The sequence below is a fragment of the Balaenoptera borealis genome, assembly GCF_965194805.1.
Source record: "Balaenoptera borealis genome assembly, chromosome: X".
NCBI lineage: Eukaryota > Metazoa > Chordata > Mammalia > Artiodactyla > Balaenopteridae > Balaenoptera > Balaenoptera borealis.
This window is the reverse complement of record NC_138881.1, coordinates 116,415,790-116,992,505: the sequence shown is the minus strand read 5'-3', so window position 1 is coordinate 116,992,505 and position 576,716 is coordinate 116,415,790. Positions and strand designations below refer to the sequence as shown.

Here is a 576,716-nt window from a genome sequence, read left to right as displayed (position 1 = left end):
GAAATGCAACAGATTTCTGTATATTAATTTTGAATCCTGTAACTTTACTGAGTTTATTGATGAACTCTAGTAATTTTCTGGTGGCGTCTTTAGAATTTTCTATGTATAGTATCATGTCATCTGCAAACAGTGACAGCTTTACAACTTCCTTTCCAATTTGGATTCCTTTTATTTTTTCTCTTGTCTGATTGCTGTGGCTAGGACTTCCAAAACTGTGTTGAATAAAAACGAGAGTGGACCTCCTTGTCTTGTTTCGACCACAACACTATGAGACTAGAAATCAACTACAAGAAAAAAACTGCAAAAACACAAACATATGGAGGCTAAACAGTACACTATTAAATAACCAATGGGTCACTGAAGAAATCAAAGAGGAAACCAAAAACTTCCTGGAGACAAATGAAAACAAAAACATGACAATCCAAAACCTATGAGACTCAGCAAAAGCAGTTCTAAGAGGGAAGTTTATAGTGATACAAGCTTACCTCAGGAAACAAGAAAAATCTCAAATATACAACCTAATCTTACACTTAAAGGCACTAGAGAAAGAAGAACAAACAAAACCCAAAGTTAGTAGAAGGAAAGAAATCATAAAAATCAGAGCAGAAATAAATGAAATAGAGACTAAAAAAACAATAGAAAAGGTCAATGAAACTAAAAGCTGGTTCTCTGAGAAGATAAACAAAATTGATAAACCTTTAGCCAGACTCATCAAGAAAAAGAGAGGACTCAAATCAATAAAATTAGAAATGAAAAAGGAGAAGTCACAACTGACACTACAGAAATACAAAGGATCATGAGAGACTACTACAAGCAACTATATGCCAATAAAATGGACAACCTAGAAGAAATGGACAAATTCTCTGAAAGGTACAATCTCCCAGGACTGAACCAGGAAGAAACAGAAAAAATGAACAGACCAATTACCAGTAATGAAATTGAATCAGGAATTTTAAAACTCCCAGCAAACAAAAGTCCAGGACCAAACGGCTTTACAGGTGAATTCTACCAAACATTTACAGAAGAGTTAACACCTATCCTTCTCAAATGATTCCAAAAAATTGCAGAGGAAGATACAGTTCCAAACTCATTCTATGAGGCCAGCATCACTCTGATACCAAAACCAGACAAAGATAAAACACAAAAAGAAAATAACAGGTCAATACCACTGGCGAACATAGATGCAAAAATCCTCAACAAAATATTAGCAAACCAAATTCAACATTACATTAAAAGGATCATACACCAGGATCAAGTGGGATTTATCCCAGATGCAAGGATATCCACAAATCAATCAATGTGATATACCACATTAACAAACTGAAGAATAAAAACCATATGATCATCTCGATAGATGCAGAAAAAGCTTTTTATAAAGTTCAACACCCATTTATGATAAAAACTCTCCAGAAAGTGGGCATAGAAGGAACATACCTCAACATAATAAAGGCCATTTATGACAAACCCACAGCTAACATCATACTCAATGGTGTAAAGCTGAAAGCATTTCCTTTAAGATCAGGAGAGTTCTCTTTTGATTCTACTAAAAATAAGAATAAACTGATTCTTGCTCATTAGTACTATTGATTCCTACATAGTAATCTATTGTTCATCAGTTCTCACAAAAGGTTTACACAGAGAACTGCTAGAGGAAAATCTGTTGGTACCATTTGATTGCTGAAGTCTTTTGTATTATAAATTGGTCACATCAGTTATGTAAGACATAAAACTCTCCAAAAAGCAGGTTTTCAAAACACTCTTCTCAGTATTATTTCTGGAAACATTAACATCAGAGTTAAAATAGCTCCAATATGTTTTGGTTTGAAAAAATATAATTATGCCAAGCTAACTTGAGGGGAAATCCTTGCCAGCATCTTTAGAGAGGCTTATCGCCTGATGTTGCTGCTAGAAAGTGGGCACGTATCAAAGTCCCTGACCCAGCTCAGCCCCAGGCTCGTCATCAAAGCAGATGATTGCACAGCCTGCTTCACCTTAGTCAAGGAGCCTCAGAACAGAATGGCTGGCTGGAGCCATCTCCTATTTTGTCTAGTCAACATTCAGCATGACAGATAAGAGAATATTGCTGCGTTAATTGGTATTAATCTTTACAGAACTGATTAAAGTTAGAGAAAATAATGCTAAGCTCTATTTCCATGAAGATGTAAAAAGGGCAAAGTAATTGGAACTCCTTGCAAAGCCCAACTCAGAGTTTCTGGAAAGAGGGTAAGGATCTGTTTTTTCTTAATAATGAGGCAAAGGCTTCTCCAAGACCTGGCATAGGAGAGAGAAACATTTAGGGCTGACTGCTGGCATCAGGGAGGAATTGGGTTGTTTGTTTGTTAGCTAGATGTGTAGCAGGGCACGAGAAGGAGGGAAACTGGAATACTATGCAATGGATTCTCTTCCTTTGAGACTAATTTTAACTTTACATTGCCTCTGTTGATATTGAAAGTCAGGATTCTCTAATTAGATCCCAGTTAAGCAATGCCAAAACAACTCTCCACCTCAGATATTTAAATATAGTAACCATTTAATTCAAATAAATACAATTCCTTGTTTGAAGGAATCAATCCATTAACAAAATTCTAATCATCCACCTTCCTTTGTGTGAGATGGTGAACACACAAACCCTGAGACAAGTGCTGCATACGTAATAATCGATCAGGCCCATTCGCTTCCCACAAGGAGCTCAAAATCTATTGAGGAAAGAGGCAGTGTCATTCAAATATTGCACAATAGTGCAGTGATAAAGGAATGCATGTGTGCCGTGGAAGCACAGAGGAAGATCACGTAACCTAAATTGGAGATGTCAGGGAATAATTCCTAGAGGAGGCAAATCAAGGTAACAGCATAAACAAGGGCCCAGAGGTGACAACCAGCAGGGTAAGTTTAGGGTGAGATTAGAGCAGTTTGATGTACCTAAAGTTCAAAATTTTAGCAGAAAGTGGCAAGTTACATATAGAAATATTTATACATATGTGTATATACATGGGTTAGTATATACACATATGTTTCCTTGCTCTGTTAGCTCAGAGAGCCTAGAAGAATAATGTCCTAGTAGCAAAAAGCATATCCAGCATGCAGATCTTGGTTTCTAATACCATTCTCCAATATAAGGAACGAGGGCTTCTTGGAGAAATGGCTAATTCTAGAACTGGAAAAGGAAACATTTAAGATGAGACTGGAGTATCTTGTAAGCACAAGGAAACAAGGAAGAAAGAAAGGAAGAGATCAAGATGGCAGAATAGGTCATTTCTGACTTCAGTCCCCCTCACAAGAAGACCAAATAGCAACTATCCATAGAAAAGATACCTTTATGAAAATCTCAGAACCCAGAGGTGAGCCTGAAGAACCCCTTTGGCCACAGAAACCAAGAAGGGCTGTATTAGATGGGTAAGAGGAGCAAATTCATTTTGACTGCATTGCCCCTCCCCAGGATGGCACAGTACTGCACCAAGAGGGATCCCCTGGGCCTATGATTTCTCCACTAGGAAAAAGAGAGCCCAAAGTGGACATCCAGCTGCCCAGCATTGCAGGATGCACCCCAGGAGACCCAAATGGCTCTCTCTTCACAGGGATCACTGGGGATCACATAGAGATGGAGAAGGGGGTGGGGCTTACAGGAACAAGCCCATGGATCTTGATGGACTATGTTCCCACAAGAAGCACCTATGCAGAAATCTCAGCCAGTAGCTTTGCCTATTTGTAGAGCCAAGCCACTGTCTATAATTGGCCAGAGTGCTCATTTGGCACTTTTGCCTGGTTTGGGTCCCAAGCTAACTGTCCGTACCAGCCATAGAGCTCATCCTACAGCTCTGCTCTGGATTGGCAGAGAGCCAATCCCGAAGCTGCATACAACTGCAGAGCATAGCCTCCAGTCCTGCCCAACCAGGAAGCCTGGCCAAACCCCCCAAGCAGCCATAGAGCCCATCCTATAACCCTACTTGGGCAGGAAGGCAAGACAGCAGCCATGCACAACTGCTAAGCAGAGTCTCTGGGCCTTCCTGACCAGGGAGACTGGCTAGAGATGCTGGGTAGCTGCAAAGCTCATCCTACAGCCCCACTTGGGTAGAGAGCCAAGCCAAAAGCCACAATGAACTGCAGATCGTAATCTCTCACTCCACCTGAGCAGGGAGCCCAAACAGTGACCCTTGACAGCCTCAGAGCCCAGCCTACAGGCCCATCCAGCAGCAAAGCTTGCTCAATTGCTGAGCAAAGCCTATGCCCCCACCTAACCAGGAAGCCTGGAAAGCAGCCCCACCCAACCATGGAACAGAGTCTCCAGCACCACCCAACTTCTAGGTACAACTGGAGGCCCCACCTAACCAGGGAGCTCAGACTGCAAACTCAACCAACAGTGGGGCATAGCTAGCTACCTGCTTGATTGCAGAGCCCAGCCTGAGGACCTGCCCAAATGCAGGGCACAGCATGTGGCCCCACTTGATTGCAGATCACAGACTGAGACCCCATCCAATCACAGAACCCTGTCTGCAGCCCCATCTGACCATGGTGCCCGCAGAACTACCCTGTCAGGAAACACAGCCTGCAACTCCAGTCAATCAGAGGTGACTGCAGAGTCCAACTAGTTGCCCTGCATGACTGCAGAGCCCAGCCAGCAACCAGGCCCAACCAGGGAAACCAGCAAGCAGCCCCACTTGAAGGCAGAGCCCAGCCAGCAGGCGCATGTGACCTTAGAGCCCAACCAGCAGCCACCACCTGACCTCAGATCACAGGAAGCAGCAGCCTCATCCAACCAGAGACCTTGACAGAAAACCCCACCTTCCTGCAGATGCTGCCAGATGACCCATCCAGAACCTAAGGTAAGCTGACTGGTGAAGTTATTTCCCTACTGAAATGATCCTGTAACATCTGGAAGAAGAGACCACTTCCTCAAATGCACAGATACCAACATAAGGAGACAAGGATCACGAAGAATCAGGTAAACATGACACCATCAAAGGAAACTAATAAAGATCCAATAACTGACCCTAAAGAAGTGGAGATCTATGAATTGTCTGACAAAGAATTCGGAATAATTATCCTAAACTTAAGGAAGTTCAGCAAACTACAAGAACACAAAAGATAACTAAACAAAATTAGGAAAACAATGCCTGAACAAAATGATGATCCACAAAGAAGCAGAAGCCATCAAAAAAAAAAAAAAACACAGAAAATCTAGAGCTGAAGAATTGAAGAATACAATGACTGAACCGAAGAATTCAGTGGACAGCTTCAACAGCAGACTTGACCAAGCAGAAGAAAGAATCAATGGACTCAAAAATAGGTCATCTGAAATTATCCAGTCAGAGGATCAAAAAGAAAAAGAATGAAAAAGAGTGAAGTAAACCCTATGGGACTTATGGGACACCATCAAGAGAAACATGAATTTTGGGAATTCCAGAGAAGAAGAGAGAGAGAGAAAGGGACAGAAAGACTATTTTTAAAAATAGGGATGTAATGTACAACATGATAAATATAGTTAACACTGCTGCACGTTGTATACGAAAGTTGTGAAGAGAGTAAATTCTAAGAGTTCTCATCATAAGGAAAAAATTGTTTTTTCTATTTATTTAATGTTGTATTTTTATGAGATGATGGATGTTCACTAAACTTGTGGTAATCATTACATGACATATGTAAGTCAAATCATTATGCTGTACACCTTAAACTCATGCAGTGCTGTATTTCAATTATATCTCAATAAAACTGAAGAAAAAATGTAATGGTTGAAAACATCAAAAATGTGGGGTGAGAAATGGACATCCAAATTCACAAGGCCCAAAGATCCCTAAATAGGTTGCACTCAAAAAGGCTACACCAAAACACATCTTAATTAAATTGTCACAAGTCAAAGACAAAGAGAAAATTTGAAAGCAGCAAGAAAAAGTGACCAAAAATACAAGGGAGCCCCCATAAGACTATCAGCAGATTTCTCAGCAGAAACCTTAAAGGTCAGGGGAGATTGGGATGATAGATTCAAAATGCTAAAAGAAAAAAAAAACTATTAGCTAAGAATAAGAAGCTGTCCTTCAGAAATAGAAAGATAAAGACTTTCTCAAACAAAGAAAAGCCAAGGGAATTTCCCATCACCACTAGATCTGCCTTACAAGAAATGCTAAAGGGAGTTCTTCAAGAAGAAATGAAAGGATGCTAATTAACAAGGTAAAAAATATGAATATGTAAAATTCATGATAAAGGTAAATATATAGTCAAATTCAAGTTCTCTAATGTAACAATGGTGATATATAAATCACTTTCAAATCTAGCTTAAAAGTTAAAAAACAAGTTTCTGTTTGCAGATAACATGATCTGACATTTAGAAAATCCTAAAGACACCACCAACAACAAAATTTGAACTAATCAATGAATTCAGGATACAAATCAACATACAGAAGTCAGTTGCATTTCTATACACTAACAATGAAATATCTGAAAAAAGAAATAAAGAAAGCAATCCCTTTCAGAATAGCATCAAAAATAGTAAAAAACTTAGGAATAAATTTAACCAAGGAGGTGAAAGACCTGTACACTGAAAACTATAAGACATTGTTGGAAGAAACTGAAGACACAAATAATAGATATCTTGTGTTCATGGATGGGAAGAATTAATATTGTCAAAATGTACATATCACCCAAGCCATCTATAAATTCAATGCAATTTCTATCAAAATTCTGAGAGCATTTTTCACAGAAATGGAAAATATTTGTATGGAGCCATAAAAGATTGAGAATACCCAAAGCAATCCTGAGAAAGAACAAAGATGGAGGAATCACGCTTCCTGATTTCAAACTGTATTACCAAGCTATTGTAATTAAAACAGTATGGTACTGTCATAAAAATAGACACACAGACCAATGGAACAGAATAGATAGTACAGAAATAAACCCACACATGCATAGTCAATTTTTGACAAGGGAGCCAAGAATACTCAATGGAAAAAAGATAGTCTCTTCAATAAAAAGTGTTGGAAAAACTGGATATTCACATGCAAAAGAATGAAATTGGACCCCTAACTTACACTATTCACAAAAATCAACTCAAAAATGAGTTAAAGACTTAAATGTCATACCTAACACCATAAAACTCTTAGAAGAAAACATAGGGGAAAAGCTCCTTGACATTGGTCTTGGAAATGATTTTTTGAATAGGACAACAAAAGCATAAGCAACAAAATAAAATACAAAGAAGTGGGACAACATAAAACTGAAACTCTTCTGTACAGCAAAAGAAACAAACAAAAAAGTGAAGACACAACAGAATACAGAATAGGATAAAATATTTGCAAATCATTTATCTGATGAGTTTAATATCCAAAATACATAAGGAATACATACAACTCAATAGCAAAGAACCTAATTATCTAATTTTTAAAATGGGCATGAACCTGAATAGACATTTTTCCAAAGAAGACATACAAATCACCAACAGTACATGAAAAAGTGCTCAACATCACTAATATTCAGGGAAATGCAAATCAAAACCATAATGATATAACTTTCAGTTATAAGATAAATAAGTACTAGGGACGTAATGTACAACATATTAAAGATAATGAACACTGCTGTATGTTATACATTAATGTTGGTGAGAGAGTAATTCCTAAGAGTTCTCATCATGAGGAAAAAAACTTTTTTCTGTTTCTTTAATGTATCTATATGAGATGATGGATGGTCACTAAACTTACTGTGGTAATCATTTCATTATTATGTAAATCAAATCATTACATTATCATTACATTGTACTCTTTCAACTTATACAGTGCTGTGTGTTAACTATACCTCAATAAAACTGGAAGGAGAAAATAAAATACCAAAAAAAAAAACCCTTAATGATATATCATCTCACACCTGTTAGAATGGCTAATATCAAAATAACAAGAGATAAAAAGTGTTGGCAAGGATGTGGAGAAAAGAGAACCCTGTGCACTATTGGTTGAAAATTAAAATGGTATAGCCACTATGGAAAACAGTATGAAAGTTCTTCAAAAAATTAAAACTAGAACTTCCATATGATTCATCAATTCTACTTCTAGGTATATATCCAAAAAAATGAAATCACCACCTCAAAGAGATATCTGCACCCCCATGTTCATTGCAGCATTATTCCCAATATCCAAGACATGGAAGCGAACTAAGTACCTGCAAAGAAATGAATGGATAAAGAAAATGTGGTATATTCCACAATGGAATATTATTCAGCCATAAAAAAGGAAATCTTGCCATTTATGAAAACATATGGGCATTATATTGATACTAAGTGAAATAAGTCAGACAGTCAAAAACAAATACTGTATGATCTCACTTATATGTAGGCTCTAAAATAGTTGAACTCATAACAACAGAGAGTAGATTGGTAGTTCCCAGGGGCTGTGGGGTGGGGGAAATGGAAAGATTTTGGTCAAAAGGTACAAACTTCCTGTTTTAAGATGATTAAGTTCTTGGGATCTAATGTGCAGCATGGTGACTACAGTTAAGAATACTGTATTGTATACCTGAAGGTTACTGAGACTGATCTAAAATGTTCTTACCATAAAAAAAAAAAAGTAATTGTGTGAGGTGATAGAGGTGTTAACTAGCCTTATTGTGGTAACCATTTTACAATACATACCTATATTAAAGGAAGGGAGGAAGGAAGGGAGGGAGGAAGGAAGGAAGGAAAAGGATATGTTAAAGGTATGCAAACAACAATAGAAAATGCTCCCAATGGCCAAAGCTGGAATACTTAGAGCAACAAAATAAAGTATGTTGAATTATATGCTCAAGAACAAAAAATAGTCAGTGAGTCCATGTTGCTATAAATCAATGAATAAATAATTAAATGGAGAAGAAGAAATAAACATCCAAGGCAGAAAATTCCAAATAATTTATGTAGATACTCCACCCTCAATGAGGTAGAGCATAAATCCCTATTCCTTGAGTATGAGCTGTGCATTATGACTTCCTTTCAAGTACAGTATGGAAAGGGAAAATAAAGAGTAACTTTACAGTGGAGAAACCTGACAAACACTCCCTTAGCGAGATTTAAGGTCATCATCAACAGTGATAAGTCATATTAATAGTATATACCTTTGGTATGATTTGATAAGAATGGCACTGTACCTCTGCAGTCTTCCTCCCAGAAACCCATAACCCCACTCTTATTTTTTTCATCCATTCAGCCACTCTATGGTTTTTGGTTGATTAATTCATTGTTTACATTTAAAGTAATTATTGAGCAAGAGCTTCAAGATGGCGGAAGAGTAAGACGCGGAGATCACCTTCCTCCCCACAAATACATCAGAAATACATCTACATGTGGAACAACTCCTACAGAACACCTACTGAACGCTGGCAGAAGACGTCAGACCTCCCAAAAGGCAAGAAACTCCCCACGTACCTGGGTAGGGCAAAAAAAAAAAAGAAAAATCAGAGACAAAAGAATAGGGACGGGACCTGCACCAGTGGGAGGGAGCTGTGAAGGAGGAAAGGCTTCCACACACTAGGAAGCCCCTTCGCAGGCGGAGACTGTGGGTGGCGGAGGGGGGAAGCTTCAGAGCCACGGAGGAGAGTGCAGCCACAGGGGTGCGGAGGGCAAAGTGGAGAGATTCCTGCACAGAGGAGCGGTACCGACCAGCACCCACCAGCCCGAGAGGCTTGTCTGCTCACCCGCCGGGGCGGGCGGGGCTGGGAGCTGAGGCTCGGGCTTCGGAGGTCGGATCGCAGGGAGAGGACTGGGGGTGGCGGCATGAACACAGCCTGAAGGGGCTAATGCGCCACGGCTAGCCGGGAGGGAGTCTGGGAAAAGGTCTGGAGCTGCTGAAGAGGCAAGAGACATTTGTTTGCCTCTTTGTTTTCTGGTGCGCGAGGAGAGGGGATTAACAGCGCCGCTTAAAGGGGCTCCAGAGACGGGCGTGAGCCGCGGCTATCAGCGCGGGCCCCAGAGACAGGCATGAGACGCTAAGCCTGCTGCTGCCGCCACCAAGAAGCCTGTGTGCGAGCACACGTCACTCTCCACACCTCCTTCCTGGGAGCCGGTGCAGCCCGCCACTGCCAGGGTCCCGTGAGCCAGGGACAACTTCCCCGGGAGAACGCACGGCGCGCCTCAGGCTGGTGCAACGTCACGCCGGCCTCTGCCGCCGCAGGCTCGCCCCGCCTCCTCCGTACCCCTCCCTCCCCCCGGCCTGAGTGAGCCAGAGCCCCCAAAGCAGCTGCTCCTTTAACCCCGTCCTGTGTGAGCGAAGAACAGACGCCCTCAGGCGACCTACACACAGAGGGAGGTCCAAATCCAAAGCTGAACCCCGGAACTGTGCGAACAAAGAAGAGAAAGGGAAATCTCTCCCAGCAGCCTCAGAAGCAGCGGATTAAAGCTCTGCAATCAACTTGATGGACCCTGCATCTGTGGAATACCTGAATAGACAACAAATCATCCCAAATTGAGGAGGTGGATTTTGTGAGCAACTGTAGACTTGGGGTTTCCTTTCTGCATCTAATTTGTTTCTGGTTTTATGTTTGTCTTAGTTTAGTATTTAGAGCTTATTATCATTGGTAGGTTTGTTTATTGATTTGGTTACTCACTTCCATTTTTTTTATACATACATTTGTTTTCCTTTTTCTCTTATTGTGAGTGTGTATGTGTATGCTTCTCTGTGTTATTTGCTTCCAGATTGCTGTTTAAACACTAAGTGGAGGGGGAAGGGTAAGCTGGGACGAAGTGAGAGAGTAGCATGGACATATATACACTACCAAATGTAAAATAGATAGCTAGTGGGAAGCAGCTGCATAGCACAGGGAGATCAGCTCGGTGCTTTGTGACCAGCTAGAAAGGTGGGATAGGGAGGGTGGGAGGGAGGGAGACGCAAGAGGGAAGAGATATGGGGCCATATGTATATGTATAACTGATTCACTTTGTTATAAAGCAGAAACTAATACACCATTGTAAAGCAATTATACTCCAATAAAGATGTTTAAAAAAATAAAGTAATTATTGATAAGGGAAAATCTATGTTCACTTGGTTGTTATCTGTCTTATAGTTCTTTTGTCCCTCTTTTCCTCTCTTGCTGTCTTCAACTTTCATTAATTTTTTGTATTGATATTCTTTGATTCTTTTTTTCTTCTGTGCAACTTCTATAGGTGTTTTTCTGTGGTTACCATGGGGCTTACATAAAATATATTAATAACAGTTTATTTTAAGCTGAAAACACCTTAATTTCAATCATATACAGAAACTCTACACTTTTACGCTCTCTCCACACTTTATGTTATCAGTATTACAATTTACAGCTATTTACATTGTGTATCTATTAACATATTTTATAGTTAGTGTTGTTTTAATAGTTTTGCCTTTTAACTTTTATACTAGAATTACAAGTGACTTACCCACCACTGTTACAGCAATACAGTATTCTGTATTTGTTTATATATTTAACTTTACAAATAAGTTTTATATTTTCACATGCTATCATGTAGCATCATTTCATTTCAATTTGAACTCCCTTTAGCATTTTTTTGTAAGGCAGATCTACTGGTAATCAGCTCCCTCAGCTTTTGTCTGTCTGAGAAAGGCTTCCTCCCTCTTTCTTTTTTGAATAACTGTTTTCCTGGGTATAGTATTCTTGGTTGGTATGCTTTTCTTTTTTCTCTCAGAATTTTGTATATATCTTCCCACTCCTATCTGGCCTGCAAGACTTCTGATGAGAAATCCACTAATAGACTTGTAAGAGTTCCCTTGTTCATGACAAGTCACTTTTCTCTTACTGCTTTAAAAATTCTCTTTGTATTTTTGGCAATTTGATTATGTGTCTCAATGTGGTTTTCTTTGGATTCATCTTAGTTAAAAGTTTTTGGACTTCCTGGATCTGAGTTTTCATTTCTTTCTCCAGATTTGGGAAGATTTCAGCCATTATTTCTTTAAATAAACTTTTTGATCCTTTCTCTCTTCTCCTCCTCAGAGTCCCATAATGCATATATTGGCCCAATTGATGGTGACCCATAATTCCTTAAACTTTCTTCATTCTCTTTTCTTTTTGCTGCTCTGTATGGATAACATCAAATTACCTGTCTTCAAGTTTGCTAATTCTTTCTTCTGCTTGATCTACTCTGCTGTTGAACTCCTTTAGTGAATTTTTAAGTTTAGTTATTGTACTCTTCAGGTCCAAGATTTGTGTTTGGTTCTTTTTAAACTTTCTCTTTGTTGAAATTATCATTTTGTATATACATTGCTCTTCTTAATTGAGCATTTTTATGACTTATTTTGAACTCTCTGTCAGGTAATTTATATAACTCTCTTTCATTAGGGTCAGTTTCTGGAGTGTTACCTAGTTTCTTTGTTTGGATCACCTCCACCTTTTCCTTGACTCTTTGTGTTGCTATCTACACATTAGAAAAAACCACTGCTTCTCTCAGTCTTCATGGATTGGCCACATACAGAAGAAAGCCTTTACCAATCAGCCTGGTCAGATATTCTGTGAGTCCCTCAGAACTTTGTGCTAGTCCAAACCAAACCACCATCTTTGTTCTTAGTATTCCCCCATCTCCAGGCATCTAGAGTATGCCAGGTCTGTCCCATCAGTGCTCCAAGACAGTGAGACAAAAGCCAGTCCCCTGGCTAGCACTCAGAGGCGTTGGAACTTTGAATGTGCACTCGAACTCTTTCCCTCCTCATTGAGAAGCTGGTAACAGCGGTTTTTCTCTCACTTGCTCTGTACTGGACAGGGTAGAAGGGCTGTGGCAAGTACTTGCATGCTAGTTCAAAGCAGCCTTTGTTGTCAGTGACTGCTGGGCATCTAGAATACACTAGGTCCTGTCATTGCTCTGAGACAGGTGAGACAGAAGCCAGTCACTCAGGCATCCACCAGGAAAGTTGTAATGACTGATGTGCAGGGCAACTTTTTCCCTCCCCAGGGAGAAGCTGGGAGCTGTGGGGTTTTTCCCACGTGCTCAGTGCTAATTGGGGTGGGGGAGAACTGTGCTGAGTTCCTGCATGCTAATTCAAAAGGTTGTCTCTGTTATCTGTTGTTCCCAGTGGTCTTGCATATGCCAGGTCCCTGAGCACTCTGAGAAAGGTGAAATAGAAGCCAGTCCTTCAGGAAGCACCTGGAAAAACTGAAATGTTAGATATGCTGTGCAACTCTTTCCAATGCATGGGAGAAGCCGGGAAATGTTTTTTTCCACCTGCTCACTCTGCACTGAGCCAGGGGCAGGAGCTGTGGTGAGGGCCCACACCCTAGTCCAAAATGCTACCATTGTTTGCTGTACCCTCCTGGGGTCTAATATATGCTGAGTCCAGTCAGCACTTCAAGATGGTAGAAACAGGAGTCAGTCTCTTAGGCAGCACCTGGAAAAGTTAGAATGTTAGCTGTGTGGACCAACTCTTTCTCTCCCCAGAGAGAAACAGGAGTTTTTTGCCTACTTGCTCTGTGTTGCACTGGGTGAGGAGCTGTGGCAAGTGCCCACCCAACAGTTCAAACCACTGCCTTTCTTCTCTGTAGCCCCCAGGGGTTTCGTGAACATCAAGCCCTGTCAGTGTCCCAAGACATGTGAGAGAGAAGCCAGTCCCTAGGGCAGCACCTAGAAAAGTTGGAACATTTGATACATAGTCTAGCTCTTTCCCTCCCCAGGAAGAAGCTGGGAGCTGAGGGTGTCCTCCCAATCCTATGTTGCTGTACCTGGTGTGAGGACTGTTGTGAGCAGGTGTCTCAAAGTTTCCTACCAGTTTTGATGCGGCTGGTTTTTCACTTGCCTGAAGTGCAGGAGCCTCTCAACTAGTTTCTAGATTTCTCACAAAGGGAATTGATCCATCTATTGCTGTTGAATCAGTAGACCCACGGAGAGGAGGGTCCAGGGCTTCCTATTCTGCCATCTTGCTGACCTTCTGTAAGTTTATCTTGATCCTGTGACTTGTTGAACTCAGTTTTTACTTCTAGGAAATTTTATGTAGAGTCCTTGAAATTTTCTGTGTAGATCATCACATCAACTACAAACAAGGATAGTTTATTTTTCTTTTCCAATCTGTATGCCATATATTTTCTGTTCTGGCATTACTGAGTTGGATGGGTCTTCCAGTACTATGTTGAGTAAGAGTGTTGAAAGCAGACATCCTTGTCTTATTCCCATCTTTGGGAGAAAGCAGTCTCCCTTTCATTATTAAGTCTGATATTAGCTAGAGATTTGCAGATGTTCTTTATCAAGTTAAAGAAGTTGCCCCTTATTCTTTATTTGTTGAGAGTTTTTATCATAAATGGGTTGAATTCTGTGAAATGCTTTTTTATATCAACTTATATGATCTTGTGATTTTTCTTCTTTGGCCTGTTGAAGTAATGGATTACATTAATTGATTTTTGGATGTTGAACCATTTTTGAATCCCTGGGATAAAATCTACTTGGTTAAGGTGTTTAATTCTTTTTATATATTGCTGGATTCTATTTCACAATGCCCTGTTAAGAATTTTTGCATCTATATTCAGGAGGGATAACAGTCTGTATTTTTCTTTATCTTTTTGTTTTTGGTCTGATTTTGATATAGAGTACTACTAGCTTCATATAATGATTTGAGAAGTGTTTCCTTCTATTTCTGGAAGAGATTGTGAGGAATTGCTACTGATTTTTCTTATATGCAAAGTAGAATTCTCAAGTGAAACCATCTGACTCTGGAGATTTTGTGTGTGCACTTTAAATTATGAATTCAATCTCCTTAATAATTATAAGACTATTCACGTTATCTATTTCATGTTGGGTAAAAGTTGTGATAGTTTGTGTTTTTTGAGGACTTGGTCCATTTCATCTTGTCAAATGTATGCATTTGTAATTGTATTATTCTGAATTATCTTTTTGATGTCTGCAGGTTTTATAGTGATGTCCCCCCTTTCATTCCTGATTCTAATTTTTTGTCTTCTCTCTCTTTTTTTTTTTCTTGGTCAGTCGTGCAAAAGATTCATCAATTTTATTGACCTTGTCAAAGAACCAGCTGTTTGCTTCATTGATTTTATCATTTTTCTGTTTTTCAATTTCATTTACTTCTGCCCTTATCTTCATTATTCCCTTCCATCAGGTTTTTTTGGATTGATTTTACTCTTTTAGGATTCTCAAGGTGAGGGATTTCCCTGGTGGTCCAGTGGTTAAGATTCCACACTTCCACTGCAGGGGGCACAGGTTCGATCCCTGGTGGGGGAACTAAGATCCCACGTGTCACACAGCATGGCCTAAATTAAAAACAAATAAAAAATTAAAAAAATAAGATTCTCAAGGTGAGAACTTAAATGATTGGTTTGAGACTTTTCTTCTTTTCTAATGTGTACATTTAGTGCTATAAATTTCTCTCTCAGCACTGCTTTAACTTTGTCCCATAAATTTTGATATATTACATTTCCATTTTCATTCAGTTCAATGCATTTTTTATTTCCCTTGAGATGTCCTCTTTGATCCATAGATTATTTAGAAATATGTTGTTTAGTTTCCAAGTGTTTGGAGATTTTCCTGTTGTCTTTCTGGTATTGATTTCTAGTTTGATTCTCTTGTGGTTAGAGAACACACACTATGATTTGATACAGAAATTATTTATTTCAGGTTTGTTTTGTGGCCCAGGATAAGTCAATCATGGTATAATGTTCCATGGGCACATGAAAAGAATGTGTCTTCTGCTTTTGTTGGGTGGAGTGTTCTGCAAATACTGATGAAATACTGTTGGTTGATGGTATTGTTGAGTTCTTCAGTACCCTTGCTGATTTTCTGTCTGGTTTTTCTATCAATTGTTGACAGACAGGTGTTGAAGTCTCTAACTGTAACTGTGTATTTGCCTACTTTTTGTTTCAGTCCCAGTTTTTTAAAGATTATAATTTTTGGAGTAATCTTAGGTTTACAGCAAAATTGAATTAAAGGTACAGAGATTTCCCATATATTCCTGTCCTTATACATGTATAGTCGTCCCCATTATCAACATCCCCCATCAGAATGGTACATTTGTGGGCTTCCCTGGTGGCGCAGTGGTTAAGAATCTGCCTGCCAATGCAGGGGACACGGGTTTGATCCCTGGGCTGGGAAGATCCCACATGCCGCGGAGCAACTGGGCCCGTGAGCCACAATTACTGAGCCTGCGCGTCTGGAGCCTGTGCTCCGCAACAAGAGAGGCCGCGATAGTGAGAGGCCCGCACACCGCGATGAAGAATGGCCCCCACTTGCCGCAAACAGAGAAAGCCCTCGCACAGAAACGAAGACCCAACACAGCCAAAAGTAAATAAATAAATAAGTAAACCTATTCTCAAAAAAAAGAATTAATAAAAAAAAAAAAAAAAGAATGGTACATTTGTTATAACTGATGAACCTACAGTGACACATCATCATCACCCAAAGTCCATAGTTTACATTAGTATTCACTCTTGGCATTATACATTCTATGGGTTTGGACAAACGTGTAATGACATGCTTCCACCATCACAGTATCATACAAAGCAGTTCCACTGTGCTAAGAATCCTCTGTGCTCCATCTTTTCATTCATCCCTCCCTGTTAATCTCTGGCAACCACTGATCTTTTTACTGTTTCCTTTTTCAGATTGTCATATGGCTGGAATCATACAGTATGTAGCCTATGTGGCCTTTTCAGACTGGTTTCTTTACTTAGTAATAGGCATTTAAGTTTCCTCCATGTTTTTTCATAGCTTGATAACTCATTTTTTTAAGCAGTGAATAATATTCCATTGTCTGGGTGCACCACACTTTATTTATCCATTCACCTACTGAAGGACATCTTGGTTGCTCCCAACTTTTGGCAATTATGAATAAAGCTGCTATAAACATCCACGTATAGATTTTTGTGTGGATGTAAGTTTTCAGTTCCTTTGGTTACATATCAAGTGTGCAATTGCTGGATTGTATCATAAGAGTACATTAGTTTTGTAAGTATTGGGTTGTCCAAAAAGTTCATTTGGGTTTTCCATAAGATGCTACAAAAATCCCGAACGAACTTTTTGGCCAGCCCAGTAATTGCCAAACTGCCTTCTAAAGTGGCAGTATCATGCTGTATTCCCACCAATAATGAAATGAGAGTTCCTGTTTGTCTACATCCTTGCCAGCATTTAATATTGTCTGTCAGTCTATCAGTTTTTGATCCATATATGCTGTAGCTCTACTGTTTGGTGAATACACATTTGCTATGTCTTCTTGCTAGACTGATGCTTTTCTCATTATGCAATGACCCTCTTTATCCTTAGAAATTTTGCTTAGAAATCTACTTTATAAAATATTAATATATTCACTCTTGCTTTTTAAAAATTCACATTTGCATCATATATCTTTGTCTATCCTTTTGCTTTCAACCTACTTACATTATTGAATTTGAAGTGAGTTTCATATAAACAGTATATCGTTGGGTTGTATTTTTTTAAATCCACTCTACCAATCTTTGTCTTTTAATTGATTTATTTAGATCATTTACATTTAATGTAACTATTGATACATTAAGGCTTAAGTCTGCCATACTATTTTCAGTTTTCTGTTTATTCTCTCGGTTTTTCTTTTCTCTATTTTTCCCCCTGCATTCCAATGGGTTACTTGAGCATGTTTTAGAATTCCATTTTGATTTATTTTGAGTTTTTGAGTGTATCTATTTATATAGATTTTTAAGTGATTGCTCTAGGTATTATGTTTTATATACATAACTTATCACAGTCTACTGGTATCATCATTTTACTAGTTCAAACAAAGTACAGAAAACTTACTTCCCATTATGTCACTTCATCCTCCCCCAGTTATAATAGGGTTATCTTAAATATTCCTTCTACATACATTGACAACCATACTAGACAGTGTTATAATTTTTGCTTCAACCATCAAATAAATATAATTTAGAAAACTCAAGATAAAGAAAATGTATTTTATTTACCTATATTTTTACTCTTCTGTTGTTTTTTCTTCCTTCCTAACATTCCAAGATACTTTCTTTCATCACTTCTTTTCTGTTTAGAAAACTTTCTTTAGCCATTCTTTTAGAGGATATGCTGGCAACAAATGTTCTTAGTTTTCTTTCATCTGAAAATGTCTTCATTTTCCCTTCATTCATGAAGGATAATTTTTCTCAGTGTAAATCCTTGATCGACAGTATTTTTCTTTCAGCACTTGAAAAATGCTATGCTACATCCTTTTGTCCTCCAGAGTTTCTGATAAGAAATCCACTGTTATTAAAGTTGCATTTCCTTATAGTGAAGGTACTTTTTCTCTCTCACTGCTTTCAAGATACTTTGTCTTTAGTTTTCAGAAATTTGACTATAATGTACCTTGGTGTCAATTTCATTGGGCTTATCTTGTTTGAGATTTACTCAGCATCTTGAACCTGTCATTTTATTTTTAAATCTGTAATTATGATTTTGGTCAACACAAGTATGTGCGTGTGTATGTGCGTGAGAGAGAGAGATTGAGAAAGAGAGAGAAAGGGGGGTGGCTCTCTTCTTCTTATAAGGGGACTAATCCCATTGTGAGGGTCCCACCCTCAAGACCTCATCTAATCCTAATTACCTCCCGAAGACTCAATGCCAAATACCATCACATTGGAGGTTAGGGCTTCAACATATTTAGTAGTGACACAAATTCAACAATTTAGAAGAGATGCAAATATTCAGTCCATAACAGGACCCACCGGTCTCTCAGTTAGGATCTGTCACACCTGCCTACCATTAAAATAACCTAGGAAGCTTTTTTAAAATTCTGAGACCCCAGGTCAATTAAATCAAATTTTCTAGGGGAGAGGACAAGCCCCATTTGACTAATCTGTAAAATGGGCACAAGGATGGTATCTACCTCATTAGGATTATGATGAGGATCAATGAGATAATGTATATAAATCACCTGTCACTTACTGGGTGCTTAATGAATGACAGCTTGTTCTCAAAGTTCCCCACGTGATTCAAATATTCAGTCAGGACTGAGTACAACTAACGAATTGATGGGCATTTCAGGCAGAATAGGCAAGGAGAAATAGAGCTCAGTAGATACAAGAGGGTGAGGTTAAACCTCACCTTAAAGACAAGGTTTGGGGGGGGGCCTTAGCCCTTGACTCTGCTATGAAAAAGGCTGGTTGAGAACATGCGTATTCCCATTCTGATCATCTCATATTTGTGTGAGCTCATAAGGATTTTGCACCTTCCTTTATGCAAGGGCACACAGCTGACAAATGGGAGAGCTGGGACTTTTAGAGGCTGTGTCTTGAAAATCAAGTTTCTTCCCACTTCCCACCACTACACTCTAAGTTGTTCCATGGTCATTACTACATTTCACTACATGAAGAATCTCCCTTGAGGACTTTGGTCAACAGATCTGTCAGTCTACTTTCTATAATGTTGCTTAGGGCTGACAGACAAGAGGTAATGGCTAACTATGTTTTGTACTTCACAAGACTCAGACACAAGACCCATATGTGATGGGCTAGGTGAAAACAGTCATCTTTGCAAATTATATGAATCACATAATTTTGTTCTACAGAGGGAAACTTCTAGAGATGGATCAGTGGAGAATAAAGAACAAAAAGCACAGGTTTTGGAGTCATGCAGAGTGGATAGGATAGATATGAAGTGCCTAGCTCATCATAGGTCTTCAATAAATGGAAACTGTTGTCATTATGAATGTCTGATGATGCTTAGACACAATTGTCCAAGTAAAGGGATGGCTTCAGAAGCCTGAGTAGGATAGGGGGTAGAGGGGGAGGCTAAGGAAGGCTAAGACACTCCTGGTTTCCAATCCCAGCTTCTACCACTTACTCACTAAGATCTCAGACAGAAAGCCACTTAGCCTCCCCAAGCCCCAACTGGTTCATCTGCAAAATGGGCACAGTAATGGTACCTACCTCATTAGGGTTGTGGTAAAAATCAAATGAGATAATATATGTAAATCACCTGCCATATACTGGATGCTCAATAAATGATAGTTACTTTGATTACCCTTTCAAGGTGACATAATTTCCAGCCAAAGCATTAATATCAGTGATTCCCTTTATTTGATGAATCAATCTGCATCTGATTAACTCTTTGTAAGTATCTCCTGGGGTAGAATTGTAATGTGTCCTTCACATTCTCTCATGAGGAAGATCTGGCTGGGATTCTGTGCCGAGGAAATTAATGGCCTCTGCGAATCTATTTGCATTAGTACTTGTGCTATCACAATGACATTAAAGAATGCATCCTAATCTGGTCCTGATCGCACAGAAACAGAGCTGCAGGGATGAAAACGTACTCAAGGCCTGGAGATTGGTTGCTCCAAGACTTCTCCCGCAGAAGCCTGCCTTGTTTTGCTGAGATAGGCTGGAAAAATTCTGGCAACAAAGTGGCCATGAAGGAAGAGCACCTAAGGAAAGACTTCCAGTTTCTGAATGATAGAAATTCTGCCCGGGGACAGGAGATAAAAATCCAGCTTCCCAATGCCGGCTGCACACTTTGACTCCAGCCTCTCATCCTGGGACCATGATCTTCCTTGGCTGAGGGATGCTCTGTGCCCCTCAGGAGGGACTTGACCTTCTCACGGTCTGCAAGGCAGAGTAACCCACATCCAGTTGGCCTGGTCCAAACATGCGGTGCTTGGGACCTTGGATGTATCCCCAGTTAACTCTTCACTGTCTCTATAAAGGGCAAAGGTGCACCTCTACAAATATCAGGTCTAGCTTCAACCTCCAGTAGCCCAAAGGTATACACACCAATCAAAGTCTGATGACACTGTAGTTGAGAGTCCCAAGCTGCACTTAAACAGACTCATTCTGTCACTTCCTGGCTGTGTAACCTTTGGTAAGTTTCTCAACTTCTCTGTGCCTAAGTCTCTTCATTTGTAAAATGGAAGGAATAAGTGTTTCCTAATAGTTCTAAGGTTTAAATGAGAGAGTGCTTAGTTAAAGCTGGATGCCACGGAAGCTCTTAGCAACTGGTAGCTATCATGTTGATTACTAGCCCACACTGCACTAAGGTAAAATGCATAAAGTCAAAGCATTTTCCTATGCAGGGCTCTGGCTTAGAAGTTGAGTGTACTCAAGTATTTTCAGTGTTCAAAATATTTCACAATTTGAGCCAACAAATAGCTGATAACAAATTGAAGGGTCATCCTAAATTTGTTTTTTACCAAAGTGAATGCTGAAATGCTGGAGAAAGTGTACTCATATATTGCTGGTGGAAAAATAAATCCTTACAACTCCTCTGGAGAGGAATCTGGTATTATCTACTAAAATTAAAAATATAGATACACTTCAACCCAGCAATGCCACTCTTGGGAATCTAGTCCACAGAAATAAAAGCACTGGAAATGGACGGAATGTTTGTGAATTGCATATCCAAACCATGGCCTTTTATACTAACATTTAACAGAACCAGGTGGTTTCCATGGTGTATTGATAAGTGAGAAAAGCAAGATGTGGTAGCATATATACTAGCCTGCCACTGCTGTAAAGTAAAATGTCTGAAACATCCCTTATCTCTGTGAAACGTAAATTCTACATAATTATGCAAGCATGGAGGGAGGCATGGAAAGGTATGTACTGGGTTATTCAAATCTGTTACCTTTGTGGGAGTGCTATGGAGTGTAAGGAAAAAAGACTGCACATTTTTCAAATAAAGGTGTCCACAGTGAAAACTTGTATTCTGTACTCCCATTTAGGTAAAATTGTGTGCGTGCACACACACACACAAACACACACAAAGAAGTGAGATAGGATGGTCAGTACAATGTTTACTGGTGTATATCTCAAGTGGAGTGAAAAGTAGAAAACCATTTATTTGTTTACTTATTTATTATGCATTTATTTTGCACCAGTGGAACCTGAAAACTTCCCTCAGGGGAAATGTTCGCTTAAGAACGAGTGGCAGAAGGAAGAGAACCGGGTCTGTGGCAGCAGGATTGACTGGCGGGGAGGGAGATAACACTCTTCACTGTTTCCCCGTTATTCCTTTTGAATCTTGTGCCATATGCACATACTATATTCAAAAGAAGAAATAAAAATTCAGCGTTGTATCTCAAGACCTACAAGCTCTCTCGGAAGCCAGTGAGTAACCAGGCGTCTCCTCGGTAGGCACACAGCCAGCCTTCCCTCGGCCCCTCTAGCACGTGTGCCCCGCTTTCCCATTTCAGGTCCAGGGTTCGCGCAGCCCCCTCTGCCCAGAAAACCCTCACACACACCCTCTTGATGTTGGCTCAGTCATCTCCTCACCCCTGCGTCTAGCTTAGGCGCCCTGCTCGATCTCCCTCCCACTTAGACATTGTGCCTGTATTTGTTGAATAAAGGCAGTGTACGCACAATGTTTGACACCCACGTGTGTGCAGTTTCACCTGTGATGGTGTTGTCTCTTGCCTTCTGGAGAATGTAGGCAAGCTCAGTTCTAATTTGTTCCGCCAGAACCACAGAAAAGCCCAGAAGCTGCATTAGCAACCGTTGTCATCCAAGCCCACATTTAGCAAATATTTAATGACCATCTACCAGGTAGGTCCCAAGTACTGTGCTGAGCCTGGGAGAAACAAAAGTGAGCAGAAATTAAAGTGGTCCCTGTGTAGCTCACAGTGTAGTAGGGGAGACAGGCGTTACACTAGTTCACAAACGAATAAGCAAAATAATTACAGGTTGTGCAACTGCAAAGAAGAAAGAGTGCAGGGAGCGATCAGAGCAATATATTGAAATAATGTGTCTTGCTCCTACCTGGGCTATATTTTTAAATGTAGATAGATGTAGTTATGATCGATTCATTTAAAGTGCTGTTGAATTCATGTATTTTTTCTCAATCACCAAATTCTAAGAGCACAGCTATTACCAATGTGGCAGTTAGGAGGATGGAATGGGACAAGATACCTCATGAAATTGCAAACATTAGGAAAGGGTTTTCACACATGTCCATACTTTGAGAGAAACCTTGGGCTTTCTAAGTGAATATTGCATTGCTGTGCCACAAACCCAAAATGTTTTTGGAAGGGATTTTTGACCTATTTTTAAAAAATTTTTTATCAAGGGTTTCTCAAGATTAGCTGTTTGATTTACTCAATAAAAATGGTCATTATTTTAAAAGGGGTCTTCAAAATATCATGATATCATTTATATGTGGAATCTAAAATATGATACAAATAACTTATTTACAAAACAGAAACAAACTCACAGACATAGAAAACAAACTTATGGTTACCGAAGGGGAAAGGAGAGGGGGATAAATTAGGAGTTTGGGATTAGCAGATACAAAGTGCTATATATAAAATAGAAAAACAACAAGGTCCTACTGTATAGCACAGGGAACTATATTAAATATCCTGTAATAAACCATAATGGAAAAGAATACAGAAAAGAATGTACATGTGTATAACTGAATCACTTTGCTGTACAGCAGAAACTAACACAAGTGTTGTAAATCAACTCTACTTCAATAAATTTTTTAAATTTTAAAATAAAAAAATAAAATAAAAAGTGGTCTTCATACTCAGAAGAATTATGAATGGCCAGTCTAATAAAGCTCTGAAGTCGTAATACATTCCCCCCCCCTCATTCTCACATACACACACACACACACACACACACACACACACACACACACACACACAGAGAGAGGCACACACACAGGTGAGCATCTGACAAGTATTAGCAAGCAGCAACATGCCTATGACAGAGAAGGGTTGCAAACTTACCACCCCTGCTCCCAGCTCTCATTTCCCAAAGCTAGCTAGGAGCAAGGTGAAGGGAAGACCACCACCCCTGCACGCACACTGCTGTGGGCTAGTACCTGGTCCAGTTTGCAGAAGTGCCCTGCTATATGGGGTGGGAGGCTGTCCCCACTTTTTAGCCTAGGGAATGGGGAGCCTAGGACCAACAGCTGTGTGCTTGGCCCCATGATGACTCTGCGGGGGATTCAGAAGGAAAGCAAAATTCAGTCTGTGCCCTCAGAGAGCCTGCAACCGAGCTGCGAGTCATGACTTGCTTATAGGAGAAATACAGGACTGGATTATCTCATTTATCTGGACTTGGAGTGGAGGCAGAACTTCCACATAAATTAACTGTCCAATTAACTGATATTTTCAGTTAAGTGTTCATCCTGTTTGTTCAGATCATTCTCACTGGAAAGCCTTCTACATGTATTACAAATTTGTTTTATTCAGTGGAACATTCTGGGCATAATTTAACCTTTTCCTGATGACTCAGGGTCATCAATATGAATATCTTTCATTGCACCTCGTCTGCTTTTGCATTATTCTGAATTCTCTTTCTTTGCACATCTGGCTGTCAGCTGTCACTGCTCACCCACAGTTAATGAGCCTGTCTCTTCCAACCCTCTCAGCTCTCGACTAATCACTGATAATAACAGCAAAAACTGCATTGATCCCCTGCTACATGCCAGGCCCTGTGAGAAGTGCTTTGAATGGATTAATTAATTAAATCCTCAGAGCAACCCTTGAGGCAGGTACAATTATTATCCCCAAACTACAGATGGGGTAACCAAGGCCCAGAAGGGTCAAGTTATTTGCTGAAGGTTACATGGCAAGCCTGTAGCAGAACCAGGCTTTGGACACTGACCTGCTGGTCTCAAGATTCCAAGGTCTTTACCACCACATCACTACTGCCTTTCAAACCTTTTTGATAGTGAGACACAATCAGAAATATATTTTTATCCAGTAGACACAAATATATAATAGAATCAAAACTTCCAATGACGACCCGTTACATGGAGCAGATTCTGATATTCTATTCCATCATCATCGTCATCATCATATTACTATTACTAATATTGCTTGTGACCCACTGAAATGATTTCCCAACTCATTCATGGGTCACAACCCATGGTTTGAAAAATGCTGCAGCACATTTTACGGTTAATCTGCGATGGATACAGGGTCACCCCTGGCCATATGACACCTTGGTGTAAACTAGAAAATGATGCCCCTCCCTCAAGAGGATTAATTCCATTTGTCAAAAAAATTGTCAAGCTAAGTTGATTTTTTAGAGTAAAACACTTGACTGCCATCTGCCAGGAAATGGGTATTTATAAATAAATAAATAAATAAATCTTAATGTCAACAGAATGCATGGTGCCCCCGAGACAAAATGATGCTGTGAGCGCCCAACGCACAACTGTACACATTGGCCCCGGTGGCAGAGAAACCTGATGACAAAGTGGGTTAAGAGGTATTGGTTAAATGAGTCAATTATCTCAGAGTACCTGCATGCCCAGGATTTGTCACAGCTCTTTTGCCTTCTCAGAGCCTTTCTCCTCAATCCCAATTAGGGCTGCCAAATAAATATGGGACGCCCACTTAAATTGGAACTTCAGATAAACAATAAATAGTTTTTAGTATAAGTACACACAGTAGTTGGGATATATGCATACTAAAATATTATTTATTGCTTATGTGAAATTCAAATTTACTGGGAATCCTGTACTCTTATTTGCTAAATCCGGCAACCCTATTCCCAGTGCACAGCTGGATTGATGTGGGACTTGCTGCTGTGTCTTAGGAATCCGGAGCAGTTATCACATGACACAGGGGTTAGATGGCAATTCTGTTGTAACAGCTTCGGACCTGTCACAAGTTAGGGCCAAGTGAATGATCCTGAGATGAAAAAGGAGTTGAATTGCTGAAGAACATCAGCTATGTGGGTATATGCAAGCACTGCGGGCTGGTGTGATCAGGGAAGGCTCCCTGGAGGAGACAGGATTGGAAGGAGGAGGACAGAGAAAATTTTCAGGAGCTGTTTCATGAGAAAAAGCTGAAGCTGAGATGAACTAGACAGTGTGTACTGTGTTCAGCAGATGAGTTTTATCAGAGTAGGGGCTTGACCATTTTAAAGATCACTGAGAGAAGGGCACAAGAGAGTAGTCAGGGGGTCCTTTTTTTTTTAAATTATTAATTTATTTATTTATGGCTGTGTTGGGTCTTCGTTTCTGTGCGAGGGCTTTCTCTAGTTGTGGCAAGCGGGGGCCACTCTTTATCGTGGTGCGCGGGCCTCTCACTATCGCGGCCCCTCCCATTGCGGGGCACAGGCTCCAGACGCGCAGGCTCAGTAATTGTGGCTCACGGGCCCAGTTGCTCCGCAGCATGTGGGATCTTCCCAGACCAGGGCTCGAACCCGTGTCCCCTGCATTAGCAGGCGGATTCTCAACCACTGTGCCACTAGGGAAGCCCAGGGGGTCCTTTTGATAGCATTTCTGTAAAATTTCCGGAGAGAGCTAGACCAATCCAGGAAAATCACGATGATAGTAAACTTGTCCTAAATGCCAGGCACTGTAACAAGCATTTCATAGGTATCATCCCAATTGAGTGTCACAACAAAACTCCAAATCAGGCACATTATCATCCCCATTTTATAGCTGAAGAAACTGAGGCAGAGGGTGGATTTTATGAAACATGCCCAGGGTCACATAGTGTGTAAGTGGCAGGGCTGGGCTTTGAACCCAGACCTGTCAGGCTCCAAAACCAACACTCTTTACCACCAAAATCTGTCAGACTCCGGAGCCTACACTCTTCACCACCACACTACGGGCTAAAGGTAATGGGTGGGGGGAAACGGAATGTGGTAGAGCACAGTTTCTGAGGCACTCAAGGTACTATGTGGTGTCAGGGACAGAGAGACAGGAACGGATGCCGGTAGCCACCCTCAGATTAATGAGGTGTCCTATACACTCTACCCTTGCTACTGTGTCAAGGTAGAAAGCAAAATATGCTGCAGTGAAGTGACATGTCTATGCCACCCCTAAGGGTATTAAGTCCCATATTTCTTTGGCCCTCTTTTTCACTCTTTCTGAAAACTAGAATCTGATAAATCCTACCCTGACCAGAAAAGAATCAAGAAGTGCCGCCCCTAATCCTTGGCATCACACCTACAGGTTTAAAGTCCCACAATAAACAGAACAAACAAGGAGATCACAGGAGACATTCTACTGGCAAGCATTCTTTCCCTGACAGAAACAACAAAAATCTCTGAAAAGCCAAAACACCAGTTGTGGTCTTCTTTGAGACTCTTCTTAAAGCTGGCTTTGCTACTCATCTGTAATCTATTCAATCTGAAACTTGTTACCAGGTTAACAGATAACACAGCTTTAATTTATTTGCCAAAACACTTAGCTTCCAAAACCTTATTATTATTTATTTACACATCATTGTTAAGATACAATGCCTGTACTTTGTGATAGGAGCATTAGCCACAAATGGATCTATGTTATCAGCGTTTGAGGACTGGTTGTTACTGATGATTTGTTGTCAGTTCCTTTTCTCCCATCCATCCCCCTTCATCAGGCCAGCTGAGCTAGGCAAAGTGCAGCCAGGGAGTGAACTGAGGAGCTCTGTACGATGTGCTAGTAAATCAGTTCTCGCACAGAGAGAGAGAAAACAAAACAAAGTAAAACATCTCCTAGATGGATCATTTGCCAATTTCCGTGGTGTAAATACACCCACCATGGGTGATTTCAAGCTACCACGTGACCCCACTGAATGTGAATCTGGGAAGAGATAAGAACAACAGCTCTCCAGAACCAGCACAAGCCAAGAAGGAAAATCTGTACAAAGTAGCAAAAAGGAATTGGGCCTGTCAACAGAGAAGTGGTTAAACAAAGGACAGTTTACCCATACAATGGGCCACGAAGTTGTTGTCAAAAATGCTGACATGGATCTATAGCTATTCATTCATAAATTTTCTTCTCTTTTGAAATAGATCTATATTTACTGACATGGAAAATACCTGCAATATGCTATTAAGATTTTTTTTAAGTCACCAAACAATATTAGTATCATCCCATTGTAATTTTTAAAAAGGTATGTGTACACTCACAAACACAGAAAAATTATTTAAGCATATTCACCAAAATATGAGTGGTAGTTATCTGTGGGTGGGGAAATTATGGACAAATTTTACTTTCTTCTTTTTAATACTTCTTTATCACAATTTTTTACAAGCACATATTACTTCTATATTCATATATATATGCATTTCTATGTATGCACATGTATATTTATTTCTATTTTTAATTTTAAAAACAGGAACTTGGGGAGGAGGGGCAAGATGGCGGAAGAGTAAGACGCGGAGATCACCTTCCTTCCCACAGATACAGTAGAAATACATCTACACGTGGAACTGCTCCTACAGAACACCCACTGAACGCTGGCAGAAGACGTCAGACCTCCCAAAAGGCAAGAAACTCCCCCCGTACTTGGGTAGGGCAAAAGAAAAAAGAAACAACAGAGACAAAAGAATAGGGACGGGACCTGCGCCAGTGAGAGGGAGCCGTGAAGGAGGAAAGGTTTCCAGGCACTAGGAAGCCCCTTCGCGGGCGGAGACTGTGGGTGGCAGAGGAGGGAGCTTCAGAGCCACGGAGGAGAGCGCAGCCACAGGGGTGCAGAGGGCAAAGCGGAGAGACTCCCGCACAGAGGATCGGTGCCAACCAGCACTCACCAGCCCAAGAGGCTTGTCTGCTCACCCGCCGGGGCGGGCGGGGCTGGGAGCTGAGGCTCAGGCTTCAGTCGGATCGAAGGGAGAGGACTGGGGTTGGCGGCGTGAACACAGCCTGAAGGCGTTAGTGCACCACAGCTAGCCGGGAGGGAGTCCAGGAAAAAGTCTGCAGCTGCCGAAGAGGCAAGAGACTTTTTCTTACCTCTTTGTTTCACGGTGCGCAAGGAGAGGGGATTCAGAGCACCGCCTAAACGAACTCCAGAGACGGGCGCGAGCCGCGGCTATCAGCACGGATCCCACAGCTACAGGGGCGCAGAGGGAAAAGCGGAGAGATTCCCGCACAGAGGCTCGGCGCCGAGCAGCGCTCACCAGCCCGAGAGGCTTGTCTGCTCACCCGCCGGGGCGGGCGGGGTCTGGGAGCCGAGGCTCGGGCTTCGGTCGGATCGCAGGGAGAGGACTGGGGTTGGCGGCGTGAACACAGCCTGAAGGGGTTAGCGCACCACAGCTGGCTGGGAGGGAGACCGGGAAAAGGTCTGCAGCTGCCGAAGAGGCAAAAGACTTTTTCTTGCCTCTTTGTTTCACGGCGCGCGGGGAGAGGGGATTCAGAGCGCCGCCTAGACAAACTCCAGAGACGGGCGCGAGCCGCAGCGATCATCGCGGACCCCAGAGACGGGCAGGAGACGCTAAGGCTGCTGCTGCCGCCACCAAGAAGCCTGTGTGCAAGCACAGGTCACTCTCCACACCGCCCCTCCTGGGAGCCGGTACAGCTCGCCACCGCCAGCTTCCCGTGAGCCAGGGACAACTTCCCCGGGAGAACGCACAGCTCGCCTCAGGCTGCTGCAACGTCACGCCGGCCTCTGCCGCCGCAGGCTCGCCCCACATCCGTACCCCTCCCTCCCCCTGGCCTGAGTGAGCCAGAGCGTCCGAAGCAGCTGCTCCTTTAACCCCGTTCTGTCTGGGCGGGGAACGGACGCCCTCAGGCGACCTACACACAGAGGCGGGTCCAAATCCAAAGCTGAAGCCCAGGAGCTGTGCGAACAAAGAAGAGAAAGGGAAATCACTCCCAGCAGCCTCAGAAGCAGCGGATTAAAGCTCCACAAACAACTTGATGTGCCTGCATCTATTGAATACCTGAATAGACAACGAATCATCCCAAATTCAAGAGGTGGACTTTGGGAGCAGGATATATTAATTTTTCCCCTTTTTCTTTTTTTGTGAGTGTATATGTGTATGCTTCTGGGTGAGATTTTGTGTGTATAGCTTTGCTTTCACCATTAGTCCTAGGGTTAGGTCCGCCCGTTTTTTTTTGTTTTTTTTTTTTACTTAAAAAAATTTTTTTTTCCTAATATATGTTTTCTTAATAATTTTTTCCTTATTTTCTATTTTTAGAAATTAAAAAAATTTTTAATAAGTTTTTTCATATTTTTTATTTTAAAAAATTAAAAAATTTTTTTCTCAATAAATTTTTTTCTTAATAATTTTTTTCTTATTTTTTACTATAAAAAATTAATAAATCTATTTTTAAAAATTAAAAAAAAATTTTTCTGAATACATTTACTCTTAATTTTTTTTCTTATTTTTTATTATAATAGCTTTATTTTATTTTATTTTATCCTCTTTCTTTCTTTCTATTTTTTTCTCCCTTATATTCTGAGCTGTGTGGATGAAAGGCTCTTGGTGCTCCAGCCAGGCATCAGGGCTTTGCCTCTGAGGTGGGAGAGCCCACTTCAGGACACTGGTCCACAAGAGACCTCCCAGCTCCACGTAATACCGAATGGCGAAAATTTCTCAGAGATCTCCATCTCAACATCAAGACCCAGCTTCACTCAACGACCAGCAAGCTACAGTGCTGGACACTCTATGCCAAACAACTAGCAAGACAGGAACACAGCCCCATCCATTAGCAGAGAGGCTGCCTAAAATCATAATAAGGCCACAGACACCCCAAAACACACCACCAGACATGGACATGCCCACCAGAAAGACAAGGTCCAACCTCATCCACCAGAACACAGGCAATAGTCCCCTCCACCAGGAAGCCTACACAACCCACTGAACCAACCTTAGCCACTGGGGACAGATACCAAAAACAACGGGAACTACGAACCTGCAGCCTGTGAAAAGGAGACCCCAAACACAGTAAGATAAGCAAAATGAGAAGACAAAAAAACACACAGCAGGTGAAGGAGCAGGGTCAAAACACACCAGACCTAACAAATGAAGAGGAAATAGGCAGTCTACCTGAAAAAGAATTCAGAATAATGATAGTAAGGATGATCCAAAATCTTGCAAATAGAATAGACAAAATGCAAGAAACATTTAACAAGGATGTAGAAGAACTAAAGAGGAACCAAGCAACGATGAAAAACACAATAAATGAAATTAAAAATACTCTAGACGGGATCAATAGCAGAATGACTGAGGCAGAAGAACGGATAAGTGACCTGGAAGATAAAATAGTGGAAATAACTACTGCAGAGCAGAATAAAGAAAAGAGAATGAAAAGAACTGAGGACAGTCTCAGAGACCTCTGGGACAACATTAAACGCACCAACATTCGAATTATAGGGGTCCCAGAAGAAGAAGAGAAAAAGAAAGGGACTGAGAAAATATTTGAAGAGATTATAGTTGAAAACTTCCCTAATATGGGAAAGGAAGTAGTTAATCAAGTCCTGGAAGCACAGAGAGTCCCATACAGGATAAACCCAAGGAGAAACACGCCAAGACACATATTAATCAAACTATCAAAAATTAAATATAAAGAAAACATATTAAAAGCAGCAAGGGAAAAACAACAAATAACACACAAGGGAATCCCCATAAGGTTAACAGCTGATCTTTCAGCAGAAACTCTGCAAGCCAGAAGGGAGTGGCAGGATATACTTAAAGTCATGAAGGAGAAAAACCTACAACCAAGGTTACTCTACCCAGCAAGGATCTCATTCAGATTTGATGGAGAAATTAAAACCTTTACAGACAAGCAAAAGCTGAGAGAGTTCAGCACCACCAAACCAGCTTTACAACAAATGCTAAAGGAACTTCTCTAGGCAAGAAACACAAGAGAAGGAAAACACCTACAATAACAAACCCAAAACATTTAAGAAAATGGGAATAGGAACATATATATCAATAATTACCTTAAATGTAAATGGATTAAATGCTCCCACCAAAAGACACAGACTGGCTGGATGGATACAAAAACAAGACCCATATATATGCTGTCTACAAGAGACCCACTTCAGACCTAGGGACACATACAGACTGAAAGTGAGGGGATGGAAAAAGATATTCCATGCAAATGGAAATCAAAAGAAAGCTGGAGTAGCAATTCTCATATCAGAAAAAATAGACTTTAAAATAAAGACTATTACAAGAGACAAAGAAGGACACTATATAATGATCAAGGGACCGATCCAAGAGGAAGGTATAACAATTGTAAATATTTATGCACCCAACATAGGAGCACCTCAATACATAAGGCAAATACTAACAGCCTTAAAAGGGGAAATGGAAATAACACAATCATAGTAGGGGACTTTAACACCCCACTTTCACCAATGGACAGATCATCCAAAATGAAAATAAATAAGGAAACACAATTTTTAAATGATACATTAAACAAGATGGACTTAATTGATATTTATAGGACATTCCACCCAAAAACAACAGAATACACATTCTTCTCAAGTGCTCATGGAACATTCTCCAGGATAGATCATATCTTGGGTCACAAATCAAGCCTTGGTAAATTTAAGAAAATTGAAATCGTATCAAGTATCTTTTCCGACCACAACGCTATGAGACTAGATATCAATTACAGGAAAAGATCTGTAAAAAATACAAACACATGGAGGCTACACAATACACTACTTAATAACGAAGTGATCATGGAAGAAATCAAAGGGGAAATCAAAAAATACCTAGAAACAAATGACAATGGAGACACGACGACCCAAAACCTATGGGATGCAGCAAAAGCAGTGCTAAGAGGGAAGTTTATAGCAATACAAGCCTACATCAAGAAACAGGAAACATCTCGAATAAACAACCTAACCTTGCACCTAAAGCAATTAGAGAAAGAAGAGCAAAAAAACCCCAAAGCTAGCAGAAGGAAAGAAATCATAAAGATCAGATCAGAAATAAAGGAAAAAGAAATGAAGGAAACAATAGCAAAAATCAATAAAACTGAAAGCTGGTTCTTTGAGGAGATAAACAAAATTGATAAACCATTAGCCAGACTCATCAAGAGAAAAAGGGAGAAGACTCAAATCAATAGAATTAGAAATGAAAAAGGAGAAGTAACCACTGACACTGCAGAAATACAAACGATCATGAGAGATTACTACAAGCAACTCTATGCCAATAAAATGGACAACGTGGAAGAAATGGACAGATTCTTAGAAATGCACAACCTACCGAGATTGAACCAGGAAGAAATAGAAAATATGAACAGACCAATCACAAGCACTGAAATTGAAACTGTGATTAAAAATCTTCCAACAAACAAAAGCCCAGGACCAGATGGCTTCACAGGTGAATTCTATCAAACATTTAGAGAAGAGCTAACACCTATCCCTCTCAAACTCTTCCAAAATATCGCAGAGGGACGAACACTCCCCAACTCATTCTACGAGGCCACCATCACCCTGATACCAAAACCAGACAAAGATGTTACAAAGAAAGAAAATTACAGGCCAATATCACTGATGAACATAGATGCAAAAATCCTCAACAAAATACTAGCAAACAGAATCCAACAGCACATTAAAAGGATTATACACCATGATCAAGTGGGGTTTATTCCAGGAATGCAAGGATTCTTCAATATACGCAAATCAATCAACGTGATACACCATATTAACAAATTGAAGGAGAAAAACCATATGATCATCTCAATAGATGCAGAGAAAGCTTTTGACAAAATTCAACACCCATTTATGATAAAAGCCCTCCAGAAAGTAGGCATAGAGGGAACTTTCCTCAACATAATAAAGGCCATATATGACAAACCCACAGCCAACATTGTCCTCAATGGTGAAAAACTGAAACCATTTCCACTAAGATCAGGAACAAGACAAGGTTGCCCACTCTCACCACTATTATTCAACATAGTTTTGGAAGTGTTAGCCACAGCAATCAGAGAAGACAAAGAAATAAAAGGAATCCAAATCGGAAAAGAAGAAGTAAAGCTGTCACTGTTTGCAGATGACATGATACTATACATAGAGAATCCTAAAGAGGCTACCAGAAAACTCCTAGAGCTAATCAATCAATTTGGTAAAGTAGCAGGATACAAAATTAATGCACAGAAATCTCTTGCATTTCTATACACTAATGACGAAAAATTTGAAAGTGAAATTAAGAAAACACTCCCGTTTACCATTGCAACAAAAAGAATAAAATATCTAGGAATAAACCTACCTAAGGAGACAAAAGACCTGTATGCAGAAAATTATAAGACACTGATGAAAGAAATTAAAGATGATACAAACAGATGGAGAGATATACCATGTTCCTGGATTGGAAGAATCAACATTGTGAAAATGAGTCTACTACCCAAAGCAATCTACAGATTCAATGCAATCCCTATCAAACTACCACTGGCATTTTTCACAGAACTAGAACAAAAAATTTCACAATTTGTATGGAAACACAAAAGACCCCGAATAGCCAAAGCAATCTTGAGAACGAAAAATGGAGCTGGGGGAATCAGGCTCCCTGACTTCAGACTATATTACAAAGCTACAGTAATCAAGACAGTTTGGTACTGGCACAAAAACAGAAATATAGATCAATGGAACAGGATAGAAAGCCCAGAGATAAACCCACGCACATATGGTCACCTTATCTTTGATAAAGGAGGCAAGCATATACAGTGGAGAAAAGACAGCCCCTTCAATAAGTGGTGCTGGGAAAATTGGACAGGTACATGTAAAAGTATGAAATTAGAACACTCCCTGACACCATGCACAAAAATAAACTCAAAATGGATTAAAGACCTAAGTGTAAGACCAGACACTATCGAACTCTTAGAGGAAAACATAGGCAGAACACTCTATGACATACATCACAGCAAGATTCTTTTTGACCCAGCTCCCAGAGAAATGGAAATAAGAACACAAATAAACAAATGGGACCTAATGAAACTTAAAAGCTTTTGCACAGCAAAGGAAACCATAAACAAGACCAAAAGACAACCATCAGAATGGGAGAAAATATTTGCAAATGAAGCAACTGACAAAGGATTAATCTCCAAGATTTACAAGCAGCTCATGCAGCTCAATAACAAAAAAACAAACAACCCAATCCAAAAATGGGCAGAAGACCTAAATAGACATTTCTCCAAAGAAGCTATACAGATGGCCAACAGACACATGAAAGAATGCTCAACATCCTTAATCATTAGAGAAATGCAAATCAAAACTACAATGAGGTATCATCTCACACCGGTCAGAATGGCCATCATCAAAAAATCTACAAACAATAAATGCTGGAGAGGGTGTGGAGAAAAGGGAACCCTCTTGCACTGTTGGTGGGAATGTAAATTGATACAGCCACTATGGAGAACAGTATGGAGGTTCCTTAAAAAACTAAAAATAGAACTACCATATGACCCAGCAATCCCACTACTGGGCATATACCCTGAGGAAACCATAATTCAAAAAGAGTCATGTACCAAAATGTTCATTGCAGCTCTATTTACAATAGCCAGGACATGGAAGCAACCAAAGTGTCCATCATCGGATGAATGGATAAAGAAGATGTGGCACATATATACAATGGAATATTACTCAGCCATAAAAAGAAATGAAATGGAGGTATTTGTAATGAGGTGGATGGAGTTAGAGTCTGTCATACAGAGTGAAGTAAGTCAGAAAGAGAAAAACAAATACAGTATGCTAACACATATATATGGAATCTAAGGAAAAAAAAAAAAGGTCATGAAGAACCTAGTGGCAAGATGGGAATAAAGACACAGACCTACTAAAGAATGGACTTGAGGATATGGGGAGGGGGAGGGGTGAGGGGTGACAGGGTGAGAGAGTGTCATGGACATATATACACTACCAAATGTAAAATAGATAGCTAGTGGGAAGCAGCCGCATAGCACAGGGAGATCAGCTCGGTGCTTTGTGACCACCTAGAGGGTTGGGATAGGGAGGGTGGGAGGGAGGGAGATGCAAGAGGGAAGAGATATGGGAACATATGTATATGTATAACTGATTCACTTTGTTTTAAAGCAGAAACTAACACACCATTGTAAAGCAATTATACTTCAATAAAGATGTAAAAAAAAAAAAAACACCATAAAAAAAAAAAAAGTTCAATGTCTCCAGTAGTTTATAAAAGAAGATTATGAAAAAAAAAAACAAAAACAAACAGGAACTTGAACACTTGTTATTTCTTGAGTCCTCTTCCATTCCTTTATCCACTTCTCCAGGTAGCACTGGTGGGGCCAGGATGGGGCAGAACATCAACTGGAACACAAGCAAGGCCAGGAGCACATTTCCCCCTGGGTCTGACTCCACTTTCCTGAGTGCCGCTCAGCGAACGGAGGTCAGTGGTCCAATATTACAGAGCAAATGAGTGGCAGTGCCCTGGCCATAGAATTCTCAAGGCTGGATGCTCAGGCCAGGTCTCCCCACAGCAGCTGCCTCATGATGGCACCACACTAGGTTATTCCAGCTTAGCCCTTTACAAATGAGGAACGATAGGGGCAAATCGAATTTGCAGAATTCGCTACAAGGTAGATTTGAGTTCCGCAGTCTAAATCATAGCACCCACGTCAATTCCTTACCAGTATCTTCTGAGAAATATGGGTCTCACTTCTCTACCTAGTTTGTTAGCCTAACCAGCGACACTCTTTCCCATCAATTACACCATAATTTAAATAGACTTGTAAGCCAACCCATGGTGTAACTGATGGGCTAGCCTAAGAAACTGACCATCATAAATAATATTGCTTCTGTGAGAAAACATGCTCCAGGTTTCCAACTGACTTACACACTAACGTCTGGAACATGACCTGATTCAGTTGTAAATTGGGGGCTGCCAACTGGGGACCAGGTGGTCTGATCTAAAGAGATCAGAGCCTTATGCTTCTCATATGGAAATGTCTTTACAGATGTGCTATTGTGATCAATGAATAATTTTAAAGCATTTGGGAAAAGTTAATTATTGATCCTTGCTTGCCTGACCAAAGCAGGGTCTACAAAACGCTGCACAAATTCAGCTTGGTCTATGCATTACCAAATAACCCCGCTGGTTGTCTTTTTCTCTGGCTGGTTTAGTCACAGTGTCAGGTTTATTCAAGTAGAGCTCAGGTAAAATTGGGAATCAAATGTTATTACTCAGAACACATATATAAAAAATGCAATTGCATTTAAAGAGAAATCCATCTTCCTCCTTCTCTATCAACGGAAGCGACTAGGGTGTTACAGTTTCCCAGTTGTAATCCACCTTCTGCAATGCCACTTCTTGTACTTGGCTATTACTGTACCTCCATCCCCAGCTTTCTAGTTTCTTCCTTCAAAGAACTCCAAAAATCATTTTTTAAAAGATGTTTCCCCAGGAATAATAAAAACCACTAACTGCTTTGTTTTAGTGGGGAAGGGTTGTTATTCTAATTTATGCTTCAAACTTATGCTTTTGGATACGAAAGCTCTCTAACCAGAAAGATGATGTGATTTATTTCATGACTCTCACCGGGCATGCTTCTGCTCTTGGTAAATGATGGTTACACTCTGTCAGAGACTCTGTAGAATCTGTTTCTTGACCGAAGAGAAGGTCCTCTTGATCATGAGGACCGAAACTAAGTCTGAAGACAGTACAAAGCTGCACAGTATGAGTCCAAGACTTTTCGGCTAGTAATCAGAAGGCTAGTAATCAGGTTGTGGTCTTGCTTCTAACAAATAACTAACTAGCTATGTTTCCTATAGTAAGTCCTTCCCTTCTCTGAGCCTCAGTCAACCTCCTCATCCAGAAAATTAGAGTTCTTCTAACTCCGGGGAATTTCACTGAGATGAGGAAGAAAGACAGGAGCATGTAATCTAATGGGAAGGCCATCTGGTTAAGCGAGATTATCCATCAAGAGGCTCATCTTTCCACCTGAGGGCAGCCCCTCAGATTTCATCTTGCAGGAGCAGTCATCAAAAGTTCACAATTCCTTTTTAACCTAGATCAGGTGACAAAAGGGGCAGCTGAGAAAGTGTAGCCAGTTCTTTCTGGAAGGGAGGGAAGCCCAGAGGGTGCTAACACTCTGAGCTCAGAGGTAAAGTGGAAAAGAGAGAAGAGATAACTGCCCTCATCTTGCGAAAGACAAAACTTCTGGTAATTTCCGAATTGGGGAAGGGATGGGTGGAAATGGAATCATCTATATTGTTTTTCTTCTTGTTTCAGGGTGTGTTGGAATAGATTTAATCTCTGGATTATTTCCAAGTCTTTGAGAGGATGACTTTATCCAAATTTTGTTTTACCTCTCTCCCAGGCCAGGTGATGTTCCTTAAGGGCAAGAGTCAAGCATGTAGATGCTCTAAAAGGGTTTGCTAAATAAATGACTGAGTAGCACATTTCCAGCAAAATTAAGATCAGCTGATCTTAACAGAAAATAAATTAGCATAAAAGTTAACAAGTTGCCTGAAATCCTCTCTGGAATGACGTAGAAAATAAAATCAACAAAATTGTTGAGATTAATTTCTTCTCAACAGCCTCTTGATTCTTAAAGTACAATGTCCTTAAACTGATCTTATACTGAAAGTGAGTTCTGAAAACCTGAGGCAGAACTTTCCACCATTAGCCCATACTACAGATGTTTAAGCAACCTGTGAAAGTATGGCCCATAGTTTGAGATACTTCTGTATGGAGTTAGTCATTTATAGAAGGAATTCAGCAGACTTGTTAGGAGCTTCAACCCAAGTTAAAATTCTAGCTCTGTCAAGTAACTTTGGGCAAATTATATAACCTCTCTGAGCTACAGATTCATCATCTTATAAAGAAGAATAATAGTGAAGCCTCATGGAGCCGATATGAGGAGTCAATGAGAAGGCACTAAAAGTACAGAGCCTGTGCCTGTTGGCCAACTGTACTCAATATCTTTTAATAACCTATAAGAAAAAAGAATCTGAAAAGAATAATATATATATACACACATATACATATATATACACACACATTATACACACATATACATATATATACACACACATATATACACACATATACATATACATATATACACATATACATATATATACACATTTACATATATACACATATATACACACACATATACATATATATATACAAACATACACATATATATATATATATATATATATATGTATGACTGAATCACTTTGCCGTACACCTGAAACTAACACAATGTTGTAAATCAACTATTCTTCAATTAAAAAAAGTACAGAGCCTGGCACATAGTAAGCTCTTATGTTATTGCTGCAGATAATAATAACAGTAACAATAACATAATAAATAATAACAACAAAACAAAAATATATCAAATAGTTAGGTCCCGTTAGTTACCTGCAACCGCCTTCTATCATCACCTGTACATGAGAAGGCAGGGTGGTCTACTAGAAAAAGCATGGATTCCGGAGTTAGCCAGAGTCCAACAGGAAGTCAGGAGCCCAGCACAGTGCCTGGTCCATAGTCCGCCTTCAACAAATAGCAACTGGGCTGCTGCTGCTACCGCTCTCATTATTAGTTACTCCTTTCATAGAATAATCTTAAAAACTTTACATTGAAAGCAGATCAAGGAACACTATAAACGTTTTTGATACTGGCTGAAGCAGTAGAGTATTCTGTACTAATCACCTTTACAGGTCTGTAGTTTTTCCTACTAGCAGCAAAAAAAAAAATCTAAACATATGCCTCATAAATTCCTGCAGTTCTTCCTAATTGCTACCTGGCTCTCTGTCACAGCTGGTGGACACACTGTCCCAAGATCCCCTCTGCTACTATATGGTTAATTACAATATTGAATCACTGAACTCAGAGAATGAATAAAAGCATATACTTCTTTATGTGCAATTCTGACGTTATTTGTAAAATAGGCTAGCTAATAGAAATTCTGCTGAAACATATTCCTTTCCAGTTGGTTGCCTGTTATTAACAGGCTTATTTCAATTGAGCTGTGTGTTAAGAATGATTACTATTTGATCTAATGGCTTCATATGATGGAGAAATAGGTGTTATTTACCGGACTTACCAGATCGAGGAAATAAAAATACAAGATGCTCAGTTAAGTCTGAATTACGGATAAACAATAAATATTTTTTTAGGGTAAGCAGGTTCCAAATATTTCATGGGACAGACTTATACAAAAAAAGTATTCGTTGTTTATCTGAAATTCAAAGTTAACTAAGCACTCTGTATTTTATCTGGCAACCCTATTTTTATACAACTACTGGTCTTTACTTACAACTTTCTAAATATATGAATTTGATGACATAAAGAATATCCATTTAGCAGTCAGTACCACTATTTTCTATCACAAAATCAACTAATTACATTTTTTCAATGTTCTAGAATGAACTCCTTGTCTTAAGAAATTTTAATTAAATTTCTGTAAATCCAAGTAACATGACTTTTACCAGCAGTAGGCATAACTGCATCAACAAACCACCAGCAACTACCAATGACTCCACGGTTAAGTAGAAACTCGGACGAGGCCACTTTGAAATGAAACTCATGTTGGAAACCAAAGCTCCAAGCCAGCCATTGAGGAAGGTTTTTGCCAGTTCACAAAGGTCATATTTACCTGTAGCTAGTGGCATTTCCTTGTTCCTAGATAAGATACAACACAAAGGGAAGTGTTCGGTTCCAGGTGAGTGGGGAAGCGGGTAAGAAATAAGAAGATAACAGTGTTTAGTTCAGGTGGGAATGTATCAAGCAAATGGTTCGCTCTGCTACACACCCAAGAGGCCACTAACTGGCCATAATGCAACTATTATCACCCATAAAAATCCCAGTCCTCTGCAGACGTAGAGAACGAACTTGAGGACACAGTGGGGAAGGGGAAGCTTGGACGAAGGGAGACAGTAGTATTGACATATATACACTACCAAATGTAAAATGGATGGCTAGTGGGAAGCAGCCGAATAGCACAGGGAGATCAGCTGGGTGCTTTGTGACCACCTGGAGGGGTGGGATAGGGAGGGTGGGAGGGAGACGCAAGAGGGAGGGGATATGGGGATGGATATATGTATACATATAGCTGATTCACTTTGTTATACAGCAGAAACTTAACACAACATTGTGAAGCAATTATACTCCAATAAAGATATATAAAAAAAAATCCCAGTCCTCTTTCACTCGGATTTATAGATAGAAAATTCTGACTGCGCAAGCGCCATTAACTTTCCTTTTCCAGAGGAGGAGGGGTCTCAGTGAGGTTGGTATTTATATTTAATGTTTACACAAGCTTAGGCTCAACAGCACATCCTGGCTGTGTCCTGGGTGCCGTCTCTATAGGAATCTGTAAGGGAGGCGTTAAGACAGTTATGAGCCTCTGATGTCCTCCTGCTCATTGTGAAAAATCAGACAAACAGTAGCTTTGCAGCCACATCCACAAGGCGGAGAGTAACTGAGAAAGGCAAACACAGTCTTGTAAGAAAAACATCCTAGAACTACAGGCTGATCCCCCTTCAAGCTATTGCTGTGCTCCTGGGGAAAAAAGCTGTCAGGTTTTCATCAATGAAATCATTTTAAAATCATGTAATGGAGCTCACTTTTTAAGAGTGGTGCTATGAATTTCCCCAAAGCTAGATGCCTAGATCTGCTGTCTGGATAAATCGAAATAAAATTGTGTATTTAAAAAAATTTTAACCTCCCAACGTCCTTCCCGTTTTTTCAATGGGGGAAGGGCAACAGGAAGATGAGCTAGGTGAGTAAATACTAATAAAGGTCTTCAAACATCTTATCTGAATAGGCTCTATTTTTTCCACATGTCACTCCTTAAAGCCCCAACGTGTTTTTTTTTTTTTTTGATGTAATTGTGAGGAATCTTAACGTATCATTAACTGTGGTCACTCGTTTACCAAACTTTGGGCTGGGAAGTATCAACTTCCTTATACCTGCTTTGCACAACTATCCCTAAATCTTTTTATCTAGTTCCCTTGAGACAAGAAGCCATGGTATCTTTAGCTTGGAGATTTCCCAATAACACATACCCACAAGAGAAGCGATACATGTATGCTCAGGCAAGAACAGGATTTGGAGCCAAAAACCTAGATTTCAGTCCTGGCTTTGTGCCTTACTGGCTCTGTAACCACAGACAGGTTACTCATTCTCTCTTAAATGAAATGGCCTTCTCTGTAAAATGGATGGTTCTAATCCAATGAGAAAATGCACGTGGAAGTGATTTGTAAATGTAAAGCAGTATATAAATGGTATTGATTGTTCTTATCATAGAACTCAAAACGGGATTTCCACCTTGTGCTAACAGGGTAGGAACGGGGGCAGAGGAGGCCTTTGAAGAGGCTTCTGGTGGTTTGCGGAAGGCCATGGTCTAGAATGTTAAGCATCGTTCTGGCTTTAAGACTGAAGGACTGACCCCGCAACCCTCATTTACATGCATCCCTCAATGACTTTTCATGAGTCTGAACTAGAAAGTCAGCTCCTTTTCTCACAGAGCTCCTTCCTGAGGAGTTGACCCTGCCCCTCTTCTGACAAAAGATGCGTCTTCCCCAAGAGGGGACGAGAAACACAGACAGCCTGTTCAATTTCATGTAGCCTGCATCTTCTGAACAGCCAGATCCCCCTGGCTAGACATTTGAGGCCATTGATGACTCATGCCAATTTCAAGAACATGTTGTTATAACCACTTGCATCTCCTTCACCGAGTGAAGGTTTAAATAGCTGAAAATCACCACCACACCTAGTAAATGAGATTTTTCTCAGTTCAAACAACACAGTTATAGGCAAAGTAGAGTACACAGTATACAATATTATTTGTGAGGTACCATGACATATTAGCTAATGCTAAAAGGTGAAAGACACCCATTACAAGAATGCAGCGCAGGGAATTCCCCGGCGGTCCAGTGATTAGGAGTCCATGCTTATACTGCAGGAGGCCCGGGTTCGATCCCTGCTCGGGGAACTAAGATCCTGCAAGCCACGTAGCGTGGGCAAAAAAAAAGAATGTAGTGCATATTTGCATATCTTTAGGTATTATTAAATTAATTCTGAGTATAATTTGGAGCTGGAAATCTTACTATTTTTAAAAGCACAATTACCAATGCTAAAGGACTAATACATGTATCATTCGTTGTATCCTCCCAGTTGTAGAAAGCAAAGAACTAATTCCTGTTGCAGTCTCAAGAACTTGGGTAAGCATAACGTTTATAAGTTTTTTGTCCTATTTAGGAACTTGTAGGTACATGAAATAAAACTGAAGGAAGTTCCAACTGACCATGGGAGGTGTTCAGTCAGAATTCTGGGGGTGGGGTGGGTAATCCAATTGATATTGACTTCAAGTGTTTTTATCTAGAATCAAGACAAGGCATACAATACTATGATACATATGTTATGTAATAATTGCCATGATTATGCCTGTGGACAAATGGCAGATATTTGAGTAATATTTGATTTGGCTTCTTAATTTTCATCCCAGAGAGAAGAGTAAGAAACTTGAGGGTGTGGAGAAAAGGGAACCCTCCTACACTGTTGGTGGGAATGTAAATTGGTGCAGCCACTGTGGAAGACAGTATGGAGATTCCTCAAAAAAAATAAGAATAGAACTACCATACGATGCAGCAATCCCCTCCTGGGCCTATATCCGGGAATATGAAAACTCTAATTCGAAAAGATATATGCACCCCAATGTTCACTGCAGCACTATTTCCAATAGCCAGGACATGGAGGCAACCTAAATGTCCATCGACAGAGGAATGGATAAAGAAGATGTGGTGTATATATACAATGGAATATTACTCAGCCATAAAGAGAAACAAAACTGAGTTATTTGTAGTGAGGTGGATGGACCTAGAGATTATCATACTAAGTGAAGTAAGTTAGACAAAGACAAATATCATATAATATCACTTATATGTGTAACCTAAAAAAAAGGATATAAATGAACTTATTTACAAAACAGAAAGAGAGTCACAGACATAGAAAACAAACCTACGGTTCCCAAAAGGGAAAGTGGGAGGAGGGATTAAATTAGGAGTATGGGATTAACATATACACACTACTATATGTAAAATAGATAAACAACAAGGAGCTACTTTATAGCACAGGGAACTATATTCAATATCTTGTAATAACCTATAATGGAAAAGAATATATATATATGGAATCATTTTGCTGTACACCTGAAACATTGTAAATCAACTATACTTCAATTAAAAAAAGAAAAAAATATTTAAAAAGAAAAATTAAAAAAAAGAAACTTCTACAGTATTTGTTACCCCTTTCTTTATTGAAAGCCTATTAGATCGTCTTACTGGCCTCCCCTCTGTCTTCCTTTCCTGGATACAGCCCCTCCCTCCTCAATCCTGGTTATAGGGGTGGCTACTGGCAGCCGAGTTGGTACAACATGACCCCCTCCTTGACCACAGGTGACTGGTCCAGGGGATGAGCAGCCATCCATGAATTTGGAATTGAGACTAAGAGAAACTTGGTCTCACGCTGGGTAGCTGGGTCTGTAATATGAATGCAGGTGGTAGGGATAGCCATCTACTGTCAGCAGACCAGGGAGCAGAGAAAGAAAGAGTCAAGCTGACATGACAAGAGAGGCAGAGGTGAGAAGGAGTGAAAGAAAAGTCCTGACTACTAACCCGGTGTCTGGTCCCAGGTCATTCCTGAAGCCCGTCTGCATTCTTATCCGTGGGTTCCTTGAGAACCCTGGGGGCCTGTAGAATAAATTCCTCCTTTTTGCCTGAACCAGCTAAAGTAGGTCTCTAGTCCTTACAACCAAGAGTCCAAACGACTGCACTTTCAAACTTTAATTTTGGCATTCTTCAGTTTTTAAAGAGATACACTCACTCTAAAGCAAAAAGAGTTTGCACTCAAGGGTCCACCTAGGCAGCAATGATCCTGGCACACACAGTGTCTGGCATATACTTTAGTGGTAGGTGCTCATATAATGTGTGATGAATGAATGGAGGCATCTGTTCCAAATCACCAGGCATGAGCTTTAGCTGAGATTCAGATTAGGCTCAGTATCCATGAATTTATGACTATACATTTTCTAAATCTTATTGGTCAAAAATAGAAGTATTAGAACAGCTACATTTAACCATTAACCTACTATTTTCAAAGCTAGATGAAAGGCAGAGCTGCACGGTAGTTACAAACAATGGCACTGGTGTCAGACTGATTGCATTCGAATCACAGCTCTGCCCTCAGGCCTCTCTAGGTCTCAGTTTCCTCATCTATAAAATGGGGATAAGAACAGTATATATCACAGATATTTTGAGGATTACAGGAGGTAATCCATGAACTGCACATGGTATATAGTAAGTGTTCAATAAATGTTAATGACCGTTATGATGATTTGGGGGCAACTTTTAAAAGAAATAAGAGCAATGTGTACAAATCTCACTTGGTACACTCCTCTTGAGGAGCTGCTCTTCTTATCACTGATCCAACTCTTCTTTCTGACTCTCTGCAGGACAGCCTGGTAGCAGACTTCTTCTGGAACACCCACCTGGGTATCAGTATCTTTGCCTCATCTAGTGACAGTCCTCTGAGGACTCTCAAACATCCTGTTCCTTTCAGGCCCCTCCAATCAATTGTTCAGGTTTTAAAAGTCTGTGATGTTGGGGCTTCCCTGATGGCGCAGTGGTTGAGAGTCTTTCTGACAATGCAGGGGACACGGGTTCGAGCCCTGGCCTGGGAGGATCCCACATGCCGCGGAGCGGCTGGGCCCGTGAGCCACAACTACTGAGCCTGCGCGTCTGGAGCCGGTGCTCCGCAACAAGAGAGGCCGCGACAGTGAGAGGCCCGCGCACCGCGATGAAGAGTGGCCCCCGCTCGCCGCAACTGGAGAAAGCCCTCGCACAGAAACGAAGACCCAACACAGCCAAATATAAATAAATAAATAAATAAATAAACTTCTTTATAAAAAAAAAAGTCTGTGATGTAAAAAATGTGATACCAGAACAGTCAACACTACTCAGGATATTTTCTCCCATCACAGGATTTTCTGCCATTTTCCAAATCTATTTAAAATGTTCTTGAAATTGGTATGTTCTTTATGCATGTTCTTTAGTCCTTATCTACTGAAGTATTTATGGATGAAATATGGTAACTTGGGGTTGCTTCAAAATAATAGGGAAGGGGGGCGAGTTAGGGTAGAGATGAAACAGGCATGGTCATGAAAACTGGGTGATTGGTACCTGCGGGTTCGTTGTATTAATCTGTTTTTTACATGTTGGAAATTTTCCATAATAAAAAGTTATGCCTAAAAATGTTCTTAGTCCTTCCCTCTGACACTTCTTTAGCCTGAGCTGTGTATAATTTTGCTCATACAAAATGTAGTTTCTCTTTTTTTACATATGTTGCTGCCAGAAATACCTTGAAATCATAAACCGCCTCCAAAAGAGCAGAAGGTCCATATCCTGCACACACTGAAGACAATGTTTGAGCGCAATTTAGATGCAAATTTTGAAAAGATTTAAGCCGGTTTCATTCCTACTTTGATACTAATGAAGGAAATAGGTAAGAAATCCCAGGAGAAACTGTCTCTTCTTCGGGGACTTTGGCTGATAATTTTTGTTTACAACCAAAACGGTAAAGCACGTGCTGCTCTGTGACACAGGTGTAATGGGTTAGCAAATGCCCTTTAGAAGACACACATGCAACGTAAGTATGTCAAAAGCCACAGGAAAAACTGTCTCCACCTTGGATCATGAGGACTTTTTGTTCACGCCTTGTAGTCAGTGAGCCAAATGTATCATAGCAACAGTAATGGGATGCTACTAACAAGAGCCTTCTCCCAGTGTTTAACCTTGGCTGCAACCTTCGCAGAAGGTTCCTGCCTTGGCACTGCTGACAATAGAAGGCATCCGTTATGTGGCTTCAAATGACCAAGGACCATGTTAGAGCATCAAGAAGTTGCTGCCACTGTCTGATGGGGGCAGTCATTCAGGGAGAGGGGATAAATTAGAAAGAAAATAATTATGAACTGTACTGTGATCAGCACTTTTATATGGCCATCAGTGCTAATCATCTGTCTTCAGGGCCCAGTGGAATTGGGGGTTGGTTTTCATGGGCAGCTCTTTTCATCCAAAGACTCAGGCTTTCAGCCGTGTTGCTGGTAGTGAAGTTCCATAGCCACCCTCTCCTTCTCAGCCCACCCCCGCCCCTCGGAGGAAACACATGGTGGGAAACCAGCTGGTAGGGTTAGAAAAGCAGGGTAGGGCCAAAGAAGGGGGCAAAGCTAACTGCTCCCCATGGGGATCCAGCCCTGACCTTGGCCTCATTAGCTCTGGGTTCTGACTGAGCTAAACCAGCCCAGATGGCTTTAGGAATAAGGTAAAGATCGGCTTCAGGAAAAATTGGAGAAATAAATGAACAGCTTGCTAGCCTTAAAGTGATGGGGAGGTGTGGTAAGGAAGATGTTCTAGTGGATTTTCATAATGAAAACTTCTAAGAACATTTCAAGTTCCATACGTTTTACTGTTATTCCCATTATTTTCAGCTAAAGATGATGAAATCTAGCGGATTTTCTCCAAAGAGAAGTAAGTTTTAGATTTCTAAAAAATTGGAACTATGAAGCCTTTCCTATGAATAAAATTCATTTGTCCTGATACACTTTTCAAGGGAAGGAATAGAACTAACATTCATTGAGTGTTATATTGTATAACGTATCAGATTTCATTCTCACACTAATGCCTCAACCAGCTAGGTGTTACTATTATTGCCAGCCTTGAAAACTGAGGCCTGGAGAGGTTGACAAATTTGCCCAAGGTCACATATCTACTAAATAGTGGAGGAGGAATTTGAACTTAGTTCTGTCTGCCCTTGAAGCACCCCCAGCTTTCCGCACTACCACACTGTTTACCATTCAGATTAGAATAAAACAATTACAGGGAGTGTTTGCTAAGAATGTCTTTGTGGTTTAAAACTAAGTTAATACTCCTTATCAAATTACTAAATTATATCTGGAAAGATACTCTGGAGCACTTGGATTGCAACAACCGGTTGTGTCTTCTGGCAGCTCCCAAAATTACATCAGTGACAACATTTAGCAAAATGGCTCCCGAATTTATTAGGAGAAAATGTGAAACATAGTTTTTTTTTAAATTTTTATTGGAGTATAGTTGATTTACAATGCTGTGTTATGAAACATAGCTTTGATGTTGGAGGAAACGAAACCCATTCTACATGGGTAGTTGGAGCAATACTGTACACTGTCTTCTGTGACCCTATGTAAGTGCAGTTCAGTGACCTAATGGCTAGAAGATGGCTCGGATGATGGAGTGCAGGGCAGCCTAGTGGCTCCTGGGGTGGGTTTGGCAAAAGATAGATCAACACCTGTGTGAGATAACGCATGTGCAGCAGCACCTAGAGTACCAGTTTAGTAAACGGTGGCTATTGTTATGACTCACCCTATTGTGCTTCCATTTTATTCTCCCTTTACCCTTCCGTGGGGAAAATTCCTCCAGCACTTCAGGCCAATGTTTCTTAACCTCGGCAAGATTGACATTTGGGACTGGATAATTCTTGGTTTCTGGGGCTGTCCTATGAATTGTAGGATGTTTAGCAGCAGGGCCAGGACTAGGGTGAGGCGAATGAAGTGAGCGAAGCACCTGCCTTGGGCACAAAATTTAAGGGGACACCAAAAAATTCAGTAATGAAGATAAATAATATTTTAATATATTTTAAAAATCAAAATGAATGCCAAAAATCCATAATGAACAAAATATGAAAATTCAGTAAAGACAGGACCAGTATTGCTGATTTTTCCTTCTGTCTCGGTCTCGGAAATGGCCTGACATGGCACTGTTACTGCTCCTCTTGCTGCCCTGTTTAGCAGCGTCCCTGACATCTACCCACTAGATGCCAGTAGCATTCCCCACCCTCTCCCCCAGTCATGACCACCAAAATTGTCTCCAGAAATTTCCAAATATCTCCTGAGGAACAAAAATACCCCCAGGTGAGCCATAGGGACCCACTGAATCCAAAAACAAAAATAAAACAAAAAAAATTAAGTAGTCTGAAAGGCCAAGGAGCATGATAACACTGTTGTGGTCAAGGGCAGGACTTTGGCATCATATAGACTTGGGATCAAATCTCAGGTAGATGTGTGACCTTATGTGCTTCAGTCCTGTGCTTCAGTTTCACCGTCTGTAAAATGAAGATAATAAAATCTACCTTACAGGATTGTGAAGATTAAACAATGACTTGTGTAAGTCATTTAGTTTAGTACATCGTGCATGTAGAACTCCAAAACATAAGACACTATTATTACCAGGAAGTAACAGATGGGCTGGGTACACCTCTCCCTTCAGTTTCTGTATCAAGGTGACAGGACTGCTCATTTTTCTGAGCAAGGACGGACTGGTGCTATAGGGAAAAAGGGCATGATGTTGCCAAATAGCTTATATCTTCAGATATACAAGTGCAGGTGATTATTCTCCTTTCAGAAGGAAATATTCATTTGTTTTACAATTAAATATCTTGGCATGCAAGTCTTAGTGTCTCTCATTGCCAGCTTAAGAGTTTTGACAAACCTGACTGCAATTCAGGGGAAATGTCATAAAGGCTGAAAAGTTCAACCCACCAACTTGTCCTGCAACCATCACTTGAACCAATAAACTGGGAAACTGAAAAATACAAAATACAAACTAGAATTCAACAGCATCACAAATCTTATTTTATGTATAGCTTAGAAAACTAATAGGGGCTTTCTAATAGGGTTTCAAACTAATAGTGTCTGTTTTCATCTGAATGCAGACTAAAGGAAAGTACCAAAACTGCTGAACCACGCAAACATGCTTCAGCCCTTGAGTACCCATTTCAAAGAAAACCATATATGGTTGTCTTGCTTTTGGCTTAATTTAGTTTTTCTTAAGGGCTTGAATATGGTTCTCTATACCCAAAGATTGCTTCTCTACACCCAAAATCATGATTTCAATTTTAACAGCTTTTTTGAGATATAATTCACATACCATACAACCTGCCCATTTAAAGTGTAAAATTCAGGGACTTCCCTGGTGGCCCAGTGGGTAAGAATCCATGCTCCCAATGCAGGGGACCCGGGTTCGATCCCTGGTCGGGGAACCAGATCCCACATTCATGCCGCAACTACGAGTTCGCATGCCGCAACGAAGATCCCACGTGCCGCAACTAAGATGCGGCGCAGCCTAAATAAATAAATACTTAAAAAATTAAGTGTACAATTTAACGGCTTTTAGTATATTCACAGAGTTGTGCATCCATCACCACAATCAATTTTAGAATGTTTTCATTAGCCCCCCCAAAACAAACTAACTCCACGTGCCTTAGCCATCATCCCCCCACACACAATTTTCCCTCCCCTCAGCCCCTGGCAAACACTAATCTACCTTCTGTCTTTACAGACTTGCTTATTTATGGACATTTCATATAAATGGAATCCTACAATCTGTGCCCTTTTGTGTCTGGCTTTCTTTAACTTTAGTACAATGTTTTCAAGGTTCATCCATTTTATGGCATGTGTCAGTACTTCATTCCCTTTTATGGTTGAGTAATATTCTGAGATATATCATATTTTGTTTATCCATTCATCCACTGATGGACATTTGGGTTGTTCCCACTTTTTGGCTATCATGAATAATGCTGCTATAACGTTCAAGTGCAAGTTTTTGTGTAGACGTATGTTTTCAGTTTTCTCGGGTATATGCAATTTCTGGGTCCTATAGTAACATTATGTTTAACATTTTGAAGAACTGTCAGATTGTTTTCCAAAGTGGCTACACCATTTTACATTCCCACCAGCAATTTCTCCACATCCTGGCCAGCACTTGCCTCTGTCTGACTTTTCGATTATATCCACTCTAGTGGGTATAAGGTAATCTCTCATTGTGGTTTTGATTTGCATTTCCCTTATTACTAACAATGTTGAGCATCTTTTCATGTGCTTATTGGCCATTTGTGTATCTTCTTTGGAGAAGTCATGGTTTCATTTTGATATTCCAAGAGGTGTGGGAAGCATTATGTGACAGGTGGGACCATCTGAAATAGAAATAGGAACCCTGATTAAGTAGATATTAAATATCCACCAAGCCCTTCTACCACATTACCGAATTAATTAGCTTAACTTACAGGAAAAAGAACACCCATTCTTCTAATGGCAACAAAAAATGATTCTATTTGTGTAGCCTTAGCTGAGAGTTAACAGAAACTAGCTAATGGGGGAAATTTGTTTAGCAGGAAGAACAACTTAGTCAGCTCTAAGCCTCAAAATTCCAGAACATCTTATTGAAACCCATATTCTGCCAGGACAGGTCAGATCATCGGTGTGTGCCCTTGTGTACCTTGGAATAACAGCAGAAGTCTAACGTGAGTGTGCTCTTTATTTCTTTACTTCTTAACTTAATTGGGTGCATTCCACTGTGCTTTCAGTTGACCCTAGAGAAATTTTTTCCTCCATGTTTGGGAAAAAATTCACGTATTTCTCTTCTCTGAAAATAAACTCTTATCAGAGAATAATATGAATATACAGTCCATCTATATTGGATGACCACATCAGGATCCAACATTTTGATTCAGTTAGGAGGACTTGCAGTATTGCCATAAGAGGCCTAAGGTTGAGATGACTACCCATCTCTGGAAGAGCTCTGGATAACCTGATAAATTCAGACATTTGGAAATACTTGTTCAGCAGTCTGTGACAAATAGGGAAGGCAAAGGGAAACAGAACTCCAAGAGTCATTAATCTAAATTAATTAACCCAGTGACAATGTCATAGAATTTTAGCCCCACTGCAGAACCCAAATGAATTCAGATAGGTAAGCTTTTTTTGTTGTGGGATGTTTATTTACAATGAACTGCAGAAGAGGGTTAATCTAATGGGATGCAGGACTGCATTGGATGGTGAAATGCTTTGTGACCAACATCCATTTGAGGTATCAATTAACTTTTAATTCTTGGAGGGAAACAAAAGCAGCCCTGCACAAAGACTAAATTGGGGGTGGTATAAGGGGCACAGAGCTCATGGAAACTCAGGCCTGCTACCTTTTTGTAGCAGGGAAAGGCCTCCTTATCTAATACAAAGGGGTTGAAGAGTAGGGAGGGAGAAGGGTGAATTGGTGTGTGGCCTGTTAACTCAATGATGTTTCTAAAGCCTGAATGGAAGAGTCAAAGCCACCCAAGTCAAAACAGCGCTAAGTCAACAGCTTGGCCGAGACAGCATGACCTGAATGGAAATGCAAATGGTTCAGTCCAATAACGGCTCTGGGTGTCACTTGGTCCACCAGCTCTTGCCTCCGTGGAACTTTTTCAACTGCACACAGAAGGGCAAATCACCTAACTAGACCCTGTATCCCAACTCCAGGGAAAACCCAGTATGTGCCAAACCAAATGAAGAGAACACAAAAATTACCGGGTGGTAATTCCCAATTAAAAAATGAATATTTACTGCACTCAAGGTTTCCCTAAAGGGTCCTTTTAAGCCACGAGCCGCGTGATTTTGAAAAAGCGCCAGCTGTGGTCCTACAGATAAGTCTCATGTACAACAGGGAAGAAAATTCTTTCCATGAAGTATTGTTGTGGACATGTCCGGCTTCCGACCACTAGACAACATGGGAGTATATAATTAGTTTGTTTTCCAAAGGCGGAGCCACCTCATGCTTTTCTTCAAATTCAATCAAAACATACACGCTCTAAATAGAAACACGTTCATTTGAAACCCCTTTGCATGAGCAGCTGTCTGGGCCAGGCCTGGCCGAAGAGCCTCATTCTATTCATCTCTGCACTCCAGCCAGTAAATGCTCGGCTTTGTTCCCCCCACGGGCGGAGGCAGTCAGACTGTGTCAATGGGGCCTTAATGATCTGAAGCAGGTGTCCTCAGAGGCTGCCCAGGTGAGGGGGTCAGCCTGTGTACCATGACTCGCTCACTTGTCCTCAGTTTACAAAGCCCTCTTCCCCACCCGCCCCCGGCCAACTAATTACTGCGCGCTCACCGCGCAAGTGAAAGGAGTATGCTCAGGCCTGCTCGGGACTTTCGCGACTATTCAAGAGCTCTGAAGACAACCAAGAGCCACTATTTTCCAAAGGAGGAGGGGGGGGTGAAGCACTCTTCAGCGACTCTACAGCATGAAATCATAATAATATGAAAGAAATAAGCAGCTGCTCAGGCCTAATAAAGTAGCTGCCAGAAGTACCAAGATGGCCTCTGGGCAAATGCTCATCAGGACGAACAGACGCATTTTCTTAAGTTCCGAAAAGTAAGGAGAAGGTTGTGCTCTTGTCCTTAGTTAATTTAAAAATGTCCGTGCAGGAGACGAGCCAAGTGGACAGAGAATAAGAATCACCCCTTCTGTTTATTTCATGGTTTTGCATTCTCAAGGCCCCAACCTGCACATACCGTCATTCTGTCCTCCACAATCCAGTGAGGTAGGCAAGGTGAGTAGCCACAGCTCCACATGACAGATGAGGAAAATTCAGAGAGGCTAAGGGACGTGCCCACAGTCACACAGCTAATCGGCGCAAGATAATCTGCCAGGGTCAGAACCCGGGTGTAAAAGCAAATAGAGCCGAAGCCGCAGCTACAATCAGAGTCGCAGAGGTGGTCTCACAAGTCCCAGGGGAGTGCAGCTGGATGCCACCTAGGTTAAGCAGGGCAAGCTCTGCCAGGAAGGAAATTGGCTTTTGATGGCCTACAAGGAAGATCGAGCCCTTTTGTACAAAGAGCTCACCACTGGCGTTGGAACCCAATTTGAGATACTCTGTTTACTCTGGCTAGATAGGACTTTAGTGTTTCTAAAAAGACCTTGCAGGACCCGGAGTTTCTCATGAATGCAGAGACTCTGCCTAATACCATTTTCTGAACTCTCAACTCCTGCGCAGAAAGACTTTTCTTCAGGAGTAACAAGTTATCACCTCCCTGGTGGCTTCAAGGTCCATTTGGGTATGCATTATTTTATTATAACCTGCCTTAACTCCAGAAAGAATTCCAGGAGGCTGAATTAGTGTCCAGGCAGTATTGCCTAATGTGAGACCCTTTATTTTTCTTTAAGGTTCTTTTTTTTTTTTTTTTTTAGCCACGCTGCGGCATGCAGAATCTTAATTCCCCGACCAGGGATCGAACCCATGCCCCCTGCAGTGGAAGCTTGGAGTCCTGACCACTGGACCACCAGGAAAGTCCCCCGTGGGATCATTTTTCACCAGAGTGGCATCTGCCCAACAGGCACTGAGAGGAAATAGCTGCCTCTCTGTAGCCTAAGGACCAAGAATCAGACAGTTCCCTGGTTCAAATCCCAGCTTGGCCATTTACCATCTGTGTGACCTGGGGCCAGTGACTTAAATCTCTCTGAAGCTCAGTTGTCGGATCTGTATATTGGGGTTAATAATGAAGATTAAGTTAGATCATGCACAAAAACCACTCAGTCTAGTGCCTGGTGTATGAAGTGTACTCATTATATTTTAGCTGTTAAAACTATTAGCTTTCTTGCTTTAACATTTAAATGTGCTATCAACTATTAAATAGTGAACACAGTGTCTGACACAAGGTAAGTGCTATGTTATTACCTGTCATATTTATAATATATTAATATTATTATTATATAATATATTATATAATATTATTATTGTCTCACTCTGCTCCCCTCCTCACGTCCTACACTGCAGTCGAACTCATCTCTCACCTCCTTGCCTTTGCACATGCTTTTCCCTTTAATTGGACTGAACTCCCATTTTTGGTTTTGTCTAATAACTTGGTTTCTCTTTCAAGACTCAGATCAGGAAGCATGTCTTCCAGGAAGTTTCTGAAAAGTCCCCAGGATGAGAATGGCACCCACCACACTCTTGTAACCCCTGGTCTACACTAGACTGTGTGCTCTTCTGGGACAAAACTGTATCGCCTTCATCCCTCTCCCGCTGACACCTAGCAGAGAGTAGACCCAGATACACTTGTGGAAGAAATGATTCATGACAGCAATCACAATCATGATTATGATCACCAATAACAATGCAGCCTATGAAGAATCTTTGTACAAACAAATGTCTTTAAAGGCAGCAGTACCCTTCTTCAAATGCCATCTTACGCTGGATGAAGGCACTGCTGCTCTGGTGCAGTGGAGAGTGTGCACACAGAGCTCCACCTGTTCTGGACCCACCCTCTGTGGCCCGTAGCTCCTCTCAGGTTGCCTGGATAAAACCTGAACACCTCTGAGGAGGATGACTGACTGAGGCAAGACCCAGGGGACTGCCCTCCAGTGCATGCCTTGTCCCCCATGGCATTTCTACATGGAACATCCTTTCTGTTACAGGAATATTACTGAAGTGTATACTCTGCAGGCCGCTGCGGTCCTGTGGAAGACCATCGCCCTTGGAGCCAGAGCCCTGGAGTCAAAGCACTGCTCTGCCTCTTACCTCGGACCACGTACTAACGTATGCCAGGGGGCTTCCTCACGTATAGACTAGAGATCATGCCCTGACTTTAAGGGCGCTGTGGTGAGAATGAATTAATTAAAAGAAGTGAACTAGTTTGTTAAAATAAATAAATAAATAAATAACAATGCGGCCTGCCATTCTGTCTGGGGAAAACTACCCAAGGACCCCAAAGGTAAAGGTTATCCGTACTCCGGCCCTGGAAGGGAAAGGGGAGCACAGGTTTGCTTCCTGGCTCCTTAGGATGAGCTCCACCTCTCACCTCCCCCAGCAGCAGCTGGGGTACAGCACCGGTGAAACCTAACCCGTTACCCTGGATTACAGGTGAACCAAACCAAAGAGTTCTACCGAACAACAGAGCTACATGCTATTAAGTTAGCTGAACTTGGGTAGCCCAGCTGACTCGAGTCGGGAAGTCACCACTCTGAGGCTCAAGAATTAAGGATGGCTTCGGCACTCCCGGCAGCCAGCTGGAGTAGTGCCTCGTGGGTCTGGAGTTCTTCCACCTGCCCCTTGCAAATTATCCCAGCAAGCATTCCTGAGGTCTGCTAACCTGAATCTCAGTAGCAATCATTTGCCAAGTGCCAAGAACTCTTGTTCAGCTCTCATCCTTACAACTCTTCCTTATTCTTCCTCTTACATATGAGGTCACTAAGACTCACGTTAAGTGACTTGCCCAAGGTCACAGAGACAGTCAAAGCCAGGGAGAGATTTCCAATCTGGAGCTATTGAAGCCAAGAGTCAGCCTTACTGATGCTAAAGCCCCTATTTGTAGCTGTGTGACAATACTATCAGCTAAGTCCCTAAATGTCAGGGACTGGAAAGGCTACACAGATGAGTGAGGCCGTGGCTTTTTTTCTCCAGGAGCTCCTGGTCTAAAAGGACATATGTTCGTCCAAAGAAGCTATACAGATTGCCAGCAAACACATGAAAGGATGCTCAACATCACTAATCATTAGAGAAATGCAAATCAAAACTACAGTGAGGTATCACCTCACACCAGTCAGAATGGCCATCATCAAAAAATCTCCAAACAATAAATGCTGGAGAGGGTGTGGAGAAAAGGGAACCCTCTTGCACTGTTGGTGGGAATGTAAATTGATAGAGCCACTATGGAGAACAGTACGGAGGTTCCTTAAAAAACTAAAAATAGAACTACCATACGACCCAGCAATCCCACTACTGGGCATATACCCTGAGAAAACCATAGGTCAAAAAGAGTCATGTACCACAATGTTCATTGCAGCTCTAGTTACAATAGCCAGGACATGGAAGCAACCTAAGTGTCCATCGACAGATGAATGGATAAAGAAGATGTGGCACATATATACAATGGAATATTACTCAGCCATAAAAGGAAACGAAATTGAGTTATTTGTAGTGAGGTGGGTGGACCTAGAGTCTGTCATACAGAGTGAAGTTAGTCAGAAAGAGAAAAACAAATACCATATGCTAACACATATATATGGAATTAAAAAAAAAATTGGTTCTGAAGAACCTAGGGGCAGGACAGGGATAAAGACACAGATGCAGGGAATGGACTTGAGGACATGGGAGGGGGAAGGGTAAGCTGGGACGAAGTGAGAGAGTGGCATGGACATATATACACTACCAAACGTAAAATAGATAGCTAGTGGGAAGCAGCCGCATAGCACAGGGAGATCAGCTTGGTGCTTTGTGACCACCTAGAGAGGTGGGATAGGGAGGGTGGGAGGGAGATGCAAGAGGGAGGGGATATGGGGATATATGTATACATACAGCTGATTCACTTTGTTATAAAGCAGAAACTAACACACCATTGTAAAGCAATTATACTCCAATAAAGATGTTAAAAAAAAAAAAAGGACATAGGTCCAAAGATAACAGATAGTGACCAGTGCTAGAATAGAGTTCATAAAACAGGACCGGACCCCAGAGAGTGGAATGATGAAGTGTAGCTGGCAGGAATTTGGAAAAATAACCCCTTTTTACACAACTCAATCTCAAAAGCTGGCCTTCTCCCTTAGACTTTGCAAACACGATTGATTTCATTCTCGCTCAGCCTCCTGCCCCACTTGATTTCTTTCCCTTCCTTCAGCCTCTGTCCTTCCTGAAGCGGGCATAACATCCTTAAGCCGCCTGTCCCGTCACAGTTCTTCCTGGCATTTTCCCTGCCACATTCCACTCACTGGCGAGCAGATTTGAAAACGGAGTGGGGATTGGGATTAGGTGACTTTTAAGATTCCTTCCGATTCTTAGAGTTGAAGATTCTCTGAGCAAAGTGCTTAGAGGCAGAGAGATTCTCAGGAGCAAATTGCAGAAATTAGCAACGATCTACTCAGCACATCCGTGAACTCGCCTTAAAAACTTCACCATTTTATATACAGCAGGATCCCAAGCTAGAGTTGCCAACAGCTTTCTCTTGCTTCTTTAACTGTGTTCAATTTTTAACCACTTTCACAATTTAAAATGTGTGTTAGAATCCTACAAAGGGACGCCGTCTTTATTTTCAAATGCAAATTTGATTCAAATCAAGGCCAAAGGCTTAAGTAGTGAGTTAGAAATCAACCCTTGAGTTCAAAGCTGATTTTAAGTGCAGCAAAATGCCCTTGCTCTTGTCCAGCCCTCCGGTTTCTACTCTAACTCTGCCATCTGAGGGCATTGAAAACGGAGACCCAGAGGTGACAGTCTTTTCATTCTCTTCCAGGCCCCTATCTCTACCATGTTAACAACAGAATTGTTGGCAACTAGATAATGATTATCTAATTCTAAAACGTTATCTAAATCCAGTAATAGGATTAAAGATAATTCAGTCTTTCCAGCTTTAGGATTCCAGCCACATGTTAACCCCTAGCAAATCCCACAGGCCAGTGGCCATTTCCATGGCCTCTTCTTTCATTTAAAACAGTACTGTCCCCCCCAGCAACAAAAGAAAAAATGAGATAAATTGGACCTTGTCAAATTTTAGAATCTTTTGTGCTTCTAAGAATACCATCAAGAAACTGAAAAGACAAACCACAGAATGGGGAAAAAATACTTACAAATCATATGTCTAATAAGGATATAGTATACAGAATGTATAAAGAATTCTTATAACTCAATAAGACAAAGACAAATAACCCGATTGAAAAATGGGCAAAAAATCTGATTAGACATTTTCTCAAAGAAGATAAATAAATGGCCAATAAGTACATGGAGATGTTCGACATCATTAGTCATTTGGAAAATGCCAATCAAAACCACAATGACATACTATTTCACACATATTAGGAAGGCTATAATCAAAAAGACAGATAATTACATGTGTTGGTGAGGACGTGGAGAAATGGGAACTGTCATACATTTCTGGTGGGATTGTAAAATGGTGCTCCCACTTTGGAAAAGTTTGGCAATGCCTTGAAAAGTTAAACATAGACTTACCATATAACCCAGCGATTCCACTCCTAAATATATACTCAAGAGAAATGACAACATATGTCCACACACAAACTTGTACGTGAATGTTCACAGCAGCATTATTCATGATAGCCAAAATGCGGAAAGAACCCAAATGGTCACCAACTGATGAATAGATAAACAGAATGTGTTATATCCATACAATGGAATAGTATTCTGCCCAAAAAAGGAGTGAAGTACTGACACATGTCTCCACACAGATGAACCTTGAGAACATTAAGCAAAGTCAAAGAAGTAAGACAGAAAGGTTCTATATTGTATGATTCCATTTATATGAAATACTTAGAATATTTATTCAGATAATCTAAAGAAACAAAGTAGATGAGTGGTCGCCTAGGGGCCAGGGGGAAAGGGAAGGGGAGAATGATGGCTAATGAGTGCAGGGTTTATTTTTGGATTGATGAAAAGGTCCTGGAAAGAGACTGTGCTGAAGGCTGCACAACTGAAAACCACTGAACTGCACTCTTTAAATGAGTGGATTTTATGGTGTGTGAATTATATGTCCATTTTTTTTTGCAAATTATAATTTTTAATTTAGTAAAGTACGGTTTTGAAACCCTTTATTATGTGAATGGTCACTCTATTCTTTTTTTTTAACATCTTTATTGTAGTATAATTGCTTTACAATGGTGTGTTAGTTTCTGCTTTATAACAAAGTGAATCAGCCATACATATACATGTATCCCCATATCCCCTCCCTCTTGCGTCTCCCTCCCACCCTCCCTATCCCACCCCTCTAGGTGGTCACAAAGCACCGAGCTGATCTCCCTGTGCTATGCGGCTGCTTCCCACTAGCTGCCTACTTTACATTTGGTAGTGTATATATGTCCATGCCACTCTCTCACTTCATCCCAGCTTACCCTTCCCCCTCCCCGTGTCCTCAAGTCCATTCTCTACGTCTGCGTCTTTTATATGGCCATTTTTTTAATGTAGAAAAATAGCAACGTACCTAAGAGTCAGAGGTCTATGAGGCAAACTGGACCAGGGCTGCTGACAATCTTCCCCCCATGACAGACAGACTCACATTCACACGTGGTCAGCAGGAATTTATCAGGTACTTACTGTGACAGATTGATGCAAATCATAGAGAGTAGCAACACAGTCCCTGATAAATTCTAATTATTGGGGGCTGAGTTAGGTCCCTCAGCCATCTGCGTGGATCCTTCCAAACTGCCCAGCTACACATCCCAAGACCTCTCCAAATTCCCTGGCCTTCAGACACTCTGCACTGTTGTTCTTCTGTGAAAACTCCATCCATTTCTTCCCCCTTGCCTCTGCTCATGCTATGCCCTCCTCCCAAACGAACATGATCCAGCTTATCTTTTAAGCGACACCAGGAGCAAATTCTCTCTCTCCTATGAAGTAGTGCTTTGGTACCCAAAAAAGGACTCGATAAGTGTGTGCTGAGTGACTGAACAAATGAATGGCCTTAGATACTCATCCCTCTAAGTAGACTTGAAGAAATAAAATCGCCAGAGTTAGTGTAAGCCCTTGCTTAATTTCTCCAGGAGTTGTTGAAGCAGTACAGTGGATGAGTAAGCAGGCCTGGGGTGAGGTTATGTTCCCAGAAGGGGACTCCAATTCATATCTGAATTTCTCATAGAAATAATGGAAAAGCATGGCCATTCTCAACTTTATATCCACTGGGACACACGTTAGAAGATGCTCACATACAGGGCCAGCTCCCAGAGGCTTAATCAAGGTTATGTAAGTTCCCACCATGTTCTTTCCCAGTCAGGCAAGCATTTCAGAATGCAAGGGAATGAGAGCAACATTTTCATAAGGATAACTTGGAACCGGGTCTAATTTATTAAAAACAGGAAATCACTGGGACTTCCCTGGCGGTCCAGTGGTTAAGACTACATGCTTCCAATGCAGGGGGTGTGGGTTTGATCCCTGGTCGGGGAACTAAGATTCCACATGCCACGCGGTGTAGCCAAAAAAAAAAAAAAAAAAACAGGCCATCATTGACAAGCTTCAGACCCTTACTTATTAGTAGGAACAAATCACTTGCAATCCAACTCCCAACTGACTGTGACACACCAAGGTGTAGCCACACTGCAGATGAGGACCACTGGTGTATCAGGAAGTCACATTTCTGGAGAGGAGCCAGAACGGCAAACTTGTTATAGAAACAACCACAAAGCACAAATCATATCTTGGTACAAGGAAATGCTTTCTAAAGGGCATGTACAACGTAAGTTTAACAAATCACACAGAACCCGACCCCATAAAACTATTTAATCTAGTGTTGGGTACAGTATGTCACAGAGCTTTCTCTCATCTGGCCTTAACCATGTCTGCTCATGTTTGCTACAACAAACCCAGAGGTCCAAAAGGGCTTCTCTGGGGAAATTTGCCCAGGAATACTTGAGATGATTTTGTGGAAAGACGATCGATTGATGATATTTTTAAAAATTTGATCCAAGGATAATTGTTTGCTGCTTTATTTTTTCTCTAAGTGTTGTATTTCCCACCAGCAGGAATAAGCATTAACCATACATGCTATTTGTCTTTTTCGCTGCCTTCAAAGCAAAGTTTCTGCTTTCTTGAGCTGTCATCTCATCAGCATTAGCAAACTTCAGTCTGTGCCACAGTGTTATACAAGTCAGCCCCTCTCCCTTAAAAATTCATGAACCAACCCCTGTTTGCACAGAACTTGTCATCCTTTGATTCTTCGAGACTTGTCGTTTCACAAGTTTGAAAAGCCTCAAAGCTCTGGCTTGATGATGGCCAAAGTTAAAGGTACACCGGCCTAAGTCTGATCCCAGATCCACAATGTGAAAACTATTTCTACAATGGCCTTGTAATGGGGGATTGCAACCATCATTAGAGCCCTGCTTTTTTTCCCTTTTATCATCAGTTAAAAATTGAATATTTAACAATCATGAAGTAATAGGAGTAATCCTTGTAGAAACAAGCATAGCACAGTTCACTCCTCCAAATGTTGATATCATTATATCTTAAATCCAACAAAAGTACTACCAGCTGCATCTCTGATGATCATTCTTTGACTACTACCACATGCAAGGTACTAAAGTATGAATTAAAAACCTACACATCCTAATTTACTTATATTTATGGAATACAAAATAATGTTTTCTGTACATCTTACATACTCTTATGTAATGTATAAAGTTAAATACATAAGACTTAAAATGCTTTCATATTGTTCAAAGACAAATTTCTCCCTTACAAGTACTGTGGCATCTGATTACTCTCTCTTCTTTCTACCTTACTACGCTTGGTAATTAGCTACTGAAGCATCTCCACATAAAAATGCTCTCTTACAAGTCAGAGGAAAGATTGTTCTGAATTTCCTACATTTTTCTGCTCTTCTCTATGTTGTTTTCTCTCACTTGAATTTCACCCAGTATGCTTTCAAAGCCTTTTTCAATTATTTCCCCTCAATTATTGCCCTTTACAAAGTACAACATTTCTGTGATTCTAAATAAAAGTTCCTAATGTTAGTTTTCTCAGTTGACTTTATAAAACAGATGTTTGTGAGCATTCATCCCTTCTGCTTTTTACTGTAGGCATGCTCTAGTACCTCGTCTAAAGGTTTTCAAATTGTTTGCATATTTTGAGGTATTAACTGTGCAGAAGACGGTTTTTCTGCCTCCTTTTCCTTCAAATGATGGAGAAAGGGCCAAAGGAGGATTAGAATGGCTATATTGGCTCAAGAAATCAGGCAAGCACATCATGCCAAGATGACATAAATCAATGAGGTCTGGATTTGTGAAGTGTCTCAAGTTACTCTCTAAAGAGGACGACTTTGAAAAAACAAAGAAAACATTTTGTTAGGAATCTTTCCCTTGGTTTCCTAGACCTTAATATGATTTGGATTTATCTCTGGCCATTTATTTAACAACCCAATAAGTAGCAATTGACGGCTTCCTATGTGTAAATCCCCCACTGTAGGGGACACAGAGATAATTAAAACGTGAGCCCTGTCCCTAAAAAGCTTGGTGTAAAGAACAGGTATAGAGAGGATTAAATGAGTTTACCTATAAAAATCTTGGAATGGTTCCCGGCACTTACTAAGGGTTGGATACATGTTGCTATATATATTTTAAAAAAGAATAGATATAGATAAAAATGACTCTAATACAAAGCAAAATTTCCTAACTAGAGACACACATTGTCGATGGAGAATTGGAAAAGAAGAGATTCATTCTGGCTGGCTCTTTCTGGCAAGGCACTGTGGATGTTTTAGCATTTAAGTGGAGCTTTAAAGTGTAGGTAGGCCTTCCTTTGAAACCCATGTTGGAAGAGTAGAGAATAGGATTCAGTGGTGACAACACCGTTTGACTGAAGGGGTGAAGCTGACCCTGAAACGCTGGAGCTCTGACCCACCCACTGCAACTACAGGAGCCCCACTTTGGCTGTTGTAGCTATTGAGGTTCCATCTAAGTTCTCCTTTGCATCAAAGATTCTGCGGTTAGACTCACAGACATAGAGATCAGACTTGTGGTTGCCAAGGGGGAGAGGGGGAGGGAGAGGGATGGACTGGGAGTTTGGGGTTGGTAGATGCAAACTATTACATTTAGAATGGATAAACAACAAGGTCCTACTGTATACCACAGGAAACTATATCCAATCTCCTGGGATAAACCATAATGGAAAAGAATATATATATATAAAAAGAATGTATATATGTGTATAACTGAGTCACTTTGCTGTACTGCAGAAATTAACACAACATTGTAAATCAACTATACTTCAATAAAAAAATGAGGATTAAAAAAAGAACGTTCTGCTGTTAAAATGAAGTATGAAAACCACTGGAAAAGATTATCTTAAAGCACTTCCAGCACTAACCTTGTATGAATCACAGAAGAGATGGGGCATGACTATAAAATGAAAGACTTTGCTTTACCAAACTTATCAGCAGAAGGGGCGAGCATAGGAAACTAACATTCACTGAGCATTTACTATGTACCTAGGGTGTTGCACATATTACTATCAAATCCAAACAGCAAACCTATTCAGGTAGACACTGTATTATCCTCATTTTATAGGAAAGAAGACTAAGATTAGAGCAGTTAAGTAACTTTCCCAAAGGTATGCTGCTAAGAAAGTGGCAGAGAAAGGATTTAAAGCCAGGGAGTGTAATGCCAAAGGGCAAACTCCTGTCAACCATTCCATGCCTCCATAAGGCACATCAGAGCTCACTCGTTCAGAGGAAGGCTGAAAACAGACACACCTATGCCAACCAGGTTGTCACAGCCATTTTTGGAACAAACACTTACTTTAGAACCATCTCGAAAATTGGAAGCACTTTCTTCTGAATGTCGTCAATTTTGGCAAATCCTTGCTGTCAGAGGTTGGTGATTTTTGAAAACAGCCGAAAGTTGACTGGGAGTCAGGTCTTGTGCAAAAGTACATGATCAAACTTGGCAATGCCAAGCTGGTCAACAGTGTGGTGTGAATAAGGAGTGAGGCGGTGTATGAGTCAGCTCTGAAGTAGGGTCCCAAAGACAACTATACACAGTGTTGGAAAGCACATCTGGGCACCCAAGGTGATTATTTTGAAAGACAAAACTCTTGCTGTGTAAACCCTCGTGTGCGCTTTCGGGTTTTTTTTTTTTTTTTTAAAGGTTTCAGCAGCATGCCATGAAGGAACAAACCAACCCAGAGACCTGCTTTCACTTCTCCGCTCTGCCTCTCAGCCACCGAATAGACACGGTCAAGTCCCTTAACGTCGCTGAACATCAGTTTTCTATAAAACAGAGATAGTAAAACCCAATGTGAAAGGCTGTTTTGGGAACGATAAAAGAAAAAAATGTATAAAGCAGTTAGTACCATTCCTGAACCCAAATGGGCACTCCAAAAAAGGCAACTATTATTGTTTTGAACCATGGATTAAATGTTGTCTGCAGACTGGGGAGTTTGAGATGGTTTCGTTCAAACCAGATATGTTTTCGAGTTTTTCCCCACCTGCACTGAGTAGTGTATTCTCACATGGCATGGCACGTTGAGGCACGGATAGTAAGAAAGGAGGGCTAGTAAGAAAGGAGGGCATTTCAAAAACTAATCAGGCTCCTCGAAAACATTTCTTGAAAATGCAATCCACCACTACAGTATTTAACTCATTCGGCCTGCTAATAAACACTCTTCTAGTATCTTGGAAAGCAATGGTTTAGAGAGAAATTTTCTGACCACAATAATTGCATGTCTTTCACAGCAACTCTTTCAAAAAAAGCTACAAAGTTTCTATGTTGGTTGAGAAAGCAGGTGAACCAGGAAAGAAATGTAAAGCTTTGTGCATAAAGCTTGTTTTCCATGACATGGGAGGTCTGCTTTTGAAAGCAAGCAAAGTGTTCACTTATTAAGAAAAACCAGTTCTTTGGGCTCCTGCTAAGTGTTTTGGGGGCTCAACAATTACTCAAAACTCCGATTACAGTTCAAACCTCCCTCCCACCCCCGCCCCCAGCTCCCTGAAAACAGGAAATCTGACTGTGCCTGCATGATGCCTCCATCCTCACAACCTTGCTGCGAGTTGGGCCGAATATTATGGGAAACGAGTCTCAAAAGAGAAAAGCTGAAGGCAGGTGCAGGAACAAGACGCCCACTCCTCGGAGAGGGCCTTAGGTAAGTAGCTACAAGAGTTGTACGTGCCAATCAAAGACGGGCAAGGGTCAAGCTCCCTTTTGTGCACAAACAAAGACTAATTGCATGTTCATAGCTGTAGAGTCTGCGGGCACTAATTCGAGAGAAGAACTATAAAAACCTTGGACTCCCGCCTCCCGACAGCCGCCAAGGCAAAGCAGAGGGCTCCAGGAGCCCAGTGGCTGTCAACCAGCTGGGCCTCTCCCTGCCTTCTCCACAGCAACCGGGGGCTCCCACGTGGCTGCCATTTCAGAAATGAAAATAAGCCATTTTGTGGAAACTGAAAGGATAGCTGTGTTGTACATAACGCCAAGCCAATGAGCAGCAATGGAAAGGCTCCGAGCCACTTAGCTTCCTTTGAAGCACAATGCCCAATACTGTTGGCCTTGCTTTTTCATTGAATTGACCAAATTAGCTGGCTCTTTTGACATCTTGTAGACATGACTGGTCAGTGCAAGTTGTCCTTTTCTTACGTTCGAAAACAAAGGTCTGTTAAGGTGGTTTGGTCCTGTAAGGAACCATTTTGAATCAAGTTACTATTAAGGCCAAGCAACTGGAGCAGCCAGCTTTTGAATTTATTATTAATAGTAGCTTACATTCATAGAACACTGTCGCGTTGCCCAAACACTGTCATTCACTCAGTCTCTAAACACTGATGGATACTCCTGCTGCAAGCAAGGCACTGTGCTTGGCTCTCTGGAGAAAATAAACACGCGAGTCAAATAGGAGCCCTGCTCATTAAGCAGGGTGGACCTGATTGAGCCCATTCCGCAACCAAAGAGATTCAGAACCAAAGCTGTGAAGTGACTTGCCCGGATCACAAATCCTTTCAGTGACAAAGCCAGGAGAGAATAGAGGCCCTCAGGCCCCTGCTCAGCGCCGAGCCCACTGCACCACCCTGCCTTTCCATCGGCGGGTGTAAGGAGCCCCCCAGCTGAGGGCGGTGAGTGTGTAGAGTCCAGGGGTCTTCAAGCCTGTACTCGTTCTCAATTAAAAACAAAACAAACCTCTCTTTCGCTGAACTCCCATACATAAAGCAGATGAAAGTGGAGTTGCTCTGGGGGAAGTGGGGACAGGGACACTGGTGTAGCAGAGCCCAGCTCTTCCACCGACAAGCTGTGTGACCTTGACAATCAATCTCTAGGCCTTAGTTTCCCCATCGACACAAGGAGGGAGTTGGGCTCACTAAAATATGTGAGTCCTAAAGACCCAGAGGGAACTTGTTACAACTTATGAATTCTCACCTTGTTATGAATTATCATTCCCAGGGGAGAAGGCCTAAGAATCTGCATAGTAACAAGCTCCCCAGAAGATTCTTCTTCACAGCCAAGATCAGAAGCCCTGCATGAGATAACTTCCAGTGTCTGGGCTGGCCTATGAGAGCCCACACACAAGGAAATGCCATGTAAATTCTGGGATAGAACTCAAATGAGAAGGAGCCTGAAGAAGCTGCTTCTTTGTTTATTCATTCTCGCATATCCACAAACATTCTGAACCTTTCTCTCTTTGCTGATTTCTGCACAGGGTACCAGAAACACAAACGCGACTAGTATAGAGTACTTGTCCTTCGAGAATCTCAAAGTTCATTAGTAGAGACAGGTGTGTAAAGAGATCAGCACAATGAAAGTGGTAGCTGCTTTAACAAGGAGAGGACAAGTGCTTTGGGAACACAGGGGAGAGAACCTGTAAGTACACACAGGCAGGGCTACATCTACAGGCTAAATCACGAAGTAGTGAGGAAGAAGAGGCTATCCACCGTGATAAGCAATAGCCAAGAGGCTGAACTTTATTCTGCAAGCAATGGTGGGCCATTGAAGGGTTTTAGGCAAGAGAACAACATGATCCAACTGAGGTTTGGAAAAGATGTTCTGTCTGCTGGGTGGAGAATGGGATGGAAGGAGCCAGAGCAAACAGGAAGACCAGCAAAGAGAAAGATGCCAGTAGAATACACGAGAGACCACTGGGCCTGAACTCGAGCATCGCTGGTTGACCGCTGTATATCCTAGAGCAGCGCAGGGCACGTGGAAGTGCTGGATAAATGAAATTACGTCAGGCACTGTTCCAAGCATCTTATGTATTGTCTTCCTTAATTCCTTTAACAACCCTACAAGGTAGGTACCATTATTATCATAACGCTTCTTATTTTACAGTTGAGGAAACTCTGGCACGGAGAAGCTAAGAAGCTTGTCCAAGTCACACAGTAACAAATTAGTACAGGTGGGATTTGAACCCGGGCAACCTGACTCCAAAAGCCATGCTCTTACTCTCTACTCGGCTGACTCTCTAATAAGTTCTGGGCAATTCACGTGGGAGGGAGGGAGGAAGAACGGAGGAAGGGGTGGATGGGTGCGAGGGCAGCAGGATAAGCAGCTGCTGGATACAGAGAGGGATGGAGAAGAAAGAGTCAAGGATGGCACCGAGTTTTCTTGCTTAGATAGCTGGGTATACACTGGGTGAGTACGGCCATGCATTTTCTTGATGAGGTAGAAGCCAAGAAGACTCAATGCTATAATCCCGGGCCCTGGGAATTTGAAGACAGGGCAGTGAAGGAGTAAAGTAAGGCAGTGCAGAGAATGTGAAAGGGTGGCGTTGCCCTCAGGTTTTTGCTCTAGCAGTGCCCAGCTGTCAGGGATGGAGGGAGGGCAGGGCAAGAGATGATGGCACCAATATTACAAAACTTACTCCGGTTTCAGGCTTCTGAAAATGAGCTCAAGTAAGAACTGTGCTAGAAACACATATGGGGTGGGAGCCAGAGAGAAAGTATAATGGTATATGCTACTTCCTTAAAGCTCCACCAACACTTTGCTCTCCCCCACCAAGGCACTACTTAGGTGTTCTGGCGAGTTCCCTGGTGGTGCGTACCTAAGTGATTATGTTGCAAGTCATGGGGGAGTGGAGCAAAGTCTGCCTGCTTACAAGTGAAGCAAATGCTAGTTTGTAACACTTGGCTTGGAAAGTCAGCTTTCCCACTGTTCCCAATCTTCAGACCTTAAGGTAAATATGGACACTGATCTGTAGGCAGGGGCCGGGATTCGGCACAGAGGAAGTCCAGCTTTAAGGCCACTTCTTAAAGTTTAGCAAGCATCAGAGCCCGTGAAGTGCTGGTTAAAACACAGCATGCTCGGCCCCACTGCCAGGGGCTCTGATTCAATAGGTTTGGAGTGAGTCACGTTTCTAACAAATTCCTAGGTGATGCTGATGGTCCTGGGACCACTCTTTGAGAACCACTGACTAGAGCAGCAGTTATTAAACTTTTTGCTCACAAGGCTCCTTCACATTCTGAGCAAATACTGATGATTTCAAAGGGGCTTTGTTAGTGTGGGTTGGGTCTGTTTGTACTATATTAGAAACTAGAATGGAAATTTAAAACACATTTATTTATTAATTCACTTAAAATAACAATATCAGTTTTCTGTATACAACATTATATTTCCCCTTCTCTATACCTTACACGGCGCTCACCACCAAATATTTAGTTGATCTCCTCTCCCATTTCACCTTCCCCCTCCCTGCTCCACAACCCCTTCCCATCCCGTGACCACTACTCTGTGTTCTGTACCTACGTGTTTGTTTTTGTTCCGGTTTGGCTCATTCATTTATTTTGTGTTGTTTGTTTGGTTTTTATATTCCATATAGGAGTGAAATCATATGGTATTTGGCTTTCTCTGTCTGACTTATTTCACTTAGCAAAATGCCCTCTAAGTCCATCCATATTGTCACAAATGGCAAGATTTCATCTTTTTATGACTGAGTAGTATTCTGTTGTGTGTGTGCATGTATGTGTGTGTGTGTGTGTGTGTGTGTGTGTGTGTGCATCACATCTACTTTATCCAGTCATCTGTTGATGGGCGCTTAGGTTGTTTCCATATCTTGGCTATTGTAAGTATGCCACAATGAACATAGTGGTGCATATATCTTTTTGAATTAGTGTTTTCATATCCTTTGGATAAATACCCAGAGGTGGGATATCTGGCTCACATGGTAGTTCTAAATTTTCTGAGGAACCTCCATACTGTTCTCCACAGTGGCTGCACCAGTTTACATTCCCACCAACAGTGCACGAGGGTTCCCTTTTCTCCACATCCTCACCAGCATTTGTTATGTGTGTTCTTTTTGATGATAGCCATTCTAGCAGGTGTGAGGTGGTATCTCATTGTGGTTTTGGTTTGCATTTCCCTGATGATTAGTTATGTTGAGCACCCTTTCATGTGCCTGTTGGCCATTTGTATTTCTTCTCTGGAAAAATGTCTATTCAGCTCCTCTGCCCATTTTTTAATTGAGTTATTTTCTGTTGTTGCTAAGTTGTATGCGTTCTTTGTATATTTTGGATATTAACCCCTTATTGGATATATGACTTGCAAATATTTTCTCCCATTCTGTAGGTTGCCTTTTTTTTTATTGTTTCTGTTTCTGCACAGAAGCTTTTTAGTTTGATGTCCTCCCACTTGTTGATTTTTGCTTTTGTTGCTTGCGCTTTTGGTGTCATATCCCAAAAATCATTGCCAAGACCAATGTCAAGGGGGTTTTCCTCTATGTTTTCTTCTAAGAGTTTTATAGTTTCAGGTCTTACATTTAAGTCTTTAATCCATTTTGAATTAATTTTTGTGAGTGGTATAAGACAGAGGTCCAATTTCATTCTTTTGCATGTTAACATCTAGCTTTTCCAGCATCATTTATTGAAGAGACTATCCTTTCCCCATTGAGTATTCTTGGCTCCCTTGAAAATATTAGTTGACCGTTTATGTGTGGGTTTATTTTTGGCTCTCTATTCTGTTCCATTGGTCTATGTGTCTGTTTTTATGCCAGTACCATACTGTTTTGATTACTATAGCTCCATAATATAGTTTGAAATCAGGACATGTGATGCCTCCAGCTTTGTTTCTCTCTCTCAGGAATGCCTTGGGTATTCAGGGTCTCTTGTGGTCCATATAAATTGTAGGATTGTTTTTTCTAATTTCTGTGGAAAAATGCCATTAGAATTTTGATAGTGATTGTATTGAATCTATAGATGGCTTTGGCTAAGTGTGGAATTTTAACAATATTAATTCTTCCTATCCATGAACACAGGATATCTTTTCATTTATTTGTGTTTTCTTCAACTTCTTTCATCAATATCTTGTAATGTTTAGTGTACAGACCTTTCACCTCCTTGGTTAAATTTATTCCTAAGTATTTTATTATTATTGATGCTATTGTTTATGGGAGTATTTTCTTTATTTCTTTTTCAGAATAGTTTGTTGTTATACTTGCTTCTGGTTTCAATCTTTTGCAAAATGTTGTTATCGTTCTCTGTATATAAAGAAAATCCAGTCTCACACAAACATATGTTTTGGAAAAAGAAGCAGCATTTTACTTGTCTTTTGAGATAATTGTGGATAGTCTTCTTTGATATTAAGCCAAAACTCAGCAAGTGATAGTTTCTTTTTTTAATTTAATTTAATTTTTTATTTTTTTATTGAAGTATAGTTGATTTACAATGTTGTGTTAATTTCTGCTGTACAGCAAGCAAGTGATAGTTTCTTAAAGGTGATCTGCAATGTGGAGTTTGGAACAATATCAATGAACTTTACATACTCTGTTACACCAAAGTCCATTGATCTATCTTGGGTTTTGCATTGATCTTTGACTCATGCATGATGTCAAAATATCATGCATTGATCATTTCAAAAATACTCATTTCTGAGTTGTGAAGATCTTCCAAATATTTACACTTTTAATTATACAACATTCAAAAAATCACATTTGTTAATATCATCACCAGTAGCATCATAAAACTCTTTAACTACTGGGAAACTGCCCAGCTCACAGCAGTAGACACAAGTTTTCTAAACTTCTAATTTTGTTTGCAAGCTCAAATTCCACCATTGGTGACAAATACTGTCAGCTGTTTTCCGTGTAGTGACAGGCTTACTTTGTTCATTTTTGAGAAAATATCTGTGAAATACCCAAGTCTGAATAACCATAATTTTTTCATCAGTTGTCTTTTTAAGTAAAAAAGTGGTCTTCCATTTTTAAAAGAGTGGCTAGTTCAGCATGCAATTCAAACAATCACACAAGTGCTTTTCCTCAAGACAACCAATGGACTTAAGTGTGCGGCAGAAGTGATTTATGTATACAAGTACTTAAGAGTCAAGATTTAATAAAATTAATGTTTATTTTTTAACTGCTTCTTCAAGGACATTCTTAAGTGAAACTGGCTTTTGTGTGTGTGTGTGAGTGCTTGGCGGTGAAGTGTACAGTGACTGCTAGTACAGCTTGGTGCCACTGCCTTGATCCATGCTAACACGCCAGAAATTTTATCCACCATTGCTTCTGCACCTTCCGTGCAAATGTCAACACAGTGAAAAAGGCATGTAATGTCTTAGTGTTATTAGAAAAATAGTTTTGGCCTCACAAGCTCCCTTGAAGGGTCTTGGAAACCATGGACCATGTTGGCAGAACCGCTGGTCAAGAGCATCCTGCATCCAAAGTTTTATCTCATTCACTCACTCACTCAAAAACAATCATTAAATACCTGCTGTGTTCCAGCACCACCCCCCCCCACACACACACACAGCTTAGGTATATTTTCTAACATTACAATCTTCTATCCAGATCACGTTGAGGGGCTAAACCTAAAACACAACTCCTCCAAACTTTTAAGGTGGGGTCCACTTAGGAAAGATCACAAGGGATGGTATTTCCCAGTGCAGCCTTCTCTGTCCAGACCCAATATAGTCTCATGCCATTTCACACTCACTCAAAGATATCATGCTACTACCTAGGTACACTGTATAAGCATTAGCAAGTCCGCCTATAAGGACAAACGTCCCTAGAGCCATCCACAATATTACAGATTTAATGACTTCTAGGAAGGTGAGGGGAATAAGCCACAACCCTAACATTCCGCTCTGCCTTGCTTTATTGGATAAAGTAAGTCTATATACTTTGTATATATTTATTTATTTATATATTTATATATACGATATATATACTAGTATGTACTTTATATATGCCATATAGACTATCCATATATAGTATTAAATCATCCAAAAAAAGGTAATATTTTTATAGCAATTACAGATGTCAGTCACCACACAGTATTAACATTTTTCTTTGAAAATAGTACATAGTAAGTACTATATAACTGTTGTAAAATAAAATACCTATGTTTCAGGCACTAATCTAAGGACAAAGCTCAGTTTAATCTCAGTCTTCTGAGGCAGATTTGGCATAAAAGCCTATTCGTTGCAATTAAGAATGAATAAGAAAATAAACAGCTGCAGCTGGATTTTTCAATTAGTGTGGTACAAGGCTTAAAACCTATAGAGTAGAAGTTGCAGCCAGTCTTCGCTATAAGAAATACACCTACAAATTCCAGAGTCTTCTAAAGGCTTGATGACAGGCCTTCTATGCTTGCTTCTGTCCTAAAAAAAATTTTTATTTCATTAGATTTTCCCCTTCCATCCTCCTTGCCTCCCTTTCCATCTGATGCAGCTTCACAAAGCCCCTCCAACTAGTTATATTACACTTATAGCAAATTACATTACTTTCAACGAAGGGTTGGTTTTTTTCTATTAGTGCAGATGTAAAGTGCATCTTGCACATTGTTAATACTCTCATTATTGATACCCAATGCTTCATTAAAATAAGTGGGAAACATTTAAGTACAAATCCAGGAAATTCTATTCTCTAGGGCAGTGTGCCAGGCTCCATTTGTTCCAGAATGGGATAAATGCTGAAAGTTGCAAGGTATCATCAAAAGTTTATTTACATTCATTGTCGGCTTGCTTCCCACACAAATATATTCTGTGTTTAAAATGTATAGACAAGCCAGGCCTTCTCACGCTGTTTGCAGTAAAATGTGGCTTACCACATCTCTCTGAGGAACCCCTGACAAATAGGCTCTTGTTGTCCAACTTTCACTCTACTGAGGGTAATGATTCAGTGGTTCAGAAGGTTAATTCCTGGAGATAGTGTTGTCTTTGGCTTGAACAGATGTTGGTAGTGCTTTAATGTGGTTATCAAACTAGGCTGCCCTTCATTCTTTGCTCTTGGGAGCCCGGGGCTTTGTTCCACACGACATTCCAGCCCCCGTCTATGGAGATCCAGCAGAGCTGAACATACCACAGCATTACTCCTGCCAGCACAGGCTCCTCTGGGGTCACTGTGGATACTGACAATATACAGCACTGAAACTGATAACAACAGACTTGATCTTTTAAAGGTCTGTAAATATTTGTAAGTGCATAAAGATTTAGAATGTCTTTTGATCCCCCGATTCAAAACTCTGTAAAACTACTCACTCATTAGCTGTTCAAATACCTCAATAGATCTATGGTCTGGCCTCTCAATGGTTTACTACATACCCTAATATCTTTTGGCCATATCAATCTCCAAAATGTCTGCAATAATTGCTTGTATAATTAGGATGTATAATTGGGATGTTCACGCCCATCAAGTGGAATCAACATTGGGCAAGAGTTCAAATACCCAACATGTTCAATTTTGCTGGTGCTCATTTGTAATGATAAATCCACTGTCATCAGCCTAGGAGAGATCATTTTCGCTGAAGCACAGATTCCTATTTTTCTGGCAAATTGCTATCAATACAACACCATTGAAATGGTGGCACCCCAATAGCACAGTGCTGTTTCAAAATCAAACTGTGGTGGTTGACAACTTATTATGTGTCCAAGCACTGCATAGGAAGAAATACAAGAATGTTCTGCTCTTACGGAATTTAGTCATGCTGAGGAGCTCGGAGTCACATCCAGAAACAATTCAAGAACAATCAGTACCAGGAGGAAGATGACTTAGTGCCATAATGAATGGTATAGTTCTGGACAACAAATGCCTCAGGATGCCAGGAAGGAGAGAAAGTGATGACAACAGTGACTGATGTTGATGTTCAGTACAACTTAACTGAGGTCTTCCTCTGAGCCGGACCCAAGTTAGGTGCTGGGGCTACAAAGATGAATAAGACAGAGTCGTCCTCAAGGAGCTTGCAGTGCAGTGGAGGAGACAGACCTGGAAACAGCTCACTTCAACATGACAGGTAAGGATTAAATAGAGGGCTGTACAAAATTCTGGGGAAGCCCAAAGCAAGGAGGACCAACCCAAGGAGGAAGTCAGGAGAATTCTCACAGAGAAGTATGCATCATGCAGGGCTTTGAAACTCAAGTTAAGAGTTCTTCAGGGTAATGAGGGGAGGGAATGACTGGCAGAGGGGCTCAGCGGTGTGAAGCCTACTTAGGCTTCTTAGGAAAGTGAGAGACTTAGAGTAACTGGAAGTAGTTACTCTATGCATTTAAACAGACAAGGTAAATGAGGTTCGAAGAGATTAACTCTTGTGTCCTAAGGTCCCACAGCTGGGAAATGATAAAGAGAGGCCTGAAGTCCACATCCACCTGACTCCTCTGTGACGCTCTCAATCAGCATCCTGCCTTCGCAAAGATTTGGAAACAAGTACAAATCAATTCAGGGCATCCATAAAATCTTTGAGTGGTATAAATTGGTAATAAATTCACTTCCATATACGATATAAACAACCTGAAAAATCCCAGAGCAAGGGAATCTACTTAAGATTTAGCATCTTTAATTTCAGGAATGCTAACTTCCAACATTTGCTGCTTTTTTTGGCTGTGCCACGTGGCATATAAAATCTTAGTTCCCCGACCAGGGATCAAAGCCACGCCCCTTGCAGTGGAAGGGCATAGTCTTAACCACTGGACTGCCAGGGAAGTCCCACTTTCAACATTTGTAACATCATTTTGGATACCTTTGGATATGGCCAAAGGAAAAGATAATATATACCTGAAAAGGAAAAGAAGGAAATGAGAAGAACTGAATCATTAACAATTTTTTTTTTAACTGTAAGGACCTGAGGAACACCCTGTATCAAGATGGGACCTCAGCAAACTAATTTGTCAAGCAAGCCTCCTCCTTTCTCTGAGCCTTGGTTTCCTCACTTGTAAATCGAGTAGGCTAAACTTATTGGAAACACACAAAAAAAATTCTTATTAGACAGATGACATAAAACTGAGAAGAAACACTGAATGAGAGAATAACCTTCTCTAGGGAAAGGGCAGAAAGGGTCTTAGTTTTTCCTTCAAAAAGTGGAGGGATTATACAGAATGGATAAACAACAAGGTCCTACTATATAGCACAGAGAACTATATTCAATATCCTGTGATAAACCATAATGGAAAAAAGAATGTGTGTGTGTGTATATATATATATATATATATATATATATATATATATATATATATATATATATAACTGAATCACTTTGCTGTACAGCAGAAACTAACACAAAATTGTAAATCAACTATACTTCAATAAAATATTTTTTTTTAAGTGGAGGGATTGGTCAGGATGGTCCCTGGGGCTCCACTCTGTTCTGGCTCTCTAGGCCTCTACAGCTTTAGACAGGTTTGGTTCTCACAGGGGCACTGCGGTCCCCCAGGGGGCATTTACCCAAAAAAAACTGGAGGGTTGTTACAGTGACCGGGCGAGTCACTATTGGCATTCAGCAGCTGGAGACCAGGAAGGCAGACATGACCTCACGCAACGAAGAACTGTCCTGCATCACACATAACGTTTTTCACCCCTGGATTTATTGAGGTATAATTCACAAATAAAGCTAGATATATTTAAAGTGTACAATGTAGTGATTTGATATACACATACATTGTGAAATGATTAACACAATCAAGTTAATTCATATATCCATCAGCTCACATAGTTACTTTCTTTTTTTTCTTTCTTTTTCTTGGGGGGTGGGGGTGAGAACACTTAAGATCCACTCTCTTAGCAAATTTCAAGCATACAGTCCAGTATTGTTAACTATAGTCACCACACGGTACATTAGATCCCCAGAACGTCATCTTATAACTGAGAGTTTGTACACTTCGACCAACCTCTCTCCATTTCCTCCACCCCCAGGCCCCTCATAACCACCACTCTACTCTCTGTTTCTAAGAGCTCAGCTTTTTTAGATTCCACATATATGTGAGATCGTACAGTATTTGTCTTTCTCTATCTGACTTCTTTCATTTAGCATAATGTCCTCCAGGTTCATCCATGTTGTCACAAGTGACAGGATGTCCTTTCTTATGGCTGAGTAATATTCCATTGTATAGATAGATAGATAGATATGGGAGATTAGATAGATAGATGGATAGATAGGTAGATAGATACGTAATGAATCATCATATCTTCTTTATCCATTCATCCATTGACAAACACTTAGGTTGTTTCCATATCTTGGCTATTGTAAATAAGGAGGCAATGAGCATAGGAGTGCAGATTATCTCTTCAAGATACTGATTCCATTTCCTTCAGATATATACTGAGTAATATGATTGCTGGATCATGTGGTAGTTCCATTTCTAAATTTGTGAGGAACCTCCACACTGTTTTCTTTTTCTTTTTTTTTTTAACATCTTTATTGGAGTATAATTGCTTTACAACAGTGTGTTCGTTTCTGCTTTATAACAAAGTGAATCAGTTATACATATACATATATCCCCATATCTCTTCCCTCTTGCGCCTCCCTCCCTCCCACCCTCCCTATCCCACCCCTCTAGGTGGTCACAAAGCACCGAGCTGATCTCCCTGTGCTATGCGGCTGCTTCCCACTAGCTATCTATTCTACACTTGGTAGTGTATATATGTCCATGCCACTCTCTCACTTTGTGCCAGCTTACCCTTCCCCCTCCCCGTGTCCTCAAATCCATTCTCTACGCCTGCGTCTTTATTCCTGTCCTGCCCCTAGGTTCTTCAGAACCATTTTTTTTTAGATTCCATATATATGTGTTAGCATACGATATTTGTTTTTCTCTTTCTGACTGACTTCACTCTGTATGACAGACTCTAGGTCCATCCACCTCACTACAAATAACTCAATTTCGTTTCTTTTTATGGCTGAGTAATATTCCATTGTATATATGTGCCACATCTTCCTTATCCATTCATCTGTTGATGGACACTTAGGTTGCTTCCATGTCCTGGCTATTGTAAATAGAGCTGCAATGAACATTTTGGTACATGACTCTTTTTGAATTATGGTTTTCTCAGGGTATATGCCCAGTAGTGGGATTGCTGGGTCGCATGGTAGTTCTATTTTTAGTTTTTTAAGGAACCTCCATACTGTTCTCCATAGTGGCTGTATCAATTTACATTCCCACCAACAGTGCAAGAGGGTTCCCTTTTCTCCACACCCTCTCCAGCATTTACTGTTTGCAGATTTTCTGATGATGGCCATTCTGACCGGTGTGAGGTGATACCTCACTGTAGTTTTGATTTGCATTTCTCTAATGATTAGTGATGTTGAGCATTCTTTCATGTGTTTGTTGGTAATCTGTATATCTTCTTTGGAGAAATGTCTATTTAGGTCTTCTGCCCATTTTTGGATTGGGTTGTTTGTTTTTTTGTTATTGAGCTGCATGAGCTGCTTGTAAATTTTGAAGATTAATCCTTTGTCAGTTGCTTCATTTGCAAATATTTTCTCCCATTCTGAAGGTTGTCTTTTTGCCTTGTTTATGGTTTCCTTTGCTGTGCAAAAGCTTTCAAGTTTCATTAGGTCCCATTTGTTTATTTTTATTTCCATTTCTCTAGAAGGTGGGTCAAAAAGGACCTTGCTGTGATTTATGTCATAGAGCGTTCTGCCTATGTTTTCCTCTAAGAGTTTGATAGTGTCTGGCCTTACATTTAGGTCTTTGATCCATTTTGAGTTTATTTTTGTGTATGGTGTTAGGGAGTGTTCTAATTTCATTCTTTTACATGTAGCTGTCCAGTTTTCCCAGCACCACTTATTGAAGAGGCTGTCTTTTCTCCACTGTATATTCTTGCCTCCTTTATCAAAGATAAGGTGACCATATGTGCCTGGGTTTATCTCTGGGCTTTCTATCCTGTTCCATTGATCTATGTTTCTGTTTTTGTGCCAGTACCATACTGTCTTGACTACTGTAGCTTTGTAGTATAGTCTGAAGTCAGGGAGCCTGATTCCTCCAGCTCCGTTTTTCTTTCTCAAGATTGCTTTGGCTATTCGGGGTCTTTTGTGTTTCCATACAAATTGTGACATTTTTTGTTCTAGTTCTGTGAAAAAATGCCATTGGTAGTTTGATAGGGATTGCACTGAATCTGTAGATTGCTTTGGGTAGTAGAGTCATTTTCACAATATTGATTCTTCCAATCCAAGAACATGGTATATCTCTCCATCTATTTGTATCATCTATAATTTCTTTCATCAGTGTCTTATAGTTTTCTGCATACAGGTCTTTTGTCTCCCTAGGTAGGTTTATTCCTAGGTATTTTATTCTTTTTGTTGCAATGGTAAATGGGAGTGTTTGTTTCCTTAATTTCACTTTCAGATTTTTCATCATTACTGTATAGGAATGCAAGAGATTTCTGTGTATTAATTTTGTATCCTGCTACTTTACCAAATTCATTGATTAGCTCTAGTAGTTTTCTGCTAGTATCTTTAGGATTCTCTATGTATCGTATCATGTCATCTGCAAACAGTGACAGCTTTACTTCTTCTTTTCCGATTTGGATTCCTTTTAGTTCTTTTTCTTCTCTGATTGCTGTGGCTAACACTTCCAAAACTATGTTGAATAATAGTGGTGAGAGTGGGCAACCTTGTCTTGTTCCTGATCTTAGTGGAAATGGTTTCAGTTTTTCACCATTGAGGATGACGCTGGCTGTGGGTTTGTCATATATGGCCTTTATTATGTTGAGGAAAGTTCCCTCTATGCCTACTTTTTGGAGGGTTTTTATCATAAATGGGTGTTGAATTTTGTCAAAAGCTTTTTCTGCATCTATTGAGATGATCATATGGTTTTTCTCCTTCAATTTGTTGGAAGAGACTTCTGCAATGTCTCTACCTGATGTCTGAATCAACCTCTTAAGGGGTTAAAAGAAACGTAGTTCCATGATTTGGTTTCCATAAAGTCAAACACCTGTAGTAATTGTTGGGTTCTTTTTTTTTATTCTCGTAGAATTAGCTGATGGGCTGTCAGAGCTGTTAAACTGACCCATGGTTCTTGTGATTCTGTGCCCATGATTCAAAATCAAAAAGGACATAAAAGAAAAGCGATTTTGAGAAAAGGTCTTTCTGAGTTCAGTGAAATTAACCATCTCTGAGTTCCTGAGAATGGATGAGAAGTAGAGTGGAGGTGGGCCACCCACTGCACAACTCCAGGGGGCACCAGACGCATTGTATTGTGCTCTAGGGGTGCCAGTCATGTACAACACATGGAAATGATGCCCACTGGAGTTAGTTGTGCCACTAACTAAGCTTCAAAAACCTGGCTCCTGGGCAGGATCGGATCCGTATTTTGTGAAGCCTAGGGCTTATCCAATTGAGGCTGGCCCTCTTATAAGGGATGAAAATTTATAAATAAAAAATAACGTACAGGTATATAGTCACCAAAAGATGTACTATAACATTCATAGTATATGTTCCTGATGATAGCTCCAAACTAGTATCTATTCACATGGATCAAGTGTAGTACAGTCTCAAACTAGAATACTATACAGCAATAGAAAAGAACAAGCTACTGATATATGCAACAATAAAGATGAACCTCACAGACACACCTTTGAGTAAAAGAAGCCACAGACGAAAGAGGACGAGTTGGATAATTTCGTCTGGAAACATGGGAAAACCAAATCTGTGCTGTTAGAAACCAGGCTAGTGGTTATCTTCGGGGCACAGTGACAGGAGGGGAGCAATTGCAGGATTTCTGGGGTGGTGGTCATTTCTGATTTTTTAATCTGTTGCTGATTACCTGGATACATTAATTTTTAAAAATGCTTTGAGCTGTACCCTTATGACATGTGTACTTTTCTTCAATTTTTTTCAATTTTATTTTTTAAAGGTAGAGGGCCTTGTTAGAGGCCTGTGTTTCAATTCAACACAGCCCTGGGACAATTAGTAAGACGAGGACAGCCTCTCCTTCAGTGCCCACCACCTACAGCACTCCCAGGAACAGACTCTGCTGGGACACCACGGGCTGGCCTTTGGACAAAGGCTTTGGCGAACCCCACCTCTGTCTTGGGCTCCCTGTTCCCTAAGGCCTCTAGCTGAAGCATCTCCCTTAGGCCTGCCCCTCCCAGAAAGTTCCCTTCATTCTGAGTTTTCTGAGCCCTGTTTCTTCATCCCATCTCCCACCTGCTGAGTCCAGTGTTTGTCTGTCCCATGGCCTATCCCCTGAGGCCTCTGCTTTCTGTTCTCAGGTATCTCTGAAGACAAGGCCAAAAGTAACAGGTAGAGCCAATGGTGGGAATTGAGAACTCCTGGCTGGCTGAGGAGGGAGTTTTGAGTGCAAACACCAAGACCAACAATAGCTAACACTAATAGCTAACTATATGTCACACATTGTTCTAAGTGTTTTATAAGGATTAACTCAATTAATGCTCACAATAACCCTTTGAGGCAGTTGTTATTACTATCACCATTTTCCAAATGAGGAAATTGAGACTTGGAGAGATAAAATAGTTTACCCAAGGTAACACAGCTATTGAATACACTGAATGAATTAATATATCTGTGTGAATCTATGTTTGCATCTGCATATTTGCATATGTGTGCACATATGCATGTCAATCTCTCTATATGTGCCTGCATGTGTGTATATGTCTGTGTCAGCCCAGTTAGTAAATGTGGCCGGCTGACATTTGAATAATCACAGCCAATATTTACTGAGTGTTTATAATGTGCCTAGCACTATGCTAAGCGCTTTGCACACATCTCATTCAATCCTACCCATGAAGCAGATGGAGTAGTTTACTGTTTAAGGACACTCTCTGGAACCAGGCTGCCTGCATTAGAATCCCAGCTCTTCTGCTTACTAGCTGTGTGACGCTGAACAAGTCACTTACCCTCTCTGAAACTCATTTTTCTCATCTGTAAAGTGAGGGTAGCCAGAGTACCTACTTCATAAGGTTGCTGCAAGGATTAAATGAGAAAATACATAGAAAGCATTTAAAACAGTTCCTGGCACACAGTAAGCACCATATGAACATTACAGATTAGTAAACTGAAGCTCTGAAACGTTGAATTTGACTTAACAATAATAGAAGCATAATAGCTTCCATTTACAAAGTGCTCAGTATGTGCTGAGTAGGCCCGTTTCATACATTGTAATATAGATAGATATGCATATACATATAAAAATATACAAAAGCATATGCTTATATATATATGTGTATATGCATACATTTTAAAATAACAAAATTAAAAGGTTAAGAAACTTAAAAGGAAACGGTAACTATGCGAGGTGATGGATATGTTAAGTAGCTTGATCGTGTTGAATATTTCACAATGCATATGTATATCAAATCATCAAGTTGTACACCTTAAATATAGACAATTTTAACTTGCCAGCTCTACCTCGGTAAATCTAACCTGCCCAGGGTTGCAGAGCTCTAAATGGGCGATGCAGGCCTGGTCTGTGTGAGGCCTGAGCTCGTATCCTCAACCACCTTGCACTAATGTGGGAGTGTGTTAGGTCAGCACATGTTTGTCCCTGTCTTTGTGTGTGATCTACGTGCAAGGAAATGTGAATGTGCGTGGCTGTCCGTTTCTGTAGTGTAGGTGTCTGTATGTCCCTGTGAAACTGTGCGTGTTTTTAGGGATCATTCTGGCCCTTTCCTCACATGTTCTTCTCCAGTACAGCCAGCAGAGGGGGCTCAGGAATTTTTTTCTCATCTTGAAGAAGTCAAGAGTATACACAATATTAAAAACACAGATTCCTTTGAAAAATGCCAGTTCTTGAAGGGGATAGCTATGGTCTAGGACCGGCTTTTCATAATCTGAAGACAGAAAGCAGGCAGCCACTCAGACCTCGCATCTTTCCACTACCAGGGCCATTTCTGTCTGAGAGCAGGCACCCAACCCAGCCCCCAAAGAATGCTAAACCACTGAGCTGCCCAGCATCACTTCCATCTGTCTGTGACACTCTGCATGGCCCACTCACTGCCTTCCGGCTATCCAAAGCCCTCCACAGCTCCCTCACAACCCACCAAGAACCCCAAGTTCTCCTTCCTTCCTCCCCACTCTCTTGCCTTCCTTCGGCTGGCTGTTCAGATGTAATTCGACTGACACTGACAGCACCCACAAGGCCAGGCTTTGTCTCATTTAAACCTCCCAACATGCCTAGGAGGCAGGAACCATTATGTTACCCTCCTCATTTAGCAAAAGAGAAATCAAGGCTCAGAGAGGAGGATGCTTTGCCTGAAGTCACACCGTCAATAGGGGGCAGAATAAGAAATCAAACCCAGGTTCCTGTGAGTCCAAAGTCTACTCTCCCTTCCACTACACCATGGGCTATGCCAATCGGTGGGGCTGCCATTGGGACCCACATGGTAACAGGCTCCTTATCGTGACTAACTCCTACACCCAAAATTCTCAAACATGAATGTGCATCAAAATCACCTGAGGGTATTATTTAAGAAAAAACAAAATACAAACAAAACCCACAAAAGTCACAGGGCATCTGTTTCTGTAGCAGGCCCAGGAACTTGTCTGTGTAATAAAGACCCCATGTCACTTCTCACACAGGTGGTCCCCTGGCCACACTGAAGGAAAACCAGGCCTCTTACAAGGCCCACTCAGCCTCCCTCAAGCACCATGAGTTCTTGAGCAGCCAATTCAACAAAGCTTCAGAACTGTTCCAAAACCATGGTGACCATTGATGGAGTACCTACCGCATGCCGGCTACATTACATTTAGGTCTATGATCTATTTTGAGTTCATTTTAGTGAAAGTTATAAGGTCTGTGTCTAGGTTCTTTTTTTTTAAATGGATATCCAGTTATTCCAGCACCATTTGTTGAAAAGACTACCCTTTCTCCATTGAATTGCCTTTGCTCCTTTGTCAAAGAATAGTTGACTATATTCAGGTGGATCTATTTCTGAGCTCTCTATTCTGTTCCACTGATCTATTTGTCTATTCCTTCATCAATACTACACTGTCTTGGTTACTGTAGCTTTATAGTAAGTCTTAAAGTCATAATAGGAGCCTGAGTCCTCCAACTTTGTTCTTCTTCAGTATTTTGTTGGCTATTTTAGGCCTTTTGCCTTTTCATGTAAGCTTTGGAATGGCTTTGTCGATATCTGCAAATAACTTGCTGGTATTTTGATTGGGATTGCACTGAATCTATAGATCAAGTTGAGAAGAATTGACATCTTAATAACACAGAGTCTTTCAATCCATGAACGCCAAATATCCTTCCATTTATTTAGATCCTTTTTTATTTCTTTCATCAGAGTTTTGCAATTTTCCACATACAGATCTTGCAAATATTTTGTTAGATTTATATTTAAGTATTTGAATTTTTGTGCTATTGTAAATGGTGTTAAATTTGAATTTTTAATTCTAATTGTTCATTGCTGGTATACAGGAAAGCAATGACTTTTATATATTAACCTTGCATCCTGTTTCTACTTTCTAGTTTCAAGAGGTTTTTTTTTTTGGTCATGATCACTCATCTGCAAAGACCCAGGCACTTTATATACACTATTTACCATTTAATCCTCAGGACAACTCTGCAGTCAGGTCTTATTAACATCCCCATTTGGCAGAGGAGGTTAGCTACCTAATTCAACTGTGCAAGGTCACAAAGCTTGGAAGTGGAGGAACTGAGATATAACCCAGGTCTGCCTGTATCCACAGCCTGTGATTCCTGCGCCCCACCATGGTGAGCTGCAGTAAGTAATTTGCTGGAGCAAAAGGTAGCAGCAGCAAGCCGCATAGGGGGTAGGGGAGTCAGTCTCTGCCCCTGATCTACTGTGTGTCATTGGGCAAGTCACCAAATCCCAAACAGTTAAGTCATTCACATCACAGATCTGTGGATCATTGGTCCAGGCTTTTGTTTAAATTAAACTTTTTATTTTAGAATAGGATCTGAACAGACATATCTCCAATGAACATATAGAAGTGGGCAATAACCACATGGAAAGATGCTCAACATCATTAGTCATTAAAGAAATGCAAATCAAATTCACAAAGAGATGCCACTTCACACACACCAGAGTGGCTACAATAAAAAGGTGGACAACACAGCTTTGATTAAAATGCAGAGAAATTGAAATCCTCATACATTGCTGGTAAAATTATCAAATGGTGCCACCACTTTGGAAAACACTTTGGCAGTTCCTCAAAAATTTAAATATAGAGTTACCATGTAACTCAGCAATTCCACTGCAAAGTATATACTCAAAAAAATTGAAAACATATGTCCACACAAAGGCTTGTACAAAAATGTTCATGGCAGCATTATTTATGATAGCTTAAAACTGGAAACAATCCAAATGTCTCTCAAATGATAAGTGAATAAACAAAATGTGGTCTATCCATACAGTGGAATATTACTTGGCAATAAAAAGAGTGAAGTACTCATACATGCTTCAGCATGCATAAACCTTGGAAACATCATGTTAAGTAAAAGAAATCATCCACATAAGACCATGTATTGTATAACTTCATTTATACGAAAATAACCAGAATTGGAAAATCCATAAGGATAGAAAGTATATTAGTGGTTGCTTCAGGCTGGGGAGGATGGAGAAGTAAGGAGTGACTGCTAACAGGTTTGGATTTCTTTTTTTGGGTGATAGAACTCTTCTGGAATAAGATAGTGGTATGGTGGCACAACATTGTGAACACCCTAAAAACCACTGAATGGTACCCTTTAAATTGGTGACTTTTATGGTATGTGAATTATATATCAAAAAATAATCTGATTCTCAAAAAAATAAAAATAGAACTACCATATGATATAGCAATCCCACTTCGGGCTATATATCCAAAAGAACTGAAATCAGAGTCTCAAAGAGCTATCTGCAGCACTACTCACAATAACCAACAAGTAGAAGCAACCCAAATGTCCACTGACAGATGAATAGATAAACAAAATGTGGTGTATGCATACAATGGAACATCATTCAGCCTTAAAAAAAAGGAAATCTGTCACATGCTACAACATGGATGAACCTTGAGGACATTATGTTAAGTGAAATAAGCCAGTCACAAAAGGACAAATACTATATAATTCCAGTTATATGAGGTACCTATAACTGTCAAATTCATAGATACAGAAATAGAATGTTAGTTATCAAGGGCTAGGGGGAGGAGGCAAAGGAGAATTGTTGTTTAATGGGTATAGTATTTCAGTCCTGCAAGATGAAAAATTTCTGGAGATCTGTTTCACAACAATATAAATATACTGAACATTACTGAACAATGGTTAAGATTGTAAATTTTATATGTGTTTTTTACAACAAAAAAAGTCTGAAAAAAATGAAGCCTATAAGTGCTGAAAAAACATTCAATTTAAGTAGTATGAACAATTACTAACCCTTCATATTTTCACTTCAATTTCCAAAGGAAAATCAAGGCTCTCATATATTAGAATTATCACCCCAGTTGAGGTTTTCATTTCAAACTTGGGGAACTGCCCACATTTACCCCTGATGTGGCATTCACAGTAAGGATAAGATTTTCTATTGAAAATCTTCCATGAAACAATATTCTTTGACTATTTTAGCACAATTCAAGTAGATGTAGAAATGGAAGGAAAAAACTGAGTACTCTTAAAATTTATTCTACAAAATACTGGAAACAATTAAACCTAAAATGTATAAAAGGAAGAAACGTTATCTTAAAAAACAATGCTGGGAAAAAAAAAAAAAACAATGCTGGGACTTCCCTGGTGGTCCAGTGGTAAAGAATCTGCCTTCCAATGCAGGGGACGTGGGTTCGATCCCTGGTCAGGGAACTAAGATCCCACATGCCACAGGGCAACTAAGCCCACGAGCCACAACTACTGAGCTCGCATGCCTCAACTAGAGAGGCTGCATGCCGCAAACTACAGAGCCCATGTGCTCTGGAGCCCGCGCACCACAACTAGAAAGAGAAAACCCACACGCCACAACTAGAGAAGAGAAAACCCGCACACCACAACTAGAGAGAAGCCTGTGTGCCGCAACAAAGATCCCGCATGCCGCAACTAAAGACCCAACGCAGCCAAAAATAAATAAAATAAATATATAAAAATAAAATCTTTAAAAAGAATAAAACAACGCTTGGCTACAGAAATATGAGACAAAATAAAATAGACTTTAAGACACCAATTGTTATGAGAGATGCCGGATATTATATGATGATAAAAGGGTCAATCCATCAAGAAGTAACAGTTATGCACTAAACAAGAGTACCTAAATACCTGAAGCAAAACCCAACAGACTTGAAGGGGAAAATGGACATTTCAAAAATATTTGGAGACTTTAATATCCCACTTTCAATAATGGATACAATAGCCAGAGGGAAGATAGGCAAGGAAACTGAAAACTTAAGAACACTATAACTAGACCTATAGACCTATATAGAACATTCCACAAAACAAAAGTAAAATACACATTCTTCTGAAGTGCACATGGAACATTTACCAGGATACACCATATATTAGGACACGAAACTAGTCTCAATCATTTTTTAAAAAATGAAATCCTATAAAAATGTTCTCTGACCAAACTGGAGTGAAATTAGAAATCAATAACAGATGGAAATTTGGAAAGCCACAAACATGTGCAAATTAAACAACACAATTCTAAATAATCAATGGGTCAAGGAAGAAATTCAAGGGAAATTAGAAAATACGAGATGAATGAAAATGAAAAATATCAATACAACATACCAAAACTTATGGGATGCAACAAAAGCAGGGAGATTATACCTATAAATGCCTACAGTACACACAAAAAAAGAAAGATCTCAAATGACTAAGCTAACCTGCTACCTTAAGAAACTAGAAAAAGAAGAGTACACTAAACCTAAAGCAAAAGAAGGAAGAAAATAAAGAGTGAAGATAAACAAAATTTAAAAATAGAAAAACAATATGTAGAGAAAAATCAACAAAACCAAAAGGTGTTTCTTTAAAAAGATTAACAAAATTGACAAACCTTTAGCTAGACTGATCAAGAAAAAAAGGGAAAAGACTCAAATTACAAAAATCAGGAATGAAAGTGAGGATGTTGCTACTGCTCTTACAGAGATAAAAATACTAAGAAAATGCTATGAACAATTGTATGCCAACAATTAGACAACCTACATGAAATGGACAAATTCCTAGAAACATACAAACTATCAAAACTGACTCAAGAAGAAATAGAAAACTAGAATATACTCCAAAACAAGCAAAGAGATTCAGTCAATAATCAAAAACTTCCAATAAGGAAAAGCCTAGACGAGATGAATTCACTGGTAAAGTCCATTAAACATTTAAAGAATAATTAACACCAATCCTTCTTAAACTCTTTCAAAAAGTAGGAGTAGGAAACACTTACTAATATGAAAACAATGTTACCCTAGTACCAGTGCCAAACAAAAAGATCACAAGAAAACTACGGACCAATATCCCTTATAAATCAATGCAAAGTCCTCAACAAAATACTAGAAAATCAAATCCAGCAGCATATAAAAAAGATTATGCACCAAGTGGTGTTTGTCCCAGGAATGCAATGTTGGGTCAACATATGAAAATCAATCAATGTAATACATCATATTAATAAAGGGAAAAAACACAGGATAATCTCAATAGATATAGAAAAAAAAAACTCTTGATAAAAATCTAAAACCCTTTGGGACTTCCCTGGTGGTCCAGTGGTTAAGAATCCACCTTCCAATGCAGGGGACGCGGGTTCGAGCCCTGGTCGGGGAACTAAGATCCCATATGCTGTGTGCCGCAAGGAAAAGATTCCAAGTGCTACAACTAAAGACCTGGCGCAGCCAAATAAATAAATAAGTTTTTTTTAAAAAAATCTAAAACTCTTTCATGATAAAAACTCTCAACAAACTAGGAATAGAAGAGAACTTCCTCAAACTGATAAAGGGCATCTATGAAAAACCCAGAGCTAACATCATACTTAAGGGTGAAAGGCTGAATGCTTCCCCCCTAAGATCACGAACAAGACACGAATATCTGCTCTTGCCACATTTGTACTGAAAGTTAAGGGCAGTTAGACAAGAAAAGGAAGAAATAAAACTATCTCTACTCACAGATGACCAGGGAAGCCCCCTGGTCAACTGATTTTTGACAGTGGTGTCAAGTCAATTCAACGGGGAAAGAATAGCCTTTTTAACAAAAGGTGCTGGGGCAATTGGATATCCACATGCAAAAAAATGAATTTGGACTCCTAATTCATATCATATATAAAAATTAACCCCAAATTGTTTAAAGATCTAAATTTAAGAATTAAATCTATAAAACTCTTAGAAGGAAACATAGGTATAAATCTTCGTGACTTTGGTTTAGGCAACAGTTTTTTTTAATATGGCATCCAAAGCACAAGCAACAAAAGAAAAAATAGATAAAGTGGACTTTATCAAAACTAAAAACTTTTGTAGGTCAAAGGACAGTATGAAGGGGACTTCCCTAGTGGTCCAGTGGTGAAGAATCCACCTTCCAATGCAGAGGACGTAGGTTTGATCCCTGGTCAGGGAACTAGCATCCCACATGCCGCTGGACAACTAAGCCCGTGCGCCACAACTACTGAGCTTGTGCGCCTAAACTAGAGAGAGAAAACCCGCACGCCACAACTAGAGAGAAGCCTGCGCGCCGCAACAAAAGATCCCGCGTGTCTCAATAAAGATCCCATGTGCTGCAACTAAGACCTGACGCAGCCAAAAATAAATAAATAATAATAAAAAAGGACAGTATGAAGAGAGTGAAAAGACAACCCACAGAATGGGGTAAAATATTTGCATATCACGTATCTGATTTTTTTAAACTTGTATATAGACTATATAAACAACACAACTCAATAATAAAAAGATTAAAAACCCAATTTAAAATGGGCAAAGGATTTGAATAGACATTTCTCTAAAGAAGATATACAAATAGCCAATAACTGTATGAAAAGATGCTCAACTTCGTTAGTCATTAGGGAAATGCCAACAAAGACCACAATAGAATCCCATTTCATATCTGCCACGATGGCTATAATTAAAGAAAAAGAAGACAGAAAGTAACAAGTGTTGGCAAGGATGTGGAGAAATTGGAACCCTCATACATTGCTAGTGGAGTGTAATATGGTACAGCTGCTTTGGAAGAAAATTTGACAGTTCCTCAAAAAGTTAAACATAAAGTTACCATATAACCTAACAATTCTACTCCTACACATATACCCTATAGAATTGAAAACATATGTTCACAGAAAAACTTGTATGCAGATGATTATAGCAGCATAATTCACAATAGCCAAAAGTAGAAACAACTAAATATCTATCAACTTACAAATGAATAAACAAAACGTGACCTATCCATAGACCGGAATTCCACTTCGCCATAGTAGTAATGAAGTAGTGATACATGTTACCACATGCGTGACACTTGAAAACATCATGCTAAGCGAAAGAAGTCAAATACATAAGGCACATATCATGCAATTCCACTTACATGAAATGTCCAGAAGAACAAATCCACAGGGACAGAAAGTACATTAGGAAAGAGAGGCAGAATGAGGTAAAAAAATAATTTACTTGCTCAAGGTCACAGGGCTACTAAAGCAGCAAAGTCAGGATTTGAAATCACATCTTTCTGACTCAGTGACTCCTAACAATTCTACTGTCTTCATACATTCATCATTCACTCAACAAACATTGATTATGCACCGAATACATGCTAAGCACCAAGAATAAAATCATAACTAAGTCACAACAAACCCTACCTTCCAGGAACTCACAGTAGAGAATGGAAGACAGATGTGAAAACAACAAAGAAGTGGCCACTCAAGACTGAAATAAGGGCAATTGTAGAAGTACCTAAGAGAAGGGTGAGTTGTATTAGCTCAGGTCTTCTGAAAAGCTGAGGCCAAGACAGGATTAAAGGAGCAAGGATTTTATTAGAGCAAATGCCTGTGTGAGAGAAATTAGGAAGGGAGCCAGAAAAACACTGGGAGAGTCATCAGACCATGATGGCAAGTCTGACACGAATGAAGTAAAGAGGGAGAAAATATTGGGTGGTAACACCCTAGACTGCCATTGCGGCCTAAAGGAAGTTTGACAGAGCTGTTGATAGAAACTCCACAAACCAAAGTCAAAATCAAAAAAGAGCCATGTCTCCCAGGAACAAGTCTGCCTTAGCAACCCTTTGGTCTTCAATCATTGACTGGGAGCACCCCATGAGACACAGCCCTTGATGCAAACCTGGAGATGGATTTCACAGAAGCACAGCAGCTGGGATCCTTGGTCAATTATGCTCCCTGTAGTTGGAGCTCTTCAAGGTGCGGTCCTTAGAGTCACCACAAGGGTTAAGTGTCAGGGAAGGCTTTCTGGTGATTTTTGACCTGGCTTATAAGATTATAATCTACTCGTGGATAGGGACAGTATAAGGAAGAAAATCAAGCACCATGGAGAAAAGGAAACTGGGTGAGCAACTGTGGTACTTGCAAAGCTTTACACTAGCTATGGGTCTTGGTCCTTGGAGATTTCAACAGAGCTTTTCTTGTCCTAGCTGTGTCCCCAATGTCTTACACTTATAATCTAGTTCTTATTAAATATGTTACAAAATACAATATAATTAGATTATCATTGAATGTTGCATTGCTCAATGTAATTCAGCTCATCATTTAACACATGGAAAATTTTGTGCATTAATATTCAGTCATTCCAGACAGAGTACTCCTGAAAGATTTGTGAGTTCATTTACATGTTTATCTGCTCTTTTCTCCTTGAGAGTAGGACTGTTCTTCCGCCTGATGATTAGAATGAATTGGATATTTTGAACTCATCCATCAGATTTGGAAATGATCTCTTAATTGACGAAGGTGTTTAACAGTTAATTGAACATTTCTACTGTGAACTTCCATTTTTTTAAAGTACAGAAATAGCACAGCAGGGCTGTGGACAAGTAAAGAATGTCACACAAATATCTTTCTGTGTCTGTCCTGTTCTCTGCAATATCCCTGCTTCCTTGCAAACTGCTATGCACACAGTAGGGCACTCAATGAATATTTAATGATTTCATTTTCTATGAATTTTCGACAATTTAAATATATGGGAGTAAGTGTATCTTTGTTACGTATAGCTATTGAGAAATTTAAGCTGATTTATAATACGCTTTGAAAATCTGAATGTTACCAATTCATGTAGGTAGAATATTTGGTATCCAGGTCCTATTCAAATGCCTCATCAGACATTTATATTACATCTTCCTTCCCCTCCCCCTCTTCTTCCTAAACCCTCACCTTACAGCTGCCTAAAAGTTATAATAATGTATCGAATCCAGCCTTGAAGTCTAAAACACAGTTACTTTCTTTAACCAAGAATAGAGAAAACAATCTTATTGTGGAACACTTTCAACCATGAAAAATGATTTCTTGTATCTTTACTTAGAAAGTTATGACCTTCACTCATCTTTAATATGCCCAGACTTGGTGCCAACCAAGAGGCATTCATATTTCTTCCAATTTGTGCTAACCAAGAGGCACTGTATTTCTTCCAATTTTCAAATAAGTGTTTTAATGAAACTATTTGTTGGGAGTTGCTAATATGCATACTATCTCAGTACCCATAACCAATTATAATTGAACCATCACCTGAAAAAATTTGCTATTTGAAGCATACAATAAACTTGCCATTTGCTTTCTTTGACAGTACCATTCTGACAGTCTCTTTGAATCTTCCATTAATCTGATTGGACTTTTCATCTTATATCCAGAAATTACTTACCTGGGGAAGTGTCAATACACCAGGAAATAGATACTTGTTAGTCTGGGTCCTCCAAGAAGGAGAAGATACAAAGATGGATTTATTGGAGAAAACACCTCTGAGGGAAAATATACCATGTGTTATGGCTCAAGAGCTGTCAGGCAGTAATACAGGTCTGACTCTATGGAGGCGAGAGGGAAGGAAGGAAGGTTGGTTATGAAAAGTCGTACACTGCAGTGCAGTTCTAAGAAAATGTCAGCAAGACCAACAGGGAGTCACCCTTTAGAGGAGTTCTGTGTCTCCCAGGAGTGGGTCTCCTTTAGTATCTTTGATGGACTCAGTCATTGGCTAGGAGTAGCCTATGAAAATATTGGTCTTGTGCAAATGCAGTGGAGGATTTAGAGCTCAGTAACTGAGATCATTCAATCAGGCTCCTTGAAGTTGGAGACCTGAGAGGTGCCTTTCATGGACAACACAGAAAGAAAATAGAGGTTTGCATCTCAAACTTCACACTCCTTTCTAAAGGCATACAAATTGAAAGTAAAGTCTCATTTAGGGCAGAGGTGACTTGCCTCAGGCCAGAAACTCACTGATTCATTCAAATCATACTTTAGGGATGCAATTAAGCACATGACCTTTGGCTTACACAGACCTGGGTTCAAACCCTACCTCCCCCACTTAATGGTTATGTGAATTTGGGCAAGTCACTTTAAAACTGAGTCTCGGGACTTCCCTGGTGGTTCAGTGGTTGAGACTCCTTGCTCCCAATGCAGGGGGCCTGGGTACGATCTCTGGTCGGGGAACTAGATCCTGCATGCATGCTGCAACTAAGATCCCGCATGCCGCAACTAAAGATCCCGCGTGCTGCAACTACACGTGCCGCAACTAAGACCCGGCGCAGCCAAATAAATAAATATTTAAAAAAAACAACTGAGTCTCAGCTTCTTCATTGGCTAAGTGAAGATAATGATAACCATGCTTGCCAAATAAGGACTATTGGGAGGATTAAATGAGATAACCTCCCAGGTCCCATGGGGGAGGGGATGCCTTGGCCCCTGGTTTCTTAGCACAATCTGTTACTCCTTCCCCTTCCTCAATCCCTTGACGCAAAGTCTAACGAGAAGAGTCTCAATTCGTCATCCCTTTGCCCAACCTCAGGGTTGTGGGCACCTACTATTTATTTATTTATTTATTTATTTATTTATTTATTTATTTATTTATTTATTTATTTATTTATTTATTTATAGATTTCATATGTTTTTTTTTTAACATCTTTATTGGAGTATAATTGCTTTACATTGTTGTGTTAGTTTCTGCTGTATAACAAAGTGAATCAGCTATACGTATACTTACATCACCTTATCCCCTCCCTCTTGCATTTCCCTCCCACCCTCCCTATCCCACCCCTCTAGGTGGTCACAAAGCACCGAGCTGATCTCCCTGTGCTACGCGGCTGCTTCCCACTACTACTGTTTATTCTTAATCTACCCTGCCTTCAAGGACTAGCAACCCCCAACCCGTACTCTGAGAACCACTCCTCCCTTTAATCTAAACATGTGGTTTCCATAAAAATCACCACAGTCTTATGTGACACCACATGGTTGTAGACTCGAGCCAACCTGGATCAATCAGAGTCCTTCCTGAAAATGTTTAAAGCCAAATCTGAGGAGCAAATCAATCAAAACCATAAGATATGGGACCTCCCTGGTGGCGCAGCAGTTAAGAATCTGCCTGCCAATGCAGGGGACACGGGTTCGAGCCCTGGTCCGGGAAGATCAGACGTGCCGCAGAGTAACTAAGCCCGTGCACCACAACTACTAAGCCTGCATGCCGCAACTACTGAAGCCCATGTGCCTAGAGCCCGTGCTCCGCAACAAGAGAAGCAACTGCAATGAGAAGCCTGTGCACCGCAACAAAGAGTAGCCCCCACTCGCTGCAACTAGTGAAAGCCCGTGCGGAGCAACAAAGACCCAACGCAGCCAAAAATAAATTAAGTAATTTTTTTTTAACTTTATTTATTTATTTATTTATTTATTTATTTATTTATTTATTTATTTTTTTATTTATTTTGGCTGTGTTGGGTCTTCGTTTCTGTGCAAGGGCTTTCTCTAGTTGTGGCAAGTGAGGGCCACTCTTCATCGCGGTGCGCGGGCCTCTCACTATCGCGGCCTCTCTTGTTGCAGAGCACAGGCTCCAGACGCGCAGGCTCAGTAGTTGTGGCTCACGGGCCTAGTTGCTCCATGGCATGTGGGATCTTTCCAGACCAGGGCTCGAACCTGTGTTCCCTGCATTAGCAGGCAGATTCTCAACCACTGCGCCACCAGGGAAGCCCCATTAATTAAATTTTTTTTAGAAAAACATAAGATATAACAGTCCAGCATCCTCTCAACAGCCATGTTTTCTGTCAGGAGGAGAAGGCAGTGTGCCATGAGATAGAATGAGTCTGACACATACACTGCTGTATAGATAAATGACAGAGGGTAATATTTGTACTCAATTCTCTGGACCTAGTTGTTCCTGTGGTTGGGTTGTTCAAACTGTTCTATGGATTCTGATATCCCTTTTTACCTAAAGGACTTTGAACTGGTTTGTTCTCACAACAAAGGTCCTAACAAAAATAACCAGGGTCCTATTTTTGGCTCTTTTCACTGGTCCATATTCTTTCCCAAGTAAGAAGTGAACTCTCCAATGAGTCTTTCTTACAGAGCCAATTAACTTCCCTCAAAAGAAACCAGTGTGGACTTCGTTCTTCTATCATGGCTTTTTCCTTCCCCCAAATCTTATGGAGTCAGTTAATGAAGAGCATGGAGTTTGGAGTCTGACAGACTTGGGTTTGAATCCCAGTTCTTCTATTTATTGGCTATTTGATTCTAGGCAAGTTAAATAATCAGAGCTCCAGTTACCTCACCTCTAAAATGGAAATTCATACTTACCTCAAAGCGTTGTGAATATTCCTTGAGTTAGTGCACAGAAGGCACTTTACATAGTGCCCGCAACAAAGCAATCCACAGTGGACAAGGGAAAAGAAGTGGCTGTCCTTCCATGTGTATGGGAAGAAATAAAACACCAGCTGGTCACCTTTAAACAAGGTGGGCAGCTTCAGAGTTTGCATCTATCCATCTGGCAGGAGGCCTCCGATGAGAAGGCTGCTGTCCACTAGCCTCTCAACATATGCAGCATACCTTCAACATACCCAAAAAGTAATCTAGTTACAACTGGACTACCAGAGAGAAAGACTTACTTTTTTTTTTTTTTTTTTTTTATAAATTTATTTATTTTATTTATCTATTTTTGGCTGCACTGGGTCTTTGTTGCTGCACGCAGGCTTTCTCTAGTTGCGGCGAGCGGGGGCTACTCTTCATTGCGGTGCGCGGGCTTCTCATTGCAGTGGCTTCTCTTGTTGCGGAGCATGGGCTCTACGCACGCGGGCTTCAGTAGTTGTAGCACGCGGGCTCAGTAGTTGTGGCGCACGGGCTTAGTTGCTCCGCGGCATGTGGGATCTTCCCGGACTAGGGCTCGAACCCGTGTCCCCTGCATTGGCAGGCGGATTCTTAACCACTGCGCCACCAGGAAAGCCCCGAAAGACTTACTTTTGTCCACCAATCACCAGCCAGCTTACTACTCCCCAACCTGGGATTCCTGAGGCCAACAATACTGAACAATCTAGACTCTTACTGATAAAAATGAGCATAAAACAAAAAGCTAACAGACACAGTTGATGAGGAAAAGTTCTTTCAGAAAAATGCCAGCCAATAACTGAAGAAAAAGAAATTATAGAAATAGAAAATCACCATCTACCTGAGTATAATGAAATGACTAATTCAAGTCAAAATCATCAATGGATTTATAAACCATTGGGTAAAAAGCTGATGGGAAACTGGATATTCCCATGATGCCGAAGTATCACTCCACTGATTATGTGTTAATCAGTAGGGAGAAAACATTACGATGGAGCAATTAGTCTGTCACCACCCAAACCCACTGTTCAATCGTGTCATCACTAATAGTGGGACTTATGTGGGCCAGATACTATGTGCTTCCTGATGTGTAGAGCATCACCTCTGAATTATTCATGCAAAAAGTACTTAACCAGACTCAGATCAAGCCTCTAGATCTAATATGCAGTTTTTATGAAATTAAAACTGGGAATTAAAAAAACAAGCTAAACAACACCGTGAGAAAAACTCAGAAAGTGGGGCATTCCACAGGACAGATGACCTGGTGCCTGAAACAAGTCAATGTCAGTGGTCTTTTATGTTCTGCCCACCAAATTCCCCCCACATATCCTACAAGCAACTCTCCAGACACCAGCTGGGTATCCAACAATTCAACTCAATTCTGACACTGTCTACCCAGAGATAGCATCAGATTCCACAGGTTAAGGGTTCAGTCCTACAAGACTGCTTCCCCCACCACAGGTGATACCTGTATTTCTGATCTCTGGGCTATAAATCAGAGGTTCCTACAACTCCCACCTTGGGTTCAATTAATTTGCTAGAATGGCTCTCAAGATTCAGAGAAACATTCTTCTATCTAGATCACCAGTTTATTATAAAAGGATATACTCAGGAACAGCCAGATGGAGGCGATGCATAGGGCAAGGTATGAGGAAAGGATGCAGAGTTTCCATGCCCTCTCCAGGCGTGCCACTCTCCCCAAATCTCCACGAGTTCACCAACTGGGAAGCTCTCCAAACTCTTTTTATGGAGGCTTCATTACATAGGCATAGCTGATTAAATCATTGGCCATTAGCGATTGATCCAACCTTCAGCCCCTCTCCCCTCTAATCATTTGGTTGGTTCCACTGACAACTAGCCCCCATCCTTAGGTGCTTTCCAAAAGTCATCTTATTAACGTAACAAAAGATACCTTTATATTCTCATCACTTAGGAAATCCCAAGGGTTTTAGGAGCTTTGTGCCAGAAAGGATACAAAGACCAAATACATATTTCTTATTATAAATCCCAGTATCACACATGAGGGAAGAAAAGGTGGAGAGACAGCAGGACTGTTCTAGAGTAGGAGAGGCTTAAGAGCAACATGCACCAAATGACGCTTGATTGGAATCTGGTTTGAATAAATCAGCTATAAAGACATTTTTGGTACAATCAGGGAAATTTAAATGCAGATTGGATGTTAAAGGATACTAGAGAATTATTGTAAATTTTGTTAGATGTAATGATGGTATTGTGGTTATGTAGAAAAAAATGTCCTTTTTGTTAGTGATGAGTGTAAAAATTATGTAGGGGTGAAATACAATGTCTATAATTTATTTTAAAATATTTCAAAAATAGATTAAGTGAATATAGCAAAATTATTATAATCATTAAATCTAGATGATGGTTATGGGTGTTCATTAAACTATTCTACTTCTCTATATAACTGAAATTTTTCAAAATAAAAATGTTTTAAGATTTTTTTCATACATACAAAAGCTGAAGGAATTCATTACCAGGAGAACTGCAATACAGGAAATGTTAACAGAAGTCTTTTAGGCAGAAAGAAAATGTTACCAGATGGAAATCTGGATATACACAAAGGAATAAAGGATACCTGAACTGAAAAATACATGAGTAAATATAGAATTCTTAACTTATTTTTTAAATCACTTTAAAAGATAACTGAGTCTTTTCTACTTGGACCCAGACGAGAGATTAAACACGGCCTCTGGCAGATTGGAAAATTAAAATGTGGCAACAATTATAAATGGGTGATTCCCAATAAAAATAATTATTCTCACTTCTCTTAGAAATTTGGAGGTTCTGGAAAGTCTGGTCCTTACATTTTCTCACAGCAACAGTTGTCTTAAGTTGAATGATGGCTGGCCTTGAACTCCTTTTATAAAGGGGAAAGCTGCAGAATAATGAGACTGGTATTCACCTTCTTGCACAAAGAGAATGATAATTTTATAGTTAAGGAAAAATCAAATGAAGGAAGATAGGTTTTAGAAGTACAAGAAAAGAAAGACCAGAGCTGTTTTGCCTACAAGTTCATGGCTCATCTGCTAGGACGCCAGGCTTGAGAAGCAACATGGCTTCTGATGGTGCAAGCCCTTCAGGGAAAATGAAAGTTTTTTGCTTTTTTCTGGGATCTGTTTGCCTGCACTGAGTGTTTAGTATGATTTATTGGGAATCGCAAGACTTAGCACTTTAATTTTTTTTTTAATAAATTTCTCCTAGGTTGGGATAGGAGGTACAGGTTTACTAGATTGAGGTTTGCTGTTTTTGTGAAGGTGGGTGTTAGCACTTTCAGAAGAGGGTGAGTCATTTTCCAAAAAAGCCATTTTGGAAGACTTTACAGAGATAAAGCAAGCATGTAAAACAAATAATTACTTTTTTCCTCATCTTTCTCAAATTTGGAAATTTTTTCCTTTGTGAGATGGCCATAAAAATTGTGAAACTCTGTAATGCCAAAGTTAAGGGAAAAAATGAAATTTTTATTGCCTTAGAGGGTAAATGGTCAGAAAACCTACTTTCTGATCCCATTCTATACACAAGTGAGTGATATAGAGAAAGCATCACAGGGATGGTTGGCATCTCCAGAGTCTTGTGCTTTGTCCTTCACTGCACTGCTTGCAATCTTATCATGAAAGTGCAGAGAGTCACATAGTTGAAAGTGTTTCCCACACTCAGTGGTCTGTACTTGCATATGCAAAGTGGAGAAAAAGAGAATTTTTCACACTTAATCAAGTTAAATTTTTAAATGAAGGGAAAATACCCACAGCTAACATCATACTTAATGGTGAAGGACTGAATACTTTCCCCCTAAGATCAGAAACAAGACAAGGTGGTCTGCTCTCATCAGTCTATTCAACATTGTACTAGAATTCTAGATGAGGCAATTAGGCAAGAAAAAGACACAAAAGGCATCAAAGTTGGAAAAGAAGAGGTAAAACTATTCTATTAGCAGATGACACAATGTTATATAGAAAAAGCCATGAAGAATCCACAAAAAAACTACTAGAACTAACAAATGAGTTTAGAAATCTCACAAAATACAGATCAATATACAAATATCAATTGAATTTCTACACACTTGCAATGAACAGTCCAAAAATGAAATTAACAATTCTACTTACAATAACATCAAAAAGAATAAAATAGTTAGAAATACATTTAGCAAAAGAAGTTTAACACCTGCACACTGAAAACTACAAAATATCATTATGAAAAAAGGAGACCTAAAAATGGGGAGTGGCCAAGATGGCAGAGTAGGAAGACCCTGAGCTCACCTCCTCCCATGGGCACACCAAAATTACAACTATTTATGGAGCAACCATTGATGAGAAAGACCTGCAGACTAGCAAAAAAGATCTTCTACAGCTAAAGATATAAAGGAACCACAACCAGACAGGTAGAAGGGGCAGAGATGCAGTATAGTTAAGATCCATATCCCTGGGTGGGTGAGCCTCAAATGGGAGAATAATTACAACTTCAGAGGTTCTCCCCAAGGAGCAAGCGGTTTGAACCCCACATCAGGCTCCCCAGCCCAGGGGTCCTGAACTGGGAATAAGAGCCCCCAGACCATTTGGCTTTGAAGGCCAGCAGGGCTTACTTTTTGAAGAGCCAGAGGGCTGTGGGAAATAGACTCCACTCACAAAAGCTGCACACAAAATCTCACATGCTCCAAGACGCAGGGCAGAAGCAGTAATTTCAAAGAAGCCTGGGTCAGACCCGCCTGCTGAGATTGGAGAGGCTCCAGGAAAGACAGAAGGTAACTGGAGCTCACTTTGGGGATACAGATGCAGGCAGCAGTCATTTGGGGGAGGTTGTTCTACCACGAGGACAATGGTGCTGGCAAGTGCCCTTTTGGAATCCTCCCTCTAGCTTATTAGTGCCAGGAACCAACCCGCCCATCAGCCAGTCTGCACCAGTACTGGGACACCTCAGGCCAAGCAGCTAGCCAGGCAGGGACACAGCCCCACGCACCAGTAGGCTGGCTGCCTAGGACAGCCTGAGGCCCACGCCACCCCAGTACTGGCCCCATCAACCAGAGGGCCAGGACCCAGACCCAACCACCAGCAAGTCAACATCAGAACCTCCTGGCCACAGCCCCACCAACCAGAGGCCAACATCAGCTTCGAGAAACACTGCACCCCTTAGCTGGCTGCCCCAGGATCTGGCCCCACTCAGTGGGCCAACACTAGGTCCAGGAACCCCAGCCCAGCAACCACCCACCCCAGGACTGGGCTCCACCAATCAGTGGACCAGCACTAGCTCTGGGACATGCTGGGGCTCTGCAGCCAGCAGCACTGTGACCCAGCCCGATCCACCAGCAGCTGACAGCCTCCATCCACGCAAGGCAGGGCCTTGCAGCCATCTGGACGAGGTACCAGCCATAACTATCAGACTGCCCACAGTACACAACCTGTTACAACAGAAAGGCCCAAGCAGCTCATATATGGGACAACCCTAGAGCATACAGCTCTGGTGACCAGAGGGGAGTGTGCTACTGGGACACATAGTACATAACTACAAAAGGCCACATATCCAAGGTTGAGAAACAAAACGAACCTACCAAATACATAGAAATAAAAACAGCAAATTAGGCAAAATGAGGCAACAGAGGAAAATGTTCCAAACAAAGCAATAAGATAAAACCTCAGAAGAAGAACTAAGTGAAGTGGAAATAAGAAATCTACCTGATAAAGAGTTCAAGGTAATGATTATAAAGATGTTCAAAGTACTTGAGAGAAGAGTGGATGAACAGAGTTAGAAGTTGGAAGTTTTTAATGAACAGTTAGAAAATATAGAGAAGAACCAAATAGAGCTGAAGAATATAATAACCAATAATAATAAATACACTAGAAGTAATCAAGAAGATGATACAGAGGAACAGATCAGCTAACTGGAAAACAGAGAAGTAAAATCACTCCAGCTGAACAGCAAAAACAAAAAAAATTTAAGAAAATTATGACAGTTTAGGAGACCGTTGGGACAACATTAAGTATACAAACATTCACATTATAGAGGTCCCAGAAACGGGGGTGGGGAGAGAACATATTTGAAGACATAATAACTGAAAATTTCCCTAACCTGGGAAAGGAAAACAGACATCCAGGCCCAGGAAGCACAGTAACAACCCAAAGAGGACCACACCCAGACACGTTGTAATTAAAATAGCAAAAATTAAAAATAAAGAGACAATATTAAAAGCAGCAAGGGAAAAGGAACAAGTTATGTACAAGGGAACTCCCATAAGGCTATCAGCTGACTTTTTAGCAGAAACTCTGCAATCCAGAAGGGAGAGGCATGATATATTTAAAGTGATGAAAGGGAAAAATCAACAATCAAGAATATTCTGGGAGCAAACAGAATCCAACAGCACATTAAAAGGATCATACACCATGATCAAGTGGGGTTTATCCCAGGAATGCAAGGATTCTTCAATATACGCAAACCAATCAATGTGATACACCATATTCACAAATTGAAGGAGAAAAACCATATGATCATCTCAATAGATGCAAAGAAAGCTTTTGACAAAATTCAACACCCATTTATGATAAAAGCCCTGCAGAAAGTAGGCATAGAGGGAACTTTCCTCAACATAATAAAGGCCATATATGACAAACCCACAGCCAACATCGTCCTCAATGGTGAAAAACTGAAACCATTTCCACTAAGATCAGGAACAAGACAAGGTTGCCCACTCTCACCACTATTATTCAACATAGTTTTGGAAGTGTTAGCCACAGCAATCAGAGAAGAAAAAGAAATAAAAGGAATCCAAATCGGAAAAGAAGAAGTAAAGCTGTCACTGTTTGCAGATGACATGATATGATACATAGAGAATCCTAAAGATGCTACCAGGAAACTCCTAGAGCTAATCAATGAATTTGGTAAAGTAGCAGGATACAAAATTAATACACAGAAATCTCTTGCATTCCTATACACTAACAATGAAAAATCTGAAAGTGAAATTAAGAAAACACTCCCATTTACCATTGCAACAAAAAGAATAAAATATCTAGGAATAAACCTACCTAAGGAGACAAAAGACCTGTATGCAGAAAATTATAAGACACCGATGAAAGAAATTATAGATGATACAAATAGATGGAGATATATACCATGTTCTTGGATTGGAAGAATCAACATTGTGAAAATGACTCTACTACCCAAAGCAATCTACAGATTCAATGCAATCCGTATCAAACCACCACTGGCATTTTTCAAAGAACTAGAACAAAAAATTTCACAATTTGTATGGAAACACAAAAGACCCCGAAGAGCCAAAGCAATCTTGAGAACGAAAAATGGAGCTGGAGGAATCAGGCTCCCTGACTTCACACTATACTACAAAGCTACAGTAATCAAGACAGTTTGGTACTGGCACAAAAATAGAAATATAGATCAATGGAACAGGATAGAAAGCCCAGAGATAAACCCACGCACATATGGTCACCTTATCTTTGATAAAGGAGGCAAGAATATACAGTGGAGAAAAAACAGCCTCTTAATAAGTGGTGCTGGGAAAACTGGACAGCTACATGTAAAAGAATGAAATTAGAACACTCCCTTACACCATACACAAAAATAAACTCAAAATGGATTAAAGACCTAAATGTAAGGCCAGACACTATCAAACTCTTAGAGGAAAACATAGGCAGAACACTCTATGACATAAATCACAGCAAGGTCCTATTTGACCCACCTCCTAGAGAAATGGAAATAAAAACAAAAATAAACAAATGGGACCTAATGAAACTTAAAAGCTTTTGCACAGCAAAGGAAACCATAAACAAGATGAAAAGACAACCCTCAGAATGGCAGAAAATATTTGCAAATGAAGAAACTGACAAAGGATTAATCTACAGAATATACAAGCCACACATGCAGCTCAATATCAAAAATGAAACAACCCAATCCAAAAATGGGCAGAAGACCTAAATAGACATTTCTCCAAAGAAGATATACAGATTGCCAACAAACACATGAAAGAATGCTCAACATCACTAATTATTAGAGAGATGCAAATCAAAACCACAATGAGGTATCACCTCACACCGGTCAGAATGGCCATCATCAAAAAATCTACAAACAATAAATGCTGGAGAGGGTGTGGAGAAAAGGGAACCCTCTGGCACTGTTGGTGGGAATGTAAATTGATACAGTCACTATGGAGAACAGTATGGAGTTTCCTTAAAAAACTAAAAATAGAACTACCATACGACCCAGCAATCCCACTACTGGGCATATACCCTGAGAAAACCATAATTCAAAAAGAGTCATGTACCACAATGTTCATTGCAGCTCTATTTACAATAGCCAGGACATGGAAGCAACCTAAGTGTCCATCAACAGATGAATGGATAAAGAAGATGTGGCACATATATACAATGGAATATTACTCAGCCATAAAAAGAAACGAAATTGAGTTATTTGTAGTGAGGTGGATGGACCTAGAGTCTGTCATACAGAGTGAAGTCAGTCAGAAAGAGAAAAACAAATACCATATGCTAACACATATATATGGAATCTAAAAAAAAAAAAATATGGTCATGAACCAAGGGGCAAGACGGGAATAAAGACACAGACCTACTAGAGAATGGACTTGAGGATACAGGGAGGGGGAAGGGTAAGCTGGCACAAAGTGAGAGAGTGGCATGGACATATATACACTACCAAACGTAAAATAGATAGCTAGTGGGAAGCAGCCGCATAGCACAGGGAGATCAGCTTGGTGCTTTGTGACCACCTAGAGGGGTGGGATAGGGAGGGTGGGAGTGAGGGAGATGCAAAAGGGAAGAGATATGGGGTCATATGTATATGTATAACCGATTCACTTTGTTATAAAGCAGAAACTAACACACCATTGTAAAGCAATTATACTCCAATAAAGATGTTAAAAAAGAAAAAAAAAGAATACTCTGGGAAGGCTTTCATTCAGATTTGCAAGACAAATCAAAAGCTTTACAGATAAGAGGAATTCCCTGCTGTTCCAGTGGTTAGGACCCTGTGCTTTCATTGCCGAGGGCCCAGGTTCAATCCCTGGTCAGGGAACTAAGATCCCACAACCCACGAGGCACTGCCAAAAAAAAATAGAAATAAAAATTAAAAAAAGTTTTACAAACAAGCAAAAGCTAGAAGAGTTCAGCACCACCAAACCAGCTTTACAAGTAATGTTAAAGGGACTTCTCTACACAGAAAAGAAAAGGACACAGCTGGAAACATGAAAATCACAAAAGGAAAAATCTCAATGGTAAAAGCAAATATACAGTAAAAGTAGTAGATCAACCATTTATAAAGCAGTATAAGGTCAAAAGACAAAAGTAGTAAAATCATCTATATCCACAATAAGTAGTTAAGGGATATACAAAACAAAAAGATGTAAAATATGATGTCAAAAACAGTAAACATGGGGACTTCCCTGGTGGTCCAGTGTTTAAGAATCCGCCTTCCAGTGCAGGGAACGTGGGTTCAATCCCTGGTCGGGGAACTAAGATTCCACCTGCCATGGGGCAACAAAGCCCACAGGCCACAACTACTGAGAATGCACACTCTGGATCTTGCGCACCACAACTAGAGAGAAGCCCACACGCCGCAACTAAAGAAGCCTGTGTGCCACAGTGAAGAGCCCACATGTCGCACCGAAAGATCTCACATGCTACAACTAAGACCTGATGCAGCCAAATAAATAAATAAATAAATAAAAACAGTAAACATGGGGAGGGGAGTAAAAATGCAGGGTTGTTAAAATGCTTTCAAACTTAAGAGATCAGTAGCTTAAAATAATCATTATATAAATATGTGTGTGTGTGTCGTGGAAACCACAAATCAAAAATCTATAATAGATACACACACAAAAAAAGAAAGGACTCCAAACATAACCCTAAAGATAGTCATCAAATCACAAGGGACGAGAACAAAAGAAGAAGAAAGGAACAAAAAAGAACTAAAAAAAAAGATTAACAAAATGACGATAAATACATACGTATCAGTAATTACTTTAGAGAGAGTGGCATGGACATATATACACTACCGAATGTAAAATAGATAGCTAGTGGGAAGAAGCCACATAGCACAGGGAGATCAGCTCAGTGCTTTGTGACTACCTAGAGGGGTGGGATAGGGAGGGTGGGAGGGAGACACAAGAGGGAGGAGATATGGGGATATATGTATAGCTGATTCACTTTGTTATAAAGCAGAAACTAACACACCATTGTAAAGCAGTTATACTCCAATAAAAATGTTAAAAAAAAAAGTATCAGAAAAAATATATAGAAGGGAATTCCCTGGCGGTCCAGTGGTTAGGACTTGGTGCTCTCACTGCTGGGGCCCCAGGTTCGATCCCTGGTTGGGGAACTAAGATCCCACAAGCCATGCGGCATGGCCAAAACATATATATTGATACGTATATAGATATACGTATATATATACACATATATATATATGTGAGGAGTTTTGTATTTTGTTTTTAATCATGGGGTAGAAGGCCTTTCTTTGCTTGACATCAGGGCCAGGAAATAACAAGGAAAAACCTAACATCTCTGCTTACATAAAAATCGAAAACTTTTGTATAGGAACTTTTGTATAGGAATTAAAAAGACACCAGAAACAAAGGTGGAAAAAAAACCCCGACAAACAGGAGGAAATACTTGCAATATTTATGACAAATACTTACTACGCATACAATGCAGAAAATGTTTGCATATCAATGCATATCAATTTTTAAATAATAACCCAAAAAAAGAAAAATACACAGGGAGTTCACAGAAGAAATCTACAAAATATCAAGAAATAAAAACATACTCAATTTTAAAAAAAATAAATTTATTTATTTATTTATTTATTATTATTTTTTTTGGCTGCCTTGGGTCTTTGTTGCTGCACGCAGGCTTTCTCTAGTTGCAGCGAGCAGGGGCTACTCTTCCTTGCAGTGCTCAGGCTTCTCATTGTGGTGGCTTCTCTGTTGTGGTTGCACAGCACGGGCTCTAGGCGCACAGGCTTCAGTAGTTGTGGTGCATGGGCTCAGTAGTTGTGGCTCACGGGCTCTAGAGCGCAGGCTCAGTAGTTGTGGCGCACGGGCTTAGTTGCTCTGCGGTACGTGGGATCTTCCCAGACCAGGGCTCAAACCCGTGTCCCCTGCATTGGCAGGCGGATTCTTAACCACTGCGCCACCAGGGAAGTCCCGATACTCAATTTTATCAAAATCAATACAATTCAATTTTATGGAATCCTTAAAAAAAGATAGGGTAGATTTATTTGTACTCACATAAAAAATGTTCACAAGACGCTATTGAGTAAAAAAATACAATTACAGACTACTATGCAAAGTTTGATCCCAATCTATAATAAATAGTAAATGTGTGCATGCTGTGCTTAGAAGGAGTTTGATAGTGGGAACTTCGCGGAGTAGGATTATACGGCAGGAGAAGGTAGACAGTTTCATTTACTGTTGCATGTGATTTTGCAGGGGTTTTTTTTTTGTTTTTTGTTTTGCAATGTGAACGTACTTTGATAATTCATCTGTATTGATTTTTATAACAATATTGATCAAAAGTAGTGCACACTGGAAAAACTACAGAATCACATGGAGCAGATTATATATTATATACATTAAGCATTTTATATATATATATAAAACAAGCAAGAAAACGTGAAAAATACAAGGTAAAAATAATAATGCTTATGTTTGTATTGAGGGTAGGGGATCTTAGAAGAAACACTCTTAGCCGTGAATAGTTATATCTGGGGTTTGGGGTTGCAGAGGCCTTTAATTTTTATTTAACATGGTCCATTTCAGTATCGTTTGACACTAAGTGGAGGAAAACTTCACCTGTTAGTCATGTGTAAATCAGTGAGAAATTCACTGGCCTGGGAATGAGAAGAACTAGGTTCTGATACCAACTCTCCCCTCTTGAGCTTCCAGTTTTCATATCTGTAAGACTGTTAACTCTCTCCAGTTTCTAAAATTCTCCCAGTTCTAACAAGCTATCATTTTATGATGCTACATAATTCAAATTTCATTCATTACAAAATAACATTATCAGCATTTAAAAAATGTCTGAAAATGAAAACACTTCCTGAGGAAAAAATTAAAAACTTGAAGAGTTCACCATTTCCATCCTCAGTTCTCGTTGCATGCCCATTTAGATTGCTTCCCCAGATAATAATCTATATTCTGACAGTTGGAAACAGCCAGCAAATAGGCACCGGGGTTTTGCACAATAGCAATGACCTCTGGTGTTGTCATGATCTACAAATAGCACAGGTCAAATGAGAAGGCTGCTTTTTGTTATTTTGTTTGCTTGTTTTGTACTTTCGGAAATACACAGAAGTTAGATATTCAATTGCTACTCTGACATTGTTCTCTGTTTTTAGTCCCCCACATGCCCCACCTCCACCCCTATTCCAACCCCCTGCCCCATAGGTTCCTTGTTAGCAGCATTCACTTTCAGAGAGATCGTAAAGTTACTGAAAGAACACCAAAATACAATTCTACTCGCCGTTAATCCTTGTCTTCTGCAGTCCTCCACAGTACAATCGCCTCTCTATTTCATTCATTGCTCCCCCATCTACAACCTGCACATATTTGCAGTCAATCGGAGAAGTAATTACTTTTGTACTGGGAACACCACAAGCCAACTCTTATTTCCACTGGACACAAATATCAATTAAGCATAAAATTCAGTTTAAGATTCAAGTGCTGCAGAACCTCCCACCAAAAAAGGAAAAAAGATTCAGTCTTATTCTTTAACAAGATTTCAGGCTTCATTTTGTTAAAAGGGGGAAAAAAGCAGGGATCTCTTCAAACAGTTTAAATTGTCCACTTTTTTTAACTGTCCGATTTTTCATTTTTGGAGCCATGTTCTTGGTGCGAAATTACGTATAAGTCTACAAAAATATATCTAAGAAATATAGAAAATGATGTTCTACATTTTGCAGTTGCCCAGCAGATGTTCTGTTTAAATCAGATTAAAATTACCATTCGAAGACTATCGCTTGGATAATAACGGCAGAAACATATTCAAGGTAAATGACGGTTGGTAAGAATTAAATCTGCAAAAATAACAAACTTTGTTCTTGCGAGTGGTTTTACTGGGGCATGCAATCATTTGAAATGCATATGCTAATAGAAATCAAATATTGCAAAATAAAGTGAGCATCAGACTTCATTACAAAAATAATCAAATAATTTCTCCTATATTATTATTTCAACCACTTAAAATTTAACAAAATCCACTATTCTGGCAAATACAAGAGAATCCTCCTAAACTAATACTGCATGAGGATATTTTGTCTTGGGAAATGGTCCTCCCTCTACTGTTCCAAGTTGTGTTATTCCCTTAATGACCTGTTTTTCATTTGAAGTTATGTGCGTGTGTGTGTGTGTGTGTGTGTGTGTGTGTGTGCACACATGTATACAATACATCCACACAGAGACAAATGCCCACATACCCGATACAAACAAGAGGGCTGGTCCTTGACCAGCCTGTCTTCCTTCTCTTATTAATATAACTTCTAACCGCACACCAGAGCCTATAATCTTGAACTTTGAAAAACAAAATACATTCATCAATGTTTGAAAAGTAACCCCCAAGAAATGCATTCCTAAATCCTTTAAAATAAACAAATTAGAAGCCCAAGAATAGAAATTCAAGGAGATTTAAATTTGAATTAGCTTAACTACTTTTGACAAGTTTACACATGAAAGACACCCAGATTGTATGTACTACTTGCTGCTTTAAGAAGTTTCATTCTGTCTGTCTATATAAAAAGTTTCAACCAAAGTTAAATCAATCTCCTCTACTGATTTTCAACATTAGACAAATACCCAGCCTTTTTTTTTTTTTTTTTTTGAACCCTGCTTTCAGCCTGACTTTTTCCCCAATTGAAATTCAGGCCCTCAATGGTTGGTTTTTCTTGGTTCAAAATGTTGATAAAAAAGGGTTTTCTCCACTCCCTCAATTTGATGTGACAGGCTTCTGACATGAATAATGGAAGCATTTCTTTCACAGGCAAATCAACTTAATTTAGCAAGCCTTTATACTCTCAGTGGGCAAGCCACAATCCCCGAGATTCCATGAGAGCCTTTAAGTTAGATGAAATCTTTAGAATTTGCAGAAAATGTATAAAGTAAACAACACTTATTTTGTCACAATACTTGAATAACTTTTATGCAGGAGTTACAGATGAATATATTACTTCCTAATCAGATCTTGATTTACAAGCAATTTACAAGCTCAAGTGAAACTAGCCCTCAGTAAGAAAAATAAGAGAAGCCTTTACCACAAATAAATTTTAAAGCCTGAAGATTGAAAACAAAACACAACAAAAAGCTGAGAGAACAAAAAACAAACACCCTCTCCTCCCGAAAAAAAAGACAAATAAAAATCAAGGTACATATGTACCTTGTAAGGCCGAGTGGAGTTTATACCAGCATTAGAAAAGAAGTATTTTGAACAATGCTTTTAAGCCGAATCTTGGAGAACTGAAAGGGCAGCACTTCCTAGCCATCAGATTAAAAGGAATAGATCCTACAGTCATTTCCACTTCCAAATTAGGACACAGTTATTCCCCTGAGAACATTTCAGAACAGAAAGACATGTTAATAATGCATTAGTGAAAGAGGGATGGGACTCATAAGAATAAATCTAAGACATATGCCTTCTGAGTTGGCCATTGAGGAATGATTAAAAAATGAAGGCAATCAGGCTTGGAGTGCAACAGATTTTGCATTGAAACAGTCTTTAACAGAATATGGCGGTTGGCATTTGCCCCCTGGCCTTTGGTATCATTTATATAAGGGGAAGATGGGAAGAAAGGAAAGAACACAGGACTGGCAATCTGGAGACCTGCTCCCAGCTCAGCCAGAAAATTTTCTGTGACCTTAGACAAGTTCTTTCTCCTCTCTGGGTCTCTGATTCCTCTTTGGTTCAATGAGAAGGTAGAACTAGGTGACCTCTAAGGTTCCTTCCAGGGACTTCCTTGGTGGCGCAGTGGTTAAGAATCTGCCTGCCAGTGCAGGGGACATGGGTTTGATCCCTGGTCCGGGAAGAACCCACATGCTGCGGAGCAACTAAGCCTGTGTGTCACAACTACTGAGCCCGTGTGCCACAACTACTGAAGCCCAGGCACCTAGAGTCCATGCTCCGCAACAAGAGAAGCCACCGCAATGAGAAGCTCGCGCACCGCAATGAAGAGTAGCCCCCGCTCGCTGCAACTAGAGAAAAGCCCATGCGCAGCAACGAAGACCCAACACAGCCAAAAATAAATAAATAAAATAAGGTTCCTTCCAAATCTAAAATGCTCTATTTCCATAGCCTGGTGACAAAAGTCTAGATAAGTGGTGATGAAAGTACTGAAGTATTACATCTATCTTAGAGGACGCTTACAACTCTGGGCTTGGGGCTTGACCAGGTTTAGCAGATCCACCTTGAGTTTCCTCGGGCAGTTTTCCATCATTTACTGTTTCCAAATATATTTCTTTAAACATGTGCTTGCATCTACAAAGAAAAACCCCAGCAACTGAGTTTCTTGGAACAAAAACAGTTCTCTTTACTCTAAACTCTTTTTCTTATTATCGACATCTGAGAGTATTTATAAAATGGTAAATCATACTTGAGAAGAAAATTTCACCTACATGCACACTTTGTCCTGTCCTCAATGTATTATAATTTTCAGCATACAAATAAAAATATAATTCTGTCCCAATAATATATTTTTTCAATAAGGAGAGCTTCTGTTTTACTGTGGTTTAAAATTTTTATGAAGCTATGTTCAAGTAAATAATAACTGGGTTCCTTAATTGTCAGACTTTTCACATTATATTTCAATCTCAATTTACATGTTAAGGTTGTGGGATTCACAAATTAGGAAGTAACTAACTGTTCCAGTAAAAAAAAAAAAAAATGATGCTCTAAATTTCAAATAGTAATAATACATCCTTAACTACAGTAAACTATTTTCACATAAATATTGTTTAAGAGAATAAAAAACTTTAAAAAAAAATACACACTACACATCTTTAAAGCCTCTCCTGCTCCCTCTCTCAATTAGCTAATCAGCCAATTGGGGGTTCCAACAATTACAAACGTCAGGGAAGGGAAAAAGGAAAGAAAAATGGGAACCTAGTCAAGGTAGAAGAAAATGCTTTATTTTAAAGGGTGTCCACCATTAACCTCTGAAGAATTTTACTCCACCTTGATGGATTTGTTATTCCCAGTTTCGACCCCTCCCACCTTCTTTCCCTATTATAATTGTTAGGTCAGTTAATTGGCTGATTAAGGATACCCTGGAATTTTTATTAACTGGCAATTAGATTCAGACCTGAGGCATATAGGATCCTTTCTGATTGGGAGTGTCCCTTGAGTTACAAAGATTAATAAAGTCAAATGGGTTTTAAAGTCTGGTTTGGTTGATTTAGCCTTCTTGTATGTATATTTTAGCATCATCCATAGCTTTAATATCATCTCAGTTGCGTTCAAACCAAACTGCATTCATTCAAGAGGAGCAATCATTTAGTCTCCAAACAGAAGAAAAAGTACATCTGGGAATTTTGTCTAATCACAAACCCTAGAGGTGTCTCCATGTGCTATAATAACAATTCTTATACTTTATTCACAACACTTATTTTCTTTCTATCTAAGTCCATTCTAATAGAAAACCCAAGTTCTCTGTTCAAAAAGCCCACAGGAGTATGATATAGGACATCCCTAATCCCCTTGGCCTAGTTAAATCCTCTCAGAGTCTCTTTCCATAACTTCTCTAAGACAAGGTGACACTTTATGAAGATCCATTATGCTAGGTGTCCCGTATAGGCAAGGCAAATGCTCCCTTACAAACCAAAAACGGTTTGTGTTATTAAGAAAATGGTGTACCTGTATTAAAATTACGGCCCAGTGAGGCAGAATTTGGCACATCAATAACACGGACAAGTGGCTGCAGAATGTATATGTGGTATTGGGAGGCTAGTCCCAGAAAAATGCTCAAAGCAGTATAAAGTAATAAGTAAACCCAAGAGCTTTGGATCACATATGGCCCAAGTCAAAATTCTGGCTCTACCAGGTACTTAAAAGTGTGACCTTGGGTTAGTAACTGAGCATTGGTTTTTTCATCTGTAAAATGAGGATAATAACAGAAACCATCTCATAGGTTTACTGGGAGGATTACAAGATAATGCATGGAAAAACTATCTCGGTGCATGGCACGAAGTAAGCGTTCAATAAACAACATCTGGTCTTTCTTCATTCGGTTTACTGGCTGGTTAAGTAAACCAACAGGCTTAAGGGAATGTGTGCTATTCTGTAGATACAGTCAGAGAACTTGGGAAAACCTATAGAACAGAGATCACAGAGCACATAATCGCAGTGTGTGAAGGGTGGAAAGAGTTTGCTCATGATGGACCCAGAATTGGGGAAATGTAACATTCTTGGGATCTAGGTCTAAGTCAGGTGGAGAGAGCTGGGGAGGCCACGGGACCTGTCCAACTGCCAAGGCCTGCCAGTTATTCACAAAACCTGATGCACCTTTGGAGTGAGGCACGTGCAGAACTACCAGGCAACTCAGTATCCCTTGCACAAAGAGGTTAAAAGCATGGACTGTGGAACCAGACTTTTTAGGTTTTAATCTCTGTCATTACTAGCTGTTTGACCTTAGACAATGAAGCTAACCTCTCTGTGCCTCAATTTCTTCCTCTGTAAAATAGGGGACAGTACTAGGTCCCAATTTATGATCCATGTTATAAAATTAAATGAGTTAATATTTATAAAACTTTTAGAACAGTACCTGGCAAAATTTTGTTTTATGTAAGTTTTGGTTAAATTGAATAAATAAAACCTGTAATGTACTAACGGTATTCACTTTGCCCTCATGTCACTGGCATCCTGCCCTCCAAATGGAAAGTGTTTAGGAGACATGATGGTGCATTTGATCCTTGTACCAGCTTTGCAAGATGGCAGTGAGATGACCAGAGGCCAGAAAGGAAAGACGGTGATGGAGCCAGGAGTTCAAAAGCCAGTACAGGTTTCCCCCGCTATCAGAAAGTAGAGTATCCCTATGAAACCCTGTGTGAGCCGAAATGGCATAAAACAAAGAAGCAATTGCCTTAGGACACATCTTGCTAGGGGATGCATAAAATAAATGGAGACAGAACACAGATGCTCACAGACACAGTTCAAAGCTATGGAGGCTTGATGCTGAGATGCTGAGTGTGGTTCCCCGGGAAGGAGCTTGGCCGTGACACTCTCACCGCTTGGGGTGCACTGCACGCTGCCTCTATAACTGCTTGCTGCAAAACAAACGCTAAATGCTATTTTCGCTTTTCGCCTTTTTTCGTAAAAGCGAAAATCCTCTTCAGATTTCTTTGGGTTAGCAAAAACAGGTACTAATGTAAGTCGAAAAACCGAAGTGGCATAAAGCGAACTTTCGAAAAGCAGGGGATACCCATACTCATTTTTCTCGTTTACTGGTTTAATACCCCACTGACACGTGGTGACATACAGTATCCACCACCTTTATTAGTCCTTTAACCTGAGAGAAAAAGGACAGGGAGCAGGTCTAGCACTGGACAAAACTGGAAAGGCAGTGAAGTCTATCTTTGAACCGTAATTCTCTCAGAGCTCCTCCTCATCTTAGAAGTTGCTTTCTCCTTTCCCTCCAACATGCAAGTGTTAAATCCAGTTCTTTCTTTTTTTTTTAAATTTTATTTATTTATTTATTTATTTATGGCTGTGTTGGGTCTTCGTTTCTGTGCGACGGCTTTCTCTAGTTGGCGGCAAGTGGGGGCCACTCTTCATTGCGGTGCGCAGGCGTCTCACTATCGCGGCCTCTCCTGTTGCGGAGCACAGGCTCCAGACGCGCAGGCTCAGTAATTGTGGCTCACGGGCCTAGTTGCTCCGTGGCATGTGGGATCCTCCCAGATCAGGGCTCGAACCCGTGTCCCCTGCATTGGCAGGCAGATTCTCAACCACTGGGCCACCTGGGAAGCCCCTAAATCCAGTTCTTTAAAGAAAAATCCAAATGGAAACACAGAACGTTAAGCGTTGGAAGGTCTATGCCCAAGTTTTATACCCTCATTTTATAGATGAGGTCATTGGTGCCCATAGAAAGGAAGTGACTTTAGTTAAATGATCAAATTCATATTTTTTTTCCAATCTCTTCAGATTCAGTATCAAGTTGCATTTAGAGAAGAACAATGGACCACTCTCATCCCAACATTTGCCGTTTGGATTCTTTGTAGACTGGCATGACTTCCAAGAGTTCAAGCCAAATGCCACTTCGTGAGTTCTGATGTGCTGTTCACATGAGGCATTCCAATGCAAATCGAGTGTCTTGGTCATAACATCTTGGTCTTGTTCTTCTCCCAGATTTGCATCACTAATATATGCAAGTGCCGCATAGTCCGAGGGCATCTGGGGGGTAAAACTACATAGGAAATGTTGCCCTTTCACGGTTCTGTTTTCTCAGTGGAAATGTAGTTACTATGGCAAGTTTCTCTAAAGCAGCATTTTACTCCAATTGTGAACCTGAAGGACTGTTAATCACATGACCAACAAATAAGTGATGTGGATTGCATGTAGTAGTACAGAAGCAAAGAAGAGGCAGAATTTAGAGATTTAAAAAAGAGCTTATCTGTGGTAACTGTAGTTGATAACACCATATTGCATAATTGAGATGTGGTAAGAAAATAAACTTAAATGTTCACACACACACACACAAAGGTAAATATGGCAGGTGATGGATGTGTTCATTAACTCAGTGGGGAAGGGGAATCCTTTCACAGTGCATACGTGTATCAAATCATCAGGTTGTACACTTTAAATATTTTACAATTTTGTCAATTATACCTCAGTAAAGCTGGCGGGCGGGGGGCGTAAGAAAGGTATTGCAGAGTCTAATCCTCCCCTCATTTTATCTATGAGGAAACTAAAGTCCAGAGAAGGCAAATCACAGAGCTAGTTAGGGCCAGAACAAAGTTGAGAACCCAGTCTCTCGAACCCTGGTCCAGGTTCCTTCCCCTACACGATTCTGTGCAAAAGTTTCAGTTTATGTGGAATTCCTTCAGCAATAAATGTGTGACTTGAAGTGGATATGAATCATGTTATCATAGGGCACATTATTAGGACTTAGTCTAACAAAGTCACAGCCCCCTCTGTGTTAAGCATGTTGCTTTCTTTTTGTGGGCAGAAAAATATAAGTTCAGTTAAAATCTTTCCAGGAGTTCTGAGTTTGGGAGATGAATGTTGCTAGGGAATACTAATAATAGGTCAAAATAGCACTCAAACCCTCTCTGTGTCAGAACAGAAACACCCCAGAAATATTTACTCAGCACTCTACCTTTTATCATTTGAAAATGCTTGATTGTACTCAATTAAGGGGAGGGCTTTTTTTAGACAACCACACTGCATTTAGAGAAATCCAATCATATAGGATTTTAATAGTACACTTCTTCCCCTAATTTTTTTAGTCATCTGCTGATCTTTATTTGCCAATGGAAACCATACATTAACATTGCAGTTTGGAAGAAAATGAATAACATTTCTTGCTATGTTATAGGTCAACAGTTAACGCAGCGGAAGTTTCATTTCTCTCCCATTAAAATTGCTTATTTGCCTCATCTCGATGTATATCAAATGGTAATAAGATACGAAATATATAGGGTTGTGACCCAGGCCAGTAGCTTTTGCTGTTTCTAGGGTTTTCTTGTTAATTGGTTGCATTGTATGTCAGATCTGATTCTTCCACACCATTGTTAAGGCTGATGATTCTTCAGAACACCGCTGAAAAGAGAACTAGAAGGAGTTTCACCAAAACAGGAACTAGCTCCCATCTATAAAAGATGGTGATTCAAACTCCTGTCGGTGTCATTTCATAGAAACACACTCCACCTGGTATGCAAGAGCCACAGCCAGCTTCTCTAGGAACCTCCAATTAAAGAGCGGAGACCTATTTAAGAAACAAAAACAAGGAACTAGGAGCAAAATTTCCTAAGGACAGAGCAATGGTTTTTACTTTTATGGTTTGGAAAATACAGTGCATTCCATCCTGTGAAACTCCTTGAGTATGAAAAAGAGTGTTTTACCAGAAAAAAAGGAAAGAAAGAATTTCAATTTGAAATTCTGCACTGAATTCAGAGATTTCAGGTTACAACACATTTCTGGAAATAGAAAACTAATATGAAGAAATTACTCTTGCCAACGTCAAGTAATGACCTGCTCCATAGAGCTATGTATATTTTACTTCGCCTAATAAATGTCCTCTTCAGCTGTTGGTTGTAAGATTATTTTTTTGTAAATGAAATTATATGCTAATCTCTCCAGTGGAGCTCACTTTTTGAACTAATGGAATATTGTTTTACAATGTGAATACTCCCTCTCTAATTTATCTATTGTTAGTGGTTGGATTTATGTTCATTAAACTGCTTAACAGAGAGCTAGCTTGCATATCCTTATCTCTGGGCACTTGAAGGATAGGACTTGGGGGAAGAAGAAAAGCAGGGTAGGAGCAAGGTAAGGACACTGGCCAGGAAATCAAAAGACCTTGGTTGAATCCAGCTCCACCACTTACTAGCCAAAAGTCTGTGGCCAAGTCAGCATATCTTTCTGGGCCTCAATTTCCTTACCTGTAATAATGTCACATAAAGAAACTATGAGAATTGAATATAATCATCCATGCGAAAACACCTGGTAAACTATAAAATGCTAGACAAAGTTGATAATTAACAATAACAATTAATTAAATGCCCTCTACTCCCCCTTCCAAAGCCAACAATGGAAATGAAAATCAGTAGCTCCATAACAGGAAATCCCACATCAAAAAACATAATTTTTTTATTGAAGTATAGTTGATATACAATGCTGTGTTAGTTTCAGGTATACAGCAAAGTGATTCTGTTATTTATATTTTTTCAGATTATTTTCCATTATAGATTATTATGAGATACTGAATATAGTTCCCTGTGCTATACAGTAAATCCTTGTTGCTTATCTATGTTATGTATAGTCGTTTGTATCTGTTAATCCCAAACTCCTCTAATTTATCCCTCCCCCAACCTTTCCCCTTTGATAACCATAAGTTTGTTTTCTATGTCTGTGAGTCTGTTTCTATTTCGTAAATAAGTTTATTGGTATTATTTTTTCGATTCCACATATAAGTGATATCATGATATTTGTCTTTCTCTGTCTGACTTACTTCACTTAGTATGATAATCTCTAGGTCCATCGAAGAACATAATTTTAATCAAATAGCCTATGTTTGGAGCCCTGGCTTGAAAAGGAAACTAATCCAGTCAGGTAACATCAGAAAAGCCACGCTGGGTTGCAGCTAACTTAGCCTGTGTGGAGTCTCTGGCACGGGCACCAAGGGGCACGTTGTGGGAATGAAAAAAAGCTTCACTCCAGACTGACTCCATTCAGAAAATGTGTGCAGAAAATCCCCAGGTGATCAGTGAACTTCAACTTTGTTGGGATCTATCTCAAATTTGATCCTGTAGAATATGTTGGGAGTAACTCATTAGATTAACTGACTTGAAAATACTGATCTTTTAAGGCCCAGTTTAGTTACCTCTTCCATAACCAGCCCCTAAATCTCTTCAACTGGAATTAATTTCTCCCTAGTCTGTGCGCCACATACAAGTGGTATCCATCCAGTAATGGCACTCATTCAAATTTCATTTATCTTAGAATTTGTGTGTGTGTGTGTATATGCACATGCATGTGTGTATATATACTTGTGTACTGCCTTACTCACAAGAGTATAATCTAAGCTCCTGAAGTCCGGAACCATGTCTTGGTCATCACTGTATATCCTTGACAGCATCTAGCACATTGCCTTACACATAATAGTTGCTCAACAAGCACTGCTGACTGTTAAAGGGAATAAGACTTGTGCATTTACTGTTAAGGGAAGTATTTCCTTTTTTTCTGTGCCCTGTCTACTTCAAGCTTTAAGGTCGTCCCCTCATTGAATCCTGTGATTTAGGGAACAAGTCCATAGAGTAACAGCTGACTGTAGGCATATTTTTGGAAAAATAGAAAAATCAGTACATAGCATAAGAATCATAATCACTGTTCTTGAAGCAAAGTGGCCGATAATCTCAGATCTGATAGCAGGGATTCCCATTCTGGATGGAGCTGAGTATAGCCGTATTGTTCAATCCCTCAGGGGAGATCAGTGTACTTGAGTTATGACAAGCCTCTATCCCAACTGGAGCCTAAGTCCATCTAGGACGGTAGTGTCCAACACAGGAGCCACTAGCCACATGTGCCTGTCTGAGCGCATGAAATGTGTGGAGACTGAATTGAGGTACAGGGTAAATATAAAACACGCACCGGATTTCAAAGACTTAGTACAAGATTTTAAAAATAATATAAAATATCTCATTAGTAATCTTTATATTGCATGTTAAAATGAAAATATTTTGGATATACTGGGTTAAATAAAATATATTATTAAAGTTAATTCACCTTTTTTTTTAATGTGACTATTAGAAAATTGAGAATTACATATGTGGCTTGCATTATATTTCCACTGGACAGCACTAAAATTGGACCCCCTCCCCAGAAAAGAATCTATCCTTAAAACGACCTAAATGCTAATAACTAGCATTTCCACCATCTCCTCTTGAAGCCAACAGGACCCCAAAAACCAAAGGACTATGACACAAAGCACTAATACAAGACTACATTTTCATCTCCAAAATATCTGTCTGTATCCAAACTAGGAGTAGGAGTTCCAGATAAACGCCTTCCAAGAAGAGAAGAAAATTATAAAATTTTTCAAGAGTTACAGGTAAATAAGAAAAGGCATTCTTGAAGTTCCTGAACAATGAAACCTCAGTAGTTACCAACTTGTGCTGACATGATGCCACAACAAACCGAAAAGGTAAAATAAAATACAAATGCTTTGCATGAGGTAGCACAGTGCTTGCATCCTAACAATTGACTGTTGACTTCAATGAATATGGAAGAGGTTGTCTAATTGGATTTGATCTCTTTTTAAACTGAAGTCAATGAACCAGGGTATGTCCATACACAACCCTAAAGCTCTCCACTGAGTCTATTAACATGATTTCAGGGTGGATACTGTGCTCTCTTGGCCCTTTATATAGCAACTACTGGATACTTGCTAGAGCACTAGCTGCTTCAGGGAAGAATTAGGTATAAACTTAACCTTCATTGTGATAAATACCTTCTCATCCGCATGTTTCACCTAAAGCAGGAGAGTCCCTGTGACATGGGCCCTGGGGACAGCATAATAACAGAGCCTCCAACTACTGCACAAACCTGTGGTAGTTGAATTTTTATAAATATATTTATTTATTTATTTTTGGCTGCGTTGGGTCTTTGTTGCTGTGTGTGGGCTTTCTCTAGTTGTGGTGAGCGGGGGCTGCTCTTCGTTGTGGTGTGCGGGCTTCTCATTGTGGGGGCTTCTCTTGTTGCGGAGCACGGGCTTTAGAGTGCAGGCTCTGTAGTTGTGGCGCACGGGCTTAGTTGCTCCATGGCACGTGGGATCTTCCCAGAGCAGGGCTCAAACCTGTGTCCCCTGCATTGGCAGGCGGATTCTTAACCACTGAGCCACCAGGGAAGTCCCTGTGGGAGTTGAATTTTATCATCCACAAAGATTTGGGCTCCATGTATAAGGCACAGATAGCACCTGAAGTTGGAGTATTAAAAACAGGCTTTAAGAAATAGGAAGAACTCACTAACTAGATGGGGGGATCCTTTCACAATGTACACGTACATCAAATCCTCATGTACATTTTAAATATCTTACAATTGTATTTGTCAATCATACGTCAATAAAAATGAGAGAAATGGCAAGAACCGATTTTCAAGCAAGGGGAATGTAACTACTGACAGAATAGCCCTGTAATTTGCACATAATTCCACTTAAGGCATGAAAAGCCAAAAGCGGTATCAACAGGTCTATTCAGTTAATTCAGTGAAATATAAAGAGAAAAACATTCAACCCAGGCATTTGGCATTGTGAAAACGTCAACTATATGCAGTTGACTGATCGATCCATTTTCAATAGCTTGTGTGCACATCCTGTACGCACAGACTTAGCCTGTGACTATTGCCTTAAAAGAGGCAAAAATCCCATCAGACATAGTAAAGTGGAGATGGTCACAGTGATCCAGCAACCCTTGTTCTAACTTTACCCATATTAGGACACTCTTACACTGGGTTGTTTTGAATGAAACCCAAATCTATTTACATATTTTCCTAGTCTTCTTTATCACCTCCTTGTGTACCATTGAGCAGTTTTTGAGGAGACAAGCCACTAATACAACGTTGTCAAGGCCCTTCTCGTTTTCTAGTTCAAATCCTTGTTCATGCTGTTTGCTAAGTACTTGTTCCCTGTGACAGCTTTCAGCCAAACAGAACACACTGAATGCTGCATTCCAAACCACTCCGTCCTGCTGCGCTCCGAGTGAAACAAGCTCTTCAAACTCCATCATGTGAACTTTTCACAAGGAACAATCTCCCTCAGACAATTCCATTCAGAGATACTATCCGTGAAACTGGGACTCGGGGAAGGGGTGACATCACAGGCTTCCCCCTCTGGCCAGGGTCATGACCACCAAAGTTGTATTTAAGAGGCTCCCACGTGGTTTGGCACATGATTTTCTTAATGATCTAACATTTCTCCCAACTTTCCCATAAGCTTCCAACTTAAGATCTTCACACTTAAACACAAAATTGGGTACTAGTGTCCAGAAAGCCTGGGATTTCAAGATGTAAAGAACAAGAAACTTGCAGCCAGGGTCTCTATTAGGGATAGGAGAGGGAATGTAAGACACACTATATAATATGTGCTATATGTTGGTTTGGGGCAGTGTATTAGGAATCATAGAAATGCAAAGTATTATATGCAACCAAGAGGCTGGAAAAACAAAAAACAAAAAAAAAAAGGAAGAAAGGAAGAAAAAAAGACAAGAAAAAGGTGAGAAAAGTTAGTTTAAATGTCCAAAGCCCAGGTTTGGAGATGAGAGATTTGACAAAGGCGGGAGGCTTATTGCACTGAGGCGGTTAGCCAGCTTGTCAGCAGTTAGGCGGGAGGGCAAGTACACTGAATCTGGGGTTGAAAGACCTGCTTGGCAGCTCCGGAGGAAGGCTTTGGACTCTCCTAGAAGATCTTTAAGATGAGGAGAGCAGCTCATGGATCCAGGATGGCTTGTATCCCAGTTCTCGCCAGAGTTGGGCCATGTGGAGTCAGTGGCCTTCCAGGTCCCCCTTTAGTCCAATGAGTCTATGAACTCATCTCTCTGTTTAACAACCTCCTGATCAACTTATTATATTGGAGAAAGGAAAGTGCCCAAATAAGGAGGCATTTGACTGTAATATACACCTTAAGTATTCAAAAAAAATTTTTTTTTAACTTCTTGACCTCCTAAGGAAGACGGAACCAAAAGAGAGAAAGGTAAGCTGCTCTGTGCATATACATTCCCATCTTACAAGTGGCCATGCCACTACCACCCAGTGAGTCTCCTGGTTTGGAATTGTTTCAACATGGCAGTCCTGATTTCAAGGGGCTCACAGAACTCAGCTGGTCAGACACTAGATAATCTAAATGAGAATATCACAGAAAGAAGGTTATCACTACCGCTGCTTATTGAATTAAATCACAGATCAGAAAGTGCCAGAGCTTGTGGAGACCTTAAAGATCATCTGATACAACTAACTCCTTTATTTCATATATCAAGCAAAAAAAGGGCTGACTTGTTCAAGATCAGTTATTGGGAAAGTCAAGGCTTAAGCCAGGATCCTGTGTGCTTGCCACTGAAGCCTGAAACAGTACAATCATATCTACAAATGAGAAAGAACGCTGATAACTTTTTATATGCTACACTTCTTTGGGGAAGCACATTTAATGCCTGATAGAATAACACCGCCCCTTCGAAGTTTTGTTTTGAGCTTTTCTTCCCACAATATAATTTTATGACAATAATTCTTTCATTTAAAAAAAAGTATAGTGTAATGTTGAATATGCCTTTTCAGCCTACACACGCAGTAATGGAGATTTTTACACACCTCCTAGGAAAGAGACCCTCTTGGGATGAAACTTGGTGGTTTACAATCTAGTGGGGCAAAGACACAAGCTGACAACACAATGATAAGTCCGAAGTGGGAACTTTGGGGAGGGCCATTTAATCCCAACTTGTAAGGGCAAGGAAGGTATCCAAAAAAAAAAGGTAAAGTCTGAGGTGAGCTTTGAAGGCTGAGTTGGAGTGAAGTAGACAAAAAGGAGTTTAGGGCAGGGCATCAGAGGCCAAGGAAGCAATAAGGTAAAAGGGCCCAGAGGCCAGCGATGATCAAAAGTTCAGGAAACTTTAAGTGGCCCAGTTTTGCTGGTGGCTGGAGTGTGGTGGTGGTGGGAAGGGGTGACATGTTCCCTGAATGCACAACTCCAACAGCTTCCCCCAAACACACACAACAGAGTAAAGAGAGGCTTCACAACAGTACAAGTTTCCTAGCTCCACTTGATCATCAACATACTAAAAAGCCATACACAATATGACTAAGGGAGGTCCAGGGAAGTGAACAACGGACTGGAACCTGGTAGGGGGCAACAGTCTTACCAATAAGTCACTGTGGCCCTCCCTAGTGAGGTCAGTTGCCCCATTTGTAAACTGAATAGTTAACCCTGCCCTAGATGATCTTTAAGGTCCCTCTTGGTTCTAAATTTGGGAAGGATCCCACCAAGCATATGCTACTGGAAGAGGTCGGTAAACCTCCTCAAAGCCCCAGGCTGATTAACAACCAATCCTCCCCTGACCTCTACTCTATCACCATTCCACAAAAGGCAAAGTGATCTAAGTGCAATGTTTCCTGACTCTCAGTTCGTAATTTTGATTAGGAAGCAATGGTCTAATGGATAAAATACTCAGCTAGTGGTGAGGAAGTCAGAGCCTTCTCTCAGCCTCCTATGAAAGGACCAAAATAAGTAACTTAATATCGTTTTTCCTCAGTCTTCTCAACTGTGCTCCTAGAAGAAAAATGTATGAAATACGCAAAGTCATGATAAAGATAATATGTACAGATGGGGAGACTCACTTTAAGCCTGCACAGAAAGTTCACCAGTAACGATCAATTTAAAATGAGCCCCTTAGCGCTCACTTCGGCATCACATATACTAAAATGAGCCCCTTGAATCAATCACGAATCTCACAATGGGGTCACTGGAGTTTCAGACTTCACTGTGCACCATGATCACCGAGGCCTCCTCCAGATAGGAGGTCACTTCTGGGACCCTTTCACTGAGATTGTAATTCACCTGGAGGGCGCTTCTGAAGCTGCCAGCTTCATAAGCAACTCAGGGGATTCTCAAGGGAGGTGGTCATGGGACTGACCACACTTTGCAAAATGCTGAATCTAATAGTTAGGAAAACGCACACAGGGGAGAATCATCTAGAAATTAGAGCATGGGCTTCAGGTGCCTTTCCTGGGCAGTAGGTAAACAGAGAAAGGGAGAATAGCTATAACTGGGTCTGGATGAGGGCTTACTCATCCACTCATTAAATAAATATTTATTGTGTGCCCGTGGATCAGGCACTGTTAGGCTCTGGGGATTACAGAAAGAAACAAGACAAATGAGGTCCCTGCCCTCATGCTGACATGCCCTCTTACAACTCTCTATACCTACCTGTAAAAATTGCTGCGGTGGCTCAGTCAGTCTTGCAGCCCGAATGCCCCAGTGATCCCCTGGAGGAGGACTCTCAAAGACAAGCAGCAGAAGAATGATAAAAGGCATGGCTATTTTGTTACTTCAAGACTAGCCCTCCAAGAGATTCTGCAGCTGGAACTGAAGGCTTTCTCAGCCTAGAAGCAGTGCAGAACACACACTGAAGGTGCTTCCTACCTGGTATGGTTTGAAGTGTGGGAGGGTAAAAGTGAGCAAAGGCTTCCCAGAGAAAGCCCTGTCAAGTTAAATATCGCCACAATCCTGGTTAACCAAATGGCAACATCCCCAGTAAAGAGCGCCCACCAGGGACACCCTGGTTATCCCCTGCTCCAGCGTCTCAGCGCTGGACAACCAGGCATCCTGCCAGACCAATTCTCCTACAGCACAGATTGGGTGGTGTCACCCCCCTGCCCCAGGACAGAATCTAAAGTACCGAGCCAGGCATTTGAGACCCCCTGTACTTTGGTCCCTACCTCCCCTGCCTCCCCCTACCCAGCACCTGTGATCCCCTGAACCCAGTTTACTGTTTTCCTCCTTCTCAAACTTTGTTAGATATCCTTCCCCTGCTAGTATCCCCTGTGCCCTCCCTTCCTATTTTTCTGGGCACCAGTTCAAATGCCACCTCCTCCAGAAGCTGTGACCCTCTTGGTGAGGAAGCCCTCTGGCCTCTGAATTCCTCTGCATAGACTTTCGGTGTTTTGCATACTACTAGAAGTGCTTTCTGGACTACATTAATTTATCTTCCAAGCCAGGATGTGCTCTGTGAGCATAAGGATTGTTTTTGTCTTTTTAACATCCCTTCTTGGGGCCTAGCATGGTGCCTCAGTATGTACTTGTGGAGTGCCTCAATAGCAAGTTTTTATTCTACTAGGGAATTCACTTTGTTGTATTATTTCAATGCACTAGTCAATTACAAATCTATTGCAAAGGTCACACTAATAAAACAGAAACAACTCTTTGAGGTGAACCTAAGGGCAAGGTATTACTCATCTATTTATACTATTGCTATTTTATGCACTGGTTTAGGGAGAGCCTGGGGAGATTTGCTCGTTCTAACTTCCCCCCACCCCTTCCATAACCTCACTTCCACCTCCTCCACCCCCCACCCCACCCAGTCTACCCCTTTCATCACTTCTACTCCGCCTCACCCCTATTCAGAAGCACTTTTGCCTTTTAGGTGTCCCTAGGACTTTCATTTCCAAACCCTTTCCGTCCTTACCCCGCTTCTCATATTCTTTCAGGCCAGAGGAGGTAGATCTTTCACTACTCCAGTTGCAAGGTGCATCCCTCAGGCAATTTTAGGAACTACAAGTCTGCCCTAACATCCAGAGGGATGATCCTGAGAACTCATGAGCTAAACACACTTATAATTAATACAAGATCTGGGATATTTAGGCAAGTTTCAACTATATAACAATAGTTTCCAGCTCAAACCCAGAGCTTCTACTGATTTCTAAATTGATCTATTTTTCTGCTTTTTCTAAAATGTAGTGGATTTTAATGTTTTACTGATTTTTATTTATAGAGAAAGGAGAACATTAATGCTTTAGGTGCCAAGCATTGTGCTAGGTACTTGAAATGGGGACTTCATCTTACCCTCACAACGACCTTAAGAGACACATAGTTCCATTTTACAGATGGAAAACTGAGGTCAATAGACATTAAGTGATTTGCCCAAAATCATGCAGTGAATCTGTGGGGCTAGGATTCTACTGTTGATCCTTTTAATATCAAAGCTCATGCTCTTTTAATTATATCATGCTATACCCTTAAATAAAACCCAGAAATTCATTCTACTTCGGCTTCCACTTCAAAACAGAAATCACCAAAAAGACTTAACTTCAGAAAAAGGAAGTTTTTATATCCCTAAGAAAAAGGACCACCACCAGGAATGCCACCTTTGATCTCAGGCTCTCAATTGTTGGCTTACTATTCCTAAAAAGAGCATTAAATTGACTCAATAGCAAGTATTACCTGCCCAACCATCATAGCACTTTACCCCATCACATAATCACCAAAATGACTATTTTAAAAAAGAAAACTCACAGGCTAATATGTACACCTTGCAGTTTCTTTCTAGAAATTAGGTGCATGGTACAGTGGAGCAAAAATGGAAAACTCCAGATTTCACAAAAATATCAGGTTTTTCATTTTGATAACATGTAATTGAACTGGCAAAAAAACCCAAAAACGGTTAAAGCAAACAACCAACCAAACAATAAAGGATAAAAGTATCCTATAACCAAGCAAACACCTGTTAGTCCTTCCCCTTTAAGACTTTTAAATAAGGTCACATTTATTCAGTCAACAAACATTTATTAACCACCAGCAACTGTGCCAGATGCTAAGAAATATAACTGTGAACAAGATAAACCAGGCTCCCGCTTGACCGGATACTTCTGCATTAAACGGTCTTGCTAACTACTACATTATACTTGTTCTCTGCTAGTATTATATTTTTGGGAAAGTCAGAGTCATAGGATGGCTCTCCTGGAATACTTTTAAAGTTTCTTTGTGGCGAACTGATAGAACTCTTTGTTTAACTTAAAGAAGGAACAAACAGTCTCAAGGACCCTTTTGACGAGCAAGATGATGGCCGAGCATATGGCGGCTGGCGACCCACGAGGCGGTTTAGACCAGTTTAGATCATTCGGTTGCGCTTGTGGGTTGGGGAGTCTGTGTCGCCATCACCACACTGGGCCGAGGTGCGCTTGCGGGTCCCCCCACTGTCCAGGTGGAGGGCCACTTCTTCGGAGTCGATGGGGTTCGAGTCGTCCTCGAGGAAGCTACTTCTTCGGTGGCCGTCGCCGGCCACACCGCTGGCTTGAGGCGGGGAGCCGGGCGCTCCGGATTGCACGCTGATGCTGGCCATGGCGCCGCTGAGGCCGTGCAGGGCGATGGCCTCGTGGAACGGCTGCAGGTCGACGTCCACGGACGAGCCGGATTCGGTGGCCGCGGCCTGGCTGGGGGCCCCGGCGGGTGGCTTCGGGGGCGTCCTCGGGCTGCGCGGCGGCGGAGGCGCGGGGGGCACCTTGCCACACAGGAAGCTAATCAGATCTTCTCGAAGAATGGTGCTCCGGCCTTTTTTCACCCATTCCAGCACATCTTTGATGCGACGATGGTGGCCAGCCTGGACGCCCAGGTCAAAACTTCGTTGGTGGGCATCCCCGCTCTCTTTGTAGAGGCTGGTCACAGCCGTGGCCGCACTCTGGAAGGGGTCCCACAAGGAGAGTCCTGGCTGTTGGCACCCCGTATCCTTGTAGAGCTGGGCCACAGCGGTAGCTGAGACCTGGAAGAGGTGCCACAGCTTCTGCTTCTCGCTCTTGAGCCCCGCCGCCTCAGGGGTAGCCTCCTCCTGCATATCGGGGGGCAACTCCTCTTCCTGCTCAGCCTCGGCCAGGCACTGGCGCTCCCACTTAGAGAACCAGTGCTCCTCGACCTCGGCCTCGCCCTCCTTCGGCTGCTCCTCCATCCTCCTCCTTCTGGCCGCTCCTCTCCTCTACCGCCGCCTCCTCCTCCGCCTACTCTTGCTCCTCCACCTCACCTCCTGCTCCGAGCTCCCCTCCTCCTTCTGCGGCCGCCGCCACCACCGCCGCCGCCTCCTCCGCCTCCGCCGCCTCAGCCACCGCCACCTCCTCCGCGTGCGCCGGCGGGCGGGAGCGCGGGCGGCGGGGCCCTGAGGCCAACTGTTCCGGCGCGCGCCGCCCGGGGCCCTGGTGCACGCCCCGCCCCGCCCCGCCCCGCCCCGCCCGGCCCGGCCCGGCCCGGCCCGGCCCCCGGCTACGGCGCGGAGATAACTCCGCAGCCGCGGGCGCCGCCTCACTGCCCCCTTCCGGCCCCGCGGTCCGCTCCTACGGCCCCCCAACGGCGCCGCGGCCTCCCCGCAGCCGCCGCGGCCGCTCGGTCGCCGCCGCCGCGGCCCCGCAGCTCGGTCCCAACCCCCGCTCCGCCGCGGCTGCCGCTCTGGGAACTCGGAGGGGGGCCGGCTGGAGCGCTGCCTCAACGCGGCGCCTGCCTACCGCTTGGCCCCCTTTTCACACATTTTTGAGACTTGTCGGCTTCATCCAATGAGCTGATCAAATTTTACATCCTATGTTGCCAGAGAGGATTATGGGGCAACTTCATGGTGTCGATCACATCCAGGGCGCCGATCCGGGAAGGCCGGGGGTTAGAGTGGAAAGAGCACGGCCCTCGTGAATAGGCAGGCAGTCTGAATCCCAGCAATGCCCCCCACACAGTAGGTGCCCAGGAAAAGTGTTCTCCGTGGATCGAAGCAGTAATTTTGTAAAGGAAAAAAAAAAAATCACATCAGGCATTCCCCCCCGGCCCCCCTTCCCCCGCTTTTTGGGCCTCAGTTTCCCCAAGTGCCCAACAAGGTTGTTGGATTAGGTCTCCGGAAAGCACTTCCAGTAGTGATTTAGAACTTTACTGCTGTCCCTGTAAAGCACCTCTTCCAGGCTAGCTGCATACTTATCAAATTCTAAGAGTTACGGTCAGAAATGGCATTGATTTTTTTCCCCTCATATTCTTTCAAGGTTTTTTGTCATAAAAAGAAAAAATGGGTTGGGGGGGTTTATTTGTGGTTTACTTTCAATTACTGAAAATTCCAGGATGAAGAAGAGGAAAGAAAACAGGAAAATGAAATCCCAAACGCGGGATTTTCTGCTCCAGTGTAAAATTCAGTGCCTTTTAGGAAAGAAAAAAAAAAAAAGTTTACCTAATTTACAACACTCCAAAAATTCTAGCTACTTAAAACACCATAAGAATACCAAAATTAAGCTAAAACTGTATGTGATACTGAAGTCTTTTCCTTGGGTTCAGTAACAACCCCTTGTAATGATGCAGTCCTTTTTTCATTGCAGACAATTCCAGATCAAACTGTGTTAAGAAAAATCACTGAGCTAAGAATAACATCAAAAATGGGAGGAACCAACGTAATAATTTTTTTAATTTAAGAAAAAAAGTTTTGCAATTTTTGTTGTAGAATATTTGCTAAGTCTCCAGAAAGCCTTCCAAAGATAAAGGAAGCTAAATCTTCTAGCAAAATATGCTTAATAATTCCCAAGTATGAAAGTTAGTATATAAAAATGATATAATCATTAAGCTTCATCTTTCTTAAAAGAAATACATGTTTCTAAGTTAAACATAAAAGAGAAGAAGAAGAAGAAGAGGGGATTGTGCCCTTTCTCTGCAAACCGGGCTTTTTCACGATTCATTAAACCCTTTTTCCATATGTGTAATTGGACTCTTCTCATTTACATAAACGAGGGATGAGGCAAAAGACCTAAGATCAGCCCAAGAAGGAGGAATACGTTTCTCATTCTCCTATGTTAAAAAAATATTGTAGAAGAAAACTCCCAAGAAGACAGAGCCTTCTCCCCCCACCGCCCTACACACACCCACATATACCAGCCCTGAAACAGTTCATGGCCAAGGAGATTGCGGGTTTGCCAGAGCTTTAAGATTGCCCTGTACACGGTGCCTCACAGTTATCACCAGAGGCACATGTTTTTATTTTAACTTCTCTAAGTAAAAAACTTGGACCAAAATGACCGACAGTAGGACACCATATCCTATTTTCTCCCCTCATTTTTGATTGGGTTAAAAACCAAGAAGAAAGACTGCACTGTCTTTGAAAGAGGACAACCCTCTGCTTGGGCTTGAGTTGTCTGGCTGGTATCCTCCATTCATTTGGTTTCAGCACCTGATTAATTAGTTAATTAGTACTTAGAGCTGACTAGCCCCGGTCGGCAATTTTCCTGCCCTGCATGGTGAAATGTTGAATCCAGCATTGAAATTTCTGTGTCGCACACCCTAATTATTATCACCCCACTACTTTTTAAACCATTGCACCAAATTATTATAATAGACAGAGCCAGACAACTGTGTGGGAATATGTTCTTTCTGAGAAATAATGGTAGACTTAATCAATATTTTTCACTGTTGCCCTTAACACATTTAAATAAAACAACTGAACGGGAAAAATTCTAATTCAATTAGCCTCCAACTCCTTCCATAGAGAAAATGATTTTATACGAGAGAGAATTCAGAAAAATCACACCAAAAATTTTTAATGTTTTATCAGTGCCTCGGATTGCAAAGAGTGTGTTTACAAGATAACCTATCTGAGGTTTTTCTCCTATATACGTCTAAAATGTGAGGAATTTAAAAAAAGAATAGAAAATGGAAACAAAACCAAACCAAAAAAAAGATCATCTTAACTAGCTGTAAGGAAATGATGCTATCTGTGTGTGTTTCGGTGGAAGTACTTTTGATGCTTAAAATACTGACACAGTTTAGGAATGAGTTTTCTATAGGAAAAAAATATTCCTTGGCCACTGCCCCATTCTTCCATAAATCTGATGTCATAGCTAAGGTTAAATATCAAGTAGGGAAAATTAGTTTTAGGAAATAAGTTAGGACACAAACCTAGGAGTCTAATTTTTGGCAGTTCTCAATGTACCATTACCAAAAAGGGACCCAGTGTGTCAATGATTTTCAATATTACTGGTAGCTATTTTCACCTGAAGCAATCCTTACATATCAGTATTTGGTTGCCTGTAATTGTAAGAGCTGAATGGCACACAAAACTGGATACACAACCACACAGATCAGTACATGGGTCGGACTGAAAGCAAAAGTAAACACCAACCTTAGGAAATGAAAGAAGTTAAAAGATAAGTGTTAAGGACCTTATTCTTTTTGGAGAATAAAACAAGATTTAGTAGCTTTCCACTTAATTTAAATGAAAAGAATCACTACCTTACATATTGCAGTGATAATGTAATGGGGAAAGAAAACAAAAAAGTCTTTGTACAAATGACACCTCCTATAGTTGTTGTGAAGAAACTTTTCCCCTTGGTATCTGCTAACAAATTCTAATTAATGCTGCACATTCCTTTACTGAAATCATTTAATGCGTAACAAGGGGGGTAAAAAGAAATGCTGAATGCTCGTGATTGCCCTGTTAGAATTATGGGAGTGAAAGCCTGGGGCCCCAAACTTACTGTCTATTAAAGCCAAGCTTTGAAAAAGAAATGCAACCTACAAAAGCTGTCAATCTCCCTTGCCCCTAAAGCCTGGGTTCACATGGATTCAAGTGACAGCCCTCCTCCCCCATGCACAATACATCAATCTGTCTCTCCCACAAGCACCCACAGCCCATTGTGCTGGCCGCAGGTGCCTATTATGGCACCCATGGCTGCCTCCCACAGCTCCGCCCCTGAGAAACAGGAACTGCAGACAATGGAGCCCTGTGGGAAGACAGAGGTGGGTGTTGGGAGGGATAACAGACAGATGGTAAAGGGTGTAGGGTAGTAAGGTAGTTTCAAAACAAATGCCAAACATTCAAAATTATTGCTTTCGTGTGTCTCCCCTTCTGAATTGCCTTTGCTTCAATCACCATCTGCCATAATTGTAAAAACACTTACCTGTTATAATGAATATTTGCTCCCCTTTTTGGGTAGCTGTGGAGGGGATGACCTTCAATATTCTACTCCTCCTGTTTAGCCCTCTAGGTTTCTCAAGGTCACAGACTGGGGAGTTTCAGTTAAGCGACACCACAAGACAATATAGGGGAGAGAAATAATATTTATAATTTTTTGCAAGGTTTGTCATTTCCCTCTGAGATTAGTTTTGGGCTCCTTAAAGGGCAAGGGTTATAAAAACCTGTTACTTTGGGTAATATATTTGTGAAATCAAAGTACTATAAGACTTCTTAGAAATGTCAAATCAGGCACGTGGAAATTCTTAGGCCATTTCTTTTCTGGCAAGGAGTCACATAAAAGGAGAGGAGGTGGATTTAATAATAAAAGTACTGGGGCTTCCCTGGTGGCAAAGTGGTTAAGAATCCGCCTGCCGATGCAGGGGACACGGGTTGGAGCCCTGGTGCAGGAAGATCCCACATGTCACGGAGCAACTAAGCCTGTGCGCCACAACTACTAAGCCTGCGCGCCTAGAGGCCGCGAGCCACAACAAGAGAAGCCACCGCAGTGAGAAGCCCGCGCACCACAACTAAGAGTAGCCCCCGCTCACCACAACTAGAGAAAAGCCCCGCGGGCAGCAACAAAGACCCAAAGCAGCCAAAAATAAAAATAAATAAAATAAATAAATTTACTTTTTAAAAAACGTACTGAACTTTTCTGACGCAGCCTCTTTTCCTATTTCCAAGCACGTTAACAAAAAATAAATAAAATTGTTAAAAAAATTACTGAATACTATCACATCGAGCGCCACTATCAGAAAAAGCACATTTTAAAGATTTTATTTCATAAAATGTCACTTGTCTATGGTGTTTTTAACCTTCTGAGTTATGGACTAATTAAGAAGCAATAAATGGAAGAATTAAAATATATTCCCCAAGCACATATATTCGTTCAAGTAATTTGATTTAGTTGCTTTTGCCCTTAATTTATCATCCCAATATACCACCTTATTCCTGTTTACAAGATGATTTGTCATAAATCAAAACCAAGCTAACAATAATTTCATCCCTACTACTACTACCTGTCTCAAACAAAAAGCAACCAAGAAAAATCTGGCACAATTGTAAGTCATGGTCAAGAGGACTGGTGACCTGTTGGGATGAGGGTACTGCCAAAATAATGCCAGGGGCTAAAACCAGCCAGTTTTCCTGAAGCCAACAAGAGGGTCTTAGTTTGCTGTCAGAAACTACAAACTAGGCTTTAACTAGGGACTGTCAGGGATCCAAGTGAGCTCCTGGCCAGGGAGAGCTTAATTAGCAGAGTTGGTTTGGGTTTTTAAATTACACAAGAAAAACAACCAATACGGTATGAAAGCATACAGTGGTCTAATGTAGCACAAAATTCACTGTTCCATTGTGTGTGTGTGTGTGTGTAGTGATTTTGCACATTTCATTAACAATTTAAACTTAGATTTTAAACATTATTTTTATGCCCATTACTAGGACATGTTTCTTTTGTTTTCTTCTTATACATCCTTTTAGAGATTTTAATGCATTTATCTCCAAATACAAATATGCATGCTCCCTTTTTTATATAAACAGCAACATACTACATATACTTTTTTTTTTTACCTTAGATATCTTGGGATCAGTCCATATCAGAACATTAAGAGCTACTAGGGCATACTTCTTAAATGTGAATAGTTTTGAGTCATATTTGGTATTTGTAAAAGTTAAGACTCTAGTTCAACAATGGAAAAGTATGCCATTTCAATATGAACAAAGCCATTTGGAGGCTACTCTTATTTTTCCTAACAATGATTGAACTAGGCATTCCATTTCAAATGCTCAGAAATTAGTACAGCTCACTCCAATTATCCATCTAAATGGGAGCCAGAGAAAATGTGGAGGAGACAGCCACAGGTAACCATAGATACAACCTTTGTTTGAGATGCTTACATGGAAAAACTTTTAAGATATTTATTGGTAGGGTTTGTGAATTGTTTCTATAGCATCCAAAATATTCAGAGTTCAAAAGTAATTGTTAAGGTTTCCCACTAGACCCACAGTCCATTAGTCATACTTCTAGTATCTCACAAAAAATGACCTTGCTTAATTGATTTAACTGATTAAAAGATGCCAGGTTTTAGCTGTAAAATTAGTTGACAACATAGTCCCTTTACCTGTGCTCCAACACCAAGTTCTTTTACTTCTAGATATCTTCCATGAGGCTCTTGAGTCTGTCCATTTAAAAATTAACAGTTTGTTTGTTAAATCCAAGATTTTATTGTCAGACAAACCTCAGTTCTAATCCTGTTTCTGGAGCTTGAAAGTGGCGTGATTTAACTTTTCTGATACTAAGTGTTCTCTAAAATAGGGATAATAACAGTACCTACCTCACAGGTTTGTTGTAAAGATTAAATGAGAACATGCATTCACTCTTAAAACGATGCCTAGAAACAACCCAATCCAAAAATGGGCAGAAGACCTAAATAGACATCTCTCCAAAGAAGATATACAGATTGCCAACAGACACATGAAAGAATGCTCAACATCATTAATCATTAGAGAAATGCAAATCAAAACTACAATGAGATATCATCTCACACCGGTCAGAATGGCCATCATCAAAAAATCTACAAACAATAAATGCTGGAGAGGGTGTGGAGAAAAAGGAACCCTCTTGCACTGTTGGTGGGAATGTAAATTGATACAGCCACTATGGAGAACAGTATGGAGGTTCCTTAAAAAACTAAAAATAGAACTACCATACGACCCAGCAATCCCACTCCTGGGCATATACCCTGAGAAAACCATAATTCAAAAAGAGTCATACACCACAATGTTCATTGCAGCTCTATTTACAATAGCCAGGACATGGAAGCAACCTAAGTGTCCATCAACAGATGAGTGGATAAAGAAGATGTGGCACATATATACAATGGAATATTACTCAGCCATAAAAAGAAATGAAATGGAGGTATTTGTAGTGAGGTGGATGGAGTTAGAGTCTGTCATACAGAGTGAAGTAAGTCAGAAAGAGAAAAACAAATACAGTATGCTAACACATATATATGGAATCTAAGGAAAAAAAAAAGAAAAAAAAAAGGTCATGAAGAACCTAGTGGCAAGACGGGAATAAAGACACAGACCTACTAGAGAATGGACTTGAGGATATGGGGAGGGGGAAGGGTAAGATGTGACAGGGTGAGAGAGTGGCATGGACATATGTACACTACCAAATGTAAAATAGATAGCTAGTGGGAAGCAGCCGCATAGCACAGGGAGATCAGCTCGGTGGTTTGTGACAACCTAGAGGGGTGGGATAGGGAGGGTGGGAGGGAGGGAGATTCAAGAGGGAAGAGATATGGGAACATATGTATAACTGATTCACTTTGTTATAAAGGAGAAACTAACACACCATTGTAAAGCAATTATACACCAATAAAGATGTTTAAAAAAATAATAAAAAAATAAAAATATAGTAATAAAACTGTCCATAAATGGGAGACTGGTTAAATAAACATAGTATACACATACAACGGGATATCATGCTGTTGTGAAAAAGAATGAAGTAGATCTATATGTGAAATTTGGAACAATCTCCCCAAAATATTAATATGTGGAAAAAAAGAAGTAGTAAGGAACAAGATAACGTGAAGGGTATACTACTAGTTTTATGTGTGTGTGTGTGTGTGTCTGTGTGTGTGTCTGTGCGTGTGTGTGTGTGTGTGTGTGTGTGTGTGTGTGTGTGTGTGTGCATAATCTGAATGGAAACATCCAGAATAATGTTTGACCAAATATCTGGGCACCATGGTCCAGCCAAGTTGACACACATAAAATTAACCATCACAGTGTGCATGTATGCGCAGAGAAGCATATTTAAGGTCAGTGATTACTTCATAATTTAGAAATTAGACGAATATACACTGGATAATATCCACGGTATTTGAAACTGTACCAAATTTACCATCACTTTTGAAAACTAAACTCTAATACCTTTTCCTCATCTGTCTTCTATTCCCCTAGAAAAATTAAAGCACCAATAAACTATCTTTTATCTGTTCCCTCAAAGAAACTTAAATCCCAAATTATACATAAAGTTTTTTCCCTGTTCTGCTCCATCCAGCTACAGGGGCCTCACTCAAGTGCATGCTTGCAGTCTGGGACCTCGTTCCCTGGAACTGATATAGATTCTTCAACATCTTCCAAATTCTATTGCTTTAACCCCCGATTTTTCCATCTTTCCAAAGTTCCAACAAGCTAGCAAACCACGGAGAATGCGGTAGCACAAGTTCCACATCCACAAAACTTTGACCAAATGCCATGGTCAAATATACTTGCTGATATTCAATTAGGCATCATTTCTCAACAACAGCAGAATTTCCACTTATAGTCTAGGTCCAGAGGGTTGTTAACAGATGGAGACGACAGAACGTTACCTCAGTAAAGTGCAAGTATAGCGAGAAAACAGAAGAATTACAAACAAACAAAAAGAAACGAAAAAAACAAGGACAGTTTTTGAAAGAAATGGTGCTGAACAACTCAATATCCACAGGAGAAAATTTGGGGACTTTGCAGTAGGCAAAGATTTCTTAGTACATAAAAGAAAAAAATTGATTAATTAGACTTCATCAAAATTTACAACTTCTGCTATTGAAAAGTTACTATTAAGAAAATAAAGGGACTTCCCCCGGTGGTCCAGTGGCTAAGACTCCGCACTCCCAGTGTAGGGGGCCTGGGTTCAATCCCTGGTCAGGGAACTAGATCCCACATGCTGCAACTAAATATGCCGCATGCTGCAACTAAAACATCCCGCGTGCCGCAACAAAGACCCATAGCAGCCAAATAAATAAATAAATATTTTAAAAATAAATTAATTAATTTAAAAAAAAGAAAAGAAAAAGGCAAGCCACCGACAGGTAGAAAAATTATTTGCAATACATCTGACATGTATTCAGAATATATAAATATCTCCTATCATTCAATAAGAAGACAAACAACTCATTTAAGAAATTGGCAAAATGTGTTTACTATGGTGTTAATAAGTTGCATTCCTTGAATCTGTTTATGAAGTGTGTTAAAACTAAGGGTTATATTTTTATGGCCAACTCAAAAATAAATTTAAAGCCAGAAAATTTTTTAAAAATGGGCAAAATGTTTGAACGGACATTTGACAAAAGAAAGTATATGAATGGCCAATAAGCACATGAAAAGATACTCAAGATCATTAGTCATAAAGAAAATGTGAATTAGAACCACAATGATATATCACTATATACCTATTCAAATGGCTAATGTTACAAAGATTGACAACATCATATGTTGGCAAAGATACGGAGCATAGGATCTCTCATAGAAATTACTGGTGGGAATCCAAAGTGGTTCCAACCACTCTGGAAAACAGTATGGCAGGACATTTTATATACTATACATCATAAAATTAAACATGCACTAACATATAGCCCAGCAATTCCACTTCTTGGTATCAATACCCAAAAGAACTGAAAATATATGTCCAGAAAAGACATACACTCCAAAGTTCTAGCAGCATTATTCATAATAGTCCCAAACTGGAAACAATTCAAATGTGTATCAACTGATAAACAGATAACAAACTGTGCAGTTAAAAGGAGCAAACCACTGATAGACCCAACAACATGGATAAATCTCAAAAATATTGTGCTAAGTGAAAGAAGTCAAACACAGAAGAGTACAGTGGCAGAAAGCAAAGCAGTGGATGCTTGAGGTCAGGAGTCTTGGAAGAGTATAAAAGCGCACAAGGAGGGCTTACCTGGTGGCGCAGTGGTTGAGAATCTGCCTGCCAATGCAGGGGACACGGGTTCGAGCCCTGGTCTGGGAAGATCCCACATGCCGCGGAGCAACTGAGCCCATGAGCCACAATTACTGAGCCTGCGCGTCTGGAGCCTGTGCTCCGCAACAAGAGAGGCCGCGATAGTGAGAGGCCCGCGCACCGCGATGAAGAGTGGCCCCCGCTTGCCACAACTAGAGAAAGCCCTCCCACAGAAACGAAGACCCAACACAGCCATAAATAAATAAAAAAGAAAGAAAGAAAGAAAAAAGGGCACAAGGAAATCTTTTAGGGTTACAGAACTGTCTTGTAACTTGATTATGGTGGTGGTTATATGACTTTATACAATTACTAAAATTCATCCAACTATACACTTAAAATGGGTGAATCTTATTGTATCTAAATTGCAGCTCAATAAAGTTAGAAATTTTCTAAAAAGAAAAGATTGTATGGTTTCCTCTTCACCAAAGGGCCAACCAGTCCATGCTAGTTGTCCAGAGTCCACTTGGGAGAAATCTGCCAAGTGAGCAATCATATCAGAAAGCTACCACATTTGGGGTACTGGGAATCCATAACCCATGCAGATTACTTCCTTCTTAGAGGATGGCATGTGGAACTTTCCTTTCTTCTAAACTTTAGCCACCTGAGACAGTGCCACTTCCAGTCTCTAGGTCTTTTTTGAGGCTTCCTTCTTCCCATCAGAGTCTGAGCTATATATATTTAAGCTCCTAATTTCCCTTTCCATTATTCCTTCCACCTCTGTGTTCCCCACATCTCAGTCACAAACCCTTTATAGGCTCTACCCAGGAATACAGCTCCCATTTTCACTTGTTAGCATGATCCTCTACATTTATAACATTTATATATCTCCCCCCAACCTCATGCTTTTTAATTCCTTTGCCCTCTCCTATTCCTATCACAGTTCAAATGTTCCTCTCTACCACCTCTTTGAGGAGGTGGGAGGAGAGAGGCAAAATCTCTTGAAGGATAGCGTGTGTGGCCTAAACCCCCCACAAGTTGTTCTCCCAGGTAACCTAATGGGCTTAAACATTAAACAGTCCTATGAGGCCACCATTACCCTGATACCAAAGCCAGACAAAGATACCACACAGGGCTTCCCTGGTGGCGCAGTGGTTAAGAATCTGCCTGCCAATGCAAGGGACACAGATTCAAGCCCTGGCCCGGGAAGATCCCACATGCCGTGGAGCAACTAAGCCCATGCGCCACAACTACTGAGCCCTGCACTCAAGAGCCCGCAAGCCACAACTACTGAAGCCTGCGCGCCTAGAGCCTGTGCTCCGCAACAAGAGAAGCCACTGCAATGAGAAGCCCACGCACCATAACAAAGAGTAGCCCCCGCTCACTGCAACTAGAGAAAGCCTGTGCGCAGCAACAAAGACCCAACACAGCCAGAAATAAAAATAAATAAATAAATAAATAAGATACCACACAAAAAGAAAATTACAGGCCAATATAACTGATGAACATAGATGCAAAGATAGCCAAAGCAACCTAGAGAAAGAAAAACGGAGCTGGGGGAATCACACTCTGTGACTTCAGACTATACTCCAAAGCTACAGTAATCAAAACAGTGTCGGGGCTTCCTTGGTGGCGCAGTGGTTGAGAGTCTGCCTGCTAATGCAGGGGACGCGGGTTCGGGCCCTGGTCTGGGAGGATCCCACATGCCGTGGAGCAACTGGGCCCGTGAGCCACAACTACTGAGCCTGCGCGTCTGGAGCCTGTGCTCCGCAACAGGAGAGGCCACGATGGTGAGAGGCCCGCGCACTGCGATGAAGAGTGGCCCCCGCTTGCCACAACTGGAGAAAGCCCTAGCACAGAAATGAAGACCCAACATAGCAATCAATCAATCAATCAATCAATAAATCTTAAAAAAAAAAAACAACAGTGTCATACTGGCACAAAAACAGACACATAGGTCAATGGAACAGGATAGAGAGCCCAGAAATAAACCCACACACTTATGGTCAATTAATCTACGACAAAGAAGGAAAGAATATACAATGGAGAAAAGACAGTCTCTTCAATAAGTGATGCTGGGGAAATTGGACAGCTACATGTAAAAGAATGAAATGAGAACACTTCCTAACACCATATACAAAAATAAACTCAAAATGGATTAAAGATCTAAATATAAGACCGGATACTATAAAACCTCTAGTGGAAAACATAGGCAGAACACTCTGACATAAATCACAGCAATATTTTTTTGGATCCGTCTCCTAGAGTAATGGAAACAAAAGCAAAAATAAATAAATGGGACCTAATTAAACTTAAAAGCTTTTGCACAACAAAGGAAACCATAAACAAAATGAAAAGACAACCTACGAAGTGGGAGAAAATATTTGCAAATGATGCAACTGACAGTGGCTTAATTTCCAAAACATACAAACAGCTTATACAGCTCAATATCAAAAAAAAAAAAAAGATCAAAAAATGGGCAGAAGACTTAAATAGACATTTCTCCAAAGAAGACATACAGATGGCCAACAGGCACATGAGAAGATGCTCAACATCGCTAATCATTAGAGAAATGCAAATCAAAACTACAATGAGGTATCACTTCACCCCGTTAGAATGAGCATCATCAGAAAATCTACAAATGACAAATGCTGGAGAGGGTGTGGAGAAAAGGGAACCCTCTTGCACTGTTGATGGGAATGTAAATTGATACAGCCACTATGGAGAACAGTATGGAGGTTCCTTAAAAAAACTAAAAATAGAGTTACCATATGATCCAGCAATCCCACTTCTGGGCATATATCTGGAAAAGATGAAAACTCTAATTTGAAAAGATACATGCACCCCAATGTTCATAGCAGCACTATTTACAATAGCCAAGACAGGGAAGCAACACAGGTGCCCATCAACAGATGATTGGCTTAAGAAGATGTGGTGTATATAGACATAGATATAGATATAGATATATAGATATAGATATTTAGATATATAGATATATTCAATGAAATATTACTCAGCCATAAAAAAGAATGAAATATTGCCATCTTCAATATTTGCAACGTGGACGGACCTAGAGATTATCATATTTAGTGAAGTAAGTCAGGCAGAGAAAGACAAATACTATATGATATCACTTATATGTGAAATTGAAAAAATAATATAAATGAATTTATTTACAAAACAGAAACAGACCCACAGAGTTAGAGAACGAACTTATGGTTACCAAAGGGGATAGTGGGGGTGGGATAAATTGGGAATTTGGGATTAACAGATACACACTACTATACATAAAATAAACAATAAGGACCTACTGTATAGCACAGGGAATTATACTCAATATCTTGTAATAACCTATAATGGAAAAGACTCTGAAAACTATATATATAAGTATGTATAACTCAGTCACTTTGCTGTACACCTGGATCATTGTAAATCAACTATACTTCAATTGAAAAGAAAAACATTAAACAATCCAGCCCCAAGAATGTAATTGCAACTTGGAGGAGGAAGATGTCATTGGAGGCTTAGAGAAGTCCAACAAGCTTCTTCACATAGTGACCTCTCCAATCCTGGTGTCCACGTGGGACCAATTAGATAGGACATTCATCCTCACAAGGCTTTACATATTTATCTTTGATGATGCCCCTGGAGGCTTCTGAAGTGCATCGGGAGTTTACCTCAATGAAGTTCACACTAAACGAAGAGAACCCCATTCAATTTTGTCTCAAATTACACTCAGCTGTGCTGTTCAACTGAGCACACTAGACAAGGTCAGAAGATGTGCACCCGAAAATAATATGAGGACTGCTTATTAGATTGGCACTGCCAAAGGGCGGGCTTTATTGAGTGACCTTTCATTCATTCCTCACATATTTACTGAGCGCCTATCTAAGTTCTGGAAAGACCCCTGAAAGTGATCATGGGCTGTTGCATCAGCCAGACCTGGGTTCAAACATCTGCTCTCCATGGACCAGCTCTGTGTACTTGGGCAACTTCACCTTGGTCTCTTTATCAGGAAAGGGGGGATGGAAATCCTACCAACTTCATGGGATGCTGGTGGGGATGAAATGTGAGGATGAGAGTGGCACTCTAACTGGCTGAGCACAGTGTCTGGCACCTAGTAAATGCCCCATAGATATCAGCCATTGTTAGCCAAGATTCCCGCCCTGCAGCACTGCTTGTGCCCATAGGATGTTATCGGCAGAGGGAGCCCAGGATCCCTGCAGAGTCACACTTGGCCACTTTCTAATTGGCCAGCAATCCTGGGGCACAGGTGGGAGAAGCTTGAGGGGAAAGGATGGTCAGAGCCCAATCTCCAGGACCTCTCATCTGCTCTAGGAAGAACTAGGTATCAGCCAAGGATCTTGTGGGCAAGCAGAACACCAAACGGCCCAGGGTTGAGGCACCTGGGCACCAGAAAGCCTGGTTTTTGAAAGTAAGTAACAGGGCTGCTGTGAGGATTAACTAAATTAATTTATGTAAAGCACTTAGCACAAGGCCTAGCCACTGGGACATGTTCAGTGAATATCAGCTACTGTTAGAAGAGCCATGGCTCTCATCCCTTAAGGAGACAGCTAGTATACAAGCCTGCACACTAATGGGTCTCTGACTGGACTTGTAAGGAGTGGCCTACAGTTTCGGGATTTGTAGAGCACTAACCAGGCCCCACTGCCTCAAAATCCCTTCCCTGACCCCCAGGGTCACAATGCCACACCATCACAGAATGGGGGGCAAACGTGTAGCACTTGTTTTGAGGACTCATCGTCCTGCATGCAGGACAGACATCACAGATGAGGCACACTGTCCCACAAGCCCAGACAGGACCTCAGATAAGGATTCTTTACATGGTACACTGGGCAGAAATTGCCAAAAGACCTGAGGTGGCCTGGGAGTTCTACCACTTGCCTCTCTGACTTAAAGGTTGTCTCTCATTTCCTTTTTACAAAAATTTATTTTCCGATTTGGTTTTACAATTAATCATCTGTTTATAATATATTTTATTGAAAATTTTATTGAGAAATTGTAGATTTACATGCAAATGTAAGAGATTATTCAGAGAGATCTTATGTACCTGATATCCAGGCTCCCCCAAGGGTAACATCTTGGTAACTACAGTACAACCAACAGGTTGATATTAGCACGATCTGCTGATCTAATTCACATTTCCCCACTTTTACTTGTACTCATTTGTGTGTGTGTGTGTGTGTATGTGTGTGTGAGTGCACGCACACGAATGTGAGTGTATTTAGTTCTATATAATTTTATCACATATGTAGTTTCATGTATCTACCACCACAGTCAAGATACTGAGCTGTTCCTTCACCACAAGGATCCCTCCTGTAGCCTTTTAATAATCACATGCACCCCCTTCCCAGACCCTAATCCCTGATAACCACTAATCTCTTTGCCATTTCTATAATTTTATCATTATAAGAATGTTATATAAATGAAATCATAGAGTATGTAACCTTTTGAGATTGGCTCTTTTCACTCAGCATCGTTCCCTGGCAAGTCATACAGGTTGTTGCATGTACCAATAGTTCATTCATTTTCATTGCTGGGTCGTATTCCATTAAGGGCATCTGACCTGTTTCCAAGTTTTTTGCTGTTACAAATATAGGTGCTATGGACATTCATGTACAAGTTTTTACATGAACACAAGTCTTCATTTTCTGGAACCAATGGCCAGGAGTGAAATTGCTAGGTCATATGGTAGTTGCATGTTTATTTTTTAAAGAAACCGCCAAACTATTTTCCAGAATGGATGTACAATTTCACATTTCCACCACATCCCCACCAGCAATGCATGAGTGATCCAGTTTCTCCATATCCTTGCCAGAATTTGATGTTTTCACTATTTTTTACTTTAGTCATTCTGATAGGTGTGTAGTGATATCCCATTTTGGTTTTAATTTGCATTTTCCTGATAATGATGTTGACCTAATCACATTGGACATCTTTTTATGGGCTTATTTGCCACCTGTATATTCTCCTCGGTGAAATGATTATTCATGTCTTATGTCCAATTTCTGATTGAATTATTTGCTTTTACGGTTGAGTTTTGTGAGTTTCCAGTCCTTTGTCAGATATACGGTTTGAAGATATTTTCTCCCAGACTGCAGACTGTCTTTTCATCCTCTTTGTTTGGGCTTTTGCAGAACAAACGTTCTAATTTTAATGGGGTCCAATTTATGGACTTTTTCTTTTCTGGATGATGCTTTTGGCCCTCGGATTTCAGATAAGGCAAAGTGATTCTGTCCTCCGTCCTGTATGTAGGACAGCTACCTAAGAGGCTTTGTGGGTTGAGGTCAGCGCCTAGTCATTACATACCAAGCCTTTGCCAAACATTACTTCATTTAATCTTTCCGACCACCCTATGAGATAGATGCCACTACTATCTGCATTTTACAGATGAGAAAGCTGAGACACAGAGAGACTTGCGGATTTGCCCAAAGTCCCACAGCTAGGAAGTGGAAAAGCTGGCACAAAATCCTGGTCTGTTTCTGCTTCTGAAGCACCTGATCTTGTGGTCATCTCAAGTTTCCAGCAGGCTACATAAAATTCAACTTCTGGTGTACAGTATGTTTATAAATCTGACTTCAGACATGAGAGTACAATTAGAAACTTTCTTGTTACCAAGTCAAAAAACAATAAGGACAACAACTGATGCAAAGGCTGAAGCATTCCCAGTCCCCCAGTCCCGCAGTCTTTGCTGTGCTTTCCTCCTAGTCCTTCGTCACAATCCCAACACGACTGAATACCCAGCGTGTGGCCCCATGCCCTCAGGCCAGCATAAGTCTGGTGGTTTTGGTGGTAGTGGACTTCCGGAGCCACTGGTAAGCCCATGGACATCAGTCTCTAAGAAGCCCTCTAATCTGGCCCCAAGCTTTATTGAGGTTGTCATTCCTGGGTTCAAATTCCTGCTGCCTCCATGCAGGTAGAGCAGCCCAGGCCCACCAATGGCTCTATGACCTATGGTGCCCCACCAATCAGTCCCTCCCCTGTGTGCCTCAAAAAGGCCCCTCACCAGCTCAGCTGATCACAGAGACAGCTGCCTGCCCACATGTGTCTCCTCCCACTTTCCTTTACTTCTGATCTGTGGGTTAAGAAGCTAATTTTAAAGTCAGGTTCCTGGGCAAAGGGTCTTCACATTTCTCTGTTTTTGATGCATATACTTTGAACATTTCCAAATACCTAGTCTACTTCTATGACATTTAATCTTACATCTTTCTCTCCTTCAAAAGCTTCTCTATTCTGACATCATGGCCCAAATCTTCTTTTAAAATATTTTCTTGGGATTTCCTTGGTGGTCCAGTGGTTAAAACTCTGAGCTTCCAATGCAGGGTATGCAGGTTCGATCTCTGGTCAGGGAACTAAGATCCCACATGGCGTGCAGTGCAGCCAAAAAATTTTTTTTAATTTTTTAATTAAAAAAAATTTTTTTAATCTTTTCTTGAAACCTATTGGTTTCATTCACTCATTTATTCAACATTTTCTTCTTGAGACCCTACTTTTTGCTAAGTACCATGCTAGGCCCTGGGGATAAAACATAGAACAAGACAGACACAGACCCTGATGTCCTAATGTTTGCATTCTATCTGGGAGAAATTAATATTAAAGAAATTCTTACAGAAATCATTATCAGCTCCAGTCTGTACCCCTGGAATTTCCTCCTACTTCCATACTCAAACTTTATGCTTTAGTGAAACTGAATTAATCACCGTTTGGTAAACACGCATTGGGCTTTCCCTCCTCACAGTCTGTTTACATGCTCTTCAGCGTGGTGATAATTTGCAACCCCATTTCTAGTAATTCCCACCTACCACAATGTCTGTGCTGTCCTCAAGACCCAAGTGAAATCTCACCTGTTTAGATGATGGTTTCTCCACTATCCCTGCTATATGGGTCTGCCCCCCTCTATTTGGAAAGTACTGGGCACCACTCATGAAACTACCTACACGCACACTGCTTTATGTTCTAGCTATTTCCATATCCATATTGCCTCACATGAAAGACAGTAGGAGCCCTGAGGGCAGGGTTTACTTCTGTCATGTCTTCATGCCCTTTGCACATGTCATGGTGCCTTGAACACAGCAGGCACGAAGTGTTTGCTCAATGGGGAATGGCTTACCTAGAGCTGTTTGTTTAATTTAACAAACACTTGGGTAGCAGTTACTATGCACCAGGCATTGCTCACTTGGGTGGTATTTACCAAGTGTCAGACACTGCTGCAACATCTTGACAGACATCAACGCCCTGGATTCTGACAAAAACCCTAGGAGGTAGGTACTATTAGGAGCCACATTTGACAGATAAGCAAAGTGAGACTCAGGAAGGCTCAATGTCTTGCCCAAGCCCAGGGTACCCCACCTGGTATATATCAGAGCCGGGATTCAGCCTGGCCTTCTAACAAGGCCTGGAATGGTTTGCCCAATGTGGAACCTGTAGCTGCAGAACAGCAAATATGGAATTTATTTATCTATTTTTTGGCCGTACCACGCAGCATGTGGAATCTTAGTTCCCCGACCAGGGATTGAACCCGTGCCCCCTGCACTGGAAGCACAGAGTCTTAACCACTGGACCGCCAGGGAAGTCCCGCAAATATGGACTTTAGATCCAGTTCTTTTTGGCAGTCCATGGTGCCACTTCCGCACTTGTTTTCTTCATAGGAACTAGGTTTCAAAGGGGTGCTGGGGCAAACTAAATTACAGAAAGTGCTGAATTAAACTGAGTCCTTCTGAAGCCCTTCTGAAGGGCAGAACTCCTCCAGCCCTCTATGTCAGTGTCCAACCTTTATTCTCATTATTGCCCTCCCACCCCCAGGAGTCTTTTCAGACATTTTTTTCCAATTGCCCCCTCATGACATTTTAATATTACAGATACACGGCATATCTGTTTATGGACTGATGTATATCTGTGCCTTATACATTAAAGTGAAAAAGTTTTTCATCATCCAAGAACCAATATTCTCCTCTCTTTGGGGACAATGTCGCCTTGTTGTCAGTGCATGCTCAATATCGACGAGCATTGAATGTGTGTCTAAGAGGAGAGGGTAAGTGAGGATTCTCACCCCTATTTGACCCTGTGGAGCCAAAATTTTCAGGATCACTTCAGTGAAGAAATACACATTTGCAACACTGCTTAGAGCTAAAAACAACTATGATAACATCCCCAAACAACAATCTTGTGATGGATGTTGGGGAGAATGGATGATTCAATCCCAGTCTCAGGAGCTTAAAAAATACGAATGCCCTGGGTCCCACTCCTGGAGATGCAGATTATATTGGTCTGGGCACTGGAATTTTTAAAAGCTCCTCAGGTATTCCAGTGTACAGGCAAAGTTAAGAACAACTAACTTCCAAGATTTTAATGTGAATAAAAATAACTTTAAAATATTTTTTCTAGCTTTATTGAGATATAATTGACATATAACATTGTATAAGTTTAAGGTGTACAATGGGATGATTTGGTATCCGCATATTTTGTGAAATGATTACCACAATAAGGTTAGTTAAGACATCCATCGCCTCAAAGAATTACCTTTTTTTTTTTTTTTTTTTAGAATTACCTTTTTTTTTTCTTGTCTTTCTCTGTCTGGCTTATTTCACTTAGCATAATGTCCTCAAGGTACATCTAACTTGTCACAAGTGGCAGGATTTCCTTCTTTTTTAATGGCTGAAAAACATACACACACACACACACACACACACTGGAAACAATCTGTCAATGGACAATTCACACAAAGACCACAAAGGAACATCCAGAGAAATATGAGAAAATCAAGATTGTATGTTGTTGTGGAAGACAAGGGAAGAAAATTTTGAGAAGGAGGACATGATCAGTAATGTTGAATGCCTCTGAAAAGACAGGTAATTGAAGGCTTGGAAGTTTCCATTAGCTTTAGAAACAAAGAGATCACTGGTGAGAGTGGTTTCTTGATGGTGGTTGGTGGTGTGGGCAGAGACAAGATTGTGGTTGATGGAGGACCAGGTGTTAATGACAAAGTGTGGGCAATTTTTTAAAATATTTATTTATTTATTTATTTATTTATTTAGTCTGCTCCAGGTCTTAGTTGCGGCATGAGGACCCTTAGTTGCGGCATGCGGGATCTAGTTCCCCCACCAGGGATAGAACCTGGGCCCCCTGCATTGGGAGCACAGTCTTACCCACTGGACCACCAGGGAAGTCCCAAAGTGTGGGAAATGTTTTAAAAGAAGTTTGGCAGTGAAGGTCAAGAGAGACGGGGCAGTGGTCTGGCAAAGAAAAATGTGACCAAAGAAGCATATTTTTAAAAGACGGGTGCATGTTTAAATGCTGATCGGAATAAGCTGATAGAGAGGAAGAGATTTTAGACAGAAGAAGAAAGAGAGGACAATCAGTTGGGCAAGATGCCAGAAAAAGCAGGAGAGAAAGATAGACCATAACAGGAAGATGACCATTCATCCTAACACGGGAGAAGGATGCAGCCAAGATTATAAATGTGGTGGTGGAGATCTGAAGAGAGTTCTGTCTGATGGCTTCTATTTTCCCTGAGAAGAGAGATACGAGTCATCGTCTGAGAGTGGAGATGGAGGTGAGTAGTACAGTCAGAGGTTTGAGGAAAGTGTAAAAGATTTGAAATAGTTATTGTTCAGAGTGGGCAATGAGTGAATTTCTAGGCTAGGTTTAAAGGACCACTTGAGGTGAGTAATTATGAATTTACAGTGCAATGAATTTACCTTGCTGTGTGACCTTTTCTGGTAGTGCTCAGCCAAGCCGAGAAAAGCATTAAACAAAAAGTAGGTAATTTAATTGAATCCATCCAGGTTTGGAAATTTCCTAGATAGTAGGGTGAGGGGAGTGAGCTTCTCCCCGCCCTTCTTCCTTAGGCACAAAATTTAAGGAGGTACTCATTCCCGGGGTCATGCTAGTGTAGGATTGGCACCTGACACTGAGCGTCTCCTTACATTTTGGGAGAAAATGAGGTGGGGAAAAAGAGGCAGGGGCTTACTCACCTCACTGTAGGCCCAGCCCTGCACAAATAAGTTTGATATATTGGCAATAGGGTCCTGAAGAATACTGACGAGACAATTACAGTGATGGACCATATTATGTTAAGATGGATATCCACTAAGATGGATCGAGAGGAAACTAAAAATGGGAGACAGTAGAGGGACGAGGCCATGGGGGGAAACTGGCTGAGTAAATGGAAAAGCTACAGAGTTGTAGCCAGGGAGGAATGTCTGAAGTTGTGATCTTAGAGGTAGAGCACATCTGGGGTCCCAAGACATTCCAATGTGAGACGGGAGACGTGGGTGGCTGAGGTGGAGGTCAAGGAGCTTCAAGATCAAGGTGTTGAACAGGTTGCTCATGCGGCTGTTGACTTCAACCAGAATGTCTGTTAAGACCTGGGATAGAGGGGAAGAATGGACCTACAGCCGAAGTCCCTGGTGAATACAGAGGAGTATCTAGGAGACCAAGAGATGACAGCAACAGGAAGGTTAAAGGACAGTTAACCTAACTGACTGGTGTAAGTCTCAAAAGGAGCAGGGATTTCGGGGGTTTTGTTTATTTGTTTTTCTTGTTTGTTGTTTTTGTTTACAAGAGAGTGGAGGGGCAGTAGGTCAAGACTGGCTTTGGAGAGTGAAGAAGAAACTGGCCTTGCTGTACCAAGAAATGTGGGGACGTGCCTTACAGCCAGCTCAAGAAGCAGCTGGGGTTATGGTCTCTTCACTGAAGAACCAGGTCTCACTTAAGGCTAAGTCATGAAGTGAACTTGTTACACAGGCAATGTGAATTCCAGAGGACTGGAAGGGGTGGATTGAAGCATGGCAGAAGGAGGTGACTCACAGGAAGTCACAATGAGTCCCATGGAGGATGGTGGGCACCCAGAACTCTTCAGAATTCTATTTTGGCCTGCACGTGACATCCTGAAGCTACCACATGGGACTCAAATTTTATTTTTGTTTTTTTCTTTCTCATGGTCCTCAGGGATAAAATAGCAATCAGTGGTGACAGGGGAAACCTGACTGACTTCCATTACCTTCATACCTTTCTTTCAGCCCAGTTGATAACAATAACAATAAAGATAGTAATAATAATTATAAATTTAGAAAATACTTACTGAATGCCTGCTATTTGCCAGGCACTGTTTTAGGTGCCAGGAACATGACAGACGAAGTTCCTGAACTCACAGAACTTACATTCTATTAGATAGTCAGGCCATGAGCAAAGGACAAAAAAGAAGTAAGTATATAAGGTTGGGGAGCTGTAAGTGTTAGGGAAAGAAGTTAAGTGGAGTTAGTGCAAAAGGCAGTGATGACGACATGTGTGTGAGGAGCTGTATTAGTGAAGGTAGTCAAAGGAGGCTCTTCTGAGCAGAGACCTGAATGATGATAAGGGGCCATCCACGTGAAGATGGAGGGAGAGAGCATTTCAGATCAACGGAATAGCAAGTGCCAAGGCCCCATGGGCGGGAAGGAGCTTAGGATGTCTGAAGGTCATTACAGCTGATAATTCCAAGACCCTGAAGCATGTCCTTTTAACTACCTGCTGCTAAGGATGAGATTGAAGGGTCTCTACGGTCTAATTGTGTAAGGACCTGAATCTGCCAGAACTGGTCCAAGAGGTGGAGGCTCATGGAAGCAGCAAGCTACCCCCCGGGGGTAACTGAGGAATCCTTGCCACACATTGGAGCAGGAATGAACTCACTTGCTAAGTCCAAGGCCATGTTGGTCCCAGATCTATTGCATGATCACAAGTGCTACTGCCCCTTTCATGTCTGAAAACACCTCATCAGAAACTGGGGGTTTGCCTACGACCCTTGGCTTAAGGCTATTATATGAGGTTAGATCTGGCAGAGGCACCAGCAATGTGGTTGGCAGAAAAGTGGCATGAGATAGAGGATTGAAGTTTTTCACAAGAAGATCATATCATGGGACTCGAGCCAGGTGAGGCCAAAGAGCACTCTGGTAAGGCATAAAACATCACAAAAATGTGTTGTTGTCATCTAAACTCTATGGATCGGGTATCAGATTCTTTATAATCTGGCTCCTGCCCCGTCTTCAAACCCAACCTCTAGCCAGTCCCATCTCCTTCGGTGTCCAGCAAGTTTATCAAGGCACTTGGGGTGGTAGTTGGTTGGGAGAACCAGCTGGTTCTGAGAAGGAAATGTACTGTAGTCGAGAACTTCATAACCACCACAGCCATCTTCCTCCACCAACTGAATACAGACAGTGCAAAGTTACAATAGAAACCAGGAGTAAGAAGAGCTCAGACCCCCACCATGACTCAGCCAGGGTGCCTACCACTCACATACCCTGCCTTCCTCCTCAGCAGGCTTTGACTTTGAACCAGCAAAGAGGTACTCTGTTACGGGGCAGCCGCCTTGTTACGCTCAAGGCATACACCAGCCATGCTTGCTTCCTGGTCTTTGCTCACATTGATCTCCCTCCTTGGAATAACCTCCTCTTGCCCTTTACCTTGTTAAATTCTCCCCATCTTTGAGAGTCCAGCTCCAGCTCCAGCTCCTTCAGGAAGACTTCCCAGAATGTTCCTCCATCATCAATCTTCTCCTCCCTCTGACCTCCTGTAGCAGTTAGAATCTGCTCCCAAACAATTCAGCATCTGCAGTTAGTCCCTTGTCATGTATCTCTCCTTAAATGTTTTGGATTGGTTAGGCTTATCTCCTTGACTTCTGTATCTTTTGCTGTGATGTCTAGCAAAATACTGTGTACACAGTAAATGCTCAACAAATTCTTATTGATGGAAACATATGTTTGAAGGCTAATCATAGGGGAGATTGGTGATGCCGAAGACGGACTTCATCCCCCTCACAATTTTGCCCCCGGCTGCCCTTTAACAAAAAGGCAATGCCACAGACGAAGCTCTCTGGTTACAATCAGATGGCATGCTATATAAGAGACTAGAGATTAAACTGATTTGGTATTGTATAAAGTTTGTAGTCTTAGTAATATCTGATCAATCTCAGAAAAAAATTATAATAACCTGCCCACAGTTAAACATGATATGCAATTTTGCTATTAGATGGATAGTTTATTTTTATTTTTTTGACTGCGCTACGCGGCATGCGGGATCTTAGTTCCCCGACCAGTGGAAGCGCGGAGTCTTAACCACTGGACCGCCAGGGATGTCCCTGGATAGTTTATTTTTATCCTAAAGATCTGGAAACATTCTATGTCCTTACGCCATGTGCGTTTTCACTTTTACACTTTATGAGTGTCTGCTATATGCCAGGCTCATCTCTGGGCCCTAGGCACAAGAAGGTGAAAGAAACCCAGCTTCTACCTTCAAGGATCTCAGCAGATCAGAAGCCAGGCATGTAAACAATCATTTAAATACAATGAAATAAGTGCTCTGATAGAGGCCTGGACAGAATTTACAGAGCAGGTGACAAATGAAAACATATTAAAAGTCCTGTAAGCTCTTGGCCCATAGTGAACTTTAAAATACGATAGCCTCTGTGTGTGTGTGTGTGTGTGTGTGTGTGTGTGTGTGTGTGTGTGTGTGTGTCTGTGTCTGTCTGTCTATATCCATCTAGTAGAGCACATTTTAGTGATAAAACAATCTAGGCAGTTTAAACTATTTAAAAGAAGATTTTCTCAACCTAAATGTCCATCGACAGATGAACAGATAAAGAAGATGTGGTATATATTTACAGTGAAACACTACTCAGTCATAAAAAAGAATGAAATAATGCCATTTGCAGCAACATGGGTGGACTTGGAGGGCATTATGTTAAGTGAAATAAGTCAGGCAGAGAAATACAAATACCATATAATATCACTTATATGTGGAATATAAATATGACACAAATGAACTTATTTACGAAACAGAAACAGATTCACAGACATAGCAAACAAACTTATGATTACCAAAGGAGAAAAGGCAGGGAGGGATAAATTAAGAGTTTGGAATTAGCAGATACACACCTCTATATATAAAATACATAAACAACAAGGTCCTACTGTATAGCACAGGGAACTATATTCAGTATCCTGTAATAAACCATAATGAAAAAGAATATATATATGTATAACTGAATCACTTTGCTGTACATCAGAAATAACACAACATTGTAAATCAACTATACTTCAATTTTTAAAAAAAGCAGCTTTTCTGACTATCCCATCGCAGTCTTTGGTGAAGTAAATAATAGCTTATTTATTGCCATGAAGCAATTGTAGTGCCCTAGTTGTCAGTCTGATAACTAGTACACTTCAAAGAATAAACTGCAATTGAATTTGCATCCCCAGGAACTGTTTATTTTCCTGGAAAGAAAGTACTAGAACTTTCTAGTAGGAGTCCACACCTATCTTGGTTCTGCATATGCCCAACTCCTTAAAATGACCCAGAACTTTGTACTGACATGCTTGGAGGGAAAAAAATCCTAATAGTTCCTCAATCACAGGCTCCAGGCACCCATAAGAGATTGTGTTCAGGAAGTTTTCCCCATTCAAAATCCCCAGTTGGTCCTCTTCAGAGCTTTTCCTCAAGGCCACTCTAATTCTAGACTGGCCATTATTTTTATTCTTCTATCAAGGTTCTCCTTCAACATCTTACTCAAGCAGAGGTAACCATTCTTACTTTTTTAAACTTGGAAACATTGAACAGAAAGCTGTTGAATATGCATACAAAGTTCTGGATTTGGGCCAGCCCTGAAGAGAGCTAGTGGTCCAGCCACGTTCGCTTCAGTGATCCCAGCTTCCCTCTCTCATTTTTCCTTCCTACTTTCTATAACCCTCTCCTTCACCACTGTGTCCAAGGCCTCAACCCCGGTGGGTACTATTTTGATTGCATTATCTAATTCAGGAGTGTTTGCACTCTGAAAGGAGCTGGGGATAGAGGACACAGGAAGAAAATCATCTCCAATGGTGTGCCTGAAAACTCAGGGACACCCCTGCTGTGATCTGATCTGAGGGGTTACTCCAAAGTATTTTCCCACCCCAGATCCCCACAAAGCCCATCCCCAGCCGATCACCCCCCTCAGAAGGCTGAGCCTATTTTCCAAACCACAAATTTTGATCCAAGGTTCAAAGGAGGAGTTCTTTTGCCAGTTCCAGGCATAAATGACAATCTGGGAGACAGTGTTTGGACATAGATATTTGGAACTATGTGAACATTTACATGTTTCATGGTGATGATGGGGCAAATTTATCTTCAGACTTTAAAATGATCTGAAAAACATCAGGAATAGAGGCAACTTAGTAGTACGAATCTATTGCCCAAATGCAAGGTTCCAAAGGGGAGCAGTTTCTCTACTCCTATTCTCTGGCTTTCCTATTCAGAAGGTTCTAGCGAGTGGCTCCTTAAAGCCTCATTTCGTCAAGGGTTGTCTTTCAAAAAGCAACAAATAGTTATTGTTATTATTATATAATTTTAATTGTTCAGTATATGCCAGAACTGTTTTATTATAATGCTATGAGGTGAGTACTATTATTATTCCCCTTTTACACATGAGGAAACCGAGACTCAGAGATGTTACCCTGCCCAAGTCAGAGCCTCGTTTCAATGCCAGGGTTTGTTTGGCTCCAACCAGGCTCATAGGCATTCCATCAACCTGGGTGCTCTCTGACTCTAGAGCTGGTGAGTTTGCCCTCAGGAAGGTTCCTCCTCTGTCTTGTCTCCCCCTGGCCTGACAACCCCATCAACAGACCTCTTACTCTCTTAGCACCTCTTCTACCCATCTGGCTGACAATCCCACACCCTTCAGCTCAGAGGTCTTCCTTGTACTCGCCCCAACCCTGGGTTCGCCTGGCTCATTGACAGGCCAACTCTCTGCTGTCCCCTCCTGGCCCAACATAGGACCTGTCCCAGTAGCAGCTGCACTGAAAGGCACCTCGTCCCTTATTTGCAGCCCCAGTCCCAGCTTGCCCAGCTGACCCACACTAACCAGCAGGTCGAGAAATAAGAATGATTCATCTGACTATCTTACATTTGACCTTGTCAAAGATTTCCTAGACTCTGACACTGATGCCTGGTTCAGAAGTTATACATTTCTACAACCCATTTTAAGATCACCTGTTTTCTGCATTAATTGATAATTAAGTGTTAAGGTGACAAAGTGACTGGGTAAAGTATTTTGTTCCCATCGCACATTGGAAGCACTGAAAAATTCAAATTACTTTGTCGTTAATCTTGAGACTCACTGGAAAACTGAATAGAATATCAAGGAAATTTGTCTTGTGTTTAGATGCCATGCTGAAAGCACTTTTTGACCAGCACACCTAGAAAACACACGGAGAATTGCTCTCACTCAGTCTCTTGTCCCAGGTACAACAGACGATGAAGTCCTCAGTGCACTCAGTCTTCTTGACAAGGTCAGGGTGTTCAACAAGATCTAAGACAGCCAACTTGGCTGCAAGAGATTTCTATTTAAAAGGAACTCTAAAGAGCACTGGACCAGGAGTCAGGGGATCTGGGTTCTAATTCTAGCTTTGCAACTAATTAGAAGTAAAGTTTTCCAAGCGAGAGAAGAGTTAGGAGGATGACGGTGGTCTGCCTAACTACGGAAGTTGCAGGGACACCGATTTCTAGTTCAATGTGAAAAAAGGAACATTCGAACAAATTAGAATTGTTCGACAAAGGAAAGGAATCATTCAGGAAGCGGCAAGGTCCCTGTTACTAGAAGAGTTAATGCTGTAGGTGAGTCACTTAGGAGGTAGGTGGCAGAAATAAATTCTTGCATCGGTAGGGAAATTAGAATCGAGGACTTCTAAGGTTTTGTCTGCACTCTGCGCTTAGCACAGTGCCTGGCACTTAGTAGAGAGCCAGGAAGAGTTTGTGGTGGGAAGGAAAGAAGAGCGGGAGGGAGGGAGGAAGAGAGGAATGAATCTGTTTCACTTCTTTCTCAATAGGATGTGGTGGGCTATAACTAAAAAAAGCAAGCACACATAAATACTAAGTTTTAAAAATTTTACCACAAAGAAGCCATGATTCTAATGCTGGTACTGTGAAAAGAAGAGTAACAGATGTTAGGGGACAATTGTATTAGATAAGACTGTTTTAGTAGGATATGAACTAATAATGCTCAGCAACATTTATTGAGCACTTACCATATGCCAGGTGCCGTACTAAGACCTATTTATATCCTCCTGTCAAGCCCATGAGGCAGGTTCTCTTAGTTCAGAAGAGGTAAGCAACCTGCTCAAGGCTTGTTAACTAGAAAGAGGCAGAATTGGGAAATGAGCCCCTATGTGTACAGAGCGTAGGGTGTGTGTGTGTGTGTGTGTGTGTGTGTGTGTGTGTGTGTGTGTGTGTGTGTGTGTCTGACTGTAATGTAGCCTCTAATGTTATCTCTCCACGTTAATATATGGTAATGAATTGTTGTTATCATTATTTATAGTGAAATGATTTACAAATAGGTAACACATGCATATGGTACACCGTATGCAAAAAGTAAAAAAAACATAGAGACAGTGAAAAGTAAGTCTAAAATAAATAATCTCCTCCACACTCCTATCCCCCAGCCACCCAGCAACCCACCCAAGAGACAACCAATGTTAACAGTTGCTTTTCCAATTTAAAAAATTGTTTATTTTCACAAAACTGTGGTTTGCCACTGCATAATTTCATAGCCCATGTAACCCTAAGCCATGTTATTATGGATTTCTACTCTAATTTTTAAATTTTTCTTTGTGAAACATTCTTCAAAATTGATCCCATAGTAAGCTGGGACGAAGTGAGAGAGTAGCATTGACATATATACACTACCAAATGTTAAATAGGTAGCTAGTGGGAAGCAGCTGCATAGCACAGGGAGTTAAGCTCCGTGCTTTGTGACCACCTAGAGGGGTGGGATAGGGAGGGTGGGAGGGAGACGCAAGAGGGAGGGGATATGGGGATATATGTATACATATAGCTGATTCACTTTGCTATACCGCAGAAACTAACACACCATTGTAAAGCAATTATACTGCAATAAAGGTGTTAAATTTAAAAAAATTGATCCCATTAAAAAAAAAATTGATCCCATAGAAAACATGATAAAAACAGCTCACAGTGCAGGGCAAATGCTAATGCTTTTCAGACATTAATTGTTCGATTTCGCTAATCAAGCTTAGTGATATGGTATGTTCTAATTCTTTTACATTTTCTATATCAATGACGTAACTTCTTTTTACAGTAAGATGGAACATCTGTCTGATGAAAAATGGGCCATTATTATTCATCTTAAGCCATGAAGCATCGTTTAACAGCTCTGAACTAATGGTCATTACATCAAATAGGTTTTACTTTAATCATTATTTCTAATACATGTGAAATTAATACACAGTGTTTGTCATTACTGAGCACTAGAATATAATTCTAGAAGAAGCAATTAATGTCTATCAGAAGTTTTTTGAAATATGATTATCAAATACCCGACTAATGAATCATTTGCATATCTGAAATATCACCTAAACATCAAGCACCCCTGTGATAGGACACATTACATTTAACAATGAAAATACGAGAACAAGAGAGAGATTTCAGATATTAAGTTATATACACTGTCCACTTCCCTGCCAGCTCAGAATTTTTTCTGAGGAGAATTCTTTTTCAAAAGAACTGTTAAACAGCTTCAGGGGAAGGTACTTCTGGGGCTTTTCTAGGAATTGAAACTTTCATTTCTCTTATTTACATTTTTTTTTTAAAAAAGGAAAGTAGTTTACAAGACCTGAACCTCTCAATAAAAAAAAATCATGGTTAATTGTGAAATTCAATCTCTATATAGAAAAATGCCATCCATTTCCAAATGTTGCTTGTAAACTCTCTCAGCAAAGGGGCAAAGAATAATGCACCGTATTTCCCCTGCAGCGCTGTATTGCACGTTCACCTTTAGGAGCATATGCTGCTCTTTTGAAATATGCAGACTCCCCTCTCATTGTACAGGGCCTCTGTGAAAAGACTGAGGGCTCTACAAAATTAACATATGAATAGGCGAACATACCTCCCAAGAAGCCTCTACACAAGGGGGGGGGGCACAAAAGGAGGAGATCCTTTTATTCATTTTGTAGTTAATGAAGAGTAAGAGGACCCTTTCTGACCAATTTTCTTGGGGACTCAGAATTTAAACTTAAAATGTTGAGTGTAGAAAATACCCATTTAACATTGGATGCTCTATTCTTTCCGCTTTCATAACCAACCCATCATGCTGAAAAAGGCAAATGTGTGATGTCTGAAAAGAGTAATCGCTGCTATCAGTATTAATAATTGAAAGCTGATAAAGTTAATCATCACCATTCTTGCCAACTGACTGCTCAATTGTCATCACTTTAGCAAAACGCTTCACCTGTAAGAGGCGGACCTTCAGGATTAGGTTAGGGTCAGTGTTGTAGATGTGGGGATGAGGCCAGGGGCCTGGTAAGACAGTGTTTCTGGGGAAGCGAGCCTAGGAAATAGGACTGAAACCAGGAGCTCATTTCAAAGGGATAAGGCTAGATTGGGCAGGATTACTGTTAGCCAAGGTCTAAGTGGAGCTCAAGATGCACCTGCTAAGGACATTAGGGTCCCTGATGCTGGGGTCGGCTCTAATATAGGGCTCCATATATCTTTCATACCCAGAAACAAGAGTTAGGTGTCAATTCCTCTGTGTGCCACCTCCCCTGACCTCCATGTCTCGGTTAGGTGCCCTCCTCTATCCTCCCACAAACACCCTGCACTTCTTGCAATATTACATAGAAATGCTTCCCTGTCTACCTCCCCCATTATGTTGTGTAAGCTCCGTGAAGGTCACAACCATGGCCCTGCTGTGTTTTGCTGTGTCCAGAGTCTCTAGTACCATGCCAAGTACATAACTGATGCTCAGTAAGTATTTGCTGAATAATGAAAAGTTCAGTTCTAGATGGAAACTAAGTCCATGCCATGATTAGAGACCTGGGCTCAGGAAACCTGGCAAGTTGTTTCATGGGACGGATGTGTTGATGAGTCCCTGTCTATGCAGCAGTCAATCTGTTGGACTAGATTACCACCATTTTGGTTCAGGGGTGACGCTTTCTGCTGGAGCATCACCAGGGTGTCTCCAATTAGAGAGGTTTCACCAAATTCTCAAAACAAATTTTAAGCATAATCCTTTCTTTTTTTTAAAAGAACATATGGTTTACAGAACCTTTAGGAGGTTCTGTAAAGCATATGTTTTGTAAAGCACTGGTAGCCAGGGTGTGATTGGAATTAGAAGGAAGGAAATTAGATAGGAAGCAGGGAGGGTGCAGAACCAGATGAGAGTAGAGGAGACTAGGGTGAGAAACAACCTGGGTCCTGAGTGCAGCAGGATGTGGTGGTAATGGAGAGATTCTATGAAACCAAACCAGTAGAGACAGGAGGCCGAAAATTCGATTTAAGATGAGGGTCAGTAAACTATGTCCTGCAGCCCAAATCTAATCCTCGGCCTATTTTTGTACACCCTGTGATTTAAGAATGGTCTTTATGTTATTAAATGGTTGGAAGAAGAAGGAGGAGAAGGAGGAGGAGGAGGAGAAGCACAACGCCTAAAATATTTGCTACCTGATCCTTTACAGAAACTTTGCCAATCGCTGATTTAAGCGAATACAATCAAGAAAGCAAAAGCAGGAATTCCCTGGAGGTCCAGTGGTTGGGACTCCGGGCTTCCACTGTGGTGGGAGTGGGGGGGAGGTGGCGGGTTCGATCCTTGGACAGGGAACTAAGATCCCACAAGCCACGCGGTGCAGCCAAAAAAACAAAAGAGAGAGAGAGCAAAAGCAAACCCATCCCCAAGCACAGATATGCTTATATGCACAAATGCACCTACGCGCACATGCTGCACACACACACACACACACACACACACACACACACACACACACACACGGTAATAATGGAATACCATTTTGTTATAACTTGAAAATACCAAAGGCATTTTGATGCCCCATGAAATTTGTGAAAATGGAAATTAATCACTTGTATTCTTTGGCAATTAAACTAACCATGAATATAATGTTTTGCAAGGTACTATTTCCATATATTTTTTGAAGACTGATTTTTCTCTCTTCAACCTCTCACAGATGGGTGTCTTATCCAGCTTCTGCTGTAATCATGCTGCTTGCCCTTGGACCTTTACCTAATTATGAGAATTTTGAACCTCCGGAGAAGAGACTACATAATGTGAATATATTTGAAAGATAATAACTTTGATTTGATCTCATTCAGTAATGTTCTTTGAAATACAGTCATAGAACGTTTCAGAGCTGTAAGATATTTTAGAGATCATATGGTCCCCAACCCCTTGTTTTACCAAGAGGAAGATGGAGATTAAGTAATTTATCTGAGGTTTAGAATAAATCAGGGTCACATAGAGACCCAGAAATCCTGGTTCCAAGCTCTCTCACACTGCTACTTACACCCGGGATCCCTTCCCTAAACTCCTACAGGGCAGGACTGTGTCAGTTTCCTCTCTCTCACCAGTGCAGAGCCCCCTGCCTGGCACATAGTTAGTATGTGTTGAATAAATGAATGAATGATAATCACACTAACATTTACTTCGCGCTTACCATGTGCCAGGCACTATGCCAAACGCTTCTACATGCATTATCTCACTTGACTCTCATAACAACCCTAGGAGTAGGTTATTTTACTATCTCTGTTTTACAAATGAGGAAAGTAAGGCACAGAGAGGTGAAGTGACTTGCCCAAAGTCACACAGCTAAGAAATGATGGAATTAGGCTTGGAAATTAGGTCTTTCTAACTCCAAAGCCAGTGTTTTTAATCACCGCCCCAAATGTGCGGTGAGGACCAATGAAAACATCAATTCTGAAATTATGCTGAAATGCTAAGCCCATGCACTTACACATCAAAATACAATTTCCTAGGCTGCCTTTACTCAGCAAATGAAGCCCAGTGAACAGGTCCCTTGGCTTGTTTTTTCTGGCTCTGCCTCGACTCCCCACACAATCAGCTAATCTCTCAAGTCCCCTAGTTCCCCAAACCCATTACTAGTCCTGCTTCTTATGACACCCCAGGGTGTCTCCAATTATCTCAGAGGGGTTTCACAAAATTCTCAAAACAAATTTTAAACGTAATACTTTTTTTTAAGAACATATGCTTTACAAAACCTTTAGGAGGCTAGATGGGATTTTCTTCAAACAAAACAAAACAAATGAAAACGTGGCCGTAGTTTTTAATATTCCGAGTTTGCGCTGAATGTTAAGGGATGCAGCTCCATCTGCTGGACATCTAACACACTAATAATAATAGTGGTTAAATACTGACAACAGGGCATATTTATACTATGTAGCACTTGTCACGGTCTGTTCTAAACAGCTGTTTTTCGAAATAACAAAAAATACATGGCTATTGTCAAAAATTTGTAAAATGGAAAATTTACCATGGATAATAGAAGCATAATCTTGCTTCTCTGGGATACCTACCACATTAACAGTTTTTCCTTCTGTTTCTATTCATCTGCATCACTTTTTACACAGGTGAGAATGTATATATACAGTGATATATAATCTTTATATTCCTAAACATTATGTGTTTCCTATGTCATTTGGGTACAAAATTTAATAGCTTACACAATATTCTGTTAAGATTATACAATAATTTATTTCTCCACATGCCCATTGTTGGACATTTAGGTTGATTGACAATTTGGTTATTATAAATTTTGCATAAATTTTGTCCAGACTTCTGCTCTTTGCATAAATTTTCTCCAGACTTCTGCTTACTTCCTGGGGAGTGATTGTTATTAACAGTGGAACTATGGGTCAAAGGGTAGGACTATATTTTACCTCCTGAAACATATTGCCAAATTGCTTTCCAAAAAGACTGCATCAGTTTCCCCTCCCATTATCAGCGGATGAATGCCCTTCTTAGGGCACCGTATCTAACACAGAGTATTGTCTTTTTTCATCTTTGCTAATTAATAGGTGAAAATTGGTCTCTTGTTGTACCATTAGCATTTTTGATTACTAGTGCAGGTGAACATTTATTCATATGTTTATTAGCCATTCACATGTTCTCTTTTGTGACTTGTTCGTTAATGTCATTTTCCCATTGAGAGCCTTTGTATTTTCTTATTATTTTGTATGTGCTCTTCAGATATTAAAGACATTATTTTTTTCCTCTCATATCTATGGCAAATATTTCTCCAAGCATGTTCTTTTATTATACTTGACATGGCTTTTCATTTTATATTGTCAAATATTTTAACAGTTTCTTTTATGATTTTTCTCCAACTGTTTTTAAGCTTAGCACATCCTTCTGTATAAAGAAGTGTGATATTCACATTTTTATGGTTTCAATTTTTGATCCACTTTTTATAGTTTCCTTTTTTTATTCACCTGCAAGTAATTTTGATGTGAAATATGAACTATGAGGATATATTTTTAAATATCACCATTGATTGAATTTCTCTTCCTTACTTTACTGAATTGTTAAATTATCACCAGCGGAGTTCCCTGGTGGCGCAGTGGTTAAGAATCCGCCTGCCAATGCAGGGGACACGGGTTCGAGCCCTGGTCCAGGAAGATCCCACATGCAGCGGAGCAGCTAAGCCCGTGCACCACAACTACTGAGCCTGCGCTCTAGAGCCCATGAGCCACAACTACTGAAGCCCACATGCCCTAGAGCCTGTGCACCGTAACAAGAGAAGCCACCGCAAAGAGAAGGCTGCACACTGCAACGAGGAGTACGAGCACAGCAACAAGGGCCCAATGCAGCCAAATAAGTAAAATAAAATAATTATCACCAGCACATGTTTCACACAGCATTATCCTTAGGCTCTACAGGGAGTTGCAAAGGTTCAAATTTGGCAGTAAACTTTGGAACGGTTTGCTTCTGGCTCACAAGAAGATTCTGGAATGTTCAGAGATTGTAGGGAACCACTGAAGGCAGCGGTCCCCAACCTTTTCGGCACCAGGGACCAGTTTTGCAGAAGACAATTTTTCCACGGATTGGGGGGGGGGATGGTTCAGGCAGTAATGCGAGCGATGGGGGAGCGATGGGGAGCGGCAGATGAAGCTTCGCTCGCTCACCCGCCGCTCACCTCCTGCTGCGCGGCCCAGTTCCTAACAGGCCGCGGACTGGTAGCAGCCCACAGCCCGGGGGTTGGGGACCCCTGATTTAAGAGTTTTGAGTAGATAATTAGCATGATCATATCTGTGTGATTAAAACAAGTTGACTATCATAAACTAGAGAGTGAGAAAAGAGCAGAGGAAGGGAGAGTTTGGAGACAGCCATGCCAGATATTTGACAGTTCTTTAAATGATCTGTGTTCTTTCCTGAGTCTTACAGGGATCCTCCTCCTTGCCTTTTTCTAATATCACCTTTTTAATAATTTTGGTATATACTAGGCACTGAGTTAAGCCCTTTTTATACATTATCTCATTAACTGTCCTCAAACCCCAGTTAGTTAGGTATCATCACCCCCTTTTCACAGATGAAGAAACTGAGGTGTAGAGATGCCATATAAGTTGCTCCAAGTCCCTCAGCTAGTGAATTGGAGGAGGCAGGACTCAAACCTAAGGATTTGGGGAAATGTAAATGAATATAAAACACCTAAAACGGTGCCTGGTTTGATAAATGGCAGCTTCTCATCCTTGCACCCATCATGTTTTATGAACTTGAAATTCCATATTAAAAAATATGCTGGCATCACATTAACAAAATATTCCAGCAATTATAGGACGCTTATTCAAGCTTAACTGGGAACTATTTTGTGCCTCTGACATTTGCGTAAAATGAGCCCCAGCACAGCAGGGAGCCTAGCTTTCTACTCCATCTTCTAGTGCTAGGTGGTTATGTGACCTTGGGCAAGTCACTTGACCACAAAATTTCCTTGTCTGCATAACAACAACAAAAAGTAATCATACCCCTCACTGGGTTTTCTGTATAAAATAAAAGCAAATCTGAAATGGTTGGAAAATTTCAAAATTCTGCATGATTTTATAGATTTCCCAATTAACCTATCAAAATTCTTAGGCCATGGAAACGCCTATGAAAACAAACTGCAACAAACCGTGAATGTAGTCTCTTTGTTTCGATTTGTTGTGTTCTTATTTTTCATTATGTCAACTTTCAAACACACACAAAAATAGATAGAATAGTATAATAAACCTCCATGACTAGCTTCAATGATTATCATCTCTGACGTGCCTATTTCATATAGCCTCCTCATATCTTATTTTTCTGTGTATTTTAAAGCAAAACCTAAGACATTATATGAATATGGTTCTTTTATGATGACAAAAATACTGAGGGAATTTTATTTAGTTTTCTCAAATCCTGAGGAGAAAGTTAATTTTAAAATCTGGCAAAATCCAAGCTGGTGGGATGAAGTGAGAGTGGCATGGACATATATACACTACCAAATGTAAAATAGATAGCTAGTGGGAAGCCGCCTCACAGCACAGGGAGATCAGCTCGGTGCTTTGTGACCACCTAGAGGGGTGGGATAGGGAGGGTGGGAGGGAGGGAGATGCAAGAGGGAGGAGATATGGGGATATATGTGTATGTATAGCTGATTCACTTTGTTATACAGCAGAAACTAACACAACATTGTAAAGCAATTATACTCCAATAAAGATGTTAAAATAAATAAATAAATAAATAAATAAAAATAAAGTCTCCCAGAAAATGAACCTCCAATCTAAATAATACATTAATTTGGCAGTCCAGGCCAAGGGCTAGTGAATTCCAATTGTCTGCAGAAGACAAGCAAGTGGGGGGTCCAGCTAGTCTATGCAGAGGGCAGCATTTTCATTTCTATAATAACAGTATTCATAACAGCAAATGTAGAGCTGGTTTAGTACATTAAACCAGTTTGGCTTGCGGGGAATTCTGACCAGAGATTCAACTATTCTTGACAAAGTGAGTGAAGGCAAGAAGACTAATTAAAATTATCCTCTTCGAGTTGAAATTTTTTTAAAAAGAAAGAAAAATGAGCTGCACTGCCCACTTGCTAAAAAAGGAAGGAACCAATTTCTCCCTAAACCTGAGTACTTGCAATTTTTCTGATGTGCCTAGTTTACAAAGCTCATTGACATCCACGATCCACAGCATAATGACACACGTAGGGTGGGCATTCCTGTACCCATTTGTACAAATGAGAAAGTGAAGCCTCTAGGGGTCGCACGAGCTGGAGAGTGACAGAGCTAGGGACTAGAGCCCAGTTCTGTTTCCTATGTCAGGGCTGGCACCCTACCTAAGCAAGTTTACCAGAAAAAGAAAATAATTTCTTCACCTTCTATTTCCGATCTCCCTGAGACTTAACAAAGTACCTGTATTTTGATTTTATTTTGTATTTATTTATTCATTTAGGCTGCACTGCGCCGCATGTGGGATCTTAGTTCCCCGACCAGGGATCGAACCTGTGCCCGCTGCAATGGAAGCATGGAGTCTTAACCACTGGACCGCCAGGGAGGTCCCTAAAGTACCTATACTTTGTAGCAGCTCAATAAATATTTCTTGCCTGTCTGACTACTTGCCAAATAATGGGGGTGTGAAATAATTATAGGTAGAAAGAAAAAGGAGAAATTAGAGAAATGACTAAAGGAAGAGGAAATAGCATTAATAAGTTTAGTCAATAAAGCATAATCTAGGAAAAAATGGAAATACGGAGAAAAACGTTAAACCGCAATAAGGGTTCATGAAATATATGTCAGCAAAAAAAAAAAATTGAAGGCCATATACCAAAAAGCTGACAGTGGTGGTAATAACAACTGTAACTACTACCACTTAAATGTCCTAGGCTCTGTGGTAAGCCTACTAACCCTCTGGGGTAAGGAAGTAATATTATTATCCCCATTTAATGGGTGAAGAAAGTGCAGCTCAGAGAGGTTAAGCAACTTGCCCAAGGCTATAGAGCTAATAAGGATAGAGCTAGGATTCCAACCTAGACAGTCTGACTCAATTTTCATTTTTTTATACTTTCTATACTTTGCAAATTTCCTACAATGAGCACATATTACCTTTATTTTTTAATCCTGTAGCATTCATCGTGTATAGAAATAATTTTGTCATTACATCGTTAACTATAGTTAATTACTATTTCTATTCATCATTTGTATGTCACCTCAATTAGACTGTTAAGAGCCTGTCTCAGGGAGTGTCATGTTTTAATGCATATAATAGCTGCTCGATGAATACTTCTTAAATGAATGGACAATGGAGAGAAAAATGTGGGAGTGTGAGGCAAAACAACCACCACAGAAAAAAGGATTTAGGGAGGTGATGAAAGAGACAGATGAGGAACAGAAAAAGAGGCACAGAAACATAATGATCACGAACAGGAGATATATGTGGGACATAGGTAGAAAGACAAACATATAACAATAAAGCAGGGTAAATAAGAAAGGAAGATTGCTATGAAGAACCCTGTTTTGGTGAACTTGTACACTAAAATTGGAGCTAAAATGCATTAACAAAGAGAAGCCAGTCACAGGCGAGAAAGGAAATTTTTAAGATATGGTACTTTAAAAAAATTAAATAGAAAAATTGTTTCGAAGTACCCTATGAGAGGGAGAAGTGCTAAAATTGCTTTTCTGGCAAAGCCCGTCCCTTCATCCAACAATTATCCTAAGATACTTGAGATCTCATCTCCATAAATTCAATAGGCAATTGGGGCCACTTTCTCTTTTGAGGCCAGATGCAGAAACAGAAATTACAGTCATTTCCTATATTGCAGAAATTAGCTGGCCAGTTGAAAGCCACCTGCACGCATAATTCACATCATCAGAGGTTGGCATCTAGAAGGCTCACGGCCTTATCCTCTCTGCCACATACTTCACCCATGTAGAGGCCATGCTCAAATAACCAACGGTGATGTTTAAGTTTGCAGTTGGCTCATGTTATGAGGTGGTGATCTCTTTGTGGTTCCTGTCTCTTGTGAATTAAAAAATAATAATTTTTTCTCATAGTAATACATACACATAGTTAAACATAAAGCAATACTGAGGCATGGCTAACAGCAAACAACAGCAGTTTTCTGTTCCACCATTCCCCATCATCCTCAGAAGAGGCAACACTTTTCTGTGGCTTTAGCTGTTTCTTCTGGTTTATCCATTATATAATCTAAATAATATGCCTAAACAGCAATTTATTTAACAATTTTAGACGTTATCTATTGACTTTCTTTTACAATAGTGAAGAACTTAGCTTTCTTATACTTCCCCCCACTCAACCTCATATCCTTAATGTCCCCCAATCCCTCTATCACAATTCTTAGTTAAATCAGTAGCCAAGTTTACATGATTATGACTATATAATTTGTTCACTGCTAAGCAAAGTAGTATATTATCGTTAGTTAGTGTTTAGTCTTAGCACATTATTGTTAGTCCTCTGACTTTTTTCTCAAGTTAACAACTGCTTCAGTATTTCATCTGAGATTTCTATATTTCCAACGCTATTTTTATCCAGGTGTTCTAACACTTCTGTAACATACCTATCAATACTCATTCCAAACACTCCAACCTGTCTAAAATCTGCTGGTTCCTTATTCCCCCTGAAGATGCCCTCTCACAGCTCCCTGTTCCCCTGCTACAAACTAGGCCAGTTACCTCATGGCCTGCAACATGACTGTCCTCCTGGGACTCCTCCTCACAGTTCCCTGGAGTTGGATTCTTTGTTTCCTGGATCTTATACTGTGTATTCCTCTTTCTTGATTTACTCCCTCATTTTAGTAGAGTACAACTTCCAAGAGCTTCCAGAGAAAGAGTTGCTAGGAGGAATTTTTTGAGACCTTGCATACTCTAATATTTAACATGAGCTTGATTGGACTGCTATATAATTTTAAGATGAAAATCATTATCCGTTAAAAAATTTGACATTTATGTTCACTTGATTTTCAAAAAGGGTGCCAAGACCCTTCAATGGGAAGGCATCTTTTCAACAAATAGTGTTGGGACGACTGGATATGCACAAGCAGAATAATGAAGTAGGACCCTTAACTCATACCATACACATAAACTCAAAATGGGTCAAAGACCTAAATGTAAGGGATAAAACTATAAAACTATTAGAAGAAAACATAAGTATAAATCTTCACAACCTTGGATCAGGCAATGGTTTCATTTGCCCACATGACCAAAGAACAAATACATAAATGGGACTTCATCAAAATTAAGAACTTTTGTGCTTTTAAGGACACTATCAAGAAAGTGAAAGACAACCCACAGAATGGGAAGCTATTTGCAAATACACCTCATATAGGACTTGTATCTGGAATACATAAAGAATGTTTATAATTCAATAAGAAGAAGATAAATTACCCAATTTAAAAATGGGTAGATGATTTGAATAGACATTTCTCTGAAGAAGATATACAAATGGCCAATAAGCAGATGAAGAGAAGCTCAACATCATTAATTATCATGGAAATTAAGATCAAAACCACGAGACACTACTTCACACCCACTAGGATGGCTATAATCGAAAAAAAAAAAGAAGAAGAAAAATAACAAGTGTTAGCAAAGATGTAAAGAAATTAGAACTCTCTTACACTGCTGATGGAAAAGTAAAATGGTGCAGCCGCTATGGAAAACAGTTTGGCCTTTTTTCGATAAGTTAAATATACAATTATCATGTGACCCAGCAATTCCACTCCTAGGTATATACCCAAGAGAATTAAAAACACATGTCAACACAAAAACACGTACATGAATGTTCATAACAGCATTATTCGTAATAGCCAAAGAGTGGAGCAACCCAAATGTCCACTAACTGATGAAAGGATAAATAAAGTAAGGCATATCCATACAATGGGATATTATTCAGCCATAAAAAGGAATGAAGCACTAATACATGCTACAATGTGGATTAACCTCAAAAACATTATGCTGAGTGAAAGAAGCCTGACAAAAAAGGCCACATATTGTATGATGACATTTACAGGAAATGTTCAGAACAGGGAAACCAGGAGAGAACAGAAAGCAGATGAGTATTTTCCAGGGGGGATGGGGAAAATGGGAGTAACTGCTAATGGGTATAGAGTTTCTTTTGGGGGTGATGAAAATGTTCTGGAACTAGACAGTGGTGATGGTTGCACAACTGTGAATATATGAAAAACCACTGAACTGTATAACTTTAAATGGGTGAACTTCATGGTATGTGAATTATAGTTCATTAAAACTGTCTTTAAAAAAGTAATATGATATAATATAGGAACATATGGTTAAATGTGATGAATCAACTGTACTTCTCCCATCCTCTCCCTCCCCAAAATCCCATGAACATGGTATTGAGAAGATAAAGAAGATATTAGGTATCTGCCCCTCAAAGAGAGATCCGGAAATCACTGGGACAGTTTGAGCTATCGCCAAAGGCAGAGGAAAGACTAACTGAACAAATGTAAAGGGATTGAATTCAAAAACTTTTTAAAAATGACATTGCTTCTGTAACAAAAAATACACATACATTCGCACACAGATGAATGAAACAGAAGAGGGAACAGCCAGAAAGGAGGTTTAACAAACATTGTGAGAACAAATTGTGGCTGGAGAAAAGGTATTTGATCTGGGAGAGTAAAGGGGGCTACAGCTATAGCGTCTGCAGAGGGGGACAAAGCAAAAAATAAACTCACCCTTTAGGATCTGAGAGGCTCAGAACACGAAGGCACAGGATACAGTGGAAAACAGGGATGAAGCACGGGGCTCAAACTAAGAAAAGATACTTAAATGTCAGAATATAAATAGTGGGACCCTCACGCCCTTTTCCCCAACTTCACAGCCTGGCCACTATCCTTGACAAACCTCCACATCCAAGAGACCTGAAATTGATTTTCTGGTGACAAACAAGGAAAGCTACTGACTCGAACAACAGCCCAAGAGAAGGCTGGTGTAAGTCCCAGGCTTTACAATGGAGGAAGGAGGGTGGGTGGACTAATTCGGACCTTCAGTCTCCTGCTCCCAGAATGTCAGCACCCAGATATTTCTTCCACCCCGCCTTCTACTCCTAGGCAAGATATTAGAAGTCTTCTCTGGAAAAAAAGGAATGGGTCCAGAGAAAAGATCCCGAGATACTAACATTTGATGTTTACATAGGCTCACAGTCATCAGGCATTTGAGGAAAATTCACAATGCTAAAGAGAGAATACAAACAACGGAATCAAAGGGATTCTGAGGACACAGACAATGCAGGAAGCAGAAGAAAACTTTAAAACATTATAAGCGATATGCTCATAGAGTTAAGAGAAGGTATTCTACTCATGCCACAAGTATAGGATCCTTATGACTGACTTCTTTTACTTAGCATAATATTTTCAAGGTTCAGCCACATCATTCCCTTTTATGACTAATATTCTTCAGTTGATGGACATTGGGTTGTTTCCACTTTTTGGCTATTATAAATAACACTGCTATGAACATTTGTGCACCCTATATTACTTTTATGGTCTGAAACATAAGTTTTTTAAAGGATGAATTATAGAGGAAAAATTACATTAGAAACATCACTTCCACTTCTACTCATGGCAAATAATGTGAAATATTACCATGGTTCTAAAAACCAGAGCTATATAAAAAGACGCACTCTGATTTGTGTCACTCCCCTCGATCCTTACTAACCCATTCCCATTCCTCCATTCTTTCCACTCTGTCCCCACACACCCCTGTAGGTAACCAGTCTCCTTAGTTTCTCGTTTATCCTTCCTGTTTTTCTTTTTCATAAATGAGCACAAACATATATTGTCTTACATCCTCTTCTTTCTTATATAAGGGTAGCATATTATAGATACTCTTTTGAACTTACTTTTCTTTTCATTTAACAGTACATCTTTTTTTAACTGAAGGACAGTTGATTTACAATGTTTCAGGTGTACAGCAAAGTGATTCAGTTATACATATACATATATACATCTATTATTTTTCAGATTATTTTCCATTATAGGTTATTACAAGATATTACAATATTAGAATATAGTTCCCTGTGCTATACAGTATGTCCTTGTTGTTTATCTATTTTATATACAGTACTGTGTATCTGTTAATCCCAAGTTCCCAATTTATCCCTCCCCGCTCTTTCCCCTTTGGTAACCATAAGTTTGTTTTCTATGTCTGTGAGTCTATTTCTGTCTTGTAAATAAATTCATTTGTATCATTTTTTTTAGATTCCACATCTAAGTGATATCATGTGATATTTGTCTTTGTCTGACTCACTTCACTTAGTATGATCATCTCTAGGTCCATCCATGTTGCTGCAAATCGCAATATTTCATTCTTTTTATGGCTGAGTAATATTCCATTACATATATGTATATATTACACATATATAATATATATAATTATATATATTAATGTGTATTATATTATATATTATATATGTATAATATATACATATATGTAATGGAATATTATAATGTATACATATCCATGTCCTAGCTATTGTAAACAGGACCGCTATGAACACTGGGGTGCATGTATCTTTTCGAATTATGGTTTTCTCCAGATATATGCCCAGGAGTGGAACTGCTGTATCATATAGTGTCTCTATTTTTAGTTTTTAAAGGAACCTGCATACTGTTCTCCATAGTGGTTGCACTAATTTATATGCCCACCAACAGTGTAGGAGGGTTCCTTTTCCTCCACACCCTCTCCGTTTATTATTTGTAGACTTTTTGATGACGGCCATTCTGATGGGTGTGAGGTGATACCTCATTGTAGTTTGATTTGTATTTCTCTAATAGTTAGCAATGTTGAGCATCTTTTCATGTGCCTGTTGGCCATCTGTGTGTCTCCTTTGGAAAAATGTCTATTTAGGTCTTCTGCCCATTTTTTGATTGGGTTCTTTGTTCTTTTGATATTGAGCTGTATAAGCTGTTTGTATATTCTGGAAATTAATCCCTTGCCGGTCGCACCATTTGGAAATGTTTTCTCCCATTCCGTAGGTTGTCTTTTCGTTTTGTTTATGGTTTCCTTTGCTGTGCAAAAGCTTTTAAGTTTAATTAGGTCCTATTTGTTTATTTTTGTTTTTACTTCCATTACTCCAGGTTAACAGTACATCTTCAAAATCAACCCATATCAGTGCATACAGAACTTCATTGCTTTTTACAGCAGCATAGTATTCCATTGTGTGGATATAACATAGCGTATCCAACCCCTCTCCTTTGAATGAACATCCTTTCATATGTTTATGAAACATATCTCTGTCACTTCTTTAGTAAAATATCTGTTCATGTCTTTTGCTCATCTTACAACTGAATTTTTTTTACTCCTGAGTTTTAAAAGTCCTCTGCATTTTCTAGTTGTAAGACCTTTGCTAATATGTGCTTTGCAAATATTTTCTTGCAATCTGTAACTTCTCTTTTTTCTTCATAACAGGGTCTTTTGCAGTGCCAAAGGTTTTAGTTTTGATGAAGTCCAAATTATTAATGTTTTATTTTATAGATTATTCTTTTGGTGTTATGTCTAAGACTCTTCACGTAGCCCTATTTTCCAAAGATACTCTCCTATGTTTTCCGTAAAAATGTTTCTAGTTTCATGTTTACACTTAAATCTATAATCCATTTTGAATTAATTTTTTATATGGTGTGAGCTTTCATTTTTTTTATTCCCTATGGTTGTCTAATTGTTCAAGAACCAATTGTTGAAATGAATATCCTTCCTTCATTGAATTGCTTTAGATCCTTTGTCAAAAATCAATTACACTAGGTAATGATTTCTTTGATATGGCACCAAAAGTGCAAGCAACAAAGAAAAATAGATAAATTTGGCAGTTCCCTGGTGGCCTAGTGGTTAGGATTCCTGGCTTTCACTGCCAAGGCCTGGGCTCAATCCCTGGTCAGGGAACTAAGATCCCGAAAGCCATGCAGTGTGGCCAAAAAAAAAAAAGAGAGAAAAGATATGGAAAGAAAGGAATGGAAGAAAATATTTGAAAATCATACATCTGACGAGGAACTTATATCCAAAATATATAAGGAACCCTTACAACTCAATAATAAAAAGACAACCTGATTGAAAAATGAGCAAAAGATTTGAGCAGACATTTCTCCAAGGAAGATATACAAATGGCCAATAAACACATGAAGAGATGCTCAATATCATTAGTTACTAGGGAAATGGAAGTCAAGACTCCAGTGAGATAACAGTTAATATCCACTAGAATGCTTATAATCAAAAAAATAAGCAATAATAAGTGTTGGTGAGGATGTGGAGAAATTGAAACACTCACACACTGCTGGTGGGAAGGTAAAATGGTGCAGCCGCTTCAGAAAACAACTGGCAGTTCCCCAAAAAGTTAGAGTTACCATATGACCCAGAAATTCCACTCCTAAATAAATACCCAAGAGAATTCAAAACATATATCCACACAAAAGCTTGTACACAAATATTCCTAGCAGCATTATTCATAATAGCTAAAAGTGGAAATGACACAAATGTCCATCAACTGATATAGAGATAAACAAAATGGAATACTATGCAATATTATTCAGCCATAAAAAGGAATGAAGTACTGATACATGCTACAACATGGGTGAATCTTGAAAACATTGTGCTAAGTGAAAGAAGCTAGCCACAAAAGACCACATATGATAGGATTCCATTTAAATGAAATGTCCAGAATAAGCAAATCCATAGAGACAGAATGTAGATTAATCATTGCCAGAGTCTGGCAGAAGGGGGAATAAGGATATGGAGAATGACTGCTTATGAGTTCAAGATTTCTTTTTAGGGTGATGAAAATGGTCTAGAATTAGATAATGGTGATGGTTGCACAACTGTACAAATATACTAAAAACGACTGAAGTTTACACTAAAATTTTTTAAACTAAACTTAAAAAATCTACTGGGGGTATTCACATTAGACTATTTCTGGGATTTTGTATTCTGTTCCATTGACTTGTGTCTATTTGTCAACTAATACCACATTGTCTTGCGTATTGTACCTATATAGTAAGTCTTAAAAATAGGAGTAGTGATTCCTCCCACTTTACTCTTTTTTAGCCATTCTAATTCCTTCTCCTTTTCTTACAGTTTTTAGAATAAGCTTGATTATATCTATAAAAATATTGTTGGGATTTTGGTAGGAACTGCATTATACCTATGGCTCAATTTGAGAAGAATTGATACTTTTACTATATTGAATCGTCCAATCCATGAGCACATTATGTCTCTCCATTTATTTAGCTCTTTGATTTCTTTCACTTGTGTTCTGAAATTTTCAGCATACAGCATATAGAGCCTGTAATTGTTTTATTAGATATATCTAAGTATTCCAATTTTTTGGAGTGATTGTAAATGATATGTATTTTTAATTTTTGTTTCCATGTGTTCTTTGCTAGCATATAGCAATATAATTGACTTTGTGTTGATTGGTATACTGTGACCTTGCTGAACTCACTTATTAATTCTATGAACTTTTTTAAGACTCCTTTCAACACAGACAATCATGTAATCTGAAAATAGAGACAGATTTATTTCTTCCTTTCCAATATGTATGCCTTCTATTTCCTTTTCTTGCCTTATTGAGTTGGCTAGGACTCCCGTTACTGTGATGAATAGAGTATGATAAGCAGACATCTTTGCCTTGTTCTGATCTTAGGGGGAAAGTACTCAATTTTTTGCTGTTAAGTATCATGATAGCTGCAGGATTTTTATAGATGCTCTTTATCAAGTTGAGAAAATTCCTCTCTATATCTAATTTCCTTGGAGTTTTTTTTTTAAATCATAAATGGGTGTTGAATTTTGTCAAAAGCATTTTCTGCATCAATTGATAAAATCATGCAATTTTTCTCCTTTAACCTGTTGATGAGGTGCTTGCTTTGATTTTCTAATACTGACTCGGCCTTTTACTCCTGGAATAAACCCCCACTTAATCATGATGTATAATTCTTTTTTATACAAGAATTGCAAGGATTTTTGTCCAGAAATTTTGCATCTAAGATCATGAGATATACTGGTCTGTGGTCTTCCCTTTTTTGTACTTCTTTTGTCTGGTTTTGTTATTAGGGTAATATTGGCTTTGTATAATGAGTTGGCAAGTGTACTGTCCTCTTCCATTTTCTGGAAAAGATTGTAGAGAATTGGTGCTAATTTTTCTCAAATGTTTGATAGAATTCTCCAGTTAAATGACTGGGGTCAGGATATTTCCTTATGAATGCTTTTAAATTCTGGATTGAATTTCTTTAATAGTTACGAGACTATTCATATTATCTATATTGTATTGCATGAGTTTTGGTAGTTTGTGTTTTTCAAGGAATTGATCCAGTTTATCTGTGCTTTTGAATTTATGTCAGTAGAGTTGTTCATAGTATTGCCTTACTATTCTTTAATGGCTGAAGGATCTGTAGTAATATCCCACTTCATTCCTGCTACTGGTAATTTATATCGCCTCTCTTTTATCTTTTTCAGTCTTGCTAGAGGTTTATCAATTTTATTGATAAATTCAAAGAATTGGGTTTTTGTGTCATTGATTTTCTCTATTTTTATCCTATTTTCAATTTCATTTATTTCTACTCTTTATTATTTTCTTTCTTCTACTTGCTTTGGGTGATCTTACTCTTCTTTCTCTAGTTTTTTTTTAATGTGGCCACTTACATTATTGATTTGAGGTCCTTCCTCTTTCCAATTTTAAGTATTTAGTGCTATAAATTTCTCTCTCACCAACAATTCTGTATAGATCTGTTAATCTTTTTGTTGTTCATTTTGTTATATCGTGGTTTTTTATGAGATTCCTACCTTAATGGCGCCCTCTTCTGTCAGCTTAGCAAAGTCCAGATATTTAATAAGTTTGTGTTTCTGTTTTTGTGATAGGGGAGCTTTTCCTGTGTTCTCTGATTTTGTGGTTCTCTTTTGTCATGTTGGCCCTAAATCTTGTTTTTATTCTTCTACCCTTCACTACTCAATTGACAAAGAGTTCTTCTATGTTGCTTTTTACTCTTTTTTTTTCCCCCCAGAAGCTATGTGCTCCAAAGACTGGCCCTTCAAATCACACATAAGTCTCTTCCCTGTAGTTTATGCTCTGTTCCACTTAGACACTTTATTAAAAACTTAGGGTGAACTTCGTCTTTCTGGTGGTGGTTTTTATATAACTTTAGGCCTTTTAGCTCTCATACTTCTTCTGCTTTCCCCTCAGGTTTTCTCAGTCAGCCTTGCTCACCACAAAACCTTGTAGGAGGGCAGGTGGAAGGACGAGGGAACATGAAACATAACAGGCTGTAATTTGGTGTTATTTCTTCTTTTACTTAGTTATTTTGAAGTTTAGCTATTCTTTCTCTTTAAGTTATGGTGAGGGCATGGTTAGTGTAGTTTTATTTTTCTCTTCTTATTGTTCTATTGCTTTAGAAGAAAATGTTGGGAGTTTGGGACCTAGGTGGCTGCCATTGTTGTCAGCTACCCAGAAGTTCTCCATCATACAAAATTCTAATAATAGATAGATGTTATTTATGGTGACTGCAAGTGTTTCTTTGTATAAAGATGTTTTAATTTATGTAAAACTTGACAGCATACTAGGGATGATGTGGAAAATCATGTATAATTTTCCCAGGTCTAAACTAATGTTTCCCTCTTTTATCCTGTTTTCAATCTCAATGTTCTGTTTGGAACACAAACCCCTCTTTTTCTCCCAACCACCAGCACTAAATATGAAACACCAAGATTCTAATATGTAAATTATTTCAGTTTTCATCTCCAGAATAACATGAATTTGGAGAGATAAAATATCCAAGAGTTTGTTCAAAGATTCATCTATTTAGATCCCAACCCCTCATCTTCCATGGTCGCCTTTGGGGAGACCTTACTTGCTAGTGGTGTGATGGATAAAAATAGATTTCCTTATGATATTCATTTTTAGATGTGGCCCTTTTAAGACAGTATGCTTTCAAAATAAATGTTCACTAATAAAATTTCTAATTAAGGTTTAGTGGCCATGTTCTCTCATGTACCTTTTCCAGAAAGTATGACATTAGAATCAATATAGCAGAGTAGGTAAGGTGTGTGATTCTCAGAGCCAGAACGCCTGGATGAATATCTAAGTTTTGCCATTTTCTAGATGTGTGACCAAATTACTGAACACCTTGGTACCTCTGTTTTCTAGTTTCTCATCTAGAAAATAGAGGTAATAACAGTACCAAGCTCATAGCGTAGTTGGGGGGATTAAGTGAGTTAATACATGTAAAACACTTAGAACCGTGCATCACGTAGTAAGTTCATGTAAGTGTTTGTGATATTTATTATGTAAGTTAGTTTTAACAGTATCTTTAATGGCTATATTAATTATCTACCATTGCATAACAAATTGCCACAATTTCACAGCTTAAAACAACACCCATTTATTATCTCACCATTTCTGTAGGTCAGGAATATCAGCACTGCTTAACCAGGTCCTCTGCTTCAGAGTTTCACCCAAGGCTATAACGAAGGTGTTGAGCTGGGCCTGGTTCTCTTCTGATGGTTGGCTGGAGAAGGATTTGCTCCCAAGCTCACATGGTTGTTAGCAAGATTCATTTCCTTGTGGTCTATGGGACTGAGGGCCTTAGTTTAGCTGGCTATTGGCCAGAGGCCACCCTAACTTCCTTGCTATGTGGGCCTCCTCAACATGGCAACTTGCTTTATCAAAGCCAGCAAAGAGAACAGTCAGCTAGAAAGACAAGTTACAATCTCTTGTAAGCTAATCACAGAAGTGATATCTCATCATCTGTGTCATATCCTAGTAGTTACAAGTAAGTCACTTATGCTAGCCCACACTACCTGGACACAGGGATCACTGGAGGCCATCTGAGAGTCTGCCGACCACAAGGTCTTAAAAAGAAAATGCAATATAGAAGAGATGTTTCAGAACACTGATTCTGTAATCAGCTTACCCAGATTTAAGTGCTGATTGACCTTGGGCAGGTTACTTCATCCCTGTGAGTCTCAGTTTCTTCATCTTTAACATGAAGTAATAATAGTACTTGGGAGATACTTTGGGAAGGATGAAATGTGAATATCTATATCTATATGTCTTTCTTTCTTTGAACTCAGTGAGTGCTTAATAAATATTAGTTAATATTATTCCAAAGCTAACAGATATTCAGTTTAACCAGCTAGTGTATTCTACACATTACCACTAAACAGTTGATCAGACATGGCTAGAGAAAAATGAACATAAACAAAAGACCATCACAAAATTGTTACTCTCTCCTGTTAATTATGATAATTTTGAAAAGTGTCACTTCTGTATAGACACTCAGCTAGGTTATGGTGTTTTATGGTGCTTCTACACTCAGAAACAGATTAATAATGACAATCAGAACTCAACTCCACACACCATATATCTCTATATATGACTGGAGCTATACCTCAACTCCAATCCAGCCAAGGTATCTGCTACACATGTATAAATTAAGACTTTTAATTGCATTATCAGTATGTTTTCTTGATTTAACTAAATACAATTCAATATGCCATTATTGAGATCCTTCTATGGACTATTCCCTTTGCTGGTCACTTGGGGACACAGAGCCTGACTTCAAGGAGCTCAGAGTCTCTATGGAGAGAAAAATAAACACAGGGTAATAATACAGAGCGATGCACACTGTGGCAGAAGTTGGCATAGGGTAACATGGAAACACAGAAGAGGAGGATTAACCCAAATCAGGTGAGTCAGGAAAGGCTTCCCGGACAAGGTGATACCTGACCTGAGGCTTAAAGTGTGGGTAAGAAAGGATATTCTCAACATGGGATGCAAGAGGTGAAATAGAAATGTTCTTTGCTTTCAGTCCCACAGTCCAGTGTGGGAGACAAACTCAAAAAAAGCTAATGAGAACACCACATGTGATGAAATGCTGTGGGAGCACTAGGAAAGCAGGTTCTGAGTGAGGTGGGGGGCTTCACGGAAAGGTTCAAAGAGAAGGAGATCGCTGAGCCAGACTTTAAGGATAGGAAATTGTATTGGTATGTGTTTGGTCTTCTTCAGGTTTCTTCCATTGCTACATCCAGCATCAGATGGAACTGTCGGTGTTGGGACCATTTTATTTTTTGTTAATCACCCTTCTTCATCCACATGCGACCAAAGAAACACCTAACTGGAAATAAGAACATTAGAACTATCTACCTACGTTACACCCTAAGCATAATCTTTTAACTATATGTCAGTATATTAACTGAATAATGGTAGTATTACTATGAATAATCATAATAGCCTAACATTTATATAATGCGTTCCAGTTTAGAAACCACATTTTATAGTCATTACATTTACAAACTAATTATATTTCAGACATATACAGAAAAATACAGAAAATGATAAAATAGTCCACCTATAGTCACGCCACCCAATTAACTGGATGTTACCATTTTGCCTATTTTCCTTTGGCTGCCTCTTTCTCTCTCTAAGAAGTAATGTATTAGAAATACAGCAAAAACTCCTACACCCCATCACTTCTCTACTCATATCTCTCCTAGAGAAATCACTGTTCTGTGGTTGTCATGCATCATTTTTGTCCATATTTTTGTACTTTTCATACATACAAATATAAACACTATATTGTCTCATGTATTCTTAAGTTTTTGTAAATTGCCTAGTACATATTTACCCTTTTGTACCTCATTTTTCCATGCAACATTGTTTTTAAAATTTATTCATGTTTGGGACTTCCCTGGGGGTGCAGTGGTTAAGAATCAGCCTGCCAATGCAAGGGACATGGGCTTGAGCCCTGGCCCGGGAAGATCCCACATGCCGCGGAGCAACTAAGCCCATGCGCCACAACTGCTGAGCCTGAGCTCTAGGGACCGCAAGCCACAGCTATTGAGCCCATGTGCCACAACTATTGAAGCCTGCGTGCCTAGAGCCTGTGCTCCACAACAAGAGAAGCCACGCCAATGAGAAGCCTGCGCACCACAATGAAGAGTAGCCTCGGCTCACCTCAACTAGAGAAAGCCGGTGCACAGCAACAAAGACCCAACACAGCCAAAAATAAAAAATAAAATAAATAAATTTATTTTTTAAAAAAAGAGAGACATGTACCACAATGTTCATTGCAGCACTATGTACAATAGCCAGGACATGGAAGCAAACTAAGTGTCCATCGACAGATGAATGGATAAAGAAGATGTGGCACATATATACAATGGAATATTACTCAGCCATAAAAAGGAATGAAATTGAGTTATCTATAGTGAGGTGGATGGACCTAGAGTTTGTCATACAGAGTGAAGTAAGTCAGAAAGAGAAAAACAAATACCGTATGCTAACACATATATATGGAATCTAAAAAAAAGAAAAAGGTCATGAAGAACCTAGGGGCAGGACAGGAATAAAGACGCAGACGTAGAGAATGGACTTGAGGACACGGGGAGGGTTTAGGGTAAGCTGGGACAAAGTGAGAGAGTAGCATGAACATATATACACTACCAAATGTAAAATAGCTAGCTAGTGGGAAACAGCTGCATAGCACAGGGAGATCAGCTCAGTGCTTTGTGACCACCTAGAGGGGTGGGATAGGGAGGGTGGGAGGGAGACGCAAGAGGGAGGGGATATGGGTGTATATGTATACATATAGCAGATTCACTATGTTATACAGCAGAAAATAACACAACATTGTAAAGCAATTATACTCCAATAAAGATGTTAAAAAAAATTTATTCATGTTTACTGATGTTGCCCTGGTAGTTGTTCTAGTTCATTCATTTTAACAACTATATAGCATTCCACTATGTGAATAAATCATAGCTTATTTACACATTCCACAAGTGAGGGACAATTAGGTTGTTTCTACTTTTAAATTTTACTTTATATTTTGCTATTACAAAGAGTACTGAAGAAAATGCTCTCGTACATGTGTCTTTGTGCCCGTGCCTGAGAGTTTCACTAGAGGGGTACTTAGGAACTGTACCTGTCTGGTACAATTTTAATATCCAGGATTGCTGGGTCATAGGATATATGCATTTTCAAGTTTACTAGATTTTGCAAAATTGCTCTCCAAAGCACTTGCTCTGTTCTAAGTATTTTACATGTATTAAATCATTGTATCATTACAACAACCATAGGAAGCAAATGTCATTATACTCCTTTCTACAGATGAGGAAATTGAAGCTAAGAGAAGTTAAGTAACTTGTTCAAGGTCACACAGCTAGCAAGATGTAGAGTTCGTATTTGAATACAAGCAGTCTAATTCCAATGCCCACGTTTTTAACCACTACACTGTTCTGTCTCCTATTCCAACCCAGTATTGTGTTAATTTGCATTTTTCCCATTACTAGTGAGGTTGAACATCTTTTATACCTTTTTATTTTCAGGAACACTAAGTACCATGGAAGGAGTGAGTAGGAAGAAAGAAAGCCATGGTCCACCCACAAAGGCAATGAGCTTTCACAGAAGCCAGGCCAGGCCCATGGCCTCCATGACAACATGAGGTTTAGGAGACTACTGCAACTGAAGGACTGATTTGGAAAAGGAACATCTTTTTAAAATTAGTTTTATTTTTATTAAAGAAATACACACACACACATTGTTTAAAGAGACAACTAAATCTACAAGACTTGTTAAGAAAAGCAACAATCCTTTCCCCTAGGCATCTGTGGTGCCAGAAAGTAAAGAAGTGTAAAAGAATGACAGGGACATCACAAAAGAACAAAGAAGCCAGTGGGCTCCCAAAGGTGAAATGTGGAATAATTTGTTCATCAAAATAAATAATGATAGTAATACATCACAATGCATTAAATATCCTACTGTATAGCACAGAGAACTGTATTCAATATCCTAAGATAAATCATAATGGAAAAGAATATTTTAAAAAAGAATGTATATATATGTATATATGTATAACTGAATCACTTTGCTGTACAGCAGTAATTAACACAACATGTAAATCAACTATACTTCAATTTAAAAAATGCATTAAATAAGACCCCATGAGTTCATACTGATATTAATTAACTAATTATCTAGTTAATTATTAGTTGAGAGCTTTTCTTCCTTAGCATAAAATGCAAACTAATAAATCTAGAAGGAATGATGGAGTTAGAAAATCATCGATGAATGGTAGAACTAGTGGGTGAAAATTTGATTATGAAAAGAATATTTATGTAATATCAAAGTAGTTCCCCACAATGGCTTATTAATTGCAAAGGGGACATAGTAACTTTACAGTGGAGGAACTTGGTGGTTACTACCTGTCTTAGTCTATTTGGGCTGCTATAACGAAATACCTTAGACTGGGTAGCTTATAAATAATAAACATTTATTTCTCACAGTTCTGGGGACTGGGAAGTCTAAGATCATGGCTCTAGCAGATTTGGTATCTGGTGAGGACCTGCTGCCTCATAGGTGGCCTTCTTCTCACTGTAAATTCACATGGCAGAAGGAGCTCTCTAGAGCCTCTTTTAAAAGGGCACTAATCTCATCATGAGGGCTTTACCTTCATGACCTAATCAAAATGGATTAAAGACCTAAATGTAAGACCGGACACTGTAAAACTCTTAGAGGAAAACATAGGAAGAACACTCTTTGACATAAATCACAGCAAGATCTTTTTTGATCCACCTCCTAGAGTAATGGAAATAAAAACAAAAATAAACAAATGGGACCTAATGAAACTTAAAAACTTTCACACAGCAAAGGAAACTACAAACAAGACGAAAAGACAACCCTCAGAATGGGAGAAAATATTTGCAAATGAATCAACGGACAAAGGATTAATCTCCAAAATATATAAACAGCTCATGCAGCTCAATATTAAAGAAACAAACAACCCAATCCAAAAATGGGCAGAAGACCTAAATAGACATTTCTCCAAAGAAGACATACAGATGGCCAAGAAGCACATGAAAAGCTGCTCAACATCACTAATTATTAGAGAAATGTAAATCAAAACTTCAATGAGGTATCACCTCACACCAGTTAGAATGGGCATCATCAGAAAATCTACAAACAACAAATGCTGGAGAGGGTGTGGAGAAAAGGGAACCCTCTTGCACTGTTGGTGGGAATGTAAATTGATACAGCCACTATGGAGAACAGTATGGAGGTTCCTTAAAGAACTAAAAATAGAATTACCATATGATCCAGCAATCCCACTACTGGGCATATACCCAGAGAAAACCATAATTCAAAAAGACACATGCACCCCAATGTTCATTGCAGCACTATTTACAATAGCCAGGTCACGGAAGCAACCTAAATGCCCATCGACAGACGAATGGATAAAGAAGATGTGGTACATATATACAATGGAATATTACTCAGCCATAAAAAGGAACGAAACTGGGTCATTTGTAGAGACGTGGATGGATCTAGAGACTGTCATACAGAGTGAAGTAAGTCAGAAAGAGAAAAACAAATATCGTATATTAACGCATATATGTGGAACCTAGAAAAATGGTACAGATGAACCGGTTTGCAGGGCAGAAATAGAGACACAGATGTAGAGAACAAACGTATGGACACCAAGGGGGGAAAGCGGCGGGGGGGTTGGGGTGGTGGTGGGATGAATTGGGAGAGTGGGATTGACATGTATACACTGATGTGTATAAAATGGAAGACTAATAAGAACCTGCTATATAAAAAAATAAATAAAATTAAATTTAAAAAATTTTTTTAAAAGGCACTAATCTCATCATGAGGGCTTTACCTTCATGACCTAATCACTATCTAAAGGCCCCACCTCCTAATACCATCACCTCAGGGTTTAGAATTTCAACATATGAATTTGGGGGGAACACAAACATTCAGACCATAACACTACCTATGCCAAGTGATCAAAATTAACAGCAGCAATATTGAGACAAACTGATATCATGTACCTCCTGATATGAAAAACTAAGAACACAGTCACACTTTTTTTATTCTTGTTGATTTAACCATTTGGAAATAGCAGAAAAATGCAATTAGAGACAATGTACAAAATGATTGGCCTATATTATTCAAAAATTCTAAGGCCAAAAAAAGACAAAGAGAAACTGAAGAACTGTTCTAGATTAAAAGAGATTAAGGAAACATGATAACTAAATGCAATGCATATCCTAGATTGGATCCAGGACCCAGAAAAAAGAAGCTCTAAAGAACTGGGTCAATTGTTCAAATTTAAATGTAAACAGTGGTTTAGACAATAGTATTATCTCAATGCTAGATTTTCTGGTTTTGATAATCATACTGTGCTTATGCACAGAATGTCCTTGTTCCTGGAGTATTTGGGAGTAAATGGACATGATGTCTTTGCTACTTTCAAATGGTTCATGGGAAAGAGGCAGAATGATAAAGTAACTGTGTCTCACAGTTGCCTACAATAGGGAGTATATCTGACCAAGCAGTGTATCTCGTCAACCAATTTGTGTAGAGGGAGAAGTGGCCTGAGGTGAAAATATATAGATTATTGGGCAGTGGTCAATGGCTAGCCATCTGTCAGGGGTCTGGAAGGAAAAGGACTGGAAGATCAGAGACAAGCAGTTCTGTGTAGAGGCACGTGGAAAAGCAGGTCGTGGCCCAAGAGGTAGATGGTGGCAACCGTAAGAATGCACCTCACAGACCTCCTACTCCAGGGAGCATAACTGACCACGGGCCTCAACTGCTGGGCTCTGAAATCTATGGGAGATTGTTTGTACCAAGGCCACTCCTCGGAAGATGCAGGACTCCCTTGTCAGCCAACTTTGGTTCAAAAGACCCCCCGAAGACAGGGAACTCTTTAGACTAGATGGCAATCCACGATACTTCCACCCGAGCTTTACTCCTTGTCTCCTTCATCCAGAGTCAGAACTGCATTGTGGTCTGACAGCACCCTCAAACTCTCCCAGCTCCCTCCTCATTTCCTTTGATACAGGCATTTCCTCTAATAAAATTCTTGCACATTTAATCCTTCATTGGCATCTGCTTTTCAGAGGAACTGGACTAACACAGAAGAAAAATGTAGACAACTGGTTAATCTTGGGGAAAGGTACAAGGGAGTTCTCTTACTATTATTGCAACCCTTCTTTAAGTTCAAAATAATATAAAAATAAAAAGTTAAAAACAACTGACCTTTTTGTGGAGAAAAGGGAACCCTCTTACACTGTTGGTGGGAATGTAAATTGGTGCAGCCACTATGGAGAACAGTATGGAGGTTCATACACAAAAAACTAAAAATAGAGTTGCCATATGATCCAGCAATCCCACTCCTGGGCATATACCCAGACAAAACCATAATTCGAAAATATACATGCATCCCTATGTTCACAGCAGCACTATTTACAATAGCCAAGACATGGAAATAACCTAAATGTCCATCGACAGATGAATGGATAAAGAAGATGTGGCATATATATATACAATGCAATATTACTCAGCCATAAAATAGAATGAAATAATGCCATTTGCAGCAACATAGATCGACCTAGAGATTATCATACTAAGTAAAGTAACTGAGAAAGAGAAAGACAAATACCATATGATATCACTTACACGTGGAATCTAAAATACAACACAAATGAACTTATCCACGAAACAGAAACAGACTCACACACATAGAGAACAGACTTGTTTTGCTGGGGGGTTGGGGGGGGAGGGAAGGATTAGGAGGTTGGTATTAGCAGAGGCATACTATTATATACAGGATGGATAAACAACAAGGTCCTACTGTATAGCACAGGGAACTATATTCAGTATCCTGTGAGAAACCATAATGGAAAAGAATATGAAAAAGAATATATATATGTATGTGTGTGTAACTGAGTTACTTTGCTGTACAGAAAAAATTAACACAACATTGTAAATCAACTATACTTCAATAAAATTAAAAAAACAAAAACCCAACTGAACTTCTGTGTTTAAAGGAACTTACAATAAAAAATGTCAATAAAATATGGACCCTTTCTTTGTCCATAGATGAGAACAGTTCAAACATTACTACAATACTCAGATCATAGAAGCACATTTTGTCACTTTATCCACCTGAATTTTAGAATTTGATTTCAGAGTACCAACGTTAATATTACTATCCTTAAATGAAAAGGTTTCTACCTTCTTCCTGCAGTTTAACCCAGATAACACAGTTTCTTAATGTCAGCACTGGGACTGAAAGCCCACACCATCTTTCATACCATTGACAAAGAAGGCAGCTTTTATCTAGTCACGTGCCCAGAACCATGTTTCTCTTCTTACTTCTATGAGCAAATGCTTGCTGATGCTTACACACTGGTTCCCTTTTCCCTCTTTGCTGACCTGTTTCTGCAGTGTTACCATTGTCAGTGGATATGTGGAATAAACAAAACGCCCTATCAACTGTTTCCTTCCACTATGGTTTTTGCCTGTTGTCAGAGCTGCTCTAGGAGGATGCATTGGCCACAGGAAGCATAGCGTTTATTTTCCTGCTCCAAGTCAAACAAACAAAAATTATGGTAGATATCGACTTTAAACTTAAAGGGACCTTTTAAAATCTTAAGTACTTTGAGCTTAAATGGAGTAATCATTAAATACATGTTGATAGAAAAAAGTCAAAGGACTGACGGCTACAAAGGGACCTTGGAGACCATCTTGTCCACCCTCTTCATTTTTCCTATGGGAAAGCCAAGGCACAGAGCGGAGACGTCATTTGACCATGGTGGCAGAACTGAGGTTAAAAATCCAGGTCCCCAGATTTCTCAAACTAGTCCTCATTCAACTGCCATCCCAACGGCTTCCTGCTGACAACTTTTAAAAGTGTAATTTGCAAAAACAGTATCACCGTATCCGTACGAATCAAGGTAGGATGTACATACATACATACAAACACAGCTACTGACAAAAATGTTATAAGAATATTAAAAGAAAGCTCGGAAAGCAGAGAGGAAACATAAACCACAATGCCGCTGTCCTAATACGGCGTATTGGTAATGGTTTACAAGTGGCATAATTTCAACTACTGCAAGCCCCTTGCTGACACATTCACTATTCTTATATTCCCTTTTTCCTAAAGTGGTTCATTCTGTCTGTCTTCACTACTAGTTTAAGTCTGCACTGCCAGACATTTTGAACATAACTAGACTGTAACTCATTATATTTTTAAATGGGTCACTTGAAATCCATGCCTTCACATCTTAAGAAAGCATCAAAGCTGGGTAAAGACAGATAAGGACATATACTATTAAAACACTGTTATAAAGGACCACAGGTCACATCCTAACCCTATAAGACTGTGATGTTGATCTACTTTCTCCCTATTGTAGCTGAAGCTTAGGACACTGTTAGAGTTGCTAAGGATAGATTTTGTTCTAATGCTTTAAGGATTCAGGAGGGCAATTTAAGGCTTTTGAGATATGAGTCATTCATATAGGGATGAAATTATTTTTTTACTAAAACGCATTCATTTGGAAAATAGTAAGATAGTTCTCACTTGAAAGCAAACTCAAATCAAAAACTGAACTCACGGAGCAGTACATTTGAACAGTTTGAGTTGTCAAGCATAGCATTTTTACATAAGCACTTTGAGATGTAGTAAACCAAGTGAACCTCTATTGGGAAAAAAAAAAGTGACTTGTTTTAGAAGTGAACCGCATTTAGAAGGAAAATAAACTTTAGACAAAAGCCTTTACACCTTTGTCTCCATGGAGCTGGACAGGACCTCGAGAGACCACCTAGTGAAGCCACCTGCCCTTCATAGCAATTGCTTCCCTTTTGGTCCCCTCACCTAGGCTCCCCAAACTAATCCCCTCTAAGACAGTTGTTTAGTCGTTTGGCTCCAGTCTATAATGAAAGAATTTCAGGCACTTGACATGTGATGGGAAAGAGCTTTTGGGACAAGAAAGCCTTCCAGGTGCCCTTAAACCACACTGTTCTAGTCCTCCCGGCTTTCTTTGTTATTATCCATCAATGTATTTCTGGCCTGATCTTCAACTCTTGCTAAACATCATCAGAATTTGGAAAGGCACTCTGAGATGTTTGACATGATTTACAGGCTACCGGAAATCATTTACAGGCCACTCTAAACTATTTCAAAATAGCTATTTCAATAAGGCTTGTGTAAAGCTTCAAGGTTATCTCAAATTGCACTACACTGTGCTTAGGAAACCAGGCAGGCAGCAATCAACTTGCAGTGTTTTTCATTGCCTGACAATCAGCTTTGGTTGTTTGTTTATTGATTTGCGAGTCGGGTAACTGGCCTTTGTTCAACATTAAATTAAAAACATGTTATAAAGCAATTACACCTATTTCACTCACTAGCACTACGTCTGACCTGTGGATCCACCTTTCTAATTAAAAAAAAAAAAAAGTTGAGCCAGAAAAAAATCTGACTAACCAGGTTCTCAAAAGCTGTTTTGAATGAATGGATAACATTAGAGCTTAATTAAATAATGTGTTAACCAAATTCCCTCTCCCCTTATTTTCTAGCCGATTTCTCTCAAGCATAGTTGGCAGGAAAAGGGAAAGATATTTTAAGGAAAAAAATATTCGATTAAACCCCGAAGTTAGCAGAGCTCAATGATGGGCAGCACAGTGGAGGGAGAGCAAAGCTCTCTAGGTCACGCAGCAGAAGTCTGCAGTGTCAGCCCTGGTTCTGCCCTGCCTTAATCAAAAATCATTTCCAATCTCTGGGTCTCAGTTTCCTCTCCCAAACCCCTTTGAACTTCAGAAGTCTCTGTGCTGACTAATGTTAAAAGGAAAGCTATTCTTCATTTTCAAACTTCTAGAACATCACTTGTATTAAAAATACATAAAAATGATTTTTTTAAAAACCAGGATGGATATGCATGTTAAATGTTAATTTGACTATGTCAGGTGGTAAGTTTCTGAGCAATATTTTTTGTGTTTCCAATTTTTAAAATAGTGAACATAGATTCTTTATTTTTTTAATAAATTTATTTATTCATTTATTTATTTTTGGCTGCATTGGGTCTTTGTTGCTGCCCGCGGGCTTTCTCTAGTTGCGGCGAGCGGGGGCTACTCTTCGTTGCAGTGCGCGGGCTTCTCACTGTGGTGGCTTCTCTTGTCGCAGAGCACGGGCTTTAGGCATACCGGCTTCCGTAGTTGTGGCTCACGGCCTCTAGAGTGCAGCCTCAGTAGTTGTGGCACACGGGCTTAGTTGCTCCGCGGCATGTGGGATCTTCCCCGACCAGGCCTCGAACCCGTGCCCCCTGTGTTGGCAGGTGGATTCTTAACCACTGTGCCACCAGGGAAGTCCGAGATTCTTTATCTTTTAAAGTTTCAGCCTAATCATAATGAATCACAAACTCAGTATTACTTTAGAATACAGTATTAAGTTTGCTTCTCATGAGAGTTTAGCAGGCTTTATCTAGGTAATGCCCAGAGCGTCCCTGTGAGGTAGGTGAATGGTGTCTCATTTCTGTAAATCAGCATTTTTCAACTGGGGTTTTGCAGGGAAATTAAGTCCTGATATCCTAAGATGTCCACTCTATGTAGTGAATTAACCTTTCTCCTATGCATCTAGAGTGGTACTAGTCATTTCTCCTTGGGAGAATTTGAGAAAATAATCACTCCACTATTTTCTGTGTTCAGTGGTTCATCTGAGGAATCCCAGTTGAAAAAGGATGCACAGAAGGCAAACAAACCCACATACATGATCATTTGATTAGTAGTTTCTTAAATTACACTTTGAGTCATAAGTTAGCAAAATGTTTTAAATGAATTTTAATTACCGCTGGAGGTTCCAGGAATGTACACGGAATGTTTTAAAAGATTTAAAACATTAGGGGCTTCCCTGGTGGCGCAGTGGTTAAGAATCCGCCTGCCAATGCAGGGGACACGGGTTTGAGCCCTGGTCCGGGAAGATCCCACATGCCGCGGAGCAACTAAGCCCGTGCGCCACAACTACTGAGCCTGCACTCTAGAGCCTGCGAGCCACAACTACTGAGCCCACGAGCCACAACTACTGAAGCCCGCACGCCTAGGGCCCGTGCTCTGCAACAAGAGAAGCCACTGCAGTGAGAAGCCCGTGCACCGCAACGAAGAGTAGCCCCCGCTCTCCACAACTAGAGAAAGCCCTCGGGCAGCAACAAAGATCCAACCCAGCCAAAAATAAATAAATAAATTAATTAATTAATTAATTAAAAAAAAAAAAAAGATTTAAAACATTAAAAAATTTTCCCTGGGTACTCTTAATTGTTGAAATTTCCAGTTATTTAAATGACAAACCCTTTTATCAGCACAATGTATTGATAGTGATTAGTCAGACTTTTAATGCACAAGGCACCAGTAAGTACTCTCTAGTGAGCAGGGTAATTTTTCAAATACAAAGGTAAGGGAATTCCCTGACAGTCTAGTGGTTAGGACTCCTCACTTCCACTGCAGGGGACACGGGTTCTATCCCTGGTCAGGGAACTAAGATCCGAAAGCTGCGTGACGCGGCCAATAAATAAATAACTAAATAAAAGGTAAGATTAAACAAGATCAGAGTTCAAAGAGGGTGGCTTACCAAGTCAATGAGCTCCTCAGTAGATGATTGTGCATCACATGGTTTCTTCCCAGTCCCATCCAGATCCTCATTTGCTGTGCAAGTCTGAATTCCGGATGATGATGATGGTGCAAATAAAAACAATCGCAGCTAAGAACTTCACGTGCATTTACTCCACACAACAACTCTACCATTTTACAGACAAAGAAGCCAAGACCAAGACTTAGACATTTTAGTTAACTTCTTGAAGGTTTCAATCTAATAACTGGTGGAGCTTTGGTCATTTTTGTCTTTCTAAATTGTCAAATACATGGGAATACATTTGTTTATAATTTTTTTTTTTTGGCTGCGCAGCACGGGGATCGAATGAAGGCCTTTGGCAGTGAATGCACTGATTCCTAACCACTGGAAAGCCAGGGAATTCCCATTTGTTTATAATATTTATTAATTGTCCTTTTTAGTATCTGTGGAATTTGTAGTGTTATAACTTTTCTCATTCGTGTCATTTGTGTCTTCTCTCCTTTTTTCCTGATAAGTCTGGCTAAAGGTTTATCAATTTTTTTGATCTTAAAGAACCAGTAGAATTTGGTTTCATTGACTTTTCCTCTATTGTTTTGGTTGTGATTGTTGTTGTTTCACATTTCATTTATGTCTGCTCCAATCTTTATTATTTCGTTTCCTCTCCTTATGTTGCATTTAATTTGTTCTTTTTCTAGTTTCTTAAGATGGGAGCAGAGGTCACTGACGTGAGACCATTCTTTTCTAACATAGGCATTTAGTTCTATAAATTTCCCCAAGCCCTGCTTTAGTAGCATCCTACAAATTCTGTTATGCTGTGTCTTCACTTTAAGTCATTTCAAAATACTTTCCAATATTGCTTCTGATATCTTTTTTTGACCCATGGATTATTTAGAAACACATTACTTACTTCCTAAATACACAGGGCTTTTCAAGATATTTATTTGTTATTGAACTTTAATTCCATGATTGTCAAAGAGTATGGTTTAAATCCTTTTAAATTTATTGGGACTTCTTTTATGGAACAGTATATGTTCTATGTAGGTAAATGTTCCCTGGACACTTGGAATAAATACATATCCTTCTGTGGTTGGGTAGAGTCTTCTACAAATGCCAATTAGGTCAAGTTGGTTCATAGTGTTGTTTAATTCTTCTACATGCTTCCAGATTTTCCACCTGATTGCTCTGTCAGTAATTGAGAGAGAAGTACTGAAATTTCCCACCATAATTTTATTTCTCCTTGCCATTCCTTTGGTTTTTCCTCATACATTTTGGAGCTCTGTTTTTTGGCACATAAATGTTTAGATTATTATTTCCTCTTGATGAATTGACCCTTTTATTTTTATGAAACAACTTCATTTACCTGTGGTAATATTCTTTACCCTGAAATCTACTTTGATATTAATATAACCATTCCAGCTTTCATTTGACTAGTGTTATCATGGCATATCTTATTCCACCGTTTTAGTTTTAACCTATTTGTGTCTTTATATTTAAAGTAGGTTTCTTGTAGGCAGAATGTAGCTGGGCCTTGCTTTTTTTTAATCCAACATGACAATCTCTGCCTTTAATCGAAGCATTTAGATCATTTCCATTTAATGTGACCACTGATATGGTTAACTTTAATTACATCATCTTTTATTAGATTTCTTTATTTTCCCATTTGTATTCTTTTCTCTTTTTCATCTTTTTCTGGCTTATTTTAGACTAACTGAGTATTTTTATGATTATAGTTTATCTCCTCTGTTAGCTTATTGACTATAACTCTTTGTTCTACTGTTTTAGTGATTGTCTTAGGATTTATTGGATACATCTTCATCTTATCACAGTCTACCTGCAATTGATATTATACAACTTCACATATATTATAAGAATCATGGAATAGCTTACTTTCATTTCTCCTCTCCTGGCCTTTGTGCTATTATTGCCATATATCATACTTCTACATATATTATAAGCCCACAGAAACTCTGCCTGTCTACACCTGGGTTCCCTTTGTGCACTGTGGCCTGGAAACTTTCTCACGGTAGTAAGCTGGGATATTGTAGTGTTCACCTTGTTTCTCATCTCTCAGAATCACTGTTCTTTGTTGTCTGATGTCTTGCATCTTGAGACTACTGTTTCAATTTTTTTTTCATTGCTTCATGTGGGAGTGTAAATCTGGCCCAGATTGCTCCATCTTGATCAGAAGCTGAAGTCCAGAAGGAGCTTTGTGAGTCTAGCTGGAGAACCTGCTTTGTCTCAGAACAAGAGTGCAACTGGGGAGTTACTTGAAGATTGACAGATATCCAAAAAAATTGTCTCAGCTACAGACAGATGAGTAACCAGGTGTATGAAAAAACTTGAGGGCAATGGCTTAGAGCTGAACATGAAGCAGGTCCCCAAATGACAGGCAGTGTCTGAGAGACACTGGCAAGGATACAGGCCAAAGACTGTGGGAGAGAGATAGGTCAATAACAGTTAACGCAAGTGAATGATGACTCCTCAGACCGTAACCTGATTGTCATGGATGGACAATGGTTAGCCAACATTCTTGCAGATGTAAACCAGGATTCAGAGAGAGGGTCGGTTGACTAACTTGCAGCCTTCAAGACACAGTTTGGCTAACTGCTGATGATATAATAAAAATAAATTCCTATAGCTTTTTTGTTAAAAACATTTATTCCTATAGCTTTAAAGTAATCAGGATGTTTATGATTATTTTGTCCTCATAACAAATCTGAGAAGAGATAGGTACCATTTCCTTCTGATAAAGGAAATTTGTATATTGGGACCCACAAAATGATGGCAGACCCAGGGGCCCATACGCAAATCTAAACCTACGCCAGCCCACACTTACAGGAAACACCTCACTGTCTAGGAAACCTAACATACACCAGTCACTATCCTCCAAGTCAACTTCATTTTTTTAAATAAATTTATTTATTTATTTACTTATTTACTTATTTATGGCTGTGTTGGGTCTTCGTTGCTGCACGTGGGCTTTTCTCTAGTTGCGGGAGCAGGAGCTACTCTTCGTTGTGGTGCGCGGGCTTCTCATTGTGGTGTCTTCTCTTGTTCCGGAGCACGGGCTCTAGGCACGCGGGCTTCAGTAGTCGTGGCACGTGGGCTCAGTAGTTGTGGCGCACAGGCTTAGTTGCTCCGCGGCATGTGGGATTTTCCCGGACCAGTGCTCGAACCCGTGTCCCCTGCATTGGCAGGCGGATTCTTAACCACTGCACCACCAGGAAAGTCCCCCAAGTCAAGTTTAGCTAGCTCATCTTACCCAAGAAAACAGACTGCTAGCCTTAACAGGAAATCCTTGACTCCTAGCCAGTCATGCCCTGTTTCTGCATTGCCTCTCCTAATGCTCTATAAAACTTGCTCTTGCCAAAACCCCTCAGGAAGAGCGCTCCACTGCTTGTGAGGCACCGTACACTCCCAATCCATGGATTGTTTTCCCTCAAATAAAGGACTTTGCACTCATTACTAAATTGTATCATTTTTGTCACTTGATACCCCATTTGACGGATTAACAAATTAAAGTCACAAAATGCTGAAATGACCTACCCACGTTAACAATTAAGCAGAAACTTGATGTGAGGGCCATCTGACTCCACAGCCAAGATTGTAATGACCATCTGTGCCACTGCCAAAGCTTTTCTTAAATTTGATTTTTTAATATTTTAAATTTTAAATTTATTTGTATATTTGTATATTTTCTATTTTGAAAATTTTTATATCTATTTTGGGGTTTTTAAAAAATATTTTCTTTCTTTATTTATTTTTGGCCACACCATGCGGCTTGTGGGATCTTAGTTCCCCGACCAGGGATCGAACCCGGGGCCACAGCAGTGAAAGCACCGAGTCTTAACCACCGGACTGCCAGGGAATTCCCTATTTTTTTGTTTTACATAAAGATACTTTATAGCTGTGTGTCCTGGATGTATATAGGGCAGCATGAGGTCATTTTGTTTACAGGGGTAGATGAACAATTATTTGTTCTAGTTCTGTGAAAAATGCCATTGGTATTTTGATAGGGATTGCATTGAATCTGTAGATTACCCCGGGTATTATGGTCATTTTAATGATATTAATTCTTCCAATCCATGAACACAGTATATCTTTCCATCTGTTTGTGTCATCAACTTCTTCAGTCAATGTCTTATAGTTTTCCAAGTATAGGTCTTTTACCTCCTTAGTTAGATTTACTCCTAGGTATTTTATTTGTTTTGATGCAATTATAAATGGGATTGTTTTCTTAATGATAGTTCATTGTTAGTATATAGAAACACAACAGATTTCTGCATACTAATTTTGTATCCTGCAACTTTGCCTGATTTATTGATGAGTTTGGGTAGTTTTTTGGTGGTGTCTTTAGGATCTTCTATGTATAGTATCCTGCGGTCTCTGGCTGCAGGGCCATGGGGGTGGAGGAGTTGGTGCTGTCCTGCTGGTGGGTAGGGCAGGGTATCAAAGGCTGGCTGCAGGGCCCTGCGGGGGTGGGGTGGGGTGGTTTGCAGGGCTAGTGCCAGTGAATTAGTGGGCAGGGCCAGGTTCTGGGCGCCCTGGTGGAGGGGGCCTGGTTCTGGGGTGGCCGGAGGTTTGGGGGTCTTAAGGCAGCCAGCCTGCTGGTGGGTAAGGTTGTGTCTCCACCTGGCCAGCTGCTTGTCCTGAGTTGTCTGAGTACTGGTGCTGACAGGCTGGTAGGTCTCAGTGCTGATAAGCTAGAAGGGTTCCAAAATGGTGTTTGCCAGCACCAGTGTCCTTGTGGTAGACCGAGCTCCCAAAAATGGCCGCCGCCAGTGTCTGTGTCCCCAGGGTGAGCTGCAGTTGCCTCCTGCCTCTCTGGGAGGCTCTCCAAGATCAGCAAGTGGATCTGACCCAGCCTCCTCCCAAATTACTGCTTCTGCCCTGGGTCCTGGAACATGTGAGATTTTGTGTGTGCCCTTTAAGGGAGGAGTCTCTATTTCCCCCAGCCCTCTGGCCCTCCTGAAACTAAGCCCCCTGGCCTTCAAAGCCAAATGTTCTGGAGGCTTGTCTTCCTGGCACAGCACCCCCAGGCTGGGCAGCCTGATGTGGCACTTGGACACCTTGCTCCTTTAGGAGAACCTCTGCAGTTGTAATTATTCTCCCCTTTGTGGGTTGCCCGCTTGGCGGGGGCGGGGGGGGGCGGGTATTGGTCTTAACTGTACCACATCTCCTCCCCTCCTACCCAACTCATTGTGGGTACTTCTTTATATATTTCATTGTACAATAACTTTTCTGCTAGTCTACAGGTCTTCCTCATCAATAGTTGCTCTGTAAGTAGTTGTAATTTTGGTGTGCCCATGGGAGTTCAGGGTCTTCCTACTCTGCCATTTTGGCCACTCCCTCGTTAGACTTCTTACATTGTGGCTGAGTGATCCCAAAAATGAATGTTTCCTTCAGCCTTCACTAGCAATTTCTACTAGGCCATTTCAGCTTTTGCATGCTGACACATGTTTTAGACTTTTGTTATGTCAGCAGTCTGCTTTCACATACTGTGATTCTGTGATTTATAAGAAATATATATTTGGTTATCCAGATGGCCTAAATATATCTCATATAAATTTGGTCTTTGTCCATGGCTCCTGGCTCACAGGTCCCAAAACCCTTGGAATTTTCCTGCACGACAAGAGCAGTGGGAGCCCCTTTTGTCATAATATTTGCTCTCTTGTCCTCTGTTCCTGAAATAGCTTTAGAGCTGTGAAGGTGAAATGGATGTCTTGTTATTCACAACAAGCCCCTTTCTACCACAGCTGGGTTTATGTTGATGAGGTGACTTTTGGAAAGCAACTGAGGATGGGGGTTGGTTGTCAGGGGAACCAACCATGTGATTAGAGGGTTAGAACTTTCAGTCACTCCCCCCTACCTCCACCCCTCCCCCAGATCTAAGGAGAGGAGGGGGGCTTGAGATTGAGTTCAATCACCAACAGCCAATGATTTAATCAACTGTGCCTATGCAATGAAGGCTCCATAATAAAAACCCAAAAGGACAAGGTTCTGAGACCTTCCAGGTTGGTGAACACATGGAGATTTGGGGAGACTGGCATGCTTGGAGAAAGCACGGAAGCTCAGTGCCCTTTCCAAACACCTTGCCTTATGCATCTTTTCCACCTGGCTCTTCCTGAGTTATATCCTTTTATAATAAAGAGATGATCTAGTAAGTAAAACGTTTCTGTGAGTTCTGTGAGCCACTCAAGCAAATTAATAGAACCCAAGGAGGGGATCATGGAAACCTATGATATATAGGCAGTAGATCAGAAGTACAGGTAACAATCTGGACTTGGGATTGGCATCTGAGGAGGGAGGGCAGACCTGTAGGACTGAACCTTTAATCTCTGGAATCTGACACCATCTCCAGGTAGATAGTGTCAGAATTGAGCTGAACTGTAGGACACCCAGCTTGTGTCCTACAGCCTGGTGGTGTGGGAACCCTCCCCTGATCACCACCCCCCCTCAACACACACACACACACACACACACACACACACACACACACACACACGAAATGGGTCCAGACCTTTACATACCAGTTGCTATTTTGATTAACATAACAAACCACCCTAAAATTTAGGAGCTCTAAATAATCCTCATTCTATTTTCTATCACGATTCTATGGGTTTATTGAGCTCAGTGGTGAAGTTCTGTTGGCCTGAATTTCTCATGCAGTTGCAGTCACACGATGGCTGGGGTTGGAGTCATCTGGAGGTTTGACTGGGACCCTGATATAACTGGACTGCTCTGTCTTTCCATATGGTCTCAGGGCCTCTCCCCTCCACATGACCTCTCCACATGGTCTCTGCAGAAAGGTAGCTAGACTTTTTACATGTTGGCTCAGGGGTCACAAAAGTGAGCATTGTAAGAGAAAGGAAGCAGAAACTGCCAGTAAGTCCTAAAGGCTGGATCTGGCCCCTATCTTACACCACTCACAAAAATTAACTGGAAATGGGTTAAAGACTTAAATGTAAGACCTGAAACCATAAAACCCCCAGAAGAAAACATAGGGACAAAGCTTTTTGACATTGGTCTTTGTAATTATTTTATTGATATAACACCAAAAACACAAGCAACAAAAGCAAAACTCACCATGTGGGACTATATCAAACTAAAAGCCACTGCCCAGCAAAAGAAACAGTCAACAAAATGAAAAGGCAACCTACAGAATGGGAGAAAATATTTGCAAACCATCTACCTGATAAGGGGATAATATCCAAAAATATATAAGGAACTCATAAAACTCAACAGCAATAAAACAAATAATCAGATTTAAAAATGGGGAAATAATCTGAATAGACATTTTTCCAAAGAAGGTATACAAATGGCCAACAGGTACATGAAAAGGTGCTCAATATCACTAATCATCAGGGAAATGCAAACCAAAACCACAATGACATATCATCTCAAACCTATCAGAATGGCTACTATAAAAAAGACAAGTCATAACAAATGCTGGCAAGGATGTGGAGAAAAGGGAACCCTTGTACACTATTGGTGAAATGTAAATTAGTACAACCACTCTGGAAAACAGTGTGGAGGTTCCTCAAAAAATTAAAACTAGAAATACCATATGACCCAGCAATCACGCTGGGTATATATCTGAAGGAAATGAAATTACTATCTCAAAGAGGTATCTGTACCCCCATATTCACTGCAGCATTATTTACAATAGCTAACACATAGAAACAACTTAAATGTCCGTTGACAGATGAATGAATAAAGAAACTGTAGTGTGTGTATGTATGTGTGTGTGTGTGCATATACACACACAGTGGAATATTATTCAGCAATAAAAAGAAGGAAACCCTGCCATTTGTGACAACATGATGGACCTTGAGGGTGTTACACTAAGTGAAGTAAGTCAGACAGAGAAAGACAAATACTGTATGATCTCACTTATATGTGGAATCTAAAAAGAGGGTAGATTGACAGTTTCCAGAGGTGCAGGGAGGAAGAATGGGCAAAGGTGGCCAGAGGGTACAAACTTCCAGTTATAAGATGAATAATTTCTGGGGATCTAATGCATAGCATGGTGACTAGAGCTAACAATACTGCATAGTATACTTGAAAGTTGCTAAGAGATTAAATCTTAAAAGTCCTCACCACACACACAAAAAACGTAACTATGTGAGATGATGGCTGTGCTAACTAACCTTATTTTGTGGTAATCATTTCACAATATATGCATATATTAAATCATCACGTTGTACACCTTAAACTTACCCAATGTTATATGTCAATTACACACCAATAAAGTTGGAAAAAATAAATGTTGAATACTGAATAAAAAAAAAAAAAAGACTGGATCTGGAACTGACACAGTATCCCTTCCACAGCATTCTACTGGTTAGCACCAGCCAGAGGCCAATGTGGCAGGGATTGCACAAGGGCACAAATACCAGATAGTGTGGTTCCTTGAGGGCCACCATCAGAATCGAGCTACCATAGAGAGCCAAAAAATACACCACTTACTTCATGATTATTAAAATCCTAATCTTGGGTTTTGTTTTTTATGTCTATATATTGCAATCCAGTGGGCAAACCTGAGTTAGACTATCACACTCACTCAACCAGCAACTAAATTTTCCAAAGAACAAATATAACCATAATTCACAGCTGCTGAGTTAACAGGTTCTATCCCCATTCTAGGCCAAAGAAAGTTCTAAAATAAGTTCCTGAAAATTCATTCTCACACATCTTTCAGGACTCCATGTGAGCGTCCACATGTGCTTCAAAAATCAATTTTGAAGTTGTATGAGGGGAATTCCCCGGCCGTCCAGTGGTTGGGACTCCGTGCTTTCACTGCAGGGGACCTGGGTTCGATCCCTGGTCGGGGAACTGAGATCCCAAAGCCAAGTGGCGTGGCCAAAAATAAAATAAAATAAAAATTATAAAAAGAAACATAAAGTTGCTTGATGATCAAAGTGGAATTGACAATGAACCATGATGGAATGATAAGAAAGATATTTTGAAATAAACTTCTGGAAGTTCATCCAAATGTTAAACCTATCTGATAAAAGATAAGAAGCAAAAGACCCAGTGTGAATCAACTTGGTTAAAATTAAAACACAATTTCACCATATTATATGATGCAATCATTGAGGGCTGGTCAGAAGAGATAAGGACTGGCAGGTGGGGTTGGGCAGATTTCACAGGTCAAGTCAGGCAAGACGTGAGGTACTGAGAGGTTAGCTAACTAGGCAGGGGTGAACTCATTATGTTCCACCTATGGTGATTTTTTTTCCGTTCTCTAAATGTACTAACTTCTGAGCTGACTCAGAACTCTTTCTGCTATGATCTGAATGTTTGTGTCCCCCCCCAAAATCCATATGTTGAAATCCTACTGCCCAATATGACGGTATTTGGAAGTGAGACCTTTGGGAGATAATTAGGTCATGAGGGTAGAGCCCTCATGAATGGGATTAGTGCCCTTATAAGAAGAGACCCCAGGGAGCCCTAGTACCTTCCATCATGTGAGAATACAAGAAGTCTGTGACCTGGAAGAGGGCCCTTACACAATCATGCTGGCCCTCTAATTTTGGACTTCCAGCATCCAGAATTTTAAGAAATAAATTTTTTTTTCTTTATAAGCCACCCAGTCTGTGGTATTTAGTTATAGCAGCCCAAATGGACAAAGACACTTTCCCCAGTGATTCCCTTTGTCTTTATTGCTATCCCCTTGCCCCATCCAGTGACTCAGCTTAATGCCACTGAATTTGAAAACAAATTTGACAAACTCCTAGCAATCACAGTGACATACCATTTTGCACTCACTAATTTGGCCAAAATTGAAAGTTCTGTGAAATTCAAATGATAGCAAGAATTTGAACCAATGGAAACCCTCACACACTCTGGTGGGACTATAAGTTGATACAACCACTTTGGGGAAGAATATTAGATTATCATGTAAAAGTTGAACATTTGCATTCCCTGTAATGCAGCCACTCTCTTCCAGGTATATTCCCTAAAGAAACTCTTATACACATGCACCAAGAGGCAGGTACATGGACATTTATAGCAGCATTTGATATAATAGTGGAAAGCTAAAAACAAGTGAAGTGTCCAGTAACAGGAGAAGGGATGACAACATTCCGGTATATTCATATAATAGAGTCCTATACATCAGGGAAAAAAAAGAACTGTAAGTACGCACATCAACATGAATGGAAGTCACAAGCAATTTTGAGTGAATAAATCACAGAAGAAATGTAAAATATCTTTCCATTTTTATATACTTAAAAATTAAGCAAAACTGGACTTCCCTGGTGGCACAATGGTTAAGACTCCACGCTCCCAATGCAGGGGGCCCAGGTTCGATCCCTGGTCAGGGAACTAGATCCCACATGCATGCCGTAACTAAGAGTTCGCATGCCACAACTAAGGAGCCTTCCGGCCGCAACTAAGGAGCACGCCTGTCGCAACTAAGACCCAGCACAACCAAATAAATTTTTTTTTAAAAATTAAGCAAAACTAAGCACACATACTTCTGGGATAAAACATTAATGAAAATCAAAGGAATAAAAAAAGTCAGGATCTAAGGGCAGCGAGGCAGGAGTATAGGGACACACTGGGAAACTCAATGGCACTGATGGTGTTCTTAAGTTAATGGGTTCATGAGTACTCATGTTATTATTTTGCTTCATGATTTATATATATATATATGTATACATATATATATGTGTATGTATATATATAACCTAGATTCCTTTGATGTAATTTCCTAATGAAACTTTTTATATTTCCTGTTTATATTCCCGGTTTATTTTCAAAACATCCTGGCTCTCCCACGAACTGGCTTTGGGAACTTGGGCGCGCTACTTAGCCATTCTGAGCCTCAGCAGGCTCACCTGTAAGATGAAGATAATGCAACGATAATGCCTACCAAGCTGGCCACCAGGAGGATGGCTGTAGGAGTTCCTTGCCTGGTACCTGGTAGTGCTAATAAGTGCCAGCTCCTCTGAGGAACACTGCTTTCAGAGGAGCAAATCCTCCAGCCTGAACCGGTTGTGAAGATTTAGTGAAAGGAGTCAGTCTTCCTTGATTTGGAACTCATATTTTCTCCAGGTGTCCTTCCCACTTCTCCCTCACCCCTGGAGGGAAAAATATCTCTGATCATTAACGCTCTTTTCAAATGAAACTTGGGTCTTTAATCTCCAAAGCATTTGTGTTCCTTGCCCACAGGATGGCAGAACAGGCAAAGAACAGTGAAATGGATACTGATCTGTCAAGATCTCCTTGGGAGGATGCTCAAGACATAGAAAGTAATGAATTACCAGTTCATTAATGTCGGTCACTGAATAAAGTGAGACCCGACAGGCAGTTGAGATCAAAACGGCTTCTTGCCTTTATGTGGCAGTAACTAGAGCACATGAACAGGCATATGAGATTTCAAAACCAACAAGACATAATTTCTAGTCCTACAGATGCTTCCTCCTCCGAGTTCTCACCTGAGGTCCCATGCATATTTACGTAGGTGTTTGTGAAGGCATTTGAAGGCACACATGTGGACACGTGTCGTGAGTGTGTGCAGGTGAGAACACAAATGCATTCGCACTGGCGGAGAAGTCTTGCAGGTAAGCACAGGGGCATAAAGAGGGAAAGCTGATAACAGCCTTCTCACCAGAAACGTTCAGGCCTGCAATGACGCGGTGTGCTGCTAAATGCTGGGAGGAGGGGACTTCCCTGGTGGTCCAGTGGGTAAGACTCCTTGCTTCCAATGCAGGGGGCCCGGGCTTGACCCCTGGTCGGGGAACTAGATCCCATATGCATGCCGCAACTAGGAGTCCGCATGCTGCAGCTAAGAGCCCGCATGCAGCAGCGAAGATCCCACGTGCCACAACTAAGACCCGGAACAGCCTAAATAAATAAATAAATATTTTTTAAAATGCTGGGAGGGGGAAATTTGAAATTCCAGTCAATGCTGGCCTCAGCCTCATCACACCTTAGCAGCAGGTCCTGTGCCACAGAGGTGTGGCTGGGGGCTGCTGTCCTGAGACCAAGCATGTTGGGCCTGCCTTTGACCCACTGATCTTAATTAATGGCTCAGGAACCCCCTGTGGTATTATCCTATTGTTTACACACATGCCACACCAATTCATATTAGCTAGAACTCTTGTGGTTGCAAATGACATAAGCCCAATTCCAATCGGCAAAACAAAAGAGGGAATACAGTTGATGCTTGAACAACGTGGGGTTAGGGGCAGCGATTCTCGATTCTCCCTGCAGTTGAAAACTTTACCGTTGACCCTCCATATCCACAGCTCCACATCCTGGGATTTATTGAAAAAAAAATCCACATGTAAGTAGACCCACACAGTTCAAGCCTATGTTGTTCAAGGGTCAAGTGTATATGGATGCATATAATCAAACCACCAAAAAGGCAGGGATGCAGATGGCCTAGGGAACAACTGGAATTGTGACTCTCCTTGGAAAACACTCTCCATCTTTCGTCTTTATGTTTCTCTTTATGTCAGTTTTATTCTTTCCAGTTAGCTTAGTCCTATCAACAGGAGCCATGGTACAGGCAACTTTGAATTCATATCCAGTGGTGGTAAAGGAACTTCTTAGCCCAAATTGTTTGAAAAAACTTGGTGAAGACCTCTGGTTCGCCTGTCCTGAGTCACATGGCCAACTATAAACCAAGCACTATGGCCAGAGATAGAAAACGACTACTGGTCTAGCCTAAGCCACATGCCCACCCTTGTGGCCAATGGGGAGCGATTCTATGATTGCTACCCCTTTTCAGGACCAGGCTGAGGTGGGGAGAAGTGGTTTTCCAAAATAATGGATTTCCCGTTCCAAGCAGATAAAACAACTCATCATGCTCGTGAGAAAAAAGAATGGGTGCAAAGTTCTACGTACAACCATAAGATGGACTCTATTGATTATTTTGTTCACATCTTCTATCTATCTATCTCCTTAATAATTCTGTGTCCATTTGATTTGTCTTGTACTGAGAGTAGTGTATTAAAGTCTCCTTTATTACTATGCCTCTATCTATGTTTCCTTGTATCTCCTCTACTTTTTGTTCCGTAGGTAGATGCTAGATTTGATTGGCAGCCATTCACTTTCCTTTCTTGGGCTCTTCTGCTGCCCTTTCTGGCCCCCATCCTCAAATTTCCTCCAGTCCCTGCTTTCTGCTTTTAATGTCACAGGTATTATCTGCTGGTCTGCTTTGCTCACTCTCTAAAGATGGACACTACATCCAATAGTAATGGTAAGCCAATAGTAATAGCTAACAATTCTTGATCACTTAGGTGCTAGGTACTGTGCTAAGTGCATTATCTAATGTAATCCTCACTGTAACCCGAGTTCAGAAACTTCTATTATTATTCCCCTTTTACAGATGATGAACCTAAAGCACAGAAACATTAATTTGCCCAAGGGTCACCACGCTGGTAAATGGTAGAGCCAGGATTTTAACCCAGTCTGGCTCCAGACTATGCTCTGTAATGTATGTAAACACACAGAAAAGGAGCTCAAAGGACACACACCAGAACTCAGGCCATTACCTGAGGAGAGCAGAATGGGATGGAGGAGGGGAAGTGGTCAATGGGGTCTGTCATGCTTTGCCCTGTAAATGTTTACATTTGACTCTCTTACAAGGAAATCATTCAGGTATTAGTTGTGTGATTTTTTTTTCTATTTTTTTATTGTGGTAAAATATACATAACCTAAAATTTACCATTTTAACCCTTTTTGAGTGTATAAGTCAGTGGCATTAAATGCATTCACGCTGGCACTAAATACACTCACAACTTATCACAGAACCATCCATCTCCAGAACTTTTCTATCATCCCAAACTGAAACTCGGTACCTATTAAACAATAACTTCACATTCTCCCTTCTGCCCAGGCCCTGGTAACCATCATTCTACTTTTTATCTCCATGAATTTGACTATTCTAGGTACCTCATGTAAGTGTAATCATACATTATTTGGCCTTTTGTGACGGGCTTATTTCTTAGCATAACTGTCTTCAAGGTTCATTCATGTTGTAGCATGTCTCAGAATGTAATTCCTTTTTAAGGGTGAATAATATTCCATTGTATGTATATACTACATTTTGTTTATCTGTTCATCTGTTGATGGGCATGTGGGTTGTTTCCACCTTCTAGCTCTTGTGAATAATGCTGCTATGAACATGAGTAAACATGTAGTTGTGCAATTTTTTAAAATCCTGAAAATCAATACCTACAGAATGATCCCATTTATATTTAGTATGTGGGTGTATGCATCATGCACTTGGTATGTATGTAAATGTGTAGAAAAAGGTCTGAGAGATGCCCATAAAACGTTTGTGTCATTACCTCTAGAATGGGAAAAGAACGGGGTCATGAAGGAAAAGACTCTGTAACTTTTTATTCTGTATATTTCTATATTTTTTTATTTTTTATAATAAAAATAGATTAAAATATTCCTTATGCAATTTTAAAATGCAATTAAAAATAAAGATAAAGGCATCTTGGCAGGCTATAGGTAAGGAATATTTAGAGCAATTTTCAAGGGGTCAGAAGAACTGAAGGGATAAAGGAAAGCTGAAGTACCTCTGTGTGATTTGAAATTTTTATAAGGCGCATATATTATTTTTTTAATTAGAAAAAATCTAATGGGAAAAATAAATCGAAGGCCCGCGGTGGAACTGCAGTGGTAATTGAGGCCCAGAGGAGGGCAGTAGAAAGCCATGAGGCGGAAACCCCAGAAAAGTTGTTCCTGCCTCTCACCTGGAAAAGGGCCAAGGATTCAAACTTGCCTGAGTGGGAGCTAGGACAAGCTCAGGTACTACCAATTCCAATGGGACCCGTGCTGGCCAGACTCTTGGAGCAAGATAATCAGATAATAGGGGAGAAATCAGAAAAGTGGCGACGGTTCAGCTCTAGAGAGGTAAGGGGAGAGAAAGCAGGAAGAGGCATTCTTCACAGAGGATCATCAAACAGGAGCCCAGGAGCAGAGACCTGGGGCAGAAGACCTAGAGACATTTCTAGGAGTCTTGGGTACACAGCCCTGTTTAGAAGCACCGGCTGAGTCCTTGGACCCTGCCCTTCTGGGTTTTAAAGTAGACAAGGATAAGGATGGCCCTGCAGGCTGAAGACTCAGAGTTGGGATTAGGGGGAGGCAAGTGTAGGGTCAGGTCCTGTCTTTATTTAAAATATTTGCTACTTTAGGGCTTCCCTGGTGGCGCAGTGGTTAAGAATCCGCCTGCCAATGCAGGTGACACAGGTTCGAGCCCTGGTCCGGGAAGATCCTACATGCTGCAGAGCAACTAAGCCCGTGCGCCACAACTACTGAGCCTGCACTCTAGAGCCCACGAGCCACAACTACTGATCCCATGTGCCACAACTACTGAGCCCACACACCGCATCTACTGAAGCCCGCGAGCTCTAGAGCCCGTGCTCTGCAACAAGAGAAGCCACTGCAATGAGAAGCCCGCGCGCCGCAGTGAAGAGTAGCCCCTGCTCGCCGCAACTAGAGAAAGCCTGCACGCAGCAACGAAGACCCAACACAGCCAAAAATAATAAATAAATTTAAAAATTATATTTGCTATTTTGTACCTCATGGACATTTTGTGCATTCATTTTGATTTTTAAAATATTACATGAAAATATTATTTATCTTGATTACTGAGTGTTTGGGCACCCCTTAAATTCTGTGACAGAGGCAAGTGCCTCTCTGAGCCTCAGCATAGTTCTGGCAAAAAGAAACACAATAGGGCTTCCCTGGTGGCACAGTGGTTGAGAATCTGCCTGCCAATGCAGGGGACACGGGTTCGAGCCCTGGTCTGGGAAGATCCCACATGCCGCGGAGCAGCTAAGCCCGTGTGCCACAATTACTGAGCCTGCGCGTCTGGAGCCTGTGCTCCGCAACAAGAGAGGCCACGATAGTGAGAGGCCCGCGCACCGCGATGAAGAGTGGCCCCCGCTTGCCGCAACTAGAGAAAGCCCTCGCACAGAAACGAAGACCCAACACAAGCCATAAATAAATAAACAAATAAATAAAAATTTAAAAAAAAAGAAACACAATAACAACAAATCTGAAGCAACAAATGGGATTTTAAAGTACATCTATTATGCACAATTTTGATCAAAATTGTACCCCAGAATTTCTGAATAAAATGAATTTCTAACATGCTAGGCATGTGAGCTTACAAATAAAAGAAAATCATATAAATCTATGTTAAAGCAAAAAAAAAAGTACAGTATAGCTTTTGTATCCATTGTGAATATGAAGTTAATGATAAATTAATTTGGAAGCTATTTCTGAAATTATCAGCTCTAACATATTGTTTATCATTTATCCATCACTAGGGAAAAAACTGATTTTAAAAAGGGTTGACAGGGGACTTCCCTGGTGGTGCAGTGGTTAAGAATCTGCCTGTCGGTGCAGGAAACACGGGTTCGAGCCCTGGTCCAGAAAGATCCCACATGCCGCAGAGTAACTAAACCCTTGCCACAACTACTGAGCCTGTGCTCTAGAGCCCATGAGCCACAACTATTGAGCCCGCGTGCCACAACTGCTGAAGCCCATGTGCCTAGAGCCCATGTTCTGCAACAAGAGAAGCCACCGCAATGAGAAGCCCTCGCACTGCAACAAAGAGCAGCCCCCGCTCGCCGTAACTAGAGAAAGCCCGTGCGTAGCGACAAAGACCCAACATAGCCAAAAATTAATTAACTAATTATTTTTAAAAAAGGATTGACCAATATTCTTTTACTTTATAAGCACCAAATTAAGATTATTTGATTCAAAAAGCAATAAAGTAACTTTTTTTTTAGTTTTTTTCCCTAGCTTTATTGAGATACAATTGACATATAACATTGTGTAAAAATGGCATTTTCTGATCTTTATACAGTTAAAAGGTATTTGAAGAGCAGGATTATTTAGAGCTTCAGGGTAAAAGTGAATTTTATTTTCCAAAGAATATTTAGTTTTGTTCTATTCCAATGGCCCCAAAAGGATGATTTCGAAGGCTGCTACCCTTACGGGCTTACCCTTTCATCTTTTTTCTATTCATTTTAAAGATGAGGAAACAGACTTAAAGAAAGGTCCTTAGCACACAACCCTTTTATAAGGGTTACCCCGCTTACCCACTCCAGCTTTGTCTCCAGCTAGCCCTTCCCCATAGTCTTCATTTTGGCCACATGGAAATGAAGTTCCTTCAACCACGCTTCACACGTATTGAAGCCTGTGCAACGCAATGTTCTTTTCCTTCCTATTTGGGTTCAAGGAATTCCTACCCACATTTAAAAACAAATGAATTAAAAACCCCACCTCAGCTCAAGGGTCATCTCCAGGAGTCCCCACTTTGAATAGATACTCCTTTTGTGTGCTCTTGTGGCACTGTACCCTGCGACATCACAGCCTGCGAGACATTACACAACTTAGTGATTGGTTATTTACGTGTCTCTCTCTCCCATTAGATTTCAAACTCCTTGAAGGCAGGGACTGTGTCTATTTGAATGCTCATGCTTAACGCAAAGCACATAGGGGAAAGGGAAAGTCACACAGACACCCAACACATTTTCGTTGAAGGAATTAATCATCCTTGCTACCTCTCTCCCCTTCACGCCCCATGGCCTACCCTTCATCAAGTCCTACCCACCATCAAAATATTCCTCAAATTCGTCGATTTTTCTCCATCTTTATCACTACTACTCTGCTTCAAGCCACCATCCTCTATCACCTGGACCTATGTAACAGCCTTCTAATTGTCTTACCTACTTTCTTCCACTCATGCCCCACCAATCTATTCCCCATACAACAGCCAGAGTGGTTTTTCTAAAATGCAGATCTTATCAGGTTATTCTCTAGCCAGAAAGTCTTCAGTGGTACCCCATTATTCGTAGAATAAAGTCCAACTTTATGCACTTAGTTTGACCTACAAGGCCCAAACTTCTTTAGTCTCAGCTCTTACCTTCTTTGGTATCTCTAACTTGCTGCTCTCCCTTTCACCACAGGGCATTTGCACATGTGTCTCCTCCACCTAGGACATTCTTCTCTTTCTTCTTCTCATAATTTACTGTTATTCATCTTTCAGAACTCAGCCCCAGTATTGGTTCCTCAGGAAAACTTCCTCTGACCCTCCTGATGAAATCAAACCTGTTATTCGCGGCTCTCCTAGCACCTTTATAATATCTATCACTGCTTATTTTCGTTTAATGTCTTTCCCCCACCCCATTAGTCTCTCCCACTGAAACCCCAATGGCACATAAGAAGCCCTCAATAAATATTTCAGAATGACTTACTGGTGATGCAACACAAAACTGAAAGAGCCAGTCCATTTGGGGAAATGCACTGTGTTTTCGCCATTGCCACAGAACCCTGTAACCATGCAGGCCTCTCCAGGGAAATTTCCTGCAGATAGGCTGCCCTTGTTCATATGTGATGCTGAAACTAGGGCAGGCAGAGGACAGGCTGAACAAAGGGAGACCGGAGCATCTACTAAGCAAAGGTTTCGTTGTTCCCTTGCTTTAAGGGCCTAGGCTTCAGAGCTCTGAGATGAGTCAGCTGCTTGAACAGTATGTACTGGTCCATTAATTATAGAGCCACTTAATATGATTGTTAGGGAAAATTCTTCAAAAAATTGAATGCTGTTATGTAGCATCCCTGATTAACATTTACTTCCCAAGTAGTATTCATCATGATGATTAATTTTTTAACTTAATAAACACATCAACTGCCATAGAAACAGCTTTATCATTAAAGGGAAACATTTTTCTCTTAAGCCAGAAAAAGGGCAAAATGCCCAATCACGTCACATCAGATAGTTTCTTCAGTCCTTCCATTCTGCACAGCATCTATTCCAAAACCTTCCCTACTGTCCTCAAACCTCTAACCCCCGACAAAGGATGACTCCCCCTCTTCATTCACTAGGAAAACAGAAGCATTCAGATAGAAATTCTTCAAATCCCTCCCCCTAAGCCTTTTATTCCCATCCCCATGCCCATCCTGCATGGCTCTGTATCCCATTCTGACTTTTTGATCTGCACTTGTACCCACTGGGAGGGTAACTATGGCATTCTTTATTGCTCCCAAAGAGCCTGGCTCTATCATTTATCCTCACCCTTTTCTGTGGTTTCAATATCTTCCCCCATACTAGTTCTTTCCCATCAGCTTTTAATTGAGAAGTTCTTTTCCTTCTCACAAAATGTCCTCCCCAGGTCCACCATGCCCCTCTAGAAAGCACCCTATTTTTCCCCTTTGCAGTCATACTTGAAAGAATTGTCTACACTAGCTGACTCCACTTCCTCAGCTTCAGTTACTCTTCAACCCATTGAAATCTGGCCTCCGTCTCTACCTTTCCACTGAAACAGTGCTCTTGCCTAAATCACTAGTGAATTTTCTGTTATTAAATCCATTTTAACTTCTTTTCAGTCCTTATCTGTCTCAGATATTTAGCAGTATTTGTCATTGTCACTACTCCCAGTGCCTTGAAAAACTCTCTTACCATGGTTTCTAGGACCTCACACTTTCCTGGTTTTCCTCCCTACCTCTCTGGCACTTCTGGACTTTCTTTGCTAGATCAGGCTCCTTTACTAAATTTCTAAATGTTGGGATTCCTCTGGGTTTGGTCCTGGGCACTTTGCCCTCTCTACCTTCTCTCCTTGGGTTGATCACATCCATTTCTATGGGTTTCAGTTAGCTTCTAGATTGGGTTTCTGACTTAGATACAGGAATTGAATTCAGGCAATTTGTAAACTTGAATGGATAAAAAACATTTTTATTTCCACCAATCTCTAATGAAAATTTAGTATTTCTCCCAATTATGAATGTAAGCAACAAACCACAGTAGTATATAACCTGTGTCTGTGACTTTGTCAGTATTAGAAATCATATCTATTTTCATATATTACAGTTGTTGCAGATACCGCAAAATATTGTTTATGCTTATCATTTCAGTGTATAGTAGTTATTAGATCCACTGCCAGATCTCTTTATTTAATGAATCAATAATTACATATATTACTACATCACAAGTTTTGTATCTGATAACTCTATTTCAGTACAATCCATTTCCTTTGTAACCCTATACATTTCATTTTGTACGTTTAAAAATATTATTCTGAGATGGGCTCCACAGGCTTCCCCAGACTGCCAATGGCACAAAAAGCATAAAGAAGCCCTGTTCTAGATGCTGATGACTTCCAGCCTAAATCATCTTCTGAACTCTAACTGGTTTCTGGATATGTGTACTTGAATATCTCATGAGAACCTTAAGTTCAACATGACCCAGATTGAACTCATCAACTTCTACTACTCCCATTCTCCTCAAAGCGGCAGCTTCTCCTGTGTCCTCTGTCTCAATGAACAGTACCAATAGCTACTCAGTTGTCCAAGCCAGACTTCTGATCTGTCCTCGACTCTTCCCTTTCCTTCACTCTAACAATCAATCAAGAACCAAATCATGTCTATTCAACTCTTTTATTATTTCTAAAAATTCACCCATTTATCTCATCCTCAATACCTCAATTTCGGTAACCATCTTTTCTCTTCTCCGTAAGTGGTCTCCCCACAAACAGACGGAGCTCCCCTCTAATCCATTCTCTCCAGTCATTGTTAAAATGATCTTTCTCTCCCCAAACACTGTGCTTAGTCTTAATACAGCCCACTTCACACTATCTTGTAATTACTTGAATTCTCTACTTGAATATAAATTCCAGGAGTGCAAGGATTTTTATCTTGCTTATTTTAGGATCTGCAGCATTAAGCATGGTGTCTGGCATATAGGAATACTCTATGTTTGTTGAATAAATGAATGATTGGACTGAGCTTCAGCCTGATGGTTAATAGCAGCTCAATAAAAAGGTTGAGGGACTACTCAAAATCTTAATTTTACTAAGAAAAAAAATCCTAAAAACTTATACCCCAAGACGATTTAACCTCTATAACACAGAAGACTACTACAAGGCTGCAAGGTGCCTCCTTAACATTTAATAAGGAAAAATAGGTCTTCAATATCTAGAGCTATCCCAGTTTCTCTGCCTTCTCTAAATACTTCCCTCTGTGCTTAATAATGTCCCAGTCTTCTTGATTCAAATTTGATAGAATATTTGATGTAAAGGAGAAATAAATGATTAAAAGTCATTTGATAATATTTGTACATAGAAGCTCATGCCTCCCCATGGTGAGATTATGCTGTCAGCATATGACACAGAATGATAATGTCATAAACCCCTAGAACAAGCTGAACCATATCAAATCCAATAGTTTCCTTGGTAGAAGAAACATTTAAACAAGGCCCTGGACATGAATCTTTTTATTTATGTCCTACTTTTACTCATTTGGACAAATACTTGTTTAAATACAAACCAAAGTGATGAACCGTCTACTACAGGTTATGTGCTTAACCTTAAAACTTAGAAATTATGATCTATTATATTATGCATTCAAGCACTTAATTAGGCAAGCTAGCTGTGTTTAAGAAATCTGCTGTTTGGGCTTCCCTGGTGGCGCAGTGGTTGAGAATCTGCCTGCTAATGCAGGGGACACGGGTTCGAGCCCTGGTCTGGGAAGATCCCACATGCCGCAGAGCAACTAAGCCCGTGCGCCACAATTACTGAGCCTGCGCGTCTGGAGCCTGTGCTCCGCAACAAGAGAGGCCACGATGGTGAGAGGCCCGCGCACCGCGATGAAGAGTGGCCCCCGCTCGCCGCAACTAGAGAAAGCCCTCGCACAGAAACGAAGACCCAACACAGCCAAAAATAAATAAATAAATAAATAAAAATTTAAAAAAAAAAAAAAATGTATAAAAAAAAAAAAAAAAGAAATCTGCTGTTTCTTGGATGTTACTATTAGTAGGTCTTCAAGAATTTCTAGGACAACACCTAAGAGCTTTTCTTCTGTGTAAAAATTCCAAGCAACATAGAAGCATAAAGAGTACAGACATGTTGCCCCCTTTCACTCCCCTTCCCCACCCAATCCACCACCCCCCACCGCACCCACCACCAGCCAAACGAGAAAATGCTATGTGAATGAATGTGGCATGGTACCTAAGACACAGTAGGTTTCAAGAAGGGCTTTTTCTTGTCCTATCCCCTTTCCCACCGTACACATTCACATACACATTAACACTCAAGTGCATTCACACATGCAAGACATACACACACACTCAGAAACCTAGGCAATGGGTCAAGCAAGCCATGATGCAGGGGTAACCCAGGTAATTATACTCATTAGCCGGAGATAACTCCCAGATTTGGCTTCTAGACTGTGGTTGGGGACCTGATAGAGGGAAGAAAATAACAGTGGGGCACTTATCATGCTTAAAAAAATAATTGATGAAGAGATTTGACTTTGACCTACAGTGACAAACCACCATCAAAATGGAAGGAAACTTGGTTACCTGACACATTTTCTGGTGATACAATCTCTTTGACAGGAGCCAAGCACCGTGAATCAATGGAGACCAAAATGGACAATTTTTGGAGACATCTACTCATTATCATAATTGGTGTTATGATCATAGCTTTTGTTTATACCTGTTTTTGCTTTCTCCATTATTACTGTATGAGCGATGATGCCCCCGAAGCAGGAAAGTAAGTTTTACACCTTTGAATTAAGAATGCAAGGTGTGTGTATGTGTGTGTATACATGTAGGAGTTTTCGTTGTTGTTATGGTTAGTTAATGTTAACTTTAGACTTCAAAAGAGCTACCAACATCTTGTGGGTGGATACCTTCGCTTAAATGATATCAGCTCAAATTATTTCAAGTACATTATCAACTTTAGCCAAAGCTGTCCCTTATTCAGGGTTCAGCTGAGGCCCAGGCTGCTAATTTCATTATAAATTGAGTCTAGGAAAAGAGGGAATGACTATCTGAATAAGACAGAATGAAAAAGGAGAGAGAGAAGGCATTGGGTCTCTGCATTCCAAAGACAATAAAATATTTTGGATAATCTACCGTTTTAAGACATAATAGCATGAAAAATTATTAACTGTGTTCAGTGATCTCAGTCCCTGGCTTTCATATAGGAGGATCAGGCTGGCCCTGATATACTAGTTCCCTAAAAATTTCCCAATCCAAGGACTGATGACTGAAATATACCAGTGTTCCATTCCTTTGGTTTTAGAGGAATATTGTGAATATAAATATGCATGGAGAGAAAATTTGATGGTGTAAATATGATAGGAAAACAATGAATTTGGTCTAAAGAGTGTTTTTTTTTATACGTGACAAGTTGTGACATTTGTGCCTCAGTTGCATATCAACTTGTGACTTTTTTATAAAAAGTTTAATTTCTGGAATAAATAAAATTCTCTCTCTCCCTCTCAACAGTAGATTTGAAACAATTTTGTGTCATTCCATACGTAGACTATATGGTTATGAACTGTGGTTGAAACAGTAAAATTAAGAAAAAGGAAAAGCATTCAACATTTGTTCATATCTGTAACATGAGTCATGGCTTTCACCACACTCCTATTCTTACTGTGTTCAATTTTCCTGCTAGAGCCAAAAAAAGACCAGAAGTCTAAAATGACACAATAGCCTGTGTTTTCTGGTGATAGCAATGGTACTCTTTTGATTTAAATTGTCATACTCCAAATTTTCTATATTTTCAGGGTCAAGAAAGAAGGTGTAATGGCCAAGTCATCCAGGTCATCCAAAATATCATTCAGTGACTCCAAGACAGTTAGTCTGTGCAGTCCAGAAACACAATCCACGCTATCCGGTATAGACAAGCTATCTGGGCTCTCAAGTCCAGAAAAGGCATCCATACCATCCAGCACAGAAAAGTTAATCAGGCCTTTGAGTCAAGAAAAGTCACGTAAGCCATCAAGTCCCAAAAAAGTATTCAGATCATCCCACCAGGAAAAGTCACATAGAAACGCAGTCTAGAAAAGGCACGTAAGCAAGCTCATGCCCATAAGCTAGTCAATCAAGTCAGTTCATCCTATCCCAGTAAGGCCAACAGGCCACCTTGGCTAGCCAGTCTACAATACCTGGTCAGGCCAACCAAAACTCCTTGCCCATCCTATCCACAAAGTCAAAGCTTGCCCAAGCCATCCAGGTTACAGAAACTGACCAAACGCCACACACATCCTATTCTAAAGAGGTCAGTTAGTGCAGGTAGGACAGACATATTATCTAGGCCTCAACCAGTCAAGTCTTGTCTATGCTACAAGGAAAAATGCCTTGTTTGCAGAGCTGCTTCTGAGTTTTTCGCCAATAATATTTCAGAGGCGAAGAAGAAGAATACTCAAAACCCACCTTTTCCACGCGAACTGAAGCCTTTTTCCAAGTCCTTTCATAAGATAGATTCCAGACACAATGCACTCTGTGGCAATGCGAGTGACAGTGATATGATGACATACTACGGTGATGGTGACAGTGGCAAGGAGATAACCATTATCTGCAACATAAAACGCAAGGAAGTCATCTATAAAACCACCCATGAAATAATGAAGGGCTCAATAAAAATTAAAACCACGCATGAAGAAGCAAACTTATACCAACTGTTTTATGCTCACCATCCTTTAAGACCCTGATAGAGGGAAAATCCACTTGGGATCACTACTGAGGTTAGACCTATCCATCTTGGAGACAATTTACTTGAAAAATAGTAATTAAATGCATGACATAACAAATGATCTTATTGTAATTATTATTGCATTTTAGAGGCATAAAGCTCTTTTGAGGTATCTTATTTAGATCTGGTCACTTGGATGGGAACCATAAACACACACACATAAATATAGAAAGGAATTGCAAGATGGGTACCCTGGACTCCTCTTTCCCTTGGATTAGCCCTCAGTTGAAGTCTCAACCCAATTAACCTTATTTTTTTCATGTTTACATACAGTCCTCACAGTTTAAGTCTGTCTTTCTGTAGTGCCCAGTGTTTGGTGGAAATGGCTCTGTGTACTTGCTTCTGGCTGCGTTGGGCAAACTCCTGACAGCCATTTCTAATACCACTGCCTCCTGTGACTGCTACCAAAGTAAGGGTCCAGCCTCCAGCACCCACACCTGGAGTGCCATGACGTTAGTCTAAGTGTTCTAGTCTTCATAACTCTCAACAAGGCTTTCCATTCTTTTTGTTATCCTTCAAAATGATAAAGAAAAGAGTTTGCCCTGTTGTGCATTCTCAAAATGTCCCAGTTGGAGGTCTGATATCTACCCATTTTCTTCACATGGTACCTTCCCACTCTGAATCGGCATGGGTGGGAGGCCAGGGAAGAACCTTGGAGTTATATTCTCTAACTTCCCCACTGATGAGAGGTTATCCTTTCCTTCTTCCAAGGGCATGGTTGAGAAAAGCAGACAAAGTCCTGGAGTCCCAGCCTATATTCTAGTACAGTGAGGTTACTCCCCTGTAACATATAGCAGGATAAGTTAAATGTCATAGCTAGCATATATTGAATGTGTACTATTTGCCAGCCATTGTACTGGTCTCTTTATGTCTTGTGAGTCTGAAGGCCACCCTCCCCTCAATTTTGCTGATTTACTAAAAGAACTCACAAGACTCAAAAGCAGGTTATACCCATGGCTAAGGTTTATTAGAGCAAAAATATACAGACCAAGAGCAACAGGAAAAAGACCTCTATCAGGAGGAACCCAGAGAGGTTGGACACACGCTTTTGAATACTTACCCATCTGGGGCCACCTAAGACATGCTATCTCTCTAGCAACAAACTAGAGGGACATGTGCAAAATGTCTCTGCCCAGGGAAGCCTCCGCATCTGAGGCTTTTATTGAGAGCTGGTCCCATAGGTATATCATGCTACATGACCAGCCATGGCAAGTGAAACTCAGGATCCCAACAATGAAACCAGATGCACATCGCCAATGTTGATGTTTGTGCAAAGCAATCAGGTGTACAAAACATGATCATCAACCATTAACATAAGAACATTCCCACAGGGTTGGCCAATGGTCAAATCATGGTTCCCGGTCCCCTTGACATACAAGGACCAAACAACCCGACCTGCTGTGTTAACACTTTCCTCATATTTCACATATTTTATTTAATCCCCAACAGCCCCCTATTATATGGGGAATTATATGAGTTAACCGAGACTCTGTAACGTTTAGTAAGATCACATCTATTAATTGGTTGAATCAAGACATGAATCTATGATTGGCTTATGTTCAAATTTTCATTATGCTGTACTGCCTTCTCACTACCAGTTTCTAGGGTGCCTGTTTATTCACAGATCACCCAATCCACTGGTGTGACCAAAATCCTCACTTGACCTTTAATCAATCTGGGCCATTTTCCTAACCTACCAGGGGCATATAAAGATGTCTTGGGCTTCCCTGGTGGCGCAGTGGTTGAGAGTCTGCCTGCCAATGCAGGGGACACGGGTTCGAGCCCTGGTCTGGGAGGATCCCGCATGCCGCGGAGCAACTGGGCCCGTGAGCCACGATTGCTGAGCCTGCGCGTCTGGAGCCTGTGCTCCACAACGGGAAGGGCCGTGATAGTGAAAGGCCCGCGCACCGCGATGAAGAGTGGCCCCCGCTTGCCACAACTAGAGAAAGCCTTCGCAGAGAAACGAAGACCCAACACAGCAAAAATAAATAAATAAATAAATTTAAAAATTGCTTAATAAAAAAAAAAAAAAAAAAAAGATGTCTTATGTTCATTCAGATCTGACTTCCCCATAGCCTCTGCCTCTACTGGTGGTCCCCTGATGGGATCTCTACCCATAAGGTCATCATAAAATTCACAGATGGCACAAAGTAGCTGCTTGGGTATAAAAGTTTTAAGAGATGGTATATGCATTTAAAAAGCATTGTGAGAGCTACAGACTTGATTTCCTACTGGTATTACCCTTTTTGAAAGGATAAACTGTAAAGGGTTAGAATTGTTCTGGGTTAGGCTGGTCTTTTTAAATTCACAAATAGAAGCAAAAGTTCTGATCAGATTTTTACAGTTTGCTATGAAAAATAGTTCAAACAAAAAAGTAGAACAAGAAGTATAATGAACGCCCATATAAGCATTGCTCAGATTCAACAGTTACACTACATGGCTAATTTTGTTTCACTCCTATCCATTTCCCTCCCATTTATATCTCTAAAAGATAATAAATTTTAAAAATACATAAACACAATACTATTATCTCATGTAAAAATTAATAATAATTCCTTAATATAAATTATCCAGTCAGTATTCAAATTTCCCCATTTGTCTCATTTTTTTTATGGTTGCTTTGTTCAGATGATGTTGATCAGTGTTTGACAGCATCTAAGCATTTTAAAATCAAAATTACAATTTCATTGGCTAATCTGGCTTCATACTGTAAAATGATTTTGGAGTTAATCTGAGCTATCAGTAGCCTGGAAAATAGCAAAAGTTGAAATCGTACGGTTTTCAGCTTAAATTCAACCCATGTCTTGGGAGGCAAAGCCAAATAATCTAAGCTCTCTTCTCTTTCCCATTTTTAAGCTAGAGACTTGTAATACTTTAAAGGCTGTGAATATTAATATCTAATAAGAATGACTAACTGCCAGTGACAACCAATGATAATGACATCTTAAGAACAAGTTATCAGCATGAGTATGTATGTTCCTTTTTAAACCACACTTAATTATAGAGTAGGAGTCTACAGAATATTTGAAGCTCATTCAGTGTGCAACATTCTAGGTGCATTAGTGGGGCCTTCACACATAAAACCAGTATAAAATACGTAATAAAAATATGTACCATGAGTCAGAGAAGAATGTTAGCAAAAAAAAAAAAAAAATTTAACCAGTGAAAGTTTGTGCAAGCTAATAATTAAAATAATTAAGTCCTATCACTCCAAAGGATAGTCTTTGGCACTTCTTGGAAATGTCCTGATTTAAGTAAGAGGGCTCCGAATTTCTATTTCCTAGCCTTCTTGCAGCATTGTATTATCTCTCATGGTACCTTTCTCTTTCCTTCTGTCTTGCTCTCTGTTTACTTCCCAGTTCAGCAAGAGTCAGGGCCATATCTCAGTCAGTCCGTGGCTTCCTTACATTTCCCTTCTCCAGGGGTCGCTGTGAAGCCAGTTTCAAGCGTGGCCCTTCCCTCTCAGACTATCTCCACTCTCTTTCCCTTTAATCCACATTCCTGACACTCACCTCCAAAACTCATCCCTTCTTCCTGGCTATGGAACTGAAATTAATTATATTTTGCTCCTTATTCAGTACAGCTCTTTCTAAAAACCCATCACTTTAAAAAAAAAAGTGCTAAAAGGTCAGATTTCAAACATTTCTCACATATAATACTTTCTACATTAAATTACATAAGCATGGAAATTAACTCAACATTGTAAATCAACTATACTTCAATAAAACTTTAAAAATAAAAAATTTTACAAATGAAAAAAAAATTATAAAAAGAAATTATATAAGCATGGAGCTGAAAGGATGCTTAGAGATCCTCTCTTCTAGTTCCTGTGGGGAGGGGCAGCTGTGAAGAGCTGAAGGAATGCTCATTCAGCAAGACCACTTTTTACCAGGGTTGAGGAGGCTAGCTGACTGTGGCATGTGCCGGGATCACAGATTTTTAAGTGGCCACAGAGAAGTGATATACCAGATGTGGGATGTTTATGGTGGTGTCAAGCAAGGACTTACTAAAAGTCTTCCGCTTTATCGGTTCTCAAAATCCTACTGACCCTGCCACTGTGCAATCCCTAAGAACTAGAAGCAGCAAAGGAAGGGAACCAGAAGTAGGAAAAAAGCTTTGTGGGAGCTTCAGTCAAATATCTCCTTAACGGTAACCTATATACAACCCACAATTATTCCTCTGCTGTTGCAACCTTAGAAAACAAGGGCTAATCATGATTAATTAGTTTTGCAATTATTTATATAATGCATAGAAAGGGCCTCTTTGAAATAAGCAAGGGCTAATTATAGCTTACATCTAAGAACTTTCAGGTAGTGCTACTTGAGAATAATTCTATTTAGAATTATTCCCTAATGTGCCTGAATCAAAATAACACATTGAAAAGACTGCTGAAGGAGATGAAGAAATAAATTGCTGTAAATCTGTCGTATATAAGTATTTTACTTTAAAAAATAAAATATAGGAACTATATAGTCATTTTTCTCTGAATAGTAGAAATTTGCTGGTAATAAAAAATTCATATATATCCTCTTTCATCAAACTCTTCCCTTAGTCACAAATTTTCCTAGCAAAGTGGACTGTTTTTTAATGTCATATTAAAATTACCAAAAGGCTGGGAATGTAAGTTGGTGCAGCCACTGTGGAAAACAATATGGAGAGTCCTCAGAAAACTAAAAATAGAATTACCGTATGATCCAGCAATTCCACTCCTGGGCATATATCCAGACAAAACTATAATTCAAAAAGATACATGCACCCCTATGTTCGTAGCAGCACTATTCACAATAGCCAAGACATGGAAACAACCTAAATGTCCATCGACAGATGAATGGATAAAGAAGATGTGGTACATATATACAATGGAATATTACTCAGCCGTAAAAAAGAATGAAATAATGTCATTTGCAGCAACATGGATGGGCCTAGAGACTGTCATACTGAGCGAAGTAAGTCAGACAGAGAAAGACAAATACCATATGATATCACTTGTATGTGGAATCTAAAATATGACACAAATGAACTTATCTACAAAACAGAAACAAACTCACAGTCATAGAGAACAGACTTGTGGTTTCCAAGGGGGAGGGAGGTGGGTGAGGGATGGAGTGGGAGTTTGGGGTTAGCAGATGGAAGCTATTATATATAGAATGGCTAAACAACAAGGTCCTACTGCATAGCACAGGGAACTATATTCAGTACCTGTGATAAACCATAATGGAAAAGAATATACATATATATATATATATATATTTATATATATATATGTATAACTGAATCACTTTGCTGTACAGCAGTAATTAACACAACATTGTAAATCAACTATAATTCTATTTAAAAAATTTTTTTTTAATTTTAACAAACATATGGTTACCAAATGTGAAAGGAAGAGGGGGGATAAATTAGGAATTTGTGATTAACAGATACAAACTACTACATATACATAAAATAGATAAGCAACAAGGATTTACTGTATAGCACATGGAATTATACCCAATATCTTGTAATAACCTATAATGGAAAAGAATTTGAAAAAATATATAAACGACTGAATTTGCTGTACACCTGAAACTAACACAATATTGTAAATTTTCAATTTTTAAAAAATAGAACGTTACTGAGCTACTTACTTTTAATTTCTACATGTTTATATAAATAAAGGTATTCACAGCAAAATGAAATAAAATTCTAAGGTACTGCAGGACTAATGGCAGATATTCTAAGTTACTAACAATAAAGGCAGTCAACTCGATATTTGTTCAAAAAAGGAATATATCACTGTTGTGTAAACAAGTCTCTTTTATAAACCTTAGTTTCACTGAAAGAACAGTGATGACAAAGTGAAATTGTCAAAAATAAAGCTTTCTATGTTGATCTCTTGAGGTTACTTACAGGAAAAAATAAGAACATATCACAAAGTCACTTAAAAAATTAAAGCAGTGTGGGGTAAGGTATTTCAGGATCCGTATGCCAATTGCTAGACTCATGGATTGTCAGGAAACCAGTCTGGACTACCATACGCTAATTCAAGCCACTTTTTTTTCATTACTATTAAATGCACTAAACCATGTAAGTCTAAAATAGAGATTTATGGTGCTCTAGAGCTTTAAACCACTTTTATGTTGTAGCCAGTCTCCCAAAGAACACCTCCCCTATTCATTAACTAGGTACTGGATGCTGGACTGGAGGGAAAACATATTTTTTCGTGACCATAACATCCCATGGGTCCTATATATATATATATATGCCAGATTTTGTGGTTCATTTTCTTTCTCTAAAGCTCACATTCTGTTGTACACTTCTGTTGTACCACAAGTAATATGGATCAAGTTTTATTCAGGCATACAAGGCATTATGTGTTGAATTGTGCCCCGCCCCCAAATTCCTATGTTGAAGTCCTAACCCCCAGTACTTCAGAAAGTGACTATTTGGAAACAGGGTCACTGCAGATGTAATTAGTAAAGATGAGGACATATCATACTAGGGTGGGCTCCTAATTCAATATTACTGGTGTTGTTATAAAAAGGGGAAAGTTGGACCCAGACAAGCAAACAGAAAGAATGCCACATGAAGATGAGAGTTATGCTGCCACAAGCCAAGGAACTACCAGAACCGAGGAGATAGGCCTGGAAAAGATCCTTCCCTGGTGCCTTCAGAGGAGGGCATGGCCCTACTGACAACTCCATCTCAGATGTCTAGCCTCTAGAACTGTGAGATAATAAATCTCTGTTGTTTCAGCCACCCACTTTTTGGTACTTTGTTATGGCAGCCGTAGGAAACTAATACACTTGGTGAAGTTTGCTATTGCCTTAAAAATGGCTAAGACCAAATAATGGAAAAATAAGAGAGGAGTACTAGGGAGGAAGTGTCCTTTCACACCCCATCCCTTGCACCGCCTCCTCCCCACAGGAAAAGGAGTGACTAATCTGATTGTACAGAGTTAAACTGCATTAGGTCACACATCACTAGTAGGTAAGGTCACTATCTTGAAAGGTGATTCGTGTTTGCTATGCTCTCTGTATAACCTGTGACTTGATATGTGACGCAGCTCTGGGGTCCTCATCCATTTTGCTGGTTGGGTAAGTGGACTGGAGTCTGATTTAAAACTCTAGTCATCTCTCTCTCTCTTTCCCTCTCTTCTGTCTTCTCTCTCTCTCTCTCTTCCTTCTCTCTCTGCACATGAATGTGCAGGTTGGTGTCAAGATGACAATTCCACTGGAAAGTCAGAGGCTCCCTTCTTAAGTCACAAGTTTAAGCTGCATCCACAATCTACCTCTTAACAGCACTCTGTGTTGGGTTATTCGGTCTTGGCCAGCCATTAATGAATAAATCAGTCATTTGTAATCAGTACTTTGTTTCTGATTTGGTTAGTGAAGAGGAATGAGTGGTCCCCAAAGCCCTAAACAAATCCTACCCAAGAAAGTAGAGATGACAGTCAAAAGAAAGAGGAGACACCAATTCAACTTCTTTTGAAGAGACTCTTCCAGGAAAGTCATTTTTTGAAATTGTGGCATTTGTCATATACTCATGGTGCTCCAAACATTCTCCTGAGTGATGTACATAGAATTAACATGAGTCAGACTCTGCCCCTAAACAGCTTCTATTCTGTGGAAGAGAAAATCCACCCACTCCCCAAAAAAATCTGTCCTAAAATCAGTCTGGAAGGAAAAACCAAGTCTTCAAAAATAGAGCCAATAAGAGTAAAACATGAAATATTCTAAACATGGACTACTGCTATGGCCACACTGAATCTCTGCTAGTTAGAGATATTTTAGTTTAGGATTTTTACCCACCCTCTAAGGGTAACAGCTACTGACTTACTAGAAAACATTTCACTGTACCAGCTCAAGGGATGAGTGTAAGAGAGGACTTGCAGCTAGGGTTGCTAGATTTAGCATATAAAACACAGGATATCCATTTACGTTTGAATTTCTCATAAACAATGAATAATTTGGGGGGCATGCTTATGTCAAAGAATATTCATAGTTTACCTGAAATTCAAATTTAATGGGGCCTCCTGTATTTTATCTGGCAACTGCACTCAGGGAGGACAAAAAGAATATATGTGAACAGATTAGATAGTCAATTTGCCCACCGAGACCCAACTTCTTCAGGTTTCATCTGGCATGTTCATAGCTCTGGGAGGGACAGCCCTTCACACAATCAGAGTCCACTGTCTTAACCCTGATTGAACCGAAAGTAGACAACTGACATCCTAGAAGCACATAAATTAGTTGGCTGTCGGATTTGGTCTCTTGAGAATTTTCAATAAGAGACACAGAGACTCTGGTGAGAGGACTATGTGGATGCTTGAATTAAATAGCAGGTAGAGTCAGGCTGGGAAGGCAGTTAGGTAGAAAGTAGAGATGATAGTCAAAAGAAAGAGGGGACTCCCTGGCGGTCCAGTGGTTACAACTCCACACTTCCACTGCAGGGGGCACGGGTTTGATCCCTGGTCGGGAAACTAAGATCCCGCATGCCAAAAACAAACAAAACAAAAAAAGAAAGAGGAGATAGAAGCATAGAAGAGAGACACTACGAGGTGAGAGAAAGAGCAAGCAACCTCAGTTTCTGCTAGCCATTTCCAGTTTCAGTCATTCTGTGGCCTGGCTGTACTTCATAGACCAGATACCTGTAATACTGTCTGTCATATTCTTATAATAAATTTCCCCTTCTTACGCTAGCTTGAATGAGTTTCTACTCGCTGACATCACTGATCCTTGAGTAAGGAACGGTATGACCTCTCAAGGATAGAACAAGAATGACAAATGGCTTTCATCTCGGGTGACTAGTCTGATCTATTTACATAGCTGTGCACAGGGCTGGACTGCAAAAGGTTATGGGATTACTCCAAACTCACTGACAAAGATGCCAAGATAGACTAGCACTGTCTGCTGTGAAGTGGGAGCAGGAAGTGGCAACAGACGTGTCATATATTTGCCATCCCAGCAGTCGAGGAAGAAATTGAAATAAGTGTAGGTCTTCTTCTAAAAGATGCCAAAGATCATTGTGGAACTACATTATGGAAATATGAGGTACACAAAATATACAAAATTTCATTACCTATCATCACAGCAGTTTGCTGAACTTCTGCCTTTTCCTATCTCTTCTTCATACTTATGTGATCCTTAATTTCTTTCTATGGAAGGTCACCAATAGAAATAAACATGAATCAACTATTTTCCTGGAAGGCTGTGTTTGGACTATGTTGGTATTTAAACAGTTCATGGAAAAATATGTCAAGGCTATAAATAAATTCTCTGTACACTTGAGATCATGAATATTGTTTATGATCTGGGCCAAGAACAAAAGCCGATTAGGAAAATTAGCATATATTGCCGAGGCAGCTGTGATTTAAACCACAGAAGACACTGACTTTTCCCACTAAATAATATTAACAACTTATATTAATATGGCACTTTACAGACTGTCAAAAAGTGAAGTAGTCTCACATCCCTTTATTAAATACAAAATAGCCGATCCCAGGAACTCTGCACGTATTACAAATATGTACACCATCCAGGAAGCACCAACCCTAAAGTGGAGTGAATCAGGGCAACTATCAACAGTCCTGTGCTTTAGGGAACACCAAATTTCTGGTAGACCGATAAATAACTGAGGGAGGCAACCCAAAGGAGATAAGGAAGGTAATGACCTTGTAAGTACTTGAAAAAACTGTTCCCTGACAAACTGTACACAATTGGTCCATAAACTCCACTCTACCCTTTTGTGACTTTTCTATTCCTTTAACCTAATTTCATTTGGACAACAGTGTCGGGATGGGGAGGGGAGTGGGTCTGCTGGAGACCCATAGTGATTAGACCTGGCTAAAACTTCCTGTGGAAGCCTGAGGGTCATTGGAAACTTGCCTGCCCTGTGGTAACATACAACAGTCTTTAATGATGGGAGATTGCCCCCAGTCACGGAATGACACAGAAATAGCCTGATTATTAGAGCTGAGCAGGAGTTGAGACATTACCAGTCACAGTCTTAGTACTGGTCTTCAGGAGAGGAGCTAATTAACTTCTTGTGAAGAATGACAAGACCATTGTTTCTTTGAAGTCCATATTATACCTGGTTGCCTGGGTGATTCTGGACAATCTATATGCACAGATACACACAGAGAAGGAAGCAGCTTTACTCTGAGTGCTAATGAAATGTAGCGTAAGTACTTAATTTATGTGATGGGTTTAGTCTTTTTGTCACCGTTGGGTGTTCTCTGTTACCCAGGATTGATTAGGAAGGTTCCCATAAAGCACAGGTAAGGTAGTATGTCGTAGGGAGGGTGGAGTAAGGAGGAAGTGTTGAATATTGAAAGGCAGGCCAATTGGAGCAGAAAGGAAACTTGACCTTCCCCACAACTGTAAAGCAGAAGGTATGAGGCAGAGAAGTTGGCAGTCGCAAGGTGTGATTTGAAAGGCAGGAGGCAAGTGAACCCTCCCTACACACCCACATCGTTTACACTTAAATCCCACCACCATAGACTCATTACTTTGGCTCAGCGTTCCTCATTCCCTGCGGTTCTTTTTAAACATTTAAACATTTTTTAAAGTCCTCAAATTCTTAAATTGAAGAGGCTAATCAGATCTCATTCCTCTCTCACAAGGGAGGACTGCAGAAGAGCATTGGGCTGTTGACACAGAGGCTAGGAAAAGGCAGTGCTAAAAGGAGGCAGGGGAGTTTGAGAAGGTCTAGTAAACACCTGTTGGGATGTCTGCCTTGCTCACCTCAATTGATTTCCTGTTTTGTTGGGAGCTCCCTTTTGAGCAGAGTCTCCTGGTTTGCTGATGGTTTCTGGTGGAGACTGAATGCCTAGCCAAGCGAGGATAAAGACACAGGCTGCCCATCACAAACAGTGTTATCTCATCTGCCTGGCCATAAAGTCTGGGGTGCCCAGAAGTATTCCATCATCTTGTGGAAGGTGTCTATGTCGGATGAGTCTGAGCAGGCTCTGAAGGCATAAGTTAGTTTCCTAAGCAGGTGGCCCAGACTCCCTTGGCACCTCCTCCCGCCATATTGCTGCCCCTCCTCAATCCATACCTGTGGCCTCATGGTAAGTTACCTATGAACAAATGATTTAAGGTCAAAAAGAAATACATGAGCCTGGTTTACACAAAACTTTGCATAAAAAAAAAAAAAACAAAAAAACTTTGCATAGACAAGCTGGCACCACCTGAAAGTGGATGACTGCATCACTACAACCCCACCATGGGGTACCCTGAAGAGACACTAGGGAAGGCAAATCTTCCCAGTGGACAGAACTTTGAGCAACACATCTGGTTGTCTATTGTGCCCAGGAGAGATGGCCTGAGGTACGGATCTACTCTGACTCGCAGGCAGTGACCAATGGGTTGGCCAGGGACTTAGAACAAGTTCCTAACAGCAATCTAAATATTGCCACTTGGAAACCTGAAATTTTATCTGCTTAAAAATAGCATATAAAACTAAGAAGTAATTTAATAAACCATCCAACCCCCTCATTTTCCCACAGGGAAAATAAGGTCCAGAGAATGTACGTGATTGGTCCAAAGGGAACCCTAAATAACAGTGAGAATTGACATCTCCTGGATCTCAGTTTAGGTCTCTCTCCATAACAGCACATCCATAATCACTCATTCCTTTGTCAACATTCCTTTAGCTTCAACAATGTGTTACGCTCTTCCCTGGAAAATAGGCATAAAGATCAATAAGGCATGGTCCCTGCCCACAAGAAGCTCTTGTGTTTGTTCTGTGTTTTGTGCATATTGGTGCATTATACTTATATCCTGTGACAAGAAATAAGTGAAACCAAAATGGCAAATACTTTTTCAAGTAGGGCAGACTGAATACTTGCCGAAGAGTGCCAAATGGAATTACAAATGCTAGAAAGTGAGCCAATAAGAACTATATGACTTAAAACAGACACCAACAGAGAGATTAATTAATTCAAGGTTGGATTTGATTGTTAAGGGGAGTTTGCATCACTATCACTGCTGGGAAGAGAGCCATTTTTAACGGGTTTTGATGGCATCCTGCCTGAGTCTTAGTACCTAAATGTTGGCCTGGGTGAGATAAAAGTTGAATTAGTTGATCAGGAAGACTGAAGGATGATACAATCTGCTATTATTTTAAACAGTAGAAAGTGATTGAAATAGGGTGGTTGAGTACCCAAAGGGTTTGTTAATTTTCAGATCTGAGCTTCAAATTCTATTCTTTGATTCCTTAGGAAGCTCCATTCCCTTCCCAATTGACCTTTCTCACAAAAACTAAAAAAGATAGAGACGGTTCACTCCTGTGCAGCCTCTTCATCTAAGACTGTTCGACTCACTCTCTCCCCTCTCAGCCTTCTTCCCTGTCTTAGAAGAGGAAGGGTCCCTCCTCCCCTCTCGACCTGAGCCGCCTGTTCTCCAGTCCATCCCCTCTTACCTCATTTCACACCCAGCTTCCTCAATCATCATTTCTTTCTGAAATCTTCAGCTTCTCCTTTCTACAGAATCTTTCCCTCCCTGCTTGTAAACATGTATAGGTCTCCTTTAGTTTGAAGAAAAAAAAAAAGATGCTTAATCCTGACGGCCCTCCTAGCAATTGTACAATCTTTTTTCCTTCTTCCACCATCAAGCTTTGCAAATGAATGGGTTACATCTGTAAACTCCTGCAATCTGGCTTCCAGCCCAACCACCATTGAAACTGCATTCTTAAAGCTCATGCAGGATTTCTGAAGCATTCAATGAAATAGCTCTCCTCAATTCTGACTTTCCTTGACCAGGGTAAACTTTTTTTTTTTTTGTGCATTGGGTCTTCGTTGATACACGCAGGCTTTCTCTAGTTGTGCTGAGCAGGGGCTATACTCTTCCTTGCAGTGCGCAGGCTTCTCATTGCGGTGGCTTCTCTTGTGGAGCACGGGCTCTAGGCGCGCGGGCTTCAGTAGCAGTGGTGCGTGGGCTCAGCAGTTGTGGCTCGCGGGCTCGAGAGAGCAGGCTCAGTAGTTGTGGCACGTGGGCTTAGTTGCTCCGCGGCATGTGGAATCTTCCCGGACCAAGGCTCGAACCCGTGTTCCCTGCATTGGCAGGCGGATTCTTAACCACTGCACCACCAGGGCAGCCCCAGGGGTAAACTTTTGAGGTTTAGAGCATCTTATATCAAGGTCTTAAACCACATTTTCCATGCATACCGTACCTTTTTATTAGAGCATTCTATTGTTACTTCAACAGTTAAAACTGAACTCCCAATTTTCTCCATTCATGTTCCCTCTGAATGATTTTCCTATGTACGACTGATGGTGGGCCCTATGAGAGCAGGGATCACATCTCTCACGCACATTACTACAGCTCCAGCACACTGCTTGGATGTAATCAACATTCAATAAACACTTGTTGAAATGAATAAATGAGTAAACCTTTTCTTCCACGCTCTGAGCCTTAATTCCTTAGAGTCATTTTGGATTCACCTCTCTCCTTTGTTCCATAAATTAAATCAGTGATGATATCTTGCCAATTATGACTTCAAAATGTGGTGGTTAAGGGTATGGATTTGGAGTCAGGTGGACCTGTTTGACTCTTTGCTCTGCTATTGTCAAGCTGTGACATTGGGCAAGTTCCCTAACCTCTCAGTTTCTCCATCTGTAAAATGAGGATAGTAATGGTATCTTATGCAGTTAATGAGAATAAATGAGGTAGTGTGTATAAAGTGCTTAGCACAGTGTCTGGCACATTGCAAGTGTTCAATAAATGATAGCTATAAAATTATCTTTCACTGCTCCCCAGTGTGAACTCAGGCTCCCCTAGGGAGGTCTATTTACTACTTCATATCTTTGCTGTTTCTCTTGGCTGGAATGCTCTCCTTCCTTTCTGCGCATTCAAAATGCTATTTATTCTTTTTGTTAATTTTTTTTAAGCAATACATATTCATGGTTTAAAAGTTAAATAGATTAATAAGACTTTTTAAAGCAAAAGAGCAGACCTCTACTCCATCTCTCCCAACTTCTGATCTGTACTAGTAAAGCAACCACTTTCAATAATCTTAGCTGTTTCCTCTAATATTTACTTCCGTATTTCTAAATAATGTACTTATACTGATGTTCTTCATCTTTCCATTTTTAGATAGTACTTATTGCCTTCTTATCATGGAAGATAAAGGTTTAGACCTCTTACAACACCATCCTTTCCAACTTGCTTTCCCTTCATCCTACAAAAGAGTTTTTTAATTTGGTAAAACAGTAAGGCAGTGTTCATTATTATGGCTATGTAAACGTCTTTCACTTTGGAGCCAAACAGTATTTTATCATGACTCATTTACCTTCTTGAGCAACTTGCACTTTTTCCTGGAGTTAAAAACTGCCTTGGTTTTTGTTAGTTTGTTTGCTTTGTTTTATATGTATCGATTACTAATTCTTCACTAATTTTCTCATACCTGTAAAACCTTTCTGAATACCACTCTTCATAACATCAAACACTTCAGGTAATCTATTAGCTACTTTAAAAAATTCTTTTCTCTAGATACATCCTTCCTGTATCCCTCCATCTTCTTACTCTCCTCTGGCCTGGCTGATCTTTAGGTGTGCCACATAGCTGTCTACCACAAACTTTCTTTCATTATCATCTGGGGAATTCCCTTCACTTCTCTTTTATGTTTATCCCCTGTTTCTGGATGTCTTCCTCTTTCTTGGTTTACTCTTTCAGATGACGGAATGAATATTCCAGTGGCTTCCTAGAAGGGAGGTTCAAATTTTAGATCATTTACTACTCCTCCACGTGGACACATTGCTCCTGTAGGCAGGTCCACTTACCATTTACTGGAATATTTTTGCCTCCACATCTTTGCCATTCTCCTGCTTAGAATGCTCTCCTACTTCCTGTCTGTGTCTCCAAATGCTATTTGTACTTTCAAACTGATTCTTATTTTTACAAAAATAATGCACGTACATAGTTTAAAAGTTAATTATAAGGAAAAAGACAAGGTTGCCCACTCTCACCACTATTATTCAACATAGTTTTGGAAGTTTTAGCCACAGTAATCAGAGAAGAAAAAGAAATAAAAGGAATCCAAATTGGAAAAGAAAAAGTAAAGCTGTCACTGTTTGCAGGTGACATGATACTATAAACAGAGAATCCTAAAGATGCTACCAGAAAACTACTAGAGCTAATCAACGAATTTGGTAAAGTAGCAGGATACAAAATTAATGCACAGAAATCTCTTGCATTCCTATACACTAATGATGAAAAATCTGAAAGAGAAATTAAGGAAACACTCCCATTTACCATTGCAAGAAAAAGAATAAAATACCTAGGAATAAACCTACCTAAGGAGACAAAAGACCTGTATGCAGAAACTATAAGACACTGACGAAAGAAATTAAAGATGATACAAACAGATGGAGACATATACCATGTTCTTGGATTGGATGCATCAACATTGTGAAAATGACTATACTACCCAAAGCAATCTACAGATTCAATGCAATCCCTATCAAACTACCACAGGCATTTTTCACAGACCTAGAACAAAAAATTTCACAATTTGTATGGAAACACAAAAGACCCCGAATAGCCAAAGCAATCTTGAGAAAGAAAAACAGAGCTGGAGGAATCAGGCTCCCGGACTTCAGACTGTACTACAAAGCTACAGTAATCAAGACAGTTTGGTACTGGCACAAAAACAGAAATATAGATCAATGGAACAGGATAGAAAGCCCAGAGATAAACCCACGCACATATGGTCACCTTATCTTTGATAAAGGAGGCAAGAATATACAGTGGAGAAAAGACAGCCTCTTCAATAAGTGGTGCTGGGAAAACTGGACAGCTACATGTAAAAGAATGAAATTAGAACACTCCCTAACACCATACACAAAAATAAACTCAAAATGGATTAAAGACCTAAATGTAAGGCCAGACACTATCAAACTCTTAGAGGAAAACATAGGCAGAACACTATGACATAAATCACAGCAAGATCCTTTTTGACCCAACTCCTAGAGAAATGGAAATAAAAACAAAAATAAACAAATGGGACCTAATGAAACTTCAAAGCTTTTGCACAGCAAAGGAAACCATAAACAAGCCGAAAGGACAAGATGAAAAAAAATGGGAGAAAATATTTGCAAATGAAGCAACTGACAAAGGATTAATCTCCAAAATTTACAAGCAGCTCATGCAGCTCAATATCAAAAAAACAAACAACCCAATCCACAAATGGGCAGAGGACCTAAATAGACATTTCTCCAAAGAAGATATACAGATTGCCAACAAACACATGAAAGAATGCTCAACATCACTAATCATTAGAGAAATGCAAATCAAAACTACAATGAGGTATCACCTCACACCAGTCAGAATGGCCATCATCAAAAAATCTATAAGCAATAAATGCTGGAGTGGGTGTGGAGAAAAGGGAACCCTCTTGCACTGTTGGTGGGAATGTAAATTGATACAGCCACTATGGAGAACAGTATGGAGGTTCCTTAAAAAACCAAAAATAGAGCTACCATATGACCCAGCAATCCCACTCCTGGGCATATACCCTGAGAAAACCATAATTCAAAAAGAGTCATGCACCACAATGTTCATTGCAGCTCTATTTACAATAGCCAGGACATGTAAGCAACCTAAGTGTCCAACGACAGATGAATGGATAAGGAAGATGCGGTGTAGTGAGGTGGATGGACCTAGAGTCTATCATACAGAGTGAAGTAAGTCAGAAAGAAAAAAACAAATACTGTATGCTAACACATATATATGGAATCTAAAAAAAAAAAAAAAGGTTCTGAAGAACCTAGGGGCAGGTCAGGAATAAAGACGAAGACGTAGAGAATGGACCTGAGGACACGGGGAGGGGGAAGGGTAAGCTGGGATGAAGTGAGAGAGTGGCATGGACTTATATATACTACCAAATGTAAAATAGATAGCTAGTTAGATAGCTAGTGGGAAGCAGCCGCATAGCACCGGGAGATCAGCTCGGTGCTTTGTGACCACCTAGAGGGGTGGGATAGGGAGGGTGGGAGGGAGATGCAAGAGGGAGGAGATATGGAGATATATGTATATGTACAGCTGATTCACTTTGTTATACAGCAGAAACTAACACGCCATTGTAAAGCAATTATACTCCAATAAAGATGTTAAAAAAAAAAAAAGCAGTTGGGATGAAAAAGGAAAAAAAAAGTTAATTATAAGACTTGTAAAGAGGGGCTTCCCTGGTGGCGCAGTGGTTAAGAATCTGCCTGCCAATGCAAGGGACACGGGTTCGAGCCCTGGCCCAGGAAGATCCCACATGCTGCGGAGCAACTAAGCCCGTGCGCCACAACTACTGAGCCTGAGCTCTAGAGCCTGCAAGCCACAACTACTGAGCTCACGTGCCACAACTACTGAAGCCTGCGTGCCTAGAGCCCATGCTCCGCAACAAGAGAAGCCACGACAATGAGAAGCCCACGCACTGCAACGAAGAGTAGCTCCCATTCGCCGCAACTAGAGAAAGCCCGTGCACAGCAACGAAGACCCAACACAGCCAAAAATAAATAAATAAATAAATTTATTTATTAAAAAAAAAAAAAGACTTGCAAAGAGAAAAAATAGAAGTCCATTATCCCATTCTTCTCCATTCTCAATTCGTACTCCTAGAGGCAAGCACTATTCATTATTTTAGCTGTTTCTTCTGGTATTTACCACATTATTTCTAAATAAAATAACTACAGTGACATATTTTGACTTAATGACTTCCTATTTGGGAAGATAAAGATTTAGTCTTCTTATGCCACATCCTCTCCAACCTGTTCTCTATATTCCTGATATAGTTTAGGAGGATGTAGAATTCTGAATCAGAAATCATCTTCTCTGAATCTTGGAGGCCAAAATATATCCCAGTGAATTCACTGTAGTTCGTAGTGATTGCCTTTTCCCTTCCCCTGAAATAAAATACCCCATCCTTTTAACAATCAGTTCTAGAACCGTGCGTGCCTTTGATATGATTACTAGAATACACCTACTTCCCCTTTTTGAAAAGCAAAATGATATTAGATCATCCACAATCCCCTTGGACGTCTGTTCTCCATGATTACTAACCTCATTTGTCAGTACAGTACCCTCGGTGTAATTAATATGGGCTATTTGGAGCACTATAACAGGGAGCTCTGATCTCATCTGACAAAGTGACATTTAAGCTGAGATCTGAAAGATGAATAGCAAAGGCTGTGAAAGCATTCCCGCAGAGATGGCTGCAAGTGCAAAATCTGTCAGGGCAAAAAGAACTTTGGGAACTCAAGGGATAAAAGGTGGCCAGTGGAGTGTAGCTTGGTGAGTAAGGGGGAGAGAAGGCTCACCGGAGGCTAGAGAGGAAGGTAGCAGTCAGAGAATTCAGAGCCTTGTAGCTGAGGTTAAGGCAAGATTTGGGACTTATCCTAAAAGCAATGAGAAGCTACTGAAAAGTCATAAGCAGGGGAGTGATTTGATCTGATTTGTCTTCCAAAGACTTCTGTGGTTGCAGGGTGGGGAATGAATCGGAGAGGGCCAATAGTTAGGAAGATATGGGTAAAACTGGTTTTAAATCAACGTTAAGGCCAGCTTTGTAAGGGAGAAAGAAATTTCAAATGGGCAAAAGGTAGTCTTATGAGGTATTTGGGGGGTTTTTGTTTTATTTATTTATTTATTTATGGCTGCGTTGGGTCTTCCATTGCGGCGAGCAGGGGCTACTCTTTGTTGCGGTGCGCGGGCTTCTCATTGTGATGGCTTCTCTTGTTGCAGAGCACAGACTCTAGGCATGGGCTTCAGTAGTTGTGGCACGTGGGCTCAGTAGTTGTGGCTCACGGGCTCTAGAGCACAGGCTCAGTAGTTGTGGCGCACGGGCTTAGTTGCTCCGCGGCATGTGGGATCATCCCAGACCAGGGCTTGAACCCGTGTCCCCTGTATTGGCAGGTGGATTCTTAACCACTGTGCCACCAGGGAAGTCCTTATGAGGTATTTTGAAAGGTCAGCGGAGACCTTTGAATTTCTTCAACTTGCTGATGGCCGTGATAGAGATGCTGATATAACAGCTTCAATTTTTTTTCTTTCTTTCTTTTCTTAGTATTAGACGGAGGAAGTGACTCTTCCTTCTCATCATTCCCCTCCTGCTAGATCCCTGAATTGCTGATCAACCAATTGATCCCAGAAGCAATTTGCTCCCCTCCTTCCCAAGCATGGACTGATGAATCCGGTGCCCTAGTGGGTGTTCTGCCCGTTTCCCATGGTGAGATTTCTGAGGGATTGAGGTAGGAAGGTAGGAAAGAACAAGGGGGTGATAGAGAAGAAGGGCTTCCGAGGGGCTTGCACATTAATAGGGCAGCAGGACTGAAATGGTCAAGGAACACTTTCCCTTCCCTTTCTGAGACAGTACAAGTTATATCTAGTCAAGATGGTAATAAGGACAGAAGACTGCTTCCTCTAAACTCCTGCCTGCAGGAACCTGGGGCTTCTACTGCAGTCAGCTGATGCACCACAAGAGTTGGTGTTATATACCAAGGGGTCTGACAGTTTAGACAGGAGGAAGTCAGTTTTTGCAGTTCTGTTTATGGAACCTGCCAAATGAAAATGCTGGGTGATGGTCCACTTTTCATAGCCATTGACAACAGCTTTCTACAACACCTGGGTTTTCTTTGGAAGCTGTGAAGAGGCACTGAAAAGAACAAAAATAATTTCTTCTTGTCTAAAAAAAAACACCTCACAAAGGAAAGTAATTCTAAAGGATGTGTGTGAGAGTAACTCTAATTCAGGTTGAATTTGGATATGGAAAGAAATTACCTTGCACAAATTTCATGTTTTGCTGAGCATATTTGATTTATGTGGAATTGCATTTTTATAGTCAAGCAAATTAATCTGGACCCAAGAGTATAGGTGTTGCGATGAAATAAATTAGGAGGACAGAGAGATGGTGAAATTACAGTAACAAATGAAAATATGACCAACAATGCTGCTGTATCTTGGGAGATCCTAAAAGCCTTGCTTTTAAGCTGGGCAACATGGCAATGGCATGTGAGAAAATACACAATGGTGTGTGAGAGAATACTGAAAAACAATTTCCAGTTCTCTAAATTTTTTTAAGTTGATCTGTTTGAATCTATAAGCTAAGTACATTTTTTCCATTTATTTAACAAAGTTGAATATGGAAAGATATTATTGTTTATTAGTAAGCACTTGCATCCCCAAATGTCTAAATTCATTTTCTATTACCAATTTTATTGATAAGGATGTATTTTATTGATAAGGATTCTAGACTTATGCCTAGAACAAATGGCAATATGCTCTTCCACCCCCAAATTCCAGTCAGTGTCTAGAATAGTGCCTGCCACATAGTAGGTGTTCAACAATTAGTGAATTAAATTACGTTAGTCGTTCTGCTCAATAAAAGTAAAGCCAGAAAATACACTTTTTCTATTTGAAAATAAATCTTTTAAAGAGTAGAGAGCAAAACCTTAGATCCATTTTTCCAATAAAATAAAATATCCTAATATCTGCCTAACAGACATCTAACATAAATCTTAAAAATCACTAGATACAGCCTTAAGTGTGAGTAAACACAAGGAACCATCACAGGGAAAGAACTGGAAACGCGCACGGTTTTACTTCTTGGCAATTAGGACAGTTTGGGAACATACCTTAAGTCTCCTGCGTTTGCACTTCAATGAGGATGGGCTACTCGTGGCTCACACTATCAAGTGCAAACTTCTAGGGTGTTTCTGAAGATCCTTTTGGGTTTTAGAGTTCCTCCGGGCCGTGCCCGCCCACACATGCTGGGCGTCTGCCAAGACGGTGTGTTCTTTTTCTTAGATTGTCCGGCACTTCCTCACCGACCTCTCCCTCCACCCTGGACTTTGCCCACTGCGCTCCTTCTAAAGCCTTCTCACATTGCAGGGTCCAGTTTAACCTCCAGCGCTTTCGAGAAAGCTTCCCAGACCCCCTTTGCAGATGCACTCGCGCTCTCAGCACTTGGCACTTCTAGTCTAGCAGCCATTACTTTCTAACCTGTTGTTTTGGCACGTGGGTAGCCCTGACCAGAGCGCGACACCTCCCCCCACTCTGGGGAGGTCTTTTAAGAAGTCGCCGTGTCCAGCCCTTAACACAGCGTGGTGCAAAGAAAATGCCCAGGAAAGGTCTGTTGAAATGAACCCCAGAGGGGAAAAGGAGAAGCGCTTGCGCCCAGCAGTAAAGGCCCCTCACGACCCAAGGGGAGGCCCGCGGTGTAGCTGGCCCCTGTCCCCAGCGGCACACTGGCAGGAGAAGGTGGCACGGTAGAGGCTCGTGGAGATGCCCCTGAACTTCCTTTACTTATTTCTTCTTTACTTTTTCAGAGGAATCTGAACGTTCTGCTCCAACAGCCTCGGGGCACGCCGTAAAGGGCGGTGCAAACCGGGCGACGTGGGGTTGGGACGGCCAGTCTCGTGGCAATTCTAGCCTCGGCTTTCATATGTAGTGTTTAAAGTTTCGCAAATTCCAGTTCTAAACTAGGAGCCGAGGGTGTAGAGCGTTTCCCGGTGCACAATTTTTCGCGTCCTAGGGAAGGCTCCGGGCATTCGGGGCTTTGCCTCACGTATCCTTTTCACATTTCCCACCGCGGGGAATCTACCGAGCGCTCCTGGCCTCCACTTCCAGCCCGAGCTGAGAACCGCGGCACGGCCCAGCGGCCTCAGCCGCTTCCTCCTTCAACCCTCTGGGCAAATCCCGTGCGGGCGTGTGGGGGAGCTCCCAGCCCGCAGTACTAGGCGGAATAGGGGCGCGGCGGGCCTACAACTCCCAGGCTGCTCTGGGAGAAGCGAGGGGGAGGGGACGAGAGGGAGGGGTTTGGGGAAGGGGGGTTGTCAGGGAAATCCCGCCCCGCTGCACAGCAGCAACGACACAAAGCCTGACTTTACAACCTAATAGAGAAAGTGGAAGTGAGACGGTTTAGGTGGGGAGACAGGACGAGAGAAAGAACCAGAGGAGGGAAAGCCGCGTAGGTGGGAGCGGAGCGAAGCGAGGGTAGTGGGGAGACCCGCGCCTTTCCAGATGAGGAGGGGGTGGCTTTCATAACTAATCCCCCCGCCCGCGCCCCGCCCCGCTCCGCCCCGCCCGCGCTGGGGTCTCCACAGCGCCCTGCCGGTCCCGGCTCCTCGCGGAGACCCCGGCTCCGCCCCGCCGGGAAGCGGGGAGTCCGGCTGCCTGGCGGGTTCGGGGCGGGCCGGCAGGCTGCACCGTGGCTCCCCAGCCCGGGTGCGAGACGAAAGCGCCGGGCGGGCGACGCGGCTGCCGCGGACTGAGGAGGGGCTGCGAGCGAAGCGGTGCGGCGGACGAGTTAGGGCCGGGGCAGGGCAGGCTGTGGCTCCCGCCCGAGCCAGGGGAGTAGTTTCGGGCTGAGGCGAGGTGAGGCGCGGGGCGCCTCGGGAGGGTCCCCGGTGGCCGCGAGCGGGGCGGAAGCACGCGGACTGGCCGCGGGGAGGGCGGGCTGTGGCTCCGTGCCGGGGAAGAGTGCAGACGGCGGGGTGCCGAGCCCGGCGCTGGTGGAGAGATCGGGGCGCCCCCCCCTCCCTGCAGGAGGAGCCTAGCGCTCCTCCGCCATCCCTCCCCTGCGCGCTCGGCTCGCTTTCTCCGCGGGCTGCTGCGGGAGCGGCGGGGCCGCCGTCCCCGGGACGGGCGGGGCGGGGCGGGGGCGGGCGGTGAGTGAGGCGGGCGGGGGCCGCGGGTGCGAGGGCGCCGGGGGGCGGGGGGAGTGCGGAGAGCAGCGGAGGGCGGGCGGGTGGCGGGGCAGCCAGCCTCGCCGTCCGTTTCGCGCCGCCGGCCCACGCCGCAGTGTGTGTTGTGGACGGCACCTTCTCAGACAGCCCAGTAGAGCCCAGCTCGGCGCCCGGCAGCCTTCGACGCGATGTTCCGCCGGAGCTTTAACCGTTTTGTAAGTACACTCCCTGCGGCTCCACGCGTGCCGGTTTGCTTGCTCGCCGGCCCCTTCGCGCGGTCCCTCAGAACAATTTCCTGAGGGGATGACTGCATCTCTGGGAGAAACCACCACCACCCGTTTTTACATTTCAACTGAAACACGCTGCCCAGGCGGCCAGGGTGGGAAGGCAGGTAGGGCCCTCGGAGCAGCCCCCCACCCCGCCCCCGACCCCAGACAATTTATCCGGAGCTTTCCGGGGCTGTTACAGACTCTACCTCGGACGGGGGGCCACCCTTGGGCTGGATGGGGAGGGACCCGTGGAGGGACCGACCCAGGGGCCCCTTGGCTTGCCAATTAGTCGAAGATGGCGTTTTATTATCAGGGAGGTTGCTTTCTTTTGTTTCCTCTGCCACGAGCACATGGAGGTAAACCTAGACCTGTCACCGTGGCCCAAAAAAGACCTGGGGGCTGAAGGGTGGGAGGCTGGGGCCGGCCTCAGCCTTGCCCGGGGCTCGGCCGGCTGCTGACCCGAGGCCGGGCAAACTTTGGGGACCCAGCCTAAGCCTCTCACCTTGAGGGTATAATAAAAGCTAGAGTGATCGTCAGGGTGGGCTGGGTGGAGGTGGAGACGCGAGGAGACTGCGCCGCCGCTGCCGAGCGCCGGGTCGGAAGCCTCGCCGAGCCCCGAACACCCCAGACATTGACCCAGGGGAGAAGGGAGCTGCGGCTGGACTCCTCCGTCCACGTTGACCCCCTCCCAAATCCCCAGAAAAGGGAATTTCATTGCCGAGGGAGTTTGGCACCGGGACAAGCGATTTCTGGCTACTGACTTTTTTGAGTAATCTGTTTACTCCTGGAGGGTACCTTAAGAATGGAGTAAAACCGGGACCATTTACTTCTGTGCTGCTATTTGTAGCAACTTCCTTAATTGCAAGATGAGGTGGCGGGAATAGAATTTTATTTCTGCCAGTGATGTGAAAGAAAGGGTTCGTCTGTAAATTTTCATTTTTCTGTCCTTAGGAAAAATGGTTGAGCGCTGTGAGCGCCCACCACCCCCCTTCCGATGTCTGTTTGAGAACTTGTCGGTTTGGCTCTTTTCCTGCGATTATTCCTAATCGAAGCGTTGCTAGCATTTTTCATGCGTCGGATGAATTTACTCTCATGTTTTTCTGCGCTTGAAACTTTCCCAAATGTACCCTGGCTAAATGAAATAATTGTACATCCCATTTTAGAATGTTATTATCACAATAGTGCTATGTTAATGTTTTTCTAAATGTTTACCTCACCCAGAAGCCGTGTCTTATGAAATTGGAGCAGGTTTACCTGTGGCACAGAGCAATAGAGGTTGTGCATATCAGGATTTTGAAATCCGTAAGAATTGGATTGTACTGGATGCTTTGCTAAAGCAAGTGACTAAAATTGGTTTCTCACATTTAGCCTGAGAAGGGAAAAGAGCATTGTACTTCATAGTTCTATTTCACATAGATTCTTGTGATCCTGGAGTGTTGTTTGGGGGTGACAAAAAGGGAAAGGTGACAAAGAGGACTAATTGTAATATTTGGGAAAAGGATAATCTTTTCAATGGCTCTCTTATACTGGAAAACAACTGGCCTCTGGTTCATAATAAATTCATTAGCTCAAAATTGAGATCATTTGAAGCCAAACAATCCGAGTATCAGTCTAAAAGCCCCCTGTGCTTTTTTTGCTTAGCGTGATCTGCGTTGTATGAGTCTGGTAATGAAGCAGTGCTGGCCCAGGAAGCTAGGGCATGCAGGAGAATTTGCAGCAGTTGTTGAGGTGCCAGCCTGCAGGTTTGAGGCTAGTACTTTGCATCCCCGTCCAAGATCTCTGCAGAGAATCACTTACGCTCACACTGAAATGAGCTTTGACCTCATTGTTTCGGCTGGAATGCCCAGCTGCTCACATTTTCCTGCGCAGCCAGGACTATGGTTAAGTCTCCAGCATTTGTACCAGTGCAGTAAATTGAAGGCTTCTCAGGAGTTGTATCTGAGCCCTAGGCCTAGGGCAAGGAATTAATCTGCAAACCCTTGGACTGAATGTGAAACATGCTATCAAATACTCATTGCTAAAGAATGACTTCAAAAAAAATTTTTGGTGGTGGGGGGCAGCAAATTGTAGCTCCCCTAATCAGTGAGCCAAACGCTGTCCTCATCTTTAGCCTGGTAGAGATTGAGGAGCACTCCCATTTACATCACTAGAAGGATACAGTTAAAGATTTAGGTTGGACTTGGCCTTGCACAGCAATGTACATGTAGTCTAAGTTGTGTGCTTTTATATTTCAGAGATGGGGCTGTGAATTCCTTTCAAAATTGTGCGTTTGTGTGTGTGTGTACCTGTATGTATGTGAAATTGACTTTGAATGTGACATAAATTACAGGGGTGTTGCTTATAGTTCTTGGTCGCTGAAAACTAGATACTAAGTGTTAGGACAGGGCTTTACATTTTAAGCCTGACATGGGAAGTAGTATCAACTTCTATGGCTCAGTAGTGTTTGCTGAATCGTTTAAAAAATGCCATTTATTTCCCCAGGTTCTCCAGTTTCAAGCTAAACGAAATAGTGATTCATTGTATTTTTTAAAGACATGGCCTTGACGTCTTTGCCATTAAAAATTGTCTTCTTTCCTTTCTGATGAATTAGGACTTTACTTTTGACAGTTTTGAGGTAGAAAGAAATTGGTGGATTTGGTGTAGGATTTTCGGATTTAGGTATGTAGGGGGTGTCTTAAAAGATTTAAGAGTTGGATGTCTACAAGTACAATAAAAGCACCGCCTGTTCCCAGTCAACATCTCCATTCTCCATAAATACAATAAATAAATAATAGTAGTTTTGTCTATACAATTTATTTACTTTAAAAGCATGTGGTTTTTTTTAGAAGGTTTTTTTTTTTTTTGGCTGCGTTGGGTTTTCATTGCTGCGCGTGGGCTTTCTCTAGTTGCGGCGAGCAGGGGCTACTCTTCGTTGCGGTGCGCGGGCTTCCCATTGCGGTGGCTTTTCCTGTGGAGCACGGGCTGTAGGCGCACCGGCTTCAGTAGTTGTGGCTTGCGGGCTCTAGAGCGCAGACTCAGTAGTTGTGGCGAACGGGCTGGGCTTAGTTGCTCCGCGGCATGTGGGATCTTCCCGGACCAGGCCTCAAACCCGTGTCCCCTGCATTGGCAGGCGGATTCTTAACCACTGCGCCAGGGAAGTCCCTAAAAGCATGTTTAATTGGAAGTCCGGGCTAGTTGAGACTTAAGGGTCAGGGACTTTTATGTTATTTTGTCTTTTATCCTTCATAACATTCCTAGTGATTACAATAGCATTTTCACATGGGTTTAAAGGTTTAATGAGAGTCTAAACAATGAGAATTCCCCCCATTTGACTTAGTAAATTATTTCATGCTAATGATTCAAAATAAGACATTCCTTGATAAAGTAGATCAGGGGGCTTGGCCAAGTGGATGCGGTCTAATTAGCTTGTCAGAGAGTGATATTAAACGGGTATGAATTTCTAGATCATTGACATACAAAAGCTTAAGTTTTGAGTTGAAATACTGGAAAAAAAATTATATCTCAGATTCTAGAAGCTCTTAAACTGCTTTGGTTCCATAAATCATGCAGCATATAGTAATGATATCACATAGAAAATTTTATATCTGTCAAAGAGGCCCAGGACTGGAAAGAAATTAGACTGCATAAGGTATAATGAAAATTCAAAATAAGACCAAAAATATTCAAAATAGGTAGCCAATTTATTACTTTGAGTCTGATCTCGGGTGGCCTCGGCCTACAGCGGCTTGAAGCAGGATTTCGGTTCCCCTGCCAGAGATTGAAGTCAGGTCACAGCAGTGAGAGCGCTGAATCCTAGCCACTAGACCACCAGGGCCAGTGGCCAGTGACAAGGACCTGGCCCGTCGGCTTTGTAGAAATGAATTCCCAAAAAGAGACGGAAAGTAGTGAAACAGGTGTTTATTAGGAGGAAAAAGGGCTCAGAGAGAGTCGTGCCCTCGTGGTAGTTCGAATCACTTATATGGGGCGTTTCTTCCAGGTTTCCTTTGGCCAATCATCTTGCTTTGCCTGATTCTTTTTTTTTTTAATGAATTTTATTTATTTATGTATTTATTTATTTAGCCACACCGCACGGCATGTGGGATCTTAGTTCCCCAACCAGGGATCAAACCTGTGCCCCCTGCAGTGGAAGCGTGAGTCTAAACCACTTGACCGCCAGGGAAGTCCCATGACTTTGCCTGGTTCTGAGTCCGTCCGTATTTGGTTTATCTCAGGGTCCTCCCGTGTGTGTGCGTGCATCTCTTAGCCAAGATGGATTCCAGCACAGAGGCCTATGGGTAGGTTGACATCACCTACTATGGGGTGGCGCCCCCTCCCTTTTGACCTCCGAGGAGCCTTCCTGTGTAGTCAGGAAAGTCTTCTTGACCCCGAGAATGAGGAATATGTGGTCTCTTTATCTTTTCTCTGGGCAGGGCTCAGCTCCTCTCTGTTCCCGCTATTATCTTTGTCTGGGAGTATCTGCACACAGGGGACAAACTCCAGCTGCTCAGCCTGGGCCCCATCTATCTCCTGCCTCAAGTCCAAGGCAAGGCCAGTCTAGTGAAGCAATATATGAAGGCAATTAATAAAATTTCAGGTAATTTTTTTTTTTTAGGAGCAAGGTTTTTTGTTTTCTCCTTGAATTATCATTATCAGGGTAATTAGACTTTTTCTCTCTGTTTCACTTTACTGAAATCCTTGGCCTGACATTGCTGAGCATGGAAAATATTGATGAGTTTATTTTATTGTGTTTAGAAATTTATCTAAATGTATGTATTGCAGTAATTTTACATTTACACAAACATTACAAATGGCCTGTGTGCATCTTGGCTCCTACCAGGTAGTTCATACATGGCTGGGTTTAACAGGTGAATTTGTCCCTACTAAAAGCAACCTTTTATTATCATGTTATATTGTAATTTCTTTTTAACTTACGTGGTACCTTACATTAGTCTTTCTCCACTGGGAGAGAATCAACCCCTAATGCCCTAGGGAATCCATTGTTTGTAATACTCATCTCCTCTGCGTGCATCTTGAGATGAGGAATTATAGTTGAGAAAGACTGCCCTAGACTGTGAAAGCTGCTGGGGGCAAGGACAGTTGGCACAGTGCCTGGTGCATAGTAGGTGTTTGATAAATATTTGAATGAACAGTTTTTATCTGTTTCACATAAATAATAGCTTCTAGTTATAGACAGTGATATTTATAGTAAATTCTTCCTTATGAAGAATGATTAAAGAATGAGGAGTTCTAGTTAATTGGGTGTGATATTGTGATTTATAATAACAAATATATGTATATTTGGTCTTTATTGCTGGCCCAGAGCTCCTAAAACCCTCTGAATTTCCAACACTGAGAGTAATAAAGGTGTCTTTTATTACGTTAATTAGGTGAATTGGAAAAGCACCTCAAGTTGGGGACTGGTTACCAGAGGAACCAACCCTTTGATTAGACGGTTGGAACTTTCAGTCCCACTCCCCTGATTTCTGGGGAAGGGAGAGGGCCTGGCGATTGAGTTCAGTCACCAGTGGCCAATGGGTTAGTCAATCATGCCTATGTAATGAAGCCTCCATAAAACCCCAAAAAGACAGGGTTTGGAGAGCTTCCAGGTTGGTGAACTCGTGGAGATTTGGGGGACAGTGGCGCGCCTGGAGAGGGCATGGTAGCTCTGTGCCCTTTTCCCATTCCTTGCCCTATGCATCTTCTCTGTTTGGCAGTTCCTTTTATAATAAACCATTAATCTAGTAAGTAAAATGTTTCTCTGAGTTTTGTGAGCCTCTCTAGCAAAATAATCAAACCAAAGGAGGAGGTTGTGGGAACCTGATCTATAGCCAGTCGGTCTGAAGTACAGGTAACAACCTGGACTTGAGGCTGGTGTCTGAAACCCCAGGTGGGGGTTGTTGGAACCCCCAGTTTGTAGTCAGTTGGTCAGAAACACAGGGGATCACCTGGACTTGCTACTGGTATCTGAAGTGGCGGGGAGGGGATGGTTGAGGGGGGAGTCTTGTAGGATTGAGGGCTTAACCTGGGGTATCTGATGCTGCCTCTGGGTAGATAGTGTCAGAATTGAGGTGAATTATGGGACACCCAGCTGGTGTCTGAGAATTGCTTGTTGGTGTGGGGACCACCCCCCACGTAGGAACCGTGATCAGAACCTAAACATTGGGGTCTGCTATATACTGATTACCAGTTTTTAAAGTATTAGAATAAGTCTATCTAACGACAAAACTATACTGACCATAGTATAATCTCTTAGATGATTACACCGCCTTATGATCTTGAAGAGCATTATTTCATTCAATAAATATTCACTGAGCATCTGTTATGTACTGGGCACTGTGGTAGGCCCTGGGACACATTGGTGAGCCAAACTCCCTGTCTTCATGAGATTAATTGTCATTACATACACGGCTCAGAGGATATGGTGACTGCTCCATGCAACTTGATTTTTTGTGAATTAGTTACTGTTGTATACTTACTTGTCATTTGCCTTTCTACCAGAAATAAAGTGAACAATCTCAGATGTTTTCTGGTTGTTTGGATTTCAGATGAAAAGGAATTTGTTGCATTTGACACCTTCAATATGACCTATACATGGCAAACTGCTTTTTTGCAAATAGATGTTAGTCTGATCCTGTATAAAGTGGGAAACCTATTTAGAAATGAATCACTATTACTTGAAATAAATATTAAATAACCTGAACACAAGTTTTTTCTTTTTTTTTTCCTGATCTGGCTTTTACTGATGAAGCAACATAAAACTCTGAATGTCTTCTAAATACCTTCTATAAGGGTTTACCATTTGCTCCTTCTGTTTATGATTATTGTTCATAATTCAAACCTTTAGTGGGTAATATTGAGTGCGTACAAATCAGGTAGTTTCCAGCGCTCTTAATGAGGTTTTAGCAGAGGTGAGATTTGAGCAAGTAAAGCTGGCCATTTTCATATTGATGGAACTGTCCAAATGAGCAGCTGGGCAATGGGTTCTGGGAGGTAAAGGATGGCCAGTGGCCCCTGGGAGAACCATAACTAACATCCCTGTGTTTGGATGATGTGCAGAGAACTAGCCCATGAGTGAATTCAAATACTGGTTTGTTGAGTGATGGAAAAAAATCATTAAGGCTGACTGCTTGTCTAACCTGGTTGATCAGTTCTCCCAAAGAGGTGAAAGCATGGGACACAAAATAAAAACACTTTTTTTTTCCCCTCAAGGTGGTGGGGTTTCCTGTACATCTAGTGCTTTATATGGAATAATCTTTTGCATCTGGAATTCTTGAGATTGGGAGGAATTTTCTGGTTGGGCGGAGTGAGGTTCGAGGCTTCCACAAGTGAAGTAGGTGCTGTTTTCAAGTTTATTTCCGTTCACTTAACACTTACCTTCCTGGCCTGGGATAAAGGTAGATCAGTGGTGATTGTTAAACAAACATTAGCACAACTGCAGCATATGTTAACACTACCGCAGTTTAATGATGAATGAGTAATCAGCACTGCAGATATGGGCGCAGGGTGCCCTGTGCCAGCACACTGGCAGACAACCCCTCAATTACTGCGGTGTATGGAGGGATTGCTGGTTCGGCTGACTTCCTGATTATCTGAGGTTTATAGATAATGTTGGACCGTGGATATCCAGATTTGGGAGGTTAATATGTATTTGTGAAATACAGATTGTCATCAGTTTTTTGCCCCATATTTAGTTAATAGAATATGGGAGGATTGGTGCAGACTACCCTGTTGAAGCAGATACCGTGTATTTTTTTAGACTCCTCCATTATATGCTGTCTTAAAGCATTATGGTGGCTGTATTTTCCTGGTCTCTTTATCACGTCGGTATTGAAAAAATCAGCAGGTTTTTTTTTTTTTTTTTTTTTTGGGCTGCGTCGGGTGTTAGTTGCAATATGCGGTGGGGCGGGGGAGCTTTGTTGCGGCATGCGGTATCTTTTGTTGCACCGCAGCCTCTTCCTTGTGGTGCGCGGGCTTCTCTCTAGTTGTGGTGTGCGGGTTTTTTCTCTCTAGTTGTGGTGCATGGGTTCCAGAGGGCGTAGGCTCTGTAGTTTGTGGCACGAGGACTCTCTCGTTGAGACGCGCAAGCTCAGTAGCTGTGGCTAGCGGGCTTAGTTGCCCCTCGGCATGTGGGATCTTAGTTCCCCGATGACCAGCAATCGAACCTGTGTCCCCTGCATTGGAAGGCAGATTCTTTACCACTGGACCACCAGGAAGGTCCCCCCAGAGCAGTTTTCTTGATAACGATTATGCCTTTAGCACAAACCCAATTCCCCAGATAACAACTGTGTTTGTGTCAAGGGTACCAACCTTGTAAGCAGACCTTTTTAAGAATAGCAGTCACAGACTTACCTGGTGGCACAGTGGTTAAGAATCCACCTGCCAGTGCGGGGGACACGGGTTCAAACCCTGGTCCGGGAAGATCCCACATGCTGCTAGAGCTACTAAGCCCGAGCGCCACAACTACTGAACCTATGCTCTAGAGCCCGCTAAGCCACAGCTACTGAGCCTGTGTGCCACAACTACTGAACACCACACACAGCAACGAAGACCCAACACAGCCATAAATAAATAAATAAATTTATTTATTTATTTATTTTTTAAAAAAGAGTAGCAGTCAGTCTCAGACCTGCTCTGTTAACTTTTTCCTACATGCTGTTAGGAAATCCTGGTATTTTTCAGTGAATGGAAGTGACTTGCCCTCGGTCATTAAGCTAATCAAGCAGCAGAACTGAGTCTATCTGAGACTCCCAGCAATCACCACCTTTTTTTCATTGCTGCACATACCATGCTTCTGGATTATGGGTCATTCCTTTTCATATTGTTGCATGCATTCACTATTTGTCACTTGCAGCAGAAGAGCAGCCTGCCGGTGGTAAATTGATGCACCCAGTGGGGGAGCCAGGAAGTATTGATGTTTCTGCCAGTTTAGCGTCAACACTTGCTGGTTTCCTCTCTGGAGCATCACAGAGTTCGTGGATTTTCATTTTTTCTGACTTTGGTACTTTCATCACTGCCCCCACTCCTCTTCGTTCCATCCAATTACCCATAGTCCCAACACTCATTTGCATCATTAATTCATCCCATTCTATACATGGCTAGGTGTTAGCTCATAGGCAGCTGATTTTAAAAATCCTTTTGGGTAACATAATTCCAAAGAGCGGGCATAATGAAGAGTATTTAGTTAAGGATGATTATATAGGAAAAGTTGCCAAAAGGAAAACAAAATTCTTGGGCTAATGAATGAATTTTATGGAAATATTTATAAATACTGTTTTACTTCAGGATTGTTCTTTGAGTTCTATGGTCATGGAAAACCCCAGAGATATCTCTCTGGTTATTCTTAAGTTTCAGCCTTTTTTTGAAAACTGTTATCAAAAGGGAAAATTAATAATTCTTTTATGTTTTTGGACAAAGAATAAATCAGGAAATCCTACTGGAAGATGCAGTAATCCTGCAGATCAACAGGGAGCAGAAGCCAGGAGGGAACTGTCACAAGCAAGTTACAGCTGGGTAGAGCAGATTCTGTAAGTTACACCTGTTGTGTAAGCAGTTGGGGATGTTCTTTAAGCTTCACAATTAATGTCGTTTGCAGTAATATGGATTGAGGGATCTATAATATAGTGCACAATTTACTTTGGCTTCTTTTCTGGAAACATCCATATGAATCAAAAGCTTCCTTTGAACACTCCTGCCCTGCTTGGTTGCTATAGAGGTATGTAAGGCACAGCCTTGCTCTCCAGTAGCTTGCAGTCTATTAGAGACAGAAGACCACACACAGGACCAACCTCCTCACAAGGCAGTAGGTCATCAGTGCTATCTTCTTGAAGGCACACACAGTAAGTGCCGCAGGCATTGAGACGAGGGCACCAAATCTCTGGAAGCAGTGGGTGGAGGAGGAGGGATTTGTAGAGGAGGTAGCATGTGAACGAGGTGGTAGGGAACCCGAGGAATTGAAGTTCATGGGATTCTAGGGATCGGCAGCCTCATTACAGGAGGAGGCATTTACCTGAGCAATCAAGCCGAGTTATTGCTTATGGCACTTAGAGCAGGGAAACCAGTCAATTGAGAGGACTTAGGTTCCAACTCTTAATGTAGCAGAGAGACAGAAACCTTAATCTTCAATGGCTTATTTTTGCTGTGGTGAAATTTAGACTTTTAGACAGGGAGCACTGATAGCAGACATAAGGTGGCTTTCATTTCCACAGTAATAGCTGTAGGAATCTCCCAGTAGACACTCTTCTGAAATCCTAATTCCAGTGGTGGCGGTCCTTAGTCTTCTGATTTCGATACAGGAACTGGGATGGAATAAACATTTGGGGTAATATTTCATGACCCTGTTTCATATAATATCATATGACTGGTTATTTAGTTGTCCTGCTTACATAATAAGTGCACACTTTCAGAAACTTTTACTACATGGGGACAATGCGGTAGTTTATTATCTTGAGTACTGGTGGTCATTGTAAAAAGCCGGGGATCAGGCCTTTGTCCAGGAGCACATTCCTTATAGTAACACTTCTGTTTCACTGTCACTAAACAACATGGCTCTTAATAGACATTCAGACTTGACCTTCATTGTGCCTTACCAGAACATGAATTGTGTCTTATTCCCACATAACCAATTCATCACCACAAGCTGTTGATGCCACTTTGCTTTATCATCATGACTGCCACTCTAGTGCAAGTCATCAGCATCCCTTCTCTTTCATATTTGTTCCTCCTCCAGTCTTCTGTCTTTGAATAAATGGCACCATCCTCTACCCAGTAGCTCAAGCTAGAAACCTAGCAGTCATCCTTAATAGCCCCTTTCCCTTTATCTCCTACATCTAATCTCAGGAAATCCAGTAGGTTCTGTTTCTGAAAGAGCTCTCAAATCCATCCACTTCTCTCCTTTCCCTACCACCATCCAAGTCCAAACTACCACTATCACTTATGCGGACCATTGCAATAGATGATCTCATCTACTCCTGCATGCTCCAATCCGTCCTCCACACAGCATCAGAGGGATCTTTTACAGATTCATATCTGAAAGCCTTCAGTGACTTTCCAGTACTCTCTGGATAAAGACCTGACCAGTGTCAGCTTGCACTCTTCCTCACTTTTTTTTCTTCCACGTTTTAAAATTGAGATAAAATTCACATGACAAAAAATTTGCCATTTTAAAGTTTACAGGTAAGTGGTTTTTAGTATATTCATTATGTTGTGCAACCATCACCACAGTCTATTTCCAGGGTATTTGCATCACCCCAAAAAGAAGCCCTGTACCTATTAGCTGTTAGTCCCAATCCCTCTCCTCAGCCCCTGGCAACCACCAATCTGCAGATCTGTGGGTTTGCCTATTCTGGGCCTTTCATGTAAATCGACTCTATATGCAATATGTGCTCTTTTGTGATTGACTTATTTCATTTAGCATGTTTTCAGGGTTTATCCGTGTCATAGCATGTGTTAGTACTTCATTCCTTTTTATGACTCAGTAGAAGTCTATATGTCTTTATGCCAGTACTGCGCTGTTTTGATTACCATAGTTTTGTAATAAGTTGAAGTCAGAAAGTATGAGGCCTCCAACTTTGTTCTTTTTCAAGATTGTTTTGGCTATCCAGGATCCCTTGAGATTCTTTGTGGATTTTAGGATGGATTTTTCTGTTACTGCAAAATGTCTTCCTCACTTTTTTACCTTACATCTGCCAAAGGACCTTTGTATATACCATTTCCCTTGTCTGGTAAACTTCTCTGTTTTAGTCAGTTGCCTGAACTCTTACTCATCTCTCAGGGCTCGGCTTAATTATCACTTCCCCAAGGAAGCTGTCCTGTGTCCTTCCCTCAGACAATGGCAGGTTCCCAGGTTCTCATAGCACTATGAACCTTTCTTTTATATTCTTTATCACAGTTGACTTTACATTAGCATATTATATTTTTTTGCTACTTACATAGTATCAAGCTTTCCCTATGTAGTAAATTCCATGAAGGTAAGAACCATTTTTGCTTATTGCTTATCGCTAATGCTTCAGTGCCTGACATGTAGTATATGCTCAATAAATATTTGCTGACTGAATGAAATTTGATTCCTATCTGTATTTTTAATCTTATTTCCCATTTATAATCATAGAGTTTGAGAGCTTGACTGAGAGATCAAATTGTCCAGTCTTTAGACATCACTGTTGTGTTCAGTTAAAAAAAAAATCTCTACTCATATTTTAGAAATGAAGTCATTTCCTCTAGCATGCTGTGTTTTGAATATATACAATATAATATCTCTTTTTCATTATATTTTTAAGTATTTAATGGTCTCTGATATACTTAATGAATAACTTTATATTTATGAGCATCACTGTTGTACACACATTTACAACATTGACTTTCTTGAAGTTTGCTGTTATACTTTATTTTTATTTTTTATTTTTTTAATTTTATTTATTTATTTATTTATTTATTTATGGCTGTGTTGGGTCTTCGTTTCTGTGTGAGGGCTTTCTCTAGTTGCGGCAAGTGGGGGCCACTCTTCATCGCGGTGCGCGGGCCTCTCACTATCGTGGCCTCTCCCGATGCGGAGCACAGGCTCCAGACACGCAGGCTCAGCAATTGTGGCTCACGGGCTTAGTCGCTCCGCGGCATGTGGGATCTTCCCAGACCAGGGCTCGAACCCATGTCCCCTGCATTGGCAGGCAGATTCTCAACCACTGCGCCACCAGGGAAGCCCTGTTATACTTTAAAAGTACTCACTTCGGGAATTCCCTGGTGGTCCAATGGTTAGGACTCGACGCTTTCACTCCCAGGACCCAGGTTCAATCCCTGGTCAGGGAACTAAGATCCCACAAGCCCTGCGCTGCGGCCAAAATAATAATAATAAATACAATAAAAATACTTCACTATGAATAAGAAATGACGTATTTACTGATTAAAGTGTTTGTTTCATTTTGTAAGTCTTCTTGATAACTTTTTAGTCTAGCTATTTTACAAATACTTGTTTTTTAAATTTAAAAAATGGTTATATAGAGGTGTAAGTACTTCTAATGTTACTGTTTTTGTGAGTTTATTGCAGTTTTGCTGGGCACCAGATAGTCAGAAATGATAGTGGTAAGGGTCTCATTTAAGCCCTTAATACATGAGGATGGAAATAATCTTTTTATTTTATATGGATCAAAATTCAAAATGAGTTTTCTTTTTTATCTTTTTATTTTTTCGTTTTACCTTCAGTGTAAGCATTTGTGTTCTGTTAGACTGTGTACAAAAATAACTATTCCATTCAGGGCCTTGAATTACTGATCTATGACTCCATTGATATTCTGCAGGTTTATGGAATTGTTTTAGTTGTAAATTGTCTTTGCCTTCTTACCATTATGATAACAGCTAAAACCAGAGTAGTAAATTCCTGACACTGTTTTAAGTGCTTTATAAGCATTAGTTCATTATACACATTTGCTTATTTTATTAGTCAGGGTTCTCCAAAGAAACAACCAACAGGGTCTTTGTGTGTGTGTAAATACCTATATATTTATTATTTTAATATTATTTACATGTAGGGACTTCCCTGGTGGTGCAGTGGTTAAGAATCCACCTGCCAATGCAGGGGACATGGGTTCGAGCCCTGGTCCGGGAAGATCCCACATGCCGGGAGCAACTAAGCCCATGCGCCACAACTACTAATGGTTAATATTTTTTTTTTTTAATTTTTAATTAATTTATTTAATTTATTTATTTTTGGCTGTATTGGGTCTTTGTTGCTGCGCGCGGGCTTTCTCTAGTTGCGGCGAGCTTGGGCTACTCTTCGTAGCGGTGCGCAGGCTTCTCATTGCGGTGGCTTCCCTTGTTGTGGAGCACAGGCTCTAGGCGCGCGGGCTTCAGTAGTTGTGGCACACGGGGTCAGTAGTTGTGGCTCGCGGGCTCTAGAGCTGAGGCTCAATAGTTGTGGTGCACGGGCTTAGTTGCTCCACGGCATGTGGGATCTTCCCAGACCAGGGCTTGAACCCGTGTTCTCAACCACTGCACCACCAGGGAAGCCCCGTTAATATTATTTACATGTAAATATTTAAATAAATTTCTTCATATATATATATGTGTACACATATTTACACACACACACACACACACACACACATACACATATAAAGAAACTTACAAGGAATTGGCTTACAAGGCTTACAAGGAATTGGCTCACATGATTATGGAGGCTGAGAAGTCCCAAGACCTGGAGTCAGCAAGCTGGAGACCAGGAGACCAATGGTGAAGTTCCAGTCTGAGTGGGAAGGCCAGAGAACCTGGAGAGCTGATGGTGTAAGTTCCAGTCCAAAGGCTAGCGTTAGGCTTGATACCCAGGAGGAGCCAGTGCTTCAGTTCAAGTCCCAAGGCCAGTTAAACCAGTGTCCCAGCTTAAAGGCCATTAGGCAGGAGGAGTTGCCTCTTACTCCGAGGAAGGTCAGCCTTTCTTTCTTCCTTCCTTCCTTCCTTCCTTCCTTCCTTTTTTGGCTGCGTTGGGTCCTCGTTGCTGTGTGTGGGCTTTCTCTAGTTGCGTCAAGCAGGGACTACTCTTTGTTGCAGTGCGCAGGCTTCTCATTGCAGTGGCTTCTTTGTTGCGGAGCACGGGTTCTAGGCGCGTGGGCTCTAGAGCGCAGGCTCAGTAGTTGTGGCGCACGGGCTTAGTTGCTCCGCGGCATGTGGGATCTTCCCTGACCAGGGATCGAACCTGTGTCCCCTGCATTGGCAGGCGGATTCTTAACCACTGCGCCACCAGGGAAGTCTCGGTCTTTTTGTTTTATTTAGGCCTTCAACTGGTTGAATGAGGTCCACTCACATTATGGAGGGCAATTTTTTTTACTCTGTTTACCAATTCAGATGTTAATCTCATCCAGGAATACCCTCACAGACAAACCCAGAATGTCTGACCAAATATCTGGGCAGTATGTGGCACAGTCAAGATGCCACATAAAATTAACCATCACACTTATGTCCTAGGATCATGTGAAGATGAATGAACAAATCTAAAGTGTGTATAGACCAGGAATGGGAGACTTTACCATAAGTAACTGTAGTCTGCTAGCCTTACCATCTGTAAAATGAAGGGCTTCGACTGCTACTTGGTCTGTAAGGCTCATTGAAGTCCTGGAACTGGTAAAAGATCTTAGAGACCTTTTAGTTGTCCAGCCTCTTCATTTTACAGCTGAAGAAATGGAGAGAAAGAGGGCAAATGGCTTGTCCAAGATTATTCAGTGAATGGGAGTTCAGAAATAGGAATTCCAGGCTCAGCTCTGTAATGTATGTCCTCAGTTTCCTCTTTGAACTGCGAGGGCTCCTGGGTCATCAATATCTAAGTTCTCTCCCAGCTTTATAATGTCGTATAAATGTTTAGGCTTCATAGTCTAGCAGTGGAATTTTTTGACTATTTTCTTTTCTTTTTTTAAATTAATTTTTATTGGAGTATACTTGATTTTTGACTATTTTCTATTGGGTTGTTTATCTCTGTTACTCGTTGGGTCTTCATCTCTCTCTCTCTTTTTTTTTTTTGTAAGGAGGGAGGAAGGGAGGGAGGTCTCCATCTCTTGGTTGCTCATTTGACTATACTCTGCCCCAAATTTCTTTTCTTCTTTAACAGTAACGAGTGTGAACTAAATTGTCTGTACTTTGGATGGAAATAACGACAGGCTTTCATGGGCTTTTAAAAGTGGTTGTGCTTTTCGTTTTATACTGACCTGAGTGATGGGGGGATCAAATGTAGACGCATGCCTTTGTTAGTACTATGTTCTAGAAATGAACTTAACTCTGATTATATTAACCTCTTAGCTAACAGCTCTAATGGAGGAGAGCATTTTTGGTGGTACTGAAATATGATGGGCAGGCTTCCTGGGGAGCAGCACCACTGTCTTTGCCAGTGGCCACCTGACGTTAATTCGCAGACACTCTTACTCGTCTCTACTCCTGAACACAGTTAGCTGCACAGTGGTAGATAGAGAGGCAGCACTTGGATTGGCTGAGTCACAGCTGCTAGGACACAGTAGGGGCAATAAGAAGACAATTCACATGTACATATTTGAGAACCAGTTTGATGAAAAGTGTCAGTAGAATATATATCCGTGTTTTGAAATGTGAAGCAGTGTAATTAAAATATTGTTGTGCAAATTTAGACATACTACTTATCAAACATACTAATGAAGGCAGTTTAATCAAAATGAAATCAAACCAAAAGACATACTAATGGATTTATAGAATCCATGTTTGGAATTAATATTTTACATAGTCATGAAATTCATGTTGCATCAACAAATGTCTCTTTTGTTCCTAATATATACCTAGCATTGTGGAAGTTTTTTGAGGTATGGGGCTGGAAACTTCTCTGTTATGGTGCCTCCACTAACCAGCACTGTAGCCTTAGGAAAATCACTTCGTTTTTAAATACATTGTCTTTTACAAGTGTAATATTCAGTGCATATAGAAGGACACGTGTTAAATATATGCATAATAATAAAATGACCACTCACATACCTGCACCCCAACTTCAGAATTAAACCATTACCAATATAATTCTACCTGTGTGCTCCTTTCTTATCTCATCCCCCTGCCTCCCCCCAACCCTGTAACTATTAACTTTATTTCTGTGAATCATTCTGTTGCTTTCAAAAATACTTTTAACACATATATATGCAAATTTAGATAATATATTATTTAGTTTTCTTGAGCTTATAGAAATAGTATACTGGTTTTTTTTTCTTACTCAGTATTAAATTGCTAAGATTCTTCATAAGGTTTTCTGTAGCTATAGTTGATTCATTGTCACTGCTGAATAATATTTTACTTTGGGAATATACTAGAATTTACCCATTCTTCTGTCAATGAACCTATAGGTTATTTGCAGGGTTTTTTTTTTTTTCTGTATGACCAGAAAATGTGTCTTTTAGTGTATATTTATAAAAGGGGTTCCCCCCCCCAATGCGTGTAGGATACACATATACATATACAAACACACACTCAAGCATATGTATAGGAAAACAAATACACATAATAACTCTTGAAATGTGCAACTTTACAAGAAGAGATTAAATTGTTCTCCAAAGTGGTTTTACCAGTATGCACTCCCACTAGCAATGTATGAGTTCCCGTTGCTTCATATACTTGCCCTTGATATTGACTTCTTACATTTTGTTGGTTCTCTGATTACTAATGAGGTTAAACATCTTTGCATACGTTTTTGGGCCATTTATGTTTCCCCTGTGAAATACTTGTTCATGTCTTTTAACTGTTTTCTGTTGGTTTATCTTTCTCATACTGATTTATAATTATGAGTCTTTTTCATATTCAGGAGATTAATCCTTTGTTGGTTATATTTTTTGCAAATAACTTAATTTGTGGCTTCGCATATATTTATATATGTCTTTTGATAAAGAAGTTCTTAACTTTAATGTAGTCAAATTTTTTGGTTTCTTTCTTTATGGTTACTGCTTTATGTGTCTTGATTAAGCAATCCTTCCCTATGCCAAAGTTGGAAAAGTAGTCTCATTATTTTTTCTAAAAGTTTTAAAATTTGGCAAATTATTTTTTGAGCCTCATTTTTCAGAACTTTAAAATGCAGTTGAACTGGGTGTTCTGTAACAACCTTTTATTCTTTGACGCTGTGACCTGAAGAAGACAGGATATGTGCGTATATTTTCAGAGATTGCACTGTTCTTTTAGTAATCTCTCCCACTGTGAGGTTTTATATTCTCTCCTACTTTACTTCTCTTTCTCTCATTTCCCCAGCCTCTTCCTTCCTGTGTTCTTCAGAAAATAACCAGTTGAATCCTGCAACATCCTAGTTTCTGTGTTGAAGCAGCACTTTTTAATTGAAATTTATTGAGATAATGCAGTTGTAAGAAATAATAGAGATCCCGTGTACCCTTTACCCAGTTTATGGTAACATCTTGCAAAACTGTAGTATAACGTCACAACCAGGGTACTGACATTGATAACATCCACTGATCTTATTCAGATTTCTCCAGGTATACTTGTACTCATTTGTGTGTGTGTGTGTGTATTTATTTCTATGCAGTTTTATCCCATGTGTATGTTTGTATATCCACCACCACAGATAAGATGCCGAAGGAAACGGCATTTTTTATAAACAGCATTTTTAAAAGTCTGAATTACTGAATACCTCCAGAGTGTTCTGGAGTACCCAGTTTGGCTGGTGCCCACACAGTTCTAGAGGGCCACCTCAGATTACATAATCCAGAAGCAAATTGATGAACTGAAACCTTGACCTTAGAGATGAAAGAATCTTTGATCTTTGGGTTTGAGGTCCTGGGAGGCCAGTTGGCATGCCCCCAAAACATAATCATCATTTATTTTGAATTGTATATGCCCATATGAACCTGCATTTGAGACATCCTTGTAAAAGTTGCCCTTGGTCCATCATACCAATAGGAGTCATTCAAATTCCACCAGGTCGTCTAGGAAAACAATTAAAAGCATACCGAAATATGCATTGGTTTATATCCCCATAAGTAGAAGCTTACATTATTGTCAGGTTGGTAGTCAAGGACATTTGAAGACTACATTTATGGGAGAGCTACGTATGCTTTAACTCATGTCTACTTCAAAATATTTAAAAATAAACACTCAGCACCTTTTGACCTCTTATGACCGGCCAGGCACTATGCTAAGCAAAGAGGATAGTGTAGTAAATAAAAACAGAAGTGGTTCGTGTCCTTATGGAACTTATAATCTAATTTACAGTTTAAAAATAAGGCAACAGGGACTTCCCTGGTGGCGCAGTGGTTAAGAATCCGCCTGCCAATGCAGGGGACGTGGGTTCGATCCCTGGTCTGGGAAGATCCCACATGCTGTGGAGCAGCTAAGCCCATGCGCCACAACTACTGAGCCTGCGCTCTAGAGCCCACGAGCCACCGCTACTGAAGCCCACGCGCCTAGAGCCCATGCTCTGCATCAAGAGAAGCCTCCGCTCGCTGCAACTAGAGAAAGCCCATGCACAGCAACGAAGACCCAAAGCGCCCAAAAAATAAATAAATAAATAAATAAATAAAAATTTAAAAAGAAAATAAGGCAACAAATATTATAATTACTCACTTTCATAAGTTTTGAATAAAATGAATTAGAAACAGAGATAACAGAAATAAGGTCTGTTTTTGATAGGGTAGCCAGCAAGCTCTGTCAGAGGAGATGGCATATAAGCAGATAACTGCAGGAAGGAGGGGCTACTTCTGCAGAGGGGTTTGGGAGTAGATACTGGAATCAGCTTGTTCAAAGGCCCTGAGTTGGGCAAGAGCCAGGCACGTTGGGAAACTGAAAAGGAGGCTAGTGGGGCTGAAGGGCACACTCAGTGGAGGAGGGGGAAGATGGCAGTGAATGGAGTATAGGAACTTCTGGGGCGCTGTCTTAGGAGCAATTTGGATCTTGTAATCCGAACTTCTTGAAGCCGTGAAGGTGGTTTGAAGATGTGGAAGTGATAATAATGAAGTTGTCTATTTAATCAATTCACAAATATTAAGTACCGTACCCTGTGTCAGGCACTTCTACTTGCTAGGGATGCACTGGTGAGCAAAACAGATTAATATCTCTGCCCCCATGGACCTTACATTTTAATGGGGGAGGGTATTGTTAGGGTAAAGGATAAGCTGAGAGCTCCAAAATACAATGGCCAGCGAAAGGTAGATGTTTGTCTTTCTGGCCTGTAATAGCCCAGGGCAAGGAGGCAGCTTCTATTCCATGAGATCATCTAGGGTCCCAGGCTAGTGGGGCAGTTCTGCCTTCCTCAGCATTTGGTTTTCAGGTTCCAGCCAGCTAGAGGGAAAGAGGGGTCCAGGGCAAGCTTCTTTAGGAAAATGACCAGGAAGTTTCACACATCACTATTACACATATACCTTTGGCGAAATCTTAGTCACGTGGTCCTCCCTAGCCATAAGGGAGATAGAAAAATGCAGTTTCTAGCTGGAAAGCCAGGTGCTCAGGAAGAAAGGAAGAACAGATTTGGGGGGACAACCAGTAGACAGGGAGACAGACAATAAACAAGATAAATAATTGTAATATCTTGTATGCTAGTGATGAGTGGTAAAGGGAAAAGAAAGCAGGGAAGGAAGTTAGGAAGTATCAGGTGGTAGCGGTTGCAATTTTTCAATAGAGCAACAAAGGAAGGCTTCATTGGCAAGGTGCCATTTCAATAAAGCTCTGAATGAAGTCTGTGAGCAAGAAATACCATTCTGAGTTGTTCTGAGGTTACCATAACCCAGGGTAGGCTTTTACATGCCTGAATCTTAGACCTTATCTGAAAGTATTCAGGTTAGTGGAAAAGGCACCATTATACTACAGTTTAATTTAGAGCAAGCAGTACAAGAAAGCCTTAAACAATGAATTGGTGAATTACCATGCTAGGACCTGGACTGAGGCATCTGTCTGAGAGATTTTTTCTTGGCTCTTTGATAGACAGTAAACTTAGCTCCCGAAGAAAGGAGGGACTAAGATCCCTCTGCAACACTCAGTTCAGAGTGTGTTGCACATACTGGTTTTATAGGGTTTGGGGGGTGGCAGGGTGATTTTTTTCTAAGTGTAGGAATTATTGATGATTTGAGTCTGCTGTAGAACTCTGGTTAATTTCAGTCAGCCATTGTCAGTGCAGTTTTAAGGATGTGGTGACATAAAAAGAATGGAAGTATTTTCATGTTCACGCTTGGTCATCCAAAATCTTGCTTAGTTGCCCTTCCAGTTAGAGAAAGCAGTAGTTTCCAACACTTCATTATTTTCTTTAATTATATTCGAGTGCTGCTTTAAGTTAAATGTCAATGTAAAATACATAATAAGCACCTTTTCCTACTTCTGCATCACTTTTTTTTTTTTAATAACAACCCGTTTGGTTAATGAGACAAAAGAAAAGGATTTTCTGCCTGTTTTTACTCTAATGCCCTTCCCACCTACAACACCCCTAGATGTGGGTAGATAGATTGTCTCGGGTTTATTTCTATGTTAGTAATCATTATCTTTCATTAGAGAACTTACAGTTTAGGAAAGGAGATAAGATACACAGATACATAATGAAAATACAAGGCAGGAAGTGATAAATGCCATGAGAAAGGTAAAAATAAAATGCTCTTGTAGTTCACAGACTACAGAATGAGTAACCCTGTCAGTCTTTGCTTCCACAATCATGAAAGGAGACAGTAAGGTTAACTTTGAGCTTAATATATAATGCTCTCTAAAGGAATTTTCTCTTCTTGGAAAAGGGAAGCATTTGATCTGTTATCCTACTATTTTAAGTATTTTTGTGAGTCCAGTCCTTTTCTAGGCACAGATAAAATACATTTTTTGCCTGTCATGCTACACCACAGAGAAAAACTCAAGTCAGACTGGAAAAGCACTGCTAATCACTTCATAGCATTTTATAGTCTTGGAAGTTACCCTTGAATCTTTTCTCCTCTCCCTCCAGCTTACCCAGTCCCTCACCAAATTCCAAAGATTATGCCTCCTGAATATTTTTGGGATCCAGTCTTGCCAAGCTTAATCCATCTCTGCGAAGCAGCTAGACCGATTTTTTAAAAACATAGCATTAGTTTAAGTTAGTTTCATGCTAAGAATCCCTAGTGGTTCCCTTCACAGAGTAAGATTTCAACTCCTTATTGTGCACACCAGGCTCTGCCTGCCTGTGCAGTAACATCTCTGACCTTTGCCCCTCACCTTGTACACTGCAGTCGCATTGGCCTTCCCTCAGGGCTTGCCCTCCTCCCGCACACTGCTCCCACTGTGTGGAATCCTTCCCCAAGGGCCCCGTTTCTATTCCTTCAGTACTAAACTCAAGCATCCTTAAGGAAACCTTCCGACCCCCCGCTGCGGTCAGACCACCCAGTCTCAATGGGGTCTCATAGCACCTTGTACTTCTCTTACTTAGGTCTTTCTGCAACTGTAATTAATAATGAATCTTGGAGCTAGTTATTAGCTGCCTTCCCCCTAGAACAAAATTTAAAAGGGCACGTGTGCTTTTACTTAGTGCTCTGTGCCCAGGGCCAGTGTCTGGTATAGTGCTGAGTACTGGAATAAATTCTTAAGAAATACTTGTTGCTAAAGAAAAAGGGCAGAAAATTCCCAAATTATTTAAATTTGGTTTTAGATTTTATTGAGGTGCTTACATTTGATCATAGGTTTTTTAAAGTTGTTGGAATGTTTATAAAAGACAAGTATCAGCATCACCTGGGAGCTGTTAGAAATGCAATGCCCAGGCTTCTGATTCAGACCTACTGTATCAGAAACTGCGGGTGGGGCCTGACAATCTGGTGTAACACACCCTCCAGGTGATGCTGATACAGAATAATGTTTGAGAACCAGGGTTCTATAAAAATACTGACTGAAAAAACAAACAAACAAACAAACAAACAAAAAATACTGACTGAAGGTTGACTCTGACTAAGTAAAATATGAAGTGCAACTTAAACCTACTTTTGAAATTAGGTACATTGTTTCTAATCAACAGTGGGTGGTAATAAACTACTTTTCAGCTGCCACCCTCCCCCACCCCCATTTTATCAATTGTCTTCAGATATCAACTGAAATGTAAACAAGGTCTGCTTGATCAATCAACCCAAACCTGGACTTTAGAAATTCCATAATATTTTTCAACCTTCCCCCCTCTGAATCTAACTTTTATCTAGTGCCATCTGATTCCAGGAAATGCTTGTAAAACTGGTAATGCCCATGATTCTAGTGTTGGAGTGCTTTGCTTTTAATTTTTTTTTGGCCGCACTGTGTGGCATGTGGGATTTTAGTTCCCCGACCAGGGATCAAACCCATGCCCCCTGCAGTGGAAGTGAGGAGTCTTAACCACTGGACTGCCAGGGAAGTCCCATTAATTTTTTAATGTTTATTATACAGGGTCAAAATGATTTTTGCTAAAGCTTAGGTTGTCATAGTTTCTAGATTTATATCTAATGCATTTTGAAGTATTAGCAAGGTTTAGATGTGCATATTCTTGGCTGTGTTTAGATTTCAGGGCTGTGCTACATCATCAAACTTTTGCTGATGGATTGACTGCATTGTTAAAGGTCACTCATCCCCGATTTTGCCATTGACTTTAAATTTGCACCATGTTTGACTCAAGGACACTGTTGACAAACCATTCCCACCTGGTGACTATTAAGTGATCCATAGGAAGTTAATTGCAGGTTTCTTTCTCATATATAACAGATGCCCAAGGCTCATTGATTCTCTTTGTAATATTTGGTTAGAAGCACAGGATTTGAATGGAGAAGGGAGATAACCAACAAAAGATTTTTTTCAATGTTTTTAAAAACTTTAAATTTTAGAATAGTTTTAGATTTACAGAAAAGTTGCGTACATGGTACAGAGTTTTCACACCCCACGTGCAGTCTCCTATATTATTAACATCTCATGCTAGTAATGTACATTTGTCACAATTGATGAACCAATATTGATACATTATTATTAACTAAAATCCATACTTAATCATTCAGATTTTCTCAGTTTTCCATTAATGTCATTTTCCTGTTATAGGATCCTAGCCAGGATACCACATCACATTTAGTTATATCTCATTAGATTCCTCTTGGCTGTGACAGTTTCTCAGACTTTCTTTGGTTTAGATGACATTGACAGTTTTGAGGAATACTAGTCGCATATTTTGTAGAATGTCCCTCAATTGGGATTTGTCCGTTTTTCTTATGATTAGACTGGCGCTTATTGAGTTTTGAGAGGAAGACTGGTGAGGTGAAATGCCATTTTCATTACACCATATCAAGAGTACATTTAAAAAAATTTTTTTTATTGAAGTATAGTCGATTTACAATGTTGTGTTAGTTTCAGGTGTAAAGAGTACAAATTATTAACATGACTTATCATGGTTGGCATTGACCTTGATCACCTGTCTAAAGTAGTGTTTACCTGATTCCTCCACTTTAAAGCTGCTGTTTTTCCTCTTTTCCATACTGTACTCTTTGGAAACAAGTCACTAAGTGTAGCCCAAGAGTTGTGGGTTTTTTGTTTTTTTTGCTACCATGTGGCATGCGGGATTTTAGTTCCCTGACCAGGGATCGAACCCATGCCCCCTGCATTGGGAGCGCAGAGTCTTAACCACTGGACTGCCAGGGAGGTCCCAAGAGTTTGTTTTTTAAATATGAGATTCCAGATAACATCTTTCTCGCTGAGTGGGGCCTTCTCCATTATTTTTTGGTGTTTCCTTTTAAGTTTTACTTTAATCAGGAGACAGGTATATGCAGTTGACATGTTTCAAATGCTTATTTATTTATTTATTTATTTATTTATTTATTTATTTATTTATTTATTTATTTTTAAAGAAAAAAAGTTGCCAAGCTTTATTTCGGTTGCAGTGGTTACAGACAGCACATCTAACCCTATATCCCACCCCACCCTACTCGGCCCCCTGAACAGGCTCAGCCCCCTTTTCCCTCCAGTCTCACTTCTTGTCCTCCTCCTTCTTGTCCTTCTTGCCATCCTTGGTGGCCTGGGAGGCCAGGGAGCCCATGGCATTTCAGATGGCCTCATTGTTGGGATCCACACCTGGAAGGTTCTCCCGGACACTCTGAAGGAACTCGGGGTCCTGCATCACGTCACAGTCATCCTCCTCCTTGGCGGGCTCAGATGTGTCCATGGCTGAACTGGCATCAATGTCAGCTGATTCTGCCTGGCCAGATTCTGCGCCCTGGAGGGACATCTGCATGGCATAAGCATTCTGTTCTTCCTCAGTCATACTGCTTAGGTCAGGGAGCCCAGTGCGGCCAAACTCCTGCTGGCTGATGGTCATCTTCAGCAGGGCATCGTCCGAGTCTTCAGCCCCAGTCGTAGCAATTCCCACCTCAGCGGCAGAGGCAGCAGCTGCCCACCACGCCTCCTCCTCCTGCGGCTGCCGCTGCTCTTCCACAGAGACTCGCAGGGCCAGGGCCAGCTCAGGATCAGCACTGGGGTCCATGCCAAATTCAAAGTCACTGGCACCAAGACCCAGCATGGCGCCGTCTTCCCCAGCCAGAATCGGAGAACTGATGAGGGCATCAGCCAAGCTGGGCCCAGGAGGCACTGTCACCAGATGAGAACCGGTTCCATCTTTGCCATTCAGTGTGTTTACAAAGGCGGTCAGCTTTGCTGTGTTCACCTCCTCTTCCCCAAAATTGATAATGTCAGCATTTACTTTCTCCTTCTTGAGGCGTTTAGCCAGTTTCACCAGATTCTTCTCACTGTCCTCCACGGGGCTTCCCACAAAGGCAGTGATTCGCATCTTGTGATTCTTGCCCTGTGGGTGCTTCAGGGCCAGATGGGCCATGCAGATGCCAGTGCAGAAGGTGATCTTGCCCTTGGGTTGGACAGTGTGGAGCTTAGAGAGGATGCGGCCGGTGTCAGGGGTGAGTGTGGTCCGCACTTCAGTCATTGGCCAGGGTGATGAGGCCCGCGTTGTTCTCAGGGTTGCTGAGGGTCTCGGAGTGACAGACTATGTTGACGGTGTCTTGTTGGGCCTGTAGCCGGGTGGGTAAGAAGTCCCCATTCCGCATATACTCACTGTTGTCCACGCAAACCATAGTGCTTTCCAACACCATCTTGCCGCCTTCCTCCCTCCCCGACCTCAAATGCTTATTTAAATTGTGAAGTATATTTCAGCTGATGAAGGGATTTGAAATTAAAGTGAATATTTGTTCTGGGGAAGTTAGGGGAACCTAACGTGGTTTTGCAAATGCTCCTGTGTCTAGCTGTTGCCCACATATACTCTCATTCCTTAGCCTCCAAGCCTCTGTTTGCCTGTAGCTGCTCCTAGAATTTAATTGCCTGCTAGCTAAAACCTCTATGAAAACATTTGGGTAGATAGAGTGGCCCAGGATTTTCTTTTGCTTGGCAAGAACTCACTTGCTAAAATGGTTTTTAATATGTCGGTGCCTCTCTACTGTGCTTCTTTTGCCAGAATAGATGCAGCCCAAAAGATTTGCTTGTCTTCCTAACTCCTTTTTTAATATCTCATAGCAGTGACTGAGCTATTGATCTGAAGGGATAATAACAACCCTGCATGTGCTTTTTGCAAGTTCTGATATTTTAAGAACTGAGAGCTTTGAAAAAGAACATCGCTTTACTTCACAAGCTCAAGGCTTCTTCAAACCAAATAATATACAGCATATGTCATAAAGAAGGTTCATTCCTAGAAAGCACCAGATTTAAAGGGAGCAAAGGATGAGGGAGAAGGAATTAAAACAAGTGACAGTACTTGCTCAGAGACTGATGACGAGGGTCAGCTCCACGGGAACATTGTCTCCAGCAGCCCCACTTACTCTTCCTCACCGCATCCCTAATTCATGTTCTTGGCTCCTAAAATACACTTAAAGCACTTCTCAGAAAGATTGAAAGGCACACAGAAAGTAAACAATAAACTTTTTGGTGAAGTTAACCTTTAGTATATTATTAGTAGTTTTGGATTCTAGGTTGACTCCTCAGTAGGGAAAATAGCAAGCAACATGCCTCATTATAATTAGATATATAAATAAGTTAATACATCTATCATAAGGCAAATAGAAAAAATTGGGGGATTTTTTAGCTGCGCACATTTATTTATTTATTTATTTATTTATGGCTATGTTGGGTCTTTGTTGCTGCGCACGGGCTTTTCTCTAGTTGCAGTGAGCGGGGGCTGCTCTTCGTTGAGGTGTGTGGGCTTCTCATTGCGGTGGCTTCTCTTGTTGCGGAGCACGGGCTCTAGGCGCACCGGCTTCAGTAGTTGTGGCACATGGGCTCAGTAGTTGTGGCTAGTGGGCTCTAGAGCGCAGGCTCAGTAGTTGTGGCGCACGGGCTTAGTTGCTCCACAGCATGTGGGATCTCCCTGGACCAGGGCTCGGACCCGTGTCCCCTGCATTGGCAGGCGGATCCTTAACCACTGTGCCACCAGGGAAGTCCTTTAGCTGCGTACATTTATTAATCCAAGTTCTGGCTAATAAGGTCTAAGAGGACTCCCTCAATTTGAGAGATATGCCCCCCCCAAAAAACAGTCAAAGAATATTTAGGTTTATACTCTTAATTTGTTAATGTTACTGTCTAATATTTCTTATATATTTGTATCTGTTCAGCACCTGGAAGAATTCAGTACTTATTTTTAGAATTCGTCTTAAACTTTTTTCGTAAACTTTTCATTTTAGGATAATTTCAGATTTATAGGAACTTTGCAAAGATGGTACAGAGAGTTCACATATGCCCTACACAGTTTCCCTTATTATTATCTTATATTAGTAATGGTACATTTGTCACAATTAATGAACCAATATTGTTATGTTATTACTAATTAAAGTCCATACTTCATTCACATTTCTTCAGTTTGTCCCTAATGTCCTTTTTTCTGTTCCAGGATCCCATCGAGAATACCGTACCATAATTAGTCATCCTGTCTCCTTAGGCTCCTCTTGGCTGTGACAGTTTCTCAAACTTTCCTTGGTTTTGATGACGTTGACAGTTTTGAGGAGTACCGGTTAGGGATTTTGTAGCAAATCCCTCAGTTAGGATTTGTTTGATGTTTTTCTCAAGATAAGATGTGGATTATGGCTTTTTAGGAGGAAGACTGGAGAAGTGAAGGGCTGTCCTCATCGCATCTTATCCACCATGCATAATATCAACATGACTTTCTACTGATGATGTTAACTTGATCACTTGGCTGGGGTAGCATTTGTCAGGTTTCTTCACTGTGAAGTTAGTCTTTTTTAAAACAGATTTTTACTGATTTTTCTACCTGTATGATTCTGGAGAGGAATATGGTTCATTTCATTTATTTATTCAACAGATGTTACTTTGAGTTAAAGAAAACATGGTTTTAGGTAAATTTTAGGGTTTTATTCCCCCCAAGGCCCACTCTTATTAATTGGAGAAATAAACCATATTTAAGGAATAGCCAATACTTTGTAGGTAACAAAAGTTGATCAAGGTCAAGTTGTTGGTGTACAGTGTATATTTGTTTAGCTTTTCTGAATATACTGAGTTTTTCAACAAAATTCTGTTTGACCACTGATGAATATTGTTAAATAATTTAAATCACATTCTTCAAATGTTATGACATCTCAATTATTCATGATTTACCAGTTATTAGACTTTCTTACCTTCTCTTTTCACTCATTTTATATTCAGAAGTAATAGTGGAAATGAGACCCTTTCTATCTTCCCAGCTTTTGTATAAGTACAAAGGATTATATAGATATTAGGGATCAAGCAACCTCCTGCTTATTTACATTCTTTCAAATGCTAGTCACAGTAACAGATGAAGATCAGAAAGCACTAGGAAGGGCTTCCCTGGTGGCGCAATGGTTGAGAATCTGCCTGCCAATGCAGGGGACACGGGTTCGAGCCCTGGTCCGGGAAGATCCCACATGCCACGGAGCAGCTAAGCCCATGCGCCACAACTACTGAGCCTGTGCTCTAGAGCCCGCGAGCCACTACTTCTGAGCCTACGTGCCACAACTACTGAAGCCCATGTTCCTAGAGCACATGCTCTGCAACAAGAGAAGCCACCGCAATGAGAAGCCCATGCACCACAACGAAGAGTAGCCCCCGCTCACTGCAACTAGAGAAATTCCGCGCACAGCAACAAAGACCCAGCAAGCCAAAAATAAATAAATTAAAATAAATTAATTTTAAAAAAAAAGAAAGTACTAGGAAAAGAAGAGTTTTGCTATCAAAGAATGAGTGTGTCATGCAGCAGATGAACCTCTAGGATGAATTTGATTAATTCTCCACAGCAGCAAAATCACATAATCAGATGGTGTTGCTTGAGGCTTTCTCTTGCTTTGGAGTCGGATAATCTAAATTGTGTAGCCTCTAGTGGATTTTCATTCTGTCATGTATCAAGGAACGTCTGTGCAGATGGAAAGAGGTTTTCTGTTGGGCTGTGTGTGAGCTCAGTGGGAAGGGTTAAAAATTAGGAATGAATGCATTTAACTCAATTTTTCTTCCTAATAACAGACATCTCTACCAGATTTGATGATACTGCAAACATGAAAGGAGCAGAGACATCTGGGTGTTATCATAAGCTCTGCCACTACTTGTGTAGTTTTGGGGGTAGGTTTTTTTTTTTTCTTAATAAATTTATTTATTTATTTGTTTGTTTTTATTTTTGGCTGCGTTGGGGCTTCGTTGCTGCACGCGGGCTTTCTCTAGCTGCGGTGAACGGGGGCTACTCTTCATTGCGGTGCGGGGGCTTCTCATTGTGGTGGCTTCTCTTGTTGTGGAGCACGGGCTCTAGGCACACAGGCTTCAGTAGTTGTGGCACATGGGCTCAGTAGTTGTGGTTCGCGGGCTCTTGAGTGCAGGCTCAGTAGTTGTGGCGCACGGGCTTAGTTGCTCGGCGGCATGTGGGATCTTCCCGGGCCAGGGCTCGAACCCGTGTCCCTTGCATTGGCAGGCAGATTCTTAACCACTGCACCACCAGGGAAGCCTGGGGGTAGTTTTATTATGTGACTTCCCTCGGTGGTCATCAGATTTTCATCCATATAGTAAGAGTGGATAGGTCAGAGCATTGCTTATACCCCTCAAGACCATGTAAGTTTGTGGTTCAGAATGGGAAACAAGAGTAGCAATATGGGCTGTCTACCCAATTCCATGGTACGATATGATACAGTACATTAGGAAAAAGATTTCTGGGTAATAGCTATGAGCCATAGAGCTTTTTAAGATATGTATTCTGGATTAGGGAAGTGGTGGTAGGTAGAGAAAGTGGAGGTGGGTGAACAGAGATCTCTATACACTGAATTCCATATTCCTCTTCCTTGGTCCTTCCCATGTGACAGGCTCGCTCTTTCTCTTTCATTGCCGATCTTCTCTGCTCATGGCCTTGCCTCATGCTGTCTGATGTTGGGAGGGCTGTGAGGGCCTGCTGACTTCCATGTCTTCACTGCTCTCCAGTGGACAGAGTTGGGGCAGGTCAGCCCTGAACGAAGCTTTGGGCCCCAGCCTGTCCTGAGCTGGAGAGAATTTGGGAACCTCTGGCTGCCAGCTCAGCAGATCGGCATGTCTGCTAGTCTCATTCTGACTTTGTGTGCTTACATTTTTTAAGGCTGCTCTTGCTTAGTTCCTTGTAATTAAGACTGGCCTTTTACTTCCATGCCAGAACCTGGGCCCCTCTGTGAAGTCCTTGTCTGGGTATAGTGGTTGGTACCGCAGTTACTCCAAGGGTAGAAATATGCTTTCTTTTAGCCAGGCCTCTCCGGAACTTGAACTCTGCCTGGACCCATGCCTGTGTTTGGGACTCTGCTACCCATTGTTGATTTTGTTGATGCTCACTGACCAATTGCTTTTTACCAGATTTACCTGTTATAGTATTCTGTCTGCTTTCTCCTTGCTGAGTATCCTGATGTTTGCTCATTGACCACCTATCTGGACCTCTGCCTGTTGCTGCCCACTCTCCTTTGCCAATTATGCTCTCTTGCCTACCTGGATTTCCTCCTAGAGCTTGCTTCTGAGTCCATCTCCAAGCACCTTCCCTCCAATTCCTTCCCTCCAATATGGAGGTGTCTGTATAGATGACAGGGCCTGATCTACCATACTGCCTGCCTTCAGAAGCTTAATTATGACAGTCAGTGTTTTCCATTCTCTTTATAAAAATCTGTCACCTTTTAGCTGCCTTAGTTTGTTATTCCCTGATATTATAAACTCACTCCTTGACGTTTTTTATTTGATCATTTTTTTGTCTTTCCTTAGAACAAATCTCATGTATCCCCTTTTCAGCCACTTGTTACTTTCACAGGGAGTGGCCTCAAATCATAAATCTTCACATTGGAAGAGACTTTCAAAGACATCTAGTTCAACTTTCCATGTGATGGGTAACTTACCAACTCCCAAAATAACCCATCAATAACATTTTCAACAGCTCTCAACTGGTTTCTTGGGCCCCAAACTATCAATTCATTCATATATTTATTCACTTATTCATTCAGTCAACAGTTACTCAACATCTGCTTTTAGCCAGGCATTCATGTGTGTGTGTGTGTCTGTGTGTCTCTGTGTGTGTGTGTTTGTCACCATTCCTGTCCTTAGAGAGCTGCTACTCCAGGGGGGATAGAGAAATAAACAATCATGATTGCTAGCTAGAGGCATGCAGTGGGTAGGGGAATGGGTCATTTCTTCTGCATGACTGAAGGTTGGTTCATGGAGGAGCTCTTTCTGCCACTTCAATTAACACCAACTTTCTGGTCCACCACCAGCTTTTCAGCTACTCAGTAGAGAGGAGAGCCTCCTTTCTGCCTCTGTCTATCCTTGACTTGCCCTTGGAATCATCTTTCTAAATGCAAGTCTTCGTTTGTTACTCCCCTGCTAATAGGCTCCCCATTGTTTACCCCGCAAACAGACATCTAGCTCTTTGACACAACTTATGAAGCCCTCAGCCTTCTGGTTCATGCCTGCCTCTCCAGTCCCATACACACCATTTTTCATCAGGCTCTCAGTGCCCCTGAATTTCATGCAGTTTCCTGGCTACATCGTGCTTACTCACACTTCTCTTGCATATGTTGTTCCTGCTACCTGGAATGACTGCCGGTCTCGTCTCCACGGTGAACTCCCGGGGCACTGTGAAAGCCTGATGGAAGATGGTACACAGGGACGAGTAAATCACAACTCTGACCTTCCTTTTCCATTAAGGTGTACTTTGACCTGTTGGCTGCTATTGCCCCTTATACACCCCCATGCCTGCCACCCAAAGATTGTGAACTACTCTACACCAGGCAGTTATCTCTGTGTCTTCAGCCTTAACACAGAGACTGGCCCAGAATGGGCAGTCAATAGATATGTGTTGGATGAATGGATGAGTAAAGAAATGAAGACAAGTCTTCTATAGTCTTATTTTTCACTTTAGGTCTCCCTTGGAGCACTGAGAATGCTACTTAAAAGACTCCTACCATTGTTTTGACTGTAGCTCCCTGCCAACCTAGGACCACGCTCACTGGCTTATCCATGGCTAGACACCTGCCTGCAACTATCACTGAACAGCCTGCCTGCCATACAGGGAGAAAGGCCCTTCGGGGGTGGGGGGAAGGTTGGACAACTCTTCACCTTCTCCTACCTGGCAGCCTCTGCTGCCAAGATAAGCTTCTCGCGTGTCTCTTCAAAACTCTAATCAAGAGAAAGAAATTGCACAGAATGAAAATGCTTCTTTCCTGCTCTGGTAAATCAGAACAGTTGTAAAGTGAGGGGAATTAGTACTTGAACAAGTTCCTGTCTTTATTAAGCAATACTTTGAATGAGTCATCTACAAACTCAAGCAATTGGTGAGAACAATTAGTGGCCATTTATCATTTTAAGTTGATCTGTTTCAAATAAATAGCAAATGGGGTATTTTGGTCCTAAATTATATATACATTTATCTCCTTCTTACGAGAGCCCTTTTTTTTTTACATAGTTATATCAATGAGCAGTGAAAGACACACAGCACTGTCATGAACTTTGTCCTCCTTGTCTTCCTGTTCTTTAATCATGGATCTTGAACTTTCAGTCAAAACTCAGCAGTTTTAGTTCTATTAGATGTAGATCTCTGCCTAAAATAGTCGGCCATTTCTGAGATAGTATGCTTTTCTTTAGGTTTATTGAGATATACTTTACATAAAGTAAAATTCACACTTTTTAGGTATGTACAAGTCTATGAATTTTGACAAACTTAATATAGCTTGTGGCCACCACTGAAATCAAGGCAATAGAATTTTCTGTCACCCAAAGTGTTCCCTCATGCTCCTTTGTAGCAGTGTCCTCCCTATGTTGCCAACCCCTGGCAACCACTGCTCTGATTTCTGTCTCTATAGTTTTCTCATTTCCAGAACCTCGTATAAGTGAAATCAAAATACGTAGCCTTTGGGACTTCCCTGGTGGTCCAGTGGTTAAGACTCCACGCTCCAGATGCAGGGGGGCCAGGCTCGATCCCTGGTCAGGGAACTACATCCCGCGTGCCGCAACTAAGACCCGGTGCAGCCAAATAAATAAATTAATTAAATAAATACTAAAAAAATAATATGTAGCCTTTCGAATCTGGCTTATTTTGCTTAGCATAATGCTTTTGAGAGTCATCCATGTCATTGAATTTATCAGTAGTTTGCTGCATTCTATTGCTGAGTAGAATTACATTATATGAATGTACAACAATCTGTTTATCCATTCACCAATTGATGGACATTTGGATAGTTTAACATTTTGCAGTGATTATGAATAAAGTTGTAATCATTTACAGTTCAGGTTTTGGGTAGACATATATTTTTATTTCTCTTGAGTAAATACCAGGGAGTGGGATGGCTGGGTTTTATGATGTGTGTTTAACTTCGTAAGAAATTGTCAAACTGTATTTCAAAGTGACTGTACCTTTTTTTTTTTTTTAATTCCAGTTTGTGGCTTGTCTTTTTATTTTTAAAATTTTCTTAATATCCTTTAAAGAGCAAAAGTTTTAAGTTTTGATGAAATTCAATTGATCACTTTTTCGTTTATGGTTCATGCTTCTTCTGTCCTATATAAGAAATAATTACCAGACCTAGGATCATGAAGATTTACTTCTGTTTTATTCTAGACGTTTTGTAGCATTAGGTTTTATGTTTCAGTCTATGATCCATTTCAAGTTAGATGTATACAGTGAGGTTTGGGTTGAGGTTCTTTTTTTAAAATATAGATATGTCCCATTGTTCCAGCATCATTTGTTGAAAGACAAAAAGACTATCCTTTGTCTATTGAATTAAGTTGGCATCTTCATCAAAAATCAGTTGACCATATACAAGCCTACCTCATTTTTTGTACATTGCTTTATTGCACTTTGCAGATACTGCGATTTTTACAAATTGAAGTTTTGTGGCAACCCTGTGTCAGGTAAGTCTGTCGGCTGCATTTTTCCAACAGCATTTGCTCACTCCATGTCTCTGTGTCACATTTTGGTAATTTTCATAATATTTCAAACCCTCCACTAGCAAAAAGATTACCACTTGCTGAAGGCTCAGATGATGGTTGGTGTTTTTTCGCAATAAAAATAAAGTATCTTTTAATCAGGGTATGTACATTGGTGTTTTTTTTTAGACATAATGCTATTGTACACTTAATAGACTACAGTATAGTGTAAATTTAACTTTTATATATGCACTGGGAAACCAAGAAATTTGTGTGACTCACTTTATTGCAATATTCACTTTATTGTGCTAGTCTGGAACCAAACCCACAATATTCTCTGGGGTATGCCTGTATATGTATGGATCAGATTCTGTTCCATTGATCTATGTGTTTATCTTTCTACCAGTATCACACTGTCTTGAATAGTGTACCTTTATAGTAAACCTCTAGATCAGTTGGTTTGAGTCCTTCAGCTTTTTCTTTTTTGAAATTGTCTTGGTTATCCTAGATTGTTTTTCCATATAAATTTTAGAATCATCTTGTAAATTTCTAAAAAAGAAGCCGGCTTAGATTTTATTGAGCATTGACTTGAATGCTGAATTGGGGATGAACTGAATCTATAAATTAATTTGGGAGAGAATTGCAATATTGATGATACTGAGTCCTCTGATCCATGAACGCTATATCTCTCCAATTACTTATGTCTTTGATTTCTCTCATTGGTGTTTTTTGTTTGTTTGGGTAATCAACCCATTACACTTTAATGCCCCTCTCTGGAAGTGAGTGTCTGAATGTGGCAGGGGAGGGGCGGGGCAGGGAACCGGGTTGGGTATGGGGGGCGAGGGGCAGGACTGCCGGGAGGGTGGAGGAAAGATTGACTGAGATTAGGAAAGGGAGAAACGTTCTACCACCTTTTATTGCCATCTAAAAACCTGAGATTTTTAGATATCTTGGTTTTCATCTTATCTCTGCCATTTACTTGATTTATGGCACATTTGTCTCTCTGAGACTCATTTTTTTATTTTGTTTTTAATTTGAAATGTAGACAGACTGTTAACTTTGGTTGTTATGAGGAATAAAGATAATACAGGTAAAGTGCCGTACGCATAGAATGTGCTCAATATAATGGTGTCCATTACTGTCATCATTATTAATTTCCTACCATTAAACGTACTTTATAACTGGAAATAATTAATTTGGGTTTGGAAAATGATTTCTGTAGTTGTTTGTTTAATTCTTTTGCCAAAATAGCCTAGAGCAAGTTCCTTTTTATAAGAATGGACTTAGTTTCCTCTATTTTTTACCCACCTCTAAGTCAAAACAATACCGGTTTACTAAATCAGTTTGAAATTTGATTTAAAACCTCCTGCTGGGGCTTCCCTGGTGGCGCAGTGGTTGAGAATCTGCCTGCCAATGCAGGGGACACGGGTTCGAGCCCTGGTCTGGGAAGATCCCACATGCCGCGAAACAACTAGGCTCGTGAGCCACAACTACTGAGCCTGCGCGTCTGGAGCCTGTGCTCCGCAACAAGAGAAGCCGCGATAGTGAGAGGCCCGCGCACCGCGATGAAGAGTGGCCCCCGCTTGCCCCAACTATAGAAAGCCTTCGCACAGAAACGAAGACCCAACACAGCCAAAAATAAATAAATTAATTAATTAATTTAAAAAAAAACCCCAGTATTTTACATACTACTGTTTTCAAAGCACCTTGATAACATCTTCTAATATAATTGACACCTTAAGTAGGGTAGGTCTTATTTCTGCTTTACGATGAAAAAATAGACCTATGGGATATGTTTTCCCAAAGATCACCTTTGGATATTGCGCCAGTGTCCAGAACCCAATTTTGGTTTTTGTCCAGTGTTCTTTGCATAAGACCTCTGGGTCTTAAGCCTGATCTGGCTCATTGACCTGGTAAACCTTCAAAAACCAAATGTTTAATGACCACCTTTGTCCCCACAATTAGGATCAACAAATGTGATTGATGGCAGCTTCAAAGAGAGTTCATGAAACAAGTAGTTGGTGGGAGATAGTTTTGAGAGGAACTTCTACCCTTCATATGTGTAACTTTCCCTTTCTAGATTGCCTAGACGGAGACTTACAGTGTCCAAGCAGGAATGTTCAAAGGTTGGTCATTAAACTTTTGGGGTGGTTTTAATTAAAATGTTGGGCAGTGAGGTGAGGCCTAGCCTGGTAGATTTGGTGTGGCCTCTTGAGTAGTTACTTTGTGTTAAACACTTTCCTAATCATTACAGAGGCGTAGAGATTAAAGCAAAACAAACAAAAAATATGATTCTACTCTTTAGGACCTCACAAGCCAGCAGACAAGATGGAAGCATACACAGAGATGCTTCCATTTCTGCTTACTCCAGGCCATCCTTCATTCTGCCAGCAGAACGGTCTTTTGAAAACACATGCCCTTTCCCTGCTTAAAACTTTCTGGTGGTTCCCTGTTTCTCAGAGGACCAAGTCCAAGCTTCTTATCAGGACATAAAAGGCCTTCTCTGATTTTGCCCAGCTTCTCCCTCTGTACCCACCCCTCTGGCCAGGATCCCAAATCTCAATACCCTGGTGACCTGGATTGGGCTATGTATGAGGCAAGCGCTCCTTTGTGCCCAGGCCCAGTTCTGTCCTATGCATTCTCTCTCATGTCTAGTTTCTCCAGAGGTGCCACTTGAAGGGATGCAGGTTTCTTCATTTGTAATAGGGGGATGATGGGACTTCCCTGGTGGTCCAGTGGTTAAGACTCTGTGCTTCCAATGCAGGGGGCGCAGATTCGATCCCTGGTCAGGGAACTAAGATCCCACATGCTGCAGCCAAAAAAAAAAAAGGACAGTGTAATAGGGGGATGAATATCGGCACCTACATCATGGGCTTACTGTGAGGATTCAACCAAGTAACGCATGGTGAGGGCTTACGCTGTGCCTGGCATAGAATATTTGTTCAATAAATGGTAGCTAGGTTTTATTATTATTATGCAGTAGAAGAAGTAAGGGTGTGAGGGTAAAATCAATATTTCTAGGTGCTCAGAGCACGTCATGATTTTTCATGCCTCTGGGTGTTAACTCATGGTGGGCCCTCTGTCTAGAACGCTGTGTTAGTCTGGGTCCTCTGAGAAGGAGAAATTTAGGATTAAACGGCAAGGATTTTATAACCAACCACCTATGTGAGAGATAAGGGGGGTGGGGGAGGGGGAGATGGGAAGGGTGGGAGTACCCATGATGCAAGTCCATGATGCACGCCTGACCCCTAGTGAAGAGGAGAGAGAGTAGCTTAGGTGGAAGCTCTCTAGACTGCTATGCAGCTGAAGAAAGTTTCAGAAAAGCCTTTGGGGAGTCCAGAAGTCAGTGATCAGTACCGTCCTGTCCCTGAGGTACTGTCATTGGTCAGGTGCAACCCATTGGAAGCGAGCCTTCAGCACAAACATTAGGATGAATTTCTGAGGCAGCAGCTCAATTGTGCTCCCTGTCGTTGGAGGCCTTCCTCTTAGCCTTCGTAAATGCCTTTCCTCTTCCATTGAACTCCTCCTGCTTGTACTTAAAGGGCTAGCTTTAAATGTTTCCTCTTCTGGGAAACTTTTCCTTGAAGGAAATTCTCAGCATGTCAGATGATGGTCCCACTGCCTACAATGATCATCCCCAAATCTCTGCCTAGTTAATTTCTAATGCACTTACTTGAACCCCTAGCATCTGAAAAACTACTGGGTGCTCAGGAAATAACTGTTGAATGAATGAGTTGGTAGGACTTGGACAAGCAGATCTAAGGGAGAAGATAGTTGAGGCAGAGTGAACTGCTTGAGCAAAGTCAAGTAAGTATGTCTTGCCCCAAAACTGTCATTTTAGGGAATATATTATGATGCAAAACAGTGGGTATATTATGATGCAAAACAGTGGGGGCAGGAGTTTTTTCCTGGCAGTTGAAAATGATTCATAATTTGAGAAGTTTGTTAAAAACAATGTTTTGAGTATTTCCTGAGAGACTTCTTTCCTAAGAGGAAACAGAGTTGATGGAAATGGAATTTTACTGCTGCCAGGAAAAGTATGATAAAGATCAAATCTCTTACAACTACTACCAGAATAGAAATTTCCATAGAGCAAAGAGATTTAAAGGCCCACCTAATGGCTCATATGTATTTAGTGTTCAGTGCAGCTGAACTATAATTCTGTAATGGAATTTGACCAATTTTGACAATCCAGTTTGTAACGTATGAATTAGTGAAGACTCATCTTGACATTTGCTGACGCTGCCAGATGTTGGCCATATTTTTGATGGAAAGAAACAGGGAGCTGGCCAGGATCCCAAATCTCAGTATCACTACCAACCGCCTACCACTGCCACATGTTGCCAGAGGAGATAGGCATGCTGAGGATAAGGTCCCACAAAATCACTCATGATCAGCAACTGGAGACTTAACTCCTAATCCCTATGTAATGTTTTACCCTGGTGACCTGGGTTGGACTATGTATGAGCCAGGCCCAGGCCCAGGCCCAGTTCTGTCCTATGCATTCTCCCTCATGTCTTGTTTCCCCAGAGGTGCCACTTGAAGGGACCCAAGTTTATTTGTAATAGGAGGATGAATATTGGCACCTACGTCATGGGCTTGCTGTGAGGATTCAACCAAGTACTGCATGCTGAGGGCTTAGACTGTGCCTGGCATAGAGTATTTTTTCAATAAATAGTAGCTAGGTTTTATTATTAACATGAAGTAGAAAAAGCTAGGGTGTGAGGGTAAAATCTTAATATTTCTAGGTGCATATTATAAAAGTTGGTTGTTCATGCCTTTGGTGAGTGCCTGTTCTGTGATAAAGCAGCATGGGACTCTAGGCACATGGGGTGCTGTGGCCCATTCTGTAATTAATTTCACACACACAGTTGCTGATATCTAATTCTTCTCTCAAGTGAGGACAGTTCATTTTGGCTCGTACATAAGTAAGATCACCTACTCCTCCACTGTGCTTTCTTCTCTTTCTCATTGGCCCATCTCTCTCACCTTCAAATTTCTATTATATTTCTTCCTAGGTTACATGGAAGAACCTAGGAAGAAATGAACATGGCTGCATGATAGAGTCCCCTCCTTTGATTTTTGTTGATCAGGTTGGGAAACTCTTTGACCCAACAGCCCTTGCTTTACAGATCCTTTCTTCCATTTTAGTGGAATAGTTCACTTGGGATATTATCCAATTTATTTCTGTCTTTCACTACTGAGTCATTGATTTCACCAAAGAGCTTCTCCTTTATGTATGTTTATACACATCTCTCTTTACCATATTCCTCCTTTCTTTCCAAGTCTGCTGTTACATCAAGAATTACTCCCGTCTCACTTCTTTATCCTATTTGAAAGCCGAAAACAAGAATTGAATTATGACTGATAGGGAATAGAATATTATGATTGATGGATGTGTACCAAAGTAAAGGAAAGCCGTAAGTTTAAAAAGGAAAAGTAGTATTTGAAGTCCCAAAGGTATCTCATACTCAATATGTCCAAATGTGAACTTACTCTCTGTGTCTTCTCTAAGCCTCTGGCAGTTAACTCTCAAGATGTTTCTCAAATGGGTTTATTTCCTCCTTACTCCCATTGTCCTTGCCCTGGGCTTCACCCTCTTCATCTTATACCTACACAACATAACTTCTTTCCTTATCTTCTTGCTGGTTCCCTCTCTTCCCTAGTCTAACTACACAGTGTCACAAAAGGGTGTACTTTTTTTTTCTTTTTCAGCTTTTTGTATGGTAAAATGAGACAAGGATTCAAAACACCAAGCAATCAAATGAGTAGCTTAATACAGTATTACAAGGCAAACATACTTAAAATCTCCATCCAGATCAAGAGATGGAACATTGTCAGCCATGCCGAAAGTCCCTCTAGGTGCCCTATCCCAATCATAAACCTTCCCTCCTTCCAAAATAACTGTTATCCTGACTTTCATTTTCTTACTTTTTTTAAAAATGTTTATTTATTTGGCTGTGTTGGGTCTTAGTTGCGACACGTTGGCTTCCTTCTAGTTGTGGCTTGTGGGCTCCAGAGCACACAGGCTCAGTAGTTGTGGCATGTGGTCTCTCTAGTTGTGGCGCACGGGCTCAGTAGTTGTTGCACGGGCTCAGTTGCCCTGTGGCATGTGGGATCTTAGTTCCCCAACCAGGGATTGAACCTGTGTCCCCTGCATTGGAAGGCGGATTCTTAACCACTGGACCACCAGGGAAGTCCCTATCCTGACTTTTAAAGTAATTATCTTCTTACATTTTTTAATCAAGAGGGTGCTTTTTAAAAATATCAGTCTTGCCATATCCAGTTACCTCTAAATTCCCTCACAGGTTTTCTCAGGCCTACCTTTATAGCCTCCTTTCTATGACTACTTCTCTTCTCCCCAGTACCCTGGTTTCTGGCCATACTGGATTATTCACAGGCTCAGATGCCTCTAGGTGTTTGCCAGATACCTTCAGGCATTTGTTCCTGCTTTTCCCTCTTTCTGGAGTTCCCTCCATTCCCATTCTCTGATGAAGTCCTAGACCCTGCTCAAATGTGGATTCTTCATTGAAGCTGTCCTAGATCTCTCTTCCCTGACAGCCTCGGTCAGAATGAATCTCTCCCATCCCTGTGCTCTGTGCCCATTAGAGCTTTTTTTCTTGGGGTTGGTGACGGGGGGGCTTGCGGGATCTTAGTTCCCTGACCAGGGATCAAACCCGTGCCCTGGGCTGTGAAAGCGCGAAGTCCTAACCACTGGACTGCCAGGGAATTCCCTAGAGCATTTTATACATGCTTCCATTATTAGTATTTATCATAGTCTCTGGTACCTAACAGATTGCTTAATGCATAGTAGATGCTCAATAAATGTTTGTTGAAAGTATGAATCTGTGCAATCATTCTCTAAAGCTTTTTCAGGGTGTCACATTTTCTTCAGAATTGACACAAATCATACATTTGATCATATGATCAGGGTTGATGTGGACTCTTTCAGATGCTGTTGTTCTGAACGTTACTACGGTTGAAATAAGTTTTTTTGCTGTATAAAGCTAGCACTCCTGTATTTTAATTCCTTGAGTTGTCTTAAAATGCTCAAGTTGTGTCACCCAAACAGGGACTGAAGTATGCTTTATAATAACTTAAGATTCAGATCAGTTTCTACCTATTTATTTATTTATTAAAATAAATCAATAGGAGTGATTTATTTTAATTCAGGTTTTCTCATTTACATTTTATGTAACTAGGATAGATATGACTGAGAAAAATATGATTGACAGTTAACAGGATTTTTTTAAATTGAAAAGTATTATATGTGGTTAAAACGTTTTTTAAACTATAGAAGATATAAAAAAGTTTACATCCCCGCTTCATTTGCAGCCCTATTCCCCAGAGGTAACCACTGTTAAATTTCTTGTCTGGGTGTTCAAATTGTTTTTATGTCTGTTGAACCATATACACACTTGTGCATACACACATGCTCATACGTTTATGCTTATGAATATATATCTTTTTTATATACACAGTTGGAATCATACAATATATAATATTCTTTAATTTGCTTTTTTACTTGACGTGTGTTAGAGATAATTTCATATTGGTACATCTTGAGCTACTCATATATTTTAACATTTGCACAATAGTCCATTGTTTGGATATTTCACGGTTAATTTAAACAGTCCCCTCCTGATGGATATTTGGATTATTTCGTTTCGTTTTGTTTTGTTTACTGTTTTAAACAATGCTGTTAACAAACATCCTTCTATAGTTTTATTTACTCTTGTTTGTAGAATCACACAAGCTATTTTTAAAATAAAAATCGGAGTAATGATATTATTATTGAAAGTTTTTCTATTTTGATAGTTCATAGTTTAAAAATAAAGCCAGTGTAAAAAAAACTTTTGAAACAATAAGAATGAAAACCATCATCACACATCTGAACACACATATCTAAAAGTGTGTGTAAATATTATTTTGAACAATAATAGCTACCATTTAATGATCAATGACTATCTTATTTAATCCTCACAGCCCTATGGGGCAGGTACTGTTGTTCCCAATATATAGATGAAGTAACTGATTAGAGAAAGGTTAAATGACTTATCTGAGGTCCCACAGGTAGTAAGCATCAGAGTGGGAACTCTAAAACAGTGTGTACTCAACAATAAAAAGACAAATAGCCCAATTGAAAAATGGTCAAAGGATCTTTTTTCTCCTAATTGAAGTATAGTTGATTTAAAATGTTGTGTTAGTTTCTGGTGTACAGCAAAGTGATTCAGTCAGATATATATATATTATACATATATATTCCTTTTTAAGATTCTTTTTCCATTATAGGTTATTACAAGATATTGAACATAGTTCCCTGTGCTATACAGTAAGACCTTGTTGTTTATCTATTTTACATAAAGTAGTATGTATCTGTTAATCCCAGGCTCCTAATTTATCCCCCAACCCTTTCCCCTTTGGTAATCATAAGTTTTTCTTTGTCTGTGAGTTGGTTTCTGTTTTGTGAATAAGTTCATTTGTATCATTTTTTTTAGATTACACATATAAGTGATATATGATATTTGTCTTTCTCTGTCTCATTTACTTAGTATGATAATCTCTAGGTCCATCCATGTTGCTGCAAATGGCATTATTTCATTCTTTTTTATGGCTGAGTAGTATTCCATTGTGTATATATACCACATCTTCTTTATCCATTTACCTGTCGATGGACATTTAGGTTGCTTCCATGTCTTGGCTATTGTAAATAGTGCTGCAGTGAACATTGGGGTTGCATGTATCTTTTTGAATTATGGTTTTCTCCAGATATGCCCAGGAGTGGGGTTGCTGGATCATATGGTAGCTCTATTTTTAGTTTTTTGAGGAACCTCCATACTGTTCTCCATAGTGGCTGTACCAATTTACATTCCCACCAACAGTGTAGGAGGGTTCCCTTTTCTCCACACCCTCTCCAGCGTTTATTATTGGTAGACTTTTTGATGATGGCCATTCTGACTGGTGTGAGGTGATACCTCATTGTAGTTTTTTTGTTTTTTTGTTTTGTTTTTTTTTTAAATTAATTTATTTATTTTATTTATGGCTGTGTTGGGTCTTCGTTTCTCTGCGAGGGCTTTCTCTAGTTGTGGCAAGCGGGGGCCACTCTTCATCGCGGTGCGCGGGCCTCTCACTATCGTGGCCTCTCTTGTTGCAGAGTACAGGCTCCAGACGCGCGGGCTCAGTAATTGTGGCTCACGGGCCCAGTTGCTCCGTGGCATGTGGGATCTTCCCAGACCAGGGCTCGAACCCGTGTCCCCTGCATTGGCAGGCAGATTCTCAACCACTGTGCCACCAGGGAAGCCCCTCATTGTAGTTTGATTTGCACTTCTCTAATAATTAGCGATGTTGAACATCTTTTCAACATTTGGGGCAAAGGATCTTAATAGGCATTTCTCCAAAGAAGATATGCAACTGGCCAATAACCACATGAAAAGGTGCTCAATGTCATTAGTTGTTTGGGAAATGCAAATCAAAACTACAATGAGATACTACTTCAGGCCCATTAGTATGACCACTTAAAAAGAAAAAAGGAAAATAACTAGTGTTGGTGCAGATGTGGACAAATTGGAACCCTCATACATTCTTTTTTTTTTTTTTTTTTTAATTTTTGGCTGCACTGGGTCTTTGTTGCTGCGTGCGGGCTTTCTCTAGTTGTGGCGAGCGAGGCTACTCTTCGTTGCGGTGTGCGGGCTTCTCATTGCAGTGGCTTGTCTTGTTGTGGAGCACAGGCTCTAGGCGCCCGGGCTTCAGTAGTTGTGGCACATGGGCTCAGTAGTTGCGGCTCACGGGCTCTAGAGCACAGGCTCAGTAGTTGTGGCACACAGGCTTAGTTGCTCCGCGGCATGTGGGATCTCCTGGACCAGGGCTCGAACCCGTGTTCACTGCATTGGCAGGCGGATTCTTAACCACTGCACCACCAGGGAAGCCCCTCATACATTTTTTGTTTGTTTGTTTCTTTGTCTGTTTTCAGCTGGAAGTTCCATTTTATTTTCCATTTTGATACTAATCCCTTTCAATTTAGCTTCCTCTCATCGATGTACAATAGAAGTGGAACCTGAAAAATAATTACCATCTATAACTAGAATGTTTTATAACTTTTTACTACATCATTCTTATTTAAAACATAAACTTTTTTCCTGTTTTTAAAAATATTTTAATTTTATTGGCATATAGTTGATTTACAATGTTGTATTAGTTTCAGGTGTACAGCAAAGCCTCATACATTTTTAGTGGGAATGTAAAATGGTGCAACCATTGTGGAAAACAGTTTGCCATTTTCTCAAAAAGTTAATCATGGAATTATCATATGACCCAGGACCTCTACTCCTAGTTATATGCCCAAGAGAAATGAAAACATATTTCTTCAGAAAAACTTGTACACAAATGTCCATAGCGGCGTTATTCATAATAGCCAAAAGGTGAAAATAACCCATATGTCCACCAACTGATGAATGCATAATTAAACAAAAGGTGGTATAGCCATACAATGGAATATTATACATCCATAAAAAGGAACAAAGTATTAATAAATCCTACAACATGGATGAACCTCGAAAACATTTCACTAAATGAAAGAAGTCAGACACAATATCACACAGTGTATGATTCCATTTATAGAAAAGGCTCAGAATATGCAGAACGTAAGTTAGTGATTACCAAGGGCTGGGGAGGAGAGGAAATGGGGAGATGGAGGGTGACTGCTAACAGTTTCAGAGTTTCAGTTTAGGGGATGAAAATGTTCTGAAACTGAATCATGGTGATAGTTGCCCAACTCCATGAACATATTATAAACTATTGACATGTACACTTTAAATATGTGAATTGATATATATTGTCCAGCACTATAAAATCAGAGAGCCCTTAAAATGTTGTTGTTCCTTAAAGGTCTGTCCTTGACTCTCTTTTTGTGGGGTGGTCTCATCCATTGTCATGCCCTCTATGTTGAATTTAGGCAGATGAAGAGCAAATCTCTTCTCCAGACCAGTCCTCTCCCCTGACCTATATTTGGGCCTGCCTACTGAAGAGGGCCACTTGCCTTTCCCACAGACACCTCAGAAGTACTAGTCTGTCCCAAACAGCTCGTTCCAGTCACAGATCTGATTCTTCTGTGTGCCCTGTCTGAGTGGATGCTGTTCCCACTTACTGTCATCCATGAAATCTCCCAGTCCTATTAGTTTTTTCCTCTAGCAATTCCATCCACTCTTTTCCATTCTCATGGCAGAAGCTATCTATGGCCCAGGCCCTCAAAAGTTCCTGCCTAGGTGAATGTGGTCACATGTACCCCAGGGTGCTTGGTGCCTGTCCAGCCTTGCCTCTCCTTCTGGCCATCCTTCTCCTTAAACATTTTTCTTCAGCAATAGGAGAGCTCCTTGGAGATCACTCAGTCACTCCTTGCCATCTCCTGCCTTTGCACTTGCTGGCTCCTCTGCTAGATCTTCCCTCTTGTTTCTTAGTCTGTCTAATGCCTCATTTTTGTCAGACTTGCTTCAGGCATTAAATCTAAGAAGTCTTGGTTAACCCCTAACTGGGTTTGAGTTAGACGCCCTCCTTGCCCCCTCTTGCCTATACCTCGTCTGATGTTACATTCACCACACTGGATTATAGTGATCTATTTGAGTGCCTGTCTTCTCTACCAGATTGTGAGTTTTTAGAGACTACAGCTGTGGGGGAAATCTTTATGTACTTTCTCCATGTCTGTGTGTGAGCAGGGTGAGGGGAGTCCCTCCTTTAGTCATGAAGCCTCCTTCTCAGGGAGCCCTTTGTTCACAATTCTATCTAAAATTGCAATCTCCCCAAACACTTCTTATCTTTCTCCCTTGATACTGCTGTCCTTAGCACTTATGACTATCTATCATATTGTATATTTTACTTACCTTGTTTATTGTCTGTCTGTCTTCTCCCACTAGAATATAAGCTCCACGAAGGAAGGAATTTTTGTCTGTTGGTTAACTTGTATTCTCACTTCCTAAACCAGTACTAGGTACATGGTAGGCACCCAGAGAATGTTTGTTGAATGATTGAAAGAATGTTTGCCTCAGTCAGCTGCCTCAGAGAGTATGTTATGAGTGTACTGTCTGGAGCCAGAATGCCTGACTTCGGATCCTACACATGGCTTTTTATCTGTGTGACCAAGGGCAGCTTACATAAGTCTCTGTGCCTGAGTCTCCTTTTCTGTAAAATGGGGCTAAAAGTCGTTTACTGCACGGAGTTGTCATGTAGATTAAAAAAGTAGGTCTGTATAACATATTACAAGAGTGCCTGGTAATTAGTAAACATTCAGTAAGGATTAGTTATTATTATTTCTCTCTTGGGAAGTTGGCCTTAGAGATACCTAGTATAGCTACATGTTTATTTCTGCATTTCCAGAGCCCAGTCTGTTATTGCTTGAAAGTATCAAATAATTCTTTGTGAAATAAATGTTTGAATGGAATTAAAACAGATTTTTCAACACTATTATTTTGTCTTTATATTAGTGTTTTGGATTTTTAAATAATTATTATAGCAGCTCATTTAAATTAGATATGTGAATATCTAAAGGAAAACCATAAACATTTTAGACAGAAATGGGAACTTTTGAACTTTGACCTTTATTAGAGCAGTAAGCCCATTCAGACTTCAGTTTTTGAGGAATATTGTTACTGTTATCGAATTCCAGGCTAGGCTTGGGCTAGTAGATCTGTCTCAGTTGAGACCTTTTTTACCTCCTTGCTTCATTTTCATCAGCTTCAGAGCCCTCCATCTTTTGCAGCCAGGAAGGAAATTGGTCCAGGCTTGTAAAGACTGACATCTAGTCAGGGTAGGCATCTTAGTCAGTTTCCCGGAATCTGATGCAGAAAGGCAGAAAACTACTCATTTTCGTATCTTGGAAAGTGAAACTGTATGTGTACTAAGCTCCATCTGGCAAAAGTAGTATTTAATATTTGTTCCTTACTCTTTTCAGAAAATGGAGGTGTGGGTGGTGGTGCTGGAAATTAACACTTACTGAGTGCCAAATATGGGTCAGGCACTCTATATATGTTATTTTGTTTAATCCTTATAGGAATATAGTATGGCTCCAATTTACATATAGGGATACTGAGGCATATAGTGGTCAAGTAATTTGCCAAATATGACATACCTTGCTAGTAAGTGGCAGGGCCAGCGTTTTGATCCGAGGTCTTCTTGACCCCCACTGTCTGTATCAGTCACACACTTGGATAAGAGATCATACCATTATTGTTCATCTCAAATGTTGATAATTTGTTCTTTTGGAAAGTTTTGGCTACTTTTCAAAAGTTGGCATACAGTTAAAACAACCTTGGATTTCTTAAAGTGAAGAAACTTGTGGCTTCATTGGTAAGAAGTTAAGTCCTAAAAGTATACTGGAGAGTATATTCAAAGAGCAAATTAAAATTAATAACTGTAAAACTATACTTTAATATTTATCTTACACATACACTGCGATTCATTTTATGTAATATAAACTAGAAAATTATTTTAGATATGTAAAGAATCCTTAACACGATTACATATGCTTCAGTTATTCTAAAATACTTTTTTTGCTAATATTTGTTCTTAGAAAACACTTAGGGGAATTTTTTTTTTTCTTAAGGCTTCAGAATCTTTGGAAATGTTGCATTTTCCGCTAATAAAATTTTTCTAATTTCTCCTCTAACTCAGAAGCATATGACTCAGGCTGCTGTGTGGCCCTGATGAGTGCTATTTTATATGCTTCTCAGGAATGATGCTAACAAATGTGTTTTCCTAAGTGGTAGACTTCATAGGTAAAATCATTTTGAAGTTAAAGTCCACAAGTAACATAGAATTTTCCTCCCTGAACAATTCTCTGTGCAGCACACAGTGTAATTACAGCAGACCCAACTCTACTACCAACAACACTGTAATGTCAGTCCTGTGTCCTGTTTGTCTTCTCCTCCGGGGGGTTTCTTTTCTTATCAAAACAAATCAAAGTGCTGTGTATATTGCTAGTCCTCAAGAATTATTATTTTCTGTGGTAACTGTTTAATTCAGACACAGATGCTACAGAAGTTACTCCCCAAGGTACCATGTGCCTAAGGCATTTTAAAAACTTGAGTATTTTTCAGTGTGATACTGCTACTCTGGAAGAACTATATACATAGTGGTCCACTTTTACAATGGGGTTAGAGCTAACATTTCTAATATATTAAGAGATTTATGGCCGATGTGTATTTGTATTCTGGCTCTGCTACGTAGCTGGAAGACTGAGTGATTTAGTTATCCTCGCTGTCCTTCAAGTTCCTCGTCTCTAAAGTGGGGATGATAAAACCTACCTCATAGCTTTGCTGTGAGGATTATTATCCGGGATTACATAATCTTGATTTATACATTTATTTAAGATAGTGTAGTATTGGGGTTAAGGATGCAGGCTTGAAAGTCAGTCTGTCAACATGCAAATCTTGGCTCTGTTCCCTTCCAGCCACCTGACCTAGAATAAGTCATATAATCTCTTTGTGGTTCAGTTTCCTCATCTATAAAATGGGAAAACTAGTAGCTACTTACTTCATTGGGTTGTTATCAGGAGTAAATGAGTTAATCCATATGAAATGCTTTGAAAGATACCTGGCACATGGTAAATCTTGAATGGATATTAACCATTATAATTATTATTCTCATCTCCGTTTGTCAGCATGCAGTATCAATGTTCATTTACTGGGCTCACTAAACTGAGACCTCTTTGGGAGGTTGGGCAGAATCTTATTCTTCTTTATATCTTCTGAGCCTGACATAGTAGGTACTAAATTTAAAATATTTGTGGAATTAATGAATTAGTGAGTGAAAGAATACCTTCATGCTTCTCAGATCTACCCTTTCCCCCCTCTCCACTTCCTTTGGAACTATTCTCTTTCTCCCTCCCATGAATCACATGGTTTTTGCAGCTGAACTCACCACGTTTTCTAGAATAAAAGTTTGGAAATACTTGGTCTAAAAATAGAACAGTCTTGTTAGATCCAGGCTGTACTACTTATCATAGTCTCATATTCTGCCTCATTAGATGATGCCTCCCCCACTACTTAACTGTGAAGCAAGGGATTACATCTTTTTTCCTCTCTGCTCGCCAGCACCCAAAATAGAGTCTGGGGTATAGCAGGTGCTCAATAAATGATGTAGGAATTGAGCAAAGAGCCTACGTGGCTCCAAGAGATGAGTTCACTCACTTCATACCTTTATCCCAGATGGAAATAAAGAGCTGTCCTTTCACACCAGTGACGGTTTCAAGGTTATTAGGAGCTGTGGGATCTGCATCTGATATATTTTGAAGTAACACATTTCGAACCTCAAATTAGGCGCAGTATATATGAAAGAGAAGAGCTTGAAACAAGACATTTGAAAGACTTCTGTTTCGTAAAATTGGATACTGATGCTTTTCTTCAGTGGTGGTTCTTTTATCCTATCACTTTAAACCTATAAATCTATTATATTTCTTTTTCTTTCCTGGTCTGTCCCAAGTCCTCAAACAGTAAATTAGATTAGAAATAACTCATTAGAGCTTTGCAGTTATTGGACAAGGAAAGCTGGCATCAGTGATGCAATTTTACTCTCGCTGCGTCACTCCACCTGGAGCAGCGTGGAAATACCTTCTCTAATTATAGTCATTAAAAGTCTAATGAACTCTTCTGTTTTAAAAAAGCCTTTTACATGTTCTTCTGTTAAGCAATTTCTTTTCAGTTGTGCCATATATGCTGTTGATAATTGCCATTTATATATTCTTCTGGCTTTATACAATTGGTTTCATTTTTCATGTTATTAGACACATAGGTATTATATGTAAAGGTGTGTAGGTAAAAAGAGGTCATTCTTTATTCAGTCTCTTAAAGATATTCTTCTTTTTACTGTTCTTCCTGTGAGGATTTACTGTGTCTTCCTTCTGGTAACACAGTAAGGCTACAATATTTGTCTGGTTATAGGAATATTTAGCTCTGTCATGTTTGAATTTCTTGTAGCATATGGGTAAATCCAATCCTGGTAGAAAACTCCTTTTTTAAACACATAAAAAAGAATCTTTTGTATTGTAAAAAATAATATACGTACACTTAAAAAAAGAAACCATTTTGTCTTAACTGGCTTCACGCGTTATAATTGCTTCTTTTAAAAGTGTAATTATCTTAAAGTTTCAGTTCCTAAAATCAAAGTTTAAAAGTGCTCATATCAATGACTGCTAGTGGGTACCACATTTCTTTTTGGGGTGATGAAAATGTTCTAAAAGTAGATTGTGGTAGTGTTTGCACAACACCGTGAACATAATAAAAATTATCGTGTTGTTAAATGAGTGAAATCTATAGTATGTGGATTGTATAGAAATAAAGCTGTTATTTTAAAAAAAGGAAGGTACTCATATCACTGTTAAGAAGCTCTGCCACTTACTAGCTGGCTGTGTGGCCTTGAGTAAGTTGTTCTCCTTTCTGTGCCTCGGCTTCCTCATCTGTACATGGTGGGAATAACAGTACCTTCCTAATGGGCTGGTTGTGAGCACAAAATGAGTAAATACATGTAAAGGTCTTAAAATTGTGCTTCGGACCATAAGACCTCAATGTTATTTCTTTCCTATTATGTGTAGAGCTCAGAAGAAAAGTCTGGGGCTAGAGATAAAAGGAGATAACTCCTTTTTGGAGTCATCATATAGATGGTAATTAAAGCCATACATATGGATTAGGTTACCCAGGGAGAGCATGCCGAGTGATGAAGGACAGAGAGCTGAGGGCTGAATCTAGAGAGATACCAGCATCTAGTAATATAATATGGGGCCAGGACAAGCAAATTTGGCAAAGGAAACTCAAAAAGAGTATCCAGAGAGGTAAGAGGAGGTGTGATGGTATGGAAGCAGAGGAGCAAACAGTCTTCAAGGGGGCGAAGATGGTTCTGGTGTTAGTACTAGTGAGAGGTTAAGTAAGAAACTGTCCATTTGATGTGGCAGGTTAGAGCTGTGGGAGTAGGGCAGGAACCAGCTTACAGAGAGAGGGCTGGAAGAGTTAAGAGGGAGGTGAGGAAGTAGACAGTGAGTGTATTCTTTGGAGAGGAGGCTACTCATTTTTCATCCGCTGATTATTGAGCTCTTACTATGTGCCAGTCCCTGCTCTAGGTTAGTGGTATACCAGGGAACAAAACAAAACAAACAAAAAACACCCAAATCCCTGCCCTAAAAGAGCTTTGCTTTATACAGGGCCTATCTAGGGAAGGAGAGAGATAAGGCTGGAAGAGGATCCATTGTCAAGAAAAGTGTGTTTAAGAAAATAAGGACTTAAACTAAACATTAAAGCTAAGAAACCATGGGGAGATGGAGAGTGGAGAGAGTGGAGATGAAGCGGTTCATAGTATAAGGGAGATGGAATAATATTGGTGCAAAAAGATGGGAAGATAGAGCTCAGGAACATAGGTGGAGGCTCTTTATCAGTCTGAAACAGGAGAAGAAATCCACTCTTCTGGAACTGGAGGGCGAGACCCGATGCTCACACACAACAGGTCCAGCAGAGGACCCTGATTTTCTAAGGGTTGTAGGAGCAAGGTCACCCACATAGAGAAACGAGTGTGGTAGGGAACTTGAGGAGAGTCATGAGGCTTTGAAATAGGCACTTAGGGTAAGTGGAGAGTGCAAGAAACGAGAACAAGTGGGAGGTTTGTGGAGTGGCACTGAGGAATTTGTAATGGCATGAACTTCACATTAGTGTGATTTTAGCAAAACCGTTCTTAGCTTTGTTTAAGCAGGAGTGAAGACAGCGATTTCTGAGACTGGTCCTGGAATTAGGGCTTTGTAGATCAATTGTGGCAGAAAGCCTGGTTGGGAAGAAATTGAGGGAGCTGGTGAGAGAATAGTTTCCACAAGTGAATAGTTTATAGGAAAAGTGAAGGTAAGGCATTTGAGAAACTGAGGGTGGGATCAAGAGACTAGAGGTTTTAAAGAGCTATTGTAGTGGGAGTGAAAGAGCTGAAAGACTAAGAGAGAGAGTGCTTTTGTTCTTTGAGCTGTCAGAGATGAAGCAGTAGTTGATAAATCCTAGTCTGTCACCATAGAGTAGTTGGCTAAAGTAGAGCAAAGGTGAAGATCCTTAGAGCAAAAGAGTTCTGGGACTTGACAATCTGGGTTTCTGGATCAGTTGTCCGTGTGGATGATGGTATTTCCAGTTGCAATGGCAAGAGGTAACATAGGGAACAGAACTGAAAGCTGAACTTCAGAGTCTTCTGTTGATGTCAGTAAGTGACCAGAGAGCTGTTTGGTAGAGATGATGAAGGCTAGTAAAGGTCACTTGAGATAACAATGTCCAAGAACTATGAAACCGGAGAATGGAGTTGGTTGTCCACATAGACATTAAAATTTCACAGGATGATGGTAGGGGATGGGATGGAAAGGCCTCCAGTGACCCAACTAAATAAGGGGAAATGTCCAGGAGACATGATGTCCATGATGAGGAGGGGTAAAAGCATCTGTCTCCAGATCATATGAGCCTAAAAGGAGGAGGGGCTTTTCGTGAAGTTGGATTAATGGAGTGCACAAGCAATTGGGGGGCAAGAGGAGACTGACCCCTAACTGTCTGGGGAAGAGTCTTCAGAAGAGAGCTAAGTCTTAGGGAAGGCAGGTGTTTGTAGGGAAGGCTTTCTGATGTTAAGGATGTAGAGAGTTTGGTTAACAAGGATGGCAGATTGTACAGGGCACAGTTTAATCACTGAGTTAGGAGTGAGGGAGGGAAGGGGAACAGTGGCATCATGAATGTGGGGTGGAAGAAAGAAGCACAGAGCAGTATGAGAATAAGGATGAGGGTGGGAAGTTGGATGAGAGTCATGGGTTGAAGTAATTAGATTTTGGGTCCCACCCCCCCCTTTTCTTTTTGTAAAAATCTGCCGGAAATGCCATGTGAATAGTTCAGTGTGTCACAGGTATACCTGGAAATTGCTCCCACCAATTCTCTCCCTCTGCAGATGCTGTCTGGGTCTGAGCCTGACTAGAGTTCTAGGTTATGTGCTTCCTACCCCAAACCCCAAAGTTTATTTTAACTAACGTGAGTCTACTTCCTGCAAAATAGAAACTGTAACAATGAACATGCTGTATTAGAAGTGTAGCCAAAATCCTTAGTTATAATATACTTGTTTGATTTTTTCTATTTTGTGGTTTTTTTCAGCTATATTAAGATATAATTACCATACAACATTGTGTAAGTTTAAGGTGTACAACATAATGATTTGACGTATGTATACATTGAGAAATGATCGTCACATTAAAGTTAGTTAACACACCCATCACCTCACATAGTTACTGTTTTAAAATTTTTAAATGTTTATTCCCAGGAGTGAATAAAGGAATTTCTTCCTAGTATTTTATGGTCACCGTCAGAGCCCAAATCCTGCTTTCACTATAGTAACTGGGTGCTGGGTGTTTATTCATCTAAATAAATATATCTACTTATTTATTTATAACAAAAAGAAAAAAGATGGCAAAAGTAAACCGTAGGAATGACATGGTGGATTGCATTATGCCGCAGACAATTGGTCAACCCAACCGTACTTAAACATTTACAAAGCCAGTTTTGATTAGCTGTTTAATCCTGATTATCAGATAGACTCCAATCTACTAAACCAAGTCCAGAGGTGATTATTACTGAGATTTATAGGCACTGACACCACAAAATCTTACAATTTAGCTGTTTGGAATTTGGTGGGGGGGGTGTGGATTATTTAAGAAGTAAATCAAGTGTTCACTATGTTGGAAACAAATAGACATTAGTAAAATCAAAACCCTTAACAAATCTTACTCCAGTTTGTTATATACCAGTTAACAGCTAGAGGTTATCTGTGTTCTTGCAAGAGTCACTATTTCTTAGGGTCAAGAAATGTAAATATGAATGTATAAGCAAACTTTAAGTATAAATGTATAATCAAACTTTCTTTTGGAGGATCACATTAAAATCAGAAGATTTATAATGAAGTTTACATGATGGAGATTCTCACACAACAGTCTGAGCAATCTCTAGAGTGGTCTACAACTTTCCTTTTGCCGAGGGAGTTTCTTTCTTAAGCTTTAATTATTCCCAAAGCAAATCCATTCAAACATATCAAAAACGAATGGGACAGTATTTGGCAAGCATAAGCATGTTTTAACAGTGATTCCAAAGGTTTTTAAAGATTTTAGTTGTAATAATGATGAAAACTTAGAAAAGTGGAGAATTAATCAGTGTTCTCTTGCTAAGAACAGTTAGTTGGAAAAGATTGCCTTGGGCCTTAAATAGAGGGAATTATGGATAGAGGCAGTAGTTCCTGAAAGGTGGCTACAATATTGAAATGTCTTTTAGAGTATTTTATCTGTCAACTTGATTGAGCACTCCCTTGTTTAGAAACTCTAACTGATATAGTTTGCACTTAGTCTTAGGCCCATCAAGGGTCTGACTATATTCAGACCCCCTCTACAGCTCCCCTCCCCCTGCATTCATACACTCACACTTTTCTCTCAGAAATCCCCGACCTGTCCTGATATTACAAAGAAATTGCTTTAAACATTTAATGCTAAGAAACACATTCATGAAGAAGCAGAAACATTTATGGCGATTTTTCTAAACCTCTTAAAAGCAGAGACTCTAGAGGGGTTCCTAATTGCATTCTGTCCCACATTGCCCCCTGGTCACTAAAATCAAACAAGGGGCCACTGCTGCTGGGACACCAGCTGGGAGCCACATTTTATGAATGGGAGAAGGGAGACGTGGAGAGGGGGAACTGAGCCTCAGAGTTGGCTTTCTGGGGGAATAAGCCACTGAGTTTAGCACAGGAATGATGCTTATCACTGGGCCTGGCTCATTCGAGGCTCTTTAAATACTTGTTTCAATAAAAAGAAGGGATGGTTTAGAGGTTTAGGTTTAGGGTTTGGGTTTAGAGGATTTGACAAATACCGAAGCCCCAATGCACACACTATTTAATTTGATTTGGAAACAATGGTAGAAGGTAGAGGCCAGCTGTTTCCAGATCTAAACCTATGACCCTCTCTTTGTCCAGAGCCACTCGCTGCTCTGACCACCTTCTTGTCCCCTTTAGTCAGGGTGCTGCCTGCCTGTGTGCACACTTACCCCTCCCTCTGGGCGCCCAGCCTCCCCGACATTGCAGGTGTTGCAGGGCCGAGCCTGTGCCTTCTCATAGTTCTGTACATGTAATTTCACATGCTGGTTATTTCTGCCTCTGACCTAGTGCCTAACCCAGAGCCCTCCACTTGCTGATACTCCCCAAATTCCAACCCTCAAGCTGAGTCAGTCCGGTTTAATCAAATGAGTGTGCCATAACCTTTGAGAAGCCATCTGAAGTTGGCATTAGATCCTTTTTTGCAAGTATTTCGAATGAACTATATTGAAGTCCTGAGTAAAGTCACAAAGAACTGTTCTGTCATAATGTGCTAAGTAAATAGTATCTGGTCAATGTGGCATAGTTCATTTAAGGAAATACTCATGATCATTTGGATTTTTCAAGTGTGCCTCCTTTCTCTCTTTTTCAGTTTTACGAAGATTGTATCTTTCTGTTTTTATTCTAGTTAAGAAAATGTGTTGATTTCATTTGTGCCACTGCGTTTCAAGTGTAATAGCCCTACAGATGTATTTCAATTATTTGTATTAGGATTACAATTTTTTACACAGATATTTTTTTAAATCTGTGTTGGAAGCAACTAGTTAGTGGCAGCAAAGGAATTTGCTATTTCACTGTGCTATATGAAAGCAACTAACATTTTTTGAGTATTTACTGTATGAAGGCACTGCCTCACAACTGCCTTGTAAGTCATCATCATCATCCTCATTTATACAGATAGGGAAACTGAGACATAATGTGGTTAAGGAAATTGGCCAAGGTCACTTAGGTGTAGTAAGTGGCAGAACCAGTGTTTGAACCCAGACATCTGGCTCCAGAACCCACGCACTCAGCCAGTATGCTCCTCTTCCTCACCATCTCTTGTATGACCACTTTGAAACAACCTGGTAATTGCCAGGGTCTCTGAAAGAAGGCCATTAGAATGGCAAATGTCAGAGTGCCTCTGATTTTTGAGCATCAACAATATACCCATTAGAAGATATTTATAATACAGTTAAACTTTGAGACACTAGCCTTGATCAAACTTTATTCTCATCTCAGGTCATCACTTAGTGATCCTTGGTAATCTCAAATGGCTGTAAGTGATACTCTGATTTTGGAGCCATGCTGGTTTAATCAGATGAGTGTGCCATAGCTGTTTGTCCATAATCTTTCCGTTACTCCATCCATCCATCCATCCATCCTTCCATCTATCCAGCTATAGAATTCTTCATCTGCTTATAACATACACTGGGGTGTTGCTTATCTTTATTGAGGAAGCAAGTCCCAAATGTATACTAAGTGAATGAGACACGGAGCTCCAAGAATCACTGGCTAATCACCTTGAGGGGAAAGTCAATTTGTAAAGGTTTGTCAGTTTTATGTATCTACAGCCCTTCATATGTTACAGGGTCTCTTAGATTAGGTTGCTGAATGTGGCATAGTTGAACCTTCAGTTTACTTTTCAAGGAGATTCATGCAGATAATTCCAGTCCAGGAGGGCAGCAGTTGGGGATAAACTGGGATACTTAGAGAGAAAATGAGGAGGGATACCAGTTTGCTGAGAGCAGAGCCTTCTTGCGGGGGGGACTAGTAGTAGAAAGTGCAGTTAGAATGTGTAGACGAGGTCAGTCTGCGTTAGAGAAGCCCTGAAACCAAGCACAGTGTATAACTGAAAATAAAATTCTCTTTTGTCATTGTATCCAAATTCTAGCTTTGGAGCATGGCACATGTGACATACACAGTAGGTTTTTTTAATGATTTGGATCATATTCTGGATTAGAAGAGGCCAAAATTACCCAAGGCTTGGACATGTGTTAATCTGGAACTCTTCCTAGACTAACTAATTCTACCTGGCCCTAGTCAGCCTCTGCATTTCAGCAACCCCTATTCTTCCTTCCTCCTTCTGTTTACTTAGCAGTGTGCTGCAAATGTATTTCTGTGCTTCTTTCACTTATGTCCTACTTGTGTTCTTTCTGTCAATCCTTGAGATTGTATCTCAGGAACTGGGGTGCAGCCCTAGCTCAGAGGTCAGTGAGAGGTGGATTACAGGAAAAAGGAGCTAAATGATTGAGCTTTACTCCAGTCTGCCCCTGCTTGCCAACTGATGGTCTCCCACAATGGCAAAAGGTGAAATAGTGAAAGAAGGCGGGGAGAGTTGTTGGCTGGCAGGGTGGCAAGGGCAAGATTGGTAACCTTGGAGGGCAGGTAGAGGGTATGGAGCTTAAAACCTGCTCATGCACCCTGGACAAGGCAAGATATGTGGGGGCCTGGTGAGCCATGGGCTCCTCTTCTTTGAGTTATAACCTGAGATTTCCCAGTCCCAGGAACATAGTTAGCTAGGGGAACTAGGAGGAAAGAAGGATATTCCCTAGGGAAATCAGCACTTAAAAAAAAAAAAAAATCGTCTTACTGGGTTCCATTATTTGTCAGCTCCATTGCAAAATGGTCTGTGTATAAAATATTTTTAAACCTCATTAAAAATTTTTTTGCCTTTTCTACTATCAGGGAAGCTAAAAATTTTGGTAAGCGGCAATTTTTGTGATTGAAATATACCACTTGTTATGTATTTGAGTTGTTTTTCTACAAAAGCTTTACTGTAGTCTCAGCGTAGGAATAACAAAAACTGAAGGGAGAAAATTCTCTTGCATGTTTTTTGAATATTGATGAAAGGAGAGATTTTCCTTACAGCTGTGCTGCTCTTGAACGTTGAGTTTAATTCTTCTAATTTGGAGTTGCGTTTGAACAAATCACTTTCTTCCCCAGCCCATTGTACCGACAGCCATTTCAACCTACAGCCCTCCTTCCTTAACACACCCCACCCTTTGGGAGGGTCTCTCAGAGCAGGAGGTGTTTGCTGTGACCAAACAACTACTTGATCTTAGTAGGGATTAGACTTAAGTCATGAACTGGCATTTCGAATTTATAAACATTTAGTGGTGTGGGTGAAAACTACCAGGGAGGAAAAAATGAGTCTCATTTTCCACTTGGAGTGGGTTATCTCAGTTTTGTGTTGATTTCCCCATAGTGCTCTTTAAGACTGGAAGCTATGATCCAAGAAATAGTGGTGCTGATTACATGCTATCGTTTTACTCATTTGTTAGTAAACACTTTGTGCAAGTGTCGTTACTGTTATGTCAAGTGTGTGTACAAATAAATAGTATCTGTTAATCATTGAGATGTTTTTTTTTTTTAAAGATTTATTGATTGATTGATTGCTATGTTGGGTCTTCGTTTCTGTGCTAGGGCTTTCTCTAGCTGCGGCAAGCTGGGGCCACTCTTCATCGCGGTGCGCGGGCCTCTCACGATCGCGGCCTCTCGTTGCGGAGCACAGGTTCCAGACGCGCAGGCTCAGCAGTTGTGGTTCACGGGCCCAGTTGCTCCACGGCATGTGGGATCCTCCCAGACCAGGGCTCGAACCCGTGTCCCCTGCATTAGCAGGCAGATTCTCAACCACTGCACCACCAGGGAAGCCCCCGAGATGTTATTTTTTAAATGCCATTTATTTTCACTTCCAGAAAGCACAGGGATAATGTTATATTGTTTAAATGTCCTTTGACAGCTTTAGCAGAGCCTTTTTTTTTTGGCCGCACTGTACGGCTTGCGGGATCTTAGTTCCCCGACCAGGGATTGAACCCGGGCCCACAGCAGTGAAATCACTAAGTTCTAACCACTGGACAGCCAGGGAATTCCCTAGCAGAGTCTTTTTTGTGTGGAACTTTCTATAGGTCGGTGATATTCCTCTGCTCTGCTTGCAGAGAAATCAGTGCTATACAAAATGCCTTGCCCCACTTTATGATTATTAAATGAGGTAGACTTGAGAAGAGAACAGCACGTGGCTGGCTGATTTGAATTGTGTTTGCCTTGTTCCTAGCCTCTTTCCGTAGTGCACACTAGCTGGGTGATGGGCCTTCCTGAAAACCTTTTCAACTTGTCCTTGTACGCTATAGCAGGTTATATTCATGGAAGTCAAAGTAATATAAATCTCACCTGATTTTCTTCACAGAAACAATATTACGTTGAGGATTATATTCCTGGACTGATGCCTGAGTTTTTTTATTTAATAGAAATGACCATAACCACCATTTTTCAATCAACTATTTAATCAACGGGAAATGATTAATCTGAATACTGCTCAGGATAAAATGGTCTGAAGTGTATATAAATCAATTAACAAGGCATCACAGTAACCAGTCGCATTAAATTATGTTTAATGAGTTAGTGTCAGTAGACTATACAAGGTTCTTATTGTTACAATAACTGCCTTGTTTTTACTGCAGCTAATCAGAAGGTTAAAAAATTCACTTTATGCAAAGTCAGGGAACTCATAAAGGATTTCTTTGGTTAAATGTTGACAGGAATGTTTGAGGAGAATTTTCCAGAGACTTGGAGTTAATGGCTTTTCGAAAAGTTGAATTGAGATTTCTTGCTTTGCTTTGCTCATTGTAAATTCCCTGTAGCAGACACAGATTTTGGATAACGGGTTATTGGTCTCTCTTGACTTGAGTTGCCATCGGGAAGCCTTTAGTGAGGAAGGGACAGTTGAGAGATCTGAAGGGTGGTTACCAGAAGGTAAAGAGAAGAGGGAAGAGTATTCTAGTGGAGGGAAGCAATGGAGTAAAAGCCCAGGGGCAGGAGGGCACCTGGAGCTCACCTGGGATGGAAAGAGGACCAATGGGCTGTAACAGAGTAAGCAAGGAGGAGAGACCTCGGGAGAGGTTGGAGAAGTGGGAGGAAAAAACCTGACTGTGCAAGACCTTGCAGGTCAGAGGAAGGATTTTAGTTTTCAGGTTTAAATGTCAGGGGGAAACTTATTAAAGCAGGGACTAGAGGAGCAATATCAGCAAGCTTGTGCTGTATGTGGTTGTTGTGTGGTCATGGCTGGGTCAGCTCTCAGAATACTACACGGCCCTCATTCTTGGCACTTAGCTGATTTGTATAAGTACTTGATTAATGTCTTGTCTCCCTCGCTACACTGTACACTCCATGAAGGCAAGGACTGTTTCTATTTATTCATCACTCTATCTCCAGTGTCTTGCACATAGTAGGGACTTAATAAATATCATATTAAGCCTTGTGACCTGCTACAAAGTAAGCGTGTTAACTTTTTTTTTTTGAGGTGAAGTTTGCATAACAGAATTAACCATGTTAAAGTGAATGATTCAGTGGCATTTAGTACATTCACATGGTGTGAAACCGTCAACTCTGTCGTGGTCCATAACATTTTCATCACTCCAAAAGGAAGCTCCATACCTGTTAAGTAGTTACTCCCCATCTCCACCCTCTCCCCAGCTCCTGGCAACCACCAATCTCCTTTTTATTTTAATAGATTTACCTATTCTGAATATTTCATATAAATGAAATCCTACAGTATGTGACCTTTTGTGTCTAGCTTCTCATTTAACATAATGTTTTGAGGTTCACCTATGTTGTAGCATGTATCAGTACTTCATTCCTTTTTATGGCTGAGTAATATTCTGCAGTATTCCATTTTGTTTACCCATTTATCAGTTGTTGGACATTTGGGTTATTTCCTCATTTTGGCTATGTAAATAATGCTGCTATGAACATTAATGCACAAGTTTTTGTTTCAACACTGGTTTCCAGTTCTTTTGGGTGTATAAGTAGGAACAAAATTGCTGGCTCGTATAGTAATTATTTGCTTAGTTTTCTAGTAAACCACCAAAATGTTTTCCTCCAAGGCTGAGCTATTTTGCATTCCTACCAGTACGAGGATTTCGTTTTCTTTACATCCTCATCAATACTTTTTATTTTCCGTGTCTGTTTTAAAGCCTAGCCATCTGAGAAGGAGTTCATCTTTAAAATGCATGAGTGAACCACCCCTTATTTGCAGTGAACATCTCATTCTTTGATACCTCATCACATTGATGCTCAACATTATGAAAAATTGTAGTGAAGCTCAAAGGCACACTGGACTGAATTGGATTCTAAATCCATAAAATCTGTGTCCAGCATCATTCTGGTACATTGCCTTCTAAGAAAGGCTTGCAACTATTAGGAGAATCCCACCTTTTCCTCTTGCCATCATTCTTTAGGATCGAAGATGAGGTCTAAAGGACTAATCTGACATTTAAAGAAATTTCTTCCTTCTAGAATATATGTGTTGCTTAAAAGTTCTTTGGAGGTGTCTTTTGAGAGTTGTATTGAGAATGATGAGGAAGCCGCGTGCAGTCTTATAGCAGAATGTTCTCATCACAGCTAATTTTCTTTCAGTGTGACACATTTGTACTTTTCTCCTTTGCCTTTTCGTTTTCCTTTTTTTTTTTTAAAGTTTAGCGCCTCCTCCCAGGGAGTAGATGTACCTGCTTGCTTTTGGCCTTGGGCAGAGACTATAGCAAATGGCTCAGAACCAAACAGGGATGTAAGCAGAATATCTTGGAATGCTCAGATTATTCCCGCCCATCCATAGTCATCAGACCACCATAATTGTCCCTCATTAATAATGCTTAAAAACGCAAGTGCACTTTAATTTCCAGCCTTTGAGGGCCATCTCCATTCTTTCAGTTTCTGCCATTTTTCTACCCTTAACTAATGCTGTGATTATTTTCTGATTGTCAACATTTAGAAAGTTTTATATCATATCTGAGTTCACAAAGTAGAGTAAGAATGGACTCAGAAACACATTAACACATTTGCATACACACATGCCTTTAATAATAACATGAAGTAGAGTGAAATGCATTGCAATCAGGAGAATTGAGTCTTGGCGAACATTTAATTATCCAGTACTGGTCATGACTAATCAGCTTGTGTTCCACTGACTCAGTCGCTTAATGCTACAACTGCTATGCTGTTTCATGATTTAGCTGAAAGCATTTTTCCTGTTCAGAGCTTGCCAGGTAATTTTAATGTTGGCTGTAAATTCTTATAATTGTTCTAGATACCCCCTATGTGTGTTTTGGAAATATCCCATTGCTATTTTCAATCATATACTTGAATAGAATCTCAAACTATTGTTTGTCCTATTTGGTAAAAAAACAAAACAAAAAAAATTGTTTGGTTTGGGGGTGGTATGACCTTAGTGTGAATAGTGTTTGTTTTTGAGAAGCCATACATTTTGAATGTGTCTGCTTTAATAAAAATTCTTTCAAGTGGTTTTAAATCACTGCGTGTGTTTCATTTTATATCAAAAACCTTTTGTACAACTAAAATTTGTAATTCTAAGTGGTTCATTATTTTTTTAAATTACACTTGTGGCAGTTAATCCTAACCTGTTTTAACTTGAAGTTGTTTGTACCTTGGGTGCCGGGACATAAATTTCATTCTATTTTATCAGAGGAATAAACTGTTTCCCTTGGGTAACAGGCACATTTGAGAAGGCATTCATTTTCTCACATCTAAACGTTACCATTAAATAAATTGACACTGTGGTGCTTTAAATGGGCATCCTTAAAGCTCCAAAGAGCCAATGTACTTTCTAGTGTACCAAAATTAGCACCCTGAAGCCTTTCCCTGGTCTTTGTAATTTTTCATAATGTTTCTTTTATCTCTCCCTTCTTGTCTACTTTGAAGCCTATAAATAAATTTCATCCTGAATATATTATCTTCTCATGTGTATTGATTTATAAATTATTCTTTATCCTCAAACAGGTAATCGCTCTCTGACCCTTGAACAGTTGGTTTTTTGGGGTGTTTTTGTTGTTTGTTTGGTTTTGTTTGTTTGTATTGGGGGGGTTCTTTTTTTGTTTGTTTTTTGTTTTTTGGTCCAAGCTGAAACAGGTGGCGAATGATACAGCAACCAAAACCACATTTCAAATTTTATTGCTAGAAGAAGATCTGGCCCCCAATTCCCCTGCAGCCTCTCAGATCAGATAATTTAGTCAAGCTCTCCTCAAGTTACCTATGAAGAAACCAATTCTGGGACTTCCCCCAATACACACACAGACCAATCTGTAGTAGAAGGCAATTAGAACCAAGATCTCCTAGTTTCTTGCTTCTCATAATTAAGGCTTAGAAGCAAAAGCACACACCTGGGATCATGGCCAAACACTTAATTTTCCTTATCTATTTTTGGCATACAGGGAGAGAAATTGTCACAAATTTAACAATTATCTCACCTTATACCCTTAAATGCTTTGCCACTATAGCTGATTGTGGTGAGGTAAGAAATATATCAGAGTAGCATTGCCCAACCATGTTTTACAGAACCTGATGTCACTGGATCTTCCTTGGGTTGAAAAAAAGAGTTCTATGGGAGATGCTGACTTACACAAAGATAAAGAGGTTTCTTTACTACAAGACTTCTTAGAGCATTTGTTACATGAATATTTGTTGTGAACAGCCAGCAGGAGGGGTAAGGAGCAGCCTTCCCCACTTCTCTAAGGAACCTCATTGTTAACTTGTTCCACGTAATGCAGTGTGTGAAGCAGTGAATGGAGTATTCTGATATTCTTTTTAGTCCATCTTTTTACATGGGATCTTAGTTCCCCCACCGGGGATGGAGCCCGTGCCCCCTGCAGTGGAAGTGCAGAGTCTTAACCACTGGACCACCAGGGAAGTCCTTGTTAGTCCATCTTTGTGTGGCATTCCTAGTTGGCAGTACTCAAAGGCCAAATATTAAAATTTTGCAAACCAAACCAATTTTATTTACATACAAGCCATTATTTGATATCTATTTCATGTGCTCTTCTTTCTGTGCTCAGTGTTCTGAAGGTTATACATTATACTTCAAACATATTGTTCATTTTTAATGTTTCTTTTAAGCATGTTTTAGGGATAATTACAAACAGATCACCTGTTAAGTTTATAGCAGCACCCAGTGTTTATAGTGTACACCAGCTTGGAATCCAAAGCCTTGGGGGGAAAGTAGGGTGATTTAGAAACAATGTAAATAATTCCAGTACAGCTCCCAAATGACCATGTGCTCTGCCACAAAGGGAGAAATGAATTCCTAATTTTACTCACATGGTGTCAGATCATCAGTTCCAAAGGCCTAATGGCATATGTTATGGACAACAGCCTTCAGGGGACTCTTTGAGTGGCCCTCACTTGCTTCCAGACACACCACCCGTCAGCCTTCCTGGCCAACCTTGGTCCTCTTCATGAACGGTGTTTTCAACACCAATTGCTCTCTGTCAGTGGGCCATAACTCAGCCTGGCCCCTGGATAAGAGCAGCATCAGAATTGGGTACGCCTCTTCTGTAGAGCCGGAAACTTTCTTGCTTTAAATAAAACGCGTACACTTGAATTATGTGAGGCCGCTGCCTGGTTCTGTGCTAGCCCAATTCCTGGAGTTTTAATATTCACGTAGTTGGTTACTGTCAGCAAGCGCCATCCTTTTTTCACCTGAATGAATAGTCTTTCATGTCCTTTAAAGTGATCTCTGGGTGTTTTGTTAATCCTACTGTAAGCAGTCTTTTAAGTTACTTGACCTTTTCTGTTTTTTTACTGTTAAGGAAATTGAGGTTCCCCGGGTCTCACATTGAAGAAAATATAGGTATCAATAGTATTTCCCAGGGTCATGTCTTTATTGCTTCTCCTGTTCCCTCCAAACCTTGCCCTAAAAGCCTTCACCTATAGGGAGGATGCCTTTTTCAAGAACAGACTTTTCTTTAGGACATAGTAATTTGAGCCAAGAAGTTGGCCACGATGTGGTTGAACGGAAGGGTAGAAATGTTTCACTGAAGAAGTGGCTACCTTTTGTGAGGCCCCTCCCCCTTGTTTTCTTTGCTTATTCAACTCAGCCATGTTCCACAATGGAAACTTGTTTTTTACCTACCTCTTTTGTTGGGGATATTTAAAAAAAAACAGGTATAGCCTGGATGTGCTATTTAAACTAATCATAACTTGGACATTTTTTTCTAGCTAGTTTGCTTTCTGTGTGATGTTTAACAATTCCGGGGGGGGGGAAATTGGATTCATTGGCTTCACTGGACATGCTCCAGCATGTATTTGAACTGCTAGACCTTTCTAGGAAACTTATTGTCACTTTTGTAATAACGGTGCTATCACTAAAATGGGAGATAAAACTCTGTTCAGGACATCAGACACCTCTTTTACAATATATTTTTTCTCCTAGCCAGAGTTTATCTCTTCTTATACTGTAATAAAAATCCTTCTCTGATGACCTAGAAAGATTTTTGGCTGAGAATTTGTCTCTTATATTGAAAAAGACATTTTTCACCCTAATAGCCAGTGGTTCTTTCCCTTGCCATTGTTAGGTATTACTGTTTGCTGGTGAGATAAAATTTTCCTACCTATGAGATATCTAAAAAGTAGGAAAATCTTCCAGCCCTAAGGGATTTTGCCACAAAAACCATCTGCTTAGGTCTTATATATATTCGGTACACATTTTTGAAGCTTCAGTGTATGCTATGACCGATAATCTCTTACGGGGCGGGGGAGAGGGGGTTAGTGTATGACAGTGAACACCTAGATTATACCTCTTCCTGTTATACTGTTTACCTGCTTAGAAGTAAAAGTTCAATTGAACTTTCCTTAAAAGTTTGATTTTTAGCCTCACATCTTACATTGGTCCATTTATTATAGGCATGGGTCAGAAAAGAATTTACAAGATGAGGAGAAAATTCTGTGTGGTATAAGATACTAATGTTTTAAAATGATGATACTTCAAAATCAAAAGTTACAAAGGCAAATCAGGTCTTTGGAGGAGAGTAACAAAAAAGATGTCAAATGGCTTAATAATAGTGGCCAGGCCACCAGAGTGCTGCTTCAAAGTCTTAAAAGAGCAGACCAAGTCTTCTAGCACTTCCCTTGGACGTACACAAACTTGCCAGCCCCAACTGGCTGTCTTCCCAAATTCTGGGAAACTTTACAAGAATCACAGGGGTTGGTACAAGTAGCGTGAGAATCTGCAGCGTTCTGTCTGTGATTTAGCTGCCATCGTGTGAGCAAATTTTCGTGTGTCAGTATGGAGAGGGTCCCATCTTTCCCTCCTGCCTCTGAGGTTTGTGATCTGTATTTTATTCTGTCCTTTTTTTCAGCCAGGTTGGGCTTTGAGGTCCTGGGGCCTTCTTTATACTTGCTTTCTATTTGCATGTGTATTTTTATCCATTTCCTGAGGGCTGTGGTGAGTGCGTGGCTGGCATGTCAGTCAGCCTCACTGTTGCGCCTATCCTTAGAAGTTACTTATCTCCCTATTTAGATTTTTAAAGTCTGGTAAGTGTTGGGAATGCCAGGTGGTGTGTAGATATGGGTAGTGAAAGTGAAAAGTAACTTCTGAGGCCTTTTAGACGTGTTCAGTTCATCTCGAGTTAAGTTTGCCTTAGGAGAGATACTTTTACCAAGGAAAGTGGAGTTCCTGAGCCCCAGCCTGAATTTTGAGAGTCTGAGATTACTTTCTATAAATGGAAGAATCTCTGAATCATTTAAAAAAATAATTCCTGTTAGACTCTTGAATCACTAAATTCTTACAGCATTTTTGATCTGTCTACTCTCTATTAGCCATCCTGTGAGAAAGCTGCATTTCTTCTTTAGAGCCACATTTCTGTAGCCCTGAGGTCCTTGGGGGTGATGGCATGGTGGGGTGGGGGATCACAGTGGGAACACTTAGAATGGATTGTTCCTGGTGAAATTAAACTGCTCAGTGGATCACATTTAGATAATGATAGCCTCACTCTGAGCTTCCAGACATGGCATTGTTCTTATCCAAGTCCTCACGGTCACTGCTTTTTCTCAGCATTGTGCTTGCTGATTTAGGTGTTTTTTGTGGTGCTTCATATCCATTTCCTATAGGAGTTTCTATTCAATTAAATGTGCTGCCATCGGGTAATGCCTGCCTAGAGACTATCTTTGTGTCTAGGGATGTACTTTGGATATTCAGTTGTGTTTTGATCAGGTGTTTGAGAGTTTTGGTTAATATAACCATAATTAAGCTTTAAAGGCAAGAAGACAAAATGCCCTGGCTCGGTCTTGCTTCACTACCTCTAGTAAAGGAGAGACAGCTTAATCACTAAAGAAGATGCAGGAAAAGCAAAATCAGAAAAGTACAGTTTTTAAGACTCGTTTTAGAGTTATGACTGTAAATTACACATGAAGATTATTCTTCTTGGCTTGTTATAATGGGATGGGCTTAGAAACCTCAGCAATTTGACCACTGAATACATTATGGCAATTTTAACCAGGAAGCTTAATACACCGGAAATGTTGCCTGGCACTGTAGTGCTCTCCTCTCTGCACCCCGCCTTCCAACCTTAGTACAGAAATGCTGAAATTTTGATGAAATGCTCTTTCTTTCAATTTTGAGTTCTTTTGGCCTTTTAAAGACTGATTATAATGTTCAAAAATACTAGTGCTTCAGAGAAGAAAATAGCTTTGGGGCTGGGATGTGGAGAACAGTTTTAAATCATTGCCAAGTGTTCAGATTATTAATAAGGATTTTTTGTTCATTTTTGAGCAAATATAGTCGTCCCTCAGTATCTGCAGGGGATTGATTTCAGGACCCTCTGCAGATGTTTGAGTCCTATAAAACAGCATAGTATTTGCATATAACCTATGCATATCCTCCATATACTTTAAATCATCTCTAGATTACTTATAATACCTAGTATAATGTAAATGCTATGTAAGTAGTTTTTAGGTGCACGACAAATTCAAGTTTTGCTTTTTGGAATTTCTGGATCTCCCCCCACCCCCAAAATATTTTCAATCTGAAGTTGCTTGAATCCACAGATGTGGAACCCACCGATAAGGAGAGCTGTCCTCTTACTTGCTTTAGTCACTCACAAAGAGCAGTCTGATGATTAATAAAAGTAATGCTGTGATTGTTGGAGATGACATCGATGATTATTTGCTGTAACCCGAGTAGCTTTGCATGTTTTCAGGGCCTGTAATTTTCATTATCATTGATCTGAATAATTGATGGGTATTAGCCACATGCAAAATGAGTACTGAAGGAGAATCTCATTTTGTGAGCAGCTTAAAATGGTCAGAGGGGTTGCTATTTGATGGTTATTTGTATTTTTTTATCCTTTGAAAAGCCGATTATTTAAACTACTTTAATTAAAAAGTGTAGGATTGTGGCTGGTGTACTAAAAACTTGTAGGATGTTAGTTAAGGTCAATCATTAATTCAAAGAGAGAGGTTCTGTAGCAGTCATTCTCAGCCCTGGCTACAAATTAGAATTGTCACCTGGGGAGCTTTGAGAAAAATTAAATTAAATATTAAATAAAAGACCCAGCCATTGGTCTCATGTTTAAAGACAACATGTGACCAGACTTAAGAACCACTGATCTATGACTAAGTGATAAATTTAAGTCTGCCAGCACCTGGAATGGATGGAGAGGTGAGCTCCGTTTCAGAACCTGTGCCAGCTTTCATAATGACAGTCTTGTATTAAGGTCTCAATTTTCCCTCAGTTCTTTTTGAGTCACTAGTCTATAGGCCATCAAGAAATGAATTATAATTCCAGCAGCTTTCTTTGTTTATGACTAGCGAAGGCATAGGATTTTAAGATGGTACTAGTTGACCATTCTGTTTAATTCTTATGATGCATAGAAGCTTTTACTTTCTATTTAAATGTTTTTATGTGTAATACATTTTCCTTATAATACTGTAAAATCCTTATTGTCCTGACTACTGTACCACTTATGAAATGTGATGCTGGGCAAGCTGCAAAAACTCTCTGTGCTTCCACTTTGGCTGCTGTTTATTTTTTTCTTTGCTGTTATCTGGGGCATGGGTATAATAAGAGTATCTACCTCATAGGGTAGCTGTAAGGATGTCTTGAGATACTGCGTATTAACCACTTAGAACACAAAATCAGTTCTCAGTAAATGTTAGCTGACATTATCGACGATTTTATTTCCCATTGGACCTAGCAAACTATCCATAAATGGTTCCTAAATAACTTAATGAGTTATCAAATCTATGCTATGACTCTTGTGTAAATAAACTACTTCTTAGAAAGTTTCTCGAAAAATATATTGCCTCAGATTAGCAGATGCAAACTATTATATACAGAATGGATAAACAAGGTCCTACTGTATAGTACAGGGAACTATATTCAATATCCTCTGATAAGCCATAATGGAAAAGAATATGAAAAAGAATGTATATATATGCATAACTGAATCACTTTGCTGTACAGCAGAAATTAACACAACATTGTAAATCAACTATACTTCAGTAAAGTAAATTAAGAAAAAAAAGATGGTACTAGTTGAATAACAGTGCCATTTTACTCTGGTTTTTATTGAGAGACTATGTTTTGGTATAAATTACTTTTTTAAAAAAACAATATTCAGTTTATAGTATGGAGGTATAATTCAAGAGTACAAAAGGGTGATTTTTATCATGAAGAAGAAAATTAAATTGATTTCTCTGTTAATTCATATACTATAAATACACTTTTAAATATTTTTCCACCCTTTTAATTGTAGTGTATGCTGTATCATTAAAATAGAATTGTTGCTAGCACATTTCAGTTTTAATAAATGCTGTTCCTGAGAACATTTGCATGGGAAGCACTTCAACACAGGATGGACTCCTAATGAATTAAAATTCATTATGAGGTGGCAGGAATCATACACTCCCACTCCAGACTACACTGTGTGCCATCCAAGTGGGAATTTTTTTTTTAATAATTTGAACTTGGAGTTCCTCTCCCTTGGCTAAGGCACCTACATTATTCAAAATCACAGGAACTAAAACCACTGTTTTAACACTCTACATCGGCAGCAAGTGAAGAATTACAGTGAATTTACACATGTGTTCAGCTTTGCCATTTTTATGTGAACCAAGGAACGTTATACGGTTGCAGTAAATGCTACCAGAAATTGCGGGTTCATCAGATTTTTAGGCCAAAACAGGCATTGAAAAGTCATCTATTTCACCCCACCCCACCCCCAGTCCTCAGACACCTCCAAACCCAAACCCACCTGAGCTGAGGAGACTTTGCCCTTTTTTGAAAAATCCTCAGGAGTGGACATTTTACAACTTCTCTTGGGTTCCTATTTCCACATCTAACAATGATCACTGCTGAGATCTCCCATCCCCCTCTCCCCCTCGCCAAACCTACACAGCAATTTCAATCCATTTTCTCCAATTTAATGGAGATAGAGGTCACTTAAGCCTTACTTGAAAGAGATCAGAGATAACATATGGGGGAAGGTCTTAGTAAAACTGTAAATGCTATGCAAATGCACGGAATTCATAAAAATATCATGTGCCTGAAAAATTGCTTTATGCTTGTTCCTTCCTTTTGTTCTTTGGAATGTTGTTATCTGCCACAGAAGAAAGTTGAAGACAATTCAGAATTGGGGAAGTGCTAGTTCAGTTTGGTTTTAAGTGGCCACTGTTAACTGAGGAGAACAATCTATATTGGCAGTGCAGGAAACATCCTGCTTCACTGATCTACCTCTTTTCCTCTTCCCTGTTTTCATTTGTTGAATGATCTGAGAACTGGCATGAAAGGTAGCTCTTCCTTATTTACTCTATAGCCACTTCTTGCTTGTGTGGAAAACTAAACAACCATGTGAATATTAAATTAAAGGATTTAAATTGTAGTGTGTGTATGGACTTGACAATTTCTGTACTTCAAATTGGTACATAATAGGTTCAGGTCTGTTGTAGAGACTACATTGGGACCGTAACTTGCAACAGAAAGCTAGGGTAGGGGAAGCAGAATAAAGTATACTTTTAAGCAGGTGTATTCACTTTCAGTTTACTTTTTGCAAAAAAGATATCATGGAAAATTTAGTGCTCTTATCAGTAAGCTGCGTCAGACCATGTATATTACAGTTGCAAACAAAGTCAGTCCCTGAATCAAAATGTATATATTTACCATTTCTGGTAAAGGTATTGTTTACTGGTTTCCAGGAACTGTTTGAAAATTTACCTGTTAATCACTGACCCTTAGCATGCGAAGGACCTGGTACAATCAGTTGTTCTAATGCCCTGTCTTGGGGCAGGGAGGTAAATAGCTAAGTTGTCCAGCATTGATAACTTACTGACTTTTTTCAGATTGCCATAGATTGAATGCTCCCTTAGCACATGCCAGGGTGGATTTCCAGAAGTTATCCTTTATATACAGGCTAAATCTCTCCTACTTCAATTTATCTCAGTTACTTTTCCATTGATTCCCTATGGATTTTGGAGGCAATACCCCACTAAATAATTATTTAATAAGCTTAAAATGAAAATGATGAGGCAAGAGGTCTTATCTGTATTTTAGGGTAATTCTTGTTCTTTTAATCTGAAGAATTATTTTCCCTTATCTATGTGAGGTACAAAAATTCAGACTGGAATACATCCAAACATAGACATTTGGAGAACTTTGCAACCTCTAAGTAGTCTTGCTTAAAATGATTATTTTGGGAGTAGAGAGTAGTCGTATCTTTGACCTTTAAATAGATCATTGAAGGGAAATCTTTGTGGCTACATACTTTAAAACATTTTAGGTTGGAAATTATAATTATCTTTTTTAAAAAAAATAATGGAAATATATAAGTGGATATTGGTTTTTATCATACTTCCTTTTACTTAAAAAAATGGTTGTCTCAAACATGATAAAATAGTACCATCAAAAGAGACTATCCCAGATTTATATAAGAAGGTATATTATCCTGATTTAAGATAAGAAAACAGTGAAGCCTCAGTGAAATAAAAGGGTGAGGTAAAAATGGAGCTCAACCTTGCGACTTCTAGATTCAATGAACCTCTTTTTTAAAAATATAAAAGGGGCATTAGAGCTGTATTGTGTGAAATGGGACTTTTTGACAGTAGGCTCTGAGAGATCACAAAAGAATGTCTTTCTTTGTAAAGCCAAAGAATTACAACTTTTCTTTGTAGAAATAGTTGATCATTCCATTCATAGAGGCAGCCATTCTATTCAGTATATTCCTGTGTATTTATAAGCAATTATTTTGTGTTTAGAGCATTCTGCTGTCTAGTAAGGAAATGGACAAAGGTTGTCCTCAATAGTTGTTGTATAATAAAATAAATATTCCCAATCTGACCTTTCCTAAGTTAGTATGTTGCTGGGATAGTGATGGCTGAGACTCTGTGGATGAAAGAAAAATGACTGGCAGTAAAAATACTGTTTCTCTAGGATACTTACTTCAATTTAAACATTTAGAATTGCAATGTTGGCCTCAGAGCAGTTGGCTCAAACAAAACTTTTACTAATAATCTTCACTAAGTCAGCAACTAAGAGCTTAGTGGAGTTTGAATTTCCTAACAAGGTTTTCTCCTCTCCCCCTACTACTCTCTCTCTCTAGACAATAGCCAAACATGTTAAGACAAGAATTCTGAGCTTGGTAGAAGCATGGAGAAATGTGATGAAAAACTGACTTTTCCTCTTTCTCTTGGTCAGTGTGCTGGAGAAGAGAAACGAGTTGGTACACGCACAGTATTTGTTGGCAATCATCCAGTTTCAGAAACAGAAGCATACATTGCACAAAAATTTTGTGATAATAGAATAGTCTCATCTAAGGTAAGTTGTTTTTTAACTCAATAGATGTTCATATAGTGAGCCAGATAATACTTATTTTTATATTTGCTGGAAGCTGGTACATTTATATATGCATACCTGGATGTGCACTTATACCAATCATAGACGAACTGTGGTAATTATTCCACCAAAAGGCAGTTTTTTAAAAAGCATCTCTTTGTCTTGTTACAGCTGAAAGATCATTTACTTGCCCTCCACTATGATTCACATTGCCTGTTGATTATATGTATGACTTTAAGTCTTAAAGTGTGCTAAAAGTGGAATTATTTACTTGCCCAGAGCTTTCTGAATTGCCCTTAAGTGGACGGACTGGGTTGTAAATAATTTACATTCTTCTGGAGGGTGTTATCTTAGAATGACATTTGTGTCTCTTTCTATTCCATTGCAGAGCTTCTCAAGTACACTCCTGGGTCCTAACGGGTACATTCTGTTCTGTACACTGCTTAAACAGTTAAGGGTTCAATCACTGTAGCTGTGTTACCATTTGAATAATCATCTTACTTTAGCACTGTGTAATACTAAAAGGAGTGGCCTGAAAGTCTGAAGACCTGTTTAAATCCTGGCCTGATCATTTACTAGCTGTGCGACTTTGGCCAAATTAATCTCTCAGTCTGAATGTCCTCATTAGTGAAATAGAGCTTATGTGATAGCGTTCTTTGTAGATCCTAGTACCCAGTAGTCATCATTCTACAAGTATTAGTTTGCTTATCTTTATCTTTACCTTTGACTGACTAGGTTAGGTGCTAGGTGCTAGATTGCTGGCCCACTGCTATCTCTTATAGCATGGCACAGATCTTGATAATTTTCCTCACTTCCTAATGCAACTTGGTAAGGTAGATCTCACATGTTGGTGACAGTTGGTTCACTGCATGTTGGCAAACAGCGAGGACCTGAAACACAAAATTATGCCCTTCCTTTGCAAACTTAACATTTTGGTTTTCAAACGTACATGTGATTTCCCTTTGGGTAGTGATACAATACAGACACGGGGAGGGGGAAGGGTAAACTGGGACAAAGTGAGAGAGTTGTATGGGCATATATACACTACCAAATGTAAAATAGATAGCTAGTGGGAAGCAGCCGCATAGCACAGGGAGATCAGCTCGGTGCTTTGTGACCACCTAGAGGAGTGGGATAGGGAGGGTGGGAGGGAGATGCAAGAGGGAGGAGATATGGGGATATATGTATATGTATAGCTGATTCATTTTGTTATAAAGCAGAAACTAACACACCATTGTAAAGCAATTATACTCCAATAAAGATGTTAAAAAAAATACAGACAGATTATGCTTAGCTGGGAGAGTAACATGTAAAATGCGGACAGAATGAATGAAAACTATATTGCCTAATGAGCAGATCTATTGGGCTATAGAACACTGAGTGTATTTGGATAAAATGTCTGTTTCCTGTTAATCTTTAACCTTATGGCAGAAATTTGTCCTCAGCTAGAAGTTTCCATACCTGTGCTCAAGATAGTGAATAGTTCTTTCACTGAAAATTGTGACTCACCCTGTAGTATTCAAGAAAACAATCAATAGTAGTCCTTTGGCTCAGAATCATAGACTTATAGAACTGAAACATCATAAGAGATCCTTTTGTTCAACTCGCTGATTTTACAGATGGAGAAAGCAAACCCACAGAAATTAAGTTAGTGACATGGTCACGAAGCAGAGTTAGTGATAAAGCCAGGGGCAGAACTGCTTTATAAGGTCTAGTGGCTCTGAATAAAGAGCTGTTTTCACATCGTTTTGCAATTTGGGCTCCTCCTTCAGTTTTCTCTCTCCTTTTGTATCAAGTGAAATATAAAATACTTTCTAGGGGATTATTGTTTCCTATAGTGTTTTATGGGGAAGATGGTAAAGTGACACACCGATAGTAAAGTGACTTTTCACTGAACTAGTGATAATTGATTTGTTGTAATATACCATGAATTTTTACATATTAAAAGAACATATACCAAAAAAAAAAAAAAAAGAACATATAAGACTCAGTTAATTCTCAACTCTTTTTGTTTAATAGAATATTTAATAGAATAGAATATTTTTCATATTTTATTTAACTTCAGTTTTGCCAATACGCAAAACAATGCAATAGGATATTTTTTTAAATAGTCGGGAATTCATGGGCAAATATAAATTATTTCTAAACAGATCTGCCTATACAGTATATATGTATGTGTTTTAGAAACCAGAATAAAGAAGTGAACGTTTCTACATTGATCGACTAACGCATCTCTTTTTTCTCTGTAAATATTTTATATTTACAGTTTGTCTAGTTAACTGCGTATTAGCTGATCTATTTTTCGTAACAGCTCTAGGGCAGAAAAAGAGGAATTGACAGTATACTAACTTCACAAAAAGAATGAAATTTTAGTACAATGAATAGTTATAAGAAAACAGCGTATAGTGTAGTGGTAAAGAGCTTCACCCTTACAGACAGAAGACCTGGGTTTGAAGTTAAAGTGAGTCATATAACCTTCCTGTGTCCCAATTTTCTTATCTGTAAAATGGGGGTATTAACTACTTAGCTCATAGGATTGTGATAAGACTGAAATAAAGTAATCCACAGAAAGCATTTAAGCACTGTGCTTGGCATGTAGTAACAACTCAGTAGATGGTAGCCTCTATTGTTATTTATGTTTCTGTGATTATTATTATTATTACTGCAGTCCTGAGCAGTACTCATGATTTCCTCAGTCTCCTGTGTTCAAATGTGTGGAGTGATCTCTCTTGAAAAGAGGCCTTCAGGTCCAGTCTGGAGAGAAAAAGAGTTTCATAATTTGACTTTGTCTTCCTCACATTGCCCTTTGGCTGATTGTGTTTGCACCAGAATCTTTTAATTGAGGAAATGTGTAATTTATAGAATATGTTAGCTGCCTTCCAACTATGTAGCAAGTGTTGATTTCCTTTCTAAACCATTCAGTAATAAAAATAACTTTCTCTTAATTGGGTGCTTTTTGTTTGTTTGTCTACAAATGACATCAGTAATGTAATATCGTTGGGAATAAGTCCTGTTAATACGAGGAACACTGAAGATAAACACTTTGATAAAAATTTGTTTTTATTTACTTATAAAATTAGTGTCCTTTTCTTCTTTTGGGAACACAAACACTTTCTTTAGAAAAACTTGCTCTCTTTGGCCTTCCTACTTTAGAACACTCTGCAGGGACTTTGGGAATCATCAGAATTTTATAGCTGGTACAAAACTTGGAAATCCCCTTCTGTAGCAAAAGGAGCTAGATCTTTAAGATCTTTAGCTTCCATCTTATTTCTCTGTTCTACATTTTTTTTCCTTTAAAAATCCTGAGCCTCATCTTGAAGGCCCTTCAGTGGGATAAGAATCAGGGAGCTTCACCTAGCTCTTTGAAGCTATGCCCAAGGTTAAACTTACTCCTATGTGAAAGAATGTCTTAAAGTTTCAAGCCTAAAATTACACTAGCATTTTCCCTCATTTTAAAAGTCAGAACCATCAGTAGAATTTATTAGACATGTCTTTGCATCTTATCGAACTCCCTGAAGGTGCCTTTTTAGCTAAAGTTACTAAATCCTAATGCAGTACTGTCTTGGTAACTCCTTTTGCTGTTCTAAATTTATGCTAGAAAGAGTGATACTTTAAAAATGAGAAAGTTCTGCTTGACATCGGTAATGAAAATGGAAGTAGACTGCTGTGATGCTCAAAATTGGATTTAATGCCTACATCAAGGAGAGTTGATAATAAAGTGGATACAGTCATTTAGCAAAGTGAACAGTTATTCAAGCTACAGCTCTGCTTATTTACAACCGGGTGCTTATTTACAACTAATCTTCAAGTTTAGTGATTTTGTTCCATCACATCCAAATCCCAGTAGTTAGAAAAGTCAGTGCTCCTTCTGCTAGCCCCTTCACAACTGGTTGTTAACTTTGTTATTTTAAATAGTTACTACTTCGTTTTTTAGCTGCTCCCCTGTTTTCTCGTGATACACAGAAATATTAGAACAAGTTATTTGGAGCTTTAGCTTCCCCATCAGCATTTTTAAGGCTAAATTGGAAAATTTTTGGACTTTGGGTACAAACAAGTAATGTTCTAAAGCCTCCTTTTGTTTAAATTTTTCAATTTAATAGACTTTCAAAACTGAGGTTCGTTTCATACTCCCTCCTTTAAATTAGGAAAGTTCTTTATCAAAGTTATATGGTTTTGATTTCAAATTAAATTAGGTGATAGATGTGTGAGGGGGTGACCCACAGTTTTTTCACATCAGAGGCCACATTTGTGTACCAATTATTTAATTCACTATAGAGAAGATGAAAAAATGCATTGCATATACTTGGAAAGCTGGCATTTTTCTGTAGAAACTTTTAAAGCATGTTCTAAATGTCACGGTTGCTTTTTAAGTTTATGGTTGCACATTAAGATAGTATAGAAATCCACTTACTGACTTCTCTGAGCAAGAACTGACTTGTGACCCAAAAAAATCTCCATTTTCATCATTGTGTATGAAACAAATGCTGTAAACATCTTATTCCTGTGAGTTAACATTGTTTTTGGTTTGTAGCAACTGACTAAGTCTGAGAGTCCACTTTTTAGGTAAACAAGTCAATTTGAACTTGGTAACTTGGTATTAATGTGGCTTTAATTCAATTTCAGTTTTAATTAGAAAACTCTTTTCTTAGTCTGCATCTAGACTAAAGTTCATTCTTTATCTCACAAACAGTGGGAAATAAATGAAGCTTTTAGGCAGGGAGAGGTCATGTGAACAGAACCACATTTTGAAAAGGTCATTCTCATTGGTTTGTGGAAAATGGAATGGAAGGGAACAAAAGTGGAGGCAAGGAGTCCATTTAGGAGGCCAGTGCAGTAATCCAGGTAAGAGATGATGGCTTGGACAACGGTGGTAGCAAATACGGAAAGATGTCCCAGAGATATATAGGAAGCAAAAATAGCAGGACTGGTAAGGAATTTCTTGTAACCGGTGGTTAAAGGTGTCTTCCAAGTATCTGAATAACATGGCTGAGTAGACGTTCTTGTCATTCACTGAAATAGGACATCCTGAAAGAGAACTAGATTTGAGGAACAGAGAGAGGATCATGGGTTCAATCTCCTTTTACATGGCTCTGTGCCTTCTTGCATTGGGTTCTTTACCACGTAAACTCCCTCTAATCTTTCAAGGCTCAGTTCAGAAGTCACCTGCTCTTTGAAGCCTTCTCAAGCTTCTCCTGGGTAGGAAAAAAATCATAACTTCTACTGTATCCCCATAGCATTTTGCTCATGCTAGTTTTATGACATTTACCACATTAAATTGAGTGAATACATGATTGTCTTTTTGACTATAACATAAATTCCTTCTGGGTAGAAAAGTCATATCTTGATCTTTATTGCACCTGCTAAAATCTTTGTTATCTGGACCACTGCCTGGCACACAGTAGGTGCTTGCTGAATTGAACTGAAATGCACTGCACACCAAGTGGGATGACTCTTGTGAGCATAATCTAGTTCTAGTTTTACTAGAAAACTGCATTGAAATAATGTATGCTATATTGCATTTGTATTATAATAAAGAGATGAGAGGTTGAATTTGCTTTTTAGTTAGAGCAGTGGAGGAAATAGCCAAAACACAGGTTTTAATCAAAATTTCTTGTATGCCTTCTACATGCTGAACACTGTTGTAGGTACAGAAGGGAAGTGATCTTATGATATGTATGATATGCTCCCTGACCTCTTAGCAGTTCATGACCTGATATAGGAAAGAAGAGGGCATGTTACAATAGTTTCCTATAAAGAGAATAACCAGAGTTCCTCAAGGAAGCAGTTCCTTTAGTGAAACACAGGTAAACAAACAGTGGGGGCCTGGGAACAGCAACAAAAAATGTTCTCTTTCAATGTGTTAACACCCCACAGAGGACTCTAACAGTCCCTAATGTTTGTTTGTTTAATTAAAAACCCTTTACTTAAGGAACAGAAGGTCAACAAGCTAGAAGCTCAGCTGTTAGCCTGTTGTTGGAGTTTAGTTTGTTGTTTTAGAAAATTGACCTTCAGTTATCGGGACAGTTAAGTGCTGATCTGAACTACGGCTGCTTCAAAGTGACTGGATCTGTGGTTTTGATCCCTTTTATTTTTGGTCACAAGCTGCCTTGGGAATCTGAAAATTGTGGACTCTCTTCTCCCAAGTGATACACATCCACACACAATTATGCACTTCATTTTGAATGGGCTTCCCTGAGGCACTTCTGTGAACCCTGGGGGAAGAACCTTCTAGGTTAGCGGAACCTTGAGCCCGTACACCTTTTAAAGAGAGGTTAGTAGTAAATCCCCATCTGTCGTATCATGCTCTACAACTTTGGCTTTTTCAGTCACCTTACCTAATATAATGGACATTTTCTCACATATGGAGACCATTCAAGTATAAATTTAGATCTTTAGGTTAAGAAACATTTCTTTCTTTCTGGTTTCTGGTCTTCTTTATTAAGACATCTAGAAAATCCAACTACTGGTGACTTTAAAATTACCTAGTCCTTGAGCTTAAGGTATCAGTGAGAAGGTCTTTGTGATTTGACAGATGGCCCAAGAGTTTTCTCCACCTGCCCATGTACAATTTAGCATTGCAACCTTTACCTATTACCAGTTACCAAAGCGCAGGGTGGTGTGTTGTTGATTAAAATGAAAGCCCTCTATGACCCAAGGTTATGTGTACACCTCAGCTGTCACAGAGGTGGGAAGCGGTGATAGGGACAGAATTATACTTGTGATGATGATCAAGATTCCAGAGGTTAGCTCAGCCAAAGGAATTAATTAAATTAGTACATTCACTCATCCAACTAATTTATTGTCTACTTTATGTCAGGCATTGTGCTAGGTGTTGGAGAAAAAGTAATAAAAAGACAGATGAGGTCTGCCCTTATAGATCTCATTGCCTATTGAGGGAGGAACTTTAATTAAATTATGCACACATATAATTATTCACTGAAACGAGTGTTATCAGAGAAGTATAGGATGATATGAGAGCAGATAACAGGGAACGTAATTTAGATCGGGTCGGGGAAAGCAAAGCTGTGGGACTAGATGGCCCAATTGGAATGCTCCAAGTGAAAACTTCACTCCTGAAAAGAATGTTTATATACTCTACCTCTAAGTACACGCTTATTCATATGTATGAGGTTTGGGTTTTAACGTGCTTTCAAAGTGTTGTGATAATTTGGAATCATGAGTCATTATCATTAGTATTTTTCAAGTTTCCTTTCTAATAATCTTTTTTTTTCTTCTCCCCTTACAGTATACACTTTGGAATTTCCTCCCAAAGAATCTGTTTGAACAGTTTAGAAGAATTGCAAATTTTTATTTTCTCATCATTTTCCTTGTACAGGTAAGAGCTCCATTAGAAACTTAATTTCCTTAACCAAGTTTCAATCCATTTCTAACCTTAAAATGCCCTGTGATTAAAAAGTTGTTTCAGGGCTTATTATAATAAGACTTGTTAAAGTACTAATATTATATTTTAAGATACATATGATTTTACATATTTCTAAAGTAGCTCTTTTACTAGAAAACTCTAGTAAAACATCTAGACTAGTCTGCATCTCATACCACATGCTCTCTTGCCGCTGGCTTCCTTTATTTTCTTACAGGTGCCACATGCCCTCCTACCATAGAGACTTCCTATACACCCTTCACTGCACCTGGAAGGCCCTCCCTTCCATCTAGTTAACTTCTATTTACTCTTCAAATCTCAGTGTCTCACTTGTTTTAATGTCTGGTTTTCATTGTAAGCTGCCAGCTCTATGAGGGCAGGGACTTTTCTCCATCTTATTTAAAATAAAGCAGCATCTCTAGAGCCTGGCTGATAATAGCACAGAGGCTGACAGAATGGTGCTCAACAAATAGATGGTAAATGAATGGATGTATTTCAGTCAAGGGGTTAGTTCAAGCTGGGATGAAAACTAAGCCTAAATTTAGAACTATTTTCTTAAACTAACAGCTATGTGGATTGCTTTTGTTTTAATGAAAGTTAACATTCACCCTGCTACCGGAATATGTTTTGTCTGCCTTTCTTTCTGAAATGTTTGTAGCATGTAAGTGCTGCATATGAGTTAATGGCTTATTTTCATTTTACTTTCAATTTAATTTCTTTACCTAGGTCACAGTAGACACACCAACTAGCCCAGTTACCAGTGGACTTCCACTTTTCTTTGTTATAACTGTTACAGCCATCAAACAGGTAAATTTCTAATTTACAATTATAATTGCATTTCAGTGCTGTCTGATTTGAATTTCATTGTCAAAGGTTCTTTTTCACATTTATATAGAGTGGGTATCCTTGATGAATTTAGTTTATATTTGGTTCTTATTGAAAACGCATGAAAATGATTGTAAGGTGCATCTTTAATTTCTTTGCTCCTTTCCTCCTATTTGTGTGTCTGTGGCGGGGGGGGGCGCGGAATATAACCCTAAAAGGAGAGTAAGTAGAAGGTGCAGCTCAGTGGGGAAGTGTGAGGTGAATTTTTAATGTGCATTACATTTTTCAATGTGCTATATCTGTCTGAAAAATTCCCATTCTTGTGGACTTTTTAAATTGCTGCCTATAGCAAAGAACTCAAGAGCATACTTGAGTTTCTTACTTTAATTTTGTTGTCTTTCCTGATGCTGCTGAAGGGGGTCGTGGGTAGAAGAGACTTTTATTCTTGTTTCTTGTCAAAGTTCATACCTGTCACGGTTTATGATAGTGCCTTTGAAAAATTCCAGATGAAATTGAAAATGGAAACAGGAAACTGGAGGTGAAGGGGTGGGTTAGCAATGTTTATCATGTAATCGGAGAGTCCATAGGACCTGACAGGTTACAAGGATACTTTTAGACAGTACTTATCAAAAGTACTTTAAAAAGTATCCCCCAAAACTTCCCAACTGTTTGCTTAACAATATTGGGAACATGGTTATCTTTCCTCTTGGGGTTATCTGGTCTTCTATCTTGCTTACCAGGAACTGCAAGAATATTTTATCAAGTGTTTGGTTGCTAAATAAAGACTTTTGGAATGTTATTTCCTTAGGCTGTTAGGATTATTTTCTTTAACATCATAGAATTTCTGGTTCCAAGAATAGCCTGTATGGTTTTCAAAAGCTCTTACTGATTCAGTTTACTCCCAGTACTAGTTCATGTTGGGGCCTTTCTTTCCTCACTGACATCACAGAAAGTACCATATGAAGTGATAGCCTAGCATTGCCATAAAGAAGGACAGAAGAGGAATGAATATATAGCAGCTGAGAAAAAAAGGGGAAGGCGAGCAAGAGATTTTTCACACAGTTAGATTTGAAAAGGTACACTCATTATTATAAAGAAAAAAAGCAAAGTGATGTAAAAAAAGAAGGAGATCATGCTAGAACAAATGAACGTCCTCCATCCTTAGTTCTTTTGGCTTAAATTTACTCTAGACCAAAGGAAGCCTGAAGGAAAATGAACTCTGATTACTTCTAACTCTACAAAATGAACAACAATTTGTATTTTCTTTTGTCACCAAGTCAGTGGAGAAGTTTAACCGTCGTTCTCTAAAACAACAGTTTTAGATAGATACTGTTCCAAAATAATCCTCCTTGCCTTTTCTATTCTCTGTCCCTGGGGAGGAATTATATTTCCTCAGAGATGATCACTCCAACAGTCTACTATATAAGAACATATTTAAGTGATTCGGTCTATAAGAAAATAAAACTTTTTTCAAATTAAAGAGTAGAAAAAATTAACATTAACTTGAATAAGAGCAGAATTAGAAAAATAAATCATAGTCCTTCACAATTGAAGAATGCCTGTGTTTTTATTAATACTTATCTATAGAATGCAGGAACCTTTTAATGCAATAAAGCTATAAGGGATATTTTGAAAGCATATCTTAGTTTTTGCTGCAAAAATTTACAGTGTTGTCTCTTTAGCATTCTGAGTTGAAATTAATACTGTAAGTATAAATACCTGCTGGTGACTCATAGAGGGGGTTATAGAAATTTTTTAACAATTTTACTTCATTATGTGAGCTTGATTATGTCCTTATTTTTATCCTTCTAGGGATATGAAGATTGGCTCAGGCACAGAGCTGACAATGAAGTCAACAAGAGCACTGTTTACATTATTGAAAATGCAAAGCGAGTGAGAAAAGAGAGTGAAAAAATCAAGGTATTGTTTTGTAGTTCATTCTTTTTTAAAATTACAGTAAGAACACATCATTTTAAAATGTACAATTCAGTGGCATTTCGTACATTCACAGTGCTGTGCAACCATCAACACTGTCTAGTTCCAGAACATTTTCATCACCCGGAAAGGGAAACCCCCATAGCCATTAAGTAGTCATGCTGCATTCCTCCCTCACCCAGGTCCTGGCAACCACTAATCTCCTTTCTGTCTCTGTGGGTTTACCTATTCTAGATATTTCATATAAATGGAATCATATACTATGTGGCCTTTATGTCTGGCTTCTGTCAGTCACTTATTGTTATGTTCTTGAGGTTCATTCATGTTGTGGCATGTATCCGTACTTCATTCCTTTTGATGATTGAATAATACACCATCATATAGCTATACCATATTTTGTTTATCCATTCATCAATTGATGGACATTTTAGGTTTTTTCTACCTTTTGGCTATTAGGAATATTGGTAGTATGAATATTCATGTACAAGTTTTTGTTTGAACACCTGTTTTCCATTCTTTTGGGTATATACGTAGGAGTAGAATTGCTAGGTCATGTGGTGACTCTATGGTTAACTTTTTCATGAACCACCAAACTGTTTTCCGCAGCAGCTATATACCATTTTATATTCCACCAGCAACGTATGATAGTTCTAAGGTATTGTTATTTTTTAATATCTCAGGCAATTTAATTTTTTATCCAAATTAATCATTGTTTCGTATTACCCAATAAGAGTCCTGTTGATAAAATTTTAGACTTGTCCACATCAAATAATATTTTTTGTTCCCAACAGATTTTATTTTAATTAATAGTAAGCTTTACTTTTTAGAGCAGTTTTAAGCTCACAGCAAAATTGAACAGAAATTATGGAGTTGACATACACCCCTTTCTCCACACAGGTGCAACCTTCCTCATAATCATTATCCCCCACCAGAGTGGCATATTTGTTATAATCAATGAACCTCCAGTGGCACATCATTATAACCCAAAGTCCATAGTTTTGATTAGGGTTCACTCTTGGTGTTACATATTCGGTGAGTCTGAACAAATGTATAATGACCTATACACTATAGTATCATACAGAATCATTTCACTGCCCTAACCATCCTTTGTGCTCTGCCTATTCATCCCTCCCTCCAACCCTGGGTCACCACTCTTCTTTCTACTGTCTCCATAGTTTTGCCTTTTTTCATAGTGTCATGTAGTGAAAACCATACAGTATGTAGCTTTTTCAAATTGGCTTCTTTCACTTAGTAATATGCATTTAAGTTTCCTCCGTCTTTTCATGGCTTGATAGCTCATTTCTTTTTGCACTAAATAATATTTCTTTGTCTAGATGTACCAGTTTATTTATCCATTCACTTACTGAAGGACATCTTGGGTGCTTCCATGTTTTGGCAATTACAAATAAAACTGCTGTAAACATCCATGTGCAGGTTTTTGTGTGGACATAAGATTTCAGTTCATTTTGGTAAATACCAAGTAGTGTGATTACTGGATCATATGGTAAGAGTATGTTTAGTTCACAAGAAACTTCCAGGCTGTCTCCAACATAGCTACCCATTTTGCATTCCCATAAACAGTGAATGAGAGTTCTGTTACTCCATATCCTGGCCAGCATTCGTTGTCACTGTTCTGGATTTTGGCCATTCTGATGGGTGTATAGTGGTATCTCATTTTTGTCTTAATTTGCAATTCCCTAATGACATATGGTGTTGAACATATTTTCATATGCTTACTTGCCATTTGAATATCTTCTTTAATGAGGTATCTATTAGGTCTTTTGCCCATTTTTTTATCAGATTGTTCATTTTCATGTTGTTGAGTTTTAATAGTTTTTTTTTTTTTTGGTATATTTTGGATAACAGTCCTTTATCAGATGGGTCTTTTACAAATATTTTATCCTAGTCTTAAGGTATTATTTATTTATTTTTATTTTATTGTGTTATTGGGATAAAAAACACAATACTAAATTTACCATCTTAACCATTTTTAAAAATATTTATTTATTTATTTTTGGCTGCATTGGGTCTTTGTTGCTGCGTGTGGGCTTCTCATTGTGGTGGCTTCTCTTGCTGTGGAGCACGGGCTTTAGGCGCACAGGCTTCATTAGTTGTGGCTCACTGGCTTAAGTAGTTGTGGCTCGCGGGCTCTAGAGCCGCAGGCTCAGTAGTTGTGGCTCACGGGCTTAGTTGCTGTGCGGCATGTGGGATCTTCCTGGACCAGGGCTCGAACTGTGTCCCCTGCACTGGCAGGCGGATTCTTAACCACTGCGCCGGCAGAGAAGCCCTTAACCATTTTTTAAGTATACAGTTCAGTAGTGTTAAGTATATTCACATTGTTGTACAGCAAACCTCTAGCCCTTGGTACACACTTTTCTATTTTCTGTTTCTATTACTTGGACTACTTTAGAGAGATACTTCCTGTGAGAGGGAACGTATGGTATCTGTCCTTTTGTGACTGGTTTATTTCGCTTAGCATAATGTCTTCAAGGTTCATTTATGTTGTGGCATATGACAGGATTTCCCCTTTTTTAAGGCTATGTAATACTCCGTTGTATGTATATACCACCCTTTCTTTATCAGTTAATCTGTTGATGGACGTTTGGCTTCCTTCTACCTCTTGGCCATGTGAATAATGCTGCAGTGAACACAGATATACAAATAACTTTTCAAGATCTTGCTTTGAATTATGTTAGATATATACCCAGAAGTAGAATTTCTGGATCGTATGGTAATTCTATTTTTAATTTGTGCAGGAACCTCCACACTGTTTTCCATAATGGATGCACCATTTTACGTTGGCGTCTAGACTACACAAGGGTTTCAACTTCTCCCTGTCCTCTTGAGCACTTGTTTTTTTCTGTTCTTTTGGTAGTGGGCATCCTGATGGGTATGAAATGATACCTTGTTTTGGTTTGGATTTTCATTTCCCTAATGATTAGTGATGTTGAGCATCTTTTCATGTGCCTATTGGCTATTTATATATCTTCTTTGGAGAAATGTCTATTCAAGTCCTTTGCCCATTTTTTAATCAGGGTATTTGTTTGTTGTTGAGTTGTAGAAGTTCCTTATATTTTCTGGATATTAACCCCTCATCAGATATATGATTGGCAAATATTTTCTCCTATTCTGTAGGTTGCCTTTTCACTGTTGATTGTTTACTTTGGTCATGTATTCTCATTTTCTAATTTTGATCTTTGTCCGGTGCTTTTGGTGTCATGTCCAAGAAGTCATTGCCAAGTCCAATGTCCTGAAGCTTTTTCTCCATGTTCTTCTGGGAGTCTAATGGGTTCAGGTCTCACATTTAGGTCTTTCATTCATTTCAAGTTAATTTTTGTATATGATGTAAGAATCCAACTCTATTCATACTTTTGCATATAGATACCCATTTTTTCTAAAACCATTTGTTGAAGAGACTGTCATTTCCCTATTGAATGGTCTTGGCATCCTTGTTGAAAATCATTTGGCCCTATGTGCAAGAGTTTATTTCTCGGTTCTCTATTCATTGGCTTATGTATCTGTCTTTATGCCAGTCTTAATTTCTGTTGCTTTGTAGTATGTTTTGAAATCTGGAAATGTGAGACCTCCAAGTTTGTTCTTCCTTTTCAAGATTGTTTTGGCTACTCAGGGTCCCTTGAGATTTCATATGAATTTTAGGATTTTTTTTTTCTATTTCTGAAACAAATGCCATTACATTTTGATAGGAAGTCCATTGAGTCGTAGATCACTTTGGAGAGTATAGCCTTTTTTTTTTTTTAATTTTTAAAAGTTTTGGCTGCATTGGGTCTTTGTTGCTGTGTGCCGGCTTTCTCTTTTTATGGCAAGTGGCGGCTACTCTTCGTTGTGGTACGTGGGCTTCTCATTACGGAGGCTTCTCTTGTTGCGGAGCACGGGCTCTAGGCACGGGGGCTTCAGTAGTTGTGGTGTGCGGCTCAGTAGTTGTGGCATGCAGGCTCTAGAGCGCAGGCCTCAGTAGTTGTGGCGCACGGGCTTAGTTGCTCCGCAGCATCTGGGATCTTCCCAGACCAGGGCTCAAACCTGTGTCCCCTGCATTGGCAGGTGGATTCTTAACCACTGCGCCCTTGGATAGTAAGGGACAAGTAAACATTTTAACAGTATTAAGTCTTTCAATCCATGAACATGAAATGTCTTTCCATTTATTTGTATTATCTTTGATTTCTTTTAGCAGTGCTTTTGTAACTTTCAGTGTACAACTCTTTAACTTCTTTGTTTGAGTTTGTTGCTAAGAATTTTATCGTTTTTGATGCTATTGTAAATGATATTCTTAATTTCCTTCTTGGACTGGTCATTGTTAGTATATAGACATGCATCTGATTTTTGAGTATTGATTTTATATCCTGCAACTTTGCTGAATTCGTTTGTTCTAACTTTTCTTTTGTTGGTGGAATCTTTAGGTTTTATATATAATATGTCATCTGCAAACCAGGATAATTTTACTTCTTTTCCAGTTTGTATACCTTTTTTGTTTCTTGTCTAATTGTTCCATCGAGAACTTCCAGTAGAGTGATCAATGGTAGTGCTGGAGTAGACATCCTTCCTTTGTTTCTGATTTTAGAGGTAAAGCTTTCAGTCTTTCCCCATTGAGTATGATGTTAGCTGTGGACTTTTATTATGTTGAGGTCATTTCCTTCTCTTCCTATTTTATTAAGTGTTTTTATCATGAAAGGGTGTTTTGTTTTGTTTTGTTATTTTATTTTTTTATTTTTGGCTGCGTTGGGTCTTCGTTGCTGCGCGTGGGCTTTCTCTAGTTGTGGCGAGCGGGGGCTACTCTTCATTGCGGTGTGCGGGCTTCTCTTGTTGCGGAGCACAGGCTCTAGGCTCATGGGCTTCAGTAGTTGTGGCACGCGGGCTCTAGAGCGCAGGCTCAGTAGTTGTGGCGCACGGGCTTAGTTGCTCCACGGCATGTGGGATCTTCCTGGACCAGGGCTCGAACCCGTGTCCCCTGCATTGGCAGGTGGATTCTTAACCACTGTGCCACCAGGAAAGCCCATGAAAGGGTGTTGAATTATGCCAAATGCCTTTTCTGCATTGATTGAGATGATCATGCAACACGTTGTTTATGTGTTGCATTACATTGATTGATCTTCATATATATATCCTTGGATCCCAATGATAAATCCCATTTGGTCATGGTGTATGATCATTTTAGTGTGCTGTTGATTTTGATTTGGTAGTATTCTAAGATTTTTTGTATCAGTATTCGTTGAGGAAATTGGTCTGTAGTTTTCTTGTAGTGTCTTTTTCTGGTGATGGTATCAGGGTAATGCTGGCCTCATAGAATAAGTTTGGGGTTGTTCCCCCCTCTTTGATTCTTTAGAAGAATTGGGAAGAATTGTTAGTTCTTCTTTAAATGCTTGGTAGAATTCTCCAGTGAAGTCATCTGATCCTGGGCTTTTCTTCTGTTTTTGCCTGGGCTTTTCTTCTGTTTTTGATTCCTGCTTCAGTCTTCTCATTAGTTTTGGATCTACTCAGATTTTTTATTTCTTCGTGATTCAGTTTTAGTAGGTTGTATGTTTCTAGGTATTTATCTATTGGCATATAATTGTAGTAGTCTCTTATAATCCTTTTTATTTCTTTGCCATCAGTTGTGATGTCTTCTCTTTCATTAGCTGTTCGCGTCTCTCTTTTTTTCTTAGTCTAGCTAAGGGTTTGTCAATTTTGTTAATCTTCTAATTTTGTTAGTCTTCCAAAATTGTTTGTCAATTTTGTATTATTTTTAAAAGAATGTTTCTATATGAATATGGATTAAATTATAGAACCTAATGGAAATCAAATCCTCCAGAACAAGGGAACAAGATGTATGGAACAGAAAGAGAAGAAGGTAGGTGAAAATACCATTCCAGAATGATTCAGGGCTGTGGTATGAATTCATACAAAATAATACTCTCCTCCCTATATTTTTATCAAGTATTATCACTGCTGAATTATTTATTAAATACCCGGAATTCCAGGCATAAGTTGTCCATATCCCCAGCAATAAGTAAATTATCTTGCATCTTCTTGTAGTAATGATGGGAGGAAGGCTACAGAGTGGGAGGGTTACCCAAGTTTGACATAAGATGTCTTTCTTCCACTCTTTTTTCTTTTCTCTGTTCTCTGCATCCCAGAGGAGAGGACCTTGTGATGAACTAGAGTGGTTAGGAGCTGAAGTTTCCAAACCAGTCGTAGAAACTCAGCTTTTTGTTCATATAAGAACCAAAGGCAGCATAAGTGATTCATAGCATTAAATCTGTTGCTCCCAGGGCACGAAGTAAAATTGCAAAGCAAGTAAAAGTCTCCCACAACTCTCCTTTTCTCTCCTTTCCTCTTTCTGTTTTTGCTGTCACCCCCACTGCCTTAGAAGGACCCCTATCTTCCAACTTTCCTCACCAGGCTACTTTTCCTTGAGGCTGACCTCAACCAGGTATAATCTGAATTACATGAGTTGATGCTGTTGTGTGAAATGCTATTTGATTGAGCCCTTTCTGGAGTATTTGTGTGTGGAAAGAGATGCCTATAAACTAGAAGTGTCCAAGTGTTTGATTGCTTGGCTGGGGAGTGTGGGGACTCTTGTTAAGCAGGAGAGTGACTTATTCTGTATCCTCAGTGCATTGGGAATTTTTTGAAGGGTTTTTCAAAGCTAGGGGGTGACTTGATCTTACTTTTTAAGAAAAGGCAACTCTGGAGAGTGAGCACAGTAGAGGCATGAGCAAAAGTAGAATGAGGGAAACCCGTTAGGTGGCTACTGCCGTAGTATAAGCAAATGATGATAAGAGCTTATATTAGAATGATAGTAGAAGAGATAATAACAGTAAAAATAGTTGTTAACATTTATATGTTACATAAATATGCCAGGCACTCCCTTTTACATTCTATTAACTCATTTAATCCTTACTTTACAACAGTCCTATGAAATAGGTACTTTTGTTATCCCCTCTTTACAAATGATGAAACTGAGGCATAGGGTAGTTAAGAAACTTGTCCACAACTAGTAAGTGGGAAAGCTGGGATTTGAACTGAAGCAAGTCTGGGTATGGCATCCATGCTCGTAAGCACAACTTTGTCCCTCCTGTCTCGTGATCAAAATAAATGTATGTATTCAGGATGTTTTTTGGAGGTAAAGTGTGGACTTACTGATGTATTCCCTGCAGGGAGGGAGAAAAAGAGCAAAATAGAATAAAGATAGCCTCCTTGATTTTGGCCTGAGCAACTAGGTGCATTAAATAGTGCTATTAAACAAAATGCTGGTGCTAGGGGCTCCCCTGGTGGCGCAGTGGTTAAGAATCCGCCTGCCAATGCAGGGGACATGGGTTCGAGCCCTGGTCCGGGAAGATCCCACATGCCGCAGAGCAACTAAGCCCGTGCGCCACAACTACTGAGCCTGAGCTCTAGAGCCCGCGTGCCACAACTACTGAAGCCTGTGCGCCTAGAGCCCGTGCTCCGCAACAAGAGAAGCCACCGCAATGAGAAGCCTGCGCGCCACAAGAAAAAGCAGCCCGCACTCGACACAACTAAAGAAAGCCCGCGTGCAGCAACGAAGACCCAACACAGCCCAAAATTAATTAATTTTTTAAAAATGCTGGTGCTATTAAATAAGCTGGAGAAGAATAGGTTTAGGGGGAAAGATGGGGGTGAAGGGAAATCAGGAATTCAGCTTGAGCCATGTTAATTTTTTTTTTTAATATTTATTTGTTTGTCTGCGCTGGGTCTTAATTGCGGCACGCAGGATCTTCGTTGCCACGTGTGGGATCTTCGTTGTGGTATGCGGGATCTAATTCTCTTGACCAGGGATCTATCCTGGCCCCCCCTGCATTGTGAGCACAGAGTCTTAACCACTGGACCACCAGGGAAGTCCCAGGCCATGTTAATTTTGAGATTCCTATTAGACAGCCAGATGGAATTGTCAAGCCTGGAGCTCAGAGATGTTTTAGGTGGATATAGAAATTTGGATGGAATCACATAAAACACAGAGAAGAGAAACAGGCCTTGAGGAATTCCAATGGAAAAACACAGGTATTTATAAGGGAAGGAGTATGGGTTTTGGCATTAGAAATATTGGAAGAGTTTCTTCAGGTTTACTGATTATTTCCTTTGTATCCAGTATGCTTAAAAGCCCATTGAAGGAAATCCTTACCTCTGATATCATGTTTTTCATTTCTAACTTTTCCAATTGCCTTTTTTTGGGAGTTTCCATATTTATGCTCAAATTCCTCATCTGCATGTGTATGTTGTCTACCTTTTCCAGTAAATAGTTTAATATCTTAATCATAGCTATTTTTTTTCATAGCTATTTTTCTATCCCTGTTTCATAATTCCAAAATCTGAGTATTTCTTTATTTTTTTTTAATTTATTTTATGTATTGGTTTTTGGCTGTGTTGGGTCTTCGTTGCTGCACACAGGCTTTCTCTAGTTGCGGCGAGCGGGGTCTACTCTTTGTTGCGGTGCGTGGGCTTCTCATTGCGGTGGCTTCTCTTGTTGTGGAGCACAGGCTCTAGGCACGCGGGCTTCAGTAGTTGTGGCACGTGGGCTCAGTAGTTGTGGCTCACGGGCTCTAGAGTGCAGGCCCAGTAGTCGTGGTGCACGGGCTTAGTTGCTCCGTGGCATGTGGGATCTTCTCGGACCAAGGCTCGAACCCGTGTCCCCTGCATTGGCAGGCGGATTCTTAACCACTGCGCCACCAGGGAAGCCCCAAAATCTGAGTATTTCTGAGGCTGGTCCTATTGACACCTTTATCTTTTGATGATCTGTCATTTTTGTCTTGGTTTTGTGCATCTCATTTTTTTTTTATTGAATTTTGGGCAGTGCATGTAAAAGAATGCTGGAGACCGAGGCAGGTAACCTGTATTTGTGGTCTGTAGAGGGCACACCTATTCTGTCAGCCAGCCCATCAGTGTTGGGGGTTGAGTCAGTCTGGTAAGGAGCTGGCTGGCTTTGGATTTTGCTGTAGCTGTTGATGCTTTCAGTACACCACTGGACTTTAAATGCCTGCAGTGCTGGGCTGCCACGGGGGTTTTCTCAGTGTTCCTGTTCCATTCTCTGCTTTCAGCAGGTCCTACATTCCTGAGACACAGTGAATGCCTCTCTCTACGCCCTTTCTCCTCCCCCAGTGGTAGATTGCTCTTTCTTGGGGTTCCTGGTGGGAACAGAGTGGTTTCTTGGTTCTCCTACTCCATCTCAGTATTAGGCAGGTTTTAGGCACCTTTGCCTCAGGGTGGAACTTTCTCAGTACTCTCCTCTCACCTCCACCCCAACCTCCCATGGCAGCTGAACTTTGCCTTTTATCAGTGCTAGGTCCTCAGTATGAGGGGGTTTCCTGTCCCATCCCCAGCAGCAGATGGCTTTGCTTCTATCTGCCCGCTAGCAGTAGTTATGTTACCCTGAGACTGTGCCCGGCAGGGTTTCTTGCCTTTCTCTTAGGCACAGATGGCTTTTGCCTCATATGAGAGAAGGGTCCACAGTGGTAGCATATTTTGTGTCTGTTCCTCCACAGCAGTCATTCACAACCTGTATGCCTGTACCAGTGAGGAAGGCTCTTTTAGGCCTCCTGTCCTCATGCTTTCTCATGAGCACTCAGTGGATGCCTATAGAGAAGAACTGATACGTGCTTATGGTCTCCTCTTTTCTCTCAGGCTTGCAGAGATTTGAAACTGTCACGTTGGCCCCTACCAAGCCTTTTACAGTTGGTTAAAAATCTAGTTATTTTCTTCCTAGGCACTTTTATGGCAGTCGTCTCTTCCTCCTGCGCTTCATCAATTGTGAAACAGTTTATTTCTCCTCTCTCTCCTCAGAGGGACTTTTCACCCTTGAAATTCAGTTCATTTGGTTGCCCTGCAACCTCAGCTCTCTGATGAACTCCAAAAAAATATGATTCTGTTGATTATCTGGCTTTTTCTAATATTTATGACAAGGGATAGTGATGTTCTCTTGTGGCTTTGTACATGCTAAGTGGAAACAACTCTAGAGTTGATTGTCTAACTGGACCATGTTGTTCCCTTTCTTTAAAAGTCCTTTCCCGGTCTCCCCTTGCCTTCAGGGTGAGGCCTAAACCCCTGACCCTGACCTGTCAGGACTTTTGTGATCTGGCCCCTGTCCATCTTACCAGCCTTAACTTGCACTCCAGGTGCAGGGATCTTTTCATATCTGAGCGAATCATTATCAATGTTGTAGAAGAAATTCTGTTTGTGGTTTTTATTTATCAGTGCCTGACAATCATGTTCCGTTCTTTAATGAGTGTTTCCTTCTTCTAAGATGCTTTAGGATTTTGTTTGTTATTTTTCTTCTGTGTATTTAAGCATAGATTGTGGCTTTGTGTAAGCAACAGAAGTGTTTGTGTATGTTTGGAAGGAACGATCCAAGAAAATAAAATATTATTTACAAATTAGTTCCATTGTTGATGCTGTTGCTCTGGGTTACTGATTAAGATTGGCAAAGAAAATAAAGTTGTTCCTGAATAGATCTTGAAATCCTCATCTTCATCTGCCAAATTGTGTGTAGCAATTGGAAGGCAGGTGTGTCATTTGTTAGTTCAGCATTTCACAACCAGTGTGCCAGAGTTGGTGAGCCAGATATTGTGACTCTCTCCTGAGGCGGGTTGTCTTCTGTCACCAGCAGCCTCCTCCCTTTATCTGGAAGTGCTGTACAAAAGGGTTACTTATCATTTTCTGTGTGTGCCACGACATGGAAAATGTTGGAATGCACTGGGCTGGATAATTTCCTTACATCCTTCTAAAAAAATTTTATGACTATTCATAAGTTAGAAGTAAAGCAGTTGTAGGGTATTAGTAATAATTACAATTAGCAACTATCAGAGGGTGAATATATGCCAGGCACTTTACGAAACACTTTACCTGTGTCCTCATTTCATACTCCAGCCAATCCTATGAGGTAGTTGCAATCATCAAAGACACTTAACCTAAGGTCATATAGTTAAGTGGCAGAGCTGGGACATAAAGTCAAGTAGTAAAGATCTGTGTTTTAATCGTCGTGATTTATTTCCTACATTATTAAATTATGCGCTAGAAATGGTTCGTGGTTGTTTCTTCTCTCATGTTTTTCCTCTACTTGAGCTTTGGGTACTTGCTCATAGCGGATGAATTGTTGGAAAATGACCTATTTGAAAAAAGTTTTTTCCAAATGTTATGGGAAACATAAACACCTCTCTAATTAAGCGAGATTTTCTGAGCACTGAAGAGAGAACTATGACCCAAAAATAATAGCTGTTATCACTTGGAAGGCAAAGCATTTTGAAATATTTATCTATGATGCAGAGTGGGAGTGTGGCTGACCAGTGTTTATGAAGTGCTCAAGTTAAGATGTGTAGATTTTCTTGATTCATTCATGAAATGATAATGGCCATTCTCTTATCAAACACCAATACCAGAAACAACAGAGAGCAAAAGGGTTCCTGGGTGCTGGAATCATTTGTTAGAGATTAAAGTTCAATACTAAGGTAATCTAAAAGCATCCTAAGTCATTGTAACCTTAAAGAGGATTCTGAATGTTGAGTGATATTTTTTCATCACCTTTCACATGGTATAGGATGCTGAGACAGTCTAAGCCCTAGAGGAGGAGAGGTCTTTTGCTACTGTTTTGACTTTAGTTTGAGGTATAATGAATGCTTTGTTTGGAATTAAGAATATTTATATTTATTTTTCTCTCTATGCTAGGTCGGTGATGTAGTAGAAGTACAGGCAGATGAAACCTTTCCCTGTGATCTTATTCTTCTATCATCCTGCACAGTTGATGGAACCTGTTACGTTACTACTGCAAGTCTTGATGGGGAATCCAATTGCAAGGTAATGGAGATTAAACCTTGCCTAAACATTTTGAGCTCAGGATAGTTAATCATACAATACTCCATCCCACTGCCCCCTAATCTTTTATCTTATTTTTTCCTGTTTGTGTTAAGTTTTGTATTTGAAGACAGCTTTTATATAACTGTCTTTGAACTTCTAAGCAAGTACTCAACTTTGGGGGAAAGGGTGGTGTTGGGTGAGGAAATCCACACCCCAAATAAAAGCCACCACATTTTTGATAGCAGTGTTTGCATTTCATATTGACATTAACCCATTCAATATTTTATTTAGGCTTTTAAAAATGAGAGTAGTCTTAGGCTGAAACTATATAACTATGAAAATAACTTCACCCTAAGGTACTCTAACCTTACAGTTTGATCTATTTTTATTTTTAAAGTGATGACTATCTTCTTGAAAAAAATGTTTATTCCTGGCATATCGAAAATCTAACCTGGAATGGTTTGATTACTTTTTAAAAACACCTTAGGGTGTAGTTTGGCAAATATTTGCTTTATTTCAACTAGGAAGAATTATAAGTGTGTTAGAGTAAATTTGTTCAAACTGGAGGATAAGTTACGTCCCTGGTACTTTCCGGCACTGTCAGTTCTTGGCTATCATCCAGAGCTCCACAGGGCATGAACATGTATCCTCTATATGCTGCCTTTAAGGAAGAATACTAATGTGCTCACCTCTGTGTGTATCCTTGAGGGCTTTCCTCTGCTTGTTTATTCCATCTGGAGTTGAGGACCAGGACTCAGTATGTGGGAAAGGAACTTAAATGCCTGTTAGATAACTAATTTTTTTCTTCAGGGGCATGGTGATGAACTAGTCCCGTTTAAACTATTGAAAAACAAAGTTGTATTTGAGGGAATGTCAAGATAAAAATCGAGAAATCTACCTAAAGATTTCCTAATAGGGGAAAAAGTTGTTTAGAGGCAGAAAACTTTCAAGTGGTTTCATTTTCCAATTAAGTTGATCTGATAAATCAGCTAAAAGTACATAGGTTTTCCAAGTCAGGAGATAGTTTTAAATGTAGCTGAGGCAGATCCATAATATTCTCCGAAGACTGTGCAGCAGCTTTCCCTTCAGCATAAGTGGTGCAGTCTTTGAATCTGCGTCAGCCCTTCTTTGATGATTTATAAATGGGTTCATTGGAGCCTGCCTTGAGTTCTGGGTCAATCAAGTAAGTACATAATATACATTAGTAGAATATTCTAACTGTCTGACTAAGGCAAGACACATCATCTCCCAGCTCCTTACATAAATTGTAGCCACCCGAAGCATTTTCAAGATCATTAATTTTGCTGTTTGTATAATGGAAACTATTGATGAATTTTTTCTTTCTGTTAGCAAAAATGTTAGCATTCTTATGACCAAAAGGGTTATGTTCAATTCTTATGTGTATGTTAACATCACCATACACTATGGTGAGCAAAATAATAGGTCTCAGTTCTATAAATAGGAGAAAAAAAATGCATTAAATTTTTCATGGGGTTTTCAGTTAATTATATGCATGCTGCAAATGGAATTCTCTCTGCTGTCAGTATCAAGAAAAGCTTTTAGTTTTCTCATTATCTTTGAAATCCCCTTGCAGCAGAGTTATCTTTCTAATTATTTGTAATATATTTTAAGAATAATACCATCAAGTTTATTTAGTTGGAAATGTGCATCAATATTTGTATCATTCTGCCAAAGCCTCTTACTAAAAACATACAGTGTTCATGAAATCAGGTGGGTATACGATTACACTTTTTTTTTGGGGGGGGGCTGTTTTTGCTTTTTCTTCTGCTTTCATCTAGACACATTATGCGGTACGTGACACCATTGAACTGTGTACAGCCGAATCCATTGATACCCTCAGAGCAGCAATTGAATGTGAACAGCCTCAACCTGACCTCTACAAGTAAGAATTACCTGGTTTCATTTTACTGCTGTCTGATGGCTTTGCTTCTCTTTGCCACCAGTATTGCAAAGAAACACCCACCATTTACCAGCCTCCTTGCATTTGTGTTTTTATGAGCTGTTCCTTCCTTCTGGCAGGGAAATGAATCAAATCAGCCTTGTTCGCTACCAGCCTAAGATAAATCATTGTGGGCCCAGGCATCTTACTTGTGGTTTTTCTTTTATTATTGTTATTTGTAGACATGGCTGTCCATCACATTTTAAGATTATGTAATCCCATAAGGCTGATCCATCAAACTCATGCATTAGCCAGAGTTAATTAAAACAAAAATAAACCACTTTTATGTGTCATCCAACATTAAAGGGAGAAGGAGATACGGAGCCATGCAATTAGTAGGCACTCTGTCCTTTTTTATGAGGATCATGATGAACTGGGTATTGTATGTAGGCTGTTTCTTGTCCAAAGTAAACAGTTAAGTTGAGGGAGCAGTGAAATGGTGTGATTTCCTCTATTTTGCTACAGTTAGGCTTTCTGGAGTAGATTTATTCATTCACAGTCATTGTGGGTTATCAAAAAATTTGGCATTTGATTTTTAAGACTGGTTACTTTGGTTGATTAGAGCATGGTGTTAATGAGGATAGAATAATAGGTTTTATCCCCAAGTGGGCCAATTAATTATATTCTATTCCACCTTTACGGATGGCATCCATCACCCATGCCAGCCATCTGGTTAATGAATGCTGTTGGTCATAATAGGGGACCAAATGGCGGGATGTGGCTTACAACAGTGCCCAGTAGTGGAAAAACAAAGTATTCATCCTACTACATGAATAATACCCTCCCTCCTTCCCATCATTCCTTCTTTCCTTTTTCCCTTCTTCTTCTGTATCCACCTTGATAGTAGGAACTTAGAATCACAAAGCAAAATAGCTGTTCCCTGCCTTTAGGGAACTCACAGTTTGCAAAGGGGATAAAACAGTAAAGCTAGGCTTACAGTACAGTGAGATAATAAAGGTGAGTAAAAGGCCCATAGAATCACAGAAAAGGGAGTGACTGATTTTGCCTGAGTTAGACAATAATATACATCGTTGCATATTTATAGGGTAACTCCTAAATTTCAGTTACCTCAAATATGAAGGAGATTTTTAGTGAGGGAAGGTTATTCCTAATTTCTCTAGACTAGATTGAGTACCCTTGGTATGTGACTTCAGAATACCTTGTACTTCTACCACCCTAGTGGTCATCACTTACATTGTAATTGCCTGATTGTCTGTTTTAGGGCAAGGAACACATTTTTCTTGCTTATTAGCAAGCATAGTAATGGTGCAATTAATACATGATGAATGAATGAGCAGACCTTCATATTTTGTGTGTTTAGTAATAATCAATTTTTCTGAAAAAATTCTAATGTAAGTTATAAAATACTCATAACATTCTTGTTAAGGAGGATTTAGAGCTTTTTACCCTATTTTTCAGAAATGTAGATTACCATATGCATAGCCGTATATCTGATCACTTGGTCAGATCAAGCTCAGTATTCAGATCGGCTGCAAGACAGTTTGGAAATTTCCAAGATGGTGATCAAGTGTCCCCTAATGCCGGTGGTTCTCAAACGGTGATCCCAGGCCAGCAGTATCAGCATCACCTGGGAGCTTGTTGGAAATACAGATTCACATTCTTACCTGAACCATAAGCTTGGGGATGGGGCCCAGAAATCTGTGGTTTAAGAAGCCCACCAGTAATTCTGATGCATGCTCAAGTGAAAGAACTACTGAACTAATGGTTTTAAAAGTTGTTTTAGCACCAGAAACCTTTCTTCACATGAATGTGAAATAGAAACCAATTATTTATGTGAAGTATAGATGAGAGGGGTAATGTGTGCATGCACGGTGCCAAGTAGATCTTGAAAATCAATTTAGAATCTTTGTTTACATTCTTATAATCCATAATATTTTTAAAATTAGTTGAAAATGTTACATACCATATTGGTTCAACTTAACTTTTTTTAAAAAGAAAGACAATAGGCTTTCATAGTTCATTGTCTTATCTCTTCTTGCATTTTTTGTATTTTGATTCATTCCCATATTTGGGGTAAATAGATTTTATCTAGATATAGAAGACACGTGTGCTATTATGTTCTTTTTTGCAGGTTTGTTGGCCGAATCAGTATCTATAGTAATAGTCTTGAAGCTGTTGCCAGGTTAGTTTATAATTCCTTTAATCTGTCCTTTTGGGGGGAGCTGTGTTTCTCTTTTAAGCCCATTAAAATAGTTGAATACTTTCCTCTATAGAAAGGGATGTAAAGGTGAATAACCCTGGAGTAACTAGCCACTAATGGGTCTTAAGTAGCTGACCTTCTGATTGGTAGCAGCTCAGAGTGTGTGTGTCCTGGGAGGGAGGTGGTGTTGGAAGTGATGCTGAGGGTTTCTAAAATTGTAGAGCTCCAGACACTTTGACCAATAATCCCAAATATGTTCTAAGCACTGTATTTATTGTCCTTGGCTGTGCAGTGCCTGACAATATTGGAAGTATATCTGGAGAACAGTGTGTTAAGGGAGAGTAATTTAGGGACTAGGCAGGAGATAAAATGCTGGGAGAATTAGCTGGACTTAAGTAAAATGAAAGGTTTAATCATTTATAATGTAACAATTCATGGAAAAAGGGGTGTTTTCTTCCCTCTTCTATCATCCAGTTAATTACCTCAACTTTTCCACTTGGCCTTTATAGCCAATACTCAAAAAGAAGTTAAAGAAACACCGGGTGCCCAATGATCCCCCAAAAGGCGTGTTTACTCTCTATAAATATGGCAGTGTGTCTTTCCCACCTTGACATTTGCTTTCCCAGCCTTTTACTGTCACCTTTTCTTTCTGTTTCTTGATGTCTGCTGTTCTGTCCCGTTCTTGTCTTCCTGTCTGTGACTCATAATCCTTTTATCTCTGTGCATCTCTTTATCTCTGTGTGTTGCTGGCTACTCCTGTACTGTGTGTGCTTCCATCTGTGCTGTATCCTCAAGTAACTTCAGAGGGAAATATCTTTTAGCTGGTCCTGTGTTAGTAAGCATATGATATGAGTAAACAGATACATTCTGAACCTTTTGGAGATAGATGTATGTTAGGGCAAAATATGTCGCCAAAGTTGATGGTGTTATTTGTTGGGCTGTTTGGATAAGTTGTGTTCATTTTTTGTTTAGGTCTTTGGGACCTGAAAATCTCTTGTTGAAAGGAGCTACACTAAAAAATACCAAGAAGATATATGGTGAACGTTTTTAAGATATACTTACTAGAAATATGTCTTTTAAAGCCTGTGCCTAAATAGTGCAGTTAAAAATTGAACATGGCATTTAATTCCATTTAATCTAAGCCTATTTTTAGGTGTTGGGAGTTTATAAGATGGTAAACTAACTTGAAAACTATGACGAACTATGTAGAATTAAAATTATACTATAAATGATATATCAACTGGTGAATAGAAGAGAGTTTAGAATTCCTACTTTTATAGAGTGAAAAAATTGGTAGATCCAACTGGGTGGGGAGTTGGGTTGGCAGTCTCATTTGAAACCTAATTTTCATCATATTGTTATTCCTTAGGAGTTGCTGTTTACACTGGAATGGAAACCAAAATGGCGTTGAACTACCAAGGGAAATCTCAGAAACGTTCTGCTGTTGAAAAGTTAGTGTACACCACAATTTCTTTAGTTGTTATTGAACTGAAATTGTTACTTCTCAGTAATTCTAAATAACAACCATAAGCAAAAACAACATAAATTGTAGTAGTGCTACCATTTTGAGTACTTTTTGTGTTCCAGAAACTGCTCAGTGATTTGTATGTCTGATTTGGTTTAATCCTCTGAGCAACTCAGAGTAATTCCTGTTAGCCTGTCCACTTTATAGATAGAGAAATAGTCGTAGAGATGATAAGTGATTTACCTAAGCTCACTTAGCTATTCAAGGGCAGGGTTTAGTTGAAATTTATTCTCTTTTGCTGCTGGATAATGGTTTGGGGTCCTCTTGTTGCTATATGTAAGGAGGTTGTACAACACAGATAATAGTCTCCTGGCAGATATTGAAGTGGTACATGACACACACCTTCAAGCCAGTTGCCGCTGGCACAGACCTCACTCTCTTGTTGGCGTGGATATCCAGTATATCAGTGACACCCTCTCCATAGCTCTACTTTCAGACTAAAAGAATCCACACTAAGCTTGAAGATTTCACATTTGCTCCTCTACCCTCTATTCCAAACCTTTAGGATTCAGGGAAATGGAAACAATCTACAAGAATAATGCGTTAGCAGCATCCGTACAGGTCTGTGCTATGGTTACACATCGTACACAGGAGAAGCTTTGGAAAACTGAACAGTTTAGTTTATACCTGGTTGATACCTTAAGTAATTAAATGGTTTTTAAATCCATAATATCTTATTTTTCAGATCCATTAATGCCTTCCTGATTGTGTATTTATTTATCTTACTGACCAAAGCTGCAGTATGCACTACTCTAAAGTATGTTTGGCAAAGTACCCCATATAACGATGAACCTTGGTATAACCAAAAGACCCAGAAAGAGCGGGAGACTTTGAAGGTAATTTGTTTTATGCTGAAAACTTTAACCCTAGCACATTGTGACAGAGACACGCTTTATTGAAATGCTGCTCAGATAATGTTTGGTATTTGGGTTTTCTCTTGGTTGTATGGTAGCCCCAAACCATTAACTGTTTAAGAAATGTTAGAATTTTTTGTTTTAACCCTAGGCATCTATCCTTGTTTTTAACTCTTTGGTTAAGAGTTTTAAGCAATTGGGCAAGAAGGTCTGTCATGTTAATATATTATGAGCTTGTGATATATCATGATAGAAACGTAATGAGTGCCTACGTGAAAACTTTGAGCCTACATTCATATTGGGGGGGGGGGTGGGGAGGAGCAGAGAACTTAAGGAAGTGAAAAGTGTTAAGTCAAGGTACATTCACTGAAGAATAGTGACAAAAGTCAGGGTGTTGTAAATGTTGTTTTCATGTACTGTGAAAATTTTTACTAATGATATAGTGTCGTTGGGAAGAGCAGTGCTTTCAGCGTTGAAATTAAAAGATAGAAAGTTTATATTACACTTGCTTGATGGAACTGTGCATATAATCAGCATGAACTATTTCTTTTGTTTAGGTTTTGAAAATGTTTACCGACTTCCTGTCATTTATGGTTCTGTTCAACTTTATCATTCCTGTCTCCATGTATGTCACAGTAGAAATGCAAAAATTCTTGGGCTCCTTCTTCATTTCATGGGATAAGGACTTTTATGATGAAGAAATCAATGAAGGAGCCCTGGTTAACACATCAGACCTTAATGAAGAACTTGGTCAGGTTAGAACTTATTTTTACTTAAAATAAGTTAACATAGTGAACTTATTTCTTGTAGTCTGGATTACCAATGTATGTGACCATTTCACATTTGGAAATGTGATTCAACGAAAATTCCTTCATGCAGGCATGTAACGAAGGCAAGCGATGTTTTCATAACTATAGCGTCAATTATTTTGCTGGCATTTTGAAATCAGTGTTTTGAAAGAACACCGATTTATGTATTAAATTTGAATGTTATGGAAATTCTCTTTAGAACTCACCTGGTGGTGTTGCTAGATTATGGGCTATTGCTTTGGAACAGGAAACATGTAGTCTTCATCACCATCTATAATCATTTAGGGATAGACTAGGGGGCAGTGGAAATAAAGCTATTTTATAAATGCATTTTGTTCCATAAACAAAATTGACCAGAGTTGTCCTATGGACATTTTCTTGGTACATTTCTGCTCAGATGGAATATAGACCTAGAAAGCAGAGTTGTTTATTCCAGTGCAAGAATTTAAATGAAGGGAAAATGTGAGGGCATGCACTCCTCTAAATGCTTTTTGCTTCATATACCAAGGTAATCCAGGCTTTGACCTCGCTGCTAACCCAGGTTGTTTTCAAATGCAGTGCAGTCTAGCTGTAATTCTTCAAGTGATGACTTCTTTGGTGCTTTTCTTATCAGTACTGAGAAAAGTTTTTCCCTTTGTCTGAATTTACTGTGTGTCATGTAATGATCTTCACAAGCTGAGGGGATTTTTTTGGCTTGCATTTAATTCTCTTGATATTTAGAATGTCAAGACTGTGGAAATATCACTTCTGTGACTGGGAGATGCAAATTCAGTTAATGGAACTGTATGGCTGGAATAGGGCCTCACACTCGTTTTGAATGGTGACGATTTGCGCCTGTGCCTGAAAACTCTCCTCCTGAATTCAGTCCCCCTCCACCCCCACTCTGTATTTCTGTTCTTTACACAGCCTTTGACTAAACCAGAGTACCCTCTTGACAACTACAGTCACAAGGGTGAAAGGACTCTCCAGATATCATTATGTTGAAACCTGACTCTAGGACTCCAGGACCCCAGACTGTGGCATCTGCGTTCCACAGAGATACTGAGTCACTAAGGATAGAATAAGCAATGAATGAACGAATGCTTTTCCCTTAGATATTGTTCCCAGAAGTTTCTCTTGTAGGTCACTGCAGCTGCCACAGCTGACCTTAGCCTTTTTAAACCAGAAGTTTTCATCCAGGGAAAGCTGAGTAGAACTACTCTAGTCCCAACAAAAGGTATCAATCTGCAGCTTTTTTACATGGGAAAAAAAAATGAGTTATAAGCCACCTCTGGTGAACTTATCCCTGACAGCTGATTTAGTTGACTAGATCTGCCTATTCTAAATCCAGTGCCCGGCTATATGGATTAAGCTACCCAAGGGTGAACATGGCTAGTCCCAGGCTACTGCAAATAGAACAGCCATCATTCCACATGTGGCACCTAATTCTCACCAGAGACAGGCAGGATATCCAGGCCAGATCTCCACCTCAGCAGATTCCATCTTACCTATGGGAACGTAGTCTTGTTCCTATCATCTAGACTTATTCACACTGCAGAACATAAAGTAGAGCTTTGGGTAATGATGTAGTCAGTTTGATCAGTGAAAATAAACTACAGCTTTCTTTTCAGCCACCACTTCTTTTCCCCGCCAAAACCTGCTTTTCTGGATGTGACTGTCATTTAGTCAGTTATAAGGTAATAACCAGACCACCACTTCAGTTTGTACAGTGTAAAAACAATTTGCCATCATGATCAGCTTACATGTGTAGAAACTACCTAAATGAAAATGCAAAGAAGTCTTGAAATGGTTTCTTAGGACATTTAGCATTTCATGGACCAGTATACATGAAATTAAGTGTAACCAGTTTCCTCCTTGATGAGTCATAATTTAACATCTATAGGGCTTTTATGTTACTTAAAAGCAGTGTCAGTTAGTTTCCATCAATACCATTGCAAACACTTGCTTAACCTCTTCCAAAGTGACCCACATTTGTATTAAAAAAAAATAGGAAGATATGTTTAGGACAGTGTTGGTCTTTGACTTGAGAAACAAAAAGAAGTAGACTGCTCAGTTCAATTGGAAAAGAATGGGGTCTTTTATGATCAGACATCAGTCCTTTAGACAGCCAAATGGTTTCAACTTTGAAAAAATGGTGGGGATAGCCTCCTCCTTCATATCCCCTCCCAGTCTCGCAGCTATGCCCAGTGGTGTGTCAGAGTATATACTGTGATTCCAGTAATTCAATCCAGTGGTTATGTATTAAACTTCTGTGTTATCTAAGACATGTTCTTGGTACTGGGGTTACTATTATGAAGTAAGCGAGAAACCCTTGAGTTGTTCAACATCTAGTTGGGGAAACACACATATCGTACCCTAACTATAGCAATGTGACGATAATCAGAAAAATCAGGGAATGTGAAATGATGGAAAGAGTCTAGTACTGTGTGATTTTGGTCAAGTCAACAGCAATGACAATCTACATCTATATAACGCTTACAAACATATTTAGTAATCTTTACAGCCTTGTGCAGCAGGTTTGATTATTTAAGGCTAATATTTAATGTTCAGAGAGATGAGGAGATTTTTCCAAGGTCACAAATTTAGTAGGTGGTGGAGCCACAACTCCAGTCCAAGTTCTTCACTAGGTTAAACAATATGAAATTTTTTGACCAATTTTGACCTGTAAACTAGGTGATTTCATGTGTTCAACCTTTATTTTAGGGCTCTTTCTATTCTGAACAGCTATCTCACTTTAGGCTTTCTATCCATAAATTGATGGCTTTGAGCTTGCTGATAGAGAAGGGCCTTTCCTGCAACTGGCTCAAACCTACCACTAAAGAGGAAGAGGCTGTTGAGAGTCAGAGGCAAGCAGTAGCCTCTCACTCGTCGGCCCACACTCTCCTTTAAATATGAGAATACTTTTTAATAATAGCCAATCCTCTCCTCCCCTTGTTCTGAGTGTAGGGCATATATTAGATCAGTGGTTCTCAAAGCATGATCTCAGGACCAGCATTACCTGGGAACTTATTAGAAGTGCACATTATCTAGCCCCACCCCAGAGCTACTGAATGAGAAACTCTGGGGATAAAGCCCAGCGATCTGAGTTTTAACAAGCACCCTGCAAGTGAGTGTGATGCAGACTACAGTTTGATAATTACTCTATCAGGGTATAGTTTGTTGGCCTATACCTGTGAGATTAATTGTACACAGATCCATAGTGCACAAACTGTTATATATAGGCAAACACTTTATTTAAATACACTTTATTTTTATTTATTTATTTTTGGCTGCGTTGGGTCTTCGTTGCTGCGCGCAGGCTTTCTCTAGTTGTGGCAAGCAGGGGCTACTCCTCGTTGCAGTGTGTGGGCTTCTCATTGTGGTGGCTTCTCTTGTTGTGGAGCACGGGCTCTAGGCACGCAGGCTTCAGTAGTTGTGGCACGTGGGCTCAGTAGTTGTGGCTCTCAGGCTCTAGGCACGCAGGCTCAGTAGTTGAGACGCACGGGCTTAGTTGCTCCGCGGCATGTGGGATCTTCCCGGACCAGGGATCGAATCCGTGTTCCCCGCTTCAGCAGGTGGATTCTCAACCACTGCGCCACCAGGGAAGTCCCTGCACTTTATTTTGTAAAGCTATTACCTTTGTCATCTATAAAAGATTTCAAAATGGGTTAATGCTCATCCAAGTGCAGGAGCTGCAGCAACACAGGACAACCTTCGGGGGGAAAATGAAGGTTAATAATTTTGATCAGAAAAAAAGCCCCAAAGAATTTCATTTTAACTGGAAAAATCTAAATGATACAGGAATAATACCACTTGGATTAATTTAAAGAGAGAATTCAAACTTGGCTGGCTAACAGGAAAAAAAAGAGAAGATTGGAATGCTATATTTGTGCCAGTGCTGCTACCGTGAAATGCTTTGAAAAATAATTAGAAAGCAACTACTGCTGCAGTTCATCTCTTTCTCCCTTACATAATAAAAACCTTAATCTTGTACTTATGCTTGTTCCTGTCAGCCCATAATTTTAACTATTTAAGTATAAATTGCCAAAAAGGAGGATAAAATTGTGGGTTTCCAAAAGCCAGATGTTATAAATAGAAGAGATAAAAACTGGGATAAAATGAAAATGCTCAAAATGGCTTATTTTACATGGCAAATTTATTTCATAGCCTATTTTTTCCATTATTTATGAAAGTATGCTTATATTATACTTTAACCTATCATTATAAACTCTGCTCCTTTATTTTAATTTGGAAATTTTTTGGAGGAGTATCTGAAAATATACATAGTATGTGGAAAGAAATTTCATTTATATTTTTGATCATCATTGACTTACTGTGTCTAATTAAGTAACATTATTTCCCCGTCTGTCTATATTCTGTAACTCTTATATACATTCTATGACACAATGCATTTTACTTCAATCCAGTATATTTATAGAAAATATTACTTTTCAAAGAAAAGTTTTGTTACATCCCAGTTAGTTTAAGTTCCTATCCAGTATGTTTTCTCTGTGTGTGTGTGTGTGTGTGTGCATGCATGCGCACGCACGCATGTGTCAGTATGTCAGAGAGAGAGAGAAATAATGGTCAGTAAATTGTTTCCCACTTGTAAAATTGACTTTTCTTATGTTAACTTCTTTATATCAAAACAGGTCGGTGTTAAATTGAAGGGGTCTTAGTTTGATAAAATAGCCACATTTTTCCTGCCTATTAATCTCCTACATTTGAGTAAGTCTACCTTAGACGTGTGATACTATTTCAGTATCTTTAAAAATACTTCTTCATTTCTCATTCATTTGATAATATTGCTTCTGTAATTACCTGACATTTGACAAGTTTTTAGAAAAGGTGATTTCTATGGATATGAAAATATCCTTAGGTATGCCTTATAGAAAATTAATCACATTGAAGAAAGAATGCATATGTTTGTGTTCTTGTTTTTAGGTGGATTATGTATTTACTGATAAGACTGGAACACTCACTGAAAATAGCATGGAATTCATTGAATGCTGCATTGATGGGCATAAGTATAAAGGTGTAACTCAGGAGGCTGATGGACTCTCTCAAACTGATGGACCCTTACCGTATTTTGACAAAGCAGATAAGGTGGCATTTTCTGCGTTACCATTTTACCTTGAGAAATCAATTTATATAGGCATGTGTTAGCATAGTAGACATTAAGGATTTGGGCACGTGACATAGACTTTTGAATAACCGTTGGTTTGTTCTTTCAACTTCACCTTTCTTATTTTATGGACAACTCCGGAATTTGTAAACAAGTAGAATTTATAAGAAGAGAGCATTATGAAAAATGGCATTTGGGTAAAACTTTCACTTGACTGTGTGATCATAATTTTTGGTGCTTTATCTTTAAAAATATGAGCTGCTCCAAGAATGATGTCTATTAAAATCATTCAAATCCCAGCAGTGTCTAGGCATGAAATGAACCAGAGTCTCCCTGCACCTGAGCTATTGCCAGATTGTGAATTAGAATTGAATGAACTCTTTTAGGCCATGGAGATGTCGCTGCTTTGGTATTAGGTGGCACTACAGTAACTTGAATGAGTTAACATAGCCCCTAGGGTGTGTTAGCTGAGAACCAGCCATGTTGGTAGGGACTAGGAGAATATATAGTTCATTTGAGTATTATGAATTTATAAGTTTTTGCTACTCAGTTTGCTGGAGGTTATAACATTCTCTCACATTAATAACTTTACTCTGTTCATTGACTAGTTACCAAGTGTTCACAGTGAAACTAATATGATTTTTCTGTTACTGTTCAATAGAATCGAGAAGAGCTCTTTCTGCGTGCCTTGTGTTTATGTCATACTGTAGAAATTAAAACGAATGATACTGTTGATGGAGTTACAGAATCAGCTGAATTAACCTATATGTCCTCTTCACCAGATGAAATAGCTTTGGTCAAAGGAGCTAAAAGGTAAGCACGTACGTTACGCTAGTTGAATAATTTCGAGACGTACAGTTCTGCCTATAGTTAACAATATGGTATTTTCACTTCCAAATTTGTTAAGAGAGTAGATCTCATATGTTAAATGTTCTTACCACAAACAACAAAAAAGCAAAGGGGACACAAAGAACATGAGAAATGTTGGGATATGTCTCTACCTTGATTGTGGTGATGGTATCACAGACGTATTCATGTGTCCAAACTCATCAAATTGCACACATTAGGTATTTGCAGTTCTCTATCAGTTATACCTCAGTAATGCTGTTTTAAAACCCAGAAATAAGTTGTAGAAAAATACATTAACATTTTTGAAGAGTAAAAAAAATTAAACAGTTCTTGTACTTCTCGTGAGAAAGCGAAATCACAGGAGGACAGGAGTTATTTTGTTCCTTCTCTTATTTGCTTCAATAACCTTATCTTATAAGTATCCTTATTCTTTAATAAGGAGCCAAGCTACTTTATCTGAAAGTTTGAAAAAAATTCTCAAACCTAACCAGTTAAGACCAAAAAGAAAATAGCAATGCATAGATGTAACTTGCATTACTATTTATGCATTCCAGCCAGAAGTCCAAATATTCATATTATAGTTTGCAAATCCTATAATAATGGCCACTTTTTGTACAACACATGTTTTTCCTGAAGTGCTCCCAGCAATTTTGATATCATTTGGTAACTGAAAGTCCTGTTTTATCCATGAAGCCCAAGCTAATTAAGTGGATAAAACTCACCCCTTGTGTTAGCTACAGAACTGGAATTACAAATTGCCTCTTTCTTGGTTACGATTTGTGACTGGGCATTGACTTGCTCTGTGTTAACATCTCAGTGAGTAAAAGGAAGTACAGTTATAGATTGAGATCTTATGAAAGAGAAGAAAACAATAAACAAGTATGAATAATGCCAGCGCAAGAGGAAATTAATTATTCTTTAAAGATACACAAAGGTCTTTTTTATTGTGTTTCGCAGGTATGGGTTCACGTTTGTAGGAATGCGGAATGGTCATATGAGAGTAGAGAACCAAAGAAAAGAAATAGAAGAGTAAGTAGCACTGTATGTTTGATGATTGTCACTTCTTAACTCCACAGTCCACCTTAGATGGATTTAGGAAGGGCAGCAAAGGGGACTGATCGCATCTATAAATGTAGGACTCTGCTCTCCCAGTTCAGAGCTTTATGTAAATGTAGTTGGAGTAGGAGAAGACATTTTTCATAGAATGGCAGAAACTAGCATTTGAGGTGTAAATGATTCCAATTTTGTTCACATATGGGTCCAGTAGCCTGAATGAGCGTCTGCCTGGACTTTTCTGAATTTTAGATGCCATTTCAGGTCTCCAACACATGCTGCAAGAAAAATCAGTGAACATGCGTGAAACCTTCTGCTGTCCAGAACCCAACCAATCATTCTGGGATTGCAAGCCCTACCAGACATGGCAGCTTTGGAGTCAGAAGCTTTCTCTTGTTCTAGATGCTTGGGTGTGAGCCTCAGGGCAAGTACTCTGATGCAGCCGTAGCTCCACATTTCTTTTTTTTTTTTTTCCCACTACAGAGACCCCAACAAACAAAACCACCTTGGCTTAATAGCGGATTTTAATTAGCCCCTGTGATTAATTTGAATTCTTTGTAAGAACTTGGTATGTAATTATCTGACTTCCATTCTGACCCCTAGCATTTCGTGAGACCCATCACAGAAACATGTAACACTTGTAGATGTGCTTAGGGAATATGCCCCTTTGGGAAGGAGTGTTCAAGAGCCAGAGGAACCAGAAGAAGGCTCTTTGGCCTGACTGCCAGGAGCCCCAGGTCATTGTCAAAGTCCAGATTCTAGCCGGTTCACAACAGTGCCCCCATCTGGCCAACAACAAATGAGATACTGTGCTGCAAGTAGATGTCTTATACATACACATCCCAAAACCAATGACCCGCTCACTCCCATCAAAGAGAAGCTTTCTAGTAAATACTTGTATACAAGTTATTTATTTTCAAGAAATTATTTCCTCACATTTTTTGTAATAAGTCTTAGAAACTTTCTTCTTCTTCATCCTTTCATCTGGTGAGTAGCTTAGCCATTTACACACAAATCAGATCATGTCAATCCACTGTTTATACCCTTCAGTGGATTCCTATTGCCCTTAGGATGAAATTCCAAATCTCTGAAATGGCCCACAATGTTCTCAGGTCCCAGCCCCTGCCTACCTCTCTTGCTACTCCCCTATCAACTAGATCTCAAGCCTTACGTAACTACTGTAAGTCCCCCAATGGGCCACGTGCTCTCATGTTGCTGTGCCTTTGCACATACTCTTCTCTATACTCAGAGTGCCATGATATCCTTTCTTCATCGTGTCACTCCTGCAAAACACAGCTCAGGCACCACCTCTTCCAGGAAGCCTTCCTTCAGATGCCTTCCGTCTGTGCTCCCACATCTCCCCTGTGTGTTCCTTTGTTACAGTATTTGGAAGACTAGGGGGTAGTCATCTCATTACCCTCTGTCTCCCTTATCATTTGGTAAGTGCCTTAAGGGAAGATGTGTGTCTGTTGTCCAGCGTCAATCACTGTGCCTGACACATAGTAGGCACTCCATAGATGATTAAAATACTTGGCAGGGTGAGACTATTTCTAGACCCTCTCCAGATATAGCTTCGCAGGACAGCTCTTTGTTCCTCATTCCTATGCAGTCAGTCTCTCCTTACTATTTTAAGTTATATAATGAGAAGATATAGATAACCCTTAACCAACACTGGTATCCTCTGACAGCATGTTCTAAGCGCAGAGAAATTCCAAAGACACAATGGAAAGCACCCGTTGTGCCCACAACTAGCAACCCTTATCCAAAGAGGAGAGCTCTGTTAACTTAAGATGTTTCTGTTATGTTTTATCTTGGTCTAGGTATTTCACTTTTCTCTTTTTTTTTTCTATTAAAGGTATGAACTTCTTCACACCTTAAACTTCGATTCTGTCCGCCGTCGTATGAGTGTAGTTGTGAAGACTCCATCAGGTATGCATTTTTAAAACTTGACTTTTTCTTTTTCCATTTGTAGATTTGTATGTTGATCAACTACTTCAAGAGAGAAAAGCATTTCACGTAGTAGTGTATGATTACCGAAAGTTGTGCAAAGCTTTTGTATACGCCTTAATGTATTTATACAAGCACATGTTCAGTTTGTCAAATTGTCAGTGGCAGAACCCCTGGTATGACAATATATGCATTTTCTTGGAAAGTGAACTCTACCCCTCAGTCTTGGATGTCCAAACAGGAACTAAAAGGGTGACTTTTTCACAGTTCAGGGTACTAACCAATCACCACCAATGTCTACCTGCAGCAGCCCGCTACAACTGGATGGTTTGAGATTACTAGCAGTAGAATCTATGAGTGTAGAGAGTTGCTGGTTATCCCTCTCTGACCTTCCTAATCCCCCACTGCTTTACACTTCCTGGAAGCAGGTAAGCTAGAGATGACTAAGGGCCTGACTGCTGGGAAAGGGCATGTGATTTTACTCTAGCAACCTGGGCTGTTTGTTTACCGCAGTAAAGAAGCTTGCCCTTTGCAGGGGAAACAGTACCATCATTTCAGGGTTCCCCCATGTTCTTGGGAGGAGCCATGGTGACTGGGATGCCTTCTGCTCAGGATCAGCAAGACCCATGGGTAGCATTCCTGCTTCGTTTGTGGGCTCTCATATTCCTCTGTGTGTGTGTGTGTGTGTGTGTGTGTGTGTGTGTGTGTGTGTGTCTGTGTCTGTGTCTGTCTGTCTGTCTCCAGGTGGTTTTCCAAAATATCCTTGATTTATTTCCTAGTAATTTACTTTTTAGTATTAAATCTGTTGAAAATGTCTTAATATGAGAATGGGAAGATTTAGACCTACCCTTCAGGGAATATATCCTACCTTATTCATACTTTGTGGTGTGACTGCAAAGTCACAATGCTGATTTCATTATATGTAAATGTGGAATTTGTTTTATGACTTTTAAATACATTGTGGCTTTGTGAGAGAAAATTTTTTAAAAAACACCTAACATTTGGAATACTTGCTGTTCTTACCTGTACACATGCACGCCCACGTTTTACTGCAGATGGTAAGATGTCTGAGGAAGTGGCCTATCAAGGGCCTTGACCTCAGAGCTACCCTTTTTTAACTTTTTGAACTTAGCACTTTGCCTTATAAGGTCAGAGTGTCCTTCTTAATGGTGCTGTCTACTTTCCTGGGTGCATGGACTCGTATAAAGCTGTAGTTGTACTAGCATTCTCCAGTTTCCGGTGAAAACCTTCAAGCTACTGTTTTAAAAGCTAATGTGTATAGTCTTTCAAAATGATTTTATCTTGTTTGAGCTTGAGTTTGGTCCTTGACATCTGTAGATGCCACATGTGAACTTTAGACCATGGTTGACAACATCCTCAAAGAGAATTCAGATGCAGCTCCTTGACACAAGCACCGTCTTCTGTGATTCACTTGAAGGAAGTTTCTTTTAACAGAGGTGCATGTTGTAAACTCTGGGATATTAGTTATGTCTGTATTGGTCCCAAGAGGTGGTGAATGTTCTCCTGACAGAGTAAAGGTCAAGATGTCTGCTTCCATTTGGATGAACATTCCAAGGCAGGCTCAGGATACACAGCTGCTGGGTGGGAGAGGCCACCTTAATAGTTATCTATTATTAAAATCCCAATTCTAAGTAAGTCAAGTACTCTGATTCTTTATTTTAGGAGACATACTTCTCTTTTGTAAAGGAGCCGACTCAGCAGTTTTCCCCAGGGTGCAAAATCATGAAATTGAGTTAACTAAAGTCCATGTGGAACGTAATGCAATGGTGAGCCTACACCCCCTCCCCCCAGTAGTCATAGAGAAATGCTAGAGATGACTATGTCTATGGATTGCTATTTAAAGGACTGTTTAAATGAATTTTAGCTTATTTTTATGGTCTATTTTTATATTTGGGGATTTTGTAATATTATTTTCCTTATTTTAATATAAAACATCCTGGAGCAAGTTTCTGTTCAGAATTTGCACCCTTTGAAGACTTTTCAAGAATCTTTGTTTTATGTTCTGCTTTTTTTTTTTTTTAACCCCAAGAGCTATTATTTTGTTATTCCAAACCTAATTGAATGTTAACCCAGTGCAATCTGTTCTTTCTCTTTTTTTCCCCTTTTTTAACTAAAAAGGAAATTAGTCAGAATTTCTCTTTTGTATGGTAACGCAAGAGTATTTAAAGAGTGTGTTTTGTTTGTTTGTTTTTATTCATTATTTGGATAACTAGAGATCTCCTACCTTGCTTCTAGGATGGGTATCGGACACTTTGCGTAGCCTTCAAAGAAATTGCTCCAGATGATTATGAAAGAATTAACAGACAGCTCATAGAGGCAAAAATGGCCTTACAAGACAGAGAAGAAAAAATGGAAAAGGTTTTTGATGAGATTGAGACAAACATGAATTTAATTGGAGCCACTGCAGTGGAAGACAAGTAACTAGAAAATGATATTCTTGTTATTTTAATGACCAGTCATTTAGGGTGGTATCTGTCCAGATTGGTAATTCATTCTCAAGTTTTGAAATCTTTGATTCAGCTTTGTCTGTACATCAGATTTTGAACTGTTTGTGGGAATAATTTTTAAGTTAAATATTTGTGGCTTAGAAGAATGAATCTGTCATCTCTAAGGTCTTTTGAGTACTTACTAAGCCATCCCTTCATTTATGCAGGTATTTATGAAGTAGTCTTACTATGCGTAGGAAGCTTTGTGCTAGAGACACCATTTGAGTTGGTGCTTGGTAGAATGGGTACAATTTTGAAAGACAGATGAGCAGAAGGGAAATTCAAGGTTGAGCAAACAACATGAGAGCTCATTCTAACCTGGTTTAACAGACTAGAGCATATTTTTGCATACTTTAAAATAATTTGCTCTAACCATACAGGCTGAGCTCTGCCGGGCATGATTATAGGGCTCCAGAATTGATCTGCTTGAAAAAATAAGTTTTAGATTCTATTTTAGGAGTTTTCTAGAAGCTATGAATGCAAATTGTGAGGCTTAACCCAAACATGAAGTTATAAACATATATTCATTGGAAGGTATTAAAGTTCTAATAGAATTCATTTAGTCTACTTTCATTGTTATTCTCTGACCAAAAGGAATGCAAAGTATCACTCTTCTTCTACCCTTGCCTTTCAGAATAATGCTTAAAATCTCCTTCAGAATGGTTGGCTTTCCTAAACTTCCAGCTCCTCAGGAATGGGGATTCGCTAACTTCCTTCAATATCTCATTAGACTGTGTCTGGCCCTTTCTGTTTTGAACCATGTTAAGTATTTGTATAGTGAGATAGAAAACATAAACTTTCCAAACCTCATTGTTTGAAATGTACTTTAATAAGTAAAACTATGCCAGAAAGAGTATGCTCAGAAATGGTAGAGGATGTATAAGACAAACAACTGTTAAAACATGTCAGGACTCCAGAATTGCTATGAATTATAAGGATATTCTCTTTAACAAGCCTTCTTGTAGAATCTGTGTCAGGAATTTTCAAAGATAACAAGGTTTCCTTTGTGTTTCCAGGCTACAAGATCAAGCCGCTGAGACCATTGAAGCCCTGCACGCAGCAGGTCTGAAAGTCTGGGTGCTTACTGGGGACAAGATGGAAACAGCCAAATCTACCTGCTATGCCTGCCGCCTTTTCCAAACCAGCACCGAGCTCTTGGAACTGACCACCAAAACCATCCAAGAAAGCGAACGGAAAGAAGATCGATTACATGAGTTGTTGATTGAATATCGTAAAAAGTTGCTGCATGAATTTCCTAAAAGTACTAGAAGCCTTAAAAAGTAAGAAAGTACATCAATTTGTTATATTTAGACATTGGTACAGATGTAAATCACAGCTGTTTATGCAGAAGGCTCCGTTTTCTGTAATTTATCAGTCTTTCATTGCAGGTGCTTTAGCCTTGTAAGTTAGAACCTTTCCTGAGGACTTGGCTAATGGCCCATTTGAGATTATTTGGCACTTTCCACCTCTTCTTTCATTTAAAAGAAAACCCTGCCCTTCTCAAGCTTTAGAAAAGTGGTTCATTTTCTAAATACTTAGGGTCTGGGTACTTATCATTGATATTCTGTCCTGGTCCATGTTAAGAAAAAACATTCCTTTTCATGGTCTCTTAAATTGAATATAATAAAATCAGTCTCTAAAACAGTTTCCATGCAGGTCGAGGTCCTGGAGCCATTTTCTTTGTGAATTTTCATGCCCCAGTGCTCCAAAGGAGACCAAATACTTGATAGCATGGCTACTGGACTGCTTTCAACAAGCTGCTTACGAAGAACCTGTAGAATCTAAGGTTCTCAAGGAAAGCCACTGATCCGCAATAATTCAATACCCAGAGTTACATTTTCCTATACTTGACATTGACCAAGGCCTAGCTTTGTCTAAACCAATTACTGGAATTTACCTTGGCCGTAAGCAAATCAATCTCCTCTTCTGGAATGCCACAGGATGTGTCTGCAGTAAATCCAAAGACCCGTAGATAATATTATTTCACATTTCTTAAGTGCCCTCTTTGTTCCAGGAACAACATTAAGCACTTTAAATTATTCTCATTTAATCTTCCCAGCAACCCAGTAACACAATCTTATTTTCTTCATGTTAGAAATAGGGAAACTAAGGCTCAGAGAGATGAAGTGACTTATTCGAGATAACACAGCTAATAAGGTGTAGAGCAAGCCTACCCAATTCCAGAGCCCATGCTTTTAACAACTATGCTCTATCTGTGTCCTCATCACTAGTGTTTAAACAGACTTTAAAAATGAATAGCCCACATTCATGAAGCTATGGCCAATTTTAAAACAGCTGTTGTTCTTCTGTTACTTGGACATCAGTGAGAGTAAACAGGTTTTTATTAATTGCCTATGATAAATGTCTCCTTCCTTTAACCAAATGGTACTTATAAAGGCAGTCCAGATTACATGTGTTTTACTTGCATTTATCTTAGTCTGCTCAGGCTACCATAACGAAATACAAGAGACCAGGTAGCTTAAACAATAGAAACTTATTTCTCACATTTCTGGAGACCAGAAGTCTGGGATCAAGGTGCCAACATGGCCGAGTTCTGGTGAGGTCCCCCTTCCTGGCTTGCAGAAAGCTGCCCTCTTGCTGTGTCCTTACTTGGCAGAGAGAGAGGAAGCTCTGGTGTCTCTTCCTCTTTTTATAAGGATATTAATCCCATCATCCCATCATAAAGGCCCCACTCTCATGACTTCATCTAAACTTATCTCCCAAAGGCCCCATTTCCAAATATCATCACATTGAGGGTTAGGGCTTCAACATGGGACTTCAGGGGGGGACACAATTCAGTCCATAGCACCATTCAGGAGCCCTTGGGCACTTTTGTAAAAGCCAGGGCTTATGGAAAACTGAACTCACCATCTCAACATTCCCTCTTCCTGACTCATCTGGAGTTGGGTACACTCTTTCCCCAAGTTACACAAGCATCAGACACAGAATCCCTTTTGCCAGGTTCTGCTCCTTTGTCCCTTCCACTTCAAATCAGCCACCAAGCCTTACCCATGTCCCCATTCTCTCCACTGGTGCTCCACATCAGATTCCTAGTAACTCGTGCCTCAAAGCACGTAAGCCCCTCTGCCAGATGAGTGGTCCTTAGGTATAAAGTACTGCCCATGTCACAGCCCTGCTCAGAAACCTTTAGTGGATCTCTATTACCCACAGAATCAGGTCGTACCAAAGGCCCCAAGTGACCTTTTCAGCTTATTTTCCTAATGCACCACACATACATTCCTTCTTTTCTTCACCTCTTTCTGTCCTGTCTTTTAAGTTACATTTCAGATATCATACCTCACAAAGAAACCATTGTTCTTTCCTGGTGTGTATTTATTGTCCCAATCACTGGATATTAACCTTTTTTAAAAATTTTTTACTTTATATTGGAGTATAGTTGATTAACAACGTTGTGTTAGTTTCAGGTGTACAACAAAGTGATTCAGTTACACATATACATGTATCCATTCTTTTCAGATATTAACCATTTAATATCATGTTTGGTTGGGTATATTCTCTCACGTGTGCCTCTGTTACCCCAAGGATATTTTCTATTCTCCAAAGAAAGATTAGTTAATAATTCTTTCCATTCTTCTATATGGCCTAGTTAGAGACCAAATACTGCTTGATTGATTTTTTTTTTAACATCTTTATTGGAGTATAATGGCTTTACAATGGTGTGTTAGTTTCTGCTTTATAACAAAGTGAATCAGTTATACATATGCATATGTTCCCATATCTCCTCCCTCTTGCCGCTTGATTGATTATTGAGCCATTGTTTTCTGCTCATTGTCAGCTCTGTGAATAGGGGAGCAAAGGAGAATGCATGATTGCTATCTCTTTAATTAGTGGATAAAACATGCTCATAATATCATGAAGCAAAATATGAACGGAAGGAAGGAAGAGGCATATTAGTCTCTCACTACTCATAGTCCATAGAACAGCAGCTCCATTATCACCAGAAGCTTGTTAGAAATGCAAAATCTCATGTCCCACCCCAAAACTACTGAATCAGAATGTGCACTTTAACAAGATTCCCAGGAATTTTAGCAAGATTCCTTTAAACATTAAGCTTTGAGGAGCATAAAATTAGACAAATGAATCTATTGTATAACGATGAGATCCTGCTATGTTTAATACGTCTACTGCAGCAGTTCTCAAATGGCACCCAAGATTTCCTGAGCAGAAATTAATCGGTGGTTTTTTTGTTAATTGCAAAAAAAATTTAAATGTTAATTGATAGAATTTTCTCAGTTGTAAGTTTTCCCCCATATGTTTTTCTTAAATACTTGGCACCTGTTATATATATATTTTTTTTTAATAAATTTATTTATATTTTATTTTTGGCTGCGTTGGGTCTTTGTTGCTGCACGCGGGCTTTCTCTAGTTGTGGTGAGCGGGGCTACTCTTGGTTGCGGTGTGCGGGCTTCTCATTGTGGTGGCTTCTCTTGTTGCGGAGCAGGGCTCTAGGCGCGCGGGCTCAGTAGTTGTGGCGCACGAGCTTAGTTGCTCCATGGCATGTGGGATCTTCCCGGACCAGGGCTTGAACCCGTGTCCCCTGCATTGGCAGGCGGATTCCTAACCACTGCGCCAGCAGGGAAGTCCAGCACCTGTTATATTTGTCTTTCCTGGCAACTAATAATACTTCATCCTGGCTATACATGAGAATCACCTATGGAGCCTTTTAAAACATGCCTATATATAACCAAGCCCTGCCCAAGATACCCTGATTTAATTTGTCTGTGGATAAACCTAAGACATGGGCTTTTTTTCAAGCTGCCCAGATGACTCTCATAGGAAGGCTATGGTTGAAAACCACTAGTCTAGTATAAAATGATACTTATTTAAGGAACATATATCATTATTGTATGCTATTCTTTAATGAACACTATGTCTTTTTAGTAGTCCATCATATTTGAGAAGCCAGGTCTATTGATAGCTTTTGGCATTTGGGCAAAAATATTAAGAATATCTTCTGTGATTTGGATACCCCAAAGCCATTTTGTCTTTTCCCTGCATTGTTAAGGAGTTTTCAGATTGATGATTTGTCTTCATATCAGAGTTTGATGGAACTGTAATTTCCAAAATTCACCTTGAGTTTCTTATATGGAGACTGGCTGCTAGAAGTCCATTATTTTTATATTTAGAACTTAGTGCCATCCATATGAGCAGCTTGAGTCTCAAAGATGTGATAGAAGGTCTCTGTTGTGCCATTAATAGAGACGGTTGCTTCTTTAGAATTTACAGGTGCAGGAACCAGGTTGATGATAACCCTCCTCTGAGTGGTTTTTTAAAGTTCCTAAATAGCAATGTATAGTAGATTCAAATATAGCATTGTTTTTCTTTTTCAGAGCATGGACAGAACATCAGGAATATGGATTAATCATTGATGGCTCCACGTTGTCTCTCATATTAAATTCTAGTCATGACTCTGGTTCTAACAATTACAAAAGCATTTTCCTGCAAATCTGTATGAAGTGCACTGCGGTGCTCTGCTGTCGGATGGCACCGTTACAGAAAGCCCAGGTAACTGGATGTTAGTTAATGTTCCATTCTGGGTACTTCTGTACGCATATGTGCAAATGTTCACTTTTAATTTTCTTCGAAGAGCCCTGAGTACCTTATTATATTTTCCCTGGATTCTTCCCCTATGTGGTCCAACTCAGAAGTCTTCCCACCAATTTGAATTAAACCCGTGCTTCACCTTTTTGTCTCCTCAAGCTGGCTGTCTAATTCCTCACCTTGCAAACTTCTCTAATGAGTGCTTGGTGCCTGCTGCCTTCATCCCACTACTCCTGGCTCCACTACTGCATTAGCCCCATGCATTCTTTCTTCTCACCTTACTCTGCTGCATCTCCTGGAGGAGAGCAGGGACCTCCTTGCTGAACCCGTTGTGTTGTCTTTCGTTTTCTCCTCATTTCTCTGCTGCAGTTGACACTGCCAATTATGTCCTCCTTTAAACTCTCCTCCCTTGGTTTCTGTGATGGTCCACGGTCCTTTTTTTTTTCCCCTTCTTGGCAACCTAGTGTCTTTTTATTTTGTTTCATCCTGTGTCTTCTCCCTAATTGTCAGTTTTTTTGGGGGGCTATGTCTTCCCTCTGCTCTTCACTTACATCCTATCTCTCTGGATAAGCACATCCATTTCTATGACTTCCATTGATGATATATCTCTCGTCCTGACTCTTCCTTTTTGTTAAGTCTCATATTTCTAGCTGCCTGCTAGACGGCTCTATATGGATTCCCCACTGTAACATTAAATTCTAGTATCCAAGACAGATATTATAATTTTCTCCTTCAGCCCAGTTTATTTTATCCCTTGTCTTTATTATTCCTATTACCAGTGACATTTTTCTTTGGCTCCCTAAGTCTCCAAACTGCCTTTGATCCTTTTCTTCTCACTCACTCCATATATAGTCACCATGTCCTACTGATCCTACCTTTTGTCATAGCTCTCATTGTGGTGCCACGTTGTTAAACCTTTTATCTCCATCTTAGTGCAGGCAAGCCCTTAGGACTTTACACACAGACTATTTGATTTAATCTTCTCATTAGTCTCCTTGCTTTCGCCCTTCCCCATTCCATCTCTTTCCCCATACTCCCAAATTAATCTTGTTAAAACAGTACTTCTCCCATCATATATTCTCGCTCAGAACCTTTCAGTAGTTTCCTAGTCCCTTAGGATGAAGGGCAGATGACTCAATATGGTACTTGGGGCCACCCCTGTCGACCTTTTCAATGTGTCTACATATTTTGTGTCCACCATCACTCTCACTTCCAGCGAGAATCATCCACTCCTGTTGGTTGTTCCCCCTTTGTGTCCCTTCCACGTGCCATGCTCACACCAACTTCCAAAGCTTCCCTCATATAATTTCCTCATCTGGAATTCCCTCTGAATTCCTCTTAGCCTAACAAAAATTTTACTCCTAATAAAACCCAATGCAGGGGCAACCTCGGGTGTGCTGTCTTTTCCAGCTCCTCTGGCTCGCATTGATCTGCTTCGCCTTGCTTCCTTGTACTCACTGAGTCTCGGGAACCTTAGAATCTCAGGTACACACCTTTTCACTTCTGCGGACACTGTATTCTTTTATATGTGTTGGTCTTGCTTCTTCCCGTCCCTCAGCTGCTTGCTCTAGACCTAGCGGATGGCGCTGTGTCTTTGCCTTCTCCTTCACACACCCTGCCCCCTACCTCGCACATGCATGCACGCATGCACGAGCACACAGCCCATCCTGATTTAGGGCATTGTCTACCTTCTTCTCACTTTCAGTTTCCACCACAATCAGGTGCTCTTCTTTTCTTCAACCTTAAGAGCCTTGGTTAGCCCCAGCTGGGGAAGCAGATCCTATCAGAACAGTATCCATAGAAATCTGTCCCTTTAGTCAAAGGCAATACCTCTTTCCCTTTTTTTTCCTCCTATATTCATTGTCTGCTGCTCAAATTGCTCACCTGGGTTCTAACTTCTCCACTGCCCAGGACAGTATCTGAATTCCTAACACTGTGCTGCTTCTCCCACCCAGACTATAGAGCCCCCTGTGGTTCAGTCCTTAGTCTGTTTTATTTCCCTCACTATCGTCACCTCTTCCAGGATATCACCTACTCATCTGTCATGGCCACATAGGTTATTTTCTTTTTTTTATATTTATTTTATTGATTGATTGATTGATTGATTTTTTGGGGGGATGCATTGGGTCTTAGTTGCCGTACGCGGGATCTTCGTTGAGGCATGCAGGATCTTTCCTTGTGGCGTGCGGGTTTTCTCTCTCTCGTTGAGGCGTGCGAGCTCAGTAATTGTGGCGTGTGGGCTTAATTGCCCCGTGGCATATGGGATCTTAGTTCCCTGACCAGGGATTGAATCGGCATCCCCTGCATTGGAAGGTGGATTCTTTACCACTGGACCACCAGGAAAGTCCCTTTACATCTATCACTGAGCTCACTATACTTCTAGGTCTTTAGATTCAAAACCTTGACGTCCCCCATTCTTTACCCTTCCATGTGGTCTCAGTCACCAAATTCTGTCCATTTTCTAGTACACTGTCTTTGCCATCTCTTTCTTTCCACTACCTTCCAGGTCCAGGACTTAAACAGCTCATTGAACTCCATGTGGACTAACTTCTCTCTTTGCCTGCAGTCTGGCCTTTTCTTCCCATTTCTCCTGCACCCTGTTGCCACTTTCATAATATCGCTCCCTGTTGATGTGGCCCCGTATATACCTATCCACGTCCCCTGTACAAAAACTCATTGGTCTGGTCAAACCAGATCTGTTTTCTAAGCATATACTGTACTTAACTGGCTGTGTGCCTTAGAACATGCTATGCTCTTCCCTTTCCGTGGGATACTGCTCCAACCCCCTTTTCCCCATCCATGCACATCTTACCAGTCTTTTATGGTTTAGGTCAAACCACCCTTCCTTCTATAAAATCATTTCTGATCATTCTGGCATGTAGTGTCCTCTCCCTTCTCTGACATCACGGGCCTTCTTATGTGGACAACTTAGATGACAGTGTTATATATTCCCTTGCATAGGTACTGTGTATTGTTATCTTGTATTGTTAATCTGATTATCTGATATTATTGTATCCATTCCCCATTATATGCTTCTTGAGGTGTGAGACCAAGCCGTATATCCTTTCTGGATATTTGCACTTTGCTTTTGTACATTGTATTGCATGTAGTTATAGTTGATCAATAAATAGTTTTTGGTAAATTGATTTCTTTTTTGTGAAGCTATCTAGAGATTGAAGAGAAGTTCTTAATCCAGGTGACCTGGGACTCAGTAAAAAAAACTCCCATGTTTATCTACCTAGATCTTTCATGGTTTTATGGTCCATGACAATATATCCTTTTATCTTTCCACAAGGACAAGCTTTCATCTTTTTAAATCTATATTTTCATGCAGAAGCTGTCACCCTTGATAATTTTATTGCCTTCCCTAGACCTTTCCTGGCTGCATTTTTCTTCCTTGTGGTTTAAATCATTACTGCATACAGTATAACGAGTGCAATTAGTTTAACAGTATTGTAGCCCATTAAACACAAGTTTACTTTTGTGGATGACTCACAGATTATTTCTGACACTCTTATAAAGTTTTTTAAAAGAACCAAGTTGAGGTGAAGGATTGGGAGAAAGCTGGCATTTCATAGTAACATCATTTTTGTGTCAAATGGATTGGACGTGGGGTTTTTTTGGTATGTTGTTTTATACAACTAAAACCTGACTGAATTTTGTTTAAAGAAAAGACTGCAGGGTGGTTTTGCCTCATATAAATTATTTTTAATCAGTTATGTGAAAATGGATTTTATTTATGTTACCTGGTGAAAGCCATTTTGGGTACAAAATTTTTGCAAGGCATTATTTAACTACTGAATTACATAAGCTTTTTAAAACCTGCTAGATTCCAAGGGGTTTTGAGGGTTGAGACATAAAGCAGTCATTATCTAAAACATACGGTGGGAGGACAGCTGCTTACCCAATACTCTTCCCACAAGTAACTCTGCCAGGAGAACATTTCTTTTATTCAGTACTTACCATGAACACAGCATTGAGCTGCACTGTGCCATCGACACATCTTTAAGAGACACTCAGGGAATAATGACAGGCTTTATACACATATCTCGGGCATCTTTCTGCAAAGCTCATCACCTTTAAGGTGCCCCCTTTTGAAATGCAGCTACCTGTATGAGAGATCATATCATATCATATTGGGCACTGGGTGATTTAGTAAAGTTTAGTCGGCAGCTAGATGGAAATAAGGGTTGGCATGCACCGAGGGGAGGTGGGAGTGTCAGCAGGGAGGAGAGAGGGAGAGGTAACCAGAAACATTGTCTTCTCAGTGCCCACTTTTGTCCTGGTGGCCCCATGCATGTTTCCCCAAATCGGCTCTCTGGTCTCCACTTTCTCTCATTCAATACGTGATCTGAAAGGACACAGGAAGCAATGACAAAAGAGGGAAGCGTGCTGACCTCTAATATAGGTATGAGGCATGGTTTATGACAGTTCATACATTCGCAAAACCAGAAACAAGTGGGCGCTGGTATTACATTTTGAAAAGCTGTGTTCTTCTGCCCCTGAGAATTCAAGACTGGTTGTACTTATATGCACAAGCTACCTTTCTGTTTAAAGGCCTCCATTTACAAGTGTGAATGAGGCAAATACCCACAATGTAGTACAATCTCACATTCTGCTTTGACCTTTTCTATACCTCTTTTGTATTTAATGTTTAGATTGTGAGAATGGTGAAGAATTTAAAAGGCAGCCCAATAACACTGTCGATAGGTGATGGTGCCAATGATGTTAGTATGATCTTGGAATCCCATGTGGGCATAGGTAAGAAACATCTAATGAGATGGCAGCTGTAAGGTATCAGTATTGCTTTTAGGTAGAGTGGTCTTATTATTCTAGAGATTGTTTTGGTTGCTCATCTTGAATCCGAATTTGGGAATGATCATTGTTAATCAGAAGAAGGTCCTCATCGGATCATGGAATATGTCCATGCCAAAGTCCTACCCATGGTGGGAATGTAGCAATACCAAGTTGGAGGATATTATTATATTAGCCAAATAAAGTGAATTTCCCAAACCTACTGGCCATGCAGTTGATCATTTAGCTCTCACTTTTGACAGCATGCATGAAACTTGATTGATTTTTCGCTCCTGGCCAGATCGCCTGCTTATGTTGCTGCACTATATCTTTTGAGATCCTTAACTGTTTGGGACTAAGAAACGATAATTGGCTGGCTGATTTTCCACATGGCAATATCTCTGCATGGCGGTTTGGGCTGTAGTGGTGAATTTACATGTCGGCATGCAACAACAGCTTCTCTAAAACCTGCACCCTTTCCTCCCCTGTCAGGCTGCTGGGAGGCAATCCTAACACCCCGGCAAGTGGTTTTTTGGTGGGCAAGAAATCATGGAAATAGTATCTTGGGGATTATTGTACCACAGTTTGGATTCCCAAATTCTTTCCATTTGCAAGTAACCCTATTTAGTGTGGAACTCTAGTTCACCTCATTGGTTATTGACTGTGGAAATGGCCTAAAGCTGCTACTCAGCCTTGCAGGACATTTGGTCTTGTCTAAAACGTCCATAGCACATTTGGTCCATGCAAAAGGTCCTTGAAATTTGGTCCTGTCCAAAACCATTTGGCATGGACCAAATATGTTCGTGGACATTTTGGACAGGACCAGATTTCAAAGACCTTTTGGCATGGACCAACTGTCTTATAGTCCAAATGTCTTGACGTTTTGGACAGGACCAAATTTCAAGGATCTTTGGTGTGAACCAACTGTCTTATGAACATTTTGGACAGGAATAAGTGTTTGCCAACCACTACTCAGAGTATCATTCAGTATAAGGACTTAACCGTCTCATTATAACTCTTCAGTTTTGAGCTCTTAGACCATAATCCCCAGGTCTCTGAGTTGCTTTAATATGGCACCTAGTCTGGTGCCATGCATAATTAATCACTTACTAAGTACCTTTAAAATAATTTTCAGATTTAACTTTTTCCTCAGGATAATTTTTGCCTTATAATGATTAAAATAATGATTCTATTAATTATTTTATGTTTTGTTATAAATAGGTAATTGTCAATTAAACATAATTTTACTTTTTATTGGTAAGTCTCACTGTCACTGTTGAAAGCACTTTTTGCTTAAGAAAACAAATCTAAACTATTCAACTGAACTATACATGTAAGCAAGTAAAAAATGCGAAAGTAACAAGTCAGGTGGTTACTTATTCTATAAAAATACTCACCCTATAGAGATTTTTCTTTTTTTAGGTATCAAAGGCAAAGAAGGTCGCCAAGCAGCCAGGAATAGTGATTATTCTGTCCCAAAGTTTAAACATTTAAAGAAACTGCTGTTGGCTCACGGACACCTGTATTATGTGAGAATAGCACACCTTGTACAGTATTTCTTCTATAAGGTATGTGATGAAATACTTGTGATTTAACTTATGACTATTTAACCCAGCATTGGCTCAGCTTGGTTGTAGTTTTTTTTTCCTTCTTTTTTCATGTTTCTTTTACTGTCTTAGTACTAAAATTTGTGGTCAGCAAAACAGAGGCAGTCTATTTAATGAATCAGAAACCAGAAATTCCTTTTAATGCAAGAGATTTGAGATGAAAATTTTTAAGTCAGCTTTCTTAAAGTATAGTTTAAATACAGTACAATGTACCCATTAAATGTTTACAGTTCAATTTTGACAAATGTATACATCCATGCGGCTACCACCCGAACCAAATATAGACCATTTCTATCACCCCAGAAAGTTTACTTGTGCTCCTTTCCAGTCTTCTCCACCCCTGTACCAAACAACGGCTAATCTGATTTACATTACTCTGTGATATATAGTAACATATATGGCATATAGCATATAAATTTAGATATAATTTATGCAACATACGCATTAGGTTTGCCTGTTTTAGACACGTACCAGAACTTGATCTCCTGTCCTATGTTCTATTCTGTATAGTTTTTTAAAGTTTTTTTCACTTTTTGTTTTGAGATAATTTCATACTTTTTAAAAGTTGCAAAATTAGTGAAATCTCATATACTCTTTGCCCAGCTTTGCCAACTGTTAACACCTTAGATAACCCACAACATAGTTACCAAGATCAGTAAATTGATATTAATTGGCACATTATTAACTAGTCTATATACTGTACTGGAATTTTGCTAATGGTCCCACAGATTTTCTTTTTGTGGTCCATTTCAGGCTCATGCTTGCATTTAAGGATCATGATCTCCTTAGTCTTCTTTAACCTAGGATAGTTCCTGTCTTTTTTGTCCTAATGATCTTAACATGTTTGAAGAGTGCTAGCCAGTTAGTTTGTAGAATGTCCCTCAATTTGGGTTTGTCTAATGTTTGCCTATTATTAGACTCAGGTTTTGCATTTGGGCACAATTACCACAGAAGCGCTATTGCAACCTGCTGAATGCATCATATCCGGAGGCACATGTTGTCAATGTGTCTCATGATAATGTCAACTTTGATAAGCTGGTTCAGATGGTGTTCTGAGGGTCTCAAGACCCCTCAGTTTTGCTCTGTGTAGTTTCATCTGAAAAGAGCATTCTCCTGCTAAACTAGATATTTTATTCTATGTTGAAATTCATTACTATCATTGTTCATTCTGTTACTCAGATTGTCACAGATTTGGCGCCTGTTTCCTTTCACCATGTCCCCATCATTTTTAAATTTTTATTTTATTGTGATAACACTTAACATGAGCTCTATGCACTTAACAGATTATTAAGTATGTGATACAGTATTGTTAAGTACAACAGATCTCTAGTACTTACTCGTCTTGCATAACTAAAACTGTATACCCATTGAGTAGCAACTCCCCGTTCCTCCCTCCCCACCCCTTCCCCCTCTCCCGGCCCTAACCTTTTTTGAAGTCTTGTTTATTTTCTGGTACCACATGATGTTCTAGGCTCCTCTTGTATTTTTCCTGTCCCAGTCCTGGATTCAGACTTTTCCTCAAAGATCACTTATTCCTTTCCATTATTCGCAAATGGTATTTAGAAATCAAGATCTGGGCGCTAATTGTGCTCATCGCTACTGAGCTGAAGTTGTTGGGCTGAAATTAAAGGTATCTGTATAAACTCAATACTTGAACTCAGTTTATACAGATACCTTTGATTAAATCCGGCAGCACAAGGTTCATTGGAACCTTTCCCTTTTCCATTTAGTAACTCCTTTCTTCAGTGGTGAGAAACCTGGTTCTCATCCTCATTGTGTTTATTTATTTGCTAACTCCTCAAGTACACTTAAAGTAATTCCAGAATTGCTACTCATACTCCTGTGAGAAACAAATCTGACTAACTTGAGAAATATATTTGTGAGCACTTGTTTTTGTCTTTAGTCTTAGAGAATGTAGTCAAAACACTGTTTCCAAAGTTACTTTTTTTTTTCCTTTTCCACCATTTCAGTGTGGTTATGTTATTTACATAGTTAAGGTTTGTGGGGCCTTGGACTCAGTAACTTAACAGCCCCACGTGGGGATGGATGGTTATTCTCTCTTACCTCCCCTTCGTCGGAGAGCCTGTGAAGATTTGCCATACAGATCTGCCTAGCAATCTGATCCTATTCCAGAAGCTTGGTTTCCCTCTTTAAGATTTTGGCCTGCAATTCAAGCAACTGCCACCAGATGGAAGGGATGCTCTGTTAAGAAAAACAAAACAAGCATTAAAATGGCTAATGTTTACTAGTGGTCAGTAATTTACATATCCTGGTTCCCAATTTAGGGGATTATTTATGTAGCTGCCCTCTGTCTTCATTAGGATCTCTATGCCCATTATCATCTTAGTTACTGACTTAGCAGTATTCCTTTTTTAGTGCTGCCTTTTGTCCCAAGATGATTTCTAATACCTTTGACCCTCTTTGGCTGCCTTCCTCTTATCTTGCCATTGCATCTTCAGGTTGTTGCCCGCCCCTGGCGTACTGCAGTGACAGGTCTTCCTGCTTTCTATTTCTCCATTCGCTCCTCCTTGCATAATTCAGCCAGGTTAATGTTTAGAAAATACCACTTTTCAACTTGTCCTCCAGAAACTTCACTCTCCATTGTCTTAAGAGTTAGTCTGGCTTTTAAGGCACCCCACAGTCTGACCCTGCCCTACCTTACATGTTTAAAATACATATGGCCTTACCTTGGTTCCTGCTATCACCATATCCTATTCATCTGTAACACCTAGTTCAAAGTCTAACTTCTTTATTCATTCAATCAACAAATATGTTTGAATGTGTTACCATGTGCCAAGCATTGTTTCAGGCGCTTGAGAATTCATGATGGAATAAGACAGGCAAAGTCCCTGTTTTCATGGAACTGTTATTCTAATGGGAGAGTCAGACCTCCCCTTCCCACAAAGCACCCCCTTAATCCACACCAAGCACTGCCTCTTCCAACCTCAGAACACTTCTTTTATATACATAAGGTATGACTCTAGAAAGGCTACCGACAGTATTTTGCATTCTGCCAGAACTGATACATACGAATGAGTGTTGCCCTTCCAGGTGATAACCTTGGGAACTCCGACACTCTGGTGCTGTAGGACTTATTCAAAATACATGTAGCAGTTTTCTGTAGAAATGTCCTCCAGAGCCTTCAGTATATATTTACCTAAATATCCTCAGCTGCGGCAGTTGTTCATACTTTAAGAATCCATTGGATTTTTAAAACGGCCTCAAGTCTCCCAGCCTGGTAAATTAGCTAAGTGAGAATGTGTGAGAGAAGGAAAGAGACTGGTTTTTTGACATGGCTCAAAAATGGGCTATTGGGGACTTCCCTGGTGGTGCAGTGGTTAAGAATCTGCCTACCAATGCAGGGGACACGGGTTCAAGCCCTGGTACGGGAAGATCCCACATGCCGTGGAGCAACTAAGCCCGTGCGCCACAACTACTGAGCCTGCGCTCCAGAGCCCACAAGCCACAACTACTGAGCCCACGTGCCACAACTACTGAAACCTGCACGCCCTAGAGCCTGTGCTCCACAACAAGAGAAGCCACTGCAATGAGAAGCCCGTGCACCGCAACAAAGAGTAGCCCCCACTCGCCGTGACTAGAGAAAGCCCGTGCGCAGCAATGAAGACCCAACACAGCCAAAAATAAATAAATATATTTATTTAAAAAAAAAAAAAGTAGAGCTATTGAAGGTGCTGCCCTAAGAGAAATCCAGAGACACCATGAACAAGTGACAGCAGCGCTGAAATACAGTCACAGCCTATATTGAAGGACAGCACTCATTTGAAAATGTTAGTTCTGGTGGTTTTGCCTGAAGACGTTAATTTTAGTATTTATCATCTTACCTAGTGGCTTTTACTGCCTTATGAATTCTCAGCTTGTATTTTTTGAATATGTTTGTTTTTAGTGTTCTCCCAGTTAAATGATAAATCCCTTAGAAGTAAGAAGTTTTGTTTTTTGTATCACCCACAGTGTCATCTTTACATATAGTAGGTGATCAATAATAATAGTTAATTGTTTGATGAGGCAGTAACAAAGGCAGTAAAGCATTAGTTGATACTTGTTCGTGTCAATGTACACTATAATAATTTCCTGACTACTTATTGGCATTAATTGACTTTTAAATATAGACTTACAGCTTTATGTCAGTCTACTTTGTGATGATTTTGCAAACCCACTTGGCATTTAAGGTGCAGTACCATTAGGTGTTCATATTATATGAGCTCACTTCTTCCCTAGAAGAATAGCAAGAGGGTCTCATAAAGTAAGTGAGGTCCTCTTCTGCCTTGGTAGGGCAAAAGTTGGTATTAATATGAATGTAAACATTTGTTTTCAATTGTTTCCTTACAACTCTGGAGTAGAAGTTTATTGCATTGTGACATTAGAAGGACTTAGGACTGCCTGTAGACTATCTGGAGTAGAGTTTCCTGTTTTACTTTAGAAAGTTGATCAAGTGAAAAGCAATAACCCTTTTCTTCATTTTTTTTTTTCCAGAACCTTTGTTTCATTTTGCCACAATTTTTGTACCAGTTCTTCTGTGGATTCTCACAACAGGTTTGTTTCCCTAGGTATTTCTTGTAATGTAGTTTTTTGGTTTGTTTTTTGTTGTTGTTGTTGTTTGTTTAAATTTATTTTATTGAAGTATAGTTGATTTACAAGGTTGTGTTAGTTTCTGGTGTAGAGCAAGGTGATTCAGCAATACATACATATAATAGTTTCCACAGAAATGTTAGGGTTTTTTTTTTTATTTAATTTATTTATTTTTTATACATCAGGTTCTTATTAGTTATCTGTTTTATACATATTACTGCATATATGTCAATCCCACTCTCCCGATTCATCCCACCACCACCACCACCCCCCGCGACTTTCCCCCCTTGGTGTCCATACGTTAGTTCTCTACATCTGTGTCTCTATTTCTGCCTTGCAAAGCAGTCCATCCATACCATTTCTCTAGATTCCACATACATGCATTAATATATGATATTTGTTTTTCTCTTTCTGACTTACTTCACTCTGTATGACAGTCTCTAGGTCCATCCACGTCTCTACAAATGACTCATTTCGTTCCTTTTTATGGCTGAGTAATATTCCATTGTATATACGTACCACATCTTCTTTATCCATTTGTCTGTTGATAGGCATTTAGGTTGCTTCCATGACCCGGTTATTGTAAATAGTGCTGCAATGAACATTGGGGTGCATGTGTCTTTTTGAATTATGGTTTTCTCTGGGTATATGCCCAGTCCTGGGATTGCTGGGTCGTACGGTAATTCTATTTTTAGTTTTTTAAGAAACCTCCATACTGTTCTCCATAGTGGCTGTATCAATGTACATTCCCACCAACAGTGCAAGAGGGTTCCCTTTTCTCCACACCCTCTCTAGCATGTGTTGTTTGTAGGTTTTCTGATGATGCCCATTCTAACCGGTATGAGGTGGTACCTGATTATAGTTTTGATTTGCATTTCTCTAATAATTAGTGATGTTGAGCAACTTTTCAAGTGCTTCGTGGCTGTCTGTATGTCTTCTTTGGAGAAATGTCTGTTTAGGTCTTCTGCCCATTTTTTGGTTGGGTTGTTTGTTTTTTTAATATTGAGCTGCATGAGCTGTTTATGTATTTTGGAGATTAATCCTTTGTCAGTTGATTCGTTTGGAAATATTTTCTCCCATTCTGAGGGTTGTCTTTTCGTCTTGTTTGTAGTTTCCTTTGCTGTGCAAAAGGTTTTAAGTTTCATTAGGTCCCATTTGTTTATTTTTGTTTTTATTTCCATTACTCTAGGAGGTGGATCACAAAAGATCTTGCTGTGATTTATGTCAAAGAGTGTTCTTCCTATGTTTTCCTCTAAGAGTTTTACAATGTCCGGTCTTACATTTAGATCTCTAATCCATTTTGAGTTTATTTTTGTGTATGGTGTTAGGGAGTGTTCTAGTTTCATTCTTTTACATGTAACTGCCCAGTTTTCCCAGCACCACTTATCGAAGGGACTGTCTTTTCTCCATTGTATATCCTTGCCTCCTTTGTCATAGATTAGTTGACCATAGGTACGTGGGTTTATCTCTGGGCTTTCTATCCTGTTCCATTGATCTATATTTCTATTTTTGTGCCAGTGCCATATTGTCTGAATTACTGTAGCTTTTTTTTTTAATAAATTTAATAATTTTTATTTTTTATTTTATTTTTGGCTGTGTTGGGTCTTCGTTGCTGCGCATGGGCTTTCTCTAGTTGTGGTGAGCGGGGGCTACTCTTCGTTGCAGTGCGCAGGCTTCTCATTGCAGTGGCTTCTCTTATTGTGGAGCACGGGCTCTAGGCGCATGGGCTTCAGTAGTTGTGGCACGTGGGCTCTAGAGCGCAGACTCAGTAGTTGAGGTGCACGGGCTTAGTTGCTCTGTGACATGGGGGATCTTCCCGGACCAGGGCTCGAACCCATGTCCCCTGCATTGGCAGGCAGATTCGTAACCACTGCGCCACCAGGGAAGGCCCCGATTACTGTAGCTTTGTAGTATAGTCTGAAGTCAGGGAGTCTGATTCCTCCAGCTCCATTTTTTTCCGTCAAGACTGCTTTGGCTGTTCAGGGTCTTTTGTGTCTCCATACAAATTTTAAGATTTTTTCTTGCAGTTCTGTAGAAAATGCCACTGGTAATTTGATAGGGATTGCATTGGATCTGTAGATTGCTTTGAGTAGTATAGTCATTTTCACAATGTTGATCCTTCCAATCCAAGAACATGATATGTCTCTCCATCTGTTTGTGTCATCTTTGATTTCTTTCATCAGTGTCTTATAGTTTTCTGAGTACAGGTCTTTTACCTCCTTAGGTAGGTTTCCTCCTCAGTATTTTATTCTTTTTGTTGCAATGGTGAATGGGATTGTTTCCTTAATTTCTCTTTGTGATCTTTCATTCTTAGTGTATAGGAATGCAAGAGATTTCTGTGCATCAATTTTGTATCCTGCAACTTTATGAAGTTCATTGATTGAGCTCTAGTAGTTTTCTGGTGGCATCTTTAGGATTCTCTATGTATAGTATCATGTCATCTGCAAACAGTGACAGTTTTACTTTTCCAATTTGGATTCCTTTTATTTCTTTTTCTTCTCTGATTGCCGTGGCTAGGACTTCCAAAACTGTGTTGAATAATAGTGGCAAGAGTGGACATCCTTGTCTTGTTCCTGATCTTAGAGGAAATGCTTTCAGTTTTTCACCATTGAGAATGATGTTTGCTTTGGGTTCGTTGTACATGGCCTTTATTATGTTGAGGTAGGTTCCCTCTGTGCCCACTTTCTGGAGAGTTTTTATCATAAATGGGTGTTGAATTTTGTCAAAAGCTTTTTCTGCATCTGTCGAGATGATCATATGGTTTTTATTCTTCAATTTGTTAATATGGTGTATCACATTGATTGATTTGCATATATTGAAGAATCCTTGCGTCCCTGGGATAAATCCCACTTGATCATGGTGTATGATCCTTTTAATGTGTTGTTGGATTCTGTTTGCTAGTATTTTGTTGAGGATTTCTGCATCTATATTCATCAGTGATATTGGTCTGTAATTTTCTTGTTTTGTAGTATCTTTGGTTTTGGTATCAGGGTGATGGTGACCTCATAGAATGAGTTTGGGAGTGTTCCCTCCTCTTGAATTTTTTGGAAGAGTTTGAGAAGGATGGGTGTTAGCTCTTCTCTAAATATTTGATAGAATTCACCTGTGAAGCCATCTGGTCCTGGACTTTTGTTTGTTGGAAGATTTTTAATCACAGTTTCAATTTCATTACTTGTGATTGGTCTGCTCATATTTTCTGTTTCTTACTGCTTCAGTCTTGGAAGGTTATGCCTTTCTAAGAATTTGTCCATTTCTTCCAGGTTGTCCATTTTATTGGCATAGAGTTGCTTGTAATAGTCTCTCATGATGCTTTGTATTTCTGTGGTGTCCATTGTAACTTCTCCTTTTTCATTTCTAATTTTATTGATTTGAGTCCTCTCCCTCTTTTTCTTGATGAGTCTGGCTAAAGGTTTACCAATTTTGTTTATCTTCTCAAAGAACCAGCTTTCAGTTTTATTGCTCTTTGCTATTGTTTTCTTTGTTTCTATTTCATTTATTTCTGCTCTGATCTTCATGATTTCTTTCCTTCTGCTAACTTTGGGTTTTGTTTGTTCTTCTTTCTCTAGTTCCTTTAGGTGTAAGGTTAGATTGTTTATTTGAGATTTTTCTTGTTTCTTGAGGTAGGATTCTACTGCTATAAACTTCCCTCTTAGAACTGCTTTTGCTGCATCCCATAGGTTTTGGATCGTCATGTTTTCGTTGTCATTTGTCTCTAGGTATTTTTTGGTTTCCTCTTTGATTTCTCCGGTGCTCTCTTGGTTATTTAGTAATGTATTGTTTAGCCTCCATGTGTTTGTGTTTTTACGTTGTTTTCCCTGTAATTGATTTCTAATCTCATAGCGTTGTGGTCAGAAAAGATGCTTGATATGATTTCAGTTTTCTTAAATTTACCGAAACTTGATTTGTGACCCAAGATGTGATCTGTCCTGGAGAATGTTCCATGTGCACTTGAAAAGAAAGTGTAATCTGCTGTTTTTGGCTGGAATGTCCTATAAATATCAAATCTATCAGGTCTATTGTATCATTTAAAGGTTGTGTTTCCTTATTAATTTTCTATCTGGATGATCTGTCCATTGGTGTAAGTGAGGTGTTAAAGTCCCCCACTATTATTGTGTTACTGTCAATTTCCTCTTTAATAGCTGTTAGCAGTCGCCTTTTGTATTGAGGTGCTCCTGCATTGGGTACATATATATTTATAATTGTTATATCTTCTTCTTGGATTCATCCCTTGATCATTATGTAATGTCCTTCCTTGCCTCTTGTAACAGTCTTTATTTTAAAGTCTATTTTAGGGACTTCCCTGGTGGCACAGAGGTTAAGAATCCGCCTGCCAATGCAGGAGACACGGGTTCAAGCCCTGGTCCGGGAAGATCCCACATGCCGCGGAGCAGCTAAGCCCGTGCGCTACAACTACTGAGCCTGTGCTCTAGAGCCCGCGAGCTACAACTACTGAGCACACTCGCCTAGAGCCCGTGCTCTGCAACAAGAGAAGCCACTGCAATGAGAAGCCCGCGCACAGCAACAAAGAGTAGCCCCTGCTGTCCGCAACTAAAGAAAGCCTGCGCGCAGCAATGAAGACCCAACACAGCCAAGAATAAAAAATAAATAAATAAATAAATTTTAATTTTAAAAAAGTTAATAAAAAATAAAGTATTTTTTCTGATATGAGTATTGCTACTCCATCTTTCTTTTGATTTCCATTTTCTTGGAATACCTTTTTCCATCCCCTCACTTTCAGTCTGTATGTGTCCCTAGGTCTGAACTGGGTCTCTTGTAGACAGCATATATATGGGTCTTGTTTTTGTATCCATTCAGCGAGCCTGTGTCTTTTGGTTGGAGCATTTAATCCATTCACATTTAAGGTAATTATCGATATGTATGTTCCTATTACCATTTTCTTAATTGTTACGAGTTTGTTTTTGTAGGTCCTTCTCTTCTCTTGTGTTTCCCACTTAGAGGAGTTCCTTTAGCATTTGTTGTAGAGATGGTTTGGTGGTGCTGAATTCTCCTAGCTTTTGCTTGTCTGTAAAGCTTTTGATTTCTCCATCGAATCTGAATGAGATCCTTGCCGGCTAGAGTAATCTTGGCTGTAGGTTCTTCCCTTTCATCACTTTAAATATATCGTACCACTCCCATCTGGCTTGTAGAGTTTCTGCTGAGAAATCAGCTGTTAACCTTATGGGAGTTCCCTTGTATGTTATTTGTCGTTTTTCCCTTGTTGCTTTCAATAATTTTTCTTTGTCTTTAATCTTTGTCAGTTTGGTTACTGTGTGTCTCAGTGTGTTTCTCCTTGGGTTTATCCTGCCTGGGACTCTGCACTTCCTGGAGTTGGGTGGCGATTTCCTTTCCCATGTTAGGGAAGTTTTCAACTATAATCTCTTCAAATATTTTCTTGGGTCCTTTCTCTCTCTCTTCTCCTTCTGGTACCCCTATAATGCGAATGTTGTTACATTTAATGTTGTCCCGGAGGTCTCTTAGGCTGTCTTCATGTCTTTTCATTCTTTTTTCTTTATTCTGTTCTGCAGCATTGAATTCCACCATTCTGTCTTCCAGGTCACTTATCCGTTCTTCTGCCTCAGTTATTCTGCTGTTGATGCCTTCTAGTGTATTTTTCATTTCAATTATTGTATTGTTCATCTCTGTTTCTTTGTTCTTTAATTCTTCTAGGTCTCTGTTAAAGGTTTCTTGCATCTTCTCGATCTTTGCCTCCATTCTTTTTCCGAGGTCCTGGATCATCTTCACTATCAGTATTCTGAATTGTTTTTCTGGAAGGTTGCCTATCTGCACTTCATTTAGTTGTTTTTCTGGGTTTTTATCTTGTTCCTTCATCTGGTACATAGTCCTCTGCCTTTTCATTTTGTCTGTCTTTCTGTGAATGTGGTTTTCATTCCACAGGCTGCAGAAATGTTCTTCTAGCTTCTGCTATCTGCCCTCTGGTGGTTGAGGCTATCTAAGAGTCTTGTGCAAGCTTCCTGATGGGAGGGACTGGTGGTGGGTAGAGCTGGGTGTTGCTCTGGTGGGCAGAGCTCAGTAAAACTTTAATCTGCTTGTCTGCTGATGGATGGGGCTGGGTTCCCTCCCTGTTTGGTTGTTTAGCCTGGGGCGACCCAGCACTGGAGCCTACCAGGCTCTTTGCTCTTTGGTGGGGCTAATGGCGGACTCTGGGAGGGCTCACGCCAAGGAGTGCTTCCCAGAACTTCTGCTGCCAGTGCCCCACGGTGAGCCACAGCCACCCCCCACCTCTGCAGGAGACCCTCCAACACTAGCAGGTAGGTCTGGTTCAGTCTCCTATAGGATCACTGCTCCTTCCCCTGGGTCCTGATGCGCACACTACTTTGTGTGTGCCCTCTAAGAGTGGAGTGTCTGTTTCCCCCAGTCCTGTCAAAGTCCTGCAATCAAATCCCGCTAGCCTTCAAAGTCTGATTCTCTAGGAATTCCTCCTCCCATTGCCAGACCCCCAGGTGGGAAGCCTGACGTGGGGCTCAGAACCTTCACTCCAGTGGGTGGACTTCTTTAGTATAATTGTTCTCCAGTTTGTGAGTCACCCACCCAGCGGTTATGGGATTTGATTATATTGTGATTGCACCCCTCCTGCCGTCTCATTGCGCTTCTCCTTCGTTTTTGGATGTGGGGTATCTTTTTTTGGTGAGTTCCAGTGTCTTCCTGTTGATGATTGTTCAGCAGTTAGTTGTGATTCCTGTGCTCTTGCAAGAGAGAGTGAGCGCACATCCTTCCACTTCGCCATCTTGAATCAATCTCTGTAATGTAGTTTATATTTGCTATTAATAAATTACCTTTTATGTATTGGATTGTAGAGATTAGAGAGGTATGCCCAACGTAAAAGGATTTTTTTTTCTTAGTTCAACAGCTGATTTTCTTGGCCTGGTTTTTGACAATAGCAAAATTTTATATCTTTGCTTTAGTAATGGTCTTATTGTTATTTTCTTTTTGAAGGTTATTTGGTATGTCCTGTTGGAATTGAGATCCTTTAAAAAGTATTTTTTATTTTTGTCAGTGTATACAATGTTTTCCAATAATCCTAAAATGTTATAGTTTATTATTTCATCAAATAAAATCTCATACCTTTGCATTTTCTCAGGTTGATTCTCTAGAAAAACATTGATGTTTAAGCTAGCAAAGAAGCTGTGATTCCTGGATAAAGCCTTGGATTAGTTAAGCAATTCTACACTTTTAGCCCTCTGTAATTTTCTGAACATTTTTCACATATAGAATATGCTATATGTTAACTTGATACATAAGTGGGGGATGGGCAGGCATGTTTGTAGGTTTGTTTTAACAGCTAAACTGTATTTTACATTGCTTCTAGTGGAAGTATAGCTATGTAAAGGAGCTATAATGCTCATTGACTCCGAAATTTTGTAGTTAATCTATGAGCAATTCAGTGATTTTTACCAAGCTGAGCTGCTGGTAACATCGTCACAGCTATTAGAGACTGAGTTTCTTAATTTCAGGCATGTTCCATTCCTCATGATAGGAAGTGATTTTTTCCTAATTTCTTGGCAGTATTTTTAAGAGAATGTATTCTTCTCAATGGCAAGCGACTCTGTTTGTTTGTTTGGCTGCACCGGGTCTTAGTTGTGGCATGCAGGATCTTTAGTTGTGGCATGTGAACTCTTAGTTGCGGCATGTGGGATCTAGTTCCCTGACCAGGGATCAAACCCGGGCCCCCTGCATTGGGAGCGTGGAGTCTTAGCCACTGGACCACCAGGGAAGTCCCTGCTTTCTTTCTCTTGAACTTGCCTCTTTGCCGTTTGGTATGCTGTCTCTTACATCAGTGCCATGTAATCAGCCCCATGATGCCAGTTAAGCCGATCACTTTATGAATTAATCATCTACCGGCTGTAGAAAGTACCATCAGCCTTCTTGTATTCCAAGCTAACAGTATTGGTAACAGAGAGTTTTATAAACTCTGATGAATCTACTTTTCTTGAACTTTCAGATTACTGTTGATCAAAATGTTTGTAATTCCTCACTTCCTTGGATGATGAATGCAAGTTTAAAGGGACATTTTCAAATTTTGTAGCAAAGTGATAAAGGGAAGTTGGCTTTTTAAACAATGTTTACCAAGCACAAGTTGTATGAAGAAAGAAAGGACTTATTCCCTATAAAACCCTGGGCTGTTGGGGGTCTGGGGGTCTGCTTAGGTTCCCATAGGACTTGATGTTTGCCTTCGTCAGTTGCTCAACCGGTACATTCATTCATTTAGCAAATACTTCTTGAGTGCCTACTGTGTGCCAGGCTAAGTGCTTGGGATATAACAGTGATCAAAACTCTTTACCGCATGGAGCTTGTGGGTACAGTGAGTGATAGGGGGAGAGACAGACAGCAATCAGACAAACATATTATGTTGGGTACTGATATATGCTCTGAAGGAGAAAAAAAAGCATAATAAATGGATAGAATGTGACTGGGGAAGAGAGCTGCTGTTTTAGACAAACTGACCTGGAAAGTTCTCTCTGATGAGGTGACATTTGGGCAGAGATCTAGAGGAGATGAGGGAAGGAGCTAGGCAGACATCTTAGAAAAAGTGTACCACGTAAAAGGAAGGTCTCTCTGAGGTAGTGATGTATTGTACATATCTTTAGTTTTCGCTTTGGCCTTGTGCTAAATGTAGAGACCTTTATTGCAAATATTTGTGGAATACATACAGGTAGTCAGCCTTTTTCATTTCAGGTCTACTTCAGGTGTCCTCTGCAACCCTGGTACTTGGAGAGTGAGCTATGGAGAATGTAGAAATGAGACCAGGATGCAGATTATTTAAGCAAAAAGCAACTCTTTGTTTAGCAAAGCCTAGGTTAGCACTGGACTTTCTTCTGCATGAAAAGATACCCTTTATAACAGGTATAACAAGAAACAGTATTATCAACTAAACCTGTTTTGTTTTGTTTTTATAAATTTATTTATTTTATTTATTTTATTTTTGTCTGCGTTGCGTCTTCATTGCTGCGTGCAGGCTTTCTCTAGTTGCTGCAAGCGGGGGCTACTCTTTATTGCAGTGCGTGGGCTTCTCATTGCGGTGGCTTCTCTTGTTGTGGAGCACAGGCTCTAGGCATGCGGGCTTCAGTAGTTGTGGCTTGCAGGCTCAGTAGTTGTGGCTTGCGGGCTCTAGAGCACAGGCTCAGTAGTTGTGGCGCACAGGCTTAGTTGCTCTGCGACACGTGGGATCTTCCCGGACCAGGGCTTGAACCCGTGTCCCCTGCATTGGCAGACGGATTCTTAACCACTGGGCCACCAGGGAAGTCCAATTTGTGTCACATTTAAATGCATTTTATTAATCAAAAAACATTTTATATATGTGAAAGATACATGTGAATATGGGATATTATTTATTCAGGTCACAGATGATGGTTGCATGACAACATCTAGCACTGTGTAGAAAATACTGAACTCAATAAGTATTAGCATCAAAACAAGGTTCATTATAAAAACCTTAATATTTTTTTCAATAAAGGAATATTTACAATATCAGATCAGTCCTTTACAAATATGTTTTTGCTTCCAGTCTCTAGTCATTCATTCATCCATCCAATATTTATTGAACGCTTTCTGCATGCCAAGTTCTGTTCTAGGAGTTCCAGATTGTCAAAGCCAGTAAAACACTTGTAGTTGATCACATTAGGTTCATTACTCAATGCAACAAGAAAGAGTGTACACCATGAGGAACAGTGAGGCCTCTTAGGAAGCAAGTGTTAGAAAAGTCTTGTAAGATTTGGGCTTGAGTTAGGTGATTTGTGGAAGGGTTTAAGGAGTAGGGCCTTGCTGGGTGCTGTTAGCAGATGGGGGTAATTTTATGACTAAGCATGTTAGTAAATCTTATCCAGGGAGCCAACATGTCATTGGTCAAGAGGCAGTAGTCACCCAAATCAGCCAGAACATAGATGTTGGTCATTATTGTGATTTGGACAATATTTATATTCTGTCTGTGTTCAAATGTGATTACGGAGTGTTTTTGTCTCGATACATTGAGGTCACACAGTGGCCTTGTTTGATGTTGCTGTTCTGTGAAATTGTTCATGTTCTACAGAGTGCCGGTGCCTAGCTGTGAGTGCCGGGCCAGCTCTTGAATGTCAGGGGCTGCTTTGCTTTTTCTCAAGCTACAGCTATCAATAAATAAATAAAAATCCCTGCCCACATAGAGCTTAAATTCTAGCGTGAAGAGAGAGTAAACATAATAAATTTATCGTGTAAGTTAAAAGGTGATTAGTAATATGGGGGGGCACAGGATTGGGGGGAATGTGTTCAAGAGAGAGGAAGTGGCAAGGTAAATCAAGATTGGTCTCACTGAGAAGGTAACAGACAGGTAAGAAGCTGGATCGAGGAGTAAGACTTTATATTTCCACCATTGTAGGAGCTTCTTTACTTTCAGAGATAAAGGAATCCACTGGAGAGTTTGAACAAAACAATGATTTGATTTGACTTATTTTCCAGTAGAGCTACTTGGGCCATTGTGTTGAGAAAAGACTGCAGGTCAAGGGGAGAAGAAGCCGGGAGACCAATTAAAGGCTTGCAGAGTGGTCACAGTGGAGGGGCTAAGAAGTGGTGTGGTTCTGAATGTATTTGAAAGTGGAGCTAGTAAACGCTGCTTAATAGATTGGATGTGGCTTGTGAAAAAGAGGAGTCAAGGATGAATCCAAGATTTCGGTTCTGGTTGATCAAAAAGATTTTGTTGCCCTTTCCTGAGACGAGGAAGACTTCAGGAGGAGCAGGTTTGAGGTGAGGGCAGGTCAGGAATTCAGTCTTGGACGTAAGTTTGAAATATGCTAGACACCCAAGAGGAGATATCAAGTGGGCAGTTGGATATATGGGACAGGTTTAGGCTAGATATGGGAATTTTCAGTGAATGGGTTATATTAAAACCACAGGACTAAATGAGATCACCTAGAGAGCGAGCATAAATAAAGTTCCAAACACTGAGTGCTGGGACACTCCAACACAGAGGGCTCAGGGAGAAGAGGAGCCTGAGAAGGAATGGCTAGTGAGGTAGGAAAAGAATCACTCATTTCAAAAGATTTCTTGAGCACCTAAGGGGTACCAGGCACCAAGGTAGATACTGGGGTTGCAAACATTGTGGGGCCACTCACTGAGGTAGGGGACATGGGAGGAAGCAGATTTAAAGGGAAAGTTAATGAGTTTGGTTTTAGACATTTTGAATTGCAAGTTGTCCTGTGGGACAACCAGCAGGAAGTTGGAAATTTTGGTCTGGAGCCTAGGGAATTCAGGACCAGAAAGAGTCATGACCATGTGAATATATTTAGCTTTTATTTTTGTGAATATTTATTTAATCCTTAGTAAATGGCCACATTCAATATCATAAATATACTCTGGAGAAGGTGATAGTGATATTTAAAACCATGTAAGGGGCTTCCCTGGTGGCGCAGTGGTTGAGAGTCTGCCTGCTGGTGCAGGGGACACGGGTTCGAGCCCTGGGCTGGGGGGATCCCACATGCCGTGGAGCAGCTGGGCCCGTGAGCCACAACTACTGAGCCTGCGTGTCTGGAGCCTGTGCTCCGCAACAAGAGAGGCCACGATAGTGAGAGGCCCGCGCACCGCGATGAAGAGTGGCCCCCGCTTGCCGCAACTGGAGGGAGCCCTCGCACAGAAACGAAGACCCAACACAGCCAAAAATAAATTAATAAAAAAAAAAAAAAACCATGTAAAATATTAACCCAAAAAACTGTGACACAGACTGGCCACTGCTTATATTTAGTTTCCCTAAGGGGTTCCTGTCTTACACTTAATGGGCCTTCATTCGCTGAAAATCTTTTGAAAGTTCTTAGTTAATATCCATTAGAAATAGAGCTTATCAGCCACATAGCACAGGGAGATCAGCTCGGTGCTTTGCAAACACCTAGAGGGGTGGGATAGGGAGGGTGGGAGGGAGACGCAAGAGGGAGGAGATATGGGGATGTATGTATATGTATAGCTGATTCACTTTGTTATAAAGCAGAAACTAACACACCATTGTAAAGCAATTATACTCCAATAAAGATGTTTAAAAAAAAAGAGTTTCTCCTTTATACATATTTATATATAAATTTACTTGGACTAATTAATAAAAAGATAAGCATATATATTTAAAAAAAAGAAATAGAGCTTATAGCTTGTAAACATTCTGAATAAGATCGTATTTTAAAAGGGAGGGTATTTTAATATGCATTACAGTATGTTAGTTTCTTTTCTATAGTGGTCAGTTAGAGTGACCTTATTTACAAAACCTCCTTTGCTGTCACAAAAGGTGTGAAAGGAAACTGTCTTGTTTTAGCTTGTGATTTTTTCTAAACACTTAAATATCCTCTTGCAGATGATTGTTACATTACCTTTCTCTTCTGTGGTTTGTCATTACAGCCACTGTATGATGCCGCTTACCTTACAATGTACAATATCTGCTTCACATCCTTGCCCATCCTGGCCTACAGTCTACTGGAACAGCACATCAACATTGACACTCTGACCTCAGATCCCCGATTATATATGTAAGTTGAACATATGTAAGTTAAACGCCCCCCCCCAAGACTTTCAAAATTGTGGATTTCATTTTATCTACAGGTAGGAAGGACACAGAACTGCCCTCCTGGTTTGATTACATGGTTCTGTTCTGAACTTTTAGCTACTTAAACCAAACCATCCAGCTGGAAAATGATGTGTTTCCTAGGTATTGGTATATGTCCTGTAGTTGAATGGGTATGAATTATTTAGTTCAAAATCAGTAATTCCTAAAACTTTGCCTACATTGTCATAGAGTTCTAGAGTCTTAGATGGAGACACAATAGTTTAACTACCCGCCACCCCCCACCTCCCCCAAGAAGGGCCACACAAAGATCTCTCGTAGTTTAGAATATTGATCCCTCCCTGTAATGTATTGAACTGATGATGTTACCTTAGGCTTTCTCTTGTAAACTGCCCCTGAAATATAGCCTCCGGAGTGCTTTTTTAGCCGCATTCTAAAATGGCATTGTTGAAGAAAACAATTAAGTCATCAAGCCATTATATTCATTTTGTGTTAGTTGGAAATAGATGCTTTTCTCTATGGGTGGGGGACTTGGCACTAGCCCCAGTTGCTTAACCTTTGATTAAATTGGAGTTTTATAAGTGAAGCTTACAGCTAAAGATAAAGATATTAATTTACAGCAGGTTGTAAGCATTGCTAAATAATGGGTAGCAAGTGCAATAGAGAGACTTGGGTGTGATTCATTGGTGCAAAGTGAAGGTGCACAAATTTAAGGGATGTCTTTAACCAGTATGACTCATGAAACTCACATCTAGGAATTGTTAGACTTAACCAGGTTTATAAAATTAGTTGTCATTTTAAAGGTATTTATTATAAAGAATTTAAAACATGCAAAGAGTGTAGCAAAAATACTATTTATATAGTGAACTTCCCTGTCCTTACCACTCAGCTTCAACAATTATCAATTCAGGGCCAATCCTGCTTCATTAATAACCTTGTCTTCTCTATCAAGGACTTATTTTGAAGCAAATATCAAACTATATAAAATAGTTACTTCAGCACGTATCTTTTACATGTACTGTTATAACAGTACACTATCATACCTGAAAATTTAACAAGTCCATGATATCAAATATCCAGTCAATGCTCAAATTTTTCCAGTTGACTCAATTTCTTTTTATAGCATGCTTGTTTGAAACAGTATATAAGGTCCATATACTGCAGTTGGTTAATATGCTTCTTGAGACTCTCTTAATCTTTAGGTTAACTTGGCAATTTATTTGTTAATGAAACCAGATGATTTATCTTGTAGCATTTCCCCCAATCTAGAGTTTGCTGATTGCCTCCTCATGGTGTTAACATGTTCTGCTTTTCCCTGTATTTCTTGCAAAGGGTATTGTTAGATCTAAAGGGGAATCGTAGAAATCTTGGTAGAAATCTTCCAGAGCATCAGCTCTCACACCCTCTTTTTTTTAAAAAAATGAGGACCCAGGGCCCAGAAATGACTTGCCTAAGGACACAGCGTATAACAAGAGGCCAGAGCAAAGATCAGATTTCTATCCTCCTGATGACCGGCCCTGTGCTCTTTTCCACAGGCTGGTGGTTTTCAAAGACTGAGTAGCAGTGTTCTGTTTTCAGACAACAACTAAAGTGAAGACCAGTAGTGCAGTTACTCTGGTTGAAGAGGGGTTTGGGTGGCAGTGAGCAGAATGCCTCCCGTTCCGTCCCACCAAGAGCTCTAGCGAATCGCCTGCACTCTGATCCCAGCTCTGCCACTGACTCTGTGGCCTTGCTCAGGTTACTTGACTGAGATGGGCCTCAGTTTCCTCTTCAGTAACAATAGATCTAATCACAGTGTTTTGGGGGAGGATTAAATGAGTGACTACATGTAAAAACTTACAGTGGTGCCCGGCACATAGTAAGTTTCCAATAGGTGGTAGCTATTAATCTTATTATTCTAACACCCTTCTCCACATCACTTCAGGGCTATGCTGAGCACTTTCATACCTTAAGAATGTTGAAAACTTGAAGCAAGCTGTTGAGTACAAATTATTAAGGGTTTCCATGAAGTTTTAGTTACCGCATGCAGGTGTAGCTCATGAATTTTTAAGCAATTTTGCATAGAGGGCATACTTGCCACATACGATGGAGAAATGAAAGCCATGGCATACCTATCACCCAGCCCAAAATGCAGCTTCCTGCCTGCCGCTCTGATGAGACAGTGCTCTCAGCCTGTCACTGTATTGGAGATTGCTCTGTTACTCTGAGCATTCCTTTGTAAACGTGAAGCTCTAGTCTTCATATGTGTCTCTCTCTGCATTTGTACCATTTAATGTTACTTGTGGCCTTGTGTAGCATATTATAGATATCACCTTCGGGGACTTAGTGACACAGGCGTTTACCAAAAGTTTTGATGTGAAATGTGACATAATTGGATCTTTTCATTTTTTTGAGAGAAATTTGAAAAGTAAACTGTAGTTCTTTTCTAGAGGGTAGAGGTATAGTCTGTTTCTTCTACAACTTTAAAAGGCAAAAGCAAGGTCCTGGCACACCTACTGCCTCCCATTGTATGGAGGTGCTCAGGCCTGTGCTGCTGGTCAACTGCTCCTCCCCCCCATCTTCATTCCCTCGTGTTGCCCCTCATGTTGGCTATCATATTCTGAGTTAACAACAGGTTCGTCATTCACCTGAGCGCAGCTAGAAAACCTCAACTATAACCCAACACACCATGACTCCCCTTCCTTTCTTCCCACGGCGTGTAATGCAAATCCAGTGACTGGCTGGAAAGACAGGAACCACCTCCTGCCTCAGCCCAAGTCAGTGACACTCAAAAGCCTCATTGGCTGGCAGTTGCTGGGCCCTCCTTGCAAGGATCTTTAAGGGAGGTGCCTTGCCTGTGGCTCCCAGTTGCCTTGGGAACATGACTTACTGGCTGTGGGGAGAGCTTGTTTCTGGGAAGCAGCTACCTCTTTCCCCCTGCAATTTTTCCAAGGCAAACAGCAGCATATTGCTTTATGCATCCCCCTAACATTGCTGATTTCTGTGTGCACCTGGAAATCCTAGTAGGTAAAAGTTGCATAATTGCTATTTTTTCAGGAAACCCTGCAGCACTCCATACCAACTGAACGAGGATCAGTTGTATTTACATCACAAAGGTCTTTCTTATTCATTACAGCCCAGTGACATTCTTGGTAGTATTGGCAACAGGTGTGCTATTTGAGTGATTACATATCTTTTGATAAATGTTAAGAGGAATTTGAAATAGAAGCTAAAAGAATTCCATGCACAGACCCATCTTCTTTTTGCCCCATTAGAGTTGTTAGCCTTCTTCAACATTCTGACTTGTACCCAGAAGACTGAGCTATTTTTGACAGATGTTAAACTTTTGATCTGGCCACCTACCATTTATCAAAGCATGGCTGTACAGCTTCAAACATGTTATTTGACTCAATTTTAAAAATATAAAGGGTACCCCAAGACCTAAGAAAGGTTAAATTCCCAGGAAGAAATCTTGATTAAATGAAATATTTTAACAATCATAGTTGCAAAGCCATGGTAGCTTGGTTGAGAGCATGTGATTTAAAGTCAAATCAGTCTAGGATTGTATACTAGCTCTGTCCCTTACTAACTGAGTGAACTCTGGCATACTGCTGTACTAGTGGTTCCCAAACTTTACTGCACATTAGAATTACCTGGGGAGTTTTAAAATTATCCTGGTTGCCCAGGTTACACCTCATGCCAGTTAAATCAGAATGAGGGTGGGAGCCAGGCATCAATGTTTTTAAAGATCCCCTGGTGATTCTAATGTGCATCAAAGTTTGGAAACCATTATGATACACCTTTGTGAGGCTCATTATTTGTAAATGGTAGTGATAAGAATACCTATCTCGTGGTTTTTGTGTGTACAAAAATGGACAATATAAAACTCTTAACCCACTTTTATAAGCGTATAATAAGTACTCAGTAAATGAGAGCTAATTATTATTGATGATATTATTGTCAGTGGCCAGAATTTTAACTTAGAAGCACTTTGACAGTTTACTGCAACACCTCAGACAGGAGGTGATTGCATAGAGACAAACCTGCAGCTCGGTCTGGGCTTTTTTCAAAAGCTTACCAGTCCCTCAGGGATAGCTCCCTTCATTCTAACAGGGTCAAACCCCATGCTCACCTTTGGCGTTTCACTGTATCTTTAAATAAACAGCCTACAGAGATTCATTAACTTGTGGTTTTTCCCATTTCTCAATAGGAAAATTTCTGGAAATGCCATGCTACAGTTGGGCCCCTTCTTATATTGGACATTTCTGGCTGCATTTGAAGGAACAGTGTTCTTCTTTGGGACTTATTTTCTTTTTCAGACTTCATCCTTAGAAGAAAATGCAAAGGTAAAAAAAAAAAACGTCATTACATCTTTTGGTATTATAAGCATGGCTTAAGTTTTTTTCCATAGGCACTGGATCTATCATACACACAGTCTAGCTGTAATCATTTTGCAAATTATTTTTCTAAAGGTATGGTATTTAGTTCTCACAGTGTCCTTAGAACAAGGACACTTAGAAGTGTTGAAGTGAGAAATCACTTCCTGCATGCACGGCTAACTAGACAGCTTATGTGCAAACCTCTGGAAGCTTAACTTGGCTGTAATTTTACTAGATGAACAGAGTTCTTGGGATTTCAGACTTTGGACCCGTACACTTTGATGTGAGCAAGGCTTTTCCTGTTTGTTTGTTTGTTTGTTTGTTTATGGCTGTGTTGGGTCTTTGTTTCTGTGCGAGGGCTTTCTCTAGTTGCGGCAAGCGGGGGCCACTCTTCATCGCGGTGCACGGGCCTCTCACTATTGCGGCCTCCCTTGTTGCGGGGCACAGGCTCCAGACGCGCAGGCTCAGTAGTTGTGGCGCACGGGCTTAGTTGCTCCACGGCATGTGGGATCTTCCCAGACCAGGGCTCGAACCCGTGTCCCCTGCATTGGCAGGCAGACTCTCAACCACTGCCCCACCAGGGAAGCCCCGGCTTTTCCTGTTTTAAAAGCAAAGTCTGTCCCCACTCAGTTCTTACTCATAGTAGCCTTCCGTGCTTAGAGTGGAAGGGGGTAGCTGCCGTATGTTTGCAGTATTTGCCCAATAATTAGGGAATTCCCTTCTCTTCCTCCTTCCTTTCCACATGGGAGCATAGTGTTTTCCAGAAAGGCTACACAGATCCTGCCAGTGTCTTCCCAGCCAGCGACTACATAGGTCAGCACCTGCATTGGGGTGATTTTGCCCTTGCTGTGCTCTAGGAGAGAATTGCCAATGGGGTGAGGTCTTCCGGCAGCCACACAGTGGAAAATCAAACCCACCACCTTGCATGCTGCTTTCACTATGTTCTTTGCTATTTCTGGGCTTCCTCTTTTATGGTCATTCATTGGTTATAATCATATGAAGCAAAGCAAAGGTTCAAAAAGACTTTACTGAGTACACTGACTATGTCTAGAACCGAGGCAGTCAACATCTGTTACAGAAGTGATAGGCTCAGTGAATTTGAATGATACTTTGAAATTAGGTACTACAGTTAGAACCTCTCTAATTTGGACTCACAGAAATCAGTTTAGTATGAATCCATTAAAATTATTAATCACTGAGTAAATGTTGAGGAAATACAGATCTAGTACTTTAGAGTAGGCACATGTAGCGTTTGCCAGGGAGACGGCCCTACTAGATCTCTCTGTGTATCCTCGGGCCAGTCCCTTCAGTTTTCCAAGTCACCTTTGCCCAACAGTAAGAAGAAGAAATTCGATTTTATGATTTCTCAGGTCCCTTCAGCTTTATGACTGATTCTGTAACTCCAACTTTTTATTTTGTATTTATTTGCCACATAAATTGTATAGAGCTGACTGTACCCTCCTGCAATTCTATTGACATGGTTCATTTGCTCAGCAAACTCTACTGGCGGTGCATGGGGAGCCTCAGCCCACCCTGTGTCCAAGTCATCACTCATTTTGAGTTCATGAAGTCCAAATGAATTAGATTTTATTGTATATGTTTGCTAAAATTACAATAAGTATAAGGACTACTATCAGCAATTAAACATAACACCATGTACGATTTGATCAAATCCTTTTTTTGCTATTAACCTTAATTTTTTGTTTTTATTTTTTTAAAACCTTTTACATTTCATTTTCTGTTTTAATGTTATGCATTCAGATCTTGACAGCGTTTGGTAAGCATATGTGCCATTCATTGCCATCCATCGTTTGGGTTTATATACATGGTATCTGCTTTTCTTTGATGTGCACATGCTGACAGCTCTAATATTTACAGCCACAAAATTGACTCTATTTTTTTTGTTTTTTTATTGAGATATAATTGACATATAACATTATATTAGTTTCAGGTATATAACATAAGGATTCGATATTTCTATGTACTGAATGGTCACCACAGTAAGTCTAGTTACCCTCTGTCATCATATACTCTTTTTAAAATGTGAGTTCATTTGTCTGCAAATTAGTCTTTATGTATACATAGAGATCTTTAGATCTATATTATAGGAAAAGCCTATATCAAACTCTCTAGATACAGGAGCCATCCAAATGAGTTGTTTTTATGAACGTTACTGTTAGTGGAATAGGGTTTTTCCTGCCTGTATCACACCAGTGTGTTCCCTGTTTTATGCTTCATGGAATCACAAAATAAACCCTGCCGACCACGCATGTGGTGTACCTCTCCAAGAAAATTTAGGCTCACAGTAAAAGCCAGCATTTTGGCCTGATCTTTTGAGCAGATATTTCCCTGAACAATTTATACAAAAATCTTTGGCAGTTACACTCAAGATTAAACTTGGCTGTTTATTATTTTAAGCAAGCTTGTGTATTCATGGTACATGTAATTGTTGAATGTTTTTCAGGTATATGGAAACTGGACTTTTGGAACCATTGTTTTTACAGTCTTAGTATTCACTGTAACTCTGAAGGTTAGATTTTTATTTATTCAAATATATTTAACACCATTTTTGTAATACTTTCTGGTCTTATATCTTTTTTGTCTTCTAATCTTTATTTTTACTGCGAGTTGTTATTCAAGTCTGAATGCTTACTAAAGTAATGTGTGATATTAGAGATTTGGACATTTATATACTATTTGTGATCCATTTTTTCCAGTATATTGCCTATCCTCTTTTTTTTTAATACACCATACTTATGTTGGAAATCTGTTCCTTCTTTCCTGCTATTTTTGAGATGTTAAGTGGTATATAAATGGGCTATGTGTATGTGTGTGTTTCCATGTTAAGTACTTGAATATTTTTTAAAGTTATATATCTGTTTAAGAATGCCAGTCCTTAAAGGAATTTGGGTACTTAAGAGTTGAATATAGGTGTCCATGAGCAAGATATGTGTGCGAAAGAGCTTGGTAGTGATGACGTTTTGTATAATGTATTCATCACTGAAATTTACCCATATTTGTGATGAAATGCATAAGAATATACAGCAGATAACATACAACAAAGGCAGTTTTGGCAAAATCATTGGCATTAACATGCAGCCATGTAATGCTGTGTGCTGAATACTACCCTTGAGGTTCTTGAGTTGGGACTCCCTTATAGTTGAAGGTATAATCAAAATTATTTTGATCATTCCAGTAATAAACACGTCACATGGGGTTCAAGAATGAGTACCTTTAAATGAATTCCAGTATGCCCAGTGGCCAGAATTAGAATTCAGAAGTATAATTGACAAAGGACCTCTAATCATTTCCCCTCTGAATTTTTATACCTGCTTCATTTCTCGTACCGAATACAACTAACATGTTTGCATTATTCATCTGCTATTTCAGTAATATTTTAGGACTGCAAAAGAAAATGTTACAATTCATCTCAGTTTAGCCACTTACTATCTGGATGTCCTTGGGCAAGTGACCTTGTTTCTCAGTACTTCCATTTCCTCTTCTATAAAATGGAGATAAAAGTACCACCCACCTCCCTTAGGATTTTTTTGTGAGAAGTCAATTAGTGAATACATACAAAGCAGTTAGAATGGGGTCTGGCACATAGAATGTGCTCAGTACAATAGATGCTAGTTGTTATTTACTATTATGTCTCATAGGATCATAATTTGAAAGGGAATCCTCCCCACCCTTTTTTACCCCTGGCCTTGCATATGGCCCCAGGGCTTCCAAGCACCCTTCATAGCTAAAGTTGGCCTTGCTGCAGCATCTTTCACCTGTCCCTCAAAATCCATCCACTCCCTCTTCTTTGCATGAGTATTACTGTGGCATGTTCCCTGGCAGCCGGAGGATGGGAATTCAAGACAATGTTATCAATATCCTGTTTATAAATGAGCAACTGTTAACAGATTGCTGAGGAGCAGGGTGTCACAGCAAGTAACAAAACAAACACCACCTCCTCTTCAGAAATTAAATGCCCTGGATATTAGGCCATGTGGCCCAGAAATTTTAAGCAAGCAGAGTGGACCATACTTTTTATTTTTAGATTGCATTTGAAAATCCCAGGTGCCACAATCTGAAGAAACAAGCAGCCCTGGAAGAAACATGAGAGGATTAAAATCTAAGGCAACTGAAAATGTTATTAATTTAATGGAGTAGATACGGATTTTGCAATTGAAAAATTGCACACTACATAGACCCACAATCCATGGCTCCGTGATGCCTGACGTGTAGAGCTAGTTGCCTTTGCATTTAGTAACCCTCATCTGTTGTGTCTGAGCTCTCACGACTCCTTTGTGTAGTTTGTCTTCTCTTCCTAGCTACTCTCTCCCTCTCCTCCTGCTTTTCAGTATACCTGCCTCCACCAGCTAGGCCTTCTCCTTTTGCCATCAGCTCCCTGACCGCCACCACTTAAGGACACGGGGCTCCAGTCTCTGGGATGTTACCATTACCTCATTCCTTGCCCTTCCTTCACTAGTGAGGCATCTGCAGCTGTACTTGCTTGACCACACCTCCATGCCTGTACTCCTAGAGTCTAAATGCCTGAGGGCAGAGCTCTTTGAAAAGTCTGGGTTCTGTTCTTCTAGTGCCATTCTCTTCTGGTTGCCTGCCCCAAGCTAGATCCTCCCACAGGTATCATATTGTGTATAAGTTGTCAAATACCATCAGATACGGCTTGGTACAGTTTGTACTCATCATGAAATCTCTTGTGTTGTATTCTTTCAGCTCGCCTTGGATACTCGTTTCTGGACATGGATAAACCACTTTGTGATTTGGGGTTCTTTAGCGTTTTATGTATTTTTCTCATTCTTCTGGGGAGGAATTATATGGTAAGCTACTGTACGTGTGTAATACGTAAATAACAAAATACATATATAGGTACATTGTATATGCAAACATTAATTATACTTTTAAAGTTTTGATTATATAAGATGGCAAGTCTTCAATATTAATGGACTGGAAGTTACTTCTAGCCAGTAATGCTGCTCTTTCAGTTAAGATTTCAAATGCAAGTATATAGACTGCATGAGTTACTCAAAAGACCTCCCTTCTGGTAGCCCCTGTCCAAATCTTCCGACCTGAAGGTGTGTAAACATCTCTCTGTGAAACGAAACTAATATCTAGCATGACCTCCCATGTGATTTCCAGTGGAAATACTCATCCTGTGAAGTTTCTATACAATATAGTGGCCAATAGATACAGTATTATCCATTTGGACCCTGTTCTCTCTTTATGGTATATTACTCTCCTTCTTGTCACTACAGATGTGCTCAAGAGGTAGAATATGTATCACTTAATACTCAGAGGGTTATATTTGAAATCACCATCCCATTGTTTTGGGGGAGGTAAAGGTAGACTCTACAGCTTGGACTTAAAGTTCATTCTGTTCATCTTGGTTCAGTAGATGTTTATTCAGAATCCGTTTTGTGTGAGGCATTCTATGGGATACAGAAATGAATAGACTCTATCTCTGCCTCAAGGAGACTAGAGTCCAGTGAGGGGCACATAAGCTGTGATTGGGAGAGTTATAAGGAATGAAAATAAGTTAGATTTTCATCTCCTTTCCTTACTCCCAGAGGCCTATATTTTGTTTTTTAATATCACAGTTGTTTTCATTAATTGGTGACTTCCCCTGACAAGGATGCCACCAGCAGAGACCAGGACTAAAGTAAGCCACAGGGTAAGATTCTAGGAGTACATATTTTCACTGGTTTGAGCAAAATCATACGTAGAAAACAGTCCATATTATCACAGAGATGTGGGGACCATGTTTATGTCCCTTGAGACTTAATTAGAAGAAACTCATACTGTTTTGGAAAGCTTTTTAAAATAAAAGCCTCAAGAAATAAAAATATGGACAACCTAATCACTTATGGAAGTAGCAGCTCCAGAAAGTATAATTACAGCATTTGACACCTATATAAGTAATTATTGAAGCAATGAAGCTGAAGGAAGTCTCTGTTTTCTTTAATAATACACAAATGAACCAAAGTTGATTAACCAAATGTAATACACAATTGTAAGGTCATAATTCTGTCTAGGAACCTGTGTAATCAGTATCTGAACTAATTATGCAAAATTTCCACAGGAATGAAATGTTTCTAGCAAACTAAAATTTCTCACTCTTTCCAGACTATTCCTTATTGATTAAAATAAATCCTTTAAATGATTTAAGATATTGTCACACCTGTTTCTATTCATTAGAGATGGTTACTAAAAATGAAATGTTAATAAATCTGTTTTATTTTGTTGCCTATAGTGCTGTCCTTAAGTAGACCTGTCTGAGTTGAGCTACTACATGAATATAAAATTTATATTATAAAGCAACCAAGAAAATGTGACTAGAAACTGTAATACTTCAGCTGAATGCTGATTGCAGCTACATCTCCAGACATGCTCAACCCTGAGGCATTGTGACTCACCCCTCTTTGGGGATGGGCAGTGAGAATGATGATTTCTGATCCCCAAACCCCATCCAGGAATAATAATTTTTGTTTTTTACTGCTCCTCTGCAAAACTCCATAGATGCCATCAAAATCAAAAAGAAAAATGTGGAGCTTTTAATCACAGAGAGGGTACTGTGCAAAAGAATACCCTGTGACGACTAGCTGTCAGTTGTCTGCTGGACGCTTATTGTGCCTCAGTTAACTGCCTAGAAGATTAGTCAGGGTGCCCTTCTGAATTAGAGTGGGAATAGAGCTCTGTAGAAATCTTTTCTTTATGGTAGGAACCCTAGAAAACTTGTTTAGCCTGGACCTCATAAGTTTCTCCACCTCACTATTGTGCTCACAATCTATTCCACATCTATTCCACAGTCTAGTCCTCATCTGTGTAGAGCCACGAGCTTGATTTTATCATGTTACATGAGAGTGCACAAACATGAATGTTTAAATGAGAAACCAGTTTATCTTCAGTGAGCACTATTTGTGATCTGCTAAATGGCACCAACCACTTATTTACCTAAGGCTCCTCATCCAAGGACAGTCTGATGTACACCCCAACCTTGAGCAGCTGCTTTGCACTTCCTCCCCCTCAGCTTCAGACAACGTTCATCCTAGCCTAGTGAGGCACTCTGTGGTTCAGCTCAGGCAGGGAAGGGAAACTGGCTGGACTTCTCAGTGGTCGCCTAACAGTTCAGTGGATGACTGAACCCTGCAGAATGAGGCGTTCTCCTGGATTTCTGGACCCCAAGGCTTAATGTGTGATTAGCAATATTCTTCTGTCAACCTACTTGGCACACACTCGTACTTAATATATATTTGTGGATGAGAATGGTAGATTCCTCCCATTTGAGAGAGAAAATCTCTACAGTCCTTGTTATGTTTACATAGGGGTTTTGTGGGCAGGGGGGTGGGGAGTGGTAATAAAAATGTCTTTTAAATTTCCAAATGTAGACCAGAAATCCTTTCTTATATTAAAAAAACAGCCAAGGAAGTAAAATGTTTGTTAGCATAAAAATTAATCATCATTTCTCATGAATATCTCTGAAGCGCCAGTATTTTCTTTTTTTTTATTATTTTGTTTTATTTTATTTATTTTTGGCTGCGTTGGGTCTTTGTTGCTGCACGTAGGCTTTCTCTAGTTGTGGCGAGCGGGGGCTACTCTTCGTTGCGGCGCGCGGACTTCCCATTGCGGTGGCTTCTCTTGTTACGGAGCACGGGCTCTAGGCGCGTGGGCTTCAGTAGTTGTGGCGCGCGGGCTCAGTAGTTGTGGCTCACGGGCTCTAGAGCGCAGGCTCAGTAGTTGTGGCGCACAGGCTTAGTTGCTCTGCAGCATGTGGGATCTTCCCGGACCAGGGCTTGAACCCGTGTCCCCTGCATTGGCAGGCGGATTCTTAACCACTGCACCACCAGGGAAGCCCTCCAGCATTTTCTAATGCAAATAAATATTCTCCAGTTGGCAGCTTTAAAATTGATCGCTTAGTTGTTTTCAAGTCAAATGCATTTTAGCATCTTTTTTCCCCTTTGATTATCATTCCTTTTCTTTCCAAACATTTAGTAAATGAAATCGGTTTACTACTTCTGGGTCGTCCTAAAGAAAATTATTTTTATTAATGTATATAACGAGGATTCCTTTTAAATACAAAAGTTTCAGTTACACTACTGTTTCATATAACAGGAACTGATTTGTTTTTCCATTATGTATTTTCTTTCCACTCTAGGCCTTTTCTCAAACAACAGAGAATGTATTTTGTATTTGCTCAAATGCTGTCTTCTGTATCCACATGGTTGGCCATAGTTCTTCTAATATTTATCAGCCTTTTCCCTGAGATTCTCCTGATAGTATTAAAGAATGTAAGAAGAAGAAGTGCCAGGGTAAGAACTAAGTTTATATTACCACCTGATTTTTGGAAGGGGCTTCAATATCTGCCGTGAACTAAAAACTTTATTTAGAGAATTGCATTAGTTACAGCATGTTAAACCCCTCCTTACAGGTTCATCACTTAATTTCCTCTTCTGCATAAAAAGTATAGTAAAAAACTTCGTTATCCAATGCAGGTGGTAAGTAGATTCCTTAATAGTGTTCTATGTGACCTTTAGCAATCCATATGGAGTATCTCATATGCTCCATATGGAATTTTAAACGGAAAAAATGATTTTTTTTTTAATTTAACCTAGAATTTTCACACTGGGAATTTCCACACCAACATTCCAGCTTTAACCTTAGAAATTTCCCCATGGGTTGTTTGCAGATTTTTTTTTTTTAGTTGATAATCCCAATTTGCCTGTTTCAAACCTTTCCCCTTCCTTTAATTATAGTGCTGCTTAATCTCTGTGTTGCTTCTAGCCCTGTCTGTCCAGCAGTATATTTGAACCAAAGAGAATTCCCTGGATGTGGTTTCTACATCCTTCCCCTCTTGAACACACTTGTAAAAATTCAAGATTGTTTTATGAGTGTGTTTTTATTTTTGCTGCTTATATGGTAAATTTTTTGCGGGAATGAGAAGTTATTACCCTCTGTCAGCCTAATCGCTTGGCCCTGCATTGTCTGATATCTTTTGAGCCTTTCTGAAAAAGCCTTTAAACTGAAAGGGATAGATTAGCCTTGAAAATAAAACTTCTGGCAAATTTTGACCAACAGGTTAATTAAATATGTCATATTCCTATCAACACTAGCTCATTTTGCCAAACAAAACCCTGTTTCGATCATATTGACACCAATTAGATCTTGTAGCCCCTCCAAGGCAATATTTTCAAGTAGACTAAGCTATATCTACCTGATCTATTTCATTAAATTTGCCAACCAGTTTAGCCACAAAACTGGTTTGCCTTGATTTTTTTTTTTTCGTATTGATTGATTGCAGTGGTTGGCATCATGCAGAATAGGGAACTAAAATGATTATAGTGGGAAAATCTTCAGTGATTAGATGTGTAAGAGAGGAGCTTCATGACACAAGTCAGTATCAGCCCCACTCAAAAGCAGTAGATTATCAGTGGCATAAGCCACATTGATTCTTGGTATACACGGCCAATCACTGTATAGTTAGGTGGTCAGAACTGGCCTTAACTCCCTGCTTCTGCATGCCTTATGGGTGGAACTGCACACAGTAACGTTAACCTAAGACCACCTTAATCTCTCTCTAATCCTTCCAGTAGACCCCCCACTAACTCCTCCAGCCTGGTGTTTAGTCTTAGAATGGAAAAGTGGCATTTACTTGTCTGATTATACCTTTAATACAAGTTGAACAGGGATAAAACAGGTTCCTCCCAGAATGGCTCAAGTGGCAATTTGCATGAAGCCAAACAGAAAATGTCACAGTAAGAAATCTTTTGGTGCCTTGTTGTAATAGAGATTTGTCTAGGAAGGATCTCCTTATTTGGGAGTACACTTTGAGGAGTTCCTCGATGTTTTTCTTATTTGGGGTAATGGAGCTCATGCTAAATAATGGCTCACACCCAGCTTCATGCTGTAAAGATGAGACAAAAATCTCAGAAATCAAAACCTTCAAACATATCATCTTATCCTCTTCCTTAAGCCCTTTAAAAAAAAATTAGACACTGGCTGGAGGTGACTTTTACATAAATTAAATGGCTACTAAATATTTTAAATGTTTTTATATAAGTTAAATGGCCATTAAATGGAGGGATGCTACAAGGTAGTCACAGATAAAGACTTAGAACATTTTCTTTCCACGCAAACAGCAGATTCCAAACTTCTGTTGAACGAAAGCATGGAGTTCTGGGACTGCGGCCCTTTTTACTTAGCAGTGTAGAATGTTTCCAGGGTTCAGCATGAGATTTGTTTGCCATGGATTATGTCCATGATAGGAGGAATTCCAGTGTCTGTGCTGTAGCTTGGCATGCTGATATGCTAGAACAACCAGGAGAATTTCCATAATCACCTTCATTCGTTCACTCATTCATTCATTTATTCCTATCGTCACTGAACCAGTGAACATGTGTTGAACCACCTACTGATGAACATCTCTCTTTACATCCAGAGTCTGAAAGGCTAAATGTTTTTTCAGACTCTATGGGATTGTGAGGCTTGCAGATGAGACAAAACATTGTGGGCACTCAGCAGCACTGCCTTTTTTGTTTTCTTTTTTTCCCCTTGTGAGAAAATGCAAGAGCAAAGTAGTGCATATGAATGCATAAAGGCCAACTGAAACATGGCAGCCATGACTACTCTGATAAGTCACATCTATTTACACAAGGCTCTAGTTGGCCACATCAAAGAGGCAGAGGCCACTTCTAAGATAAAGGAGAAAAGAGTATTTTAATGACCAACAGTCTGGCATCCTGGGTGACTTCCTACTTCGTTCAATATCCCTTGCTAAGACATTGGCCTCATTTTAAAGAAACGCAAAGGATTCTTTTACACTGGGTCAGCCTCATACCTGACAGGCTCCCTAATGGGATAAAGTGCGTGTCCCGAGCTAGAGGTAGAAGATCCCCCTGACTTCAACCAGTAAGCTAGGGACCCTTTGTATGTAGAGCCAGAAATGCCTGTGGTAAGTAGACTGCCAGTGCTATCCTCCTGTGAGTCTTGGCAGCTGCTTTAAGAAGGGAACTCAGCAGCGGATAGAGAAAATGTCTATGGCATTTGAGAAAGAAGCTAAGCCATTTACATTTAACAATTATAGAAGCAGCCTTCTGTTGAATTCTATTCAATTCAGCACACATTGCCCGAGGGTTGACTGTAAGCTAGCTGCTGTACTAGGTGTTGATCATTCAGAGAAGAATCAGATGTAGCTCTCACAAGGAGCTCTCACTCTAGTTGAGTTATAAAGGGGACTTATTTGGAACACTTCTGTAAGCAGGTATAAACAGAACAGTAGATTCAATACTATGGCTTGTTGTAACACAGCTGAGCTATTTCAAGGTCCAAGTCACTACCTCCAGAAGCCTCCACCACAGCTGAGTTCTGTCATGATATTAGCATTAGAAAGAATTCTCTCTTAGAAAATAGGTTCCCTCACTCGTTTAACTCAGGGGTAAATATTTTCACACCCTTATTTTCAGCAGTGTAGTTAATTCTTGAGCTAAAGTCCCATCATTAAGGATCATAGGACTTTTCTTTAGCTTATAAACTGACAAAGCCTCATCGCCATGCTGCTGACAAGCGTATGATGAAACTATCATGGAGCACTGAACAGTGGTACAGCAGATAACACTTTAAAGGAAATTTAAAGTTTAGGATTTTTGGTATTTCAAAAAGCTGTGTCCCCTCTTAAGCACATTTCTTGGGCTGTCTCTTAATCAATGAAATACACCTGGACCTTCTGGCCAACTGGTAAATACCAGTTCCCATTTCCAGCGGAGGAATTCTCCACATATCTTTATGTAAAGTTTTCCCGTGTAAACCACCATGATCTAAAGGAGGCTTGACTTTGCCTAGTAGACATGGAGACACTAAAATCTAATGAGAATGGACCCAGCAACATGGCCATACCTTGCATGTGAGGTCTGCACAAACAACAGGAAACATTCCATTACGCAGGGAGCTCTTTCAGAGTGGAAGACAGGAAAAGGAAGAATGTCAGGTGTCTGAGCAAAATTCCCAGAGAAAGCACTTTGGAGAATACAATTTATCCTTATAATAACAATGGTGACAATGATGATTACTATTGCAATCCTGACAGTGTCACATAGAACCAAGAGTTCTGAGGGTTAACAGTCCTGTCATCTAAATTAGACAAATATAAAGTTGAATCCTAACATCGTGGCTGTTGAGGTGGACCTTTATGCATTGGCCTCTTTGACAAACTGCTAATTGAGCCAGAGTCAAAACTCTCTAGATGACTGCAAAGGAATGTGGAAATTTCATACTGTTTTAGTTATCTCCCATCCTTCTCACCCTCCCCCAACCAATTGCTAGCTGTGTCAATTTTTTTATTGCTTTACTCTTTCCATGCTCTCTGCTGCCTTCTGTACTTTCATATTTCTTTTGTTTTCCTTTATAAAGTAACCTATTAACCCCTAAAATTTCTACTTCCTAGAAATACTTTTATCTCTGACCGTTGGAAACAAGGTTTTGAGCACACCAAAATGTGTTTCAGTTATAGTCTTAAATAGATGGGCTTGTATTTTAAACACAGGGTGGGTGATTTGGTATCATGTTAATCTTGTTGCAAGGTTTTTGCTCACAAAATAGAAGACAGAGCAATTTTAAAATTTTTTCTCAGAAACGAAATATTTATTTCTCTAGCTTTATCAATTGGTAATTTGCATGTTACCAACGTGTCACCAACTGTATTTAAGGTAAAATGTGAACAGGAAAAAATGTAGTTATGTTAAAATATATATGAATAAATAAAAATATTTGCCTTTAGAAGTATAAATGTTTATTAGACTGTGATAGATATATGTGTTACTTTAGCTGGTTTCTTTTTGTAAGCGTATTTCCATTAGCTGCTAAGGAGATAATACGGGTAATCTTGATTAGGAGAATCATTAAGCTCATCCGCATAGTTGACCACTCATCTTCTGTTTTGCTTGAGCAATACCAAAACCAAGTCTATAAATTAGCCTATAGCTTTAGGCACAGAATAAGAAAAAACTAACCTCTTAGGTTTTCTGATTAAACTTTAAGTTATCGGTTTTTACTTTTTCTAAGTGTTTTAAAGGAAAAATTCATAGCTCTTCAGCCAACACTTTTAAAGAGTCTCTATAGGAGAAAAGGGGGAAACTGATCAAATTATGTTAGAATAAAGGACGTTAAAGATTGGTTCAGAGGTAAACGGCACTGAAGTGTGGTTTCACCAACAGTTTTTCCATTATGTTAGTTTTGATTAGGTTTTTAACCTGGAACTGCCCAAGGGCAGTCAGTCCCTTCATATTCCATCTATGCAACTGGATAGGGGAGACAGTTACTTCAATATAGACTGGTGATGGACCCTCAGCCTAGCTCTCTGACCAGTGGATTTTGAACAGTGTAAGCTAGTGAGTTAATGATTAGAGAGGAGCTTTATTTCAATGAGAAACATATTTTTTAATTACTTTATTCAAAATAGTCAATTTTCCCATTAAGAAAAAAAATTTTTAATTGCTATACAGAGAAATAGTAGTTTGCTCATATAATAGACTATTCCTAACTCTAACTCTACTTTTACTTCAGAAAGTAACGTCTTCAAAACTAACGTCATTTCGACTTCGAATTCTCAAGGTTTCTTTTTAAATGTTTTACATTTCAGAGAATATTTACTTTTTTTTTTTTCTTTTTGGTTTCTGCATTTCTCTTTTTTCTACTGCAATTTTCCACCTTTTGTGCAATTGTGAACAAGGTAACGAAACGCCTCCCTTCCTCAGGAACATCTACTATCTTCATGCTTTCTCAAACTTCCAGCAATCACAGTTTCTCTTGGAGTGAATAAGGTGATTTCCTTTCTTAATGTTCCAACTTGCTTGCATTCTCATTTGCTTGACATCATTTTCTGATTCTTTATGAAAAATTCTCATGACTCATCTTTACATCTTCTATTGATACTTAAGAATATTTTGTCATTTTCCTTTAATCATTTGTTCACCTTCTCAAATTGTCACACTGGAGAGAAAGTGATTTTCAAAAACTTGGACTGTAGGTCTGTAGTCCCATTGGTTCCTGGTCGTAGTAGAAGCCACAGTGTGTTACAGCTAGTCTGTTCACTAAGACAGGAATGTTTTGCACAAATTCCTCTTTGTTCAGTACACTCACAGCACCGGCACAACTCTCAGAGGTGTTCACCAAAAGGATGGTAAGGTTTACTAATCGAACCATACTGACTTCATCAACCGCATAACTTAACCAGTGTCATTTCAAAAACCCAAGTTTGCCACGTACTACTAATGTCTGTACTCTTCTACCATGAAAACAATTCAACTCGAATTGGAGACTTTCTTAGGTCTTTAAATGTATTCATTTAAATGTTACGCATTTGCTGTAGTGTAATCATTTGTACTTTTGGCCAGAGGAGTAGTCTGTAGGAAATTATTTTTTTCTTCGTACATTTTTATCACCAGGTAGGTTAACCAATCTTCAAATGCGTTAAGTATCTTTACCTCACTATTACAGAGAAATCTGAGCTGTAAAAAGGCATCTGACTCATTATCCACCAGACCTTCAGTCAGACCTCTTCTTTTACGAACATTCTCAGACGAATCTAATATATTGTAACAGGTACCTAGTGTTAAACAAGCGGGCTGGCTTTAAAGAAACAGATTAACAGCATTATAAAGAAAAAATGAAAATATCACTCTCTAAATTTTCTCTGCTGTTGGTGTGGTGAACTTTATACTATTCTTTGCAAAAATATAAAGATGCATTGCTTGGAATATGGAGGAATACATATTTTAAATTTGCTAAGCCCCAAATAAAATTTTAGGCGTTTTCCAGAACTGAAGGGCAATACAGTATATTTAATTTATAAGGGGCATGTTGTCATGGCATCACGTGAAAATGCTTGTTAATACTGATTAGGAAATATAATTTTGATTTTAAAAGATGATTTGGAAAAATTGAAAATAAATATTCCAAAATTGCATCTGTATAATATCAAGTCAGTTTTAGCACTGCATGTTCTTTTGGGAATTATGTGAAAATAATTCAGTGTGTTTGTACCTCCATGTGCTGTGTCTGTGTTTCCAGGTGTATATTTAATGTCCTTGTAAATGTCTGGTCCCCAAGTATATGTTAATGAACCAATCTACTCTAATCACTTTTTGTAGTGTCAAGTTTTATTCAAGCTAAATGTTTCAACTTTCAGAGGTAAAACCTTTCCTAGCCATTCAGGGGGATGCTAGCCTAATCATATAGAATGCTTCATAATTAATTTTTCCAAAAGTGAGTAAATTAATTTTATAACATTGTTTCATTTACCCCCCAAAAAAAGATTTGGAAGGAATTGATATGCCATGGGAGGAATCCTTGAACTCAGAATGACTCCTCTACGTGTACTCATTTTCCCACTGCAGGGGCCTCTGTCACCCTAGACCTTTAAAGGTCTTTTATCCATCCATGGGAATGTAGAATAATTCATGAATGAGGTTTACAAGCTTGTCAGCTTGGAAACAACTCTATATGGCTTAGGTCAGGGCTGTCTTTCATGCCCACATAAAAATTAATGATCAGCATGAATGACAGTTGCAGGTCAGTTCACTGTGATGCTGACAATTGTGAGTCCGCCTCATAGGCCCATTTTTTCATCAGCTATCAACTCCCCTGCCCTCCAGCAAAGAATAAAAACTGAGCTAAGGGATTGAATCCATTGGTTCTTCTAGCTCCTACTGTTCATCACAGTCTGCATCTGCAGTGTTATTTTGGAAGCCAATTCATTTTGTCTCAGTCTACATACATCCTTTTACCCATTTGGAGTGACTCACCTGCTTATGTTGTCCCTCGGTAATGAATCTGCTTCCCAGTAGCCTTCAAGGTCTTTGACTATTTTGTTCCAGATAGCCTTGTCCTAAGCTGAGTGATGCATTTTAGCTATACTGTTTCCAGTGAATTTTGTATCCCCCTGGATTGCGTGCCTTAGCTTGGTCTGTGGTTTGGGAGACTAGGCTGGGTAGCAGACACTACTACTGCTTTTGGTCTCTCCAGGGCCTTAACCCCTACACTGCCTAACGCAACTGAGGAGGTTTTTCAAAAAACGATTGTTTTATTTTTAATGTAGTTATTCCTTCTAGGAATATATTTTCATGTGACATTATTTCTTCTCCAAGGAAAATATTTGGCAATTAGTTTAGCCACCGAGTTTGTCCTTGGTTGATAAGGGAACTGCCTGACTCCTTTTATAAGTTCTCGATATGAATGGCAACCTTATTTTGGTTAGGGTCACCCTGACCCTGCTACCTGAAGAACTAATATGAGAGAATGGAACATCAAAAGGAATGGAAGGTATTCTAAAGAACTTCTAGTCCAAGTATGGCAAGGAAGGTGCACCTAAAGGGGGAGAAAATAGTACACCCCTTAAGGCCCTCCACTACTCAGGTTTTAAAAAGTTGGATTTTTGAGTGGAGAATCAAGGATTAGGTTCACTCCCTTGACATAAGACTTCCACTTCTCCACATACCTGATTTATACTCACTGATCAGTTGCCCTATCATGCCCCATCCTGATCATAGCATGTGATAGCGTTTAGAGGACAAAGAAGAATCTACAGATTTCTTAGGGAGATTTCTGTGGTTTCTTTTCTAAAAGGATGATGAATAAGAAAAACAGGAGTCAGTTGACTCATAGATACATGATCTACCAAAAAGAAAATTAACTTCAATATTATAGAGAGGAAACATGTTTCTTTAAGTAAAGGAAAAGTACTTTCATAACAGTCTTTCAGAACAATGTATCTTCAGACTTTGTCATAATTAACACAACCAAAAAACAGTTGATGCATTCATTCAGCATGTCCTGAGCATCTGCTGTGCACCAGACACTGGGCTGGGTGCTAGAGATAGAAAGTTAAATAAAATGTCCCTGTTTTCATGTCCCTTCTGTCCCTCACAGACTAGAAGGGATCTTAGTGGAGCTAAACCTCTGCTGTCCTAGTGGTACCAGTTCTTAAAAGAACCCTGGAGCAGTCCAAAAGCAAAGAGCAAGTCTGAATCTATTCAGCTGACAAATGAATAAAGGATTCAAAATTGGTTATTGTGTCACTTTTTTTTTCCCTGCATGTGAATAAAACTTGGCAGCTTTGTTAAAACAATTGTTTTATTCTCATAACAAAATTTACTACTTGATTTATTTTTGAAAATGCTGAACAGATGGTTTTACATTATTAAGATAAAACTTTTAACTCTGTGTATTTTAAATCTTTCAGAATCCGAATCTTGAACTGCCTATGTTATTGTCCTACAAGCATATTGACAGTGGTTACAGCTAAAAGAAAGCATGAAGAAGCAACTACAAAAAGTTATCATCTCAGGATACTTGATATGCAACAAACTAAACCACTATCTTATGTCTAAGGTTCAGAATAAATGTCCACTAAGATACCAAATGACTCTCTTAAGCATTTACAGTTATTGTAAGTAGCCGTTATGGCCAAAGCTCTAAGTTATGAATTATATGAAGGTTGAAAGCAAGAATATTTAGAATTTCTGGCTTTAGATAGAATAAAATAACTACCAAGTGGGTGCTCTTTTAACCCATGAACTCTGAATGGATTTAAATACGATAGTATAAAGTAGAAGTCATGCAATGGGAATGAATAGATTTTGCTAATATTACTTTTTTTGCCTGGCAGAAGAAATAGGCAATTTGGATCACATTTCTTGTTCCTGCTGAATGATAATGTTAAATTATTTTTTTCAACATATGAAAGGAATACTTGAAAATATAAGAGTACTAAATCAGTGCATCAGATAGTAGTTAATCCTTTCTGTTCACCCACGTGCTAATTTTGTCTTGATTAGAATATCCTTGCCAAAAAATAACTTGAAAGGTGGAAAGAACGTTAACCCTGGGTATTTTTGCAAAAATCAAAAGAAATTATTTATTTTTGTTCTTCTGGATTACACTTAATGAGTGTAAGGCTACTAGATTTGAAAAGAAAGCATTTCCAATCAGTAGCTCCTCAAAATAGTTAAGATATAATAGATTTTCCCAATATTAGTTGTACTGGGATCTGAGGCAAGATGGGCAAAACCACAGTTACATAAAAATAAAGGCCATTCTGAACATCAGTCTTTTATAATTTTTTTGTGGAGAGGAAGGAAGAATAGCTTAATTTCAAACTGTTAACGGTTTTTATTTGAAAGAGGTTGCATCTGTGCATATATGCAGCACTTTTTTTTTTTTTTAACTTGCCGATTTGGGAGGAGGAAGGGTCCATAGCACGACTCTGAACATGAATGTTGTCTCTCTTAGCAAACTTGGCTAGAGTAATGGTCTAACTCTAAACCACGAGATTCACCTTGGTAAAGTCCTTGACTTACTGGACTAGAGGGAGGTTTTAACCTCCTAAGGAGTTCACCTAAAACATATAAATGTGGTGTGTCTTTATTAAATGTTAAAATTAAACACGCTTTTTTCGGATATAAGTGACTACATTTGACTACTAGATTGAAATGGTCTTTTAAAAGGTATTTTCTTACCAGTTTCCATTCTTGGTTGTCTTTCTGGCATGCCTGTACTATTATTAGTGTTTATATTGTACCTTGATTTGGAGGAGTATTAGATTCAGTCTATACCAGTGTATTTATAAAGTCCATATGGCACATTTGATTCTTCCATTTGTATTTTGTGTTAATGTTTAGGTGTAATTTTTCTTAAATTTTAGAAAGGACATAATTTCAGTTGTCAGAAACCATTCCATCATTACTGACCCTTTTTCATTATTTCATTTGTTCTCATCTATCAGTATTATTTTTGAGTATTTTGTTAGGTGCCATCACACCTTCCTAGGTGTGCTGTGTTCTAGTAGCCTAGTATTTGGGGCAGTCTGCTGAAAACCAAGTCCATATATTCTTTACCTATTCCAAAGAGCTAAAAAATCAGACCCAGGAGAGTTTTCGATGTTTTGTTGTTGTTCTTGTTTTTATAGTTGTTGCTGTATTGTTATTGTTGTTCTACATAAGAATTATAAGGACTGTGAATACAGAGAGCCCACCTTAATTAGAGAGGCTTGTTTAATGCAGACCATTAGAGATGTGACATAATCAGAATATCTAGGGTAGTGGAAATGTAACTGGTGGCATGTAAAATTCCTTGCATCCTGGAAGAAAGACAAGGGGGATTTAGAGTTGTGTCTAATAAGCTACACGTTACACTGCAGCTCAAATTCACGATGGCAGTGACGTGTAATATCATGGCCTAGATCCTTGAGAGGGACCTGACTTTATTTTTTGAAAGATATTTTATTAGTAAGCAAAAAAATTGGTTAGCGTGGGGTTAGCAGATGGAATAACTTGAAGTAAGCCATCCAGTATTCCTATCACTACAATCTAACCACCTTATTTTGTGTCAGAGAAAGGGGTAAAATGTAATAATAGGATCATATACCCATCATTTGAATAATTTTGAACTACAAAATGTCCTTGTAGTTTTCACAGCTGTTCTCCACTCTTTGAGGATGTTACCTGGGAAACTGAAAACATAAATTCCATATCTACCACATTTACACCAGCAACAGTATAAAATACAAGCCTAAATTTGCAAAATCCATAATAATTTAGTGATGAAATTTTTTAATAACATGCAGTATATAAATGCAGATTTTATGCAAGTGTTGACGAAATCATTTTTCAGCTTGCAAAATGGGACTGCAATATTACATTTTTCACTTCAGCAATTTTTTACATCGTTTTTGCTTTCTATAATGAATGTGAATGCCATCTTTTATGAATGCAACTTGCCTTTTTCATTACAGAAATTTTGTTTGATGTAATCAATAAACTTTGGTATGGTATGGTTGATATTTTTAGCCTCTTTTTTGGGAAGGTCTGTCTGACGTAAAAGTAATATGGAAGCAATTTGGTGATGGGAAATAAGTTTCTAATTGCCTCTTTGCCTGTACAACTCACAAAAGACTGACCACTTCTGCATACGTTCAACTAGCACTTGAGGGCAATACCTAATTTGGGGAGTTTCCGATATTTGTGGGAGTTTTGAATAAGGCTGTATCTGGTTGCTGCATACGTAAAAGTCCAGCCAAATCAGCAAATACATATTGAAAGTCTGCCGTGTGCTTGGCAGTGCTCACTCGTTGGAGGTTGTACAATACATGGTCTGTGTCTGCATCCCATTGAAATCATTTGATTCTTAATAGTGTGTGTTTACACCAAAGGTGTGTGTGTTTACACCAAAGGTGTGTGTGTACACCTTTCTGTCCCTCGCCCCCCTTCCCCTACACCTCTCTCCCCCTCTCCCCATCCCCCTTCCTTCCCTGTGTCGTTGCTCAGCCTGCATCTAAGGCCTTGTGAAAGTCCTTTTCCTTGAAAAACCCTGCCCTCCTTGACTTCTAAGAAACTAAAGTCTCCACTGTAGCTGGTTTCATTACGTTTTTACACTTCAGTCTCTATATTTTTGTAGTCTTTTAATCCTGTTAGTCTTTGACCTACATTTAGAGCATTTCCTCTTTTTTTTGTTGTAAAGTGGGAAATGTGCTATATTTGGAGGTAAGACCTGAGTTGAGTTTCAGCTTTGCCACTTAGAGCCATTTCCCTCTCAGTCCTCTTTCTTCTCGCCTATAAAATGGTGTCTTGGGGGTGAAGGGTGATCAAGTGAGGTAAAAGATCATAATTGCTTTGTAAAATGTCATTTGCTAGTCAGCTGAATGCACTGCTATTTTTCTATTAAGGGGTTTTGTTGCTGCTTTGACATTTTTAATAAATAGTTGTCATTTACCAAATTTTCATAGATATGTCTTAGATTCTTTCTACCTTCTTGGAATTAGTCTCTTCAGGTTTCCTTCCCTTCCCCCATCCAGCCTATTAAGACGCTGCCTCACTGTGTCGTCTGCCCAGGATTGGCCAATAAAGTAAGTATTGTGAGGGGCTGAGTGGTTTGGCCCCTTCAACAAGAAGCACATGCAAAGGTTAGGGGCTGAGGTTATCACTATGGTTATTCAGTGAATGTGTCCGCAGCTGAAGTGCTGGATGCATACTAATGAAGCTTGAAAGCCTGAGTTCTGGGAATAGTTGTCAGGAAAATGGGGGGCTTAATTATTTCACAACATTTTTTAATTAATTTGACACGTATTTCCCAGCAACTGACGGGTAAGGAAATGTGGCCTCAGTTCCTAGTACGTGGACCTATTGTGGACCAAGCAAGTCCTCATCTCATGGGCTTAGGAGCAAGTGCTATGAGCAGGCCTCTGGCTGAAAGAACAGTGCACCTCTTGGTGGAGCAGAATGCCTGCTAGCCAAAGGTCTTTGGCCCTGGCTCTTTGGGTGGAGAGGGGCAATGGATGTTCCCAGCTAAAATGCCTGCTGCTTCTTTGATCTCTTCATCAATTTGTTAGGACATATTTCCTACCGGTAAAGCCACTAAAAGCCCAACTCCTCATGTAAGCTAACACTTAGATAGCATTTACTATGTGCCAGGCACTGTTCCAGTAACTTTACATATATTCACTCCTTTAATAATCCCGACAACCCTATGAAATAGGTATTAACATTTCTCCATCTGACAGATAAGGAAACTGAGTCACCAGCCAAGGTCACACAGTCTGGTAGAACCAGAATTTAAACCCAGGTCTTCTGACCTGGGAGTCCAGGCACTTAACCAGGACACTGCATTTCCATCATTATATCACCTTTGATGGCCTGAATAAATAATCACAACATTAATGCAAAATGTTAATGTCAGCTATGAGACAGCATCAGACCGATCCAAACTGAGGGATATTCTACACTTTAGCTGGCTTGTAATCTTCAAAATTATTAACATGATTAAAGACAAACACCCAGAAAGTCCCAGATCAAGGAAATGAAGATGACATAACAAGTGCAGCGTATGGTCCTCAGTTGGATCCTGGACCAGAAATTGGACATTAGCGGGGTAATTGATGGAGTTTGACTGTGGTATATAGGTTATATCAATGTTAATTTCCTGATTTTTGAAATTGTGCTGTGATTATATTTGGGGGGATCTGAGTGGAGAGTATATGGGAATTCTTTGTACTATTTTTGCAACTTAAGTCTGAAATTATTTCAAAATTATAATTTGAAAAATAAAGCTAAAACATAATGAAGTATACAAATATTAATGGGAGAGGGCATTAAACTGAGCTGACTATAGAAGACTAAAATATAATTTATTAACAAATATCTGCATAGCCCTTTACAGAATGCTTTTGCCTACTTCATTTAATCTTCACAACAGCTCTATGTAGAGATCATTAAATTCCAGATTCTTAAAGATAAAGAAACTGGGGCTCAGGACTTCCCTGGCCGTCCAGTGGTTAAGACTGCGCTTCCACTGCAGGGGGCACGGGTTCGATCCCTAGTCAGAGAACTAAGATCCCACATGCCGCGCAGCCAAAAGAACTAAATGAACAAAAAAAGAGAAGAAACGGGGGCTCAGATAAGTTAATTGTCTTGTCCCTGGTCCCTCAGGACTGAACCTAGGTCTGATCCACGTGTTTCCCGCTACACCGCACTGCGGTTTGTCTAGGATTCCTAAAGCATGTCCTGCTGGAGTCTACAATAATTTAAAAGGAAATCTTTCTGCAGTCATTTTTCCTGTAGGTTCACCTGGATGCGTCCGTCTACCCCAGATCAAACCATGAATGAGACTCATGCCAATGCCCTTAAGGTTGAGGCGGGTGCCCTCAGAATGCCCTAGGCCCAGGTTTTCCCTTCCATCTAATTTGTTGTTGGACTAGGTTTCCCTCACGTTTTTCAGGTGGTTCCCGAGGCAAGTTTTATCCTCCTAACCCAGCTTCCCCCCATCTGAGTGAGAATACAAATAAGCTCCTTCAATTTAATGATGAGGCATCAGGCTAGCCACCTGGTATCTAAAATATGTACATCGCTTAAAGTAAGAATGTGGGAATGTTGCCGGCAATCTCCATCTCAAATTATTCTACCCCACTCCTAGCAAAAGTCTGGCTGAGATGATTGTTTAGTATTTCCCAAACTGGGTTGTATGAAGCATTAAGAGTCCTGGGAAATGTTATTAGAAAGTCCTTGAAAAAGGGGGTTCCCTGGTTAACTAACTTTGGGAAGTTCTGTGTATGATCGCCCTAAGTTACAATGCATACTAGAACATTAAACTCTATGAGAGATCTAATATTAAACCCATTTGACTTCTTTTAACCCACAGTGTTCCAAACACTGGACCAAGGAAACCTTTTTGCATAGACCACCTAATAAGAAATCGTCGGACACCAGTTTTCCATGGAACACTCTTTCCTCCCCACTCAGTTGATGGAGTTCATTTTCATGATCTGAGAAAGATGTAAATGAAGACAGTTTTCAAGCCAAAAGCCTCAAACTCCAAAGTAGAAAACAGAGACCATTCCATGTATTTAAAATGGAGGGAACTTAAAACAGGGAATTGATTACACATGTGATGGCAGAGGGGCAAAGCCAACTGGGGCTCTCTGTAAAGCAGCCCAGAGATTAGAAAGAGGAGGTGGCCAGAACCACTCAGGCTGAGGGGACAAAGAGAAGGTGGCAATCCTGGATGCTATGGCAGAAACAGGAATCATGGTGGACCTACCTGGAGAGGCTGGAACAACAGCAGACTCAGCCACTGTTAAAGATGCAACATGAGGTACAAACACCCTGGCTTCTCCCGCCTGCCCCCAAGCCTCTGGCTGGACCCAGGTGGAAGCCAGCCATCTTGGGAAACAGCTTGAAGGGAGTCACTCGCCAGCATCACAGAGTAGAGCAGAGCTGGGAAGTGTGAGCAACGCATGTAATCTGAACTGACTTCTGTAATATACTTAGTGTGATACATACAGATGATAACTTTTATGGATGCATAGCTTAATGGAAGTAGAAGGCCCTTATATAATACAGTCTTCTCAATTAGTAATAATAGACACTTAAGCGTAAACACTAGAACAAAATGAAGGAGTAAGCATATCTAGATAAATTCACCTACATCGTATTCAAAATTAAAAATTCACAAGGGTCTGGATAAAATCTGCAATATTGATTGCAAAGGGAATAATTTTCCCTCTTCATGTTCCTGCCTCCACCCATAAAATTGGAACTCTCACCCTCCCTGAAGCATGTGGAACGAGCTTTCTGCCCCTCTCTCCACCCACTCAAGTACTAATGGGTGAGCCTGGAGAAGGGTTTATGCCATGTGTGCGTGTGCACACACGTGTGTGTGTTTCAGCCTGCTCTGGCCCCTTCTCTTTTAGAGCTGCCAGCTTCGAGTCTGCTGGTGGTCTTTTCTCCATCCCTGGATCTTCTGTGCAGTAAGCTCACTGGGGACAGGGAACCATACTGGAAGGGTGGAGGGGTGGTTTCGGTTTTCCAGCCACTGAAATCTTTGACTACAATGGATAAATTCAATTCAGGAATGTCATTTCCGCTGCAAGCTAAGCCAAGTTTTAAAATGCAGCTTTGCAAATAATAGATGGCTATTTTGTCTGCTTCAGGCACTTCTGTGTTCTTAATGCCTAGAGCAATTCTGGGACCATAGATGGTATTTAACAAACACGTCGTAAATGAGCGAGTGCATTTTATCTGTCTGATTGATGCCTGAGCCTATTTCTCAACTGGCTTGAACTCCCAAGGGGGGGGGGAGGGGGAGGGGGGGAGAGAGAGAGAGAGAGAGAGAGAGAGAGAGATGACAAGATGGGTGAGGAGTGTTCTTTGCTTTTTCCCCTTTACCTTCTCCATATTCAAACAGATAGCCAGCTCATTACCTTAAGAAGTATATAGTACCAGGGTAACGGCAGGAACGGAGAGGACAACGGCCGGGTGCCTCTGGGCAGACAGGATCCTAGCCAGCCAGCCTTGGCAGAGACGTCCAAGCCTCCACATGGCAAGAGCCAGGAGAACTTCTGGCTGTAGGAGACACTATGTAGATTGGGATGATGGACCTCCCGGGTATAAGTGTGGATGATGACTGAGGACCAGACAGGTGCCCTTGTCCATCTCCAACACCTTGACACAGCATTAGCTCCAAGAACCGTAGAACAGCCCTGAGGAGGGGGACCCGTGGAAGGACAATTTGCATTCATTCATTCATTTGCTCACTCATTCATTTATTTAGGCATCCTGGCAGGAGGGGGGCTAGACAGGGTTAGAAATTGAATTTACTTTTCAAATATATTTGTTGAACGCCTCCCCCTGCATTTGCTACATTTCCTTAACAGCTGCCTTTCACATTGTTTTTAAGCATTATCTCTTTCATCCTGCACTGTCAGTTTCTACATAATTAGATTTTCCAGATAACAGCAAGTCACTCATTTAAGCATCAAAATTTTTCCTTAGTGGAAATCTTTTTACAATGTGCTGCACTCTTCTCTGCCTCCATATACAGAAGGCACTGGATACCACATCACCTTCTCCTGATGACACTGGGTCATTTCTGGAGTTCCAGCACAGTGCCGGGCAAGAAGTGCCGTGGTTCCCACGTTTGCGCGCCTCCGCATTGCATGGCTTTAAGAGGATATCGGATTTCTTTCTATAGTCCTGGCACCTCCCTTCTTTCTATAGTCCTGGCACCTCCCTTGAAGCTCTCACCGTCAGCTATTAGTTTTGCTATGCGTATAGGTCCACATCTACTCTCTACCTCCTAACTTCCCCCACCGATTTCTTTTTAAATTATAACATGTAACCAACTAGAGGGCTTCCCTGGTGGCGCAGTGGTTAAGAATCCGCCTGCCAATGCAGGGCACACGGGTTCGAGCCCTGGTCCTGGAAGATCCCACATGCCGCGGAGCAACTAAGCCCATGCGCCACAACTACTGATCCCATGTGCCACAAGTACTGAAGCCCACGTGCCTAGAGCCCGTGCTCCGCAGCAAGAGAAGCCACCACAATGAGAAGCCCGCGCACCTCAAAGAAGAGTAGCCCCCGCTCGCCGCAACTAGAGAATGCCCACGTGCAGCAACGACGACCCAACGCAACCAAAAATAAAAAATAAGTAAAATAAATAAATTTATTTTTTAAAAAAATGTCAGAGTCAGATCTCATGTTTTTAGTACAGTTCAGCAGGATGTGTATTCATGGGAGAAATTCCTCTCAGACTTCTCCAATAATTAAACTCATGTGAGCCATCACAGGACAGATGGTTGTGCTATTTAAAACAAATTATATCTTTTAAGGATGAACATGTACTATTGAAATCTAAATATAAATTTGCTTTGAATTTTAATTGAATAGTACTATTGTTTAACAGGTAAAATTGATGTGAAGCCTTCAGAAAGTGTTTTTTAATAAAGTAAGAATACCTCTTAAATGACAAAAATATTAGGCAAAAATTGTTTATGTAATTTGTCAATATTTCTGGAAGCCTTTGAAAAGCCTTTTTCTGACATTTAAATTATCTGTTCTATTGAATAATTTTGGAACCAGAAAGGGATGACAGATTTTTATCTTGTTTTCTTTTCATGCCTTAAAGTTGGCCTGTATATAAAATTTAAATAGCAATTTTAACTTTTTTGTCAATCACTGAGGTGTCATCAAGGGCTGTGAGTAACAATGACCCACCTTTTGATTATAAGAAATCTTCTGACCATTTGATTGAAAACAGTGTCTAATCCAATGTTTAGATTTCAGTGGTGGTTTTTTTTTTTCACTTTGATTATCCTTGTGGTATTTAAAATGCAATTTTGTATATTTGGAATTTTTCATGATAGAGGTATGAAAGAACATGTCGTGCAAATGTAACCTGTTAACCTTATTTCATGACTAGTTTGATATTGGAAGCCAAGACATATTTTTTCACACTTATTAAAAAACTGTTGCCAGTGGGAAACGAGTATGCTTTAATGCTTAGTAAAAAAAATATTCAAAATTATAAACAGTATGATCATGGTTCTGAAGAACCTAGGGGCAGGACAGGAATAAAGACGCAGACGTAGAGAATGGACTTGAGGACACGGGGAGGGGGAAGGGTAAGCTGGGACGAAGTGAGAGAGTGGCATGGACATATATACACCACCAAATGTAAAATAGATAGCTAGTGGGAAGCAGCCGCATAGCACAGGGAGATCAGCTCGGTGCTTTGTGACCACCTAGAGGAGTGGGAGAGGGAGGGTGGTAGGGAGAGCAAGAGTGAGGAGATATGGGGATATATGTATATTTATAGCTGATTCACTTTGTTATACAGCAGAAACTAACACAACATTGTAAAGCAATTATACTTCAATAAAGATGTTAATAAATAAATAAATAAATAAATAAATAAATAAATAAATAAAAACAGTATGATCTCAAAATGACTGGGGGGAATGTCATAAAATTAACCATGGTGGCCACCAGATGATGTAATTAAGGCTGGGTTTTGCTTTTCTGTTTTTTTATGCTTTTCCATAGTTTGCAAATCTTCCACAATGAGCGTGTATACTCTCATAATAAACAAAAAAGCAAACACAAAAATAACAAATAAATTAAACAGTTATTCTCCAAGAATAAAAGTGTCCCATTTCTGAGGTAAGAGCTTTAATCTGAAGTCCTACTTTAACTCTGTCAGTGAAGCCTTTCTATTTGAATACTGAAATACACATTGTTGATTCATAAAAGCTGCTCATTCGTGCAAAACATGGTGCAACTGAAGTGCTATGCAGAACACCAGGGCTGTGATATTTCTGTTCATTTACACGTTTATTTTCAAACACAGCAAGCTTACATGATACAGTAACTGAGGACAGCTTGCCTGCAAATTACAGAGTGACGTGAGTGATGCACTTTGAGTGCCTCTCACCGTCCATCTTCTCTCTACCCTTCCCCAGCTTCCATACGGCAGCAGGCGGTGTGGTGCTGTTCTTCTAGTTCCATTCTCTGTGCCCTGGTTTGAGAATACGATGATACTACAATGCCAGTGAATGTTCACTGTGAGTTTGAGAAAAAGAGGTGACAAAAATTTAAATGCATGATCCTAGATATCCTAAAAGAATATTTATAAGATGACAAATTAATGAGTAACTTTGTACTTTCAGCACAAGAAACAAACCAAGAAGCCAATAAAACCCATAAAACTATTTGTTCAAATGGAGAAAAATATCTACCATGATTGTATTGTAAGAATAATTTTGGAAAGATAATTTTAGAAGATTATCGCATTTCAGGCAAAAATCCATTTGGGTTGACCTGATGTTTTCCTAATTTAATAAGAGTTTTATTTTTTCTGATTATAATGATGATACCTTGTCAAAATTAAGCAATACCTAATAGTATGTCAAGTAATATCCCGCCACACTCCTGTTAACCATGTTCTTCAGACTATCTCTCTATGCAAACATACACACGTAACATAGATATACACATACACACACACACATATATATGTATGTATAATTTTGTATAATTTGAACCATGATATACACACTATTTTATGTGTGTGTACATATATTTTTTTTTTAACCAAAAAAAGCCATGAAGACCTTTTCACATTAATTGATTCAGATATACAGCATCCTTTGAAATCACTGTGTGGTATTTTATTGATTTCATGTACATGGATTATTTTACCATTGCCTGCTTGATGGCTATTTAGCTTTCTCCTTTTCCTCCTCCTGCCTGCTACTGTGAATGACGTGTCAATGCACTCTCAACCAAAATATTTGCACACTTACCGCATTAACTTCTGGTATAAAATCAAAGATGGGGAATTCCTGGGGCAAAGGATGTGTACACTTAAAATCCTGATGTGGGGAATTCCCTGGTGGTTCAGTGCTTAGGACTCATTGCTCCCACTGCAGGGGGCACAGGTTGGATCCCTGGTCTGGGAACTAAGATCCTGCATGCCCCACGGCGCGGCCGAAAAAAAAAGACGTTGAAGACTATGTGACAGAAACTGTATGCTATATGTGGCCCACAACATGCAAACTTCTAGATCTTTACAGAAGAAGTTTGTCAACCATTGGTTTAGAGGAAAAATAGTGCTTTATTTTTGGTAGTATTTGCTTTTCTTTGCTTTTGTGTGAGTTTAAGTATTTTAAACACGTAGGTGTTTGTATTTCTTCTTTTGGCAATTACATTTCCTTTGCCCATTTTCCTATTCAGTTGCTCATCTTTTTTTCCCTTACTTGTAAGAACTCTTTGTATATTAGGAAAACGTACATTTTGTCACATATTTTGCAAGTATTTTTTCTCTGTGTCCAATTACCATTACGTCAGGCATTTTTTTACATTACAAAGGAAGTTTTAATGAGCATGTAATCAATGCAAGTGTTCAGAGCGTGCTACTTTAGATATGGTAGTGAAAGAGGTTCTCTCTGACATGGTGACATTTGAGCAGAGAATTGAAATAAGCAAGAGAGAGATATATGGATGAACTTATGAGGGTTATCCTGGCACTGGGAACAGCAAATGCACAGACGCTGAGATAGCAGCTTACATGCCATATTGGAGGTACTGCCAGGAGATTGGTGTGACCAAAATGGAGGGAGAGTGGTAAGAGTTGAAATTAGAGATGTAGGGAGGGAGAAGATGATGTAGAACCTTGTAGCCATGGTAAGGACATTGGATTTTATTCTAATTGCGATGGAAGTTTGGAGCATTATGACCAGAGTGACATGATCTGACTTAAGTTTTAAAAGGATCACTTGAGTCTAATTTTGTTGTCTATTTAAAAATATTTTTTATATTTCTTATTATAAATTAAATATATGTCCATCTTCAAATACATAGATAATATAGAAAAGAATAAAGAACCAAGTAAGGGTAGTAGTATTTTAATAAGCCTTTAGGGATATATGTAATCTTAAGATTGGGAAGTACCTTAAAGATCTGCTGCTCCAGCCCCCTGTATATTTTGAACAAAAATATTTTGCTTTGATTTCTTTACACTAACAATGAAATATCAGAAAGGGAAAGTAAAAAGAAAAAACCCTTTTAAAATCACATCAAAAAATAAAATACTTAGGAATAAACCCAAGCAAGGAGGTGAAAGACTTATACGCTGAGAACAATAAAACATTGATAAAGGAAACTGAAGATGATTTAAAGAAATGGAAAGATATCCCATGCTCCTGGATTGGAAGAATTAAATTGTTAAAATGGCCATCCTACCCAAAGCAATCTACAGATTTAATGCAATCCCTATCAAATTACCCATGACATTTTTCACAGAACTAGAACAAATAATCCTAAAATTTATATGGAATCACGAAAGACCTAGAATTGCCAAAGCAATCCTGAAGAAAAAGACAAAGTTGAGGCATAACCCTCCCAGACTTCAGACAATACTACAAAGCTACAGTAATCAAAACAGTGTGTTACTGGCACAAAAACAGACATATGATCAATGGAACAGAATAGAGGGCCCAGAAATAAACTCACACACCTATGGTCAATTAATCTTCGACAAAGGAGGCAAGAATATACAATGGAGAAAAGACAGTCTCTTCAGCAAGTGATGTTGGGAACGCTGGACAGCCGCATGTAAATCAATTAAGGTAGAACACACCTTCACACCCTACACAAAAATAAACTCAAAATGGCTTAAATATAAGACATGACACCATAAAAATCCTAGAAGAGAACATAGGCAAAACATTCTCTGACATCAATTGTACCAATGTTTTCTTAGGTCAGTCTCCCAGGGCAATGGAAATAAAAGCAAAAATAAACAAATGGGACCTAATCAAACTTATAAGCTTTTGCACAGCAAAAGACACCATAAACAAAACAAAAAGACAAACTATGGACTGGGAGAAAATATTTGCAAATGACGTGACCGACAAGGGATTAATTTCCAAAATATACAAACAGCTCATACAGCTCAATAACCAAAAAAATCAAACAACCCAATCAAAAAATGGGCAGAAGACCTAAATAGACATTTCTCCAAAGAAGACATACAGATGGCCAATAGACACATGAAAAGATGCTCAACATTGCTAATTATTAGAGAAATGCAAACCAAAACTACAATGAGGTATCACCTCACACCAGTCAGAATGGCCATCATCAAAAAGTCCACAAATCATAAATGCTGGAGAGGGTGTGGAGAAAGGGAACCCTCCTGCATTGTTGGTAGGAATGTAAATTGGTGCAGCCACTATGGAGAACAGTATGGATGTTCCTTAAAAACTAAAAATAGAGTTGCCATATGATCCAGTGATCCAACTCCTGGGCATATATCTGGAAAAGATGAAAACTCTAATTCGAAAAGATACATGCACCCCAGTATTCACAGCAGCACTTTACAATAGCCAAGACATGGAAACAACCTAAATGTCCAACCAACAGATGAATGTATAAAGAATATGTGGTACATATACACAGTGGAATATTACTCAGCCATATAAAAGAAGGAAATAATGCCATCTGCAGCAACATGGATGGACCTAGAGATTATCACACTAAGTGAAGTAAGTCAGAAAGAGAAAGACGGATATAATATGATATCACTTACATGTGGAATCTTTAAAAAATGGTACAAATGAACTTATTTACAAAACAGAAATAGATCCACAGACATAGAAAACAAACTTATGGTTAACAAAGGGGAAGGGCAGGGAGGGATAAATTAGGAGTTTGGGATTAGCAGATACACATTACTGTATATACTATAGGTAAGCAACAAAGACTTACTGTATAACACAGGGAACTATACTCCATATGTTGTAATAAACTATAATGCAAAAGAATATGAAAAAATATATGTGTATATACATGTATACATAAATAAAACTGAATCACTTTGCTGTACACCAGAAACTAACACATTGTAAATCAACTACGCTTCAATTTTAAAAAAAGAAAAAGAAAAAAATCTAATCAACACACACACACACACAAATATTTGGCTTTGAACCTGGCAGGCTAATTCTTTCTAGTAGAAGCTCCATTTCCCCAGCATTGTCCTTGTAGATAAAACAATTGTAGGTCCCCTTCCTTTACTGTGATACAGTGTATAGTTTATAAAATAGTTTTCTGAGTTCTACTATTCCAAGTCAAGGCTATTCTACATTTGTAGTTGCTGACAGCAGGTTGGTTTTGAAACATTTTTCCAAATATTCATGTTTAATCTGAAGTTAAGAGCCAGGCGGAGAGACAGGCTGTGATGTCCTGTGGTTCCTTTTGGCTGAGGAAACAGAGAATGAGCAGCGACCGTCTTCAGGACCAACATTTGTGGTAAGGATTTCTTTGCCTTAGACAAATACAAGAAATGGGTTTAGGCATGAGTGGGTCCATCCTGGAATATTCCTATTAAAGGAGTATCCACCGTAGCCAGTCACTCCCACTCCTTTCCCCAGAATCCCACAGTTCTAGAGCCAGTGATTGCAGGACACATCTCTTGAGTGATTGCAGCTCTTGTTAAGGTGTATTCATACATGCAGACTGAGATAACCTGCTTCAGAGTTGTCTGCCAGTTCTTTGTCTACTCTTCAGGGGTCTCCTAAAATAATTTGGGACCTCAAGGAAAGGCAGGCAAGAATTTCCCAGCTCTGGATTGGGACTTCACCAGTAGTAAAGCTGGGATTACTAGTGCACCAGATCTTGTTTGCTGGCTCTTTGCTGTTGGCCTTCTCGGGATAGCTGTATGTTGGTGGGGGGTCCCTATGGAATCCAAGGGTCTCAGACTCTGAGCCCTATAGTGATTAGAACATGAGAAAGTGCCTCATGTTACCTGAACTTATGCAAGATTGGCTTGCAAATTTGGACACTAAATTATTCATTTTCAGTGGGGAAAAGACCTTTCCACTATTTGTGTCTAGTTCATTTTAAGCACAACGTTTTCCCAGGACCAAAATGCCTGGAAACTACTTTGGTCTCCAGAAGGTGGCTGGCAAGCATAGACTTGGGGAGTAAAGAAAAACAGAAGGTCTTAAGAACAATTTTCTAAAAGAATATGATGACCTTTCTCACATTTTTTGGGAGCGGTATCTATTGAGGCAAAACTTGACCTTTTAATTCTTGCTCTATAGTATTGATTTGTGGAGGGAGGAAGTTTCTGGAGAAGGAGTGGACCTATTTGTGTAAGGAGCCTGGGAGCCTTCTAAGAGTGAAGCATTGGAGACGAGAATTCTTTCTTTGAGGTACAGAGTTCTTAAAGCCTCTTTGGGTGGATCAAAAAGGCCCTGATGAAGGCTTACTGAAGTTGGTTAGACAGAGGTGGAAAGAGATGGAGCAGCGCCCTCTCAGAGCCCTCCATTCTTATCCCACCTGAGGTGGTTGTTCTCCAGGCTCCCTGCACATCTCTCTTTCTAGAATTTCTTTTGTTTGTGCTCCTGGATTGGATCAATGTCTCCTAGATTCCTTGTCTTCCTCTTTATTGATTTACTTCTTCATTTCGGGGGAATACATTCTCTAGTAACTTCCTAAGAAAGGTTTATGGGTAACAAGCTTTTTAAATATTATTCTTTGCATGTCTGAAAAATATCTTTAGTCTATCTTCGTATTTGTCTGAGATTTTGGCTCAGTAAAGAATTCTGAGTTGCAAAATATTTTCCCTCATAATTAAAAAAAATTTTTCTGTTTAAATATTTATTTATTTATTTAGGCTGCGCCAGGTCTTAGTTGTTGCATGCGGATTCTTTTTTTATTTTTAACATCTTTATTGGAGTATAATTGCTTTACAATGGTGTGTTAGTTTCTGCTTTATAACAAAGTGAATCAGCTATACATATACATATGTTCCCATATCTCTTCCCTCTTGCATCTCCCTCCCTCTCACCCTCCCTATCCCACCCCTCTAGGTAGTCACAGAGCACCGAGCTAATCTCCCTGTGCTATGCGGTTGCTTCCCACTAGCTATCTATTTTACGTTTGGTAGTGTATATATGTCCATGCCACTCTCTCACTTTGTCCCAGTTTACCCTTCCCCTTCCCTGTATCCTCAAGTCCATTCTCTAGTAGGTCTGCGTCTTTATTCCCGTCTTGCCCCTAGGTTCTTCATGACCTTTTTTTTTTCCTTAGATTCCATATATATGTGTTAGCATACTATATTTGTTTTTCTCTTTCTGACTTACTTCACTCTGTATGACAGACTCTAACTCCATCCACCTCACTACAAATAACTCCATTTCATTTCTTTTTATGGCTGAGTAATATTCCATTGTATATATGTGCCACATCTTCTTTATCAATTCATCCGATGATGGACACTTAAGTTGCTTCCATGTCCTGGCTATTGTAAATAGGGCTGCAATGAACATTTTGGTACGTGACTCTTTTGAATTATGGTTTTCTCAGGGTATATGCCCAGTAGTGGGATTGCTGGGTCGTATGGTAGTTCTATTTTTAGTATTTTAAGGAACCTCCATACTGTTCTCCATAGTGGCTGTATCAATTTACATTCCCACCAACAGTGCAAGAGGGTTCCCTTTTCTCCACACCCTCTCCAGCATTTACTGTTTCTAGATTTTTTGATGATGGCCATTCTGACCGGTGTGAGATGATATCTCAGTGTAGTTTTGATTTGCATTTCTCTAAGGATTAATGATGTTGAGCATTCTTTCATGTGTTTGTTGGCAATCTGTATATCTTCTTTGGAGAAATGTCTATTTAGGTCTTCTGCCCAGTTTTGGATTGGGTTGTTTGTTTTTTTGATATTGAGCTGCATGAGCTGCTTGTAAATTTTGGAGATTAATCCTTTGTCAGTTGCTTCATTTGCAAATATTTTCTCCCATTCTGAGGGTTGTCTTTTTGTCTTGTTTACGGTTTCCTTTGCTGTGCAAAAGCTTTTAAGTTTCATTAGGTCCCATTTGTTTATTTGTGTTTTTATTTCCATTTCTCTAGGAGATGGGTCAAAAAGGATCTTGCTGTGATTTATGTCATAGAGTGTTCTGCCTATGTTTTCCTCTAAGAGTTTGATAGTGTCTGGCCTTACATTTAGGTCTTTAATCCATTTTGAGTTTATTTTTGTGTATGGTGTTAGGGAGTGTTCTAATTTCATTCTTTTACATGTACCTGTTCAGTTTCCCCAGCACCACTTACTGAAGAGGCTGTCTTTTCTCCATTGTATATTCTTGCCTCCTTTATCAAAGATAAGGTGACCATATGTGCGTGGGTTTATCTCTGGGCTTTCTATCCTGTTCCATTGATCTATATTTCTGTTTTTGTGCCAGTACCATACTGTCTTGATTACTGTAGCTTTGTAGTATAGTGTGAAGTCAGGGAGCCTGATTCCTCCAGCTCCATTTTTCGTTCTCAAGATTGCTTTGGCTATTCGGGGTCTTTTGTGTTTCCATACAAATTGTGAAATTTTTTGCTCTAGTTCTGTGAAAAATGCCACTGGTAGTTTGATAGGGATTGCATTGAATCTGTAGATTGCTTTGGGTAGTAGAGTCATTTTCACAATGTTGAGTCTTCCAATCCAAGAACATGGTATATCTCTCCATCTATTTGTATCATCTTTAATTTCTTTCATCAGTGTCCTATAATTTTCTGCATACAGGTCTTTTGTCTCCTTAGGTAGGTTTATTCCTAGGTATTTTATTCTTTTTGTTGCAATGGTAAATGGGAGTGTTTTCTTAATTTCACTTTCAGATTTTTCATCATTAGTGTATAGGAATGCAAGAGATTTCTGTGCATTAATTTTGTATCCTGCTACTTTACCAAATTCATTGATTAGCTCTAGTAGTTTTCTGGTAGCATCTTTACGATTCTCTACGTATAGTATCATGTCATCTGCAAACAGTGACAGTTTTACTTCTTCTTTTCCGGTTTGGATTCCTTTTATTTCTTTGTCTTCTCTGATTGCTGTGGCTAAAACTTCCAAAACTATGTTGAATAATAGTGGTGAGAGTGGGCAACCCTGTCTTGTTCCTGATCTTAGTGGAAATGGTTTCAGTTTTTCACCATTGAGGACGATGTTGGCTGTGGGTTTGTCATATGTGGCCTTTATTATGTTGAGGTAAGTTCCCTCTATGCCTACTTTCTGGAGGGTTTTTATCATAGATGGGTGTTGAATTTTGTCAAAAGCTTTCTCTGCATCTATTGAGATGATCATATGGTTTTTCTCCTTCAGTTTGTTAATATGGTGTATCACGTTGATTGATTTGCATATATTGAAGAATCCTTGCATTCCTGGGATAAACCCCACTTGATCATGGTGTACGATCCTTTTAATGTGCTGCTGGATTCTGTTTGCTAGTACTTTGTTGAGGATTTTTGCATCTATGTTCATCAGTGATATTGGCCTGTAGTTTTCTTTCTTTGTGACATCTTTGTCTGGTTTTGGTATCAGGGTGATGGTGGCCTCGTAGAATGAGTTTGGGAGTGTTCCTCCCTCTGCAATATTTTGGAAGAGTTTGAGAAGGATAGGTGTTAGCTCTTGCATGTGGTTTCTTAGTTGCAGCATGCATACGGGATCTAGTTCCCCGACCAGGGATCGAACCTGGGCCCCCTGCATTGCGAGCGCGGATTCTTACCCACTGGACCACCAGGGAAGTCACTTCCCTCATAATTTTGAATGTATTTTTCCAGTAGTTTCTAGAGTCCAGTATTGCTACTGAGAAGTTCTGTGCCATTTTGACTTTCATTCCTTTGTAAGGGATTTATGTTTTTCCACTCTGGAAATATTTAGGTTCTTTTTCATATCCCTGGTGTCCTTAAAAATTCATAAGGGTGTGTGTCAGTGTACCTCTTTTTTTTTTTAATGAAAGCTTCTTTATTTATTTATTTATTTATTTATTTTTGGCTGTGTTGGGTCTTCGTTTCTGTGCGAGGGCTTTCTCTAGTTGCGGCGAGCGGGGGCCTCTCTTCATCACGGTTCGCAGGCCTCTCACTGTTGCGGCCTCTCTCGTTGCGGAGCACAAGCTCCGGAAGCGCAGGCTCAGTAGTTGTGGCTTAGTTGCTCCGCGGCATGTGGGATCTTCCCAGACCAGGGCTTGAACCCGTTTCCCCTGCATTGGCAGGCAGATTCTCAGCCACTGCGCCACCAGGGAAGCCCAGTGTACTTCTTTTTTTAAAAATCATCTTGGTTTGCATTCGATGGGCCCTTTTAATATAAATACTTGTGTTTTTCAGTTCTAGGAAATTTTTCTTCATTTCTTTTATGATTTCTTTGAAATAGCCCCTCCGCATTTTCTCTCTTCTTTCTTTCTGGGGCTTCTGTGGGATATTGGGCCTCCTGAATTCATTCTCTATGTCTCTTTTCTTTCACTCAACACTTCCAGGCCATCCCACACTGTACTTTCCTAGAAACCCAGTTTTCCACTATAAAAATAGTGAGGAGGAGGAGGAATTCCTACCCCCACTTCTCTTTACTGTCATCTGATGACTTCAGAAAGAAAATAGATACAGGAGGCTCGTTAAGATGTGTTACTGAGATTAACTCCTGTGGAAGAGTAGGGAAGAGAAGGAAGATGGATTGGGCAGAAGTCAACTGGTGAAGTATCCTGAACAGAAGCCTCATCCAACACTCCGGTAAGTTTTGGAGATGGGATCATTTGTCAGAGTGGTTCCTATTTGGAGCAAGGGAGCTGTATCTCGATACCCCGTGCTGTTTAGTCATTGGATGTGGGTTGCTATTGTCAGGGGCTGTGACCTTGGCTTAGGTGGCTCTTTTCAGCTGAGGCAATTGCTGCGGGGTGCTGACAGCAGAAGACATTTAGCCGGCACCATTTTCAACAGATGGGAGAATAAATCCTTCCCTCCTGAAGGAGGATCTGAGTGGCACATCACAGCTGCTAACTCATCAGCCCCCCTGCACCCGTCTGGTGCCCAGGAACCGGCTCAGACCAGCCTGTGACAACCGACTCTGCACCTCTCTTCCCAACTTGACACTCAGTGACATCGAGTTAGTTAGCAGTCTGAAATTGGCCCTTTTATGGAATTTTCAAAATTTTGCCAGTCATTTTCCGCTCTAAGAGCTCTCTTTTTTCTACTCTGATTATTCCTTTTTTATAGTATACTGTTATTGTTTATAGATTATAATAATGACTTGAATCTTACTGTGTATAAACAATTAGCATTTTAAAAAATATTTATTCATTTATTTATTTGGCTGTGCTGCGTCTTAGTTGCAGCATACTGGCTCTAGTTCCCTGATCAAGGATCAAACCCGGGCTGCCTGCACTGGGAGCACGGAGTCTTAACCACTGGACCACCAGGGAAGTCCCAGCATTGTTTTTAAAGCTATCCGTTCCCTGAATTATGTCTGTTACTTCCACAGATTTTTTTCACTTACCCATCCATCCGTGTATCAACTCTTCAAATAAAGGACCAGGCACTGTTTTAGGTGACGGTGATACAACAAACAAGACACAAAAGGTGCCTGTCCTGGAGCTTCCATGCTAGTGAAGGCAGCTGTACAATCCACTAAGAAATGTGAAACGTGAAAATGTGGAGGAGCTTCAAGATGGCGGAAGAGTAAGGCATGGAGATCACCTTCCTCCCCACAAATACATCAGAAATACATCTACATGTGGAACAACTCCTACAGAACACCTACTGAACGCTGGCAGAAGACCTCAGACTTCCCCAAAGGCAAGAAACTCCCCAAGTACCTGGGGAGGGCAAAAGAAAAAAGAAAAAACAGAGACAAAAGAATAGGGCCGGGACATGCACCAGTGGGAGGGAGCTGTGAAGGAGGGAAAGTTTCCACACACTAGGAAGCCCCTTCACTGGCAGAGACAGGGGGTGGGCCGGGGTGGGGAAGCTTTGGAGCCACGGAGGAGAGCACAGCAATAGGGGTGCAGAGGGCAAAGCAGAGAGATTCCTGCACAGAGGATCGGTGCCAACCAGCACTCACCAGCCTGAGAGGCTTGTCTGCTAACCCACCAAGATTACTCTACCCAGCAAGGATCTCATTCAGATTCGATGGAGAAAATAAAACCTTTACAGACAAGCAAAAGCTAAGAGAATTCAGCACCACCAAACCAGCTTTACAACAAATGCTAAAGGAACTTCTCTAGGCAGGAAACACAAGAGAAGGAAAAGATCTACAATAACAAACCCAAAACAATTAAGAAAATGGTAATAGGAACATACATATCAATAATTACCTTAAATATAAATGGATTAAATGCTCCAACCAAAAGACATAGACTGGCTGAATGGATACAAAAACAAGACCCATATATATGCTGTCTACAAGTGACCCACTTCAGACCTAGGGACACATACAGACTGAAAGTGAGGGGATGGAAAAAGATATTCCATGCAGATGGAAATCAAAAGAAGGCTGGAGTAGCAATTCTCATATCAGACAAAATAGACTTTAAAACAAAGACTATTACAAGAGACAAAGAAGGACACTACATAATGATCAAGGGATCAATCCAAGAAGAAGATATAACAATTGTAAATATTTATGCACCCAACATAGGAGCACCTCAATACATAAGGCAAATACTAACAGCCTTAAAAGGGGAAATGGAAATAACACAATCATAGTAGGGAACTTTAACACCCCACTTTCACCAATGGACAGATCATCCAAAATGAAGATAAATAAGGAAACACAAGCTTTAAATGATACATTAAACAAGATGGACTTAATTGATATTTATAGGACATTCCATCCAAAAGCAACACAATACACTTTCTTCTCAAGTGCGCATGGAACATTCTCCAGGATAGATCATATCTTGGATCACAAATCAAGCCTTGGTAAATTTCAGAAAATTGAAATCGTATCAAGTATCTTTTCCGACCACAACGCTATGAGACTAGATATCTATTACAGGAAAAAATCTGTAACAAAATACAAACACATGGAGGCTAAACAATACACTACTTAATAACCAAGAGATCACTGAAGAAATTGAAGAGGAAATCAAAATATACCTAGAAACAAATGACAATGAAAACACGACAACCCAAAACCTATGGGATGCAGCAAAAGCAGTTCTAAGAGGGAAGTTTGTAGCAATACAATCCTACCTTAAGAAACAAGAAACATCTCAAATAAACAACCTAATCTTACACCTAAAGCAATTAGAGAAAGAAGAACAAAAAACCCCCAGAGTTAGCAGAAGGAAAGAAATCATAAAGATCAGATCAGAAATAAATGAAAAAGAAATGAAGGAAACGATAGCAAAGATCAATAAAACTAAAAGCTGGTTCTTTGAGAAGATAAACAAAATTGATAAACCATTAGCCAGACTCATCAAGAAAAAAAGAGAGAAGGCTCAAATCAATAGAATCAGAAATGAAAAAGGAGAAGTAACAACACTGCAGAAATACAAAGGATCATGAGAGATTACTACAAGCAACTATATGCCAATAAAATGGACAACCTGGAAGAAATGGACAAATTCTTAGAAATGCACAACCTTCTGAGACTAAACCAGGAAGAAATAGAAAATATAAACAGACCAATCACAAGCACTGAAATTGAGACTGTGATTAAAAATCTTCCAACAAACAAAAGCCCAGGACCAGATGGCTTCCCAGGAGAATTCTATCATCAAACATTTAGAGAAGAGCTAATGCCTAGCCTTCTCAAACTCTTCCAAAATATTGCAGAGGGAGGAACACTCCCAAACTCATTCTACGAGGCCACCATCACCCTGATACCAAAACCAGACAAAGATGTCACAAAGAAAGAAAACTACAAGTCAATATCACTGATGAACATAGATGCAAAAATCCTCAACAAAATACTACCAAATAGAATCCAACAGCACATTAAAAGGATCATACACCATAATCAGGTGGGGTTTATCCCAGGAATGCAAGGATTCTTCAATATATGCAAATCAATCAATGTGATACACCATATTAACAAACTGAAGGAGAAAAACCATATGATCATCTCAATAGATGCAGAGAAAGCTTTTGACAAAATTCAACACCCATCTATGATAAAAACCCTCCAGAAAGTAGGCATAGAGGGAACTTACCTCAACATAATAAAGGCCACATATGACAAACCCACAGCCAACATCGTCCTCAATGGTGAAAAACTGAAACCATTTCCACTAAGATCAGGAACAAGACAGGGTTGCCCACTCTCACCACTATTATTCAACATAGTTTTGGAAGTTTTAGCCACAGCAATCAGAGAAGACAAAGAAATAAAAGGAATCCAAACCGGAAAAGAAGAAGTAAAACTGTCACTGTTTGCAGATGACATGATACTATACGTAGAGAATCGTAAAGATGCTACCAGAAAACTACTAGAGCTAATCAATGAATTTGGTAAAGTAGCAGGATACAAAATTAATGCACAGAAATCTCTTGCATTCCTATACACTAATGATGAAAAATCTGAAAGTGAAATTAAGAAAACACTCCCATTTACCATTGCAACAAAAAGAATAAAATACCTAGGAATAAACCTACCTAAGGAGACAAAAGACCTGTATGCAGAAAATTATAGGACACTGATGAAAGAAATTAAAGATGATACAAATAGATGGAGAGATATACCATGTTCTTGGATTGGAAGACTCAACATTGTGAAAATGACTCTACTACCCAAAGCAATCTACAGATTCAATGCAATCCCTATCAAACTACCAGTGGCATTTTTCACAGAACTAGAGCAAAAAATTTCACAATTTGTATGGAAACACAAAAGACCCCGAATAGCCAAAGCAATCTTGAGAACGAAAAATGGAGCTGGAGGAATCAGGCTCCCTGACTTCACACTATACTACAAAGCTACAGTAATCAAGACAGTATGGTACTGGCACAAAAACAGAAATATAGATCAATGGAACAGGATAGAAAGCCCAGAGATAAACCCACGCACATATGGTCACCTTATCTTTGATAAAGGAGGCAAGAATATACAGTGGAGAAAGGACAGCCTCTTCAATAAGTGGTGCTGGGGAAACTGAACAGGTACATGTAAAAGAATGAAATTAGAACACTCCCTAACACCATACACAAAAATAAACTCAAAATGGATTAAAGACCTAAATGTAAGGCCAGACACTATCAAACTCTTAGAGGAAAACATAGGCAGAACACTCTATGACATAAATCACAGCAAGATCCTTTTTGACCCATCTCCTAGAGAAATGGAAATAAAAACACAAATAAACAAATGGGACCTAATGAAACTTAAAAGCTTTTGCACAGCAAAGGAAACCGTAAACAAGACAAAAAGACAACCCTCAGAATGGGAGAAAATATTTGCAAATGAAGCAACTGACAAAGGATTAATCTCCAAAATTTACAAGCAGCTCATGCAGCTCAATATCAAAAAAACAAACAACCCAATCCAAAACTGGGCAGAAGACCTAAATAGACATTTCTCCAAAGAAGATATACAGATTGCCAACAAACACATGAAAGAATGCTCAACATCATTAATCCTTAGAGAAATGCAAATCAAAACTACACTGAGATATCATCTCACACCGGTCAGAATGGCCATCATCAAAAAATCTAGAAACAATAAATGCTGGTGGGGGTGTGGAGAAAAGAGAACCCCCTTGCACTGTTGGTGGAAATGTACATTGATACAGCCACTATGGAGAACAGTATGGAGGTTCCTTAAAAAACTAAAAAAAAAAAGTTATGAAGAACCTAGGGGCAGGACAGGAATAACGATGCAGACCTAGAGAATGGACTTGAGGATATGGGGAGGGGGGAGGGTAAGCTGGGACGAAGTGAGAGAGTGGCATGGACATATATACACTACCAAATATAAAATAGATAGCTAGTGGGAAGCAGCCACATAGCACAGGGGGACAGCTCAGTGCTTTGTGACCACCTAGAGGGGTGGGATAGGGAGGGTGGGAGGGAGGGAGATGCAAGAGGGAAGAGATATGGGGACATATGTATATGTATAGCTGATTCACTTTGTTATAAAGCAGAAACTAACACACCATTGTAAAGCAGTTATACTGCAATAAAGATGTTAAAAAAAGAAATGTGAAAATGCAGAATCTAATTTAAGGAAATCGTCTTTGCTATGAATGAAGAAAACAATGCAATAGATGGAGCATGTGGCAGGGGCGGGGAGGGGTGTCGTTTTAAATAGAGTGGCCTGGGACGGCGCCGCTGCAGAGATAACATTTGAGCAGAGACCTGAATACAGTGCATGTTGCAGGAACAGGAAGAAGGCTAAAGTGGGCGGAGCAAAGTGGTAGGAGTGTGCGGAGGGAGGCGGGGCCAGATCATTTTTGCTGTTTGTCTTGGTCTTTCTTTGCATTTGGTGACTTGTATCAGTCAAGGTTCTACCAGAGAACTGCAGCCAGTAGGATAAATACGTACACACGTATCTATCTTTCTATAGATAAAGAGACAAGAGACAGAGAGATTTATTTCAAGGAACTGGCTGACACAGTGGTGGCAAGGATGCTTCTAGGCAGATCTGAAATCCTCAGGGCAGGCCTGTGGGCTGAGAACTCTCAGGCAGGCACTGATGGTACAGGCTTGAGCCAGATTTCCTTCCTCCTCAGGGAAACCTCATTTTGCTGTTAAAGCCTTTCAACGGATTGGATAAAGCCGCCCAGATTTTCAAGGACAATTAAAGTCAACTGATTGTAGATGTTAACCACGTCTGCAAAACACCCTACAGCAACACCGAGGTAATTGTTTAATTGAATAACCATAGCCTAGGTAAGTGGACGTATAAAAGTGACCATCAGAATAATTTACCTCAAACAGTTAGTGATTTTTGCCAGCTTGTTTATGTTTTAAGTTGAGGTCCAGGAAAGCTGACTGGGGAGTTTATATGAGGGGCCGGTAGACTGGAAGCCTTTGCTTTTGGGAGAGAAGGATGAGGAGGAGAATCATATGATGGGAGACCCTTGAGCAGTGGAAGTTGGATTTTTTGGAAGGCCCTTCAATTTCCCCAGAGAAATCTCGCTCTTTTGCAAGTGTGGGAGTGCTGTGTGTGGCTGGGGTCTAAGGTGTAACGGGTGCAGCTGGGGAGACAGTAGGGACTTTTCCCACACAGAGCCTTTTAATGAATTTCCCTGTTTTTAGGCCCACATCTCACTTCCACCTTTCGCAGTACCTGCTATCTCCAAATCCCAAGACTTTTCAGGGTTCTGCCAGGCAAACTGGCTCCCTTTGATCCATATCTGGTTTCTGTGAGTCCCACCCTCCCCCCATTCAAGCTACGGCTCTCTCACACCTAATCATCCTTTATCCCCCCTTTTTCAAAAAAGTTTTTTTAAAAAATTTTATTTATTTATTTAGACTGCATTGGGTTTCACTGCTGCGCGCGGGCTTTCTCTAGTTGTGGCAAGCGGAGGCTACTCTTCGTTGCAGTGTGTGGGCTTCTCATTGCGGTGGCTTCTCTTGTTGTGGAGCACGGGCCCTAGTTGCGCGGGCTTTAGTAGTTGCGGCACGCGGGCCTCAGCAGTTGTGGCACGTGGGCTCTGGAGCGCAGGCTCAGTAGTTGTGGCGCACAGGCTTAGTTGCTCCGTGGCGTGTGGGATCTTCCCGGGCCAGGGCTCGAACCCGTGTGCCCTGCATTGGCAGGCGGATTCTTAACCACTGCGCCACCAGGGAAGTCCCAATGAAAATGTTTTTAAATGATAACAAATGAAAAGATTTCTGTGGAATTTCCTGAGAAGGGATAAACTTTAAGTCAATGCCTGGCAGGGCCTGGGCTCAGATCAATTAGTTTATTAATATCTTTGAGCTCTGGATGTCAAAGGGACGCCTCTGTATTTATCATGCTTTTCTGGGTGTATACATACATACAGAAGGTTCCATGATGCTAACCCAGAATTAAATGAGATTATATGTTACATTAATCATGACGTATTAGTTGGGGTCCTTTGGTTGCAAACGATAGAAATCCAACTGCAAACAGGTTCAAGCACAAAAGAAAATGTATTGACCTGTGTGACTACAGGCTCTCTCTGCAGCCCCAGGCTTACCTCACCCTTATAACTAACAATCCCAGCAAAGAGTTACTCTCCCTTTCACTGGTTCCAGAAAGCCCTGGGATGGTGTCTCATTGGTTTAATCCTATCACAGTGGCCAAGCAGGGACAGAATACACTGATTTGCTAGGCCTGGGTCACCTTCCCACCCTGGAATGGGGTGGTGAGGGTGTAGTTACTGGCAGTTTTGCGTGCACCACATGGATTTAAAGTGGGGAGAAGGGACGATTCTGCAGAGGAATACTGAAGTACACAGGTGCTAAGCAGGCAAAAATGGCAGATACCCGCTACAAACATGGCAAAGAACCTGGCACACTGTGAAACTTGATACAGTCCTTTATATAATATAATCATATCTAATCTATACAAATTGCGTGGTGGCTATTATTCCTAATCTACAAATGAGTTTTCATTTGGTAATCCTCACACATGTCAATAGACTTCCTGAATTCTGCAGAACCTCTCAAAATCAAAGGTAATAAGGAGCAAATAAGGATACCTTTTAATTGTATTGTCCTCTTCCACTTTCAACATTTCAGAGATTCTGGTTTCTCAAAACCTATGCCTAGGGACTTCCCTGGTGGCCCAGTGGTAAAGAGTCTGCCTTACAATGCAGAGGATGCTGGTTCCATCCCTGGTCAGGGAACTAAGATCCCACATGCCACGGGCAACTAAGCCCGCACGCCACAACTATGGAGCTCACGTGCCTCAACTAGAGAGCCTGCGTGCCACAAACTACAGAGTCCATGCGCTCTGGAACCCACATGCCACAATTAGAGACAAGCCCGCACATCGCAAGGAAAGATCCCCAACGCCTCAACGAAGATCCCGCGTGCCACAACTAAGAGACCCGACGCAGACAAAACAAAAACAAAAACAAAAAACCTATGCTTAATTTAGTACGATCAAATAATATTCCTGTTACTCAAATCCCCTCTGTTCTACCTAGGATAGATGAGATTTATGGATTCAGGCAAATGGGATGAAACCTTATCACATCACTGTTACTAGAGAGAGGAATTTGTTATAAGGCTTGGACTTCATACAAGGACATTAATGAAATACCAAGGACCTTATTTCCAAAGATGTTACATTGTATGACCTGTGGCAAGGGCCCCAAAGATTGCACATAGAGCAGTTCCACGTAGGTGAATCTGAATGTGCTCTGCAAATTGGGGAAGACTGAGTCAGAGCTCTGCATTTCTTCTTTTTTTATTGAAGTATAGTTGATTTGTAATACTGTGTTAGTTTCAAGTGTACAGCATAGTGATTCAGTATTTTTGCAGATTATACTCCATTATAGGTTATTACAAGATAATGGGCATAATTCTCAGTGCTATACAGTATATTTTTGTTGCTTATCTATTTTATATATAGTAGTTTGTTGTATTTTCTTCTTCAGCCCTAAGAAACCCCGAGGTTACTGTTCTTTCAAATAAGGGTCCACAGTAAAATTAAAAGACTACTGTTCATCCATTATTACTTTATTCACCCATTCAATTAACCCATATTTCAAGTGCCGACTATGTTCCAGGCCCTGGAAGAGAGTGCTTAATAAGACATTTCCCTGTCCTCGAAGACCTCAGAACCTATCTAGATGACAGAGCTGCAAGCAATTACAACATATGATGAGAATCAGTATGAGGGGGATAGGACAAAGGAACGTGAGAGAAAGGGTCTGGCTCTGGGACTGTGGCCAAGCTTCACAGAGGAGGTAATCATTTCTAATGGCTGCGGAATCCACCACCCTATGGATGACATAGAAGGAGCTCATGTAAGCCCAGTCTTCTCTCTCTTAGCAGTTTGCCTGGCTGGCTGTCTATCTTCCTATCATTTATCTCTATCTATCTATCTATCATCTATCTATCTATCTATCTATCTATCTATCTATCTATCTATCTATCTATCATCTATCTATCATCTATCTCTCTACCTATCACCTATCCACTCTGTTTCTTCCAACATTTTTTCAATGCTTATAGATGGCATGTAGTTGAGATTATACTGCATATTCATCTTGCATACAGATAACCCAGTCACCATAAGATCATGAACGTTTTCTCATGGTCTTAAAAATTCTTCAAGAATGTCATTTTGAAAAATTTAGCCTTTTTATTTGAAGGTGATTATAGATCTCTAAGCAGTTGTAAGAAATGATACAGAGAGATCTCATATACTCTTCACCCAGTTTCCCCCAATGACAACATCTTGTAAAAGTATTGTACAATATCACAACCAGGATATTGACATTGATACAATCAAGATACACAACAGTTCCATCACAAGGGAATGTCATTTTTGATAACTGCTTAATAATCTATTTTGGAATGTATCATAATTTATTAATCCTGCTATTGTTTGAAATGTACGTTGCTTACAATTTGGGACTATAATAAATAATGCTGTAGAAAACATCCTTGTACATAAATCTTTGCCGAAATCTCTATTTCTGTAGGGGAAACTCCTAGGAGATTTGCTGAGTCAAAGGATATGTGCATTTTTAGGTTCTCGGTATTGACTGCCAAACTGCTTTCCAGAAAGATTGTACCAACTTACACTCCTGCAGTGCATGAAACTGCTTGGCTGACCACATTAACTGATACTGAGTATTTAAAAAGTCTTTGCCAATTTTATAAGTGAAAAATATTTTGAGATTCTTTTGATTTATTTTTATAAATATTGAAGGAAAATATATATACATATACATGCATATGTATATATTAGGTTTAAAATTTTTTTAGAGGAGTTATCTCTTCCTATCTTTTGACCATTTCCATTGCATTTTCTTATTAATTTATAAATACTCTTTACATGTTAAGGATATTACTTTTAACAGCTTTATTGAGATAAAATTAAAATACCTACCATTTGCCCATTTAAACTATACAATTCAAAGGCTTATACAAGATATGGAAGCAGCCTAAATGTCCATCAACAGATGAATGAATAAAGAAGATGTGGTATATATATAAAATGGAATACTTCTCAGCCATAAAAAAGAATGAAATTTTGCCACTTGCACCAACATGGATGGACCTGGAGTTATTTTGCTTAGTGAAATAAGTCAGACAGAGAAAGACAAATACTGTATGTGAAATCTAAAAAATAAAACAAACAAATGAATATAATAAAACTCACAGATATAAGAACAAACTATTGTTATGAGTGGGGGAAGGTAAGGGGGGAGGGGCATGTTAGGGAAAGGGGATTAAGAGGTGCAAACTACTACGTATAAAATAAATAAGCTACAAGGATATATTGTACAGCACAGGGAATATAGCCAATATTTTATAATAACTTTAAATGGCACATAATCTATAAAAATTTTGAATCACTATGTTGTACACCTAAAACTAATATAATATTGTAAATCAACTATACCTCAATAAAAAAATAATTCAGTGGTTTTTAGTATATTCACAGACTTGAGCATCCATCAGCACAATGAATTTTAAAATATTTCATACCCTAAAAAGGAACTTTAATCCCCTTAGTTTTTACCCATACTCCCCTCCATCCTCCCCATTCTCTGACAATCATTATTCTACTTTCTGTCTCTATATATTTGCCTATTCTTTTTTTTTTAAAATAAATTTATTTATTTATATATTTTTATTTTTGGCTGTGTTGGGTCTTCGTTTCTGTGCGAGGGCTTTCTCTAGTTGCGGCGAGCGGGGGCCACTCTTCATCGCGGTGCGTGGGCCTCTCACTGCTGCGGCCTCTCCTGTTTCAGAGCACAGGCTCCAGACACGCAGGCTCAGCAGCTGTGGCCCACGGGCCCAGCCGCCCCGCAGCATGTGGGATCTTCCCAGACCAGGGCTCGAACCTGTGTCCCCTGCCTTGGCAGGCAGATTCTCAACCACTGCGCCACCAGGGAAGCCCCTATTTGCCTATTCTTGACATTTCATATAAATGGGATTGTAAAACATGTGGTCTTTGTGACTGACTTCTTTCACTTAAGAAGGGAACTCTTAAGGTTTCACTTAAGATGAGAACTCTTAGGATTTACTGTCTTAACAACTTTCATATATAACATACAGCAGTGCTAATTTTATTTATCATGTTGTACATTACATCCCTAGTACTTATTTATCTTACAACTGGAAGTTTGTACCTTTTGACCACCTTCATCCCTTCATCCAATTCTCCCTCCCCCCAACACCTGCCTCTGGTCACCACAAATCTGATCTCTTTTTCTATGAGTTTGTTTGTTTTCTTTTTTTGTTGTTGTTTGTTTTTAAGTATAATTGACCTACAACACTATGTTATTTCCTGGTACACAGCATAGTGATTCAATATTTCTATATATTACAAAATGATCACCATTATAAGTCTAGTTACCATCTGTCATCATACAAAGATATTACATTATTATTGACTATATTCCCCACACTATACATTTTATCCCTGTGATATTTATTTTGTAACTGCAAGTTTGTTATTCTAAATCTCCCTCACCTATTTCACTCATCCCCCATTCCTTTTCCCTCTGGCAACCACCTGTTTGTTCTCTGTATCTGTGACTCTGTTTCTATTTTATTATGTTTATTTATATATTTCTAGATTACACATATAAGTGAAATCATATGGTATTTGTCTTTCCTTTGTCTGACTTATTTCACTTAGCATAATACCCTCTAGGTCCATCGAGGTTGTCATGAGTGGCAAGATTTCATTTTTGATTTACGGCCGAGTAATATTCCATTGTGTGTATATATACCTCATCTTCTTTATCCATTCATCTGTCGATGTACACTTGGGTTGCTTCCACATCTTGGCTACTGTAAATAATGCTTCAATGAACATAGGAGCACATATATCGTTTTGAATTGTGTCTTTGTTTTCTTTGGAAAAATACCCAAAAGTGGTTTTGCTGGATCATACAGCACTTCTATTTTTAATTTTTTGAGGAACCTCCATACTGTTGGCCATAGTGGCTGTACCAATTTACATTCTCACCAGCCGTGTACAAGGGTTCCTTTTTCTCTACAGCCTTGCCAACATTTGTGATTTCTTGTCTTTTTGATGATAGCCATTCTGACAGGTGTGAGGTGATATCTCATTGTGGTTTTGATTTGCATTTCCCTGATGATTAGAGAAGTTGAGCACCTTTTCATGTGTCTGTTGGCCAACTGTATGTCTTCTTTGGGAAAATATCTATTCAGTTCCTCTGCCCACTTTTTAATTGGGTTGTTTGTTTTTTGATGTTGAGTTGTATGAGTTCTTTGTATACTTTGGATATTAACCCCTTACCAGATATATCATATGCAAATATCTTCTCCCATTCAGTAGGCAACCTTTTTGTTTTGTTGATAGCTTCCTTTGCTGTGCAAGAGGCTGTTAGTTTGATTAGGTCCCATTTGTTTATTTTTGCTTTTGTTTCCCTTGCCTGAGGAGATATATCCAAAAATATATATATATTGCTAAGACCAGTATCAAAGAGTATACTGCCTATGTTTTCTTTTAGGATGTCAGGTCTTACATTTAAGTCTTTAATCCATTTTGAGGTTATTTTTGTATATGGTGTGAGAAAGTAGTCCAGTTTGATTCTTTCGCATGTAGCTGTCCAGTTTTCCCAACACCATTTATTGAAGAGGTTCTCTTTTGCCTGTTATATATTGTTGCCTCCTTTGTCATCAATTAATTGCCCATATAGGTGTAGATTCATTTCTGGGCTCTCTGTTTTGTTCCATTGATCTATGTGTCTGTTTTTGTACCAGTACCATACTGTTTTGATTAATGTAGCTTTGCAGTATACTTTGAAATCAGGGCATCCATTGCTTTTATATTTAGAAAATTCTCTTTCATTGTTAATTTTCTAATACCTTTCTGAACCTAAATTTATTTTTCTATTTGTTTCCTTCTTTATTTATAAAATGTGTTACTAAAAAACAATTGCCCACTGTGAAAAATTTAACATAATTACTTATAAAGCAAAAAGTGAGAGCTCCCCCATAACCAAGTGACTTCCAGTTTCACTCTTCAGAGATCACCACTGTTAGCAATTTGTATCCTTCCCAACCATTTTCTATGCATATACATATGTATAGTGTTTAAAAAGTGGGATCAAACTATAAATATTGTTTTACATCTTACTTTTTTCACTTGACAGTATAGCAGGGCATCTTTCCATGTGTGGATCAATCACATATTTTTTTGTTATGCTAAGTAAAGCCTTCTCCACCCCAGATTATAAAAAATATCCTCCTATATAGTCACCTAGTACTTTTATAGACTATTTTTATTAAATAAAATAATAAATTGTATTTAAATAGACTGCTATTTATTTTTAACTTAAAGTTATTAAAATAAAGTTGTAAAAGAACAACAACCGTAGCATCAAAGTCATTAAAATAAAGTTGTTGTAAAAGAACAACAACTGTAGCATCAGTGGAATTCTTAATGTCATCTTGTCCACAATAGAGGGGACAACTATAAGTCGTTGCTCCTCTTCCCTCTGCACATATTCAAGAGAGGGGCTGGAAAACATTCTGCCCGTGGACTGACGCATTCAGACAGAGCTTAAACTGGTTAGAGGAAGAGGTGTGTGTGGGTTGTTTTCCTCCCCTACTTACTCTTGCCTTTTGTACTTGCCCGCACCCATTCTCCGGAGGTATAAATCAGTGATTCCCCAGAGTGTTTAAAAGATGGACCTGGAAAGATTGGCCTATGTAACATCAGACCACTCTCTTGCCAGAAAATTTTGAAAAGGATAAGGATTAAAGAGAGACATGGCACTTGCAATTCCCATAAAGATTTCTAGCATTGGAGCAAAATCGTGGCGAATTCCGATGGCACTGACTCAGTTTCAGACTTGTGTTTTTTTATGCTGACATCCCCTGGCCTCTCCTCCGGCAGCCGCGGCTTCCTGGGCAGCGCTCCTTTCCTTCCAGGCACTGCGGAGTCCCATCTTTCATCGGCCCCATCCCTGGGGGCTTTGGGGCAAGGAAAGAGCTCCGGCTCCTTCCTTTCCCACTTGGCTTCTTTAAGGGGTCACCTCCTCTTGTCTTTCCGTTTTCTTGTGCTCTCTGTGTTCTTGAGCCCTCCCGCTCGAGGACAGGTCAAGATTCCAAAGCCCCTGAGGGATGGCAGCCCAGGTGTCTATACAGGGCGCTTCCTGAGACCCCAGCGTTCGAGAATCAGGGATCTGGAGGGCACAGGACTTAGCATCCCCAAGGGGTAGGAATGTGTGTGTGTCTGTTTGCGCTGGGGGTGGGGAGGGCATATTCTGGCTGACGCACATACCCTTTCAGACTTTCCAGGGCTAGTGTCCTCTCGGCGTCGGCAAGGACAGCAGTCCCGGCAGGGCCACCTGCAAGCGTCCTCACGGAGCAACTCCCGCGCGTGGCGAATCTTTGCCTCGGCCAGTGCTAGCCGGATGCTAAGGAATCGCCAACAGTTGCAAGAGTTGCCATGGGAGTGCGAGGCCCGGCCGTCTCCGCCCACCACGTGTGCTCGCCTCGGCCGGCCTTCCCTCCCCTGACAATGGGCGTCTCTGCAGGGGTTCTCCCTTTAGGCTACCGGAGTCCCTCCTCCACATCCCCGCCTCCCATCCTCCCGGGAGCTAAGGGTGGGCGTGTGTGCGCTCCCTGGAGGAGTGGCCCTCGCGGCGGCCGCGGCCAGAAGCGCCCCACCGGAGCCCCGAACTTCGAGCAAGTTCCCGGGCTCCGGGCGCGCCGCGCTCTCGGCCTCCGGCGCTCTCGTCCCCACGAGCGGGCTCGGGGGGGCGGGCCGCGGTGGCGGCACGGCGGGGCCGAGCGGGCGAGCGGCAGAACTCCCCGGCCGTGCCCGGACGCGCGGGGCCGGAGGCGGGGTGGAGTTCGGCGTCGGCGAGCCGGGCCGGCGGTCCCGGCCCGGGCTCCCGCGTGAGGATGGCGGCGGCGGCGGCGGCGGGCTCCCGGCCCCACCTGGGCTCGGCCTCCGGGCACGCGCCCCTGACCCCGGCGCCGCGGACCCCCGCGCCGGGCGGCAGGACGCCGGGCCTGCCCTGGGACCCAGACGGCTGCGCGTTCGTGCCGGCCACCCAGGCCATCTCTCTGCAGGTGGACATGGCCATGGCCCTGCAGCGCGTACGGATTTCCGATAAGTACGGCAAGAGCTACCTCTGCCTGCTGCAAGCGGTCTTCCTCGCAGGTAAGTTCCCTCCTCGCGCACGCCGCCCGGCGGCCTCCGCCTCCCGCCGCGCTCGCGCGCCCCTCTCCTCCCGCGCTCCATCCCCGGCCGCCCGGCTGCCGAGCACACTTTGTCTTCCCTTCGCCCGCACACGCTCGCCCTCCCCCGCTGCCAGCGCCCTTGGCCGGCCAGCCGTTGTTCCTCCGGCGCCGGGCCGCGCTGCAGGGGGACCGTGAGAAAGTCCGGGAGGTGGCGTGAGGACGTCTCCGCCGTGGCTAGTTCAGGTCCCCTCTCCGCTCCTCACCCGCTCCCGTGTGTCGCTGGAGAGATGGGGTCAGACGGTATCTTCCAACTCCGCATCCCGCCGACCAGAAGGCCCCCTCCCGCGGGTGCACTTCGCTTGTAATATCCCCTGAATGCTGGAAAAGCGGCGGCGGGGGTTAACTAATACGTTTGGGGAAACCAAATCCAAAAAGGCGCTGGGATTCGGAGACCCTCGGCGCCGCACTTGGAGTGGGAGTTGTAGAGAAACCGTGCCGCCGCCGCCACCTCGGGCTTTCTTATACTCAGGCTAGTACATCTTTCCAGCTGGGTCCATGAGTTTCCTGTCTCCTGGGGTCCTCACTATAGGACAGACAAAAAAGAGCCAACAAACGCACGCATCCTTTACTGCCACTGCCGCGGTGTGGGTGAGGGATGTGAGCAGTGAGCGGGGTGCAGGGGACGTGGCCACTTGCCAGCCGTGATGCGCACACGCGTCTACCTCGCCGGGGGTGCCGAGCTTTGGGGTTGGTGCAGCGGGGAAGGTGCAGCAGGCTCTGGGCTCTGAGGAGCCAGGTTCCTACGGGACCATGCGGACTGGGGCTCGGGGGCACCCCGGGAACAGGGTGCAGCTCTGGTACCTTAAGTTCCGCCAGGGCTTTTCAGACAAGTTCTCAAGGTACTGCAATTCATGGACGCGTCTTCCTCTGCTCCCGTGGTGGTTTTGCTTTAGCAGCTGCTCAGCCTTGCAGTGGGAGTTTTGGCACCCCAAAAATAGACTTGGTGACAATTTTCTGAAAATCAGGTAGCCCTCACACACGTTCCAAATACTTTCCTTCCTTATTCGGGGCTATCCTCGAATCCAAAGGAGGCCACGGCAACCCCTGTCGTTAGACCGCAGTAAGTCAAGGCTTCGGCCTGTGCGTTTTCAGGTCCTCCCTGTTTGGTTTTTGGGGTGGGCACTATTGGTTTCCATGTGTAATCAACCATTAAGGGGAGTGTGGCGATGGTGCACACGCTCCTTCAGGTGTTAAGCGTCTGGAATGGGTTGGGATGCTACAACAGACCCTCACTGGAAGCTGGGCAGCTCAGGGGAGTGTGGAAAGTGCTTTGTGTCTTGTGTTTGCCTCCTCCATCTTCCTGAGAGTGAAAAAAATCTCCATAAGGAGAAATGTATGCTTTCTCACCAAAGTTCAATTAGCTATGCTATGAACTGTAAGTTGACATTTCTACCTCCAGTGATTTCTCTGCTTCTATAGTTGTGCGGTGTTTCATCTTCCATACCTTTGAAGGCTCCTGCATGTTGGCAGTTGCCTCGGCATTATGATGTGTCACAGCACCTAAATGACACCGGTTGCTGTGCTGTGGTTTTACACGAGCTTGCGGTGCTGTTCTGCCTTTCAGCATTTTTAGCAGTAACATCTACCGCCGGATGGACCAACAGAATGTCCTGGAAGTGGTCTGTAGCTATGCTGTTAGGACACGCACCGTAGGATGAAAGTTTTACGTGTGAAAAGGATTTTATCTATTTAAAAAAAATATTCCTCTATTTAAGAATATGTTTACAAGGTTTTTTACTGTGGTACAGAACTTTCTGAGAGATCATTTCAGTAATGACCATTTAGAGACTGCTCGCTACCAGGACATATCGCGGTGCAATAAGCTAATTACACCTGTTTGTGCAGGATCTGCTTCGGGGCAGCCAGAAATAGGATGGCTGGCTCTACTTAGGGAGTTAAGGGAAGACTTCGGGGAGAGGGTGGTGCATGATTTGAATCTTCAAGGATGCATACAAATGTCCAGGTGGACTGGGGATGGGGATGGAGTGTGGTGGGGAAAGGTAGGGAGAGGTTATCTAGGCAAAGGAAATAAGATGTGCCAAAACAAGCAGAAAGGTGACAGCATAGTAGGTTTGGGGAGTGTTTTTGTTTTTTGTTTTTTGTTTTTTTTTTTAATGATTGGAGTGGAAAGTGTGGAAAATACAGGAGAGAGATTAATTTGGAGAAGTAGGCAGCGGCTGGATCAGGCATATTAAAGGGCTTCATTTGGAGGGCAATGGGGAGCCATTGGAGTGTTGTAAATAGGGGAATAGAGCAAGGCTGCCGCATATGGTTGTACAGGTTGTGCACTGCAAAACCGTGAATGATGCCCTTACTGGGGTGGTATAGGGCACAGTGTGCACAGTGGCTGGCAGTGCCAGTGCATGGCGGGGCTTGTTGCTTTTGCAGATACCACTCTGGCAGTTGTGGGGAGGACACAGTGTGTGGAGTGTGCAGCAGAGAGCCGGAAGACCCGAAGTAGGGGAGCCAGTTAGAGAGCAGTTGTAGCATGCTGGGCAAGAGTAGACGAAGGTATGGACTGAGTCAGTTCTGGGAATGGGGAGAAGGGGAGACGCTGGAAGAATTGAGATGGTAGAATTGATTTGACTTGGTGACTCCTTGCGAGGTTTGAGGGACAGGGAAGGAGACTAGGTTAATTCCAGGTTTGTAGTTAGGGTGAAGTGGTGGGGAGAGATATCATTAAGATAGGGAATGGAGGATGGAGAGGAAATTTGGGGTTCAGAGTTGAGAGCTTACTAGAGCTGGGAAGAAGCTAATATTATTTCTTACAATCAGCCGTGGCGCTCGTTAAACAACTCCTGGCACAGAAGTTCTTTCCTTAAATTACTTCTATGGGTTGATAACCCAGTCTAGCCTAGATGGAGCCCACCATTTATTATAAAATTACCTTTTGAACTTACCTATAAATAGAGTTGTTTTTTTCCCCCCTCAGACTTTCCTCACCTGATGATGGGTGAAAAAAGAGGAAAAAAAAAAAAAGAAAGAAAGAAATGTTTTGCGTTCCTTGCAGGACAAAAGAACTCGAACTGTACTGATCTAAGGTAACCTCAGATAACTCAGAGAAGTAGTTGTGAAAACCTGTTCACTGCAAATTTGATCTTGTCAGAGTTTAGCTGTGTAAATCACAACAAAAGTTAATTATTCAGTATACATTGCAACACGGTATAAAAATGTTTTCCAATGATGATGGGTCACTTACTGGGCAACACTAATTTCTGAGTTGTTCCGCATAACTCATTTTCTGGGTAACTGAGGTTCAGCACTTTTACTGCTTTTCCCTTGCCCCAGTCTCTAACCATTTTGGATGGAAAGCTTTTCAAAAAGATTATTTACCTTCCTGACTCCTGAGCCTGGAAATAACTGTGTCTTTTCTTGATGATTCAAGATTATCCTTATAATAGCATTAGTTATTTTAATTTGCTGTATATAGTGTTGCCTCAAGGGCTCCTAAAGTGTGGCAGGTCTGTTTGTCCCTGCATTAAATTGGGCACAGATTGTTCTGCCTCTTAATTGGTAATGCCTGGTTTTCTAATCATTCCATATATCCCCTCTCTGTTAGATGCCATTTCTTGCTGCTGTTATTTTAACTCTTTCTACCAGCCAGCAGTTACTGCCTAATCCTCTAAGCTCCCTCCTTCATTGCCCCTTCTGATGTGTTGTTATGAACTAGGAAATGAGATAACCAAACTTGTTAGAGTTGTTTGCAGAATATGAGTAAATAGACTATGAGTATTTGGGAAGCCTGTTTCTACTAATGTATATGACCTTTAACACATGGACTCTGTGATATCTCTTCCGGTTGCATTAAAGGTTTTTTTTTAAAAAAATTGAAGTATAGTTGACTTACAGTATATGTTAGTTTCAGGTATACAACGTAGTGATTCAATTTTTTATAAATTATCCTCCATACAAAGTTATTACAAAATATTGGCTGTGTTCCCTGTGCTGTACATTACATCCTTGTATCTTATTTTACACCTAGTAGTTTGTACCTCTTAATCCCCTTCCCCTATCTTGCTCCTCCCTCCTTCCCACTCCCCTCTGGTAACTACTAGTTTGTTCTCTGTATCTGTGTGTCTGTTTCTGTTCCTAAAAGCTTAAAAAAATTTTTTCCTAGTACTTAGTTGTGTCCTGGAGAGTTGATGCTGTTGTTTTTTTTTAAATTTTATTTATTTATTTATTTATTTATTTATGGCTGTGTTGGATCTTCGTTTCTGTGCGAGGGCTTTCTCTAGTTGTGGCAAGCGGGGGCCACTCTTCATCGCGGTGCGCGGGCCTCTCACTATCGCGGCCTCTCTTGTTGCGGAGCACAGGCTCCAGACGCGCAGGCTCAGTAATTGTGGCTCACGGGCCCATTTGCTCCGCGGCATGTGGGATCTTCCCAGACCAGGGCTCGAACCCGTGTCCCCTGCATTGGCAGGCAGATTCTCAACCACTGCGCCACCAAGGAAGCCCGATGCTTTTTTTTTGTTTTGTTTTGTTTTTTGGCTGCACGGCTTGTGGGATCTTAGTTCCCCAACCAGAGATTGAAGCCGGGCCTTCAGCAGTGAAAGCGCAGAGTCCTAACCACTGCACAGCTAGGGAATTCCCGTGATGCTGTTAAAAATGTTATCAGTGAAACATGTTCTCTCATAAATTAAGCTGTTACAGTATGTGAAATTGTAATAGTTTGCTCTCTTGTAAAACAAACAAATAAGCAAGTGTGTTCCAAATCCATCAGAAAATTGAGGTGCATTTTATCCGTTGCATTTCTCAGGCATGCCTGCAAGCGCTTGGCACTAGGAGGCACTTCAGTCTTTAGGAGTTGCCCCCAAGGATTGAAAGCAAATGTCCCTCTACAGCATCTTCTCAAGCAAGCACCCTCTGAAGGCTCAATAAAAAACCTGCTCCCCACCTGCCCCAGTGCAGAAGCAGAGGTCAGCCCCCTAAGAGAGATGCCTCTTATCTGATCGCTGCCAAGGTCTTATCCGGAACCGGCAAGAGGCCAATGTCACAGCCCTTCCTTTCATTTATTTTTCACCCAAGCCCTCCCCTCGTTGTGTATGCATGACGAATGTAAGGATCTGACTGGCTTCTTGTTCCTTTCAGGACTAGGAAGGTGACACTGAGCAAAGACCTAAGGGATTGTAGGATGTCACCAAGAGGGGGGTCTGAGGGAGTGTTCTGGGCAGCGGGGACAATCGATGTAAAGGTGTTGAGATGACAAAGTATTGACAAGTTCAAGGAACAGGAGGAAAACCAGTGTGGCTGAAGCAGTGTGTGTGTGTGTGTGTGTGTGATGAAGCCAGAGAGGTAACGGGTCTGGGTCGTATAGGGCTTGGTAAGGACTTTGGCTTTTACCCTAAGTCACACGAGGAGCCACAGGAAGGTTTTTTTTTTTTTTTAAAAAACGTCTTTATTGGAGTATAATTGCTTTACAGTGGTGTGTTAGTTTCTGCTTTATAACAAAGTGAATCAGCTATACATACACATATATCCCCATATCTCCTCCCTCTTGCGTCTCCCTCCCACCCTCCCCATCCCACCCCTCTAGGTGGACACAGAGCACCGAGCTGATCTGGTTTTGAGCAAAGGAGTGATCTACCTTGCTCTGGGTGCTATGTGGAGAATGAGGTAAAGGCAGGAGGAAGGTGAGAGCGGGGACACCAATTAGGAGACTATGAGAATCGATGATGGTGGCTTAAACCAGAGAGGCGATACTGGAGGTGGTGAGCAGTGGTGAGAGTCTGGGTATATTTTTGAAGGTAGAGCCAAAACGATTTGCTAATGGTTTCGATGTGGGCTATGAGAGAAGAGGGGTGTCAAGGATGGCGGGAATTGTCACGGATGGAGATGGAGATGCCGGCAGGGAGAACGGGGTGTGGGGAAATCATGAGGCTCAGAAGTTTGGTTTGGGGGGAGGAGTTCCCTGGCGGTCCAGTGGTTAGGACTCGGTGCTTTCAGTGCTGTGGCTGGGGTTCAGTTGCTGGTCAGGGAACTGAGATCCCTCGAGCCGAGCTGGGCGGGTCCCCTGCAAAAAAAAAAAAAGAAGTTTGGTTTGGGACCTGCTAACTTTGAGGTGCCTATTCGATGTCCACGCAGAGATCTTGGGTTGGCAAATGGATATAGGAATCTGGTCTTCAAGGAAGGGATCTGAGATGGGGATATCAATTTGGGAGTCATCGGAGGTGGTATTTAAAGCCTGGATGAGTGAGTATAGAGAAGAGATCAGTCAGAAGAGACAGTTGTTTGTTTCCCCTCAGTGAAGACTTGGGGATGACCTCTTCCCCAGAGAAACATTCAAGAGAGCACAAGGGACTCCCCTGGTGGCGCAGTGGTTAAGAATCTGCCTGCCAATGCAGGGGGGAAACACGGGTTCGATCCCTGGTCCAGGAAGATCCCACATACCACAGAGCAACTAAGCCCGTGCACCGCAACTACTGAGCCTGCACTCTAGAGACCTCGAGCCACAACTACCGAGCCCACGTGCCACAACTACTGAAGCCCGCACGCCTAGAGCCCGTGCTCCACAACAAGAGAAGCCACCGCAGTGAGAAACCTGCGCACCGCATCGAAGAGCAGCTCCCACTCGCCACAACTAGAGAAAAGCCTGCACGCAGCAACGAACCCCCAACATAGCCAAAATTAAAAATAAATAAATAAATTTATTAAAAAAACATAAGAGAGCACTAGTGGAATCAGTGCTCCAAAAAGACAAATCATTTCTGTGGTTTGTTGTTGAAATGTTTGCACTGTCCGATTTGCTCACAGGTCACTTTGACTCATGTTCCTTTGCTGGGAGTATGGAACCAATGTAATCTGTGCCTGGGGGTAAAGAAGAGGTCTACGATGAAAACTCTCCAAAGAGAGAAACTACAACTTCAGTGCTAAACGAGCCTTCTTTATGCGTCAAGAAATCTGCAGTTTAGTCATTTATGGCTTAAGTTTCATGCTGCAGATGAATTCCTTCCCATCTTATTCTTTTCTTCAGTAGGAATATTAAGCAGCCATTATTGCTTCCCAGTTGAGAAGACCTTCATCAGTTACCTCCTATCATTTTCAATACATGGTATAATTTTCTTTAAAACAATTATATTTTAATGGAAAAATCAAAGGCTGATGGGAAATTGGAAAGAAGGATCAGTTTATACTCATAATAAAGTTTGGGGCTTTATAAAATAGTTGGATTAGCAAATATAGTGACATTTTAATATATTGAAATTTACTCTGAAAAGTAATTATCTCCCTTCTGACGTTCTTTCAAATATTTATCAATGATACTGTTACCTCTGCCAGGAAGAAATTAAGTCAGCTCGTTAACCCTGCAGATGCTGGGAAACCAGACGTTTTAGCAGCACTTATAATTTACATTTGTGTATTTGTCTCTGGAAAATTGTGAGCCAGCAACTTGATGGAGATATGTCTGCTCCGTTTTCAGATAATTTTTTGCACTAATCTGAAAAGGGAAAGAGAGCCATTCCCAGCAAGGAGGAACAGAAAAGAGTTTTCTTAACAGGAAGGCAAATAGGGAAAACAGGATCCCATACAAGTTTTTTTTTTAACAGCTTTATTGAGATATAATTCACATACCATACAATTAACCCATTTAAAGTGTACATTTCAATAGGTTTTAGTATAATCACAGAGTTGTGCGTTAATTACCACAAGTTTACAACATTCGCATCACCCCAAAAAGAAACCCTCATACCCATTAGCCATCACTCCCCATTTCCTCCCAACAGCCCTTCCCACCAGCCCCTGGCAGCCACTAACACACTTTCTGTCTTTAAAGATGTGTCTATTCCACAGATTTCAGACAAATAGAATCATAATAGATGATCTTTTGTGACTAGCTTCTTTCACTTAGCATAATGTTTTCAAGTTTCATCCATGTTGTAGCATGTGTCAGTATTTCATTCTTTTATCTGGCTGAATATTTTAATTATCCATTCTTCAGTTGATGGACACTTGAATTATTTCCACCTTTTGTCTATTATGAATAATGTTGTTATGAATATTCTTATACAAGTTTTTGTGTGGACATGTTTTCACTTCTCTTGAGTATATATCTAGGAGTGGATTTGCTAGGTCATAGAGTCACTGTATGTTTAATCTTTTGAGGAACTCCCAGACTTCCAAAGCAACTGTACCATTTCACATTCCCACCATCGTTGTATGAGGGTTCCATTTTCTCTACATCCTTCTGAGAACTTGTTAATCTCTGTCTGTCTGATTCCTGCCAGCCTAGTGGGTGTGAAGTGCAAAGTGGTTTCACATTGTGGTTTTGATTTGCATTTCCCCAATGGCTAGTGATGTTGAGCACCTTTTCATGTGCTTATTGGCCATTTGTATATCTTCTTTGGAGAAATGTCTATGAAGATTCTTTGCCCATTTTAAAATTGGTCTATTTCTCTTTTTACTATTTAGTTAGTTGTAAGAGTTATTTATATAGTCTGGATTCAAGAATCCTTATCAGATATTAATTTGCAAATATTTTCTCCCATTCTGTGGATTATCTTTCATTTTCTTGATGGTTTCATTTGAAGCACAAGCGTTTTTAATTTTGAAGTCAAATTTACCTATTTTTCTCTCTCTTTTTTGAGTCTCTGTTTTCAATTCTTTTTTTAAATTGAGGTATAATTGACATATAACATTATATTAGTTTCAGGTGTACAACATAATGATTCAATAGTTGTGTGTATTGGAAATGATTACTGCAATAAGTCTAATTAACATCTGTCACCACACATAGTTATAAAAATTTTTTTCTTGTGATGAGAACTTTTAAGATTTGCTGTTAGCAACTTTCAAATATGCAGTAAAGTATTTTTTAAAAAAAATTTATGCATTGATTTATTCATTCATTTATTTATTATTTATTTTTGGCTGCATTGGGTCCTAGTTGCGGCATGCAGGCTCTTCGTTGTGGTGCGTGGTCTCTCTCATTGAGGCGCGCGAGCTCACTAGTTGTGGTGCACGGGCTTAGTTGCCCCACGGCATGTGGGATCTTAGTTCCCCGACCAGGAATCAAACCCGTGTTCCCTGCATTGGAAGGCAGATTCTCAACCACTGGACCACCAGGGAAGTCCCAAGTATTTTTTTAAAATTAATTAATTAATTAATTAATTGGCTGTGTTGTGTCTTTGTTGCTTCACGTGGGCTTTCTCTAGTTGCAGCAAGCAGGGGCTACCCTTCGTTGCAGTGCTCGGGCTTCTCATTGCAGTGGCTTCTCTTGTTGTGGAGCACAGGCTCTAGGCCCGCCGGCTTCAGTAGTTGCAGCACACGGGCTCAGTAGTTCTGGCTCGCGGGCTCTAGAGCACAGGCTCAGTAGTTGTGGCGCACGGGCTTAGTTGCTCCGCGGCATGTGGGATCTTCCCAGACCAGGGCTCGAACCCGTGTCCCCTGCATTGGCAGGTGGATTCTTAACCACTGCACCACCAGGGAAGTTCCCCAAGTAATTTAAACTATAGTCATTCTGCTGCACCTTATATCCCCATGACTTATTTATTTCGTAACTGGAAGTTTGTACCTTTTGACCCCCTTCACCCATGTCTCCCACCCCATCTCATCTCCCACCTCTGGCAACCACCAATCTGTTCTCTTTGTTTGTTTATTTTATAAGATTCCACATATAAGTGAGACCATCATATGATATTTGTCTTTCTCTGTCTGACTGACTTCACTTAGCCTAATGCCTTCAGGGTCCGTCCATGTTGTCACAAATGGCAAGATTTCCTTCTTTTCTATGGCTGAATAATATTCCATTGTATATGTGTATATATATATATATATATACCACAGCTTCTTTATCTATTTATCCATTGATGGACACTTAGGTTGTTTCTATGTCTTGGCTATTGTAAATAATGCTGCAATGAACATAGGGGTGCATATATCTTTTTGAGTTATTGTTTTCGTTTTCTTTGGATAAATACCCAGAAGTGGAATTACTGGATCATATGGTACTTCTATGTTTAATTTTTTGAGGCACCTCCATACTGTTTTCCACACCAATTTACATTAACACCAGCAGTGCACAAGAGTTCCCTTTTATCCACATCCTCTCCAACACTTCTTTCTTGTCTTTTTGATAATAGCTATTCTAACAGGTGTGAGGTGATACCTCATTGTGGTTTTGATTTGCATTTCCCTGATGATTAGTGATGCTGAGCATCTTTTCTTGTACCTGTTGACCTGCTTTTTTCTCTTGTCTTCTTTGCTTTCGGTGTCATATATAAGATAATATTGCCTAACCCAAGGTCATGAAGAATTCCATCTATATTTACTTCTGAGCTTTATAGATTTAGGTCTTACATTTCAGTCTTTGATCCATTTTGAGTTGATTTTTGTACATGGTGTGAGCTAGGGGTCCAACTTCATTCTTTTAACCATATGCATATATACAGGTGTTCCCAGCACCATCTGTTGAAAAGAATATTCTTTTCCCACTAAAATGTCTTGGTACCCTGGTTTAAAATCAGTTGATCATAGATGTAAGGGTTTATTTCTGGACAATTCTATTCCACTGATCTATCTGTAAGTCTGTCATTTTATCTGTATCATACTGTCTTGATTACTGTAGCTGTATACTAAATTTTGAAATCATCAAGTGTGAATTTTCCAACTTTGTTCTTTTTCAAGATTGTTCTGGCTATTCTGGGACACTTCATTTCCATATTAATTTTAGGATTAGCTTGTCATTTTTTACATAAAAAACTAGCCAGGATTTTACTAAGGATTGCATTGAGTCTGTAGATCAATTTAGGGAATGTCTGAATCTCATTTTTTTAGTTGTACAAATTGAGGTTCCCCCAAATATAGGGCATTCCTATTTAAAGTATTTGGGAATTATTTACTCTAATGCTTTTCTGACCCATCAGTGCTCACATTGAATGATTACTCGCCTGTAGATTTTCAAGAGTTCAGTTAGGATTATGATATATTACTTCATTCTTATTATGGGAACTATTCTAGAGACCCTTCTAGAAGCTTTTAAGAGGCATAAAACAGTAAATATCCACAAGAGTTCTCCCAAGGGAAGACAAATTCACAATGAAGACAAAAACAACAAAATATAATTACAAACTCAATTGCCTTAGTGCTTGTGATTCAACATTTGGCATGTGAGTCTGTGTGGGACTAGAGTGGGTTAACATACAGAAAATGAGAAGCGTGTGTTTTTATACCACATTGACCAGGAATCCGCAAAAGACCTTTCCAGGCTGGACGAGACCATTTGTCAATCAAATGTATAATCCCCCTCCCTGTGGCAGGAGATGTCTTTCAGGAAAATAGATCGCAGTGACTAGACAGTTAAGCTTGGGCCAACTCTGCCGTGGATTTGCTGATGCTTTAAGCAGGAAAAACATTTCCTAATCCCGATTTTTACATACAGTAAATCACCACATATGTAGTTCTCTTTATGGCACGATTCAGTCCCTCTCAAAATTTACCTATATGTATTGGGTTCCCGAGTAATGAATTCACTAGGCTGCAATTGTTAGTCAGGTTCCCAAGACAATGGCAGCTCCCGCCCCTGTACAAGGAAAACATGCTGTCTCTGTTGGGTGGCTTTTAATCTGAAGGAGGGAGGAAGGAAGAGCTTTCCATAGTCACACTCTTAAACACCTGCAAGAGACGCAGGCGAGGCCCAGCAACCTGGGACACCCAGCTCCTGGGTGGAGGCTGCACCTTTTCACTGCCTACCCGCTGCGCCTCATTTTTCGAAATCATGTGCTTTTTGGCCCTCTCCCTTTCATCCCTCTCCTTGGTTTTCTCTTTTTTATTACTCCTTTTAAACATTTCTCTCTTCCTTGCCTAGTGCCTTAGGTGCTTCTTCTTTCTCTGTGTGTGTGTGTGTGTGTGTGTATGTGTGTGTGTGTGTGTGTGTGTGTTTTGCTTTTGGTAAGGGATTATCTTTTATTTTTCCATTTTCTTGTGATTTTATTTTTTCTCTGTTCCAATAAAACTTTATTTACAAAAGCAAGGAGTAGGGCGGATTTGGTCCCCAAGCCATAGTTGGCCAACTGCTGCTCTAGTGAACTCTGTCATACACCTGCCTCATTAAAAGAATCACCTGGCCTTTGGGGTGAACTACAGATTCCATTGTCTTTTTTTCTGATTCAGATTTAGGATGAAGCCCAGGAATATGCATTCTTTTCAAACGTATCAGGTGATTTTTTTTCTCAAGGGACAAGTTGGGGAAACACTGATCTAGGGTATAGTTATTCTTGCTTTGTAATATTAGAAAACCACAAACGTTTATTTCCAGTTTTAACTGATTAATAATGACTTTTCCAATACATATCTGATCAAGGTTGAGTCAAAAGGACTTTAATATTTGGTTTCAATTTGCTTTGGCAGATTATTCTGATTTATATTATTATTTTTTTTAAATGAAGTATAGTTGATATACATTATATGTTATAGTTGTATAAAATTTACAATTTTTAAAGGTTATACTCCATTTATAGTTATTAGAGAATATTGACTATATTCCCTGTGTTGTACAATATATCCTTGTAGCTTATTTTATACATAATAGTTTGTTCTTCTTAATCCCCTAACCCTATATTGTCCCTCCCCCTTTCCCTCTCCCCACTGGTAACCACTAGTTTGTTCTCTATATCTGTGAGTCTGTTTCTTTTATTATATTTACTAGTTTGTTGTATTTTTTAGATTCCACATATAAGTGATACCATATAGTATGGTAGTGGCACAAAAACAGACACATAGATTAATGGAACAGAATAGAGAGCCCAGAAATGAATCCACACTTACATGGGCAATTAATCTACGACAAAGCAGGCAAGAACATACAATGGCGAGAACAGAGTCTCTTTGATAAGTGGTTCTGGGAAAACTGGACAGCTATCTATAAAAGTATGAAATTAGAACATTCTGTAACACTATCTACAAAAGTAAACTCAAAATGGATTAAAGACCTAAATGTGAGAGTAGAAACCATAAAACTCCTAGAGGAAAAACATAAGCAGAACACTCTTTGACATAAATCATAGCAATATTTTTTTGGATCTGTCTCCTAAAGTAAAGGAAATAAAAGCAGAAATAAACAAATGGGACCTAATTAAACTTGAAAGCTTTTGCACAGCAAAGGAGACCATTGACAAAGCAAAAGGACAACCTACAGAATGGGAGAAAATATTTGCAAATGATATGACCGATAAGAGGTTTATATCCAAAATATATAAACAGCTCATACAACTCAACATCAAAAAAATGAACAACCTGATTAAAAAATGGGCAAAAGACCTGAATAGACATTTTTTAAAAAAGGACATGCGGATGGCCAAGAGGCACATAAAAAGATGCTCAACATTGCTAATCATCAGGGAAATGCAAATCAAAACCATAATGAGGTATCACCTCACACCTGTCAGAATGGCTGTCATCAAAAAGACCACAAATAACAAATGTTGGCGAGGATACGGAGTAAAGGGAACCATCGAATACTATGTAAATTGGTGCAGCCACTGTGGAAAACAGTATGGAGGTTTCTCAAACAACTAAAAATTTAAAAAAAAGAGTTATCATGTGACCCAGCAATTCCACTCCTGGGTGTATATCCAAAAGAAACAAAAACACTAATTCGAAAAGATACATGCACCCCTATGTTCAGACATTTATTTATTTATTTATTTATTTATTATTTTATTTATTTATTTATTTATTTATGGCTGCGTTGGGTCTTCGTTGCTGTGCATGGGCTTTCTCTAGTTGCAGTGAACGGGGGCTACTCTTCGTTGCGGTACGTGGTCTTCTCATTGCGGTGGCTTCTCTTGTTGCAGAGCATGGGCTCTAGGTGCACGGGCTTCAATAGTTGTGGCATGAGGGCTCAGTAGTTGTGGCTTGCAGGCTCTAGAGCGCAGGCTCAGTAGTTGTGACGCACGGGCTTAGCCGCTCCGTGGCATGTGAGATCTTCCTGGACCAGGGCTTGAGCCCATGTCCCCTACATTGACAGGTGAATTCTTAACCACTGCACCACCAGGGAAGCCCTTATAGCATTATTTACAATAGCCAAGACATGGAAACAACATAAATGTACATTAACAGATGAATGGATAAAGAAGATGTGATATTTGCACGCACACACACACACACACACACACACACTGAAATACTACTCAGCCATAAAAAAGAATGAAATTTTGCTATTTGCAACAACATGGATGGACCTGGAGGGTATTATGCTAAGTGAAATAAGAGAAAGACATTTTCTTTTGTTTTTAAATTAAATTATTTATATGCAATCAGTTTGGGATTGTGGAACTTTTCTATGGATATAGATACATTAATTCAATTCAACATGTATTGATCACCTCCACTGTTGGGATATTTCAGTGAACAAAACCCACAAAAATCCCTGCCTACAAGGAGCTTATTTCTAACTGGTGAGAACAACAGTAAAGAATCCATGTGTATCTAAGCATTTTACCAAGCTGGGATCTTCCTCCTTACCTTGAACTGTGACTTGCATTTGAATGTGTTTACTTAAAAATGATTTCATATTGAAATGTGTGATACACACAAGAGTACAGGAAACATAAAATATATAATATAAAATCATTTTGTTATGTTATTAAAATTTTTTCCTTTCATGGAAGACAAAGAGGCTACTACACATTCAGGGACACTGGGTTCTCTGTTCATCAAACGCTCACTTGCACTCCTGTGCCACTGATAGTTAAGTTGAAGAATTAGCTGCTCAGTATCAGTCTGATGACAAGAAAAACCATAGGGAGTTATTTTAAATAATATTTCCCGTATTTAAACTGAAATGGTGTGATTATATATTCTTAGACTCTTTGATGACACTGAAAAGTAATATGTGTATTTGCAGGACATCTTTGTGTTTGCATGTGCCAGCCGGATCACGTGATTAGTCACAGAGCAAAAAGCAGCGGCCCTGTTTTTCTTTGCCATTTTGCACTTGTCAGTTTCCAACAGAGGGTCAGTTTTGCTTCCTTCGTTAACACATTCCAAGGACCACTGACAGATGTTGTGTGTTCTTTTGCATGCCTTATAAGCTAAAGTAAGTCATTTTAATCGGATTTACCATTGCAGATGCTGTGTATTTCAAAATTAGATTGTCTGAACCCAAGAAGAGATGAATAGCCACGGAATAGATCTGGCATTTGGTCATATGTCTACATGGATTTTGTGAGTTCTAACATTAGTGGGTCATCTCGTCTTCTTTTATAGCTTGTGCTTTAAATAGCTGCTCTCGAAAGGCTTGATGTTATAATAAAAATTTTAAAAAGAGCCTAATGTTAATATTTACCTGTTACTAAGTTAGTGTGTTTAGAATCATCTAGTGGTGGCGGTAGTGATTTTAAGCTCATGTTCATTTGCCTGCTCATTTGCACCGTGAGTACTTGAATGAGTATGATTTGGATGAATAAAGTGATGTCCCTTTGAGTTACATGCTTTTTTCTCAAATTTCTATTGTTAAGAAATAATTTGGAACATTCAAAATTGTGTGATGAAGAGGTTTTTTTTTTAAACTGTGCTCTCAGAAGTACCCACGGAAGCAAATTCTGAAAGACATTTATTTTCATAACAGGTAATGTATGGTTTTGAAGATGATGCATAATTGTATATAACATATATGAAATATGTATATAAAATATATCCTCATATACATGTTAGAAAGCCCTTTACCAGAGTTCCGGCATTTAGCAAAGATCTTGTCAATTTTTATGGAGTATAAATTTTAAAAGACACATGATCAAGTCACAAAAGCGCTTTCACAGTGGAGAAGAGTAAATAAAGGCTCCACGCTGCAGTTTTTAACCGTTTCTTATCAGTGTGAGCTTCTTCATATCGCCTATTGACTTTACAAGTGATACAAAAGACGGCAGAATGAATTTTCAGAACCAGCCGTTTTAATTACATACTTATTATTTCCAATTCTCTGGACTATACGCATGCGCAGAAACACATAAACATGGGAGTTGGCAAAAGTTACAGAAATGAACAGTTCCCCTTCATTTGTCTCATGCATGACAGGCTGAGGGAGCTCACTACCACTTACTCCCCTCCTTGGAAGCAGGTCAGAGGCCATCGACCTTGGTATAATGTTGAGTCATGCTGCAAACTGAAAATGCTGCAAACGAATGCCGGGAGGTATTCAGCACAGATTAGGCCACAAAAGCGTTTTCTTTCCATTTTTTATACATCATCTGTTTTATCAGTTTAGTGCTCGATGTCCTTTCTCTGTGTGCTCACAGTATCCTAGGCTCAACACTATTGTAACACTTTGCTCCCAGATGAAGAGTCCATGAGGCTGGGCCAGTGTTTTCACTGGTTTCTGTGTCCCCAGCGCTGCTCGGGGCATGGCAACAGATGGAAGTCTAACAAAGGTTTGTTGAAAGAAGAAATACACAAATGATGAGAGTGGCTGATAGGTAAACGAAAAGGACACTTAAAGTTGTTTTGAAATGTGGATTCCTGATTTGTATTCCTATTCTCTCCTTCCAGCCTCTCATTCCTTCCTTCCCTTTCCCATCATCCTTTAGAATTCCACTTCGTGCTACTGGGGGTAAAATCATCCCACGGTTCTTCCCTTCAAAGCGCAATTGAAAAGGCTGAGCATCCGAGGACAGCCGTATCTGTGGATGTTCTTGCCTGAATTGGAACCTGTTCATTCTTAAGTGCCGTGTAAGCGGGTGCTAAAGCACCGCTGAATGCATAGTAGGTACTCAGGCCACACTTGCGAGTGTTTGAGTTGACATTATACATGTCTTTCATGCCACCGCAGAGTTCCTCTGATCTTTGTTGTCACATCTAACTGATTTTTCTGTTTCCATTTTAGCCTGTGTCTAGTCACCGCATTTACCCTTCAGCTCTATCACGGTAAAACTCTCCCTGATATGTTTTCTTTCAGTGATCACTAAAACAATTTTTAATGTGCTCTTTCAAAATGGATGCTTCATGAGAAAAGAAATCTGTGATAAGAGCCATGGCCCAAACCAAAACATATCTATAATGATTACGCACATATAGGTGCATGCTAACGTCGATGGTTTAAAATTATTGTTTAAGTGGTGGGTAGAAACTATTATCTTACTGGCCTTGAAATTTGCATTTCAAACTTTACAAATGCCGTTGAGGATCTTTACAAATGTTTATTGACCATTCCTATTTCCTTTTCCGTGAAATGCCTGTCTGTGTTATTTTTTTCCCCATTTTTCTGTCATGTGGTTTGTCTTTTTTTTTTTTTTTTAATAAATTTATTTATTTATTTATTTTTGGCTGCATTGGGTCTTCGTTGCTGCATGCGGGCTTTCTCTAGTTGCGGTGAGCGGGGGCTTCTCTTCGTTGTGGTGCGTGGGTTTCTCATTACGGTGGCTTCTCTTGTTGCGGAGCACGGGCTCTAGGTGAGCGGGCTTCAGTAGTTGTGGCTCGCGGGCTCTAGAGCGCAGGCTCAGTAGTTGTGGCGCACGGGCTTAGTTGCTCCGTGGCGTGTGGGATCTTCCTGGACCAGGGCTCGAACCCGTGTCCCCTGCATTGGCAGGCGGATTCTTAACCACTGCACCACCAGGGAAATCCCGTCTTTTTTTTTTAATTGACTTACAGTCTTTTATATATCCTTGATACTGCTTGTTTGTCACTTATGTATTGCAGTATCTGCTTCTAATTTGTGGCTTGTCATCATTTTCTTTATGATGTCTTTTGATGAAAGAAAACTTTAAATTTAGTGTAGCCTAAATTATCCATCTTTTCCTTTAAGCTTTCTGCTTCTTGCATTTTGTTTAAAAAACTCTATCCTACCCACAGGTTATACACATATTCTCCTGTATTTTCTCTGATCTGATGCCTAACGCTGTAGGCTTTGAATCTCCACCAAAGCATGACCATTAAAACCAAGTTCTAAGTCACCTGGGATTTAGCAGCTGCCCTGGGGCAACTTCTATTCTCAGTTGGCTTCTCTCAGAATATTTGCCCTGGTAATGGTTTTGGCCTCTGAGGTTTTCCTTGTCTTTCCTGCCAACTCAGCCATTCATTAGAAAGAATTTAATCTTATTTTCCCCACCATGTTTGTAGGTTTTGTAGCAGGAAGATTTTTTCAGGATTTTTAGTCCCCTGTGAGACCAATAAGGGAAAGCTCCTTCATGTTTGTCAAACTTGAGAGTTCAATTTTTATATTCAAAGATGATATCATCTCAGAGTTTTCCTTGTATACAAGACTTGAGATATGGATAAGGAACCATGACCTAGTCTCCTATTTGCAGATGAACTGAAAGATGGGAGTGGTATTCTGGCCTAGAAGCTGCCGTGGCTGTTTGGGGTGGGTGGGAATTAAAATCTTTGCAGAACCATAATGCTAACCCAGTCATTATCTGCCACTGCCTGAATGCTCACTTGTACACTAAACCTTTTAAATTGTAATGTTATGTTTTCTTTCTTCCATAACAATGGCCAATGTTTATTGAGCACTTACCATGTACTAGACACTCTTCCAAGTCTTTGCATGTATTAACAACTTTACTCATTACAATAACCCTATGAAATAGGTACTGTCATTTTCTCCATATTACCAGTAAAGGAAATTGAGACACAGAGAGTTTAAGCAGCTTGTCCAAGGTCATATAACTTGTAAGTGGTAGAGCTGGAATTGGAATATAGGCAATCCGTCTTTGAAGCACGCACTCAAAAGTACTGTGCTATATTACCTCTACAAGAAATATTTGTGTGAAAAAAATCAGAATTCTATATTTATACATCACCTAAGATAACACCGAAATGTAACCACTGTGTGAACTTACTGATCGTGTGATGTCCTTGTGGTTTACCTTTATGCACAACCTTCATCTTTTTTCCTGAACATACATTTCCAAAAGTCGAGCCCACTTCTGTTTGTTTTTCATGTTTAAATTCCTTTGGAAGGAGAAGTAGAAAAAAGTGCAACCTTTGCTCAAATGAACTTTTTTCTTATAAACACCGATTCTTTCCTTGATTTATTTTGTAACAGCCTTATTGTGATGTACTTCACATACCATATAATTTACCCATTTAAAGTGTACAGTTCAGTGTTTTTAGCACATTCAGTGCTGTGTAGCCATTACTGAAACCAGTTTTGGGGCATCTCATCATTCCTAAAAGAAACCCTATACCTTTCAGCTACCATCCTCCCAGTTTCCCCATTCCCCAGCCCTAAGCAACCACTCATCTACTTTCTGTATCTCTCTCTATGCCTGTTGAGGATATTTCATATAAATGGAATCATATAATTTGTGGCTTCTTTCAGTTAGCAAAATGTTGTCAAGGTCCATCCATGTTGTAGCATGTATCAGTCCTTCATTACTTTTTATCGCTGAATAATATTCCATCATGTGGATATAGCACATTTTGTTTATCCATTCTTCAGTTGATAGACATTTGTGTTGTTTCCACCTTTTGGTTATTATGAATAATGCTATTGACATTCCTGTATGTGTTTTTGTGTAGATGTATGTTTTCATTTCTTTCGGGTATATACCTAGATGTAGAATTGCTGGGTCGTATGGTAACTCTCTGTTTAACTTTTTGAGAAATTACATAACTGTTTTGCACAGGGGCTGAACCATTTTACATTCCCTTGAACAGTAGATGAGTTTTCTAATTTGTCCACATACTTGTTGACACGTGTTACTGTCCATCTTTTTCCTTATAGCCATCCCCATGGGTATGAAGTGGTAACTAATTGTGGTCTTGATATGTATTTCCCAAATGACTAAATGATGTTGAGCATCTTTGCATGTGCTTATTGGTCAGTTTTATACCTTCTTTGGAGATGTGTGTATTCAAATCCTTTGCCCATTTTTAATTGTGCTATTTGCCTTTTTATTATTGATTACTAAGTGTTCTTTATGTATTCTAGATACATATTCCTTAACAGATAATGATTTGCAAATATATTCTCCCTTTCTGTAGATTGTCTTTTCCTTTTCTTGTTAGTGTCCTTTGAAGTACAAAAATATAAATTTTTTTCTCTTTTGTTGCTTCTACTTTTGATACCATGTATATGAAGTCTTTGCTTAATGCAAGGTCACAAAGATTTATTACTGTATTTTATTTTAAGAGTTTTATTGCTTTAGCTCTTATATTTCAATGTTTGGTTCATTTTGAGTTAATTTTTGTATATGGTGTTAAGGTAAGGGTCCAAGTTCATTCTTTTGAATGTGGATATCCTGATGGGATGGGACACATCACCATTTGTTGAAAAGACTATTCTTTCCTCATTGAATTATCTTGTCCTTGTCAAAAATCAGTTGACACTAGATGTATGGCCTAATTTTTGAATGCTCAATTCTATTCCACTGATCTTTATGTCTGTCATTATGCCAGTACCACACTGTCTTGTTTTTATTGCAACTTTGTGTAGTAAGATTTGAAATTGGGACGTGTGAGTCCTCCAGTTTTGTTCCTTTTTTTTTCAAGATTGTTTTGGTTAACCTGCCTCCCATGCATTTCCATATGAATTTTAGGATCAACTTGTCAATTTCTGTCAAAAAAAAAAAAAAAAAGCCAGCTAGGATTTTTATTTTTTAATTTTATTTAGTTTTTGGCTGCGTTGGGTCCTCATTGCTGTGCGCGGGCTTTCTCTAGTTGTGGTGAGTGGGGGGGGGCTACTCTTCGTTGCGGTGCGCGGGCTTCTCATTGTGGTGGCTTCTCTTGTTGCAGAGCACAGGCTCTAGGCGTGCGGGCTTCAGTAGTTGTGGTGCGCGGGCTCAGTAGTTGTGGCTCGCGGGCTCTAGAGCGCAGGCTCAGTAGTTGTGGCGCACAGGCTTAGTTGCTCTGTGGCATGTGGGATCTTCCCAGACCAGGGCTCGAACCCGTGTCCCCTGCATTGGCAGGCGGATTCTTAACCACTGTGCCACCAGGGAAGTCCTGCCAGCTAGGATTTTTATAGGGGTTGTTTTGAATCTGTATATCAATTAGGGGAGTAATGCCGCCATAATAATATTGTCTTCCATTTCATGAATATGGGATGGCTTTCCATTTATTTAGATCATCTTTAATTTCTTTCAGTAATGTTTTGTCATTTTCAGAGTATAAGTTTTGCAGTTATACTTTGGACAATAGAAATACAATTGATTTTTGATCTAATATACTACACCCTTGCTAAACTTGTTTATTAGTACTAAAAGGTTTTGTCGTTTTTGTGTCTCTGTGTGTGAATTCCTTATTATTTTCTACAAGCAAGATCAAGTCATTTGCAAATAGAGATAGTTTTACTTCTTCCTTTGGGGAAGTGACTGTGTGTTGGGGGTTCTCAAGACCACCCCAAGTTTGATGCCTTGCTAGACAGACTCACAGGACTCGGCATATTGTTCTACTCATAGCTAGTATTTATTACAGCAAACAGATACAAAGCAAAATCAGCAAAGAGGAAAGGCACATGAGATGAAGTCTGGAGAAAACCAGGTACAAGCTTTCAAGGGCTCTCTCCCAGTGGAGTCACAAAGAATGTGCTTAATCAATTACCCCAGCAACAAGTTGTGACACATGTGAAATGTTGCCAATCAGGGACCCTCTTTAGAGGCTCAGTGCAGGATTGATATTGGTGGGTAGTTACATAGGCACCCAATGCCTAGCAGGTACCAAAATTTTTCCTTGCTCCCGGAAGGAAAGCAGGTATTTAGCATAATCTGCATTGTTTACTTCCTGAATCCAAGTTCCTGGATGCCAGCCAAAGGCTTACTTTGCAATTCAGCCTTTCTAAGGATAAGCAGTCTAGGCCTGCTATGTTAACTCTTTCTGTACTGACTTCTAATGCTACAGGAGTTCTTTTTTTTTTCTCCCAGAAAGTTTTTAAAAATTATTAAAAAATAATTTAATACAATTTTAAAGGTTACTTTCCATTTACAGTTATTACAAAATATTGGCTATATTCTCTGTGTTTTACAATACATCCTTGAGCCTACCTTACACCGGATAGTCTGTACCTCCCACTTCCCCACCTCTATTCCCTCTCTCCCCCATAGCCACTAGTTTGTTCTCTCTGTGAGTCTGCTTCTTTTTTGTTTTATTCACTAGTTTGTTGTATTTTTTAGGTTCCACATATAAGTGATATCATACAGTATTTGTCTTTCTCTGTCTGACTTATTTCACTTAGCATAATGCCCTCTAAGTCCATCCATGTTGCTGCAAATGGCAAAAATCTCATTTTTTTATGGCTGAGTAATATTTCATTGTATATATTTACCACATCTTCTTTATCCATTTATCTGTTGATGGACACTTAGATTACTTCCATACCTTGGCAATTGTAAATAATGCTGCTGTGAACATTGGGGTGCATGTGTCTTTTCGAATTAGTGTTTTGGTTTCTTTTGGATATAAACCCAGGAGTGGAGTTGCTTGGTCACATGGTAGTTCTTTTTTCTTTTTTAAGTTTCAGTTTTTTGAGAAACCTCCATACTGTTTTCCACAGGGGCTGCACCGATGTACATTCCCACCAACAGTGTACGAGGGTTCCCCTTTTTCCACATCCTTGCCAACGTTTGTTACTTGTGTTCTTTTTGATGATGGCCATTCTGACAGGTGTGAGGTGATATCTCATTGTGGTTTTGATTTACATTTTACAGGATTTCATTTTGAAATGATGGAAATGTTCTGGAGTTAGATAGTGGTGACAGTTGCACAACTTTTTGAATATACGGAAATCTACTGAATTGTATACTTAAAAGGGCGAATTTTTGGTATGTGAATTATATCTCAATATATATAAATAAATATATAATAAAAAGTGTTTCTTCTCAGGCTCATAGGGGACATTGACCAAGATGGACCACCTTAACAAATTTAAAAGAGTATAAATCATAAAATGTCTAGGGGCTTCCCTGGTGGCGCAGTGGTTAAGAATCCCCTTGCCACGGGTTCGAGCCCCGGTCCGGGAATATCTCACATGCCGTGGAGCAACTAAGCCAGTGTGCCACAACTACTGAGCCCACAAGCCACAACTACTGAAGCCCACGCGCCTAGAGCCTGTGCTCCACAGCAAGAGAAGCCACCGCAATGAGAAGCCCACGCACCACAACGAAGAGTAGACCCCGCTCGCCGCAACTAGAGAAAGCCCGCGCAGCAACAAAGACCGAATGCAGCCAAAAAAATAAAATAAATAAAATAAATAAATTAAAAAAAAATTCTTCCTGGAAGAAAATTGGAGGTTAATAAACTATATATAGTTAGTAATTTGCATTAGAGCTGATTGAGTGTATTCTTCTGCCTGTCTGAAGGTTAGGGAACCAAATGGATGACACCGTGGAAGCTTCTTCTAAATCTTCTACTAGGTTCTACCTTGGGTCTGAGCAGTGCTTGTGCCTAGCATTTGTTCAGTGTGAATTTCTTAAATGAATAAGTACATGAATAGGAGCCTCTCTGAGCCTGTTTCCTCATCTGTAAGGTGAGGGTTTTATTTATTTTTTATTAATTTTTATTGGAGTATGGTTGCTTTACAATGTTGTTAGTTTCTGCTGTATAGCAAAGTGAATCCATTATACATATACATATATCCCCTCTTTTTTAGATTTCCTTCCCATTTAGGTCACCACAGAGCACTGAGTAAGGTGAGGGCTTTAATATCCATCTTGGAGTACTAGGTGCTCAGCAAATATCTACTTTTAATCATTCACTGCACTTTTCCCCTCTGTTTTCATATTGGCTGTGGCAGTGGGTCAGTTGCCTTGAAAGAGATTGTATCTTTCTGGTTGACACTTCCTTTATTTCCCTTTCTGTTTTAATTTGTGCTCCATTTTGGCCTCTTAATTTTAGGAAAAGGTGAGAATAGAGGTATTTGCTCTTTTAAGCAGTTAATATTTGTCCTGGCTCTCGTGTGTGCAGCATGGCTCAGAGCTCGTATTCTTCTACGGGGTATGAACAGAAACCCCGGAGGAGGGATAAATGTATTGTACACAAGAGCGTGCCACTGTGACATAAAGCTCCAGGGTTGGAATTATAGCTGTTATACACCAGAATCTGGAGTAAAAACGCTTTCTAGAAAATGGGAATGCTTGTAGATACCAATTTACTTAACTTTATAAACCATCATTTTCCTTATAGGAATCATTAATAAACTCAGTAGAATTTAAATATCTTGGAATGGTAATACATACTCAGTTCATGGAGGAATAGACTCTTGGAGAAGTAGGGCAAGAAGGATCATTTACTCCAACCCACCTACACGCTCCATTGTCCTCTCTAGCCTCCTTGCTACAGAGCTGCTTGGCCTTCGTTCCAACCCTATTAGTGGTAGGGAAAGGCTTCTCTACCCACTACGGCGGTCATTTCATCTCCAGAGAGTTCTGACTTCTAAAACAAGTGCTTCTTTACATGGAGTCTGTGTAGCTGTCTCTGTTGCTTTCTGTTTGTCTTCTCTCTCTCTCTGAAGGGAAAAACCAACCAACCAACCAACTTCCAACCAACCAAACAACCAGCCAACCAACCAACCACACAAACAAAGAAGTACCTGATCAAGTAGGTTTGGGAAACGCTGCATACATAGCCCATACCCAGGGAGTTGCAATGTGTGTGTGTGTATTTGCTGGGGAATGTTGCAGTATGCTTTACCCCCAATATCACAAAACTTTTTTGATTGCGAATCTTTACTTTTACCCAGAACATCTATCTACAGCTTAGTATCTGGCACATAGTAGGTGCTCAATAAATATTTGTTTTAAAAAAGTGAATGGATGGGGCTTCCCTGGCGGCACAGCGGTTAAGAATCCGACTGCCAATGCAGGGAACACGGGTTCAAGCCCTGGTCCGGGAAGATCCCACAGGCCGTGGAGCAGCTAAGCCCGTGTGCCACAACTACTGAGCCTGCGCTCTAGAGCCCACGAGCCACAAGTACTGAGCTCACGTGCCACAACTACTGAAGCCCACGCGCCTAGAGCCCGTGCTCTGCAACAAGAGAAGCCACCATGATGAGAAGCCCGTGCACCGCAACGAAGAGTAGCCCCTGCTCAAAGCAACTAGATGAAGCCCATGCGCAGCAATGAAGACCCAACGCAGCCAAAGGGAAAAAAAAAAAAAGTGAATGGATGCAAGATAAATCTTTAAAAGCTATAAAGGGCACCCTGTGTCAAGGTGACAAGTGTTGTTGTTGTTTTTTTAAAATATTTATTATTTATTTGGCTGCGCCGGGTCTTAGTTGTGGCGTGCAGGATCTAGTTCCCTGACCAGGGATCAAACCCGGGCCTCCTGCATTGTGAGCGTGGAGTCTTAGCCACTGGACCACCAGGGAAGGCCCTGACAAGTGTCTTTTATTTCTGCAAGTGACACAACCAAAATGGATCAATTAATTGGATGGGTTTACCTTCCTCCTCTGCGAACCATCCTAAATATATTATTTATTTCCATGCCTTTTAGGACTTTAAAGATTCTTTGTATTTGCATTCTGAGCTTGTATCCTCATTTGCACAACTACCTGTTATGTTATAAAAGAAATATTAGTGATTGAGTTTGCAATTTATGGCCAAGGCAATAAAAGCTTGCCTCTCTTGCTTCCTGATCAAATGTATGGAATGAATGAGTTGACAAGCACTCTCCTCGTCTTTTGTTTTCAGTTTGTGCCTGATTGTGTTTGACTGTCCAGTCACATGGTTGGTTCTTCAGCAGAGCTTTTCAATGAAGAGCTGCTCCATTGGGGTGTTTTGAGGCTGTTTGTCAGATTACTTATTGAGTTAGTTCCCTTTTTTGGCTTCCCAACCAGCCCTTTTTCACAACTGGTCCAAAGTAAGGAGAATGCACGCCTTTCATTTTTGAGTGATTGACCTTACCACATGGGACAGCTCCACAAACCTCCTATCAAATGTGAATCTGGTCAACAGGGATATACTGTAATGTGGACCTGATCCAGCTTTGGTGACCCAGGCTTTTTATTTCTCATGCTCTGGAGTAAAAGAGTTTAAAGGGTCATCAAGAAGAACATTCTAAACCATATTTGTTCTCACATTTACATTTCTGGAGGAAATCTGTGTGGAAATTCAAGAAGGTTAGATACAAAGCTGGGTTTAACTCAGTGTCAGCTTTCTCCGAAGCCCGTGCTCTATTTCTTTCTTCTCAGCAAAAAGCCCGCCTTGTCTTTTGTGGCTGCTCAGTGATAACCCCGTGGCTTCTGTTTCCCTTTCCTGCTGTCTTCTCTCCTTTCGGTCTGTTTCCAACCCAGAACTTGATCATTTTTTAAATTAATTAATTAATTAGGTTGCTCTGGGTCTTAGTTGTGGCTCACCAGCTCCTTAGTTGTGGCAGTTGGGCTCCTTAGTTGTGGCATGCATGTGGAGTGTAGTTCCCTGAGCAGGGATCGAACCTGGGCCCCCTGCATTGGGAGCGTGGAGTCTTAACCACTGAGCCACCAGGGAAGTCCCTGATCATTTCTTAAAGTAGTAACATCTTCTCTTTTAACCATTTCTTTTAATTGAGGTGTAGTTGATTTACAATACTATGTTAAGTTTCAGGTGTGCAACATAGTGATTCACAAGTTTTAAAAGTTATACTCCATTTATAGTTATTCTAAAATATTGGCTGTATTCCCTGTGCTGTACAATATATCCTTGCAGCTTATTTATTTTATACATACTAGTTTGTACTTCTTAATCCCCTACCCCTATCCCCTATCTTGCCCCTCCCACCATCCCTCTCCCCACTGGTTACAACTAGTTTGTTCCCTATATCTGTGAGTCCGTTTCTTTTAACCATTATTTTATCCTTTTTTGTTAGTGTGTAAATGTCATTTTGTTGGCATAATTGTGGGAGACATTTTATGATAGTGTGTTTTCCTTATATCTATGGATTTTACCTGTTGTCGGATCTCAGAGAATGTAAGGGGCCTTGGAAAGCATTTGTTGTAGTACCCGCAGAGGGTAGTGAGCTGAGGGGTAGGGAGTGACTTGCCCCAGATCCCAGAGCTGCTCAGTGGCCGAGCCAGCACTGGGCCCAGGTCCTCCCATTCCCAGCCCTCGGCCTTTTATTTTATGCCCTGATGCCTCTCTGATTATGTGAATGGATTAAAAAAAATTGTAGAGTAAGTAGACATAGTTTCTGTAACTGTGCAAGAGCCTGAATGGTATGGGAGGAATCAGGTTGCAGATATTAGTGCTTCCAGATCTGCCACATGACATAAAATTTATCCATTTATGTTGATAGCTATTTCTACTGATCAAAGCAGGGGAGAAAATTGGGTCTTATTATGTAGGAATATTTTAATGCCTAATGCTCTCATCTAAACGGTAGAACACATTTGGGGCATTGCCACTTGTGCAGGCCTCTGAGAGCAGAGAAAGTTCTACTCCTCTTTGCACTATCCCCATCTCATCCTTCCTTCAGGTCTCCAGGCGTAAAAATGTCAGTATATGACACATGTTTGTGACTGTCATAAACACATGCTTTTATCAGAGGAAGCATGTACCATTGTAAAAATAACTGCTTTTGGCAGTTTGGGTTGTGAAGACTGGGACGTACCAGGAGCCTAATTTTTTAAAATTACAAGACATTTTTAGGAATTGATTTTTATGTCCTGACAAATGGTGGATTTTTAATGGCATGTTTCTTATGAAAAATAAATTTGTCAGTGAATTTATGTTTCAAATCATGTGTGTGTGTGTGTGTGTGTGTGTGCTTGTGTGTGTGTGGCTCTGTAACAGAGGCCCTATTCCACTGTCTGGTGTGGGTCATTGAGAACTTGTCTGTTCAGGGCCCTTGAGCAGGATGGGCCCTGATCCACCACCTCCGTATGGTATGATCTGAAGAGCACTAAGAAGGGTAATGTGTCACCAGTCTGACACCACCAGAGACCAGGTCTTTGAAGGCCCTGTGTATCAGAGGGCAAGGGGAAAATATGGTTTCTCTGAGAAATGTCACAGGCATTAAAACCAGCAATCCAAAATAGCTGAGTTTGATGACCCATTTTCTTTTAAAAAGTTATCCTTGCTCATGGACCAGAGGCAGGTAGTGAACTTTGACCTGGGGCCCCTGTAGAGTTCACTAGAATCGAACATTACAAATTAGCACTTAAGATCTGGGACAACTAAAACATATTGAACATCACATGGATGTGTCCCACCTCTAATGGTCAAAGATGAGTTAATAGGCTGCTGTTCATGGAACACTGACTCTTAACGCCAGTTATCTTGCATTTGGTCGGCAAGGCACCCTGTGGGATAGATGTTATTATGCCCAGTTTACAGATAAGGAAACTTGAGGCTCTGAGAGGCTAAGTAGCTTGTACATGTTTATACAGCCAGTAAATGCAACAAGCTGGGATTGGAATCTAGGTTTCTCACATGCTTAACCAATACTTTGTACTTGCTCTCTGACATTTTTCCTGACCTGTAAGATGGGATAATAATACCTTTCTCCGGGTTATTTTGAGGATCCAATGCGATAAACGATCCGAAAAGTGCTTTGTAATCGCTAATAAAGCTTTGCAGAGTGAAAGGCATTATTAGAAGTAAAAGACACTATGCCAGTGTCTCTACGTGACTATCTACCCTTTAGATAAATAAATCTGGATGTCCTGGAGTTTGGACCTTTGCCCCTCGCTTTCTGGTGAGGGAGAGTAGTTTATGTACCGGGCGTAGATTCTGAGAACGAGGACACTGGTCCTACTTACCCACTGATATTGTCCAGAGTGTGATTTCCTTCTTATGTGGCTGAGAGGAATAAAGAGAAGGTCAGCAGTGCGTCTGGGGACGCAGATCTGCGGGACCCCCAGAGTTCTTTTCGGCACGATGAGAAATCATGTGTGCGTTTCTGGCTGTCCTCTAACGTGCCCGCTGTTTCTCTCCCTTTCTCGTTTGTCATAGAAACCGAGGTGCTCCTCCGTGTGAAGGACATCAGCCATTTCTTAATGCAAGACATTGCCTTCCTGTCTGGTAAGCAGACTTTTTCATATATTTAGACCAGGTAAATGTTTGAATCTATTAGCAAAGTTAGTTTGGTCCTTCTTGTATAAGTGGCTGTATAATTTTTATATTTTAATAAACATTCATACATTGTGCATGTAGTTGCTAAAAAACGGACATTTAGAGAATAACTAGAGGTTTGAAATATGTTTAGATATGTGTTTAAAACCAGTCTTACCAGTCTTGTATATTGGACGTTTGGACAAGTCTTCAGCAATCTGTGATGGGCGAAAATGGAATACATCTCCTAGGTGGGTGCAGGCTGAGTGAGAGGGTAACCACTCAGGTGGCCTCTTTGAGGTTTCCCCCTCCACCATAGCGCTGATGACTTAAATGTTCATTACAAATGCTACAAGTCACCCTAATTAAGCAACGTGTATTAAGTTTTTTTTTTAAAGGATTTCATTTACACATGATAAAAAAGTTTGCTTTTCTAAAGTATGTATAGGTATTTGTATATGTATATGCATTTGTATATAATTTCTAAAAATTGTGATGAAATACACATAACATAAAATCTACCGTCTTAACTATTTTTTTCTTCTTTTTTAATGAAATTTATTTTATTTATTTATTTATTATTTTTTTAATTTTTGGCTGCATTGGGTCTTCATTGCTGTGCACGGGCTTTCTCTAGTTGCGGCGAGCCAGGGCTACTCTTCGTTGTGGTGCGTGGCCTTCTCATTACGGTGGCTTCTCTTGTTGCGGAGCACAGGCTCTAGGCGCGCGGGCTTCAGTAGTTGTGGCGCATGGGCTTAGTTGCTCCACGGGCATGTGGGATCTTCCTGGACCAGAGCTCGAACCCGTGTCCCCTTGCATTGGCAGACGGATTCTTAACCACCGTGCCACCAGGGAAGCCCATTTTTAAGTGTACATTTCAGTGGCATTAAATACATTCACATTGTTGTGCAACAATCACCACCATCCATCTCCAGAACTCTTTTTGTCTTACAAAACTGAAACTCTGTACCTGTTAAAAAAATTACCCCTCATTCCCTCCTCCGTCTAGCCCCTGGCAACTACCATTCTACTTTCTGTCTCTAGGTATTTGACTATTCTAGGTGCCTCATATGAGTGGAATCATTGCTGTATTTGTCTTTTTGTGACTTGCTTATTTCACTTCGCATAATGTTCTCAAGGTCTTTCTATGTTGTAGCGTTTTTCAGAATTTCCTTCCTTTTTAAGACTGAATAACATTCCGTTGTATGGATGGACCACATTTGTTTATCCATTTATCCATTGATGGACACTTGGGTTGCTTGCACCTTTTGGCTATTGTGAATAATGCTGCTCAAAAGAATTACATATTTTTAGAGATATAGCAATGGGAAACCACCCTTGTCTTTTTAATTTGGTCAGATATCTAGGGAAGGCTTTGCCTAAAGACAAGCAGATTCCTTTCAGGTGTTAGAGTAACTTGAACTATGCCATTAAACATTATATTTATTGTATTAAACAGATAAGAAGAATTTACAAGTATATGCATTGTTTGCATGAAAATCCTTCTTAGGTGTTGAGAGTACAAGAGACCATCTTATTCCTTTTAAGTAGTTTAATTATTTCTTCTGAAATGATACCTACATGCTCGGTTTAATAAACAAACATTTACTTTACAAATGATCCTAATTGGACACTTCAATCTGGCCTCTGCTTTAATGATTATAATTAGCGGTAATTGTGGTGACTTAATTAATGTGGTTTTATGTTTTATTTTATAAGTGGTATAAATGTGTGATATGCTTTCACTGTTGAGATTCAGGGATTTTACTGAAGCTTCTTAGTTTTTTTCCAACTGTGTTCCAAATAGAACCACCCTCAGGACCTGTTCCCAGACCTAGATCCCGCTCCACAACTTTTTTCCTTATCTGATTTTTGTAGTTGTTTTCAAAAATGCTTATGCCTATCGTTTCTTTTGAAGAAAGGGTTCCCAATGGGAAAAATACTGAAAACCTCCCAATTTAGAATATAAATATCTCCCTTGTTCTTTTCTTGCATGTTTACTACCTAGTATAGCACTTGTAGGTACTCAGCGGTAATAACGGTTTATAGATTAGTCAATGACAATCTGTCCTTAACAAGAACCAACATTCTTTCCTTTGACAGGTATAGTTTGCCTAAGTGTTGCTTGGCAAGTCTAAGTTATATTATATATAATATATATATAGAGAGAGAGCATTATATGTTATATATTATTTATATTCCTAGTTCTACACCATACGGTACCTATAGAGGCCCTTTGTTTCATGATTGGCTAATCTCTTGGTTCAGAGTGGTACAGTTTCTCCTTTGAGTTCCTTTAAAATTCTTGGGTGGGTGCCATCATTTTTCATAATTATCTTTCTTCATCCTGCTCTTTAAGTCTAGAATGTTATAAAGATTTATCGTCATTTGATTTATTACTTTGGTCTAGTTTGATTCAACAGATACTATGGGAATGGGGACCTCCCTTCAGTTTCCGTTGGTAAAGATTAAGGCAAGGAATGAATTTGATCTTTCCCAAGCACACTTGTGTAGAATATGTGTTCTGCTTTTGTTGGATGGAGTGTTCTAGAAACGTAAATTAAGTCACAGTGCTGAGATTGTTATTCGGGCGTACTGTTTCCTAGTGAACTTCCTGTCTACTTGTTCTGTCACTTATTGAGAGGGGTGGTGAAATTTCTGACTAAAATTCTGGATTTGTTTATTTCTCCTTGCAGCTCCATCCATTTTTGTTTCATGTATTTTGAAGCTCTGTTATCAGATACATGAGCGCTTAGGATTGTTATGTCCTCTTGGTGAATTTACTGCTGTTTGATTATCAAATGATCTTCTTAATCTTGACTCTGAAATCTTCTTTGTCTAAAATTAGACACCTTCCTTTTGACTACTTAGCATGTTATATCTTTTTCCATCTTTTTGCTTTTAATGCATTGTGCCTTTATATTTAAAGTATGTTTCTTGTAGGCAATATATAGTTGTGTCTTGATTGTTTTATCCAATTTGACGATCTCTAACTTTTAATTGGGGTGTCAAAATCGTTTACATTTAATGTGATTATTCATGGCTCAGTTTAAAACTATCATTTACTATTTGTTTTCTATTTGTCCTATTCTTCGTTTTTTTCCCTCCATTTTTGCTTTCTTTTGGAATTAGTTGCTTTATCATTCTACTTTCTCTCCTTTGCCTTTGTCATAGTTTTATTGCATATTGAATTTTTTTATATCCTGTACCTTTATTCACTTAAATTTAGCCAAATGAGAATTACAACTAAACCTCTCAAAAAATTTCTTTTAGCAAGCTAAATTCAAAGGCCACCGTACAACTTTCCTCCTAAAATAATCTTTCAACTTCCATTTAGCACTAATATGTATTGAGCACCCACTCTTTGCCCAGGTGTTAGGCTGACTACAGAGTGGGACCTTAGGCACATCTAAGGCTCATCCCTGCACTAGGTGGCTTTCATTCTCAACCCTCCAGGCTGCGTAGAGGGCTGTGGAGTGGGGTGCACACTGAATTTTAACCCATGGAGAATTTGTGGTCTTTCTGTCTTTGCATTAGTAAGATTCCTATTCCATTGTTGGTATTATTGCTTATATTGTTTCTTCCACCAATCCGTTAGAACATCACTTATTTCCTATAGCTTGTATCCTATACTGTTTTCATGCTCACCATGACTCTAAGTGGTCAGTTTTATCAAGGTTTCCACTTGTTATCAAGCTGTCAGTGACTCACTTTGAATTTAGGCTCATAACACTGGTATAGAAACAGTTATTTCCCAATACCCATGGTTGTCCAATATGAGTGATCAGCTCTATTTTCAGCTGCATTTATTATACATATTCTGTGAAATTTTTTCTCATTTTGCCTTCTCTACTCCCTCCCTTCCCTCTTTCTTTCTTTTTCTTTCTTCCTTCCTTCCTCCCTCCCTCCCTCCTTCTCTTTCTTCCTTTCTTTTCTTCTTTCTTTCTTTCTCTCTGTCTCCCCCCCTTCCTCCCTTTCTTTCTTTCTCCTTTTTTATTTCAAAACCACCCTGCCACTTTTTAGACTTCAGCAGGAGCATGGTGCCGTTTTGGTTTCTGTGGAGATCATCATCCTTATAAAAGTTGCATTGGCCCCAGACTGTCTTCTAACCACCCCTCTCAAATCTAAAATCCTCTTTCTTACATTGTTGTCACATAAATGCTAATTTGGTTTTTTATACTATTTTAGGGGGCCGGGGAAAGGACAATGCTTGGATCATTACGTTTCCGGAAAATTGTAATTTCAGATGCATACCAGAAGAGGTGATAGCAAAAGTGCTGACTTACTTGACGTCTGTTGCAAGGTATACCATTTCATTACATTTTTTTTCAGTTCGGTTTCTATTGGCTACCCATTTGAATGTAGTAACAGGAAAATGGTGTTTTAGTGTGGCTTTTGTTATTGTAAATGATCATAAGACTCACCTTCAGAGTAGATAAGAAATAACTTAGAAGGGGAAGCTGACAGCTACCTAAATTGCTATAAAAATTATACTGAGGATCTATGAAAACCAAATTGGGGACCTAGAAGTATTTGTCCCCATGCAGAAGAACATAGGTTAAAAATGATGATCATACATAAAGCCTTTAATTCGCCTAAAAGGAACTCTCACTAGCCAGTAGCTAGACAGCTATTCTTCATTTCTTCCAAGGATAAAATAAGAAGACTGAAAGTTAAATAGACTCAAAAGTGATATTGGAATGGATTAGGAGTTACTTGATATTAGAAATCATTTGAGATGAGAATGCTTTAAGGGGAAAGTTTCAAAAGCTTCCTTAAAGATTTTATTTAGGTTGAAAACAAATTTTTTAAAGGAAACATTTTCTGGTTATTAATTCTGAAGACTAAGAAGGCAGGAATCTAAAATCATAATATTGTGAAGAACCTCATGAACAAAAATCAAATCCCAGAAAACTAAATTTACACTGCACCCCTTAAAGCTTGAAAGTGGTCTTTTTAGGGCAAATGAAAGTTTTATTATCCATTACACTGCCTTCCCTCAAGGAGCAGGCAAGAGGTAGGGATATGTATTTAACAGTGTTTTTCTGAATGAATGAATGAATGAATGAATGAATGGATCATTGACTCCTGATGGATTGCCATGAAGTTACATCTGACGTCATGAAGGACAGCTGTTTATAAGGTTTTCCCATGCCCCAAATCGTAGTATTCCGAATCCATTTTAGTGGCCTACCTGCATGACACTATTACTTGCCTATTTAAAAGATTGACATTAGTGACAAAAAAGAAATTTTAAATAGTGAGTAGTGGAATATGGAATTAAATTGGCTTTCCATTGTAGCACTTTGTGATAACTTTCCAAATCTGTCTTCAGGCAAGGCATCACATGTAAATGAAATAATCAGAAGTAAGGACATATCTAGCAAAGTTGGGTTATTACTAAGAAAAACAGAGTATTTCCTCTCATCTTGTAGGCAAAATGGATCTGACTCCCGATTTACCATTATTCTTGATCGAAGACTGGATACCTGGTCTTCTCTCAAAATCTCTCTCCAAAAAATCTCAGTGAGTACCAATTTATTCTACAGTAACTTCTTTTTTTTTAAGTAGATCTTTATTGGAGTATAATTGCTTCACAGTGCTGTGTTAGTTTCTGTTGTACAACAAAGTGAATCAGCCATATGCATACCTATGTCCCCATATCCCCTCCCTCTTGCGTCTCCCTCCCACCCTCCCTATCCCACCCCTCTAGGTGGTCACAAAGCACCGAGCTGATCTCCCTGTGCTATGCGGCTGCTTCCCACTAGCTAACTGTTTTACATTTGTATTCTACAGTAACTTCTTGACTTTGTTTTGCATTATACTTTCTGTTTGTCGGGTACAGCTTATTTTGATACTGATGGAGACAATAAAAATAGATGGAATGGGGAGGTGGGAAACTAGAGAGGCGAATTGGTAGAAGAGATTGAGCTAACCAACTCTACCCAAAATAAAACCTAATAGGAAAGAATGAGTAGTTAATGGTTCAAGTTGAGTGAGAAGTGATTCATGGTCCCCTATGCCTTTCAAAGCAAGGCAATTTTTTTATAAGAACTGCTTAAAAAATGGAAATAGGTGTGTTGCTGTATACTTATTATATATGGAATAGTATAAAGAAGAAGGTTTAAAACAATAGTCAATAATCGAACTGTCCAGAAATAAGCACTTTTTAACATTTTGGTGTATATCTTTCCAGACTTTTCTTTCCCCTGGGGTAGAGAGGGAAGGGAGTCACCTGCAAAATGACATATTGTCCCTATTGGAAGCTAGTCCCCAGCTCTCCAAGACCCAGAGAAGAAAAACAGTTTCCCTAAAGGAGACAATATGAAAGATGCAATCCTGCCCACAGCCAAGATGATCTTTTACATTATTAGGCTCATCTGGATATTGTCTGACACTTCTCTTTCATAGAAGAGGGAGGTGAGGAACCCATAGACTCCTCCTGAGCTGGTAAGAGTGGGGCTGTCTGCAAAAGCGCCATGCAGTCAACTTCCCCTATCAGACCAGAGTAGCTGGGAATCAATATATGTTTTTCTTTGACAGTCCAATGTCATCAGCCATCTGAAATTCTTCCTTGTCTCTGGACTCACACGGGAGGCCACACCCAGCAGAGGCAGTTGGTTTAGTTGTGAAGGCAAGAAAAAATCTAGGTTGTTGGACTTCTGAGCCAGTGTTCTTTTTGCTCTCCTAACTTGCTGACGAGTGTAAGAAATACACTGGCACTCAGATGGTAAAATGAATGAGATCATTATTCTTCTCATACCCAGTATGAATTATTCCTCATCTTGGGCAAGTCAGCAAGGTGGTTTTTTGTTTATTTTTTATAACAGAAGTGTTTAATCCTAAGCAATGAAGAGAAGAGTTAATTCCAGATTCATAAAAGTTACCAAAATAAAATATTAAAACCTCGATTTTGGATAATACATTTTTGCTTTTTCAAAGGCATTCACATTTATTAAGTCATGTTGATTCTCTTTGTTTCCTGATTAAGTCCTGTGGGCAAGTATCATTATAATTGTCCCATAGATGAGGGAATTACATTGATATACGCATTTTGGAAAGATTACGTGTTGAATCCAAGGTCAAATACCTGCTGCTTCCTATCATTTTCCAAATGACATGTGGAGAGACAAATACATTAAATTTTTTTTAGAAAAAGGTAAAAATTCCTTTGGAGAGAGTACATCTGGCCTGCAGGTACTATTGAGCCCTATCAATGGGCTGAATCATATAAAAGGTATTTATCGTGCCCTGGCCTTTAGGATCGGTCCTTGGGCTTATTGAGCAGACTTCAGTTTATGACAATAATCAATTATTTAATACTAAATATAGCACTTGTTACAATAAAACATTTTTTTATCACCCAGCCCAGCGTTTTTTCTTTTGGCCAAAACTACCTGCTTGCTGAGATTAATTTTCATTGAGTGACTGGTTGGCATATGGCATCAGTTTTTTGGTAAAGTTTTATTTTTATTAATCAAATAGATTGCTTAGAACGGAGGTCTTGTTTTTCCCAAAAGAGAAGTACAAAATTGGGTCTTGATACTATTGGTTTGGGGTCAACAAAGGAATAATGACTTTGTTGACCCCAACAGAAAGGGGAGGTGATGCTCCCCTTTCTGTTTCCCTAGGGAATCTGTTTCCCTAGGGAATGCTCTCTCAGTGGGGAAGCGTGAAGTATGCCCAACAAAGAGCTTTGAGCCCAAGGTCGCTTTACTTGCAGAACAGCCGGGCAGGAGTGGGAGGTGGGGGGACGGCAGGTGACGATGACATGTAACTGGCTATAGACTAGTTTAAGCGTTGTTTCTTTTTAGCATTTTAAATGTTTCTGCTTATGGTAGAGCTTCTATACCCATACTCAAAAGCACATTAATTATATCTCAACCATTAATAGCCATTGGACACTGTTTGCAATAGAGGTAAATATTGAATGCAAGCCAATTTCAAGAACAAAAGTTGACATTCAGAAAGAATTTCTGGTGAAAATGGCCATTGTGTAGATAGGTCTAACTGTCTTTAGTACATTATTTTAAACTAGTGTCTATGAAGTAATTATATAATTCAATTTGAAGATCTTAATTTCTAGATTCCAAAAGAAACTACGCAGTTAGGCTATACTTCATAATGATAAGAGACAAAATTTTTTGTTTTTTAGTTATACATTTTGGGGAAATGTTCATTTGGGAGAGAATCCTATCCGTCTTAGAAAGTTTGCACGTTCTGCTCTTTCTAGATTATCATCTGGCCAAAATTTCACAAGCTATTAACCTTTCACAAGGCTTAAACCCAGAATAGAATTTAATTAAAAAAAAAAAAAACAAACAGAATTGAATTTCAAGTTACAGACCAGGGTAGGACAAGATTAAAGATATCAGTTAATACTACCTTCACAAAGATTCTTAGCATTCCACCTTAAAAATCAAATTGCGCAGAGGAGAAAGCCAGTCCCATCTAGCCCCTAGGAGGAGAGTCGTTTTTTTTTCCTTCCTCCACTCCCTGGACGAGGCTGATCTTCTTGAGCAGTCCAGCGCCAGCTAATCCATGAGGTTCAATCAGGCTAAGTAATTGGGGGAATGTGTCGACTCTGAATTACAATGAGCAGCAGGGAAGGCTCTGTCAGCTGACGAATCAGGGATAGTGGTTTTTTTGCAGCGCTGCCACGGTGGTAATGGAAGCAGCTACGGTAGCTTTGTTTGATAGAGATTTTTGGCTGCCGCTTTTAAATACTACCTAAGAAGCAGCTCATATTTCATCAATGTGGCATTGACAATTGGAAAAGAAGAGTGTTATTGTGTATAGGCGAGATGGCAGAAGCAACTCCCCCGAGAGGCAAGATGAGGTTCAGAAGGAATGCGGTAAGGGCTCTGCCTGCAGTCCTGGAAAGCCTATTGCCAAGTTCAAGTGCAGGGATGCGGCAGCATGGTGCTATAGCACAAACTGCTGAGTGGGGCTTTTAAGGACAGAGGGCGAGAATGGAGACTTGTGTTTGCATGGACTGCATTGATGTGATTCCTGTGATACGGACACAGGGGAATGTTAAGGCCAAGGTGGTAGAATGTAATTTCAAAATCTAAACGTGATCAAGCTTATGAGGAAGCACCATCCGTCATGGTATTTGTTCAAGACTGTATGAGCAATTTTGAATCGTTGGGCAGAGTAGCTTTAAGTGACTAGTTAAAATAATATGTAACGAAAGGATTCATCCTTCCTTTCACCATGGTCAAGTAGAGTATGATATCATGGACAGATCTGGAGACGACTTCATCAGCATTTAAAAAGGCAGCCCTTCCTGGGTGTTACCGGACAAGTGAAAAAATGTTGAAGTCTGATGATTCAAAATCTTTCTGATTTCATTTCTTCCCCATATTCAAACGTGAAAGATGCAGATTTCTAGCCTGTTGACAACTGTTTCTTAAAGGAAGAAAAGTGACTCACTGTTCTTTATAAGCTAGAATTTAGAAATCTCTCCTTTCAGATACATTTTCAAATTTTCCCATCGTTGGTTCACTTGTATACTAAATTCCCAGCAAATTTCTGAAGGGATATTTAGATGTATTTTGGAGAGATACGAAGTAACACTAGCTAATTTGATAACTAACTGGTCATCAGCAAGGTTTTCAGTGCTACTCTTTTTCTTTCAAAACTTAAGGTAATGTTGTTGATGTTGTGATTTAAAATATAATACTTGCTTATTTAAATAATCAAGACAACACACAAAAAATAAGAAAGTGAAAATCAGTCATAGAAAAAAATGACACTTGGAATCAAAAGTAAGATCAGGGAAATAAACCAGTAAGAATTTTATTGTTGTTGAATGACAGTGAACATCAATGGGTAAGTAAACGGTTTATTTTCTAATGAAGCTCTTGACACAAAATGATATATTAAAAATTACAGTTTAGGATATGAATCTTTTTATTATGACAAAATTGTATCTCCAGCTCTACACATGATTTTGTATTATGGGAATAATAGCTTCAGACTTTTAACAGACAATTCATGGTGCACAAGAGATGCCTGTGTATATGCTTTGCAATACTGAGTGCAACTGACATCAGTACTTTCGTTATCAAAAGTAATTTACTTAAGCTTTCAGAAAATTCCTAATTCCTTTATATGCATAGATGTTTTCTCAGTTCTGAACTTTGTTTCGTGTAGATGCACATCCCTTAATATACACACAAATTAATACAGCACACAAGTACTCAGTGAATAGATATATCTAGTACTGTGCCACACACAACATGGGTTACAGAGGTAAACATGGAATGGCTACAGAGCTGAAGGAGCTTTCAGTCTAGCAGAGAAGGTAGGACATGTTCATAAATAACTCTTAAATAACTATTATGAAAGAACTTCTAGTTGGTAGGGAAGGGCTCACAAAGGAGATGACGTTTGTTTGGACCTTAAGGAAGAGCATATGTGTCTATTACTTTCTTGGTTTCTTTCTTCTCTTTTTCTCTCAAATGAATTACTTTAAGTGGTCCCTATGAACAGCTAGCTTGAAATGAAATTGATTGGATTAAGCCTGAAGCCCAGAACTATGGCGGAAGACAAATTTGTTCTGCTTGCATGCATAGGGCCTGACCAGAGTGAAAAATTTGCAACTCAGTTGGTGACACCATAGTTTGACTTGGAAGGATCTCTGGAGTTGGGCTGATTCTAGAGGCTATGATAGGTAGCACCTGGAAGGATGGTAGCAGTGGATTTAAAGTCCAAAGAGAGGCTTAAACTGGCTACTTGGTGGAAATTGCAATGAGTGTGAACAAGTGAGGGGGTTGAGAATGGATATGGGACAAGAAGGGCGAATCACAAGGAAAAGAGTATTGCCTGGGACTGTCCCACTCCTGAGATCACTTGGCAAGTTATTTGGGTATCTGTGGAGTAACTCTTCCTTTCTATACTCTTTAAGGGTGGGGTATGTGGGAAGAGTGCAGGAGTAGCTCACGGCCTTGGAAACTCTTCTCTGTAGCTTGAGGTCACAAGATGTTTCCCAGTGTATTCTAACGTGATAGTTTGGACCTTATCGAGGTCAATCACATGCCAACAATTCAGTATTTTATATTCTGTAATAGTTATATTCTGTAACTATTGTAATATGAAATTATAATAGTTTTGTTCAGTAGGCTCCATGTTGCTAAACTGTTTCAAACATTTTGTTTTTGGTTTTTTTTCAAACATTTGTTTTTACTGTTAGTATTTGTCCCATTTTCTAGATGTCAAGGTCAAGTTATTCCTAAATGCGAGGCAGCAAGTCTGAGTTTGCATTCAGCCTGTGCGTTGTTAAGTACGTGTCCTGGAAAGGGTTAAGGGTCCTGGAAAGAGCTTGTCCTTAGCATTCAGATTGGCCTGGTTTCCCTCTTATTGTGACTGCATTTCTCTGCCCTAAGGATGCAAAGAAAAAGCTCTAGGAATATAAATTGTTTTCATAGTAAAATAATCAAATTTTTATGTGGCATCAGCCACTGTAAGTGTTTTTAAAGAAATAACTAGAATAACTGAAAAGCGAGCAGAGGGTGTACGAATTGCCTGTCTGAGATGCCGCACAAAAGAATATTAAACAAGGTTAATTTCCAGACTTCAGTAGTGAAAAAGCGATGCCTTTTGTCATTGTTATCGCTGTCCAAACTGCCGTGAGGCCATATAACTGGGTGATCGGAAGACAGGCATGAGGAGAAGGGAGTAAATGTCTTCTCTAGGAGGGGAAGGGGAGAGAAAACGAATTCTGTGTGCCTTAACTTGAAGAACCGGTCGGAGCTGCTGCCGAAGGCTGGGGTGGGGCCGTGCTCAGAAACGGGAGAAATGGCTCTGAGCCCTATGAAGACAGGCGGCATGTTCATTTTTACTGAGCCGCCTTTAAGCAGTCACATGTTGGAACTCCAAAAAAAAAAAAAAGCCTGCAACCAGTGCCTAAAACCAATGCTGTTTCCTCTCTCATGCTGCATGCTTTTTTTTTTTGGTAAAGAAGAAAGCAATAAAAGAAAACAAGGCTGACCCTTGCTCACATCTTTTTGCTTTTTTGACAAGCTCTCAAAAACGATTTATAGTTTGCAAATCTAGGGTTTGATTTTGGAGAAAATAGAAACTGTGCCTTTTCATGTTTATATAACCATCCAGATTAGAGATCTTTAAGGCAGCATACCAGAGAATGTAGAGATGTAGTTTCCCCAAACCGAATGGGAAACCTCAGGGGGCTTGCGCTATATTTGCTATAAGATACGTGCATCTGATCCTGTTTATGATATGTGATATGCTGTTTGAATGTTCATTTCAATAGCGGCTTTAAAATAGATTATCTTGAATCTTTTAGTTATGCAAATATCTGTATATAAAGAATAGAATCTGTCTCTATACCTATTTGTATGCTCACATGCAAACACATGCAGACTGACCCTAAATCCAAAATGGCCTTTCAGGTTAAAATTTCTCAGGAGTGCCCTGTCCCCTCCAGATTCTCATAGCCAGCGATCACAGCCAGAGAAGTGGACAGAGCGTTGATACTGGCCCAGGTTCAGATGTATGAAGCTTTAGTTCCAAGGTTGCAAACTGGTACTCCATACATGTGTTTTGTTGAGACCATCCAGTGCTTTAACAAACTTTCCATTTGTTTCCCATCTTTGAAAATCGTGTTTCCCACAGAAGTCTGGATTTCTGGCTTCTTTTGAGAAATCACAGCTTTGGCAGAGCTGGGCCCACCTTCCCACATGACAGCGTTTAGCTGGAACTGACTAGTTGTGAAATGAGGATAAAAGAACCTATTGCATGTAAAATACTTAGTATGATGTCATAATATCATGATGAGGATAATTCTCATAATAGTCATTCAATAAAAAACAACACTCCCACCCATGGCCAGCTAACCAATCTCCTGTCCCTACCTTAAGGCTTTGAGGGGTCCTGGATACATGTAAATATATGTACATGTGTATACATATATATATATATATTTTTTTTTTTTTTTTTGCTGGAGAGAAGCTATTAAAAGTCATTCACATGAGGTTGTGGTTTTACTATAACTAGTTTGACAAGCACCTATTTAAATTTGGGATAAGTAAGTGGGACTGGGATTAAAAAATCAAGTTTTTCTGATTCATACATGGGATCTGATGAATGTGAGGCGTAGAAACAATATGCCTGGTCTGAACTGTATGATTTAGTTTTCTAAAAAAATAACTCTGACAAATCAAATGAATTGTTTGAGTGCCACCCAATTGTTTAGTAGTTTTGCCTACTAAATAATAACTATTGCCTACAAGTTATTTGTTCCTTCAAATGGCTTAGATTTGAGAGTAGCTATTGGATTAACAGAATCCATGTATTCTAGGAAGATTTGCATGGCAGCTCAATAAAGGTCCTAAAATTATCCTATAATGAACAACATTGCAAATGTAATTATACAGGCAATAAATGAAGTGTTCATCCTTGATAGTGCATTTTCTTTAGAAATGCAAATATTTGTAGGCTTTTAAAATATATATATTTATTTATTTATTTATTTGGCTGCATTGGGTCTTAGTTGCAGCACGTAGGATCTTCGTTGCAGCATGTGGGATCTAGTTCCCTGACCAGGGATTGAACCGAGACCCCCTGCATTGTGAGCTCGGAGTCTTAACCACTGGACCACCAGGGAAGTCCTATAGGCTTTCTGTGATGAGCGAATCACTAAACATTTTGAAGGAATTAAGGGAGGAGAAGGTATGATAAAATAATCAGGAAGTTTTACTTAAGAATGATCTGCTTAGAATGTAGAAATATCTTTAGAAGCATTTTATTCAGCTTTCAATGTTTGGGATAAACCACTTTATCAAATAGACGGAATAACTGATTTAATAAAACAGCCAGCATGAAATCCCTGACTTAGGAGCAGCTGAATACCCCCAAACCCTGCCTGAACTCTCTTCCCCATGGATGCTGTGAACAGTGGTTCTGCTTCTCTCTCCTCTCTACTTTGTTCCCTGCTGTGTGATCAGCTGTCCCAGGGCCTGGCTGCTTGTTCTCCTAAGAGTGGCAGGTTAGAGACCAGGGCCTGACCTCGGGGCAGAGAGTTGCCACATGGTCTTCTCTGCTCCCATAGTATCCTCCCCACCCCAGTTTTGGAGGTGGGTCAGTATTCCAGGCTTTAAGTTAGTCATCCCTAGGGTGTTGCATCTAGAGAATTCCAATGCAATACCAGAGAATATGACATTAAGGAAAGTCAGAGACAAAAAAGACAATGAGAGCAGATCAACCTAGAATCCATGAAACAATAAAAGTAATAGTGCTTTAAGTGTTGGCAAAAGTAGGATGCTTTCGATTTCATTTAAAAGTGAAAAAATAAGCTGGGGCAAGGCAGGTTAAGTATAATAATTATACTGGTAATTTGCCCATCTGAAGGAGAAGGAAAGGCTTAACTCCTAAAGTGAATAGGATAGAAATACACTTAGTGCTGTCAGTCTAGAAGTAGGTCCAGAGTTCTCACAAGTCCCTGTCAGAGTTTCCCCTTAAGCAAGCCTTTATCCATATTCCGAAAAAGTTTTCTACCTAAGTCTGCTTGTTCTTCTTTAGGTCCAGGAACCCAAGGTAAATTAAAAAAACTATCTTATTAATTTTTTTAGAGTTGACAAAGTAGCTTTATAGTCATTATTTCTTTTAATTCTTATAATAACTATGGCAAGTATGTACCATTCTTAGCATAAAATATAATAGACATTATGTACATAATAGACGGTAAGATACACATTATCATTGGGACTCTCTGTCTCTACTTCCAGTTCTCTATACATTGTTGGCTTTGTTCTTTGGAATAAGCTTCCTCTAGCAGCAGGGGTCATGGCTACGAGTAGCTCTGGAACTGCACCCTCAAAGTTTCCTTCCCTCAGCGCTAGTTTGAAAAACCGTAGTGTGGGACTTTTTACATCAAATTTTCATCCCACTACAAATCATTGTGTGTTAGAAGGGCAAGGTCATGAAGATACAGAACAGTTCTCATTAGAAACCAATATTAAGAGTAATAAGAGGTTGGGCTTCCCTGGTGGCACAGTGGTTAAGAATCTGCCTGCCAATGCAGGAGACACGGGTTTGAGCCCTGGTCCGGGAAGATCCCACATGCCGCGGAGCAACTAAGCCCGTGTGCCACAACTACTGAGCCTGCACTCTAGAGCCCACGAGCCACAGCTACTGAAGCCTGCGTGCCACAACTACTGAAGGCTGCACGCCTAGAGCCTGTGGTCCACAACAAGAGAAGCCACTGCAATGAGAAGCCTGTGCACCACAATGAAGAGTAGCCCCCGCTCGCCACAACTAGAGAAAGCCCACGTGCAGCCACGAAGACTCAACGCAGCCAAAAATAATAAATAAATAAAACAAATAAATTTATTTTAAAAAAAAGAACAATAGGAGGTTGTCTTAGTCCTTATGGGCTGCTATAACAGAATACCATAGACTGTGTGGCTTACAAACAACAGAAATTTATTTCTCACAGTTCTAGAGTCTGAAGTCCAAGATCAAGGTGCCAACAGATTCGGTGTCTGGTGAGCGCCTACTTCCTGGTTGGTTCATAGATGGCCATCTTTTCTCTGTGTCCTCACATGGCATAAGGTGTGAGGGAGCTCTCTGGGGTCTCTTTTGTAAGGGCACTAATCCCATTCATGAGAGCTCCACGCTCATGCCCTAATCATCTCCTGAAGGCCCCACCACCGAATACCTTCACTTTGTGGGTTAAGTTTCAACATATGAATTTTGAAGGGAGGGGAAGTAGTTTCTCATGAAGGGAGAGGGTAGTACAGATATGGCCACCTAGAGGAGTTTTCAGGTAGGTAGCCATCCCGATCTGTGTCTATTTGTCATCATTGTTTAGTTTAATTGATTTAATTTTGTGCTCCTTTCTTTTACCTATTTGTATCACACTCAGTTCTCTTTCCCTGACTCTAGTTCTCATTGCCACTTGTTTATGTTTTTATCATCATCTCAAGTTGAATTTTAAAAATCTCCAGTTTTGAACGTCATTTCAGAGTCTAGGTCTTATCCCTCTATGAAAGTTACTCTTTTTTTTTTAATAGACTTTATTTTTTAGAGTGGGATTAGGTTCACGGCAAATTGAGCAGAAAGTACAGAGTTCCCATATACCCCCGCCTCCACAGTATCTTATTAATTTTTGTTTTATAGTTTTGTTCAATTATTAATATTCCAGCATTCCTAAAAGATGACTGTATTTTAAACATTTTGGACATATTTTGCTTTATTATGCTTTAATCCACTGTTCTGAGACTGATGACTCCCAACTCTACATTCCCAGTGTAGGCTTCTTTCCCTCCTTACTTGTATATCCATTTGTCTGATGGATATCATCAGATTGTCCTGATGACCCTTCCAACAGGTCAAGGAATGGGAATCAGTATCATATCCCCCTCCTGAAAACCTGCTTCTCTTGTGTTCCCATGTCAGTGAGGGTCGTACCATTCACCCAGTTACTCAAGCCAAAAATCTGGATATTGATTGTCCTAGTCTTTCCTTTCTCATCAGACACAGCCAGTCATCATGCCTTGCAGATAGTACCTCCTAAATTCTACCCTCATCCCTGCTGTTGTTGCTCCAGTTCAGAAACTCCCCATCCCTGGCTTGGATGACTGTTCCAGCCTTCAGGCTCATCTGTTTGCTTCCACTCTTGTCCAAATCCTGTCCTTTTCCGAAGCCAAAGTCATCCTTCTAAAATGCAGATCTGATCGTGTTGCTCTGCTGCTTAAAAACTCTTGAGTCTCCCTTTGCCTCCAGTAAAAAACCCAAGGTCTTTCCTGATCTGGCTCCTGCTCATCTTTCTAGCACCATCTCCCATTGCTGCACCCCTCCACCCCCATCAGCATTTTCCTCTAGCTTTCTGGACTGGGACCTCTTGATGTGGGGCAGACTCGGGTGCCAATTCAGACTTTACCAGCTGGGTCAAGTTATACTTAAACTCTATGAGCCTCACTATTTTTTGTTTGTAAAAGAGGATAGCCTAACTAATTCACAGGATTATTATGAAGAGGAACTGTGATAATGTTGGCAAAATACTTCGTATACAGTAAGCGTTTGATATGTGATGTTTTATCATTTATATCAAGCCATACTATTCCACCCCTTGCAAATTCTGCGTAGCGCCCTCCTTGTCTTTTGCATTCTTTCATTTAACGATTATTTCTTGACCACCTACTATGCGCCAGTATTCTAAGAAGCTGGGAAACATGGGTGCACCAGAACAACATTCTAATCCAATTTATTCCTCTTTATGGGAGACCTTTTTGACATTGCTAGGTCTAGGATGCTCTGTGCTACCACTTCCTGTTGTATAGTATTCTAATTCCCTTGTTTCATTTATCAACTTATCGTCCTATAGAGTAAATGATACTAATGGACTCTACTATTAGACTGTCATTTTCTTGCAAGCTGGGTAGGGACTATATTTTATTAATTTGTGTACACCAAGTGTTAACAGTGCCTGATAATCATTCACTTAAATACATGGAGTAGACACGTAGAAGATATTCTGTGAATGTTGCTTGGCTGAAATAAAAATATGAGTCCATAAAATAGTTTTCTTCCATTGTTTACTGCAGGTATTCAGTATTTCAGCTCCCTTGGGCATTTAGGGCTATCCTAGAAACCTGCCTCCTAATTCTATTTTACAGGGATTAAATGCAATTTGAGTACAAACAACTAAGTTTAAAATGAAGTTTAAGAGTATAATTTTTCATAACTTGTGATTGACTTTAGTGTGAGAAAATTCCAGGCCACGAGAACTGCAAGGATCTGACCTGATGACCTTACATTAGTTTTATTTCTATTTTCGTGTTTTTAGATTTTATCAATATCCATTTTTTGAAGTTTTATCCTTTTAGTGGCTTTTATGACTTTAGAATTTGTTTTCTTTAACTATATATTTTCTGCCATGTGCTCACTTGAATGCATGTTTTGACAATTTTTTCTTGCTTTCCTGTGGTCTTTCTTTCTATAGGCTTCCTTCCCTGGGAACTTGCACTTGGTTTTGGTCCTTCGTCCTACCAGTTTTCTCCAACGAACTTTCACAGACATTGGATTTCGATTTAGTCAGGAAGATTTCATACTCAAATTACCAGTAAGAGTATTTAAATGTTTTGTCCCTTTCTCATGAAGACTTTGCACCATGCTATTGATGTTTTTTTTACATGTGGTCACAGAGCATGTAAAAGAAAAAAATAGAATTTGTCTTCCGAAAATGTAAAATCAAAATGCCTAAAAGTCTTCTGCTCCTACTGTTAAAATAGAGGAAAAGATTAATCAACTTGTAACAAAGCAGTTCCTTTTGAAAAAGATGTATGTCACATATGTTGTATATGTGTATATATGTATGTGTGCATGTGTATAAAATCAGGACATTTTATTTTTAGAGAAAAAAAAATGAGTGTGTGTTTTATGTATTTGAACTCCCATGAACTTACATCCTGAGCTAGTTCAGAGTAAAATTTTTTTTTTTTCCAAAAGATATTTTTATACGTTTTTAGAGTTAGGAATAGAGTGCTCATAAATTTTGGTACTTTTGCAAAGATCAGTCCCTCCTGATAAATTATAATTTACTGCAGAAAGCCCTTTTACTTTGTTATGGGCTTAACATTCTTTCAGAAGGTTGACCATTGACAGTGCAAAATTTTAGATCAGGGAGAATCAGGTGTTTGGGTTTCTATGGAGATTACTTTCACTTTACAGAGAAATGTTTTGTAAATGACAACTGTTATTCCCTGAGGAAAGGTAGTGTATCCATGTGGGAGGGGATGTACAGGAGAGAATTGTTAGAACCATTTATAAAAGATAGCATTCTGCTAAATGAATGCTAAAGTTCATTGTACGGCTGTGTGGAGGGATACCACGGAGGGCAGTTAACGGTATCTTTCTTGCTTATTTATATAGGTTGTTATGCTGAGCTCAGTTAGTGATTTGCTGACATACATTGATGACGAGCAGTTAACCCCTGAGTTAGGCGGCACCTTGCAGTACTGCCACAGTGAATGGATCATCTTCAGAAATGTATGTTTCTTTTTGCCCTTACCGTAGAGCCTATAGTTTGTGTCAGCTTTGAAATCTAGTTCTAGAGTTGTTTTTTTTCCTCCTTGGGAAAAACAGGTTTCTGGGGCTCCTATTTTTCAAAAAACATGTTTAATTCAACATCTTGATTTTCTTCCCTAGGAAATATCTAGAAATGATGCAGAGTCACTGAGGATGGCATTTGAATGAGAGGCCTATAGGGAGTAAGGAGATCCTACTCTACCCACCCCCTCCTGTGGCCATGTAGTAACTTGAAGAAACCAAGGGTTTGGGTTCAAATCCTAGCACTGCTGATTTTTAGGGATATAACTTTGTGCAAGTTGTGTAAAAGCTCTCTCAGCCTCAGTTTTTCCAAATATAAAATGGGAAGAATAAGACTTTACCTCATAGGAATATCAGGAAGATTAAATGAGATTACAGATGTAAAATGTTTGGCATTGTGCCTGGCCTATGGTCCACCCTCAAAAAATGCAAGTGATCTTATTAATCTCATCAGCCTAGTGATTCTCCTGGGGCAGTTAGATTTGTAGCAAAGATGCCTTCTGTTCTAGAAATGTACGAATAGGCAAGGGCCCTGTGCCTCACAGGTGTGAATCTGTCCTATAAGAATCTTTACTCCAAATCCCAGAGATATGGGAACCCTTCTGAAGGAAATAATGATATTTAATTCAATCAGGATTCTATTTTCCTCATCCTTATTTTCATTCAGCAGTCCTGTTCACTCGTATGAAAGTGTATTGTCAAAATAAGCAGTGTCTTGCCTTTAATAACCTATAAAGCTATAAATAAAAGAGCAGACACCTTGAGTTGCATGGTAAACAGAGGGTTTATATGGTCTCTACATGTTGTCTTTCTTTCTCTGAGTCATTGATTTTGGAAACAAAATAAACAACCCAACCTTACTTGACATTTTAGGGCAGCAGAGCCTTTGGGGGTCACAATTTCAAATCTTCCCCAGTACCTGAAATGAACTGTTGTGACTAATATTCCTCTGTCACCTTAGTCCATTGCCTTGTTTGAAATGCTAATACTTGCTCATAAATGATAAATATAAAGTGGCTTTGATGTTCTCATTTCTCTTCAGAAGTAAAGTTATTATAAAATAATTTTGCAGTTTCAGAATTTAATAGAATAAGGAAACACTGTGTTTTGCAAGAGAATAAAACAAATTACTCTTTACCTGGCATCTTTAAGAAAGAGTGTTCATCGGCGTTCGAGAAATAAGTACGGAAGTTTAGGTAAAAGACATTTGAGAAGACTTTCCACCTCACTTTAGTTTCTTAGGGGCTTAGATGGAAAGTTAGAGTTGATTGTCGAGGGCATTGCCAGCTTTCCTCAGCAGAGTTCATAGTATATATGTTTGCTGTCATACCTAAATGAAAGTTAATACAATTGCTGGTCTAGGTTTTGATATGCTGGCAGAACTTCCATCCAATTAAAAGAATCACGGGCTCTTTGCAGGCTATAGAAAATTTTGCCCTCACAGTGAAAGACATGGCTCAGATGTTACAGTCCTTTGGAACTGAACTGGCTGAGACAGAACTACCAGATGATATTCCCGCAATAGAAGAAATCCTTGCAATTCGTGCTGAAAGGTACCACCTGTTAAAGGTATGTCTGATAGAAGGGACAAACCCAAATTTCCCATAGTCTTTCTTTTGATAGAGAGATGTTCAGTGTCCATTTCACACAGATTGCTGGGTAGGGAGACAAAGGAGATATTTATATATTATAAAGCACACTGTTAAAAACAAAAGAATACTTTACAAGAGGAAGATGTCCTGGATATGTTGAATCGAAGTGTTCCTTGTTTAAATGGTGCATTCTCTTGAGCAGCTGTTTATTTGTAAATAGAATAGTTTATCAATGCTCCAGAATAAGGGATCCACAGTCATTTTTGTTGCCATGCATTCTGTATCTTATAGAAAGGCCCTCTCATTTGGAAAGCTAGAGTGAGGATCAAGAGGCAGACAGGTGTTCTGTTTCAACATCCAGCAGAGGTACACTGTGAAATGGAGAAGGAGAACTTGATGAGGAGTCAGGAGGCCTGGTTTCTTGTTCCAGCTGTGCCATATACTAGCATTGTGACCAAGCCAAACATTGCTAAATTGATTACAAGCTTTCTTTTCCACAGAGTACTAGTTCTTGATGTCTTCTACAATAGACCATAGCTAGCAAGTTGATCTTACTCTCCTCCTCAGTTGTCTGGAGTGTTGTGTTGTGAAGGATTCTGAGTCACGTTTCAGACAATCACCAAATACTTTTAGATTCACTTTCCCCCAAAAGTTTGAGCATGATCTGAACAAGCACCAGGCATCCCTGTAAAACTTATGTCCTTTGTACGATAACAGGCATGCTGGGGGCACTGACAGATACGAGCTCTATGTGGAGGTGACATTTTTATGTTAAGAAGAGGAGAGAAATGGAAATTTTGAATCATAATCTAAAAGCAAAACTCTATTCAAGGAAAAAAAGCTCTGTCCCTCACAAGCTGAGTGACTTGGTCATTTGCTTACCCTCTCTGAGTCTCAGTTTCCTTGTATGTACGATGGGGTTGATGATGATGATGATGATGATACATGCATACCTTGTAGGGCTGTCGTGAGGATGAAATGAAGTAAGTATCTGATGTATGTCAAACAGTGTTTGACACATGGTTGGCACTTCATAAACAGTAGCTCTTAATGTTTATGTTATTATTTCGTGTTGGTGGTGGTATCTTGGAACCTGTTCCCAGAAAATACATGGGCACCCAAATTTTTCCTTAAAATTTCAGAGGGCCTTTGCATCTCCTGAAGGGAGTCATAGATCACTCTTAGATCCTTAAAGGATCAAGATCCTTCTAAGGTTAAGACCTTCTGAATAGAAGTACATGCTTCATGGTGAATTCATTAATCCAAACGTGAAGTAACAGAGTACTTATGGCCAGCAGTGATTGGTAACAATTAAGGATTAGTAGGAAAGATATCTAACTATATCTGAATATGCATTAAATATTATTTGTAACTGTATGCTTTCTAGGGTGGTAGTCTTTATTACACTACTACTGCTTTATTGGAGCACATTAAAAATATTAGCAAAATAGAATAGAATAAATTAGAACTTTCTTTTTTTATTGAGGTATAGTTGATTTACAATACTATATTCGTTTCAGGTGTACAGCATAGTGATTCACAATTTTTAAAGGTTATGCTCCATTTATAGTTATTATAAAATATTGGCTATATTCCCCATGCTGTATCCTTGTAGCTCATTTTATTCATAGTAGTTTGTACCTCTTAATTCTCTACCCCTATTTTGCCCTCCCCCCTTCCCTCTCCCCACTGGTAACCACTAGTTTGTTGTCTATATCTGTGAGGCTGTTTCTTTTTTTGCTGTATTCACTAGTTTGTTGTATTTTTTAGATTCCACATATAAGTGATATCATACAGTATTTGTCTTTCTTTGTCAGACTTACCTCACTTAGCATAATACCCTCCAAGTCCATCCATGTTGTTGCAAATGGCAGATTTCATTCTTTTTAATGGCTGAGTAATATTCCATTGTATATATATACCACATCTTCTTTATCCATTCACCTGTTGATGGACACTTAGGTTGTTTCCACATTAAATTAGAACTTTTTTAAAAATTAATTAATTAATTTATTTATGGCTGTGTTGGGTCTTCGTTGCTGCGCGTGGGCTTTCTCTAGCTGCAGGGAGCAGGGGCTACTCCTCATTGTGGTGCACGGGCTTCTCATTGCAGTGGCTTGTCTTTGTTGTGGTGCACGGGCTCTAGGCGCGCAGGCTTCAGTAGTTGTGGCACACGGGTTCAGGAGTTGTGGCTTGAGAGTGCAGGTTCAGTAGTTGTGGCGCATGGGCTTAGTTGCTCCGTGGCATGTGGGATCTTCTGGGACCAGGGCTCAAACCCATGTGCCCTGCATTGGCAGGCGGATTCTTAACCACTGTGCCACCAGGGAAGTCCCTAAATTAGAACTCTCTACCTGTGACAGAAGGAGGCTACAAACCGAGCATGGGGTACTTCTGTCTGTAAGGATCTTATAAAATTAGTGATTGCAAATCCATCTCAATAAGCAGGGCTTCTTGGAGATCCTCACAGCTTTTGGATTCTGTGGTAATGAGGTATTCCTTGATTTTTCACTTACGAAAGCAAAGGCCGTTCTAGAACTGCTGTTTCTATTCTGCATGCTGTTGCTGTATGCTTCCTTTTCCCCAGGTCATTCAGAATAGGTTCCCAGCAGGCTGATTCATCCTATTTTGCCTTTGTACAGAAGGATATTACAGCTGTAACCAAAGAAGGAAAAATCCTGCTAACAAATCTGGAAGTGCCTGATGCCGAGGACGCTGTGAGTTCAAGACTTGAACATCATCAGCAAATTTGTGGTGACTGGCAAACTATTAATAAGTGAGTAGTACTCTTCTGGGTTTAGAGTTACTTATTTCATACCTCTGAAAGGGAATTATACACTTTTGCTGCTACCTGTTAAGTGTGAAAGTATTCCTGGACCTCTGGGAATCTGAGAACTCCTTCCTGAGTTGTCTCACAGAGACTAGTTTGCTCATAGAGGAGGTTCTGTGGACACTGATAGTCTCTACCTGGACCAAATGTCATGGGCTGTGACTTTGCCTATAATTCTTAACGTCCAGACCAGGTTTATCTGCATACCTGCAACACAAATCGCTGTTTTAATTATGACTTTGCTTTGTTAAGATTGCTGACTCAAGTACATGATATGGAAATAGCTTTTGATGGATTTTGGGAAAAACACCAGCTAAAAATGGAGCAATATCTGCAGCTCTGGAAGTTTGAGCAGGATTTTCAAGAGGTCAGTTAAAACTTTCCTTGATACAGTGTTTTGCATTATGCTGGAGGTTCTTACTCCTTGATCATCAGAAACAGTCTCGTGAGGTGCCCATTTATACCCCCAGAGAGGTGAAAAGAGGCAAGTGTGAGTGAACCTTGACTTAGAATGAAGAAAACAGCTACGAAAATGCCAAGACTTCTACTTATCTGGCTTAAACTCATTTCTTATGAGAAAGCATTTAAGTGCTAACATAGATGACAGGGATAAAGTTGCTATCTACACTGATGTTTGATATTCAAATTTATTTTAGATACAAAATGCTTTCGGCCTATGGGATAACTTTCCAAGGAAATAATGCCAAATTCCTTCATGATTTTTTAAATACCATATATCTATGCTGACCATATTTAATATAATCTAACGAAACATTTTTTTCTGATCCAGCAATTTATTTTCTATGAAAAGCCTGATGTATGAAATTAAATCATGTTTAATTATACATTATTTAAAAGGTTATAAGTATATTCTAGTTCCATCCTTCTGAAAAATCCATCCCATATGGATTTATTTTCTTCTTTTCTTTAATAGTCAGCATCCAAGCTTCTCCCAGTCTCTGTCATAGTATTTTCCCAAGGGTCCAAGGAAAACTCACTTCTCTCTCTTGCACGTGGTCAGCTTGTTTCTACCCATGAGTGGCTGACTCGTCTGGCAGAATCAGTTGGGGGAGGGGCACTGCATTCTGGACTCAGGGCTCAGTTACTACCAGCCTTTTCCCTCCAGTGATTCAGATTTTGAAGTGCTGTGCTCTCCATGAAACCTTTCTTAAAGACAGAATAGGTCAAATTGCTCTTGGGCCTTCCAGATTATTTGTGTCCGTCCCTCCTCCCCAACCAAACACATGCAAAAACAGCACTTTTCCTGAATAGACCCATTGCGCCTCTACTTATATGTTAATTTGCCTCCAGGTTAAATTCTTGTCCCGTGGTTATAGTCTGTTTCATGAAGTCATTGTTGCCTCTGATCAGTATTGCTGTTGTTTGTCTTGGATTGTAATCTCACTGACACGATCTGTCTCTCATAGTGACATGCAGATGGATTCTGGATATTTAGGAATTAACTAAATAAAGGCTTATTTGGCAATTCAGACTTACAAGAAAAAATTGAATATTCTCAAACTTGAGATACTCTTGAACATACAGAATAGGAATATTTTCTTGCATAATCACAGTACAGCGATCAAATTTTGTACATTTACAAATAATGCAATAGCTTTCTAATTATCTGCCATCAGTATTCGGATTTTGTCAATTGACTCAATCATGCCATTTATATCATTTTCCCCCCTCAGCACAGGATCCAGTCTAGAGGGTCGGGTATTGCATTAAGTTGTCATGTGTCTTTAGTCTCCTTTAATCTGTAACATTTCCATAGCCTTTCTTTGTCTTTTATGACACTGACATTTTGGAAAAATACAGTCATTTTTTAAATAAAATATTCACCATTTTGAGTTTGTCTGGCATTGTCTCATGATTAGATTAATCTCCACATGACCAGCAAGAATACTGCATAAGTGATGTTTCCTTTGGGGGGGTATCACATCTGCAGGTAGATTAGGTCCATCTGCCCCTCATTGTTGGTAAGGGTTTTTTTTTTTTTTTTTTTTTTTTAATTAATTTATTTATTTTATTTTATGGCTGTGTCAGGTCTTCGTTTCTGTGCAAGGGCTTTCTCTAGTTGTGGCAAGCGGGGGCCACTCTTCATCACGGTGTGCGGGCCTCTCACTGTCGCGGCCTCTCTTGTTGCGGAGCACAGGCTCCAGTCGCACAGGCTCAGCAATTGTGGCTCACAGGCCTAGTCGCTCTGCGGCATGTGGGATCTTCCCAGACCAGGGCTTGAACCCGTGTCCCCTGCATTGGCAGGCAGATTCTCAACCACTGCGCCACCAGGGAAGCCCCTTGGTAAGGGTTTTGATCACCCCGTCAGAGTGTTGTTGAATTTCTCCAGAGTATAGTTACTTTTTTCCCTCTTGCAACTAGTAGACAATATGTGGGGAGAAAATTTAAAGCCATGCAAATATCTTGCTCCTCATCAAAAATTCCCCATCCAGTTTAGCTTCAAAGTATGATGGTTGTGAAATGCTGATTTTCATATCTCAGTGTAGGTATGTCATGGAGTTGTAACTGTTTCAAGCCCATCAATAGGAACAAGAGTACAAATCATTTTGAAGAAGCTAGGAAAATGTCTATCAAGAATGCTGTTTGGGGGAGTTCCCTGGCGGTCCAGCGGTTAGGACTCTGCGCTCTCACAGCTGAGGGCCCGGGTTCAATCCCTGGTTAGAGAACTAAGATCCCACAAGCTGTGCGGTGCAACCAAATAAATAAATAAACAAATAAAGGGGGATTTTCAAAAAAAAAAAAGAATGCTGTTTGGTGTTTATCTATTTATTGGGCTCATGGCTTCTAGTTTTTAATTCATTACTGTTCTTAACTGTTTTGGTGTTTCCACCTGACTGCTGTGTCCTTGTGACATGTCCAAACATTTTGATCACTTCTTTACTTCCTGGCATAAAGAGATGTTCCAAACTAATCTTATTCCTACTCTGCCTCAGCCCTGGAACCAGCCAATTTCCTGCAAAGCCCCGGTTTCTTTTTCTGGGAAATGATATTAAAGACCAAGATCTGGGTGCTAGGTGTGCTCATTGCTACTGAAGGGTCTTTGTTTCTAGAACCATTCACCATAGAGCTAGGGAATATATATGCATGTATATACACATATATATACTTCCATACCTGTCCATATACACATGCCCTTACATGTACATAGTGATCTTTTATAAATCATCAGTACACACTGATGTCTAGCAGGTTAAATTTTAACAGATTAAATTGATTTCTGTGAATAAAATAACTGAAGACATTTTCCATATGTGCAATTTTTCCATATTGATGTTCTTAATTGCTAGCATTTACTACAAAACTTGATTATTGAGGGAAAATGCTTAATAATCTATATGCTTTTAAGACTTTTTCTCCCCCTTATTTTTAGCTCGTGAGTGAAGCTGAACTTCTTTTAAACCAACAAGCAGAGTTGGCAGATGTAACAGGGAATATAGCTCAAGTAAAACAAAAAATTAAAAAGTTGGAAAACTTAGATGAAAATTCTCAGGTAAGATTACATTTTAGATGTTCTCTATATTTATGGAGTATAATAGTCACATTTTGATGCTTTTTTTAGTAATATAAACCCTTATTATGATTAATCTCTCATAGCAACAATCTGTATAATTGGTTCAGTAATATTGGTCTGTATTCTGTTTTGTTCAATGTGGGCCTGAGTTGACTCTGCAGTTATGTTATGTAGTTGTAACTGTTTCAGGCCCACCAATAGGAACAAGAGCATAAATCATTTTGAAGAAGCTAGAGAAATGTCTATCAAGAATGCTATTTGGTATTTGAAAATGATGGAACATAACAACATAATTCCTTAAATAACCATCATTTGATATATGCAATTGAACCAAACATAGATTCATACAGATAGATCTACTTAGCCTTACCAGTTGTGTGACCTTGGGTAAGTCGATTTAAGTTTTCTAAGCCTCAGTGTCCTCATCTATACATTGGGGATGTGATGACCTACTTCTCAGAGTGATTGTGAGGATTTATTTAGATGCTGTAGATAAAACACTTAGCACAGGGCTTCCCTGGTGGTGCAGTGGTTGAGAATCCGCCTGCCAATGCAGGGGACACGGGTTCGATCCCTGGTCCGGGAAGATCCCACATGCCGCGGAACAACTAAGCCCATGCGCCACAACTACTGAGCCTGTGCTCTAGAGCCCACGAGCCACGACTACTGAGCCCACGCGCTGCAACTACTGAAGCCCGCGCGCCTAGAGCCCGTGCTCCACAACGAGAGAAGCCACCACAATGAGAAGCCCACGCACCGCAACGAAGAGTAGCCCCCGCTCACTGGAGCTAGAGAAAGCCCCGTGCGCAGCAACAAAGACCCAACACAGCCAAAAATAAATAAATAAAATAAATAAATTTATTAAAAAAACAAAACAAAAAACACTTAGCACAGTACCTGGGATATATGGATATATGGTAAGTACCCACAAGAGCCAGCTATCATTGTTCTGCTGATCTTAAAGCTTGGACTCATGGCTTTAATACTCAGCACATTCTAGCTTTGCTCTCCTGTCTCGTATGTGAGAGCAAGGCCATTGTTTTTAAGGTGTGTTCTCAGCAAACAAATAGATTTATGGGTGTACCACAAGCATCTAAAAACCAAAATTGAGAGGCAGCAGTTGTGGTGCCCAGTTCTGAAATTGTGCTTGGAGATCTTTGTGATCATGGGGCAACTTACAAATCTTTATGGTATAGGAGAAAGAGAAGGCTAACTGGCTTGCAAACTAGGGAGCTTTGAATTTTTTGTTTGGTTTTGTTTTGTTTGTTTTCATTTTGTTTTGTTTTGTTTTGAATAATTTTTAGTTTTAATTGTGGTAAAAGACACACGACATAAAATTTACCATCTTCACCATTTTGAAGTGTACAGTTCACTGAGTGTATTCACGTTGTTGTATAACAGATCTCCAGAACTTTTCCATCTTGCACTATACTGGGTGGGGTTGGGGGGCGGTCAGTAGTTGATAGAGTAGAGGCTAGGCTGCTGAGATCCCTTTGACAGGGAAACCCTGTGACAGTCACTTCATGTGTGTAAAGTACTCAGGTAGATGCCGACTAGACCGAATGGGATTTCCAAGACTGAAGTGATATGAAATCCCTTAGCTTTCACTTGGCTTTTGTGTACCTCATTTGATATATGCGGTTCTGTTCTAAATCTGTACATAGGGGCTTCCCTGGTGGCGCAGTGGTTGAGAATCTGCCTGCCAATGCAGGGGACACGGGTTCGAGCCCTGGTCTGGGAAGATCCCACATGCCGCGGAGCAACTGGGCCCGTGAGCCACAATTACTGAGCCTGCGCGTCTGGAGCCTGTGCTCTGCAACAAGAGAGGCCATGGTAGTGAGAGGCCCGCGCACCGCGATGAAGAGTGGCCCCCGCTTGCCACAACTAGAGAAAGCCCTCGCACAGAAACGAAGACCCAACACAGCCAAAAAAATAAATAAATAAAATAAATAATAATTAAAGGTGCTAATAATTTTTTTTTAAAAAGTTTATATCTGTACATACCAGGAGGAACAAATCTAATCCACATTCTGGGCAGGCTGGTTAATTTTCTGTTTCTGTGACCAGAAGTGCATGAGCTTCTGATGACATCACTGCCATAACTAGTGACTGACTGGAGGCTTTTTTTGCAGCCAGCAGAAGTATGACAACAAACTGTATATTTGGCAATATCTGTCTCTGGTTCAACCAATTATGCTTGTTTAATTACATTCTTTTCTCCCCCTCTATTCACACAGAGATCATGCAGTTTTTGTTTCCCTTCTTTCTTAAAATCAGGACCTGTTAGCAAAGGCCCAGTTCGTGATACTACATGGACACAGGCTCGCAGCAAATCACCATTACGCCCTGGATTTGATCTGCCAGAGGTGCAATGAGCTACGTTACCTTTCTGATATTTTGGTGAATGAGATCAAAACCAAACGGATACAGCTCAGCAGGACCTTTAAAATGCATAAAATCCTCCAGCAGGTAGTGTCATGGGACATGGTGCATTTCTGAAAGAGAAGATACTTTTTTTTTTTCCTGGGTCCTTCTCAGAGGCTATGGGGCTAAGGTCTGGTATAGCTTTGGAATTAAATTTATAAGAAGTCTGAAGGACTGAGTTTGATTATCCTTGTTTAATCTGTCTACTTTGCAATATTCAGAGCAGGTCCAGTATTGTACGAATTTTGGCCTCTGTTCTGAATATTGACATGGTGGTGGCAGTGGCTTCCTCTGTATTTTCGGTCCATCTCTGTAGCCTCTGCCCTGGCGATAGTTTGCAATCAGAACACTTAAAAAAGCCCTGGGGGCATTTTGCTAAAGCCTGACACTCATTCCGCATTTCATAGTTACAGCAATAACAAACAGTGATTGAAAACTATTCCTCCATGGCTTGTGGGTCTGACCCCTTTGATGATTAGGCGGTGAAGAGAAGTTGTGATCGTGGCAGTGGAATGTAAAATAGGGGTATCACTTATAGGCATCGGATCTGAATGTGAGCATTCTAATCTGTACATCTCCTTCTCTGGCAAGGAAACTTTTATCCTTGTCCTTGGCAATCATTATGCATTTATATTACACTTGATATTTTGCAAGGAGTTTCATATTTCAATTATTGATTTTGGGAAAATAGCGTGCAGCTGAAGTGCTGGTGTTGAGAGAATGGTCAGACACCTGCTGCAGAATGAATTCCTCATTATGAAATGAGTGCAGCACTTCCCAAACTTGGCTGTGTGTCAGAAATACCTGTGGAGACAGAGACTTGTGGTTGCCAAGGCGGAGGGGGGGGTGAGGGAGGGATGGAGTGGAAGTTTCAGATTAGCAGATGCAAACTATTACATATAGGATGGATAAACAACAAGGCCCTACTGTATAGCACACGGAACTATATTCAGTATCCTGTAATAAACCATAATGGAAAAGAATATGAAAAAGAATGTATGTATATGTATAACTGAATCACTTTGCTGTACAGCAGAAATTAACACAACATTGTAAATCAACTATACTTCAATTAAAAAAAAAGAAGGGACCTCCCTGGTGGTGCAGTGGTTAAGAATCCACCTGCCAATGCAGGGGACACGGGTTCGAGCCCGCAGGGGACAAGGGTTCGAGCCCTGGTCCGGGAAGATCCCACATGCAGCGGAGCAACTAAGCCTGTGCACCACAACTACTGAGCCCGCATGCCACAGCTACTGAAGCCCACGCGCCTAGAGGCCGTGCTGTGCAACAAGAGAAGTCACTGCAATGAGAAGCCCACGCACCGTAACAAAAAAGAGCAGCCCCCGCTCGCCGCAGCTAGAGAAAGCCCGCGCACAGCAACGAAGACAACACAGCTAAAAATAAACAAACAAATAAATAAATAAATAAAAGAAGTACCTGTGGAATGCTGTAAAAATATAAATGCCTGGCTTACAGCCCAGAGCTACTGAATCAGAATTTCTGGGGGTAGAAACCAGATATCTTTTTTTTTTAACAGCTCTGAAAACAACTCTGATTCACAGAAGCCAGAGCTGATAAACACTCTCCTAAGGGACAAACATATTTCTTCTTTGTTCATTCATGGTTTGTGCATGTGTGTGATTTGTTCACCAGGCTCGCCAGTGCTGTGATGAAGGAGAGTGCCTTCTGGCTAATCAAGAAATAAATAAGTTTCATTCTAAAAAAGATGCTCAGAAAGCCCTCCAAGACATCGAAAATTTTCTTGAAATGGCTCTACCCTTTATAAATTATGATCCTGAAACCCTGCAGTATGAATTTGATGTGATTTTATCCCCTGAACTCAAGGTAAGAGGCTTTTGGGGGCAAGTAAACAAACTTTAAAAAACTATAATTGCATTAGTGTTGATAAGAGTTTTACTGCTTCACAGGTAACTTTATATCACATTGCAATTACACAGTTCTCTTAAGGATTAGGGGTTATATCAGAGCCACTGTTAGGCGTCAAAGAATCCAAAGGCTTATGTTTGCCTTATAATGAAGAGTAATTTCCTTTCTGAGCTCTGACTGCAGTATTTTTAATTTTTTAATTTATTGTTTATTTATTTATTTTTTTTGGCCATAGGGCCAAAGGAAACCCATATCAAGAACACTCTACCCAAAACATCTTTCCTTTGTGCTGCAGTGACCACCAGCAGTTGCTCTGGGGACACAGATCTGGCTTTCCTACTCAGTTTGAGGATGAAGAGATGAGGGAAGGATCTGGGTCTTCTTGGGGAACGGGGAGCAGCGGAGGCTGGTGTTGGCAGGGGGAGAGAGCTATAGGTTAGTTCAGCACCACCCTGTTGCAGCTGCCATGAAGCCCTGTCTCCACATTGTGGATAAGAGCATTTGTGATGCTATTTGCTGCTAAAATGTCTCATTGACTCTTAAGTTTGGAGCAGTATCTAAATCCATTCTTAGCTGCAGATCTGAGGGGAATGCCCCAGAAGATCAGAAACATGGCGATAACCAAGTGATTCTCTAGCTGCCTCAAATCATCAGTGGCTCTGAGGAGCCTTTTACAACATGGTGAACTATAGAATGTCCTGCAGGCTAAAATATAACAAACTACCGTGATAACGCTTAACTTGGTGGCTTTCTCGTACTAAACACGCCTTCTTTTCAGGCCTTGATCCCCTTTCAGCCAATGAAGGGTAAATCACTTTATGCAGTGACCTATTTCATGATTGCTTGATAAATTTCTTCTTCAAGTTGTTTTGGCTGAGACCTTCTGGTTTTATAACCATGTGAAATAATGCATTAATCTGTTTCCCATTACTTTCCTAAATTTCTTCTAGTTATATATTAAACTCTATATTAATTTTTTATCTGAGTCTGAGAAATGTAATAGGATTTGTAATGACCCCCATTTCAGAAACTATTTCATAGAACTCTTATGCAACCTGCAGGCTCAAATGCAGACCATACAACTCAAGCTTGAAAACATCCGAAGTATATTTGAGAACCAACAAGCCGGTTTCAGAAACCTGACTGATAAGCATGTGAGGCCAATTCCATTTGTAGTACCTGCTTCTGACAGTTTGATCAGATCTAGAGAACCATTTTTTTCACCTAAACAAGGTAGAGTATCTTACATTCCCCTTTTCTATCTCTTCTTTCCCTGCTATTGTTTACTTTGTTACTCTTGATGTAAATACTGAACTTATTCTTCAGTCCCGAGAAACTGAAATTTTATTTTTAGCGTCCTTGGTCATGTACAAATTATATTGCACAAGGCAGGAGTTGTGATAGAGATTATCGTACAATAATTAAACATAGTAGTAGTATAGTATAGTACAGGATGATAAACATCTGGACGGAATTGCCCAGTCTTGCAATGAATATGAACATTATACTAGCATCAAACTCACCCTTTTCTTCAGCAGGTGGAGGAAAGCATATGAAACTGGTATATACACGCATGCATTTACCACTTCTTGGGATAAACTATTACTTGGTTCTTATAAGCTTCTAGTAAGTGAATGATAAGGTAGATAGATAGGTAATTGAATGAATCGCCTTTTCTAAATAGGCACAGGTAAATTGAATAGTTTCACTGGTAATTAACTGTTACAAAGCTCATTTACTCACTTTAATCTTTGTAGACTAGTGTTAAACATGTAATATCCATTTCTGTTTTCTACGTTCTATGGGATAAAAGAATTATCCTCACTGTGGTGTTGAGCTACTTTGGAAATAAGATGACTATTGCCCCAAGGTTTTTCTTGAGCTGCCTCTGGGGCCTCTTAGGGGAAAGAAATTTGGCCTTTGGGGCCCTAAGTTAGTTGAGTGGGTGAACATGGGACTCAATTCGGTCTCTTTGATCTGAGAGAATCAGAGACTTCATTAATGATGGGAACTGCTTTGAAAATCAGAGAAAGCCTGAGCCAGGCATAATGAATATAAAAATCCAGCTCAGCCCCAGCATGGATCAGATTAAAACGAGGTGATGAAGGCAGATAGCTACGCTAAGATGATAAAAGTTATATAGTTAACAGTTATTAAATATAAAAATATACTCACAAGTAAAACCATGAACAATGCCATAAATAAATTATACTAAGAAGATACTGGGAAAAAGAATAAAAAGAACAAACAACCAATAGGGGATAAAAACCAACAGCTATGAGAATAAAAATAGAATAGGTTGATATTCCTAAGCAGGAGACAGAGCTCAGATTTCTGGCTCCATTCATGGGTTATGTGACCTTGGGCAGTTCACTTAACCTCCTTTGTTGGTTTTGCCTTGGTTTCCTTGTCTGTAAAATAGGAACAATAATACCTACTGATTTCAAAGTGTTGTTGTGAAGACAAAGTGGGAAAAAATTGTAGAATATAAAAAAATACTCAGTAAACTAGACTATTCTTTCCCTCATGACTAAGGCCTCTTGCTTTATGGTCTTCTAAAAGCTCAACTGCTCTGAAGGCGTTCCGAAAGCGGCATGCCTCGGGTTGAGGAACAGGGCTCTGAAAAGACTGCCCAAGGCCCACTCAAGGCCTTAGTCACTAAAAGTACATTTTGTTTTGTGTTGTTTCATTTTTTTTCTTTCTGATATTCTTATTTAATGGCATTACACTTTCTTTCTGCAGTGGGAGTTGGATACTCTTTCTTTCAAGCATGTAAACTTTTTTCAAAAGGTACCCATCTTTATTACTTTTCATCAGTACATTTTCTGAGTTTGTGTACGTGTGAAAAACCAGTTTGGCATCTAAAACCAGCAGCAATTCATTCTTGCATTCTGCCTAGGATTAACTTTCTCCTTTTTTTCATAATAAGCATCCATTATTCTCTCAATACTAAACTTACCTTGGAAAATAACTATATAAAAAGTAGATTATTCCCTTTCATCAAATGACCACTCATAAGACGAAAACAGGAAAAACAATTGGCCATGTTAAAATAAATCAAGCTTGCTTTCATTGTAGAGACTCTCTGTCACCCAGAATAAAACTATTTGTTGGGAGTAGCTTGAATTTGCCTCTGTTTAGAACTGCCTAATGTATTTATAAGGAAGAAAGCAGCTTACTGAATAAATGACATGGATGGATAAATGATTTTATCTGTTATCCATCATGGTTTCTAAATTAAATCAGAGCATTATTTATGCTACAAACACTGTTCATTTTACCTAATTGGTCTGTGAGTAGTGGGGATTCTAACAATCAGTTACAAATAATTCTTCAAGACTTTTAATTGCTAAGCCAAATATATACGATTTGGTAAAAAAAAGATTTGGTCAAATCAAGGCATAAGTGTTAATTTTTTATAAAATAAGTCAAACTGTTTTTTTGTTGTTTTTGTTTGTTTATTTTCATTAATTTGCATCAAATAGAATCTTGTATCTAACACAGTGCCTGGCACCTAGCAAGATGTAGTAACTATTTGCTGAATTAACATTTCATACAGAGGGAAGTTATGGGAGAACATTGTGTGCGAGGGGTCAAATGTGGTTTGAGCTCCCAGATCTGTAGCTCTAGTCTAGATCTTTCTCCTAAACTTCAGAGTCTGCGTTTCCAATTTGCCTCCTTGAATTTCCTATCGGCAGCTCAGTCTCAGCGTACCCCAAAACTGATGCCATTTCTCCTGCTCCCCTTTCTCACTCATTCCCGACCTCTAATCAGTCCAAAAAATCCACTTGTTTCCATCTGCCCTGCTAGCCCTCACTGCCACTTCCGGAATCCAGCCTAACAACCATCTGTTGCCTTGGCAACTACAGCAGTCTCCCTGTTTCCCACTTTCTTTTCTTAAATGCCCCTAGTTGTCTTGCCTTTTGGACTTTACACCTACTGTTCTCTCCTACTCCGCCATCAGATTTCCTATCTCTAGGCCTCTTCCTTCAGGTAAGATTTTCCTTCCTGCCTCTCCCTCCCCTGCACCCCAGTTCGGTCAGGTGTTCATGCTATGGCATAACAAGCCCCTCTTCATTTCTTCTCAGCTTTAGCGTCATTGCCTGTTTCCTGTCTCTCTTGCTAGACTATAAGCTCTGTAAGAGCAGGGACTGTGTGCAGTTCACGTTTGTATGCCCAGCACCAGACACAAAGCTTAGCAGAGAGTATAGGTGCTTAAGAATTATATATATATATAGTCATATTGTTAAAAGAATGAATACATCTACCTTGCTTTTCAGAAAAAGATGCATTCTTCATAAGTTGTGTATATATTCCTTTTTCACCTCTTAAAGTATTTGCAAAGAATTAATTAGTAAAACTAATAAGTAAAGCTCCCTAAGTTTCCTTTATAAGTATCTTTGGATGTCTGTGTATCAAGTTTCTTTAAGGTGATGGGTATCAGTATTTATTGAGAAATTGATTTTATATGGTAATTGCCACTAAGTCTAATTTATATTTATCTATTTACACATATATCGTGTAAAGGTAAATATTCCCATTTAGAATATATTTTTAAGTAAATGAAAGTGAAGGATAAGATTTAGAGAACTTAACAACAGAGTCTTTCCCTGAGTGGGCCTTGTAATGGCTCCCACCGAGGAGGAAAGGACAAAATGTCTATTCCTTCCAGCAGCCCTGAGAATTAGGAGGCTAAACGGCCTAGTCTTTGACTGGACCATGCCCTGGGCTGTGGAGGAACGTCTGGACTCCTTTCTTAATAATACAGGGGCTCACCCTTTGTAAACAAAACAGAAAGATTAAACAGAAAGAAAAAGAAAGATTACGTAGGAAGAACAGAAAGATGAAAGCTTGGAATTTTGATAAAGTATTTTTTTTGTTTTATTTGGTTTTCTTTTAGCATTTTAATGTGCTTCAGAAATGTTGTTTTATATAGTGGTTAGAAACACGGATTCTGATAGTAGACTACATGGATTTGGGTACCACTTCTGCTTCTTGGACAAGATATTAAGCTTAGTTACCTATAAAATGGGGATAGAAGTAGTACTTATCGCTTAGGGTCGATTTGAGGGTTAAAAAAGAAAATGCACATGTAGGGCTTAGAATAGTGCCTGGCATGTAGTAAGTGCCAAATAAATGTCAGAGGCTATAATTGTTAGTTAAATTGAGATTTTTTTCCGAAATTCTTTTTGATTCAGTTAATCAGTGAGCTACGATCTGATTAAATGCTTATGTTATCAGAATGAACACTAAACCTGCAAATAATCATGGGTACTAACACCTAGCTTCGTGCTTGCTCGGCAATCCAGCAAATGTTTGATGAATGAGAGAATGGGTGAATACATAGCAAGATCATGCTCTGTAAGAAGTTGAAATCATATAGATAAGTCTAACTAATCATCTGTTATGTATAGTGTGATTTAAAAATACTAATATAAACATGATGGAACATTAATGTCTCTCTAACACACATGCACGTATTTTTATGAAAAGTGTTGATTTTAATTCTCATTTGAAATTCTTCTTTCATATTTCTCTACCAGGGAGGAAGACTTGGAGACAAAATCAGAGCAACATAAAAGTAAATATCATTAATTAATTCAAAATTGGCCTTATTGCTGTAGTTGCAGAATTGGGATAGGGGCTAAAACCATATTTTTTCATTCACTAAACCAATATTGTGCATTTGAAAGCCTATTTCATCTAAAAGAAAAAGCTGCTGTTGCATTGTGTCTAATTGCAGTACTGGCATAGCCCCAGATATATGAGCAGTTTCTCAGGTCTTGGCTCAAGTTCAGAATAATTGCTGTAGAACATCTCACATAAGTTCCAGCTTCTCATTCCTGCCCCCACCTCAATTCACCTAAACAATTGTTGCATCTTCTTACAAAAGGAGATTTCTTTCATAAGTGATTCCAGTCCTGCAAGTATGAAACATGGACAAAGGACAGATTCTAATGGACCATCCCCTGGGCTCAAAAAAGACATCTATTCATTTCTTGATAGATTTAAGATTCCTTTTCAGTTAGCCATGATATTCTGGTATCTGCAGAGAGTAGCCTCCTCAAAACTGCAGCACCCTACGTTTTCTTTGTGTGTTCTTTTTTAAAAATAATTAATTAATTAATTAATTAATTTTTGGCTGCATTGGGTCTTCGTTGCTGCGCGCGGGCTTTCTCTAGTTGTGGTGAGCGGGGGCTACTCTTCGTTGCGGTGTGCGGCCTTCTCATTGCGGTGGCTTCTCTTGTTGCGGAGCACGGGCTCTAGGCACGCAGGCTTCAGTAGTTGTGGCATGCGGGCTCAGTAGTTGTGACACACAGGCTTAGTTGCTTAGTAGAATGTGGGATCTTCCCGGACCAGGGCTCAAATCTGTGTCCCCTGCATTGGCAGGTGGATTCTTAACTACTGCGCCACCAGGGAAGTCCCAAAGCACACCTTTTAAAGAGGGAGCATGTTAATGGTGGCTGACCATGGGCTTGACTCTGTTTCATCACTTACTAGGTGACCTTGGCCATGTTGCTAAACCTCTCTGAGCCTCAGTTTTCCCATCTGTAAGACGGGGATGGGGATCAGTGTGCCATCACTTGCTAAATTGCTGTGCGGATTAGATATAATGAGGTGTGTTGAGCACCTAAGACAGTGCCTGCTCAATATATAGAAAGCAGTCAATGAATGTTTGTTCCTTTCCACGTGTATCGGTAATAAGTAGGTCATATCGTGTGGAGATGCTTTTCAGCTGATAGAGCCTGTACTTCATTTTCGGTTGTAGCTGTTAAGAAGTAACACTACATTTACTTGGGGGTTAGGCTTTTTGCAAGCTCAGCTGTCCAGTACAGCCAAGATCCCTGGAATATGCTTCCAAAGAGCAAATAACCATCACAAATCTCATGCAGTCGACTCAGTAGGGCAGTCCAAGTCCTGTGGAGTCTGCAGAATAAGGCAGCGGTCTAGGATCAAGGAGATCACTGACATGTGGCAGAGAGCAGAGAAAGATGAACAGGTCACAGCCATTTCAAGACACAGTAGACAGTTTTGCACATCTTGTTGGCCTTGGAGTGTGTCATTAGATTTTATCATATCATTCATGTTCATGATGATGCCACTGAGTCATTGGGAAAAGGGTCAGTGATACTGTGTGTCCTTGGTTAAAGGATTCAAGGATTCATGTAATATTTGCTATCCAGATTTCCATAAAAAAATCAGTAAGGTTAGGGACTTCCCTGGTGGTGCAGTGGCTAAGACTCTGAGCTCCCAATGCCGGGGGCCCGGGTTTGATATCTGGTCAGGGAGCTAGATCCCACATGCATGCTGCAACTACGAGTTTGCATGCCACAACTAAGGAGCCAGCGAGCCACAACTGAGGAGTCCACCTGCTGCAACCAAATAAATAAATAAATAAATAAATAAATATTTTTTAAAAATCAGTAAGATTAAAAAGCCATGTTGGTTCTTCAATGAATAAACTTTAGTTATCTGGACAATCAACTTTTTTGGCAGCGGTGGGGGGGGGGGCCGTGCCGCATGGCATGTGGGATCTTTTTTTTTTTTTTTTTAAATTTTGGCTGCATTGGGTCTTCATTGCTGCGCGCGGGCTTTCTCTAGTTGCGGCGAGCGGGGGCTACTCTTTGTTGTGGTGTGAAGGCTTCTCATTGCAGTGGCTTCTCTTGCTGTGGAGCACGGGCTCTAGGCGCGTGGGCTTCAGTAGTTGCAGCACGTGGGCTCAGTAGTCGTGGCTCACGGGCTCTAGAGTGCAGGCTCAGTAGCTGTGGCATGCGGGCTTAGTTGCTCCACGGCATGTGGGATCTTCCCGGACCAGGGATTGAACCCGTGTCCCCTGCATTGGCAGGCGAATTCTTAACCACTGCACCACCAGGGAAATCCCGGCATGGGGGATCTTAGTTCCCCAACCAGGGATCGAACCCGTGCCCCCTGCAGTGGAAACACGGAGTCTTAGCCACTGGACCGCCAGGGAAGTCCCAGTACAATCAACATTTTATGAATTAACCTCATTTTCCCGAAGTGCCAAAGAAATGAAACATTACTTAACATATAAAATAAATGGTAATGAATATCTTAAATCTGTCCTCTTAGGCAACTAAAATCATTTTTTTAACTAGTACATATCAAAGTTATTTCTGAAAAAATCATACTCATAGTGTTACTTTTCAGTTTATCTATACAGTTAGAACGTAGAAGGAAGAAAACTTAACTTGAGCTAGAGTTCCATGAAAAAGAACTATACCTACATAGATGCTAATTTCACGTTTCTTTTCATTTCAGATTGAAGCGGTGCATGATTGTCAGGAGAAGAGTAGTTCTGCTCAGTCCTCCAGTTTGGACAATGGCAATAGCCTGGATGTTTTAAAGAAGTATCTTTTATTTATTAACATATACCCATATATACATCTACCAGTAGGAGGCTCTGATTCAGTGTTCAAGGCAAATGTGCTTAGAATTTTGAGTTCACAGAATGGGGTTCTACTGGATGTGATGAAAAGCACACTAGAGAAGGTGTCAGAAGTCCTGGATTTAGGCCTGGCCAACCTATATTCTGTTTATGTGACTTGAAAATTAACTAGATCTTTTCAGAATCTTAGTCTCCTCTTTTATGAAAGAGGTGAGAGTGAATGGGTCAGTGTTTCAAAAACTACAAAGGATTATGTAGATATACAATGTGATTTTATAGGTGCTAATAAAAATCATTGTTTCGTTCACTTTTATATTATTATGTTAATATTCTACACATATGAATATTCACCTTTTAAATTTTATATCACAGACTTTTGAGTAAGTAGCCAGTATTTTGGAGCAAGTTATATATATAGTCAAAGATGGTTAAATGTTAATTCTTAAAAGTGTAAAAATTTAAAAGAGGCCAAGGATAGAAGTTAAATTAAATGGGTAACTTATATTGTGGAGTGAAGAAATAAATTTTAAATATGATGTCAATTAGAAATCACATTGGAAGGAAAATGTATTTTATTTTAAAGAGACAGTAAAAAAATTACTACAGAAACTTAAGTATGATCTATATTTGGGAAAACCAGTATAATCATGTCTTGGAAAATTTCAGAACATTACTGGGAAAAAAAGGAAAAATTGTGCCTAAAATGCTAATATTATTTTTTTCTGAGAGAGAGAGGGAACTATAGCACAGAAACTGTGCTGTTCAAAAAAGTATTCCCAGCTTTTGCACAGTGGCAGTATCATAGCCAATGAGGTTTATCCGAGGCACAATTATTACTAATTGAAAAAAGTATTCCCCAGATTTTTAGGAATAGATTTTGTGAATTTTTAGTAAATGATTCTTAAGCTTAGTGAGTTAGAAATAAGATGGGTTTTTTTTTCTCATTTAAAAATAACTCCTGAGCCCCACTCCTCTTTTTTTAAAAAAATTTTTAAGAGTCTTGTGCGTAGTACTTACTCTAGAAACCATAGAATTAATTTTATATTTTGATGATAAAACCAAACCATTGGTAGTTCCCCTGCATTATTAATTTTCATCTTAGACAATTTATAATGATAATAAGTGAAATGTTGCAATACAATTCTAAAGCCATAAAATAACTGACAAATGTGGTCCTTTCATTTTAGCCACGTCCTAAATGAGCTGGTACAGACAGAGAGGGTGTATGTTCGGGAACTATTTGCTGTTTTGTTGGTAAGTGACTCAGATCGTATTTTCCTGTCTTTTAGGAAGTGCTTCGGGCAGACTTCTCTTTTTGTCTCCTTCCTTGATTGTTAAATGTGCATATTCAGGTTCTCCCTCAGCAGTGAGAATTGTAGGTTCAGAATTTATTACAGAACAGATAAGCTGTTCCCTTAGGAATACAGCAGATCGTTATAATTATTCCCAGGGTGCTCTTTAGAGATTGTGATGTAAAGCGTTAAGTATGGGAGAAAAACATTCTCTTGATACAAATGTCATAATATTAATTTGGTCTGAAAAAACCCAAACAATTATTGCCTGTTTAAGGAGAAGTTAATGACCTGTAATATCATTTTTCATACCTGGTTTCTATTTTGTTTCCTATTTTGTTTCTATTTTGTTTTCCTATAAGCTACCCTGAAGGCCAAAGAGCTGTCACTTTATTCTACCCATTGAGTAGAAAACCTTGACTTCCTTGTTCTGCTATCTAAAATAATAATAATAATAGTGGATAAATTTGGGAACTAGAAAATTTGAATGTTAAAATTACAAACAACTTTACCCATTAATCCCATATATGTTCTGCTATACCTATACCTTTGGTGGCCCAATCAAATGTTGATGTAAATATTTTTTAAATGAATAAATGTATTTATTTTGAGTAGGGCTATAGAGAGGAGATGGATAATCCAGAGATGTTTGACCTTATACCACCTCTCCTGAGAAATAAAAAGGATGTTCTCTTTGGAAATATGGCAGAAATATATGAATTCCATAACAAGTATGTAATTGCTGAATTGAATTTTCTTTTTCATGATTATTATTTAAAAGATTATTGACCAATTTAGCATATTTCACACAAAATCATATCATTTTTTTCTTTGAAATTTTTACAGCGTTTTCATGAGCAGTCTGGAAAATTGCGTTGTTGCTCCAGAAAGAGTGGGACCTTGTTTCCTGGAAAGGGTTAGTTCAATGATTATTTCAAAATACATAAATATAGGCCACCAAAAGAGCAGGCCATTTTACAGATTTAGAGACAAGGTAGGCATTATTTTTTATGTCTTTATGTTTTTGGAGGAGACACATCACTCCAGCAAGTATTTGAGGCTAAACCAAGTTTTGTTACAGGAATGGGGTATTTGAACGTGCAAATGGCCATTGTATTCTGTGGTATCAAATGCTACAATGGCTCAGCTTGTGTCCACTGACCCCTGGGTGATCCCAGGAGTCCAAGGACCATCCTGGCTGTGAAGATGGGAGATTTGGGATCATCTCAGCACAACCATTCTTGGCTTGGTTAATTTTTAGCCTAAGAGATGCCTTGATATTCCCCTCTAATACATGTGAAGTCTTTGAATCAAATGGAGTCTGGCTTTCAGACACCAAGGCATCTATCACAGGAACTTTGCAAAATGGGGGGCTGTGTGTTCCTTTTATTCTACAAGATCATTCAGGGAGGCTCATTTCTCTGTGTCCTAAGAGTGTACTTAGTACAATTGACTTCCCAGGCTTTGTAATCATACTCTCTTCCATTAGAGTTTTCTCTCACAATGTTCTCTGCTTATCTAGTTCCTCCTCTTCTTGAAAGATCAGTTTTGTCTTGATTTGAGAGTCAGTTTGATAGAGGTGATCACTGAAAGCTTCCAAGGAGATATCTTATCTCAGAAAGTGTTTATGGTGTGAGAAGATAATAGGGATAAGGCAGAACCTTTCTCAACATATCCAAACTTCAAATGCGTTTAAACCATGGCCAAATTCCTCCCCGACCTCCCTAAGCAACAACAACCTCTCTTTCCTTTGAACTCCTGTAGTACTTAATGTCTGTGCTACTCATTGGGAATTTTACATTACTACGCATCTTTACACATATTCATGAAATCTGCTCCAACTAGATGGAAAGCTCATTGAGGCAGGGTCCATATCCTATGTATTTTTGTATCTCTAATAAGATCAGCATGGTTCTTGGCAATCAGTAGGGGTTTAATAAGTGCCTGTTGATCTGTTCATTCATTCAACAGCCATCTACTGAATACCTACTCTGTGCCAAGCACTTTACTAGGCAATGCGGAATACCGAGACCATCCTCATAGAAAGACAGGGAATCCATTGTGTACAGTGTGAGATGTGGTATATTAGAGATATACAAAGGGTCCTATAGGAGCCAAGAAGAGGTGCATCTGATATTGACTGGAGGTATAAATGATGGCTGTATAGAAGAGATGACTCATGAGATGAATGATAATGAGTGAGTAGGAGGTAGCCCATTACATGAGGGTCAAATAAAGATGATTCCAGGGAGAGAGAATAGCACGGGCAGATACCTCGCAGTGTTACGGTACAATGATGATGCTCCGAGGAACCAAAGACCTCGGGAGTTACTATAAGTTCATTCACTAGGGAGTCGAGAGACTGAAAGCATAGAAAGAGCATATTTCTTGGTACCCTATTACCTCATAGTAATGAAAAAAGTAGTCTGTTTTCATAGTTCATTCAAAGAAGGCTTTTCTCCCTCTGACTTTTCTTTTCTCCCTCTAACTCTTAAACTTGGTAAATGGAAGTTATGAAATTCCTTGGATAATTATGTGTCCCTCTACCTGGTCTGATGGGCATGCTGTTCTTGGAATATAAAGAGGGCTTCTGACCAGCTGCCAGTGTGACAGGCCCTTTAGGCCACATTCCCTGTGATGCTTGGCCATACTCATTCTTGCTCAGCCTTCCTTGATAAGAAAAGTACATGCTCACAAATTGCTAATACCCTTGAATTTTCTTTTTATCACAGAAAGATGATTTTCAAATGTATGCAAAATACTGTCAGAATAAGCCCAGGTCAGAGGCAATTTGGAGGAAGTATTCAGAATGCGCCTTTTTCCAGGTATAGTAATTGTTCAGGTATTGGATGTACTCTCTGTGGAAGATACTGGGATATTTCTTATTTATAAATTCATTTTCTGCTTTAAGTAAGTTTTATATATATATATATATATATATATATAAGAGCGGTTTGACCCTCCCCAAAATATACATACATGCACACAAACATATATGCTGCTCCCCAGAGGCAACTACTTTCTGCTCTTTTAGCTACTTTTTTCGGTATTTACCTCCATACCTCCAAATATCATACTCATATTGCTACTTCCCATGATGGAAGATGAGGATGTAGCGTTCTTTCATTGTTCTTGCTCCCCAGCACGCAGACACACACACACACACACACACACACACACACACACACACTCTCACACACTTCTTTTCCTCCAAATCGTCCAATCTAGTTATATTGTGTAACTCTGGTTAGATTGATATACAGTGTTAAATTATTAAGACTATGTAATTTCTGTGCTCAGGTGAATAATGTGGAATAAGACGGTTGCTTTTCCTTCCTTATTGTTTTTCTTACAAGTGTCTTTTTTTACTCACTTAATTTTCTAGGTACTTATCCCTATTCTACCCCAAACTCTCCCAGTTGTGAGAGTTATATCAATCTCTTCTAGTACATTTAAACATTATATTTTCTCTGAATTTCATCTTGAAAAAATCTCCCCTGGAGTCTTCTGACCTGCTCATCTAGACTCACTAAGCCCGTTGTACAGCTGCCATCTTGGAATGCTGGTGAATATCAATTTCGGGGAGTCTGCTCACGTGTCTCTTGCCTAGGCTCTCCCGTTTCCTAGGCGCCATATCTGTCTCTTCCTTGTTTTATTAACTTGTTCAGCGGAATACATCCTCCAGTAGCTTTACTGAGAAAGTGTGCATGATAGGTAAATGTTTTTGAGAGCTTGCATGTCTGTGAATGTCTTTATTCTACCCTAACACTTGATTGCTAGCTTGACTGGGTATAGAGTTCTATGTAAGAAATAATTTTCCTCAGAATTTTGAAGGTGTTTGCTCCATTGTTTTCTAGTTTCCAGTGTTGCTGTTAAGAAATCTTATGCCATTTTGATTTTTGTTCCTTTGCACGTGACCTAGTTTTGTCCTCTCTGTGAAAGCTTATGGGAGCTTCCTTTATCCTCAGGGTTCTGAAATATCACAGTGCTGTGCCATTATCCAATCTTATGGTGATCCCTTTGAATTTGGAACCCCTTGTTCAAATTTACTTGGATTTTTTTTCCTTTGATTTTCTCCACACAATTTTCTCCATTTTCTCTTTCTGGAATTTCTATTGTACAGATGTTGGAGATTCTGGACCAGTCCTCTAATTATCTTTTCTTTCTATGTTCTGGGTCTTTGTCTTGTTGCTGTATCTTCTGGGATTTATCTTGCAGTCCTTCTGTTGAGGGTTTTGTTTCTGCCATCATGTTATTAATTTTGAAGAGCCTCTACCCATTTCTGTTCTCTGAATGTTCCTTTCAGTACAACCCTGTTTATGTTTCATGAATTCAGTATCTTTACTTATCTATATGAGGAGAATTATAATAGATTTTCCTTTTAAAAATAGCTTTCTCCTCCTTGCAGAGTTTCTGTTGTCTTCATATTGCTTTTCTTCTTTCTTTTCTTTTTTTTTTGTTTCTGTCACTTTCCTCAAATGTCTGGTGATATTTGGTTGTCCACTTGCTTTAGGAATAAGCACTAAAAAGCTCACTGGAAGTTTCCTGTGCTTATGTGGGTTTATTGATCATGGTCCTCACTGTTGGGTCCTTGGAGGATCCCCAAGACCTGTATGTTTAGGTCCTTTTGCTCAGGCTGGTCAGATTCTCCAGTCTGCTACCTGGAGAATAAGGATCTGGCTGCCAGTGTTCTGGTAGCCAAGTGGGGGGAAAGGCTGAGAGTCTCTTAGTTGGTACATAAATATTCAAGTGATCTCTTTGCTTTCAATATGGTATGACGCCGTCAGCTGGACCTGGTATTCCCTAGTCCAAAGGCCCTCTGTTTCACTCTTTTCAGATAAACATCGTTTCTTCTGCTGTGGGGACAAGGGCGGCAGCCACCCAGTTTTGCACAGTGGCGTGCTGGCTCAGATGCTTACTGTTGCTGCTGCTGCCGGTGCTGCTTTGTTTAGATTTAATTCTCATTTAATTCTTTTTTTTTTTTTCTTTTGGTAACAGCTTTGTTGAGATATAATTAAAATAACACAAAATTCACCCTTTTAAAATGTACAATTCAGTAGTTTCACTATATTCACAACATTGTGCGACCATCACCACTGTCAACCTAAGAACATTTTCATCACTCCAAAAAAAAAATACCTTTTAACAGTCACCTCCCATTTTCCCCCAAGCCCCACAGCTCTCTGCAAATACGAAGCTACTTTCTGTCACTATAGATTTGCCTGTTCTGAACATTTCATATAAATGGAATCTTAAAATATGTGACCTTCTGTGTCTGGCTCCTTTCACTCAGCATCATGTTTTCACAGTTCATCCATGTTGTAGCAAGTGTCAGAACTTCATTCCATTTTATGGCCTAATAATATTCCATTGTATGGATGGATAGTCCACATTTTATTTACCCATTCATCAGTTGATGGACATTTGGGTTGTCTCCACCTTTTGTGTACAAGTTTTTGTGTGGACATTATTTTCATTTCTCTTTGCCGTAGACCTGGGTGTGAAATTGCTAGGTCATATGGTAATTCTGTTAACTTTTTTTTTTATAGTAATCTTTTATTTATTTATTTATTTTTATATTTATTTTTGGCTGTGTTGGGTCTTCGTTTCTGTGCGAGGGCTTTCTCTAGTTGCGGCGAGCGGGGGCCACTCTTCATCGCGGTGCGTGGGCCTCTTCACTGTCGCGGCCTCTCTTGTTGCGGAGCACAGGCTCCAGACGCGCAGGCTCAGTAATTGTGGCTCACGGGCCCAGTTGCTCCGCGGCATGTGGGATCTTCCCAGACCAGGGCTCGAACCCGTGTCCCCTGCATTAGCAGGCAGATTCTCAACCACTGCGCCACCAGGGAAGCCCCTGTTAACTTTTTGAAGAACTGTTGGGTTGTTTTCCAAAGTTGCTGCACCTTCTTACATTCCTACCAACGGTGTATGAGGGGCCTGATTGCTCCACACCTCTACCAACACTGGTCAGTATCTAATTACTTCTTAAACAAACTTTTAAAATTACTTCTTAAACAGCCACCTTTTTTCAAACCCCACCTTCATCTCCAACTTCCAGAGGTACTTGATTCTGGAGTCTTTGTGGAGGAGGGGGAAGTGTGTTCTTTAACATAAATTGAGTTGTTCCTTGGCTTTTCCCTCTGCCAGTTTCCAAATTTTGTCAATGTTTTTCCCTCTTTCATCTTTGTAACTTTGGGTTTTTCGTTGTAAAAATAACTTTTCCATCACTTTAATTGGGTTTCATGAGTGGAGAGCTAAATACATGTATCAGTCCACCATTTTTAACCATAAAAGTTGATAATCGAATTAGATTATGTATTGGATTTTATCACATACAGAGGAGGGTCCTGGATCTTCCATAGATATCTCCTCTCCCATTCCCTTTGTGTTCTGCACTTCCTATATGCAGATTTCATCCTAAACAGCTCCATCTTGCCCTAATTATGGACCCTACAATGTTCCCAGGACTCAAAGTCATGGCTTTTATATTTATAGTGGCAGCAAGCCAATAATCAGATGAAATGTAGCACCAGTTGATAAGGGCTGTATTTTTCTTGTGACATTTAAAAAACTCTTCTCATACCCAGTCTGATTTATATTCAGTACAACCTATTTCTTTTCTGGGTCTTGGCCTGCAGAGCTGAGCCTTTTGTTAATTTTCTTGGATACTTTGAAGAACTTTTTGGTCATGTTAACCTATGGTCATTCATTGCTTTCTTACTTTTTAAGCGTTTCCACATCATTGTGAATTTATGCATAAAAACTTTTTAGTCTTTGAAATTTGGGGATTTTCTAGCTCTCCGATCCTCGAAATAAAGTTTACTGTAGTTTTTTAGACATACTGCCTCTTACAATTTCCATACCATATATAACAGCAATTTTTCTGGTAAATTTTCCTTGAGATGTAAGAAACATGCATGCATTGGGTCTAATCAATGAACATTTGACATTTTCATAGGTAAATGTCAATTTAAATTTATTGATAATTGTATTTTAATGACAGGAATGTCAAAGAAAATTAAAACACAGACTTGGTCTAGATTCCTATTTACTGAAACCAGTGCAACGGATTACTAAATATCAGTTACTGTTGAAGGTAATTACATGAAACATTTGTTTCTTTCTTTACTTACTTCTTTGGGTCAAAGGTGGCAAAGCCATTAAAACGGGAGCAACTGACTAGTAAGCACTAGAAATAGGTCGGCTTCCTGACTGAGACAGCTGCATTTAGCAGTTGAATCAATGCTTCTAGCTATTTAATCGTCCATACAAGTTACACTGATATATGGATAACCCTGACTGTAGAACTTTTACTGTTGTTAAGCAGAACTAAACAAATATAGTTTTGAGACTGTATTTCCTATAGTTTTGAGACTGTATTTCCTATGGGCCTTCTCAATGAAAAATGAAGATGGCACACCTCTGAGTAATGTGAAAAGATTCCAAAAATGTCACGTTAAGTATAAATACAACATAGCTTGTTTTAAAATATCTTTTTACAATGTTCTATGGTATATGCATAATGAATAAAATGAATTGCTGTAAGTGGAGGACCAAAAAATGTGTAATTGCTTTAAAAACGGATCTGTAGTGTGTCCTAATACCTATTGTCCTCCAGCTCCAGAAGCATTGAATGCCCTTTGCTTTCTTTCTTTTTTTTTTTTTTTATAAAGTATGTGAAAGTTATATGCTCTGACATTTTATTTATTTATTTATTTATGGCTGTGTTGGGTCTTCGTCTCCGTGCGAGGGCTTTCTCTAGTTGTGGCAAGCGGGGGCCACTCTTCATCACGGTGCACGGGCCTCTCACTATCGCGGCCTCTCTTGTTACGGAGCACAGGCTCCAGACACGCAGGCTTAGTAATTGTGGCTCACGGGCCCAGCTGCTCTGCGGCATGTGGGATCTTCCCAGACCAGGGCTCGAACCCGTGTTCCCTGCATTGGTAGGCAGATTCTCAACCACTGTGCCACCAGGGAAGCCCATGCCCTTTGCTTTCTACTGTTCAGTCACTATTCCATTTCTTCCCCAGTTTTGACATTGTTATTAAATATAGTATTAATGTGACAAATAGCATATGAAAGAAATTACTCGAAAAACTGCCATTATCTTTGGATTCCTCCTCGAAAGTGTGTTAGCCAACAATGTATTCATATTCTCCAGTTATTAATATCTGCCTAATATTAAGTTTAATTCTTGACTTCTAATTACAGGAGCTATTAAAATATAGCAAAGACTGCGAAGGATCTGTACAATTAAAGGAGGCACTTGACATGATACTGGATTTACTGAAGTCAGTTAATGACTCAATGCATCAGATTGCAATAAATGGCTATATCGTAAGTAGATCATAATGATTGTTGCAGTTTTACAGGGTAAGCATGTTAACATCTCTTTCTTCCCCTCCTGGAATCAACTGAGAAATAAGATGTAAGAGGCAGACAGATGAAGGATCCGAATGTCAGCATTATTACTTATGATGCTAAGTGGAAAATTGGCTTCAGATCAGCAGCCAAATGAATTTATGACATTCCCCGTGTCCCTAACAAGGCCTACCCCCAAGTGCAGACCTTGGGAGATCCCGCTTGCTGGAATGTTTGGGTCTATTCTAAGGAGGCATATGGTCCCAGAATTGCTCTTTGCCTCAGTCCAGGATAGAGATGGAAGAAAGAGATCAAATCTTTAGAGTTAACTGCCCCCTGTGGGAAAACTTGGACTGGGAGAGGTCATTTACCAATTAGGATTGAGGAAGTAATGGAAACATGAAGCCAGGGAAAAGGAGGCTTCTTCTATCTCCTGGTCCCACAGTCATTTTGTAACTGGGTGACACATGGCATGTTTTCCTGTGAAAAGTTATGATGAATGAAACTTTAAAAAGTATAAATTAAGCTTCAGGGTTTTAGTAACTCAATCTAAACACTGTAATATTGATGTCAGAGGTCTGAATCTTGCTCTGCCTTGTACTAATGAGTTTGGGTTTTCCATTCCAGGGAAACTTAAATGAGCTGGGCAAGATGATAACGCAGGGTGCATTCAGCGTTTGGATTGGACACAAGAAAGGTGCTACAAAGATGAAGGATTTTGCTAGATTCAAGCCAATGCAGCGGCACCTTTTCTTGTATGAAAAAGCCATTGTTTTTTGTAAAAGGCGTGTTGAAAGCAGAGAAGGCTCTGATCGATACCCGTCATACAGTTTTAAGCACTGTCTGAAAGTAAGACTGTTTGAATTGTGTAATGTAATAGTCTTTGATATATACATATACTGTATTCCAGTTTGTATACTTTTTCAGCTCAGATGACTGGGCTGAAAAAGTATATATACTCTTATACTCTAGTTGCACATCTTTTTTTAAAAGAAAATCTTTCTTTTTAAATTGAGGTATAACTGACATATAACATTACATTAGTTTCAGGTGTACAGTGTAACGATTCAATATTTGTATATGTTGTGAAATGATCACCACAAGTAACATCCATCACCACACATAGTTACAAACCTTTTTTTCTTGTGATGAGAACTTTTAAGATCTAATCTGTTAGCAAGTTTCAAATATGAAGTACAGTATTATTAACCGTGGTACCCATAGTCACCATGCTGTGCATTACATCCCTAGGACTTATTTATTTTATAACTGGAAGTTTGTACCCTTTGACCCCCCCTTCACCACCCATTTCGCACGCTCCCACCCATGAAACCTTAAGTAGAAATCTTAGAGAGAAGTCAGGTGAAGCAGAACTTTTCTGCCTGAAATGAGAGCCACGGAGGGCAGACCGTGGCCTCCTTCCTTTCCTCTCTCACTTCAGTCCCAGGCAGTCCCCAAGGGGGCGCCCTAGACTCCTGCACGGCACAGTTTGAAATTGTGGGCAGTGACCCAGGCTCCCCCATTAGCACTCTCTTACCAATGGCACCAGGTGGAGTTCTTGGTCTTGGTAGCAAGGAGCTTTTCTCATACGGGAGAGTCAAGGAGGAAAGAGTTTCTTCCTTTTTTTCCGTGTGATTTAAAAATGGATCACTTTTATGGTTAGCACATTCCCATCGTATCCCTCCTCCATCCCCTCCCTTCCTGGGTGCCCAGAGCCGCCTACAGCTGGATCCTGCCCACACCTGTCCTGTCCGATCCTTAGAAATTACTTTCTTCTCTCTCATAACCCAAGCTGCCATTGTGTCCTAATGTTAGTTTGGTATTAAAATGAGAGCAGTATTGTTTGAGGAAGTCACTGGCAATCCAGTGACACTCCCAGCTGGTTTTGACATTTGACAAGAGGAACCTCCAATCCACATGAGTCTGTAATTGGCAAATTTGATTTTTTTCACACCTAATTAATTTTATCTTTCAAGTTCTACATTGTAAAAGCGGTATGGCATTTGTTGAAGAAAATTTGGAAAATGGAGAAAATTATGACCCTCGACTCCCCAGCCACTGTTTCTTGGTTGTTAGCATGTTGAGAATTGATGCGATGTCCAGCAGTGGTAATGGAGAGGACGTGCCATGTGTCCTGAGCCAGGCCCGAGGGCTTTGTGTCAGGAGGCCATCCGAGAAGCAGGCCCTGCTTTTGATTCTTCCCAGAGGCCAACGACCCCATGCTGTTCCTAATGGGGTTCCTGCCCAGGGTTAGGTTTCTGACTTCTTCCTACTGTCTACTTTCCCTGCTTCACTTCTGAACCCACAGCAGTGGCTATTCAAAACCCTCACTGTTTTCATAACAAATGCCCAGTTGCTCCTTTTAAAAAATTAATTAATTAATTAATTTTTGGCTGCGTTGGGTCTTCATTGCTGTGCCTGGGCTTTCTCTAGTTGCGGCGAGCGGGGGCTACTCTTTGTTGCGGTGTGCGGGCTTCTGATTGCGGTGGCCTCTCGTTGCAGAGCATGGGCTTTAGGCGTGTGGGCTTCAGTAGTTGTGGCATGCGGGCTCAGTAGTTGTGGCTCGCGGGCTCTAGAGCACAGGCTCAGTAGTTGTGGTGCACGGGTTTAGTTGCTCTGCGGCATGTGGGATCTTCCCGGACCAGGGCTCAAACCCGTGTCCCCTGCATTGGCAGGCGGATTCTTAACCACTGTGCCACCAGGGAAGCCCCCCATTTAGTTTTAATTTATATAAATATTATTCTGTTATAATTCTCATTTTCTTTCTTTTTTTGATCCCAGAAACTATTTTCAAGATACAGTTATGTTACTGTTTTATACTCAATATCTTGTTTCTAACTGCTTCACGGCAGTTCAGCCTAGCTACATTTTTTTGTTGTTGTTGTTATTGTGAATCAAGATCAATTTTTTTTTTTTTTGGCTGTACCACGTGGCATGTGGAATCCTAGTTCCCTGATCAGGGATCAAACCCGTGCCCCCTGCATTGGAAGCGCAGAGTCTTACCCACTGGACCGCCAGGGAAGTCCAAGATCAATTTTTTCATAGTACAGACCCAAGGAGTAATTATTTTATATCCCAGAGACAGAAATAGAAGTCTTTTTTCTTTTCAGTTTTACAACATGGACTTTTCATTTAATATATCAAGTGCTTTCCCTCCCAATATTCAACTAGTTTTTTTTTTTAATAGATCTTTATTGGAGTATAATTGCTTCACAATACTGTGTTAGTTTCTGTTGTACAACAAAGTGAATCAGCCATATGCATACATATGTCCCCATATCCCCTCCCTCTTGAGCCTCCCTCCCACCCTCCCTATCCCACCTCTCTAGGTCATCGCAAAGCACCGAGCTGATCTCCCTAATAAAAGTCTTAAGATAGGTAGTTATTGGTTATAATCCCAGAGTTCTGACCCACTGGGTGACTTTTAACAAGGTAGTTGACATCTTCACACTACCCTGAAGACAGAAAATTAGGTTAAAAGTTGGGGCCCTGAGCACTTGATACAACAAGATGTCTTCAGATAAAATGCTTTAAAATAAAGAAAATATATTCATAGCTACCAGAAATCATCAGTGAAAATGTGAAGGATGAGGCAGAGACCACAGTTAGGGTATAACTGTAGAATCAGCCTCGTTCTTTTATATATATTATTTATTATATATCATATAACTATATTCATATAGTTAGAGCTTTAACTCTGCCTCTAGGTTCTAAAGGTAAGTTTTCATGGTATAGTAAATATTTAATAAGAATAAAAACCTTTTGATAAAACCTTTATATTGTGTTATTTGAGAAAATATCTACAACCCATGAATTACAAATGGATTGTATTACAGTGGATCATTTGTAGTGAATTGTTTAGAACTAAGAACAGTGTTGTTTGATAGCTATCATGGTTAGGTTTCCAGAGTAAGTCAAAAAAGCTCATTTAATCTATAATGCTGTGCTCTATGTATACAATGAAAAATAGCAAAACCATTGCTATTCAAATAAGGGAAAGTTGAGAAAGCAAACTCATACTTTTAAAAACTCATCATGTTATCTAAGCCTTTAGTGCATGCTATTTAATCCTTATATCAACTCTATGAAACAGGTACTCTTCCCACTTTATAGTTGAGGAAACTGAAATTCAGAAACGTTAAGCAACTTGTACCAGGACACATAGCTAGCGCATGGGCTTTCCATCTTATCATGCTGTTAAAAAAAAACCATGTATTGAAACAAAATCAATTTAAATAGAGATTGAATATGAGATTATTGTTTATCTTAAAACCTGATGTTTGAGCAAAAGTAGGTTAGTTAGAGTGGTTGAGTAGGAATGAATGTAAAGATATTTTTGGACATTCTGAAAGTAACTTCTGAGTACATTCCGGGTAGATGTCACAGGCTCTTTCATTTCTAAGTATAATCCTTTTTCTTTTCCTTGATATGGGGATCTCACTAGCACTACTTTGAATGCTTATCAGCTCTAATTAGGGTCATTTGGGAGGCATGTAAATGGAACAGAGAGTGAGATATTCCTTTAGTTAATTAGGAAAGGATTGAAAGGAAAGAGAAGGCAGAAGGAAACTAAAAGAGGATGTGTGTACAAGGCAGTGAAATTGCTCAAAATGAAATTAACCAAGCTATTAGCAGCATAGGATGAAAGAAAATGGAAGAGTTTGTGCTTTGCACAATCATATGAAAGAGAAGAAAAACTATGGTAAGGAAGGGATATTGAATACCTAATTTTCACTGGCTACAAGAAGACATCACTGTCCCATGACAGGTTGTTTTCTAGAGAGGCCAAGAGATTGGTGGAAATAGAGGGGATTTCTGTGTACCTGGTTGGTTCTCCCCTGACCCATAAATTGGATGTCTATAACTTGTAGGGCTTCTATAGACATAAGTAGTAATTTGTGAGATTAACTTATCTGGCATAAAGTTATTAAAAAGAACCATTTAAATTAATTTTGGATGACCTTTTCCACGATGTTTAATTAGTTTTACTTCTGTGTTTGACAGAATAATTTGTTTTTATAGTGTACAGTTAATTTATAATGGAATTCAATCTTACGTGGGCTACTTGGATGCTCAGATTTGAAACATTTGTTTCACTCACTGGAATGGAGCATGTAGTCTGTACTATATAAGTGCATAGTTTAATGAAAGCATATAAACACTCAGGTCTCTGATTGTATTTATCATTTCATATTCTTTGATTATAAAACATATATTTTGCAGAAGTGAGAAATTCTGTTTCATTAGAATATGATGGGGGTAGATTTAATGTAATTTCATTTTCAGAATAAAATGCTCATGAAAATGGTGACTCATATATTGTAGATGGATGAAGTTGGAATCACTGAATATGTAAAAGGAGATAACCGCAAGTTTGAAATCTGGTATGCTGGGAAGGAAGAAGTTTATATTGTCCAGGTTGGTCATTTAAGAATTATTCTAGAAACCATAACCTGCCTTAAGATACAAAAGTCTGAATTTGCAAACAAAAATAATTTTGGTTACATTACAAAAGTTCTCAGTCCTTTCCTGTAGGTTACCTAAATATTATTTGATTATTATTCTTTGTGATGCAATTAAACTTTTTCTCAGTTACCAAGTTTTTTTTTCTTTTATTGAAGTATAGTTGCTGTATAATATTATATTTTACAGGTGTACAATATAGTGATTCACAATTTTTAAAGGTTATACTCCATTTATAGTTATTATAAAATATTGGCTATATTCCCTGTGCTGTACAATATATCCTTGTAGCTCATTTTATACCTAATAGTTTGTACCTATTAATCCCCTACTGCCATATTGCCCCTTCCCCCTTCCCTCTCCCCACTGGTAACCACTAGTTTGTTCTCTGTATCTGTGAGTCTGCTTCTTTTTTGTTATATTCACTGGTTTGTTTATTTTTTAGATTCCACATATAATCTCTAGGTCCATCCATGTTGCTGCAAATGGCATTATTTCATACTTTTTTATGGCTGAGTAGTATTCCATTGTATATATGTACCACATCTTCCAAATCCGTTCATCTGTCGATGGACACTTAGGTTGCTTCCATATCTTGGCAGAAGTTTTCTTTAACTTGAGATATGTCTGTGATGCTTTCTATGGCTTTAAGTTTTCACCACGACACCAGGAGACTTATCAACAAGAGCTGATAGCCAAGAGCTTGGCGGTGCTTCTCTGTCCCCATCAAGTTTCTTGAGTTACAGATTTATAACAGTTCTGAGTTCCTCTTGTGCTCAGCATTCAGAGGGGACCTGATTACGAGACAGGGTGATGTGATGATTCAGATCAGATTGTTTTTTCTAAAGAATGTGGTTAAAGTCCTGGCCAGACGCGCTGTAAGCTTCAACCTGTTTCATGGAAGAAGAGAGGAATTAGAACATTTCAAGAGAATATTGTCATTTCAAAGAGTCTTTTTTTTTTTTTTGGCTGCACCACATGGCTTTCAGGATCTTAGTTCCCCGACCAGGGATCGAACCCCAGCCCTCGGCTGTGAAAGCGCCGAGTCCTAACCACTGGACTGCCAGGGAAGTCCCTACAATAGATTGTCTTTTCAGAAACAGTAGGACTTATTTTGTTTTACCAAAATTAAACATAAAAACATTTATATATTTAAAAGAACCCTCCTACACAGAAAAAATAAGTGAGATTTATATTTCACATTTCTCTGAGCATTATTATTGAAGGCCAATTTCAAAATGGTTTTGGCTATTATTTCATCTAATCCGATGGCTACTTATTTGCTTCTTAGAAGTTTTAAGAATCAAAATGTTAGAGTTGGAATATGGTGGTTCAGGTTGTAAATCGTGTTTGATATACTTAGTGACATTTGTTTTATTATAAAGCATCGTTTTAAAAAGGAAACATGTCCTCTCCTCTCCTGCTTTTTAAATCTTTAGGCTTCAAATGTAGATGTGAAGATGACGTGGTTAAAAGAAATCAGAAGTATTTTGTTGAAGCAACAGGAACTTATGACAGGTAAGTTCAAGCATGCATTGTCCAGAACAAGAAGTACAAGAACAGCTCGGTGACTCAGATTTTGTGATAATTTTTACAGGGAATGGGGCTGATATTTACTTTCTACTATTTATAATGAAAGGGTTTGTTCAACTCATTAGTAGGAGATCAAGATGCAGGAGGCTGTTTAAACTATGTCGGAGAATGAATTTTACAATGGAAGATGAGCTCTAGTGCCTGAGAAGCAGTGGTGCAGTGATAGAGCAATCTGAATGTGTTAATTCTAAATGCTTCCCATGAGGCAACTCTGCTTAGGACCTCAGTAATCAGTGCTTGGTAATGTTGGCCTGGGGGTGGTGCTAGTTATAAACTTGAATTTCTTGAAAAAAATATTACATGGTTCGATCCTTTCCTATATTCCAAATTCAGACTGGCCTTCCCTCTGGCTGTTTCAAGTCTGTGAAGGTGAACTCACATGGGATTGGGGGGGTGGGTTGTGTGTGCATATGTGAAGGTCATTGGTCCTCAAGGAAGTAAGAAGTGTGGCTTCCGAACAATGCTTATATAATCTTTGTTTTATTTCACAGTTAAAAAACAAGAACAACATAATCAGTTAACGGAACAGAATCTTTCTTCTCAGCGGAATGAGTAAGTGATTATACTTTAAGAAATACCACTCTCCAATCTTCTGTTTTCCGTATATAACATGAAACAATGTAATTAAACTATCAGACAAAAATTACCTGCCCTTTTAGCAATAACTCGTCAAATTCTATAAACACATTTTCTCAGTTCTGTCCTTCGACTTGGAGCCTGATAGTCCTTAATAGTTATCTCACTGTTCCCCTGATGTTAAAAAGAATATAAGGAAGTGCCTTTGTTCAGGGAAACATCTTGACCCTGTCCGCCTGTGGATGGCTGCAAGAAACAAGAAATTAACACATCCTCTCCCCCAGGAGATGTTTTGCAAGACTGATGGCCCTTTTTAGTTTACTTCCTCCCCGCCTCTCACTCTCTATTATGCCTTTTTACTTTATTTCCCTCTCTGATTCTATAAAAGAAACTGGCATCCAGACCCCGATAAGATGGTTATTTTGAGACATTAGTCTGCCATCTTCTCGGTCTGCCGGCTTTCCGAATAAAGTCGTATTCCTTGCCTCAAAAAAAAAAAATAGTCTGGGCTAATTTTTAAACACGATTATAAGTGCTTTGTTCTCAGTATACCCTGGGGGGAGTTGCATGTAGGCTGCTAGCAAAAGCGGCTACACTCATGGCTTTCTCTTCAAAATATTTCTGGGCACCTTCAATCTGATTGGAGAAGGAGAGGTATAAGAATGATGAAGTACTGGCAGCTAATACTGGCCTGCAGCTTTGTGGTCCCTTGATGGAGACCACTTGCTGGTGACTTGGCCTCTCTGTGTAGTTAGAGAGGAGGTATGGATCCCGGGGGCGGGGGCTGTGCCTGGACACAACCACGACGTCTTTGAGGAAGGCAGCCGTCCTCAATGATAGCTTTGCTGCTGGTTTAGAGATGTGGCCTTTGTATTCCGCCTCTAGGAATCCTAAAAGGTGGAGTTTCCATACAACGTTTACATATATGCAGAAAGAATCCCCACGCTGATTCCAAAGCCTTGGCACAGAAATTCACCACGCAGCATCTGCATGATGTAGGGATCATTGAAGGACTTATTAAAAGTACTCTTTTTCAATGGTACAAATGAACTTATTTACAAAACAGAAATAGAGTCACAGATGTAGAAAATAAACTTACTGTAACCGGGGGGTGAGGGAGGGATAAATTGGGGAATTGGGACTGACGTATACATACAACTATAGATAAAATAGATAACTAATAAGGACCTACTGCACAGGGAGCTCTACTCAATACTATCTAATGACCTATATGGGAAAAGAGTCTAAAAAAGAGTGGATATATGTATATGTATGACTGATTCACTGTGCTGTACAGCAGAAACTAATACAACATTGTAAATCAACTATACTCCAATAAAAAATAAAAATACTCTTTTTCTCTGTTGCACATCATCTTTCACAGGTAGCTAAGATCAGGTGCAAAGTATGTTGATTCATCTGAGGCTTTAGGAGTACCATTTTAGTTTATTTTTTATTTATTTATTTTTGGCTGCGTTGGGTCTTTGTTGCTGCGGACAGGCTTTCTGTAGTTGTGGCGAGCGGGGGCTACTCTTCGTTGCGGTGCGTGGGCTTCTCATTGCTGTGGCTTGTTGCGGAGCACAGGCTCTAGGCGCACAGGCTTCAGTAGTTGTGGCACACGGGCTCAGTAGTTGTGGCTCGCAGGCTCTAGAGCGCAGGCTCAGTAGTTATGGCACACAGGCTTAGTTGCTCCACGGCATGTGAGATCTTCCCAGACCAGGGCTCGAACCTGTGTCCCCTGCATTGGCAGGCAGATTCTTAACCACTGCGCCACCAGGGAAGCCCCAGGAGAACCATTTTAAAATCACGGTGGAAGTCTTTGTTTTCCACGGTTCACAGTACTCAATGTTTTATCATGTATTCTGGAAGTAAACGCTTTAGATTTCATGGAGCAATTGACTCTATAGTAGCTGATACAACTCAACAGTATTAATCAGATTGAGGTTTCATTGTCATTCATATACACTTTGCCTAATTCACTGAAGTTAAAAGTTCATAGAACAATCGGGTTTTTTTTGTTGTTTATATTTTTTCCAACTTATTGAGTTATAGTTGACAATTAAAACTATATACGTTTAAAGAGTACAATTTGATACCATATGCTAACACATATATATGGAATCTAAAAAAAAAAAAAAGTTCTGAAGAACCTAGGGGCAGGACAGGAATAAAGATGCAGACATAGAGAATGGACTTGAGGACACGGGGAGGGGGGAGGGTAAGCTGGGACGAAGTGAGAGAGTGGCATGGACATATATACACTACCAAATGTAAAATAGATAGCTAGTGGGAAGCAGCCACATAGCACAGGGAGATCAGCTTGGTGCTTTGTGACACCTAAAGGGGTGGGATAGGGAGGGTGGGAGGGAGACGCAAGAGGGAGGGGATATGGGGGTATATGTATATGTACAGCTGATTCACTTTGTTGTACAGCAGAAACTAACACATCATTGTAAACCAATTATACTCCAATAAAGATATTTTTTAAAAAGAGTAAAATTTGATGATTTGACATACATATACACTGTGAAATAATCAACACAATCAAGCTAATTAACATATCCATCACCTCACATAGTTATCCTTTTTTGTGTCTGTGGTGAGAACATTTAGCATTTACCTCTTAGCAAATTTCGGGTATACAATATAATATGCAACAGGAATTTTAAACAATATACCTGCCTTGGGTCCAGAAGGGAGCCTTTTCTTTCCATGCTGGCTTGGATCCCAGGATTTAAGCTTTTGTATATTACGAGCTATTATCACACAGACTTAAATAAGGGGGAAAATCAGCTCTGTTTGAATGGATTCTTAGACTATGTTCTTAACACATGGTATTAGTAGAAGAAATACCATTTAAAATTTCTTATTACTCTTAAACTGAAAAAAAGCTTACCAAGTTTTACATATTTACTATTTCAGAAGGCAACAGGGAGCTTTTATAGGCGCTGAGGAAACTGACTTGGAGCACACCAGCGCTATGGTGGAAGTCGGTGAGGCCATCGCGTCAGTTCGGGCAGAAGCAAATACAGGTATGTGTAATGCTCATCCGAAGGGAGAATTCATGGCTGTGCAAATTGTTTCCTCCCGTTGTTAATTTGAGAAATCTACCCATCTATTCACTTTATATGGAGAAAACAAAGTTAACCCATTTTTAGAAGGCTCTTCTGTCTTGTGCATATGCAAGATACTCGGCTGAGCAGAGGTTGTCAAGGTGTGGTCCATGGACCAGTAGCATCGGCATCACCTGGGAACTTGTTAAGAAGGCAGATGCTCTGGCTCCATCCCAGACCTTCTGAATCAAAAACTCTGGGAGTGAGACTCAGCCAGCTGTAAGGTAACAAGTTCTCCATGTGATTCTTTCTGGCACCTTCTCAAGTTTGGGAGCCCCTCCTGCATAGGATACAGAGGTGAATAAAACACATCCTGCATCAAGGGATGCACACTTGCTTGACTCACCGTAAGTTTAATGAATAGAGAAGAGTCATTTACAGCTCAGGAATATTTCTTTTTATTTTGCAAATTGGGTCATTTAAAGGGTTTTTAAACAATTTGTTTAATTTAACGAACATAACAGCCTGTGTGCCAGGAACTGTGCAGTACTCTGGGCATACAGTCTAACTGAGATACACTCAGCTGCCATCCCCGCGAAGCTAGGAGAGTAGAAAGATAATGCAACAAGCAATGAAAATTCAATTTGATAGTGTGATAACAGGGAAGGCGCTTCAGAAGCATCTGCAAGGGTCACCTTAACAACTCTGGGATCAACAACAGCATAGACTTCCCTGAAGAAATGCCTAACGGGGTGCCTGATACTCAATGCTTAAATATGATGGTCCTTAATCTGGAAGACTTCTCTACTAGCTGAGGAGAAACAAGGAACAACAACCTTGCTCAGCTTCAGTTCTCCATTTACGGGTCACTTCCCTCAGGTCATCTATACTGTGGCCCCCTGAGCCATCAGGAGAGAGCCTAGTACCGCTGCCTTCATTTGACAGATGAGGAAACCAAGTCAGAGAAAGTTAACATGACTCTTCCAAGGTTACATGAATAGTTTAGTGTGGCCAAGATGAAATGCTGTCATTTCTCTGCCTACATCAGATTGCTTCATCCATACCAGTTCAATGCATTTTATTAATTAAGCATCTCTTACAGGCAGGTTCTTATGAGACACACAATGTGTAACACATGGTTTCTGCCTAATAAAAGAGATACAAGTCCAAAATAACAATATTACCAGGTAGAATATTATAAGTGCTATTTAAGTGGGACCAAGAAGAATGCTATAGAAAGAATTTTTGGAAGAGATAATTTTCTATAAGAAGGGATAAATGTTCTCTGGAATGTTATTTAACTTATTATTATCTGTAATAACTCCCACCAACCCCAACATGAAACCATCCTAAAAAGTAAAAGAAGTGTAGATATTCTAGGCCCTTTCTGAAATACCAGAAATTCTAAACTAGTACAACCTAATTGGAGGTTTTATTACAAAAGATATTATTCTTGGACCATTGAAGGGTATGGCCTTGATTATTACACTTCATTTTACTTCTCTCCTTGTGGTGGACCAGTAACTGCCACCCTCCATGTTTTTCTTACAGTTTGGACTGAGATGTCATCACCTGCAGAAATCTCTGGTGAGCCTGAGGAATGGTCCAGTAACTATTTCTACTCTTCTTATGATGACAATGAAGAAGAAAGGCCTCTAATGGTTAGTAATGACATATTAAGATAAATAAAAACCCTTCAAGCAATTTTATTGATGAAATAGGTGAGGCACATAGGGGCAATCCTTTGTCAGTATCCTTGAGGTCATGTGGTCATTTCCACAGTCAAAAGATTTGAAACAAGTCTTACTGTGAACATTCAGTAAGCACTTTTATCTCTGTGAGAACTTGTTTGAGCTATACATGGAGCTCCTAGTGAAGTTGATGAGATAGTCAATCATTCCAAGTCCCATATTGTGACCAATTTTATCTTTAATTGAGCTTCACCACTCTGTTTTCAATCTGGGCATGTGAGATAAAGTCAGAGCACAAAGGAGGTTCAGATATACTTAGAAATCAGTTTAGGTTCCAGATTAGAAAATATAGGAAATAAACATTACACATTAAAAACTATTTAATACCATCTGGGGAATATATTTTAGTGGGCTGTCAAAAAACATGCTAATGCTACAGATCTCAGCATATCAGAGCAAGAGGGCACCCCATGAAAGTAAAGGTTGCTTTAGGGTAAAAGTAAGTGTTTTATAGAAGAACTAGTTTGCAGTGTTGTTAGGGTCCTGGTGGATTATTACAGGGGAGTTAGGACTGTTTAGGATAAATCTCCAATTTTCTGAAGTCATCAGAGTGGAGGGTGGAAATGATGCTTTGTAGTGGACTGTTCCTTGGTGCTTTTCAGAGGAATAAATTCAGTTTGGCAGTTCTGGTGTTGGGGTAAGGGAGTCATGGCATGGAGAATCCCAAAGCTGCATCGACGCTGGAATGCTTTCTTTAAAAAAGCAACAGAATATTCTTTCCACTAATAATACAGTGACCATAATTCATATTTGTATGGTCGTTTACAGTTTTCAAAGTGATTTCACACTGAATAGTCATAGTCTTAGTCAGGCTTTATTCCCTCCAACTGGCGGAGGAGGAGACCGAGGCTCAGAGCTGGTAAGAGATTTGTCCAGCGTTCGTTGTCTAGACTGGCAGTGCTCAAACGTTTTAATGAATTTACATTTTTGAAACCAAAAAAATCTAGTGAGAAGAGTGGCATTTAAAATATTTTTGCAGCCTAAAAAATAAAAAAATAAGGGACTTCCCTGGTGGTCCAGTGGTTAGGACTCTGTGCTTCCACTGCACGGGGCATGGGTTCGACCCCTGGTCAGGGAACTGGTATCCCGCAAGCTGCGCAGTGCAGCCAATAAAAATAGTGATAATAAATGAAATATTTTTGCAAATCTCTTTAACATCTGGCTTCAGAAAAGACAGCTGGATTCTCATATCTGCGTTTGCATTCAATCTGTTGTGCTATCACACATTCGGTGGCCTCTTGAAAGCTCCCCTGTAGACTTGTGAGAGGATGAGAGTGAAAAAGGCAAATAATATATTTAGCTTTGACCCTTACAGACCCTTGGAACTCCCAACGGTCAGCCTCCCAAACTTTGAGAATTGCTGATTTAGACAAATAAATAAAAAGAACTTCATTTCCTGAAGTAACATTATCTGAGGACGGGAGGGGTCGCTGTTCAGATGTGAGCAGTAAGTCAAGGGCAGCCAGTTGGGATTTCAATGTTTGCTGTAAATGATGCTCTATGAAGGGATTGTCAAGAACTGAGAAAGCCTTCAGTAAGCATTTTTCCAGCTATGGTGTCAGAAAATAAAGCCAATATGCAAAATTGATTAATGCTTTCATCGTAGGGGATGGGAATGTAGAAAAACCTACTAGCTCTCCTCTCTTCTCCCAAGAATTCCCTGAGTTGTGCTACTAAGGAAAACATACAAGGGACAATATAGTGCATTCCATATCCCCTCAATTAAACAACCCCCAACCTAAAAAGCAAAACAGGTTGGAATGAGCTGATCTTTTAGCCTCGCTTTATCAAGTCAAAAACAAGAAATAATGGGTGCTGCTTCCCTTGTAGAGGCCCGTGTCGGAGATGGCTGTCCTATTTTAATGAAGCTACTCTGTTAAATGGCAAGTAGCTCTTTCCTGCCTGCTCCTCGGCCCATTTGATAAAAATACTGCTCAAAAGACGTTCAGCCCGAGTGATGCGGATAATGTTTTCAGGTTAATTCCTTTGGACGTGCAAAGAATCAACACCAGATAATTATTTCTTTCCTTTTATTTTAAAAAAGTTTTAATTATGGTACTCTTACTCTTTAAAATCATATATTCAATGTGTAAGATACTGTGCTGGAAAAATTCTCATCTCAGAATACGTTTGGACTTGAAGATTACTATTTCTTTGTCTACCTTGTAACCAAATGCAATCAGTGTGCCTTGAATTATTTAGCTTATTAATGAATCAAGTTAAAATTATAGCTGCAAAAAGATTAAGGCCAAGTAAAGCACAACATTATGGTTTAATATGCTTTTATTGGACTAAGCTTTTGTGCCCATTATTTTTACCTGTGCAAAACGGTAACAAAGCACAGGAATCCTTTTGGGGGCGTTAGTAAATCTTTGTTCAGAGCCATTGCCTTTTTTATGTGCCAAGATAATTATTTTTAATGAGAGTAGTTTACAAATAACAGTATTTAAAAATTATTTTCATGCTTGTTTTTTTTCTGGATTTATGTTTATTATTCATGTAACTTAAATCAGTTGTGCTCTGTTATTTTCTGTGTAGTTCATGCTGTAATTCTCTTTTTGCAAATAAAAGTGAATTCTTCAGGTTAAATAAACACGTCCTGCTTTTTTTTTTTGCCATCACAAACTGCTCTATGTTTGTTTGTTCTTGCAAAGCTGCTGCAGCTAACCACATTTACCATTGCAGTAAAGAATGAAGTCTGTACGTCACAGAACAGGCAGTTATGCAAGTAGTTTTGCATTCAAATTTGTAATGTCATTTTTCAAAACAACCTTACGGTCTCCAGGCAAATATAAAGCCCTAGCAGATTGCAGGAAGAGAGGCTCAGAAGACCTCCTGATTAGAAATGGGGATGTCATTCAGCTTCTCCATGAGGATGCTGAGGGTCAATGGTAGGTGAATTCTCCATAACTATGTTGACCTCTGCCTGGGGCACACGGATATCTAATCAAATGTTCTGCTTTACTTGTATCTTTGTTATACGGTCTCAAGAAGCAGAAATAACACATTTCTTATCAGTGTTTCATTTTCATTGCTTCAGCCATGCCTATATAGCTCACTGAAAGGAATGTTAACCTTTGGTGAGTGAAAAATGCTTTGAAAGAATGAAATGCTATGAGTCTGCATGCTCTTTTGTGGTTTACCTTTGGCTCAGATGTTTCAGCTGATACATCAGGCTTTGTAATGGCTACAGATCACATTACATTAGGTCCTTTAAGTCATTCATTAATTCATCACATGTTTAATGAACGCCCACTATGTGCCAGGGACCATGTTCGCTACTTTACAACATAGCCACACTTTGCTTTATCAGTTCGAATACTGACTTTTTAGTCTTATCATTCTATCCTCATGCATTTGACTTTATACAGCACTGATTGCAAAGATGCTTCTGCCAGATATGCTGTTTAATTATAGAGAACCCAAAGCAAGAAGGAAATATTATTTGGAAGAGGACTGAATGAAACTTACATAAAGCTTTTGGAAATTTTATATGAAATAATTCTGCCTTCATTGTGTCAATAACTTTAACTGAATTGCTACATTGACTGTGTACTCTGACCCTAAAGGGGGAAATGCAGGTGAAATTAATGATGGATCATTAACATAATAACCATTTTTGCTAGTGAGCTAAGTCTTTTGTAGATTACTCAAAGGACTCAAGCACAGTGTCATGAAGGTCTTTGAATACGTGCAATAGTTTGTGAAAATCTGAGCTTTAATGCAATGTATATGTTATTACCTTATATTACCATTATTGGCTACTAATTAGTTTATTATTTAGGTTGGTGAAAAATCTAAACAGAAGAAAAGAAGATCTGATTCCAGGGCACAGTTTGCAGGGGTTGTTTGTTTGTTTTTTTTAAAATGTATTTATTTATTTTTGGCTGCGTTGGGTCTTTGTTGGTGCGTGCAGGCTTTCTCTGGTTGCGGCGAGTGGGGGCTACTCTGTTGCGGTGCGTGGGCTTCTCATTGCGGTGGCTTTTCTTGTTGTGGAGCACGGGCTCTAGGTGCCTGGGCTTCAGGAGTTGTGGCTCACGGGCTCTGGAGCGCAGGCTCGGTAGTTGTGGCACACGGGCTTAGTTGCTCCGCGGCATGTGGGATCTTCCCAGACTGGGGATCGAACCCATGTCCCTTTCATTGGCAGGTGGATTCTTAACCACTGCGCCACCAGGAAAGCCCCAGTTTGCGGGTTTTAATCGGTGACTATAGGTTTCGGAATGCCAAAGTTACAGGTATAATATGAACTTGACTGTATGCTATTTGTTTAAAGGCTAAAAATTTTAAAGCTCCACCAAATATGTAATTGGCATAGGGTAAGAACCTCTCTGCACTTAGAAATAGAGCTGCAAGCATATTATGTTAGCTAGGATTTAATTTTTTCCCTTAATAGTTTTAAATTAATGAATAGAGATGTTTTAAACATGTTAAACTTTTCTCTACAAGGTTGATAGGTTTGAAAGAAAGTTTCATGTACAGTGCTGTCTTATAAGAGATCCTTCAGAACTAAATACTGATGATATGATTTTAAGGAACCAGCCTTACTGTCCAAGGGTGCTTCACCAGCGTGTTTTTACTCAGTTCTAAGAGCATGCTATTTCCTTATGGTAGGTTTCTGCTACACGTTTGTGCGTGCGCGTGCGCACGCACACACACACACACACAAACATACCCTGTGTCTGTGCCCAAGACTTAATGTGTGAAGATATTACGAAGAAATGAGAATGTTCCTTTCTATTAACCCAAGCATTAGTACATGAAATTTCTGTATACAAACCAGTATTCTTATAAATTTTTCACCTGATACTGAGCTATCTATAAAAAGGCAGCACAAAAACAACAACAACAACAGATTTGTTTGTGAACAAGATTATTATTATTATATGTACATATTTCCTTTGAATTCCTAGTTTTGGACTTGTATTTGAATTCTAGGTGTTGTTACCTTGTGTTTAAATGAATCTACTAGGCCAGGAGAAACATACTTGGTTCTAAATTTCATTTATGACATGAAACAAAATCTAAGGGTGATAGGGCTCAATATAAATATTGGGTCACATGGGAATCCCCAAAATAGAGTCACTTTTTGTTTGTGTTTTTGTTTGTTTGTTTGTTTCTCTAAATCTGGGCCACCTTTCAAAGGTTTTTTTTTGTGATAATTATTGAATTACTGAATTATTTAGACAGTTAGTAATCAGAAGAGTCTGATAGGCCAACAACCTGAACCAGTTGGCATTTATTCAAAATCGACACCCAACAACTGCAGAATACACCATTATTTTTAAGTATACATGGAACATTCACCAAGATAGATCATACGTTGGATCACAAAAGAAATAATAAATTTCAGAAGACAGGAATCATATAAAGTCTCAAAAGATATTATATTAGAAATAGATTATCCCTAAATATTTGGATATTAAATAATACACATCTAAACAACACATGGGACAAAGAGGAAATCACAAGAGTAATTATAATTATTTAAAATTGGATGAAAATGAAATGTGACATATCAAAATTTGGGGATGCAGCTCAAGAGGGAAGGAAATATAGGGAATTGTATAGCTTTAAATTAAGTACTTGTATTACATGCTTCAAAAGTCAGTATAATTTGCCATATTAACATAATGAAGGGGAAAATTATGTAATCATTTCAGTAGATACAGAAAAGCACTTGACAAAACTCCATACTCATTCATGATAACAACTCTCACCACACTAGGAATAAAGGGAATAATGTGTGCTTGTGAAAAATCACAGTTAACCTCATTCTTAATGATGAAATATTGGAAGCTTTTGCCCCTAAGGTTGGGAATAAGCCAAGGATATTCATTCTCACCATTTCTATTTAACATTATATTGGAAGTCCTAGCCAGTGCCATAACTCAAGATAAAGAGATAAGGAACCAAAATATTAGAAAAGAGACAATGCTATCATGCTTAGCAGATCATGTGTATGTATGAAACCATTGGGAATCTATACACAAAAAGACCCTATTAGAAGTAATAAGTGAATTTTATAAGGCCATGGTATATAAAATAATTATATAAAAATAAATTGTAATTCTATATCCTAGCAACAAAGAATTGGAAAAAAAAGAAATAAAAAATACCATTTACATTAGTAATATAAAATATAAAATAAATAGGAATAAATCTAACAACAGATGTCTAAGGCTTCTATACTGCCAACCACAAATAATTGCTGGGGTATATTTAAGATGACCTACTAAAAGGAGAGATATACCATATTCGAGGATTGGAAATCTCATTGTTAAGAAATCCATTGTCCCCAAATTGACAGTTAATGAAGTCAAAATCTCAGCAAGGCCTTTTGGAAGAAAAAATAAAGACAGGTATATTCTAAAATGTATATGGAAGGCAAAAAAACCTAGAACAGAGGAATCTCAGAAATCTCGAGGATTTACATACCTGATTTCAAAACCTACTAAAAGGCTACAGTAATGAATACAGTGTGGTATTGGTTTAAGTATAGAAAAATAGAGTTCAAAAATAGACCTACAGGGACTTCCCTGGTGGCGCAGTGGTTAAGAATCCGCCTGCCAATGCAGGGGACACGGGTTCGATCCCTGGTCCGGGAAGATCCCATGTGCCGCGGAGCAACTAAGCCTGTGCGCCACAGCTACTGAGCCTGCGCTCTAGAGCCTGTGAGCCACAACTACTGAGCCTGCACGCCACAACTACTGAAGCCCACGCACCTAGAGCCTGTGCTCCACAACAAGAGAAGCCCCCCGCAATGAGAAGCCCACGCACCATAACAAAGAGTAGCCCCCGCTCGCGGCAACTAGAGAAAGCCAGCGCACAGCAATGAAGACCCAACACAGCCAAAGATAGATAAATAAAATAAATTTTTAAAAGAATTAAAAAAAAATAGACCCACATATATATAACTGATTAATGTTTAATCAAGGTGTCAAGTCAACTGAATGGGGAAAGGAAGGTTGTTTTAGCAAATTGTGCAGGAGCAACTGGGTATCCACATTAAAAAAAAAATGAACCTCCATCCCTACACCTCACTCCATACACAAAAATTAATTTCAGTTGCATCATAGACCTAAACATAAAAGCTAGAATCATAAAGCTTCTAAAAGCACAGGACAATATCTTCATGCCTTTGAGCAGTTAACCATTTCTTTCTTGTTAATTATACAGGGCAGAAAAAGTACTAACCATAAAAGAAGAGTATTAGACAAACACAAAGAAAGACTGCACATGCTTAATTGAGCACTTTACACTTTAAAAATGTATATGTGTTCGAATAAGGTGAAATCTAAGATAGTGACATTTTGAACACTTTCAAAAGCCAGATAGTTGTAATGAATCATATATTCCCCTCAAATTAACTGATTCCATCTTACACATTAAAGAGTTAAGTTTGAAAATAAATACGGCCAGCTTTCTGCCAACTGCTTTATGCTTATTTAAGTGGTTAATGAGAGAGAGACAAAGAAACACATGAGTCACTTAAAATACGTGCTCGAAGAGCTGTGTAAATTAAATATATAAATCATTTTTTAATGAAGCATATTTTATAAACCAATAAAGCCATGAAATAAGAGTGCAGTGTATATACTAGAAAATAATGGCCTTTCCTGTACTCAGGTCTCCAAAATTCAAAATTGAAAACACCAAGTGTATTCATCTAACTTCCATATAATATTAGCATTTGTATTCAACATTAGGAACACGCAGTAGATTTTCCATAACTTTTATCATCATCATTTTAAATATAGAGCCAGATGTCCTCGTAGTTAATTCAGGACAAAGTTAATTACATTCAATTTTAGCTAACAGTAATGCAGGACATGTAAAATTACATATATGATTAGTTTTAATTTGAAATGATTCCATTACTGTAACTAATCACAGTAGATTTAGGGCATATTACCACCTTTTAAAAAGCGCATGGCAAAACAACTTAAATCTGCTTTGGGCTTGTGCTTATTTTTCAGGCAGTGAAGGGCTTACTATACATTTGTTAACATACATACACTTTATTTGGAAAAAATAACATTATTCTTTTCATTTTTATTTTCTACCATCAGTACACTTTTTCAATATCCTTTTCTTTTTTGCAGTGTCATCAGGAGAGTTAAGTGTAATGGATTGATAAACCATCAGCATTTAAAGCATGTATTACTCTCTTGGTATGACATGCTACTAGATAAGGTGACATGGTCATAGTTCCCTGTTCTCTAGAAAGTTCTGACTTCGGAAGTTTTAAAAATATACATTACTTTCAAATAACATGGATTTATGACAGATCGAATTGACAAATTAGTACTTGGTAGATTTTGGTTGAATGCTATATCAAGTGGTCTTGATTGAGATCTGTTCCTCATATTACATTGCATAGAGCAAAATAGTATAATGTGGCCTACAAAAATATATTGTACTGTGTGTCAATTAATGGATTAGGAAATGAAAGTTGATCGTATATGCAACTGTCAACAGCACTTAGGTTTCAAAATATGTATTAGAGTATCTTATTTGAAATCTGGCAAATGGAATGTAAAGGTCTCTCCATTAATTATGTGCTTAACATGTTTCATCTATATGCACACAGCATAATTCATACAATATTCGGGAAATCTGGTTTTAGGAGATGTGAATTCTGTTTATTTTGCTTCTAGTGAAGTTATGCCGTTCATGAAATAGATGCCTTTAATAAATCACTATGTAACGGAATAACGATTTTCAAATTAAAATAAACAACCAAAAGACATCACCTTTGAATTTACGATGGACCTTTTGAATCCTCACATTTAGTGTTAGAAGTCATAGCACAGACATTTTTGGCCTTAAAAGTCACGAGTATTAACATCATTCTTCATTATTTTGTAGATGCTGCTCTGAGTAACACAAGGAAACTAAGTTCCCCTTGAATTAAAGGAGAATGAATAGACTTTAAAAAATAAGATTTCCTTTGGAGGTATGAACTAGATTACAGTTCTTAAAAGTGTTACAGATAAACAGCACAAGAGTCAGGATGATCCTATGCTACCCATGACATTCACAGAACTTCCTCAGGACTGAGGTGGACTTCGTCATTCACAGTTTGTCTCATTCTTGCAAGAAGCCATCTTCACACCTTCCATCCCCCCAGGTGAAAAGTGCAGTGTTATTTTGTTTCCAAGTAGGGTTTTTCATGGCATGCATTCAGATTCCATCTAAACAAAACAGAAAAAAATCCAAAGAGAGAAAAGAGATAATCAGAGGTTTTAACCAAAGGGATACGTTCTGAAGGACCTCTTTTGCACTTGGACTGGTATTTAGGGTTGTCAGAGCTGTCTTAATGGTTCTAAAAAGACCCAAAGCTAAAAATCCTGCAGTTAGGATGTGTTGAAGTTTACACTTTATGCGTTGAAATTTAGATACATTACAGCTTTAAGTTAAATATTCATATTTACACAAGAGGTGTTCCTATAACAAAGCTCTGCTTTCCAGTGTCTTTACTTGCTTTTGAGTTTTCTAGAAAAATCTATCCTAGTGCAGGTTTTCTTAAGTTATATTGTGTTTCTTCCTGTGGTTTTTCTTTGATAATATATGTATAGATGTGCTTCTTTTAAATATGTAAACAGCGAGATCACTTGTTTTAAAGCACAGGCCCAGTTGTTGCATGCAGCGTTGAACTTAGGCTTGGCGTATTTTATATTATGGGCCACTGAAGACAATGGTTTGAAATTGCTGCCTTTTGAATCATGGATCGTGAGTTTTACTATCAAATTGGCATATTAGGTGCATGGTTTTTGATGATTGGTTTTACAAAAAACAACACAATAACTATATAATACATAAATTATCTTTTAAGTAGGTTTGTGTATAATGTCAAATCATAGTTTATTTCAGTGGTATCATTAGATGTAACCATTTATATGACAAACCAATTGTATTTTATTCAAAGTTACCTGTAAATTATAAATCTTCTAATGTCAAATTGCTGGAATTTCTGATGGTTGATTTATAACTGACTCATGAAAATGTCCATATGTTTGATATTTCAATTAATGCTTCTGCCACAATAACAACAACAACAAAATGATATTAAAATACATTTCTTTTGTGTGCTGACCCTGTGGTTAGAAGACAGAATTAGGAGATAAAATCTTTGAATAATGATGCCCCTCTGCACAAGGCATTTTATTTTCATGGTATTAAACTAGGGATTTTAATCATTTAAGAAAGTGCTGAGTTCTATATATTCAAACATACAGTGTAGTCTTTTAATGTTTTAATCACTGTACAATGAATGCTATATTTGTACATGTATTTGTATATGTAACTGCACTGTATTAATATCTTTGGGTTTATAAATGTGTGTTACTATGAAACATAGCAGCAATTTCCCTTTAAGTCTTCAAATTTTAATTACGTTATAAATGTACTTAAAAAGTAAATGTACTTGCATTAATTCCACATTAAAAATATCCAACCTTAAACTCACTCATATATTTTTTTCGGTTTAGTATAGTATCATTGAAAACTCCTTTCCTTTTTTTCTTTATTGAAGTATAGTTGATTTACAATGCTGTGTTAATTACTGCTGTACAACAAAGTGATTCAGTTATACATATATATATATTCTTTTTTATATATAATATATATTCTTTTCCATTATGGTTTATCACAGGATACTGAATATAGTTCCCTGTGCTATACAGTAGGACCTTGTTGTTTATCCATCCTATGTATAATAGCTTGCATCTGCTAACCCCAACCTCCCAATCCATCCCTCTCCCACCCCCTCACCCTTGGCAACCACAAGTCTGTTCTCTATGTCCTTGATTCTGTTTCTGTTTCTGTTTCATAGATAGGTTCATTTGTGTCCTATTTTAGATTCCACATATAAGTGATATCATATGATATGTCTTGCTCTTTCTGACTTACTTCACTTAGTATAATAATCTCTGGGTCCATTCATGTTGCTGCAAATGGCATTATTTCATTCTGTTTTATGGTTGAGTAGTATTCCATTATATATATGTACCACATCTTCTTTATCCATTCATCTGTCCATGGACATTTAGGTTGTTTCCATGTCTTGGCTGTTGTGAATAGTGCCACTATGAACATAGGGGTGCATGTATCTTTTTGGATATATGCCCAGGAGTGGGATTGCTGGATCATATGGTAATTCTATTTTTAGTTTTCTGAGGAACCTCCACACTGTTTTCCATAGTGGCTGCACCAATTTATATTCCCACCAACAGTGTAGGAGGGTTCCTTTTTCTCCACACCTTCTCCAGCATTTGTTATTTGTAGACTTTTTAATGATGGCCATTCTGACTGGTGTGAGGTGGTACTTCATTGTAGTTTTGATTTGCATTTGTCTAATAATTAGCAATGTTGACCATCTTTTCACGTGCCTATTGGCCATCTGTACTTCTTCTTTGGGAAAATGTCTATTTAGGTCTTCTGCCCATTTTTGAATGGGTTTGGTTTTTTTTTGATTGTTGTTGAGTTGTATGAGCTGTTTGTATATGTTGGAAATTAGGCCCTTGTCTGTTGCATCATTTGCAAATATGTTCTCCCAGTCTGTAGGTTGTCTTTTCGTTTTGTTTATGGTTTCCTTTGCTGTGCAAAAGCTTGTAAGTTTGATTAGGTCCCATTTGTTTATTTTTGTTTTTATTTCTATTGCCTTGGGAGACTGACCGAAGAAAACATTGGTACGATTTGTGTCAAAGAATGGAAAACTCCTGTCCTTTCATTTATTAGTGATACAATAAAGACACAGTAAGTATTTTGAGTTAAATGCTTACCTTCAGATTTGTCATAAAGTTGTAATAAAGAAAGAGAATGAGCTCAATGATAGACAAAATACAACAGAACAAAGAAAACCCAGAAACAGAGTCTTACATATATTTAATTTGCTGTATTGATGGATGTAGCATTGCATGTGGGAAAATAAGGGACTGTTTAATAAATGATGCTAGGAAATGTAGAAAGAAATGTTTACTTTCAGCCTTGCTTCTCTGAGAGACACAGAGACACAGAGATCTGACCAGAACTAGGATAAAATGTTTTGCTTAAAAAATTTCTTTACCCAAATTTGTAGGATAGCAGTTTCAGGGGTTAGATAGCCATGTTTATGAGTGGATATTTCCACACACTGAAAAAATCTGCTTCCATGTGATGGAGCCCAAGGAAAGCTGGAAAGCATCTAGATACCCACAGTTGTTTTCTGAACCGTTGCTTGCTTTTGCAAAGGGCTCTTAGTTGGGTTTGCCAGATTTAATCTCTCCCACAGCCCATTAGGGAGCTAGAAGTATGCCTTAATATAGAGGGGGAATCAAAACCTATCAAACTGGTTTGGTTGAATCTTCCATTTCTCAAAAACTCAGATTGTTTCGGATGTCTTAATGAACATCCCATGACAGGATCAACTATTCCTTTTTTGCCTTTAATTTTATTTTGAGCTTTTTTGAGGAAGCACCATTGGTGAACTACTTAATCAAGCATTTAATCCATCTTCAAGAACTCCTTGAGGACTTCCCTGCTGGTCCAGTGATTAAGACTCCACACTTCCACTGCAGGGGACGATCCCTGGTTGGGGAAGTTCCGTGTGCTGCGCGGTGGCCAAAACATAAAAAAAAGAACTTGAAAATTAAAATGTGTATTCAAGTCTTTATTCCTGTGTTGGCTGAGGAGTAAGTATTATTGTTGACATTTCCAAAATTACACATGAATCTCACAATACGGAGTATGTAGCTGTTTTAAAAGCCTCCCCAACTTCTAGGCTACAGTATTCTCTTAAGAAGAGAGAAAGTTTCAGACTATATATTTGAAAGTGTAAGGGAGTATGAGAAATGCTCCACCTGAAGAGAAATTAGGTCAGTGATTTTGTCTGAGGTTTAGTCAGAAATCAATCCAGTTTCACTTAACAGACTTTCTCTGAGAAAAATGCTTATTATTAGTAGGTATTAGAACACAGGAACGTGCTTCCCTTAGGAGCAGTAGACTCCGGAGTGCTCAGTGAATCAAGTCTCAAGCAATTAATTGTCAAAACAAGTCATTTTTATTACATTTCAGTACACTTCCCCACGTTGATTTGGAATGATCAGTTTGCAGTTGGTCTTATGGGGCCTGCCCAAGGACAGCAAACAAACAAACAAACCAGTGTCACAGACAAAACGTAAACCCTTTATATTGTTCAAAAGGAAATTAATAGAAGTGACAATAGTCTTTTAAAAAAAAGTAATTCCTTTTTAGTTCAAAATGTATTTTCTATATTAAAGCTCATGACGCACTCAAGTCTAAAGTTTTCCCTTGTACTTGGTGAGGGACTACCTAATATTTGTTGATCACCTCATTTTCACATATATGAATTCGTACTTTAAATTCTGAAGAGATAATTTCAGCAAATGTACACCAAATAGGAATAATGTGCATTGAGAACAGCTAATGAAGCTGGACTTTGTGAAGATGAATTCCTTAAGGTAAAAGAAACTTTCCTTAAGCCCAAACCCAAATAAAATGTAAACTGTTTCAAAGATACGTTTCATCTAAGTATTTCTGAGATAGACTCACTAACTCAGTTACTCCCAAAATAACCAAACAAATAAAACCAGGCTGGAGTGAAAGTCAGAAAGATCTGAAGTATGAAGAGAACTCGATGTGCTGAGAATTATCTAAGTCAATTTTTTTTTAATCTCAGTTTGCTAGTGAATGTGCTCTTTTACATGGCAAGCTATGAGAACAAATAAAATGTTAGTAACTAAGTGAACTGCAACTTTTCAACCATGACAAAAATGACTTAAAAGGGAAAAATCCTAGTGGATGTTTTGGAATCTAATGTTAGAAGCTAAAGTGGTCTGTTTACTGACCTTGGAGAAGACGCGGAGCTATACCTATACATTTAGAACTAGTTTCAAAATACCTGAATTCAATGCAAAACAGCCATTTTACATGAGTATTAGTAGCTTTAAAATCTGCCTGTATTTCTAAAAATACCAAGTGTTAGAAAAAAATGTGAAGCAAGAACTCTTATACGGTGCTACTGGTGCATAAATTGGTACAACCCTTTGATGAACAATTTGCTAATACCAAATAAAGTTGAAGTGAATACTGTATGGCTTAGCAATTCCACTCCTAAGTGTCTACCCCAGAGAAACACTCACACATGTGCTCAAGGAGACATATGTGCCAGAATGTTTATAACAGCATTGTTTGGAAGAGTAAAAAATTTGAAGACAATACTAATGACCATGAACAGAAGAATAGATAAGTAGATGATGAAATATCATACAATAAAATACTATTTAGAAGTTAAAATGAATGATCTAGGGCTTCACCTATCAACGTCAATGAATCTTGCAAGATAGATGCAAGATGATAGCATCTGTATAGTTTTAAAATGTGCAAAACTCTATACTTTTAATGGATAATTTAGAGTAAAATATGCATATGCTGGATAATGATGAACACCAAATTAAGGATGGTAGCTACCTACCTCTGAAGATGGGGTGGGGGGGAGGGGAGAGACAGAGACAGAGGGAGTTTATGATATTGAATATTATCCTCTCTATATTTTTATATGTCTGAAACATTTCATGCTGTAAAGAATTCTGCTTACTTTAATTCAGTACTGGAAAAGTGGATTATAACGTCTTGTCCCCTGATGACAAGTATAGTGAAAATCTACACCAAACTTACCTTCCATACATCCTTGTGGGATTTTTTTTTTTAAATCTTACATGCTAGCTGAAAATAACAGTCAAGGACTCTTTTCTGCAGTCTTCATAAATATCTTAAATTACTATGAACTAACATAGCAGCAGAAAACTACCATAGAATAATCCTTCATTGACTTCACAATGTGTGATTGTAAATGTGTTGTATAGGAGAAGTATTTGCACTTAAGAAATGTCATGGGACTTCCCTGGCAGTCCAGTGGTTAAGACTCTGTGCTTCCACTGCAAGGGGCACAGGTTTGATCCCTGGTTGGGGAACTAATATCTGGTATGCTGCGTGACGCAGCCAAAAAAAAAAAAGAAAAGTTAAAAAAAAAATTGTTTTATTTTTCAACAAAATAACTACCTGTTGCCACCTGAGAACAACTTTAAAGGTCTGATTTTTAAATATTTCTAGCTCATGAATATTCTGCTTCCTTAAACAACTTTTATATTTTAATTCACAGTGTATTTAGTGCTCACTCAGCAATAACTGAGTAGCAGGACTGTAAAAATGATGAATTTTTTAAATCAAATAATTAGATTGTGTCAGTTGGTATGTTGATAAATGTTGAACAACTGGCTCTCTTAAAAAAACGTATTTGTAGTATTTGTCAATATCTGTTGTGTAAATACCCCTATCATGGTGGATTTCAAGCTACTGACATGAAGTCACTGAACTGGACGTTGGAAAGAGATGTGCAAAATTCACATTTGTGAGTTGGTATAAGCCAGTTACAGCACATGGCTGATTTTATCTTATGAAACAGACACAGTGCTAGGCCCACAGTAAGTGTTCAGTAAAATTCCTTATTCCTTATGCACTAAGATTTCCGAATTATAACCCAACATTAGGTAATGTGTAGCTATGCTTTTAGCTGTATCAATTACCCAAATTTACATTTTCTAAAGTAAAAAAGCAGGGGCTTCCCTGGTGGCGCAGTGGTTGAGAATCTGCCTGCCAATGCAGGGGACACGGGTTCGAGCCCTGGTCTGGGAAGATCCCACATGCCGCGGAGCAACTGGGCCCGTGAGCCACAACTACTGAGCCTGCGCGTCTGGAGCCTGTGCCCCGCAACAAGAGAGGCTGCGATAATGAGAGGCCTGCGCACCGCGATGAAGAGTAGCCCCCGCTTGCCGCAACTAGAGAAAGCCCTTGCACAGAAACGAAGACCCAACACAGCCAAAAATAAAAAATAAATAAATTTAAAGTAAAAAAGCAGAGATTGTGATCTCAAGCACAATCATCTAAAACAGAACATATGGAAGAGAGTGTGAACAATGAAAAATATGGGAGGCATATTGAGAGAAATTAAATCCCTGTGGTGAAGAACAACAGTTTGATTCAGATATAAAACTTTGAAATCCAAATGAAAGCCAAGAGCTGACTATAAAACCAAGGTACAACAATAAAATACCTACCTAAATAAGGATACAAAGCACAGATAAGAGAGGTAAATACGGCTTCTGGAGAACACAAACACAAAAGCAAAAAATGTTAACAGGAGAGGAAAAGGCTAAAACAATGGTCTCATGGGCGATTCTTTTTTACATGTCCTAGAAATTAGTAATAACTCCTCTCATAATCCTTGGAAGGACATGGATGTAGGCATTCTCTCTGTATTTGTCTTTCTTCCTTTCTGTGGCATATTCCCTATGTGTTCAGGTTGAATATCTCATTCCTACCCTAGATAACTGTGTTTTGCTCTGAGGTAGTCAGTAATAGCTTATTTTTCTTCCATTTCATTCACCCATTGGTTTATTCAACAAGCATGCACTGAGTTTCTCAGAGACCTGTTGTATTCTTAATTTGGCTACTTACTTTCTCAGAGCTGAGTTTTAATATCATGAAAATGCATGTTTATTTTTGTAATATATTCCAAGAGGAAAATAGATTTTTATATATAGATCTTCACTAAAGCATGTCATGTGTAAATCGTGAGACCCCTTAACTTTATGACGCCAGCACCTAAGCTGCTACACGGTTATTGATCTGGAGAAGCTATCTACTGCAGCATTTCTTTTTTTTTTTTTTCAACTTTTAAAAAAATAGATTAATTAATTGATTTATTTATTTTTGGCTGCGTTGGGTCTTCCTTGCTGCGCGCGGGCTTTCTCTAGCAGCGGCGAGCGGGGGCTACTCTTCGTTGCGGTGCGCAGGCTTCTCATTGCGGTGGCTTCTCTTGTTGTGGAGCATGGGCTCTAGGTGCGCGGGCTTCAGTAGTTGCAGCACGCAGGCTCAGTAGTTGTGGCACGCGGGCCCTAGAGTGCATGGGCTTCAGTAGTTGTGGCTCGTGGGCTCTAGAGCGCAGGCTCAGTAGTTGTGGCGCACGGGCTTAGTTGCTCCGTGGCATGTGGGATCTTCCCGGACCAGGGCTCGAATCCGTGTCCCCTGCATTGGCAGGTGGATTCTTAACCACTGCGCCACCAGGGAAGCCCTGCATGCTGTCACTCTTATACTTCTAGAAATGCTGCAGTAGGGCTTCCCTGGTGGCGCAGTGGTTAAGAATCCACCTGTCAATGCAGGGGACATGGGTTCGAAATATAGAAAATATTCCTATTTCCATCCTTCTCCAATCAAGAGGTAACTCTTGGGGGTAGGGTGGGGGTGGGGTTCGGGGGGCAAAAAAGAGGTCAGTCTCCTTCCAAGGTGAAATGATCTGGCCAGGAGTTCAAAATAGTACTCTCATTCTGTGAGGGGGTCTTGGCTCTCTTCCAGAAGCCGTTGCCTTTTTATCTATAAGAAAGTGTCTGCTTGCTGTTCTTCCCTTCGGATACATTTATCCATATAAGAGGTTGAGATTAACTCTGGAAATCTCAAGGCAAGCTATAACCCCACGGACACGGTGGAAGAGGTCTGCCTTGAAAGTACTCTTGGAGAAAATGAGTGATCTGTGTCCCTGGATTGGTTGGAAAGGGCAGGGGTCCCATAGTCTTTTGCCTGCTGTGACTCCATAGTTTCCAGAACATGATTTTTGTGGCTTTAACCATGAGATTTTTTTCCCCAAAGTTTTAATTTTGTATTAATCCACTGATCCTAGCATTTTTTTTTTTAAACCCTGAGGTTTCTAAATGGCATCAGCCTCAGGTTCAAAAAGAGCCCTGATTCCTGAGTGCTTTGCTCAGACAGGCCTGTCAACTGCTGAAGTCTGTTTTCCCGTCACCCAGGGCTGGGCGGCATTGTTCGCATCCCAGATTCGGTGGGCCTTTGAAGTGTTCCTTCAACTCTCAAACAACAGCTTCTGGGGTAGGCTGCCGTCTCGGCGTGCTGCCTATGTTTTACCCTGCGCAGTTGCAATGAATCGAGTTGAAATGTTGCTGGGATGACTGTGTGCCAGATGACACTGATGAACTTGCTCTAGAAGTCAAATGTCACATCTGGAAGGCCCGGTGCTCACAGCTGGGCTAAAAGCCAGACACCAGCACCGCAGGTTCATTCCACATGTGCTGCTCTGAGTCCAGGACTGCGGTTCCAGTTTGCTATTCGACTGCCACTCTGCCTTCCCCACCACCTGTTGGTCTTCTTGATTTGGTCACCTGTTTGTCAATTAGAGCATCACTAGTGAGAATTTCAGGCAGTTTTCACTCCTAGGTTTGCTGAAAGGATCGCCACCAATGCAGAATGCCCCAGCGGCCCTAAAAATATAGACAGGGCTCTAATTGAAGGCACTGTACTTTCACAGTGTGGAGTGGGACACCTGAGTTCTAGTCCTGGCTCTTGACATTGTGTTACTTTGGGCTTGGCATTATCTTGGCCTCAATTTCCTCATCTGTTAAATGGGTAGAGGAGTTTGGATGGTGTCTAAGGGCCTTTGCAGCTCTGACATTCTTAGATTGGACTGTAAGCCTTCAGAAGTGGTTTAGAAATTATAATTAAGCAATTTTGCGAACTGGTCTGTCATGGTACAGGAAAGTTGGGGAGAAAACCTTTCTTTCTCCCTTGGCAGAGAAAATTGGACACTTTGTTCCTGTCAGCATTTAGCAACTAATATTCAAAAGAACCCAAAACAGTCATACTTAAACAGCAAGTTGAAATGACCGCACTACATTAACACACTTTTCTTCACTCAGCAAGAGTTCTGTTTTAATCTGTCACTCCCAATATTGTTGCAGCAGCATATTTCAGCCAATTTAGGTTAAGTAGCTACAGGGATTTTTGAAAGCATTAATGATTCTTATATGGCGACTGCAAATGCTCTAGGTAGAATCTAGCGAGGGCCTGGATCCAAAGCCGCTGGCTCTTAGGTGGGCTTAAAGGCCCCATATGTTTAGTGGTGGCAACATGCCACACGTGGGTCCTAATGAATCCAGTCATTTTTGAGCTTATGGGGGAAAAGGCTGTGGATTTGAGGCTGATGGGCCCAGGAGCTCCTCCCTCTGCCACAGGGAAGACCAATCACAGGAGGTATAAGGCCATGCCCCCATTGCTGCCTTTGTAAGGGGTGGTCTCCATGGCAACAAGGCCAGAGTGGCTCCCTTTTATCAATTGCAGAGCGCTGGGCCTACAGACCTTTCCTCATTCAAATTTGAAGTAATGTGTTTCCTTACATGAATCAGTACCCTCCTTACCCTCAGGTGGACCATTACAGTGTCTCCTCTCTCTCCTTTATCCAACAATAGCCGAACTGATTTCTTTTGTTTGTTCATGAAGCCTCAATCCCAGGCATTATTTTTATTTAAGTATGTCCTCTTCTCCTGATGCTCAATACAAGACTAATTCCTATTGTGGGATAAACATGGGTTCAGATTCAGCTAACATTTACTGAGCAACTACTGTGTAGTAGTGTGGTAGGCACTGACAAGGCAGTTCACGTTCATTATTTTAGTTAACTCACAAAATATATAAATGTGAACTTAAATTGTAATGAACACTCTTGGTGTTTGGCATACAGTAATCACTCCTTGAATATTTGTTGAATAAAGGAATGGAAGAACATGAACCCACCGACTATCACAGGGTCAACAAGGGCCTTTGGAGAGCATCCTGCCAAACTCCCTCATTGCACAATGGAGAAATCAAAGCACAAAATGTGGAGTGACTTATCCAAGGCCATATTCACAGCTGTTTAGACTCAATCTTCCCATGTGGATCCAGACCACTGTCCTCACCAGGATACACACACGCTGCCTCCCATGAAAGCTGGGTGACAGCAGACCGTCAAATCTCTGCTGTGTCATATGGCACTTGGACACATTCTTCTGAGTGTCCTGCCGAATGTAGGGTTTGAGAGCTCTCTCTGGGAATGATTCAACAAGAAACACTTTTTGAGAAATTGAAAACTACATTTATTGATACTTATGTTTGAAAGACTAAAGGAAAAAGGGATTAACTAGAGTAACTTGAAAGAAATCAGCAAGTGTGAGGCCTGGCGGAGGGTGAGATGAGGGCAGGAGCAGCAGCAGCTTGGTGGGGTCAAAGGGGTCCAAAACATGATGTTGTCAGTAGTTCCACATGTAATCACACGCAGGGTAAATGATTCACATCACCCAAATTCGTGCAAAGCCAAGGTATGAATCAGAACACCAGTTTAATTCACAAAGGGAAATAGTCTAACAGATCGAAGTATTGATGTGATTGATGTGTTGGTTGGTCAGTAACCCTCTAGAAAATACAATATAGAAGGCCTAATTATAATCAAAAAGTGGCTTGGGGAGCATGAACCAGAAAAAGGGAGTTGGTTGGCTCATTGGAATGAGTGCATCCCTCTTCACTGTGGTGATACACCAGTTGAGGAGGCATGATGCCTATCTTCTCTGGTCTGGGCAACTTCTTCCTTAGCCCTAGACAACACTGGAGACACACCAACAAGTTCTTTCTTGAAGACTCTATTAGCTCTAGTTGCAAACTGACTGTTCTGACAGGGGACAAAACACCTGGGTTGATGTCAGCTTTCTTGGTTACAATGACATGCCAGTTTGCCTTCATGGAAGCATGTCTAGTCAAACCTCCATAACAACACAATTAAAGCTCTTAGGAAACTATTCTGATGGGTCATTCCTTCCATTATGTATGTATTTTAATAATGTGACTGTCTGAGAGGAACTTTTCCTCCAAGTTCAGGCACCTTACTTCATCCCTATGTGATGAAAAGCAAGTCCAAGACCAAACTGAGAGCAAGTCTGGGTTTGATAGGTATATATAATTGTGCACAGCAGTAAAACAGTATCATGCTCCCCTTCCCTCCTTTAATGCCTATGTAAGGAAAAGGGGAGAGAGGGAGAGAGAAAGAGCAAAACTGATTTGGGGATTAGGAGTTGGCAAGGACAAAGGATGCAGGAATAAGGGTACCGAAAAAAAAGTAGTGTTTCCCATGAGTTTTAACCTGTCAGCTGCTCCTGTGTTCTTCCTGCATGAGTGTGGTGCTGGCCTTGTGATGGACTAGACCAAATATCCTGGATACGGATCTAATAAATTTTAACGTTTTGATGGGAGAGGTGAGAAATATCTGGCACATGGAATGCTGCTAAGGATGGAGAAGCAGGGAGTCGCCCCAGTGGAGAAACATAATGCCTGATGCGCAGGATGAAGAACTTAACTTCACAGTTCTGTCAAGGGCTGGACCTGGAGGAATGGGCACAATTTCCCACCACAGTATATTTCTCTAGTGATTACATTTTCTAATCTACTTATTCTAGTAAAATATGAATTCTAGTTAGACTTCTTCCGGTAAAGAGAAAAAGCAGTATTCCTAGAATGTATATATTCAAATCTAAAGAGATGGGAAAGTGATTAGTTAGTAAAGGACCTTGTCCATGTTCAATCCCAAATATATCAGCCTTGGAAATACATTTTTCTTTAAGTGAACTTTGTTTTTTCCTTAATCCAGTTGACATACCGGGATACCTTGGTATATATTCCATATTTTCCTTTCACTGCACACTCTTCGCCCCAGCTAATAATTCCAGTTAAGAAACTGGTACCTTCCACTTCGGTAACATGGGGTCCCCCACTGTCTCCTTGGCATGAATCTTTACCTCCCTCATGGAAGCCGGCACAGAACATGTGATTATAGATGGTGAACTTTGTGGATCGAAGGCATGTAGCTCGGTCAACAAGTGGAACTTTCAGGTACTGAAGAATTGAAGCCGATCTCCCTCTGTTGAAGACTCTCCCCCAGCCACTCACATAACCATATCCAAATTTGAGGAAGATGTTCGTGTATTCCCTGTCAGCAATGCAAATAGGGGTTACGTAGCTATTTAGCATTAAGGGTTCATCCAGTTCCAGAAGGGCAATGTCATGGCTGTACTTATTAACAGATGCGTTGTAGCTGTGGTAAGGAATAGCACGGATCACATTTCGCTTTTGCTCTGTAGGTTCTATCTCCTCAGTGTTATGCTCACCTATTGAAAAGAAATTTCTTTGTCAGTCACAGTCTTTCCCACAAAGAAACACGTTTTCCAAGTGTCCACCTAGCATCATTGAATTACCTGGCAGTCAAGTGTCAAAGATCTTATATTGTTACAATTTTGGTAAAATGTAATGAGGGCCGATGCATACTTTTCAGACCAAAAAGCCATTCAGGACCATCGGATAGATGGATCTGTTCACCCATGCTGTTACAAGTCTTACATGGTTCACAGGTGATAATGAATCGACTTGTTATGAATTATCCTAGATGTTCCCAATTTCAAAGATTTTGACCCCTTTTTTGAGCACAGATAATACATTCATTTGGTCATTCATTCAATGTTAACTGAGGGCAGGTTGCAGCTTGTGCCAGGTGCAAGGATGCAAGAATCAGTGATATGACACGGCTTTTGGGAAGGCTCAGTCTGGTGGGGAAATGGACACATCAGTAGATAATTGTACCGCACTGACATGAAATGTCCGCCAAAAGAACGATGGGGGGCTTGGAGGATGGAACACATTGGATTTTGAAAAGATGGCCCCTCTACCACTAGTTCAACTTATTTAGCAATGAGCTTATTAGACCTTAGTAAAGTATGATCTAGCAGTCATGTAGAAGATCTACGGATGTTGCAGACGTCTATCATTCTTTATTTACCTGCGACAACAGTAATTTTAACACCAGGTTTGATACAGTGGGCTGCAGTTACAACCCATTTTTCATTAACGATGGAACCTCCACAGAACCCATCAATTCCATCACTCAAAAGGACCTGTGGAAACAAAATTATGAATGTTACTACATAATATAATTGATCCAGAACAAAAAAAACCATGTGTGCTGTTTAGAGGAGTGGGCAAAATGTTGGCTTCTAGGTGCTGGCGGAAGTGGAGTGTTTCTGGAAAGTGTCAGCTTTGAAGATGAATTAGTGTTTCTGGAGCACAATCAAAAAAGCCATTTCTGAAACTCTTGAAGAGAATGAGCAGTGATAGCCAGGGGGAGCATTAGATGAGGCAACTCTGAGGCAATGGCTTCTTTTGATGATTCAGGGCCCTTGGATTCCTTTTCCAGGTGAGTCAGGTTCTCTGATAGCACGAATTGCTTCACAGGGATATGGCAGGTACATTCAGAAATGCACTTATTTGACTCCTGGGGATCAATAGTTATTATTGAGTCTTCTGTCCCTGCACGAGGAAATCTCCTTGCTACAGATCATTTGAAAGAGAAAAACTATTGATTTTTCCAGGAGGTCTTTTCAAGCCCTTTCTAAACCAAAATGATGTGAAATGAGACCTATGGCCTCCCTAAGGGCTGTGCTATGGCCATCCAGGCAGTGAAAACAGCGGAACTCGCCCACTCCTTCCGGTCTCCCCCAACTCTATTCTCCTCCCCCAACTGGATCCGTAAGCTGCCTCTGTCCTAAAAGGTCTATTAAGCTATGTTTGATTTGGGGACAAAGCAGACAAAGGTGTTTGGGCGCTGCTTTGAGCCTGGACATTATTAGATAAGAGGCCAATCCATTCTTTCATCTGTACATTCATTGTATAGCCAGAGTGGTTCATGAATATTTTTACCACCTCAATGTCTAGATCAAGTTGGAGAATTTCACTTCTTGTGTATGCAAGGGCCTTGCTCCATCTGAGAACTGTGAACACTAGAGGGCACACTAACATTTGGTAAACCCTTTGTGGGCCCTGACTAGCCCTTGTGAACTGCTGACCTTTTACTAAAGCACACATAGCCCCAGGCATAAACCCATTCATAATAAACTAGGGAAGGGGTGTGGTCACTCCTTTCAAGTGTGAGTCTGAGAAGGTCCTTGGGGGCGTATCCTAGTGAAGATTCTTTTTGTCCTGAATTCAATTCATGGAACACTTGCTAAATCTTAGACACCAAAGCACTAGCCTCCTACCTGAAGACCTATGGGCCTGACTCACTGCAAGCCTCTGACCGTCTTTTCCATACTCAGGTTTCCCTCTCATTCTAGCTGTTGCTTCTTATGTTGAAAAGTAAAAATATAGGGAAACTCACACAATATAATAAACACCAGTGTACCCATCGCCCAGACTTAACAATCTTCTTAATTTTTTTTTGACCCTGTATTGATTGCTTACTATGGATAATCACTGTGCTAAGTGTTTTATGTACTTTGTGGAGTGACAGTAACATATCCATGTATAGATGAGCAAACTGAGGTTTAGATATGCAGTTAGTTAGTTAAGGTTAGTTAGTGGTGAGGCTGGGGTGCAAACCCTAGTCAGCCTGGCTTCAGAATCTAGGCTTCTAAGCACCCAGTATTTCTCCAAGTGTGCTTGGTGGGCCGATTGCTGTAGAATCATCTGGGATGCTTGTAAAATGCAGCTGTGGGAGCCCACCCAGACTTAATCAGAATATTTGGTGGCTGGGATGGGAGACAGTGAAGATCTCCAGAATATCCTTGTGCATAATTAAATTTGAGAAATTCGGTTTCAGAATTCCCAAGGCTTGGTGACCTTTCTGTTTTAAAAGTGCTCACTCCAGGCAGGGCTGGCCACATAATTTGTAGGGCTTGTTGCAAAATGAAAATGCAGGGCCCCTTGTTCAAAAGCCAGGGAAAAGTGTCACAGAAGATACTAAAATACAAACCTTTTTCTTTTCTTCTGTGGTCTCTCACAACCTATCACGGTGTTTTGAATTTACTATTTAAAGTTGTGCTTCCTCGGGTATGGGGGATATTCGCTGGGCGAGCGCAGATCCTCACAGGTGCCCAGGGGCTACAGCCTGAAATCGAGCACGCAAGCACAAACGCAGCCCTCAGCTGCCAGGTCCCCTCTTCCGCCAGCCCTGTGCTGATGCCCTGTGCCCCAGCAGGGGGAAGGGTAAGTCAATCTTTCCCACTGGTCCACTGTAGCAATCAACAGCAAACAGTGACTCCCAAGGGATTTCAACTTCCCTGCCAGGATATGTTCAGGTCCTGGAATGAAGGTGGACAAGAGGTTTGCCCCTGCCATTCACCCTCCAAATGTGCTATGACGCATTTCTGGTCCTGAGATGCCATGTGGCCACGCCCCGTCCCCAAATGGCATAGAGTCTGTGCACCCAGCCTCAACCCTCCCTGCCTGTGCCGGAGGAGGATGACAATGGTAGCTGTTGAGGGTGAGGAGGGGGCATCTGCCAGTGAGCCAGGGGTTGGGGGTGGCAGTGGTCACTGGGCAGCTGTGGAAAGGGGAGACAGAGCTAGCCAAGGCACCAGAGGACAGGGGAGAGGGAGGTCAAGAATCCATCCCTGGGTGGTGCTGAGAGGTCAGAGTGTGGTGACTTGAGGTTCCAGGTCCCCAGCGCACCCATGCTCCATTGTCTCATTGAACTTGAGTTACAAAACACAAATGCAAAGCACTGAACTACAAATGCGGGAACCTTTTGAAGACAGAGCCCTGTGCAAGTGCACTGGTCACCAGCTCATGAAGCTGGCCCAGACCTCAGGTGAGTTTCATCACCAAGCAAATTTGCGTAACACTGTTCTTTACTGGGCCTAATGATTACAACTGAATACATTTGCTCAAGTAACTGGAGTTAAGCATTCACATGCAATGATATAATGGTGCTTCTCCTCGATATGAGAGGTGAATTGGACATCTCTGAGCTTAATGGGCTAGTTAGGCCAGAGTGAATGATAGCCACAGCCCCTGGGCACAGAGACTAATCTGATGTAGCTAGTCTGACTCCTGCCAAAGACTTGCTGCCCGGAGCTTCTACGCTGTTCTGGTGGATGGCTGAGAAATACAGTTGTGTTCTTCTAAGCCCGAAGAGTGTTTTTTTGCCCATTCCTGATTGGTATTAGAAATTTTAGCAAACATCTTTGCCAAGAAAAAGCCATAAAATACATTTGCATTTAAAGATATTACAAGCGACTTGGTTTTGGAATGTTTGCTTGGCTACCTCAGGATCACAACTATCTAAATATTAGCTGTTTGGGTATGAGCTGTCTGCTTGGCCAAGGACAAGTTCTTGTATGACATCACTTTGGAGAATGTTGGGAAAAATGGGAAAGCATATGTTCTGAGCAAGGATGTCGGAGTTCTGATCTGTCAAACATTTTCATGTTTGTCACATCCTAACAGGAGCCTGTTTTCTCTTTCAGACACCCACACACCCACACACATCTGCAAAACACACATTCACATATCTGTTTTGATGTTCTTCACTGACAATGCCAGCCTAGAGTAATAGCTGCTGCCCTGTTCCCATCCTAACCTTTTAACTCAAACTTGGCCTTTCCCTGTGATTTCAGTAAACCCTCACTCTCCCTTCCTAGCCACCTCCAGCTTTACAATAACGTTTTTTCTTTGCACACTTGTTTTCTTTCATATGAAGAGCAAAACCATTTCTACATTATGCACAGCTTATTATGCCCACAGGTGTGATTCGCCCAGTCCTTGGCCCTATTTCATTTTTCTGGGCACAGAGGGGATGCTCACTTTTGGCTTTTAATGGTTAACTAGACTCGTCATTGAAAGAGACTTCATCAAACCATCCTAGAGAATAATTGTCTAAATGTTCTGTTCAAAATAGTTTTGTGAGGCCAGATGAGATTACATATGTTATGTTTTCATTTCTGCTAATTGGAGCTGTATCATCTGAGCTAGGAAAAATAGAGGATTACCTTTCCAAGTGAAGATATATCTATAGTCTTAGGACCTTCCTGTAACATCTTCCTCCCGATCCCCCCCGCCGCCCCCCCCCCGCAAAAAAAGAGGAAGTTCTGGTTTGTACAGATGGTAACTGCATGTTGTCTGCCATGGGGGTGTATCCTAATCAAATGGAAAGGATTGGGTCTGTGTAGGTAGCTGTATAGGCCAAGTGCTCAGGTACCTTTAAGGATAGCTTCAGGCCAAAGCTGAGGAAAGCCAAGACTGGGGAAAATGCTAAGACATTTTAAAGATTGTTTAGGCCAAGAATAGAATAAGGAATAGACAGACTGCCTCTCAAGACATATTTTGTTGGTTAAAATGGTTAGATACAGGCAATTGCATATGATACAGCCTAATATAAAAGATTAAGAAAAGCTTAACTACTTGGTTTCCATTGTATTCCGTTTTTATCAATCTCATAGAATGATCTTCAAATTATTAAATGTTCAATAATTTTGGCTAATACAGAACCTGAGGCCCATGATAAAACAAAAGAGAAAGATCTGGTACTTCACACACAGGGCCGGTCGGATCGTAACTCAAAGCAGAAGAGGAGGACAGAGCTCTTGGGGGCAGGCTTGCGCATGCTCAGGATTGTGGGCTGGCAGGGTCAAGTGCATGGGACCAAAACCCAATTAAAGCTTTAGAAAGCCGAAACACAGTGCTACTTCCTCAAATCTCTCACTATTAAGCTGTTGATGAAGGTGGTCTCATGGTACAGGTGTTTCGATTTCCCAACTCTAATGTTCACATTTTTCATTGTTTCCCTTTGTAGCTGTATGAAATTCGAGTTCTGTTTTAGTTTCCCACTCCGCTAAGGATATACCGACTCTAGGAAATAGCCTTTCTGTTCGTATATAAGAGTTAACCCTCTAGCTTCCTCTCTCCGCTCCTAAGTGGCCCTGCAGAGTCCCTGCTTCCCGTCCCCAGAGTTCTCCAGAGGCTCTGAGCCCAGCGCTGGGCATCTGGAGGGAATATGAAGGAAACTGGCCTCACACCTCCCTCCGCTCCTTTCTTGGGTGTTCTGTCACGATGATGTGGGGTCAGAGGTCAGAGGTCAGGCAAGCCTGCCTTCACCTTTGGCCTTGGGGGTCGGGGGTCAAGGCGGCCGGAAGCGCAGGGGCTTCTGGGAAGCGTCTGGGGCTGACGCGGCGCGGCTGTGGCTGCGGCTGCGTCGGCGGCGGCAGCGGCAGCGGCAGCGGCTTTTCCTCTAGCCGGGAAGCGGAGACGAAAGCCCTAGAATAAGGTAAGAAATGCACGCGGCCGCGGACAAGCTGCGCGGAAGGTGAAGCTCGCTCCTTAGGGTCTCAGAGCTGGACGGGGTGGCTGCGGTCCCTAGCCTATCCTGTCTCGTCTCCCACCAGGGGGGCCCGAGCCCTCGATGCTCTCCGGGATGGGGTTGTCCCGCCGCTGCTGTCCCAGTGACAGAGCAGCTTGAGTCAACAGTTCCACGAACATCTGTTCAACCAAATCTCCTCCCGGAGCTGCCCAGCCCACGTGGCCGACCCAAGTGGTTGGAAAGGGCTTTCTTAACCGGGGCCAGGATCGACCTGCCTGCCTGGAACTTTCACCCGTAAGTCTACAAAGAAAAAGTCGTCGTCCCCTTTCTCTTGTGGCGCTTTAGCTCTCGCAAACAGCTCACCTAAACCTTTTCTTTAACAGACTAGACATTTCCAGTTCGTTCAAACTGTTTGTTACTCCAGAGGAAAGTGAACTCCGTATGTGCTGCTTTGTGGGATTGCTTCACCCACGTGGTCGCGTTATTTCCCATCTTTTATTGACGCATCAGCATTTTGAATCACTTTTTTCTAGGTGACATTGCTAAACAGTATTTCCTATGTCAGAGCCACAGATCTAGTTTGGCCATTGAAACCCCAGCTGTTGCTAGCTTTCTCTTGATGCCTGGGCTGCAGCAGGTGTGTTGCATTCTTGTCTGCAATCAGGTCAAGCATTTCCACCTTGCAGATTAAGGGTGATATGGTCGAGCTGGCTCATCCACAAATGGGGAGAGATTCTGGTTGGTTTTATTTCTTATTTTGTCTAAAAGTGACTTTTGCACACTCAGTTTGTCTCCTATTTTTGAAACCCAGTAACCTTTTGTGAGAAACTGGGTGGACGTGGGTGTGGAGAGACAGTTCTCTGGTGAGGAAGGAATCAGTGTGAAAGTATGGCAGGGTCTTTCTCAAGTAGCCTAGAAAGTAGCAAAGCTCTTCACTTTTGGAAAAAACTAAAACCTAGCGCTTGGTACCTCTATAGTCAGTAATCTTACTTCATATGGATGAAATGGCGAGTGAACGTGTATGTGCACAGGGTGGATGAGTGATCTTGAACATTCCTAATGATCTTAGCTGGGCTCCATAGGAAGGAGACAACAGGTACACTAAGTGTGCAGCGAGGAGGACGTGAAAAGATTTGAAATGATGGGTATCAAATCTAGCCCTTGGCTGTTAACTCAGAAATGTGCACAGGTGATTTTCATGTGGGTTGTCTGCAGATAACACCTGGAGAAATGTGGGACTAGGTACCACGAGTCTACTGTTTGGTGTTTTGGAGCCTAGCTTCTATAACAAGTTTGTTTCCTTTGGACCAGTGCGTTTCAAATTGTAGAGTGCGTCAGAATCACCTGAAGGGCTTGTTAGTGCACAGATTGCTGGCCTCACCCTCAGAGATGCTGATTCAGTAGGTCTGAGGCATGAAAATTTACATTCCTCACAAGTTCCCAGGTGAATCTGATGCTACCACACTTTGAGAACTACAGCCTTTGACCAAGCCCCTGTCTCATATCCCCTGGTTCCAGTATCCCAGTTCTTGCCTTAATCCTTCCTGAGTCCTTTTAAAAATGCAGATGCCTTCGAAATAATTCAGTTTCTCTGGACCTAGAGACTTTTTGACTCTCACCGGTTCTCCCAGGGGCTGAAGCTGAAGTAATACGCAGAACCCCAGCACCGGTGACCTCGCTTCCAGACCTCCCTGTTGCTTGTCTGAAATCCTGCTGTGCTATTTCCTTGATGCCAACCTCTCCTTGACCTTGTATGGTAGCTGTCCCTGGACTTCTCTCTCACCGGCTCCTCACCTGTCAGAGCTTTCTCATCCGGCTTAGTGTTGAAACACTTGCCTAAATACTTCCCTCATCCCAATAAGTCTGTCTGATGTCCTAGCCTCAGCCTCCCACCTGGCCTGGCCCTTGCCCACTGGGCTCCGGTTTTGACACACCATAAATATAGAGTACCTGCCAAGGGAATTGACCTCTTATGGCGTCTTCTCCACCAACAATGCGAGTGACGTCATTGGATGATTGGTTGCTTTGAGTGATGTTATCCAAAATTATTTCAGCTTCAGTAGAATTTTCATAGTCCATATTGGAAAAAATAGTCTCAGCACGGGTGAACTTCATACGAGTGTTTGAGACAGAAACTCTTCCACAGGGAAATGGCACTAGACAAATGGAAAAAAAAAAATTACTGTTCTGGTATTTCTCATTGGCAAGCAGAACTTGTATTACAAAAATGGAAAATGAGGCCCATCCTTGTCACTTCTGAGAAGTAGGCCCGTCGATATTTTTAAAAAAATCAAATCAGTGAATATAGTCTAAAACTAAAAGGTTAATTGAATTATTTTCATGGAAAGTTTTCAAACCCTTCATGAAAAGGACATTTGGCTCAGGAATCCATCATCTTTATGGAAATAGAAGAGGTGTTCCAGAATTGAATTTTGTAAGACTTTTATAAAGTCTAATGACTTTCTGTTTAGTTTCTTTGCTAAAAAGTCTTACTCTCAAGTACTGTCCCTGAATGGAAATCTGGTGCCATGTAACTTTGATTTTAGAATTAGGTAAATGGGATGTCTGCTGCTTATTGTTAACAGGATTTCTTTCTTTCTTTCTTTTTTTTGGCCGCACCACGCGGCTTATGGGATTTTAGTTCCCCGACCAGGGATCGAACCCGGGCCCTCAGCAGTAAGAGTGCAGAGTCCTAACTGCTGGACCACCAGGGAATTCCCAGGGTTTCTTTTGTAGACCAGAATGCCTTCTAGATTCCAAGGTGGACTTTAGGTATCCATTGGGGAGAGATCATTGTGATTTAATTACCTACCTGGCTGTTGAGTATTAACCAAATAAATTATTGATATGATTATTACAGCCACATCTACCTGGGCACTGGCCACTTTTTACCTTGGGTTGGTTTATTTCCTAAAGAAAAGAAATCATCTACTGAAACACTGGGGACAACCAGAATGGAAATTTGTAGTCCAGCAAAGTCATCTCACATTTCATTTCTCACTTTCCTTCTATCCACATTCCTTATAACAGACATTTCTATAGCAACCAGCTGTGGCAGGGTATCATGAAGACAGCATGTGGTTGGGAAAACAAGAAATTAGTTCAAAATACTTATGTATAAATATAAATCATCAACAATAGCTAGAGAAAAGGGACCATTACTATTGAAAGGCAGAAAAGCTTATTTTAGGTTTGGCCTATTTATTCTGCTAAAGCTAAGGCTATATTCAAATATAACACTTAATAGTTGGAGGTGGTTCTCCATTTTTTTTTCCTCGCTTATAACAGAGAAGGGCTTATAAGGGTTTAGCTACTATGCTATCTGTCTACGCTGGAAGTTAGGTTTCGAAGGTTAAAACAGATATACGCACACACTTCTCCCTAGGTAGGCTAATTTGAAGCAGTGCATGTCAAGAACCAGGTAGAAGGACAGGAGGCAGGCAGGTCTCTGAAGCATTAGAGACTCTTCATTTTAGTGCAGAATGTATACTCTTGGCTTCTGATGCTGCCTTTAATTTCCTCTGCCGGGTGCATTGCTGAGATAGGTATCGAACCCAGTTACAGAGGAATGGTGCGTGATTTAATGTACCAATTTAATAAGGTATCAGGCTTTGGAAATGCAAAAGAAATTATATCTAGTTTGCTTCAAAAAGACCCCTCATTTATCAAATGTAATTGATCCCGCAGAACCTGCTTTTTTCAAAATCCAAGTTTCTACTGCCTTCTTTTTCAGAGAAGAGCAGTATGAGTTTGGAGTGGAGATGCTCTGAACACACCAGTCAGCTGTCAACATGGTGGCATGGTTGACATGAGTGGGAAACATTGCTTTGTCCACTGCTGTATAGATTGACTGTGCTGATCAGCCTGACACAACTTAAAACAGATGGTTGTCAGAACTATTCTGATGCCAAGCGTGTAAACTCAGCTGGGACCCAAGGATAGGAAATAACTTTCTTGGAGTAAGCCAGCCACACCCGGACAGATCATGCTTAAAATTCACTGTCCTTGTACTAGAAGCCTATCAGTCAATCACGTACGTATCTTTTATGTTATGGGATTACTACATTAATTTGACTTGGCGAATTACAAATATGCATACAGAAATCACACAGATCGATTGCTTCATGATATAAAGGTCAGAGAAAAAAATCGGACACAGCAAAGAATTCAGACTGAAGACAATTGCAGAATTTCTATTTAAAATGATGATGCATTTTGAAAAATTAATTTGTCCATGCTACTAGTCTTTTCTATGATTTCAAAAGGAAGTAGAAACAAGTAGGGCATAAAATTATGTAGGTTAGTTATAATGCAAAAAGTTCAAATATGGATTTGGAGAATGTATCTGCCGAGCTTAAAAGAAAAACTTATTTAGATTTTGACCTGCTGGTTCGCAGGACTTTTGGTCTTCTGCAAGTCGGTATCCGGCAGTACAGGAACAAACCACCTTGTTATCAGCCCCTTTTTTACAAAACTGCTTGCATCTGCCATTCTTAATGCTGCATGTCGCATCTGAAAGAAAGCAGAATCAACAGCAATAGCATCATTTATTTTTTTTTAAGATTTTTTTGATGTGGACCATTTTTAAAGTCTTTATTGAATTTGTTACAGTATTGCTTCTGTTTTATGTTTTGGTTTTTTGGCCACGAGACATGTGGCATCTTAGCTCCCTGACCAGGGATCGAACCCACACCCCCTGCATTGGAAGGGGAAGTCTTAACCAATGGACCGCCAGGGAAGTCCCAGCAATAGCATCATTTAACATGCATTTCTAAAAAGTACATGAAACTACTGACTCCTGTACAGGTCAGATATAAGCTGGGGGCATTCATGGAGAGAAGTGTGTGAACCTTGAGCTAAGAGTAGGGAAAAAAGATAAAATTCTTAATAAGGCATAAAAATGGTGGCAGCAATATATGTGATTTGGCATAAAACTGAAATTGTAGATATACTACTTTCACAGAGTCATAGAGTACAATGAAAAAAGCTGTTTATAGATATACTACTTTCACAAAGTCATAGAGTGCAATGAAAAAAGCTGTTTATTAGAGTATAACATATTCCGAAAAGTACCCAGAATTTTGGAATAAGTTTTCACAAGGTGACTGCGCTTGTTTAAACAGTAAACAGATCAGTACATAGGATGTTATCAATGCCCCAGAAGCTCTCCTAATTCCCCCTTCTGGTCACTATTTCCTCCTTCCCAAAGTTACCATTACCCTGACTTCTAACAGGGAATTAGTTTTGCCTGTTCATGAAGTTTATATAGGGAGAAGCTCCCAATATGTACTCCTCTGTGTCTTTCAGTTAACATTTTGTCTGTGAGCTTCATCCATGTTGTTTTGTATAGCTATAGTTCATCTGCATGCTGTGTAGTATATTCCATTGTATGAATATTACTACCTTCATTCATCCATTTTACTGTGGGTGAATATTTGAGTTGAGTTTCCAGTTTTTGGCACTTATGTATAATGCTGTAATGAACATTCTTGTACATATCTTTTGGTAACATATGCGTGCGTATTTACTGGATATATACTCATGAGTGCAATGATTGGACCATGTGTTCAGGTTTAGTAGATACTGCCAAGTAGTCTTCTAAGATACTTGTGCAAATTTGGATTCCCACCATCAGCGTATAAGAGTTCCAGTTACTGGATATATGTATTGCGGATATCTTCTCCCACTCTGTGACTTACCTTTTCACCCTAAATAGTATATTTTGCTGAATAGAAGTGCCTGGTTTTAATATAATCCAGTTTTTCAAAGCAAACTTGAAGCTGGCTGACGTGAGTATGTGTCAACACAAGAGAATGAAATAGGGTCCTTTAAGGGAGCTAAATGCCAGAAACACTATGTGTTGACAAACGATAAGCATTCTACTGGCTCATATTTTCTTTACTCTCCTATACAATCTCCCTTATTAATATAAAATATCTTTCTTTGTCTCCTATAATGCTTTTTGTTGGGATTCTATTTTATCTGATATTAAGATAGCTTTGCCAGTTTCTTTTTGTTAGCATTTGCCTGGCAGATGTTTTTACATCCTTTTATTTTAGCCTCCTGGTAGAGTTTTATTTTAGGTATCTCTTTTATCAACAGCATACAATTAGATTTTTAACTCCAGACTGAAAATTGTCATTAACCCCAATTCACATTAATTGTGATTCCTGATATATTTGGTTTGTTCCTGCCATCTTATTTTCCATTTTCTAATTTGCGTGCTTTCCCTTTCTCTGATGCGATCTCAATAACAGGAAGTAGCAGGGTTTAGGGCTTGCTGGCTGAGACCTGCTGAGTTAAGAGAAACAGGCTCTGCCCTTGGGCCTATTTCTGTCTCTAGAGCAGCATAGGAACACAGGCGTAGGCACCTTCCCCCTTGCCTACAGGCTCAACAGCAGTACAGCCTTCAAGAGAAATGCTCACTTGTCAGTGCAGTTAGAACATGGAGAGTTTGAACATGAGCGACTGTGTTAGCCACCTCTTTGTGCACCACCTTAGTCCCCACCAGCCTCACCCACGTCCGTCCCCAGCACCCTGGTGATCAGCTCTGCATGGACTTCCGCTGGCCTCGTCCAGGTGCAGCCTTGAATGGCCTGGGCTCAGATCTGTACTGTGTGCCTCTCGCCTCTTAGCTTGGCGTTCCCGGGTTGATGCTGAGGCCTGGGATGCCACGTGACCTCTAGGGGGCCCCAGCGTGTACAACCTGCTGATGCAGGGGAGTTAAAGCCCCACAGGCTGAAGTGTTGACCATCTGGAGAAGGATGCTGATGGACAGATTCTTTCACCTCTTCTCCCCTCCGAGGCTGACTCTCCTGAGGCCAGCTCACGTGGCTTCTTGGAAAACAGTCCCCGGAGATCAAACAATCAGTTGCAGATGAGGAGAGATGACTCCTTTTACTCTTGGTTCTCCTTTCCTCACTGCCTCACTCCCCCATCCCTTACTCTTGCCCCCCTAGAATTGCACACCCTAATAGATAAGCTTGTGTCACAGACTCTTTTTTCCTGGGGGATTCCAGGCTAACAGAGTGACTATATGGTTTTGGAGTATATTATGGAGTTTTGAGTGACAGATCTAAATTTTCTAATTACATTTTACATAGGTAGCATAGGCTAATGTAATGATTCGCTCATGTTCCTTACTGATACTTCAGGAAATAAGGGGAGGCAAATCAACTGTTACTAGGTGGACAGAGGAACCAGCCTGAGCTTTAACCTTCGCTACCAATAATCCACTAAGTGCATGATCCAGAAAGGTGGCACTTGGTCCTTTTTAATTATTTATTTATTTTTTAAAGACCTTTCTCCTCACTATTGGTGATTACATCCCTGGCTCTTCTCATGTTACTAGCAATCATTTTGTTGCTACAAAGCAATACTAGAGTGTTCAGCCAAATCAAATACCACCTGCAGGGAGTGTTCAGTCAATATGAGATTGTGCTAAGTTCACAGAGGTGGGTGGTAGGTGCTGACTACTTTGGTCCAGGCCATGCACAATGGGAATGGGTAAAGTCAGGGTGCTTTTCCCGATTCTGATGCTGCGTCCTTGGCTAGGTAACTAGACCTCTCTGTCATTTTCCTCATTCGTCATTGCTCTTTGCAGCCCAGTGTGTTGCCGCTGCTGCTGTCCTCTGGCTTGGTTTGCACACGCAGTGGGAAATATTGCTGTCCGACCAGCAGTCTTTTGACCTCAGGTAAAGAACTCGAGTCTGGAAAGAGAATAACAGCACGAGGAGTTCCAGTTGAGAGGTCTGTAGTCCTGGACCTCAGGGACAGTCACTGTGGGCCTCATTCATCAACAGTTTCTTGAGCACTCGGACGTCAGGCACTGTGTTGGGTGTGGGTTCTCCCTGGTACTGGGGCTGATCTCAGTGCCTAGAATATCTGTGGAAGGACATGTCAAAGCATCTGTTCTTCTCCCTCCGTGTTAGCACAAATACCTCTTTCTAATTCCCCTCATGCCTACTACAAAAGTTACCGTGTTCTGCTTTATTTTAGTCTGCCTTCATCTTCCCTGATATATTCATGGATGGGAAAACCAAAGCTTGGACAAAAGATGTTCTGTTTAACCAGCGTATCACAGAATATGCTGTTACTCGGCTAAACTCAAGATATTTTCTTTTTTCTACTCCACAGAAATACGCAGTAAATTAGTAGTGTCTGTGACGTGTTAGCAAAACGAAAAAAAAAAAAACTGTTTATATGCTTGTTTTTCTTTCCGTCCTCTGTTACTGTGGGGAAATGCCTCTCGTACTCTTTAGAAGGGACAGGAATGACCAAGTTCTTATAGACTTTGATTTATCTGAAAAGGACTCAGATGTGATGTGTAACTGGGCACATACAGTGGTCTTTATTCCAGCCAAAGGGACACAGTAGCCAATTAATTGTTCTAACTAGAAAGCGTGCCCTGAATATTTGCACCTCTCTCCCCTGGAGAGGAGCCTGATGAACAAGAGAAGAGGAAAACAAACAACAAGGATCTAACAATGGAAATCTCCTTCCCTTTCCGAGACAGGGTGAGGCAAGGGACTTGGGGCCCAGATACTCCATGAACTGTTCTGTTTTTCTAGCAGCTTTTGAGATTAGTCCTTAGTTCAGTTTGAAGCAACAGCTTAAATGGGAGTTTGTATATGCTTTTGCTTTCCTCTAGTGTCTGAGATAAAGAGCTTTTTGAGAGAATTCCCACTTTGTTTCTGAACTAAGCAAGCTGGGAGGATTTTTCTAAACCTTGATCAGATGGGCTGGGGGAGCTCAAGACACCCTAGAGGCCAGGTGTAATGGTGGCTGCAGAGCCCTGACCAAACCAAAACGTGGGGAACCCGAGAGGCCTCAGATGGTGCCCGTTGTAGACCTAGCACTTTTGCTGTGTAGATTGTAGCCTCACACACGTAACAAAGCCTGTTATAGCAGTTTTATGCTTATAGCTACATTCCTCAGGGCTCTTTGCCTCTTCTAAAGTGTCTTTATTTTTAAACTAAAGACATTTAGGAATATTTAATACTAAACACTGTTTTCAGTTATACTTTGCTACCACATGCCCTTCATTCTCAACGGAGACCAGTTGAGTCCTTCATTCCCTCAGCTCCAATAGTTATATTATTTAAGCTGATACTCCATCAGTTTCTGTAGGTTTCCATAATAGCAGGATGGGATTTATCTAGGTCAATCTGAACTTGAAATTATAACCTTTCAGATGAAAGTAGCACTTCAGAGGTGTTGAGCTAATGAACACACCCATAGGAAAGGGAACCCAGACATCGGTTTGTCCCCATGCTGGGAAGCCTGCAGGAGTGGGAGTCCAAGCCTGGGGTACAGTTCATCCACCTGCATCTCCTTTTTTCTTTTTTTTTTTTTTTTTTAATGTTTTTGCCCTGCCACCTTTTCTTTTTCCTATCTTCTATTCCTTTTTATCTTTTGGATCTCAAAGGAAGATGATCAATGGATTTCTCTTTAGCACTGAAAGGATTTCTGAACAGCATTAGAGATGACTTTTTCCCTTCTCAATAGGACAAGTGCAGCTGCTGCGTTTCATTTTGTTTTATGCACTTTTCATCTGTGTGTCAGGTGGGTTGCCATAACGCCTTAATAGAGTCTTGCTAATTTTCTACTCTTTGCCCTTAGTCATGTAGCCTGTGGTGTTAAATTCTTTCCCTAGAACTGCATCTCTATTCTTCTGGAGTTTCAGAGGAGAAAGAGAATCCGTCATTAGCACTGTATGCTTTTCACAATCACGATACCAGTAATCCTGCATCCAGAGGTAATAAACAAGTAGGTAAAGGACTTTGGGGTTTGCTGTTCCAACTGCCAAAATCTCAGAACAAAAAAATTCTAGGATATGCAAAGAAAAGATGCACAGTGATCCTTGATTTTCTATGTAACTCTTTCAGCTTTATCAGTATAGTCAAATTCAGGAATGAGTTTTGATTTTTGTCAACAAATTTCATATGTGAAGTGGTTCATATGCGTGGAGAAGTGCCGAGTATATGGGAGAATTGGCCTTCCCATACCCCATTTCTTTACTTAGTTGACTTCCACTGCTTTTGTTGATAGCAATTTAGTCATGAGTTCTAACAATTTTATGGGTCAGTTTTCTTTGTGTTTTGTGGGTAGCAGTTAGAAGAATGGGTTTTGGTCAAACCAACTGAAGTTCAAATCCTGGCTCAACTGTTTACTGCTTCTGTGATTTTTGAGCTGTTTGAGCTGCACTTTTCTCACTTGCGTAGAATGGAGATGATAACGGTGCTGACTGCATGTGGTTGTACTGAGGGTGAATATGCTAGTGGAACATCGTTACCACTTCCTACTAGCTACCAAATCTTACTATTGTTCTTCATCTAGTTTCTTGAGTGCATCCTGGAAACTATGACTGCAGATAAAATGAATGTTTATAAGCTTTGAAAGTATGTTTTATACAATGGAATATTATTCAGCCTTCAAAAAGAAGGAAATTCTGTCATAATCAACAACATGGATGAGCCTAGAGGACATTATGGTAATTGAAACAAGCCAGTCGTAGAAGGACAAATACTGCATGATTCCACTTATATGAGGTGTCTAAAAATAGTCCAACACATAGAAGCAGAGAATACAATGGTGCTTGCCAGGGGCTGGGAGGAGGGGAAAATGGGGAGTTGTTGTTTAGCAGGTATCAAGTTTCAGTTATGCAAGAGAAATAAGGTCTAGATGTCTGCTGTACAGCATAGAGCCTAGAGTTAGCAGTACTGTATCATACACTTCAAAATTTGTTGAGTGTAGATCTCATGTAAATGGTTCTTTACCATAATTTAAGAGAAAATTATGATACATACACATTGCATTTTCCAGTTGCATCTGGTTTCAAAGGGAAATTTTGAACCACGAGTAATCCAAAGGTAGTTACTTACCTAATTCACAGTTCTTTCCTTCAAATCCAACTTGACACCAACATTCATAGGAATTAATGTCATCCTTGCACAGGCCGCCATTTAAACATGGATTGGACTCACACTGATTTCCATCTTTGAGATAGATTAAGAAATTGAATTAGCAGATCCATTGCTTAGAATGCTTAGTCTTCCCTGCACAGATTCATGGAGAGGGGAGCCTGATTTTAGGGTCAGAGCAAGACTGCTGACCTGGAAACCAGCTGCTTATGGGATGCCCCTGTCTTCCTAAGTTTCTAAAAACAAGTAAAGGTTCTTAGGCTACCATTGTCCTAGGAAATGGCCCTGAGGAAGGCATGTACATTGTTTATGTAACTGAAGGGAGGAGGAAGAGGGAAAAGAACGTCTGAGTATAGAGATGTATTCTGTCAGCAGAGTGTGAGAAGAATTTTCAATCCTTCCTTATCGAATGATGATGGAGTTAATTCTGAATCAAATCACATTGCTTCGGCAATCATCTATGTGTTGTACAAGGCTTGCTCTGTCCCAGGTCTTGTAGAGCAAGCTGAGCTAGGTAACAGATGCACCTCCGCCCAGGGACCTGGCAGCCTAGGCATGGCGCACGTGCATCCACGTGCTCATCTTATCACTTCACTTTTAAGCAGAGTGTGCAGTGATGGTTCCAAACGGTACAAAATATGCTTTACTCCTGAAAGATATTCTGCTGTCTGTGATTAGGTCCCAAATGGTTTGGTAAAGTGAGAAACGACTTTCAATACAAAGAATTAAAAAAGAAAAAGTTCTGAAAATGTGCTTTATTTATATATAGATTGGCTATGTTTCCTTCCTACCTTTCCTGAAGTTTCTACATTTCAGAGTTCTGGAGAGCCTTTGAAGATACTGGTCATCAGAAAACAGGAGGAAGGACTAGGTAAAGAGGGGAAGGGTCAGGATGTGGAGGGAGCCTTTAAGTGTGGTTTCTTAGAGCTCTGCCTCCATCCGCGCTTCTAAGGAAGCTTCAGGAGAAAGGGATGCGTGGAACCAGCAGGGAGGCTGGCGTGCACCGTGAGCCGAGAGGGAGCCCTGAAGAAAACTGGCCGAGAGATCGGCAAGGCTTAATGTCTGCGTAACAAAAGAGTGAGTGATAAAGATGATGTAAGAGTAAAACAGTGAGCGAAAGGGGGCAATTTAAGAGAAATTTCTATTGGTCGTTCATATTTTAGAGCCGAGCTCTGTGACATCTAGTGTGTGGACCCTTGCCTGCTCGAGGGACAGCAGTAGAGTGTCTGTCGTGCTCGCTGTCAGTAGCATGTTTCCAGGTCCCACTGGCTGGGGGTTAATACCCCTTTTTAGGAATAGTCCCTCTCTGGAAAACTGCTTGTTGTAAAAATTAGACCTTGTCCCCTCTGCCCCTTGATCCAATGTGCTTTTGCACAGATACTTCAATTTGTTCCAATTCTATGAAAACAAAATACGTTATCTCTGGTTTATTATTATTGATGTTCAGAACTGGTCTAAAAAAACGAGCCACATTTGCACTTTATATTACAGACCAACGGAGCTGAATTATTTAGGATGTTTCACTGAAAGGCTCTGGGCTTGCAGCCAGCTACACAGCAACTCATTTGCTGAGACATATCTTTAAAATGAGTGTCATTTCTTCCGCATTTAGTCCTCCTTTGGGTGCTTGTCTGTATGTACTTCGGGCTGAAGCAAAGCCACAGACTGTAGGGGTCAAAGACAACAAGGGGCAAGACCTTGCCAAGTGAGAGCTTCCTGTTTACGCCTACTAGGTGGTGGTTTAATGAATAACTGCATTTAGATTTGAAGGCCGGGAGGGGTAGTAGAGAAAGTGGGGATTGGGCAGTGGAGAATTTGGCTCCGTGACTCCCTAGCTGGGTGACCTTTGACAAGTCATTTAACCTCCCTAAACCTCAGTTTCTTCTTCTGTAAAACGAGGTTCATAGTGCTTTGCTCACAGGGTTGGTGTGAGGATTAAAGGTGACAGGCACTCTGTAAAGGGCTGGGCAGATGCTGGTTAATGGGGTTGGGCGATGTTTCCTCTTCACCAGGCTCCTTACTTGGTGAGATGATGGAAGAGAGTAGGGCAGGGGTGAGGGGCCTGCGTCCCTACCGTGTGAGAAAGCCCATACAGGGAGAAACAGCATAGGCTATTTTGTGGGGGTTGGGAATCTCGACTGCAAAGTGAAAAGAAGCCGTAGAGTTGGGTTTTCTTTTTCTCTTTTCTTGTTTTTGTTTTATTTTTAGCAGACAAAGCAGTAGTGACAGTGTAAAAAATTAATAAACAGAAACCTCAGTTAAATAGAGTCAAGAGGGACTTCCCTGGTGGCGCAGTGGTTAAGAATCCGCCTGCCAGTGCAAGGGACACGGGTTCGAGCCCTGGTCTGGGAAGGTCCCACATGCCGCGGAGCAACTAAGCCCGTGAGCCACAACTACTGAGCCTGTGCTCTAGAGCCCGCGAGCCACAAGTACTGAGCCCGTGTGCCGCAGCTACTGAAGCCCTCGCGCCTAGAGCCCGTGCTCCACAACAAGAGAAGCCACCGCAGTGAGAAGCCCGCGCACCATGAGGAAGAGTAGCCCCCGCTCGCCGCAACTAGAGAAAGCCCACACGCAGCAACGAAAACCCAACGCAGCCAATAAATAAATAAATTTATAAAATAAAAAAAATAGAGGCAAGAGACTGGAAGGCAGAGCTCTCATATGAAAAGCCAGGAACTGTTTGTTTACTGTAGCCCTCCTCACTTCCTTTTCCCCTCTCTAAAGGAGTTGTCTGCCCCCTGCCATGCAGGGACTTGCACCTGGCTCATGGTGGTTGTAGACCCTGAATTGCAATTCTCTGCTGATCCTGAATAAACCCATCTTTGCTGGAGTCTGTTTCAGGTCAACAGCAGAATCATGCCCTTGATGTTTTCCAGGTATCTTTACCTGAGTTACAGTAAACAACACAGCCTGTGACCTAGAAGGCAGGGAGCCAACTTCAAAATATGGTGTTTAAGAGGTACTGATGAACCCCTACTCACAGGTGGGAGGCCAACTGGGTGGGGGGTGGGCAATGAAGGGACCATGAGAGTTTAAATGCAGCCAGGAATATTTTGGGAGGAAAGGTAGAAATTGATTTGCTTTAAAATACAAGATTCAAAGTTTTAAATAGATTAGAAATAGAGAATAAAAAGACTTGTTTGGACTAACTGTAGGGCAGTGCCTTAGTAGAGAGTTGGCGTGGTAGCATTCATTACTAAGAATGAGGAAAGGCAGATAAAGCAAATGTAACGGAATGGACCTCTTCTTCCCTCATGATTTAAAAACAAAGTGGAGAAATTATGAGTTACAAGAGTATGAATAAGTCCATTAGCGTCTACAGAATAGAATCTGGGAAAATAGAACTGATGGAATTCAGTGAATTTGCTGTCCAGGTTAGTTTCTGTCCATGCAAATGGTCTTAGGTAAATCAAGCTGGGAAAGTTACACTGCCTCAAAATCCTGCTGCTGGATTTTAAATTAGTTTTAAAACTTACTTGTCATTAAAGTTTTGACTTTTCCTCCTTTTGGTCAATTCATTCAACAAATATTTACTCAGTGCTTCTGTACCAGATACTGTTCAAGGTACTAGGACTACATCAATAAACAAAACAGTTGAACACCCCTGCCAACATGAAGCTTGCATTCTAGTGAGGTGGGAGACATAAATAGTATATGTAAGACCATTTTATGATACCTCAGTGGTGAAAATTGCTGTGAAAAATAATAGAGCAGGATACGGTGTCTAAAGTGATGGGGTTATGGGGGGCAGGTTGAAGTATTAATAGATGATCAAGGCAGGCTTCATTGAGAGGGTGACATTTGGGTAAAGACCTGACGGAGGTGAGTGAGTGAGCCTAGGGGAACCTGGCAGAAGACCGTTCCACATTAAAGGAACAATCAGATCTAAGACTTTAAAATGGAAGCATTCCTAGAGCATGCAAGGAGCAGCAGCAAGGCCAGGATGGCCGGAGTCCCGAGTGTGAGGAGGAGAGGAGGTCAGAGGGGCAGCAGGAAGGGAGGGGCTGGGCAAGCAGGAGGGCCTTGTAGGCCACCAGAAGGAGGAGGACTTTTAAGTAGTATACATTTAAGTCAATCAGCATTCTCTGATTCTCTACTGAGGATTGCAAACTCTCATTCAGTCCCAGATGCAATTCTCTTTGGTCTCTCCCTTCCAGATTCCTGGGGTGGAACGATGTTCCTTTTGAAGCCCTAGGAAGGAGTAAGCGTATCTGCCAACGGATATCTCCCACGCTGGCATAAACCTGGAGTCTCCTCTCACCATTCAATTTTGGGTAGAAAGAGTTGGACTTATTTTTCTGAGCCCTTTTGACAGAGTTTAATATATTATATGTTTATACAGAAGAAAAAAATACATAATTCTCAAATGTTTCGTATACTAGTTAGAGGATAAAATGAATTGCTTACCAACATATTGCTTCCAAAATTCAGTCTATAACGAAAAAGAAGACAAGTTAATGGTACTATTTAAAATGTTTTTGATTTGATTCCTTCTCTATTATAACATTTATAAAACACGTGTATGTATAGATATTTTAAAATTCCAAAGAGAGGTATGGTTCCCCCGCCCCTTTTCTTTTTAAAGGTTTTCTGTTCTTTGCTCTGCATCTGAAGGATGTTATGTGGAAATACTCACAGTTTTCTCAGTGTTTTCAAAAACTTCTCGTGCTTCTTCAAAACTACACTTTTCTTCTATACATTCTCTCTCAAGGTTTCCTCGAACAAACTCTTCCAATTTACCTGAATTATACCTCTTTGGCCGATTCAGAATTTTGGTGGCATTTTCACGATCAAGAAAAACTGAAATTTAAAAGAAAAAGAAAACATCATGAAAATTAAATACATCTCTTAAGAAAGGATTTCTTTTTAATCCAAGTAATCCCAAAGCCAATTTATCTTTGGGGCATGGAGCCAAAATCTATGATGTTCTCATGGTACTGTATACACATGGAGATTTAGGAATTAAAATTCAATTTTACTCTTAGTCAAAAGAACTCTGGTAATAAAAGGTCAGATTTTCAATCATATTTGAATTCACTCTGGATGAAAAAGAAAGTTCTCAGATAAGCAGTTAACTTCACACTTTGTCATCATTTGAAAATAACTAATTGCAGATCCTTGCAAGGTGATTCATCACGCTGGCCAGGCTGTGTTTACAGGACGCAGTTGCCCAAATGACTTTGCAACACATTTCCCTTGGAAGAGCAGAAGCCTAAATGCAACCCTGCTGTCTCTCACTAGATAGTAAAGAAAAACCACTGCATTCATGTTTTTTTTAACCTTCAGACTCACAGCACCTTAAGTTGGCACGTGTTCTAGGAATTCCAGTGACATAAGTCTTTCTCTGGGATTCAGGATGTGGTTTATTTTAGCTCTGTCTAGCATGTTAGGAACGCACTCCTGAACTCTGGAGGATTGAGGTCTCTAACCTAATTCTCCACCCCAGCCCCTCCCCGACACTCTCCAATCTCAGTCTCTTTCTGTTTCACTCTCTGTCTCTGTGTGTGTTTCTCTCTAGATAGAGAGATACAGATGTAGTATCTATATCTATAACTAATAACAGGAACTCAAGATGTTGCCTGGAGTTATTCCTTTCTTCTAGAGACTGTCTGATACCATCTCAACAGGACCAGGTGTTTATAACATGAACTTTCCAGGGCATTTTGGGACTGTTTTCTCATTAGCGCCAAAAAAAAAAAAAAAAAAGGAAAGGAAAGGAAAGGAAAAGAAACAAACCGAAGTTCCTTATTTCCATTGCAGCTGTTCGCTTTATGGAGCCTTCTAGTCCCTTGACAGCCTCTCGCTTTTCTCTTGCTCTTCAAGTCCCCTTGGGCTTTACTTTTTCCCTGAATTTAGCTTAGACTTTTTCTCTTCAACTCTTCCCTTGCCAACTTTCTCAGTTCCCTTCACCCCTTCTTCAGTGCTGCAATACCCCGCAATCCCAGCCACTAGGTCAGTGCCGTCAGCTGCCTCTTCCTTCCCTTCCCAGGCGGCCAGGCGCCCTGGGAGAAAGCCACAAGCTGCAAATGGGTGCCATGGCATATCGACGCCTCCCAGCCTCCACCAGGCCCTCCTCTCTGCTTGCCAGTTCATGTGCTTGGCCCTGGGCGCTCCTACAGTAGCATCTGTGTCTGTATCCATTTACAGTGCGGTCTAGTGGAAAAATAGGGGTTGGAGTCAGAGCAGACACACCTGGATTTGAATCACATGTCTACCAGCTATTGGCAATGAGACCTCAGGCAAGTCACATAATCTCTGCAGCTTAACTTTGTCAAGTGTAAATGGGTATAACAGTAGTATCATCAGACTGTCTACCTCCCAGCGTTGCTGACAGGATCAGGGAGATAATGTGTACAGGCTGGTGTATGTTGGTTTTCTCTCTTCCTTTCTACTCCTCTGGTCTGCCTTCCTAATTTTCTCCATCCCCTTTTTATTTAATGCACTTTTCTGTGGCTCTTTCTCTTCTTTACCGCCATCCATATAATGAAATGACTACCGTCAGGATCAGCAATGACCTCCTAAAGGGTAATTTTGAGCTTCTGTATTTCCTGCCTGCTCTGAAACATTTCTAATTGTTGATCTTTCCCTTTTCAGGGTGCTCTTTTCATGAACTCACTCTCTCCTGGTTCTCCTCTTCTCTCTGATTCTTGTTATTCATCCACCACTTGCATCCATTCATTCCCCTTCTTCTGCTTGCCCCTTATATGTTCAGAGTTCTCCCAGGCTCCAGCCTCCAGCCTCAGCCTTGTCCGTCTTCACTCCATACATCCTTGCTAGGGCCGGGGCTGGGGCGAGGTAAACAAGGCCCCTAGGGCACAGAATCTAAGGAGTCACTCTCTCTCAGTGTGTGCAAGTATGTTTATGCCCTGTGTGCCCTGCTTGCCTCACCCTAGTCCAGCCCTGACTCAACACAATTTTCTGAGCACTCACTACTGCCAGGCACTGTACTAGGTGCCACAAGATCCATGCTCACTCCCTGGATCCTCACACACGTGGTTGTAACTACTGTCTATACGACAGTGAGTTCTGAATATCCATCTCTAGTCAGATATATCTTCGGAATTCCGGATTGTCTTTCCAACTTTGTAACTGTCCATCGTCATGTGGCTGATAAGAGCTGATGTTTATTTAATGCTTCTGATGTGCTGGACAATGTGCTTGGTGCTTTGCATCCATTATTTCATTCCCTTCGCACGGCAGTCCCATGAGAGAGGTGCTGTCGTCTCATTTTCGTAAATCAGAAAAACGGAGGTTCAGAGAGGTTAAGTGATTTGCCCCAAGTGATATATTAAAGTGTCAGAGCCAGAATTTAGACATTGGCAGTCAGACCGCACAGTCCGTGCTCTTAGGCACTGTGCTGTATCCTAAGTGCTCAAGACATGGTCTTTCCACTTCCTCTAAACCCGTTCCCCTTCCATACCCACGTGGTTAAGTCATATCATTTCCACTTCCTCAGTGTCACTTGCATTCCATTCCCTCTTCTCTGTCTGTACAGCTAATGTCCAGGTTCAGGCCCTCGTGCCTTCCCTGGATGATTACAGTAGCCTCAAGACTGGTCTGCCCTTGTCTGGCCACCCCTTCCTCACACAGTTCATGAGAATGTTGCCAGGCCGAGCAGCCTGAGCCAGCCATCAGTGGTATTCATGTTTACACTTCTGATGACTCCACATTGCATTCTGTTGTCCAAACTCCTTAATTTAGGGCCTTCCTTATCTGATGACCTGACCCTGCCTCACCTGTCATATTCAATATTGAAAGCATACTTAGTTCCTGAAAGACCTCACATTCTTTGTGGATCTGGATCTCTGCACGTGAGTGATCCTCTCTGCATAGGGTGACCTAGATCAGTCATTTAAGGAGAGTGAACCTACTTATTTTTTAAGACCCAGCTCAAAATATTGTCTCTCTGTCAGTGTCTCCCCAGTTAATGTGTTCCTTTCTCTGTGCCCCTTTAGCACCTGGTATACATCTCCTCATGTTATATTGAAATCTCTCAGCTGACCTCATGGTGCTTTAGGTCAAAGAGGGAATCTGGTTTATCCCCAAGCCCCTAGTACCTTGCCACAGTACCTGGCGCCGTAGTAGTCACTTAGTTTTGTAAGGTTTTGTAAAGCGTGTGGACTGAAGCTGTCTTTCATTTATTTCATTCATTCATTCTAAATGAAAGACAGGTTGGGTCCATATGCTTTACAAAACTGAATTGGTTTTACGGAACACATCTGATTTCAAAATTCTAAATTGATGCAATAATATCTAAGGGCAGCAGCCATGAAAATGCAACATCTCAGAAAATCATTCATAGAAACTGCTTTTAGAAGCCAGTGGCGGTTCAACAGCAGAGGAGAGCACTGCATCAACACTGTCCGTGCTTAGGGAAGGCCCCTTGGCTCTCCGCTCAAGGACCTATTATCTCTGACTAAGGTGACTCCGGAATCACACTGCCTTTCTCCTCACCATTGTCTGAGGGTCATATATTTAACCTCCCTTCGGGCTTATCTCTTCTAGTCATTATCTCCCAAGTTCTGAAATCCTAGTCCTTCTTTTTTTCTCTGAATCTATCCTCTTTCCTACATCTGAGGTCTTCAGGGGGGCAGCAGTCCTCTTAAAACCTCCATCATCTCAGCACTTATCCTGAAGGAAGGGTTTGGATCCTTTGTCCTCCTAGATTTCACACTGATGAGATGTGTGTAAAGACTTAGCATTCTGTCCCACTTTGTGAGTGTTCGTGCTGAATTTCTTTATTGCTTGACTCTAGCCAGTTTGCTGGTTTGATTTCACCTCTGCATGCTTGTACCATTATTTCTGCATTTCAGTGTGACATCATGTCTGGAGTGGGAACCACGGGCCAGTCTGCTTTCTGGGGATGCTTGGGGTTGGGACCCCTGATCCTTGCACTGTCAACTACTAGATTTGATTGTAATAGGTTGACAAGTAAGTGTGATAAATGCTTCCTGTGAGAACATGCCGTTTGTCTAAATGGGGTAATTTCTTCCCTATGTGCCTGCCTTTGGGGAATGCATAAAGTCAGTAAAGTTGTGAAAAAAAAAACCAAGTGATGTAAATTGCTTTAACTAAGTTCCTACTCGACATCAATTCTTGGACTTGCTTTGCTGTCCTAAGAGCTCAAGTGAGTATTGAGTTTCTGCCTGTATTAACTCCGAGATGTTTAGAATCAGACAAAATAATTTCTTCCTCACCCATGGAAAACTTCAGTGATAAATAACAACTTACTAATGAAAAGTTTGTATTTTAACTAAAACTTTCAATTGAAGGTATATAATTTTATAGACTAAAAATTAGAGGCATGACTCATTAAATAGTTCTAAAATTTTGAATCACATCATGTCTTAAAATCAAACTTTTTGTGTAAATAAAACCATTGTTTTTGCTTTAATGTTTCCCATTTTGATTTCAAAATAATGAGTTAAAAACCCACAAAATGACAGTTAATTTTTTCTCCACATTCAGCTGTTTCCTTGTTAAAACATTTCCCCCTTTTAATTTTTTTTTTAACCAAGGAGATGACTTTTCTAAGGAATTACATTGTCAAATCATAAGCCCAACAGTGTCCATTAAAAAATGTACTATAAACATTGTAAATCTATTTAGTTTTAAAAATGAGGAAGAACCAGTACCAGAGAACTAGTACTCACCAACCCACATGCTAACTAGTAGAATCTTAAACATTGTGGTCAAATCCTGTAATCATTATTTAATGAAGAAGACAGCCCCAGACGTTTCTATATCTAAAAGCCAAGCACATTGAATGTATCTTTATAAAGGAAACAAACCTGTACATTCAGCACTGAGTAGATATCCTAAAAGGCAGATGGTGACGAGGCCCGGTGATTCTGCCATGATCATGTTCAGGCACCGCATAACCTTTGCTAGTAGATTGTGCAAGTAGCAAGGTTGACAATTGTTCCAAAGTACAAGCTGAGCTGTATTTACTTCTGGGAAACAATGTCCATCTCCCTCAGTGGGTCTTTGGGCTGTTTCCGATGTCCTCTTGGGTTAAATGAAGAGAGGAGGCAGTGGCCATTGTTAAGCTTCACCTCTGATTCCATGGGCTTCTGTCACTGTGGCTGATCTGAGGCTGAAGCAGGAAGTGACCCATCATTAGAATAGGGGGAGGTATAATGGCTGCAGTTGCTGTGGCAGCAAAATTCATCATAGGATCCATCTTATCCTTGTCAGGGAGCGTTAATGTCATATAGTTGAAAGGTAAAGAGATGGAAAGAATGAAGTCATTTTGTCACCCACCTTAAAACATCTCCACTGCTGATATCTCTTGAGTCACCTGGTGGATCCTTTATGTTCCTCCTCATAACAAGGAGCTTATAAACTTTGTTGTGCTGTGTACCCATATGGTGAAACATATGGGCCCTGTCTCAGAACACATGTATGTATGAGTGTATGTATATGCATATATACTTATGTATAGAAAATAAATGTTATAAATATTATTATGTAATAGTTCATATTGATATACCACTTCACATGTAATATAAAAACTCATAATAGTATACCAACATTTACCTACCATTCTTTGTGCTGTTGTTGTGATACATTTTATTTCTAAATTAAAAAAAATTTTTTTATTGGAGTATGATTGCTTTACAGTGTTGTGTTAGCTTCTGCTCTACAATGAAGTGAATCAGCTATATGTATACCTATATCCCCTCCCTCTTGGACCTCCTCCTCCCATCCCACCCATCTAGGTTGTCACAGAGCACCGAGCTGAGCTTCCTGTGCTTTATAGCATATTCCCACTAGCTATCTATTTTATGCATCGTAGTGTATATATGTCCATCCTGATCTCCCAGTAAACCCTATATTACCTTATTCTGCCTCAAGCAATCAACAGTCTTTCAAAGAAATTTAAAAATGAGGAAAGATATTTTATATTTAGTCACATATTCTTCATTTCTTTGTGTAGACCCAAATTTCAATCTGTTACAGTTTTTCATCATTGTGAAGAATTTTCTTTAATAATTTTGATAGCGTAGGTCATCTTTTGATGAATTTTCTCAACTTTTGTTTATTTGAAAATGTCTCCATTTTACGTTCATTTAAAAAAAGTAATTTGGCTGTATGTACAATTCTAGGTTGACTTTTTTTTTTTTTTCTTTCAACACATTAGTCATCCTGTTGCCTTCTGGCATGCATTGTTTCTGATGAGAAGGCAGTGAATATTCTTATCATTTCTTTTCAGCAATTGGACTACAATGAGCCAAGGTATTCTTGGGGTTCATTGAGATTCTTGGATCTGTGGCATTAAAATTAGGAAAATTCTTGGATCTTATTTTTCAAAATTTTGTCTTAAAATAATTACAGTTATGGGAAATTGCAAAAACAATACAGAGAAGTCCCATATACCTTTCGCAATGTTTATATCTTACATAAATATAGTAGTATGATATCAAAACCAGGTAGTGGACATTGATTGGTCTGTTGTATGTGTATAATTGTGAGTGATTTTATCACATGCATAGATTTATGTGACCACCACTACAATCAATATACAGAACAATTATAATTAACAATTATGTCACCACAAAGGTCTCCCTTGTG

The 576,716-nt window shown here is 40.1% G+C and overlaps 5 protein-coding genes and 1 pseudogene across 28 annotated transcripts; 3 read left to right on the top strand and 3 right to left on the bottom strand.

Moving 5' to 3' along the window:
- Positions 1-111,530: 111,530 nt before the first annotated feature.
- HAPSTR2 (HUWE1 associated protein modifying stress responses 2) lies at positions 111,531-126,860 on the bottom strand. Its single transcript, XM_082376463.1, has one exon. The coding sequence runs from the start codon at positions 126,755-126,757 to the stop codon at positions 125,927-125,929; it is 831 nt and encodes a 276-aa protein (XP_082232589.1). The 5' UTR covers positions 126,758-126,860; the 3' UTR covers positions 111,531-125,926.
- Positions 126,861-204,730: 77,870 nt separating this feature from the next.
- Positions 204,731-214,953, top strand: LOC309620173 (uncharacterized protein CXorf66 homolog). Its single transcript, XM_082376230.1, is given in 4 exon segments — positions 204,731-210,047; positions 211,092-211,248; positions 212,240-212,535; positions 212,538-214,953. Coding segments are annotated over 4 exon segments (1,203 nt in total). The 5' UTR covers positions 204,731-209,959; the 3' UTR covers positions 213,200-214,953.
- Positions 214,954-235,932: 20,979 nt separating this feature from the next.
- Positions 235,933-402,387, top strand: ATP11C (ATPase phospholipid transporting 11C (ATP11C blood group)). 11 transcript variants are annotated; one of them, XM_082376047.1, is made up of 33 exons: positions 235,933-236,103; positions 245,551-245,660; positions 269,870-269,916; positions 270,015-270,094; positions 308,273-308,392; positions 315,657-315,746; positions 316,518-316,598; positions 318,429-318,536; positions 330,219-330,347; positions 332,147-332,250; positions 334,400-334,450; positions 335,441-335,505; positions 335,838-335,919; positions 336,679-336,829; positions 337,405-337,602; positions 342,580-342,741; positions 343,422-343,573; positions 344,567-344,638; positions 346,518-346,591; positions 348,293-348,396; positions 348,866-349,047; positions 350,133-350,396; positions 354,468-354,642; positions 359,337-359,439; positions 360,895-361,040; positions 365,571-365,630; positions 378,033-378,160; positions 382,385-382,520; positions 385,018-385,083; positions 387,279-387,382; positions 390,715-390,868; positions 397,047-397,151; positions 399,790-402,387. In XM_082376047.1, the coding sequence occupies exons 1-32, from the start codon at positions 236,077-236,079 to the stop codon at positions 397,146-397,148; spliced, it is 3,627 nt and encodes a 1,208-aa protein (XP_082232173.1). In that variant the 5' UTR covers positions 235,933-236,076; the 3' UTR covers positions 397,149-397,151; positions 399,790-402,387. The 11 variants fall into 11 exon arrangements, with proteins under 11 accessions (XP_082232173.1, XP_082232176.1, XP_082232177.1 ...); XM_082376050.1 differs by lacking the exon at positions 397,047-397,151 and adding an exon at positions 396,280-396,370; XM_082376051.1 differs by lacking the exon at positions 399,790-402,387 and adding an exon at positions 396,280-396,370 and having other exon boundaries at positions 397,047-397,132.
- LOC309620082 (26S proteasome non-ATPase regulatory subunit 4 pseudogene) lies at positions 260,411-459,320 on the bottom strand (annotated as a pseudogene). Its single transcript, XR_014249912.1, has 2 exons — positions 458,462-459,320; positions 260,411-264,491 (listed from the first exon to the last, which is right to left on the bottom strand). The product of XR_014249912.1 is annotated as a 26S proteasome non-ATPase regulatory subunit 4 pseudogene (transcript).
- Positions 459,321-464,261: 4,941 nt separating this feature from the next.
- MCF2 (MCF.2 cell line derived transforming sequence) lies at positions 464,262-535,469 on the top strand. Of its 13 annotated transcripts, none has more exons than XM_082376067.1 (28): positions 464,262-464,367; positions 468,586-468,700; positions 469,833-469,923; positions 482,366-482,485; positions 483,295-483,411; positions 484,891-485,040; positions 487,703-487,836; positions 488,143-488,257; positions 491,282-491,401; positions 493,700-493,891; positions 495,500-495,691; positions 496,795-496,966; positions 498,476-498,523; positions 501,277-501,314; positions 504,014-504,102; positions 505,328-505,394; positions 506,048-506,163; positions 506,279-506,348; positions 508,165-508,257; positions 512,433-512,525; positions 513,641-513,766; positions 514,418-514,639; positions 519,116-519,208; positions 520,693-520,771; positions 521,338-521,398; positions 524,345-524,454; positions 526,027-526,140; positions 529,012-534,151. In XM_082376067.1, exons 1-28 carry the CDS (start codon positions 464,343-464,345, stop codon positions 529,119-529,121), a joined length of 3,072 nt encoding a protein of 1,023 aa, XP_082232193.1. In that variant the 5' UTR covers positions 464,262-464,342; the 3' UTR covers positions 529,122-534,151. The 13 variants fall into 13 exon arrangements, 12 of the variants coding, with proteins under 12 accessions (XP_082232193.1, XP_082232194.1, XP_082232195.1 ...); XM_082376068.1 differs by having other exon boundaries at positions 526,027-526,136; positions 528,057-529,062; XM_082376069.1 differs by lacking the exons at positions 464,262-464,367; positions 468,586-468,700; positions 469,833-469,923; positions 498,476-498,523 and adding exons at positions 472,039-473,252; positions 535,095-535,469 and having other exon boundaries at positions 529,012-529,117; positions 530,011-530,070; positions 530,412-530,461.
- Positions 535,470-546,181: 10,712 nt separating this feature from the next.
- Positions 546,182-576,215, bottom strand: F9 (coagulation factor IX). Its single transcript, XM_082376149.1, has 8 exons — positions 574,934-576,215; positions 569,779-569,942; positions 569,550-569,574; positions 565,104-565,217; positions 558,604-558,732; positions 556,171-556,376; positions 548,929-549,043; positions 546,182-548,263 (listed from the first exon to the last, which is right to left on the bottom strand). The coding sequence occupies exons 1-8, from the start codon at positions 575,019-575,021 to the stop codon at positions 547,716-547,718; spliced, it is 1,389 nt and encodes a 462-aa protein (XP_082232275.1). The 5' UTR covers positions 575,022-576,215; the 3' UTR covers positions 546,182-547,715.
- Between the last annotated feature and the right edge of the window lie 501 nt (positions 576,216-576,716).

Bases quoted from the DNA above. Each gene is read 5' to 3' on its own strand.
- HAPSTR2 (XM_082376463.1), bottom strand. From the start codon at position 126,757: ATGGAGGAGCAGCCGAAGGAGGGCGAGGCCGAGGTCGAGGAGCACTGG.
- ATP11C (XM_082376047.1), top strand. From the start codon at position 236,077: ATGTTCCGCCGGAGCTTTAACCGTTTT. The intron at 318,537-330,218 runs GTATTGTTTTGT...TCTCTATGCTAG, and splicing joins AAGAGAGTGAAAAAATCAAG to GTCGGTGATGTAGTAGAAGT. The intron at 365,631-378,032 runs GTTTGTTTCCCT...TTGTCATTACAG, and splicing joins TCTGTGGATTCTCACAACAG to CCACTGTATGATGCCGCTTA.
- MCF2 (XM_082376067.1), top strand. From the start codon at position 464,343: ATGCAAGACATTGCCTTCCTGTCTG. The intron at 520,772-521,337 runs GTAAGTTCAAGC...TTTATTTCACAG, and splicing joins GCAACAGGAACTTATGACAG to TTAAAAAACAAGAACAACAT. The intron at 526,141-529,011 runs GTAATGACATAT...TACGGTCTCCAG, and splicing joins AGAAAGGCCTCTAATGGTTA to GCAAATATAAAGCCCTAGCA.
- F9 (XM_082376149.1), bottom strand. From the start codon at position 575,021: ATGCGGTGCCTGAACATGATCATGGCAGAATCACCGGGCCTCGTCACC. The intron at 556,377-558,603 runs GTCAAAATCTAA...CCATTTGTCTAG, and splicing joins AAAGTCCTGCGAACCAGCAG to TGCCATTTCCCTGTGGAAGA. The intron at 549,044-556,170 runs GTACTCTATATT...TTGTTTCCACAG, and splicing joins GAGGTCAATTCCCTTGGCAG to GTCCTTTTGAGTGATGGAAT.